The sequence below is a fragment of the Acipenser ruthenus genome, chromosome 4, assembly GCF_902713425.1.
Source record: "Acipenser ruthenus chromosome 4, fAciRut3.2 maternal haplotype, whole genome shotgun sequence".
NCBI classification, from domain to species: domain Eukaryota; kingdom Metazoa; phylum Chordata; class Actinopteri; order Acipenseriformes; family Acipenseridae; genus Acipenser; species Acipenser ruthenus.
Genome location: NC_081192.1, coordinates 3,473,489 through 4,050,204, shown reverse-complemented (window position 1 = coordinate 4,050,204; position 576,716 = coordinate 3,473,489). Strand labels below are relative to the sequence as shown.

The 576,716-nt window shown below is 40.8% G+C and overlaps 12 protein-coding genes and 1 long non-coding RNA gene across 55 annotated transcripts in view; 6 read left to right on the top strand and 7 right to left on the bottom strand.

Annotated features, from left to right (window-relative positions):
- Positions 1–3,621, bottom strand: part of LOC117400664 (alanine aminotransferase 2-like) — a 21,922-nt gene extending 18,301 nt beyond the window's left edge. The window contains exons 1-2 of the mRNA XM_034000924.3: positions 3,560–3,621; positions 3,294–3,425 (exon numbers count right to left, since the gene is read on the bottom strand). Coding sequence (XP_033856815.1) covers positions 3,294–3,416 — 123 coding nt within the window. The 5' untranslated portion in view covers positions 3,417–3,425; positions 3,560–3,621. The remainder of the gene's footprint in view (positions 1–3,293; positions 3,426–3,559) is intronic.
- A 10,244-nt stretch (positions 3,622–13,865) lies between these two features.
- slc30a8 (solute carrier family 30 member 8) lies at positions 13,866–61,930 on the top strand. Of its 3 annotated transcripts, none has more exons than XM_034000640.3 (7): positions 13,866–14,148; positions 41,005–41,134; positions 41,702–41,808; positions 42,043–42,134; positions 46,249–46,375; positions 46,946–47,121; positions 60,891–61,930. In XM_034000640.3, the coding sequence occupies exons 1-7, from the start codon at positions 13,998–14,000 to the stop codon at positions 61,038–61,040; spliced, it is 933 nt and encodes a 310-aa protein (XP_033856531.1). In that variant the 5' UTR covers positions 13,866–13,997; the 3' UTR covers positions 61,041–61,930. The 3 variants fall into 3 exon arrangements, with proteins under 3 accessions (XP_033856531.1, XP_033856532.1, XP_033856530.1); XM_034000641.3 differs by lacking the exon at positions 60,891–61,930 and adding an exon at positions 50,821–50,906 and having other exon boundaries at positions 42,040–42,134; XM_034000639.3 differs by having other exon boundaries at positions 13,867–14,148; positions 42,040–42,134; positions 60,891–61,919.
- Positions 61,931–69,354: 7,424 nt separating this feature from the next.
- Positions 69,355–103,547, top strand: si:ch211-13c6.2 (uncharacterized protein LOC100000125 homolog). 5 transcript variants are annotated; one of them, XM_059021463.1, is made up of 16 exons: positions 69,355–69,536; positions 72,914–72,986; positions 73,170–73,238; positions 76,562–76,586; positions 82,101–82,187; positions 82,993–83,114; positions 84,092–84,208; positions 84,474–84,536; positions 88,974–89,031; positions 89,819–89,965; positions 93,535–94,714; positions 95,884–95,944; positions 98,457–98,531; positions 99,093–99,191; positions 102,047–102,140; positions 102,323–103,547. In XM_059021463.1, exons 2-16 carry the CDS (start codon positions 72,933–72,935, stop codon positions 102,718–102,720), a joined length of 2,649 nt encoding a protein of 882 aa, XP_058877446.1. In that variant the 5' UTR covers positions 69,355–69,536; positions 72,914–72,932; the 3' UTR covers positions 102,721–103,547. The 5 variants fall into 5 exon arrangements, with proteins under 5 accessions (XP_058877446.1, XP_058877448.1, XP_058877445.1 ...); XM_059021462.1 differs by having other exon boundaries at positions 69,356–69,536; positions 72,926–72,986; XM_059021465.1 differs by lacking the exon at positions 99,093–99,191 and having other exon boundaries at positions 72,926–72,986.
- A 9,840-nt stretch (positions 103,548–113,387) lies between these two features.
- Positions 113,388–127,749, bottom strand: smpd5 (sphingomyelin phosphodiesterase 5). Of its 4 annotated transcripts, none has more exons than XM_059021460.1 (8): positions 127,685–127,749; positions 122,268–123,508; positions 121,698–121,770; positions 121,477–121,617; positions 119,370–119,459; positions 116,635–116,698; positions 115,567–115,726; positions 113,388–115,225 (listed from the first exon to the last, which is right to left on the bottom strand). In XM_059021460.1, the coding sequence occupies exons 2-8, from the start codon at positions 123,381–123,383 to the stop codon at positions 115,124–115,126; spliced, it is 1,746 nt and encodes a 581-aa protein (XP_058877443.1). In that variant the 5' UTR covers positions 123,384–123,508; positions 127,685–127,749; the 3' UTR covers positions 113,388–115,123. The 4 variants fall into 4 exon arrangements, with proteins under 4 accessions (XP_058877443.1, XP_033856920.2, XP_058877442.1 ...); XM_034001029.3 differs by lacking the exon at positions 127,685–127,749 and adding an exon at positions 126,211–126,676; XM_059021459.1 differs by lacking the exon at positions 127,685–127,749 and adding an exon at positions 126,238–126,676.
- Positions 127,750–130,459: 2,710 nt separating this feature from the next.
- Positions 130,460–135,661, bottom strand: LOC117400154 (speriolin-like protein). The gene is made up of 4 exons (XM_033999613.2): positions 135,310–135,661; positions 132,983–133,189; positions 130,952–131,091; positions 130,460–130,836 (listed from the first exon to the last, which is right to left on the bottom strand). Exons 1-4 carry the CDS (start codon positions 135,506–135,508, stop codon positions 130,504–130,506), a joined length of 879 nt encoding a protein of 292 aa, XP_033855504.2. The 5' UTR covers positions 135,509–135,661; the 3' UTR covers positions 130,460–130,503.
- Positions 135,662–135,695: 34 nt separating this feature from the next.
- On the top strand, positions 135,696–141,796 carry LOC131734765 (uncharacterized). 2 transcript variants are annotated; one of them, XM_059021456.1, is made up of 4 exons: positions 135,696–135,756; positions 136,193–136,398; positions 138,486–140,101; positions 140,730–141,796. In XM_059021456.1, the coding sequence occupies exons 2-4, from the start codon at positions 136,218–136,220 to the stop codon at positions 141,333–141,335; spliced, it is 2,403 nt and encodes an 800-aa protein (XP_058877439.1). In that variant the 5' UTR covers positions 135,696–135,756; positions 136,193–136,217; the 3' UTR covers positions 141,336–141,796. The 2 variants fall into 2 exon arrangements, with proteins under 2 accessions (XP_058877439.1, XP_058877440.1); XM_059021457.1 differs by having other exon boundaries at positions 135,719–135,777.
- A 975-nt stretch (positions 141,797–142,771) lies between these two features.
- Positions 142,772–165,797, bottom strand: grinaa (glutamate receptor, ionotropic, N-methyl D-aspartate-associated protein 1a (glutamate binding)). 3 transcript variants are annotated; one of them, XM_034000615.3, is made up of 7 exons: positions 165,777–165,797; positions 157,144–157,543; positions 153,277–153,395; positions 151,664–151,864; positions 149,728–149,856; positions 149,172–149,315; positions 142,772–145,083 (listed from the first exon to the last, which is right to left on the bottom strand). In XM_034000615.3, the coding sequence occupies exons 2-7, from the start codon at positions 157,511–157,513 to the stop codon at positions 144,934–144,936; spliced, it is 1,113 nt and encodes a 370-aa protein (XP_033856506.1). In that variant the 5' UTR covers positions 157,514–157,543; positions 165,777–165,797; the 3' UTR covers positions 142,772–144,933. The 3 variants fall into 3 exon arrangements, with proteins under 3 accessions (XP_033856506.1, XP_033856503.1, XP_033856505.1); XM_034000612.3 differs by lacking the exon at positions 165,777–165,797 and adding an exon at positions 165,038–165,231; XM_034000614.3 differs by lacking the exon at positions 165,777–165,797 and adding an exon at positions 165,078–165,230.
- Positions 165,798–167,356: 1,559 nt separating this feature from the next.
- mapk15 (mitogen-activated protein kinase 15) lies at positions 167,357–186,361 on the bottom strand. 2 transcript variants are annotated; one of them, XM_059021439.1, is made up of 14 exons: positions 185,639–186,361; positions 180,351–180,449; positions 180,225–180,254; positions 179,051–179,141; positions 178,159–178,289; positions 177,346–177,509; positions 175,867–176,006; positions 175,303–175,360; positions 175,055–175,192; positions 174,415–174,520; positions 173,974–174,274; positions 173,500–173,636; positions 170,012–170,173; positions 167,357–169,101 (listed from the first exon to the last, which is right to left on the bottom strand). In XM_059021439.1, the coding sequence occupies exons 1-14, from the start codon at positions 185,705–185,707 to the stop codon at positions 168,910–168,912; spliced, it is 1,818 nt and encodes a 605-aa protein (XP_058877422.1). In that variant the 5' UTR covers positions 185,708–186,361; the 3' UTR covers positions 167,357–168,909. The 2 variants fall into 2 exon arrangements, with proteins under 2 accessions (XP_058877422.1, XP_058877429.1); XM_059021446.1 differs by having other exon boundaries at positions 167,357–169,095.
- A 596-nt stretch (positions 186,362–186,957) lies between these two features.
- Positions 186,958–192,737, bottom strand: vps28 (VPS28 subunit of ESCRT-I). 2 transcript variants are annotated; one of them, XM_033999108.3, is made up of 10 exons: positions 192,640–192,737; positions 191,957–192,032; positions 191,741–191,769; positions 191,412–191,449; positions 190,898–190,987; positions 189,931–190,036; positions 189,529–189,630; positions 189,012–189,065; positions 188,837–188,928; positions 186,958–188,134 (listed from the first exon to the last, which is right to left on the bottom strand). In XM_033999108.3, the coding sequence occupies exons 2-10, from the start codon at positions 191,994–191,996 to the stop codon at positions 188,014–188,016; spliced, it is 672 nt and encodes a 223-aa protein (XP_033854999.1). In that variant the 5' UTR covers positions 191,997–192,032; positions 192,640–192,737; the 3' UTR covers positions 186,958–188,013. The 2 variants fall into 2 exon arrangements, with proteins under 2 accessions (XP_033854999.1, XP_058877421.1); XM_059021438.1 differs by lacking the exon at positions 192,640–192,737 and adding an exon at positions 192,480–192,566.
- Positions 192,738–192,829: 92 nt separating this feature from the next.
- Positions 192,830–196,879, top strand: LOC117399359 (aurora kinase A and ninein-interacting protein). Its single transcript, XM_059021437.1, has 4 exons — positions 192,830–193,159; positions 194,426–194,564; positions 195,157–195,310; positions 195,530–196,879. The coding sequence occupies exons 2-4, from the start codon at positions 194,475–194,477 to the stop codon at positions 196,693–196,695; spliced, it is 1,410 nt and encodes a 469-aa protein (XP_058877420.1). The 5' UTR covers positions 192,830–193,159; positions 194,426–194,474; the 3' UTR covers positions 196,696–196,879.
- A 42,240-nt stretch (positions 196,880–239,119) lies between these two features.
- Positions 239,120–481,194, top strand: plecb (plectin b). Of its 21 annotated transcripts, none has more exons than XM_059021363.1 (37): positions 239,120–239,268; positions 268,612–268,807; positions 422,672–422,733; positions 433,000–433,089; positions 434,923–434,958; positions 436,544–436,621; positions 436,809–436,901; positions 439,927–440,093; positions 446,155–446,270; positions 446,915–447,021; positions 449,365–449,484; positions 452,064–452,159; positions 452,502–452,629; positions 454,517–454,610; positions 454,799–454,953; positions 455,091–455,436; positions 455,772–455,849; positions 455,962–456,123; positions 456,306–456,410; positions 456,737–456,832; positions 456,959–457,084; positions 457,438–457,590; positions 457,765–457,919; positions 458,190–458,316; positions 458,932–459,115; positions 459,474–459,494; positions 460,399–460,556; positions 461,493–461,671; positions 461,769–461,907; positions 462,247–462,603; positions 462,940–463,023; positions 463,209–463,313; positions 464,226–464,324; positions 466,862–470,242; positions 470,628–478,171; positions 478,784–478,927; positions 479,239–481,194. In XM_059021363.1, exons 2-35 carry the CDS (start codon positions 268,618–268,620, stop codon positions 476,964–476,966), a joined length of 13,926 nt encoding a protein of 4,641 aa, XP_058877346.1. In that variant the 5' UTR covers positions 239,120–239,268; positions 268,612–268,617; the 3' UTR covers positions 476,967–478,171; positions 478,784–478,927; positions 479,239–481,194. The 21 variants fall into 21 exon arrangements, with proteins under 21 accessions (XP_058877346.1, XP_058877347.1, XP_058877377.1 ...); XM_059021360.1 differs by lacking the exons at positions 239,120–239,268; positions 268,612–268,807 and adding exons at positions 384,082–386,348; positions 478,308–478,353; XM_059021364.1 differs by lacking the exon at positions 434,923–434,958.
- LOC117400653 (uncharacterized) lies at positions 396,910–398,501 on the bottom strand. Its single transcript, XR_004544235.3, has 3 exons — positions 398,377–398,501; positions 397,962–398,047; positions 396,910–397,794 (listed from the first exon to the last, which is right to left on the bottom strand). It is a non-coding gene; the product is annotated as an uncharacterized LOC117400653 (long non-coding RNA).
- A 4,870-nt stretch (positions 481,195–486,064) lies between the features above and the next one.
- On the top strand, positions 486,065–569,604 carry macf1b (microtubule actin crosslinking factor 1b). Of its 9 annotated transcripts, none has more exons than XM_059021432.1 (41): positions 486,065–486,392; positions 487,292–487,350; positions 489,910–490,021; positions 520,309–520,380; positions 522,225–522,395; positions 524,074–524,237; positions 526,891–527,050; positions 527,406–527,490; positions 529,314–529,555; positions 529,908–530,027; positions 530,495–530,602; positions 531,370–531,588; positions 532,016–532,219; positions 533,327–533,558; positions 534,098–534,345; positions 535,641–535,763; positions 535,853–535,954; positions 536,547–536,648; positions 536,859–537,023; positions 537,343–537,498; positions 541,350–541,547; positions 541,743–541,871; positions 542,291–542,461; positions 542,958–543,113; positions 543,330–543,536; positions 543,727–543,846; positions 544,019–544,188; positions 544,669–544,828; positions 545,532–545,726; positions 545,871–545,996; positions 546,093–546,236; positions 546,482–546,670; positions 548,343–548,457; positions 548,981–549,156; positions 550,346–550,508; positions 550,982–551,136; positions 552,236–552,310; positions 553,508–553,625; positions 557,074–557,240; positions 562,771–562,891; positions 567,712–569,604. In XM_059021432.1, the coding sequence occupies exons 1-41, from the start codon at positions 486,255–486,257 to the stop codon at positions 567,735–567,737; spliced, it is 6,063 nt and encodes a 2,020-aa protein (XP_058877415.1). In that variant the 5' UTR covers positions 486,065–486,254; the 3' UTR covers positions 567,738–569,604. The 9 variants fall into 9 exon arrangements, with proteins under 9 accessions (XP_058877415.1, XP_058877401.1, XP_058877404.1 ...); XM_059021418.1 differs by lacking the exons at positions 486,065–486,392; positions 487,292–487,350 and adding exons at positions 490,171–490,328; positions 519,087–519,685 and having other exon boundaries at positions 489,908–490,021; XM_059021421.1 differs by lacking the exons at positions 486,065–486,392; positions 487,292–487,350 and adding an exon at positions 519,087–519,685 and having other exon boundaries at positions 489,915–490,021.
- Positions 569,605–576,716: the final 7,112 nt, after the last annotated feature.

Sequence of the window (576,716 nt, the reverse complement as noted above, 5' to 3'; positions counted from 1 at the left end):
TAGCGAATAAATCAAATCTGTTTGTAGGCCCTACCAGAGAAATGAGAAATTATGATGCAGGGCTCCAGACTGCGATTATAATGGTTACAAATGCAAAAAAAAAACAAAAAAAAACAAAACATTTTGACAGCTGTTTTTTAGGGGTTAGACACAAGAATGCTTCATTATCCCTTTAAAAGCAAGTGTCAATATTTACGAATGCGACATGACGTCGGCCTGTATAAAACCAAGAAACGCATATCACATGTTTTAATAACTGAAACGAGAGAAGGGCGGGAACAATTCGATCGAATAAAAATGCTTGTAGAGAGGTATATTAACACCAGCAGAATACGGAAACCCCAGTTTCTTGCAACAGTTGTGATGGTGACCAAACATGTGTGAGTACTGTTATGTAAAAAAGTAGCTTAAATGAACAGTTGCATTTAAGAAACGTAGCACGAACACGAACAACAACAAACACAATTACACTTAAGGTTTGTGTGTTGCACACGTGCCATTAACAAAATGCCCTGGAAACTTAAAATAAAGAAAATAATTAAAGAATGGCTGTGGGTAATGCAGCAAAAAGTGCAAGAATTAAACAAAAAAGGTAGTGAAAAGGTTACCGTACCAAGCTGGAAAAAAGTTATCTTTGTGAACTCCAATAAACCAATGTTAGCCTTTGCCAGTGAAATCATAGAGTGGCTAAATAAAGTTTTGAGTCAACACGAATGGATTTTTTTTCGTCTGTTGCGTCTTGCATCCCAGATATAATAGATTTAGTTACATTCTTTACTGTCAGGAGTTAAGTATGATTTAATTGCACAAGATTCCATAGTTAGATGATAATGAGCTGATAATATCTCTTCAGTCAAAGAAGCAGGCACAGTAATTTAAGAGCACCGTTACCAGTCTGTAGCATGAGTTTTGTACTAAAGCAGGGTCAGCAGTTGCAGGGAAAACAAAGTTTATTTCTCAAACTGACCATTTAAAAAATGTGACAGGAGAACACACAGAAATACTTGGGACTGTAATTAGGAAGCGTACTATGTACTGCAGGTTACTTGATTGCAGTAAACAAAACAAAAAACGCCATTTACTAAATTTAGCTCTCAGATTGTGCAAATGAAAACGTATGACAATGTGCTCGCTATGGTGTATTTAATATGTAAATATAGCAGAACAAATTTAAACTTGTTTTTACTGAAGAATAAATGGTATTAAATCATGTGTTACATGCTGTCAGAGCAGGACTTACACCAACACTGAGAATGGGAGCTGCAGCATGCTATTCCCAACTGTACACAGTTAAAGGTGCAGTTAAATATAAACATGCTGCATCAGCTGCATGAGGCAACAAACACATGAGGACACACACAACCTGGTTATAATGGGGTAGGTCTCAGTTTTACAACAGCAGTTTAAGATTAGCACCTAGTGCTGGTCGCTGTTGGAAATATTGGTACTTGAGATGAAAAGCACTGCCCTTGACTACACTGCCTCCCTCCCAGCCCCTACTCAGCTGTAACCCCTAGACCACACTGCCTCCCTCCCTCCCAATCCCTTCTCATCTGTAACCCCTAGACTACACTGCCTCCCTCCCTCCCAGCCCCTACTCAGCTGTAACCCCTAGACTACACTGCCTCCCTCCCAGCCCCTACTCAGCTGTAACCCCTAGACTACACTGCCTCCCTCCCAGCCCCTACTCAGCTGTAACCCCTAGACACTACACTGCCTCCCTCCCAGCCCCTACTCAGCTGTAACCCCTAGACTACACTGCCTCCCTCCCTCCCAGCCCCTACTCAGCTGTAACCCCTAGAGTACACTGCCTCCCTCCCAGCCCCTACTCAGCTGTAACCCCTAGACTACACTGCCTCCCTCCCAGCCCCTACTCAGCTGTAACCCCTAGACACTACACTCCCTCCCTCCCAGCCCCTACTCAGCTGTAACCCCTAGACTACACTGCCTCCCTCCCAGTCCCTACTCAGCTGTAACCCCTAGACTACACTGCCTCCCTCCCAGCCCCTACTCAGCTGTAACCCCTAGACTACACTGCCTCCCTCCCAGCCCCAACTCAGCTGTAACCCCTAGACTACACTGCCTCCCTCCCTCCCAGCCCCTACTCAGCTGTAACCCCTAGACTACACTGCCTCCCTCCCAGCCCCTACTCAGCTGTAACCCCTAGACTACACTGCCTCCCTCCCAGCCCCTACTCAGCTGTAACCCCTAGACACTACACTGCCTCCCTCCCAGCCCCTACTCAGCTGTAACCCCTAGACTACACTGCCTCCCTCCCAGCCCCTACTCAGCTGTAACCCCTAGACTACACTGCCTCCCTCCCTCCCAGCCCCTTCTCAGCTGTAACCACTAGACCACACTGCCTCCCTCCCTCCCAGTCCCTACTCATCTCTAACCCCTTGACTACACTGCCTCCCTCCCTCCGAGCCCCTCCTCGGCTCTAACCACCAGACCACACTGCCTCCCTCCCAGCCCCTACTCAGCTGTAACCCCTAGACTACACTGCCTCCCTCCCTCCCAGTCCCTCTGCAGCTCTAACCCCTAGACTACACTGCCTCCCTCCCTCCCAATTGCTCCTCAGCTCTAACCCTTAGACTACACTGCCTCCCTCCCAGTCCCTTCTCATCTCTAACCCCTTGACTACACTGCCTCCCTCCCTCCCAGTCCCTCCGCAGCTCTAACCCCTAGACTACACTGCCTCCCTCCCTCCCAATTGCTCCTCAGCTCTAACCCTTAGACTACACTGCCTCCCTCCCAGTCCCTTCTCATCTCTAACCCCTAGACTACACTGCCTCCCTCCCTCCCAGTCCCTCCGCAGCTCTAACCCCTAGACTACACTGCCTCCCTCCCTCCCAGTCCCTTCTCACCTCTAACCCCTAGACTACACTGCCTCCCTCCCTCCCAGTCCCCTCTCACCTCTAACCCCTAGACTACACTGCCTCCCTCCCTCCCAGTCCCCTCTCACCTCTAACCCCTAGACTACACTGCCTCCCTCCCTCCCAGTCCCTTCTCACCTCTAACCCCTAGACTACACTGCCACCCTCCCTCCCAGTCCCCTCTCACCTCTAACCCCTAGACTACACTGCCTCCCTCCCTCCCAGTCCCCTCTCGCCTCTAACCCCTAGACTACCCCTCAGCTCAAGCTGAATAATGAACTGAATACATAAGTGTAACATTGTAACTGAAGAAGAATAAAAAGTCTAACTCTTATTTTTTCAGTTGTTGTGCAAGAATGATTAAAATACACACACACACAGAGGCAATCGCTTTCCCCTCTCTTCGCTCTCTCCTACCTGTTTAATCTCTTTCCTCAGTTCTTCAGCTCTTGCAATCAGGAGGTCAGTTTTTAGACCAGTCAGTCTGTGGGCCATTGGACTGACTTCTTTAAGGGTCAAAACTTTCTTCAGACTGGTCATCACTGGACACTGACAGAAAAGGAATAAATCTGTTTCAATCACCTTAGTTTTCTATATTATACAACAGCACCACCAACAATGATTCAGACAGACCCTGTGAGCCTCAATCTCTTTAATTTTCTATATTATATTGTCTCTCTCACCTTGTTCTTCACTAAACTCTTTTGTCTTTTCTTGTGAGCTCCTGTACTTCAGTAAATACAAGCCTTCAGTGACACGACACCTAACTCAATTCTTTTAATTTGTACTGTAATATTTCACACTCTGTTAAAATGTTACGCATTGACTTAATCCACACAAGCTCGTCGTCACACTTTGAATTCCTGTTGCAAACATGAAGAAACATAAAAAATGTGAAGTTAATTATAGAGGAGAGACTGGAACCAGTACACTGTAGAAAATCTACCAGCAGCAGCCTTTCCAGGTTTTTTATTAAATTATTACCAGAACAAATACTAGTGCCTGTAAGAAACCCTCCAGAACATAAGAACATAAGAAAGTTTACAAACGAGAGGAGGTCATTCAGCCCATCTTGCTCGATTGGTTGTTAGTAGCTTATTGATCCCAGAATCTCATCAAGCAGCTTCTTGAAGGATCCCAGGGTGTCAGCTTCAACAAGACTGCTGCCGGTAGTTTAACACCATCAGGGCTGAAGAAAGAAAACTGTTTCTGTTTGATTGTGAGTTAGAGAAAGGAAAACGGGGAGTTTGATTATATTTTCTGTGCAGCTACTAGCAAAGGACAAATCAGCTGCATTTTTCAACTCATAGTCAAAGCCCCTTAATACAGGCATTTTAAAATGTCAGTAAATGCAATATCAACCTTTATAAAAGTTCCCCACAGTAAAGGCACAGCAAAGTGTAATAAAGCACAGTGAAAACATGGTAAAGCATAGGGAAGCATTGTAAAGCACAGATAGGTAAGGTAAAGCATAGGGAAGCATTGTAAAGCACAGAGAGGTAAAGTAAACTATAGTGAAGCATTATAAAGCACAGAGAGGTAAGGTAAAGCACAGGGAAGCATTGTAAAGCACAGAGAGGTAAGGTAAAGCATAGGGAAGCATTGTAAAGCACAGAGAGGTAAAGTAAAGCATAGGGAAGCATTGTAAAGCACAGAGAGGTAAGGTAAGGCATAGGGAAGCATTGTAAAACAGAGGTAAGGTAAAGCATAGGGAAGCATTGTAAAGCACAGAGAGGTAAAGTAAACCACAGTGAAGCATTGTAAAGCGCAGAGAGGTAAGGTAAAGCATAGTGAAGCATTGTAAAGCACAGAGAGGTGTGGTAAAGCATAGTGAAGCATTGTAAAGCACAGAGAGGTAAGGTAAAGCATAGGGAAGCATTGTAAAGCACAGAGAGGTAAGGTAAAGCATAGGGAAGCATTTTAATGCTCAGAGAGGTAAAGTAAACCATAGTGAAGCATTGTAAAGCACAGAGAGGTAAGGTAAAGCATAGGGAAACATTGCAAAGCACAGAGAGGTATGGTAAAGCATATTAAAAAAAAAAAAAAAACACATGACAAACTAATGCATAATATAACCATGGGAGGGGCGGGATTATTCTCAGTGACTGACACGAGATGGACTGTGAGTGCTGTTCATGAAACTGCATCAAAGATATTCTATTGCCCCAAGACACTCAACCAAAGATATTCTATACCCCAAGACACTCAACCAAAGATATGCAATTACCCCAATACACAACCAAATGCAATTACCCCAATTCTCCCTCCCCCTCGGTCTTTTCCCCTGCTGCTCTCTCGCACCTCCCCTCTATAGATTTCTTCTCCCAACTCCTTATAGACTGGGCCACCTCCACCCTCTTCTCCTCCCTCACCTCCTGTGTCGACTTCCGTTGCCCTCTCACCCCTCGACCTACCCGCCCTCCCCGCCCCAGCCCTGGCTGTCCTCCGAGCTCTGCTCGGCCTGTACCGAACTGCGCACTGCTGAAAAGAAATGGAAGAAAACCAATCTCCCTGCTGCCTTGGATCTCTGTCACTCGCTCCTCTCTTCCTTCTCCTCTACACTAACCTCTGCCAAATGCTCCTACTTACACTCTATAATTCAGTCTTCTACTAACAATCCCCGTAAACTTTTCTCTACCTTCTCCTCCCGCCTTAGCCCCCCCTCCCCCTTCCACGTTCCTCTATCTCGGCTGATGACTTTGCCTCCTTCTTCTCCTCCAAAATCACAGACATCCACAAGCTCTTCAATACCTCGCCTCCTTCCCCACCCACCCCCTGTCCTCTGTTCACTCACTCCGCATCACCCTCTGCAACCCCTACTATTCTACCCTCCTTCTCCTCCTTCTCGCCCCTCTCGGACTCCGATCTTTGCTCCCTGCTTCAGAGCCATAAACCCACCACAAGTGCTCTGGACCCCCTTCCCACTCACATCTTCCAGGCTGCTGCCCCTGCTTTACTCCCTTTAATTTCCTCTCTGCTCAACACCTCTGCTGTCTGGCTGTTTCCCCTCTGCCTTCAAACAGACCTGCATCACCCCTATCTTAAAAAAACCCTCCTTGGATCCCTCATCCGCCCAGAACTACCGTCCTGTCTCCCTTCTCCCATTCTTCTCTAAAACCCTTGAGCGAGCGGTAGATCGCCAGCTCTCTGCTTTCTTGTCAACACATTCTCTGCTCGACCCCCTCCAATCTGGTTTTTCTCCTGGCACACTCCACTAAAACTGCTCTTCTCTTCATCACTAACTCTACACTACCTGTGCCGCCTCCCTCTGTCCTAATTCTCCTCGACCTCTCTGCAGCCTTTAACACGGTTGACCACTCTATTCTCCTGTCCTCCCCCGCTGACCTGGGACTCTCCTGCACTACTCTTGCCTGGTTCTCCTCCTACGTTGCTGATTGCATGTATCTGATGTCCTGGTGTGGCTTACTCAGCTGCTCGTCTTGCCTTTTCTCTTCCTCCTTTCTCCCATGCTACTCCGCTGCTCTGCTTCCTCCACTGGCTCCCTATCGTTGCTCGCATCCAATTCAAAACTCTTGTACTTGCCTATCGCTGTCTTGATCTTTCTGCCCCCTCCTATCTCCAAACTATCATTTCTCCCTACACCCCCTCCGCTCCTCCACCACTGGCAGATTAGCTGTACCGATCTATCGCCTCCAGAGCCCACTTCTTCTCCTCCCTTGCCCCTCAGTGGTGGAATGACCTACCCACGGATATCAGAACTGCTCAGTCCTTGACCTCCTTCCGGCAGCTCCTCAAGACACACCTGTTCAGACAGCATCTGTAAACATCACAACTCTCGAATATACTGGACTATATCGGATCCAATTGTACCAGTACTTGCATCAGCTTGTAGTTGTACTGAGCTGCTACATACCTTACCGTGCCGTATTCTACTACTGCTCTTAATTCTAACTATTCACTGTATCTTGTACTTGATTTTACTCTAAAGGCCTGCTCACACGGGCGACTTTTGTCGACGGCAACAAGGAGACGACAGATGTTGCCAGCTTGTCGTCTCATGCAGTGGCGGAGGAACAGAAAGATGGGCCCAGGTGCAGGTTTTTTGTGGGCCCCCTTCAATATACATTTTTGTACTCCACTTTTGTGTTTTGGAGGCATGTATTTACAATTTAAAATACACTATTGGAAATAACAAAATAAATCAGATTGTATGTGGCGTAAAATCGCAAATGGGATTCAAGCTGTCTTCAGTCACTCTCTCCTGTGGTGTACAGTTGACTGTGTTGCACCTGTGTGATGTATTTTAATTTCGCATCAAGTCCTGAGACGCTGTCAGAACTGCAGAAAGGAGAACATGCCAGGCCCCGTAGAATAAATGAATGAATGAATAAACAGATTATTAAATGAATAATCACCCAGGTGGATGGCCCTGAAAATGAATACATTTTCCTTGCTGGGGCCTCCTAAGTGCGCGGGCCCCTGTGCAACTGCACTGGCTGCACCGGCTATTCCTCCACCACTGGTCTCGTGTGACCACCCCGGCAACACCCCGGCAACACACCAGCCACATACCAGTGACATGTCTCCCACTTAGGATGATATTTTTACAGGCAACATTTTCAATACCAGTCAATCAAATTTGATAGTAGTGTCACATGATGATAAGGATAGACCATAAAGTCAGACAGGCAGCGTATATTATACTGTAACAACCTAGGCGATGGCATCCTGCTGGACTCTGTGTTTGTCTTGTTGTTCATTTTGTCATGTCTTGTTTTGTGTTGCATGTATTGTATGGGAATGGGGCACACCATTAGTATTAGGGTAGTTAGTGTGTGTGCGTGTGTGTGTGTGTGTGTGTGCGTATGGTGGGCGGAACCCTCCCCCGAGAGTAGGAGGGGGCGAGCCGCGAGCGGGAGGAGGCACAAAGAGAGCGTTACAATACATTCTGATTCCTGCATTTCATCCAATTAATTATATGTAGTCTATAGATCTGCAAGACTGTGTATGTTGATAAGCAAATATTAATGTCCACCATTACAATAGCATATTTAAGCTATGAATACATTTATCTTACAGTAATAAAATACACGTGTAGCAAATTTCTAAAAATATGTTTTATTTTAAATTAATTTGCCGTGTATGCAGTATGCCTGTCATGCCTACATTAACCTGTAGAAATGACAGAGTTACCTCACTTATTTGATGGCACAAGGGGGCACTGTTTGCACTGTGGAAGAACAATACCAGCAATGGTAACGTTCGTCTCCACGGCAGATTGACTGAAATACCAACGGTAAGTGTCTCTGGTCAGTCCAGTTATGATGTCACTTTTATTGGTCGAGCGACGCCCCCAAGACCCGCCTCCTGACCACTCAGAGAGAAAGAGAGGCAACACACCCTCACCCAACCTCTCTCTGTGTCATTGCCATGATTGGCAGGCAGATCCCATGGGGCTCCCGACCACCCCCTGCAGGATTGCATGTGCCTGATAGCCAGCACAGGTCTCCCCTACAACAACCCCCCAATAATATCTTTCATTTTAACAGTAAATGAAGTGGAATTTGTTTTAAAAAATCTGAGGTCTGCCTTCTTGGTCTCGAAAGCATATCATTTAAAGTATTGAAAACATTGTTTAGGATAATGAATACCAATATATTTATTATGTTTGGTATATTAAATATGTATACATACTAACTAAATAATTGTGCTGATGAACACCTTTTTATTTAATTAAGAAGGAACTACAGGTTTGTTAATATAATTTTTTGTATCATAGTCTTCCTTCACAACATGTTTACGTCTCGTGTCAGAAACATGTGTTCCTCTTGTTGCCCGTGTGACCAGGCCTTTATAGATATCCATATTCACGTTTTTGGTAACTGCTCTTATTTGGGCAGACACATGGCAAATTACATTTAATAGAGAAAAGTGTAAGGTACTGCACGCAGGCAATAAAAATGTACATTATAAATATCATATGGGAGATACTGAAATTTGAAGAAGGAATCTATGAAAAAAACCTAGGAATTTATGTTGACTCGGAAATGTCTTCATCTAGACAATGTGGGGAAGCTATAAAAAAAAGGCCAACAAGGTGCTCGGATATATTGTGAAAAGTGTTGAATTTAAATCAAGGGAAGTAATGTTAAAACTTTACAATGCATTAGTAAGACCTCTGGTCACCTGTGGTCTCTTCTGGTCACCTCGCTACAAAAAGGATATTGCTGCTCTAGAAAGAGTGCAAAGAAGAGCAACCAGAATTATCCTGTGTTTAAAAGGCATGTCGTATGCAGACAGGCTAAAAGAATTGAATCTATTCAGTCTTGAACAAAGACTACGCGGCAATCTGATTGAAGCATTCAAAATCCTAAAAGGTATAGACAATGTCGACCCAGGGGAATTTTTTAACCTGAAAAAAGAAACAAGGACCAGGGGTCACAAATGGAGATTAGATAAAGGGGCATTCAGAACAGAAAATAGGAGGCACTTTTTTACACAGAGAATTGTGAGGGTATGGAACCAACTCCTCAGTAATGTTGTTGAAGCTGACACCCTGGGATCCTTCAAGAAGCTGCTTGATGAGATTCTGGGATCAATAAGCTACTAACAACCAAACGAGCAAGATGGGCTGAATGGCCTCCTCTTGTTTGTAAACTTTCTTATGTTCTTATGTTCTTATTTGAAATTGATCTTGTTCACTTATCATACTTACTATGTGCTCTTAGTGGACTTTACTCATGTAAGCAAATATTTTTACTATAAGTTTATTTACTGTATTCTTTATTTTGCTCTTATTTGAATTTGATCTTATTTTCTACTGATTTTATTGTACTTTATAACTACTCTTAACTGCAATGTGATATTCTGTAATGTTCTCTATTGTGATATTTTGTAATAACTGTAAGTCGCCATGGATAAGGGTGTCTGCTAATAGATAGATAGATAGATAGATAGATAGATAGATAGATAGATAGATAGATAAATAAATAAATAAATAAATAAATAAATAATATATTCTATTAACCCCTAGACACCCAACCAAAGATGTTCTATTACACGAGGGGTTCTCAGCCTTTTTTGAATCATTGCTAATATTACTGTATTATTAGAATGCTCGCTGCACCCCCCAGAAAGTTTGACTCGCCCCTCCAGGGGGCGCCCCGCCCTGTTGAGAACTACTGTAATATTATTACCCCGAGACACTCAACCAAAGATACTCTGTATTACCAACACACTCCATAGTTGCATGTATTATACAGCAGCAGCACCAGCAATGATTCAGACAGACCCTGTGAGCCTCAATCTCCTTAGTTTTCTATATTATACTGCATCTGTCTCACCTTGTTCTTTAGTAAACTTTGAGCTGACTTGTTTTGTCTTTGTGGACTCCTGTACTTCATTAAATACAAACCTTCAGTGACACGACACCTAACTCAATTCTTTTAATTTGTACTGTAATATTTCACACTCTGTTAAAATGTTACGCATTGACTTAATCCTCACAAGCTCGTCGTCACACTTTGAATTCCTTTTGCAAACATGAAGAAACATAAAGAATGTGAAGTTAATTATAGAGGAGAGACTGGAACCAGTATACTGTAGCAAATCTACCAGCAGCAGCCTTTCCGGGTTTCTTAATAAATTATTATTATTTATTTCTTAGCAGACACCCTTATTCAGGGCAACTTACAACCGTTACAATATATCACATTATTTTTACATACAATTACATTATTTTTTTACACATTATATTTACATACAATTACCCATTTATACAGTTGGGTTTTTACTGGAGCAATCTAGGTAAAGTACCTTGCTCAAGGGTACAGCAGCAGTGTCCCCCACCTGGGATTGAACCCACGACCCTCCAGTCAAGAGTCCAGAGCCCTAACCACTACTCCACACTGCTGCAGTACAATTCCAAGTGCCGGTTAGAAACCCCGAGAAAGACTGCTGCCGGTAGTTTAACAGTGTGACACACTACTATAAAATGGTATATAGAGGATTAATGGAAAATATCCATGAAAGGCTTGCTCTAATGACTAGGGCTCAGAACCTTCACTTTGAATAAATAAGAAATTATGATGATTTCTCTGTGAAATGTTATTCGATAGGAATTCTGTTTCTCGCATATTTTACCATTATTAGCATTTTAACATATTGTGTAAAAAGATGTCGTTCTCATCAAAAGGTATGTAGGCCTACATAACACTGGTGGTGCTACACCCGCTTTCCAAAATATTGGTGGAGCATGGGCTCCACTGGACCATATTGTAGCGTTTTGGGTTCTTTAGGGACAGAAATGAGACTGCAACTGTGAGTAGATGAAGGCTCAAGCCGTTTATTTTTGTACAACATTCAATAAAATAAAATCATAAAGTGAGGGAAGGGAACTGGGAGTCAAAAATGAAATCAAATAATTATAGGCTGTTATTTGTTCTCTTTTATTATTTCCCCCTCTATCTATCTATCTATCCACGCACAGTCTTCTCTCACTCTTATTCTCCCCCAATCCTCCCGGTCTTTTCCCTGCACCCCCTTATATGCCCTCGCTTCCCCCGCCCCTTACACAGACCCCACCCCCCACCCCCCACACATCTTTTGTGCCAAACCTGCACCCCAGTTCCCCTACACACACATTCACACACACACACACACAGGCAACCCCTGCACGCATACACAGACATTGTAACCCCTGCATGCACACACACACACACACACATTTTGTTAGTTAGTTAGTTGTGTCTTTTAAATGTTTATAATTCTTCATTTGCTTTTGTATGTCTGCTGTGTCTTTTCATCTGCCATTTCTCTGACTCTGTTCCTTAGTTTTCTTTTTCTACTTTTTTCTTTTTCTGTTCTGTAAATGTTACTTTATTTGTATTATTTTCTGGTTTTGTGTTTGCCCAGGGACTGCCAATGAAAATGAGCTCATAGCTAAATCTGGGTGCAATGCATCTTTATGACATGTCAGAAATGTCAAAAATTGTACGTTGTCTCTGTCAAAGAAATATATAAATAAATAAATAAAATATAACCTGGCGCCTATGCTTGTAGTTCCAAAGCTGGAGGATATGCTAATTGTAAAGATCAATGTTTAGATCTGTCTGCTTTGCATTTAAAGGTTATTTTATTAATTATAACAAAAACTGAAAACCTAAGTTTTGGAATTGATGTCACAATGAATGTGTTTGTGTGTGTTTTCCTTTGTGTGAAACTTGTCTGAAAGAATGCCAGGCTGCAAAACCTGCATGTGATCTTAATGACTTGATCAGAAGACAAAATTGATGCCATTTGTGCAGTCACACTGCCCTCTTTAGGAAGACTGTAGGAGCTGGAGTTCACTTTATCATACAGTACTTTGTATGTTTAATTACTATTTACAACTAGTATAGCCTTATCATAATGAAATGGATCACTTACAGAACTGACCCACCATGCTTTAATTTGAGGTCATCTGTTTTTGTTAGAATTGTAGTATTTACATTTTACCCACTGTAATATCTTAATGCTACTGAAGTCTAATGCCAGGAAACGCTTACAGAAAAACAGACACAGGGCAGTATTTCCCTTTTTAAGCTTCACAGAAACTGAACGACATAAAAAAGCCATAATAATAATAATCTATAGGCTTTCCTGAAAAGTAGCTTTAGTTACAGATAACGTAACTACTTATAATATGAAAAGATACTGTATTTATTGTAACTATACAGTACAATTACTATAGTGTTTTTCTGAAGAAGAATACAATACCCATTACTTGCTGAAAGGCAGTGAATGTACTGTATGAGTATAACATTGACTGCTGGAGTCAAACCCAAATCCTTCCTTCAAAGCTTCATATTTAATGAAATGGAACACACACCCATGAATGAAAATGATATTTGAACACTCTCCAATCACAGAACATTCCTTTACTATGGAAGTTCCGGGCTGCTCAGGTGTAACTTCCCCTATCAGCAATCTTGTATAGTGAGCCCTGCAGTCTCTGTCCCATTTTGAAATACCCAGTGGAGCAGGCGGAATGAGTCTGAATTCAGGATGCACAGACCACCTGTCTGTATCCAGTGCTAGAACTTCACTTGCAGGATTATTAGCTTTACATGGATATTTTCCATTGTCAGACTGCAGGACTGGGTTGAAGGATATCTCATGTATTCTACGCAAGCAACTTTTAAAGCACTAAAGAACAATGAGAGTTTACACTGGTTGTCCAATGTCTCCAGTTCAAATATACATAACTGAATAAATGAACACCTGCATTTGTGACCTTAACAGCAATAACATGCTGTATGCGGGGCAGCAGTGTGGCGTAGTGGTTAGGGCTCTGGACTCTTGACCGGAGGGTTGTGGGTTCAATCCCCAGTGGGGGACACTGCTGTTGTACCCTTGAGCAAGGTACTTTACCTAGATTGCTCCAGTAAAAACCCAACTGTAAAAATGGGTAATTGTATGTAAAATAATGTGATATCTGTATAATGTGAAATAATGTATAATGCGATATCTTGTAACAATTGTAAGTCGCCCTGGATAAGGGCGTCTGCCAAGAAATAAATAATAATTCTAATACTGCTCTCATAATTATACTTTCTGTATCTTGTGCTTGATTTTACTCCTAAAGGTAACCGTATTCACGTTTTTTGTAATTGCTCTTATTTCAAATCGCTCTCATCCATTTATTGTATAAACTACTTGCTCTTAATGGAATTTACTCATAGAACCACATATTTTTAAGTTTAACTGCTCTTAGTCGTAATCGCTCTAAAAGGTAATTATTTACTGTATTTCTTATTTTCTCTTATTTGAATTTGATCGTACTACTCTAACTGCATTATCTGTAACGTGATACCTTTCAATGTGATACAGTGCTTTGTAGTAACTGTAAGTCGCACTGGATAAGGGCGTCTGCTAAGAAATAAATAAATGTATAAATAAATAATATTACATTAATAATAACGTATACAGTGACGTAACACTGTTCGTCACGCTGATGTCACTTTAGAACGACCCGAAGTCCCTCCTCTTTTTATTGCCGTGTTGCTGCAGCAGACTATATTTTGTGCTGGGTTGTGCGGGCGAAGGAGCTGAGGCGAGTGAACTGTGTGGCTGTATAGGCAAGCAAGCAAACAAGCAGTGTTTACCTGGCAGTAAATTAAAATGTCGGCATTTTCAGAGGTTGCTTTAGAGAAAAAACTGTCAGAGCTCAGTAATTCACAGCAAAGCGTTCAGACTTTGTCTTTATGGTTAATTCATCACCGAAAACACTCAAAAACCATCGTAACTGTGTGGATCCAGGAACTCAAGAAAGGTAAGGATATATTTGGTATACAGAGATAAGTCTGTTGTGCAATTCGGTAAGCACGGCTTTTTTACCAAGTGGGACTATTTTAGTGCCGTAAACAAGGCGCTTCATTCAATTACAATGGTTTCGTGTATTTTCCTTGTCCGCTCTAGTACAGTATTGAGAAACCTCGATTTTGTATACGGTATCGTGCTATGGTAAAAAAATAAAAAATAAAAAATACACAAACTCTGTCGTGTAGATAGTTTTTATATTGAGGGAAATATCGGTTGTGGTTGCGTAATGTGCGTAACTGTGTTGTGAGTGAGGAATTTCTGCGCTTCTGTGTACTTGAGCAAGGATGATAAAAAGAAGGCTCGGACACACTCCCATAATTCCGAGCGAGTTTACTCATAATTCAGTGGATGCGTTCACGACACGCAGGCTTTCGTCATTCTGCGCAGAATCGGAGCAACTAGCCAATGAATTTTCAGAATCTGCGCAGACTTAGCAAAGTCTGCCTCTCGTGAACGCACCCAGTGTGTTTTAAATCACAGGCGCCATTATTGGAGCCCAGAAGTGTAGCAGTAAATCGGTAATCGCTAAAGCTCCATTTCGTTTTGCAGTATGATAGGAGAAATGGCTTATTGTTTTAATGGTGTTCAGTGTTGTGTGTCTGAATATGTTTGTCATGTATAGATTGTTGTCTACCGACCCGGTAGACTTTACAGCCTGTGAAACGCCCATTCAAAGTGTTTCTTTCCGCAGCAGACTACACTGGGCTCCCACCTAAGCCCCGCCCACTCTGTCCGATCCTTCTTTTTATCTGTAGTTGACGCGGAAACGCATGCGTGTTGAATGACCCCTTCTGGCGTCATCTCAAGCGCAAATGACCCCGTTGTCAGGGGAGCAGTGTCCAATGGTTTGTTGGTTTATATTTAATCTGGAATATTGTAGATGATGTAATTATATAGAAAGTGGGGTATGGTACACTTAATTTACACACTCAAAAACAATACAAATTCTACCAAATTTCTCATCCTTGACCTTTTATTATAGTAATATAAACAAAAAAAATTAGGTCTTAGTGGACTATTAAACATAAAAAAACAACAACTCAGAACGGATGTAAATAACAGATTTTTTAAATATGATGCTTATTATTGCAGTGAGTACAGTATGAAGATGAACAAACAGTATTGCTGCCGGGACAGATGGAGAAACAAGCGAAGCAACAGATTATTTATTTAAAATCTGGTTTTAAATCCCTGTTAAGAATTTAAGAGGTTCATATATTTTAAAAACGTGCTTATTGATTGCTGTATCAAATTGCAGTATCGTAAACAACAAAGATAACTATGTAAAGCTGTAGGCCTCCTGCTACAGAGTCATGACTAAAGGAAATATTTACAATGTTAATGTATCATATTGATTCATAACCGACACACTGGGCTTCACAACAACGTATCCTTATTGCCTATACCTTGTATATAACTTCTAGTATAAGACGTAATAATACAGAAGTATGTATGCGGTTCATAAGCATCCAGATATATTATCGATATGTCTTATTCATAATAAATACATCGCTAATATTAGTAATTCCTTAATATGTAATTTGTTGGAAAGTAATAGTAATCCAAAGTCGATTCCATTTCCTTTCTGAAGGTCAACCATAGTTGGCATGTCTGTAAGCAGGTGTTGAGTCTTCCCAATCATACAGGCTGTTTGAAATATCTTATCAGTTTTTTCTTCCTGTTCAGCCTGCTGTTTCTGCACATGGAACTCCAAAAGACCGTCCTTGGCTTGCTTCATGATGTCTTCTGCATCCTGATGCCCTTGACTCTGTGTTCCCATATTTTCTTTCCAAGTGCTGTTTGTTCGGCTTTCTTTGTTTCTGCATTGCTACAAATCTTAACTTCAGTCCATTCCTTAGGTAGCCTTGAGCCCAGTACATGAAAACCTAGCCTCCCAACACTCCTGCAGATGTCACATCCTAGTTTTCCATATTGAATTCTGAGCCACTGTTTAAAATATTTTCCCTGATCTTCTGTCAACAACTTGGTAATCCCTTGCTTCCCTATGAAACTAATGTGATATCTTGTAACAATTGTAAGTCGCCCTGGATAAGGGTGTCTGCTAAGAAATAAATAATAATAATAATAATAATAATAATAATAATAATAATAATGAAACTGTGAGTCAGACTGCATGTTACTGTCCTGTAACTGTACCTGCCTGCATCCTTGTATTTAAAGGTTCTTCTGCTGCTGATTCATTGAGTCTCGCATGCAGATAGCTCTTCTGCACCTACTGACAACATGTTTAACAACAGATTTCTGCATTTCTATGACTACTTCCTTGTCCTCTGGCTTCCTCTCAATATCTCCTACACCTGTCAGTCTCTCACTCTCTCGCTGTCTCTCTCGCTCTCTTACTCTGTAAGAAAGAACAAAGTAAAATCTTCCTTCTAATAATAATCCAATATTGATTAATTTACTTCACTCTTCAACATCTGTGAAATGCAATTTCTGCTTTTATACTGTGTTTTAATCTGCTTTGGGTCTTTATATCCCTACTTAACACAGTGCTGCATCATAATTTTGCCCAGAGGAAACTGCACATACTATAGCCTACTCAAAACATCAAGTAATACAGGGCCAACATGCATTCTTGTGTGTGTCATATTTCAGCAGCGTGTTAAGCTGCAGGTTTAATGAGTGCTGTAACAGCTGCAAACCACTTGGACAAGAAAATAATATGCAAGGACAGGGAATTGACTAGTTGCTTACTTTAGTATCTGCATATAATTTAAAGAACAGATTCTATGGTGTTTAAAATTATTATTATTATTATTACTACCATCATAGCTCTCAATGAATGGGTCATATTTTGCTCTCTAAATTCCAATTTTCAAACTCCTTATTTTTTTTACCTTTTAAACTCACAAAATTTATTTAGTTTTTAAAATTAATCAGGAGGCTCTGCCCCCTTCGCTACGTATAAACTGCTTAATAATATGATTACCGCTATAAAGATTTTAGTTACAGGATTCAAGTCGCCCAATACAAGTGTGAACACTCAAGCTACCCCCAAGTTAAAATCTTGCATGCTGTAAAAGAACTTCCTGCAGCTGAATATAAAAATTGTACTAGCTCCTCCAATAACAAACACAGTCTTACTTCTAACCAGGAAGCACAGCTCCCTTTTCCAGGAGATCGCTTTCCTAGCTGATATAATGTCACCCTTGTCATCATTTTAAAAGCACTAAGCAGAACCCACACAGACTCACTAAATAATTAGCCTAATTGCAGCAGAGCGACACAACCCTGGCTGTGCAACTGCGGTAGAAAACAAATGAGCGGAGACGCGGTTCTTTTAACAATACTGTACTGGGAGCTAATTCAAAGAAATAGACGGTTATTGTAGCCCAGGAATACATACACAGACTTCAATAGGAATTAAATAGTTGAAATACAAAAAATCCTCCTTGGTGGTAAATGTAGCTTGTACACTGTGCAGCAGCTACCAGCTGATATCAATATTGAGTTCTGGTAGACTTTTGGCCGTTGTCACAGCTATCTCGTTATCATGTTACCTAAATAGTATGAGATACAGACAGCACTCTGATCCTGTTTCCTGTTTTATTTTTGTAAATGCATGTATCGCCTTTAAAAATGTGTATTTTGTTTCTGTGGTAAAGCAAAGGCACTGTGAATTGCATACTTGTGAGATCCTCACTGCCTAAGTTCCTTGGATAGGAAATAATACGGGCTTAGAATGGAACAGCATAAATAAGGAAGTTATCTAGACTGTTGTGACTTGGCTGTTGGAGTATACTGAACATGGACATAACAGCAGTAGTCTCTGGTGTTTCGTTCTATATTAGGCTCAGAATCTTTCAAACCACCCTCATGTGTGTAATTATATATATATATATATATATATATATATATAAAATATATATATATATATATATATATATATATATATATATATATATATATATATATATATATATATATATATATATATATATATATATATATATATATAAAATATATATATATATATATATATATATTAAATATATATATTTTTAAAGTGATGGGCACCAATATCGATAATTTCCATATCGTGAGATTTTAAAAAAACATGTATGCTTGCAGAGACATACTTTTTATTGCTAATACTGCTAAAAATACAAACGCAGTATAATCAAGTTTTTATTTTATATTCATGTACAACAAACCCTGTCAGGGCTTGAATTTTATTTTTGTGTGCTGGGGGGATTTCCTAATGGGGAGGGGGATTCCAAAATTTTAGGGGGGAATGGCAAAAGAAAAGGCACTTTTGCATATAAAAATTTATATATATATATTTTACTGCATCATCATTCACACTGGTGTTGCTTTAAAATAAGCTGCTTTCAGGAGACCTAACAGCTGTTCATCACTGTGAGACAGAGCACTCTCCATTGCTGTTGCCATTGCCTGAGTTTTTGCATGCAGCAGAAGAAAAAGGTGCTTTTCTTTTTAACCAGTGCTCCAGTTCTTTTCTTTTTTTTAGCTCTTTACAGTCAGCCCTATTTCCTTCTGTTTTTCACTGTTTTCATTTATGTATGTTTAACTACTGGATAGTTTGTACTGCATGCATGTAACATATCAAATGAAAGGCCACAATTTCCTTTCATATTATGTAAGTTGCATCAGGCATACTATATGGTAGAGATGAGAATATAGGTTAAAAAAAAAAATGCTTTTCCAAAAAAATCATGTTTGGTCACTGCTATAATATATATTTGTGTTCATTTTAATCGTAGAAAAAAAACCCCAACAACAATGCACCTTTGAACCTCATTATGAAGTGAACATGGGGAGGGGGTGGGAAGCTGAGTTTCTAAGCTTTCCAACGATACCGGCCCTTTCATTCTAGCTGCTACAATGACGGAGCAATAGACTCAAAACCTAGCACTACATAAAGAAGGCTAGGACCGTCAATCCCGTGATGCAGTTCAGTACTCAATTACAGACGCCATTTGTGGAACCCACTCAGTACTGAATACATTGCGGAGATGCTATGTTGCAGCGCCAGGATATACCGGTATTTTTTTTATAACAATACAAAATATCATTAATATAAAGTGACTGACTTATTTATGCGAAATAATGCTTGATTATGTCAAACATTTTGCCAGGGAAAGCGCGAATAAGTTAAAAGCATTGCGAGTGCACTGTTAAAGTGCTCTACGGGCTGCAGAAATGCTCCACTGTTTACTAACTAAAATGATGTTGCCCACTTGTGACATCATTTTCCTATCCTTCTTTATATAGTCCTAGCTCAAAATGAAACCGAAGCTGTGAACTCTGTCACATGATGAGAGGCTTAACTTCAGGCAGTCATAGTTCTGGTTAGAAGTACCGCATACACACACTGAATATGTCTTTGGAAAGCCCAGAGTCTGTAATTTTAAACCAGGTAGTTGGCTTTTACGGTGCGTAACCTTAGGTGCACTGGCACCCCCCAAATTGAATGGGGCTGAGTTTTAAGAGTTAAAACGAAAGCCACCGCTTGCAAAACAACACCTATATAGACTTTATCGTCTTTTTTTTTCTTTCCAAAAACTGTTTATTTATACTGCAGCGTACTGAGTTTCTATACTGCTTAAAGCCGAGAATCACGTACGAGCGAATAAAGTCTTGCACCCTTAATATTCAGTACTACTTTTTTTATTTATTTATTTTAACCAGAACTACTCAGAATGCGGCTCATAGTGCTTTTGTCTCTGACGCCCATTTCCTTAGAGATTGTTGTAGCGTTTCAGGCATTCTAAATTAGCTGAAAAATACAGTAGCTTGGTGTCTTACAATATCTCTGCGGGGCTTTCCCACACTGAAAGTTACAGATATGCGGGAGCAACTTGGAAAATGCGCGATTCCCGTAATCCCGCGCTAAAATTCAAGCCCTGCCTATAAATAACAGTCATGGTCAGTCTCATAGGCAAACACAACTCACTAAAGTATTATTATTTAACTGTTGTATAAGCTACTTGCACCAAGTGACATCACAGTTTTTTACGCCGAATGAGCGGTTTATTTGAAATGCTGTTTACATCTTTCCCTTTGCTGTATTGAATGGTTTTAAAAATAAAACTACAAAAGCATTTAAATACCAATGCCGAGAAGGAAACTGCATTGATCATTGCTGTGCTCTGCTTCAGTGCGGGACTAGAGGGGAGGCATGCCTTAATTTAGTCTTTTCAAATAACGAAGACAGAATAACTAAAACAGAGGTCAGAGAGCCATTGGCAAACTCAGACCACAACATGGTCTCATTTAAGTGATTTTTAAAACCCAAAAAGTAATGACTAAATCTAAGGTTTATAATTTTAGAAAACTATGAAGGTATGAAACAGAGACTAACAGAAGTAGATTGGAGTAAAATAGAGAAAACATCCACAGAAAAAGGATGGCTGTTTTTTTTTTAAAATCTAGAGGCGCAAAACAATTACATCCCAAAAGTAGACAAATCTAAATCTAAAAAAAATATTCAGCAAAAAAAAAAAGGCACTTTACAGAGCGTTTAAAAGGGACCAAAAACAAAGTACACAGAAAGAGTACTTGGAACTGCAAACACAAGTCAAAAAGGAAGTTAGAAAGGCCAAGAGAGAGATAGAAATCAATATTTTTAAGGGTGCTAAAACCAATTCCAAAATGTTTTTCCAATATTATAACAGCAAGAGAACATTCAAAGAGGAGGTTAAATGTCTAAGAGACACAAATGGCAAAATCATATGAAAAAGACCTAGGAGTTTATGTTGACTCAGAAATGTCTTCATCTAGACAATGTGGGGAAGCTATAAAAAAGGCCAACAGATGCTCGGATATATTGTGAGAAGTGTTGAATTTAAATCAAGGGAAGTTAAAACTTTACAATGCATGAGTCAGACCTCACCTAGAATATTGTGTTCAGTTCTGGTCACCTTGTTACAAAAAGGATATTGCTGCTCTAGAAAGAGTGCAAAGAAGAGCAACCAGAGTTATCCCGGGTTAAAAAGGCATGTCATATGCAGACAGGCTAAAAGAACTGAATCTATTCAGTCTTGAACAAAGAAGACTACGCGGTGATCTGAGTCAAACATTCAAAATCCTAAAAGGTATAGACAATTTCGACCCAGGGGACTTCTTTGACCTGAAAAAAGAAACAAGGACCAGGGGTCACAAATGGAGATTAGATAAAGGGGCATTCAGAACAGAAAATAGGAGGCACTTTTTTACACAGAGAATTGTGAGGGTCTGGAACCAACTCCCCGGTAATGTTGTTGAAGCTGACACCCTGGGATCCTTCAAGAAGCTGCTTGATGAGATTCTGGGATCAATAAGCTACTAACAACCAAGCGAGCAAGATGGGCTGAATGGCCTCCTCTCGTTTGTAAACTTTCTTATGTTCTTGTGTGCTTATGTTCTTATGTTCTTATGTTCTTATGTTCTTATCTGTTATTAGCTGTTGTGTTGTTGCTACTTTTTTTTTCTCTGGCATCCACAACATTTTAGAATTCTTTTCACATCCTAGCCTTGTATTTAATGTGTTATGCATTGTTTTTCACTGTATTTCTTGTATTATGCTTTTTTTACTGTATCTTGTAAAGTGCTTTGTTATGCTGTTCCACTATGAAGGGTGATATGTAAAATAATGATTGATTTATTGATAAGCAAAAATAGTGATAATGAATGTGGAAATTGCCAAACTGAAATGGATGATGAAAAAGAAAGAAAATGAAAGAGCAGCCTGATTGTAGTCAACGAAGAGCAACTTGTAGAAAGCGAATTGGAAGAACCGCAAGTGGGGTCCGTGTGTAAAAAATAAATAACACAAACATTGTGATAGTGGGTATGATGTGATGTGGGGAAAAAATTGAAATGTTTTTTTTTTTTTTTTACAGCAAGGAATTGGGTGGTATGATGTGCAAGCTCTGCCAGAAACACAAAAAAGATTGCAAAGGATCAGGGGTTAAATGGAGCAGTGTAGCCTGGGTATGAACTGGGGTAGATTATTATTATTATTATTATTATTATTATTATTATTATTATTATTATTATTATTATTATTATATTATTATTATAATATATTTAAGGTATGGCAGTTTTATTTTTGCATTAAGTGCTCCTGGCTATAATGCTCTGCCACCCAGCTGTACAGAATTCCTGGGGAGAACCCTGTGCTCTGAGGCCACTCTTAAACTCAGGGGAGATGTTTCAGGAGGACACAGAGATGTTTTGGACTCCTGTAAGTGGATTGTTCATGCACTGGCTTACAATATATCCAGACGACTTTTAAGTAATCAAGAAAATCACACAGACTCATTCAGGTTTTAAGTTTTAACGAATCTGAGCAGTATTAGTAGTCAGTTTATTAAATGCTTAAAAATGGATCAAGACCACGTCTACTCCAAGCTAAATAGGCAATCTGGGCGATGCAGTGCCTTACAGATTCAACAGCGTTAACACTTCAATACAGTTATGGTTATCACATGTTTCACCCTTAGGCCAGCCATGCCCACCGCTAAATCCTAAAGCATCCAATATATCACTCTCTAAAGCTAAAATATAATTCCTATACCTTATATCAATGCTTCAATGCTTCAATGTAAGTGAGATATAAATTAAAGGTTATGCTTACCTTCCAATATATGGAAGTGTAGTGTAGGATATATGCAAAGACAAGAGCTGTCTTCAAAGGCAGAGGTTTCTGAATACGACCAAACAGCAACCAGCTTTTCAGAGCTCTTCAGAGAATGGTCCAAACAGCTTGAGCTAGCAAGCTGAATGATACTCGACCGGGGTCTTGCCTCGACCTTTTATAGAACTTTACCTATGCTTCATGCGTCAGAAGACATTTTACTTTTTTGACAGCTCTTATCTTTAAGTGAACAATATATTTAAAAATTATTGGTAACTCCTTTTTAAAATTAACCCAGTGTCACAGAGTTCTTATTACTGAATAAAATATAAGTATATGTAGAGAGATATTTAATATACAACACCAGCTCTGTTTGATTACTCCAGCCTGGGTCTAAAATAGGCTATATTTCCCTCTTAACAGCCAAGACATTCTTTTCAGTGTGTTCAACAGGCTGGCTCTGTTTCATGTATAAATGTGTTTCAACAAAGTAACACTGAACAAAGACTGTCAGAAGTCTGCCATGAGCCATTGTCTAAAACATGGTTAAATGTAACAATCTCCCTAGAAAAAGATGTTAGCTCTTCATTGTTCAGTTTTACAGTTTTTAAACTTGGCCTCTTTCCCTCTTCACAAAATCCCCTTTTCAGACAACCTGTTGATAACACTTCGAAGGAATCTAGCCAGAGATACTCTTCATTAATATGAAACACCACTGTAAGCACTTTTCCAAATTTATTACATTTAGATCCAAGATCTAGCCTAATCCTGGATCCAAGAAACTGCCCTACACTATAATGCACACTGATAAGAGAAATACATGCTCATTTTATAACTAAGCTGTCATTAATTTTATCATAGTGAGGTAATGGAGATCAGATTGTTAACTCCTTTCTTCTTCTACAAAAAGGTACTTTTTGTTAGTTAATATAAAAGATTACCCATTGTAGATAAACCTTGGATTCGAGACCGTAGCGGACCAATAACTTCAGTTTGGATATCATGGCATGATATCCAGTTCTACCTTGCTAATGCGGGCGAAAGCGAGGGGGCCTTTCCAGCTCTTGAATCAGATCAGTACAAGCTGTGACCAAAGGTTATTAACTTTGGTCACAACTTGTACTGATTCTTTCACTTTTAACCCTTTGCGGTCCTATGTGGGACCTGGTCCGACAGCATCAAAAAGACGTAAAAAATAGGTCTCTAGTCGTTTTTTTCTCCGGAAAAAGCCGAGAAAACCATTCAATGGCCGAGTGAGACCGATAGGAGCCGAGAGAAGCCGAAAAAAAAGGGCATATCTCATGAATACAGATGGCCCCGGCACCACATAGATAACATGGACATAAACAAACAAGATAGCTGCTTCTGCATCCAGCACTCAAAGAATATCACAGACATTTGTAGAGCTTTTTTTTAAATGTTATAGTAATAAAATAATGACTTGGGTCGCATTATTGAGGAGTTTGGTGATAAAACGAGTGATCAGGAGATGATTTATCGGTATGTACTATTATTAAGAGGTATGTGAAAAATATAGCGAACAAGGGGTGGGGCGGGGCTGGAGATGCAGTACTGAGTGTCCTGTTGCTATGCAGTGCCTTTTAAACCTGTTTTACTGTGGGGGGAAAAAAAATACTTTTAAACCGCGCGTCTAAAAAACTGCGCGTGTGAAAATAAATTGGACCTGACGTGCCTGAGACACGCTGAATAAATGGACCGCTAAGGGTTAAAGGTTAACAGTTTCCCTGAAATAAGTACTTTTTATTACAGTAAAAACCTTTACACTTCTATTTTAATTAGATTAGAAGTGTTTAGCTTAAAGGCTGCCTCTAAATCAAGCTTACCTCTTTTTTTAATAATAAACAACTGTCAATACACTCTCAAACAAATTAGATACTAGTTTTCTTCCTTTACAGTTTTTCTGTTGCAGTAAAACTCAAATAGGTGTAACACTGTTGCTTTTTTAGTTTCAAATATAGTCCTGTCAAAAGGTTGCTTTTTTTTCCTTTGGATTACCTAAGAGGCTTTGTGTTTTTGGCTTACAAACTTCTTTCTAATTTAAGGTTTTTCTGATGAGAGCTTTTACTGTGAACACTCTTCTAATTTAATTAAATGAAATGTTCACTTCTGCTGCCAAGACTCCTTTTCCTTGTCTTCGCACGCCCGGTACCTCTTTGCTGCAAGCAGGCAAAGGTGAGGTTACCAAATGAATTAGATTCTCTCAGCAAGTCTACAGTTTACTTGACACAGACTGGTACCTTCGTGCACTTACGTAAGTTATTAAATTAGACCTTATGTTGCATTATATTGTCTTATTTTCAGACTTGCAGTTTCTCTGCAGTTATACTTCTGTTTTTCTTATTACTGTGAAACCACAAACCTGTTTTAATTTTAAAAAAGATGCTTTTGCCTGATAAGGAAGGCTTGGAACTTTCCACAGGTCAGCCCGACCTCGACCCAATGAATTTTTTACACAGATCTACTAATATTATTTTTCTACTCGTTGCACTAGAATAATCAATAAAGGGATAGAAAATCCTACAGTATTACCTAGGGGTGCAACAATTAATCGATGCGTCGATTTATTGGTCATCTGTCCTTAAAATTTACGGAACTTCGATTGCATTTTGGTGAATCGATGCATCGAATTAATACCCAGTTTTAAGTATCCTGTTGCTGGTTTGCATTAAAACTCTGAGTCTGAGTGCGATGCTTCTAGTGCTAGTAAGGTAGATTAGCGCGTTGCTAGGATACACGCTTCCAGCTTACATTACGTGTTGGATAAGACAAATCAGAAGTAGGCCAAGTATTCACTTTTTTTTTTTTTTTATTTAAAAATTAAGGCAACACGGTTTTGTTTTTATCTATAAAATCTACCAATTACCTTTTGTTTCAAAGCATTATAGAAAAAGAACCTGAATTTATTATGATAGTTAAATTAGTCAGGATTTGTGAGATTAATTCAAATGCTTTGCTTTTGGACATAATGTAAACAATATTGAACAACCGTCGTTCAGAAATTACTTCTGTTAAAAAAACTATAGTATTTATTATTATTATTATTACAATGTTAATCTGATGTGGACTCACGCATATTCTTTTCAGTTGTCAAACGTAAGTCCTTTGTATTTCTGTTCTAATTTGAATGCAAGTCGTGCCTTTTTGTTTAACTATTATGCATAAGGCCCTGAGAAGGTTTTTTTTTTTTTTGTACAAAATTCACAGCAGTTTTGAGGGTAAAGTATCATTTTTCACGGAATATGCACGGAACTATTTGATAAATTATATGTACAAAGTATATTTTATTGAACTGCAAAAATGAATGACATCTAATGAGGGTATCCAAGTTTAAAATGTGCACTTGTACAGGATCAAACACCCTTACTGGCTTAAGGAACTGGTGTGCTGGCTGGGTGAAACAGGGTGTTCTTTCACTACGGCGGGGTTGAAGTAGCTGTTCAGTTTATCTGAAACTTCAATGAATGTTTGAATGCATTGGCTTTAAGTGCTTGGTAACTATTAATTACATCAATAACTTTGTTGTACGCTTGATGAACACGAGTTTAACGACTTTCAAACCATTTGATTAAATTCACAAGCTCTTTTCAGTACCAGGCGATTTAGGTCGAGTTATATCTGTGTGTTTTCAGAAGTCAATTAGACGTTTCAGCTCATTTTTAAAGCTGCTGTGTTTTGGGGTAATTTTGGTTTGCCTCTGTCACAAAAGTCAGGTAAAACTTAAGGTACTGTGCATGGTATTCAGCGGCGGCATACCTGCTCCCCCATCTCATTTTAACTGGTTCAGGTGGCAATTTAGCAGGAAGGTCTGAACCCAGAGCTTGGACAGCACTTTGCAGGTGCTGTTTAAAATGCAACTTTCTGCTCGGACAATGTTTGAAAACTTTTTTGATGCTCTCGACGAGTTTGTCAAACTCTGGGAAATTGCTCCTCCAAATATCACTGGCAAGGGCTACAATGTGCGCATTACAGGTAAGATGAACAGAGTTAGGCAGTAATCCCTGAAGCTCGTGATTGTATGCCTTGGACATGTAGGACGCATTGTCAGAAGTAAATGCACTGACATCATCAAAGTCCACCTCAAACTTATTCAGACACTTCACAACAGCCTGTGCAACTGTATTGTAATTAACAGCCTGTAGGTAAACTGTATCATCGGGGACAGCTTTCAATTCCGAGTCAGATTCACTATTTAGTCCTTGCAAAACAAACAACACATGTAACACTTATTGATCTTGGGCAATATTTGATTCGTCAGTGACTACAGACAAACAGCCAGACTGCTTTAACAGTTTTTAATTTCCTGCTTGTGACACTCGGCACCTTTAGGTAAATATTCACGTCTCAGCTGGGTTGATGACGGACTCACACCACCATTTGTTACCTTCTGTCTGAAAAAATCACGTAACTTTTGGTTGTCTAGCTTTAAGGGGGGGATATTTGCGCAAACAAACGCCTCTGTTAGATCAAAATTTATGGAGTTTTGTGCTTCTCGGTTTTCAGTGGACTTTTGAAACAAAGAAGTTACTGTAGTTTGTTTCTTAGCCAGAACTGCAGTTGCTGTACTGGTTTCGATTTCTGTTTCGATGGATACTGGAATCCAGATGCCGATCAGATGATTTTCTGTAGTGATCTACAGTAATATTACAGGAGGTACAGAAGAGCTTACCTCCGTCGCTGTGTAACACTCCTGGATACTGCTTTGCTTGATCAGCTGCAGATACGTTTCTTGCTTTCTTTGAGACATCCATTTTGTTATTAGTGTACAGTGCTTCCCGCCTAGAATTCAGTCATGTGACAAGAATGACTGTTCTAAGCAGCACTATAGCTACAGAATAGCGCAATATGCATGTACTGTAACTGCAGAGCTTATAGCTAAGGCGTGTTTTTATGAAATAACTTATATATATTTAATATAAATAGAAAAAAAATCTCTGTACATTTTTCAAAATAAAAACAGAAAAAATCACGTTGAGTTAATTTCACAATTTCCGCGCAGTCCGTGAAATCGCCCAAATTATGCACAACGGTGTTTTTAGTTATTAGATCTTTTGTTTAAAAAAAAATATATATATATATATATATATATAAAATAAGTAATGTTTTTTTTTTTAAAATGCAATAATTGAATATGAAATTAGGGTGCTGATTGCACCTCTAGTATTAACATAAACTAATAGAGTTTAACATAATGTTTTCTTGAACAGTGTATTTCAACAATCTGTTTACAGCATCCAGTTCATATCAAGCAAATCAGCCCGGCTCCAACAAAATTCAAATTCTCTTTCTGGTCCAGCTCTGAGTGGTTCTGTAAAAACCACAACCAGCTGAGCCAGCCATCTTTTTACATTACAGGTGTGGGTCACAATAGCCTTCACTTGGTACCTGCAAGACACCTGGACACCAGGGACACCTTCCTTAAACTCCAGTTTACCCAAATGAGCCCATTTAACTGAGTGACCAGTTTCACAACCAACACATTCGATTCTTCTCACATTGTCAGGATCAACATTTAAATGTGAGAATGATAACCCTTCAGGGCCATTACATTCAAATAGAATTCGGCAGTGCTTGACCATATGGGAACAGGCTGGGCAAGGTTTTGGCCTTGTCATTGACAACCCACTCAGTTGTCACATCCACAGTTTACCAGAGACTTGCACTTCACCCCTCTGTTCAGAATCAGTTTTCACCACCAGAAGCAATGGTTCTGGATTGATAACTGTTTCTTTCACGCATTTCAATTTGATCACAATGGGCAATTAAGAGGTGTGCCCTCCATCCAGAACACAGGAGTGGGCCAATATCATTTCATCTACATCATCAGTAGACAAACCCATTGTAGCTAAATCTGGTCTTATCGAAGAGCCATGCACCAATGCAACTGATGCCTTCCACTCAAAGGGAACCAGTATCTTGCAGCACAAGAAGAACAGATCAGAATCGTCTGTGACAACACACACAGTTTCAGACAATCATGACCATGATTTATTCTGAAACGATCATCGAACATAAATAAATTCAATTGCGTATAACACATTGGTGCTTAAACAGTTTTGTGATAAGTAAAACAAAATTGTGTGTTATTAGATGTACTAGTAGAAGCGTTAGACATAATACTTACGGTAATGCAGCGAACAGTAAGAAAAACAGAACTGGAACTCTGAACTTTACACTCTACTCTTAAATTATGCGGCTTCTCATTCTTCAGGGATCTAAACAGCAGCCCTTATGCTGATTTCTGCTGTCACCTTTTATTTGACACTGCAAACAAGTAGCAGAAAAAATAATTGGATTAGTTTGTGTAGTTACGTAAACAATCAGCAATCATATATGGTTCCAGAATATTTCATATAGATTACTATACTAAATTAAAACTATGCAAAATAATAGAAATTAGCAAGTTCGTTTAAATTTGGTCATGAATTGGAAGGTGCAGTGGTGGCTCTTTATTTATTTATTTTTTTGGTAACACGCTAACTGTGAAAACCATACCAGTGATAAAAGCACTGCATTCAAATAAAAGGCATTCTTAAACTTGTATAAATAAATAAAACATTGTATTAAAACATTTTTTTAACCTTACAGTGCGTGTTCCAGTTCTGATCTTAATCTGGTCACCTTAATTGTGCAGGTTCGTATACAAGTATTTAAAACCAAACTGAAATGGAACCGACGTGCACAATTACTGTTTTGATTTTATTCAGGGACAGCAATGTGCCAGTGTGACTGTCAGTAGCATGTCTGTCCATCTGACTGAGACAGTGTTTGCAAAGATTGCTGCCAATAGGATGGTAATACTGCGGAAATGAACTGTGACCAACATAACTTGAAACTCACCCCCCTGCCTTTGTACATTGGCATCAACATAACTTGAAACTCACCCCCCTGCCTTTGTACATTGGCATCAACATAACTTGAAACTCACCCCCCTGCCTTTGTACATTGGCATTTTGGCATGGCACAGATGATTGTGGTTGATGTTGATTTAAAAGTGAGTTCTGTTGTTTAAGAAAATGCACAAAGTCCTTTTCTTAAATTTAGTAATAGTTTTATTATAATACATGCAGGGAACCATGTCCCAAGCACAGAACAGACAGATTCCACGTTATTATGACTTTACAAGATGTGAAATACCCCTTTAACACAGGGCGGTTCCCCTCCACTGTTTCTGGCACTTGGCCAATGGTAAAATGACCTGTTAATGGGTGTTCGTATTTTTACATGCCCCCCACCCAGCCAAAGCCTGAATTTCAAAGGGTCCTTTTTGAAATTCAAAGTAACCAGGTCTTATCCTGTTTCCCCAGACAGACAGGGCATTGGAAGTGTGTGAGATTACAGGGGGAGAGATAGTTAAGGATCTATTCCTTCTTACTATAACAAGAGAATTGTAAAATGGTTAAGAATGTCTGCCCATGTTGCATGATCTGAGTGAGATACTTAAACATGAAGGAACAGGAAAGTGTGTGTGTGTGTGTGTGTGTGTGTGTGTGTGTGTGTACACCAATTGAGATGTGTTCAAAAGATGCAACTGTCATGCTGAGGTAGCCTGGAAAGAAATGACCGTTTCTGTTAAACAGCTAGTGATGTGTTTATTATCTTGGGTGTGTCAGTTTTTTTCCCCCGTCAGCTGCCAGCAGTTGTTCATTGGAGATGGTGCTGTTGGCTAATTTAACCATCTTCTCAAGAATATGCAACTTCAGATGACCTTACCACTCGCTCCAACTTCCTCTGCTAATCCTTATGAGCTAACAGCGTGTAGGAGATTTGTGAATTTAGTCACTCGGGTGCATGGAATGTGTGCTGTAAACAGACAGATCACTTAAACCAAGCACAATAATATCTGCTGTTATTTCTCTTTTCCATGTTACAACAGTGGTGGACAAATAAAAAAAAAAAAGTGTGCCCCAAGTGGTTTTAACACTTTAAGGACACACGTATGCCACAAAAAAAATGATGCTAACTTTCTTATTTTTGGAATGAGGTGCACAAAATGGGGTTGGATTTGGTCATCCAAATGAGTCACTACTCTCCAATGTATTTAAGAAGAAACCGGTTTTGACCAATTCCTTGTGTCCCTTAAGGGGTTGGAAGTCTTTGACACATTTAAGCATGTTATATAGTCCGTAAACAGGAGGATGGCAGTTCAGAGTGTAAGGAAGCTTCGACGACGGAGAAGCGTTTGTGCCTGCAGTAAAGCTTCTGTAAATAGAGCTAAAATATGGGAAAAATATAGCATATGGACATCCAGGGGTCATATTTTGGTGTAAAACTGATTGTGGGACACTAAGAGGGGTCTTTGGCTGAATTCTTATGTCAGTGGGTAAGAGGGAAGGAAGACTTGTTGCATTGCAGTTTGATCCATTCCTGTTTGTTTTGTTTAATAAGACGCACCTGAGCTTGTACACTGGCTAATCAGACTCATTTTAAAAGTGGAATGGGTGGGGTGGACTGCTGTGCGGTAGGAGTCCTATATCCATCCATGTGCATTGTATTTCGGGCCAGCCTTGCCTTGCATGATGTGTATCTCAATACAGACTCACAGTATTGTATCCCTCCAGTTGCTAATATCTCATAAACCATTTTGGTTTGAAACTTCATATTTTTCATAGTGCTATCAAATCTAACAGCACCCTTCGTTTTGTTCTGTGACCCAAGATGACCGCTGTAATGTGACATTTTATTTAATAGTCCTTATTTTTTGTAGATACTGGCTTCAGACTTGTTGCAGCTGTATTCTGTGAGTCTCTGTATTTCAGGTACCATGTGGGAAGTAGTGACATCTAAGTGTATATAAACCCTGCCAGTGTAATGTGTTGCTGACCATGATGTTGACCTCTGACCTAATATGGTTGCCATTTTGAGGTCATGTGACTGTAAGTGTCTACTGTACAGAGACAGTACACAGGAATTACACCAGGGGGGGCACCATGTTTTCTGTGAGGGGGCTTGTTTACATGTACTACGTATAGGAAGATACAAACCTGTGTATGTGTGTAACACTAACATTGTACAGGTATTTAAATATAAGAACAAGTGGCATTAATAATAATAATGATCCCAAAGTGCTTTTACAGATAGAAAGGAGACTTACTTCATCCACCTCATTTAGCAAATGACAGCTAAATAAGCCAATAGCTATCAACAAAATATAACAGCAAAGCACATCGATTAAATGCAAAACATAACTTGCCAATGTTGTGAAGAAAACGTCCTCAGTGAAGCTGCAAACTTCACTTCCCTTTTGCATTACATGTTTTCTCTACTACTACTTTCCACTCGTCGTAGAGCTTGCGGATCGAATCCTTCTCAAAGGCCAGTTGTATGAGGTGTGCTTCTTCTGTGTGTTGCCAGCACCTTGGTAAGGGTAGAACAGGAGTTTTCACACATAGCAGTAGATGCCCCAAAAGTCAAAGCAAGTCGTAACACTCTCACAACACTTGGCATTGCATCAAGGGTGCTGTAAAACTTTTTCAGTACTGACTGGGTGGTCCACTTTTCATTTGCATTTGATTTTTATCTGCTTCTGAAGAAAATGATGTGCAACTAGCAATTCAGATTCAAGAATGTCCATCTTAGTTGAATGAACTAAGGGTTGCAAATGGGCAACTTGGAGAGACTATTGGGTTCGGCAGCCTCTAGCACTGCGATGTTTAGTATTGCGTTCATTAAAATGAGCTGAGAGTTCAACAAGTACAGCATCCAGCACATCATAGTACATCCTCTTAAGCTCACTTTCGTTATTAGTTTCACCCCCTGGCTGACCAACAGATCCCTCAATCACAAAGTCTTCTAGGTATTTGCTTAAAATTCTTAGGTTCTTGCATTGCACAGCTGTTTCGCCACACTACAGGAGATCGTTAAAAACAACGTCAAAACGCAGTACCACAGTACACTCTGAAGCACTGCGAGTGACTTCTACAGCAGAAAGAAGATCGACTTTTCTCCCTGAAGCATTTTGTTTGGAATGTCCAGTATACTAAAAATGTCAGCACCATGTGTGCAATGAATTTAAAGTCCATAGCTGACACCTGCTTTAATAATCCAGAAGGTTCAATCTTAACTTCGGTTCCATGTACTCGAGTATTTTGGATTTCCGATAGTAATTCTACAATGCTGTTTAACGACTTGACGACAACAACCCCAGCTGTCCAGTAATGCCCAGTCCAGCACTGCTCTAGTAATCGTTTTAAGTTTAAGTAGCTCCCTTCCCAGGTTTTCCTGCAGAAGCTTCTGTACCCCTCCAAGGCTGCCAGACATAACATTTGCTGTGTCGTAGCACTGGCTTAATGTTTTAGAAGTCAGTAGGAGTCCTGCTTCTGTTATTTCACTTACAATGGTGTTTGCAAATGCTTCTGCACCAAAACTGTCAGTTGTGGCTATAGTTAAAAGCCTTTCCCTGATTTCATCATTCGCAGTTACAAAATGAACTAAAATCAAAATGTTTTCATGTCCAGTTGGGTTTTGTGTTCCATCAGCTTTTACAGTATACCATGAATCCCCAATTTCCTTCTGTTTCACACATTATTTCGATTATTTCATTCTGTATATCATGAGAGCATTGCCTGGTATTGTTTTATAAACTTTTGCCAGCTCTGGATATTTTCTTAACGGATATTCAAATAAACCCAGGAAAACTGCACTAGATCTATCTGCAACGTCGACCGATTCATCAGTGCCCCTGAACGGCAGTGCGAGTGCTGCAAGGAATTCAGTCATGTCAATAACTGAAGCCATATAGTACCGATTTCCTCTCAAGCTGACCGGAATTCACAAGGGAGGATACATCCTTAACCAGAGCACTTCATACTTTTCTTTCATTCCAAGCAGCCATACAGTGCAGACATCCCTTACTTGATGCATGTTTATTTAAACCTTTATTGGATTCAAACGCATGCTTCCAATCACAATATCCAGTAACAGTAAAGGCAAGGTCGGCATTTCCTGGTAAAGATCCACATTTTCGGCATGGGAAACAAAACACTGATTCTGACTTAATGGAGTACTCTATCCATTCCCTATTGTTATACCAAGATCGATGAAACAATATTTTTTTTGTCTCCAAAAACTGGGAGAAACTTCTTAAGGCATGGCTGAGCTGGCTTTTCCATACCTAAATCACCCGGGTGGTTGGTGCTGCAGACGCCTGAAAGCTGTTTGCTCTGATTGAGAGCTTTCAGGAATCCCACTGTTAACGTCCGCTGCTTGTCTCAGATATGAATTTACGACTAGCATCAGACTTGCTTTTGTTCATCCACTTGCTAATATCCATCATTTGTTGGTTGTACGAGATATATTTACATACATAAAACATGCATGTCTTTTAATTGCTCGGTTTGTGCTACCCAAGCCCCGCTCCTGCCACTTTTTCCAGAATGTATGTTGCACTGCGTCTGCGATTATTTATGTGAATAGGGTGGGGACCCAAGGGGGTTACTCAGGGGCGGACATCCTGGGCATTGCAAATAAATACATGGATAAATATTGAAGCAGATATGCTCCTCATAACAGAAATACAAACGACTAAAATACACTAAAAAGCTCTACAATTGATATAGCATAGTAATGGTTTATCAAGGCTGAGAGAAGAATAAAACTGGGGGGGCACCAGGTTGGCATTGGACGGGCATTGCCCCCCAGTGCAGTTGATCGTTACACATGACAAATGTAGCGCCTAGTTATAAACAGAAATCAGAGAATGATCCGTTACCTTATTTTCTGTGAGAGCTCAGGTACGGAGATGGTCTGTCCTCGGGAGATTATTCAGGTAGATTTCTCACTTGCATTCAAGTGCATGTCTTGTATATCCTACCTAATTGTGTGTGTGTGTGTGTGTGAAGCTGAACTTTGTGAACTCTGCTTGCACTCGGTTTTCCTAACAATATCTAAACAATATAAATTCCTTGGAGTGAGTTACTTGTTCCACAGTGCCACGTGTTTAATGTAATTTTGAAAAATGAGTCTGAGGTATTCAAGATTTATATTTAGTGTTTTGTAGAGATGAACAAAAGAGCAAAAGTGAATACTACAGGATGATAAACGGCTGGATGTGGGATAATTGCCCATTTTAATCCTACTCAAACCCAAGGTTTACTAAGTATCTTGGTATCCCTGATGAGATCTTCAAATCCTCTTCAGAGATGTGCAGTTAAACTAATGTAGAGTGACTGGACAGGATGTTTAATTTTCATATGTTTGAGGGGACAATGATCTATTATGGGAAACCAAAGATATTTAGTATTAGCCCTTTACTGCCCTGGGTATGTTCCCATACCAGTCTAATGCCTATTTTCTCAGTGTTAAAAAAATACATCGGATACTGGGCAGCAAAGGGTTCAATTCGGTGTCTGAGTTGAGTTAATTGGGAACAAATGTTCCCCCCCAGGTATTTCTTTCCTAGAAAATGGATAACATTTTAGGGTCCCCTGATCCTGTGAGATGGCTTCCACATTAAATGTATTTCCTGTGCTTCTGTTCAGTGAGGAAGGTTGTCTACTGTGTGCAGAGATACAGAAATATTTTGTAAGCGAGCAGTCTGTGTGCAGTGAAATAGGAAACCTAATGGTGTGTGTGTGTGTGTGTCCAAGCACCACAAAGCAGCAAATGGTGGTTCAACAGTTTTTTTTTTTTTTGTAGAATTTGGTTTGCATTTAAGTAATGAAAAAAAGGACCAAGCATGCGTTTTGATTTCTAAAATTTATTACACAACAAAAACCAAAAGAAAAACAAAGATAATCTAAACTGACAATTTTTGTAACCCTTTTTATTGAATGCTAATAAATAAATAAAAGGCATAAGCATTGGTTTGAATTCTAAAATGATGACCTTCCATTACAATTTCACCCCCCACAAGCTACAGTATGCTAGCAATTTTTCTAGTAAGATTCCCGATACTGTTTCAGAGCTGAGAGCAGAGATTCATGTTGCTGTGAGGAGGAGTGCATGGCAACAGGGTTTTTCTTGGTCACCATGGTAACCCTCTTTATTTCAGTCTCCCTGGCATTGCGCATTGACAGCTGTGACAGTTCAGTGCAGAAATCCTTTTTGTTCCTTATTTAATGAAATTATTAATACAGTAGATTGGCCCCTTTTTGAAATTTAGCATGTATTCCAGCTTGGGTTATTTTTTTAAAAAGAAATTCTTGAATTGTGCTTTTTTTTGTGTGTGTTTTGCTCCTGACATGCAGTACCTGAGTGAGAATGACCCATTTACTGTTAAAAAAAGTAACACTTACAGGATATTGGACCTAATTAAAAAAGAGCCTACTGCTCTACAATTGGAGTCAGAAGAGCACACTTTACGCACCATTTCATCGTGCATTGTCTGGGGAAGGGAGTCTTTCCCTTGAGCCGTACTTCCGTCAAAAATAGATCCCCCAGCATATATCTGGAGAACCGATTTCCAGTTGTCATTAAACTAAGTGTTTAACGTTATTGGGCTTACGGTAAGTTCTGGAGAATCGGATTTGGGGGATTTACAGGGAGTTCCGTGTCTGTCCGCACATCTGTCTGCAAGTCACACTCCCGTTTTTGTATTTGCTACTTCTTTGCTACTTGTTCTGTTGTCCTCACCCTTTCCATCATGCTAGCTCTTAGCTCCCGTTTTGCATTTCCAGCTGTGACAGGGGTTGTGTGTTACTGACGTGCTTGTTTTATTTAGAAAGTGGACTGGGAATACTCGCCAAGACAGAGGTCTTGTTTCCAGTTTGTAGTTTTATATTTATTTGCAGGAAATATTTTCAGAAATGTAACAACGTTATGTGAAATTGTACTGAATCTTTTTTTAAGATTATCAGTATAATTTCATTCAATTATTGTATGGGGATACTTCACGGATCATTTTATGGCTGGTTGAGTGTACAAGGGAATCTCGGGCTTCCACAATGTTGGTTTGGTTCCTGTGTTTAAGAACAGAGGAGTAAACAAGTGATCCAGTGGGTATGAAATAATATTACTCTAGCCCTTTTTTATGTAAAGTCTCTAATTTATCTACTCCAGCCCCATTTTAATAATATGCAAGCCTTGTAATAATGCACATGATGGTGTCATTCTTGAAATCAAATTGAACTGTACCAACCGTTTCTTGTGTATTCGAAGAAAAATGTCTTGGCAGCAGAGATGTATCATCTTTACAAATGCCTTTTTATATAGCTGAATTGGTTAATCTTTACTTGCATCTGAGCTTGCATACATACAGGGATCACTATTAAATGGCATAACTAGCTTGTATAAATTACTGGTTGAAAGCATTAGTAACATTTCCCAGACACTGAACTTGTTCAGTTCTGTTGGTAAACCATTTGAAAAGCAGGTACCACCAATATCCTGAACCACAGACTGGAATTATGAAGCTTTTTTTTTTTTTTTTTTTTTTGGTTTTCCTCTAGGGGATCATTAACATTTCACTTTTTAGTAACAGAGTACACTAGTTTCTAAGCTGTCTGCAGGGCACCCCATTCTTATGTTGACCACTAATCCGTGCCTTCGTCCAGGCTTGATCTCTAGACTCGTAGAGCAGTTCACTCCATGGTAATCCGTGCCTTCGTCCAGGCTTGATCTCGAGACTCGTAGAGCAGTTCACTCCATGGGAATCCGTGCCTTCGTCCAGTATTGATCTCGAGACTCGTAGAGCAGTTCACTCCATGGGAATCCGTGCCTTCGTCCAGGCTTGATCTCGAGACTCGTAGAGCAGTTCACTCCATGGGAATCCGTGCCTTCGTCCAGGCTTGATCTCGAGACTCGTAGAGCAGTTCACTCCATGGGAATCCGTGCCTTCGTCCAGGCTTGATCTCGAGACTCGTAGAGCAGTTCACTCCATGGGAATCGGTGCCTTCGTCCAGGCTTGATCTCGAGACTCGTAGAGCAGTTCACTCCATGGGAATCGGTGCCTTCGTCCAGGCTTGATCTCGAGACTCGTAGAGCAGTTCACTCCATGGGAATCGGTGCCTTCGTCCAGGCTTGATCTCGAGACTCGTAGAGCAGTTCACTCCATGGGAATCCGTGCCTTCGTCCAGGCTTGATCTCGAGACTCGTAGAGCAGTTCGTTCCATGGGAATCCGTGCCTTTGTCCAGGCTTGATCTCGAGACTCGTAGAGCAGTTCGTTCCATGGGAATCCGTGCCTTTGTCCAGGCTTGATCTCGAGACTCGTAGAGCAGTTCGTTCCATGGGAATCCGTGCCTTTGTCCAGGCTTGATCTCGAGACTCGTAGAGCAGTTCGTTCCATGGGAATCCGTGCCTTTGTCCAGGCTTGATCTCGAGACTCGTAGAGCAGTTCGTTCCATGGGAATCCGTGCCTTTGTCCAGGCTTGATCTCGAGACTCGTAGAGCAGTTCACTCCATGGGAATCCGTGCCTTTGTCCAGGCTTGATCTCGAGACTCGTAGAGCAGTTCACTCCATGGGAATCGGTGCCTTCGTCCAGGCTTGATCTCGAGACTCGTAGAGCAGTTCACTCCATGGTAATCCGTGCCTTCGTCCAGGCTTGATCTCGAGACTCGTAGAGCAGTTCACTCCATGGGAATCCGTGCCTTCGTCCAGACTTGATCTGTAGACTCGTAGAGCAGTTCACTCCATGGTAATCCATGGAGAGCACTGACCACGCACCTGATGTTTTTTAAATGGTGCATGCTTGTTGACAACCTCAGCAAGACTACTACAGAACAATCCCGATGTCTCCTCAACACAGGAAACAAGCTCAATTCTATTCCAGTCGAGCATATTCAAGTCTGGAGGAAAGCCAGCTTGTCTCCTCTCCAATCATCCTGGGTTTCAAGTTTGTGAATCTTAAACTTTCTGATGCAGAAAATGACTGCATGGTCACTCAGCTGGCCAGATACCAAGCCTGCACAGCAGACTTTTTTGTCTGTGTGTCTGTGTGTGTGTGTCTATGTCTGTGTGTGAAAATAAGGCCAATTGTTGCTTTTTCTGGGTCTTTAGAATTGCATCTACTGTAGTAGGTATGTTACTGTTAAGTTGACCAAAAATAATGTTCATCCATAGTGCTTTAAGCTGTTTACTTGTACGTTTTTTACAGAAAGGGTTGTTGATGTCTCATTGTTTTTCCACAGGGTCTTTAACCCCTCTGGACTGCAGTTCTCAAGTTAGCAGGGCAGCAGTTCAGTTTAGAATATCTGTTGGGATTCATTAAAGGGAAAGCCTTGATGGGTTTCTTTAGATCTGTTTTTCACTGAAGCATGACTCCAGGGAAGAATTGTTTCATCAATGCTGCTTAGTGTGCCAGCTTCTGATTCCATTTGTAGAGCAAGATGCTCTTTTTTTTTTTTTTAAATAGAACCCAAAGGGCTCCTGGCAGGAGAAAGCAGCAAGAAACAACATTATAAAATCAACGGCAAGAGCAGACGCATTCAAAAAAGGACAAACGCACTGTACAACAATCCTAAAAACAGTAATACAAGCATAAACAGTAGAACAATTCCAGTTTACATGATCCTGGCCATCGTCAGTATTTACAGGATTTGTAACCCTGGTCTGATTTTAAAATAAATAGTTGATTTGGTGTGTGTTTTTTTTTAAGATTTTTATGTTTTGAAGGCAATGAGTTCCAAAGATGAGATGCTGATACACAAAGGCATGTAGAACATTCTGCATTCTAAAGGCCTTGAAAACCCTGCAGTTTCAGTAATTGTACCCAAACACCTCTTTAGGCCTGAAATATGTGATTTTACCAGGCCCAGCCGAGTGATGCACAGTACCATGAAAACATATATTAAAACAATGTATACTTTCTGTATGATGATGGGAATTCCTCCGTGCACAGATTGAAAGCAGTGCTAACCTAGGCTTGAAAATCCATGTTCCTACTTCTCAGCACTGCAATATCAGTGGTTCCACTTTTCATCTGTTGAAGATATTGTTCTTTTGGCTGTGTTTTTATACCTTAATTTGGAATATGCAGATATTATTTAGATGTATGTCCTGCTTTTTTTTTTTTTTTTTTTTTTTTTTTGTAACGTCAGTAATCTCTTCATGTGTTGTTTTAAAGTTCACTCGTCTAGTTGTATTCCTACATTACCTAACAAGAAGTCGGCTTGGTGCCATTCTGATGTCAATGTTCAACTCAAAAGCGTTGGACATTTTACTGAAAAGAAATTGAAACTGAAAGCTCCATATACAATAACAGTCACTTCACATAAAAGAAACTGCCCAGTCTAACCATGTTCAATAAAGGAAAACAAAGCCAGGGATTAATAGCATTACCGTACTGTTAAGCTGAAACAAGATTTTTCACAAACCTCCAAAATGTGCATGCTTTTTATGTGTTTAACTCCATTTCTGTCTCGTGTAAACGCACACTTGCAGTGGAAAAAACAAAACAAAAACCCTATTGGATTACCTTGGCATTGACTGGGCGGTGTTTTGTCTTTTTAGTTGGTTATCAAACAAGGTTGTCTGCTGAATTTGTAAATGTTTGATTTTGACCAAATACTAGTCTCCCGTGAAAAGCATGGCAGTTTTTTCCAAATTCTGTGGCAAGGGTCCATGATTTCTGCAACAGAAATTCTTGAATTCTGCAGTAGCCTTTTAAAAGTTAAAACCAACCCGGTTCTTTGTTAATTTCTTTCTTCTTTTTATTATTATTTTTTTTTTATAGGGCTGTTTTGAACAGTTAACCCTCTTCCTCATACAAGAGTCTCGGATATTCCCCAGCATGACCAGCGGCTGTTTTATTTCCTAAGTGGCTTTTGCCTCCAGGCACATGTTTGCTCTTAACAAATGTATCCATGTTAGCTGAGGATTTTAATAGCCACAGCACGGCAGTGTCTAAAATGAGTGGTTTGCTTTTCCTAAGAGCGGGTTGAGCAAGAAAAACAAAGCAGAGGTATTAAAGAAATCTCACTGGGCCACCTTGTGGTATGTTTAAAAAACTTGAATTTGTTCTTATGAATGCTAGTTAGGCTTGTTGCCATGGAAAATCAATAATTCTGCAACCTAGCGTGCATTCCGCAAAGTCGCACCGCGATCCGTGATCGCGTTTTTCACGGGGGACTAAAATACAAGAAACATTTAATTTGTTTAAAATCCAATTCATCACCAACTCAAATACTACTTGTTGTAAAATGTTCTCTTGTAGAAATTCTTGGTTTAACTTGATTAATATACAGTTACCCTACAGAACCTGCCCACCTAAAACCCAGTATAATTGATACATTCTGTTCATTTCTTACAGCCAAGGTCTCGAGAAAGCTGACATTTCTCTACCTAGCCAATGATGTCATCCAGAACAGTAAACGAAAAGGCCCTGAATTTACAAAGGATTTTGCACCAGTTATAGTTGATGCCTTTAAGCATGTTGCAAGGTAATGTTTTTCACTTAAATAATTGACCAGTTAACAGAAAACATGTATATTAACTTGTTGCATCAGGAAAGTTAAAAATGTATTCAAAGGGAAATATCCATGTAATAAACAGAAATGATGTAATAAACGACAACCAGAACGGTAAGGCTTTTTTTCACCGATTTTATTTTATTTGAAGTGTTGATTCAAGTTTGTGGCAGGACAGTGTCCGGAATGAGACCGAGACAAGAAGCTGCAGTGAAGCCCTGTTGCTCACGTTTTATTAAAGAAACAAATGAATCTGGAACAAACAAACTGGGGTATACACTAGTTTAGTGGTGGGATGTTTTGAGCAGAGTCCTCTTTCCTGTACTACGCAGCTCTGCAGTGCATACTGAAACTAAGTTTGGTCCAAGGTTAATATAGATTAATTCAAGTGTAATATACTTTAAATTTCTGATGGCCAGTTCTGACAACTTTGCACAGCAGTAAAGTCATGTTTATAAAATGATAAACTAACAAACAATATCCATTGTTATGAAATATTTTGAAATGTTCTCTCTCTCTCTCTCTCTCTCGCACACAAAGTGCCAGTGATGAGGGATCCAAGAAGCACCTGGAAAGAGTATTCTCGATTTGGCAGGAAAGGGCGGTTTACGAGAATGATCTGCTTGACCAACTCAAAGAGGTTCTGCGTAAGTTTCTTTAGCCAGGTCGTTTAAACCTCATAGGAGACACATCTTTCTCACATACACATTTTACTTCATCTGCTTCAAACCATTCACTCTGATATTGTGTGTCCCCTGAGATGGTGATCCCAGGGATACAATGACTTATCCCTGCCATGTCCACTGTAAGCACACCTGTTTAGTTTCCTTGTTGGTTGACTGCTTAGCTGGTACCATGCCTTTGCCCCTTCCTTTTAGAAGGTGGTAAGAAGCCGAAGAAGCGTCCCTATGAAGAGATCAAGGTTAAGGAAGATGATTATCCCTGCCCGAGCTCTCCTGCCGACTCTCCCCAGGTACACTTTCAGCACAAGTTGTTATTTTATATTAAATAGTTGTGTATAAACCAAATTTCTCTTGTCTTGCAAACATTTCTCAAACTGCAGTACGTGCAGATCCTTCCTTCCTTCCTTCCTCGGCTAGTTCAGTGATTGGCTGGTTTTAATGGCTGCTTACTGAACATACCTTTATGCAAATGCTTTGTTTTTGAAGAGAATAACAATACTGTGGTGGAGTTCCCTTTTAAAAAAAAAAAAAAAAAAAAAAAAAAAAAAAAGAAATGCTGTTGCTTTTGGATCTTTGCTCCACAAAGAACATGGATTGCATGTTCTAGAACATCAGGTTAACTGAAAATGAAATGAAACCCTTGAGCGGCTGTTCAGCCGGTTTCTTGAAATACATTTGAGAGAGATTCGAGTATCACGAAGAGGTGTGCCACCAACCTTCTCTCTGAGTGTCATCAAACAAAGTAGACATGGTTTATGTGTCATTGCTGTGAACTGTTGTTTAACTCTGTAGAGACATTAATATATAAAGTGCCTTATGGTCAGCACCTCTTTGGAAAAAGCTTTGCTGTGCATGAATGCCTTTTAAGAATATACATAAAGAGAATGCATGCATACATACATACATACATACATACATACATACATACATACATACATACATACATACATACATACATCTTACGCACTGACGTGGCTGCTGAATTGTGGGGAGTTTGGTGGTGTCTTGGGACGAGGGGAAGAGATCGTTACCATCATCATGATGATGCATAAAAACCCTGTTTTCCTATTTCTGGATTCTCTTTATAGTTTTATATTTACAATCCAGCATTTGTTGTTAAATTGATTGAACCAACTGCTAAATCACAATGGAGTCAGTTTATTACTAACCTCACTGCCTTTGCAATGATCAGTTTCCTTTACTCATAAACTGATGTTTTTCACTGCTGTTTTAAATATCATTTAAAATTCTCTTATTAACTTGAAATTGCCTAAATAAAACAAAACATTCACTGAGTAACAGTTATATCCTCCACAATTGTAAATAATATTGTTTTAAAAATAAATGTGATTATTGAAATGAAAACAAAGCTACAATGATAACGGGTTTGCAGTCGGTACCTATCCAGCAGCACTGGGTATAGTATTGTGCTTGGTTTGATTTCATGGGTTTGCAGTGATCCTGAATTTCTAAAAGAGTACTCTGTTGAAACTGACGGGTATTCAATTTAACCACACTCACCTGGTAAGAACATAAGAAAGTTTACAAACGAGAGGAGGCCATTCAGCCCATCTTGCTCGTTTGGTTGTTGGTAGCTTATTGGTCCCAGAATCTCATCAAGCAGTTTCTTGAAGGATCCCAGGGTGTCAGCTTCAACAACATTACTGGGGGTGCTAATCACAAACAGTAGATCACCTAATTAAAACACCTTAATATTACTTAAATACAGCTAATGTTAAGAGTTGGAATGAGGACCCTAGCAGACAATGGGAGAGATTTGGAAAACTGCCACAGCTCAGACTGCCCTTGGTCGTGTGGCTCTTAGACAGCTGGCACTTAGAATGGCTGGCATTCTAAGACACTGATTGCCAATTTATACTGTCCTGTAGGCCAGGAGCCGTATACTTCACACTAAATTTGCATCAACCTCACATTAGATAGCTCAGTATTTCAATTTATTAAATGGTTACTTCATGGAATCTATTTTTTGTTTCTCAAAATATTACATTTCTTGCCATTTAATGACATTGTATTTGTTCTGTATATTTATTACAGTTCCCGCTTGGATCATTAGTGTGCCATGATTAATAGATACTAGGAATTATTTTCAGCCACTTTCTATTAATAAATGTACTGTTAAAGGTGATTAAATGTGTGCAGTAGTTAAGTTTGGTAAATAGTAATCCACGCAGGCAAACCCTTTTAAGTTTCTCTGAATAGTTGTATTTCCAAATTCACCCTTTAACATGCTGTAAGCTGACGGGCATCGCTTAAAACTGAAAGGAACCTGTTAAAAACGTGTTAATTGCATGATGACATTTCCTGCCCATTCCATTTTTCAGTACCAATCAATGATCCTGAGAAAGCGTTTTCTGACAATCTAAATTAAATTAACAGTGCATTTTTATGAAGGCTGATTTCTTTGCTGATCTTGGCTGGAGTTTATTTTTTTTGAGTCAACAGTATAGGCTGAGACATGGATCAAGGTGTAATAAGATGAAATCGTATTCCTTTTCTGATCAAATTAAATGTTGTCTCTTCTTTACTTACAAAAGGAATACTATTTAATCTAATAGAAGCATAAGCAATAGCCTGTGTAAAATGTGCAGAGACGCTTTCTCATTATCATGGATTGGTACTGAAAAACTGCAGAGACAAGGCAGGACATGTCATGATACAGTTAACACGTTTAACAGGTTCTTTTCCTTTTTAAGTGATATCTGTCGTCTTAAAACATGTTCAAGGAAATTTGGAAATAACTATTTGGAGAAAAGGGATTCCCAGTAATTTGAGCCCTGACATTTGCCTCTTTTTTACTGAAGAAAAAAACATGTTTTTATTTGTTGTTTTTCTTCTATTAAACTAATAGATGTGAAAGTAAAATACTTTATATAGCTATCACACGTATGCAACAGATAGCATTAATCTTAAATATGAGTACTCCATTGTCTATTTTTTTCTTAAACTTTGCAGGATAAAATACTTTCATACATTTAACACAGAAATAAAAATAAGGGGTCACCAAATTAAAAAGAGATGTACCCTGCCTCTAAGGCAGCTTATTTACTTATTTTCTAAAGAAAGGTAAAATGAAACGAGGATGTGATTATTTTTTTTTTAATTGTTTTAAAGTATTTGTATCATATACAGTACCCAACTAATCAATGTAAATATTTAACAAATTAAATGTGCACCTGAAGACCTGAAACTATTGTATTTCATTATTGCTAAAAACAATTATTGAAACTCATTATTGTTTAAACAATCATTTCACATTTCATGAAATGTTGTATTATTCACTAACATACGTTTCTTAGAGGGTACCTGTGGTGAACTAAAAGTAAATTTAGACTTATTTCATAGAAAATATGTTTGCAAAAACTTGTCATATTTTACAGCCCCTCCTGTTGTTGTGATGGGCTATTTTGATGCACAGTGTTCAAAACACGACAAGCTTCAGTGCCCTGTGTTGTAACGGTGGCACGGTGATGTGACATGACGGCGTTGATCTCCGCAATTGTCACCTATAGCTACACACAAAGCAAAGCCGTTTGCACACAGATATACAAATATCATGGATGAAGAGAATAATTCCAGCACAATACAATGGTACCTGTATGAGCCGTTCTTGTTTGACTACAGTAGTCTAACCTCTTCACGCAGCGAGAGTGATATCCAGACAAGGATAGCCACCAGTTCATTTTAGCAGCAGTCAGTGGATAAACCCGCCCGCAATTCTCTGTGATTGGTTGCAAATATGAACATTGACTGTTCAGTAATTCTGCAGATTTGCACATGCTGTACAGCCGCTTTTTAATGCTGGTCGTTCAAACTTCCCTTTAGTCATATCATGTGTCATTGTACTGTAATAAGTTAGAAATGGTAGTAACACAGCAGCCTGCATCCAAGTACAATACGACGATGCTCGGGGGGGCGGGGGGCGGGGGGCGGGGGGAGGGGGAGCGTCCCAAGGAAGGTTCAGGGACACTGGGACCAGTGTTCCAAAAGTGGTCACCTTAGCTCTAAAGCAGCACAACGCGTTTTTTTGACTCTGATGGCTTTCCATCGAGATCACTATGCATGCGCGCGGATAATCTGGTTTGCTTACTTTGCTGTCTAAGACTGCTGTATTGATCCTGGAATTATTATGTATATTCTTTTAAATATATTAATTCCACATATCGCACAAAGCTCCTTTTCATTTGCCATTTTTGAAACTATCGCGCAACTTCTGGTGAGGTGGTAAATTAAGTCCAAGGTATTTTTGTCATTTCTAGCAAATAGAGCATCTGATTTTTGTATTGCATGTCAAAATATATTCGTTTGGATATTTGTCCCAGAAATTTATATTTAAAAAAATAAATAAATAAAACAACAATAATGAGTGTTTTTCTGTTTTGTTAGACTGTTGAAATCATCAAAGCTTTGCAGGAGCTTGAGAATGCAGCCTCGGGGGATGCTGCTGTTCGCAAGAGGATCTCCTCCCTGCCCCTGGAGGTTCAGGATGCTTCCTTGCTGGATAGAATAACAGGTAGATGTACCAGACTAGGGGTTTGAATATTGCACCATACAAGGGATTTTGAGAGGACCAGATATTGCTCAAGGTCATGTCATAAGGAAAAGTCAGACATGCAGTTGATAAGCTTGGTAATATACGTGCACAGGATCTCAACACAGGCATAGGCTGCTGAGATAAATCAGTGGTTACTTGTTGCCCCTAACGCTGTCCTGATATGGCCCATTCCACCTTACGTGTGTTACAGCAACGTTAAGGACTGGAAATGTGAATCAAGAATTTTCCTTTAGGAAGCTTTTGACCTATAACTTTTAAAAAATACAGTAATCCATTGTGTATCTTAACCGTTTATCCGCCATGATCAATCTCTTCAGCAATGTTAGTTTATGATTTGGCTGTAAAACTTTAAAAATGTGTTGCACCCAGTCTTCAGCCTCCATTGCAATGCAGGACTGTGTGTGTGCTCCAAAGTGTAACAAACCCAGAATGTGGAGTGTGCCTCATATGAATTGTTTAAATGTAATTAATAATAATGTTGCTTGACAGACCTTTGTATTTTGTTTTTTGTTGCTGTTAATGATTTAGATAAAGAGTCCGGGGAGCGGCTCTCCAGAATGGTGGACGATGCCTGTCTGCTTCTGGCAGACTATAACGGGAGGCTGGCAGCGGAGATAGATGATCGGAAGCAGCTGACCCGAACACTCACCGATTTCCTACGCACTCAAAAAGAAATTCTAACAGAAAAAGAACAGAAACTGGAAGTGCGTAAACTTTTACCCTTTTTTAATTTTTATTGTTTTATATTTACAGTTTTTGTTTTACAAAATGCTCCCCAACCCTTGTCTTTAGTACCAGCAGTTTTTGTAGACTTTAAATGGTGAAATAAAGTTGAGGGTAAAATCAAAATAAGACTAAATCCCCATTTACACGTACATCTCCTAACTGCTTGTGTGTGTATGTGAGGCCCTAAGCAGTGTAACAATAGCTGAATTATGTGCGATATTGATTATTATAGAGTGTTGTTGAGAATCGAAATATTATTTTGACGTACTTTTGTACGAAAAAATAAATAAATAAATAAATAAATAATGATATCAGATGACGAGATATGTACCACTGACACAGGAAGGGAAGGGATATACTCGCCACTTCCAAAATTGAAGTTATTAAAAGGTATCCGTGGCTTACCGGTAGCTGTCAATTAAAAAAAAAAAATGGAATTTTGTTCAGTACAGAAAAGGCGATATGGAACAGCACTGGCTACAGCGCTGTCTATCGAAGTCAGCACAAAAACATGAGCGTTCCCAAAGTCACTTGAGAGCCACTGTAACACTCAAAACTTTTGGACAAACCCGGATTGATGTTAAAATGGATAAGCAGAAGCGTAGGGATACAATACATCACAATGAGCAGGTAAGAACTGGCTTTGAGGGCACGATGAAGCACCAATTCCTCAAATGGAGGTCATTCTGTGGAATTACTTTCTCTGATACTTTCTACGACAGCATGTTAAGCAATCACATGTCCGTAGTCACAGTATACTTGGGTACCTGTACAAGATTTAGAACAACAATCTCTTGTGTCTCGGGTTTTGTTAGATGCAATAAAAAGTACAGGAAGCCAAATGCGTAGCTGTAGTGGTAAACACAGCTTGGCTCAGCTGAAATGAATGGTTGTTCTGTGAATGTGGTACATTTACTAAAAAAAAAATAATTAAAATGCTTTTAAAAAAGACTAAATTCCCATTGGGCTTATTGATTTTTAGATTCTATTGATTTAGAAGTATTACTATGCAGGACAGCCACTATAAGATCGTTACCTTTGTTAAAAATGTTACTGATCTACCGATTTTAATCAACTAATGCCCATAGAATAACTGATCAAAAATTAATTGCAATAAATCAAAGGTTTTTATTGCCACAAAAACAAAGGTAACAACAAAACAAAAGCCTATCTTCCTTCGAAGATTCTAACTGAACATTTGAAGTTGTTCCCGAGCTACCAGACAGTCCAGCTGAGCTGTTTGACTGTCTCTTGTATTTCAGTGTTTATTGACACAAGATGTGTAGATCGTACTTCCAGTACACTTTTCCTAGACACAGTCTTTCTCTTTTCAAACACACCGAACTCCTATCCACCTATGTAGTACACCTTCCACTACCCCCACACTGGCTACAGGGATTCCCCTGCTTTTAAGCAGGGGCTAATTACCAACAGTTAACAATCAAGTTGTTATTACACCAATCATTCTAACACTCGGCACCGGTGTGTATCCTGGAGTTCAGTTTCTGTAACCCGATACTACCAGTGGTCAACCCATTGTCATTGCCGTTTGTATGGAAACCATAGCTCTCTTCATCCTTAAGCACATACGTCCCGTCTGTAACTCTGCCACAATATATAATATATACATACATACACTCGCAGACAAAAGTATTTGGGCAGTTAAAATGAGAAACCACAAAGTGATTTTTCTTTAATTTTGAATTATTTTATTGAAAGATATAAACCTAAAGTAGAGATTCAGCTTTATAATAAAACAACAAATGATTACATAACATGTATAAAATGAAAAATAACATGCAAAAACGAATTTCATACTTTGACAAGTATTTGGGCACCCTTACATTAGCATTTTGTGTGCCCACCCTTTGCTTCCTTTACACCTTGCAGTCTTTTTTTTGTATTTTGAAACCAGTTGCTGGCATCTTTTCGGAGATATTTTTCCCCATTCTTCAGCACATACTGCTTTGAGTTCTGCAATTGACTTTGGTTTCCTTTTTGCAACAGCAGCCTTCAAGTCAATCCACAACATCTCGATGGGATTCAATCTGGGGACTGAGATGGCCAATCCATAACTGTAATCTTCTTTCAGAAATTCCTTTGTAGACTTCGCAGAATGCTTCGGGTCATTATCCTGCTGGAATACAAACTTCCGTCCAATAAGCCTTCTAGCACTGGGTAACAAATGAGAGTGCAAAATGTCTTGATATTTTGCAGCATTCATTGATCCTACAATACAAAGTTCGCCAGTACCTGAGGAAGAAAAACAAGCCCATATCATCACACCCTCCACCATGTTTAACACTGGGCATGACTTTTCTTTAAATTCTTCTCCTCTTCCACCAAACATATTTTTCTTGGTGAAATATTTTGGATTCATCTGACCATAAAATTTGGTTGAAGAAATCATCTGGCTTCAAGTATTCAATGGAAAACTCCATCGCTTTCTTTTGTGTATTGTTTTTAACAGAGGTTTGCATCTTGGTTTTCGCCCAGGACATTAATCTCAAGGTATCATTGAATTGTTCGCTCGTGAATTTCCTGACCATCTTCTCTCAATTCTTGTGTCAAATCTTTTGCAGTAATCCAAGGATTTTGCTGGGCTGCTCGAATGATTCTTCCAGATTTTGCAGAAATCTTTCTTGGTCTTCCACACCTGGAGCTAGTTGCAGTAGTTCCTTGTTCTCCTGTGTTTGTCAGTAATAGCCCACACAGTGCTTTTCAGTCTTTCTGCTAGTTTCTCCTTTCTCATTTCATTGTATCACTGCCATTTTGAGATTGTTGCTGGACTTTTGGTTTTATTCTATAATTATCATCAGGTGTTGGTTTTCAATCATGGTAATTGTCAATAATCATGAAATGGGTTTCATACCCATTTCATTGCCCAGATACTTCTGTCAAAGTATAAACTTCATTTTTGCATTTTATATGTAATGATTTGTTGTTTTATCATGAAGGTGAAGCTCTACTTTAATTTATATCTTTCAATTGAACAATAGAAATTATAGAAATCACTTTTTTTTTTAACTGCCCAAATTCTTTTATTGCGACTGCACATACGTACGTGCGTGTGTACGTTCTTCCCTGAAAATTGCAAGCATGCCCCTTGTTATATTATCTAAATGGATATCAAAAGTGAAGATTTGCCGTACATATTTTAACTCAGAGCTTAGATGAATATGTATGAGTTTGTCTTGCTTATAAGTCATAACTAACTATTTATGCTCCTTTGTACCAAGTCAGTGAAAGGGATGTGGTAGACAAATAAGAAAGAAACAGAGTAAAATAACCCCCAAAAAATGTTTGTCATATTTCGTAATAGCTAAATAAAATATTACCAAGAGTCATTTTAACACTTGTAGGAGGAGGTTTAAATAAAGGAGTTTATATTTAGAGATTTCGTAATGTGTTTTGATAAATCTCTTGAAAGTTTGCAGCTATGGGTATTCTGCAGCTTGGGTTCTTAATTGGCACTCCTGTGCCCTGACAAGTCTAGGAGCCTTATACCCCCTGGTCGCTAATGTGAGATTGTGAGTGATGTACTAATTTAAGGTTAAGAAAGGCACTGGCCTTTGAGAAGGCACCTGGAGCTTTGTCTTTTACCTGGTAAGTAGCTCTGTGCACACAGCTTGTGGTTGAAGATTTATTAACTATTTACTGTCAAGCTTCTGTTGCAGGTATTGAATGAGGACGTATCGGCTGATGTCTTCATCGTCCTGTTTGAGTCATTCCTGTAAAAGAAAATAAAAACCAAACAACAATATCTGTGGTGTGTTATTCTTTAAGCTGCTGCTATGAGAGGGTGTTGGTGCTTCAGAGAAGCTGAAAGTGTGCTTAATTCAAAATCGTCAGGCCAGCCTTTTCCCAACCCTTATCCACAAGGACTGCAGTACCCCTACTTGTAATGTAATAATACTGCCTGTTTTGTGCACTAGATAACAATTCAGATTTCACATTTAGGAAAGAAAGAAAAAAAAAAAAAACCTGGACTAGAATAACCCCTTCAGGTGAGATTTGGGGGAGCTTTTATAGGCCTTTATCTTCAAACTCCATCCAGTATGTTTACTGCGAGTCAGAATGTTTGTTTGGTCGTGCCTGTTGTGTGATGCAGGTTTAAACATACTGTAGAGACTGGACTACATTGCATTTATACTAACTTTACCATATGATGATCAAATCCCTTTTTTCATTTTTTTTTTTTTTTTTGACTTGTACACAAAGTCAGTGTTCTGCTAACGGGTATAAACAACGTAAGTCCTTTCCCCAAGCACTAGCTTCCTTGCATTGATCTCTTTCAGGTACTCTGAGTTTATGGGTTGGATTAAGTAGTTCATCTCCCTGCACACAATGTAATCCATGCTTTCAGTAACTCTGTAAACAGCTGTTTCAAATCTAATCGGAATCTCACGTTTTTGCATTGTGTGAAATTGGAGGACGTGTTGCATTTCCTGGCCACTGTAAACTCTAGGTTTAGGATTTGTTGCAGTTGAATCCACCAAAGCTCTCGTTTCTAATGTGCTTGAGATATTGACTCCAGTTACTTAACGAAAGCCTGTAGGGAGCGGTGCTGGTACCATACTCAGCTTGTGATTGGTCTGTAATGCAGAGCATTCTCTTACATGCATCCAGAACGTACAGGTTTTGAAAGTATTTAGTTTGACCTATAAAGTATTTATATTTGCTGTATTTTTCCGTGCTGATATTTTACATAATGATTAAGATCAAGTTACCCTGCTGGGTATGCTTGAAAATGCAAAGAAATACTTCAGCGTAACTTGGTATGGGTGAGAAATATCAGAGTTATCTTAACTACAGGAGTCCCTCGCTAATACAGACACCATTATGCCATACGTTCGGATACGCCGAACACAACGTATGTCCCCCCAATTATAACCAGTTTAGGTCACTGTGAATACTAAATTGCTAAAATGAAGTATATCACTAAAAGAGGGCATATAAACTAATTGTGCTCGAGAAGCTTTTAGAAATACTGATGGACTCCAGCGGTTCAAAGCGCAAGATGGGGGACTACAATACTACAAATTCAGAATTTTAAAATGTCTTAATTGCTTTTGCAAATAGTCTGACTCATACCAACAGAAAACGAAAGTAGCAGGTAGGCTATGCGTTTTACTTGCAGCCACCCTTGCACTGTAAACGGACACCTTGTTGTTTTGGACAACCTGTCTGTCTCCCGACAAGTCCGGTTTAGCGAGGGCCTACTGTAATTAGATTGATGTATCATTGTATTTCCCCATCAAGTACAAAATGTAACCACTACCGTATGGGTGTTTACCTGCTAAAGACCCTGAACCTGAAAAATTCTAACAAAGCTGCATGCAGTGCCCTGTAACGCAGTCATGCCCGCCCCCAAGGGCATATAAGGACTGCCTGCCCAGATCACAGCATCATTTCCTGTCAGAGGACTGAAACCTGACAGGAGAGCCATAGACAGATGAGTACTTGTTACTTTTATCTGCGTATTGCTCACTAGTTGTGTATTACACCAATTAATGCGGTAATTACTGTAGAGTTTTGCACACAGCCTGTTTGTCCCGCAGCGACCTTGTGCTCCGTGTGAAGCCGGCGGCTCATGTCGCCCAATCCCAGGAACTAAGCAACTTGAGTCTGCTGACTTGTGCTCCCCTTACAGGCTGCTTGGCTCCAGCTGGAGTTAAAAATTAAAAGTTTTGTTTTTGTAAACAACATTATCATTTTGTTAACTGTAATTGTGTTCTTACAGAGATAAGTACTTCAGGTCAGACTGCTTGCAGTGTCTCGTTGCCGTTTTGGTGACTGCAGGGCTCTAACAAGCAGGCATCCCTCATTCCTCAGGGAGCCCACGTGGGAAGCTGTCTTCACGGTCTTCCTTATCCTCTGCCTCTCTTCCTTCTCCGAGGAAGAGAAAGTCATCGATCCATCAGATCGGCTAACTCTGAACAGCTGGAGAAACTCTGGGCAGCTACAAGCACAGACTGGCAGCAGGATGTACTGTCCATCGCCTCGTCTATAGGCCAGGGCACTTGCAACACTGCAGTGGCCCTTTTAATCCGTGGCAGAAGCTCTGCTGACAGAGTGCTTAATCGCAGGGGACGTGCTGTCTGACTCCACCTTCTCGGAGGGGAACGTCCGCTTTTGTTAGCCCACCTCCTCAGCCGCCTGTCAGCAGAGCTTCTACCACTGATAAAAGGGCCACTGCGGTGTTGCAAGTGCCCTGGCCTATAAATTGAGACGAGGCAGTCCGTCTTTCAGCCTGCTGCCTCTTCTGCATCCCCCCAGACCCCCCCCCCCCGCACCCAGATTTTCTCTTTTGAGATACAATCCTCCTGGGGTCACCTGGCTACAGCTCCAGTTGTTTCCCTGTTGATTGACATGCTGTACAGCCTGAATGACGCAGAGAAACTGGGTTTGGGCCAATTTCCACCAGTAGAATTTTATATTGCCACTGTTGTACAGGTGCCTGAACTAGCGCTCCTGACCAAGGATGCTAGCTGCCCAAGCAAGCAGTGTCAGGCCGGTGCGTTCACCGCAAGGCTGGGTAATTGCAACAGCATACTGGTCGCTACCAGGCCTGCTTGTTGAAATCGCTTTTGGAGAATCACAGCCCCTCACCACAGCAGCTAGAGGAGCTGTGTTTGGTGAATAAAAACCTGCTCTGTATCTCCTAACTGAATGGACAGGCTGTGAGCAGGAACCTGGCTGTTTTGATAGCCGTAAGAAGGCAGCTTTGGCTTTCCCAGGCACGAGTGTGTGTTATGGATAAAGCACCACTGTTAGATGCCCCCATTACACCGGGGTATACCTTTGCTCCTGCAGTGGATGAGATGCTGCAGCATTCTCACCGTGCACAGGAGTCCACAAAGGAGCTGGTGCATCTGCTTCCCAAGTGACCACCCCCAGTGTGCAAACCAGCGGCAAACTGGTGCCCAAGGCCCCAGCAGCTTAATAGACTGGCACAGCTGGTTGCAACGACGGCCAGAGGTGATTTTCATAAGCGACCCACGGCTTTAACAAGTTCCACAGCCAGGCACAGAGGCAGAAGCCCAGTAGCAGCCCTAGGAGCTTGTTGCCACAGGCCCAGGGCCCCTTTTCAGGGAGTCACCTGGAGTATTGGTGTCAGTGCACCACAGACATCTGGGTCCTTGCTGTGATTCAGACCGATTACTCACAGCAGTTCAAGCATAGGCCCCCTCCCTTTCGGGGCATGACTACAACACCAGTCACGGACCCGTGAGACACTGCGGTATTCTCAGGAGGTGAGAGCTCTGCACGGTACACCCTCTCCAGTTGATGGAAGGGTTCTATCTAGATACTTCCTGGTTCCCAAGCAGGATGGTGGCCTCAGACGAGTCCTCGACCTCAGACAGTTTAACCTGTATCCGAGTCGAAGAAGATTCAAAATGTTGACCATGCAACAGCTGTTGGGGTCAATCAGTCCAGGTGACTGGTTCACCACGGTGGACTTCAAGGACGCGGATTTCCACATCCCCATAAGACCAGGGCACAGGAGGTACCTGCGGTTCGCTTTCCAAGGAACAGCGTACGAGTTACGTGTACTGCCACTTGGCCTCTCTCTGGCTCCCAGTGTCTTTTCAAAGTGGATTGAAGCTATCCTGGCCTCCGTGTTCAGGAGTGTTCAATTACCTGGACGACTGGCTCAATTGTGCCCAGTCTCCAGCACGGAGAGGCCCACACGGAGCTCGTCACCGGCCACCTTCATTGGTTGGGCCTGTCATTGAATCGTGCAAAGAACCAGCTCACACCTTTGCAGACAGCCTCCTATCTGAGAGTGTGCTTGGACTCCAGGTCAATGCTATCCACTCTGTCGGACGACAGAGTGCAGAGAATAGCCACCTATGTGAAGCTTTTTCAGCTCAACAGAGCGCTTACAGTAGTGATGTTCCAGAGGCTTCTGGGCTTGATGGTAGCAGATTCTCAGACCCTTCCTTTTGGTCTCCTGCGCATTGCACCCTCTCCAAGCCTGTTACAATCCCGAGGTGGTGAGCCTCATTTGGGAGAGGTTTGGGAGAGTAGAGAGAGATCTTTTTGCCCCTTTTGGTTTTCCATAACAGGAGCTGCGGACCTGCTGACGATAGATGCTTTGGCTCACCAGTGGCTGAGGCAACTGTTTTTATATGCCTTCCCACCGCTCGCAATGCATCTGCTGTGTCTGGAGAAAATCAGACGGGACCGGGCCAGGGTGGTGGTATTAGTAGCCCCTTATTGACCCAGGAGACTGGTTGGTTTTCAGCCCTGATACGACCAAGTGTTGTGACCTGCTCAGTGAGGCGTGGGGAACCTTATGGCATCCGACTCATCAAGCCTACAGCTCTGGGTTTGGCCCCTGAATGGCTGCATACAAGTCTGGGTCTGTCTAATAGGGTAATTGGCATCCTGCAAAATGCCAAAACAGCGTCTACGTGTTCCCGGTACGGGTATAAGTGGGGCATCGTTCAGACATGGTGCTTGCTTCTGGGGCTTTGACCCCACGACCTGTCCCATGGCAGTTATACTGCAATTTTTGCAGGACCTTTTTGACGAGGGGAAATCCCCTCTGCGTAATGACTCGGTCTCCCCAGGAGCTCACTTCCTAGTGGGGCAGTTTTTTTTAAAAGGACCTTTGTGGCTTCTGAGGCTTAATGTGGTGATTGATTCCAAGCTGCATCTGTCACCAATGCAGTGGTGTGGGCTACTTCCCATACTTCTTGTGAGGTTCTACAGACTGTCGTGGATCCACAAAACCCTGGCTTCAGGGTTGACCTTTACAACCTAACATAGAGGTGTGTTTCTCCCTCAGTTTTTTAGCCCTAGCTACTGGTTCCTGAGGTTCTGTGTGGTAAGGCACAGGGCAGCCTCTCTGCTTAGCCCTGTAGCATTCTGGTCGTTCTGCAACATTTCCCTTGCGACCGCTCTGGCACACTCACTCATGCAGTAATGGTTACATTTCATACTTGATAGGGAACTCTAGATTATTACCATAACCCTGATTCCCTGAAATAGAAATGTAACCATAACCTTCAAGGTCTCTGCTTCCATGATTGTAGCAGGCTTGAAGGAAAAATGATGCTGTGATCTGTATGGGCAGTCCATATATGCCCTCGGGCGGGAATGATTGTGTCACAGGCACTGCATGCAGCTTTGATATAATTACTCAGGTTCAGGGTCTTTAGCAGGTAAACAACTGTATGGTAATGGGTAGTGTAGTGCATGTAAAAAATACATCTGTAAGAAATATCAATTAGAACCATTTTCTCACATCCACTAGAGGCAGTGTTGCAAGGGGATAAATTGCATTCTGTACTAATATATAAATCTGATTCTCAGTTTCCGGTGTGTACCAGTTTCCTTCTAGTGGTGGTCTACCAGCCCGATAACATCATTCAAACGCAGCTATGGTGGGATGGTCTGTGTCGCTGAAGTTTACAGTACTTGTACTATACAGAATGTCAGTAGCCTAGATTACCACATTAACTAGCATAGCTGACAATACAAACACTAAGATAAAAAGATAATAAAACAACTATAGTATCTGGAATAACTTACAAAAAATCCATGGGACATATTGATGCATTCAAGACGCAGCATACATAAAGCACTCTTTCAAAAGAGTTAAACCAAGGTTTAATATTTTGGAGAAGCCTGATTTTTATGCCACCTCACCACCTACCAAAGCTTTACACTCACTTTACTGCAAATGGCAATTTTGGCAAAGCTTCTTGTCAAATCTTTAGTTTCTATTTCGTTCTGTGTCTCTTGATCGAGTGTCTTACGAAGCAGGTCCCAATATCCAATTCGCAAGCAGTATCTATTGTGTGGAGGCAGGATACATTAGTCAGTCAAAGTGAAAGTAAAGCCTAGAAATTTAAACAAGCTACAGAAAAAATGAAACAAGACTTCTTGAGTTAGCGACAAGAGGACATCGTCCTTGTTGGAAAGGGACAATACCACTAGGATATTTTTTGTCAACTGCACATCTTTTAATGGCAATGTTTGGCATTTTCTGTTGGGTTTGTAGTGCAGGTTTTCTTAAATACTGCTATAAGCAGGGACAAAACACAGGCCATAAAGCAGCACTATTTTATGATTAAATCTACCGGAGTTATTATACTGAGATACAGCAACTGAGGACAGGTATAGGAGGTATACTGGTGATGCAGAAACCTGTTCACAGATTTGGGGGCGATTTAAGAGTCCACCAGAACTAATTTTCTATACATTTATAGAAAAGTTTTATATTTATAAATACCGTAGTCCTTTTATACAATTCTTCCCCTAGCCAGAATAAATACAGCTCTGTTTTAAAAGCTGACAAACCCAGTCCAAGACCAGAAAGCGCATGAACATTAATACCAACGTAGCCATCCCTCCCTGTGCCTGAAGATTCCTGGTCATAGACATGACGTCCTGTATCGTGTGGCAGTAGTCCAGGTTTGACAGATTTCCAGGGTATAGTTTCCTGTGAGGGTTATGACTGTCAGTACAATCATGTCCATGCTCAATGGAAGCCAGGACAAAAAATGTATTTTAGAACGGTGACAGAGGGCGAAACCACACAGCAGATTTAGTTTTTTTCTTCGTTCTAAGCCAGCAAAGTACAGAAAATATTAACTAGTTTGAGAGCCCAGTACAAAACCCATTTTCTTTGGCGAACGACTGACGTTATATTTGAACAAAATACAGCTGAGCGTAACTTTGTGCTTTTAAGAAAGCTCACATGATGGGGTGTGTTTTTTATTTATTTTTTTGGCAAAATATATTTTGACACAGCTCTCCTGTTGTAAATATGTCCTACAAATCTAAAAACAATTTCTTTACCTGCCCTGGTTTTAACATAAATACAGTACATACATTCTGTGCATTTCCCTTATCATCCAATTCACTATTTACAAGAAAAAATGAAATTTGACCAAAAAGGGTTCTTGGGTATCCAAAGCTAAAACAATCCTAGATTTAACCCTAAACCTACACCCTTACCTGTATAGAGAGCACCGCAGAGTAGCCAAATTCAGTCACCTTCTGTGAACAACCAGCCCCTAGAGCAGTGGTTCGGATAGCAAGTCAATCAGTGATATAAATTGATATAATACAATACCTAAGCTAAAGTGCATTACTAACATATTAAAGATAAATAAATACAAACACTACTTTCACTTTCCCGTTCCATGGTCATGGTATAAAAGTCCCAGCAAAATAGCAAAAGTATAACGATTTTCGAAAGCTTTTATCATAATGATATGTAAAACTGTATGAAATATCCCAGAATAGGTTGTGAAGGCCTTACTTTACCCCAAATGAATTAACTAAAAAGCCAAGGATGTCACACAGTAGTTAGTTACCAATTTTCTAGTGTTTATTTCAAGCGGAAACAGTGTAAAAAGCAGATGTCACATTTTTAAATGAATTCCTGCCATTGTCATTTCAATAAATGTTCATAAAGTAGCATTACTGAGGTTTACTGAAGCGAAAACAGTCACATTTAACTTAAATAGCGGGGTTCTGAGTGGCTCACATGGTCAAAGCACAGCTGTGTGGTGTGCAGGGTGTCATCCAGTCAGGGGAGTGCAGGTACGTGACCTGGCTGTGCAAAGTCGTCGGTCTTCTCTGGAGATTTGGGAGGGAGCATCGCATTGGCTCTGGTACTCCTGTGGGTTAGGGAGGCAAAACCGTCAGGGACTGTTTCTCCTCATCACGCTACAGCGGACCCGGCTGACCAGGCACCCAGTGAGCTCAGAGAGGACATCTGCAGGGCTGGCCTTTGTCCTCCAGAGGCCGATGGCTCGCTGACATCCACTCTCGACTTCTGGGTGCAAAGAGAAAGCTGGCTCGGTCGTGGGATCAGAAGACACCCACTGAACCTTCAGCTCTCCTGAGCTATGTGGGGAATTGCTGCGGTGAGGGGAAAAAAATAATCGGACATTCCATGGCGAGAAAATCGGTGGTAAAATAACTGGCCACACTAAGTAAAAAAATAAATCACCGTTTTTGGTTTTCGTTTATTACATTCCTTATAACAGAAAATAAGATCACACTGTAAAACAAAACATTGATCTCTATACGTAGCATTTACCTTGCAAGTTGGGCCAGTGTTTGGAAAGCATGAAGCGTTTTTCAGTCTTCCTCGCTTTGTTGATCCTGTTTTTTCTGTTAATCCCACACGTCACTTGCCATTTTAGAAACGAAATCACGCAGATTCTGGCAAGGTGGTAAATCGGTGCAAGGGAAAACATGTTTTGATACGTACCTCAACTATGTCATTAACAGCGGACACAGACATGGATTTTTGCCTTCGCATTCTTGTGCAGTAATGTCTGTTCGAATGTTAAGATATTTTCCCAGATCGCTGCTACAAAGCGAAATGGGCTGAGATTTATGACTCATGCCAAAATGAAATGTGATCAGAATGAAAGCTCGGTCAATCAACATGCAGCCATTATACTGACGTTAATGCTGTCCAATAGCAGCTTACAGGACCAGACTCGGTATAAGAAATCAGAACGCAAGCAGCATTTTCAAACTGTTTTATAATTTAAGATTTGGGAAACCCTACTTGACCAATTACTACAAAATAATAATACAATTCACCCATAACATCAAATGATTGGTCACAGATTCTGTGTTTGAAGCTTAAAAGTCAAGCTGTGTGAAAAGTACGCTACAGACTCTGTAATGTGACTTTCTGTCTGCTGTGGAGAGAATGTAAATTAAGAGCATAGGGATTGAGATGAACTATGGCCATTAAGGGATTATCAATCCATGTTTGGACATTTCAGAAGTCTACTGGCCAAGCCATATAGAGCACAGTATGTGTCGCTCCTGGAGGATGGGTTCAAGCCCTGGTTTATTTTTTTCTTTAGTTTTTTTTTCACAAAAATTTAAATGCCAACAAAGGGGGGGGGGGGGGGGAGTGATGTCTTATCAAAAACATTTCACAGGTACAAAAACAGTTTGAAAAAAATGGATCAGCCCTTAAAAGATGTCATATCTAGAAAAGGGGCCAAGTTATAAAAGAAAAGTGTGGCTTGTTTGGGTTTAATAAAAACATGGGAAGGTGGGGTGTTCTTTCACATATGTTGATGAATTTATTTTTCGCATATGACTGAAAGCAAATGACTTGTAGTTAGATTCACATATGTTAATATGGAAAAAGACTCCCATGATAGTGGCTCATTTCATTTAGTGTGAATTCTGGTGAGTATGTAACTAAAAAAAGAATCAAGCTTTACTTTAAAACCAAATATGATGAAGAGCCATAATGGGAAAGGGCCCTAAAATAGGCACTGGTAGCAATTCAGGGATGTGGGAGGGGCACGTGTCATACTTCATTTTTTCTGTTTGTATTTTTGGCTGGGCTGATGTATATTGGGAAAACATCACTCAGTGTGTGGACAGTTTGCATGGTCATTTCTTACAAAACGCTGTACCACACACAGTGCATAAGCAGGTCTCCTGGATTCACAATCCACTATTTAGACATTAAGATAACGTATCATTACAAAATGAATAAGACGATGTCAGGTCGGGTTGCATTTCTCATGTCTAACATTACACTGCACATAACAGTATTATTTTAGATCAAAACCTGATAATGTTGCTTTCCTTTTCAGTGTAATAATTGTCAACTCCAGCATCATACAAGGAACAGTGTATGTGAATAGGCAACACCGTATGTGAGGCTGTTATAACCAGATTTGCTCCCCTTTTGGAATTCATACATTCGTACATATAACCCTGTGCTGTTTTGTTACAGGAATATAAACAGAAACTGGCCAAGGTGTCTCAAGTACGAAAAGAGCTTCGATCCCAAATTGGCAACCTTCCAGACCTTTCTCTGCTTCCGAACGTGACGGGGGGGCCCCTGCGCTTGCCATCCTCAGGGGACTTCTACACTACAGACTGACATGCTGGGTCCTGGGTCTTCATCCTCTCAATACCCCACTCCTGTCCTCAGCTAGGATAGGTCAAACAGATATTGTGATATTATTTTTGTATCTTATGAGAGTGGAATTAATGATAAAAATAGAAAATGTATATGATGTGTTCCTACAAAAATACAATTAACTATATCATTTCGCACTCAACTGCAGTGTGTTTTTCGTTGTTATTTCTATCATCATGGCACGCCCCTGTGTTTTTGTTGAAGTTTAAGCCAATACATTCAATTTTTTTTTTTATGTATTGTCCAGGGTTATCGGTTCTGGAGTCAGGTTGTAGAAATGTATTGAATCTTTCTTTTAAAGGACTGGTGAAACAGATAAAGAAATTGTCTGGGAACCAATAATTCTTTAGTCGTCATTCTTTAGAAAGAAGTTTACACAATAATAGAGAGTTTCTGGACCACTTCAGCAATTCACAAACATCACTATGGTATGCCTTTCTGTGACTTCTGTGCAGGATGTCACAATGAGGCAGCGTTCTCGGTGGGATCGTCAGTTGCAGCATCCTTAGCTCGAGATGTAACAATGCGTAACCTGGAAAACAACACAGCAGCTTCACACTCAGTGAAATGCAACTTTAACCATTAGGTATCATAAATATATCTCAAATATATATTTGTGTTCATTTTTCAGATGTTGAAAAAAGATATTCCAAGTACTGTACAAATATACAGTGCCGTGAAAGTATTTTCCCCCTGTCTGATTTTCTGCATTTTTGCACATTCTTCACATTGTATTTGGTCAGATTTTATGGTGGGTTGTAGTAGTATATAGAGGGAGTCTGAGAAAAAAAATGACAAAGTTTGGTGCTTCTTTCATTTGTTTGGTGTGCAAGGTAATCAAACATGCAATCTTCAGGTGTGAAAAAGTTATTGCCCCTCCCCCCCCCCCCCAGTTAACTCAACCCAATTAAAGGGATAATTAGGGTCAGGTACTTTGGTTAACAACCAGGCCTGATTTGGAACAGCCCTGCCCAATATAAATCTGACTAACTTTGGCCCTTACCGTCAGAGTGAAGTTGTCAGCACACAAGTTCTAGAGGCATATCATGCCACGAACAAAACAAATTCCTGAAGACCTCCGGAAAAAAGTTGATGATGCCTATCAGTCTGGAAAGGTTTACAAAGCCATCTCTGGGGCTCCACAGAACCACAGTCAGAGCCATATTGACCAAATGGAGAAAGTTTGGGACAGTAGTGAATCTTCCCAGGAGTGGCTGTCCTGCCAAAATCTCTCCAAGAGCAAGGCGTAAAATTGTCCAGGAAGTCACAAAGAACCCTAGAACAACATCCAGGGATCTGCAGGCCTCTCTTGCCTCGGCTAAGGTCAGTGTTCATGACCACCATCAGAAAGACACTGGGCAAAAATGGGATTTATGGCAGAGTAGCAAGGTGGAAACCATTGCTCACTAAGAAGAACATGAATACTTGTCTCAAGTTTGCCAAAAAGCACCTGGATGATCCTCAAGAGTTCTGGAATAATGTTCTATGGACAGATGAGTCAAAAGTGGAACTTTTTGGCCAACATGGGCCCTGTTATGTCTGGCGAAAACCAAACACTGCATTCCACAGTAAGAACCTCATACCAACGGTCAAGCATGGTGGTGGTAGTGTCATGGTTTGGGGATGCTTTGCTGCATTAGGACCTGGACGCCTTGCCATCATTGAAGGAACCATGAATTCTGCTCTATATCGGAGAATTCTACAGGAGAATGTCAGGCCATCCGTCCGTGAGCTGAAGCTGAAGCGCTGCTGGGTCATGCAGCAAGACAATGATCCGAAACACACAAGCAAGTCTACATCAGAATGGTTGATGAAATTTAAAGTTTTGGAATGGCCTAGTCAAAGTCAAGACCTAAACCCCATTGAGATGTTGTGGCAGGACCTGAAACGAGCAGTTCATGCTCAAAAACCCACAAATGTCACTGAGTTGAAGCAGTTCTGCATGGAGGAGTGGACCAAAATTCCTCCATGACGCTGTGAGAGACTAATCAATAACTACAGGAAGCGTTTTGTTGCAGTTATTGCTGCTAAAGGTGGCGTAATCAGTTATTGAGTCTAAGGGGGCGATTACTTTTTCACACGGGGGCATTGGGTGTTGCATAACTTACTTTATTATTATTATTATTATTATTATTATTATTATTATTATTATTATTATTATTTATTTCTTAGCAGACGCCCTTATCCAGGGCGACTTACAATTGTTACAAGATATCACATTATACATTGTTTCACTGGAGCAATCTAGGTAAAGTACTTTGCTCAAGGGTACAACAGCAGTGTCCCCCACTGGGGATTGAACCCACAACCCTCCAGTCAAGAGTCCAGAGCCCTAACCACTACGCCACACTGCTGCCCTACTTTAATAAATAAATGAAATATGTATCAAATTTTTTGTGTTATTTGTTCACTCAGGGTCCCTTTTATCTAATATTAGGTTTTGGTTGAAGATCTGATAACATTCAGTATCAAAAATATGCAAAAATGCAGAAGATCAGACAGGGGGCGAATCCTTTTTCACGACACTGTATAATGGATATGTAACAGTATTTCAATAATATATTGAAGGTATAACAACCGGGTGCATTATCGAGTGGATAAAATCCAACAGAGAATTAGGGATTTTATATTGGCGAGTAGCGTCCATAATATGTATATTTCACTCATTATAAAGTAACCTGGGGACTGACCTGCTCTGGTGATGAAAAGGAATTCGTCACTAATAGTGTGGTAGGCACAGCTGTTACATGTGAGGTGCACCACATTCCACAACTGTTCACTGTTTTCCAACTGTAAAGCTTTTTGTTTATTTAATATTTATTAATTATTAATTTTACATTCACTGCAGTCTGAACCACTGACCCTCAGCACTACAGGCAGACACGCTACGGTTTCGCTAAAGGTTTTGTAGTCATGTCTTTTATGCACACATACAATGTGCCTATTCGGCCAGTAGGGGTCATTCATTACACAACATTCTTCATTGTAAATTAGGCATGCAAAGCGCCCCCTATATGCAATAGTGGAAGTGATTTGGGTTCCGTTTGCACCAGTGCAAAGTCTGCAAAGTAGAAAAACAAAGTACCTGTTATGAAACTAGCATGGAACAAATTCTACATTGTTTTTTTTTTTCTTTTTTTATAAGTGTTCAAACAGTTACATTGTTTTTCTCCATGTCAACAAAATGTAGGCAAACTGTGCACTGGTGTAAACAGAACAAGCCTTTACCTAACCCATTTCAGTACCCTGTGAGACAGTCATTGACAGGGTCTATGTAAGTTCATCTGCAAAGAGAAGTCTGCCCTTCACTTAGTTACATTTGCGAGGGAAAGACATCAGTTCTGGTTTCACTCAAGCATAGTTGGAGCTGGGAGTGGCTTGGGGTTAATCAGTATTTAATTGTCTATTCATTTGAGGGCTATGTAAAGCCAGAGGGTCAATTGCAACGAGCTTGCAGATAGTACGGAGCTGTGTACTAAGTTGCAGACTAGCTAATACAGTACTGTCTCGGGATCATCCACAGCTGCATACTAACTTAGTATCAATTGCAACAAAAAAGATGGGGAACAAAGTTGGAGACAAGCTGATCCTCAGCTTCGTATGGAGCTCAGGGTTCAGCTCTTTATTGTAGTGCGCTACCAAACAGGAACTGAAGGGGGGGCTCAAAATCTGAGTGATTAGTTCCAGCTAATTATATTTAAATGTTATTTTTTTTACAAGATCGAAATCTTTTTTTTTATTTTATTTTATTTTTTAAGAAAAATGAACTTAAGAAAATTATGTACGGAAATGTAATTACGCGCAAAAGCAAATAAAGCTGAATTGCATACAAATATTTTCCCATTTTCTTGAACCAAATTCACATCTAATTTTCCTAAAACACCACCACAATTAATGAAGCTGCGTTAGAGGATAAACAAAACTTGTATTAGTCCTCGTTATTTAATTCACACACAAAACAAATGCATTTGGTTATAAGACCAAAGGTGTATTGTAGACTATAAAAGGTCTAAATCAGAAATGCTAATCTTTCAGGTATAGCCCAGGGGCATAGCTATCATAAGTGCAGGTTCAAATCCAGTCTATGTCACTGCCAACCGTGACTGGGGGTTCCTAGGGGGCGGCGCTCAATTGGCCGAGCGCCGTCCAGGTAGGGAGGGCTTAAGTCGGCAGGGGAATCCACGGTTCACTGCGCACCAGTGACCCCTGTGGCCGATAGGGCGCCTGTGGTTCTATAGTTGAGCCATCAGATATGTGTTGTCCTCCGGCACTATAGGTCTGGTGGCCTCGCTGTGGATCCGCATTGGCAGTAACACGTTTCGGAGGACGCATGTTCCAGCCTCAGTTTCCCGAGTCGCCAGGGGGTTGCAGCGGTGAACCAGGATGCAAATAACAATTGGGCATTCCAAATTGGGGAGAAACCCTTGTCGTTTCTCAACCGTAAATCATAAATTAAAACCCAATATATCCACAATAAGGCATTAAGTAGCTGTTTCGAATTATCTAATGTTTTTTTGATGTGGTATGAATAAAAAATGTTTTATATGAGCCACGACCCCCCCCCCCCCCCCAAAAAAAAATACAAAAGATTATACAGTGCACTATAAGAATCATTTCAGGGCAAACTGACTGCATGTAGTAGGATACTGTATCAAGTGCAATGATGTGTACAGTCAATAAAGCTGTTTTTGACTTTGATCACATGTCGCATGATTAGGCATGTACGCAGTGTGGATCGTGCAGTGATGCAGGAAACACTGCATTGTTTGTAATTAAACGTGACTGCGCCACTGCATTGTGCAGGTATGGGTTTTTTTGTGTTCTCTGTTAGTGAAAGTGTGTTTCAATAAAGTGAATCCACATTCATTGAATACATGCAGAGTACAGCAGTGTTATTGTGTGATATGCATGTAGAGGGAGTGGGATTGCAGCGCAGTGAGGAGGAGGAGAAGGAGGGAGGATTGCAGAGCTTTGCATCTCCGCTTAGTGAAAAATTGTCAGATTTGCATCGTAACTGAAAAAAAGCAAGCCACAGATGCTTAAATGTAGTTGTTGTCCTGAGAGTAAATACTGTACTTTACATGTAACACCACACGGCAGTTAAACTAGGCACCCTCACAAGACAATTGCTTCTCAAGTATACTGTAGTAAAATAGGATTCTGCAGCATTGAGTAAACATAATCGTGATCATATAGCAAGTTGCTTACCCACGAGGACTGGTTTTGATGTATTGTCCTCAGTGATTGAGCACCATTGACATTTGTATACTGTATTTAAACTGCTGACCCGCGGAGGCGCTTTTGCTAATTGTAATGTGACGTGGCCGAGCACAGTGTAAATGATCAGACTGGAGTCTTGATTTACTGTTTAAAACCGGTGTTGGTTTTATTTTTCTTACAGTGCGGTGGGGAAACAACCGCTAATAAAACAAACAGACAAAATAAACCTTAGTTGGAGAACTAACTAAACAACACTTTGTGTGGTCCCTGGGCATACATGCAGGAACTCATGACATCTAGTGGTCAACCTATTACACTGCAGGAACAAAGTTTTCATTCTCAAACTTACACTGATTATGCAGCACTTCACCACAGTAATCATATCGGTCCGCTTTCAAGAATCAACCGCTTATAAGAATCAACTCCTCCGGGACGGATGTGATTCTTATAAACGGAGCGCACTGTAACAATAACTCTTCCTAAGTTAGCTATAAAAAATGCTGAATTTCATAAGGATTTCAAATCAAAAATCAGATTTCAAATATCTACTACTGACCGTTGCGGAGACACAAGACTTTGTCCAAACACAAAACTAACAGATTTTCAGCACTGAAGTGTCAGCAATTATGCAGAGGTCATCAAGACGAAGCAAAGTATCAAAAGTACATTGACAAATCGTATATGAAATGTTTTATGAATTAATAAATACAATTAAAAAATATAGTCAATCAATGTTTGTTTTTATTTAAAAAATATATATACAAATTTACAGACTAAACAGCGCTTTGAAAGTCTGAATCAAGTAGTGTCTACATTCAAAGCTCTTCAGCCATCAATACTGATATTGGCAACTGATGATGAGTTGTATGCAGCTGGAGAAATTCTAGTCAAGCAATACGACACAGGCTTGTCACCCTCTCTACCTGGCCAACTTCTTTCATTTTGATCAGGTATCAAACTCGAACTCGCCAAGAAATCAGCAATACTGGAAATAGCTTCACTTTTAATGGTTGAAAAGTATGTTATCGCTTCGATTTTTCCCAATATCTGCACTGCATGCATGCTGTTTCTTACCATACCGGTTACAGTGGCATCTTGTGAGTGCTCCTTCTCAAAAATAAAGCTCATTAAGAACTATCTGAGAAGCACTATGTCTCAAGAAAGACAGTGGTCTGGCCATGTTATCAATCAAGCATGAACTTGCAAGAAGCTGAATGTGTTGAAAATCATTGATGTTTTTTCCGAGCTAAAAGCGAGGAAGAAACCACTGAAATAATAGGTGAGTGCGTACATTTCTTTATGTACAGAGTAATTACAACTTGCTTTGGAATAAAAAAACAACTTTTAGGTGAATGTGGGAGGGGAGGGGAGGGGAGGGGAGGGGGTCCCATTTAAAAATTCTGCACCTGGGCCCATTCCAACCCAGCTATGCCCCTGGTATAGCCTATAAAAAGGTAATTTCTCAGTACATTCAGGCAATCATGGCCAGTAGTCATGTGCAAAAATGTACAATGGCGCCAAAACGTTATTTCATAGAGTATAAAAGATTTTATTGAAACTGTTGTTGATGTCCGAAAGGATTCCACAGTGCACAACTGCATGGAATACACTTGTAAGCAGATTTAATGCTGCCTTCTCTGTGGAAGAGGCTGCAAGTAGAAACACTGTAAAGTCGTACTGGAATTATATATACAGTATATGTATATACTGTAACGATCTCGGTTCCCGCAGGCAGGCGCATCACACTGGGCGACGCTATCCACACACAGGCCGAGGGCGGGCGCGAACCCGGGACCTCTCGCACTAAAGCATAGCGCCGATACTGCTGTACAAAAGAGCCTGCTCCTTTGCAAGGAGCGTATATCGGGCTTATGTCTTTGTGTGTGATTATGTCACCTACCAGCCCTGCTGCTTCCTTCCCCTGTGCACACTACACTCTCCCCTGCCAGCCTCAAGTCCGCCACCAGGCTACAGTCCGACAAGTGCGTGCCGGGGTACCTGCATCCCACTTCTCACACCAATGTAACGATCTCGGTTAACGCAGGCAGGCGCATCAGACAGGGCGAGGTAATCCACACGCAGTTGGAGGGCGAGAGCGAACCTGGGACCTCTTGCACTTTATTATTATTATAATTATTATTTATTTCTTAGCAGACGCCCTTATCCAGGGCGACTTACAATTGTTACAAGATATCACATTATTTTTACATACAATTACCCATTTATACAGTTGGGTTTTTACTGGAGCAATCTAGGTAAAGTACCTTGCTCAAAGGTACAGCAGCAGTGTCCCCTACCAGGGATTGAACCCACGACCCTCCGGTCAAGAGTCCAGAGCCCTAACCACTACTCCACACTGCTGCATACCGCTGTACAAAAGAGTCATCTCCTTTGCAAGGAGCATATATCGGGCTTATGTCTTTGTGTGTGATTACGTCACCTCCCAGTCCTGCTGCCTTCCCCTGTGCACGCTACAATATATATATATATATATATATAATATATATATATATATATATTGTAGCGTTCCTTAGTTTGTTGCAATTGGTATTAACTTGCGTACTAGTTTAGTACCCGTCCTCCGTACTAATCACGGGCTCATCCACAGTTAGTATGCTCCTTTTAATTAGTTGCAGTTGACCCAGAGAGAACTGCTTGTTTGTTTTGTTTGAACAGCTGAACTGGAACTTTGGGAAACTCAGGGATTGCATTACTGTAACAGCGAGTTAAAAAAAAGATAATTAATTAAAAGCTGTTGTTTTCTCTGTAGCCGACTGCTTTAAGTAGAAAGGAGTGAGGTTTCAGATTCTCTTAGTGTGCTCTTTTTTTTTGTTTACGTACTTCGAGTAAACGGCCACAGCACCGTTTAACAAACGGCCGCCGGGTGGCGTTGAAAAGTGAAAGTCTGTTTCCTGTCTGTTACTGTCACCATAACATAGTGCAGTCATTATTTATTGAGAGGGTACAATAGCTCTATGAAAACCAGAGGCGCTCTCGCACACCAAAAATGTTATACCATCTTACTTGCCATAAATCAGAACGTCACTGTCTAAATGGCCGGAACCATGCAGTAGCAGCACAACAGCAGTACATCGGACCGGATCTGACCGGACCGCCCCGCCTTGCCCAGACCGGAAGTGACAGAAGTCTTCGTTCCAATTTGGAAAGCAAGCGAGTGAGTTGCAGCGCGCTGAATGAGTAATTTGATTGTGCTGCAGATACACGTAAAGAATTAAGGTAAGCAACAACAACGACGATAATATTGCTAAGTGCTACACTTATCATTTCTGTGTAATGAAAATGGGTCAAGTCAAATTAGCACGTGAGAGTTTGTTGAAAAGCAGTGTTTATTGTGGTGTGTCTTGCCTTTGTTGTAGTGGTTCTTAATGGTTGTTTATCGTGTATTTTATTGTATATACTGTTTAACCGTGTGTGCAGATATATGCAGTATATACACGTGTAGATTAAAAAACAAAACAAAACCAAAACTCTTCGGTGTTCTGTTTTGTTTATTTTAACTGAACTAGGCCTCGGTGTGACACAGATTACTGTTGCTTTACACTTGTGAATTATGATTTGATTAATGGAGAAAAAAATAACTAACAGTTTTCACTTCAATAAAAAAATCATTGCAAGTTACTGTATTTTGGTGGTATGTCGTTTTTCGATTCGTTGTGGGTCTTGGCAGCATGTTTTGTTTTTGTTTTCTCCACCTTCAGAAATGGCTCGACGTGTAAAATAAAAATGAGTGGTCATGCTAGTTGGTTAGAAACTTCACATGTAGTCACGTAAGGAACAAATGGGACAATACAAAATCTAAACAGATGTAAGCCCAAGTAGTACCTAATACTGGGCTTCTACTGTTATGTGGCCCTGTCCACACTACGTTTTTAAATCGGCTTAAAAGTGCGAAATACGGTGAGCGTCTGCACTACGCAGCGTTTAATACCAGACTCGAGACCACCTCAGGGGGTAGTCATGAGTCCGGTTCTAAATTAGGCCCTGTCCACACTACATAATCCATCTCGTGAACCTTAATCAAAAATGGTTTAATTAATCCAGCTCAAAGCGTCCACACTATATACCGTTTCATGTTTAGTCGGGCTTAATGCGGCCACACACCATTAGAATAGTTCAGTTACAATTCCCAGCAGCGCAATGAACCGTGGAAATGAATACGATCGTATCCCACCATGCACTGTATTTTATTTCAAAATAATGTGTTATGCCCCATATTAATAGTGGTGCATATTGCTAAAAAAGTATTTTGCGGAAAAAATTAAATGCGAACACACACAAGTAGGGAAGTTTCGGGTTTTATGTTTTAATCAGGTGACATCTCACCTCAACATCATTGTGGAGTAGTGGTTAGGGCTCTGGACTCTTGACCCGAGGGTCGTGGGTTCAATCCCAGGTGGGGGACACAGCTGCTGTACCCTTGAGCAAGGTACTTTACTTAGATTACTCCAGTAAAAAAACAAACAAAAAACAACTGTATAAATGGGTAATTGTATGTAAAAATAATGTGTACAAATAATGTAGTTGTATGTAAAAATAATGTGATATCTTGTAACAATTGTAAGTCTCCCTGGATAAGGGCGTCTGCTAAGAAATAAATAATAGCCTAATCTCTTTAAACAAATTGAGCTGATTCTGTTTTTATAATTAAACAACAAAAAAACTGTCGATTACAAAACAAACTTTGTTTTTACCTTCATATCTTGCCTGAGCCTAATTCTGATCGCCTTAATTATGTGAATTGTTCATCCCGATCGTACTTCTAACTCTCATTTCATTTTTGCAGTCACCTAATTTAACATTGTGCTTCTGGTATTTTCCCCACTAGTTTAACAGGGACCAGACAGTTTTTTTTTTTTGTTTTTTTTTTTAAGCATAACAATTAATACCTAGTGCGGAGTGTACACTGATAGCAAGTCCTTCAGGCGCATGCTCCTGAGTATTTCTCCAAACATACCACAAAGAATTTGGGGATATTGGTGGATACACAAAAAATGTAGTTTGATATTAAAGCGTCCACATGCCTGACAAACCGCACTGTCTGATGCAATCTAATTTAGATTCCCTGAGGTGGTCTCGAGTCTGGTATTAAACGCTGCGTAGTGTAGACGCTCACCGTATTTAGCACTTTTAAGTCGGTTTAAAGGGATAGTGTGGACATGGCCTAAGGCACATTGATATTTGGAGTGATTAAATCGGTCAAGGAGAACTTCAGAGTTAAAAAGGAAACGCACACATTGATAAAATGTACCTTGTGTTTAAGAAACAAAGCCATAACTTTCATGCTAAGAAGCGCTATGTCTTCAGTGGGCATGGGCTCCATATTTGCGGGTCTGTAAACATAAAAAACAGTGCATGGTGGGATAATGTCATATTAAGTCTCAAAGTCCTTTGTGCTGCTAGGAACTGTAACCAAACTATTAATAGTGTTTGTATGTGTTAAGCCCGACTAAACATGAAACGGTCCTAGTCAAACCATCTTACCTATGTTTGATTACCATGTTAGTGTTTTTGGAGTTTAATTAATTTTGTTCGGTAATTCAAGCAGGCAATAGTTGGGGAGTAACGTGAGAGACTAGTAGGCATTATTGTTTGCATTCTCTGATGTACAGTAATAACAAAAACTCCAGTGAGTAGCAAATTGAGATGAGTCTTACCAGTAGTCTTATTCCAACTGGGGTATTTCAAGCCCAGTTAGGGCTGATTTTTGGTTTTAACTGATAAAACCTGATAAAACACCCCTGATTCAAAAATAAATAAATTGGTGGATAGCCAATAAACACTGGAAAACACAGGGGAAAAAAACTGTGGAAATGGTTAATCAATTCACATTGACTTTACCCTTTTCTCATTTAAAAAACCTACTACAAAAATAATAAATACATTTCCCAGTGCTGCTGGGCAATGTCTCTCCTTCCTGACTTGCACCTATCATTGTTTCGTTCTCAATACTTTAAACACGCCCCAACTACTGAGTGAGAAAACACATTCCTACATTTCTATTGGAGACTCCGCTGGCGAGATTTAAAATGAGATTAGTCAGGATGGAGGCGTATTAGCGGGATTTCAAGCTGTATTAGTTAAGATGCAGAGGATTTAAAACAGAATTATGGCGAAATGTACAAAAATGCCTCCACACAAAAACCCCAGAAGAATGTGCCCGTGACCATAGGGATTTCATTGTGGAAGACGGCAAAGGAAAGCAAGTACAACTTAAGTGTGCAAGTACTGTCCAGTTACTATACATATTTTGACAGAAAAAAAAATGCTCAAGCATTTTGGAAAGTAACTGAAAACACTAATTTCATACAGTATATCAAAAACACAAGCCCCGAAAAAAAACGATTTACATAAAACTCAAATAGCTAAAAATGAGCACCGAAAAACAATTAATAAAACCCGAAGAACAGAATCCCTATGCATAATGTAATGGGGTTATTTCAGCATGCTTCGTGTGTTGCAGTGGAACTGCATAAATTGATAAATCAAGATTCTGTGGTGCATGTTGGAAAAGATGCATGTGTCAGCCCTCAGCATACTGTACTGTTTACTGAATTAAGAAATTATTCTCGTTTGTTTAGTCATAATTATTTAAGATTTCTTTTCAGATTCAGAATGAACAATCTAAAAGCACCCAGTGACAGAATTTATGAACTTATTGACTGCAAGGTGAGTGGTGTTAAAATTGGTTTGTAGCAGATAGATTTGAGTGCAACAGTTTTGTGAACATTTTTTAGTGTTTGGAATATATATATATATATATATATATATATATATATATATATATATATATATATATATATAATTATTTTTTTTATGAATTAAAAAATAGGTGTCTTTTTGTTATTACAGGTTTGTAACATAAAGCTTCAAAATGAGACCACTTACAAAATACACTTGACAACACCTCAACACTTGAAGGTAAGAACAGGGTAAAACTCCTGTCACCTACTATGAAATTAGACCCAGTTGATTTTAAATGAATGGCTTTATCCTGTTACTGAGGACATTGAGCGGTACCATTGTCACATTCTGTTTCATTTCTAGAATTAGACGTCATACGTTAAACAGATTTGTTTCTATTATATTTAACTGTCTAGTGGGCTGTTCTAGTGGGGCAATCCAGGTTTTTAGTCTGTTTTTCTTCCCGGGATAAAGCACTTGAAGCAACACAATTGAAATTTGTATAAACAAACGTGACTATCAACAGGGTGCATGCTTTCTGATAAAGAATCATGTGTGTGTATGTATGTATGTATATATATATATATATATATATATATATATATGTATGTATATATATATATATAATGAGAGAGAGATAAACTGCACTGTTCATAAACTGGAAGGATGTAGTAAACCATCTCCAATGAATGATGTTTTAAGCAGGATTATGGAATGTTGCATATTGTTTCAGGCTTTTTCCACAGCCTTTCACTCACTTCTGTGGATGATTCTGAGCTGCACTGTCACGTGGAGGAGCACTTCATTTATTTATTATTCATTTATTATTTGTCCCTTCAACACTTGGGTCGTCTGATGTGTACTGTGCGTTCTGTTTTCCTTTTATCTGTTGGCCTGGACAGTGCCTTTTTGGTATTGTATTACCAATTTCCGTATGTTTCCACAGTACATAATTGAAGGAGAAGAATGAGTGACAAAGCTTGATGTCCTTTCAATACCCATTGTATCAGTAACCCTGTATCACAAGTTTGACTTCAATCTTGACATCGATTTTGGCATTCTTAATACCCTCAACATCAGCCTTGAGCGTTTTGAGTTGGAGTTGCCAAAGTTGATTGATTTTATTTGCAGGTGTGTTCCCTTCATAGAATCAGTACCTGGAAGAATATTAGGTTGTGTTTTCATGGAGGCCAATCCTATTGATGCACCGTATTTCTCAAAGCATTTATGAGATGTTTTCGCTGATGGGTTTCAGATCGTCCAGAATACTCTTCACCTGCCTAATTCATCATGCATTGATAGTGCCTGACAAGTCTGTCCTCCAATTTCAGTCTGCTTTGTGAACTTGACATCTGTGCTTTTGTATCATTGGTTCACATTGGTTTTCCTTTTGCCCAAGGAGGAATTCATTTTCTGTTCCCCATAAGATTTTTTTTTTTTTTTTTTTTTGAGAGGTAGAACATTGGACACTCTGGAAGGATTAGAAAAAGAGGGAATGGATACACAAAGAAATTACTACTAATTAAGTTTCTGGGACAGAAGCTGATTAGTCAACCTTTGATTAACATAGGGCAGCTAAAACCACTTATTTTAGTGAAATATCTTTGATTGCCTTTCTTTCCTGATGGGTAGTCATTAGCTATGTTTCCATCAAGACAAACAAATTTCTAGCAAACTTGCTAAATTACGTCCAAAACTAGCTTTCTGTTAAACTGGATTCAGGTGAACAAACAGCTGTACGTAATGATGTTGCAAGCTTAAAAAAATGGTTATCGCATACATTTTCTTTATCTGAACAAAAAAAAGAAGTTTGCATTTCCATCCATTTACCCCCCCCCCCCCCCCCCACACATTCGCTTGCTAGAGTAGCCTATAAACTCTAGCGAATAACCTACCTCGCTGAACATTGTGATTATATTCTGATTTGTATAACATCTGAAAATAGACCAAGAAGGAACGGTAAATGGTTCTGGACCAAATAATGCTAATTATCACTTTCCCAAGCTCGGTTTCTTGGTTCTGAAAGAACAGCTCCCTGTATGAATAAAATCTAAAATAGACGAGCCGACACATACAAAATAAGAAACCACTCGTGTAATGTGAGATAATGAAGATCTGCTGTCTCTGTGCCCCTCGTATAATAATAATAATAATAATAAAGCAGTCAATTAAACTTGAATAACATGCATCATATGATATGTATTTAAGTTTATTTAACTGCTCCGCCTGAGCTTGTCTGGCAAGTGTGTTTGTTTATTTATTTATTTTTACAGAAAAACCCTGATTCTGGAATAATTTATTTTCATAGAAGACAAGATGAATGCAGTGACATGCAAAGTTTTCATCAAAAGTGTTGCCTGTTTTCATCACAGTTGTCATGCTTTTTTTTTATACGGATGAAAGTTTGATGGAAACATAGCTATTGTTCAGATAAAGGGACAGTTTGATTATTATCCCCTGCTGTGGAGGTGCTGGCATCTTACAATGGGTCACAATTAGCACAAACACAACTTTTGTTTTCTGACAATAACATTAGTTGGTTAGAAACAATTTGCCTGTGTAAAGAAATGATGCTGCATATCTGCTAATGACACTGGAAACCTGTTGAGGTGTCAGACAAACAGTATCTTTTCTTATCTGACCTCTTGCAACTTTGACTTCTTTAAAAACGAGAAGTCTGCAGACAGTTGGTAGGCCTTTTTGCTCTGGGCAAAAGGTTTTTTTTTTTTTTTTTTTTGCCTTCGTGACTTTCGTTTGGTGTCACTTTAATTGTTAAAGTAAAGTCTCTCCCCTCAGACTCCCATCAGCAAGTTACACTCCCCCACCCCCCCTTCCTGTTCAAGTACAGGGCTTTTCTGTGCCACTCAGCAACATTCAGGGATTCAGTGGCAGGAGCTAACTGGGGTTGTTTTTAAGCTTTCCTAATAGCCGCTGTGTGCTGGTAGAGTGAGGGGGCTAGACCAAAGCCTGTCGTGATGGCAAGCTTAAGTAGGACACAGATGAGTGCATTTCTTCTGCATCTGTGCTGGCAGAACGTTGTCCATAATCCAGCCAAATATGCAAAGGGCTGAGACAGAAGTTACTTCAAAGATGTCTTTGAAAATGTGGTGGTCTCGCAGTTGCTTGTGCTTTTAATGCAACAATGATATGTCAGATAACAAGCGATCTGACACATCACTGAGACAGAAATACGCTACTATTGTTTTGCCTTGGAACAAACCATGTAGGTGAGTCGAGGTTTTTGTTTTTGTTTGTGTTTTTTTTTTTTTTTATTATCTTAATTATTTGGCATCCAGGTCTGGTTGTGCCTTGTTTTTAACTTTTTAGGTTGTAATCCTTGTACAGGCCTTTAAATGATTTAAATGCAAACGTCACTAAATCCGTTTGCAGTGAAATGCACTAGGTTTCCCTAGGCTTCGTGTGGCTGCAAGTCAGATGTGACTCGGACCGTGAGGATTAACACTGGCACGGAAGAGGAAAGATCATTTTTGTTTCATAACTAATTTAGTTTTTTTTACTTGCTTTCTCGGGTGCATCAATCAAACAACTTCCTATGAAAGAAAGAGGATTCTCTTGTTGCATGTGGTAAGTAAGCTTTTTCTTTTTAATCCAAAAAAAGACTGCCGGCTATACTGGTACAGGATAGTGTCTTCTGTCAATATCAATTGTCTTCCATTCCTTGGAAAAATTCCTTAGGTATATGTAACAGGGAGCATGATGGGGGGTGTGGGTTATCTGCTGACAGGGAGGGAGGCACACGGCAGTTGCTTTTGACAACGCTGCTCCGGTGTAACAGTAGTTGCCGTGAAGGCGGCTAGCGCTATGCTATATAGGAGGTCCAATTTACACACCTCACTCTACTTGCGGGATCTAAAATACCGAAACTAATCCCTGTTTGTACACATTAAACCAACCCCAACGCCTGTTATACACATGGTCGTCAGCGATTTGGGCTTTCTCTCCACAGATTAAATCAACCCTGACCCTGGTTACGCACACACACAGTCATCTGCGGTTTCGGCTTCATTCCTCTGGAGCTCCAATCCCGGTTAAAACACACGGTGATCGGAGGAGTTCGCTCTTAAACATTTCACTGGGTAGCGTGGAATGTCCGAGTCTTATGGGGTCAAGGTATATTAGCTTGTGCTTTTTACTGCAAGAAGCTCTGCCAGAATATGCCCACCAGCCGGTCAAGGAGACACAGCGGTCCAGTCCTGGCAGCAATTCCCTGTAAATGAACTGGGCTGGCAGCACATCTACGGGTGGGGCGTCTGGCTCTCTAAAACTATTTACACGGTACTATTTACAGAAAACAAACACAAAACCCTGAAATATGTAAACGGTGTCTACAAAACACTAGAAACACTGCATCCCAGAGTAAATGTGGGTTTTATTGACAGGCTAGCAAAAATAAGTTTTATTTTCTGATTTGTGGATTCTAGGCCTGTATACTTGGTGTACAGAGGGAACATAATGCAGAATTCCCTGACTTGGATTCCCAGACGCCACACACTTAAGATAGTAAACTCCACTGGATCTACATGTGACCACAAATAACATGAAGCAGGACAATTCTATCCTCCTTTTGTCTTCACCAATGGACCTTGTGACTGCCAATCACATGAGTGAATGGAAGAAATCCTGGTGGCTTTTGAAATCTGTTTGTTAATCGCAAATGGATTTCATTACATGAGGAGCTGTTATCTACTTCATCCTAATATTGTGCTTGGCTTTTGCCAAGGTAAAATTAGATAGTAGTTGTGGGGACCAACCAAGATGTAGCTTTGCTGCAATATGAGCCTTTAGTGCTCTTCCTCTGCCAGGTAACATGGATTTCCTGTTGGTGGCTGAAGTGTAATGCTGGCTCCAGGGATCAGCCTATTTGCAGCCTCCCTGGCACGTCGGCACACACAAAGGACCTGATTCTGGCTCCAGGGATCAAGCAAAGTGCGGCCTCCCTAGCGCCTCAGCATGGCAACTGTCTGGAATGGGCTGGGTGGGGCACTTTGCAGGGGTCATCAGGTGGGCACCTCCTGACCGGTGTTTCGTTGACTAACCCATGACACCTCGGGAAGGCTCGACAGTGATGCTCGCATCCCAGCACCACTCCCCTCTAGCCCAGTTTACTTACCAGAGCCATCAGTCCTTTTCATTGATTTTGATCGTTTTGAGGTCCCAATCTGCCTCTTTCCTCCTCAAGAGCCAGTTGCTACATCTCTCTGCTTACTTGGATAGAGCCTTCACTATGTGCTGCAACTCCTGTCCACTGAACCCAGTATCTCTGAGAAGCCGGGTCATGGAGTGCGTGACAAATCCCTGACAAACCCACCTCTACTGGATAAACCCAGACTCTTTCCTCCCCCCCAGCTGATCTACCTCTACTGGATAAACCCAGACTCTCCACCCCTGCTGATCCACCTGTACTGGATAAACCAGGACTCTCTAACCCTGCTCATCCACCTCTACTGGATAAACCCGGACTTTCTAACCCTACTGTTCCACCTTGGTGGCTAACTCGGCATATCAGTTTTTTTCCTCTCGTTTTCCTCATCCAGGGAATCCTCCTATGGCACTGTTAGCTCCACCAGGAGAAGACGTGCTGAAACTGACCACAGGACAATGTCAGGTCAGAGGGTAGTTGTAGCAATCTTGGTTGGGAAATAAGACGCTTGCCAACATCTGCCTGCATTCCCTAATCTCTAGAAGCCAGCTGTTGCTGATATTGGCGATGAGCTGTTCATCTTATTACACAGTTCTTCCAGTGCTAATGACAAGTATTGCAGCACCTGGTCATGATGCCAAGTGAAGCGACCCTGACTTGGAGCCACCTTACATCCTGTAAGAATGTGCTTCACGGTAGCCAGTGGTAAACACAAAGGACATGTAGGCTTCTCTCCTATCCATACGTTCAGGTTCTGCGGTGATGGAAGAACATCATATGTGATCCTGATTGGGAAGATGATCATCAGCTTACTTCATTTCCAGCTGAACCTCAGTGCACTTGCATTCCTCAGTTAGAGCTGAAATTGGCAGCTGCAGTTCCCCTATACTGTAGTGTGCTACCCTGCTAAGGCATTGTGGAACTCCCAGCCATTTCCTAAAATATGACTTAAGGCTTCTGGTGACATGCTGTAAGCATCCTGGAAAGCCTGGGATACCAGCTTTTCTGTATGGAGATGTCTCATGTGATTCTTCAGTAGACAAGTTGACAGCCTTTGTGCCACAATGCTGAAGAATATCTTAGTCTCCTCATTTTAACAGTGAAATTGGACGGAATTGTCCAATGCTGGTAGATTCTTTTTCTTTGGCGATTAAAGGTCCCTCCTGCTCTGTACCATGCCCTTGGGATTACCTGTTTTACCCACGTTGCCTTCATCAACCTCCACAAGAGTCTTACAACCCCAGGCGCAGTCTTGTAAACTCGGTATGGTACAGGCGATGATGAAGCCCTTGAATTCTTCACGGCTTGCTCCACCTTCACTTAGGAGCAGTCCTCTGTGGTATTCTGGTGGATTAACAGGTGGAATATTAGAGGAATTGACATATTTGACTTCTTGATATCTCGCCAACTCTGGCTTGGTTGCTGTAAGTATACAATTTTCTTCGCTGGTGAGTAAGTTCTTTTCGAATTTGAACAGATCTTTATTAAGCTGGTTCTGCCATATTCCTCCTTATACAGAGCTTTTAGGTATGATATTGCCCCCTGCAGTTGTGCTGTTACCAATGCCAGCTCTTGTACAGAAAAGGACAATGATTCTCTCCACAGGCATAGCATCACATTTCTTATTGGTTCAAGCAGTGTAATATTTGATAAAACAAGGAAAATGACCTAACTATATAAGTGTTTGGCAAAATAAAAAAAAACAGGACCGGGTTGAACAGCTTACAATTACTGATTTTATTATTTATTTGGTAAATGCTTTGTTTTAAGACGTTAGGGATGCCTTCATTTCATAGAAATGACTATAGGCCCTTACCAGGGTAGCAGAATGTCCAAAATTGCTATAAGAGATTCGATTAGCTGTGAACAGTATCTAAGAAGGGGGTTTTAGGCAGCAGCTGATGCTCACGTCAGTGTACCTATCGGCTCCCAAAGAATCTAGCGGCTGAAATAAATCAAATATGTAATGTCATGGAATTGATCAAATTTAAAGCTATATATACTTGAGCAGCATAACTGCTTCTACAAGTCACTGAGGTTTAGAAGAAATACAACTGGTCAGTTTTCAAAGACAAGCACTTTAATAAGTTATGAAACAATGGTACAAGAAAGCAAAAATAATACAATCACATTTGTCTGGTAGCTTTTCAAATTAAATATAGGCTACTCAAAGTGTTTCAAAAAATGCTTTCCAGTTTATTCAAATTCTAAATTATGATTAAAAAATATCAGCTGTTGAACACTGAGAAGTCGATTTGCGTTGTGGGGTCGTTATCGATCCACATCCACTGAACAGCCTTACGTTTTGGACGGAATGATACTTGGAAGCTAAGTGTTTCTATTTATGGTAATTATCTAATTGAGATACATGACTAGAAGATATAAACAAGTTTAGACTACGTTACAAAAACCAGTCCTGCTTTGCCAGCGCAAAATATAGGCTCAAAATTAAACCATGATGTAAAGTTAAAAGCAAGCATACTGTTTAAAATCAATAATTACATACAACTTACATGTATCAATTTATGGCTGCATATCTTTGCACATAACAAGTGCTAGCATTTGTAATTTCACTGTGTTTCAGGTGAGCCTTGCTATAAAGATTTATGTTCCAGAAACTCATTTAATGTTATGTTTGAACTTTTCTGCTCAGATTTAGATTTTACTCCGCCTCCGTCATATTTTGGTCTTGCAGAAACACGTGAATCTGGATGCTGGTCTTTAGATGGGTTAAGAGATTAGTGGTATTTTTTTTCTCTAAAATCTTTTCAGTTCAGGGTTTTCTGCAGCTGCCATTGGCTTCCCACTATGCAGTGCGCACAGATCACGGCTTACACCTCACGCAGACAGTGCAGTGCCACTTCAATGCAGAGTTACTGTTACACACAACCATATCATACTGGATAACGGACGATAATATGATCAATACTTTTTCAATGCAATAAAATGATCCATGCAAAAACATTATCAATAATATCACGATAATCGATTATTGTTCCAACCCTAGTACCTATACCTTTACCTTGATTTTAGCTTTGACATGAAGGGGGCATCAGTTCCACAAGGTGCTGGGAAATTTATACTGAGGAATATTAATCCATTCAGTCATTTAATATATTTGGTGCAGAGTGTGAACCTCACTGTTTCTGACTCTACTTTCAGTAAATACTTGATCCTTTCATCAGTTGTAAGACAACAAGGCACCAATGTGGTCAAAGCTGTTGTCTGCCAAAGGTTTTTCCTTCTGCAGGGATTTCTAGTCCACTTACTGTTTATGCACCTGTGCATATGTCGATTTTGAATTTCAACTGCAAAGTCTTAACGTAGTATTATTAACTTTTTACTAATCTTTTTTTTTTTTTAATTGAACTAAATGTCACACTCTGATTCAGCCAGAACGCCAATGCTTCTATCTTTTTGTATTTAAAAAAAAAAAAAAAAAAACACACATTATACATGAATAGGTATATTAGAATAGTTTATATGTACTTGAATGTTTATTGAACTGTATTCTCTGCAAAGTCCCCTGTCTTGAAATTTCGACATCTATCATTTATGAAATTAAGGCTGTGAATGAATTCCTTTGTAATGTTCTGTTGCCTGTATGGCGATGCTTTTGACCATTAGTTTCACTGCCTGAATTTCATAAAAGGCAAAATCTGATTTAACTAATTTTATTTTCCCCCTGTTTTGTTTAATATATAATTTGTCAACAGTTTGGGACTGACAAACTGTTGGTTTAGGACAAAATACCTTACAGTAATTTTTACAACTTAGATGCACAGAATCAAAAGATTAGTATTTGGGAATCTCTTCAGAAACACACACATTCAATTTCTATTTGGCAAAGTTTTTCAGTGTCATGATTCTATTTGTTCAGTTTTACTGTAGCATAACACATCTATTTGTCAGTTGAGTTATGTATTTATACTTAACAGGTAAGATCCCAAAGCTACCCAGAGTAACAAAATGGGAGAACCTGAATGAGTACCTTGATTATCTCCGACTTGATGAGCCTTTCATTGGTAAGTATCGCTTTTCACATAAAGGTTATGTACATTTAAGTGTGTGTTTTTAGGTAGTGCAGGGACAAATATCCGAATATTCAAACTAATGTTTTTTTTACATGTATTCTATTTGGATACAAAAATGAGATGTTTGTATTCAGTACAAATGACAAAAATACCTTGCACGTAGAAGCAACACAGAAGCTCTTGAGCCTCCATTTAAAATTTGTAGACAGCAAAAAGTAAACAAATCAGATTATGCTCACGCACCCTTAGTGATCTTTATGGAAAGCCATCTGGGACAAAAAAGCGTTGTCAACTTTATGTACTATTGTTATTTTGGGAATAAACAAAACAAAGTTTAACCTGAACTGCTATTTGGCATCCTTTTTGTTTTGTAGTTAATTCACTGGGGTAAAGTAAGGCCTTCACAACGTATTCTTTACTCCTGAGATATTTTTCTATTTTAACGTGTTACATATTGTAAGGTCTTGCTGTAAAATAAAAGCACACACAGGGGCCACGGCCACGCCCCCTGCCCCCTGCCCCTGCTGCTCTGCTGTCTCTGCCTGCGTTCAGAGCAATATAACGGCTTTTATTACTTTTTGAAAAACGAACGAATATCCGAACATGAAAATCCCGCGTTTGTCCCAGCACTAGTTTTAGGTATGTTTTTATTGGCAGTATAGGGAAACGCACCTCATTTATATATATATTAATCATGTAACTGAATTGTATTTATTTTCCAGACCCGACTGGCGCAGTGTTTTTGTTCTGGGTTTTGAATTGTAGCACCTTGCTGAGTGTGTTTTCTATATTCTAGGTTTGCAGCATGTAATTGAGGTTGACCCTCTGAAGTATCTGTGCAGACTGTGTTTCTATGAGGCCGATATGCCCAGCATTGCGTTGCACCTTGTTGGACGGAAACACAGACAAAAATACTTGGTAAGAAAAAACAAAAGAAACTGGGAAATGAACAATTATATGCAAATTGGATAAGGCTGCTGGTTTGACATCTTGCTGTCTAAGTATGAATTGCATACACACCAGTGAAGCAACTGATTTTACACTGGGTATATCTAACGCGAACGTAGAGGCCTAAAGTGTCCTAGCAAGGTTGTTTATCTACCCTACTAGCACTAAAAGAAGCGCATTCCCACACTCAAGGTTTTACTGCAAACCGGCAACAGGAGACTTCAAACTGGGTTCTAATTTGATGCATCGATTCACCAATATGTAATCGAAGCTCAGGAAATTTAAGGACAGATGATCAAAAATTGATACATCAATAAATGTTGCACCACTAGTATGTGTGTGTCTATATACACCGCTGTGCAAAAGTCTTAGACATGTTGCATTTTTCTACTCTGATGCATTGTAAGCATCAACAATTTACTCAAAGCCTCCACTAGTGTTTTCTACTACTATAACAACCTTGACTTGCATAAAGAAATAGCTTGCATCACTCGATTTTCAAGGTGTGGTATCCGAAGCATAATCAACAAGTACAGCTGTTGAAGTACAATGGGCAGCAGTGTGGATTAGTGGTTAGGGCTCTGGACTCCGGACCGGAGGGTCGTGAATTCAATCCCAGGTTGGGGACACTGCTGCTGTACCCTTGAGCAAGGTACTTTACCTAGATTGCTCCATTAAAAACCGAACTGTATAAATGGGTAATTTGTATATAAAAATAATGTAATTGTATGTAAAAATAATGTGATATCTTGTAACAATTGTAATCGCCCTGGATAAGGGCGTCTGCTAAGAAATAAATAATAATAATAATAAAGTACAGAGAAACATCATCTGTAATTGACAAACCCAGGACTGCAAGACGCAAAAAGCTGTCAAAGGTGACACTTTTGCACAGCACTGTGTCGTCTACAAAAAATAAAAATTCTGTGTACTATTGTTGTTTTCAGGAAACCAGTCGCCCTGATTTGGTAGTCTGGGACGTAAACACTCCTTCACAACTTGGGAAAACCATCAAAGCACAAGCAGAAGTTGTTGAACGTCAGGAAGGAAGGGGGGTAATTGAGGTATGTTTTGAATCATTCTTCTGCAGTTTAAATGCGCCGCACTGCGTGAGTATAGGTCACGATAATCTGCTTTTTCATAGGTTCCGACACTTTTGTCCAATCTATTTAAGGCTATATTGTGGTAAATATGAATTATCGGCTGGTTTTACAGGCCCTCATTAACTCTAATCTTGGACTTTGTTACTTTCATGCTTCTTGAAAGTTTTGTAATACTCTGAGTTTGTTTATTAAATGTGTTCTTAATCCTCATTTATTATTATTTCAGTGTCATGCTGAAGAGGCCTGTTTAAAAAGGACCCGTTTTGCATTGGTACTTCCCCTTGCAACAGTGAGTTTCTTTTAAAATGATCAAGGGGAAGTCCTCAGCAGACTTGCTGTTTTGAGAGGGAACACATAACTGGTTTCCACCCCAGACGTTCTGTTCATACTCTACTCATCATTGCATATTGCTTAGGTGTTCTCAGACTTCCCCAAAGACATGCCACATATGCAATAGTGCATGAACAGTAATAAATTATGAATAAAATCATGCATACTGGTATAATATAACAAAAATAATTGTGATATTGGGCAAATTCAGAGAGTGTTATTTCACTTGATAATGTTATTACTAACAACACACTCCAGCATTTAATTTTTATATACAGTAATTGAAGTTCCAAATGAGACTTGCAACTGAGCAAGTTTACGCGAGCAGTTCTTTTAGTTGAAGACTGATTTGTATGTATTAGACCGTCAAAGGTTTGTGTCATTCAAGCAGTGTTCACGCTGGCAGGAGAAGACCATGCTTTCCACAGTTGGGTGTCTGCATGCTTGCTGGAAACAGGAGGAATTGCTCTTAACCACCCAGCTGCCCATTTTTTTTTTTTTTTTTTTTTTTGGCAATTACATGTCAAATTGGCTTTTTATTTATTTATTTTTTTTGCATATTTTCTGCCCTCAAGTAACAATTTGGACGGTTTTCAAAACAATTTTTTGCTTTATTTTAAATACATTTTTTTTTATTATGAAAAACAAATATATTTCAATAGAACTTTACAAAACAACAGTCATTTGTTTACAATTGTAGCATTATAACAATATAAATAACATAACACACATTTGTGTTCGGCAAAAAGTCATTGTGCAGTCATTTCACTTTCCATCAAATGCAAAACCACTTTTGTAGACCTTGGCTGTTCACAGATGTACACAGATTTTGCCTCGCACAACACAGAGGGATATATATTGTTTCCATCCCAGATGTTTGTACATCATCAACACCATTTTCTTAATTTGCATGTAACGATAACTGGTGTTTCGGAGCTTCAGATACTCCAATTACAAGGAATCTCCTCTTATATATAACAAAATAACACAAGAACTTTTCTTGAAGCAGACTTTTTTTATAACTAGGCCAGATGTTTTACATGCTGGGGTATTTTAGAAGTGCTCTAAATGTGAGCAAGAAATGAAAAAATGAAGCACTGTGGAAGCTGATTCACACGGGTTCTTCAAGAAATGGCTTGATGAGGTTCTTGCTTGGATCAGTAAACAACCACATGAGCAAGATGGGCCAAATTGACCACCTCCTTGTTTGTAACATTTATGTTCTTAAAGTCACATACAACATAACGCCTCCATGAAACTATACTGTTCAAATCTTTTAGAAAGTAATCCGAGTCTAAATGCTAAACTAGATGAGCCTGATTGATTCATGTACACTGTAAAACATTTTTTTTTAAATGAACGCAGTACACTTGTGTTCAGTTTAGAATTTTATAGCATTAGACATTTTGAAAATCGCCACTTCCAAATTTAATAATCAGTTCAGCAGATTAAAAAAAAAACATTTCTGGCAAAGAACGGATTCTGATAGTACTAAAAAGCTGCTAGCATGCACAATTCAGTAGTGAAGAATTCAGAGTTAACCATTATATTTAATGCTACATTTCTAAAACAAACGGGCTTCCTCTTATGTGCTAATAGAACATAATTCTGTTTAAGCGTATTCAAGTCAAATGTCTCTGTCAAAACAACGGCCCAGTGCACCTTAAATAAGAACATAAGACATTTTACCATTCGGCCCATCATGCTCGTTTCAGTTGTTAAAAATCTTACAAAGAAAGTAAATTAGACACAAGACAACCACTCTGGCTACTGTAGTAAACTGTAAGTGCTTTCTATTGCTTTCACGCTGAACCTGCAGCCGTCTGTATTGGCAGACTTGTGCAGGTGACTAGGAAGCTTCTAGGTCCTGTGCTTTCCACTGCAGGTGAAGTGTCACATTGATCCTGTTATCTGGAGGGAAACTGATATGCTAGCAATGGAGTCTGTATTCATCCTGGTCTTTCATACAATTCAAACACAACAAGAGCTTCACAGCTGTCATTACGTACACATAAAATATTGATTACCACAAAATCCAAAGAATATAAAAATGTTGCTAACGTTTGACATGCAGTAGTTTTAATGACCCATGTCTGCAAAGTATATTTTTGCACCTTATAGCAAATGCACTGTAATGACGAAATAAACAAGCATCAATGAACTCTCTTTTGATCAGCTTCTAGGGCATTCTTGTTTTATGTTGTCTTTGCTGTGTTACTTAAAAAAAAAAAAAAACAATATGCACTGGGGATTCACTTAAACTAAAAGACTGAAGAAACTACAGTCAAAGAAAAAAGTAAACTTTGGCAAAGATCTGGGTGGTGATCTGAAAGTGTTTCCTCCCTTGTTCACTTCTTTAAAATAAGTTTGATATATTTTGACTGTCCGCCTTCAACCAGATTGCCGTTTTCTGGCTGAAATCCAAAATAGTGTCGCACCAAGCTTATTTCTCCTGCATTTCCATTATGGCTGCAGTCATTTAAATTTTCCCAGAACTCACAAAGTAGTTGGTCACTGAGTTCATATTGTTTTTAACACTAGAAGCCCCACGGCAGTCATTTTGGCGGTTTTTGGTTTTAAAATGTAATTTTCTCCAGTCGTGTAACACATATGGGGCTGTGTGTTCATATACCTTTTTGTCTGCATATTCTCACAAAGCATTATACCTAAAAAGCCCCGGAAGCAGTCACGTTGACGGCCACACATAAAACAATTGCATTTTCATTATACAGGACGGTATTCTACTTTATTATTTTTATTCACCAGTCCGCAATGTGTTTAGCTCTCTGCCTGAGTGAATGACTGACAGTATATTGTTTTCAATCAGCCTTTTGAAGGCTGGTGCCAGCTTGCCAGCTGCGCTGCTTTGGTCAGTCAGTTAGCATTGGGACTAGTGAAAATAAACACCAAAGACTGGAGATTTACAACGCAACAGAATATGGAGTTAATGTTTTGGATCGGATGGATGAAGTATTCTGTGAAAGCTTGCTCCCGACGGTGGTCTGTTCAGGTATTTTACAATGTATTGGACCCAGCAGCCATCAACTCCTGGGTACTTTTACAAAGAATGCACGGAGAAGAATTTACCAAGGAGAGAATATATTTTACAGTTAGCACAGCAACTTCGCAAGAAGCATTTGGAACAGAGGGAGACTGCCAAGCGTGTACCCACAGCTGAAGCTGGCAACCCCGCTGAGAGCCGCAAGAGACGCCAATGTCAGGTTGGCAAGTGCAATAAAAATAAAACTTCGGACAGCTATGCCCTGTGCAGAAAGGCGACGTGGAGAAGCGCGTTATACAGCCAGGGAGGCTGTGTGGTGCAGTGGTTAAAGAAAAGGGCTTGTAACCAGGAGGTCCCCGGTTCAAATCCCACCTCCGCCACTGACTCATTGTGTGACCCTGAGCAAGTCACTTAACCTCCTTGTGCTCCGTCTTTCGGGTGAGACGTAATTGTAAGCAACTCTGCAGCTTGCATAGTTCACACACCCTAGTCTCTGTAAGTCGCCTTGGATAAAGGCGTCTGCTAAATAAACAAATAAAAATTGTGTTGATTGTGAACAGCCTTAGACTCAAGGTAAAGGAATACCCTTTTGTCAAAAAAAAAAAAAAAAAAGAAATTAACTTTTTTTGTGCTGTGCGCTTCTGTAAAATGTTTTTTTCTAAGTTATTCTACGTTGTTCAGGTGCTTTTGCTCATCTGATAATAAACAGATTGCTGTTGAAAAGTAAAAAATGTATTGCTATCATTTCAGTTTTATAAATATGTATGTTATAAACCAATGTCTGTTCAGATGTTTATTTACATTTTCTTGTTTTGATTTGTAAAATGTTTATATATATATATAATATATGCGCTTCGGTTGTTCAGATGTTGTGATGTACTCAATTAAAAAAAAAAACGAATTACATCCGACTGTTTCTCCTTTCGTTATACTATTTACAGTGTTTTGAATATAGCTGCCAGAAAGATGGCTGCGGGGCTTCTAGGTATGAGTATATCTCTGGTCCTAGTTTAAAAAAAAAAAAACGGTATCTCAAACTCACGATACTTTGATATTTTTATTTATTATGTATAGGATTTTGGTGTCATGGTATACCGTATGTATCGATATACCAAGGAACACTAATTAGATTGTTTGTTTTTAATTGAATGGTTTCATTGGTTTTGTGTAAAGTGCTTTGGAATCCTTGTGATGAAAGTCGCTATAGAAATGTATATTGTATTCACTTCATCAATTCTTACCCAGATAAGCACCCTGCATTATACTGGAGCATTTTACAGCACTGGTGAATCCCTTGGATTGCATCAATCACCTATTTTTAGAGCAGGAATCAAAAAGACCCCCGTAGTTCCGTGCTTATTTGTTGCCAGCCTTAACCATTACTTCTGTTTGTAGCTAACAAAGAAGAAGAATATTGCTCCAGTGGACCAGAAAGGAAAGGGCTTCCTTAAAGGTATTAATTTTTTTCAAATAACACCAGGATGCTTTGCACCTAACATCAACACTCTTGAATTTTGTTTTGTATCTTGATGTTAGGAAAGATTTTGTTAATTGGAGTTACTTTTTATACTTAACATTTGATTTTGCTAATTTAATTTGCAAGTCTGTTTAACCTAGATTAATAGTAATTGTAGTAAGCGTTAGGCAGCCGTGGAGCCAGTACTCAAAGAAATACAGGACTACACACTGTTTAAATAGGGTTAACTTGCCCAGATGTTTATTAAATGGGGTAACATGCCCAGATGTTTCAAATGCCTGCTTTACCTACTGCAGATATAATTCATTTTTTTAGTTTTGGCTTTTTGTTATTGATGTCACACTTTTTTAAAGTTTTCATATATCTAGAGAACAACCCAGAACTTGCAGAATCTGGGGGCCTGTCTATCATTGCTGTAGAGAATCAATTGTTACCTGTGGTGAAGCCTGAAAAGGACACTCATTGTGTGTGTCAGAATCTAGGTGTATATGGGGCTGACTGCTACTTTCCACTGTCTGTTATGCTGTTCAAATACAGTCAAACCTGTATGATACCACTCTGGCTATTACTCCTGGTAATGCTACTCCACTTACTGTCAATTTATGCTCAGTCCCTTTGAAGTGATATCAAGCCGGTTTGACTGTAGTTCCTTACTCGACCACATGGTGTAGTGGCACACCACATCATTGTTTTTACCGAAAAAATGTTTGATTTAGTCTAATGTTAAACAAAGTTAACTGAAGTTCTCTGGGTCCTGTTGTAGCTTGGCAGGGGAAAATAAGAAAATCGCGATGGGATACACCAGAAGACCACTTGTCTGAACCAGTTGGGAATTTCCTTGATCAGCTGAAAGCCCTCACAGGAAATGTATCAAGTTCTAATCCAGCTTCCAGAACTGAATTTTCAAGAGGTAAGAATATATTTTGAAATGGATTTCAAGACATACCATATCGGGTGTGCATGAAATTTGCTTTCTGTGTGTGTGTGTGTGTGTCTGTCTGTCTGTCTGTCTGTCTATCATCATCTTCAGCCTTTTTCAATCCACTGCTGGATGAAGGCCTCTCCAAGATTCTTATTCAAAAGCCTGCCTGCTGCGTCCCTCATCCACGTTCTCCGGCATTTTTCCTAATTTCATCTTGCCGTCTTCCTGGAGGTCGTCTTCTTGGTCGCTTTATCTCTTAGGATCCAGTCTAGTATCTCCTTGGTCCAGCAATGGTCTGTTCTTCCTGCTATATGTATGGCCCACTGCCGTTTCATTTTTTTCACTCTTATAATAACATTGCACACTTTTGTTTGCGCTGTTATCCATTCCTTCCTTTTCGTGTCTCCTCTTGTTATTCCCAGCATGCATCTTTCCATACTCTGTTGAGCTGTTTGTAATTTTTGAGTCATTTTTGCATTGAGGGTCCAGGTCTCGCTTCCGTAAGTTAGCACTGGCAGCACGCATTGGTCGAAGACTTTCCTCTTGAGGCATAAGGGTAGTTTACCTTTCAGAATCGTGCTTAATCAGGCACTCCAGCCCATTTTTGCTCTTCTGTTGATTTCGCACATTTGGTTCTCCGTTGCTAAAACTAACTGTCCTAAGTATACGCAGTTCTTGACTTCAAGCTTGAGCCCATTGACCTCAATTCCCTGTGGAGTGGTATATTTATTGAACATGACTTGAGTCGTCTTCAGGTTCTTTTTCAAACCCGCTTTGATGCTAGCATTCTTGTATTCTTGTTTGTAATTCTTCTGGGCACGTTGTAAATATGAGGATGTTGTCAGCAAATCGTAGGTGATTCAAGTTGGCTCCATTGGTCTTCAGCCTCTTTTCCCAATCCAGTGTTTTGAAAATGTCTTCTAGGGTGGCCGTGAAGAGCTTTGGGGAAATTGTGCCAAGTCAAATTTATCTTGAAGTCTGTTGGTGTGTATCTTGGTAAAAATGTTGTAGATTATAGGAAGTAAGCTAATAGGTTTGTAGTTCTTGAGGTCTTTATCTCCTTTCTTATGTAAAAGTATCACAGTCGTTGGGCACTTTTTTCTTTTGCTTAATACAATCTGTAAAAATACGCAACAGTATTTTTGTCAGTTCTTCACCTTCATGATGTCAATCGTTATGCCGTCTTCTCCGGGTGTCTTTCCTGTCTTCATATGTTTGATAGCATGTTTCACTTCTTCCGGTAGAATATCTGGAACTTCTTCCTCAGATTGCATTTTTTCCGTCTCGTCTTCATCTGCTACGTTGCTCTTTTCATCTTGATATAATTTTCTGTACAAGCCTTCGACTCTCTTCAAAATCAATTTGCGGTTCTTGATGACAGTGCCGTCCTCTTGTTTGATTGCTAAAATCTGGGGCTGGAGATGCCTAGTGATTGCTTTGTTGTTATGCAGGGCCTTTTAAACCCGTTTGACTGAAAAAAAATACTTTTAAACCGCTCGTCTAAAATTAACTGCGTGTGTGAAAATAAATTAGACCTGGCGTGCCTGACGCGCATTTAATAAATGGACCGCAAAGGGTTAAAGCATGTATGTAGTTTGTGAAAAAGCATGTAGATGATACTGCAGACATGTGGTAAAAGGTTTTGTGGTCAGACGAGACAAAAATTGAACTTTTTATTCTAAATTCCAAGCATTACGTCTGGCGCAAGACCAACACTGCACATCACCCTGTCAGCACCATCCCAACTGTCAAGCATGGTGGTGGCAGCATCATGTTATGGGGATGCGTCTCTTCAGCAGGGACTGGGAAGCTTGTCAGTGTAGAGGGGAAAATGGATGGTGCAAAGTACAGGCAAATCCTTGAGGAAAACCTGTTTGAGTCAGTCAAGACTATGAAACTGGGGAGGAAATTAACATGACCAGGACAATGACCTGAAGCACAAAGCCAAAGCCACACTGGATTGATTGAACAAGAAGAGAATTAATGTTCTTGAGTGGCCCAGTCAAAGTCCAATCGAAAATCTGTATATACTGGTGCATAATGAAAATGCAACATTCTAAGTTTTACATACATAATGTTGTTTACGTTTTAAATAGTGAGCAGATAGGTTTGTTGATTTGTTTGAGTAGTATTATTCCTTCGGATAACAAAATACTGAGCTCGTCATGTGATTTCATTAAAAACGACAGGTGCTCAATGTTTGGTATTTTGAGTTGAGTTAAAATTGCCGAAATTAGAATCTGTATAAATAGCCATTCGAAACATGATTTTAATTAACACAAGAACAGCGAAAGGTATGACCATGCCCCGATTTGAGTAATGAAGATCGCCTGTTTATTGGCATGATTTTGAAGGCAGCCAGTCTGAGAAAAGTTGCCTGGAGAATGGGATGTTCTGCTCTAACAATCAGTAGACTAGTCCGGAGAAACCAGGAAACTGGCTCTGTGAGGGACAGGCCATGTCCTGGAAGGCAGATGGTCACCACACCGGCCCACCATGTCGTGGTGAGAGTTATGCTGATTGTTGCGTTGTTCAAGCCAACCGGTGGGGCGGTGGAAGTGTGATGATGTGGGGAGGAATCTCCTTTAACACAAGAACACCTCTGGTGCAGATTGAGGGTAACCTTACTGCTTAGTGATACATTGACGAAGTCCTTGAGGCAACCGTTTTGCCTTTCCTGCAAGCCAGTGCGGAAGTGTCGATTTTCCAGCAGGACAATGCAAGACCACATAGTGCTAGTATTACAATTGCAGGGCTTCACAAATACAATGTCGAGGTCTTGCCATGGCCAGCTTTTTCTCCTGACCTGATTCCAATAGGCCTGCACAGGAATATCCCACAGCAGTCTATCTAGAGGCTGATCAGGTCTATGCGTCAACACTGCCAGGATTGTGTTAATGCTCAGGGAGGTCGATACTAATTTTATAATGTTTTCGTTTTGAGTGTCACATTTCATACTGAAAACTTAGCATGATTCTTTGATCTGTATTTTTGTTCACATTTTCTGTGATTTTTGTTTGATATCTGTTTAAAATATTTGACTAAATCCATTAGACTTGAGTTGCATTTCTTTTGTCTAGATAGAGATAGATTGGTAGAGAGAGGTAGATCTTGATAAATGTGTATATAGATATATATAATTAGCTCAAAGAGCCAGCTGCCCAATGTTTCGATATGTTGTACATATCTTTCTCAAGGGAGCATGTGTTTGAATCAAAACATTGAACATTTTACAAACTAATTGCCATTCCCCTTACCTTATGTCCTCGGGTTTTGCTGTTTTTATGTGGTTCAGGTGTAGATTTATAATTTCTCCGTTTAAATAGTTCTATTTTAATATTTCAGGTGCTTTTGTTATATTTTAGATACCATCAATGTTCTGAACACACTTATATCTTCATGCATTGAACACTTTGTACCAATTAGTGTAATTAATCAAAGTTTTTAATGAAGATCTGAGTGGTTGTTTGGCATGATTTGTCTTAGCATGGAATTAACCCTTTTTGTTTTTAAATTACTGTAATAAATGAATGTGTTTTTTTTTTCTTCCTTTTAAGATGGAGGGTACCCAGAAGATGACTTGCGTGGAAGGTACCCAGACAATAACTTGCGTGGAAGGTACCCAGAAGATGACTTGCGTGGAAGGTACCCAGAAGATGACTTGCGTGGGAGGTACCCAGAAGATGACTTGCGTGGGAGGTACCCAGAAGATGACTTGCGTGGGAGGTACCCGAAAGATGACTTGCGTGGGAGGTACCCGGACGATAACTTGCGTGGGAGGTACCCGGACGATAACTTGCGTGGGAGGTACCCGGACGATAACTTGCGTGGGAGGTACCCGGAAGATGACTTGCGTGGAAGGTTCCCAGACGATGACTTGCGTGGAAGGTACCCAGACGATGACTTGCGTGGAAGGTACCCAGACGATGACTTGCGTGGAAGTTACGCGAAAGAGGACTTGCGTGGAAGTTACGGGAAAGAGGACTTGCGTGGAAGTTACGGGAAAGAGGACTTGCGTGGAAGTTACGCGAAAGAGGATTTGCGTGGAAGTTACGGGAAAGAGGATTTGCGTGGAAGTTACGGGAAAGAGGATTTGCGTGGAAGTTACGGGAAAGAGGACTTGCGTGGAAGTTACGGGAAAGAGGACTTGCGTGGAAGACTTCCTTCTGGAGATGACCTAGGTAGAAGATTTCTCAAAGACGGCTTCAGTGGAGACAGCCCTGGAAAAAGGCAGTTGGAAGATGACCAGGATAGGAGAAGAATTCCTGAAGGTGGACTAGGAAGAAATAAAATATTTGAAAATCTCCCAGGATTAAAAATCCGTGACTATGATTCAGGCAGGAAACTGTATGATGATGATAGTCAAGGAAGGATTCCTCATAATGTGCCAGAGAGACAGCTGGTTGAAGGCGATGGTGAAAGGAGACTCTCTGCCGGTGGTTGGGGCAGACCCTTGACTCAATCCGGTGCAGGAGAGAGACTTTTTGAAGGAGATGTAGGAGGCAGGAAGTTGCCCGCTGGTTATCATGCAGATAAAATGGCTTCAAGACTTCATGGGGACAGACCTCGTGGAGGCTATCCTGAAAACAGTCCAGCTGCAGGATTCCCTGAAGGGGGTGCTGGGGGAAGATTTCCTGAAGGTGGTCTGAGTCGAAGGCCCAACGCAGACAGCCTGGTTAGAAGCTATCCTGAAGATCCTTCAGCTGCAGCATTTCCTGCTGATGGTCGAAGTGAAAGGTACCCACATTATTTGTGTTTTGCTTTTATGTTAAACAGGCAAGATAAACTAAAAGTGCTGTAGATATTTGTAAGTAAGAACGGTGTCCTGGATAAAATATTCCAAAATTTGAAGTTAAAGGGATGTAGTGAAAAAAACATGGATGGATGGATGGATGTTGGCAGGGTGAGAAAATCTGGAACCGGGTACACGGTGAGAAGTACCTGGATCTTTTTCGGGTAATTTAAAAAATGTGTATAAATAAGTCACTTGTATTTATGTTTTAAGTGCATGATACATATTGAAGTACTATATAGTACACATACATTTAGTCTCTTTTAGGTGTGTAGACTTGTGTAACCTTTTTCTGTACTGGAAATGTCGAAATAATAATAATAATTAAAAAAAACATATGTGTTTTTAAATAGTTATTAAAGTTAAATATGAACCATCATGTGGGATTCCTTGTGACATATTGGACATATTCCACAGTTGTTAACATGGCTGTTATGTTCAGTTTTCTCAGTAGTACAGCATCGCTGTTACGTTATGGACTGCCGCTATAGCTACCGTAAATTGAGCCAGCTGGGTTTTGACGGCAGCCGCAAGACGTCAGTCTGTTTGGTTAACAATGAAGTGCCGCTCCTGATCATCATTAAATTCTGTCTTGTGAATACATAACAATGGCATCCATTGGGTGGAATTTCTTTACCAAGCAGGAGAAAACTCTGCCCAGGAAATATTTCATTCAAAGGAGGAAGCACGCTTACTTAATGTGCTCCACGTTGTTTTGTTTTTATTGTATTTGCTTATTTATTTTTAGATAAAGGTTACTTATTTTATCTTTTTGGTAAGAAACTATATCTGCACAATAACTGTAGATAAAGCATTCTGTATTGGAAGCCACACGGTTAATATTAATGGATCACAGAGTTATCATTGACATAAACCAACAGGATGCTATGTTTTGTTTCCAATTTAGTTCCTGAGAAAAATAGTCGCTGCAGTTCTTATTATTGAGGTGTACTTGCCTCTCGCTGTGTGTTATTGTTTTCTGTAAAACATTGAAAGTTAAGAACAGGCTTAATGCAAAAGCTTGTTTTAACATTTTATATATATATACACATACACAAATACACAAAATAACCATGAGTTAACACTGCTCCTTTTTATTTTTTTATTTTTTCAGAACAGACTTTGAGACATTCTCCAACAAGAGGTTAAGAATGGATCCCATGGTTCCAAAACAGGTAGAATGATTAAAGTGCTATATATAGAATATAGTTTAATGGACCAAATGTTCTGTGTGTGTACTACACATTATTTGCTTAGTACCAGTATGGTTTAGTGGTGAGGAGGTCAACCACTTTTTTGTGATGTACCCCCTAATGCTTTAACAAAATCTAAACCCATTGACATAGAGAATGTTTGTTTCCTATCACAATCAAAACTAAGTGTAAACGTATATGTAGTATTTAATTTCTTGAATATCCTAGCACTTCTTGGATGGTGTAGATTATATAGGTAATCAAAAGTTCAGGCCTTATTAGTTGGGCTGATCACAGCTATAGCTTTAAAACTGCAGGGATTGAAAGTGTGACCAATGTGGTCCATATGAGACAAAAAAAAAAGTTGTTTGGTGGGTTAAATTTTTTTTTTTTTTTTTTTTTTTTAAGTATATGTGCGACCAATGCTTCCATGACCTCAAACATAGATCACAAATTAAAATTGTCAACTATAGATATAGTCTGATCTGAAAAATCAGACAAGATAGATTAACACAAGTGTGTTTTATTACCTTAGGATTGTAGTCCATTGTTTTAATATTTCCTTTATCAAAGGGCTTGCTCAACTCAAAAGAAACACTTGGCTTCTCAGTTCACAACATTCCCTTCAAATGCTTTGGTCAAAGAGAAATATTCCATGAGGAAGGCATCTAGCCGCCTCTGTGCCTGCATGTCTGCTGTTTTTAAAAATTAAATAAATCAATTAATTAAATTGTCATCTTTTATTTTTAAAAGATGTGAAGTTAATATTTCCTTTGATAACAAGGCTCGAAGAACTTCACATGCCATCATCACTGCTGTTACCGGTACATGCATGCAACGCTGTGCAATTTGATCAGAGTACAGTACTGGTTTGCAGTACAGTTATAAGGGCGTTGGGAACCAAAATTGGGAAAAAAATAATAATGTAAGTTTAGTACTTAAACACACCAGAGATGAGCAAAGTGAAGTCAAAATGCAATAGCGATTTCTATTTAGTTTCTATGTCCCATATTCAGTCTGGATTGACAAGCGTTTTATTTTATGTACAGTATTGGAAGAAAATGGATTCCTAGGACATGTCTCCAAATAAATGCATATTAATACTAGGCTATGTTCTGTGAGATGTAATACTAACATATAAAATAGAAGAATAGATGTAATATTAATAAATATCTATCGGACTAATACAATGTTTAGAGGAGAAAGTAAATGGAGCGAGGTAACCAGTGGAGTACCACAGGGATCACTATTGGGTCCTCCTGCTTTTCCTAATCTACATTAATGACTTAGATTCTGGTATAGTAAGCAAACTTGTTAAATTTGCAGACGACACAAAAATAGGAGGAGTGGCAAACATTCAAAATGATCTGGACAGACACATGGCAAATTACATTTCATATAGAAAAGTGTAAGGTAATGCACACAATAAAAATGTCCACTATCAATACCATATGGGAGATACTGAAATTGAAGAAGGAATCTATGAAAAAGATCTAGGAGTTTATGTTGACTCAGAAATGTCTTCATCTAGGCTATAAAAAGCTATAAAAAAGGCTAACAAGATGCTTGGATACATAGTGAAAAGTGTTGAATTTAAATCAAGGGAAGTAATGTTAAAACTTTACAATGCATTAGTAAGACCTCATCTAGAAATATTGTGTTCAGTTCTGGTCACCTCGTTACAAAAAGGATATTGCTGCTCTAGAAAGAGTGCAAAGAAGAGCAACCAGAGTTATCCCGGGTTTAAAAGGCATGTCATATGCAGACATGCTAAAATAATTTAATCTATTCAGTCTTGAACAAAGGAGACTACGCAGCAATCTGATTCAAACATTCAAAATTCTAAAAGTTATTGATAATGTCGACCCAAGGGACCTTTTCGACCTGAAAAAAGAAACCAGGACCAGGGGTCACAAATGGAGATTAGATAAAGGGGCATTCAGAACAGAAAATAGGCACTTTTTTACACACAGAATTGAGTGTCTGGAACCAACTTCCCTGTAATGTTGTTGAAGCTGACACCCTGGGATCCTTCAAGAAGCTGCTTGATGAGATTCTGGGATCAATAAGCTACTAACAACCAAACGAGCAAGATGGGCCGTATGGCCTCCTCTCGCTTGTAAACTTTCTTATGTTCTTCATGTTAACAGCAGCATTTAAATCGTAATAGTTACTTTGTTGCAACATTGTGTTTTTTGCAGATTTTTTATATGTGCTTACATGTTTTATTTTAGGCACACCTGTAAAACCAAGTTGGCTTAGAGTCCTGAACTGCTTGCCCGATTTTGAAACTTAGCCATTTGTCAACAATTTATATACTGACATTGAGACTATTTTTGGGGGCAACTTAACAGAATTTGATTCAACTTTGCATGGGCATTTGTTGTAATACACGGTTTCACATGCTGTGGATGTAAGTCTCACAGTAACCTGTTTCTTCATGACAGACTCCTGTAATGTCATGTATAATCTACCTTGTGTTTTTTTTTTCCAGGATGAATATCTACAAGATGGCTACAGTAGAGCACAAACAGCAGTTGTAAATCCAGGTGACTTTTTGAACTCAATGGTATGTTTTTGTTTATCATGTTTTAATACCAATATATATATATATAATGTTAAGTTATATCATACAGTGAAAGAAATGGCTTTTTTAAAAATCCTATTATGAACCAACTTGGATAGAATTACATTTATCATTTGCCATTACTGTACTTCAAAATCCTTTACATACACATGCTCGCTCTCTCTCTCTCTCTCTCTCTCTCTCTCTCTCTCTCTCTCTCTCTCTCTCTCTCTCTCTCTCTCTCTCTCTCTCTCTCTCTCTCTCTCTCTCTCTCTCTCTCACACACACACACATGCACACAAAACCTCTAAAAAAAAAAATAATAATAATCTGCCTATTTCAGTTTAAAAGAAACTGATCATTTAAAACCTCCAATTGTTACAGTAAAGCCAATCTAAGTACAAAGCACATGCTTTAGTATAAACCACTACAGGTATTATTTCTGTATGTTCTGAGTTTTGCATGTCAGCTTAGTAATATTCAAATTTAGGACCACATTTCTAACCTGGCATTTTAAAAACTACCACATTTCTAACCTGCAATGTAAATCTCGTGGTTTTTCAGGGAAGCATTGAAATGCAAAGTCCAGAAGAAGCCACATTTCTAAGAGAGAAGCTTTGTGATATTTTGAAGGAATTTCAAGCGAAAAAAGCGCAAGGAGAGGTGAACGGAGCATTATTTCTTTTTTTTAAACATAACATCGATTCTATAGAGTAGTGCTAACCAGCATTTTACAATTAATGATCTCATTAGATTGCATAAGCAACTTCAGCGCTGTTGAATTTAGTAATGTCTTTATGTAATCGAAGCAATGTGGTAAATACGATTCCTGCTTTATGTACTATAGTTGTGTAATAACCTACAAACGATAAGGACTAGGTCACCAAAACAGTATATATTCCATTCTGCAGACATGCATGCTCCCGATTGGGCTAGTACTGTTGCTGTCATTAATTTTAAAAGGCAAAACTTTAGAAAGGTGGCGCGTATATTCATACCAGTGGTGGAATAAATATGTAGTATATAATTAGGTCTTTTTTAAATTTTCGGTTTTAACCAGTAACCGAAAAAACACCCCAGAAGACCTATTTAGAAAAAGTGTTTATTTTCTTAAACCTGGCAATATATTTAAAATAATGTCAATCATTCACTACGCTTTCTAATTAAAGAAAATGGCTTTCAGAAGGCGGGCAGTGTGCAAAAACATGCTACTGACCAGTCATCAGTGTTGTGGACATAACTAATACGCTAGGAAAGTCAGTGTGTCATTTGCTTGGCAACAGGCTTAACGACCACAAACCTGGTTTTAAACAAACCAGCAAGATGGTGTCGCGTTAAGGCTTTATTCAGTGAAGAACCGAAAAGTTATTATAAATATAAAAGTGGTGTACAGTTATGCTTCTAATGATGCGTATTCGTTTTTCTTGGGTACGACTGCCATTATTATTAACATTATTATTATAGCTAGATCAATATCAGACCTTAATCAGAGTACCATGATGAATGTTTAATCATAGGAAAAGCTGTAAAAACTTGTATGTTGGCTGAGATTAATTACTACAGTACCCTAGTCATACACACAGGTGGGTTGAAGAAAACCACCATGAACTAGTCTGTAGTGTGATAGATACGTGGGCGGTAATGGGGTGAGAAACAAAATCTGTTACTTCTCACAATTCTGTGATTCAAAATGCATCCAGAGTTTACATTGCCGGAATCTTAACACAGCAAGTTACCTTTTGTATGTGTGTTCGTGAACCGTACATGCAGTTTATTATAGAAACTGAAGATTGATGCGTTTTGAGTGGTTTATTTTGCCAAATAATAAAACATTTAAAAAAAAAAATTCAAGCCCTTGATATAAAATAATGCAAAGAAAGTACATGCAGATTGACACACCCCTTTAATAAAATGCTCAAGGTTGGTTCAGCCAATAAAAGTACAAATGTGAATTTATCAAGACACGTCTGTTCAGACAGCATCTGTAAACCTCACAACTCCGGCCTATACTGGACTACATGGCACCCAATCGTACCAGTACTTGCATCAGCTTGTACTTGCACTGAACTGCCCCATATTTTGACGTATTCATCTACTGCTCTTAATTCTAACTATTTTCTGTGTCTTGTACTTGGTTTTACTCTTGAAGGTATCCGTGATCACGTTTTTTGTAATTGCTCTTATTTGAAATCGTTCTTACCCATTTATCGTACTTACTATGTGCTCTTAATGGAATTTACTATTATAAGCAAATATCTTTACTAAAAGTTTTACCGCTCTTGGTTGAATTCGCTCTTAAATGTAATTATTTACTGTATTCTTTATTTTGCTCTTCCTTGAATTTGATCTTTTATTTTCTACTGTTTTTACTGTACTTTGTAACTGCTTTTATCTGCAAGGTGATAGTGTAATGTGATATTTTGCAGTGTTATACAGTTGTTACAAAGTAAACCCACTCCTTGTTATACTGCGGATTCGGATATATTGCGGTCCTGGAGTTGGCTCCCCATTTTTACTGTCCTAACTGCATATGTCTTGGCTGCAATATACATAGGCACTTAGAATTACTGTTCGTTTTATTTTGTACTGCACATCACAAACAACGATATACAAAACAATGAAAAACAAAGCATTAATATCGTACTGTTAGCACATACACACATATTGCACAATAACACAAAGCAAATTAAATATCTACTTGCTGAAGCGGCTTTTATTTTAGCCAACGAGGTGTTCACGTGTGGCAGCGATGCACTAGCAAAAGTCACAAGGCAGTGACGTCAGCTCCCTAGCAACAAGCCTATGTTGGGAATGGATTTGTGCATTTGAGAAAGGAGAGGAAGACTCATGAAATTTAATTGGAGACTGAAGTTGATGAGAAGCAATTGCCCTCCACTGTACGAATTAAAACAGGGTGCTGCTTTTGTATACGATAAATGAGAAAAAGCAGGTTGCATAGAGGATTTATACTGGACCCTGATGCACCCGATAAAACGAGGGAGTGGTTGTACAGTATTTGTTATTAGCCTATTTTGTTATTCTATGGGTCTCTCGCTATATCACGGCCCTGATTTTTATATAGCGGATTTATATTGGACCCTGACACCCGCGATATATCGAGTGGGCGTTGTACCACAATACAAAGTAAGCCATCCTGGATAAGGACGTCTGCTAAGAAATAAAATATAATAATAATATTATACTACAGCCCCAGGTAAAAACTTGCATCACAATTGAACTAGATGTGCCAGTGCCATGGTTCATAAATTTCTCAGGAATAATTGCACTTGGCCAGCAAACACCTGCCTTTGGTTTGTGTTTATGCTGGCTGTGTGTATTTACTCTGTCTGCACCCAGGCACCACTACTTGATTATTCCATATATAACAAACATGCACATTGTATATTTCTGTAGAATTTGAACATCATGTATGAAAATGAAGCCAATGACAACTTCATGTTACAATTCTCAGCTTTGTATTTGGGTTTCACTGATATTTATTTTTATTTTTTTTCCAGACTGTTAAGCCGGGTGTTCCACAGCCTACCATTTTTAAAGATTATAACCACATGAAAGTGGATCCTGGTATGCCTAGTAGAGATGGTTATCAAGGTAATGTAAATCCACATGAATTGAATATACAATTAGAACACGAAGGCATGGTTTCGGGGGGTCACTTGTTTTATATGGGATTGCATTGTGCAATCTCCACATTTTCTCGTAATTTGTTGTGGTATTGGGTTGGGGAAACCTTGACCCTTTTTTATATAAATGTTATGAATTATTTCTTTCAGTTGGTGGAGGTGATTTTGGGAGCGACTCGAAGTCCGCTGGAAGGCGTTCTTCTGATAGGTCATTGTATCCGCTTCCTGCAGAAAGGTGGCCTTCCGACCGATCCCAATACCCACTCTCTTCCTATGGGCAAGATCCTCCGAATGCAGGAAGATTCTCTGACGATGGGCCGGTTTACCAACCCCCTTCCTCTCGAGGGGCTTTTTCCTTTCCTGGAGCTTCCTCCGCATACCAGTCACCTTCTGGCGATAAAGCGGGATATGCAACACAGAGGGAAAGACTGAATGAAGCCCCCCCACTGTCCTTCAACAGGGGAGGGCCAGCGGACCGAGGAGCCTCAACCTCTTCAGATAAACTCACAGCCACTCTCCTGCAGGTCTTCTCACGTGGATTTAAATAAAAACGAAAGAATTGCATCTATTTCAAGTAATATGTTTTTTCACTTATTTTCTTTTTTTATGAAATTGATTTCTGCAATGTACTATTTTATCTTTAATCTTAAAAAAAATAAAATAATAATAATTGAATTCAATTTAAAGCCTTTTGTTGAGGCATAATGTTGATTTAAGGTATACATTAGATAATAGAAAATGTTATCTATAATTTAGTAAGCAGTTGTTTCTATGGAGCCTTTACTGAAGATAGTTTCTGGTTTATTGTGTGTGTTGCTTTAGTGTTGTCAATGTTGTTTTTATTGTTGCAGACTTGCTTTTTTTTTTTTTTTTTAACTCCACTGTGGTGTAATACATTCTTTAACAAGTTTTATTTAAAGTCTTTAAATAATTTAGTAAACCATCGTGCTGCTTGTCTTTGTCTTTTGTGAAGGAACACAATTCAGTTGTGAAGCAAAAATATATGTAGGTATTCTCGCTCCAAATTAAGCCAGTTTGTGGGGAATTTAGTTTCTTCCATTTGTTAATGATATATATATGTTTTTATTTCTAAAAAACAAAAAAAACAAAAAAAAACAAACACGCACACTGGATTGCAGTTTTTTCACTCAGTATTGATTTGAGTAGCTTTTACAGATGTGGTCTGTAATTGCATTATGTTACTGTGATAAAATACCTTTGATGTGACATTGTTACACCTAATTTACAGTCTGCTTGAATGCTAGCGCTGTGATGCATCCAGAGCAAATTTAAAACCATCTGCATGTAACTTTTGTTTCTCTGTAATGAGGATAGACAATAAAAAAAAGTTCTCCTTCGATTAGGAGCTGTGTTACCAGCTTGTGTTTTGTGGAATTGGCTTTGAAGTGACGCACCTGCATTTTCTCTGCATTGTCTTTTGTTGATGTGACGATACAGAAAGACCCTCCGTTCTGAGGTTGTCATGTCGACATTATTGAAACCTCACTGTGTGGGGAGGCACTTGAAACGTGTGGCATCATTTATTTATTTGTTTATTTTTTTCTCCAGTGATGTTTGAGGTCCAAAGGAACCATGTGTTTTTGTTTTTGCAACCTTGTATCTCAAGCTGCGTGGTCTGGTTGAGATGATGTTGGAGAGAAATGTGTTCAGCTAATTTTGATCCACTTACGTAAAATATAATTTACTTTTTTATATTTGATCTATACCATGCCATGGCATGGTATAAGAAGCTTGGCATGTACATGGTCCAGATCTCATTATACAACGCCTATGCGGTGCAGCCCGAGTACAGCACCAGATCTCACTGTACAATGCCTACGCGGTGCAGCCCGAGTACATCACCAGATCTCACTGTACAATGCCTACGCGGTGCAGCCCGAGTACAGCACCAGATCTCACTGTACAACGCCTACGCGGTGCACCCGAGTACAGTACCAGATCTCATTGTACAACGCCTACGCGGTGCCGCCCGAGTACAGTACCAGATCTCACTGTACAATGCCTACGCGGTGCCGCCCGAGTACAGTACCAGATCTCATTGTACAATGCCTACGCGGTGCCGCCCGAGTACAGTACCAGATCTCATTGTACAATGCCTATGCGGTGCAGCCCGAGTACAGTACCAGATCTCATTGTACAATGCCTACGCGGTGCAGCCCGAGTACAGTACCAGATCTCATTGTACAACGCCTACGCGGTGCACCCCGAGTACAGCACCAGATCTCACTGCACAACGCCTACGCGGTGCACCCCGAGTACAGCACCAGATCTCACTGTACAACGCCTACGCGGTGCACCCCGAGTACAGTACCAGATCTCACTGTACAACGCCTACGCGGTGCACCCCGAGTACAGCACCAGATCTCACTGTACAACGCCTACGCGGTGCACCCCGAGTACAGCACCAGATCTCACTGTACAACGCCTACGCGGTGCACCCCGAGTACAGCACCAGATCTCACTGTACAACGCCTACGCGGTGCACCCCGAGTACAGTACCAGATCTCACTGTACAACGCCTACGCGGTGCACCCCGAGTACAGCACCAGATCTCATTGTACAACGCCTACGCGGTGCACCCCGAGTACAGCACCAGATCTCATTGTACAACGCCTACGCGGTGCACCCCGAGTACAGCACCAGATCTCATTGTACAACGCCTACGCGGTGCACCCCGAGTACAGCACCAGATCTCATTGTACAACGCCTACGCGGTGCAGCCCGAGTACAGCACCAGAGCTTCAGCTCACATTTCTTGAATTTCAGACTGATCTCCAGCCTAAAAGATCAGAAACTGTGGCAAGGCTTAATGAACGGCATTTTATTCGGACGCTGCCACAGTCCGGGAGAAAAGCCTATCCTCAAAAAAGGTGCTGCGTATGTTCCCGCAAGGGCATACGGAGGGATACACGGTACTACTGTCCACGCTGTCCCTCTCAGCCAAGCCTCTGTTTTGAAAAGTACCACAGTACATGAGTATTGGAAGGACTAAATAAACCTTCAAAACAAACCAACATAACCATAGGTAGAAAAAAAACACTTGTTTTTATTTCATATGGCCACATTACCAGGCTCCAGGATTATGGGTAACAAACCATTGACTGGAGATGTTATGTTACCCATTTCTAAAATCCTTATTTTGTGCAGATTCAGAAAATATACAGACGTGCTCAAATTTGTTGGTACCCCTCCACAAAAAATGAAGAATGCACAATTTTCTCTGAAATAACTTGAAACTGACAAAAGTAATTGGCATCCACCATTGTTTATTCCATATTTAATAGAAATCAGACTTTGCTTTTGATTTTTTATTCAACATAATATTGTAAATAAGAAAACAAATGAAAATAGCATGGACAAAAATGATGGGACCGCTAACCTAATATTTTGTTGCACAACCTTTAGAGGCAATCACTGCAATCAAACATTTTCTGTAGCTCTCAATGAGACTTCTGCACCTGTTAACAGGTAGTTTGGCCCACTCTTCCTGAGCAAACTGCTTCAGCTGTCTCAGGTTTGATGGGTGCCTTCTCCAGACTGCAAGTTTCAGCTCTTTCCATAGATGTTCGATAGGATTCAGATCAGGACTCATAGAAGGCCACTTCACAATAGTCCAATGTTTTGTTCTTATCCATTCTTGGGTGCTTTTAGCTGTGTGTTTTGGGTCATTATCCTGTTGGAGGACCCATGACCTGCGACTGAGACAGAGCTTTCTGACACTGGGCAGTACGTTTCGCTCCAGAATGCCTTGATAGTCTTGAGATTTTATTGTGCCCTGCACAGATTCAAGGCACCCTGTGCCAGGTGCAGCAAAGCAGCCCCAAAACATAACCGAGCCTCCTCCATGTTTCACTGTAGGTATGGTGTTCTTTTCTTTGAAAGCTTCATTTTTTCGTCTGTGAACATAGAGCTGATGTGACTTGCCAAAAAGCTCCAGTTTTGACTCATCTGTCCAAAGGACATTCTCCCAGAAGGATTGTGGCTTGTCAATATGCATTTTAGCAAATTCCAGTCTGGCTTTTTTATGTTTTTCTGTCAAAAGTGGAGTCCTCCTGGATCTTCTTCCATGGAGCCCACTTTCGCTCAAAAAGCGACGGATGGTGCCATCAGAAACTGACTTACCTTCACCTTGGAGTTCAGCTTGTATCTCTTTGGCAGTTATCCTTGGTTCTTTTTCTACCATTCGCACTATCCTTCTGTTCAATCTGGGGTCGATTTTCCTCTTGCGGCCGCGCCCAGGGCGGTTGCCTACAGTTCCATGGACCTTAAACTTCTTAATAATATTTGCAACTTTGTCACAGGAACATCAAGCTGCTTGGAGATGGTCTTGTAGCCTTTACCTTTACCATGCTTGTCTATTATTTTCTTTCTGATCTCCTCAGACAACTCTCTCCTTTGCTTTCTCTGGTCCATGTTCAGTGTGGTGCACACAATGACACCAAACAGCACAGTGACTACTTTTCTCCATTTAAATAGGCTGAATGACTGATTTCAAGATTGGAGACATGTGTGATACTAATTAAAGAAACTAATTAGTTTGAAATATCACTACAATCCAATTATTTATTATCTTTTCTAAGGGGTACCAACAAATGTGTCCAGGCCATTTTAGAATATCTTTGGAGAATAAGCAATAATTCATCTCTTTTCACAGCTTCTTTGCTTTATTCTATGACATACCAAAGGCATGCAAGTATACATGATAAAATAGCTTTTAATTTCATCACTTTTCAGGAGGAATGAAGCATTATTTCAATGAGCTGTAAGGGTACCAACAAATTTGAGCACATCTGTATACTTTTGGGTATCGCATGCAGTGGTGGAGTACTGGGCACATGAAATTGGGCTGGGTAATATACACCATGGGCTGCATAATTCGAAATGGAAAAGTCAAAGTGGCCTGGTGTCAGCCTAGAGCACATAATTACCCCAAAAACAAATACAGAAATGTACACAAAGACATAGGCAAATCATGCAGCTTCAAAGTCTCTAACATCTTACATCAAACAAGGATTTTAGGGACCAAGAATGATGTAGGTATAATATAGTTAGGGCTTCTGTTTTTCAGGTTTTATTAATTGTATTTTTCCGTGCAAGTCTGAACTGATTCAATTCTTTTAGCCTGTCTGCATACGACATGCCTTTTAAACCCGGGATAATTCTGGTCGCTCTTTGCACTCTTTCTAGAGCCGTAATATCCTTTTTGTAACGAGGTGACCAGAACTGAACACAATATTCTAGGTGAGGTCTTACTAATGCATTGTAAAGTTTTAACATTACTTCCCTTGATTTAAATTCAACACTTTTCACAATATATCCGAGCATCTTGTTGGCCTTTTTTATAGCTTCCCCACATTGTCTAGATGAAGACATTTCTGAGTCAACATAAACTCCAAGGTCTTTTTCATAGATTCCTTCTTCAATTTCAGTATCTCCCATATGATATTTATAATGCACATTTTTATTGGCTGCGTGCAGTACCTTACACTTCTCTATTAAATGTTATTTGCCATGTGTCTGCCCAGTTCTGAATGCTGTCTAGATCATTTTGAATGACCTTTGCTGCTGCAACAGTGTTTGCCCCTCCTATTGTCGTCTGCTAATTTAACAAGTTTGCTTACTGTACCAGAATCTAAATCATTAAATGTAGATTAGAAACAGCCAAGGACCTGCTGATCCCTGTGGTACACCACTGGTTACCTCGCTCCATTTTGAAGTTTCTCCTCTGGCCACGGGCACATTCTTCTGGGGTTTTTGTGTATAGGAATTTTTGTACATTTTGTCACAATTCTGTTTTAAATCCTCCGTATTTTAACTGTAATACAGCTTTTAATCCTGCTAACAAGCCTCCATCCTGATTGTAATCTCGTTTATAAATCTTGCAAACTGAGTCTCCAATAGAAATGTAGAAATGCGCTGTCACTCAGTAGTTGGGGCGGTTTTAAAGTATTCAGAACGAATCAATGATAGGTGCAAGTCAGGAAGGCGGGACATTGCCCAGCAGCACTGGGAAATGTATTTATTATTATTTTTGTAGTAGGTTTTATTTTTTTTAATGGGAAAAGGGTAAAGTCAACATGAATTGATTAACCATTTCCACAGTTTTTCTGGTGTTTTCTGGTGTTTATTGGCTAGCTACCGATTTTTTTTTTGTATCGGGGGTGTTTTATCGGGTTTTATCAGTTAAAACCAAAAATCAGAAGCCCTAAATATAGTTTATGAAAAAGTTGCATTTTGCATACAAGAGCTGTATTTTTGTGGTCACATGACTAAAAGTCCACAACAATGTGTCACCAATGAAAAGTTTAGATTTTAACAAAAAAAAAAATTTGGTTGCATATGTGACTAAACGTTTGCTTGTGTGAACGTACATTTTAATTTAGGCGCATGTGTGCCACTAGAAATTTCCTAAAGGTTGACTATAAAAAATAAATGTTTTTTTTGGTGACAGTATAAAACAACACACACACACACACACACACACAAAAAACCCCACAGATCTAAACTCTCATAGCTCAATCAGAATGTACTCTGGGAATGTAGTTTATTTGTGTCCACTGCACACTGTTAATCACACATTAAAAACTACAAATCCCATACCCCGCCAATTTCAATGATTTATCAGTGCGATGGCTACTCGTTTCCAAACAGTGGAAAACTTGTCAAACCAATAATTAATTTAATTAATTAAAATAATTAATTTTCATGGGATTAGAGAAGTTTCAAAAGAAAACCACAATGAACAAAATTCAGATATGATGTTGTCTTTACAAGAAATGAGCAATGAAGGTATTTTTTTATTTTTTTTTATTATTGTGATGTTTCCAGTACTGAAAAAGGTTACACAAGTCTACAGATCTGAAGGGACTAAATGTATGTGTACTATATTGTATTTAAATATGGATCATGCGCTTAAAACATTAATGTGTTTTTTATTTATTTTTATTTGAAGTCATTAGCCGAAGAAGATCCGGGTACCCGCTTCTGGATTTTTACCTGTGCCGACCTTGCATTTTTTATATAATTAATTTGCCTGGGGTATCCAATTTTGGTGTAAAACAGCATAAAGGCAGAAATATCAGAAGAGTACAGACGGAATAACCCATTTCCTGCATGGGTTGGCAATGTCACTCCAGATTTAATAGGTAAAGTGAACTAGGAGCTGGATGTAGTGATAGATGGTAAAGCAAACCTTCAAAATGAGAAGGTTAGCTCCAGATTACTGTGCAGCGAGACAACTGCAGTGGACCAGTGGTTTAGTCCATTTCAACTGGACTAACTTCGCGACTAGAAAATCCCCCAAGAACTGGAGAAAACGAGCCTCAACTGCAGCGTACTGATCCGAAGATCCAGTTAATTAGTTTAGCTGATCTGACCAAGTTAGACTGGATATGGGAATCAACCCATAGGGTAGTATATAGAAAGTATAAACTGCAGCTTAAGACTATTTGAAAAATCACTTACTGAGCCGCGTAGTGCAAATATCATTAGATGACCTGGGCCTCCTCTTTAAATATGCATATAATTCTCATTGGTTTTATTTTCTCCATTGTATTGCTTTTTGTTAAAATCGTAAGAACGTAAGCTGTCATTAAATGTCAAATGGAATCCACCATTCCACACAATGCACCACCATTGTGCTCTGCATACACATGTTCATACTTCATAGCCTGATTGATAGTCTGTTTGGTATTAGTTTTATTTGTGTGGTTATTTTAATATGGGAAAAAAAACCCTCCAAACTACAATTAATTATCCCAGTTAAACATCATTTAAATAACAATTTGTTTTATTCCACCTTGCCATTTCCAAATCTTGTAACTGGTATACGTTTCCCCTCTCCCTAACCCGGAGTCTCACACAAAAAGCTTCATCTCGGCTGCTTTGGCCAGTAGGTGACAGGGTGTCTTGTTGATATGTCTGTATGGTCAAAGTAATTGATATTGAGTCTGGTTACCATCCGCTGTCCCAGAATGTCCAACACCTGAAAGGAAGAGAAGAACTCAAACAGCATCGACTTTGTTGCAGGGAAGTGTTTCTGGTGCAATCTAGTGTTTGCAATCAATGTAATATTATATATACAGCAAAGGTAAAGTCATGCATTGCTGCAATGTTCTGTAACCCCAACGTTCATAGTTCAACGAAAAGTAAGACGGGGGCAGCGTTTTTTCATATATTCCAATACCTATACATGTTAAGAAATATGATTTACCTCCTAGTTCTCTGAGAAGCTACAGACCTGCTGTTATTCAATCTTGTATCCATTAATGATTAGTCTGTAAAACAGATGGCCTTGTCCTGTTTTAGATATGAAAATGGCAATAACAATCATTTCACACCTAAAGAACAGATTTAGTTATACTTTTTACCTGAATAAATAAAGACTAAAATACATAAAATGAACCTTTAAATGCCCAATATTCAAAACACAAATGTCCCTATATTTATTTGAAAAACTGCTAGAGAAATAGTTATTCCTGTCTTGTAAAGCACTTTGTGATGGTGGTCCACGATGAAAGGCGCTATGTAAAATAAAGATTGATTGATTCCTTGACAATGTGGACCTGAATCCAGTGAGTTTCCCAGGCTGCTCTATGAAGCTGTTGAATCTAGATGGAATAAGGAGTGGACCACTTCTCGTGGCCTTCATGCGGATGCAGATCTGGTTCAGCGCCCCCTGCTGGCGTAGTTGTTAGTGGGTGTAGAAGCGGTAGACTCTGCCATGGTGGGCGATTGCCAGTCTCCGTTTGGAGGAGGCTAAGACTGTGATCCAGATGCCCAGACACAAGCCTAAAACAAAGACAGCTGCAAACTCATGGTAATCCTGAAACACAAAACTGGAGATTTAACCACCCAGCTTGGCATGGAAATTGAATGAACTGCAGTCACAGTTCATGCATAGATTGGGGTGTGAAGCAGTGATGCCATGCAACTAATTGTAAAATATATCTGCTTCCAAACTGCATATACTGTAGCCTTAGAAACCAGGAAGTAATAAAAAAATTACGGTACAAAACAACTTAATTACTGACCACGGTTGTATTATTGGTCCCTTCGTCTCCTGTTAAATATCTTTTTGTTCTTTGCTTGCATTCTATTTTTGGAATATTATTTCAAAAGGCAAGTCTACAGCTGTGTGAAGATGCTAGTACTTACTGATAGAAGATCCTCAGCACGGTAAAAGTGGGAGGAGTAAATGTAATATTAAAAAAAGCTAATTAAAATTTATATATATATATATATATATATATATATATATATATATATTTCTCTGTTGCTATGCACTTTATTACAATTTGACGATTTAGTCTTTAGTTATAATACTGAACTTAAAGCCATGTAAATATTTTGTATTTGCTACATATTCAGGTATTTATTTTTTCCCCTCTTTCTACAATACCCCCTGTACCTCATGTCCACTTAGGTAAACTCCACTGCCAATGACTAAGACAAGCAGCAGTAACAGGCCCTTCCACGGGTCTTCACAAGCACTGTAATAAAACAGCACAATAAAATACATAACCTTGAACTACCCTATCTGTAGGAAAAGCACTCCAATCCCTCATCAGTGCTAATCTCGCTCTGTGAACCCAGCCATAAATAACACACTTTCAGTCTGTAGATTTCTCATGTGCAAACCACATTACAACTTTCACTGGATCCTTGAATTTGAACTTGCAGTCACTTCGAACTGCCTTGATTTTGAGCAAATAATGTATTGGTAGATCACTGCCCGCAGTGATCTACCACAATACAACTGCACTGCACACAAACTGATCTACCACAATACAACTGCACTGCACACACACTGATCTACTACAATACAACTGCACTGCACACACACTGATCTACCACAATACAACTGCACTGCACACACACTGATCTACCACAATACAACTGCACTGCACACACAGTGATCTACCACAATACAACTGCACTGCACACAAACTGATCTACCACAATACAACTGCACTGCACACACACTGATCTACTACAATACAACTGCACTGCACACACAGATCTACCACAATACAACTGCACTGCACACACACTGATCTACTACAATACAACTGCACTGCACACAGCGATCTACCACAATACAACTGCACTGCCCACACACTGATCTACCACAATACAACTGCACTGCCCACACACTGATCTACCACAATACAACTGCACTGCCCACACAGTGATCTACCACAATACAACTGCACTGCACACACAGTGATCTACCACAATACAACTACACTGCACACACACTGATCTACCACAATACAACTACACTGCACACACACTGATCTACCACAATACAACTGCACTGCACACACAGTGATCTACCACAATACAACTACACTGCACACACACTGATCTACCACAATACAACTACACTGCACACACACTGATCTACCACAATACAACTGCACTGCACACACTGATCTACCACAATACAACTGCACTGCACACAGTGATCTACCACAATACAGCTGCACTGTCCAACAAACTACAATTCTAGGAATGCCATTATATTTACTTAAAAGAACAAAGGTGATTTTGTAATATTGTATAACTGCTCGCAATTCTTCTCACAAACAGCACCTAGGTATTGCTGTACTAGCTATCCTCTATGATCCCAGTACAGCTCAGTTTTAAGGAAATGCCACCCTTTACACTCACATTTCACCTACGTCATTATTTCAAACAGAACAACAACAACAATCTCTTAGTTACCTGCTGTTCTCTGCTTTTCCACACCCAAAACAAAGCCAGAATCGGAACACGTTACCATGGTGACCAAGTTCTCTGCAAATGGACAGCCAGAATATTCCAGCTCTGGCAGCCAAGAAAAAGTAAGTTATTTTAAGTGTAAAATAGACAATTAACTATAATTAGAATGGGGCTATTAGAAACGTATTTAGATAATAATGCCAGTAGGAATAATACAAACAAGAGGAATTTGTGAAGTTCAAAGATAAGGCTTAAAGCCAGTCAGCATACTGCAGATGTGTGGGCTAAGAGGGGCTTTGTTCTACCACATGTTCACACTAGTCTATATGTATTCAAATGAAAGCTATTTTGGGGGACATTTCTAACTTGCTGCCTAAGCCAGTCCTAAAACGATGGATTTTCATTCCATTGGTGTTTGAGGTATACATTGTAAAATTATTATTAAAAAACACCAGGCAAAAAACCAAAACAGGTTTGCATTGTTTTATTTTGTACCAAGATGCAAATACAAAATAGCTGTTTTGGTGAGTAAGACAGTATCCCACCTCATTGTTTCACACATATTTACCCTCGTGCAAACTAAAGAGTTTGGCAATTTAGTTTTGCAATCACCATCTCCATATCTTCATTAATAATGGGTGTCTCAACTCCCTTCTCTTTGGCACCCTGGGAAAATACAGACAGCTGAAGTGTATCCACTAAGCTCATAGTGCAATGATTTGCTCCGAGATCCATTATTATAACAGTGTAAGTCAGTAGGCCAGTGCTACTGTTGAATTATTATTATTATTATTATTACATCATCTACCATGCACACTCTGGAAATACTATGTGCTGCATGTTTAGCAAAACAAAACAAAAAAAAATAATAATAATAATAATTCTAGCAATTGTACAGCTTCCAGTGCAAACCAACATGTTTTTATTTTACATATGATGAGTCTCTTTTTTTCCAAACTAGATGTACAAGCTCAGTGACAGCCTTTCACAGGTAGCATGCACACACATGTGCTTTACAAATCAATGAAAGACTTGTGCCATTGAATTACCAATTCATATTAAAAAAAGACATCCATTATACAATCTTGCACAACCCATCAAGCAATCTGCCACCGGTAACTGGTTTTGTTTGGCCACAATAATTAGTAAGAGAAAAACAAGTGTTTTTGTTTATTGATTTTGCACATCTTTTTGTGAAGAGAAGCCTTTTCAAAAGTAAAGCTTTGTGAGAAAGATCCTCTTTATACAGCTGCCTATTATAAGGCTACAGTTTTTATCAGACCCACTGTTACTATAGTAATTTGAAGCCTCCTTATATATACACCTCAGTATGGCATGCAGCTCCCTTATGAGAACCATAGCTGTATCTTTCAGTCACATGTTCCCTATTTCCTTTTCTCCAGAATGAACAGCAGCATCATTTTCAAATGTGTCAAGATTCAAAGCTTTGCTTGGCATTAAACACCACGCTAGCCACAGATCAATCCTTCTAACAGATACTGCACTTTGATTGTATGAAATAGAAATTGACGCAGCACACAAACAACAAAACAGGTTACATTTATATTCTTCACACTGTATGAAATTGCTGTGTACCCCCTTCTAAACAAAATATAAATGAATTCAACCCACCATAAAAGTCTGTAAAACATTGTATGTTTCAACGATTAAAAAAATAAATAAAAAAAATAACACAAAAACAAAAATCAAAAAAGTACCAACACAAGTAACCCTTTGATGGGACACAGAGGCAAAAATGATATCCTAAACAGATTTGACATAGTTTAGTCTTGTATTGTATTTCAAAACACAATCAACCGTGTAGAATATTTAAAAACAAATTCTTAAAAACAAAACAAAAAATTATAAACTCACAATCCAGTGCAATTAAAATCTGCAAGTAGGTTTAGGAACAAATTTTGGTCTCAGTTCATTTTCACCTTCAAATCGCTGAAAAGTCTGTAAGAAATCCCAGCTTCACAAAAATCTATAGAAATATCCGTGGCAGAATGTGTGTCGGATTCAATTACCCACCAACTCCATCCACACTGCTCCTTCATAACGACCCTGCAATGCACCCTAATGATGGTTTTAGGGGTTTGTGTGTCATAAATACAGCTGGACCTCTCTGTTGACAATTGTTCTTTCTGTATCATGCTGAAAGGAATTCTGCAGTAACGCGTGTGCTCTGTTTTCATGTCGTCCTCACAGATCCTCTGTATTCACAGACACACAGAGTCTCATGCCTACAGGTATGTGATCCGTCAGTCCAGCAAGCCGAGTGATAAAAGTGAATTCCTCAATTTCCTGTCAAATAAATACATTCATTCATGAATTAGTAAGTATACAGTGTTTAACCCTTATAACATAAAAGTACTAACACTGTTTATAGGTATAACTACGTCTGGGTTATTGGGTTATCTTTTCTAGATCTGCTGTTTTGAAAGACTAGTTAAAGTAGAGTGGTGCAGTGTATCACGGTTCAAGCACAGGACTAACAGACTACGGATGTCACCTCTTAGTGTGAAGATACTTTACCTGGCCCACCTGTAACATGGGAAGATGCAGGAGCCACGCTGTGAACTGTGAGCAGCCAACACAAATTGTACATGTTCATGTATACAGTGCAAGCATGGAAGGTGACTCACGGTTTTGCAGAGCTGGGAGAGGGTTGCCTCTCTGTACAGCATGTAGTCAATGCGTCTCCCCACCCAGGGGGCTCCAGGCTCTGGGTAGTCACAGGAACCCCCGTCTAAGCCAACGGGAGGAGCGATGAACCTCCTCCGCACAGCTTCATTCTCTAAACTCCTAATTATAGCAACAAAGAAAAAACAGAATTAACAGCTGAGGAACATGGCAAAGGAGCAGAAGCACACACAGTCATGGGAATCACGCATTATTAATTATTATTATTATTATTTATTTCTTAGCAGACGCCCTTATCCAGGGCGACTTACAATTGTTACAAGATATTGCATTATTTTTACATACAATTTCCTATTTATACAGTTGGGTTTTTACTGGAACAATCTAGGTAAAGTACCTTGCTCAACAGCAGTGTCCCCCACCTGGCACTGAACCCATGACTCTCCGGTCAAGAGTCCAGAGCCCTAACCACTACTCCACACTGCTGCTAATACTCATCATAAAGCAGGGTTGGGTCAACTGCAATTCCTTTTTAAAGTCCATTCAAATTCCCATTCCAACTCAAAGGAATTCCTGTGAAGGTCTTGAAATGGGAATTGGAATTTGAGTTGGGAATTGATTTTAAAAAGGAATTGACCCCAACCTTTGCTGTAATTAGAGTTCTAACATTGTTATTTATTAATCCTCTCTAATACCTGTAGTAACAAGGAGATGGAACATTAATGGCAGTGGTTTCATTTTTTATGACAACCAACTTTCATAAAGTTTCAAACTGATAAAATGATACTCCAGGATGTTTACTGTGGGTAGCAGTCTGCCAGGATACAGTATGTGAACAACTAACAGAAGGGCAATCCCTCAGTAGCCACGCTAATGCTCTACCCCATGCACAATACAGCAGTGCCTTACAGTGCACATAGTTGAAACTCCCAATTCATTTGCAGATACAGCACTCAACTCCAGTGTAATAATAGTTTGGTGCATTGTAAACCTGGTGCATGAAAACAATGCACCGATTCTACGTTGCATTTTCTTCTACTGTGCGATACAGACTGCACTGCCTTCTTTACCTCTGCAGGCTTTCCGGGGTCAGAACTTCTTCATCATACATTGTAGGCTGTTCCAACAGAGTTCCTGTCAAAACAAGGTTCATAATATTATTCCTGCAGCAAAAGGAATCACTCTGAAGTGAAAATACCAGAATGAGGTGCCTCTCTTGGACCTTGCCCTAATGTTCTCCTATGTATTAGAAATAGTTTTGTGGCTAGCATTTTGTCTTTGTATATATATATATATATTTTAAATCATATACAAATTATTCAACAATCATTGTTTTAGCTCAACTCCCCATGAACTCAATAGATTTATTTTGCAATTGCATCGTATTTTGTAACAGCGGTCTGCTTTTTTTTCTTCTAGTATTTTAATATAATTAATATAATAGGAATTCCACAGCTTGTCAATGTCCTACTGGTAAGGAAAGAAACAAACATCAATACGATGAAGCATTGTCTGTTCGTTGGCTTTTGCCTCCCTGTTCAGAAAGAGTGATCCTGAAGAATCCTATAGCCTGCCTCTAACCAGACCAGGTCTCAGAACTGGTAACCGTGACACACAGGGACAGCCTGCTCTAACCAGACCAGGTCTCAGAACTGGTAACCGTGACACACAGGGACAGCCTGCCTCTAACCAGAGCAGGTCTCTGAACTGGTAACCATGACACACAGGGACAGCCTGCCTCTAACCAGAGCAGGTCTCTGAACTGGTAACCATGACACACAGGGACAGCCTGCCTCTAACCAGACCAGGTCTCAGAACTGGTAACCGTGACACACAGGGACAGCCTGCTCTAACCAGACCAGGTCTCAGAACTGGTAACCATGACACACAGGGACAGCCTGCCTCTAACCAGAGCAGGTCTCTGAACTGGTAACTGTGACACACAGGGACAGCCTGCTCTAACCAGACCAGGTCTCAGAACTGGTAACCGTGACACACAGGGACAGCCTGCCTCTAACCAGAGCAGGTCTCTGAACTGGTAACCATGACACACAGGGACAGCCTGCCTCTAACCAGAGCAGGTCTCTGAAGTGGTAACCGTGACACACAGGGACAGCCTGCTCTAACCATACCAGGTCTCAGAACTGGTAACCGTGACACACAGGGACAGCCTGCCTCTAACCAGAGCAGGTCTCTGAACTGGTAACCATGACACACAGGGACAGCCTGCCTCTAACCAGAGCAGGTCTCTGAAGTGGTAACCGTGACACACAGGGACAGCCTCACTTAGGGTATTTTGATTTTTAAACTGGTTGTTTTTTAAACTAATTGTTCCATAGCTGTTTTATAGAATGTGTTCATTCATATTATTCCTTGTATATATCCAGAACTACAAAGCATTCAATGGTGGTATCTGTAATACTTAAATGTTTCGGCTAGAGGGAAGCTTACACTATTAGTAAATGGGTGACTGAAAACAATAATTTCTGGACAGCCTTGCAGAGATTCAGAATTGGTCAGTGGTCGATTTAAAACTAAAATCCTAGTTTCGCCAGTTACTCCATCAGTGTTCTAATAAAGCAGGCTCTGTGTAAACAGCAGCATTTAAATGCCATGCTGTAGAGCAGTGGTTCTCGGGGCTCCGCTCCGCTGCTGTGTCTGCTGGTTTTCATTCCAACCCCGTTCTCTGTTACTTAACTAGACCCTTAACTGGGGCTCCCGAGTGGCGCATCCAGTAAAGGCGTTCCGTGTGGTGCAAGATACGCCCTATAGCCTGGAGATCACAGGTTCGAATCCAGGCTATGTCATTGCCAACTGTGACCGTGGGTTCCTAGGGGGCGGCGCAAAATTGGCAGAGCACCGCCTGGGTAGGGAGGGCTTAGGCCGGCAGGGGGATCCAGAGTTCACTGGGCACCAGCGACCCCTGTTGCTGATAGGGCGCCTCCGGTTCTGCAGTGGAGCCATCAGATCTGTGTTGTTCTCCAGCACTATAGGTCTGGGGGCCTTGCTGTGGATCCACAGTGCGAAAAATGACAGATTGGCAGAAGCACGTTTTGGAGGACATTGAACTGGGATACAAATAATAATTGGGCATTCCAAATTGGGGAGAAAACCGGGGTAACCCCCCCCCCCTTAATTGAACTGACAATTTGCTTAATTAGACCTTTTTAATTGTTGCTTTTTAACTGTTGCAGAGTTCAAGTTAGCTATAACAGTTTATAAGTAACTTGAACTCTCCAACAGTTTAAATGTTTTAAAAAGGTCTAATTGAACAAATCAGTTCAATTGTCTAGTTAAGCAATTGAGAGCTCAGTTGGCATGAAAACCAGACGACACGTTGGGTTCCCAGGACCGGGGTTGAGAACCACTGCTGTAGAGTATAGAGGGATTGGGACATTTCCTATTAAAATAATCCTTACAGTACTTACACCTGGCCACTAGATGTCACTGTTGCTTTGTGTAAATGAAACACATTGTACAGTATTTACCTTGCATTTACACAGGAATACTGAAATTGCAGGTGTTACATAGGGGGCAAATTTATCATTTGCTTCGCTGCAAGGGAGTGCGCTTTTGTGGGGGAAGTTTGCAAACTTCCCTCCAACTGGATTTCAAGCATCGAAATGACCCACACCCCCTTCCCTTCCCTTCATGTTGATCAACTACAGGGAAGTTAGTACTGGGAAGTTTGAGGGAAGTTTCAGCGCTACCCTGCAGGGAAGTTAGAGTGATTGATTTGCACCCTTGTCATCCAATACACAGCATGCCTTTGAGATCACTGGCAATAGGCAGACCAGCAGCTAACCTGTGACCCACGGCTCCTCCTGGCCTGGCCCAACCCGACACGGATCTCTATAGTCATCAAAGATCTTGTGCTTCTGCTCATGGGAGTCATCTGTTAGGAGGAAACAAACAACCCTCATCAAGTTACTGACAGGGTTCACATAGCCTCTTCATCAAGCAGGGCTCCCATTTACTTTGCATGTTTGTTGGATACATGATAGGTGGGTCGCACTTTTCTTGTATATTATTACACACGCAACCACCTCAATAATGGGAGCATAGACTATGCCTTGTTAAATTATAACAGAATCTGACTTACTCAGAATACAAACTGCAGATTATGCTTTTAAACAAACCGGACGCATCGCTGCGGTAACAGCCTTCAAAACAGCTTGACTACCCGGTCTTATTGAGAACAAACATTATTATACACAAGAACAAAGTCAGACTGATAGAAACCAGCAAAACCTCTCACAAGGTGATGAAGATCTTATAGCAAGCTGTTTGTGCAACCGTCATAAATATGCTTGTTCAAACCATTACAGACTGTCCTCCAAAAAACGGAGACGTTCTCCCACGCAAAACCAGGCATCGCTCATCTGTTGTTCCCTACATTCTCCTGTGCCCCTTTGTAATAAAACAGCTTGGCACTGTCAATAAAGAAGAAACAATCTGACACAGCCACTGCAGCGGCCCAGCCTTTGTGTTAACAGAATTATCCTTCCAAGGCTGTTGCCGCACAGACAGCTACACGGTCATACAGTTTTGCCACAATATTGCAGATTGATAACGTATTTTTACAAAATAGCTTACTTTTCCTATTTTACACTAAAAAATCCATTTTCTTTTTATACAATTTCTGTTTTATTACATTTTGTATTTTTGTTTTGAATGTAATTGAAGGGCTGCTATTGGATTAAAATTTAGAGCAAAACCAGAATATGCTTGCATGACGTAAACAATCTGTGTAGAACAGAGGATTCTGGAAATCCCCTCCTGCGATCTCAGTTTTGCATGCAGATTTGCAGTGGCTTGGAATCAAAAATCTTGGTTTTACTGTTTATTTTTAGTGCGTGTGCGTGCGTGCGTGCGTGCGTGCGTGAGAGAGAAGCGCTTTGGGATTTTTGTGATTTAGGCACTATAGAAAGGGGTTTTGTATTGTATCTCCATACAGTCAGTGGTGTAGTGCTATATTTAGAAGTGAGGGGTCGCTATTATCTACCCTCACCCCCACCCTCCACCACGCCGCTTGCTGTCCACATTTCCCATACACTCAACACAACCGCAGTTTATCACTACAGTAGTTACCGTATTTGAAAGGGTTAACAAGTGTACCAATTCTTTACAAATTCAGACAATCAGATATTGAGGTATTATTGTAAAGCAAAAGCGCAATGCATTCGACTTACAGCTAGTTATGATAAAGAAATAAATACATGCATAAATAAATACATATTTTCATAACCAGTTTCATACACTAATACACACATGATTAAAACACTCTATTATTATTATTATTATTATTATTATTATTAAGCCTATGCGTAACCCTCCCCCTCTCGTATATTGAATGGTTTGGTCCAGAATCAGCTCGTCTCATTGTCCTTTTGCAGCCGCTAAAGAGCGAATGAGACTAAGGTTTTGAAACAGAAGTGCATCCGTTTCAAAAACACAGTTGAGCAAGGCCACAGGTACCCTTTATTTGCATGTTGTGATGGAGTTTTACCTTTTAAATAAATGTTTAGCTTATTTTATCTACTTGATTTCTGATATATGGGTCTAAAAATAAGAACTGTTCCAATTATTACATCTAATTGTAAAACACTGACATCTCACCTCCTACATTATTCACACCTTTTGTTCCAGACCAGTCACGCTATATTCAAACTGTTTCATTATTGATCTCTCAAGGGTTTCTCATGGTTATTGTATTCTTTGCTTATTTGTATGGATTATACACATGTATATCTATCTCAATATATTAATAGGAGCAAAACAGTTCAATATTCTACACGTGAAGTACAGAAGCGGTGTTCTCCCTGCCCAGGAAGTGGGGGGGGTGGCGCTCCCTTCCGACCCCACAGCACTACACCCCTTCATACAGTATTTGCAAATCAAAAGGAACTCACAAGGGGAGCAGTTGTCGAAATTGAAGTCCCCACAGAGTATATCAAACACCACAATCTCATCGTCTCTCTTCGCGAGTGCCTGGAAATCACTGATCCACTTGCTCACCAGAGTCAGCTGTGCATTGCGGATTTCTCCATCGGCTAGGAGAGAAAGCACAACACTTAGCTAAAGTCAAGAATATGACAAAGAGGTGGGGGTGGAGATCAAAGACAGCGTTCACCTTCAGGAGCATGAAGATGCGTGCAGTTAAAATATCCCACAATATTCTTCTGGGAATTTCTACCAACTTGGACCTGAAACACATAGAAAAACAGTCACTTACAGGCCTGATTTGAGATAAAATGAGAAGTCACATCCCCATTGGGAATACACTTACAATTTAGCTGAAAGCATTCTAAACGTTCCAACCCCAACAGAATCCAAATAAACATATTATATGCATTAAGAATCTGTTTTGTATGTAGATTGAATGACTTCCTATATGTTTGGTGGCTGCCTCTAATCAAGTGGAGAGAGTGCTTTCTCTTGCACTCTTCACTTGCAGACCAGACACAGCAAAGAGTGCAAGAAAAATACTCTCCACTTGTTACCTGCGCTTAACAATCACATTCTTCCAATATACAGTTAAGGCCTATAGCCGTGAAATGTTTCCACGTTTCCGATAACCTATCCAAAGGTAGCATTAACAGATATGGGGACAGTGTAATCTGGAAACCATCCCAGTGTGCTGGGGCTTTGAAAAAGAAGGATCATTTGCCATAATGAAGAGGAGGACATTTGGAGTCCTTACCTTGACAGAAAGCAATCCTTTAGCAGCCAAAGCATCCTCCCCCCTCCCATTGGGGTAGCAGTGGAAGGAGGCGTCCAGGACAGGGTAGCGGCTGGCAAAGAAGAGGCCGCTGTTGAAGAACTTAAAGCTGGAGCAGCAGCCGTGGAAAGCATAGATACCCACGTCGTAGAGCACGTGGCTGAAGGTGGGGCTCAGGATGTCTTTCAACTTCTGGGCTGCCCTCTTATCAAAAACCTCCTGGAGGCAGACAAAGTCTATGTTGGCGGGGAACAATGGAGAGATCTCCCAGGGGACATCGCCCAATTTCTGAGATTTCCAGCCAGCCTTGCACCTGTCGGAATTCTGGTTGAAATTGTTGCCCTTCGTCACTTCTGCTGCATCAGGAGCAATGTCCGACTCGCCAGCATTCTGCTCTGTTCCAACAATGATGTTGGCAGCGTTGGTGTTAGAACCCACCCCCCCTCCCCCACTTTCGCAGACAACTTCCTCCAAGGGCAGGCTGGAATCAAATCCCAAGCAAGGCCTGCTGGGGGTCTGGGAGTCTATGGACCCATAATAAAGAGAGGATGCAAGGAGGTTGTCCCGGCTGCAATGGCTCATTGTGTCGCTGCTGGGCGAGACCACGCAATTTTGGGGCCTGTTGACACTCTGAACGATAGTCTTACCAATCAGGTTGGCCCTCGCCTGGCTGTGGCCCAGGTTGTTAAACCGGGCTAAGCTGTCTGGAAGCAGGCAGAGGTTGGCTGTCACAAAGCCGAAGCCTTCCCTCCCCTCTGCCAGATTCTTTACGGCCCCCTCCTCCGGATTGGTAGTTGTCCGCTGGGAGTAGATGAAGGGCCTGCGTGTCGCCTGCAGGGGCACCCACATGAGGAAGCCAATCAGGGCTACAGGAGCCGTAAGCACGAAGAGAGCCAGGAAGATAAGGAGACCAAAGAATACTCTGAGAGGGCCGAGATAGCACTCCTCCTCCCGTCGCTGCTTCTTCTCCAGCGTGGTGGTGAGGCAGACTGCGATCATCCGGTCCATAAACCAGAAGCAGGGGAAGATGAGCCACCAGGAGAGGCTGTGCAGGCCAGCGATGAACCCATTGGCAAAGGGAGACTCACGCAGAGCCATGGGCACTTCTGAGGAAACAATGGAGAGTAGAAAAAAAAATGCCTTGTGTTTTTATTGGGTTGTCAGGCTTCTCGTTTCAAGGTTGGCTCACGGTTATTTTGCTGTGTTCTACTGGTTTCTCATGCCTGAAAAAACAAAAGTAAGAGAGAAACTTATAAAAGTCCTGTAACCAAGTTATAAAATACAAATTGCATTATATATATATACAATACAAATTAATGTGTATATAGCACTCTTCACACCATGGCATCCCAGATTGCTGTACAAAGTTAAAAACAAAACAAGAGAGCTCATATGTACAAACTACAACCAATTATACCGGAGAATATGTTATTAATTTTAAGAAAAAAACTCATATATATGATATTTTGTCTCAGAAAAGATGGGGTTAGCATGGTACAAAAAAAGTACATTATTCATTTTAGAGATAAAGGCTGTCTAACGAACCAGATGTTTAAAAGACTGAAGTATAGTTTAGTCATCAGACCAGTGTGTTAACACAGACAGCCTGATCCATCTTTTGAGGACCTCTCTGCTGGGGTTGTACTCAGGGTCTCTGGTTTGGATGACTGTCCTTTCTTTGTTCTGGTTTATATTTTAAGACATGCTTCTCTGCAGAGGGTAAACATAATCTTGAATTTATATCTCACCTATATTGAAGCATGATGCTATATGATAGGATTATTATTAGCTTTAGATGTGTTGTCATTTTGATGCATTAGGCGCCTTAGACTGCCAGAGATACATGTTGTAACCACATTGTTTTATATAGTATTAATGCTGTTAGTTTGCAAAGACACCAGACTGCCTGGATTGTCTATGAGTTAGATTCAAAGTAGATCTGCGATCACCCGATATTTAAGTGTTAATAAACTGAAGGACGGATTTGTTAAACTTTGAATGTCCGAGTCTGTTTGATTAGTCTTGATTATCTGTTGTCTGGGTATGTGAAAACCTGTAAGCCAGTACACGAACAACGCATTAGAAGTGTCTATGCAATATGAGTTGTCCTGTTTGCCTCCCACTATTCTACTAAAGAATTAAATAAGCACACGAACGTGACAGCCTATATAAAACAAACGTACAGAGTTCACACTGTGTGTGTGTGTATGCGTGCGTGTGTGTGTTAAACGGCTATGTGAGCTCCACCAGTTGCTGTGTAGGCGATCAGTAATCATCATGAATAATCATGATGGGTGGCCTGAGCAGCAAAGGGCAATGAGGCAGCCACAGAAAGAAATTACCACTAATCCGTGGTCTGCCATCTGCAAGACTTTCCAAGGCTAACAAAGGAGGCTCCACTCCCAGCAGGTCAGCTATTAGTCTGGCCCAAGTACCATGCATTACCGCTCTTATCCAACAGGGTTTGCAACAGACTCTGAAGCGGCTGGGAGCAGTGCTAGCTATATACTGCTATAGTATAAAAATAAACTGCAGATCCATTTTGAGAATTCAGAGATACACGGATTGTACAATAAAGGGGACTGAAGTTAGGTTAATAAGGATTCCTGGGCATTCTGGTATACTGGGCAATGAAATGGCAGATCTAGCAGCAAAAATAAAACAGGTTAAAAAGTGAGAAGATTGATGTCAGTGATTCCTCTGGGATCTCATAACACGGGAGTGTTTGTAAAACATGCAATAGTAAAAGAATGGCAGGTGAGATGGGCTACTAGTGTACAAGGAAGCTTTTATTGTAATATTCAAAAAACGGTTAATAAGAGCTGGATAAATGAGGAATTGGGCAGGATAGGCTAAGGATTGGACATACTACTCTTTATGGTCATTTATTTAGATTAGATTAGATGTGTGGTCCAGTGGTTAAAGAAAAGGGCTTGTAACCAGGAGGTCCCAGGTTCAGATCCCGGCTCAACCACTGACTCACTGTGTGACTGTGTGACTCACTGAGCAAGTCACTTAAGCTCCTTGTGCTCCGTCTTTCAGGTGAGACATTGTTTTAAGTGACTCTGTAGCTGATGCATAGCTCACACACCCTAGTCTCCTTGGATAAAGGCGCCTACTAAATAAACACATAATAATCGATGGTTTATGTGAGACGTGTACAATTCCAGGTGGAGCATTATGTAATGAAGTGTGAGAAGTATGAAGAACAGAGAAGAGCTTGAAGAGGAAGTTGGTGAACACGGGGATATATGACCTGAACATTAGCAGCTTGTTGGGAAAAGGGAAAGAGGAAGAAAAGATAATAACTGAATATATTAGCGAAACAGGAAAAGCAGGATGTTATACATTATGAATTAAGACGATATGGAAAAAAAGAGACTAATGACTACAGACAGAGGGCGCTAATCATCTAAATGTATAGATGGAATGCGCTGTTAAAAATAAATAATGAATAAACTACAGTTATGATAGCAGCGGAGTAACGAGAGTACAAACCACGTTGCGTTCAATAAGTTAGTTAAAAAAAAGACATGTATACAAACACAACATACTAACGTGGTGGTATGGTGATCAGTCCAAGTAGGTCAGTTATACTTCTCACGGTTCACATGCTCATTTGTGTCCGACAACAGTACCTGTCGTTAATATATGTATTGAATTATATTACCAGAAGGCAGTATTTTTGGTTTTAACGTACCGGCTTAACGTTACGTCATTACAAAGCAAAGACCAAGCAGAAAAAGACCGCTGAGAATGTAGAGCTCGATATCTAGAATTAGACTTCCTTATAATTCGCGTTTCTTTTGTAAGGAGTTATGTATGTAATATGACTAAAAACACATTGTAACGTACCGGCAGTCAGTACACCACCTATTATACTCCCCCAGTACTACACAGTAAAATGAATAGAATCAAGGCTCACCTGAGACAAACAGTCGATTCTTCTTACCTGGGAGACAACGATGCCAGGTCAAAGTTCAAATTCTCGGTTTTGGCAAAACTTTTTTTTTTTTTTTTTTTAGTACTAGTATTTTTTTTAATCAATCAAAAATCCATTCATCTTCTATCGCATTTGTATTTTCCCACAAACCGCCGCATTTTACACGGCTCAATTCAATTCTTGGACACGGAGGGGGAGGGGGTGCAATTGCAACCTGGCCCAGCCTTTGGGGGGGTCGGCACCGACTCAATAATTGTTTTATTTTTCTGAGCCCACTTTAATAACTAGACGTAAAAAATATAGAGGTGCCGTCTAATCTACTGCGATTAGAAAAATAAACCGAAGGGATGTAGTATTGGTGGCCTGTCAATCAAACCTGACATTCGCAAATCACAGTTGACAGATTGCTTATCCGGAGGCGGGACGCAGCAAGCGCTGTGGCTATAGGTTAAAGTCATGTGACTGCTCTGTTCGGAGATATGATCCTAAAGGTGTAATTCCGTGAGACCGAACAGAACTGAAAAACCTGATTAGAAACACCTACCTGCCGTATTGTGTAATCAAACAGCCCGATCGGCACACGGTGAAGCATGGTGAAGCCCCGTATATCTATCTATCTATCTATCTATATCATATAGATGTTTTATTTATTAACAACAATCAAAGAAACTATGCGATATCACAAAAGTATACTGGATGGCATAGTACTACAGTAATATTTCATGTTGGATTTCGAAATATCACATTTTTTTTAATTGTCGTCCGTTTTTCGTTAAGTATGGAAAACTACAAAGCGGTATGATTGCAATTCAATATGTTAACGTAACATTATTCAGCAGGTTCGTTCGACTAAGCAAAATCGTTTAATTATATTTATATATCGAGATGCAAAACGTTTAGCTATACCGCTAATTCACTTTATGCTATAGGTAAATTACAACTGTACATGCAATACTGGGATAATGCAATAAACACAGCCTCGATTTATGATGGTCTGTATAGCGAGATTGTTTTTATACATTTAACCATAATATTCATGTTATAGTTTATTACATATGACATAACTACTGCTTGGAACTGTTTTAAAAAACAGTGTCGGAGTCTGTCCCTCTCACGAAATTCCGCCTTAATGAACGAACGGATGGTAATTCAGTTAAAAAAATACATGCTTTGGGATATTAATTAGTGTGTTCATAGAATAATGTTTTCGCTTATATGAGTTGTAACGAATGCTGTACTGTGGGCTAAGTTTGGAGATGCAGACGTGTTTTTTTTTTAATAGAAACGTTTTCATACTTTTGTACTTGATAACATGAATTTAAAAATCCAATTGATGCCTATGATTAATGCGTTTTGTGACTAATTTGAGGCTATTAATATGTTTAAATATTAATTAAATCGAGCAATTAATCTTGTTACATAATTGATTTATTAAAATGTTTGAATATACTGTTACCTGATTCAGAATTTGCTGCTGATGTATTTATTTTCAAAAGGATGTCTTTGGTCGTGCAGCTCGTTTTTTTTTTTTGTGGGGGTGGGGGGTCCACTTCAGTGTTTCACAAGATAGTGCCTCCCGGAGGCATTATATGATACAAATCCATCCGATACTGCCTCCCCGTATTATCGTGTGAAAAGATAGGGCAGAAAAGAATAGTTGTGAAAAGATAGGGCAGTATCATGTAGGATGATTTAAAAATGACAGCAGATCCACCACCCTGTCAGAATCGCACATACTCTTTATGTTTTGTTTAGTTGGAGACATAAAATGAACTAATTCTTAAAATGATTAAATTAAATGAACACCATCTCAAATGTGTTTTAGCAATATGTTTACAATATTGTCAGTGTCAGACATCTGTTATAATAAACTTTTACTGTGTTCTTTCAACAGTTTAACTTTAAATGGCATTATAAGATGTATTTTTAATTCAGTTACTTCAGTATAACAGTCGCTCCTAGAAATTGTAATATTAGTTTACTCCATTGATCTGTTATGAAGTCATTTAAGTTTTCAATGGAAGGTCCAGTTATTTTCATCTATTGTTAACATGTTAGAATGTAATAGTTTTATAGTGACTGAACTAAATCTGACCTATTTCTCTGTTCATACAAAATCCAGTTGAAGCAGGTTTTAAGACATACTGGCCTTTTTTTGGTGTTGATTAATATGAGACACTACCGTAAGCATTCCGAACACTTGAGACCACATTTTAACTTAACACAGTAAATCTGTCCTATGCTTTATGCTCTTGTCTCTTCTTGCCAGGTTCTAATTAATTTCTGTTAGATATAGAACATGTTTATTTTAATATAAATTACCTACCCTCTGTTGTTATTAACGGGATCGCTCATTATAGAGAGGATCTTGGCTTTTAAATCGCTGACCATACAACACTACTATTAGAACTGTATTTCATTCTATAGCATGCAATCCATATCTAATAAGTCCGCTTGTTCACAGCAAGATTTTAATTCTCCTCCTGGCTCAGCTCGAAGTGGCTCTGTGAACACCACACCAGGCCTGTGCATCCAGCGTTTTACATCAGAGGTGTGGGCAACCAGGGCCTTTACTTCAGTCTTGTTAGCCGGGCTCCCATCTCTACATTCTCATTCCCATCGTCAGTGGGCAAACACATTTTAACACCCTTGCAACCGAGGCCTTCCATGCAAAAGGATATAATGAATTATAGCACAAAAGGGACATGCCAGAACCATCTGTGAATTACGAATTACGAGGTTTGTCAAGAAACGGGAAGTTAGGAGATGTAGCCGGATGCAAGGAGAGATCTCCAGGAGAGTGCCAAGTTTCAGTGAAAGCAACAATCAAACCCATTTTCCAAGATACACTGGTTAAGAAAGCTAGCCTTGTTATTTAGGGAACGAGTATTTAAAAGAGCCGTTTTGAACCCACTAGATTGTGCAGTGGTGTTACTAGCAGCATGAGACTTTGACACAGGAATAAGAACTTGAGATGGACGGAATCCATTTCTCCCCCTTCCCTGAGGTGTTGAAATAGATCAATTAGAGCAAGAGATCCATACATTAGGTACAGAACTGGGGATCAACTTAGTGGAAAGGAATCTGGAAAAACACATAGCTAACTATTAGTCTGTAATAGCTGTGGAACACACAGAGGCGAAGTTAAAAGCAGTGTGGCTAGCACAAAGTAGTCAACAATAGTAGACAGCAGCAAAATAGTTGCTATTTGAGCAATATATAATAGCAATAAAATTACTTTAGGAACGATAAAAACTAACAATGTGATTAAAAGCAGTCTGTAATAACATTCAAAAAGTGAAAGAGACTGCACAGGCACCAAAAGCACCCAAACAAAACAACCAGTCCTCTTCTGTCTTGTCCTTGTCTCGTCTGCAGCTCACACCAGCAAGGAGGCTTTAAGCAGCAGAAAAAGGAGCATATTGTAACTTGCATGTTTGTTATCACACTACTGCTATTACCAGACCGTCATAGTTATCACTGACGGTATGGGTATGGGTCAGGGGTTTAGATTTATACATGCATCAATGTTAAAGTTATATATTTGAGAAGATGTTTGCATTATAAGATTGCATGTATGTTATTTAAAAAGGAAATTAAAATATTTATAAAAAAAGGAACATATGTTACTCCCCATTATATGGATCTTCATGAAATATTGTACAGACTACTGTACAGGCCCTTTTAAAGCTGTTTTGGTGATGATAATTAAAATTATGAGATAGAAATATGAAAATGAAAGCTAGCATGGCACTGCACTGCGGTTCAGAGCTATGTCCCACAATCAGACTAAGCTTTACACTACAATATAACTCCGTGGTGCCTGGTTATTACAGCAGCTGCTTCTGCCTGTAGTGTATCACCACATTCATTTAAAAAGCATTTGGGATTCAAGAAATTTTAAACTAATGGCAGGTCAGTACAACGTTGGAGTTTGTTCTCAATATTTATTACCATGGAAACCTTTCTGTATGTAATTTCCTTGTGATTAAAAAAAAAAATGAAGCATGTAAAAAATAAAAAAAAGGTTTGTTTAGGATATGACTGCATGCACTTTTGACCTCAAAGAAGGAAGTTTCATCGTAAGCATGGCTCCTCTCACAGCACTACAGCCCCATAACATTATGCTTGGGTGTGGCTTGATACTTGGGAGTACCTCTAGGTTATTCTGTAGGTTAAGTCTAGATGCAAGAAAAAAGCCCTCTATTTTGTTCAAGAGGCCACAAACAGCTCACAGTTTGTCACAGCTTTATTATCTGTTGTCAAGCAGCTGCACTACCAGGTGAACAGAGCCTTCTCATCCTGCCTTGCCAGGTAGCACAGACAGCTGAGGAGGAGCAGGGTATCTTTGAGCATCGCAACTGGGACTATTTCAATCACCATCTTCCTCAGGCTGTCGGGGTCATTGTAACCTTTGAGCTGCGCGGTGCAGGCCTCGGGCCGCTGCTTCAGGATGCCATAGGTGTTGACAACGTACTCGCTGAATTGGGGGTGCAGTTGTGGGTTGTAGCCGAGTCGCTTGAGCTTCTCCATCAGCTCAGCGTAGCGCCACGTCATCTGGGACCGGAGGGCTTCATCCACCTTCCCACTCAGCTGGTTTGTGGAAACCTGCAGACAAACCAGGACAGGAAACCCAGGTAACAGCAGACAGGGGAGAGAAGAGCTGCAGCTTAACAAAGTGCTCCCTCCCTTTCACACACGCACTGTGTTTGCAGACACTGACCTGGGCGATCTTATCGGGAATGTTGGACACAGTGAATCCATAGAGCCTGGCCCGCCCTAAAAATACATAGGACAGGATCCTGCGGTCTAACTGGAAGGCAATCTCCCCAACAGCACGCTCCATTTCCTGGTGGGAGAGATCTACAGGAAACAAGATTAAAGACCTGCACTCACTGGTGTACAGTGTGTCAGCACTGATTATAACCAGAGCAGAGCTAATTCAGGTGAGCAATTCTTCTGAACTTAGTTACTGCTGCACTGCTTAAAATACTGATCCACAAAAAGGGAGACAAAACCGAACCAGGTAACTACAGACCAATAAGCCTGACTTCTATTATATATAAACTTATGGAAACTATAATAAGATCCAAAATGGAAAATTAACTATATGGTAACAGTATCCTGGGAGACAGTCAGCATGGTTTTAGGAAAGGGAGATTGTGTCTAACTAACCTGCTTGATTTTTTTGAGGATGCAACATCGACAATGGATAATTGCAAAGCATACGACATGGTTTATTGAGATTTCCAGAAAGCTTTTGACAAAGTCCCGCATAAAAGATTAATTCTCAAACTGAACGCTGTAGGGATTCAAGGAAATGCATGCACATGGATTAGGGAGTGATTAACATGTAGAAAACAGAAAGTACTGATTAGAGGAGAAACCTCAAAATGGAGCGAGGTAACCAGTGGTGTACCACAGGGATCAGTATTAGGTCCTCTGCTATTCCTAATCTACATTAATGATTTCGATTCTGGTATAGTAAGCAAACTTGTTAAATTTGTAGATGACACAAAAATAGGAGGAGTTGCAAACACTGTTGCAGCAGCAAAGGTCATTCAAAATGATCTAGACAGCATTCAGAACTGGGCAGACACATGGCAAATGACTTTTAATAGAGAAAAGTGTACTGCACGCAGGCAGTACACTTTTCTCTATTACATTTATTAAATGACATTTAACAGAGAAAAGGTACTGCACACAGGCAATAAAAATGTGCATTATAAATATCATATGGGAGATACTGAAATTGAAGAAGGAATCTATGAAAAAGACCTAGGAGTTTATGTTGACTCAGAAATGTCTTCATCTAGACAATGTGGGGAAGCTATAAAAAAGGCCAACAAGATGCTCGGATATTCTGTGAAAAGTGTTGAATTTAAATCAAGGGAAGTAATGTTAAAACTTTACAATGCATTAGTAAGACCTCACCTAGAATATTGTGTTCAGTTCTGGTCTCCATGTTACAAAAAGGATATTGCTGCTCTAGAAAGAGTGCAAATAAGAGCGACCAGAATTATCCCGGGTTTAAAAGGCATGTCGTTTGCAGACAGGCTAAAATAATTGAATCTATTCAGTCCTGAACAAAGAAGACTACGCAGTGATCTGATTCAAGCATTCAAAATCCTAAAAGGTATAGACAATGTCAACTCAGGGGACTTTTTCGACCTGAAAAAAGAAAAAAGGACCAGGGGTCACAAATGGAGATTAGATAAAGCAGCATTCAGAACAGAAAATAGGAGGCACTTTTTTACACAGAGAATTGTGAGGGTCTGGAACCAACTCCCCAGTAATGTTGTTGAAGCTGACACCCTGGGATCCTTCAAGAAGCTGCTTGATGAGATTCTGAGATCAATAAGCTACTAACGACCAAACGAGCAAGATGGGCCGAATGGCCTCCTCTCGTTTATAAACTTTCTTATGTTCTTATGTTCTTAGTAATAAGGTTCTACTGCTGCAGCCCCTGCCTTTTTTCTGCCACCACTGAACCCAAGTATATAGCTTAGTGAAGTAGCTTAGTGTTTCTGTAGCAGGACTCCTTTAGTAGAAGATACCACTGATGGCACCCCAGCAACGGCTGTGCTGAAATCTGTAAATATTGTAAATAAACCCGGGCTGCCGCCCAATCTCCGTCTCAATAGCATTACAAGCGAATCACAGAACCATCCCTAAATAAAAACAGCTGAGTCTGAAACAAGCAGTCATTCCATCATAAGAAACACATAAAGGAGTCTGAGTGTTTACTATTTACCTGTAGTTCCATGCCTTGCAGAGCGGGTCCTTTCTTCTGTTACCCGGAAAGGTTGAAAGCTGCTTTTGTCAGGACTGTAATATGAGTATGCATCTTTAGACAGGGCACTGAGAACCAAGGGAGAAGATGTTCTGTGTGACTTTGTCAGAAGCTCTCTGGACAACTGACCCTCCTCCAAAGTGTCATCCCACAAAATGGATTGTTTTCCTAAAAAAAATATTATTATTATTATTATTTACATAATATAAGCAGTCTAACTCGGGCTATTTCAAATGACTAGGCAAAGTGCATTTTTATTACATACATTTTATCAGCGTTGGCAAGTTTACCTGCTTAGCTATCATCCTGCATGTTTTGCTTTTTGTTAATTCATGTTTTTTTTTTATTTCTTTCAGAAGGGTCAAATCTTTGTTGATCACTTATTGTCAGTGATACAGGAAAAAACAAGCAATGAATCAGTAACAACAAATATCTAGACAGGTCAAGTTTGTTGCTGTAAACAAGATTCAGTTTATTATAATGCTGATGATCACTATAAGATTTTAAATATTAAGGATTCACTATTGTTTCACTGCTTTTATTTCTTTTAAGTGTGCAAGTGTTGAATACATATATATATATATATAGCTCACCACAGCTGTATCGCTTGCTCTGCAATTCCCTTGAGAGCCGACAGCTGGTGGAGGAGCTCTAAACAAGACAGATTTATTTGGCCCACAAAAGAAAAAGTGTGGGACCAAAAAAATAAATACACTCCACCACCATCAGAAAACGACGCGAGGTACAAAAGCAGTACTATGATCCACAAGAGAAGGTACAAATAAAATATTAAAAACTGCGGCAGGGGTACCAGAGTACAGGAGTGGGACCCAGCCCTGCTCTCCACTGAGCATCCTGTCCCCCTGCGATGTGCGCGCTCTGCAGGGGCTTGGTGGGATAGGCGTTGGAGTGGAGGGTAGGTGAGAGTCAGAATAAGAACTACAATGAAGAAATTACAACACTAGTGAGTAGTGACCCTTCATATAAAGGTGTATTGTTTGGGACACATTTGAGTGCTTAAATGAACTGACAAAATAGAAACTTTGTTTTGTTTTTTCTTCTCATATAGAACCAACACTGACTGTGATGTAGTTGACTGCCCTTCTTACCAAAGATCCTGTCACTTGGTGAACCCCGGGGCTCTGGATCAACGTGTACTGGCACGGCATGGCTTCTAGCAGCCTGGCTTTCCAAACCCTCCCTTAACTCCTCGTACAGGTTAAAAATTGCAGCTGTATCAAGTCTAAATCTTCTTTTTACCTCCTCATCGGGCATGTTTAGGAAAGAAAATCTTTGCTTAAAAATCCTAGGACGGGGTCTCGCTAGTCTTTGTTAAGCCCGATTGTTGTCTGCTAACGCCACACCCCATCCACGCTTCCTTTGTGTTTAGAAGAGATGAGAAGTAGAGTTAACTCCGACTGTGAAAACAGTGCTTCATTACTCTTTACATTTCACAAATCACTCCCATCTTCCCACGTTTATAGTCAATGATATGCAAATAAGAAAAACAAATGGTCTAACCGATCTTTCAGATTGTGGAAAACAGTCGCTTTTTGATATGAAATTCAGTTGTCTGAAAAATGAAACACAGCTTTGACGAATCAGAAGCAGTTCTTAAACCACTCTAAATCCATTCATGATAACAAGTTTTGGAACGGACACTTTGATGAATAGGGACCAGCGCTACAAAAGCCCTCCTCGACGGTCGGAAAAGCTTTGCTATTCAAGGCGTGTGTCTCCTGCACTACAGTTGTATTTAATGTCTTTTGCTACTGAGTTTTGTTAGTTTAACTGGACTCTTTCTGCATGTGCAATCTCATTGTCATAACTTTTTTACAACTTCCCATAACATTTAAAATAAACGAATACAATATATTACAGTATACTGCAGTACATACTTTCATGTGTCCTCCAATTTGGTGCTATAGTATTTTAGACATGGATAATCAGAGACACTAAGGTGGACATTCCCCTTGAACATGTTGACTGTAAAGTATGGATATGTAGTAATATATTATACTTCAACAACCCCACTCTGAGAAGAGTTTAAATAAAACAACTACGGTATACAGGCCAGCAATGGAAGAGATATTTAACCCACTGATGTGCAAATGAGGTTAGGGTTTGTAAGAGTCACTCAACGCAAATGTGTCGTCTTCGCCAGTGCATCCCACCCTGGACAGGCCCATGCTCTTATTATTTATAAAGCAGTGGTTTAAATACGGCACAGTTCCTCTCTATGGCCAGGATGGTCATGCTGCAATCTTACAGACTCAAGATATAACTACCTGATCCTACTCCACTTGTTCTCAGAGAGCTACTTCCAGGGATAGAGCATCTCTGTGTGTTCCCTTCCAGTGCACTGCTTCTGGACCGCAGATCCATGTTCTCCTTCATCAAGGCCACCATGACTTTCAGCTCTTCGTTCTCACTGTGTAGCCTCTCGTTCTCTCTTTTCAGCACGCCATAGCTCCCTAAGACGTCCATAGATAGGCCATACAGCAGTGCACGTGTTCACTAGAACGCACTTGAATCACCTAAGCAAGAGTAGCCTCGTTATGCCGCTTCACCGTTAGACGGAATGACCCCAGTAAAAAACAGCTTGCTATTATCTTTTGGCGATAGGTGTCGCTGCTCAAATCACTAACGACAGGGCCAAATGCAGATTAATCCACCATTATGACGTCATGTCACCACCAAAAAAGTTGCAATCATTTTCCAAAACGGGTTTAGAGGTAAGGTCATTTTTGTTACGGGTATGTATTCCAACGTATTTACATATGTGTACTGTGAATATTATATTTAGTTTTAACATTGTAATATCACGAAATGTTTTAATATATGGGTATACAATAAAATGTATTTTCAATTGCCGTATAACGGTAGAAACAAAATAACTGAATCGAAATTGTAATCTCCGATGCATTAATACATGCCACAGTAACATGCATTTGATTAATGCCATGCACTTTTTGTTATCCTGTTAACCTGTATTTTATTTTATTTTTTTCGTTTAGCCTACCTATCATCTATTTATATTCTGGTTTAAACGTATTCTTTTTATTTCTACCTCCCTTGACAACAACGATGGCGCTCGATTGACGGGGTCGTCATGGCGACCTCCTGCTCCCAGTTTCACCTTAACTGATTGCCAAATCAATGTTTTTATAGGTGGATGGGGATATTATAAACGGCAATGTCTCATGGCTGTGACAGGTGGCCCTCCAACACATACAAGACTAAAACACTCAAGCTTGTTGCGGAAGAGCAGGACGAATCGGATACGGACCCAGATTTTATGAATCATGGGACCGAACCGGACCTTAGACGGTGGACTGACAGAAATGCTTTTTGCGATCAGTCAATTGAATCGTCAGGCAAGTGTGAATATAACAGCCTTTTGTAAAAAAAAGATAAAACGCGATTTAACTACAGATATGTGTACCTATCCCTAAACTATAATCTTAGTTACTACTGCCATTTAGTATTACTTCAAAAGCGACAGTGGGGCATAATTTATTCACTGCCTTACCAAAGACCTCCACGTGTGTGTTAGTGTGTTTGTGTGTGTGTGCATCTGTGTCTATCTATCTATCTATCTATCTATCTATCTATCTATCTATCTATATATATATATGTATATATATATATATATATATATATATATATATATATATATATATATATATAGGGGTGAAATTCTCAACAAAAAGTGTAGGTAGTCATATGCACAGCCGGGTGTAAACATTTTAAAAATGGAGACAATTTGAGTGACAATGAGTAAGTAATTTTAAAATGTATACATATCGGTACACAATACATTTATGAATACAAAATAAGCCTTAAAAAATAACTGAACAATTATAACCAATTCACCATAAACAAGGAAGCTGAGAATCCTGAAAGCTTTGTATTATTATTATTTATTTCTTAGCAGACGCCCTTATCCAGGGCGACTTACAATTGTTACAAGATATCACATTATTTTTACATACAATTACATTATTTTTTATATACAATTACCCATTTATACAGTTGGGTTTTTATTGGAGCAATCTAGGTAAAGTACCTTGCTCAAGGGTACAACAGCAGTGTCCCCCACTGGGGATTGAATCCACAACCCTCCGGTCAAGAGTCCAGAGCCCTAACCACTACTCCACACTGCTGCCCTCTGCATGTATCACTCAGTCATGTACTGTGATATAACACAAGTTAAACCTTAAATAAGTATTAAGAAGTGGTATTACTCTATATAGTAACTGCTGTAGAGAAGGAGTTTTGTTTTATTGTTTTTTCCTAAAAAAGGAGGTTATAAAAAAAAAAAACCAACTGTGCTATGAAAAACTAATACAAAAAGGTCTAAGTCAAACAATGCACAATAGGGGCTAAAATACCCCTCAAATGTTTTATGTAACAGGCACTACTACAAGTAATGATGTACTTGACTTGACCATTTTAATCTCCATAGTATTCTCTGAAATCATCCCCATACTTTCCAGACCCTGGGTATTCACCTACAACAGTACCTGGCCATGCTACAATAATAGCCTTGAATTAGAACATATATCCCTGTTTCTGTTTCTACAATAATATATTCTGTGTGTTTCTGCGTAGATTAATTACCATGATCTATTCCATAAAAAGATTTTACAGGCAGAAACAGTATAAAAGTAGACTTTTAAAAAAGAATGTATCCCTGGTATTGTGGTTTCTGCACAATAAACAAAGTGGCAAAAGTCACATTTTCATAAAGTAATATCATTACTGTGGTTTACTTCTGCCTTTTTTTTAGATGTACACACAAGTGCAAACTCATGTTTAACTTAAATAAACTCTTCAAAATGTTTTAGAAAAGGCATTGTACAAAGAAAACACCTCACCGTTCTGAATTTCGCTGTGTGAGTGGATGGAATGCGTCCGTGTTGGATGAAAAGCAGATTAAATAAATCCCTGTACCCAGTACCAGCATCAAAATAAGACCCGGTACAGAGTCAATACCGGCAGAATTTCATCCCTGTATGTAAGAGAGAGAGAGAGAGAGAGAGAGAGAGAGAGAGAGAGAGAGAGAGAGAGAGAGATTGGCACATGATCTGGGTGAGCCACTGCAAAGAGATCACAGGCTCTGGGATGCCCAGCACATGATCAGCTGAAACACTCCATCGTACAGTTCAGGTCATTCTTTAAAATAAACTTTTAAAATGAAATGGCGAAGAGTTTATCTTTTACAGCTGTCTCTGTATTTCCCCCAGATGTTTCCAACAGTTTTTTTTTTTTTTTTTTTAAATAATATTTAAATTGTGAGAGTATCAGAAAAAAAATCACAAAAATCTGAACAGGTCTGTTTCATACTGGTTTGGATTAGATACAGACCACTGTATGAAATATCAGTGTTTTCTCTCTGACGGTATTTGTTGTGTATTGACATCATTGGTAGATCACCTCTGTGTTTTGTTTTGTTTTCCAGATATGTCCATTCAGAGCTTTGAAGTATACAGCCGTGAGCCTCTGCCTGTCCCAGTCATTGTATGTAATGGAGGCACAGGAAGGGATGGGAGTGTGCAGAGATTGTCAGCCACATCCCAGCGGCAAACAACATACAAGGAAATGCATGAAGAGAATGATGCAGATGAGGAGGTGGAGGGGGAGGTTGTCTGCTACATACACTATGATGAGATGGAACAGGCGCCTGGCCCAGCAGCTCAATCAGCCTCTTTCCAGTCCCACTCCTCAGACAGCTGTAGCATCCACACTTGCAGGTCAAGAGCCCCCACATCCAGCAGTTACCAGTCTGTGGAAGACCTGAAGGCTATGCTGCAGGTCCCTCCCCAGGCTTTCGGAACAGAATATAATGATACAGCGTCGCAGACCACTGAGAACACGGCTCGCCCTGAAGTCCAGCACATTCTGGAGCGCTACAGGACAGAGCACAAAGAGAGCGGTCATAATATCGCTGGCCTCGATCGCTCATCCAACTTCAATTCTAACGCAACAATGAAGCTGGAAAAGTTTTTCAACGGAAAACTCAAGGCAGCAAGCCACTCCCCAGACCCAGCCAAGAGCTGCGACAATGAGACAGGTCTGTATGAGAATGTGGACGAGGCGTTTGAAGATGAGTCTGCACCTTGTCCTCCTGCTGCTCATTCCTCTCGTTCTCATAAACAGAAAACCAGTCATTGCTTTTCGGTATCCCCTAACAACCTGGCTCACTCCCCTTCTCTTGAAAGAATCCGGATGATGATGGACAAAACCCACCATGTGCAGCATCTGCAGGCGCAGTTCGAGAAGCAGATACAGACCAGCAAACGGCAGCAGGAAAGGGAGAAGCGGATTTGGTCCAGGGAGAAAGTGAAGCATATGACCCTAAGTTCTAGACCAAAGGGGACTAGAGTAAAGGACAAGAGCAAGGCAAAGGCAAAAGGTAAGAGGTCAGATGAGAGGATATCGTGTCAAGAGCAGGTCATCCCAAGGGCATGGACAACGGAGGTTCAAGGAAGGAGGAAGGTCCGAAAGAGTGAGTGGCTGGAGTTACCTGTCGATGACCAGCATGAAAGGAGGAACGCCAGGACTGGACCCCAAACCTCTCAAAAGACGGCCCTGCTGCATAGCCAGGGAATGAGGTCCCCAGGATTGGAGATGTCAGGCTTGATGCAGAAGCACATGGAGTTCTGCAAGGCCTGTAACTTGGCAGAGCATTTGGACAGCTGTTCTAGCAAGTGGTGTATCAGTGATCGACACCAGCAAAGGGCAGAGAAAGGCATGAGGAGCATGAAGAGGAGGTCTAAGGAGAAGGACCTGGAGGTGCAGAGGTGGATCGAGAAATGTGCCAGTGAGGATTCAAGAAGGAGCAGGTCCTCTAATAAGTACACAGATTGCCACAAGGGCCTGAAGCAGGCATGTGCATGTGACACCTGCCACACCCTAGACAAGAAGAGGGGGCGATCACGAGAGGCACCGAGGAAGAGTTATCAGAACCTAAGGGAAAGCCAGGAGTATGGACACCAACACTACGAACGCCCAAAGGCAAGCAGGAGTTGGATCAATGTGATTCCTCAGGCCGAGAGAGACTCCCAGTATCGAGAGGTAAGGCTTTACTTCAGTGCTAAATTCAGACAGAGCAAACAGCTGTATTTGAGATGTCCCCTGTATCCTTACCCATGCATTGTCTGTGATGGTTTTGATGCATAGCCGTGACCTCAGATTTTGCATTGAAATATTTCACTGATTTCAGTCAGAATTATTGCTGCTAATCCATTCTAGAGAAATATTTTAATTGGAAAAGCATTTGCATCAAATAATTACAAACACAGAAAGGTGTTAAAGGTTCTTATCATGTTGTAATTCGAAGGCTTCGTCTGGGTGTTAAAGGTTCTTATCATGTTGTAATTCGCAAGGCTTCGTCTGGGGGTTAAAGGTTCTTATGTTGTAATTCGCAAGGCATCTTATCTGAGTCAAAATATAGTTCAGTTTACTTACATCTTGAAATATTTGTTATTTTGTTAATATCATTTTTTTTAAATAATACACAGTGAGGCTGTGCAGATTCTCAGGTTCTTCATAATCCCCTTTTAACGGTACTGTTGCCAACAGATGTCTTACCCACAAGCACCACCAACTTAGCAAGGGTGGCTGAATACTTGTAGGGAAACTGTAGTCATACATAGACCTTACCTTCTTTTATTCTGTCCTTTTTTATTGTTGGGGAAAACAGAACATGCCCAAGGTTTCAAGCAGCAGTAGTCATGATCTACTGGATATTCCAGAAGGTCTGTACTTTTGCAGTAATTGCAAAAAAGGCCAGCAGGGATCGCATGTCCAACACCAGCTTCAGCCTCAGCCCCAGCCCCAGCCCAAGCCCAGGCCCAAGCATTACCAATACCACCCGAACACCACTACTCCAATGAGCAGGGGGCGATCCCGGGGCCAGCTGGGCGTCCCGGAGCCTGTGACGTCTTTGCAGTGGCTCACCCAGAAGATGAGAGAAACGGACCAGGTGAAGTCTATCACAGGTGTGTTTGAGAGGAGGGCGCGGAAGGATGCAGAGCTGTTAGAAAGAGAGCGGCTAACTGAGCTCTTCAAGATGTTAGAACTGAATAAGAGCCAAAAGGATAGACGGGGCGAGGACCATAGATGCAATCTGACCCAGCACAGGGTTAGAGAGGAGCAACAAAGGTATAAGGAGAAGCCCAAAGCCCATCAGCATGTGTGTTGCAGAGATAGAAGAAATGAAGACATAACCAGGCTTCAGGAACAAACTTGCTACAGCCATAGCCATAATCATAGCCAAAGGCACAGAGGAAACTACATTAGTAGTTGATCTTCCTTATCAAAACAAATCTCTATATATATTAGAACATTACATTTTTGTGGATTTTATACTTCAGAAATATGTAAATTTTGTGCCAGAAATAGAATTTTGGTAAAAACAGAATGTACGCCTTCTATATAGTCCTAGTGTATACTGGCACCAGTAGATTTCTTTCACATGATCTCTCTTCTTAAGCAAGTTAAACAACATGCAGTAATGAGTAAATGTATTTCCTTCTGTACCTGTTCATTATCACTGCAGGTCTGTTGTACAAAAATTTACTTTTTATTAAACTGCTCAAAACAAGTTTTCACTGGGAGAAAAAAGTAAGAATAGCAGTACTCACAGGTATTTTTTTTTTTTTTTTTTTTTTCTTTTTTAAGTCCTTCTGTGAGAAATACTTTACCACATAGTTTACCATGGTATCTTTGCACCGCAATTTTGCAGTTTACTGTGCTTTCTGCATGCTTTGAATTTCACTGTGCTTTACCATGTTTCAGTGTGATTTACCTTGCTTGTCTATGTGTTACCATTCTTTCTCAATGTTTTGTATGATTTGTATGAAAATAAAAGCAGATGTGTATAATTTCGTGTTTATATTGAATTACATTTTTGTACAATGTTTGTCACATTGTTAGTAAACAGGCTCATAAGAGTGAAACTGCCCAGTGGTAATGCAGGTTATTTATTTATTTGTTTTGTATACTGTTGGTGTGCATACATATTTAAACACATTTATTTTCACTATTAGCCAAAGTTTTTAGCTGAATAGATTCTTGCTGCACTTCATTTATATTAAAATACCCATGTAGTCCACTCCTATCAATATAATGTATCTACATTTAAACTGTAACAGATAGAATCTGTTCTTTAAAGTACAGTATGAATTTCAATTAACTATTTCACTGACCCACGTCTGTCTGTCACAATCCACATTGTGAACACAATAACTAACTCCTAGCCTCCTGTAGAAGTTTCAGAGTACTGTACATTTCACTCTAACTTTGCGCTTGTTATGGGATTATGAGAACCCTCTATGTGCTTGAGCTGGTTTGCATTGAGTGCATCATTGTGTTACCTTTGGTCTATTTACTTTGCATAAAAACATGCTTTGCAATGTATTCTCTTTGTTTTCTGGCATTGTTGAAATTGATTTGAGTTATACATGAGTGCCTGCCAGCAGTGTTGTAGTCCAGTACTCAGATAGGGTCTTGCTTTCTGCACCACTTTGACACTACTGCTATGCTCTCTGCTTATTCTCTAACAAAATGACAAACAAAACACAGATATAGTGGATGGGTGCATTAACCTTGTAAACATTTCTTAGTTGCCTTTACAGTATTAGTAATACCTGAAACAACCATGGAAGTCTTTTTCAGAGATTTTGCCAGGAGATGAATGAGCAGTGACACACAAAATCAAGAAATAATCCAACATCATTCCGGTCTCGGTTTAGTTTTCTGTTTTAATGAACAGCAGACAGCATTCCAGTGGAACATCCCATGTCAAAATTATATTATTTAAGTTTTACAGTGCAAACAGAACTACAAAAGGCAGGAACTATACACTTCTTCATCCATTATCAGAGTCTACTGTTTAGAGGAAACCCTATATTAACTATATATACAAACAACATTAACTTAAAGGTATACGGTCACATTGTGCATCTACTGTACAATAAATAATTTCAATTTAAACAAAATCGGTGTGAATCAGCTGCAAAAATGCAGAATGCACACATGCAGAAGGACATGCAATAAAACACAAATTTACAAACTCAAAATAACAAAACATGTTTTTAAATTTAAATTGTGAAGATCCTTCCATTTTGCTTTGGGCATAGCTAGTTTGTTTACTTTGAGGCTTTTGGTTCAAAACAAAATTCAGTTACCTAGCCCTGTGTCAGATGGACACTCCTCAAACATTCGAGGCCAAAAAAAATACACTGATCTTGAACCGCCTAGGGAAATGTTGTCTGAGATTAGTGCTGATTGGGATATTTTAGACTGCACACATCACAACTATGGTTTTGCAGTCTGCCACCAAAGGTTAGGGGAACATCACATACAGCCTTCAACAAAATGCATATATGAAAAGCAGTTAGGTAAAGCACATTTCTTTAAATAAAATATTTGTCTTTAGAACCTGCCCTTTGAATTCAGATGATAATAACTCATACATCCATTATGTCTTCTAGTTGGAGAAACTGAATTCACATTATTATGGTTATATTATTTTAAAAACAAACACACAAACAAACAAAAGTGAAAACTAAGACTGTCAATAGAACATGATATATTCCAATTACTTTTGTAGTTAACCTTATTTGTTTATATTTCACGGACAGTTTGGTATTAACACCAATTCTTAACTGTGTCCTTCCTTCTAAATAAAGAACGATAAATTCAGCACAACTTTATCAATTTAAACTGCCGGCTTTCAGTCATACACTGCAACGTCACATATTCCTGGCAATTATGATGAACAATGGCTCTTATGTATAGCAGGTTAATATTATGTTCTGTGAAGCACAACATATGCTTCTGTTGCAGTCTTCCACAGGTGAGCTTGTGCATGGAATGCACTTGAAAACTGGAATATCTTCATAGTAGAAAGGCAAGAACAGCATACAGGGCAGTCAGCCAAAGGGAAAATCCTCTCAATAACATCTAGCACCGGCAGGGGATAAAATGCTATTTTTATTATTGGTAGCATATCAATTATTTTTATTATTGGTAGCATATCAATTATTTTTATTATTGGTAGCATATCAATTATTTTCCAGTATTTTCCAGTATATTGATATAGCAATGCATTTAGTATATTTACAACTTTTTCTTACTGCTTTTAGTTTTCTTTTTTCAAACAATAACAAACTTTTCTCTTTTTTATTTTGTCATGCATTTTTAACATCGCAAAAATAAGTTAACAGGGAGGTTTCAGCTAGCAAAGGGATTTCATCCAGTCATTTGTGCAAAAAACAAAATTTCAGCATTGGTTACTAACACTTTACATAGTTTCAACCTGTGAATCTTTTTTTTTTTTTTTCTGCAACTTGACTTGATAAGCAATTGTGGCTTATCACAGGAAAACCGAGAAAGGTCTTGATATTTAATCAGCTGTTACTAAAAAAAAATGAGTGGTACAGTAATAAATACTGTGTTTAAAAAAGACACACAACAGTATAGTCGCCTAAATAATGTGTCAAACACTGGCAATCATGGATCGTAGTTGACATTTGAACACAGCTAAAACTAAGAGCAACGTTAGTATGGTACATGGAATTTTGCTGCTCATATACCTTTTCACTAAAAACTAAACAGAACACTACAACTGGTGGAAAGGAAACAGGCGTTTTGTAAAAAACATTAGTTTTGTTTGTTTTTTAATTAATTTTCACACATGGTTTCTATCAGGTATCACTATATATTTAATACACAGCACTAAGAAGTAAACTGCTGTAAAATAAATAACCAATGTGAAAAAACAGGATCACTCTGTGCATACAGAATAAAGATATTGAGTGTTCAGAGAAAAGTAGGTAGGGAATTGCATCTGCTTTTGTTACTTGTGACAAAGCATCTTATCTTTGCTCCATCTGTGTCTCTCACTCCCGGGACCTGCCAATGATGGCCAGAATGTAAAGGAAAATATTGACGATATCTGTGTAGAGATTGAGGGCAGCAAAGATGTATTCCTCAGGACTCAAAGATAGCTGTTTGTTTCCAAGGAGCATCTGGGTGTCCACGGCCAGGAACTGAAATAAGAACAAGTGAGTTTTTTGCACGGATTACAAGCACTGGATATTATCATGCACTTATTTATTTATTTATTTATTTTTATAAAAATTTAGTCAGTCATCGCCAATGATATTTACCCCAGTTTTCTCCCCAATTTGGAATGCCCAATTATAATTTTTATCCCGGCTCACCGCTGCAACTCCCGTGCCGACTCGGGAAACGGCGGCAGACACACGCGTCCTCCTCCGAAACGTATCCCGCCAAGCTGTCTTTTTTCACACTGCAAGTCTACAGCGAAGCCACCAGACCCATAGTGCTGGAGGACAACATAGATCTGATTGGCTTCAACAGCAGACCCGCAGGTGTGCCGACCTGAGCCCTCCCCACCTGGGCGGTGCTCAGCCAATTGTGCGCCCCTGGGAACTCCCGGCCACGATCGGCAATGGCATAGCCTGGACTCAAACCAGTGATTTTCAGGCTATAGGGCACGTGGAACGCCTTTACTGGATGCGCCACTTGGGAGCCCCATTATCATGCATTTTATAAAAAAAATTAGGGTGTGTTACGCAGTTGGACATATTTAACATAATTTAGTCACATTATCAAATGACATTGAATAAATAAAACCATTGAATATTGACAGAGCTAACCACAATGATGAATAGATTTAGTACAATCCCCCCTCCCCATCAGAAAAAAAAAATCAGTATTGTTAATTATACTGTACAATTCGGACTGAAAATAGGTTAGGTATTTCAAAGACAACTTTACTTGCATCCAACCACGTAATGTTAGAACTCTCAAAAGCATTGAAACGTTAGGTTATTATCATAACTCTGGTTCCCTATCAAATAAGAAATGTAACCATTAACTCATGGGTAGAAATACCAAAGCTGTCGCCAGGCAATATTGCAGAACAACTGGAATGCTACAAGGCTCGGCCAAGGCCACCTTGCGTGTTACCATAAGGAACCACAGTACAATAGATAGGGCTAAAAAATTGAGGGAGAACTCACCTCTATGTTTATACTGTAAGGGTCGAGCTCAAGGCTGCCATTAACACTCTTGTTCCAAACCCAGGGTTTTTTGGATCCACGACATTCAACCGATAGAACCGCATAAAAGTATGGGGAGTAGCCCACACTGCTGCATCGCAAATGTCCCTGACAGATATGCTGGAATAAAGCCCATGAAGTTGGAATGAGCAGCGAGCTTCTCTGAAGGGGGCAAGTTGGCTCGCTCATATGCAGTATTGACTGTGTCTGTAATCTATCTGGATAACCTCTGTTTAGACAGAGCTTTCTGATGGGACAGCCCCATAACAGACAAAAAACTGCTCAGACTGCCTTCAACTTTGAGTTCTGTCCACATAATACGCTAGTGCCCGCACCGGGCAAAGTGTATGGAGCTGCCGCTCTATCAGACTGGAAAGGACGCGGATGAAAAGCCTCAAGTTCCACCGTCTGGTTGATGTGGAATGCCGAGATGGTTTTCGGCAAAAAAGCAGGATTAGTGCAAAGTGTAACTTTCGCCCTGGCCTTTGCAAACATTAAGCAGGCTTTTGCAATCGAAAAAAGCTTGCATCTCACCTACCCGCTTAGCGGATGTAATCGCAAGCAAGAAAGTCACTTTCATAGATAAATATTTCAGCTCAGCTGAATGCAAGGGCTCAAAGGAGGGCTTCATAAGTGCTTCAAGCACCACATTAAGACTCCAGCGAGGGACAATCTCCTTAAAGGTGGCCAAAGCCGCCGAGCTCCTTTCAAAAATTGCCCCACCAGGAAATGCGCTCCTGGGGAGACTGCATCAATTTTAATATGACAAGCTGAAATGGCTGCCAAATAGACCTTCAATGTAGAGGAGGATTTCCCCTCATCAAATGGGTCCTGTAAAAATTGCAGTATAACTGCCATGGGACAGGTTGTGGGATCAAACCTTTAGACAGGCACCATGTTTGAAACACACCCCACTTGTACCCATACTGGGAACGCATGGACGTCGCTCTGGCATTCTGTAAGGTGTCAATGACCCTATTAGAGAGCCCCAGACAGCTCAAATGTAGCCGTTCAGGGGCCAGATCCAGAGCTGCAGGTTCGATGGGTCGGGATGCCACAACGTCCCCCGCGCCTGACTGAGCAGGTCGCGGCGTTTCAGCAGTTCCCATGGCTGGCCTTTCAGGAGTTGTATCAAGGTTGAAAACCACAGTCTCCTTGACCAAAAAGGGGCTACTAATAGCACCCTGACCCGGTCCTGCCTGATCTTTTCCAGGCACAGCGGGAGCATGGCGAGTGGCGGAAAAGGAACATGAAGCAGCAGGTGCTGCAACCGGCTAACCCCAAGAAGAATGGACCTCAAAAATTATGTCTGGGTGTACTGAAGGAGACACCTGAGAAGGAGCGGGATCATCCTCAAAAAGAGTGTTTCCGCTTGTCATCTACAGGCCATGGGACATGTAAGACATCAGTGGCCATCTTAAATCAGTGGCAAAAACTCTGCTGACAATAACATATGCGCTACTGGTGCTGCGCTATCCAAGTCACCCTCCTGAGGGGAACTCTTGATCGACCACCTCCTCAGAGGCAGCGATAGACAGCAGATCCTCTTACTGCCATTCTGCGTGTACTACTCCCTGTTGCTCTACCGTTACGGCAACCTTGTTCACTAAGAACGGTGGTAGATCAGTAACCTATAGTTACCAAAGAAGCAATATGCAGGGATGCCCACCTGTACAGCCTCTGGCTTAACCAAGTACAGTCCTAAGAGAGGACTGTACTTGGAGGAAGCCTGCTGTCAAAGCCCCGACAGCCTTCGCTGTGGCACTGCAAGCAGAAACCAGAGCAGCAACGAAACACTGCAGGAAGGACTGCGAGCAGTCAGACCCGAAGCACAGCTAGTGAAATCGGCAAGGTAACCTCGTTTGTTGTACAAAGTACAGACAGTAACGGGAGCAGGTCTGGAACCTACAGGTTACCACAGGACTGATATAGGGATGCCCACCTATAACGCTTTTTAGCTAACCAACAGCTCGAAAACAGAAGAAAGCCTAATGCTAGAGCCCTAACAGTCTTCACACTAATTCTGCAACGAGACACTGTGGGAAAAACTGCAAGCAGCTTGACCCAGAGCGTGCGTCTCGGTCTAAAAAACAGAAAATACAACACAGAAAACATTTACTTTCTCACACAATACAGTAACCAAACAATTACCGTTATTTTAATATTTTTTTATAACAAACAGTTTTTTTTATTTTACGTTTCAACTGAAGCTAGCAGCTTAAGAAAGAGCACCAGTAGTCGACTTAAGGTGTTCGATTCCAGGGAAGGGGCAGCGGAGCTGCTGGCTTCATGAGGGGTACAAAGCTGCTGAGGGACTAGACGAAAAACCCACGGCTGAGTGCACAATACGTGAAGTAATTTTACTAAAACATGTGAAAACAATCGCAATAAGTGTAAAACACAAGCGTTAAATCATATCTAACACTTTGTGTCGATTATCTGTTCATAGATCTCTCTCTCAGGCGGTGAAAGGAAAAATGATGACGATACTTGTGTCAGGGATTGGCTATGCCCTTGGGGCCGGGAACGACTACGTCACAAGCACTAGGTGAAGCTCTGATATATCTATTCAGGTTAGACGGTATTAAAGGATTAATACCCATTCGGTAATCGTTACATTTCATACTTGATAGGGAAAGACTATTTTCCAGGCCATTAATCTGTACAGTACATCAATGTACCCGACAACTTTACTTTAATTCATTCTTACACCCATTCACCAACTGGTGGCGAGAGAAATACCTTGTGATACTTTTAGGCAATATACTGTACATAAACTCTACTTGAATTGTTTTTTTTTCTTACAAAAACTGCCCTTTCAGACATTGTTATTCTTAAACGTTTACATTCATTACAGTACAGTATCTTTCTTGTTTGTGATTTGACTTTTCCCCAGTGTTCAGTTTGGGGTCCTTATTTAAAAAAAGGAGGGGTCACCAAACAACAAAAGGTTTTTGAACATCTGTCTTTAAAAAAAAAAAAAGAACGAAAAAACATCCACACTCATTATTTAAAAAAAAAAAAAAAAAAAACAGAGAAAAGGCACTTACACAAGTAAAGAGAAGGGCTCCCACAGAGGCATAGACAATGTCCAGGATACGGTTTCGGATGAAGATGCACAGAAAGGAGAAGAGGATCAGCACAATGAGGCACACAAACAGCACACCTCGACAGGAGGTGAAGTCGTATTTTGACTGCAAAAAAAAATAAATACAAATAAATAAAGATGACCTTTTCAGTGCACAAACAAGGGTTTTGAGGGTGGGGGTGGGTTGTGTGTGTTTAAGGCTATTTTAGAGTACTATTATAAACTTTGTTGTGCATCAGAACAAACTAGTTGTCAAGTCTTATCTTGGTAAAGGGTTCTTGAATAAGGACACTAACTCCTGCTGCAATTAGATGCATTGGAAAGTATAGATTCTAGGCTTGTACGAAAATCCAAAATGCCTTTTTGGTAATAGCAGAAAAAAATAAATGTCCATATTAAAAGGAAAAACAAACAATTAGCTATAAGCATGCAGATGGCTACAAGAGTGTCTTAATCTTAATGGTGTCTATTTGAGACAAGAAAATGGCCACTTTGTATCAAATTCAACAAATGCATACCTGCAGAGAGAACAGGACCACAGTAAAGCAGACCACTGCAGTGATCCCCACTGCCATTATAACAGAGTCCGTGTCATAGAAGCTTGCAATCATCCCCACCATGTAGGACAAGCTTAGGGTTAGAATAGACTAGAGGAGAAACAAAAAAGGGTTATGCAGTACGAACATGACTTTGAAATACTGAATGAACACAAGACATCTACCCACTAGTCATGGCATAAAAGAAGAACGATTAGTTAACCCTTTGCAGTCCATTTATTAAGTGCACGTCAGGTCCAATTTATTTTCACGCGCAGTTAATTTTAGACGCGCTGTTTAAAAGTATTTTTTTTCAGTCAAACGGGTTTAAAAGGCCCTGCATATCAACAAAGCACTCACTAGGCATCTCCAGCCCCGCCCCACCCTTTCGTTCGCTATCGCTTTCACATATGCTAAGAAATAAATAATAATAATAATAATAATAATAACAGTCGTACATACCGATCAATCATCTCCTGATCACTCGTTGTATCACCAAACTCCTCAATAATGCAATCCAAGTCATTATTTTATTACTATAACATCTCAAAAAACCTCTGCAAATGTCAGTGATAGTCTCTGTGCGCTGATACAGTAGCATCCAGCTTGTTTCCTTATGATCGCCTGTATGGGATGCCAATGGCAAGTATGACTAATCATGAGATACGCCTTTTTTTTTTTTTAATCGGCTTGTCTCGGCTCCTGTCGCTCCCACTCAGCTATTGATTGATGATGTCGGACAGGGTCCAACAATGGACCGGATAGGAATAATTGCAATGTCAGACCAGGTCCGACAATGGACCGCAAAGGGTTAAGGATGTAAAACAAGCCTAAACTTAAGCCAAGCAACTTCCCTTGGAATGTATCCCTGCTAAATTAAAAACTTCTATAAAATGTCAATAACCATGTTCTCCGTTTTTATTTTAGAAACAACATAAACACAACAGATGTCTTGTTGTGTGTTGGTTACCTTTGACATCTCATTTGTATTGCTGGTTTATAATTTGTTCCAAAACAACTATCCACAGTACAAGTTTTTTTCTTGGGTAGTTTTTCTGAAAAGTCACTTAAGGGCACATTTGATCAACCTATATTAAGCCACAGCTAGTTTATAGTGTCAGGGAGCAAGCTGTGCTAGCTGTGTTCTGCTGATACAAGAACAACTTGCCACACACATTGCTTTTAGTTATATTGGGAGTCACTGTAGTTACTCCAGCCAAGTCAGAATAAAGGATGGAGGAAAACTACAGTAACTATAGAGCAGAAGTACAGTGAATACCTATGTGGTACCAAACTTTATGGGAAACTGCCACAGCTACTGTATCACACTTGTTTCAGCGCCATTCCAATTATTTTTCTTTACAGCAAACTTGACCCCCACTTTTTTTTTATTCATATTGCTACTAGTTCATACTGCAGTACAAATGGGGGGCCCAAATTTGCACCGATTGACTTGATTAACTTAGCCACTTATATATGATATCTTTATAGGGCTGACCCTTTTCATATATAACCTAACTTGGCTGTTTTGGTACTGTATATATGAAAATGTAAGTGAAAATTTAAAAGTTTTCTAGCAAGTTTTTTTTATTCCAGATTAACACAGTGCAAAATGCATGTTAGAAGTTAAAATTGAAATATGGGATTGTAAGGTTTGATTTGCTTTGTTCCTGAATAAAACTCTTGATTGAAAATTACCTGAAGACTGACTTATTATCTAAGAAGGAATCAAACCTTACAGGATTGTCATATGGTTTCCTTTTTCCATTTAACTTTAATTTAACACTTAATAAATGATACCATATAAAAAGGGCTGTTTTACTGCTTTATTTACCTAGCTTCAAATCACTTTACCAGATTACCAGGAACCACCTTTACCAAACAGGAATAAATACAGAAAAATTAAGTAAAAGCATACCAGGGCAATAAAGTTCCATGGGTGCTTGCGCCTAAATTCCCCGCAGCAGCTCAGCGCGATGAGAGATACAAAGAAGACAACATAGGACACGTAGTAGGTCCAGGGATGATGGCGCACAAACACCTTCGCTTCATCCACAAACGTGAACATGGCCACAAATGCAAAGGTTACCATGAGCTGCAAAGTCAACACCATGAACACCTGGAACAGAAAAAAAAAAAGTCAATGTTAATAATACACAACTTTAAAAAACGGTCTAGAACACAGTATTGTGTCAACTTAACCTTGATGCTGAATCTAGACCACAATGCTCATCAATACCTACGTCAAAACCACCTGCAATCTTTTATTTCACAAGTGACAAAATATGATCTACCAAACAATGCACTCTTTTTCAGCACTGCTTTGTGTATTTGACAGAAATACAATAATGAATGAAAAAGATAAATACAGATAAATAATTATAAATTAATTTTACTTCACTGTCCCACCCATTGGAAAAAAAGTAAAAAACAGCTTCCTGTGAAAAAGGACTCTTGGTTACTGCTACAATCTGTCTAGAATCATTTTTTATAATTCTTCTTCTTCTTCTTCTTCTTCTTCTTCTTCTTCTTCTTAGTAGTCGTAGTAGTAGTAGTAAATATGGCCAGATGATTTAATTACATCGTTTATAATTATTGTTGGAAAACATGAAACAAGTATTGAATAGCAGTTTGCTATGCATGAGGAATGACGGCTGTATTCATGTTATTTTTCTGAAAAGTGATTTAACATTGGATAGAAAAAACTGTTAGTTCCAAAAATGCAAGCACTGCTGTGATAGATGAAGGCTGCAATATGGTAGAGAAGTTAAGATTATTTTGTGTCAAAGCAAATGGCTGGCCAGCAGCACACGGCTGTATAAACAAGTCCTTTGATCTCCAGCCCTGACATGAAAGAAGTTTGCTCTTCGGGAGTCCACTGGGGTATAAAACTAGTTAACAGGTTTTTGCTTAGAAAATACAGCTGGTTTATGACGGGGTCATAAAGCTAATTTTCAAGGGGACCAAAGAACCAGGCTCTAAGACTTCAGAGAGATCCAAAGAGATAGTGCCACTGAGATCAAAGGGTCTAGAGATAGGAACAAGGAAGATGACAAAAAACAGATGTATGGACCTTTGGGGCACTAGGGTCTGAAGACTGCACTGAGTTCAGAGATCTTCACACTAGATCACACACACACACACACACACACACACACACACACACACACATAATGATAATGAGTTGTACCTTTTCTATTGGTTAAGTGTCAGAGAAAGAGGAGGAGAGAGACACCTATGCAGAAGGGTATTTAATGTCATGCAACAATTGTAAGAACGAGTATTCTGTGTCCTGTACCTGGGACCAGACTCCCTGCATATTTCAATAAACCTAACAACTGACTGAAGAAAAGGACTCTGTGCAGTTTCTTGAATCTACTTACTCACCATCCTCTTTTTTTAAGTTACATCAATTATTGAATACTGACAGAAATAAACATAAGATAACCAGAATCATTCATCAGTTCAAATGTTATCTGTGAAACTGGAGTAATTAACAGAATTAAAACAATTCCTATCATGCTTACTCACCTTGCGGATAAAGGCCTGGCGAATGATCTTGTCTTCCCAGTTTGAGGGGGTGAAGTCTTCATTGTCGTAGTACGAGGGGGGAATGTCTCCATGGTGGTATCCTGGACTGTTTAGAGGAACTAAATGAAATAAAAAACAGGTTCACTTTTGGCATTATACCAGTTTTTGTCTGTTTGAGGATATTTGAAAGAAAATAAATATATCAACACACCTAAGCCCTGCACCCAGAATAATCAGAAAGTATTAAATAATTACAAATTTCTTCACCCATATCAATTGTTTAGTTTACAAATCTTAAGCCTAATTACTATGACTTCGCAAATTACTAAAAGCTAAACAAATGTCCAATTTTTCTTAATTCTTAATTTTTTATCTTCTTCAATATGTATGATGACACAAAATACTAGACTCCTAACAAAGTTTCATCAATTCTATTTGCTTAAATTATATGATACTTAACCCCTTCAGTGCTAGAGGATGTACGGCACACGTCCTTTATGCTCCTAAAGTGCTCGGGGACGTACAGTGTAAGTCCTCCCATATATCGCTCTGTCCCGCAGGCTGTGAGTAACTGATCGCTTCAAAATACATTACTGAGTGGGTGGGAAGGTTTAATCTCTCGAAATACGTGAATGGTGTATCGGTCACGTCATTTAAATCCAGGATGTCCAGTCAGTAAACTAAAGTCTGTATTATATTTAGTATCGTGCTTTGATGTGAACAAATCGTGATGGCTACAACATTGAGGGGATCCAAGGAGATATTTTGGCAAACACAATGTTATTTTCAACAGTTATTTTCCAAACTACTCGATCGCTATTGATTGCTGCAAGCTGCCCTATATTGTACCATTCATAATCTAGTACATGGAAGTGCACTGAAGGCTGTGAGTGACCAATTGTTTCCAGAATTGTAGGACATGTGTGGGAGGGTTTAGTCTCTCAAAACGTGTGAATAGTGCACCAGTCACGTCTATCAAATCATGCATCATGATTGATGCTTAAACTGGCCTATAGGATTTATCCTTGTTGTTCAGTCTGAAATCCAGGAAGTCAGGTCTGTATTTCTATAGGATTGTGCTTTGATCTGGGCAAATCCTGATGGCTACAACATTTAGCAGACCCGAAGAGCTATTTTTGGCAAACTTTCTTATTTTTCAACAGTTATTTTCAGAACTAAATCGATCGATATTGAATGCTGCAGGGTGCCCTATATTGTACCGAACACTGTTCAATGGCATTGCCCTGCAGATTGTGAGTGACTAATCGCTTCTAAAATTTTAGGATGTGTGTGAGAGAGTTTAGTGTCTTTCGAAATATGTCAATGGTGTACCAAACATTCCATCAATAAAAATTGGCCTATAAGATGTGTCCTTTTTGTTTTGTCTAGAATTCAATTACTGTCTGGTAACTGTAGCTAATCTTTCATCACTCTCTGTGTCGTGGTGTGAGTTGAGCGGATCGAGATTGCTATAACACTGAAGGAATCAGAGGTCAATGTTCTTTTCAGAATTCTAATACATTTCTCTTTTTTTTTTTTTTTTTGGTTTGAAATATTATTTCTTAAATAATTTGCCAACACTGTCACAGTTCATTTCAGAATTTTTGTAGCTGGTAGATAACTACATTTAATTCCCACTACTTGTTCTAACAAATCTATATCATATTTATTATTATTACAGTTTTATTTGCTATTGTGTGAAGTTTATTTAATTGATTGCTATATATTACAGTAAATACTGTAAATTAAATTTCAGCAAAATGGCACGCAAAAGGTTCCGCACACAGGGGGTGGCAAGGATGATGATGGAAACTGACAGTGACTCAGTCAGACCCTGGTCTGATTCCATCTGACTGGCAGTGACTTTTACCCCACTGACACCCCCAGTGATGTCACTGAAGAGGATTCCCCCTCTTCCACGGAACAGCCTGTGAGAGATCCAGAAATGTACAACTGGACATACCACGCTTTATTGGTACTCCAGGTCCAAAGGTGGATACTGCTGTTTTTTCCAGTTTTTCATCACTGATAACCTCTTGGAGCACATGGTCACCATGACCAACAGGTATGATACACAGTTCCTACAGCAACAAAGACAGTCTGGGACCACATGCCGACATTCTCTGTCGCTGTGGTGTGAAGACTTGCCCATACAATGAGACTGCACGTTCTGCATCCACTGAATATGTTGGAAGTGTAAGGCAATGCTTTGCCAAGTTATACAGATGTGGAAGTCGATTAGAAACAGTCCCAAAACTGGGTTACTCAAGGGCATCTAGCATTCTTTAATAAAGGCCATATACGTAGCACATTTGTGGTCATGTTGTTTGTCTTACTCAGGAATTAATTTTATTAGTACTGAGTCAAAAGAAAGAAAACATGCATATTTGGGTCTAAAATTCCAACTGTGTTTAAAAAGTAAGCAGCAGGTTGTTTGAACCGAGGTAGCTGTGCTAGATTGTACCTGTAGTGCTGATTTAACTTGGCTACAACCGACAGGAATAGTTATTGTCTGCTCGAGTTTGTTTTCTGAAAGCTGTTATTTGTTTTACGTTCTGTTTAGCAGCCTCCGTTGTAGCCTTTCATTTAATGTGTGATTGTGAAGCTAAATAGCGATCGATTGTATTTTCTCCAAAGTCACATTACAGGATGTGCTTAACAATTTACCTCCATCTGCATGTAAAGTTTCTTTGGGAAATTTCTTGACACACTCCTCAACCGAAATATATTTGGCTGTTTTTGCTTTGTCGTCCATTTTTGGTATTTTACCTCCAATGCTGAAAACTAAATTTTAGCAACCTAAATCAAAACAATGCAGCACTGACTTTGTCCCACCTCCTACTGTACAGTACAGATCACAAAAAAGCCAGTACAGATGCTCTGATAGGCTCATTAAAACATAATATAAAAAACTGAGCCTATCTACAGAATTAAGATACGTAGTTTGCGCCGCTTGCGGTGTGCAGTAGTTTAAATTAGGTCTCCGTACTAGTCCAGTATGCACTGGCCACTAAATAGGTGAATTTCGCGGCGACCCCTCAATTTCCAGATTTTTGCAAAAATGGCGAATTAGGTAGACACATAGTTATGATCGCTTTGTTTTTTTTTTGTTTTTTTTTAAATCAGCTGTTATCCTGCCATGCAGCTTGAAATGTAAAACCAATACTTTCATTTTCCAGCAGAGTGCACCAGAGAGCTTTCAGGAATTTAATGGGATGTACCGTTGTTCATTAACAAGATGACTTCTACTGTAGACTCTCTCTGAAGGGGTATCGTGCAAGTACTGTATTAAAAAACATATTACATTTTAAAAATGAATTTGTTGTATGACAATTAAACTACAAAAGGCAAAAACTTCCAGCGTCAGCTTTTCACTTAGGAAGCATTTTTTTAACAAAAGGTTTTGTTTAGGATGTACAGGGTGAGTGTTTGCATATGCCTGCTAATACTAACACCAGCACCTTTCAACAACAAACCTAAAAAGAAAAGAGCCCTAGACGAAGTATGAAGCCGCAGTTATCCCTAATGATTTAGGGATGTCAATACAAATCATCTACATGGATAAAAATCTGCGATGCGTTCACGATAATACCACGACAGTGAGGAGGATGCAGACGCTTTTTCATTGTACAAACAAAAACTGTTTCAGTTTGGTGTTACTGCTTGTCAGTATCATTCGGTTTATAATTTAATGCAAATGTAGTTTCAGTTCGGTTTTGGTTTGGGACAATCATAACCGGTGCATTCTTACGGCATGGTATTACCAAGTACCATGTTGGCCCACTTTTCAACACCCAAATTATTCTGATTACACTAAATTAAAACAGAGTAAAGAAAGAATCCAGTAAAATATGTTCTGCCACTCACCAGATGGATCATCAGTATGGGAAGGCCCCTTGGGTTGGAATCCCGGCTGATGTGGTCCTTGTTGGTAGGGAGAGGGTCCATGGGGAAAGGGCATCTGTGGAAAGGGCACCTGTGGAAATGGAGGCTGCTGGCCAGGGTAGGGGGGCTGTCCGAAGCCTGGTGCCCCCTGCGGGAAAGCTGGCTGGCCAAAGGCTTCGGGGGCAAAGCCGGGACCCCCATATGTGGGTGTTGGCCCCCCATAAGAGGGTGGGGGCGGACCATAGCTGGGTGGGGGTGCCCCAAAACCACCTGGTTGCTGGAAGCCAAAAACTGAGTTCTGGAGGGGGTTGTTCTCGCCTGGAACATTGTAGCCTTTTTCCTGAGATGACATTCTTCTGGATGTTGCAGACTTTCAGGGTTCCTTGTCAGAAAGAACACAAGGCATAAAAATATTTGTGGCGCATTAAGTGTGCTAATAATGTTTCTCATACTAATCATGTAGATTAACAAATTACAGTATAAGCTGAATTGATGTGAAAAAGAGAAATAATTTACAACCATTAACCATGCTTTAAATTAAACTTATAAATTAACGAATGAATAAATTACAAACATATGTACTTTAACGTAGCCTAAATTACGACAATAAACATTTGCTTGGATGCATGTTTTAAAACAACAACAACAACAGTGGAATATGGCTATGAGCAATCCTGCAGCATGAAGAGCATTTAACATTAATAACTGTATTCAAAACAGATGTTTATTATTATTACTATTATTATTATTATTATTCCAATGCTTAAAAAGGCTACACAAGTCTACAGATCTGAATGGACTAAATGTATGTGTACTATATAGTATTTAAATATGTATCATGCACTTAAATTATTTGTGATTTTTTTTTATTACCCAAAAGACCCAGGTACCTGGGTATTTTTCAGGGCGGGTACCTGGTTCTGGATTTTCTACCCGTGCCAACCTCTAATTTTTATATATACACACACACACACACACATTATATATACAGACGTGCTCAAATTTGTTGGTACCCCTCCACAAAAAACGAAGAATGCACAATTTTCTCTGAAATAACTTGAAACTGACAAAAGTAATTGGCATCCACCATTGTTTATTCCATATTTAATAGAAATCAGACTTTGCTTTTGATTTTTTATTCAACATAATATTGTAAATAATAAAACAAATGAAAATGGCATGGACAAAAATGATGGGACCGCTAACCTAATATTTTGTTGCACAACCTTTAGAGGCAATCACTGCAATCAAACGTTTTCTGTAGCTCTCAATGAGACTTCTGCACCTGTTAACAGGTAGTCTGGCCCACTCTTCCTGAGCAAACTGCTCCAGCTGTCTCAGGTTTGATGGGTGCCTTCTCCAGACTGCAAGTTTCAGCTCTTTCCATAGATGTTCGATAGGATTCAGATCAGGACTCATAGAAGGCCACTTCAGAATAGTCCAATGTTTTGTTCTTATCCATTCTTGGGTGCTTTTAGCTGTGTGTTTTGGGTCATTATCCTGTTGGAGGACCCATGACTTGTCACTGAGACAGAGCTTTCTGACACTGGGCAGTACGTTTTGCTCCAGAATGCCTTGATAGTCTTGAGATTTCATTGTGCCCTGCACAGATTCAAGGCACCCTGTGCCAGGTGCAGCAAAGCAGCCCCAAAACATAACCGAACCTCCTCCATGTTTCACTGTAGGTATGGTGTTCTTTTCTTTGAAAGCTTCATTTTTTCATCTGTGAACATAGAGCTGATGTGACTTGCCAAAAAGCTCCAGTTTTGACTCATCTGTCCAAAGGACATTCTCCCAGAAGGATTGTGGCTTGTCAATATGCATTTTAGCAAATTCCAGTCTGGCTTTTTTATGTTTTTCTGTCAAAAGTGGAGTCCTCCTGGGTCTTCTTCCATGGAGCCCACTTTCGCTCAAAAAGCGACGGATGGTGCGATCAGAAAGTGACGTACCTTCACCTTGGAGTTCAGCTTGTATCTCTTTGGCAGTTATCCTTGGTTCTTTTTCTACCATTCGCACTATCCTTCTCTTCAATCTGGGGTCGATTTTCCTCTTGCGGCCGCACCCAGGGAGGTTGGCTACAGTTCCATGGACCTTAAACTTCTTAATAACATTTGCAACTGTTGTCACAGGAACATCAAGCTGCTTGGAGATGGTCTTGTAGCCTTTACCTTTACCATGCTTGTCTATTATTTTCTTTCTGATCTCCTCAGACAACTCTCTCCTTTGCTTTCTCTGGTCCATGTTCAGTGTGGTGCACACAATGATACCAAACAGCACAGTGACTACTTTTCTCCATTTAAATAGGCTGAATGACTGATTACAAGATTGGAGACATGTGTGATACTTATTAAAGAAACTAATTAGTTTGAAATATCACTATAATCCAATTATTTATTATCTTTTCTAAGGGGTACCAACAAATGCGTCCAGGCCATTTTAGAATATCTTTGTAGAATAAGCAATAATTCATCTCTTTTCACAGCTTCTTTGCTTTATTCTATGACATACCAAAGGCATGCAAGTATACATGATAAAATAGCTTTTAATTTCATCACTTTTCAGGAGGAATGAAGCATTATTTCAATGAGCTGTAAGGGTACCAACAAATTTGAGCACGTCTGTATACACACACACACACACACACAGGGTGATTACAAATTAAGATATGGTGATTGATGTGATGTGAACTTACTTTCTGATCAACCTGTGTAGTTGACATCATAATAATAATAATAATAATAATAATAATAATAATAATAATAATAATAATAATATTTATTTCTTAGCAGACACCCTTATCCAGGGCGACTTACAATTGTTACAAGATATCACATTATTTGACATACAATTACCCATTTATACAGTTGGGTTTTTACTGGAGCAATCTAGGTAAAGTACCTTGCTCAAGGGTACAGCAGCAGTGTCCCCCACCTGGGATTGAACCCACAACCCTCTGGTCAAGAGTCCAGAGCCCTAACACTGACATAAACAAGCTTCTTCAACTCCTTCAATTACAATCTGTATTATAAAGTTTTAAACTTCACACGTATGTATGTATTTACGTACTTCTAATCAGTGCTGGAACGAACACAGGATTATAACGTTTGGATATTCGCTCATAATTTAAATATTTCTTTGGATAGTCGTTTGTTTTCAAAAAGTAATAAAAGCCATTATATTGCTCGGAACGCAGCAGAGACAGCATAGCAGCAGGGGCAGGGGGGTGTGGCCCCTGTGTGTGCGCCTTTATTTTACAGCAAGATGTTACAATATGCAAGACGTTAAGTAGAAAACTATCTCAGGAGTAAAGAATATGTTGTGTAGGCCTTACTTTACCCCAGTAAATTAACTACAAAATGGATGTCAAATAGCATTTCTAGTTAAAACGTTGTTTTGTTTATTCCGGAAATAAATAGTACATAAAGTTGACAATGCATTTTATTTATTTTTTCATTCCTTGCCATTGCTGTTTCTTCACAGTAAACAGTGGCCATCGGCACATTTTCATAAAGTAATAACATGAGGTTTACTTGTGCCTTTCTGTAGCTGAAAAATGGAACTTAACTTTAAAACACTTCAAATAAAACAAACGTGGAAATGGCATTGTAAAACGATGGGGGGAAAAAAACTCACTGTTTTGTTTCTTGTTTATTACATTCCAGTAACAGAAAGTCGCAACAAAACCTATATAATATAAATCTATATAAAAATCACTACACAACATTTCTAGCAAGTTTGGCACTGTTTAAGCGAGACATTTCAGAATGACGTGCTTGCCTTTTTTCTGTCCCTTGAGATTCTGATACGCTTTTTTGACCAACACTGCTTTCCATAGAGATCACTATGTGTGCGTGCGCATAATCTGGTTTGTTTACTTTTTGCTGTCTAAAACTTTTAAATAGAGGCTGGAGCTGCTGTGTTGATCCTGTTTTTTTGGGGTTTTTTTTATATTTTATAAATTATATCACATGGAGCTCTTTTTCATTTGCCATTTTGGAAACTGTTGCACAACTTCTGGTGAGGCGGTAAATAAGAGCAAGGTATTTTTGTAATTTCTAGCTCAAACATCTGATTTTTGTATCCGAATACATGTCCAAAAATATTTGTTCGAATATTCAGTTATTTGTCCCTGCACTACTTCTAATACATTCTTCCTGCCAGTGGTGACTGTTGACACACAAATACAGTGTGCCCCAGATGTACCATATTAGCACAGAGCCAGGTTAACAAATGCCAATGCTAAATACTACAGAGACGATCGGCTCACACATTCACAGGGACAGAGAAAACCAAGTATTTGGATTACAGGTTTTACATGAACTAATGTTCCACACAAGATAGCTTCATATTCCACATGTCTTATTCTGAATGCTCGTATTCTGAATACTGCTTCCTTATTCTGAATATGCCGTTTACATGACTGCAATAGTAGTTAATAATAATAGAATATTTGCTTGCATGTAAATGTATGAATTGATATGGCCAGAGGTTAAAGCAATGCATCAGAGTGAAAGAGTTCATTTTATTTTGATGCAAAGAAATGAAATATACTGTCTATTCAACATGTTACATCAGCCCCCTAGTGGTTAGCATGTAGTATAATCCTGTTTGGAAAAACCCCCACAGTCTATTTGTATGTTTTTGTTGTATAACATTAAAATAAGTCATTTACAAAAAAAGTTAAATAATAACATATTGCAGATGACATTTAAAAACAAAACATAATCCGTAGCTTGAATACACTTGTATGTCTCAGTTCAATTATATACACGTGTATGGCTGTGTTGTATTAAAAGTGGAATATTACAAGGCTGGGATACATTACTGCCTGAAACTCTATCCTGATAGACATCTGATAAACTCAAGTAAAAGCAAAACTGCAAAAAAGTCAAATAAATTAGACCTTTTCCTTGCTACAGCTACAAACAGCAAGCTTATCTGTCTATCAAAAAGTATCTTTAGTCACAGACTCATCCCACACTTTTTAATAATCCTCAGATCAGGACTATCTGCTGTGCTCTCTGTCTGATCACAATGAGACAGATGGAGCAGAGCTGCTACAGTAGGAGTGCAGCTGTGAACGTCACATGGTTTCCAGTAAATCTACCTCCTTACTGTGCAACTCTTATGACATTCATCAAAAGCAGGACATCAACTGTACTGTAGAACAGACTTATTGAGGAAGCAAATTCATATGTCACAGTCCACAGATTAAAATTACCTTATTAACCCTTCTGCCCTAAATAATCTACAAGTGGGTTACAAAGTTTAAAGATAAACATTGGTCACAACAAAACAAGGTTATAGTTAAGAATATCAAAGCAAGCTGTACTGTAGTGTGTGACCCGTTCATTGTCAGGACTGTTTCAGACATTTCTAATGATTCAATGAAAACATGTACAGTCATCTCCAGATACAGTACCAGTCTCCAGTTGAGAGATAATCTTATTAGTTTCACTGACACTTGGGGTCCTGCTTACGTTCGTTACCTTTTTTTAGGCTACTGGTATTGCAAGGGAAGGTCTTTGATTGCAATCATTATTTGATAGGTATGTAAAAAGATGATGTTTGCACTTTATTGGTTTATATTGTTGCTGCAATATTTTTAATGCCATTCTTTAATTCTGTGACAATGTAGAATGTAATAAAAACATTTCAACAATACCATAATCTAAACAAATTACAATATTCAGAGAGGGACAAACCTGGATAGATTTTGTGAATGTATTGTGAAAATAAAAGTTAAATTATATGGTAAATAGTTGTGCTCTGTGGATGAATGTTATTTTGTCTAGTTTTATACAATTATGATGAAAGAAAATCCTGTTGGTGTTGTTGAACAAAACCCAGAACTGACAACCCTTTTTTTCCCCCTTTAGTTTAGTTTTGCCTATGAATCTTACTGTATGAATCTTATAGGTTCAACCTTTTACCATAGTATCCAACAAATAGGTTCAACCTTTTACCATAGTATCCAACAAAAAATCTAAGAATCTAATAAAGTATCATATAAAAAGAAAAAAAATAATATGTTTTAAAAATCAGCCATTAATCTTGTGAAAGGTCCTTTGTTATTTCACTGATGAACAATTAATTTGTGTGTTTGACATAAGAAAGCATGTGCATCTCAGTCATGCAGTACTGTAACAAAAAGCCATCACTATATAAAAAAAAGTGCTTCACTTTTCTGCAATAGGATGGATTAAAAGATAGATCAACGCCTACTGCAATTGCCTGTTTCTGCACTCACTAAATCAGTTCAATGGGGATTAGCTTGAAGGTATTACCTGGTGATGAGAACAGAAAGCAAAGCAACATCTCAAGTACCTGCATACCGTAGTTAGATTTACAAATAGTCTCCTTCTGTAGAGTACCTTCAATCCCTGGATTTTCAATCCTCAATTGAGCAGAAGTTAAAGCTCATGGGTTAGTGTCCTGTCATTGCTTTTTAGCATGGAATGTGGTGACTTGGAGAAATCTACTGCAAGCAGCTACCAACTCAAACAAAAAGTAAAAGGAGAAACTAGAGTAATCACACCCCAGTTACAAGAAATATACTAACGCAGGAGTTTGGAGTAATACTGCAGACTAATGAAGATGTTTAGAAAAAATAACACCACTGCGCTCATAAGTCTAGGAAAAAAATAACTCCACTAACACAGCACACCACTTAACCTGTCCCGTTTTTCTGAATGCCTCTATACTGTATAATGAATTTCAATATAAGACTATTTAGTAAAAGGATTGACTTACTGCAGTGCTGAATGAGTAAAAACCAATAACGTACTGTATATCCCGTCATGTATGTACAAATTTACAGACATCTGTCTCCTGAAAATGTAAATCACACGCAACACCTTACAGTACAATGATGTAAGAAGCTCCAACACTTCACTTTTCGCCAAGTCATAGTTAAAGTAACAGAGGCGCATTTTTACCGTTTACAGCACATGCTGCTGGAGTGTTTAATAAGCAATGAATTACATAGTGACTCATAACGCAAGGTTAACTTTCAGTTTCTCTGTTAATTGTAAATCATTTTTTAAAAAAATCAATTAATGGATATATTCTCTAGGGTTGTTAACGTTTGAAATGTTAATACATAGAGTATACAGTTTCCACGAAGTACCAACTTACTGCATCATAGATAAATACACTACATTATTATTACTGTTTTGTGTAATAATCTCTTTGGTTTAGTAGCATTGAGGCTTACGACTACACAAACTGGCGTAACATCGTCATTACATTATTATCTAACGCATACTTATGCACCCAGTCTTCGCAGTACATAGTCTGTACATTAACAAAAACCTCAAATGGCAGCTCTGGTCTCTTTCATTAGATTGTTTTCCCATTTCACACTGTTTAAAATAAACATAATAACGAATCAGTCAGAATTAACGTACTATTTTTTTTTCTGATTCTTAAGACTAGATGGGCTAGTCTTTTTATAGTGCATATGTATATTGTCGTACTGTTGTATATCTCCACCACTGACATTATTTGTATTATTCAATCTTTTCATTCACATTACCAAAATTAATTTAATTTCAACCCTTCATGTTTTACACGATGTATAAGTATCTGCAATGTTTGTTTTCCAACCAACAACAATATATAATGTCTTTCAAAATAATATTTTTAAAACGTATTTTGTATTAAATGATGCTGTTCCCAAAACGGTTTCTTAACTAAGTGCGATCGTATATTATCGTATTCGTAACGACGTGTATATGAATTCCCCTGCGGCCACAAATTATATTGTTTATTTATTTATGTTAAGGTAATTTACTGTGTATATCGCCGCTATAATGTTGAAAAGTACGGCCAGACTATTCAGCGCTGTACATTACAAAAAATAAAATAATCATACCAATAATACAATGCCTTTCGTTATTATTGTCGTTGCTTGCCTGTAGTTCACGTTGTATCCCAGTTGTGAAGCTTCTCTTTATTTGAAATGATTATTTGTATTCTCTCGCTAATCCTTCTTGCTGTCCGCAGTCTTCCCTTCTCGAGCTCGCACACAGAAACGTCTAGTCTGTCGCGCTCACTCAGCCCTCGAGGTCACGTGATATGACCACACTGTCAGCGCTCTCTGGCGTTGTGGCTTTTTTGTGGCTTCTGTGTTATTAATTTAAACGCAACTAATCGTAATATTAAATGAATCCAATATCTACCGAGATACAAAAACAACAACAACAACAAAAAACGTAGCACTGATGATGATGTGACGTCACATTTAAAAAATTAAATTATTTTAAACCAATAACCACATCAAATGACGCCAAGGTTTTAATTCATAGCATGAACAATACGATTAATTTATGGCATTACCGGGGGGAGGTGTTTTAAAAAGTATACTATAGTTATTATTATTATTATTATTATTATTATTATTATTAAATATGTAACAAAATCAACGCTTTGATTGGCTAATATAATTGTAATTGTATAATTATAATTGTACAGATTCTGCAGTAACACAGTACAGTCCTGTCAAATTTAAACTCCACCACATAGTATTATTATTAGACTGTAGTACACCTACGCAGATCAAGCATTTCCATCTATTCATTAGCTAAACATAGGGTGTGCCACCCTGCACATACCAGGAGCGGCTGCAGGATTTAATTCCTGGCTGGGCCCCACATTTTCACCGACGGGACGTTTATGACTTAATGTCGTAAACGTAATGACAGAATTACTAATATGTGTACTGAGGACACTCTATGAATGATCTTTATAGTAACTAGAGGATCTTTGACTCTATACTGTCAGAAATAGCACCATATTCTCCAAGAACGCACACTCTACCAAAACATTTTGACCGAAGGAAATCTGATTTACCACCAACAGGCATAGCAGCACAAATTCCATGACGTTAGCGTCTGACAAAAGCTCTCACACGTGTTTCGACTTCCCAAAGTGAGCTTACATTTAAAAAACTCTCATACAGTGACTAAAAGTGAATGTTAATACTTCCCTTTGAGCTTTAAAAAAGTGACAGTTATATGGGAACAAAAACAAAACAGGAATAGAGGCATGAGTTGAGCATAACATACATCTCAGTTGCATCAGTCAACTGAATTCAAGTTGATAAAATTAAATGTAGGTACTTACATTACTGGCGCATTTGTTGATTCGTCGGTTCGTTTTCTTTTTACAAAAATTGTCGGGACATAACTGATGCGTAAGACACAAATATAGCTATGGTTTACTGCAAAGCTGGCTAAACATTCTGTATTATTTTATTTCTTAGTATACGCTCTTATCCAGGGCGACTGACAATTGTTACAAGATATAACTCTTTTTTTTTACATACAATTACCGATTTATACAGTTGGGTTTTTACTGGAGCAGTCTAGGTAAAGTACCTTGCTCAAGGGTACAATAGCAGTGCCCCCTCACCTGGGATTGAACCCAGGACCCTCCAGTAAGGAGTCCAGAGCCCTAACCCAGTAATTTGTACAAGTCTGAAGGCCTTAGCATTCCATCACCATTGAATAAGACTTTCTGGAACAGATAGTAAATGATGAATAATGATCTGAGAATAAGAACAGATAATGACAGAGACCAAACATAATGGGTTATGTCATTACCTCAATAAATGCCATTCACCTCATCTACCTGTTATTTTAATTTTCTCTAATTATATTGTTATATTCTAATTTTGTTAACTTCAAAAGTCTTCATGTAACTTTATTCTTCAAATACAGCCCTTCAGATGCTTTTATGACGCCTGGATTTAAAGTAAGAAACTGAAGCCTAAAATAAATGTCTTGGTGATTTCCTCCCCACAGTGATGATACAGCACCTTTTTTATGTGCTGACCTTCATAGCCGGTGTGAGATTTCACTGCTCTGATTACAGGTACGTCTAATTTGACTGTCCTCAAATAGGACGCAGCAGTTTGTAGCCAAAACAAAGGATTTCAATTTTTTTATGAAGAAAATATTGATTTAGAATGTAGCAAATTACATAAATACAGCTTGTGTTGTTTTATTTTTAAGAAACATGAATTTGTTACTTAACGGGTTAAACAGGTAAGAAATGATATACTGTACTCTGAAAATGTTGATGGTAGAAAGCATCACATTAACTGTTGATGTATGAAAGAACAAAAAGAAAATGCTGAGAATAAAAGTTAAATCTAAAGAACATGAAGAATTTTTCAAGACTTGGTTCCAAATTAAAATTAATTAAAACCCAACGAGAAGGCATTTATTGTGAGAGCAATAATTAACGTACATATTTACAAAAGGATTTTTTGAATTTGTGTGTTGTAAAAGAAAAATCATAAGAATACAATTACAAGAATTACAATGGTACAAAAGGAAATCAACACACCTTGCAAGGGAACTGCCGGATTTCACCCTGTAATGCTCAAGCATTTTTGCATGGAGAAAAGCTATATTTATTGAGCGGGTCCGGTTCCTTGTACCAAACACAAAATTAAAGATCTTGACTGCAACACATAATGTATGTCCTATGAAAATGTTGTTGTTCGAGTCAGGATTGCATGCATTACATTTCAGTCTAATACTTAAGGTACATGTTCTCTTATCTTAGGAAAAAAACTTAGGTGCGTTCATTTTATTTCTCAAGGAGCACTAAGTAGGGCATTTCATTAAGGTGTTAATTTAATTAACAATTGGCATCCTGGGATTATAAAATTATTTTATTTACAGATATTTTAGGACAATTTTATATTTTCTCAGTCTGTTACAGAATGAGTATACAGTGTCTGCTGCAACATGACACTGCAATAAACGAAAGCATGGCGGTTCTCCTGCCCAGACAGCTAGTGATTTGCAGTGACACGAGAACGAAAAGTAAAGGTTATACCCAATTTAGGTAATGTTGTTAAGACTACCTATGAAGAAGAAATAAACCTGGGCTCTGAAAGCTTACTTACTCCGTTGATCAGACTAGAGGTAAGAGAGACTGAAATATTTGTTGGAATAAACACTTTCAGGACATACAGAGCCACATTTTCAAATACCATTATATGCACCCCTGTCTGCAGATAGCACCACTGTTCCACAAAAGTGGAAAATTAAAATTACAATGGGAAAGCCCTGTCATTTAAGTATCTTGATGGTATCAATACAAACAAAAAGGCAGATAAAGGCCATATATAAACAATATAATCAATATTAACTCACATTTTACATTCCATAAGATATAGAAAAGGCACATTATGCTTTAACTTGTAATTTTGCTGACAGGTAAAATCGGTTAATGTAGATGTTACAAAAAGAGAGAGGGGGAACAATCCTTTTTTTGATTAATCCAAATGCATATTGTTCCACTATTTATTGCATAAATGTACATTTTGCCCACCAATGTATTTATTTGGTGGTAACCCCAGCTCCTGTCTGTATCAAATTATAACTGAATTAAACACAGGAATATGCAGGGCCTTTTTTACCCAAAATAAATAATTAAGAAACCTACTGCCACAGTACATCTTGGTGTTACACCTTTGTGCTGACTCTAGTGTACAGCGTTTCAGCAGTGTGCTCCTTAAGTTATGATCCCCATGAGTTTGTTCAGCAATGCCTGCAGTAAAACTAGATTTACTCCCCACTTCAAACCCCTGTTAAAGGCAATAGTGTTGCTGTTTACAGGGTAAATTCAGTTTTACTACTGGTAAAAGTATTGTTGACCTAGGATGATCTAGGATTCCACTGGTTGTCATTCCCTTAGCTGTTATGTCTCATCTCAGTCCCTTTACAGACACTACTGGTTGCTTGGGGCACGGAGCAGGTTTTGCAGTCCAGTTTTGCTAATGGTCCCGTAGGCCTGTGAGTAGCTGCCCAGCTTGGCTCTAGGATCTCCAGCGGCCCCTACGTTTGAGGTGGACTGGAACATCTTCTTACTGAACTTAGAGACAGGGCGGGCCTCTCTCGTTTGTGAATGGGACCTCTGGTTCTTCAACAAAAGATGAAGCAGAACAGTTAAAATAGATGACAATAAGCAAATGGTATAGTTTCTGTTTTTAAACTTCCTTTTTTTCAAATTGTGTATCTTTAATGACCTTACTGAAAAAAAAACAACAATAACAATTCACTTTTCTACAGCGCTTTTCATCACAAGGATCCCAAAGCATTTCACACACACGCACACACTCAGCAATTAAACCATTGCATTAAAAACAGTCTAATACAGAATTTGATAAAACAGAAATTTAAAAAAAGACATTAAAAAATGTGGATTTAATTGTAAAAATAAAAAATAAATTGTTTGTAGAAATAGAACAATTAAAGTCCAAAATAAAAATTGCATCAAATAAGAATTTTAAAAAGAAAATGCAGTTTTGATTGTAAAATTAAAAAAAAATAAGATAGAAAAGCTACTTTATAAAACATTTTCAATCTTGACTTAAAACCAGTAAGAGTCTCAACTTCCCTGACAGAAGAACGCACAGCATTCCTTTACAAGAAAAGGCCCTTTCTCCAATATAATTTTTATTCACCGAAGGAATAACCAGCAGCCCCACATCCTGTGATCTAAAAGTGCGGTTAGGAGTATACAGGATCAATTATTCCTGTAAGTAACTTGGTGCTAATCCATTCAGGGATTATAAATTAAAAGCAAAATCTTAAAACAACTCTAAACTGCACAGGGAGCCAGTATGTATAACAGAAACTGTCTATTATACAAGTACTGGCTGATGAAATGAATACTGTATATAACACTGACCTACACACCAGGTTTGCTACAATGTTCATTGCCTTGGAATGTGTGTCCTAAAAATACACTATACAAATTCAGACTATACTATTGTAAGTGAATGAGCTGCTATTATTATAGAGATACAAAACAACAAGTTTTCACTGACCAGGCGTGCAGTGGCCACTGTGATCCCTGCAGTGATATCCGGCTCGTCCTTCCTGATGAGGGGATTGTTCAAGCGATTCTGGGGGGTGTTAAAAGAGCGTGCTCGAGCAATGGGAGCACTCCGGCCTCGCTGCTGCTCTGCCCCTCTCCCAGCTGGATGATTCTGGGGAACAGAGGGAAGAAACAGTAAACAGAGGTTCCGTCTAATCTACTGCGATTAGAAAAAGAAACCATAGCAAAGTAGTACTGGCGGACTGTCAATCAAAACTCAAATTCGCAAATCACAGCTGACAGATTGTTTATCTGGAGGATAGACACAGAACGAGCAATAGGTCATGTGATTGCTCTGGTTGGAGATGTTATGCTACTAAAGGCGTCATTTCTTGAGACTGAACAGAACTGGACAACCTGATCTGGCAAAACCGCTCCAACTTCCTGCCGTGGAACGTGTTCTGCTTGTTCGGTCGAACAGCACAGTCTGCTCGAGGAGCAGTTCCACACTGTGAAACACAATGGAGCCCAGCAGGTACAGACATGGCCCAAAGTGGCATGATTTTTTAGGGATTGAGACAATTAAAAAAATAATTAATAATTAACATCATGTAATCAAAGAAACTACAGAACGATATCGCAAAAGTCTACCGGAAGCCAGCATAATAGTAGTACAGTATTTCATATTGGATTTCGAAATGCCACATTTTTAAATTGTTGTCAGTTTTTCATTAAGTATATGAAAAACCACAAAGTAGTATGTAATTCAATATGTTAAAGTAACATTATTCAGCAGGCTTTATTCGACTATGAAGCAAAAATATTTAATTTATATAGGGAAATGTAAAACTTTTGGCCATACTAGCTGTACTGCTAATTCACTGTATGCTATAGGTAAATTACAACTGGACATGCAATACTGGGAAAATGCAATAAACACAGCCTTGATTTACGATGGTCTGCACTGTCTGTATACGAGATTTTGTATATATTTGACCAATAATATTAATGTTATATTTTTTTACATATTCAGTGCTTGAAGTAAGCTTTTTATTTTAGGCACCAGCAGGCTCCTATTTTTTTATGGTCACCAGAAAGAGAAAATGGTTGCCCATAACTGCATTGAAATTTATTAAATATAAATAAAAAAAACTAATTGTTCAAAATAATATAATATTACTGTATACATTTTTAACTTAAACAATAATGTGCATCTCTAAGTATGTTTTGTATATGCAATACGTTTGCAGATTTGTTTTTCTGCACAGAAGTAATTTCGTTACTACACTTGCTTACAATACCTGCAGTACATTACCCAGATTCATTAACTAATCAGCTGAACTGTTGGCACCATGATGGCTGAAATCTCATGTGAACTTTTGGTTGAACACATTCAGAACTTAAACTCCAAAGTCGTGGGGTTAAAATTTGAACTGTGTTCTTCTGTAATTTCTGACTCATTTGCTTCATTTGTATTTCTGCTGCTTAGAGATATTGGTGTAACTTTCTTTGTCTGAAATAAAAGTATTTCAGTATTTTTTGTTGTCTGTCTGAAGACATTTTATAAATCTTCTAATTGGTTTGCATGGACCTCTGGGTAAGTTGGTGCGCATGCACATAGCCTCGGCGCCGCTGAAAACAGACAGCTGTCAGACAGTGTTTCCATTTGTAATTGACGTGCTTTTAATTGTAACTACCGTACACTGTATAAGTAATTTTCCCAAAATGACAAGGAGTTGTGTGGTTGTGGGGTGTCATGTGTATACCTTCTGTAGATACTATTTCTGTCAGCACAGCGATTGCCCAAACGTTCGCAAAGTACCAGCTAACTTGGGAAAATGTGGCCTCGACTTGCACAGATCATACATGCCAGGGACATTAAACTTAAACAGAAACCAGAACTGCTATGCATCGTATTCCACATGTAAAGTGTGTATACTGATATTGTTACCGATGTTTCAATTAAAAACTATTTATTACCGATGTAAAATAAACTCAGAAAAATTTAAAGATAAAAACAAGATAGTAAGCAATCAAATAACAGTATATATTTAAAAAATGAAAGATAAAAACCAAAAATGCGGAACACTGTATCATAAATAAAAAAAAAAGATGAATTGTTGTTAAACTTTATTTTCAACAAGTATTGTAGCAATCCGTGCAATTATGTTTTGTACTGTGTTTCTAGTGTTGCATAGTGTAATTCCTGCTGTATTGTGTCCGCCTCACGAAATTCCGCCTTAACTAACAGATGGTAAAAACGCAGTATTTAAAAAATAAAAAAAATGACATGCTTTTGGGATATTCATTTGTTAAGTGTGTTCATAGAATGATGTTTTCGCTTATGAGTTGTAACGAATGCATTTGTACTGTGGGCTAAAGTTTGGAGATGCACATCTCCAAATGTGATTTTTTTATAGAAACATTTTCATAGTAACTTTTGTACTTGATAACATTAATTTAAAAATCCATTTGATGCCTACGATTAATATTGTAGCGAAATAGGTTAACCCAGGCAGGCGCATCACACAGGGCGAGGCAATCCACACACAGACGGAGGGCGGCGCGAACCCGGGACCTCGTGCACTAAAGCACAGCGCCGATACCGCTGTACAAAAGAGCCGGCTCCCTTGCAAGGAGCGTATATCGGGCTTATGTCTTTGTGTGTGATTACGTCACCTACCAGCCCTGCTGCTGCCTTCCCCCGTGCACGCTACAATACGTTTTGTGACTAATTTAAACCTATTAATTACATAATTGATTTATTAAAATGTTTGGATATACTGTTATTTGATTACTTACTGTCTTGTTCACAGTCATCTTAAAATAATGTTAGAATATGTTTTGTTGGAAAATAAAAAAGAAATATATATATTTTTTTGACTGATTCAGATTTTTCCGCCGAGGTATGTATTATCAAAAGGTTCTTTTTAGGTTGTGCTGCAACAGTGCTGTGCATTTCTCTTTTTTTTGGGGGGGGGGGGTGTGTGTGTGTCTGCTTAACAGTCTTGCACCAGGGCCCAGTAAATCCTAGTGCCGGCACTGAGGGAATTGATAAACTGGGGTACATTTTTACCTTGAATATGTTCAGTGTCTGGAACAACATTATAACTCACGTCAAGAAATTGATATTGTTTAGATATTAATAGGAAAACAGAGTGTAAGCAGAGTTCACAAAGTTAAGCTTCACACACATGCAGTTTGGTAGGATAGAAGACAGGCACTCATTAGTGCGAGTGAGACAAGCTTACCTGAATCCTCTCCTGACAATAGACCATCTCTGTACCAGAGCTATCTCTCAATGTTTAAACTGCTGATGTGTAAGTCTTGAAAATTGGAATCAATAATATTGGAAACTTACTAACATTGCATTTGGTATGCAATGAGTTTCCTTACAAGTCCTTAACCTTTCCTAATCCACCGTTGACAGTCTCACTGTGAATCTGAACACTGCCTATGACCCTTATATTAGTGGTGTTAAAAGCTCCCTGTACTCACAAAGGCCCCCTTCGAGCTCTCTGCTGCGGGCGGTTGTACACCCATGTTCTCGTGGTTCGCTTGGACAGGCTTCCTGCTCACTGATGCACTGCGCTGGTGAGGGGGCCCTGGGGGATTCTGGGTAGGTCTGGTACCATCTGAACAAAGGGATACAAACAGGGTTTCTTTTTTTAAAAGCGTGAAACTGGATTAGAAAACATTTTCACTTTATTACTTTTCTTTATATTGCAGTCTACTATTTTAATTGTTTTTGTTCTATCCGGTTTGACCACTCAGTTCCCTAGTGCCCAGCTTTCATTTCTTTATATCTCACTGATACATGTCAGACCCTATTTTATTGATCTGACAGCCAGTGAATCTAAAGACTGCTGAAATGTAAATCATTCAAATTGGCCCTGCTCTGGAATGAGACATCTGAAATGAGAAGTACTGCAGCAGTGCATTTAATTCAAGCGCTATTCTAGTAAGACTCACTGTGTAGGGCACCGTAGGAGGTGGGGCTGTGTGGGACATGGTAGGAGGTTGGGCTGTGTGTGATAGGGTTGTATACAGTCTTGTTTTCTTGGGGACTGGTGGCAGGGCTGGTCCCAGGTTTCTCCCTCTGTGGCTGAACCCCAGGCGGGGGCAGTGCAGCTGCTGGTGCCGGGGCAGGTTTAGGAGCGGGAGGCTGGGGGGCATTGTTCTCTTGGGGTCCTTCTTCACGTTTGCCCTCTGCAGCTGCCTTTAGCTGAGCTCTAAGCTGGAGCCGCAGGCTTGACTTCCTGTCCAAGATCATCTGGGAAAACATGAGACATTTATTTTACCTGCTCTTGAACACAGATCTTAAACTTTCTTGATACCAAAGATTACGTCCATGTATGTATGTAGTTTATTGTGACATTCCTGTTGCTTTATGAAGAACAGGATTGTGCTCACCTCGTACAGCTTGTTGCGATACTCTGCCACGGAGAGCTGGGTGTCGTCGTCCACGGGGAGAACCACGTCATAGTCCAGGCTGGGTTCATTCACAGGGTTGTGGAACCTGCATTGAGAAACCATGGCACACTGAGGATTTAAAAAACTCTATACATACTGTTTGAGAGTGGCCTCATTCTAAAAATAAGAGCATATTTTACAATGGAACATGTTCCTTGGGAGAAAATATTTAAACATAATGTTCATGATAATCAGAAGGAACATTGGACAGCTCTTCTTTGCGTAATTCATGAGGGAAGGTCTGAGCGAGCGAGTTAAGTAACGCAGCAAGCTTGCTAGCAGTGGATGGGAGATAAAGTTTTGGGGGTGAGGTCTTATTACATCTGTGTTTTACAAATGTACTGCTGTCATGCAGAGTTACTGTATATACACAATACATTGTAATGCATGCAGCCTCTAGCTGGTGTTAGTTTTGTTACATGGATTTCCCTGCTAGGTTTGCGTGCAGTGTCTCTCGTACCCGCGCACGTAGGGGTGCTCCATGCAGTTACTGTATGTAATGTGCAGTGCCTCTCGTACCTGCGCACGTAGGGGTGCTCCATGCAGAGTTACTGTATGTAATGTGTAGTGTCTCTCGTACCTGCGCACATAGGGGTGCTCCAGAGCCTCGTCTGCAGTGAGACGCTTGTCTGGGTTAAACACCAGCAGCCTGCTGATCAGATCCAGGGCGTCTGGGGGTGTTGAGGGAGGAAGCAGCTCCTCCAGGGGAACTCGAGGCCTGAAATCAATAGAGGTTAGAAATGACCCACCTGTTTGAGTGGAGGGGATGAAAAGTCACCTCCACGCTGACCATTAGGAAGCACCAGTAAATGAGTCAGTATCACTTACCGAGACAGCATTCTCTGTATAACTGAGCCTCCATAGTCTGATTTTATTGACACCACGTCTGAAATGGAAAAAAAAAACAACAACAAAAAAACAGAATATTAAGGGTCGTTCATAATTATCAAGCACACAAATAAACTACAAACCTATTAATGGTATTAAGTAATAACTTCTATGCATTGCTAACATTTGGGAGGTTGCCTGGAGATTAACTGGCTTATTCCCATCTCCAAAATGTGAGTACAAATTCAGTTTTCCTTTTCACAGTTTGATTTGATGCCTGATAAAACCTGGAATGCAGAGGACCACATACCAAGAAGTCATGTCAAGTGCAATGGTGAGTTTTTAACTACAGTATGTCATCATATATTTATTTTCAAAAGCAGTACATAGCCCCAAACTACCCCCAAAAATTACTCAAATTCTGGACGGCCCTTTAGGAAAATAGATAATTGAGCCAATACACAAGAACTAAAAACTAGAGGCACTCTTTATAATCGAGATGCAACAACAAGAAATACTTTTTTTAGGAGTAGAATGTATCAGCCTAATCTGATTTGCCTTTACCTTCGTTGGAGGGTGGTGCAATGACACTCAAGATCTTCTCGATCTGGTTGATCGTGGACGTGCCGGGGAACAGAGGCTTTCCCAGCAGCATCTCTCCCAGGATACAGCCCACACTCCACATGTCAACTCCCTTTGTGTACCTGCAGCGCTCAACAACATGAACAAAATGAGCCGAGCACAAAATGTGACATTTCATAGATACTGGACCAAAACTGGATCAAAATTCTCAACAAAAAAGTGCAGGTACTCAAGCGCAGCCAGATGGAGCAGACCTGTGGTTCAGTTTTTTTTTCCTACACATAAACATTTAACAAATTGAGACAATTTGAGTGACAATGAATAAATAATTTTAAAATGTATACATATAGGTACACAATACATTTTTTAATACAAAATAAGCCTTACAAAATAACTGATCAATTATAACCGATTCACCATAAACAAGGAAGCTGAAAATCCTGAAAGCTTTGTACCCTCTGCTTGTATCACTCAGTCATGTACTGTAATATAACACAAGTTAAACCTTAAATAAGTATTAAGAAGTGTTATTACTCTATATAGTAACTGCTGTAGAGAAGGAATTTTGTTTCATGATATCCTAAAAAAGGAGGTTATAAAAAATGGTATAAAAAAAACCAACTGCTATGAAAAAATTATACAAAAAGGTCTAAGTCAAACAATCCACAATAGGGGCTGAAATACCCCGCTAATATTTAATGTCACAGGCACTACTCTTTAAAACATCATGAACTTGACTTGGCCATTTTAATCTGCATAGCATTCTCAGCAATCATCCCTGTACTTTCCAGACCCTGGATGCTCACCTACAATGGAACCTGGCCATGCTACAACAATAGCCTTGGATTAGAACATATATGCCTGTATTTTATTTATTTATGTTTTTGTTTATTACTTCTAATAATAAACTGGAGACAAAAAATAGGTGTTTTGCAAGATTTTTTAAAAATTATCATTGCTCTGACAAATTGATAGAAATAAATACAATACCTAAGCTAAAGTACATTACTAACGTATTGCAGTGAAATAAAACAAAAACTACTTCCACTTTCCTGTTTCAATCACTTTCTGCCCAATTTCCAGTAATTAAAACATATTTTATGTTTTTCTGTAAAAGTTATTTATTTAAGCACACGCAGACCAATGTAATGTAAAGCATCCAGAGATGATAAATAACAAAAGCTAGAAAAGGCACAGCCTTACAAACTTTTTTTGATGATTCTTGCACAATCATTGTTTTACCTTAATAATTCTACAGGTGTAATAACTTACAATGATGCATCTTATAAATCTTTACAGTACCTATGTGGGGAATCTTACTGCAGGCCCTCTACTGTGCATATAATATTGTGCAGTACAGTTCTACCAATACACCGATAAAGCGCACAATGCTACTGTCAATATGTGCAGCCAGTCTGATATCTTGATGAGCGCCAATGCAAAACTAAAACTGGGAGATACCTTGAGGAGGCGAGGAGAATCTCTGGCGCGCGGTACCACCGTGTGGCCACATACTCCGTCAGAGCAGGGTTCCCAGGATCCTCCTGGATCTGGTAGAGTGAGCGGGCCAAGCCAAAGTCACACAGCTTCACAAAGCAATCTGTGTCCAGTAGGATATTGGAGGGCTGAGGAGGGGGAGTCAGAAACAGAAGGGATTATTTAACGCAGATCATACTGCAGGTAAGGCTGGGCACCAAGACAATCCTATACAGACCAATAATCAGACCATTAATGAAACACATTCCTGAAAAGGGAACAGGCATAACATGTCTTTTGTTTGAATGTGAAAGAAGGCAATGTAGAGAATTCACTGTGAGGTTGGAAGGAGGTCAGCGTCTGTTGTGAGATCAGACTGCCTGGCTCCTAGATGCCTGCCTCACCCACCACTTTCCTGTTCTGCAAGTGTACTACCTGGGGCTCATGCCTGCTTACAGAAGCAAACATCTATATTTACACCTTTATTCCATTTTCCCTTATTAACAAAGTTGGCAATCTCCACCATATTATGGTAGAAAAAAGAAAAGAAAATGTGAAGTTTGGGATTCAAAATACCAGACATACCAATCCTTAATAACACCCACAAAAAATACAGTATTACACTGCATTTTTAAGCAATTTGTTGCATAACACTATAGATTTTGCTACAAAACAGTGCATTTGCTGTTTTTTTGGTTTTTTTTAACCAATAAGTTTCCAGATTTCATACTTGTGTCCTAGTGGTAGGTTAAAGAGATTGACCTGTTTTTTTCAGGCTGGCAGGGAGGGGTAAGGTACCTTTTGATCCCTGTGGATGACATTGCCCGAGTGCAGAAACTTGGTGGCTTTCAGCAGCTGGTACATGACATAGCGCTTGTGAATATCCTTCAGCAGATTGCCTTTCTTAATCACAGCATGCAGGTCTGTCTCTGCAGTTCAGAAAAATAATGAATGTAGAAAAAAAAAAGAAAATGAGTGACACAAATACAAATTTGCTCACAGGCTAGGAGGCTCCATGGATTTGCAATAGGAACCTGTGATAGAGTATTGAATTTTATATATGTAGATTGTGATTAACATTTAACTGGTTAACTGGCAATTGCACTAAACACAGAGGTAACCAAACCCATGTGTCTAAATCCAGCTGCACTGCAATACAGTAACACAGCAGCACAAGAGTAGTTGTGGATTTTTCTAAATTATAACATTCTACTGAATATGTAAAGGAGAGAATAACTGTGCACAGTAGATAGTCAATTGAATATACAGGCTTGTCTTGCAGTTACATAAAAGAATAAGTGAAATAGAGGCTATGCAGTGGTCTGAAATGCAACGTCATCAGATTATCAATCTGGTCATGTCTTCAATACAAATGTTTTAAGTAATAATAATAATAATAATAATAATAATAATAATAATAATAATAATAATAATAATAATAATAATAATACTACATTTCACTGCAGCCCTAGCCCTATGGCAATACTGATAAGTGCTTAGCTGGTAGTGTGCCTTGATAACACAGCACATTAACTGGGTTTCTGCAAGACTGGCACAGCCTTCAACATGCTGCAAGTCACAGTAAAATGAACAATGCACAGCCAGCACATCCATTCTGCTTCCATAGTAAAAAAAAGAATTTCTGACACTTCACTACACAAAAAGTGATTCAATATAATTTTTGAATTACCCATGTACTCAAAAACCAGGTAGATGTCCTTGTCATTCTGAGCTCTGATGACATTCTGCAGTTTGACAATGTTGGGGTGCTCTCTAAACTCCTGAAACACACCAAGCGTAAAACTGTCTCACATTACTATTGATGTATCCGTTTTGTGAGGAAAGATCACAGTACAAAGCTACACAGCTGGCAGGGTTGAACAACATCACAATAGGAATTTACATTCAATTGTAATGCGCATCATATGATATGAATAGTTTGTGCACAGTCATGTGCACAAACTAGGAAGCACAGACCAGAATAAAGTTAATTCCATGATAACCCACACAATCCAGTTAATCTGATAGGTAACCTTTCCTATAGCCCTGTAGCCAGCAAGGAATTTGTTTCCCCTCCAAACAATAGAACAATTGTAAGTGACAAACAGAAAAAAGCCACCACCTCAACACAGCTAGAATCCATAATGCTAATCCACATAAACAGTAAACAACTGGTATTATTCCAGAACTAGCTTTTATTCAACAGGAGTGATTCCAAAAAGAAATGGCTACTGCATTGTGTTGAGTAATGACATTAACTACTGTAGCTTTATTCAAACATTTATTTTATTGCATACTCGTGGGGTTGCTATCAATATTTTAGCAGCTTCGGCCTTTAGAGTAATTATAGGTTTTATAAACTATTATTTGTATTCATGTAAAGTAGAAGGGTCAAATGATTCAATACAGCTTAACACAATGTATTTACTAATAGACATTTTGTGTCCTGCAATGTAGCTTTAAGACAGCCTGTTAGCATACTGAGACACACAGCAGTGACAAGTTTGCCTGTTTTTTTTTTACTCATTCTTAGTATAGTATTATTTTGTGTTTCTATAAAAACAAGTATAAGTTGGTAACCAAATACTGTATAAAAATAAATAATTGCAAATGCTGCTGGTCTGCAAATCTTTTTCATGAGAGTTAAGATATAGGGTTATGGTTCTAAGTGTGTAATGCATACATTGTTTATTTTCACAGAATTCATTACCGTAGCTGAAAATCAATACCTGTACTTTGAAAACACTGCATTTTCTTCAATTTGCACATTGAAGCAAGTGAAACTCTGCTTATCTGACCTGATGACTTGACACACGCAGTACACTGGACCCATGCTGAAGGAGACCTTAAAATGTAATTCTTACCTGAAGGAACATTATTTCCCGGAACGTTCTCTGCAAAAAAAAAAAAAAAAAAATTACATCACATAAGATTTCCCATTAACAAGCACAATTCCACTGGAAACGACATTGTTTTGCTACCATATCTACCTGGGCATCTGTCCTGTTTCTGAAAGCATCAAATATTTTCTTCACTGCAACGATCTCCCCAGTCTTCCGATCTATGCCTTTCCACACTATTCCATATGCCTACAAAATCACAGGGTGCACGCAAGAGTGAAATTAGTCATTGTAAACCAAAAATGACATTTCATTTCTGATAGTTTTACAGAGTGCAGAGCTTGGGCCTACAATACTCCAACACATACAGTAATGGAAACATCTGTGCTTTTTGCGTTTATGCTGTTCACAAGTGAATGAGAGTATGAAAATTCAAAATATTTAAAAAGTAGTCTGATCCTTTCCCACAACAGCTCATTTGAATAAACATCTTGAGTCCTTCTCTTCAAAAAGACAATACCACAGTGGTACAATACTATTCACAAGACTACTCGATTTAAATACCTTATAAATAAACAAACATCATACAAAACTCCTGCCTGCTATTGAGCTATGTGGTTTCCGAGGCTGGATATACTGTTATTCCATGACAGATATGTTACAGTATCTTTGTTCTTGGTTGGCAGCTGCTAACCCTAGGTTCATAACAATGCAGTGGATGCCCATCTGCAGCAGGAACATAAACTTTGGATTCTTTCAATGTGCTCTGCGCGACAGCAGTGACCAGGCATGCAGCTTACTCCTGTTATAGACTTTTAATCCACGCCATCATCGTCCTACTTCATAATGGGTTCATAATGGCTGTGGCCACGTCTATTTTCGCTACAGCACTCACAAAGTGGACATTACATTTAACATTTAAAATTAAATTTATAATTTTAAAGTAACTGTAGCTAACAAAATAGATAATTCCATAACATTTCTCCACACCATGCACATCTATTCATTTTATAGGTCTTAAATGTGCAGTTTTGAAAGAAAACATGATATCTGGTCTGGTACTTCCTGGGTTATTTGGTCGATTGACGGACATGCTTTCCTAAGCAGTTTTTCATCCTTGCTAGGACAATGAAATATCAAGTAGCCTATATTACAGAATGTATCATATTACTATAACAAAACTAGATGTCAAGAAAGATAAAGTAGTACTGTAAACAGCACTGCACAGATACTGCCCAGGGATGGAAATCATTGCATAGCAGTTTCACCCATTTCAGGTTTTACTACGAGCTTGATTAGCCCAGAGGGTTTAGGTATCAAGTTCAGGTGTGTCTTCTTAATAACCTCATTGTGAATCCAGGAATGGATCAAAGTGCTATGCAATGGGAGTCTTATTTCATTTCCTGCTCCCATTTGGGATCTGTTTACTCCATTCACATTAGTCATCAGTAATGGAACACTAGTTTTTGAACAGACTCCACATAACCCCAGTGTTTATTTGAAGGTGTACCCTCAGCAAACATTTGTTTGGGACTGTGTAAAACCACCCCTGACTATCTGATCAACTATTCAGTCAATAAAATAACCCACTGCTAGAGCCTATTGAATGCTTCTACAATGTTTCTTTTCAAGCTTAAAATACTATTTAACTCTTTCAGGTACAAGGGTCATATGTGCTTGTGACAGAGACAGAATGATTCTTGGTGATAAACCTCCTTCCCGCCCTGTGAGGATGCTGTGTAAAGGGAACAGAGTGCCCTGGACTGGATGGCCAGACAATTCATTCCCAGGGTTAGACGGAAGTTGGTCATCTAGAAAGGGGGTGGGGCTACGATACACTAAATCATCGACCAGGAAGGGAAACGACGTGGCAGCCGTGGATTGGAGGAGCGGTTGCACTAGTTAACAAAGGGGGCATAGCGAAGTGATCTGTTCCTGGTTATGGTTAAACACTAAACCGGAAGGAGACCTGTATTGTAATCGTCAGTTTTTTGCTTGTTTGTCGTGTCTAAAAACTTTGTTTGTTGTTATTAGATGGCTAACACGATCCGGAGCTGTCGCTAAAGCCAGCACTAAACCCGGACAACACTTCACTATTGTTTCATGAATAACTGTATTTACACCACGAGCACTATCACACTCACTGTGGACTTGTGTTTGTGTTTTGTGTTATGCTGGGTGTTTAGGAACAGGACTGTTATTATTTCAGGACCAACCCGTAGATTAAAAGCAGAGCAATACACGCCACTGTATTGCCTGTTAGCATTGATATTGTTTGCTGTATTTGAGTCATCAGACCATTGGATTTACAAATAAAATATCATTGCACCTGGATTATCGTTGTCTGTCGGTTCATTGATCACTGCTGCATTCCTGCACCTGCACACTGTTAACCACTTTGCCACAGTGCCCCACAAATAAAAAGGATGCTAACTTTCTTATTGTTGCAGTGAGGTGCACAAAACAGGTTTTTAATGTACTGACAGGTTGGATCTGGTCATCCAGATGGTCAGTTTCCTCGTGCTACTTGAGTCACTCTCCAATGTATTTTAAGAGAAACTGTTTGAACAACCGCTTAGTTCCTTGTGTACCTGTGTCTTAAACATCGCGTACAGTATAGTGATGCGTGTATTAAAATTGGCAACAAAAAAACCTGAGTACACAAGAAGCAGCATGACTGACTGCTGAACAAAGACGTCACTGCCTGAATACACAAACAGTAATGTGACTGACTGCCGAGAAAAGACAAATCAAAACGTTACTGTCCGATCTCGAATCATCCATGACATACAGGCAGCCATTTTTAAAGAAGCGTCATTAGCTTCCTGAGGAATTCAAAGAGAAGTTTTTACAATCTCAGCATTTCTAACAAACAGTTCAGCTTGGACAGATTGGAAATTCTGATCAGACCACTGTATTTTTTGACATGCCAAGAAATACCATAATTCACAGAGTGGGAGAAAAACAGGTCTGGTAATCCCGACTGGAAATGAGAAGCAGCACATAACTGTAATGCTCTGTGTGACAGCAGACGGCCGCAAACTGCCTCCATTTGCGTAAATGAGGTTGTATCTTTGTAAATGCATCTTTATTTGATGTTTTATTTTTTCCTCAAATTGAGGGTGGGAAATTTGGGCTGCGTCTTAAATTCGAGGGAATACAGTACTTTACATTTTCGTGTTAATGCTCATGATAGCTCTAATTTTCTATTTACAACTTTGGTGAGAGGATACGATGTAACATTCATTTTAAACCAATCATGGAAAATAGGCATCGATTCAGAGGGGTTTTTTTATATATATAATTAAATATGTATTTTACAGCCTAAACCGGTTTAATGTTGATCTACCTGGTCAAGTTTGGTTTCTCATTTAAGCATGTGTATTACTTGGATTCTGTTGCACTTTGACCCTTTAAGTCTCACAATTCTTTCAGGTATGGAGAACTATGCTCTTAAAAGTAGATTTATTTTTTTCTAAGATCTTAGGAGATATTTGTTTGACCTGGCTTTTGGACATTCAGTTTTTCTCAGAAATCCTACACCTCCTTTGAAAAAACTCTATGATGCTTGCAGGAACAGCACCTTTTTAAAAAGTCTATTTTCCCCCCTGTATTATAAAGAAGGAACAAATAAAACCACACTAATTTGTACCACAGACATCAATGTTATTCCTAAACTGCCAATTTCATAAGAATCAAAACCCTTTGTGACACAAACTACATTTTTATAGAGCCAGTGATCTCAGGCTGCAAAAAAAATGTGATCTGTAATCATCGATGGTGTGTTTTAAATCACTAATACAGTTTAGGTCCACTCCACAATGTAGACAATTGTTAAACAATTGTTAAATATGTAACAAAAAAGTTAAACTACTTTTTTGTTACATATTTATGAACAATCCTATACCATATACTTTATTATTATTTGTTTATATAGCAGACGCCTTTATCCAAGGCGACTTACAGAGACTAGGGTGTGTGAACTATGCATCAGCTGCAGAGTCACTTACAATTACCTCTCACCCGAAAGACGGAGCACAAGGAGGTGAAGTGACTTGCTCAGGGTCACACAATGAGTCAGTGGCTGAGGTGGGATTTGAACCGGGGACCTCCTGGTTACAAGCCCTTTTCTTTAACCACTGGACCACACAGCCTTTATACCTTATACAGCATATTGTAAGGGGAGGAAAAAGCAATTAAAGTCAGCCCTAGTTTAATTAAAGGCAAACCAGGTTAGACTGTTTATAAATATAAATATAGGTTCATGAATACATTGGGAAGGAAAGTTGTGTTGCAAAATACTGGTATTGTTCAAATGTTGGAGGAATGAAAACAATTCTAAGAATAAAATTCTGATGGTTCGAGTTACTTTGAGCCTTCATTCTGACAAGGTAAGACACACAGACAAATATACACTACAATAATACTGCAGCGGTGGGTGCAGGCGGACCGGCTTTGTCTGTGGCTGTATTGCATTCCAGAACTCTTAACTTGTGGGGCTTGAATGCTTGCACCATGCAGCAGGGTGAGGAACATGACAGTCTCTTACTTTGTTGTTAGTTAAAGGTCAGTGTGGGCTGATTGGTCGAAGCCTCACATACTTGTAAGTTTGTGTGTTCTGTGTCTGGGTCTGAGGGAGTATAAAAGAGGATGCATCAGGTGTGTGTGTGTGTGGATTCAGAGTGGAGAATCGAGTGCTGTGTTACTTGCTGTGTAAATCTGCTGCTGCTGCAAATAAAGAGCCTGCCAGCTATTGAACCGTGCTCCGTCAAGACTGCCTTCTTTTTCCGATAGCAATTTCATCCAGTGCTACAATACTTTACTGCATGGTTTTACTTTTAGCTCAACATGCATGCATGAGTTACACATTCATGATGTCATAAACTTAAGCCCCTTTCACACTGGCATGCTCACACGGGACCCGGTGTCATGCGGGTCGGCTACACGATTTCACATTGCTCTTGATAAAGCAGGGTTGACCTGGGTGACAGACGCAAGTACACAATACGCGTATCAATGCACCGGAAGCAGCTTGTTACAGACGCTTCTATCCAAGCTTCTCTGGATTGAACTGTCAGCCCAAATGTTGATTAGAGCAAATGTTTCTTCATCTCTGCTGCAATCTGGCTCATAGTGTGTCTCAAGCAACAAAAATAAATTAGAATAAACAGAAATGTTCCTTGTGGAAGTGAAACCTTCACACAGGCGTGGCTGTCATGCATTTTGTCTCACTCTACCTGGGTCAATGTCGACCCACATCCTGAGATGGATCGCTGGGACCCATCTTAACCCGGGTATGACCCAGGTGCATGGTTTCACACTACCTGGGATTGTGACCCGGGTAGCCAGAACCCAGGTGGGAGTGCCAGTGTGAAAGGGGCTTTATTGTTGCTTTTTACTGAAAATTGCACAATATGTTTAATACACAAATTACTTACCCCTTTCCCAAGTCTCTTCTTTATTTCATACTTCTGAGAAATATGGTCCTCCACTTCAGACACATTCATCTTGTATTCAATAGTTACTTGTAGTAATACAATAATGTTTATACTATATATTCCTCTAAACCGACTTCAACTGTAGCATATACGTGCTCTACAATACTAAGGTTGAATGTATATAGGTCATAGTTGAAAAGCTATCATTTAACTATTAAAAAAAGGCAACGTTAAAAATATAAGCGTATGTTAAATAAAAGCGTTGCCGATGTCCCTTTAAAAACCTAAGCCGACCTTAGTACATTGCATCACACGTTGCAAAACAGAATAAAAACAGTCATCGATGTTTTCTTTGTTTCATTAAATTTGTACACAAAGCACATTCCGTGACACTTGACTTACAGTACGTTACTACATCTTTTTTATGCGCAGTGTCGTTTAGTTTAACAGCAACAGTGTTTTCCGGTCTTTTCCTTGTTCGGTTCTGTTGAGGATATCAAGAGTTTCCGAACTTTCTTTTCTAGTTACTCGTGAATTTTCAAGGCTCTTTCTAGACCGATCTGCTCGGCGATATTATATTAATGCATTCTGTTTTTTTTTTTGTTTTGGTCTATTTGCACGTTTGGTATGCCTTTGTCTTCTGGGATACAAACGGCAAGGTTTTCTTTCCTTGTTGTTTTTGTTGTCCTGGAGACGCGACGAAGCAGCCTGACCTGCTCGCGAGGACGCTCTTAAAGGGGCCGCACACTGCTTTCTCACCATCATCAACCTGCACACTATTTGCATTGGAGGGAATACGAACATTCGAAAATAAGTTTTTTTAAACTATTAAAGGCTATAAAGCAGAAGGTGGCTAAAATGCCAGTCAAGTTCAGTTAGGCAGGGAGCAAGTGCAAATATGTAATGGGCATTACTCTTAGCGAATCAATTGTCACATGTGTACTGTAAAATGTTACTCATAGCGATTCAATTGTCACATGTTTACTGTAAAGTTAAAAATGTAGGGTTCAATGTAAAAAAAACAAACAAACATTTTTTTCTAACAGGAAATAATAGTAAAGATTTAAGTTTGCTACATTATTATAGCAAACAATCATATGTAATGTTGTTGAAGCTGACAATGTTGTTGAAGCCGACACCCTGGTATCCTTCAAGAAGCTGCTTGATGAGATTCTGGGATCAATAAGCTACTAACAACCAAACGAGCAAGGTGGGCCGAATGGCCTCCTCTCGTTTGTAAACTTTCTTATGTTCGTATGTAGCATGGATGGGATAAATTGGAAAACATAGCAAATAAATGTACTTCTTAAAAAGGCAGGTCATTGATTACTAAAGCAAGGTTTTATTTACAATTTCTTCAGAGAAATGCAGCCTATAAATAAATACAGTTCCTAAAACCACAGAGTTTATTACACTATATTATATATTAACCAAGATACCAGAGACAACCTCAACTTCGTTTGCTGGAAGATGCAATATAGTACTGTAAGCATTCCAATATTTGATATACTGGGATAATACAGAAAGTGTCTCAGCTGAAAACCTAATTCAACAGAGGCAAATTTAGAATCTAATGTTTTTTATATCCTGGCACAGACTGCACACATTTTAAAATCACAAGCTTGAGACCTCTGACTAAACACAGAGCACAAGGGTGAAGAGATTGATTTACACAAGACTGTGTGTAGAGATATTTTTTTTTATATGACTTCAACTTTATTTTCAAATCAATATACATTTGTGAACTAATTGTAAATTGGTTCAGACAGGCCCTGCTCAGTTTATTCTATGTATTATTTCATTCACAATACTACCTGCACACCTTTTTAAGCCTCGTTTTCAGTATAACCTGAACCTAAATTTAAACTGCAAATTAAAACATAAAAAGAAGAAAATAAGAGATATGGAAATACATTTTCAGATAGACTTGAGATTTTTTTTTATAGTCTTTAACTGATACCAGGTACAAACTTGTTCAACCAGAGATGTGCAGAAAAATGTCAAAATATTAGAGCTAAAACAATGACAGCCTAAGGCTGTTTACTATTGACTTAAATATATATTTCTTAAATCATGTTTTAATTGCGCTATTTTTTTTTTTTTTTTTTAAAAGCAAGTTTCAATGGTGAACTTAACATTTTTAGCACATCTCTGTTTAACCCTTGCATGCCCCAGTACTTAGTGCTTCAGTCCTAAGGTTTACAAGAACTTTCTTTACACGTCACTTCAACCCAAAAACAATTATGAAACCGCAAGATTAAAAATCAGCCCAAGGACTTTCAAGGCAAAGAACAGGCATTGCAAGGGTAATGTCACCTCCTTCAGAACACAAGAAGGAAGTGTCCGTGTGAACCCCAGAGAATGCAGGTGGGAGTTTAGGAGGAATGCAGGAAACGGCTAAAGGCATTGTACGCAGACTCCAAGTCAAACAGCATCTGACGGACCTGGGAGTCGTCCAGTTCATCGGAGGCAGACATCCCGCTGAGAGTCGTCAGCCTGCAGTGGTATCAAAGGGGTTAGTCAATTATGTAACCCAGAGACGATGCTTTAAGTACCAATAAAACTGGCCAAGTTCTCCTGGCATTTTGTATATGTTGCATTCAAATAAAGTCCAGATGATTGGATAGTGAGAGTGGAGTTGCTTCTGGAATTAAAGTCCAGGCTGCCACACACCGGACTCGATGTGATGTTGTGTGGGGCGACACCACACTTGTGAAATTACCTTCCACACCAGAGGAGACACTGACTAAATCTACGATGTTTATTTTATATATAGCCATTGACATGTTTCCTTTGTATAAACTTGCCTTATAAAACTTGTGTAGATTATAACTATTCACTTTTGTAGAACACGATTATATTTTTAATAATCACACAAGACTTAAGAAAAAAAAGAAGCAAAAAAAGGTTCTTGTTAAAAGTATACGTTCTGTTAGACTTGTCACATCAGGTCTGGTGTGTGGTGGCCTTTTCTGTAAAACTTCAACAAATATTATACACTGTGTCTAATATAGAAGTGGTCTAACATTTTTACACAAGTGTCTATTGTTTCTATATCATGGATTACTGACCAAAAGCTGACGTTCTCACACCCAGAGGTTTTCATGCAGGTAGGTATAGAAAGGATATCAAATTGAAAATCTTGAGGTGTTCTAATACATTTGCACACTACTGTACGTTACCCATCAAGTAACATACCAGAGATTGACTTTATCCTTCGCCTCAGAATCTGGGGGCATGTTACTCATTCTGTTCATGGTTTCCACCAGCTCCCTTAGGTCTGGCTGGATCTGGAAATTGACATACAGACATATTACCTGAACAACTCTTGACTCAGAATGTTCTTATTAGCAGAACATTTAGTGTCTATTACCTCATCCATGGCTCGGATCTCCAGTCTCAGCTTATCCATCACTGTGATAAAAAGCTAGAATGAGATAAACAGGGTAAGAGAACATCATTTAAAAAGTATTTAAATTAAAACCTAGCGCAAGTGTTCAACTTTAATTATGGCATAGCTATCCTTATAGTGGATTTAAAACAAAAAACATGAAAGGTAACTGATGTATTTTTTTTACTGTTTTATGTAGTGTTGGCATTAAATAATTCAACACAGTAATCATAGTTTTGTTTTATTATTTAACGGTATTTAAAATCTAATTGTAGGGTTAAAGAATTCATTTGAAGAGAGGTAGCGTGATATGATGGTTACAGTTTCAAAAATGCAATGTAGCCTAGATATGAAAGCAGAGAGGTTTGGAATCAATTTGGTTAATTGGTTAGAGCTGGTGGCAGGGATAAATGTGGTCTGCTACTGTTTATAACCGAGGACAGGAAACAATGCTACCTGATCCAACTTTGTGTGTATCATGGGCACCAGGCTGACTTACCGAAACAATATCTGCAATGCAACGGTTCAGGTTGCCCTTGTCATCTTTAATGGTGATTGGCCTGTCCTCTTTAATCCTCTCCATAGCCAGTGGACAGTCCAGCTAGGAAAGACAATACCCAGTAAATAAACAGATCATACCTATCTGGCATGAGCATTTTCAAATAACAGATCTGAACGGTATCACTGGGTTGTTGCTTAGAGATCCCTTGAGGCAGATAGTGAGTTGGCTTGTTGAGCAATCAGAAAATGTCATTCATCTCCGTGTTGATGACTATAAATCTGCCTGGTTTCCTCAGAACTTAACTGCACAGACTGAAACAATGAATATGCTTGCACTATTATCATTACAGTATGCCTTGTATGAAGATGACAGTGCTGCAGTCTGTTTTTCTGTACTTACCCTGTACTTCCTGCAGAAATCGTCAATGGAGCCCACATCGGACCCCTGCACCTGCTTGAAAGCAGCCTTGTACTGAACCAGCAGTCTGGAGCAGGCAGCCGTGTACCTGGAGAAGCACATTCAGCAGCTTAGTCATCTCTATCATCTGCACTAATAGCGCAGACAAGGCTGGCATGACTTCACTTGGCTTGGAGTATATCTCCATATGCTGTAGCTCATCTAGCTCACCTAGAGGGCTCGATTCTGATACTGGCACAGAACAAGCCATGGAGAACTCAATGATGCAAAACAAAATTGCCCGCTGTTGAATACAATATGTGAATATAACTATGTGCAGCTATAAAAATGTGTATGATCTTTTTAAAGTCTTGGTTATCACTCCTAAATAAGCTAGGAGGCTTGGTGGTCCAGTGATTAAAGAAAAGGGCTTGATACCAGGAGGTTCCCAGTTGAAATCCCAGCTCACCACTGATTCACTGTGTGTGACCCTGAGCAAGTCACTTAACCTCCTTGTGCTCCGTCCTTCGGATGAGACGTAAAAGTGAGGTCCTATTGTAAGTGACTCTGCAGCAGTTGTTGATGCATAATTCACCTCCTAAGTCTCTGTAAGTCACTTTGGATAAATCATCTGCTAAATAACGAATTAATAATAATAATTAACAATAAATGCTCCTTGTGCCCACAGACGTAACTTAATTGAGAAGGCAGCTATATATTGTTCCACAATTCTTTAAGAAGACATATTTAATAGTCAGGGAGGTGTGCCCATAATTACTTGAATATACTTATTGAAAGTACTGTACATAAGTTTAATTTGGTGGCAGGAATTCACTGTTGCGTGTTTAAGTAAAAGAAAGAAAGATTCACTCATTTGGGGTCTCACACAGTCCTTGATGTAAGCTTTCTCTAAGACACTCATTCGGGGTCTCACACAGTCCTTGATGTAAGCTTTCTCTAAGACACTCACTCATTAGGGGTCACACAGTCCTTGATGTAAGCTTTCTCTAAAGCCTGAAGCGTCTTTACTACAGCAAACAGCTCAGCCATGTTGTCATACCTAGAAACAGAGAAAAGCAAATTAATTTACACAGATTTTTCTACAATGAACTTTACAATGAACTAGAGCCCAAAGATGCCCTGATGACCTTACACAAAACAAACATGGTAATTAATTGGAGGAAGAACCCAAAGGATAAGAGTACATACAGGTTCCAGAATGTGATTCACGTTCACTATTAATCAGATCAGTACGAGTGGTATAATTTAAACAGTTAATATGAATATGTGAAACAGCACCATACTGGTGAATACCACATACCACCTCTCTTCTTCCACAGGTATTTTTATTATGCACATTTAATGTTTCACCAAAGACACCAGGCTTACTGAGCAGCAAAACAACATACGATTTCATGCTGGGGCTGTTTTAGATGGATTAGTGTGTCAGGTAGGACTTTTGCTGACTGTATATGTATACTTACTTTTCACGTTCCCTGGCATTTTTATACAATTTGACCTCCTGAAAATCAAGAAAATCAGTGTCATATTTTTTGTGTCAATTATAATCACACAAATCAGCAAATTCTTACACTCAGGATACTGTCACAGAAAGCCTTCAATGTTGTAAAAATGAAGATTTAGAATGTTAACCTTCCAATTACTTTACTTGTCCTACTTGCTTCCTTTATTTTAAACAACACAAAACACAGTTTACCATCTAATTAGCTTAGAATACAGTAGGCCAAGGTTTCAAATGTGGTTTACGTTTTGCAGTGTCAGGTGCCCATTGGATGTTAAAGTAGAAGCTTACCTCATACAGTTCTGGTTTATTAGCTGGGGCTGAAAAATAAAAGTTCGATTTTGAGGCAGAGATAACATGTATTAGCTACATTCTGATAATATTATTCCACTCTACTTATTTAGGACGACTCTGCCTCACTTAGTGAACAGTGTAAGTAGTGCTGTAACTGTTCGAATGAGATGAAAATGTAAAGCAGCTGACTGTAGGACAGCACTGCAGTCTCACCTCCTCCTGTGCTTGCTGCAGCTGGGATTCCGTGAAACATGATGACAGGTAAGAAATCGGTATAGGTCGGAAAACTCTGGAACAGACAGAGGGATGCATTTCACAAACTGGGTCAATTGTCTTTAAAGCAAATGTCTTACCGACAATGTGGAAACAGTGAAACAATTAAAGTTGAGTGTGATTTTTCATGGCTGCCTACGGCCCTGTCAACTCAACTAGGAATTAAGAGTTCACTCACAGCCCGTAGACTTAACATGGACTATGTACTAAGAAAAGAAAAGAAAAAATAATAATATATATATATATATATATATATATATATATATACACACACACACACACACACAAAATACCGGTAGATACTTAAAACAATTTTCATTAACAGTACAGTAACAGTAGCAAACATTCACTATTTAGTAACTTCGCCACTTCGACAAGCATGTAACAGTGAAATAACTAACTTAAATGTCTTTTTCAGCGTTTACATTCATACAATCTAAACATTTCTATGTTTCTCTCGCACCCAGCTCTCACTCTCAGCTTTACACGCCAGTTCCGAGCTAATACGACAAGGCAGTATTTAACTTAATCGTCTCATATTATGATCACAATATTTCCAAATGAATTAAACGGATTTGAAAGGTTTTTTTAGTATAAAAAATATCAAATCACTTCCTACTTACCTTCTTGTCAACTGAGATAACGTAAACAACAAAGCTACGCTCGACGCACTGCTCTTACGTCACTCCGGCATCAACAAACATAGGTGTCTAAAAAATATATATATAGAATGTAAACAAAGTAAACAAAATTTGTTTGAATCTTCTTGTTGAATAAGGTTTGACCATAGAACAATAAATATACATATTTTACAAAAAAAGATACATCGCTAAGTTAATAATTTAGACGTGGTTGCAGGCAGTCGATCTGAACAGCAGCATTCTGTTTGGGGAAAGACGAAGGACCCGTTTAAAATCTCCGGCGGGATCAAGAGAAACTAAATAACCTACGGACTGAAAATATTTTTAAACGAGCTTTTTATTCCTTTAAACACGTTTTTTTTTGGTCTGTGCGTGTTATTAATATTCTTAATTGTTTATCTAAAAATTGATCTGGCAGGGATAGTTTTCTTTCTTTTTTTTAATTATAAAAATATTTTATATTGTTTTATATTGTTTAAATATTTTTTTTTTTAATATAGCGGTGAGTAACCATGTTGTTTCTTTTGGTAATTTGAGATTTTTCTTAACAACAAAACCTTAAGAGAACAAGAAACTATACACATGTAAAATAATAATAATAATAATAATAATAATAATAATGATGATGATGATGATGATGGGTACGGTTCCCTTAACGCACACACTAAAAAATAGAACATTCTGCCAAGTATTTGCTCGTTTAACTTTAATAGGTAATTTAAACAACAATAAAGTGCAGAAAATACAGAAATTGTGAATTTATGAAATACTAGGTGAAAACAATAATGCGTTTACCTTTAGTTCAGGGCGCTGAGAGTCGGATGTAGCCATTCGAGCGAGGGTGCAAAATAATCTAACACTTAACTCACACACTCAAAAACACAAAATTCTACCAAGTTTCTCATCCTTGACCTTTATTGTATTAATTTAAACAGAAAAAAATGCGGAAAATAAAAAAAATCTAAAGTTATCTACAAAAATATAGTAAAACAAAATACAGCTGCAACTTCAGTCCACGCCACATCATATGCGATTTACATCCCTAAACCTACCCATGTCACCATCAAACTAACTCCGTTACAGTACTATTATTTCAACACCTGCTTATTCTTATTTCAACACCGTTTCTTCATCCGACGCTTCGCCCTGAACTAAAAGGTAATCTGCAGTAACGTTTTAACCAATATTTTATAAATAAATTCATAATTTCTATATTTTCCTCACTTTGTCATAAAATGACCTAAAAGAACTTAACGAGCAAAAATTTGGCAGAATGTTCTTATTTTTGAGCATGAGAGTTAAGTGTAGCGTAACCATAATAATGAAGAAAGATACTATTTCTAAACAAGAGAATTGATATGAAAAAGACAGTGATAAAATGAACTGTGATTCGTAGTACGGCATTTTAATGTTAAACTTTTTTCTGACAGCTTACATTTTAAAACAATGTTTTGTGGGTTGTTTCAGGGTCTTGGTATATTATATTAATTTACTCTCATCATTTGTTTTACTGGTACCTGCTGTAATTAGTGGAACACAGATGGTCCTGGAACAGTGTTGCTAGTAATAATAATAATAACTATCAGTGGAATAAACAGGACTCTGATACCCACTGGGGACATTACTCCTGCTGTTTGAGCCTAGCTGTATTAAGTGAACACATCTTTACTTTTTTAATTGTTATGCACTTTGTACCTTGCTTTTCTACAGTGAATTGTAGCCAATACATTGCTATTTAGTTACAGAATATCTATATTTTTTGTTCCAGAGTGGCTTCTTTGTGCAGTGGTGGTTAGAGACAGCCTCTGCAGAGGAAGATGAAGACAGGAAAGGGATCTTCTGCAACTGAAGCAGAGGATTGTGGGGTCTGGTTAGACACCACTGAGCTGAAGGCAAAGAGGAAACAGGTACCAGTGAAAACAACCATATTCGAAGAGTTACTGAAAAACAAACAGTCTGGAACAGTGTCACTAATAGCAAACTGTATTAATACCATAATAACCAAGGTCGGGGTCAATTCCTGTCTTTCAATTCCAATTCATTTTTAAAATCAATTCTCTGTTCTATTCCCTTTTAATCAATTCCAACACATAATTGATCAACATTGCAATTGCCAGTATTCTGTTCAAATGAGCTGCTTATAGTGGCAGCAAATCACTTAAATGAAAGCAGTTGAACAATCACAACAATTATTCTGTCTCTAAAATATACATTTGAAGGAATTGGGAATTGATTTTAAAAATAAATTGGAAATGTAATTGGAATTGAAAAACAGGAATTGGCCTCAACCCTGATAATAACCCCCAAATATGAGTTTACTGCAATCTATTTGAAGATGGGGGGGGGGGGGGAAATAATCTGTTCAGTGCTAAAAAAAAATATATAGAATGTCAGTGCACAAGCGGTCCGAATGGAGTTTACATATCCCACCCCAGCCTTCTGCCATACAATAACATCCTGTGCGCACTGCATTCTGTAGCTCATTTTGTTCTCTTCCAGCTGCGGCCAATCCGCCCCATTTCCAAGTTGCTAAATCCATTGGCCAGGGGCAGTTATAATATACCAGTGGCGCTGAATTTCACTCAGACCAGAACACCGCTGCCCAGAGCGAAGCAAGCCAGCATCTATTCTTTCTTCACTCTGCAGTGTACCGGTGAGTTGTGCGATACCTTGGCTTCAATATGTCCCTATTTGCTTTTGTTTGTAGATATCCAATTCTAGTTGCTTTTGTGTTAATGTTTATTGTAATAGGTTGTTACTTTTTGTCAATATCGATTTAATATTAAGAAAAAAACTTTTTAAAAAAAAAAGTGCCACCGACAGTATGCCTTTTGTACTGTTCTACATATTAACCAGTGTTTTAACCCAACAGGTAATAAAAGTAGCAGTCCAGATTTTAACCTTGCAACACCTACTCCATCTTGCAAAACTGTACCAAAATGGAAGTCCAGCCCAGATCTGACAGAGGAGCTACACAGCTGCAGTGGTCCCGAGGACACAGTGGAATTGGAATGGGAGGCTGACAGCGCTGCTCTCCACTTGTGGGAGGATGAGTACTCCAATGGCCTGAGTCAGGAGGACACTGAACAAGGGATGAATAAATTCAGCTCAGAAGTGCATCACATTTATGAAGCCAGTGATGAAGGGAATGAGAAATGTCTTCATAAATGCAAGGAGCAAAGCCAATCTTACAACCTTTCAGAAAACTCTGGCAAAATTGATTTGAATACAACAGAAATAGAGAGGGCTGTTGGAGCTGATTTATACGCTGTAGAAACATCAGATAAGTGCTGGGAAAACGTATCCAAAACTGCTGGTTGTGCTATCCCCCATGGAAGGTATGTTTCAGATTGTGGAACTTCAGCAGACACTCAGGGAACTGGTTTGACTCGATGTGTTTTTACCCAGGATTCCCAGGGGAATCAAGTCATAGCACACCGAGTGATGGACATGTTGCCTGACAGGAAGAGCTCTCATGGGAAAGAAGAAAACAATAGCTGGCTGAGTGAAGAGCTGAACCTGGAGAGTTTTGGGAGAAGGTTACTGAACCTTGATAAGAGCACTTCCACCCTCCATACTCTGAAAAAATACAAGTTTTCTGACCGCCAACAAATGGAATCTCCCCGTAGCTTGGAGGGCAGTGTGGATGTGGGCAAGGAGAATATGTGCATGGCCACATTAACGCGGGCCATGTCTCCCTCGAAGAGCTCACCATTAACCCCTATCCAAATGAACTGGGAGCTGGACAAAAAACTGCAGAGGCCACCTAAAAGAGCAAGAACCGAGGAGAACACATGCAGCACCCTGGCAATGCTGTTCACTCAAGATTCCCAGGGAAACAAGGTAATTTCCCACCACAACATAGAGAGGAGAGCCGGGAATAGCCCTCTGAAAGACAGAAGAACCCAGGCACAGAGCAGATGGACGACCAGCAAAGCACCCTCAGGCAGAGCTACAATCCAGGTTGACAAGGACTTTCAACCACATCCACTGTTTACACAGGACTCTGAGGGAAACATGGTGATGAAACACTTCTAACTGTGATACTTTGTAGGAGACAGTCAATCTGCTGTTTTACACAAAGGAATGAAAGTGGATGCTGCTAATTTCTTGCAATGAGCTAACATTGACCTGTTTTAGGTTGGCCTATCATCTTGTTTATGTTGTTGTTTATGTTCTGCCAGTATATTCCTATATTAAACTTTGAAATGGTTACGTCCCATGTCATGGCATGTGTTGTCATCCTTCAGTGTTATTTATGTAGTCTTTTCTTTGTTTTGGTATAGTGATTTAGATGGTTAATCACTGTACAGTATTCTGACGAGTGCAGACCTGTAATCCAGGAGTAAATAGATATTGTCTCACAATAATGCATCACGTTGATTTCTTACATTGTGTTCTTTTCCTTGTCTCAATCATATAGTGCAAAATATGAGTGCTGAATTTTGTTATACAATATTTTGGTTTGATGTATGTCTTTATACTATGATTTTCAATAAACCCACCTAAAAGCAGCAGTAACTAATTCTATTTTTACAACAAATAGCCCTGGCCATCCCTGCTAGGTTTTTTGATTGTTGGCATCAAATGAAAGCAGTTAAACAATCACAACAATTATGCCTCTAAAATATCAATTCCATTTCCAACTCCTTCGAAGGAATTGGAATTGGGAATTCATTTTAAAAAGGAAAAAGGAATTAGAATTGGGAATTCATTTTGAAAAGGAATTGGAAATTGAATTAGAATTTACCCTGACCATGGTTCCAAAAGGAATGTAACCAAATGTTAGGTTGTTGGGTTCTATTTGTTTATTGCTATTAAATAAATGTTTTATGTTTAAAGGTATTTTTTTATGTAATATGTGATTATAATGCAGCTGTAAAATATCCATAATTATCTTTGTTACAAATAGCAGATCAGCCAAATGTTCACTTTCAATTACATTTTAGGGTCTCCTGTTGAGAGAACTCATCAAGCAATTTCTTGAAAGATCACAGGGTGTCGGCTTCAACAACATTATTGGGGAGTTGGTTCGAGACTCCCACAATTCTCCTGACTTCCACGATTCATTCTGTTATTTCGCGTCGCTCCAGTGTCACCTGTCGTGTCGCCTGTCGCATTGCTGCAGTTCTGCTTGTAGCAGCCTTTAGTCAGCCTGGCAAATAATGTGCTTAGCAGAAACAACAAAGAGAATCACATAGAGCACACATAATAGGAAATGAAACCGGCAAGAAATGTAACATTAGGAAGATTTATAGGTTATAACTTAACTGGTTGGCTTCACAGACCCTGAGTTTGCACTAATTATTAGTGCTAATGGGGATCTGTGAACTTCCTCACAACACTGGGTCCATGCTGAGGGAGGAGACAGTCCACACTGCACTGGGGTGCTTCTTCTGCCAGTCCTGACATGGGTTTGGTAATCAAGTTTTACTGTAATTCCAAGAATAGCCTGGTAGGTGCATCAGCCTCCTTCACGCAGCAGGAAGTAGACTGAGGATTGGGCTTTTCAAATCTGCTAGTTGGCAGCAAAGTGACCACAGCCAGAATAGAAATACACCAGTATATTTTATGATACCAAGGGATGCGTAGAAAGCCCTAATTTCTGTATTTGGACTCTCCTTTAAAATCTAGATAAAGTCATGACCATTTCTGTATCACATGATGCAATGTTTAACCACTATATTATTATTTTTTAAATCCAACCTCACAAGCCAGAATTTTTCATAGGAAGAGAATTATGATGTTTTGCCCAAAAAAAATGTGTTTTGTACAAGAAACGGAATCCAGATAACGTTGGCTTTTCTCATTAAAAACATGCTTGGGCATTACAGGGTTAAATTATTTCCCCCAGGTGGACACTAGATGTCCATGTTGGTCCATGATTCAGCTAAGAATAAGCTGAAACTAATTTGGTTCCTAACTGCTATACTGGCAGGGTATTTAGATGACATTGTGAAATATTGCCCACCCCCAAGGAAATGTAAAGAGCATGGCACAGAATATGTTTAGCAAAAAGAAGCAAAAGTACAAAGCATTTGCCCTTGCCCATGTTACACAGTGAGTCAACAACTGAATTGGGCTTTGAACCAACAATCTTGCTGTTACTGTAAATGTATTTCTCTAATGACAGTACAACACCGCCTCATCTGTGCTTATTACTTTAAATTTATATCAGGAAAGATGAAAAAAAATAAAATAAAAAAAAACACTTCAAGAAATACTGTTTGAAACTGAGCCGAGTCATGCTTCCTCTGTGCAGGCTGGCTGTGGTGTGTTATGTAAGTGTTCCTGTGCGAGGAATGTGTCGGAGTGGCTGGTGAGGATGGAGCGAGGCACACCCACTTCTCTCTGGATGCAGGGCAGCAGATGTAAGTCGTGTTTCTCTTCCATGTTTGATGTTTATTGCAGGCTTGGTTCACAGCAGTGGAGCTCGGAGAGGATTTTGATCCTACATTCCATAGCAGGTTCAGTAACAGCACTAATGACAGTGAAATAGATAATGGAGGGCTGACATATATTGTAATGTGTGTGTGTGATGTTGTAAGGCTTGTGGTCAGAGTAGTAGTACAGTTATCTAATTAGACAGTGAGTAGACACGCAACATAGTTAAATAGTACTGTGTGGAATATGGACTATATAATCCGTATAGTAAATGATAATCCCAGCAATGCGTTATGTAATTTGATTGTGGAATATTGCTTTATCTTTGTCAGTCTATTATAAGCACCTGTATTTCAATGGTTGATTTATATTCTTTGGGACTCAGAAGCTCTTAATATGTTTAGTTGTATGCTAATATTTGGGGGTACTCAAACACTTAGAGGAAAAAAACAAATCATACGATGAGGTAAGAACCAGGTCACCATCGAAAAATGACTCTTAATACTTACAGCAAACTGGTTCATTGCATGCAAGTTTCACTTGTTTCCCCCATTGTATTTCATTGTAAAAAGCAGGTTTGTTTAACAATGATATCTTACTGCACACCACTATCTCAATACTGCAGTCGCAGTTTGGCACATAAATATGCAAACAATCTGGATTCTGTCTCTGCTGAATTGGATATATGACAAAGCAAATACCTCTCTGACCTTGAGTTTGAAACTTTTCTTTCCCAAATCCAATACATGTGAACTACAGTGATCCTGAACCCTCTGATCAACATTCAGGAAGATATTGTGTAGGAATGTTGACTTGATCATACACACTAAGAACCACAGTGATAGAACTGATACAAGCTATGCACATACAGATGCGCTCAACGTAAAAGTAACCATTAAATAATAAATCATTCCAGTGTTGGCTAATGATATGAGATTAGAACTATACCCATGGTGATGATCTTTCATCAGTGTTGCTGGATAAAGGAGACACGTACAGTACAACCAAATACAAACAGATGTGAAAGCATATGCTTCACACAGGGGATAAAACTTTGCTGGTAAGAATAGTTTCATTTCAGCTTTGGGTTTCTATTTGACACGTACTGCAAATCGCTCACCAGTTGATTGAAATTGTTCATCAATTCCTTGAAATAGTTCTTGCTGATAAAAAACAAAATCTTTCAAAACGTTCTCTGTCATTGAAAGCATCCAAGGGATTCCTCCTGTCCCTCAACACCCATTCACGCCTCATTGTCCACTGGTGCTGGTTGTGGAGTCTATAGACAAGATGTGCCATTCCCTTCCTTTCAAATGATGGTGGATAAATTTAGCTCTATACTGACGTGTCCATGGAGATAAGCCTGTGACTAATTTCTTACGCCTACCCTTTATAAGGCATAGGATGTAGGCCCAGGTGGAACCGAAGGAATGGTTAGGCCCATACATTTTACACCTAGCTTATGCTCAGTTTTCAGTCAGACGTACCTGTAGCTAAATGCCAGACTTCGTCCAGTTGGTGCAACCCAGCACAGGTGATGCGTTACTGTATATCCTGCTTCTGTGTTCACCATGGCAAACACAGAGGTGGGGTCTGAATGTCTCACTCTGTTTTGCCAAAAATCTTTATTCCATCCCATTTACCCAGCTTTACTGGAAATGCTATGTGTGTAAACCATTGTTAGCACTGCTTGGAACACAACCAAACCCTGTTTGCTAGGGCTGGGGAGACAGGGGAGCTCTTTTGAAATACCTAGTCCCCAGGAGGCCCCTTTAACTACTGTACCTGAAACCTGTCTGAGCTGCTGTTAGATTGGTGACAGATAATTACAGGTGCAACTAGGGGGCAACTGCTCCTCTAAGATACTCTTTTAAATTCAATTCAACAGTGGGAAGTAGCCTACTGAAAGAAGTTGATGCGGTTACTAAAACCACTGTAACTCTTGATTGGTAGACGCCATTCTTGTTTTGATTTCATATTTGAATAGCTGAGAAGTAGAGGGAGATTTCGTTTGCTCTAAGTATTTGTCTAACTTGTTGGGAAAGTGGTCAAAATGGCAGTTATTTCTAAAAGTTCACAGAAAACGTAGTTGGTGCGGTTACTAAAACAGCTGTACCTCTTGATTGGTAGACGCCATTCCTGTTTTGATATTTCATATTTGAATAGCAGAGAAGTAGAGGAAGATGTCATACCCTGTAACTTTTTGTCTAGCTTGTTGGGAAAGTGGTCAAAATTTCAGTTGTTTATAAAAAGTTAGAGACTGTAGTTCTCAAAAGTTTTGGATTTGTGTCAAAAGTTACATCGTTTACAGTAAATAGAATGTTGGAAGTCTGGGAGTTTTTAAACAATGGGGAGCTTTAGAATGTTGATAAAAGTCCCATTAAAGTGAATGAAGATGGACAAAAAGCTTAATAGTTTAAAAAGTATAAAATATATCAAAAAGTTGTATACAAGCACACTATTCCAGACCGGTCTACACGTTTTAAAGTTTGAACGGCGTTTCTAGCTTAAACGGTGTAAGAGGAGTAGCGTGACAAAGAAGACGACGACTATGTCGAAAATTTAAAGTAGGGACTCTTGCTTCACAAGCCCCACTAATAATAGTGCTTTAAAAAAATACATCTTCAGCTGTACACATGAAAGTGAAAGTTTTGCAACAAAGCCCATCCCTGACACAGAAAGGAGATGCTAATGCTCTACTTGTTTCTGCCGCAGCTGAACCACAGCGAGTGAAATCAGCAAGCAGCGCAGACGAGTCCCCCTCCACTTACTAACAGGGACACGCTGCTGAATCACATGCATCTGCGCAACACTACCCAAGATCCTTCTGTTCCCATTCTTTTCTTAGCTTCTGCACGCTGTCCAAAACACACCCTCCCTCTTTCAGGGAGAGAAGGGAAAGGGAAAGCCAAGTGTGCCACAACCTTTATATACAAAAATAGGGCTACTGATGCAAATTCCGTTTCTCAGAAATGACCAGTTCTGTTTTTATTATTTTTATTATTTATTTCCTAGCAGACGCCCTTATCCAGGGCGACTTACAGTTGTTACAAGATATCACATTATACATTATTTCACATTATACAGATATCACATTATTTTTACATACAATTCCCCATTTATACAGTTGGGTTTTTCCTGGAGCAATCTAGGTAAAGTACCTTGCTCAAGGGTACAGCAGCAGTGTCCCTCACTGGGGATTGAACCCACAACCCACCAATTATATCAATTTATTGACAATTAAACACGCCACTTGAACATAAATATAATGTTGATAGTTAAATTATTACATTTATAAATATGACCACAATCTATTTTTTATTAAAACTTGAATTTTCAATCAGACTTGTTGCTGTAGTAGTAAATAAATCACCTGAAGACACTTACATGTCATAATGTTTATAAACATCACGGCTCATCGCTGGCATTAAAATAAGCAGGAACACTTAATTATATTACAACAGATCAGAAAACAAATATCATATCTAGTCTACAAATAAAGGTGTTTTGAAAACACATATTTAGCTTATTGCTGTCATTATAGTAACAATAAAAAATATGAAACAGTTTAGTAACAGTACTTCACAGTTGAAGTTTAGTGTCTTACTGACATTACAAAAACAGGATAAAATATGAAACAGTTTAATAACAGTACTTCACAGTTGAAGTTTAGTGTCTTACTGACATTACAAAAACAGGATAAAATATGAAACAGTTTGATAAAAAAAAAGCGTGTTGACTGACGCGTTGCACAGGTTCAGTGCTGTGTATCACCCGACTGTAATTTAAATATCGCACCTTAATGTCAGCACATAATTAATCCTCCCAATTGTTTCTTTGCTAATTCAGTTATTTGCTAAATTTAACAAGAGGTGTGTCTCCAGAAAGAATGTCGTTATGAAACAAACGGTGTGTCTACATCCTTTACACAGTAAAGCGATCACTTTCCTTTAAGGAATGCATAGCTAGAAAAAATACCTTTGAGCTGTTTCTTCATCGTCAGATAATATCATTTAATTAAGTTAAAACTGTCGTGGTTTAACATTGCAAATTATATCATTATTAAATGCAGGCAGAGTGGAAAGAAATACGCAATTCATTTGATTACTTATTCGGGAAAGCCCGCCTTGAGCGCAGTACCTTTTCACTATAGAACAATGCAGTGCTTTGCCGTTTCTTGTTCTCTACGCCGTGGTACTGCATTGACTCGTACATAACAAATCGAATCACAGGGAAATTAGCAGAATAGTATCCCACCATCCTCATATAGATAATCAGAAAATGTTTTAGCTCTGTCTTTAGTTGAAACATTGCTTTTTTTTTCTTCGTTGGTGCAGTCACCATGTTGAGTTTCAGCGGAGACATGTAGAGTGAAGTCATAGAAATAATTCCATAGAAGTAATTCCATTTCATTGATGCTCTTCCAGGAGTTGGACTGTTTTACTGTGATGTATGAAATATGAAAGTGGGGTTGTTCCATACCCTCATTTTTAACTAGCTGTTTGAAACAAACTGGCAGTGTCACAGGTTCATTTTACAGTTTGCTGCAGTTTTCTTTTTCCACATTCAGTGGCAGTGTATGAAGTAACCACTTGTAAACTATAAATGTACTAAATAACACTTATTCTTTCAAAAATGAACAGATACAATTATACAGTATAATGTATATTTTGTATAATTCTGTTTACTGGTATACCTCTAGATCATCATGCATATTGCCCAGAAAGAGGTTACTTGTAACTTCAGTGGAATCAAACTAACAAAAAACTACTCAACACAGTAACTGATCAGTCCTTTCCTGCAATTTGTACACTTTTCCACATGGAACATTGGTCTTTGCTTTTGCACAAAATACAGCCAGTGATGTTTGACATAATGGAACTGGATCACTGGGCATCCATTTTAACGTGTTTTCAACAACTGGCAGAGTCAAGTTAGTCTGTAGATATTTTCTAGTCACATGCGAGCTACCACATATGGCCCCTTTGTTTAATTCTGCAAACCTAAGCGCTCCAAGCGTTTCAATTTCAGGCTGCAATAGAGCTAGGACTTTTATAATTTTTTAAATACTGTGCTACATCCTCCCTGAAAATGATCTTGGGATACTGGTTGAAAACTGTTGGCCAAATGAAACGTATGTTTATCCCTTAACAATGGTAGAATTATTCTTATCAAACAAATCCCTGAACCAGCATGTTCTTTCTGGATGTGCTCTGGTGGAGTTGGATTCTGGCCCTGGAATGTGGAAAGCTCTGGAAAGGGGGTGGAGTGGAAGGTTTGGGCTGGGTTCAGAAAGGATGTGCGCTGGTCAGATGAGTGTTGTGGTAGGGAGTGAGTCACTGTGAACGCGTGGGAAAGGTTACAGAGCTTATTGCTGTGGAGCTGAGTGGTGCCAAAGGCTTCCACAGGCCCAGCAAAGGAGCAGAAGACTGTCCGAATGAAACATTCCAGAGTAATTCACTCAGTACTTCATTTTAATCACAGTATACAGTGATCGGAAAGCAAATTCAAACTCAATAGATTAACAAAAAGTGGACAATAGATAACTGTATCAGTGGTGCGCCTCGAAACGTACAGACTGTGTTGGAAGAGCTGAGTTGCGAAGCATGCAGAGAGGGTGGGCACCTCAGAGACGTGTGCCCATAGGAAAACCCGCAATTTATGAAGGTTCAACCCCAGCCGCCCGACTGACAGCACGAGACGGGCCCCTCTGCCTTCCACTGCCCGTGGGGTAATAATAATAATAATAATAATAATAATAATAATAATAATAATAATAATAATAATAATAATTTATTGAATTTATAAAGCGCCTTATAAAGCGTGGGATTAGAGCCTTGCTACCGGACCCGAGCCTGACGGGACCCGACAAAAATTCCGACATTGTTGTATTCAGCGATAATAAAAGTCCATGTGGCATTGTACAATGCAAATCTTGCAAAATGTTATTGAAATATGACAACAAAAAGATGGGAAAGCACACTGAAAAGTGATGTATTCATCCTGTAGCTGTTTTAAAAGCTATAGTTGTGGTGTAATATTTGTTGTTGAATGTTAATTTAGCGGTTTGATATGATACAGGCTTGTCCAAAATGAGAATGCAAATTTGCAAGAGCATCTTCTGTGTGACTATTTATAGTAAAACAGTTTTGAAGAAGCCTGTTGTTCTCTTCTTTTAAATCATGTTGTGTTGGATTATTAGGAAATATGATTAATTGAGAGTGATTTTTTCTTTATTTAGTTACATTTTAACTGGAAATTGGGAATACTCTACACTGAAGGCACTTAGTTTCAATAGCGTATGTTAGAAATATATTTGTGGAGATGGTCGGGTCTGCAAATATTTCAAAGGTCTCGGGCTGGGGTCGGGTTCGGATCGGGTTTTAAATTTAGGCCCGAGCAGACCTCGAGGACCAAGGTTGGTACTTAGCCTGCGGGGAATTCGGGCACTTGGTGCTATGCTGCCCCCTCCAGGAGGAGGAGCTAACCGCCTGAGTGCACAAGAAGGCGGAGCAACCTGTTAGAAAGAGGAACTGCCGGGCTGTCCCGTGCCACTGCCAGCGTTAGGGCCAACCTCTGTAGAAAAGCCCCAAGCGGGGAAATGTCACTAGGGCTTAAGGGACAGAAGCCCAGGGGTCTTAACAGGGGTTAAACGAGCACCCCTGATCAAAGACCCAGAACCAGGGGAGAAGGAGGAGACGAGGAGGTCAGATCAATAGCCTTATATTCTCACTCAGCGACGGAAGGGAAACTCCTTATGGCTGCAGGCTAACCCTAACCCTAACCCTCCTAGTGGCCTTTCAAACTATGCTTGCATAACAATCATACTTAGAAACAGGGCATGCAAAAGTCACACTTTAGCAAGAACATATCTCGCAACAGATTAAAAGAATTTTACTCATAGCATAAATGCAACCCCATAACTGCATGATGCCCAGAATATTGATAATATAATAGGACAGTATGGGACTTGTGGGAAAATAGCTGTGGTTTAAAGGGTGGGGTGGGGTGGGGGTTTCAAGGGGGGAGGTGGCCGGTGGCGGCCATGTGTGCTGTGCACAAGGGGAGAGGTGAGTGGCAGAGCAAAAGCCCTGCAGATGTAAATAGCGTGTGGGTGAATGCAAGGTTGGCAGGGACTGGGTTAAATCCATCTCTGCCAACAATCACATGTGTGTCCATTCCCCAATTAGGTAATTGAGTGCTAATTGTGGAATGGGCATATGTATAAAAAGGGCAGAAATCCTTTGTTTGTAGAGAGGAGTTTGGAGTGAGTTTGAGTTGGAGCTGGTATTGGTGTTAGAGTTGGTGTTGGAGTTGGAGATGGTGCTGGTGCTGGAGTTGGTGCTGGTGTTGGTGTTGGAGTTGGTATTGGTGTTGATGCTGGAGTTGGTGTTGGTATTGGTGTTGGTGCTGGAGTTGATGCTGGTTTTGCAGTTGGTATTGGTGTTGGTGCTGGAGTCGGTGTTGGTGCTGGATTTGGTGTTGGAGTTGGTGTTGGTGCTGGTGCTGGTGTTGGTGTCAGTGTTGGAGTTGGTGTCGGTGTCGGAGTGGGTGTTGGTGTCAGTTTTGGAGTTGGTGTCGGTGTTGGTGTTGGAGTTGGTGCTGGTGCTGGTGTTGGTGTCAGTGTTGGAGTTGGTGTCAGTTTCGGTGTTGGTGCTGGAGTTGGTGCTGGTGTTGGTGTCAGTTTTGGAGTTGGTGTTGGTGTCGGTGTCGGAGTCTGTGTTGGTGATGGTGTTGGTGCTGGTGTTGGTGTCAGTGTTCGTGTCAGTGTTGGAGTTGGTATTGGTGTCGGTGTCAGTGTTGGTATTGGTGTCGGTGTTGGTGCTGGAGTCGGCGTTGGTGCTGGAGTCGGTGTTGGTGCTGGAGTTGGTGTTGGTGTTGGTGCTGGTGTTGGTGCTGGAGTTGGTGTTGGGTGTTGGTGCTGGTATTGGTGTTGGAGTCGGTGCTGGTGCTGGAGTCGGTGTTGGTGCTGGAGTTGGTGCTGGAGTTGGTGCTGGTGTTGGTGTTGGTGCTGGTGTTGGTGCTGGAGTTGGTGTTGGTGCTGGTATTGGTGTTGGAGTCGGTGCTGGAGTCGGTGTTGGTGCTGGAGTCGGTGTTGATGCTGGTGTTGGTGTTGGTGTTGGTGCTGGTGTTGGTGCTGGAGTTGGTGTTGGTGCTGATGTTGGTGTTGGAGTCGGTGCTGGAGTCAGTGTTGGTGCTGGTGTTGGTGCTGGAGTCGGTGTTGGTGCTGGAGTCGGTGTTAGTGCTGGTGTTGGTGTTGGTGCTGGTGTTGGTGTTGGAGTCGGTGCTGGAGTCAGTGTTGGTGCTGGTGTTGGTGCTGGAGTCGGTGTTGGTGCTGGAGTCGGTGTTAGTGCTGGTGTTGGTGTTGGTGCTGGTGTTGGTGTTGGAGTCAGTGCTGGAGTCGGTGTTGGTGCTGGAGTTGGTGCTGGTGTTGGTGTCAGTGTTGGAGTTGGTGTCGGTGTCGGAGTGGGTGTTGGTGTCAGTTTTGGAGTTGGTGTCGGTGTTGGTGTTGGTGCTGGTGTTGGTGCTGGTGTTGGTGTCAGTGTTGGAGTTGGTGTCGGTTTCGGTGTTGGTGCTGGAGTTGGTGCTGGTGTTGGTGTCAGTTTTGGAGTTGGTGTTGGTGTCGGTGTCGGAGTCTGTGTTGGTGATGGTGTTGGTGCTGGTGTTGGTGCTGGTGCTGGTGTTGGTGTCAGTGTTGGAGTTGGTGTCGGTGTCGGAGTGGGTGTTGGTGTCAGTTTTGGAGTTGGTGTCGGTGTTGGTGTTGGTGCTGGTGTTGGTGTTGGTGTTGGTGCTGGTGTTGGTGCTGGAGTTGGTGTTGGTGCTGGTGTTGGTGTTGGAGTCGGTGCTGGAGTCAGTGTTGGTGCTGGTGTTGGTGCTGGAGTCGGTGTTGGTGCTGGAGTCGGTGTTAGTGCTGGTGTTGGTGTTGGTGCTGGTGTTGGTGTTGGAGTCGGTGCTGGAGTCAGTGTTGGTGCTGGTGTTGGTGCTGGAGTCGGTGTTGGTGCTGGAGTCGGTGTTAGTGCTGGTGTTGGTGTTGGTGCTGGTGTTGGTGTTGGAGTCAGTGCTGGAGTCGGTGTTGGTGCTGGAGTTGGTGCTGGTGTTGGTGTCAGTGTTGGAGTTGGTGTCGGTGTCGGAGTGGGTGTTGGTGTCAGTTTTGGAGTTGGTGTCGGTGTTGGTGTTGGTGCTGGTGTTGGTGCTGGTGTTGGTGTCAGTGTTGGAGTTGGTGTCGGTTTCGGTGTTGGTGCTGGAGTTGGTGCTGGTGTTGGTGTCAGTTTTGGAGTTGGTGTTGGTGTCGGTGTCGGAGTCTGTGTTGGTGATGGTGTTGGTGCTGGTGTTGGTGCTGGTGCTGGTGTTGGTGTCAGTGTTGGAGTTGGTGTCGGTGTCGGAGTGGGTGTTGGTGTCAGTTTTGGAGTTGGTGTCGGTGTTGGTGTTGGTGCTGGTGTTGGTGCTGGTGTTGGTGTCAGTGTTGGAGTTGGTGTCGGTTTCGGTGTTGGTGCTGGAGTTGGTGCTGGTGTTGGTGTCAGTTTTGGAGTTGGTGTTGGTGTCGGTGTCGGAGTCTGTGTTGGTGATGGTGTTGGTGCTGGTGTTGGTGCTGGTGCTGGTGTCGGTGTCAGTGTTGGAGTTGGTGTCGGTGTCGGAGTGGGTGTTGGTGTCAGTTTTGGAGTTGGTGTCAGTGTTGGTGTTGGAGTTGGTGCTGGTGTTGGTGCTGATGTTGGTGTCAGTGTTGGAGTTGGTGCTGGAGTTGGTGCTGGTGTTGGTGTCAGTTTTGGAGTTGGTGTTGGTGTCGGTGTCGGAGTCTGTGTTGGTGATGGTGTTGGTGCTGGTGTTGGTGTCAGTGTTGGTGTCATTGTTGGAGTTGGTATTGGTGTCGGTGTTGGTATTGGTGTCGGTGTCAGTGTTGGAGTTGGTGTCGGTGTCGGAGTGGGTGTTGGTGTCAGTTTTGGAGTTGGTGTCAGTGTTGGTGTTGGAGTTGGTGCTGGAGTCGGTGTTGGTGTTGGTGTTGGTGCTGGTGTTGGTGCTGGAGTTGGTGTTGGTGTTGGTGCTGGTATTGGTGTTGGAGTCGGTGTTGGTGCTGGAGTCTGTGTTGGTGCTGGAGTCGGTGTTGGTGCTGGTGTTGGTGTTGGTGGTGGTGTTGGTGATGGTGTTGGTGCTGGAGTTGGTGTTGGTGTTGGTGTTGGTGTTGGTGCTGGTGTTGGTGCTGGAGTTGGTGTTGGTGCTGGTATTGGTGTTGGAGTTGGTGCTGGAGTCGGTGTTGGTGCTGGAGTCGGTGTTGATGCTGGTGTTGGTGTTGGTGTTGGTGCTGGTGTTGGTACTGGAGTTGGTGTTGGTGCTGGAGTTGGTGTTGGTGCTGGTGTTGGTGTTGGAGTCGGTGCTGGAGTCAGTGTTGGTGCTGGTGTTGGTGCTGGTGTTGGTGCTGGAGTCGGTGTTGGTGCTGGAGTCGGTGTTAGTGCTGGTGTTGGTGTTGGTGTTGGTGCTGGTGTTGGTGTTGGTGTTGGAGTCGGTGCTGGAGTCGGTGTTGGTGCTGGAGTTGGTGCTGGAGTTGGTGCTGGTGTTGGTGCTGGTGTTGGTCAGTGTTGGAGTTGGTGTCGAAGTCGGTGTTGGTGCTGGTGCTGGTGTTGGAGTTGGTATTGGTGTTGGTGCTGGAGTTGGCGTTGGTGCTGGAGTCGGTGTTGGTGCTGGATTTGGTGTTGGAGTTGGTGCTGGTGTTGGTGTTGGTGCTGGTGTTGGTGTCAGTGTTGGAGTTGGTGTCGGAGTTGGTGCTGGTGTTGGTGTCAGTTTTGGAGTTGGTGTTGGTGTCGGTGTCGGAGTCTGTGTTGGTGCTGGTGTTGGTGCTGGTGTTGGTGTCAGTGTTGGTGTCGGTGTCGGTGTTGGTATTGGTGTCGGTGTTGGTGCTGGAGTCGGTGTTGGTGTTGGTGCTGGTGTTGGTGCTGGAGTTGGTGTTGGTGTTGGTGCTGGTGTTGGAGTTGGTGCTGGTGCTGGTGTTGGTGTCAGTGTTGGAGTTGGTGTCAGTTTCGGTGTTGGTGCTGGAGTTGGTGCTGGTGTTGGTGTCAGTTTTGGAGTTGGTGTTGGTGTCGGTGTCGGAGTCTGTGTTGGTGATGGTGTTGGTGCTGGTGTTGGTGTCAGTGTTCGTGTCAGTGTTGGAGTTGGTATTGGTGTCGGTGTCAGTGTTGGTATTGGTGTCGGTGTTGGTGCTGGAGTCGGCGTTGGTGCTGGAGTCGGTGTTGGTGCTGGAGTTGGTGTTGGTGTTGGTGCTGGTGTTGGTGCTGGAGTTGGTGTTGGGTGTTGGTGCTGGTATTGGTGTTGGAGTCGGTGCTGGTGCTGGAGTCGGTGTTGGTGCTGGAGTTGGTGCTGGAGTTGGTGCTGGTGTTGGTGTTGGTGCTGGTGTTGGTGCTGGAGTTGGTGTTGGTGCTGGTATTGGTGTTGGAGTCGGTGCTGGAGTCGGTGTTGGTGCTGGAGTCGGTGTTGATGCTGGTGTTGGTGTTGGTGTTGGTGCTGGTGTTGGTGCTGGAGTTGGTGTTGGTGCTGATGTTGGTGTTGGAGTCGGTGCTGGAGTCAGTGTTGGTGCTGGTGTTGGTGCTGGAGTCGGTGTTGGTGCTGGAGTCGGTGTTAGTGCTGGTGTTGGTGTTGGTGCTGGTGTTGGTGTTGGAGTCGGTGCTGGAGTCAGTGTTGGTGCTGGTGTTGGTGCTGGAGTCGGTGTTGGTGCTGGAGTCGGTGTTAGTGCTGGTGTTGGTGTTGGTGCTGGTGTTGGTGTTGGAGTCAGTGCTGGAGTCGGTGTTGGTGCTGGAGTTGGTGCTGGTGTTGGTGTCAGTGTTGGAGTTGGTGTCGGTGTCGGAGTGGGTGTTGGTGTCAGTTTTGGAGTTGGTGTCGGTGTTGGTGTTGGTGCTGGTGTTGGTGCTGGTGTTGGTGTCAGTGTTGGAGTTGGTGTCGGTTTCGGTGTTGGTGCTGGAGTTGGTGCTGGTGTTGGTGTCAGTTTTGGAGTTGGTGTTGGTGTCGGTGTCGGAGTCTGTGTTGGTGATGGTGTTGGTGCTGGTGTTGGTGCTGGTGCTGGTGTTGGTGTCAGTGTTGGAGTTGGTGTCGGTGTCGGAGTGGGTGTTGGTGTCAGTTTTGGAGTTGGTGTCGGTGTTGGTGTTGGTGCTGGTGTTGGTGTTGGTGTTGGTGCTGGTGTTGGTGCTGGAGTTGGTGTTGGTGCTGGTGTTGGTGTTGGAGTCGGTGCTGGAGTCAGTGTTGGTGCTGGTGTTGGTGCTGGAGTCGGTGTTGGTGCTGGAGTCGGTGTTAGTGCTGGTGTTGGTGTTGGTGCTGGTGTTGGTGTTGGAGTCGGTGCTGGAGTCAGTGTTGGTGCTGGTGTTGGTGCTGGAGTCGGTGTTGGTGCTGGAGTCGGTGTTAGTGCTGGTGTTGGTGTTGGTGCTGGTGTTGGTGTTGGAGTCAGTGCTGGAGTCGGTGTTGGTGCTGGAGTTGGTGCTGGTGTTGGTGTCAGTGTTGGAGTTGGTGTCGGTGTCGGAGTGGGTGTTGGTGTCAGTTTTGGAGTTGGTGTCGGTGTTGGTGTTGGTGCTGGTGTTGGTGCTGGTGTTGGTGTCAGTGTTGGAGTTGGTGTCGGTTTCGGTGTTGGTGCTGGAGTTGGTGCTGGTGTTGGTGTCAGTTTTGGAGTTGGTGTTGGTGTCGGTGTCGGAGTCTGTGTTGGTGATGGTGTTGGTGCTGGTGTTGGTGCTGGTGCTGGTGTTGGTGTCAGTGTTGGAGTTGGTGTCGGTGTCGGAGTGGGTGTTGGTGTCAGTTTTGGAGTTGGTGTCGGTGTTGGTGTTGGTGCTGGTGTTGGTGCTGGTGTTGGTGTCAGTGTTGGAGTTGGTGTCGGTTTCGGTGTTGGTGCTGGAGTTGGTGCTGGTGTTGGTGTCAGTTTTGGAGTTGGTGTTGGTGTCGGTGTCGGAGTCTGTGTTGGTGATGGTGTTGGTGCTGGTGTTGGTGCTGGTGCTGGTGTCGGTGTCAGTGTTGGAGTTGGTGTCGGTGTCGGAGTGGGTGTTGGTGTCAGTTTTGGAGTTGGTGTCAGTGTTGGTGTTGGAGTTGGTGCTGGTGTTGGTGCTGATGTTGGTGTCAGTGTTGGAGTTGGTGCTGGAGTTGGTGCTGGTGTTGGTGTCAGTTTTGGAGTTGGTGTTGGTGTCGGTGTCGGAGTCTGTGTTGGTGATGGTGTTGGTGCTGGTGTTGGTGTCAGTGTTGGTGTCATTGTTGGAGTTGGTATTGGTGTCGGTGTTGGTATTGGTGTCGGTGTCAGTGTTGGAGTTGGTGTCGGTGTCGGAGTGGGTGTTGGTGTCAGTTTTGGAGTTGGTGTCAGTGTTGGTGTTGGAGTTGGTGCTGGAGTCGGTGTTGGTGTTGGTGTTGGTGCTGGTGTTGGTGCTGGAGTTGGTGTTGGTGTTGGTGCTGGTATTGGTGTTGGAGTCGGTGTTGGTGCTGGAGTCTGTGTTGGTGCTGGAGTCGGTGTTGGTGCTGGTGTTGGTGTTGGTGGTGGTGTTGGTGATGGTGTTGGTGCTGGAGTTGGTGTTGGTGTTGGTGTTGGTGTTGGTGCTGGTGTTGGTGCTGGAGTTGGTGTTGGTGCTGGTATTGGTGTTGGAGTTGGTGCTGGAGTCGGTGTTGGTGCTGGAGTCGGTGTTGATGCTGGTGTTGGTGTTGGTGTTGGTGCTGGTGTTGGTACTGGAGTTGGTGTTGGTGCTGGAGTTGGTGTTGGTGCTGGTGTTGGTGTTGGAGTCGGTGCTGGAGTCAGTGTTGGTGCTGGTGTTGGTGCTGGTGTTGGTGCTGGAGTCGGTGTTGGTGCTGGAGTCGGTGTTAGTGCTGGTGTTGGTGTTGGTGTTGGTGCTGGTGTTGGTGTTGGTGTTGGAGTCGGTGCTGGAGTCGGTGTTGGTGCTGGAGTTGGTGCTGGAGTTGGTGCTGGTGTTGGTGCTGGTGTTGGTGTCAGTGTTGGAGTTGGTGTCGAAGTCGGTGTTGGTGCTGGTGCTGGTGTTGGAGTTGGTATTGGTGTTGGTGCTGGAGTTGGCGTTGGTGCTGGAGTCGGTGTTGGTGCTGGATTTGGTGTTGGAGTTGGTGCTGGTGTTGGTGTTGGTGCTGGTGTTGGTGTCAGTGTTGGAGTTGGTGTCGGAGTTGGTGCTGGTGTTGGTGTCAGTTTTGGAGTTGGTGTTGGTGTCGGTGTCGGAGTCTGTGTTGGTGCTGGTGTTGGTGCTGGTGTTGGTGTCAGTGTTGGTGTCGGTGTCGGTGTTGGTATTGGTGTCGGTGTTGGTGCTGGAGTCGGTGTTGGTGTTGGTGCTGGTGTTGGTGCTGGAGTTGGTGTTGGTGTTGGTGCTGGTGTTGGTGCTGATGTTGGTGTCAGTGTTGGAGTTGGTGCTGGAGTTGGTGCTGGAGTCGGTGTTGGTGCTGGTGTTGGTGTTGGTGCTGGTGTTGGTGTTGGTGTTGGTGCTGGAGTTGGTGTTGGTGCTGGTATTGGTGTTGGAGTCGGTGTTGGTGCTGGTGTTGGTGTTGGTGCTGGAGTTGGTGCTGGAGTTGGTGTTGGTGCTGGTGCTGGTGTTGGTGTTGGAGTTGGAGTTGGTGTCGGTGTCGGAGTCGGTGTTGGTGTTGGTGCTGGTGCTGGTGCTGGTGTTGGTGCTGGTGTTGGTGTTGGAGTCGGTGCTGGAGTCGTGTGTTGGTGTTTGTGTTGGTGTTGGTGTTGGTGCTGGAGTTGGTGCTGGTATTGGTGCTGGTGTTGGTGCTGGTGTTGGTGTTAGTGTTGGTGCTGGTGTTGGTGCTGGTGTTGGAGTTGGTGTCGGTGTTGGAGTCGGTGCTGGAGTTGGTGTTGGTGTTGGTGTTGGAGTCGGTGCTGGAGTCGGTGTTGGCGTTGGAGTCGGTGTTGGTGTTGGTGCTGGAGTTGGTGTTGGTGTTGGTGCTGGTGTTGGTGTCAGTGTTGGAGTTGGTGTTGGAGTTGGTATTGGTGTCGGTGCTGGTGTTGGTGCTGGTGTTGGTGATTGAGTCGGTGCTGGTGTTGGAGTTGGTGTTGGTGTCGGTGCTGGTGTTGGTGTCGGAGTCGGTGTTGGCGCTGGTGTTGGTGTCAGTGTTGGATTTGGTGTCGGTGCTGGAGTCGGTGTTGGTGTTGGAGTCGGTGTTGGTGTTGGAGTCGGTGTTGGTGCTGGTGTTGGTGTCGGTGCTGGTGTTGGTGTTGGAGTCGGTGCTGGTGTTGGAGTTGGTTTTGGTGTCGGTGCTGGTGTTGGTGCTGGTGTTGGTGTCGGTGCTGGTGTTGGTGCTGGTGCTGGTGTTGGTGCTGGTGCTGGTGTCGGTGTTGGTGCTGGTGTTGGTGCTGGAGTCGGTGTTAGTGCTGGTGTTGGTGCTGGAGTCGGTGTTGGTGCTGGTGTTGGAGTCAGTGTTGGTGTCAGTGTTGGTGTTGGAGTCGGTGTTGGTGTTGAGTCAGTGTTGGTGTTGGTGCTGGTGTTGGTGTTGGAGTCGGTGCTGGTGTTGGAGTCGGTGTTGGTGTCAGTGTTGGAGTCGGTGTTGGAGTCAGTGTTGGTGTTGGTGCTGGTGTTGGTGTTGGAGTCGGTGCTGGTGTTGGAGTCGGTGTTGGTGTCAGTGTTGGTGTTGGAGTCGGTGTTGGTGTTGGAGTCAGTGTTGGTGTTGGAATCGGTGCTGGTGTTGGTGTCAGTGTTGGTGTTGGAGTCGGTGTTGGTGTTGGAGTCAGTGTTGGTGTTGGTGCTGGTGTTGGTGTTGGAGTCAGTGCTGGTGTCAGTGTTGGTGCTGGAGTCGGTGTTGGTGTTAGAGTTGGTGTTGGTGTTGGAGTCGGTGTTGGTGATGGAGTCAGTGTTGGTGTTGGAGTCGGTGTTGGTGCTGGAGTCGGTGTTGGTGCTGGTGTTGGTGTTGGAGTCGGTGTTGGTGATGGAGTCGGTGTTGGTGTTGGTGTCGGTGCTGGTGTTGGTGCTGGTGTTGGTGCTGGAGTCGGTGTTGGTGTTGGTGCTGGTGTTGGAGTCGGTGTTGGTGTTGGAGTCGGTGCTGGTGTTGGTGTTGGTGTTGGTGTTGGAGTCGGTGTTGGTTTTGGACTCAGTGTTGGTGTTGGAGTCAGTGCTGGTGTTGGAGTTGGTGTTGGTGTCGGTGTTGGTGTTGGTGTCGGTGTTGGAGTTGGTGTTGGAGTCGTGTTGGTGTTGGAGTTGTGTTGGTGTCGGTGCTGGTGTTGGTGCTGGTGTTGGTGATTGAGTCGGTGCTGGTGTTGGAGTTGGTGTTGGTGTCAGTGCTGGTGTTGGTGTCGGAGTCGGTGTTGGTGTTGGTGTCGGTGTTGGTGTTGGAGTCAGTGCTGGTGTTGGTGTTGGAGTCGGTGTTGGTGTCGGTGCTGGTGTTGGTGTCGGAGTCGGTGTTGGTGCTGGTGTTGGTGTCAGTGTTGGAGTTGGTGTCAGTGTTGGAGTTGGTGTCGGTGCTGGAGTCTGTGTTGGTGTTGGAGTCGGTGTTGGTGCTGGTATTGGTGTTGGTGTCAGTGCTGGTGTTGGTGCTGGTGTTGGAGTCAGTGCTGGTGTTGGAGTTGGTGTTGGTGTCGGTGCTGGTGTTGGTGCTGGTGTTGGTGTTGGAGTCGGTGCTGGTGTCGGTGTTGGTGTTGGTGCTGGTGTTGATGTCAGTGTTGGTGTTGGAGTCGGTGTTGGTGTTGGTGTCGGTGTTGGTGTTGGAGTCGGTGCTGGTGTCGGTGCTGGTGTTGGTGCTGGAGTCGGTGTTAGTGCTGGTGTTGGTGTTGGAGTCGGTGTTGGTGTCAGTGTTGGTGCTGGAGTCAGTGTTGGTGCTGGTGTTGGAGTCGGTGTTGGTGTTGGAGTCGGTGTTGGTGTTGGAGTCGGTGTTGGTGTCGGTGTTGGTGCTGGTGTTGGTGTTGGAGTCGGTGCTGGTGTCGGTGTTGGTGCTGGAGTTGGTGTTGGTGTTAGAGTTGATGTTGGTGTTGGAGTCGGTGTTGGTGATGGAGTTGGTATTGGTGTTGGAGTCGGTGTTGGAGTCGGTGTCGGTGTTGGTGTTGGTGTCGGTGCTGGTGCTGGTGTTGGAGTCGGTGTTGGTGTTGGTGTTGGAGTTGGTGTTGGAGTCGGTGTTGGTGTTGGTGTCGGTGTTGGTGTTGGAGTTGGTGTTGGAGTTGGTGTTGGAGTCGGTGTTGGTGTTGGTGTCAGTGTTGGTGTTGGTGTTGGTGTTGGTGCTGGTGTTGATGTCAGTGTTGGTGTTGGAGTCGGTGTTGGTGTTGGAGTCGGTGTTGGTGTTGGTGTCGGTGCTGGTGTTGGAGTCGGTGCTGGTGTCGGTGTCGGTGCTGGTGTTGGTGCTGGAGTCGGTGTTAGTGCTGGTGTTGGTGTTGGAGTCGGTGTTGGTGTCGGTGTTGGTGCTGGAGTCAGTGTTGGTGCTGGTGTTGGAGTCGGTGTTGGTGTTGGAGTCGGTGTTGGTGTTGGAGTCGGTGTTGGTGTCGGTGCTGGTGTTGGTGTTGGAGTCGGTGCTGGTGTCGGTGTTGGTGCTGGAGTTGGTGTTGGTGTTAGAGTTGATGTTGGTGTTGGAGTCGGTGTTGGTGATGGAGTCGGTATTGGTGTTGGAGTCGGTGTTGGAGTCGGTGTCGGTGTTGGTGTTGGTGTCGGTGCTGGTGTTGGAGTCGGTGTTGGAGTTGGTGCTGGTGTTGGAGTCGGTGCTGGTGTTGGAGTTGGTGTTGGAGTCGGTGTTGGTGTTGGTGTCGGTGTTGGTGTTGGTGTTGGTGTTGGAGTCAGTGTTGGTGTTGGTGTTGGAGTCAGTGTTGGTGTTGGAGTCGGTGCTGGTGTTGGAGACGATGTTGGTGTTGGAGTTGGTGTTGGAGTCGGTGTTGGTGTCGGTGTTGGTGTTGGAGTTGGTGTTGGTGCTGGTGTTGGAGTCGGTGCTGGTGTTGGAGTTGGTGTTGGAGTCGGTGTTGGTGTTGGTGTCAGTGTTGGTGTTGGTGTTGGAGTCGGTGTTGGTGTTGGTGTCAGTGTTGGTGTTGGTGTTGGTGTCGGTGTTGGTGTTGGTGTTGGTGTTGGAGTCGGTGTTGGTGTTGGTGTTGGAGTCAGTGTTGGTGTTGGAGTCGGTGCTGGTGTTGGAGACGGTGTTGGTGTTGGAGTTGGTGTTGGAGTCGGTGTTGGTGTTGGTGTCGGTGTTGGTGTTGGAGTTGGTGTTGGAGTTGGTGCTGGTGTTGGAGTCGGAGTTGGTGTTGGAGTCGGTGTTGGTGTCAGTGTTGGTGTTGGTGTTGGAGTCGGTGTTGGTGTTGGTGTCGGTGTTGGTGATGGAGTTGGTGTTGGAGTCGGTGCTGGTGTTGGAGTTGGTGCTGGTGTTGGAGTCGGTGTTGGTGTTGGAGTCGGTGCTGGTGTTGGTGTTGGAGTCGGTGTTGGAGTCGGTGTCAGTGTTGGTGTTGGTTGCTCTTTTGCATTATGGTTAAGACACTCACTTGTGGTGCTGGGGGCACCGGTTCCCGCCCTGCCTCTGCCTTGTTACACTGACAAGAGACAACGTGCATCCTATTTTATTTGGATTTGAACAATACCAGGATTTGATCTAAATACGTATAATTAATAATAAAGGGATACATAAATCACCTGGAGGAACGCCCTAGCAGTATTCATAAACACCACCTTCCATCAAGTATTGGGACATAACGTTAAAGGGTAAGCTTTATATTTGCTAATATCTTGATAATACCAATTTACAGGGTTATAATGGCTCAAATGTCTCTTGTTTAGCAATAGTTAAACTCCCCAATCAATGAACTAGCAGTGGTTCTCCGTCCAGTCACATATCGGACAGCTATCCAGGTGAGGTGAAATACTCTGGCATTAGTAGACAGGTGGTATTTCAATGTGACCACTCTGCCTTTCTCCTTATTTACAGCTGGTGATGTGTTACAGATTACAGTGCTTTAAAGCAGGTAGTGAGGCAGGGTGCCAGTGTGATATTTGTGTGTTTATTGAGGTGCAGGGCAACAGTGGTCCAGATCTGAGAATGAATTGCATCAGTTCTAAATATTGTGAAACCTGACTGCGTTAAGTAGTTATCGATTGGCCTGAGCATTTGTGGCCTCTTAAGATAGGTGGCTGCTTTTTGTTTAGTTGGCCCTATAAAAACAGGCTGTATGTAGCAGAATAAGTCTGTAGAGCTGAGGGTCATAACTTTTATGTGTTTTAAGGCGCTCAATTGTATAATACATATGTTTATCATTAATTAGCTCTATATGCCGAATTTGAAAACGAGCAATTACCATTAAAGATGAACTATGCTGTAAAAAAAAAAAAAAAAAGACGAAAAGGAAATACTATAGGTAGAGTATGTATTCTTAGACGATTGTCTTTTTATCCCCTGGAATCTCATTGGCTAGTACCTTTGGCAGGGGGGTACATTAACTTTCAATAGACGACCAGCATAAGTGCCTTTTCTCATCAGGATTCTAAATAAATAAAACTTCTCTGCTCAAGTTCTAAACCACAAAACTTGTTTCTGCCTTTTTTTTTGTAACAGTTGCCCATTTTCTAAGCTCAATAAGACCCTCCAGGGTGGGCAGTATTGGGAAGTACTGGATCTTCCAGGGGCTATAAGGGACTCATTACGTCCTTGGGCGGTCCGGTATTGCCCAATGCTGCCCACCCTGTCCGGTCTTAGTGCTTAAAATTCACATGAAGTCATCATTTCGGGTGTTGGTTTTCAGCACCACCTCTGTTTGTCCTGTAAGAAAAACAAATCATATTAATATAGACACTATCACATGGGTTTGGACAGGGGAGTAAATGTGAGAGACTCATGGTGCATTCCATAATTGACAGTCCTGGGCTGATCCATCCAACTATTGGGTTTGTGGATTATACCATTTTTAGGGGGGGCACTTTTTCTCTTTAACAATTCTGGAGTGATTAATTGTGTCTCACACATGACATATCTTATTGTTATATAGAGGCGCATCATTTGTATCTTGGATACATTATAAAAAGCTCAACATAGCTACATAGCAAAGGACTTCCCAGAGCTATGGAAGACTATGGAGTCTTTTGCAGCTGCTGTGGTCTGTCACTTGTTGGGTAACAAGTGACCCTCCTGTAGAGGTTTAATGACCATGCTGCTGGCTGCTGATGCCTGGGCCAATTGTTTTCATTAAATGTAAAATGGTATGATTTATTTGAAAGGACAAGGTGCTCAGCAGGTTCTTGGAATGTCAAGTGAGTTTCCCGTCTTAATCGACATAAACGTCACAATCTGGTTAAAAGTCCATCGTTGGAGCTCCAAAGCCTCCTACAGCATCTACACTAGGATGTTTAAATAAAAAATCCAAAGAACAATATGCTTCCTTGGATTATTCAGACTTGTATTTCTGCGGTTTGTTTTTAATGCAGATTTGCATGTAGCTAGCTAGATTCGGCACTCTGTTTAAACACACCATGTGAGGAGCTTCCAACACAGTCTGCTTGATAACCGCACAGACTGTCAGAAAACAACATGTAACCCAAACAATCAAAATCACACAAAACAGTAGTTTAAAATACATTTTAAAAAATAATAGAATGCGGTTCAGGAGAAAAAAACCCAAACCTGCCTCTTCTTACACAATGCACCAATCTCAGCTGTGACCATTAGCCAGTCTAAAACAAAAAACCCAAACCTGCCTCTTCTTACACAATGCACCAATCTCAGCTGTGACCATTAGCCAGTCTAAAACAAAAAACCCAAACCTGCCTCTTCTTACACAATGCACCAATCTCAGCTGTGACCATTAGCCAGTCTAAAACAAAAAACCCAAACCTGCCTCTTCTTACACAATGCACCAATCTCAGCTGTGACCATTAGCCAGTCTAAAACAAAAAACCCAAACCTGCCTCTTCTTACACAATGCACCAATCTCAGCTGTGACCATTAGCCAGTCTAAAACAAAAACCCCAAACCTGCCTCTTCTTACACAATGCACCAATCTCAGCTGTGACCATTAGCCAGTCTAAAACAAAAACCCCAAACCTGCCTCTTCTTACACAATGCACCAATCTCAGCTGTGACCATTAGCCAGTCTAAAACAAAAACCCCAAACCTGCCTCTTCTTACACAATGCACCAATCTCAGCTGTGACCATTAGCCAGTCTAAAACAAAAAACCCAAACCTGCCTCTTCTTACACAATGCACCAATCTCAGCTGTGACCATTAGCCAGTCTAAAACAAAAACCCCAAACCTGCCTCTTCTTACACAATGCACCAATCTCAGCTGTGACCATTAGCCAGTCTAAAACAAAAACCCCAAACCTGCCTCTTCTTACACAATGCACCAATCTCAGCTGTGACCATTAGCCAGTCTAAAACAAAAACCCCAAACCTGCCTCTTCTTACACAATGCACCAATCTCAGCTGTGACCATTAGCCAGTCTAAAACAAAAACCCCAAACCTGCCTCTTCTTACACAATGCACCAATCTCAGCTGTGACCATTAGCCAGTCTAAAACAAAAAACCCAAACCTGCCTCTTCTTACACAATGCACCAATCTCAGCTGTGACCATTAGCCAGTCTAAAACAAAAACCCCAAACCTGCCTCTTCTTACACAATGCACCAATCTCAGCTGTGACCATTAGCCAGTCTAAAACAAAAACCCCAAACCTGCCTCTTCTTACACAATGCACCAATCTCAGCTGTGACCATTAGCCAGTCTAAAACAAAAAACCCAAACCTGCCTCTTCTTACACAATGCACCAATCTCAGCTGTGACCATTAGCCAGTCTAAAACAAAAACCCCAAACCTGCCTCTTCTTACACAATGCACCAATCTCAGCTGTGACCATTAGCCAGTCTAAAACAAAAAACCCAAACCTGCCTCTTCTTACACAATGCACCAATCTCAGCTGTGACCATTAGCCAGTCTAAAACAAAAACCCCAAACCTGCCTCTTCTTACACAATGCACCAATCTCAGCTGTGACCATTAGCCAGTCTAAAACCAAAAACCCAAACCTGCCTCTTCTTACACAATGCACCAATCTCAGCTGTGACCATTAGCCAGTCTAAAACAAAAAACCCAAACCTGCCTCTTCTTACACAATGCACCAATCTCAGCTGTGACCATTAGCCAGTCTAAAACAAAAAACCCAAACCTGCCTCTTCTTACACAATGCACCAATCTCAGCTGTGACCATTAGCCAGTCTAAAACAAAAACCCCAAACCTGCCTCTTCTTACACAATGCACCAATCTCAGCTGTGACCATTAGCCAGTCTAAAACCAAAAACCCAAACCTGCCTCTTCTTACACAATGCACCAATCTGTACAGTGCTAAATTGGTATTATTGAACACTAAGTGACTAATAACTTCCAACTGCTTTAACCACCAAAGTTTTGCCATTTTGACAATTACTCCTTTATCAGGATAGATGCTAAGTGTATGCAATAAACTCAGATAATGGGATCAATATGTTTATATAAACTGAAACACCATTTGTAGGTAAGGAAGGGGTCTGCCTGAGGGAAAATGGGCAATACAAGCCCCACCTCAGTCTTGCTGTAAATCATGTGTTGTTGTCATAATTTGTGCCGGTATTGTGTCCTATTAATTACTGATGCTGTGGAAAAGGACAGGGAATGTAGTTTTAGTTGTATGGATGCAAACTATCCCAGTCCGTGAGGCATAAGGACATCCTTCTGTATTATTAGCAGCAGAAAGGGGGCCATACATGACATGACCCAAGTTAACACATTTTACTCAGGAAGCAAAACAGAAGATAAACAATTGTTGTACTGTCCAAATTATGTTTTCAAAGCACTTTTACCAACAAATTTGCTTTTTGAGATGAATATTTTCAACTGAGCCATCCAAGTCTGACTCATTTAGAGAGACTCACTCATTTTGGTGTCCATTTGTTCACTTATTAAACACAGGAATGCACAGTGCAGTCCAGTGCATCCCTTATGTGAATAACGTGTACTGTAATTAACATTTGACAAGTGACTAGCAGATATTGTAACCTGCAGTTTCAGTATACTATGACAGGAACCACAATTACTGCAGGATGAGTAACAAATAACCTGCAGTTTCAGTATACTACAACAGGAACCACAATTACTACAGGATGAGTAACAAATAACCTGCAGTTTCAGTATACTACAACAGGAACCACAATTACTACAGGATGAGTAAAAAATAACCTGCAGTTTCAGTATACTACAACAGGAACCACGATTATTGCAGGATGAGTAAAAAATAACCTGCAGTTTCAGTATACTACAACAGGAACCACAATTACTGCAGGATGAGTAACAAATAACCTGCAGTTTCAGTATACTACAACAGGAACCACAATTACTGCAGGATGAGTAAAAAATAACCTGCAGTTTCAGTATACTACAACAGGAACCACAATTACTGCAGGATGAGTAAAAAATAACCTGCAGTTTCAGTATACTACAACAGGAACCACAATTACTGCAGGATGAGTAAAAAATAACCTGCAGTTTCAGTATACTACAACAGGAACCACAATTACTACAGGATGAGTAAAAAATAACCTGCAGTTTCAGTATACTACAACAGGAACCACAATTACTGCAGGATGAGTAACAAATAACCTGCAGTTTCAGTATACTACAACAGGAACCACAATTACTGCAGGATGAGTAAAAAATAACCTGCAGTTTCAGTATACTACAACAGGAACCACAATTACTGCAGGATGAGTAAAAAATAACCTGCAGTTTCAGTATACTACAACAGGAACCACAATTACTGCAGGATGAGTAAAAAATAACCTGCAGTTTCAGTATACTACAACAGGAACCACAATTACTGCAGGATGAGTAACAAATAACCTGCAGTTTCAGTATACTACAACAGGAACCACAATTACTGCAGGATGAGTAACAAATTCCAGTAGAGGGCAGTAGAAGCATTTACTGAATCACCAAGAGGTTTCAACATACCATGGATTTAATTCTTTAGATATACTGCATTACCTCATTTCTGTTTGCTATGTGAAGTGCTGTGCCTATATTAAATACATGCCAGTGTAAAATCCCAGTGTAGAACCGAATTGTGAAACATGACCAGGTCTCACACGCTTGAGTGATTTTGAGGTCTAACGGAAATAGGAAGATCTACTCACTCATTTTCATTTAGGGAAACTGGTCTTGCTAACAGTTTGCAATGCATTCCAAAGAATTACTTAAAACCCCAGTCCTATTATTTAAATGTTTTTTTTTTTTTTTTTGGTGCTCTGGCCTTTGCATCTATGCATAAGTCAAGCTGTTTCTATAAAAATAAAAGGAGATTTAAGCTTACATTTTAAGGTTGTAGTATGTCAAAGTAATGAACTACTGTTTTGTGTGATTTTGAGTGTTCGGGTTACATGATGTTTTCTGACAGTCTGTGCGGTTATCAAGCAGACTGTGTTGGAAGCTCCTCACATGGTGTGTTTAAACAGAGTGCCGAATCTAGCTAGCTACATGCAAATCTGCATTAAAAACAAACCGCAGAAATACAAGTCTGAATAATCCAAGGAAGCATATTGTTCTTTGGATTTTTTATTTAAACATCCTAGTGTAGATGCTGTAGGAGGCTTTGGAGCTCCAACGATGGACTTTTAACCAGATTGTGACGTTTATGTCGATTAAGACGGGAAACTCACTTGACATTCCAAGAACCTGCTGAGCACCTTGTCCTTTCAAATAAATCATACCATTTTACATTTAATGAAAACAATTGGCCCAGGCATCAGCAGCCAGCAGCATGGTCATTAAACCTCTACAGGAGGGTCACTTGTTACCCAACAAGTGACAGACCACAGCAGCTGCAAAAGACTGCACAGTATCCATAGCTCTGGGAAGTCCTTTGATATTGAGCACACAGTCTGCCTCCTAGTCTATTCTGGGCAGATCTGAAGGGCAGGGCCAGCAGGTTAAGAAAATGAGGGTCCAATATAGCCCTTATATTGGCACTGTGTCTGTGAGACAGGACCATGCTAACTGTGCAAGTTAAATACAATTATACACTGCCCTTAAATATAGGTACTGCAAGAAAGAACCATTTACTGTGACCTGTAACACTGTAAATGAGAGTAGCTGTTATTTACTTCATGCTGATATGGGGACCAACCAACACGTACTGTAGCGTTGCTGTAATATATGAGCCTTCAATGCTGTTGATAGCTGAAGTGTAATGCTGACTCCAGGGATCAGCCTATTTGTGGCCTCCCTGGCGAATCAGTACACACACACGAACGACTGGGCTATGCTTCCTATATGCTTCACAAATGTTTATTACGTGGTAGCTTTTAGAAACATGATAGTTTACTATTTGTAAGACCTGCCCGGTATAGGATCGTACAGAAACAGACAGCACACACGCCTTCAATTCCAAAACAGCAGAATGTAGAGCGACTGCTCCAGTTAAGTGCGATGAGGCATAGAACACATTACAGGTTCTTTAATTGAGAAAACACATTAAATAACAGGTACAAGGTCGCCCAGAAAATCACCCAAGTACACTTTAAAAGACGTTTGTTCATTGTTATTCAACACCTGCACACAATCAGCCCAATAGTCACGATTCTCCTTTTACTGGTCGGTTTCACTCTCTCTCACTCGTCATTCCACGCTCCAAACACTGCGTTCCCACTCCTGCACAGACAAACACAAACCCCAGACTGGACATCCCGTTTGTGAAAACATGGGCTATTTATATTCAGGTGCGTAAATTGATCAATACTTCAATTAGTCGGTGCTCAATAAGGCAGATAAAGGGAAACGAGTGGAGTAGCTAACATAATGTGGGCATTCTTGACCCTTGATATGAATATTACATATTTAAGCATAGTCTGTTTAACAATAGTCAGTTAAACTGTAAGTGTACAGCTAAACTGTAAATCTAAATTATTTATTTCTTAGCAGACGCCCTTATCCAGGGCAACTTATAATTATTACAAGATATCACATTATTTTTACATACAATTACTCATTTATACAGGTGGGTTTTTAGTGGAGCAATCTAGGTAAAGTACCTTGCTCAAGGGTACAGCAGCAGTGTCCCCCTCAACCTGGGATTGAACCCACAACTCTCCGGTCAAGAGTCCAGAGCCCTAACCACTACTCCACACTGCTGCCCATTAAGTAAATTTTACATTAAGTAAATTCTATGCTTGCAATATATAATTTATGTTCTTTGTTGATTTATTTGGTGACTAACCCCTTGCATACAGATCTCAATTTTTTTCCACTGCTCTTCTGATTGTGCTTCATGTTTATTTTTGCTTTGGTCTGCAGAAGTACACAAAGTTCAAGCTGTGGCTTCCTTTTTTAATGCAGTAACAGCACTGCTTTACAGACCTTAAAGCATTACAAGATGCTGCTATGAAAGCACTTGCCCTCCACATGAACAATTATCTCTGACAGACAGTCCATATTGGCAGATTGGCAATGGAGCCCATAAGTATTGATGCCCTCTATTACATTCAGCCTTATTCCCATGGATACAAGTGGATTTTAATTCAATTATTGAGGAAGAAACTGATCAGTTAAGAAGACTGGAAAAAGATTTGCCGTTCTGCAAAAAGATGGTACATGATTCGACCAGTCATCTTCTAGATGCTGGGATAAATACCACATTTTAATAAAGATCTGTGAGATTGAGTGGTTTCTTATGGTATGATTGTTCATTTTTATTTTGGAATATTTGCAAAAAATAAATATATATATATATATATATATATATATATATATATATATATATATATATATATATATATATATATATATATTGTAACATATTCGGAAATCACAGTGACTAGGAGGCTAAACAGAGTGGAACACCAGGTTTATTGGCACTGACAAAAACCTGAAAGGTAACAAACAGTTAAACCAAAAAAAAAAACAATATGCTGAAACAACAATTGCAGGGTTGCTGTTGGCCACAACCACGCCGACTAACTTTTCTTTTGCACTCGCTAATCTACCCGGGGCTCTCTCTCCGTCCGACTCTCCATACCGCCTCTGCCTCATCACTTCCCGTAGAGCCCTGTCGGACTTGTGATTTCCCCTCAGAGCAGGGCTAACAAGGGTGTACACATCTAGGATTTGGGCGAGGGTAACATGGACTCTCGTCTCGCATATTTGCTGTATAAGCCCCTGTGCACGTTACAATATATATATATATATATATATATATATATATATATATATATATATATATTGTCATTTAAAGTTGATTAAAAATGAATAAACTGTAAACAGTAGATTCAGACAGCTGAGTACACACACTGCTCCCTTGATATTTCATGATCTGCTATTTCATGAATTTGCAAAGGCTATTGGAGGAATATGTTATTTGGGGGTTTTGAACCCCATTGCAGGTGGGTTTCCCTTAAATTCTGCCCTGGAATTTGTATTATGTTGTTTAACGAGCCACGCCTCATTTCAGACCCTGATTCGCTGCGATGCTAACAATGTTAGATTCATCTACAGAGATGATGGAACTTGGTAAGGGTGTAAGCATTAGATGTATAGAGTATCAAAATGAAGTGCAGGAATGTGGCAGGGGTGGGGTTAAATCCTATCCCTGCCAGCAATCACAGGTATGGCCATTCCCCAATTAGGTAATTTGTGTGTAGATTCTAGTGAAGGTGAATGCCCAGCCTATATTGCAGTGGTACTCTGGCCCACGAGATCTATTCCAGTCCTGGTCTTTATTCCAACTAGGTCCTAAATTAGTTATTTGCCTCATAGCAGCTTCAATTAACTACATTAGAACCTGCTTGGAGTAAAAACCTGGACTGGTTTAGATCTCGAGGGCCAGAGTTGAGTACCACTGCTATATTGAATTGTTTGGTGTAAACCTTTTGTTTTGGCCATTGTGCCTTCTTCTTTGTGTCTTTTTGTTTAATAAATGTGCACTTTAAACTGCAGCTTCTGTGTCTGAGTCACATTATTGACGCAATCGTGCTACATTTGGTGTCGAAGTGGGATAGCGCCCCCTGGAGAGGAGCAGGACTGCAGTTAAAAAAAAAAAAAGGATTCGATCTGCTGGAACCTTGTCTCCGGGGAGTTCGGACACACAGTGGCCGACTGCCCTCTACAGGACTCAGAGGATGAAGAGCCGCTGTGGTCCGGAGAACCACTGCCATTCCTGTAGACAATAGAGGGAGAACCCCTGTTGTCAGTAGAGCCAAAGGGGGAGGAGCTGCTGTCGTCTGCAGAGTCAGCAAGGCAACCGCTACACCCCCTGCTGAGGGGAGCACTGTGAAAGCCAGTCGCTACACCTGCTGCTGAAGGGAGCACGGCGAAAGACAGCCGCTACACCTGCTGTTGAGGGGAGCACTGCGAAAGCCAGTCGCTACACCTGCTGCTGAAGGGAGCACGGCGAAAGACAGCCGCTACACCTGCTGTTGAGGGGAGCACGGCGAAAGCCAGTCACTACACCTGCTGCTGAAGGGAGCACGGCGAAAGCCAGCCGCACGTCCAGAGGGCCCAGTGTGTAGATGTTAGTGAACTCTATAGTGAAGGTGAATGCCCAGCCTGTATTATATTGTTTGGTGTAAACCTTTTGTTTTGGCCCTTGTGCTGTTTTCTTTGTGTCTTTTTGTTTAATAAATGTGTGCTTTAGATTGCAGCTTCTGTCTCTGAGTCTCTAATACCTGCCGGTAACATCTTGGGCCGTGACGCTATCCTGTCATAAGGAACAATCAAATACAGTGCTTAATATCACTCTGGTTAATATCACACCCTGCTTATTATCATCAGATTGAAATGTCCCGATTACAATATAAAGGGAGTCGATGGAGACAAGCTCCTGATAATATCACTGTGGTTAATGTCACACTCTGCTTAATATCAAGGAAATGTAACAGTTGTACAATTGATTCCACCCCACTTAATATCACTTCAGAAAGCCTGTATTGACACATTCAGCATACACTGTGATTGACAGCCTTGTGGTCACATGATCACCCCGGGACGTGTGAAGTGTGTTTTTTTTTATCATTGCATATTAAAATGAAAAAGTCTATCCGAGGAAGAGAGAAAAAAACTAATTTTCTTTGCACCCGTCATTGATCTTAAAAATAATAATAACTTTGAGAGCCTATCACAACTCTCAAGTGTCCAAAGTACAAGGACAGAAGAGAACTTGCGTTGGTTTACATGTGTACGCGGTGGTTTGGTTATCAATGAACTCCTGGTAATGTCACTCCACTTATTGTCACAGTTTATGCTCCCTTTTGAAGTGATATCAAGCCGGTTTGGCTGTGTGTGTATATATATTATTTATTTATTTATTTATTTATTTATTTAGCAGATGCTTTTATCCAAGGCAGCTTACAGAGACCAGGGTGTGTGAACTATGTATCAGGTGCAGAGTCACTTACAATTACGTCTCACCCAAAAGACAGAGCACAAGGAGGTTAAGTGACTTGCTCAGGGTCACACAATGAGTCAGTGGCTGAGGTGGGATTTGAACCAGGGACCTTCTGGTTACAAGCCCTTTTCTTTAACCACTGGACCACACAGGGTGTTTTCTGCAGCGAAGACATGAATTGTTGTAGGAATAAAAACAATATTGGCAGCTGGGAGCGGCAGCTCTGCTGAGCTATTGTTTGTGTAATGTATTCAATACAGTGGCAGATAGACCAGTGGGGTGGATGTGAACAAGCTGCTTTGTCTGCTCTTGTTAATGAGGAAGCCGGGAGTCATTTCCTTGCTGTAGAGGAGCAGAGAATAGTTATGAGCAAAGACAAAACAACAAAACACAACAATAGCCTGTGCTGTAATGCCTCTCACGGGAGATTCTAGGATCTCTAGCAAGCAGTTGGTTAAATATTTAAAAGGTAAGGCTAATTTTTTTTTAAAATTAGCCTTTCCTTAAGCATGCAAGGGGATGTCATCCCTGTGCAGAAATAGATTTTCAAACATTGGCCATTTACCCTGGATAAAAACAGAGGCCATCACCTCTCTCCCAATCGTGCAGATAACCGTAATGGTGGACTTGCAGTTTGTCTTAGTGCCAACGAAAAAGACAGGAATAAATGCAATGTCCATTAAAGGCAGATAGATTTTTAAAAAGCCATTCTCCTACATTTTAAGTACACTTGAAAAAAAAAAAACTCAAAACGTGTATAAAGTTATGTCAGACACATTTGCTCCTCAGCGGACACATGTTACCTTCTCAGCACTACATTACGCCTGTGTGTGTTAGAATGTACTACACAGGAAATGACATTCTGGTGACAACATTGATAAACCACTTGTTCCCAGAATCATGTACTGTGAGGTGGACACATTATTATTATTATTATTATTATTATTATTATTATTATTATTATTATTATTATTATTATTATTATAGATAAAGAAGAAGCAGCTTGAGAAAGCCAACAAATCGGAGGAGAAAGTAGAAAGCGAAAGTGTGACCGTCACAGTGCAACACCCTCCACTGACTACCAGGAAACGAGGGAAACAAACGAGAAAGACACCCCACAGCACCGCCCCAGCAGGAGAGAAGGTGAGAAACTACCACTGAATCACATGGATTGCCTGGAACACAAGAGGAAAAACAGGGGTCAACTTTGAAAAAGCAATTTGTTGAAAATGTTCAACAATGGTTAACATATACTGTACTGTATGTATGCCTCCCTTAATGACAGTGTGGACTGCTGTGCAGTATAACGTTTGTCTGATCCCAGTGTACATGGAGAGAGGAGAGGCCAGGGCCAGAGCAAACTAATCAGTGATATCACTGAACATGAAGGGCAACGGATAAGATAGTTACCAAGCTTACAGTATGTGTTTATGCAAATCATATGAAAAGAAGGAACAGGGTGCACCTGTCTGAGTCGTTGATGAATACATGCTCACTGCAGAAGGAACAGTCAAGTGGAAGGGAAAACAGACCAACTCAGTGTTGAAGAATCAGACTAGAAGAATAAATACTAGCTGTAACTAACCCCCTGGTTAGATAAGTTGTATATGTTGGAACAAGAAAGTATAGTGACTTCCTACACATTGTTGTTCAAATTCAGTATCCCCAGTCTCTTAGTTCACTCTAAACATTAAACAACACTACTGATCAGAGAATTGGGTCTATCAGTTTAATGAGAAGTTTACTAGTATGCAACTAAGTCCTGATGTTTACAGTCAGTTGATTTACTGGTGACTCACAAGTTTTCCAATATAAGTCTGTAGGAATATTAGCAGGCTTGAGTTCTGCACTTCTCTTGACAGAAGCTAGAGGACTGCATACTGTACTGGAATAAGCATTACATTTTATTACCCTTGAAATGTATTTTGGTAAAGAACCAAACCAGGTCAGGGGAAGATGGAAGAGCATGCAGAGAGGGAGAACAAATATCAAAAACAGAATTCCGCTTTGTGTCCTTTGTTCTCGTAACTGTGTTGACAAATGGTAACAGTTCGTCAGGTCAGCTTTTGTGGTGTGAATTGAATTGGAGTAGGAGAAACAGACTGAAAGAGATACAAAGAGAGAGAGAGAGAGAGAGAATGTGAGGGAGGAGGATAGTGACAGAGGGAGACAGATAGACAGCGTTCAGTTTTCATTCCTACTTCCTCTTTATTGAATTATTTTTTCACGTATTTACTTGCATTGTTATTCAGAATGTTTATAATATATAATGTACTTTGTAACTGCTTTGGCAATACTACTAATGTTGTCATGCCAATAAAGCACATTTGAATTTGAGAGAAACAGAATAATGTAACAAACAGCAATGGAGGTGACATCATATAAAAAACCTACTGTATGTTTTAACTACATTGACATAAAATAAAAGGTTATTTAGACAACAGCTCCAGGTTTGGGAAAGATGACACTGTGGTGAAAACACAGAGATGCTAATGAGCTGTGGAGGCAGGCGTTAATCAAGGCTGACATTCCACACAATAGCCTGCCATTGGGAATGTGCGGGGCAGTTTGGCATCACTGCTAGATGGCAGACAAGGTTCACTGGCATAGACTCGAGCTGAACTGCAACAGGGCACGACAAATATGAACACTCTTTACAACCTGTTCAGGAATCAGCATTGCTGTGCCTCTCAGAAACTAAATGCAGAAGAAGACAAGGAAGCATGTATTACTGTGTCGAGAGTAACGGGGCGAAGTGGCTCGTAAAGATGGCGACTTGAACAGTCACACTTATTAAAGTGAAAGCAAAGCATAAAATGACAACACTATTAAACAAGGGTCAATTAATGACAAAAAACAGGCTTTCAAAATGTCGCTGAGCTTCACACAGCATACAGCAAGAGCGTGTAGTTCAGCTACATTTGTAGAGCATGCCTTTGATCTTAAAAGAAGAAGGTGGCAGTAATCCAGGTTTGTGAAAAAGGCGTCCTTTCTCCACACCTTCAGCATGCCTCATTCCTCAGCTCCTGAACTGCTGCACAGTAAGCCCGATATTCTCTCTGTGCCGGAATGTTTTCAAACAGTGGGATATTTTCGAATACCGCGGTCTCACAGATATTAAGGTGTTTAGCTTGATTTGGCTCAAATACACAGCTTGGAATGAGCCAACGGTCAGCCATTATGAGCAGCACTGTAAAAGTCACAATCACTCCCTGTTTACACAAGATGTGCTTGCTGTTTTCACGGTCGAACTGTAACCTCATTTTCTGAGCTGTAGTGTTGACTGAACCTGCAGAATCTGTGGAAAATGTCAATGAAATGTGTGTCCTTGTGCAGAGGGTGTGGGCCCCAGTGTGATATTTACCACTGGAACGTGAATCATTCTCTCTAGCTTTCCCTCCCTGCCTTCTTGGAATGAATGAAGTCAGTGGCTGAGTCCTTGGTTATGGGGCGGTTGGGGACAATGAGTTGCTGCTTTTAATGGGACAGGTACACGACAGTACAGTGACTTCCATTTTGCAACAGAGGAGTGAGAAAAGCTTCCTGCTTCTGTGACCATTGAATGTCAGACATGCAAAAAATACAAAATAGTTACCCATAACAAACAACGCTAGCCCCCTTCCTCCCTAACTAGATTTGGGATGTATGGCATTGCCACATATCAAGAAGGATCCCCCCCCCCCCCACACCCCCACTCCCACCCCCACCCCCACCCCCCTCACGGGAATGAAAGTTCCAGAGTCTGCAGAGGCATGGCATTAGCACAGGTGCTGTGTGGGTTATTATAAGACTGATCTTACGATTTAAGAGCCAAACGTATCAGATATCGAGGGGTCATCGTGTTACTGATTGAGTCAGTGCACCGCTCCATCCAGCTGGGGCTTTTACTGTCTTGTGGTGACGCAAGGGTGGGGATCTTTCTGTTCCGTGCCAGTGCAAGCATTTTTTTTTTTAAATTTCAGAATGAACTGAGTGCTCCTGACAAGCCTGGCAAAGCCTTATAGCACTGGTAAAGTTAGGGCCTCTAGTGTGTATGCAGGATCGGTAAGGCACGCGTAAATTGAATGTTTGTAAAAGAGGAGGGAGTGACAGCAGTACAGTGCCAAGCCCCCCTCCCCCTAAACACACACGCATTCTGCTCAGACAGTGACGCAGCTCCACCCAGCCCGAGAAGGACCACCCTCCAATGTTTTCAATCATTGGCCAGCTACAGGTACAGAATGCCCGGTGATCCCCTCTCAAGGCATTTAATGTTGGTCTACTTTGATGATCAAGGCTGCTGTATTTTACTGGCTGAGTGTAACAATCTATAACATTTCCACGGCATTGAATATCCCTCGGAGCACAGTAAAGTCTATTATTAAGAAATGGAGAGAATATGGCAGAACTGTGAATCTGTCTAGAACAGGCCGTCCTCAAAAACTGAGTATCCGGGTGAGAAGGGCACTAGTCAGGCAGGCCACCAAGAGGCCTATCGCAACTCTAAAGGAGTTACAGTCTTCCACGGCTGAGCTGGGAGACACTGTGCATACAGCAACAATAGCTCGGGTGCTTCACAAAACTGGCCTTTATGAGAAAGTGGCAAAAAGAAAGCCATTGTTGAAAAAAACTCACATCAAATCTCGGCTAGAGTTTGCCAGAAGGGATGTGGGAGACTCTAAGACCAAGTGGAAGAGAATTCTATCGTCTGATGAGACCAAAATAGAGCTTTTTGGCCTCAACGCTAAGCGCTATGTTTGGCGCAAGCCTAACACCGCACATCATCCTGAGAACACCATCCCTACCGTGAAGCATGGTGGTGGCAGCATCATGCTATGGGGATGCTTCTCTGCGTCAGGGCCTGGAAAGCTCGTGAAGATAGACGGCAAAATGGATGCAGCAAAGTACAAAGAAATCCTGAAGGAAAACCTGCTGAAGTCTGCAAGAGACCTGGGACTTGGGAGAAGATTCATCTTCCAGCAGGACAATGACCCCAAACATACAGCCAAAGCCACACTGGAGTTGCTTAAAAACAAAAAAGGTCAATGTCCTGGAGTGGCCAGTCTAAGCCCGGACCTCAATCCAATTGAGAATATGTGGAAAGAGTTGAAAATTGCTGTTCACCAAAGGTCCCCATCCAACTTGACGGAGCTTGAGCAATTTTGCAAAGAAGAATGGGCAAAAATTGCAGTGTCCAGATGTGCAAAGCTGGTAGAGACTTATCCAAATAGACTCATGGCTGTAATTGCTGCCAAAGGTGCCTCTACCAAATATTGACTCAAGGGGGTGAATATTTATGCAATCAATTATTTTCTGTTTTGTATTTGTAATTAATTTAGAACAATTTGTAGATTTTATTTTTCACTTTGACATTATGGACTTTTTTTGTTGATCAGTGGCAAACTCCTAATTAAATCCATTTTGATTCCATGTTGTAACACAATAAAATGTGGAAAAGTCCAAGGGGGGTGAATACTTTTGAGAGCCACTGTATGGTACTGACACCAGCTAGTGCAGGCTATGTCTTGGGAACTGCATGTCTACACAGGAAGCGACCTCTGTCATGTGTTTAATTATATCATAAGACTTTTTCTTACTGCAGAAAGTGTTGCTCCCTTTTGGGGAGTTTATATTCTTATATTTAAAACATAATCTTAGAATTCTTGTTTTTTCTACAGACACATTTGTCTTAATTGTACTTGTATATATATATATATATATATATATATATATATATATATATATATATATTACACTTTTGAAAAATACAGATAGGAATTTGTTCTTGTACAGTTAAATCCATTTTTTTCTTTAAATCTAGAATGCCTTTGATCTAGAAGGGAGTGTTTTACTCCAGGCCTCCAGTAACTGTACCGGTTTGTTATGCAAAGCTGGCTCATCTTATCACCACCTTTTATAAAGAGCCATTTCATTGCTGCAGCGTTTCAGTGGCTGTGCTGTTTTACACTCCTGTGAAAGGACTGGCTGCATGAGTAGGCGTTGTGTAGGAGGAGCAGGTGAAAGTCAACAGTATGAGTGCCTGACTGATTCTGCACTGTTTTATTCACAGTGTTCAGTACATGGTGGTTTAAAAATCACTTGACCAATGGGCATACTGGGGAAAAATATGTGCAATAAAGCAATGAAACTACTGAGGTTCAAGGATTATAGAGAAGAGGTATGGTATGGTTTGGTTTGGTATGATTGATCCCTTGCATTGTAACGGGTGCTGTTGAGCACTGTTTTAGACAAATGGTGCTCACCCTATGATGGAAGATAGCAACCATAGAGTCAAAACATTCTATATATTTCTACAGTCATCTTATGCACAAAAAAATAAGGCAAAAGCAGAGTCCATAGCATGTCAAATATTGCCTGTAGCCTTCACATTGTTCAACAAATTACATTAGAAAAACTAACCAGTAGCATTTTATTTTAAGGATATACTGTACTCGAAATAATATGTCTGTTATAAAGTATGTTTAAAGGTGAAAGAAAGTTCTGTTTGCAGGTAGTATAATGATGACAGCTAGTGAAATAATTAATTAATTGTAAGAACATTGATTTTACATGAAAGTGAACAACAGGTAAGGGTTATGGAATAATTATTACAAAAATGTAAGATCCAAATAACAAATGGGTGGGATAGAACCAGAACAGGCACAGTAAGAGAAAGACCTTGGTGTGGTATTAGACTCATCACTGTCAGCAACCACACAGTGAGGGAAGCAATCACCAGAATGCTTGGATATATAGCCCAAATTGTACAAATCCAAGGAGGTTATGATGAGGCTGTATAATGCACTGGTGAGACCACACTTACTGTTCTGGTCACCTCCGCACCAAGGGACATTGTGGCTTTGGAGAGAGTCCAGAGAAGAGCAACCAGACTACCCAGAACTTAAAGGACTGAGCCGCGAAGATAGACTGAAAGAACCAAATCTATTTAGCCTAGAACAAACATAGTTAACCCAAACTATTACTTTAAGCACAGTACAGAAACCAGGACCAGAGGACAGAGTTGGAAATTGAGTAGAGATAGACTTAGGACAGAAGGAAGGGGAAACTTCTTCACACAGAGACCGAAGACGAGATGGAATGGGCTACCTGATCATGTTGTTGAGGCAGAATCACTTGGATCCATTGAGGCCCAACTTGACAAAGTTCTGAGATCAATCAGCTGCTAGGAACCGGACGAACTTAGATGGGCCAAACAGCCTCCTCCCATTCGTGAAATTTCTTATGTTCTTATGTTTTTATGTTAGCTACAACTGCTTTGATAATACCCACCCAGCAAGCCAGGCTCCCAACACACCCAGCAAGCCAGGCTCCCAACACACCCAGCAAGCCAGACTCCCAACACAACCAGCAAGCCAGGCTCCCAACACAACCAGCAAGCCAGACTCCCAACACACCCAGCAAGCCAGGCTCCCAACACACCCAGCACACCCAGCAAGCCAGGTTCCCAACACACCCAGCACACCCCGCAAGCCAGGCTCCCAACACAACCAGCAAACCAGGAACCCAACACAACCAGCAAGCCAGGCTCCCAACACACCCAGCACACCCAGCAAACCAGGCTCCCAACACAACCAGCAAGCCAGGCTCCCAACACAACCAGCAAGTCAGACTCCCAACACACCCAGTAAACCAGGAACCCAACACAACCAGCAAGCCAGGCTCCCAACACACCCAGCACACCCAGCAAACCAGGCTCCCAACACAACCAGCAAGTCAGACTCCCAACACAACCAGCAAGCCAGGCTCCCAACACAACCAGCAAACCAGGAACCCAACACACCCAGCACACCCAGCAAACCAGGCTCCCAACACAACCAGCAAGCCAGGCTCCCAACACACCCAGCACACCCAACAAACCAGGCTCCCAACACAACCAGCAAGCCAGGCTCCCAACACAACCAGCAAGCCAGGTTCCCAACACACCCAGCACACCCCGCAAGCCAGGCTCCCAACACAACCAGCAAACCAGGCTCCCAACACACCCAGCACACCCAGCAAACCAGGCTCCCAACACAACCAGCAAGCCAGGTTCCCAACACACCCAGCACACCCCGCAAGCCAGGCTCCCAACACACCCAGCAAGCCAGGCTCCCAACACACCCAGCACACCCAGCAAACCAGGCTCCCAACACAACCAGCAAGCCAGGCTCCAACACACCCAGCAAACCAGGCTCCCAACACAACCAGCAAACCAGGCTCCCAACACAACCAGCAAACCAGGCTCCCAACACAACCAGCAAACCAGGCTCCCAACACAACTAGCAAACCAGGCTCCCAACACAACCAGCAAGCCAGACTCCCAACACACCCAGCAAACCAGGCTCCCAACACACCCAGCACACCCAGCAAACCAGGCTCCCAACACAACCAGCAAGCCAGGTTCCCAACACACCCAGCACACCCCGCAAGCCAGGCTCCCAACACACCCAGCACACCCAGCACACCCCGCAAGCCAGGCTCCCAACACAACCAGCAAGCCAGGCTCCCAACACAACCAGCAAGTCAGACTCCCAACACACCCAGTAAACCAGGAACCCAACACAACCAGCAAGCCAGGCTCCCAACACACCCAGCACACCCAGCAAACCAGGCTCCCAACACAACCAGCAAGTCAGACTCCCAACACAACCAGCAAGCCAGGCTCCCAACACAACCAGCAAACCAGGAACCCAACACACCCAGCACACCCAGCAAACCAGGCTCCCAACACAACCAGCAAGCCAGGCTCCCAACACACCCAGCACACCCAACAAACCAGGCTCCCAACACAACCAGCAAGCCAGGCTCCCAACACAACCAGCAAGCCAGGCTCCAAACACACCCAGCACACCCAGCAAACCAGGCTCCCAACACAACCAGCAAGCCAGGTTCCCAACACACCCAGCACACCCCGCAAGCCAGGCTTCCAACACAACCAGCAAGCCAGGCTCCCAACACACCCAGCACACCCAGCAAACCAGGCTCCCAACACAACCAGCAAGCCAGGCTCCCAACACAACCAGCAAGTCAGACTCCCAACACACCCAGCAAACCAGGAACCCAACACAACCAGCAAGCCAGGCTCCCAACACACCCATCACACCCAGCAAACCAGGCTCCCAACACAACCAGCAAGTCAGACTCCCAACACAACCAGCAAGCCAGGCTCCCAACACAACTAGCAAACCAGGAACCCAACACACCCAGCACACCCAGCAAACCAGGCTCCCAACACAACCAGCAAGCCAGGCTCCCAACACACCCAGCACACCCAGCAAACCAGGCTCCCAACACAACCAGCAAGCCAGGCTCCCAACACAACCAGCAAGCCAGGTTCCCAACACACCCAGCACACCCCGCAAGCCAGGCTCCCAACACAACCAGCAAACCAGGCTCCCAACACACCCAGCACACCCAGCAAGCACAAACTGCTTTGATAATACCCACCCAGCAAGCCAGGCTCCCAACACAACCAGCAAACCAGGCTCCCAACACAACCAGCAAGCCAGACTCCCAACACACCCAGCAAGCCAGGTTCGCAACACACCCAGCACACCCCGCAAGCCAGGCTCCCAACACACCCAGCACACCCAGCAAACCAGGCTCCCAACACAACCAGCAAGCCAGGCTCCCAACACACCCAGCACACCCAGCAAACCAGGCTCCCAACACAACCAGCAAGCCAGGCTCCCAACACAACCAGCAAGCCAGGTTCCCAACACACCCAGCACACCCCGCAAGCCAGGCTCCCAACACACCCAGCACACCCCGCAAACCAGGCTCCCAACACAACCAGCAAGCCAGGCTCCAACACACCCAGCAAACCAGGCTCCCAACACACCCAGCAAACCAGGCTCCCAACACAACCAGCAAACCAGGCTCCCAACACAACTAGCAAACCAGGCTCCCAACACAACCAGCAAGCCAGACTCCCAACACACCCAGCAAACCAGGCTCCCAACACACCCAGCACACCCAGCAAACCAGGCTCCCAACACAACCAGCAAGCCAGGTTCCCAACACACCCAGCACACCCCGCAAGCCAGGCTCCCAACACACCCAGCACACCCCGCAAGCCAGGCTCCCAACACATCCAGCAAGCCAGGCTCCCAACACAACCAGCAAGTCAGACTCCCAACACACCCAGTAAACCAGGAACCCAACACAACCAGCAAGCCAGGCTCCCAACACACCCAGCACACCCAGCACACCCAGCAAACCAGTAGAACTCAGTAGCACAAATTAACAACACTGGTGCTCTAGTATTAAGATCCACTTTTACCATAGAAATCTGAACATAAGAACATAAGGAAGTTTACAAACGAGAGGAGGCCATTAGGCCCATCTTGCTGGTTTGGTTTTTAGTAGATTATTGATCCCAGAATCTCATCAAGCAGCTTAGTTCACTTCTCTAGCTTATGAAAGTTGCAATTCCTTCATTCGGCACTTATAGGGTTACTGTACATCCACTGCATGGCTAAAGGGACCCTGCCCTGACAACAAACAAGGGCTCTGATTACCGTTGGTGTTTGTCGTGTAGCTATGAATCATGCCTCCCGATAGGACAACCATGTAGTTGGTTTTAATATCTCACAATTCCCATTGTGCGAGTTTGATTGGATCAGTATTTTATATAGCACTGGTTAATAATTCATTGCTGGGGTTTGTTTCAAAGCCGGGTGGGAGGGATTGGAGAGAGAGAGAGAGAGAGAGAGAGAGAGAGAGAGAGAGAGAGAGAGAGAGAGAGAGAGAGAGAGAGATTCTGCAATTCAGGACATCTCCCAAACCCTGCCTCCTAGATAGGAGTGGCTATTTAAACATCTCAAACCCCGGACACATATGTAGGCGCTCTCTCTGAAATCAAACAGCACGCAATTTTCACAAGTGGATCAGATACAGACGTCCATGGGAATCTGAGTGGATCTCGAGGGGCTGAAGGCTGGATAGAGAGAAGGCATGGCTTTTATTTTATTAAATTGATGTGTCGGTCTTGTTAGCAGGTATTACTGTACTGCACGTTTAGCTAATAAAATGCGGCTTTTGCAAGATATTATTATTATTATTATTATTATTATTATTATTATTATTATTATTATTATTATTATTATTATTTAGCAGACACCTTTGTCCAAGGCAACTTACAGAGACTAGGGTGTATTGGCACTGCTTGCAAATGAACGTGTGTGGTGTATTTACTAAGAAGTGTTTTACATTAAAAATGCATTGTTCTGCTTTAGAATAATATTATTGATCGTTGCGATTGATCATCATTTGTTTCCAATGCAATGCAATATTTGTGCCTTGGAAATGTGTCATGCATTACCTGAGGTAAGGTGCATGCGACTCGCGCGATATTGCTGATCATATGCACGTCAGTTAAATTAATTCAGTATCATATCACTTCAGCGCTTATGTAATGCATTGGTTGCGTATTAAATTGTGTATGTGGCTGTTTCTTATCTGAGAAAGATTCTTAGAGGCTCAGTCTAGTAGAATAGAAGAAAGAACACGACCTGCGGGAATGGACAACATGCAAGAGCTGAGGAATAATTTACTTTGTAATTCCATTCTGTCATCATGGTCAAGTATTAGAACGCTGAGGTGCGAATTGTTAACGTTATTACAAAATAAACAGCCCGTTGTTTTATGTTTGTTTCAATTGAAATGGACGTTCGTGGGATGTTTTCAACCAGTCGTACTCTGTACGGCACATTGATTATAATTTGTCAGTCAACAGCCATTCCTGCTGCAATTAAAACATTGTTATTGCAAAGATTATTACTAATGATTATAAATTACACAGTGCGGACGTTGCATCTCTAAACTGCTCTACGTCTTTGCTAGAGCTTGAAAATCTGCCCGCTTAGGGACCATGTAAAGTAGAATGAGTTTGCTGACAGCTCTGTCTCCTTGGTAACGTACTTAGACTCGGTAATGTTGGAGCTTCGGGTTTGGCCTCAATACAAAGCAGTGTAACTGAATGAAACATTTCGTTGAAGTGATGGTTGTGTAGTTGGGTTGCTGTTAAAATGATAGTTTTGCCTAAAGCTGTCTGCTCCACAGTAATTTTAAAATGCAGAATCAAATGTGTGGGTAACCGCATTGAAAGACAGAGAGACATGGGAGTTGGAGTTGAAACTCCGGCACAGGCGCGCAGGATTTATTAAACACAAAACAGAAAGTAAACAAATTGGTCATGTGACGCCACCAACGATGGAAACGCACAGAGCACACATAGAGAAGACAGGCAGGCAGCAAGTCACAATCAAGCGCCCGTCTGTAAACAATCATTTGATCAAACATAACAACATCAAAAAGCACACAAAACAAACTTGTTTCCACATATAAATTACACCAACACTAATTTCCCCCTGTACAAGGCAATCACCCTGCTACAGGTATGTTTAAAAGAAAACAGTACAGAAATTTTAAAAGGAAAGAATGTACACTTACATGCTGAATACAGTAATTACATGTTCTTTCTCTTGAAAAAACTATCCAGCGTAGATTGCTTCTCACGCCCGTTGCCCTGTTGCAATTTGTGTGAAGATGACGGACAGGCAACGATTGCATTTGTCATGCATGTTTCGTACTACAATAGGTAATCTTTGAATTAGCGTTATCTTTGAATTAGTCAACCATGGCCTTTGTTTTCACTGAGAGAATAACACACTTGACACTGGAGAAAGTTCAGTGTCAGTCAGCACTGAGATCACTGTATCCGGGTCGATTCTGTACGTGATCGTTCTAACAGGGCTTGCTGTTGGGATCGTTAAAAACGGGTGTTCGTTATAAGAAGGGTTTGTTATAGTGAAGTTAGCCTTGTATATACAGTATATTGTAATGTGCTCGGAAATCACAGTGACAAGGAGGCTAAACAGGGTTGAACACCAAGTTTATTGGCACTGACAAAAGCACGAAATGTACTAAACATTAACAAACAGCTATGTGCTGTAACAACAATTGCAGGGTTGCTGTTGGCCACAACCACACCGTAAATAATCTTTATATCTCTAATACACATGGGGCTCCTTTACAGTCTGTCCCTACTCGCCACACCTAACATGGCCGCCCCCCAGTCCTACCACACCAGCTAAATCCTGCCCCCCCCCCCCCTCCCCGAGTCTTTCTGACCAATCACCAGCAGCAGTCATGTGTCTCTGCTAATCACTTCCCATAGAGCCCTATGGGAACCCATCAATCCGCATCCAGACTGGTGATTGCCCCTCAGAGCAGGGCTAACGAGGGTGTGCACTTCCATACTATGGACGAGGTTAAACAAGGACTCTCAGCTTGTATTTTGGTATATGAGCCCCCGTGCACGTTGCAATATATATATAATGTCAACACTTGGATATATGATACCCAGATACACAGTCACGTTTTACCGTCCTTGTATTTAGAATAAAATAAATACCAATTATATATATATGTAATAAATGAATGCACTTACCTGTCACACGAGATTTCCGACTCTGTCACCGGTTTTCTGATACAAAACCCATCTCTTCAATGTTAAAATTTATTTGATTATCGGCCACAGCCCAAGTTTTTTTTTTCATGCACATGGCTGTGTGTCAGGACAGTGTGTCCGCGCCATGCTCCAGGGCTGCGGGATACTCTGTTGGTTACACAGAGCTTCAGCAAGTTTAACCTGACGAAAATGCAGCAACAAATAAACAAACGAGAAGAGCGATTCCAGCTAAGAAAATGTGAAACAGTTCATCATTAAACAGTTTGAGCCTTATTGAGTAGCACATGCAATTCTGAATACTGTTTCAATAATGGATAATGCATTGTTTTTTTCTGAATCTTTTGATAAACTTTTGATAAACTGCATTGCCTTTTACGTTTTACACAATTATGTGCATGGGTAACATTTTGATTTAATTTTGCTATTGGGTTGTAATGTGAAATTTTACACACTGCTACAAATTAATACGTACCGGATTTAAAAGGATGTACTGTACAGTCCACGTGTCTACAGTCGTCTCTTTTCGTAAGTGATATTTTTAGAATCATATTGTTCTGAATTAAAATACTTCTGTTGAAAATATAGTACTGTTACCAGCTACAGTACATCTAAATGGATGCCTATTAATTTTGAAACACAGTCCTTTCAGCAATGTATTTCACATTGTATCTTTTTAGTGATTCCTGAGAAATGGACAAGGGTTGGAACGGGCCAACATGAAATAGTCAGATATGAGTCACATGCATTTAACCACCACTGAAGTCACAATTTTATAGGGTCGGATATGTGTAGAAAATCCGGAACCAGGGTCTTTATTGTCAGTTCACCGGTCTCTCTATGGCAAACACAATAGTCCAACTCCAAACCGATAAATAAATGTAAATATTTCAGTCTTTAACATGGCATCCAAGCAAAGCATTGTGTGGAATTTCTTTACCAAGTAGGAGAAAACTGAATTTGCAAACACTGCCAAGGAAATATTTCATTCAAAGGAAGAAGCACTAGTACACTTACTTGCGCTCCACAAATATTTTTGTTTAACCCAAAACAAAATAGGTCACTGTTCCATAAGTGTGTGAGTAATGTTTTTTTCATACTGATTTAAGTTTGTACTTTGCACCTTATGCATTTTGGAGTGTGTATGCTTTTTCTTAGTTAATCTACTTCATTAGATTAGATCAAATCATTAGATCAAATTAACAGTACGAAGGTCACTCTTGAAATCAGGACTTAAAGGATGTGTTGCAGTAAGAATACCTCTGTTAAGAAAAGGGGAACAAGACTAAAAGGCTAAAATATGCACAAGAACACAGAAATTGGACTTTGGAACAATGGTCAAAGGTGCCTTGGACTGTTGATGGATGGACAACAACATCTGTGCCTTCTGCCAGTTCTGTTGTCAACTCAACGCTTGTTTTCTTTCTATTCCTTAAGGATATTATCTTTAAGTATTGTTCATCCTTGTTAGACAGCTTTTTGGGTCTTCCAGTCCTGGGTTTGTCAATTACAGATGATGTTTCTCTGTGCTTGTTGATTATGCTTTGGATAGCACACCTTGAAAATCGAGTGATGTGAGCTATTTCACTCAATGTTTTTCCTTCTTTATGCAAGTCACGGTTGTTATAATAGTAGGAAACACTAGTGGATGCTTTGAGTAAATTGTTGATGGTCATAATCCATCAGAGTAGAAAAATGCAACATGTCTAAGACTTTTGCACAGCAGTGTATATGTATGCAATAAGGCCCAACAGGCCGTCTGTATACGTCGAATATATGGACGCCTTGGGTGTTGTGCTTCACGAGACAACCCTTGAGAAGTTTGTATATTCAGCGTGTACTGATGCCCTGAAGGGCCTTATTGCATTTATAATCCAGGTCAAACTTTTTTTATTAAATATACTTACGCCAATAAAGTAGTCCCCTTTGAACTACACACTAAGTTAAGCTGAGCAAAGTAATTTTATTGGAACATGCAAAAGAAAGTACATCTGTATTTTTGATATTGTGGACATTGCCACTGAAAAGATACAGAGTTGAGACGGCACTGAGGTATTTTTTTTCCCTGTCACTGATATACTGCAGACACACTGTTTGAGCAGAACAGACGGGAAGAATAAAAATAAATACAACGACGTGTCAGATTTCAGTCATTTTTCAAGGTCGGTGTCAGAGAGGGGTGGATAATATGCACAAGTGTCTTTTTGTGTTAAGTGACAAAGTCGGGGTGACTGAGTATAAAGACAGCAATTTTTTTTTTTTTTTGTTATTTTTTTTTTTTTTTGCTATCTTCCAGTTCATTTAATTGTTCTTCATCCAAATCGGCATGTCTACTTACTACTTTGGGATATTTTGCAGGTAATTGGTCACTCAGTTTCATAGTTACAGCTATATATCTGTAACTGTAAAAGCAAGATGGCTAACGTCCGATACTTTCAATTCTGTGAGGCAGCGCAGTGATTTACAATATGTGACAAAGCTCCAACTGTCCATATCCATCCAATATAAAAGAAAGCTGGAACCTTGCTCGACCAATCACATTGCTTGTTTCACGTTCCATTGCCAGCACTGGGCAAAATACTTAGGTAAATGTATTTTCAATACAAAATATAAAATACTCTGAAACATTTATCCAAATGCAAAATACAAATGACTTTGGAAACACTGTGTTTTCAATACAAAATACAGTTGTATTTGGAAGATACTGTAGTATTGCGTGGGAAATGAAGGCAGGTTCACAGGTATTTCAGGTTTTTCGAATGCAGCGGTTTATTAAGCCGGGACTCTACACTTGACAGGCAAAGCGTGCTGCTTTACCAGCTAGTGATACAACTAGAGCTGAGCAGCGTAATGTTAAAGAACTCTTCAATGAGCATGTTAAAGAGCTCTTCAATGAGCATGTTAAAGAGCTCTTCAATGAGCATGTTAAAGAGCTCTTCAATGCACATGTTAAAGAGCTCTTCAATGTGCATGTTAAAGAGCTCTTCAATGAGCATGTTAAAGAGCTCTTCAATGAGCATGTTAAAGAGCTCTTCAATGTGCATGTTAAAGAACTCTTCAATGAGCATGTTAAAGAGCTCTTCAATGAGCATGTTAAAGAGCTCTTCAATGTGCATGTTAAAGAGCTCTTCAATGAGCATGTTAAAGAGCTCTTCAATGAGCATGTTAAAGAGCTCTTCAATGCACATGTTAAAGAGCTCTTCAATGTGCATGTTAAAGAGCTCTTCAATGAGCATGTTAAAGAGCTCTTCAATGAGCATGTTAAAGAGCTCTTCAATGCACATGTTAAAGAGCTCTTCAATGTGCATGTTAAAGAGCTCTTCAATGTGCATGTTAAAGAGCTCTTCAATGCACATGTTAAAGAGCTCTTCAATGTGCATGTTAAAGAGCTCTTCGGTGCACATGTTAAAGAGCTCTTCAATGTGCATGTTAAAGAGCTCTTCAATGCACATGTTAAAGAGCTCTTCAATGCACATGTTAAAGAGCTCTTCAATGCGCATGTTAAAGAGCTCTTCAATGCACATGTTAAAGAGCTCTTCAATGAGCATGTTAAAGAGCTCTTCAATGTGCATGTTAAAGAGCTCTTCAATGAGCATGTTAAAGAGCTCTTCAATGAGCATGTTAAAGAGCTCTTCAATGCGCATGTTAAAGAGCTCTTCAATGCGCATGTTAAAGAGCTCTTCAATGCACATGTTAAAGAACTCTTCAATGAGCATGTTAAAGAGCTCTTCAATGCGCATGTTAAAGAGCTCTTCAATGCACATGTTAAAGAACTCTTCAATGAGCATGTTAAAGAGCTCTTCAATGTGCATGTTAAAGAGCTCTTCAATGCACATGTTAAAGAGCTCTTCAATGTGCATGTTAAAGAGCTCTTCAATGCGCATGTTAAAGAGCTCTTCAATGCACATGTTAAAGAGCTCTTCAATGAGCATGTTAAAGAGCTCTTCAATGTGCATGTTAAAGAGCTCTTCAATGAGCATGTTAAAGAGCTCTTCAATGCGCATGTTAAAGAGCTCTTCAATGCGCATGTTAAAGAGCTCTTCAATGCACATGTTAAAGAACTCTTCAATGAGCATGTTAAAGAGCTCTTCAATGCGCATGTTAAAGAGCTCTTCAATGCACATGTTAAAGAGCTCTTCAATGCGCATGTTAAAGAGCTCTTCAATGTGCATGTTAAAGAGCTCTTCAATGCACATGTTAAAGAGCTCTTCAATGAGCATGTTAAAGAGCTCTTCAATGTGCATGTTAAAGAGCTCTTCAATGAGCATGTTAAAGAGCTCTTCAATGAGCATGTTAAAGAGCTCTTCAATGCGCATGTTAAAGAGCTCTTCAATGCGCATGTTAAAGAGCTCTTCAATGCACATGTTAAAGAACTCTTCAATGAGCATGTTAAAGAGCTCTTCAATGCGCATGTTAAAGAGCTCTTCAATGCGCATGTTAAAGAGCTCTTCAATGCGCATGTTAAAGAGCTCTTCAATGCACATGTTAAAGAACTCTTCAATGAGCATGTTAAAGAGCTCTTCAATGTGCATGTTAAAGAGCTCTTCAATGAGCATGTTAAAGAGCTCTTCAATGTGCATGTTAAAGAGCTCTTCAATGCACATGTTAAAGAGCTCTTCAATGCACATGTTAAAGAACTCTTCAATGAGCATGTTAAAGAGCTCTTCAATGCGCATGTTAAAGAGCTCTTCAATGCACATGTTAAAGAGCTCTTCAATGCGCATGTTAAAGAGCTCTTCAATGCGCATGTTAAAGAGCTCTTCAATGCGCATGTTAAAGAGCTCTTCAATGAGCATGTTAAAGAGCTCTTCAATGTGCATGTTAAAGAGCTCTTCAATGCACATGTTAAAGAGCTCTTCAATGAGCATGTTAAAGAGCTCTTCAATGCACATGTTAAAGAGCTCTTCAATGTGCATGTTAAAGAGCTCTTCAATGTGCATGTTAAAGAGCTCTTCAATGCACATGTTAAAGAGCTCTTCAATGCACATGTTAAAGAGCTCTTCAATGCACATGTTAAAGAGCTCTTCAATGTGCATGTTAAAGAGCTCTTCAATGCACATGTTAAAGAGCTCTTCAATGCACATGTTAAAGAGCTCTTCAATGTGCATGTTAAAGAGCTCTTCGGTGCACATGTTAAAGAGCTCTTCAATGTGCATGTTAAAGAGCTCTTCAATGCACATGTTAAAGAGCTCTTCAATGCGCATGTTAAAGAGCTCTTCAATGCGCATGTTAAAGAGCTCTTCAATGCACATGTTAAAGAGCTCTTCAATGCGCATGTTAAAGAGCTCTTCAATGCGCATGTTAAAGAGCTCTTCAATGAGCATGTTAAAGAGCTCTTCAATGTGCATGTTAAAGAACTCTTCAATGCACATCTTTAAGAGGCAAGAGGGGTGCTTTGAACTTCTGAGTTTAAAAAAATAGGATATGATGACTGAAAAAAATACAAGAAGAAAAATACATTGGATAAGATAGCTGTTTGTTCATACCAAGTTTCTCTTAAAGCCAAAATTTGGGCACCACTTTGTCTGGCTCACCAGTCTGTCGTGAGATGTAAAATTGAGGTCCTATTGTAGTTACTCTGCAGCCGCAGTTGTGATAGTTCATCCCCTAGTCTCTGTAAGTCGCTTTGGATAAAAGCGTCTGCTAAATGACTAATTAATAATAATAATAATAATAATAATAATAATAATAATAATATTAATAATAATAATAATAATAATAATAATAATAATAATAATAATAATAATAATAATAATAATGCTGGGCTAGTGTTAAGTTATGAATCAAGGTAGAATCACAGGCTCTTTCATGGTATGGTTAACACCGTAATATCTATTTATAGTAGCAGTTAGTTTCAGTGTCTCAAGTCAGAGTATTACCTTTGTAGCCACACAATATTATCTTTGTAGCCACACTTAAACTATCACCAGCAGTAAGTTATTTTTTCTTTGTTTGAGGACCATGAGACATGAATGGGCAGCACAACCCCCAGATCCAATTGAGAACATATGGAATGAAACTGGGCATCTGAATGCATGGCTTCAAACTTCTGCCTGCCCCATTGACTCCTGCAGAGACAGGCTTGCTTACTCATTCAGTTGTGATAAACCTCAGCTTGGGCATGCAATGAAAACTGCAGTAATATACAGCACCATGGCACCCCCTGCAATATTGCAATGCCGTATGTGTGAAATCAATTAGCAGAACTGCTGATTTTTCATCAGGCATTAACCCTAATATCTAGATCTGATGAAGTAGAACAGTTAAATGTTGACCTTATTGATCCGGATAAACACAACGCTGTAGGCAGCAACAAAAAAAACAAGAACAAGCAGTCCCAACAAGTTGATGGGAGGAAATTGTATCCATTAGCAAAAAACTGGCAAGTTGACTTTATTCTGCTTGAAGAAACAAATTTATTCAAACAATCCCCCCCCCCCCTTTCTGATTTGATCTTTGAACAGTTTGCAGTACTGTTAGACTGCTGGCAAGGACAATTATCATTTGTTCATTCAAAACCACAGGGCAAGTCCTGCAGTAGAGGTTTGTCACATGACACATAGGTTTGCAGTGTCCAATGCCTTACATACCAACAAGGACAAATGGCCGAATGATTTGATATTACATTATATTGCAAATCATTGTAGGAAGGTGATTGTATAGTAAAAAATATGCATATTTTCTCAAAGAGGTGACAGCTGTCATGGTGACTGTAGCCATTACCCAATGTCATTCACATTTCATGAGCAAATAAGTGGTAAACTGCAATTATTTTTAGTGGGGTCATAATTTATCAGGAGTTAATTTGCACTTGGAAAAGGAGGGTTTTAATTAATGAAACAATATAAAACCTTCACTATATCAGACCGCGTCTGTGATGCCACGATAAAGAGAGAGAGTGTACAGGACTAGGGTTAATTTCTTACAGACTACCTCGATAGTTCAATATTTGTAGTCATGAAAATATTTTAGCCTCTTCTATATTTGCGGTTATGAATGGGATTTATTCACTTATTGTAACCATTTGTAACCTTACGGAATGTTTGTTGTATTGCTGAAATGATATACCGTTATTTGCACCCAGTGTAATGTTATAAGAAATTATCAATGCAACATAGATGGCTTACGGTATATATAGATGTATATAGTAAGATGTGGCAAAGTATCCCCCCAAGAAAGGATAAATGATTAACAGGGTTTAATTTATTATTACTATTTTTTTTTTTATCCGTTTGGTCCAATTTTTACCCACACGCCAGATAATCGTAAATCAGCATTTTAATGTGAAGTTATCTAAATAAACGTACATTCTGCATGACAAAATGCACAATTTTAAATGAAGTTTACAAATTATACACAACATTTTTATTTTCATTTGGCTGCTGCTCGCTGGTGGTAGTTTCCATGACAGTGAATTCTGCTTCCATTCATTTTTCTTGATCTCGTTAACATGCATTTTGATTAACGAGTGCTCCTTATCTAGTCGTTGAGACAGGAAGTGATGTAGGTGATCTGCGACAATTAAGCTTTTGAACGAGAAATGTGTTCATTAACAACCTCATCGACTCAGTTTCAAAGCATTAACGGATTGATTTAATTAACACATTTAGTTTGAAAATCACTTGCTACTGCTTTGATACAATAACAGTGGTTTTTGAAAATCCTGCCCTCAGTGTATTAGTGCTTGCACTACTGAGATTCAACTGTACTGGCCCTGTGGGCACAAAGTGAATAAACTAAAACTAGAATTGCACCAGTGTAGCAATGTGAATTATTGGGTCAGCTGACAATGCTACTTTCAGATGGCATCATTCATCAGTCCCATCGCAGGATAGGCTTGGTTTAAAAATACCTGCATTCTGACGCTGAGCTTCAGGCCCATTGCAGGACAGGCTTGAGCAGTGGAGCAAACAGAGCCACTACTCAGCCTTCAGTGGCATGTCAATGTAGCAAGCTGCTGTCTTATTGGGGTAGAGCCAAATGAGGCAAACAGATGGGCATTTCCAGTACTGTATATACTTTCAGTAACATATTTAAAGATGTAGAAGTAGAATAACACTACAAGTCAAATGAGTTATGAGTCAGTCTCATGTGAGTTATGAGTTGTGAGTCAGTCTCATGTGAGTTATGAGTTGTGCATCAGTCTCATGTGAGTTATGAGGTTGAGTCAGTCTCATGTGAGTTATGAGTTGTGAGTCAGTCTCATGTGAGTTATGAGGTGTGCATCAGTCTCATGTGAGTTATGAGTCGTGCATCAGTCTCATGTGAGTTATGAGTTGTGAGTCAGTCTCATGTGAGTTATGAGTTGTGCATCAGTCCCATGTGAGTTATGAGTTGTGAGTCAGTCTCATGTGAGTTATGAGTTGTGCATCAGTCTCATGTGAGTTATGATTAGTGAGTCAGTTTCATGTGAGTTATGAGTTGTGAGTCAGTCTCATGTGAGTTATGAGTTGTGCATCAGTCTCATGCGAGTTATGAGTTGTGCATCAGTCTCATGTGAGTTATGAGTTGTGCATCAGTCTCATGTGAGTTATGAGTTGTGCATCAGTCTCATGTGAGTTATGAGTTGTGAGTCAGTCTCATGTGAGTTATGAGTTGTGAGTCAGTCATTTGTGAGTTATGAGGTTGAGTCAGTTTCATGTGAGTTATGAGTTGTGAGTCAGTCTCATGTGAATTATGAGTTGTGCATCAGTCTCATGTGAGTTATGAGTTGTGCATCAGTCTCATGTGAGTTATGAGTTGTGAGTCAGTCTCATGTGAGTTATGAGTTGTGAGTCAGTCATTTGTGAGTTATGAGGTTGAGTCAGTTTCATGTGAGTTATGAGTTGTGAGTCAGTCTCATGTGAATTATGAGTTGTGCATCAGTCTCATGTGAGTTATGAGTTGTGCATCAGTCTCATATGAGTTATGAGTTGTGAGTCAGTCTCATGTGAGTTATGAGTTGTGCATCAGTCTCATGTGAGTTATGAGTTGTGCATCAGTCTCATGCGAATTATGAGTTGTGAGTCAGTCTCATGTGAATTATGAGTTGTGAGTCAGTCTCATGTGAGTTATGAGTTGTGCATCAGTCTCATGTGAGTTATGAGTTGTGAGTCAGTCTCATGTGAGTTATGAGTTGTGCATCAGTCTCATGTGAGTTATGAGTTGTGCATCAGTCTCATGTGAGTTATGAGTTGTGCATCAGTCCCATGTGAATTATGAGTTGTGCATCAGTCTCATGTGAGTTATGAGTTGTGCATCAGTCTCATGTGAGTTATGAGTTGTGAGTCAGTCTCATGTGAGTTATGAGTTGTGCATCAGTCTTATGTGAATTATGAGTTGTGCATCAGTCTCTTGTGAGTTATGAGTTGTGCATCAGTCTCATGTGAGTTATGAGTTGTGCATCAGTCTCATGTGAGTTATGAGTTGTGCATCAGTCTCATGTGAGTTATGAGTTGTGAGTCAGTCTCATGTGAGTTATGAGTTGTGAGTCAGTCATTTGTGAGTTATGAGGTTGAGTCAGTTTCATGTGAGTTATGAGTTGTGAGTCAGTCTCATGTGAATTATGAGTTGTGCATCAGTCTCATGTGAGTTATGAGTTGTGCATCAGTCTCATGTGAGTTATGAGTTGTGAGTCAGTCATTTGTGAGTTATGAGGTTGAGTCAGTTTCATGTGAGTTATGAGTTGTGAGTCAGTCTCATGTGAGTTATGAGTTGTGCATCAGTCTCATGTGAGTTATGAGTTGTGCATCAGTCTCATGTGAGTTATGAGTTGTGCATCAGTCTCATGTGAGTTATGAGTTGTGAGTCAGTCATTTGTGAGTTATGAGGTTGAGTCAGTTTCATGTGAGTTATGAGTTGTGAGTCAGTCTCATGTGAGTTATGAGTTGTGAGTCAGTCTCATGTGAGTTATGAGTTGTGCATCAGTCTCTTGTGAGTTATGAGTTGTGAGTCAGTCTCTTGTGAGTTATGAGTTGTGCATCAGTCTCATGCGAGTTATGAGTTGTGAGTCAGTCTCATGTGAGTTATGAGTTGTGAGTCAGTCTCATGTGAGTTATGAGTTGTGCATCAGTCTCATGTGAGTTATGAGTTGTGAGTCAGTCTCATGTGAGTTATGAGTTGTGAGTCAGTCTCATGTGAGTTATGAGTTGTGAGTCAGTCTCATGTGAGTTATGAGTTGTGCATCAGTCTCATGCGAATTATGAGTTGTGCATCAGTCTCATGTGAGTTATGAGTTGTGAGTCAGTCTCATGTGAGTTATGAGTTGTGCATCAGTCTCATGTGAGTTATGAGTTGTGCATCAGTCTCTTGTGAGTTATGAGTTGTGCATCAGTCTCATGTGAGTTATGAGTTGTGCATCAGTCTCTTGTGAGTTATGAGTTGTGCATCAGTCCCATGTGAGTTATGAGTTGTGAGTCAGTCTCATGTGAGTTATGAGTTGTGCATCAGTCTCATGTGAGTTATGAGTTGTGCATCAGTCTCATGTGAGTTATGAGTTGTGCATCAATCTCATGTGAGTTATGAGTTGTGCATCAGTCTCATGTGAGTTATGAGTTGTGCATCAGTCTCTTGTGAGTTATGAGTTGTGCATCAGTCTCATGTGAGTTATGAGTTGTGCATCAGTCTCTTGTGAGTTATGAGTTGTGCATCAGTCCCATGTGAGTTATGAGTTGTGCATCAGTCTCATGTGAGTTATGAGTTGTGCATCAGTCTCATGTGAGTTATGAGTTGTGAGTCAGTCTCATGTGAGTTATGAGTTGTGAGTCAGTCATTTGTGAGTTATGAGGTTGAGTCAGTTTCATGTGAGTTATGAGTTGTGAGTCAGTCTCATGTGAATTATGAGTTGTGCATCAGTCTCATGTGAGTTATGAGTTGTGCATCAGTCTCATGTGAGTTATGAGTTGTGAGTCAGTCATTTGTGAGTTATGAGGTTGAGTCAGTTTCATGTGAGTTATGAGTTGTGAGTCAGTCTCATGTGAGTTATGAGTTGTGCATCAGTCTCATGTGAGTTATGAGTTGTGCATCAGTCTCATGTGAGTTATGAGTTGTGAGTCAGTCATTTGTGAGTTATGAGGTTGAGTCAGTTTCATGTGAGTTATGAGTTGTGAGTCAGTCTCATGTGAGTTATGAGTTGTGAGTCAGTCTCATGTGAGTTATGAGTTGTGCATCAGTCTCTTGTGAGTTATGAGTTGTGAGTCAGTCTCTTGTGAGTTATGAGTTGTGCATCAGTCTCATGCGAGTTATGAGTTGTGAGTCAGTCTCATGTGAGTTATGAGTTGTGAGTCAGTCTCATGTGAGTTATGAGTTGTGCATCAGTCTCATGTGAGTTATGAGTTGTGAGTCAGTCTCATGTGAGTTATGAGTTGTGAGTCAGTCTCATGTGAGTTATGAGTTGTGAGTCAGTCTCATGTGAGTTATGAGTTGTGCATCAGTCTCATGCGAATTATGAGTTGTGCATCAGTCTCATGTGAGTTATGAGTTGTGAGTCAGTCTCATGTGAGTTATGAGTTGTGCATCAGTCTCATGTGAGTTATGAGTTGTGCATCAGTCTCTTGTGAGTTATGAGTTGTGCATCAGTCTCATGTGAGTTATGAGTTGTGCATCAGTCTCTTGTGAGTTATGAGTTGTGCATCAGTCCCATGTGAGTTATGAGTTGTGAGTCAGTCTCATGTGAGTTATGAGTTGTGCATCAGTCTCATGTGAGTTATGAGTTGTGCATCAGTCTCATGTGAGTTATGAGTTGTGCATCAATCTCATGTGAGTTATGAGTTGTGCATCAGTCTCATGTGAGTTATGAGTTGTGCATCAGTCTCTTGTGAGTTATGAGTTGTGCATCAGTCTCATGTGAGTTATGAGTTGTGCATCAGTCTCTTGTGAGTTATGAGTTGTGCATCAGTCCCATGTGAGTTATGAGTTGTGCATCAGTCTCATGTGAGTTATGAGTTGTGCATCAGTCTCATGTGAGTTATGAGTTGTGAGTCAGTCTCATGTGAGTTATGAGTTGTGAGTCAGTCATTTGTGAGTTATGAGGTTGAGTCAGTTTCATGTGAGTTATGAGTTGTGAGTCAGTCTCATGTGAATTATGAGTTGTGCATCAGTCTCATGTGAGTTATGAGTTGTGCATCAGTCTCATGTGAGTTATGAGTTGTGAGTCAGTCATTTGTGAGTTATGAGGTTGAGTCAGTTTCATGTGAGTTATGAGTTGTGAGTCAGTCTCATGTGAGTTATGAGTTGTGCATCAGTCTCATGTGAGTTATGAGTTGTGCATCAGTCTCATGTGAGTTATGAGTTGTGCATCAGTCTCATGTGAGTTATGAGTTGTGAGTCAGTCATTTGTGAGTTATGAGGTTGAGTCAGTTTCATGTGAGTTATGAGTTGTGAGTCAGTCTCATGTGAGTTATGAGTTGTGAGTCAGTCTCATGTGAGTTATGAGTTGTGCATCAGTCTCTTGTGAGTTATGAGTTGTGAGTCAGTCTCTTGTGAGTTATGAGTTGTGCATCAGTCTCATGCGAGTTATGAGTTGTGAGTCAGTCTCATGTGAGTTATGAGTTGTGAGTCAGTCTCATGTGAGTTATGAGTTGTGCATCAGTCTCATGTGAGTTATGAGTTGTGAGTCAGTCTCATGTGAGTTATGAGTTGTGCATCAGTCTCATGCGAATTATGAGTTGTGCATCAGTCTCATGTGAGTTATGAGTTGTGAGTCAGTCTCATGTGAGTTATGAGTTGTGCATCAGTCTCATGTGAGTTATGAGTTGTGCATCAGTCTCTTGTGAGTTATGAGTTGTGCATCAGTCTCATGTGAGTTATGAGTTGTGCATCAGTCTCTTGTGAGTTATGAGTTGTGCATCAGTCCCATGTGAGTTATGAGTTGTGAGTCAGTCTCATGTGAGTTATGAGTTGTGCATCAGTCTCATGTGAGTTATGAGTTGTGAGTCAGTCTCATGTGAGTTATGAGTTGTGCATCAGTCTCATGTGAGTTATGAGTTGTGCATCAGTCTCATGTGAGTTATGAGTTGTGCATCAGTCTCTTGTGAGTTATGAGTTGTGCATCAGTCTCATGTGAGTTATGAGTTGTGCATCAGTCTCTTGTGAGTTATGAGTTGTGCATCAGTCCCATGTGAGTTATGAGTTGTGCATCAGTCTCATGTGAGTTATGAGTTGTGCATCAGTCTCATGTGAGTTATGAGTTGTGAGTCAGTCTCATGTGAGTTATGAGTTGTGAGTCAGTCATTTGTGAGTTATGAGGTTGAGTCAGTTTCATGTGAGTTATGAGTTGTGAGTCAGTCTCATGTGAATTATGAGTTGTGCATCAGTCTCATGTGAGTTATGAGTTGTGCATCAGTCTCATGCGAATTATGAGTTGTGAGTCAGTCTCATGTGAATTATGAGTTGTGCATCAGTCTCATGTGAGTTATGAGTTGTGCATCAGTCTCATGCGAATTATGAGTTGTGAGTCAGTCTTATGTGAATTATGAGTTGTGCATCAGTCTCATGTGAGTTATGAGTTGTGCATCAGTCTCATGTGAGTTATGAGTTGTGAGTCAGTCTCATGTGAATTATGAGTTGTGCATCAGTCCCATGTGAGTTATGAGTTGTGCATCAGTCTCATGTGAGTTATGAGTTGTGAGTCAGTCTCATGTGAGTTATGAGTTGTGCATCAGTCTCATGTGAGTTATGAGTTGTGCATCAGTCTCATGTGAGTTATGAGTTGTGCATCAGTCTCATGTGAGTTATGAGTTGTGCATCAGTCTCATGTGAGTTATGAGTTGTGAGTCAGTCTCATGTGAGTTATGAGTTGTGCATCAGTCTCATGTGAGTTATGAGTTGTGCATCAGTCTCATGCGAATTATGAGTTGTGAGTCAGTCTCATGTGAATTATGAGTTGTGAGTCAGTCTCATGTGAGTTATGAGTTGTGCATCAGTCTCATGTGAGTTATGAGTTGTGCATCAGTCCCATGTGAATTATGAGTTGTGCATCAGTCTCATGTGAGTTATGAGTTGTGCATCAGTCTCATGTGAGTTATGAGTTGTGCATCAGTCTTATGTGAATTATGAGTTGTGCATCAGTCTCATGTGAGTTATGAGTTGTGCATCAGTCTCATGTGAGTTATGAGTTGTGCATCAGTCTCGTGAGTTATGAGTTGTGCATCAGTCTCATGTGAGTTATGAGTTGTGAGTCAGTCTCATGTGAGTTATGAGTTGTGAATCAGTCATTTGTGAGTTATGAGGTTGAGTCAGTTTCATGTGAGTTATGAGTTGTGAGTCAGTCTCATGTGAATTATGAGTTGTGCATCAGTCTCATGTGAGTTATGAGTTGTGCATCAGTCTCATGTGAGTTATGAGTTGTGAGTCAGTCATTTGTGAGTTATGAGGTTGAGTCAGTTTCATGTGAGTTATGAGTTGTGAGTCAGTCTCATGTGAGTTATGAGTTGTGAGTCAGTCTCATGTGAGTTATGAGTTGTGAGTCAGTCTCATGTGAGTTATGAGTTGTGAGTCATTCTCTTGTGAGTTATGAGTTGTGCATCAGTCTCATGCGAGTTATGAGTTGTGAGTCAGTCTCATGTGAGTTATGAGTTGTGAGTCAGTCTCATGTGAGTTATGAGTTGTGCATCAGTCTCATGTGAGTTATGAGTTGTGAGTCAGTCTCATGTGAGTTATGAGTTGTGCATCAGTCTCATGCGAATTATGAGTTGTGCATCAGTCTCATGTGAGTTATGAGTTGTGAGTCAGTCTCATGTGAGTTATGAGTTGTGCATCAGTCTCATGTGAGTTATGAGTTGTGCATCAGTCTCATGTGAGTTATGAGTTGTGCATCAGTCTCTTGTGAGTTATGAGTTGTGCATCAGTCCCATGTGAGTTATGAGTTGTGAGTCAGTCTCATGTGAGTTATGAGTTGTGCATCAGTCTCATGTGAGTTATGAGTTGTGAGTCAGTCTCATGTGAGTTATGAGTTGTGCATCAGTCTCATGTGAGTTATGAGTTGTGAGTCAGTCTCATGTGAGTTATGAGTTGTGCATCAGTCTCATGTGAGTTATGAGTTGTGAGTCAGTCTCATGTGAGTTATGAGTTGTGCATCAGTCTCATGCGAATTATGAGTTGTGCATCAGTCTCATGTGAGTTATGAGTTGTGAGTCAGTCTCATGTGAGTTATGAGTTGTGCATCAGTCTCATGTGAGTTATGAGTTGTGCATCAGTCTCATGTGAGTTATGAGTTGTGCATCAGTCTCTTGTGAGTTATGAGTTGTGCATCAGTCCCATGTGAGTTATGAGTTGTGAGTCAGTCTCATGTGAGTTATGAGTTGTGCATCAGTCTCATGTGAGTTATGAGTTGTGAGTCAGTCTCATGTGAGTTATGAGTTGTGCATCAGTCTCATGTGAGTTATGAGTTGTGCATCAGTCTCATGTGAGTTATGAGTTGTGCATCAGTCTCTTGTGAGTTATGAGTTGTGCATCAGTCTCATGTGAGTTATGAGTTGTGAGTCAGTCTCATGTGAGTTATGAGTTGTGCATCAGTCCCATGTGAGTTATGAGTTGTGCATCATTCCCATGTGAGTTATGAGTTGTGAGTCAGTCTCATGTGAGTTATGAGTTGTGAGTCAGTCTCATGTGAGTTATGAGTTGTGAGTCAGTCTCATGTGAGTTATGAGTTGTGCATCAGTCTCATGTGAGTTATGAGTTGTGAGTCAGTCTCATGTGAGTTATGAGTTGTGAGTCAGTCTCATGTGAGTTATGAGTTGTGCGTCAGTCTCATGTGAGTTATGAGTTGTGCATCAGTCTCATGTGAGTTATGAGTTGTGAGTCAGTCTCATGTGAGTTATGAGTTGTGCGTCAGTCTCATGTGAGTTATGAGTTGTGAGTCAGTCTCATGTGAGTTATGAGTTGTGCATCAGTCTCATGTGAGTTATGAGTTGTGCGTCAGTCTCATGTGAATTATGAGTTGTGCATCAGTCCCATGTGAGTTATGAGTTGTGCATCAGTCTCATGTGAGTTATGAGTTGTGCATCAGTCTCATGTGAGTTATGAGTTGTGCATCAGTCTCATGTGAGTTATGAGTTGTGAGTCAGTCTCATGTGAGTTATGAGTTGTGCATCAGTCTCATGTGAGTTATGAGTTGTGAGTCAGTCTCATGTGAGTTATGAGTTGTGCATCAGTCTCATGTGAGTTATGAGTTGTGCATCAGTCCCATGTGAGTTATGAGTTGTGCATCAGTCTCATGTGAGTTATGAGTTGTGAGTCAGTCTCATGCGAGTTATGAGTTGTGCATCAGTCTCATGTGAGTTATGAGTTGTGAGTCAGTCTCATGTGAGTTATGAGTTGTGCATCAGTCTCATGTGAATTATGAGTTGTGCATCAGTCCCATGTGAGTTATGAGTTGTGCATCAGTCTCATGTGAGTTATGAGTTGTGCATCAGTCTCATGTGAGTTATGAGTTGTGAGTCAGTCTCATGCGAGTTATGAGTTGTGCATCAGTCTCATGTGAGTTATGAGTTGTGAGTCAGTCTCATGTGAGTTATGAGTTGTGCATCAGTCTCATGTGAGTTATGAGTTGTGCATCAGTCTCATGTGAGTTATGAGTTGTGCATCAGTCTCATGTGAGTTATGAGTTGTGCATCAGTCTCATGCGAATTATGAGTTGTGCATCAGTCTCATGTGAGTTATGAGTTTGAGTCAGGCTCATGCAAATTATGAAGAGTTTCGCCCTCTAGCTTTTACTTCATTAGAAATATGATGAACATTGTTTTTTCTTTGTCAAACACACAAATTAACAAACTGAATATTTGCACAAAGTCACTGTACTGCTTTACAATTCTGCTATTGTGAAAACCCATTTGCAACTGATTTGAAAGATGCTATCCCTCAAGAGGTCCCTGCTGCAAGCCTTTGTTTCTAATGCTTTGTATCTCAATAACACAATTCTGGACAAATGGCGCCCATAGTAAGCAACTATTCCTAAATGCTGGGTATGGGCTGTAATTGGCCTCATCAATTCAACAGTTTTGGCAGAATTGATTTTAAATGAAAAACTTGCATTTTAAATTACAAACTTTAATTTTTCCTCAAAAGGCTTAATACAGTATGTTTAGATTTGGTGAATTGACAATACTGACTGTGGTTTAATTGTCTGTATAGAACTATCTCATGATTACTAATGGACATGAGAAACATTTACAACCATAGCAAAAAAAAGGCTAGGGTTCCCACAGGGAAATGCTAGCCACATCTCGAATGCCTTGCTGAATTATCGTATTTGTCAGTGAGGTAAGGGTAAGTGAGGGCTGTGCTGTGTTTTCAATAGCTCAGGCTTGTTTGTTTACTACCATTATCCTGGTATTGTGTGTGTTGTTACTGTGCTGTGTTTTCAGTAGCTCAGGCTTGTTGATTTACTACCATTATCTCGGTATTGTGTGGTTGATTACTGTGCTGTGTTTCATTGTAACACAGTTCCCCACAGCACCCTTCATGGTCACCTCACAGTGATACAGAGTCATTTTTGACTGCCAAGTAAAACATTTAAAATGTATTCTGTGGTTTTTGAACATTATTGATCACATGGCACGTGTTGAATAATTGAAGAGCTGAGGACCCAGATGCTTCCACCATACCCACTTTCATGCATGTATCCTCCTTTGGGGACGCAAAAACTTTATATGATGACATATGGAAGTACGCAAACGCATGATAGCCTCATATGAGGATACAACATCAAGCATGAAATGGTTAAGAAGTTTCACTATCTCAATATCAACATGGGACAGGACCTTTACAAACTCGAATCTCGAAGTAGCCTGATTACATTTTGCAGTGCAGCGATTTTTGTTTTAATTTCTGACAGGATATTAGAAATAGTATTTTCCAGTTTCTGTTTTTGTTAGGCCTTTAGTTGCAGAACCAGTGCTATGAAACCATTCTATACAGTAGTACCCTCCTGTATACAGCAGGGGTGGCCAGCTCTGGTCCAGGAGAGCCACAGTCCTGCAGGTTTTCTGGGTAGCTTAAATCACCCATGGCTACAGACCTGGAAAAAAGTTAGTATTGACTAATTAGAAAATAATTGGTTCAATTAAGTAACTGAGAACTCGGTGGAACCCTGGTTTCTCTCTATGGGCAATGGAAAGGTCAAGCTATGATTGTATCTGTGAATATGTAGTACATAGAGTACAGTTGGAAGGGTCTGCAGCTTAAATGCTTGAAAACTTGACCACAAACCAAATCCTTACAGACTTAAGGTATGCTTTGAGTTTCCATAGCTATTATAGGCCTGTCATCAATTTAGTTTAGACTGACACATAGTATTGATCTTATTGTGATTGCTAGCATCTGTCGCTGCTCATGATAACTTTGTAAAAGCAAGTACCATTGCATCAATTTGTCACGATCTTTGAAAGCACGTTTTAAAGAGTCTCAATTGTTGCTGGGATTTCCCAGACTGCTTTTTCTCGTGCATTGCCAGTTGTGCTCAATGCATTTTTGAGGCGAACAGCCAAATACCTATTTTTCCCTCAAAGCAGGGTGCACATACAAGCCTTAAAACAAACTTCTATTACATTTCTGGTTTCCCCAACATTGGGAGCAATAGACTGCACACATGTGCCGCTAACCCCTCCAGCTCATTCTGACCTTCTGTATAGGAATAGGAAACACACCTATTCTATTAGTGTGCACGTGGTGTGTCCTTCGCTTGGTTTCAGAGTGATACGGAACTGGAAGGACCGGTAGAGATCCCCATTGAATTGTATTGTGAAAAATAATTCGTGCGTGTTTTGTTTGTTTGCAGCACTGTTAGTAATTGTCTTTTGTTTTGTAAATTCACTAGACGGCTAACACGTCTCCGGAGCTGTCGCCTTGGGCCAGCACTACCCGAAACAACAACACCACAGTCACTGTTTATTGTTATCACCCACCTCAAGCACTACTGCACGCACCTGGACTGGTGATTGTGTTAGTATTACTGTGGGGCGGATATCATGTTATTATTTATTGGGTTTTTGTAAACCTTTATTATCGTTTCCTGCCGAGCTTTACACATTGGTGTGTATTGCCGGAGGATTATTGTTTGGTCACCAGACCGGGATTTATACAAAATAAAGACCCCTTTTCCAAACCGGATTACAGTTTTCCTTTGTGTGATTATTCCTGCACTGCATCACCTCTGCACCTGTTTCTACTCAGCAGCCACTTTGCCACAACACCATTGTCTGCAATGTAGCCGCATGATGTATTTTGTGTTACCAGTAGCCTACAGGCTAAAGTAAAAAGAAAGTGCGCTAGGTATTCATTTGATTTTACTACTGTACTATATACTGTATAGGACTACTGTACAGATTTATATTTTTACATAATGTAATGATTTATACAGCGCAATGATTTCTACATTTAAAATACACTGAGCACAATAATGTATGTGTGTGCGATTTTATTGTATTTTTTTAAACCCGACACCTCCTCATGTTGGACAAACATGTCCGGTTTAGTGAGGGGCTACTGTATGATTATGAAAAGCTTTTTGATAGAAACACATTTTTTATATGGGGGTGAAGGTGGGTGCCTCACTATAGAATCTGATCAGAATAAACTGCCTTTCATTACTTATTGGAAAAAATGTTGCACGACTCTCGCAATGCTAGAGATCTCGCTAAGATGATGCAACAGATATTTAAATTAGTATAGTGTGGCTCTCTTCATTAACATATTTTTTCTTAGTACATACGACAAAATGTATACTTTGCGAATTTTCGCAAGAAAAATGCAAATTGAGGTATGTTTGCACTGTGACTGGCCTATCTTAGTACAACTACCCCCCCCCCAGTCACAGCTTGGTGGATTTGAAATCAACAATTTAAATGTAACTGAAATAAATTCAAATAGATAATGGGGTCTCAGTGATATCGTATTTTCCAAACAGCCTGATATAAACTTGATGGCAGAGCCCCAAGTTAGTTACACAGGTCTTTATACTCAAGTGGAGGCTGTGTGGTCCAGTGGTTAAAGAAAAGGGCTTGTAACCAGGAGGTCCCCGGTTCAAATCCCTCCTCAGTCACTGACTCATTGTGTGACCCTGAGCAAGTCACTTAACCTCCTTGTGCTCCGTCTTTCGGGTGAGGCGTAATTGTAAGTGACTCTGCAGCTGATGCATAGTTCACACACCCTAGTCTCTGTAAGTCACCTTGGATAAAGGCATCTGCTAAATAAACAAATAATAATAAAAGTGGAGGATTAGTAATCACTGGGACCCGTTACTGAAAAGTGATTTGAAATTCTGAAGCTGTGTGGACCTGTAACAGCAGGTACAGTACTGACAGACACTACAGTAGATTGTGATGTCATGCCGTTGAGAAAACTTCAGAAGTGTGAGATTACAGTGGCCTGGAATCAGCAGATATCTCCACAGTAATACACTGTTGTTTAAATAATAATATCTTTATTTTATATAGGGCCTTTCATAGTGGACCACCATCACAAAGTGCTTTACAGAGGTAGGCTGTGAACTATGGATTATATGCAGAGTCACAATAAGACATTGATTTAACATCTCATCCGCAGGATGGAGCACAAGGAGGTTAAGTGACTTGCTCAGGGTCACACAGCGAGTCAGCAGAGGTGGGATTTGAACTGGTGACTTCCTGGTTACAAACCCTGGACTTTAACCACTGGACCACACTGCCTGCTTATATGGCTATAACGATATGTATAGCCTTATAGCAAAGTGGCTGCTGATTAAGACCAGATGCAGAGGTGATGCAGTGCAGAAATAATCACAAGTGAAAACTGTAATCCAATTTGGAAATGTTCTTTTTATTATTACACAAATCCTGGTCTGGCGACCAAACAATAATCCTCCGGCAATACACCCCTAGTGTAAAGCTCGGCAGGAAAATAATAATAATGATTTGTAAACAAAACAAATAATAACACGTTATCCGCTCCCACAATACTACTAACACAAATCACCAGTCCGGGTGCGTGCAGTAGTGCTTGAGGTGGGTGATAACAAATAACAGTGACTGTGGTGTTGTTGTTCCGGGTAGTGCTGGCCCAAGGCGACAGTTCCGGAGACGTGTTAGCCGTCTAGTGAATTTACAAACAAAAGACAATTACTAACAGTAACAAAAACAAACAAAACACGCACAAATACTTTTTGTTTCTTTTTGGGAACTCTCCAGGTCCTTCCAGTTCCGTTCTTCTCTGAACACAAGCAAAGGAAAAGATTTACGATTCTCCGGCCCCCTTTATGCAATCATGCATGACCCCTTGGTAAATGATTACAGCTGACTCTATTGCCTGTAGCTGCTACCTCGTTTACCTTCCGAGTCAATACGTTGCTGCAACGGAGCCTTGTCTTTTTCCAGGCTGACTGACTTTCCAACCCAAGAAATGAACTGTCAGGCCAACCCATCCAAAGCCTTTCCCTTTCGCTACTTAGCGCCCTCCCAGGTCGGGAGGGAGATTTACAACCAGAACTCATATTTCCGTCACAAGCCTATACTGTATAGCCTGTTGCTTTCTAATAATAAAGCTGTCTCAATGCATATTATATAACAATATGCACATGCATATTTTCAGTTGCATAAAGGTATTTCTGAAGAGTCTACACTTTGAATTTTTTTTGGCTTCTTGTTTTCAATGCATTGATTATTGCCTATTAGATTGCTTATTGCCGATTAGCTACGCGATATCTGATGTCTGATATCCAATCAGTAAAGTGGCTGATGATTGCACCACAGCTGTACAGAGAAGGTGTAGTAATGTAAGTCTTGGAGGGGTGACCCCCAGGGCTGCAGACGTGGAAAGCACTCAGTTCCTAACCTGAGCCACATTCCACAGTGAGACGGCAGGACTGAAAATGCAAGCTGTCAACCACAGTGTTATCAGCATTGAAAGATGTGTTTGAAATAATGTCTCAGTTGGACCGAAGTGCAGATACACAACAGATGCGAGGCAGGTAATAATCTGGAAACAACAAGGCTTGAGGGCCATGTGCAACTCAACAATAATCACTTCTGAATACATACTCTACAGAGCATTGCAATTGCACAACCCCTAAAGGAGGTGGCTCATTGAAATTGGGGCAATGCCAATGTTCTATAACAAAGTGTGGCAAAGTGGTTGCAGTGCGCAGGTGTAGTGGTGATGCAGTGCTCAGGAATAACAGACACAGGACAGTTCAAGGTGAAAACAGCTCTTTATTTGGCTGGGTTGGCGTGCTCGCAACTCTTAAATAATAATAACTGGCTCTACACACCAATGTGTATTGCTCAGTTAAACCACAAGGTTTAGTCCCGAAATAATAAGACACTAAACAAGACACACACAAACACAACACGGTCACAAGTCCAGAGTGAGTGCTCTCAGTGAAAGTGGTGATTTACAGGTTTATACGTGCACAGTGGTGAAGTGTAGTCTGGGTTTAATAGCTGGTTGTTTAGCTATAGCTCCTGGAGTTTAGCCTTCTATAATGACAAATATAACTGTTAAATAGACAGGCAATGCAACATTCAAAAACTCACAGTTTCTTTTTTGTTCATACGTCCTTTACAGGTCTTTCCATAACAAAGAAACAGATTGCTTGGCCACATTCCCTGATATACCTTCAGCCACGCCCCCTTCGGTAGCGAGTGCAATCACAAATGCTCCAATTCATGACTGACACATCACCTACCGCATTAGGCGATGGCTTCTGGTATTGTGACTCCACCCCCTTTCTGAATGGCTGACTTCCAACTGACCCTGGAATGAACTGCCGAACCATCCAGTTTGGGGGACCCCGTTTCTGTTATACCGCGCCCTCACAGGTCGGGAGGGAGATTGTTGACTAGGATTCATTCGTTCTCTGTCACACAAAGCCTGGTATATTGTTATCTTGGAACTAACCAAATTATTAATAAAATATGAACTGTAAAACAGCATGGTTCTTTTTCTTATATGGTTCAGTAGCAAATTACTTGTTTTAAATTGTATTCAGTGGATTAAGCAAGCTGAAGCCAAGTTCTTATTTACAGGAGGAACTTGGGGGCGGTTTTTAATACTTAGATCACGGAACACACATGTAGAGTTACCCTGAGGGTACATTTATGCACTTACAAGACAGTTTTGGAATGCACATTTAAGCAAACGAATTGACTTAATTAAAAAAAAGAAGTCCTGGGAATGCAAATATTTTCTAAAACACTTTTAAGATGTTCTTGTATGCCTATAATTTCTGCTGTGTTCCCACCCCTGTGTACACTATATTGGCTTATTTTGTGTCTTGCTGTCTCTGCAATAACTAATGTGCAAACACATGCACTGGGATGTGTAACAACTACTGGAAGACCTTTCAGTGTATTATTATTATTATTATTATTTATTTCTTAGCAGACGCCCTTATCCAGGGCGACTTACAATTGTTACAAGATATCACATTATTTTGTACATTCAATTACATTGTATGGTTTACTGTTTCATTTTGTTAAGGCATACGTACATTGTTGCTGTGTCAACATGAACATTGGTATCTGGACTGATTCGTTTGGATAGTCAGATTATTACTATGAAATTGTCATTATGACATAATCATCTCCAATCAAGAAACCTCCAAAACTAACTTTGTATGATAGCACCCCTTTAAATACAGTGCATTAGGTACAGTCATGTCCTGCAGTTACACACAATGGAGGGTTCATATAGTCAAGGCTTTAGTGATGCTGTAACAATGCAAGTTGTCTTTTCAATTGTCAGGGCCCAATTCATAGGGCAGCAGTGTGGAGTAGTGGTTAGGGCACTGGACTCTTGACCGGAGGGTTGTGGGTTCAATCCCCAGTGGGGGACACTGCTGTTGTACCCTTGAGCAAGGTACTTTACCTAGATTGCTCCAGTAAAAACCCAACTGTATAAATGGGCAATTGTATGTAAAAATAATGTGATAACTGTATAATGTGAAATAATGTATAATGTGATATCTTGTAACAATTGTAAGTCGCCCTGGATAAGGGCGTCTGCTAAGAAATGAATAATAATAATAATAATAATTCAATATTTGCATTGCAGAATTTTATTTAACACTAGAACCGCCAGATTTTCGAACTACCTAGAACTGCCACGTGGGTCATTTTGACCCATACATTTTTAAACTGCTTCGTTATGAAAATGAAAGACATACTATCAGGTATCAACTGGAAAGTTTTATTCATGAATATCATATCTAACATTTGCATCGCAGAAACACCGTATTTAAATGGAAAATTAAACATAAAGGCTTTATTTTCAAAATGAGTGCATATACAGCATGACTACAAATAGTGAAAAAATATAATAAAATACACATTTCAAAAGAAACGGGTATTTTCATATACCTGTGTACAGCTGTAAACGGGTATATGTACACACAAAACTGTAAAACCAAAATAATTGTTTCTAATACTACATAAAAAGAAAATATAACACTACTTCCGATATGACGGCTGCATTGTACTCTATGCTGCGTACACGTCTGCCTGCTGGCTCTGTGCCTGCATCCAGGAGTTGTGACGCAGTTCCATTGAACACAATTGTGTAAACTGGTACATACAAACCTTTAAAACTAAAAATTTTTTTTCTAAAAGTACTATATCAAAAATAATATATAACATACATTTCATATTAGGCACATAAGTTGTTATCCTACCTGTCATTTCAGTTTGCTGTATGCATCTGAGTGCAGCTTGCCATATTCCCATCAAAATAACTACTTTCAAGATTAAATATTTCCTTCTGATATATTCCCAGTTGTATTTCTGGAACAAAATGAAGGATTGATGTCTCCCAGGTACATTGAGAAATGAAGCAACTAGGCTTTCACTGAGTTGGCAATTGTACAAATCCACAATCATAGCAATCTCTTGTTTGCTGCAATGTCTTGTTTGCTGCATATACACAAAAATAGAAAATCTTACGTTATATTAAAAAAAACTTTTTGCGATTCTGGCTATCAAACACCATCATGATATTTAATTAATATCTTTAGGAAAAGTCAAAAACGGACATACACATACGATTTACAATGGAAGAGTAAGTAACATTTTAAATCCAAAATGGGTCAAATTGACCCGCATGGCGGTTCTAGTGCTAAAGCTACTGGTGTCTATTATTTAGGTCTAAACCAAAGACATCATTGGCATATCACATTTGGATCTGTAATTTTATTTACTTTTAAGGACAAACATAAATACCCTTAAGAGACTTGCACACACTGTTGGCCATGTTGCTTTTCTCAAAGTATCTTCTTTTAATAATTGAAACAGTGGTGGACGATATTTAGATTTACCACATCAGCTGTCTCTCTGCTGTTCATTGGCTGCAGTACCATTTTCCTCCAAATTGCCTGACTAAACTTATTGGCAAGCAATTTATCTTTTAATTAAACACATCACTTATTTTGAAAATGAAGCCTAAAAAGAATGCAATGTTGGCCTACAGACACATTACTTTAGGGGCCAACAGCTGGTATCAATTTCTAAGAGCTTTCAAAATGGTGATCAAAGTAATCGCTAATGTCAATAACTCAGCCATGAACACAGCCATTGCTGGCCATTTAGAACCTGCTACTGACAAAACCAATTTATAGGAAATATCCAATCTTGTAATCCCTTGTAGAGTTCCAGAGCAGACAGAGTCATTGGTGGTTAACTGTAGCGCAAGTAAAGATGAAGTATACCCCACAGGGATAACCTGTACACATTGTGTCACACTGTAGAGTTTTGCACTTAACTACAGAACCGCTTGTTGAAGTGTGATGCAGCTTCAGTCAGTAGTTCTCTTGATGCAATGAAAAGAGCAATAGAATGTTTTCTATTATGAACTGCTTCTTTAAGAAGGCTAAACATATTGATGAAAACGACAGCAACAGTGCATCAACTACAACTGTGTGCACAAACACAGACGAAGCATTGTGGAAATACTTGTAGAAATCAGATAAACGCATTACCTATTATATGTGTTACTAGAAGTTCAGTATTATACAAATAAAATGTGAATTCATATAATAATTCCTGTTTAAGAAAATCTATATTCCAGAGGTCTTTTAGGACTATGCTACTAGCTTTACTGTAGTTTTGTAAAGCCGTGACGGGGGATGGGTTTCAGTGACATGCTTGTTTTTTGTAGTGGGAAGCGATACTAACAACAAGAGAATGAAAGCACACTTTTATTATCTAGTATTTATTGAAGGATTCATGTTCTGGAACGTCATTTCTTGCCATACATTAAATCTATTAGAGCAAGAATAGAATGACCTTCTAGCTGGTCATTCCATGTGTACGTCTACACCCATAGTGACCTGCCTTAACAGAGGCAGCATTATTAACCAGTTTGAATTCCTGCGCTGTTCAGAGCTAGCAGTGTCTTGAAGTCGTTTGTTCTATTTATAATAGAGAAATACCAAACTGTCTGCACTGAACCTTTGGGACTGTAGACTGGAATGAAATCCGTTGGTCTGTCAAAGAGATGGCCTATAGGGTTGCCAATGCACAGCTTTACAAAAACCTGTTTAGGGTGCTGTGTCTCCTTCATATAAAAATCATTTGTTCTCAAAGTTACTTAACTACCAGTAATCCTATACTGTATACAGTAGAATTGACACCATGGCTTGCTTCGGCCTTGTACCAGTACTGTCCTTTATTTTAGCTCCTCAGAGGAAATAGCATTGATGTTTAAATGAAACTGAACCTCAAATGAACCTTTGTGGCCCACCTTAGCTTGTTGTTGTTGAACACGATTTACATTTTGCACAGAAAACACAACCCTTGTCTTGAGCACTCCATGAGCTGGTTATCTCAGCCTGGGTCTCAGGGCTTCCCTGCCCCTTCTTAATGCCCTCTCTGTGTGTCTGTTCAGAAGCCCATGTCTGGGAGGAAGGAGAAGACGAAGGTTCCTGCGGAGGAGAGCTCCAGCGGGGGGAGCAGCTCTCCCAGCCCGGGGGACACTCTGCCCTGGAACCTGTCCAAGCACCAGAGAACCAAGCGGTCCAAATCAGCGTCCGGGAATGGGACCGTGCTGGACCCAGCAGAGAGGGCCGTCCTCCGCATTGCAGGTAGGAGGAGCAGGCGCTGGTCTGAATACTGTATATACTAAAGCCTGTATTACAGAAACAAATACAAAAAGTGGGCTATATTTTAAGGATATGAAGATGATGCCATCTCCCCAACCTGCTCTACTATGGGCATTTTTTTTGGTGGCCAAAAAAGAAAGAAACTTTTACGCACACTACTTGAAAAATGAATTACTAACATCTGCCTAACAATACTACTCCATTCATTAAAATATTGTACATGTTTTTGCATTTTAAATTCTTCACATTCAAGAAACTAAATAAACTTCATTCCCGCCTCACAGTGTATTTGCCCAAGGTTTTTGTCAGGGGTGGGAATGTTGATGACCAGCCAAGTGACGGTAGCCAGGGGTTTTGTGATACCAATGCAGAACAGCAGGTTCCGCATCAAGGTTTTCCAGTAATGGTCCATTCATGCTGATCACAATTAGATTATCAATATCAGCAAGATCGGATCGTGCTTTTAATCCTGTTTTGGGCACTGAATCCTCGCTTACAAGCAGCAGTGTTTGTTGGTATTGTAAGGCTGTAAGAATTACTCTTAGTGCTGAGAAACGTTTGCTGTTGTAGAAACCCTTTGTAGCACCAGTCAGGGTGGCCAGATCTTTAGCAGCTGATTTGAAGTCTTTCCACTCTTGCAGAAGGAGAGATATTATTTCTGCTTCATCAGTGGAAAATCCAGTTGCCTTTTTAAGTAAAGGCGTGAACCTGAAACCCAGTTCAGTGATTTCTGTTACTACATAGTTTGTCAGCTCTTTGGTGGCCAAGAGGATGTCAAACACCTGGAACAGCTGCAATTGTGCATTGTTCCACATTGGCTCAAAATGATCTACTAAGTATTGTTTAAGTTCAGCACACATTTTACTTTTAATGTCCTGCTTATATGACTCAGTCAATGACCTTGCTCATGTCCGGAAGCTGCTTAACTCCTCCCTCTGTATCTTTTCTCTGTTTTTCTGGGGTTAGGTGACTGGCAGCTGGTGGTGGTAGAGGCATGTGGACCTGATTCAATGCTAGTGAGAAAATTACGTTCATAGCATCCAGGTCTGCACTAAAGCTTTTCTATTTCCAGTATAGTGCTTTCCACGTTTGGGTTTATTATGGTCACCAACAGGCTGTCAGACTGAAACACTTTTGACAACCTAGACAATTACATGAACCAGGTTTTCCTTCCATCTTTCAGAAACTTCAGCATGCCTTTTGCTTCATCAGATACTGAAGATGCTTCAATATTTTCCAAGTGGCATACAACTGGATCAAAATTTTTAAGCGAAGTACCAACTGCATCAAGTTGGCTACTTACCCATCTCATAGAGTAAACCTCTACAAATGTCCACAGTTCAGTGTGTAGCAATTTGCTTGTTAACTCCAGCTCTGTCATTCTTTTGGGTGAAGAATGATAGACGCCAAAGAGATCTTACAGTTCGTTCAGTCTCTCTTACAACAGGCATTTCTCTTTGGGAATCGAGAACTGCAAGCTGCAAAGGTGTGCCACACAATGTACACTGGTCAGCCATGACAAGGACTGTTTCAATTGAGTTGAAACTCCCACATGCTTTCCTCGCATAACTGCAGCACCAGCAGTGCCTTTGCATTTCTGTAATAGCTCCACTAGATAAGGGAAATTTCTCAAGGCTTTATCTCTTGAAGCAATATGATGTACATAATTCTTCATTCATACGCAAGAAACACATGTCCATAGTTGTTTTTATCTGGAACAGTTTAGGCTTTGTCTGCCTGAAAACACATTACATGAGCCTTACTTGTATCATGGATTGTGATATGTTCCAGTTTACAGTAGAATGGTCAGCCACATTTGGGTGTGTTTTGCATATGGTGCAGAACATCACCATGCTCTCTGAATCAAAGGAAAGCCATTCATACTGACATTGACACGTTTGGTCACGTGACTGTACAGGCCCGCACTATCTCATGGGGTGCAGTTTCTCATGCTACACTGCTGAAAGTTGCCATTCTGATCTAAATGTTCTCTTAGGTTTTCCTACACTGCTTTACGGGTGTGTTGCTGTGTCCCTCAAACTGCAGTTGAACTTGAATGTTGTTGGACCTCACTGTTGCTCACATTAGTTACACCAGAAATGTGGTCATTCTGAAATACTATTTGGTCAGTTGTCTGCAGTTGTAACATGTATCTGGAGTACGAGAAAATATAATGGCAAGATAAACCAACAGGACTCCTAGCACAACTGAGAATTGTGAGGGTCTGGAACCAACTCCCCAGTAATGTTGTTGAAGCTGAAACCCTGGGATCCTTCAAGAAGCTGCTTGATGAGATTCTGGGATCAATAAGCTACTAACAACCAAACGAGCAAGAACGGCTGAATGGCCTCTTCTCGTTTGTAAACTTTCTTATGTTCCTGAGGTGCTTAACCTGTCCACAGTGTAAATGCAGAGCAATCCTTGTAATCTTTTAATGTACATCTTGTAATACCAAACCCACAGCTGTGTTTAAATATAAACGTTAACAAAAAGGATATGGTAAAATTCTCAATTTACAACGAAATTTCAGTGTTCAGATTATTTATTTTTACAGCGGACACCAAGGTATACCTGTTGAAATTAAAAGGCAAGTATATTACTGTTACTGTTTTTGTTTTAAAAGGTAAAGTTAAAAACAAATCTATTTTTTCCTTTTGACTAGAAGCGTGTGTTAAAAACACATTAAATACATGTTAAATACATTAAATATATATTTACTTTGCACAAATACTAAAATATTGTATGTATGTTGCATGAATAAATATATCTGAAACAAAAGTTATCAAAAGTGCACAGCCATTTAAAGTGCAGACACCAAAAACACAAGCCAAGTTTCAAGAAACCATTGGGGCAACCTTGACCCCCACCGCTTTTACAGTTGTGCCTATTTGCTTTGTGTCACATCCATGCAACCTCCGAAAACAGCAGCACACATTCTCCCCACTCATTCACTCACTCCCTGTTCCCATGCTAAGTAACGGCTTGACCCGTTCCCTTTACAATACATAAAAGACAGACGAGACAAACTGAACAGTCAACAAGTTCTGCAACAAAGCAATTGTCTGGGTCGTTACAATATATTTTTTAATTTGAAAGTAAAAATATATGAAAGCATGACGACCTTTATGTACAAAAATTTTCACTAATACACAATTGAAAAATAACTTGAGTAATTATTTTTGTTTCATACAGTATTAAATGGCAGTTTTTATATCTGATAGTGCAAAATAAATAAACAAATATCTATATAAAGAAATAAATACATGTCTATGTATTGATTTATGTATTAATTTATTTCAATATTTATTAATGTATTTATTTATTTATTTATTTTTTGCTTTTACCAAATAAGCGCTGACAGTATATAACACAACACGTTTGCAAACTGAAGGTTATAGTTTCATCAAACCCCACACACGCCAGGCCTTTTTTATATTCATATTTTTTCCAGGAAAATGTTCCATTTTAAAACATATAAATGATACAGATGTCAAAATAAATGCATTCCCCATTATATTTCCATATTGACAAAACAAGTGAATTGTCATTAAACTCGGATGTCCTATAATATACATATATCCATATATTTATGGATAAAAGTGCCTAAAACGGGAGAAAAAGGAGAAGGACATTTTTACCTTACTTTGGCGGCTTATTTCTCTTACTGTATGACAGGTATTGACTTTTTTCTACATTTCACCTAAGAGTGTTGAGAACTACAAATTAAAAATGAAATGATACTTTTGGCTGATTTGCTTTTGCTGCGCCAATCACCTGAAAACACATAAACAATCCGTGCTCTATAGAGTCTCTGGCAGTTCTCGCTGATAACTTTGCACGAGGAACTACCGTTCCTCTCAATTTAAGTTCAAATCTTTGTAGCCGTGACCATTCCTTGAAATTGTCTATTTTTAACCTTGACTGTGCTTGACTTTTACATATTTTAACCGTGACAAAATCACATCCCTAATTATTATTACAATATTATTGTTACAGTTTAGTTTGCATGAATCCGTAAGTACCTGTAACAGTTACTTCTTGCTCAACGGTGGCTTTTCTGTAACTGTTGGTTTCTCACCTCAGTCATGTGATAGGGGCTCTTTGGCTATTGACTTAACTGTGCAATATTGGTCCAACAACAACATCATTAGTTTGGTAAAAATGTCGACAGGGAGCAAAACAAAGGGAAAGAGCAAGTCAGCTGGTTGGAGTTGCTTTTCATTCACTGATGACACCCAAAAAAAAGTAAAATGCATTATATGCAAAAAAAAAAAAAAAATCCTTGCATACAATCAGACAGCTTGTCCAATGTGAAAACACCTGGGGACTTTTCACCCTGAACAGAAAACATCCTGCTTAAAATCCAATCCCCAGGTAGGCTCTATGTCTTTTTTTATAATCCTTCATAACACAAAAAAACGCTGTAAAGTGTATATGCTACAGCCCACTAAGGTCTGTAAAACTGTAAGATATTTTAATTACTATTTCATAATTATTTGTGCTGTGAATGTTTCTCTAGTTATTTACTGTTACCATCATTACGTAATGCATCTTTTAAGCCAATGCAATTTCAGGTGGCCTGGTTTCAAAAGGGTATTATTTTATTAAGAACATATTTCCCAGACAAATAAAAGTGTCAACAAAATAACAATAATCATTACCACAGCATACCATGTAAACCAGAATTTTAAACCGAGAATTTTATATTTAATAGCTTATTGTAATGTTAAGCCACTGCTGTAGTACAATATCTTGGATAACAACAAAATAGACAAATCACACAGTTTATTAAGTAACAGTTGTTGAAAAATATACTCCTAGGCAGAATATACTAGTCAGGTAGTTTCAAGATAAGGGTTTACCTCATAACAGAGAGGGCCTCTTTCAGGCAAAACAGGAGATGTGGACATGGCTGTCAGATTCAAAGAACTTGTACACATTTCTTAGTTTATATATATATGTATTAATAATATAATATAGTTAATAATATATGTATATGCCTCAACATACAGTTTCATAACAGTATACTTTCTTATGTGGTTTCTGTTGTGTTCACACTTATCTTATTTAAGCAGTTTCTTATCAGAAACCACAGCTGCTCCTCTGCCATGTACCATCTCTTCCATGCTTGCATCATCTTACACAAACCTGTTTTCAAGCATGCTTCATTCAATTTGATCTCTTCATATTATTTCTAATATCAAACCCTCCTTTAGTTCATTTCTAACTCTATAACTGTAAGCTCATGATGGTTGTTTTTGTGCATTCCCATCAGATCCCAGAGATGGTATCACAGATTTATAATACAAGACAAGCAGAATATCCAAGACAAAGATTTAATAATAATAATAATAATAATAATAATAATAATAATAATAATAATAATAATAATAATAATAATAATTAAAAAAAAAAAAAAAAACTATCACCCTGTCACATGATTATTATTACCATAACATTTCTTTTAAACTGTTATTTTACGGTTGCACTTACTCATATCCATCCAGCGTGAAGCTTGCTTGGCTTAAAAAGAAAAACTTTTTTTTTTTTTGAGCAAATCTCATCAATATTACAAGCTATATTCAAATTAAGAGTGGTACTTTGATCTGTCTTTTGTATTTTAAATCACACCAGATTTTCTCCAGTTTAACATAAAAATACATCTTACTTTTGATACTGTACCAAACACGTCATCTGTTTAATGGGGTTTACTGGATATCTTATTAACCTGTGATGTAATACCAGCAAGGATATACTTCTGTGTCCTCTGGGGCTTGAGTTACATTTTCACTCATCACATCTGCAGTTGCATTTGGCTTTTTGCCAGTGTTGGTTGTACAGTTAAATGTTTTGCTCTAACAATAATGACTCTGCTTGTGTCGGTGTACGGTTGACAGACAGGCGATTTAGAATTAAGACAAGCTTGTGGTTGGCTCACTTTCGTGCAAGTCTGAATTCAGCTTTTTTGACACTATTTTAAGGAAGCGCTCTTTCTCCAAAGGCAGTGTGTTAATGCAATGTCATGTTTAAATATTTTTGGCACAGTTGCTTTTACTGTTGAATAAGGCAAGATGAGCTTTTGGGTATCATTACAAGCCAAGATACAGAGCTGATAAGATACAGAGCTGATAAGATACAGAGCTGATAAGATACAGAGCTGATAAGATACAGAGCTGATAAGATACAGAGATGCTATGGTTTTGGGTGGCTATGCTGTATTAATGCAGCTCGCTTCGTTATGATTTACAGCTGACAGTGTAAAGGTGACTTTATTTAATTAAATCTCTCAATCCTTTATCATTAACTAGCAGCAACATGGACTGATATAATTGCACAGATAACTCTATTAGAGTGACTTGGGACAACCGGTTTTCACCAGTACGCAATCCTAACTGGGAATGGGACCGTCCCTCTTCAAACCAATTTAATCTTGGTCTGAGGCTGACAGGAAAAATAAAGGGACTGGTTTCAAAAGGCTTTCAACCTGGGGCCAGTGTTACACGCCACTCTGCCTCCTTATGCAGTGTGGAGTAGTGGTTAGGGCTCTGGACTCTTGACCGGAGCGTCATGGGTTCAATCCCAGCTGGGGGACACTGCTGCTGTACCCTTGAGCAATGTACTTTACCTAGATTGCTCCAGTAAAAACCCAACTGTATAAATGGGTAATTGTATGTAATAATAATGTGTAAAAAAAAAAGAAAAAGAAAAAAAAAATGTAATTGTATGTAAAAATAATGTGATATCTTGTAACAATTGTAAGTCGCCCTGGATAAGGGCATCTGCTAAGAAATAAATAATAATATTCTATTCAATTTCAGTGTATTTTATTTACTGTATATAGCACCTTTCATACCCACAGCATCTCAAAGCACTTTACATGTCAGCTAAAACAGAAAGAAGCCTGCAGCATCAAGAAGTAGTAAAAATTACAAAATAATAATAATAATAATAATAATAATAATAAACAAAAATCCTAATAAAACAACTGAAGGGAAATGAATAAGAATGATAGATAAAACACACCGTTACAGAAGCAAGCAAATGAAATAGATGCAAACAATTTTATTTGTAAGTCAGGTTAAAAATGACCACCTCAATGGAAATAGGCTGTTTCTTGAAGCCCACTTGTCTACTTGGGAATCTGATTGGGACAATCCATGAAAGGTGGTCTGTGTCAGCATTAACTGGCTTGTACGTGTACATGCTTTCCAGCAGAGTAAGGGGTCCTCCTCGCAGCCAAGCGCATGGAGAAGAGTAATGAGCTTCGATCAGTGTGTTGATTTGAAGGGCTTAGCTGTAGGCTCCTGATGTACTGTTTGCATGAATAGCACATAATCATGTATTATGAATGGGAAGCGATGTTTGCTGTCCTATTCTCTGTCAGAGACAGGTAACCTTTGTGTCTCGTTTTGAGATATTATGTATGTGTTTAATACCACCTGGCTGTTGCTCATACGAATCCCAGCAGACCAGCCCGTGTTTTATGCTGGTCAAAATGGGATGTGCTTGATATATGATTGGAATGCTTGTAGTTAAAGTCAGTTGTGGACTCTAATTAGTCTGTTTATGTTTTTTGTCTCTATTTCCACAGTTACAGGTACAGTAAGATTAGAACTTGACGCCACATTAGTTTCCTGTTGGAAGCTGATGTGGTCCTTTTATCTGTAATACACGATTATCTGTAATACACGATTACAGCATAAAAAATCTACTTCACCTAAATCAAAGTGAAATGAAATCTGAAAAGCAAAATGATGAACAGTAAAACAGTGGTCTGGTGAGAATGGTGTCATGCTAAGGAGAGGATATATATATATATATTTTTTATTTCACCTTTAAAATATTTTATGAAAAAAAGTACAGTTTTGGGTTATGTGTTGTAAATAGATAAATTAAATAAATAATAATGGCTAAAGAAACGCATTCAGTAAATTCAGTAAATCGTGTAAACTCATAGGAGACACAGCGGTTGGCTTTCCCCTGGTCCTCCTGTGATTAATTCCTGTGTACCACTGTGCTGATTTCTCTGTTATATTTCTCCCATTACTGGTTGCCTGGCAACAGCTGTCACAGTCTCCTTCCCCTCTGCCCCCCTGTCACCTGATGAAGAGATCCATCGAGCTTGAGGAGAGCTGGGTCAGCCTGTTCAGTACTCCTCATACTCCTCTTCCAAACTGGAATTTGTATTTTCTTGTCACTTTAAAGAACACTCAGCTCACATTACAAGACCTTTGGCAGTTCCATTAAGTAGCTTCTTTAATAGTAACTGTGTTATGAAAAATGTGAATGATGGGTGAATGACAAAGCAAAAGTAATTTGTTCTCGTTGGCTTGATTGTTCGTTTTCCTCAAGGTGACATGGTAACATGAAAAAGGAGAAATGATGGATTGTTTAATTAGACAGTAATCAAAGGGAGAGTATATTGTAAACCTTTTACATAGCTACAGTACTGCTAATTGTACTTGCTGATGACAATTATACCAAAACATACATTTGTTTCCATATTTTCATTTCTAATTGTTTTTGGGCAAGTGTTCTGCTGTACTGAGGTGCATGGAGCTACCAGTGTGCTCTAGCTGTGAAGGGGGTTGAGTTGTTCTAACAGTAGGTACACATGAGGAACAGTTACAACATTTAGGCTGAGTCCCACCATACTGTATCTCGTTTACAATTGGTCCCCAACTGGCACCATGGCACCAACTTTCAGTCACTACTGAATTTGACTGGAATGAAAGTGGCAAAAGGCTTCGTACCCCAGATATTTATAGAACTAAGGTTTGTACAGAACACCACGAGCACCTACTGTACATATATCTTCACTGCTGTAAAACCCACACCTTCATGTCTGTATAATACTCAGTATCAAGGTGCCCTTTCCGCTGCACTATGATTCACGAGGGGCAGGTGTTGGAAGCTGAAGTTGCCTTGCCAGATGCAGAGTGAGGGGGCTTGGCAAGGCACTGCAAGCCTTCCTGCTGTGTATCTATGAAGGCAGAGATCAGTTTAATAGGATAGCCTCTTATTCAGGATTCAGTGGTAGGTGTACTCAGATGGGCCAGTCGCAGCGCAAAAACATACCGCAATTTGCATTTTCGTTGCGACCCTTAACAAAGTAAAAACTGTACTAAGAGAAAATATGTTAATGAAGACAGATGCAATATACTTTGCTCAAAAGAGCCAACTTCCCAATGTTTTGGTATGTTTACATACCTTTGTCAAGGGAAAGTGTGTTTGAAAACAAACAGTGCAGGTGCTTATAGGTTTTGGATGTCAAGGCAACTACACTCATTTATTTCTATTTAAATCTATTAATGTTATTGTGATGTCACTCACCACATGATGTAGTTGATAATGTAATGATCTACTATTCCTTTCTATTTCAACCTTCAGGCATCCTGGTACTGAGTTTATGTATCCATTTATTTTCTTTTAGTCTTCTATATTGTACATTGTCTAATTTATTCTAAAACTACGAATTTTAGGTAATTCCTGTTCTGCTTGTTTTTTTTGTAAAGTCCTGAACCACTGGTTCATTTACTTTTGTATTTCTTATGTTTGATAGGTGATTCTTTATGCGTTTATATAATGTTGTACCCGTCTCTCCTACATATTTAATTTTAGTACATTTTTGGCAAAATATCCCATAAACAAGGTTGCTAGTTTTGAGTCGATCTTTTTCCTCCGTGCTGATTAGCGACAGTCACACCCTAACGAGTCGATCTTGATCAGTATCTCGACTCTGTGATTGCCAAGTAGAGGCTGACCTACTTCTCTGCCTCCCTGCAGGGTCAGGTTTTCTCTGAGTTAATACAAATGAGTCATGATGTATGTAATGTGAAGTTGTGCCTTTTCCTCGGGTACCTTTCCTGAATCATTGATGGTTCTGTGGAGCCTAAAGACAGACAGCATTGCATCTCATGCTTCAGCAGTTTCAGACGTAAAACCCCTTTATACACAGCCAACCTAATTTCATTTATTTAAAGTCACCTTAAAAGAAAAAAGTGTGAGTTAAATTAAACACATGAGCATCATGTTTCTCAACAGGACTTAATGAAATCACTAGGCCCAGTCTTTGACAACCCTAAGTGCGTTGCCAGAAGTCTGATACTTGTCACTAATTTAAGCGATGTAAAGAAATCTCAGCACAAACAAGGTATTATAGACATACTGTACGCTGACATTTACAGCCTAAGCTACACTTTGCCCTAATAAAGACTTGGTCTAAAATGTTGACATGTTTTTAAATAATACTTCTTCTGTTCAGTGTGTTTCTCTTTTTCATTTTGTGCAGTGGGTTTCCCAATCAGTCATGCAGCGAGACTATATGAATGTAACATTAGATAGAAGTTGGCACTGGTACCCGAAAACAGGGTACCCATCGGGTTTTAAATGACCCGACACGACCTGGGTTTAATTTTACAACCTGATTATCGATTTATTAATTTGAGAAAATATGCCATTGAGTAATTTATTCGTGTACCACAAGCCAGTACTTTGGGTGGCACTAGGGCCCAGTGAAAAGACTAGCCTGCCTGCCTTGGTTGGTGCGCAATCCATTATGGGACGCTGTGATAGAGATTGAATGATTCTTGGTGTTAGATCTCCCTCTCGACCTGTGAGGGCACTGTGTAACAGGAACAGAGTACCCTTAACTGAATGGCACAACAATTTATTCCTTAGGGTAGGTGGAAGTCGGTCATTTAGGAAAGGGACGGAGCTACGTACCCAAACTCAATGACCCAGACGGTAAACGGCGTGGCATCTGAGGATAGGAGGAGCCGATGCGCTCGTTAACCTAGGGGTCATGAGCGAGGGTATAAATAGGGGACATAGTGTAAGTGATCTGTTCCTTGGTAAATGGTTAGTGCTTTAAACCTACAAGGAGTCTGTGTTGCAGTATCGTGAACCGTGAGTTTTGTCTTGTGTTTGTTAACTGTCGTCTGTTTTTTAATAGACTACCAGTAGCACAATCCGGTGCTGTAGCGAAAGCCAGCATAAACCCGGACATCACTTTCACCCCTGCATTTCATGGAGAACTGTAATACACCACTTGTACTTATTCACTATCACTAGGAACTGCGTTTGTGTTTTGTGTTTAGTGTTGGTGTGTAAATCTGGACTTTTGGTTGCGGGTCAAACCCGGGGAATTACAAATATTGAGTGATACACGCCGCTGTATCACTCCAACATTATTATTTACAGGTGTTTGCCGTAAGGCTCTGGACATTGTTAATTAAATCAATAAACACCCTTGCACCTGGAAATCATTGTCTGTCTGTTTTGTATCCAGTCTGCACTGCAAGCACCTGTATTCACTCACCACTTTGCCACAGGCATTCTAAAGGCACAAACAAAAAAAAAATAATCACAGAATCAAGGGAAGCGTGCTGCATTGTTCAAAATGGGCCTGCTAATGACAGTGCGCAGTCGCAGACTGTCATGCTGCTTGAATACAGCATGACTTGAGCTCCACTATAACATCTTTTGCATAGTCTTTTTTTTATGCAATGCAGTGCACCCCGTGGATCCCAAACGGGATTCGAAGCACAGCTTTTAAACTTTTCGTTAAACAGCATTGATACTCAAAAGCAGTGCTGCCTTATTAAAAATGTCTGTTTCAAGGAATGGTGAGTTCTGCTTTACTGCCCGTAGCAGCTGATTGCACAGGTTCTTAGCTGACTGTGCTGTTCAATAGATTGTATTGATGCCAGCAGAATCAGTCAAGTTGACAGTGAATCAATGTGTGTTTTTTATTTTTTTTAATGTACCAGCTGACATTTATTTATAATATTAAGGGTCCCCATCGATTTGTTTAACCATGTACTGTATATACTGCATTAACAGTCCACTCATTGTAAAATAGTTTTCCGGACAGCAACAGAAATGAAATTGCTGTCTATATCCAGTTTGGATTGACACAAACAGATTGTCTCATGTTAATCGTGTTTCTTTTCTTTTTTTTTTATTTATTTATTCAGCAGTTACAATTTGTGCCACCATCTAGTGATAATATTTATGAAGTTTTACTATAGCACTACAGTTACAGTATACTGGGTTGACAAATACATTCTAAATACTGTTCAAATGACATGCATATTAGTTGTTTTAATCCTAGACATGGATCACCACCGTGATCAGCAGACAGATCGCTGCATTCCTGGCTGTATCCCCCCGCTGGCTTGTTCTGTGACACGGGAGAGCCAGGTTCATATGCTGGGATTGATTGCCTTCGACTCTTTAGGACAGAGATCAGTAAACCCAAATTTAAACACTTCTGTCTCTTTCACACTGCAGAATAACAAAGACAGCTCTGTACCGCCGCTGCCAAATAGGACGTTAATCAAGTGATGGAAACTCACTGCAGTAAATCCCACTGTGAACCCAGCACTCTTCAAGGACCAATGAGGCAGGCATGGAAACAGCAGGGATCCACATGCACCCTGCTGCTTCTTCCTGTATTGTATACTGTCTTCTACAGGTGTCAGTGGCTAGAATACGTGTCAAGTGAAACCTGAGTGTACAAGACTGTACTAATGAGAACAGTGGATGCTCAACCCCTTTGATGAACAAAAACCCTGCTTTTACTTTCTGTATCCCCTCATAAGAAAAACATCTAAACACCTTATTAAACTAAGCCAAGGTGACCAAGCAGAAACATCCTTGAGATTTCCATTTCGCTTCCAAAAATACCTTGAAAAACTATTTCAGCTGCATATAAATGGGATACATACAGTACAGTATATACAGCAACTCATGCTTTTTTATTAAATAGATGATGAGATTAAAGGTAGGATTAAACAATTAAAAGTTAATTCTGTATTTAACAGTTACTTGATAAGACCAAGTGAGTTTCAAATGCATTCATACACTGTGGAATTAATGCAACTGCTGGCAGCTGTACTAAAGACACTAAAGTATGCTAACCCAGTAAAGCCCAAATTGTGCAATAATTTCCCTCGAGGATGAATGCATACTGTGCGCCTCTTTATATATCGTTGATCATCAAATCCCTTTCGCTCTTCACAAACACTGCTGCTCTTAGATCAAAACTGAAGTCAGACTGGGACAATCCACTTGCTGCCGACCCTGTGTGACCCTCCCTGTGAATTATTATTTCCCTTTGAATAAAAGTGCATTATTAATCAACCAGTTTACCAGGCCTCGTATGACTCGGCTGACTTTAAACAATTCCTGAATTGAACATGGTGGGATTTTCCTGCCTGTGTTGTTTCAGTGGCTTTGTGATTGTGCTTTAAAATGAGGAAATGATTCATTAAAGAATTCGGAAATAAACTGACCCCTGCTGTGTTGTTTTTCAAATGACCCAGATGATACGATGGGAGCCTAGTAAAATGATACTGTACATGCTGATGGAAGCCTAATAAGATGATACTGTACATGCTGATGGAAGCCTAATAAGATGATACTGTACATGCGTATTGTATGATGATTATTCTTAAATAATCAGTCGTGGTCTGTACTGCATGGGACCTTAGGCCAAGACGCTTGTTTTTTAATTCAATCCCATTTAGTCCATTCTAGTACCAGAACTAAACAGTATAAATAACTGAATGCTGTCGTTACTCATTTAAAAGGCATTTGGGGAATTTTTCTGCTGCCTTTATCAACTAGAACAAAAAAATAAATTAAGGGTGAGGCCCAGAAATAAAGCCAAATGAGTTACTGAAGCAGCCGGGCTGCAGGCATGCACACAGTAACTGAGCAGAGACGGCTTTTGTTTGAATCAGCAAGTGCATTGTGCAGCTTTTTAATGAATCTGTATGAAATCATACATTGTCTGAGTTCCAAGCGACATGGCTTGGAATAGTATTTCAAAGTAAAAAAAAAATAAAGCAAATAGTCAGGAATGTCAAGTTTGCCAATATTTGATGTACAAAAAAATGCAGGAAAGATAAAAAAAAAAAAAAAAATTCCAAAGTTCTTTGCTTTGGCGGAACATGTGCATTTTCTTCAATTACTTTAGAATGCTTCCTGTAAAACAATGGCTTAGGTGGATATTTTAAGAGCTTTTTTATTGATACATTTTAATCATGCTTTATACTGTAGATAATAAACTAAAGTATTATGCATTGTTTCCTTACTGATCTTAAACCCTTAGTACTAGAACTGTAGCAAGGACGAACCAAGCCAATGAAAACAAACTACAAGGTCTTCTGAGTGCTAGAGGAATGGGATAACAGACAGAGTAGTAACACTGTGCAAGCAGTGCACAATTGAGCAGGATTGTGGAACACTGCAGATTTAATTACTGATGTTGAATAGTTTGTGGTATGTTGAATCCTCTGTCAGGCAACCAGTGCTTTGCAGTGTTCACAATGAGTTCAAATGTGTGGTCAGTGTGTTAATTAGCCGCGTAAACATTTTATCTGGACACACACCTGTAAATACACGTGTACAACGTACTGGACTCTGACTCTGACTATTCAGGAGCCTGCCAACAGGTGGCAGCACTCCTGAATCAATGCACTGCTGTTTCTCCAAGGTAGGGCTTCCCATCCCTGCTCCTGGGGACCTACTGTGTCTTCTGGTTTTCATTCCAACTGAGCTCTCAATTACTTAACTGCACTCTTAATTGAACTAAGAATTTGCTTAATTAGACCTTTTTAATTGTTCTCAGCTCCTAAAAAGTTGCAGGGTTCAAGTTACTTACATTTTTTATAGCTAACTTGAAATATACAACTGTTTAAGAGCTGAAAACAAGTAAAATGGTCTAATTTAGCCAATTAATTGAGAGCTTGGTTGGAATGAAAACCAGAAGACACTGGGATCCCCAGGACCAGGGTTGAGAATCCCTGTCCTATGGGTTAGCCAATCCGGAGTGATGTTTGTAAAGCAGTGTGTGTAAATACCATAAGCTAATAGTTTTTGAATGTGCATTTTTGGGCCTGGGAGTGTAATAACTAGCTAGTGGGACTGCAGGTCACTTGAGTACTGTTATGTTAGAATAATGTGTTCCCTGTATCTAGCAGTCAGACTGTACTCTGTGTGTTCTCAGATCTGGTACAGACAATGGCACTGTTTGCAGCATGAGCTTTGTTTCCTATCCTTCCTTGTAGGTGTTACCCCCTCCCCTTTGGAATGCTGCAGTATTGTATGTGGACTAGAGAGAGAGACACACTCTCTTAAATACTAGCTGGATCTTCATTCTGACTAAGCAGCTCATTGATTTTGTATCTCATATGGGGTTTGCTCTTGTTGGCATATATTATTCCTCGTTGACACTCCACATGTGTCATGAATCAAAGGCATTTTATTTTCTGCTGAAGGGATGGATTCTCTGGGATTAGCACACAGATAATCATGCGGCTGTAAAAGATGCACGGTTACCATCAATACACACCAAGGCAGTCAGTGGCACTCTGCTAAGGTCTAGAGTGTGTGATCTGTCTTTGTGCCTCGGGGACCCTAATATAAAACAATATGCTTGTTAGTCAGTACTGGCAAGACCTAAGAACTTCAGTTCATTTTGCCTATAATGCAGCATGCGATAGCTAGTCTGGGAAACAGGTTTGATTAAAGGAGATACAATGTGAAGAGTGTGATAGGATCTCTTGAAAACAGAATAGATTGATAGGACATGACTGGCAGGCTGTTGATTATGCACATTGCTGACTACATCAGGTACTGCACTCCTTTCAAAACACAACAGCAGCTTCAGATGTGATTCTTTTCTTTGAGTCTGTTGTGTGTGCAAGCAAGTACTGCTGCATTGTACTACCTGTAATTATTATCATATTCAAAAGTGCTACAAAATGTGGTGATGTCTTGCAGATATAAAGTGTGAACATTGCACCCTGCTAAATCATAGAAGTATTTACATTTGCCAACAATCCCAATGGCGACATCAGTCCTCGAGATCCTGATCCCAGGAAGAAACTCCCAGTCTTTAGGCAGAGAGTGATTTCTTCAGTATCATTACACATGTAGTGAGTCCTTGTTTATGACGTAGTGTGGATATTTTATCATATTGGCTACTTCAGTACATAAATGTTCCTAACACAGTGATGGTTTATTGATTGTACATGAATAGAAAAGTATGTTCATGTAAATATTTGATACATTTTCAGAGTTGTTATGTATGTCATAAGAGAGACTGTAAATACTCTGTGCCTAGTCGCTGAGCAATTTTAATTTGGCATTGGAGTTTATTAAATATTTATTAAACTATGTTTTTAAAAAACAAAACAGTTTAACAAAACACTGAAGAGTTCATTCAGCTTTCACTGACTGGATCAGACTGGATCTTTTACAGAATTGATAAAGGCTTCACCTTTTAGTACACCTCTTACAACAGATCAATTAGAAACCAGATGGTTGTTATCAATAAATAAGTGTCCAGGTTCCTAGAAACTCCAGTAAACTAGAAAGGTATCACTAGCACTTTGAATAGCTGTGTGCTACATTTACTGCTGGCTCTGGGGCCATGGGAAATATCACAGTAATAATACCCTGCTGTCAAGAGATGTGAAACTGCTATTAGTCAACTAATTACAATTATAAAAGCAAGACAAGATTGTACAAGGAGATGATTTATCATCAGCATTAAACAAACTAGGAAACAGCATTCAAACAATTATCACACCATGTCACAAAGACGGCCGGAGTGGGTGGCGTCAGACCAGAAGCAGGAAATAAAACGACAGAGAGGTGTGGTTTGGTGGAGCTGAGCGAATGGTTTCGCTCAGCATTTAATAAACAGAACAGCAAAATAAAAAGGTTGTAACATACAAACACAAAACAGGACACGGCACTGGAGCCAAAATAAACAGGCAAACAAAACGGACTACACAGACAAAACACGGTGAGCAGATTTAACTACTATTACTATTACAAATATTACCTCCGTCTCCTATCCCGTTCTCCACTCACCGAACACCCAACCCCGACTGAATGAAAACATGCTGCTTTTATGCAGTTGTACTGAGACTCGACTGCTAATCAATCATTCAATTGGAGTCGCGGTACAACTGCACGTGAATCAATAAAGTGCAATTCCCCGTGCTCACATATTACATTTTACTTGCACGTGAAGTGCTGTGCCATCCTCGTGCCTAAATACAAATATACATTTTAAATACTCGTGCTGCACACACCCATTTATATCCCGTGCAGCCATCGCTATACACCAACATTTACACACAACACGTAACATATAACATATAACACAGAAAATACACACAGGGGCGGGCACTTCGTCACACACCACTAAACTAATTTGAAAATACTGGTAATATTAGAATTGTTTTCAATGCACCGTGTTCTGTTTTATTGATTATGTGTTGTATGTGTGCAAGATGTGTGCCCTGTAACCTGCCAGGAAAATAGAGTCCATAACTTCAGTGTATTTCAGTCGAAGGGTTTGTCATTGAATTTACTGAGTTTCCTATAGTATTTCTAATTCCACCTGTGGTTGAAGTTCATCGACAGAGCAGCTGCGTGTATGAGGGTTTAACACATTACATAATAGAAAGAGAAGGTGAATGCCAGACCCCTCCCAAGTACAGAAAACTCAAGTTTGTCTGCTATTTCTCACATCCAAATGTGTCTGCAAGACTCCTTTTCACCCATCACTTAATCATAAAGTGAAATCAACAAAAAAGACTTTATGTAAACATTCCATCGGCCAACTGCTATCCATTAGTGCCTACTGCAATAAGTCATTTTAAAAGAATAAACAAATAATAGTCAGGTAACTTATCAATGTGATTCTCTGTGCAGTTTGCAAAGTGTTTGGTTTTGTTTCTCAGTTGGTTAGCTGTGATTGTCTCGACATGTTCATGGAATTCTATCCAGAGGCTCTGCAGACAGCTAAGGACTGTATCATCTTCTTATTGCTTTCTTTATTAGCCTTCACAGTGGTCCAGGCAGATGAGAATGGGACTCGGGTTCAACTGAAGATAATAGATCACAGAATGCAGTGATCCAGGTAGATGAAAATGGGACTCGGGTTCAACTGGAGATGATAGATCACAGAATGCAGTGGTCCAGGTAGATGAGAATGGGACTCGGGTTCAACTGGAGATGATAGATCACAGAATGCAGTGGTCCAGGTAGATGAGAATGGGACTTGGGTTCAACTGAAGATGATAGATCACAGAATGCAGTGGTCAAGGCAGATGAGAATGGGACTCGGGTTCAACTGGAGATGATAGATCACAGAATGCAGTGGTCTGGGCAGATGAGAATGGGACTCGGGTTCAACTGAAGATGATAGATCACAGAATGCAGTGGTCCAGGTAGATGAGAATGGGACTTGGGTTCAACTGAAGATAATAGATCACAGAATGCAGTGGTCTGGGCAGATGAGAATGGGACTCAGGTTTAACTGAAGATGATAGATCACAGAATGCAGTGGTCAAGGCAGATGAGAATGGGACTCGAGTTCAACTGAAGATAATAGATCACAGAATGCAGTGGTCCAGGCAGATGAGAATGGGACTTGGGTTCAACTGAAGATGATAGATCACAGAATGCAATGGTCAAGGCAGATGAGACTGGGACTCGGGTTCAACTGAAGATGATAGATCACAGAATGCAGTGGTCCAGGTAGATGAGAATGGGACTTGGGTTCAACTGAAGATGATAGATCACAGAATGCAGTGGTCTGGGCAGATGAGAATGGGACTCGGGTTCAACTGGAGATGATAGATCACAGAATGCAGTGGTCTGGGCAGATGAGAATGGGACTCGGGTTCAACTGAAGATGATAGATCACAGAATGCAGTGGTCTGGGCAGATGAGAATGGGACTCGGGTTCAACTAGAGATGATAGATCACAGAATGCAGTGGTCTGGGCAGATGAGAATGGGACTCAGGTTCAACTGGAGATGATAGAGCACAGAATGCAGTGGTCTGGGCAGATGAGAATGGGACTCAGGTTCAACTGGAGATGATAGAGCACAGAATGACATCTCAAATGTTTGTTTTTTCTCTTCCTCTGCTCTTTAGCTGTGCATCCCAAGGGTTGAAATTCTTTCATTATCCCTTTAAGCCAACATACTTTTTTCTTTCCAGAGGGACCGTGTCACCATTGCTGGCAAATGGTTGATTCCAGAAATATCCCACTATGAACTATGGTAGGACTGGAAATCGATGGCTAGAAAGTAACAAAATAACAGCAAATGGTATACAGCCATTATATTGTATTTTAGCTTTTACTGTAGTGGTATTACTAAAATGCCATATAGGTTGATCTGAGCTTAATAGACAACTCTCTGTTTGACTTGGCTGAATCTTTGAGTTCTCCACATTGCTGTGCTGTTACACATTTCAAAAGCTAAGACATGGTTAACTAGAGACTAGGATCTTTTTTTGTCTTATTATTGCGCAGACTGTCTGTGTTCCACAGCCTGTTGGAGGCGATTAGTTTACTGAATAGAGTTTGCCTGTACTCTGGAAAGGAGGATCAAGTTGCAGACACATGTATTTATATAAACTGTTGTGTAGTACATAGCTGACAGAAATACACAAACAGCTCTGACAGCAGTTCGACAGGGTCCAGGACTCAAAATAGGAAAAGAACAGTGATACATCCTCTCACACATAATACAGTTATATCTATATCTATATCTATAGCCATATCCATGATTACATATTTTGGACACTGGAAGTGAATCATTGTCCAGATCTGGAAGTTGAGAAATTGCAAGTTTATAACTCAGAGCTCATGTCTAAGCCCTGTCAGTGTTTATTTCCTCTCACAGCACAACATACATACACACAAACCCTTGGTTGCGCCCTGCCCTTAAAACCCTACTGTTGTTTATTCTATAAATTAAGAATGGGGGGTGGGGAATGAGGAAACGGGAATGGGGGCTGGGGAATGGGGAAATGGGAATGGGGGTGGGGAATGGGGAAATGGGAATTGGGGTGGGGAATAGGGAAATGGGAATGGGGGCTGGGGAATAGGGAATGGGGAAATGGGAATGGGGCTGGGGAATAGGGAATGGGGAAATGGGAATGAGGGCTGGGGAATGGGGAAACGGGAATGGGGGTAGGGAATGGGGAAATGGGAATGGGGGTGGGGAATGGGGAAATGGGAATGGGGGTAGGGAATGGGGAAATGGGAATGGGGGCTGGGGAATAGGGAATGGGGAAATGGGAATGGGGCTGGGGAATGGGGAATGGGGAAATGGGAATGGGGGCTGGGGAATAGGGAATGGGGAAATGGGAATGGGGCTGGGGAATAGGGAATGGGGAAATGGGAATGAGGGCTGGGGAATGGGGAAACGGGAATGGGGGTAGGGAATGGGGAAATGGGAATGGGGGCTGGGGAATGGGGAAATGGGAATGGGGGTGGGGAATGGGGAAATGGGAATGGGGGTGGGGAATGGGGAAATGGGGGTGGGGAATGGGGAAATGGGAATGGGGGCTGGGGAATAGGGAATGGGGAAATGGGAATGGGGCTGGGGAATGGGGAAATGGGAATGGGGGTGGGGAATGGGGAATGGGGAAATGGGAATGAGGGCTGGGGAATGGGGAATGGGGAAACAGGAATGAGGGGTGGGGAATGGGGAATGGGGAAACAGGAATGGGGTTGTAGAAATGGGGACATGCGGCTGTTCTTGACTCTGCAATCAAGTCCCCATCACACAAATGAATACAAACAGTCATGGCAAACAGGGGATTTCTTTGTCATGCTTCAGGACCTTTTCCACTGTCTTCTCATGTAAAAAAGTGCTTGAAACAGCAGATGTGGTATAAACAGGATGGTGCTGGTATATTTATTCATTTACAAACAAAACAAACCCTAACTCCAACCAGGAGTACCGACTAAACATTTACCTATTTTTAACTACTGTATAAACCTGACGGCTATGTCGCTCACCCATGACCAAATACCATAAAAGTATTACAATACCTTGCCGGTCTGAAAACACAGGTCTCTCCCCAAGCCTTAACACTGGTGCCTCAAACATTTCAGACCTGCTATATATACACCTGGCTGCTTAAACACAGGCAGGAGTCCCTCATTGACTTTTAACTTTTAGGTGTTTCCCATCCTGGCTAATACCATGGCATTCTGGGGGATTGCAAGTTTATAACTCAGAGCTCATGTCTAAGCCCTGTCAGTGTTTATTTCCTCTCACAGCACAACATACATACACACAAACCCTTGGTTGCGCCTTGCCCTTAAAACCCTACTGTTGTTTATTCTATAAATTAAGAATGGGGGGTGGGGAATGAGGAAACGGGAATGGGGGCTGGGGAATGGGGAAATGGGAATGGGGGTGGGGAATGGGGAAATGGGAATTGGGGTGGGGAATAGGGAAATGGGAATGGGGGCTGGGGAATAGGGAATGGGGAAATGGGAATGGGGCTGGGGAATAGGGAATGGGGAAATGGGAATGAGGGCTGGGGAATGGGGAAACGGGAATGGGGGTAGGGAATGGGGAAATGGGAATGGGGGTGGGGAATGGGGAAATGGGAATGGGGGTAGGGAATGGGGAAATGGGAATGGGGGCTGGGGAATAGGGAATGGGGAAATGGGAATGGGGCTGGGGAATGGGGAATGGGGAAATGGGAATGGGGGCTGGGGAATAGGGAATGGGGAAATGGGAATGGGGCTGGGGAATAGGGAATGGGGAAATGGGAATGAGGGCTGGGGAATGGGGAAACGGGAATGGGGGTAGGGAATGGGGAAATGGGAATGGGGGCTGGGGAATGGGGAAATGGGAATGGGGGTGGGGAATGGGGAAATGGGAATGGGGGTGGGGAATGGGGAAATGGGGGTGGGGAATGGGGAAATGGGAATGGGGGCTGGGGAATAGGGAATGGGGAAATGGGAATGGGGCTGGGGAATGGGGAAATGGGAATGGGGGTGGGGAATGGGGAATGGGGAAATGGGAATGAGGGCTGGGGAATGGGGAATGGGGAAACAGGAATGAGGGGTGGGGAATGGGGAATGGGGAAACAGGAATGGGGTTGTAGAAATGGGGACATGCGGCTGTTCTTGACTCTGCAATCAAGTCCCCATCACACAAATGAATACAAACAGTCATGGCAAACAGGGGATTTCTTTGTCATGCTTCAGGACCTTTTCCACTGTCTTCTCATGTAAAAAAGTGCTTGAAACAGCAGATGTGGTATAAACAGGATGGTGCTGGTATATTTATTCATTTACAAACAAAACAAACCCTAACTCCAACCAGGAGTACCGACTAAACATTTACCTATTTTTAACTACTGTATAAACCTGACGGCTATGTCGCTCACCCATGACCAAATACCATAAAAGTATTACAATACCTTGCCGGTCTGAAAACACAGGTCTCTCCCCAAGCCTTAACACTGGTGCCTCAAACATTTCAGACCTGCTATATATACACCTGGCTGCTTAAACACAGGCAGGAGTCCCTCATTGACTTTTAACTTTTAGGTGTTTCCCATCCTGGCTAATACCATGGCATTCTGGGGGATGTAGTCCCATTATTCTCCAGGATTACACCTTTCCTCCCCCTACTCTGCCTCAAAGTATAGTGTAAGTGTACCTTTCTAAATCCTTGTGTAACAGAGCGGAGGCTGGGCACGAACCGGCGAGCCCACACACCACAAACAAGTGTCTTAACCACGTCTGCATTGGTAGTTTTACAGCTTTTAACCTCATCTCATCTCATCTCACCGACAGGGGACAGGACAGAATCCACAATGGCAGTGTATCACACAACACTGCCCGTTCCACTTCTGCGGATACAGATATTGTGATTACTGAGCAAATGAAACACGGTGCACATCATTGCAACCCGGACTGCCACTTCAGCGCTTCACTGATATACAGATCTTAAGAGAAAAAGTCACCCAGAATTCCCACCCGAAACTCAGGAGACAGGGAATTAATATGAACGTCAGCACCAAGATCTCTGACAGCTCCTCATGACATCCCTTCAAGCCTTCAGTAGCTATAATGCACCTTTTATACAAGGGCTGATCAGTAAATCCAGTCAGATCAATAGCAGATCCCCAGAGTACATGTGAAAAGCAGACCCTTGCTATAAATGTCATAGCTTACTTTAGCATTTCAATTCAAGACTAAGAGAAACTTTGATGCATTATTTCATTCTTGACTATATGGTCCCTTAAAGCTTAAATCTGTTTTGATAAACATGTTTTCAATCATTCAGCTGCCCGTTACTTCACTTTTTGCTGTTCGTTGTATTCAGAACCTGTTATTTTTGCAATGCATGTCATGCCCGAGGTGGTGAGCACTGCTATTGGAAATAATATCTGGGGGAGGAGTTCCCTGTAATAAAATCTGCACGCAAGCTTTACTCTTCACACTGCAGTCCATGCATCTCTGTATCAAATCTCTTCAAGCCACACTCGCGATTATCACATGTTCTGGGTATCTGCAAACCCATGTGCGTTGGGTGTAAACCATTCTGGAATGAGCCAGATTGTCAATTTGTGCAAACCGTACAGTTGCACTATCCCTTATAGAAGTTGACAGCGGAACTTTGTCATGCTTTCCCCATGGTTATACTATCCATTTAACATCGTTGATCCTGGTTTGACATGTTGATGAATGTGCTTTATTATACTTCACTGGTCCTTACCATGCTTTCCCATGCTTTCACTAGGCTTTGTTACACTTTGCTCTGCTTTTGCTCTGGTAAAGTCTTGTAAGGGATATTTTGCAAGGTTAGAAGTTTGCAGCTGTTCTCAGTTGGTTTCTGTTTCGTTTTGAATTCAATACAGTGCTCTACACTGTATATTGCCAATGCTTCTTGTGTTGAGGTCTTTTTTTTAAATCTGTGATCATTTTGAAATCTGAACAAGAGAACAGAACTACATTTAATGCACTCAGTATTATTATTATTATTATCAAGTAAAATCCTAAACGCCCAAACCCTAATGAGAAGCATCTTTATAACTCATTGCTGGTGATGTAAATAAATGTGGAAATGCAGTGAATTTAATAACTGCATTCCAATCTGATTTAGATTTGCTACCAGTTGTGTTTTGTATTAACTTCAAGCAGAATTTGCTCCAGATGGGAGCTCTGGCTGGTCAGGCAGCTTGAAGCTACGTGAAGCAGCATCTTGCGTATTTTACAGAGCAGCTTCTTATTTACATTGAGTCGGAGACGGACAGTAAAAGAGTGAGCCACCAGATTGGAAACAGGATTTCCAGATGCCACTAAGCCCTGTAACTACATTTTAATAGAATGCACCTGGCTGCCTGCTTCTAGTGAGAGTTCCCTTTTAAAGTAGCCTGTGTGCTGAGTAGCCCAGATGAACCGTTCAGCCAGCAGCAATCACAGAGAGGGGTGTTGCTGAGGGTTCATTAGATCATGCTGACAATAGACAGCAGGATTTCAAAAGGGAGCACGGTTAGATGCACCTACACTCCAACTGAAAGATTTATGCATAAAAAGCAATTCACAAAAATGATCTGAGGACCTGATTTTAAAGGGTTATGAAATATTGTAATATAAATTGCACAACTAGACGTGAACGACTCAAAGTTACCTCTGTACAGCTTCTGCAAGGTTTTGACCTAAAACCTAGTGTAACAAATAGTTTCAAGGAGAGACAAACCTGTTTGTGCTTTGCATTGTGACACAGTAAAAGGGTTAAACTAATGTTGTACCTGTTTGTACTTTGCATTGTGACACAGTAAAAGGGTTCAACTAATGTACTGCAGTGTGTTAACGCATTCATTTTACTACCCTGACACTATTACTGTCCTCATACAACTCTAGTTTCCCATGTGAACGCCATATTTCTGTGGGCTGTTTTCCTACGTAAAAGACTGAGTCAGCCATGTTGTTGTTTAATTTGTGTTTCAGGTTGAGGTGGATTTTTATTTAGATTATGTTTGATGTGTGAGATGAAGGGACCCTGTTTGAAGAAAGTGAAAGGTTTCCCATTTATAAGACTTAGATACGGTACTGTAGGCAGAGGAGGTTTTAGGGGCCAGTAACCAGGGTGATTGCCAGGGTCCCCACTAGGCTAAGTTAGGTCATAGCTACAGAGTACTGAAAAATATAAAGGTAACGCAAAAATGTATAACAGTACCGCATATGTCACCTTAAAGTGGCCAAGCCTAGTTCATGGCACTGTTTAATTTTGTGACAATTGTTAATATAAAATGGTATCATTACTGTTTAACAGGTATGTAACAATAATTAGGCCTGCTGATCTTTCAGGTGGCATTCTGAATATAAGTGATTTATTTACTTCTTATATAAAAGTCATTTTTCAAGAGAAGCAACAGTGGAAGTCATTTATTATTATTTATTTTATTATTAGTTTATTTAGCAGATGCCTTTATCCAAGGCGACTTACAGAGACTAGGGTGTGTGAACTCTGCATCAGCTGCAGAGTCACTTACAACTACGTCTCACCCGAAAGACGGAGCACAAGGAGGTTCAGTGACTTGCTCAGGGTCACACAATGAGTCAGTGACTGAGGTGGGATTTGAACCGGGGACCTCCAGGTTACAAGCCCTTTTCTTTAACCACTGGACCACACAGCCTGGACCACAGTAATGTGATTCAATCTAGTTGCCTGTAGAAACGATTAAAGGTAAATGGAAGCAATAGCTTTAGGGAGTTTTGGGCGAGTGCAGACTTTTCTATTCCATCAAAAGAGCAAAAAAATATATAAAAGTAAAAAATGAAACACTACGGAATTCAGACTAACAAAATGATTTTCAAAATAAATAAATACGTGAAATCAGTTGTTATAAATAAAAGAGTTTAAAAACTGGTAGAAAGAACATAAGGGAGTGTGTAATTATTTAAACGACTACATTCCAGTCAGGGCTCAAACACTTAAGACAAAGGAACTGTTCATAAAATAACTGTCATCTGTTTGTGTGCATGTATGAGTTAAGAATAGGAAACCTTTTTAAAGAAAAAAAAATCCTTGGACAGTTATCTCTGTCTTTTTATTAATCATTTACATACATTGGACTAGATTCTCTAAGCATGCTATGCAAAGGAAAAACAACATGAACAGAACGATGCCGTGGCAAGCAGGTTTCAAGCGGCGAGGAAGCTAACACTTCCTTTGGGAAACAAACTTAAGGTCAAAGCTATGGAAGAATGTGCAGCATGGAAGAGTATGGCCTACTATGGACACCAGTGACGTGTTATTTATACCCCAATCAGTAAAAGGATCAGCTGAAGGGAGGAAACCTTAAAAATATATATTGTGCGTATACTCGACTGTGTTTCCCTACTGTTCTGTTTCGGTTTATTTAATGAATTTATTTTTTAAATGGCTTTCCTTGAGTCAGGTACAGGAGAACCATTTTTTTGTTGCTTGTGGGCAGGTTACAATGTGACCCGTGGAATGTTAAAATCTGTCCGATAATTTGTATTTGATGGCATCGAACCTTTTATTTTGGAAACAGTTTGAGGCTCTCTGATAGAAGCGTGCCTCGGCCTGCCTTGCCTCTGCAATCATGTTGTGGTCATGTGACGTTCTGGTTCCTAGCTGATAAACACCTGACAGTCTACTCCCCTGTGTTCTGTTCATTTCTAGTTTATTTTCATTGTGGTTATAGTAGAAGAAATAATAACTCTTTTGTGGCAGTAAATTTAAATTATAGGGATGGAAATTGCACAGCAGTTTCACCCATGCCACAGCATCTAGGTAACAAGCTCAGGTGTGTCTTAATAAACTGCTAATAAAACCAGGAATGGATGAAACTGCAATGTAATGGGAGCATTATTTCCATCCTTGAATTATAGGTGTTTTAAAATAGTATTCATTTAAAATGTCATATATATACAGAGGGTTTTTTTTTTTATAGTTCTGTATGATTAGCTGTATGTTTTTCCTTTTACAAAACGAACTAGTGCAAACTTTGCACTGGAGTGACTCCTTAGTGACTCTGATAAATACTGTTATGGTAGTGCCTGAGGATATCCCCTTGCCTGTCTATTTAGTACATGCCTGCCTGCTGCCTGCCTGCCTGCCTGCCTCTGAGTGAGTGAGTGAGCCCTGTGTTTGTGTGTCTTTAAGAGGCGGGGTCGACATGTATTGGCATTTCTCAGTCGAGAAGCTGGAATGAAACCCAGTGCCTGAGTGTGATCGTTATGAGGAGCGAGAGAGAGAAGCAGACTACTTTTAAAACAGGACAGAGAGAGGTGCAGAATTAAACATTGACTTAAGAAAACAAGAAAGCCAGCGACAGACGCCCACATGGCTCTGTATGACCCGTCCAGCCTGCCACCCAACGCAGAGGAGAAGGACTTCATCCAGGCTTATGAAAATGTCAGGGAGAAATATAAAGGTAAACTTTACCAAGTACTTTAACTGCTGCTGCTTGAGAGGAAATGCGCTGATAATGTCAAGCAAACATGTGTGCGGAATATATGGTAACATGAGTTCAGTGAGTGTGCGAGATCTGCTTCAATTCAAAGCTGAGACACATGAAATATGGTCTTTTGGTCTTATAGTACAACACATGTTCAGTGTAAATACCAGACAGTGTAAATACCACACACTTATAAATCTATTGCAGAACTAATACAGCACAAATTGCCAACCATATTGGAAGTGCTAAGTTTTGATTTGACAACTAACTGCTATACAACAGTACAAGTTGTTGGACACAGTTCTAAACATTTAGGGTTAGGGTTATGGTTATAGGCAGGGTGTGGTTATACTAAGAAACTACAGTGGTGTAGACAATACAGAATGTATCTACTTTACATCTATATGTATATCAATATACAGTAGGGAACTAATGTTTACACATGATTGATACTGAATAAGCAGATGCAGGGACTAGGCAAACGTTTTAAAGAGAGCTAGTTAAATATCTGGTAGCCTAATACCCTAAAGCATGAACTACAGTAATGGCTGGGCTGCCTACACGGTAAAGCACCTGGACTATCTCCCTTGCTGTACCATGGCACTCAGTCAAACGGCAGGTGACACGGTATATATTTGAGTTATCTTAAACGATTATTGAATGTTAACACATATTTTTTTTATCCTTACTGTATGTTAATGCAGTGCTGGGTCTGGGAGTTTGTTCAATAGCTACATATTACAAGGACATAGCACAGGTCTTGTAGCCGTTTTCGATTGAGTTAATCCCTAGGCTGTCTCATAAATCTTTGTATGCAGTTTGAGCTGAGAAATAATTTGTATTTTAGATATTTCTATCCGAAAGGCTACCAGTTGGTAAAAATGAGTATCCGGCCTGGACATCTGGCACAGTAGCTGGCTACTGGAAATCAATACATTGGAGGGGAGCATGGAGCAACTCGTTCTAATAAAGTGACGTGACTTGTGGAACACTTTGTAACCTTTGCCAACTTTTTCCCATGGTGGTTGCCCCCTGAAGTTCAAGAACCAGGTTGTGTGGGGGGGGGGGGGGGGCTTCTAAAAATAACCCTTAAACAGCGGATTCTGTGTGTGCTGTGAGAAATCCAGTCCCTTTGTATGCACTGATTTCTCACCACTGCACCGTATTGGAGAGGTAGTGTAGAGTATTGGGAGCTGAAGTATACATGACACATTCATTGTCTCTGTTAGCCTGTGTATGTCGTGCCCTTAACCAGAGCTGTAGTCCTTATAAAGACATGCAGAGAGAGGCAGTCATGTTATGAGTAAGCTTTATTTTTTTATCCTTGTCTCTGCATTGTGTTTAACTATTCTATTTCAGGTGCTTGGCGCAGTGGCACGAATCACAAACACATTGCCTTTTCCTCATGCTGGCTAATAAAGCAACTCTCTGTCCTTCAGCTGACTTTAAATTTTAAAAACAAAAAAAACACTAATGAATGATAACTACTTTTTTAAAAGACAAACCAACACAATGAGAATTACAGTTTCACTTTTACACTAGCATTCAAAGAGACCTACTCTGTAATGCTGTAAAACCAGATATAAAAAGGGAGTACTGGGGGTGGAGCATACCTGTCCCTAATTGCTTAGAAGACTGTGACCCTAAAAAACAATTGGCCATTCCAAATTGAGAGAAAATAATAAAAAAATAATTGGCAATGACTAAATAAAAAATAAAATAAAAAAAATACTGTACTATGACTTTTGTGATAATCGATTTGTATTTTCCTTGATTACAAGATGTTAAATAAAAGATCTAAATTATGTTCATTCATTTTTTTTTTAAACCTTGTCTCAGTCCTGAAATTCTATGTGATACAGCACTTTTGGCCATAGCTGTAGACACTGTGAGCGCAGGCTGCTGGGTTCTGTGCTTGTGACAGTGATCCTCTTCATGGGAAGGAGAGCACCCAGCCCCAGGGCTGCTGTCTGTATTAAGACTGGACTGTATAGTCTGGATTAACAGGTGATGCTGACAGAAGAAGCTGAGCAGTTTAAGAGACTGTTACGTGCAGTGTTTGACAAGCTGTATAGAGACCTGTACCGTCTGAAGTATGAAGCCATAGGCGATTAAGCAATGAGAGGGGACTGACACAATGTAGAGGGCCTTATCTTGACTTGAAGCACAAGCACCATCCAAAAGGAATCCAGGCCTTTAATTTAATGCTCACTTTCTTTGTTAACTGTCAATAAAAAACCCAGTAACGTGTTAGCAAATGCCTTTTACTGTTTGCTAATGGTTAGTTAAAGGAATACTTTGTACTGTCTCCATTTTTTTTTTAAAGCATCACAAATAATGATATCAAATGGGTAATAAATTAAATATTATACAAATTTGATTTAAAATATACCTTTAAGAATGTGATTACTTCATCATTTCCAGTTGTGAGTTGATCATATCAGTAACATGGGCTACCCTTTGTTATAAGACATTTCAAAGGCAACAGTACTTTTCAGTTGTTATCTTGCAAGTGTTTGCATAACATTAAACACTCAATGGTAATATATCTAGAACAACTAAATACATGCAGACAAAAACACATGAATCAAGGCTTCTAAAAACATGTTTTGAGTTTTATTCAATAATTAGTAACTCTTCTTTGGTTTAATTTGTTAATAGTTTGAAATAGGGTATACAGGGTTCAAGGTTTGTTTTGACCAATACCTGATTATATTTATCACGTTGGGTTTTGCTTCAGTTCAAGGATTACACCTCATATCTTTTTAGTAAGAATGGTGTTGGTGCTTGTACAGTATGAGGCCCACAGGTTAACCTTATCCAGTCTGGAAACACTAACAGTTGGATTAAGTGGTGTAAACTTGGTAATGTTAAAAAGCTTAGTAGCTCTGACCGTTTATGCTCTTGCTGCAGTCACGTCACACACTTCCATCCTTCACTGGCATTTAATTCCATGCAACACAAATTGCCTTTCAACATAGTGACACTTAAAGGCATACAGCCTGGTGTCTGAGGACCTCACTGCAGCAGGGACCAGCCCAGCCCAGCTGTTCATCACCGGAAGTGACAGGACAGCAAAGCGGGGGCCGGTCGCAGTTAACTGAGCAGAACTGCAGTCCGATTTTAATGTTGCTCAAGTAGGGAGGAACTAGAAATGCTGAGCTACTGTAACAAGCAGTGTTGTGCCTTTACAGAATCTGTCCTGTCCCCTGTCGTGAGATGAGATGAGGCTATAAGCTCTGAAAACCATGAATGCAGACGAGCCCGGCTCTTTTGCATTGTAGTTAAGAGATGCTGGCTTGCGGTACGCGGGGTCGCCAGTTCACACCCAGCCTGCGCCCTGTTTATTATTGAAAATTAGCATTTGTCTATAAGGATGAATCCCAACCTACTGTACCTCTTCCGATGCAGCTCAACTGCTTTGTTAATTATGAATGCATTTTATAAATACCAAATTTTGTTCAATTCAACAAATGACCTTGTTTTCAGGGTTTCTAAAATGGTGTCCCCATAGAACATACAGTAATAATACTATAATAATATGGATAATTCAAGTGGACTAACCCAGAATCCCTCTATCCAGGCCTCCTTCAGCACTACTGATGGATTGGTCTTCTAAACCTTCTGTGGAATATAGGAACCTGGTGGCCTGCAGTGTACTGACTGGCTACACTAATAAAATGGGTAGTGTTCTGTATTTCGAGATGGACCAGTTGAGAACATCAGCATAGCTAAACTGTTTTACTGTATCTAGTGGGTATGAAATCCCCTCCTGAATCTTTCAAATCATTCTTCTTGGTTTGCTTACTGTATAGAAAGGGACGGGGGGTATTATGGAGGCAGATATTCTGAACAGATTTTATTTACTTGTATGTTGACTAATCTAGGTGGCTGTAAGAACTATGTATGATTCCCTAGCATCTCAGTGTAATAATGACAGTATTGTGGATTGCCTGCAAACCTGATCTTTTCGTTCTCCATAGCTGTGGATACTAGCACAGCCTAAAGTTCTTCACAAGTGGCACTCCAACGTGGCCCAGCTGTGACCTGACGTGAAGTCAGTTTTGAAAGATCCAGTTCCGATCATTGTAATGAGTCATCCAGTCCAACAAGCTCATTATTTATTTGTCTTAAATAAGCCTGCAGGATGACATTCTGACATGCAGTGTTGTGCAGTTTGGTGTGGTGATTACAGCAAAGCTGACTAAAGCTGATCCCTGATTCATTGTGTGACCATGGGAGAGCTGCTTAATCTCCTAGTTACTCATGGCAACACATGAGTAACTAGGAGATTAAGCAATGACGTTCATTCATAACTAAGTTATGAGGAACATAAAGACACATTGTCAGTCTACCCTAACTTAGTTTCTTTCAGTATTACTGAAAATATAACATTGCATATCATCTTATCTTGGTACTCTATGCAAGCCAGTTACAAAGTCATTAGACTACTTTTCAATGCTGCTTTAGGCACCAAAGGATGGGCAACAAGATTGTAAAATACAAAGTGGCTTACTGACTTTATAACCACTAAAAAGACTGGACTGTAAAACTGCCTGCTAACCCTGTGCATATTTTTCTCTCTTGTCTTTGCAGGTAAGTTCAAGTCCCTTGCATGCCCTGCTGCAATGTATGGCTGTAGATATCACAGGAACTTACCTGGTAGTGTGTGCGGATGAACAAGGAGTTTGGCGGCAAGGCAAGTAATCTTGAAACAGTTTCTGCTTGCTCCAGTGAGGGCAGCAGACAGGCAGTGTGTATTGAGATGTGCCAGGATAGCGTAGGTGAGTGATGAGTGACAGACGCTGTATGGAGAGGGCAGGGAGGCGGGACTCCTGGAAGATACTTGAGGAGTTTCTCAGATTTAAATATAGAATCACTGATGACAGGCCTTGGGAGATGCTTCAGCTTCGTTAGTTTCTTTTGCACCACATTGCAATGCCTTTTTTTCATGCTAGTCTATTTTAACAGTGATGCACTTTACAGTTGTAATTGAATCCAAGATGGCAGCTTGTTATCTGTCATAGCAGTATTATTTTGTCACTTCGATGAGACTTTTGTTTTGTGTTTCGTTCTTGTGCACGCTTGGATTGCCTGAGCAGAGGATTGCTTTAAATATACAGATAGTGTTTGGAGGCAGCAGACCTGGGGGGAAAACCAGACACACAGGCTTAGGGTGGGTGCAAACTCGGTACCCAGTGATTCAAACCCAGTGATTATATCAGTAAAAAATATCACATAGGTGCTTTAAACTTGTCACCAAGATGTGATATCCACAGCACATTGCTCTTTAGGTGTGTTTCCTTGTTTTCTCTGCAGGGTCTCTGAACCATATCTACAGGGTGCAGATACTGTACAGCAAATGGCAAAGGGACTGGTCTGATTAATTTATGAGAGGAACATTTTTCACTCTGGTGGCAAAAATGTAGAACAGGAGGATGGAAGACCTCAGTTAACCCCACAGGCTGCCGAAAGCAAGGGCGATGCTTGCATCTAATAATGTCAGAACACCAAAAAAATAACCAGAGAGTTAGAGCTTCTGTAAAGTCAATAGACTATTTTAAAATTTGACAGATAAACACCAGCCAGGGAGATGTGTCTGAAACATTGGAAGATTTACTTTGTGTGTGTCTTTTCCACTGGCATTTCACAAGGGCTGGCAACAAGCTCCCTTCCAACAAGTCTAAGCAGCCTTGGACGTCACAAATTGATAATTTATTTGCTAAGAAAATAAGCATCATTAACTGTGAGACGGTGTATTTATACTCATCAGCTGTTTCTGTAATGAAATTGTTTCTGGGGAGCTGTGACCCAGGTGGCTTGTGGGTGATGTCAGACCAGGAAATACACGGACACTGTACTATAGGGATGAAGCGCTGGTTTAATAATAAACAAAACAAAAGGTTTGAACAAAACAAAATACGATACATAAAACAAAACAATATGGTGGCCAGAATAAGCCAACAAGACAAAACCAAGCAAGTAATGTGCTGGTGTAAAACCAGCACGAGTAGCAATTGTTTTTTATATTATAATTTCAGTCATGACTCACGTCTCTCGTTCCACCTCTAACACACTAACCCCGTTCATCAAAAGCTGCAGGTTTTTATATTGATGTGGCTGTCCTCAAACTGGCAATCAATTAGCCAGTGTGAAGACAGCCACATTCTACACGAATATTTCTGGCAGGGAAGGTTTTTAACTCCTTCCCTGCCAAACAAACCATTAATAAATAATACCTAATTTTTAACACAAAATACATTTAAATAATAAGAATAATACTAAAATAACACAGAGTACACACAGGGGCAGGGGTACCCCGTCACAGGAGCTCTCCTGTTTTAATTGTGTAAAAACGGGTGGCTGTTTAAAGTAGGCTTAGAGAGATGTAGCACATTACTGTATGTGTTCATCCAACCGTATGGACAGTATTTTTTTTAGCCATCTTGAAAAAAAAAGAAAACTCGTGTTATCGTGTATATCTCGTCCAGGGAAGGTGATGCATGTAACTGTCTGGAGTGTGGCACTGTAAAATGCATGATATGTACTTGTCTGGTTAAAGATTGATATCAGAGCAGACTTAATCATGCAGTCATTAAGGATTTCCTGTGTATTACTTACTAAAGAATCTTATCATTTATATATGATGGGTGTTTTACAGTTTGAAAATGTCTAAAGCTTTTTTTTCTTCCCAAGGGTTTTTATTTGTTTATTTATTTTTGTAACATGCTTTGAATGCTCTGGCGTGTGAGGAATGGAGTGTCATAACTCTGTTTCTGTTGGTGTGATAGCTTCCTTGTTCCCTGAGGTCTAACTTAAAAAAAATTAAAATGTGTCTGATTCAGGAGAACTTGTTTTGAAGACTTGGGTAGGGCAGGGGAGGCTGAAGGAAGTTAAAAAACCTGAACAAGGTCAACGCAAGAGATTTTAACACAAGATTTTAACTCAAGGTCACTTTGTTCTGTTCTCTAACAATAAGGACTCTGCTGTTACCACTTTAAATTGCTGTTGGTCAATAACACATGCACTGATTCCACAACCCGGAATTAAAAGGATTCTGTACTATATCTTTAAGGCTGCCATCTCCTGTTAATAGTCCTGCAGCATGGCTGCCTGTTGACATTCTTACCCTAGCAGAGCACAGTATTTACAACAGTGGTGGCTGGGAGGCTACGGAGGCCTGTAATTTTGTAAAAGTCAAAGAAAGCTTACCTTACGTCATGCTTTCCAAGGACTACTGTATTGCTATTGGCTAATGTAGCCTCAAAATGGGTGGGATCCTGTGTGTATTCCACCTGCAATCACTCTCTGTCTGTCAGGTTTTACTGTATTTGTATTGGCTACACGATGCAAGTTTGCGGATAGCCTCCACCACTCATAATTAGACTTAATCTTGACGTGTCTGTTGACAGGCAGGTTTTGGGTCACGTGTGGCTGCTCCCTTAAGTTTCGATTTCAATACAGTACGTTGTAGATTTTTTAAGTTCATACGCCATTTTCCTCGCTTTCAATTGAGGAAAAAAGGACCAAAACAAAATTCCCTTTTTAATTGCTCATGGTACGAAAAAACGAAATGGTTGAGTACACTGTGTAACAATTTTTTTTTTTTTTGTTCCTGGGTAGTAAGTGTTATTTCCTAATTGCTTATGCCTCAAAAGTATAGAAAATGGCTATTATTCCCCACAAACTTTGCTTTTGTGACCAGGACATTGATATTTTGAAATTTACCTATTTTCCAGAACATTCCAGATAGATTCAGTGCTGAGTAAACTTGGAGTAACTTCTAGAACTTTCTAGAACTTTCCAGTAATATAAATAGTAGTATAAATACAGGGGCCTTAAGCCCACCAGTTCAGTTTAGTTCCAGCTGCCTAAGTGGATACATATCTGCATTTTTCTGAGATGGCATCAATGTGACCAGTCTGTTTGAGGCAATCAGAATCGCCTGTAACCAGAATGAGTGGCGCCTCTTCATTGACAGCTCATCCAGGAGCCTCAAACCCGTGCTGCTCCATAATGGTAACAAGTACCCGTCTCTTCCCCTGGCTCACTCGGTGCACCTCAAAGAGGATTACAACAGCATCAAGACCTTGCTGGACACCTTGAAGTATGATGAGTATGGCTGGGAGGTCATAGGAGACTTCAAAATGGTGGCATTCCTGATGGGTCTCCAAGGCGGTTTTACCAAGTTTCCCTGCTATCTTTGCCTTTGGGACAGCAGGGACACCAAGGCACACTACCACAGGCGGGACTGGCCACAGCGGACCGAGTTCTCTGTGGGGAGGAACAACGTCAAGTGGGAGCCACTGGTGGACCCCCGGAAGGTGCTGATGCCACCACTGCACATCAAATTGGGCCTTATGAAACAATTTGTCAGAGCTCTAGATAAGGAGTCGGCAGCCTTCAAGTACCTTCAAGACTTCTTCCCTAAGCTGTCTGAGGCAAAGGTCAAAGCCGGTGTCTTCGTCGGACCACAGATAAAGAAGATCCTGGAGTGCAATGAATTCCCCAAGAAGCTCACTAGTAAGGAGAAAGCGGCTTGGAACAGCTTTGTCGCAGTGGTTCGGGGCTTCCTGGGCAATCACAAGGCCGAAAACTATGTGGAGCTGGTTGAGACTCTGGTGAAGAACTACGGCACAATGGGCTGTAGGATGTCCCTCAAAGTCCATATCCTTGATGCTCATCTTGATAAATTCAAGGGGAACATGAGAGCGTACTCGGAGGAGCAAGGCGAGCGCTTCCACCAGGATATACTGGACTTTGAACGCCGCTACCAAGGACAGTATAACGAGAACATGATGGGAGACTACATTTGGGGGCTGATTCATGAAAGTGATTTACAGTATAATCGTAAATCTCGAAAAACTACTCACTTCTAAATCTTCTGTAGTCATTTTTGTATTACCTTAGTATAAATACATGTTAATTTGGATTCATATGTTGTTTTTTTCTGACTTTATGTGAACGAAAAGACACAAATAGGTAAATTTCAAAATATCACTGTCCTGGTCATAAAAGCAAAGTTTGTGGGGAATAATAGCCATTTTCTATACTTTTGAGGCATAAGCAATTAGGAAATAACACTTACTACCCAGGAACAAAAATTGTGTTACATAGTGTAATTAAAGGCACAGTTCCTTTCAATTTTAACGAATTTTAATGCAGCTAAGCTTTTAGCCACTGCTACAATAATTTAATTCTGTGTCTGCAGTTCATCATGAATGAATTATTTTAAAGTGTTACCATTTATTAAATATAGCATTGACAAGGCGGTTCACCCTTCTTTGCATAAAGAAAGTATTTCGTTCCCCTCCACTAACAAGGGGGCAGCAGTAGTTTTAGTAGCTTTTTGAATTACGATTGGCAGGCCACTCATGATCTCTGCATCGTCTCTTTGGTTCACAGCCGCAGCCAGCCTCCCGCTAATTTTCAGAGCTGCGCTGGGCTGTGCGGGATCTGCACAGATTTCAGCGGGTGGAACTTAGTGACGTCACGCAGCAGCCTTCGAAGAACGCGCATCTGTGCAGAACTGTGCAGATCTGTGGAAATCTGCGCTATAAGAACACAACCACTGTTTCTGATTTTTATTTTAGAAGTATAAATGCTCTGGTTATTCTGCCTTTCATTGCAACTGTGGTACCGTTCAGTGAGCGAAAATTGTAAAGGGTACTTTAGCTGAAACCCCCTGACACAAGGGGTACAGTTTCAAAAAAAGGTTGGAAACCTCTGATTTATAGAACTGTCAGCAATGTGGTAGGTAAACACTTATAAAAGTTTCCCACAGTAAAAGCACAGCAAATTGTAATAAAGCCCAATGAAAGCATGGCAAAGCATAGGTAAGCATTGCAAAGCACAGAGAGGTATGGTGAAGCATATTAAAAAGCATGGTAAATGCGTAGTATAACCATGGTAAAAGCATGGTAAAGGTGTGGAAATACCATGGTAAAGCTGGATTAGGGTAACTAGGCAGGCCATTACACCATACTTTGTACACGATGATCTGACTCCATTCTTAACTGTGCAAATGGTTCGAGTCAGTGGCCCCAGTGGAAAGGAGTTGCACCATCTCATTTTCTCTGTTGGGCTGTCCTGTGGAAGAGATTTCAAAACATATTCATTATGTACAGTAAAAGCTGCATGATGTCATAATGTAAATGTCCCCAATGGCTAGAGCATTGGCTTATAAATAACATGAACAGAATATTGTAATATAATGATCACAGGTTCCTGTATCCTCTCCAAAAATGTAATTTCCTCCTGTCTGCCTGAGAAAATGAATCTATTTTTTAAAGTTTTATAAAAGCCTTCTCAAATAAATACCCAAATGCCAGTGTTTTGAGCTGGGGCTATAAGGATAGAGCAGAGGAAGAAGAAACGATCTGCTAGTGGGACAGTAGCGAGCAGAGAGAGCCCAGACTTAGGATAGAGAAGCAGGCTGCTAGCCCGGACTTAAGGGGCAGGCTGGTGCGGCCCGGGCTTGGAAATTAAGATAGAAATAGATCCCCAACTGTGGAGCCGTCCTGCTCGGAGGAGAGGGCTCAGTCTTGAAGGCTGCCAGCTCCAAGGATCTGAAAACACATAAAAGAGCTCTGACTCGGCGGAGGCGCCTCTCAGGCGAGGAAATCGGTCCTGGTGCAGTTTAAAAAATATATATTATGCATAAATAAATATATAAATGTCAAAATAAATAAATAAATAGACAGTTTATTTATTTATTTATGTATTCATTAATGTATTTGTTTATTTGTTTATTCTTCATTTTGGCATAGCAGCTACATTATCCCTTTCATCCTCTAAAATCGCAGTAATCTCTAGCAGCACATTGGGCTCCATCGCCAAAGTAATCAGAGTCACCACATCAGAGCCTTTTTTAGACGGAGCCTGTTTGATAACTCCATTAGGACTCCATTGAAACAGCTGAACCACTATAGATGGAAAATACTCAATCCAACCACATCACAGGGGTATGTTAATTAGGTACCCACTTCATTTGCATAACATTCCTCACACTGTCGGAATTGGGGTTTTCCGACTGTTCACATCCTTCTTGGCCATTTTTGATTTTTGCTCGGAACACGAAAAACAGTTGGAAACAATCCCAACACAAAAGCCCTCCTCGACGGTTGGAAAAGCTTTGATATTCCGGGCCACTGTTTAGATACTACAGAGTTCATGTCAGAGAATTCATGTATATTACAAATGAATCGGTCCATTGGTCTATCAAAAGTGGATTTTCTTTCAACTCTTGTACCTTTCTATCTTAAGCACTTGCTGTTATAGTTCTGTACACAGGGCAGCTGTAGTGTCTGTTGTTTCTATTGCTTGTGGTTGTACAGTCCAGTAATGCAGTTCCACACATAACAGTTCAAAGGTGTGTCTTTTAACAAGGTAGCTGGTCCTGCCTAATTACTCTGACAGTGCAGTTCTAACACACATCACTGTTAATGTGGTTTCTTATATGCCCCCTGATTCTACATGGGGTGGTAGAGGCTAGCAAATCTACTAATGTGCTGTAACATAATCTAGCACATTTCTTCAGACTAGACTCACAGTCCTGTTAGCAAATAGGGTCCTCTCTACCCAGTCTTTCAAATAGCAAGCAGTCACAGTGAGGACATGTCTTAAAAGCAGCTGACGCACATTTCCTATGACATGAATATACTGGTTTTCATTGCAGGTTACATTCTGCTATTATTATCTCTCTCTCTCAATCTCTATCTATCTCTCTATCTGTCTGTGTGTCTCTCTCTCCCTCTCTCCCTCTCTCTCCCTCTCTCTACCTCCCTCTCTCTCCCTCTCTCTCTCTCTCTCCCTCTCTCCCTCTCTCTCTCTCAATCTCTACCTATATATCTCTCTCCCCCCTCTCTGTCTCTCTCTCTCTCTCTCTCTCTCTCTCTCTCTCTCTCTCTCTCTCTCTCTCTCTCTCCATATCCGTTGGTCAGGTATGTGCAAAATGCACTATTATTATGGCTGTATTTCTATAAAGACATTGATAAAGACAAATTGTTACTGTACATACCTGTAGAGATAAAGGTCTACACTGCACATAACTGCAGTTCAAGGACAAAGCCTTGGAGTCAGGTTCAGAGACATGCTGTGTGCTGAGCCAAAACCAGGCTTCATTTTAGAGCAGATAGAAAAAAACACAATATCAGCTACTGCAGAGTTCATTACAGCATGCAGGGCGAGGTGCTGGCAAACTGAGGCATGTTAAGACTTCAAAAAGCTGATTCATTTTATAAAGAAAACAATCTATTTCAAATGGTTTCCTTTTATATGGGGTATCAGAGAGTTTCATTTTAAGAGGACTGAGATTATTAGGTTGTAGTGATTACAAGCTTCACTATCTTTTATTTGTTTTAAATAGAAAGTTCCATTCTGTACTAAAATGAGTAATATCCTGGCACTGTCCAATACATAAATCGTGTTCATTGGTTTTGATGACTCTGGGACAATGGAAATTATTCCTGCCTGACTGTGACAGAGATCGAATGATTCTTGGTGTTAGATCTCCTTCCCGACCTGTGAGGGCGCTGTGTAAAAGGAACAGAGTACCCTGGACTAAGTGGCATGACAGTTTATTCCCAGGGTTAGGTGGAAGTCAGCCATCTATAGGAGGCTTTGTGGTCCAGTGGTTAAAGAAAAGGGCTTGTAACCAGGCAGTCCCCGGTTCAAATCCCACCTCAGCCACTGACTCATTGTGCGACCCTGAGCAAGTCACTTAACCTCCTTGTGTTCCGTCTTTCGGGTGAGACGTAATTGTAAGTGACTCTGCAGCTGATGCATAGTTCACACACCCGAGTCTCTGTAAGTCGCCTTGGATAAAGGCGTCTGCTAAATAAACAAATAATAGAAAGGGGGCGGAGCTACGGTGCACAAACTCAATGACCCGGACGGGAAACGGCATGGCATCCGCGGATTGGAGGAGCGGATGCGCTCGTTAACCAAGGGGTCATGAGTGAGGGTATAAAAAGAGGACGTAGTAAAGTGATCTGTTCTTTTGTAAATGGTTAGAGAAAACCTAAAAGGAGAAAGGTGAAAAACGTGAGTTTTGTGTTTGTTTCATACTGTCTTTCTAAAAACTGTTTGTCTGTTGTTTAGACTACTAACACGATCTGGAGCTGTAGCCAAAGGCCAGCACCAAACCGGACACCAGCACTTCCCTTGTTTCACGGAGAACAGTCTTTGCACCACGAGCACTAATTCACTCACTAAAGAACCTGTGTATGTGTTTTGTGTTACGTGTGGCTGTATAAAGAACGGGACTATTGGTTACGGGTCAAACACAGGGATTATAAATAAAGTGATACACATTATTGTTTACTGTTTGTTTTGCTGTCAGGCTTTGGAAAATACAATCAATAAACACCCTTGCACCTGGATATCGTTGTCTGTCTGTGTTTCTGCTGCACTGCTGTATTGCCTTCACCTGTACACACTTACCCACTATGCCACACTGAGACACAATTTATTTTTTATGGATCCCCAACCTGAATTTATGTACCACATTTAATATAAGTGGCTTACTTTATACGCTGGGATGATGGGAGAAGAAGGCTGAGTGAATGATTTCAGTGCAGAAATGCACAGCAAATCAGTTCTGGAAGTGCTCTATAGATGACAGCACTAAATAAATGATCACACTTAATGTTCATAGAAGTAGCACTTACTATGGGAGATGCAGTAACACAAAATTAAAGAAGCATTTTACTGATAAAAAAACCAAAAAAAAAACCAACTAATCTGCATGGAACAACTAGGGTTAGCCAGCATTAAAGCATTTACCAGTATGCTAATGGGAGAGATAAGGGTGGTTAATATTGTTTATGGCTTTGAATAAATAAAGATTGATAAAGAAATAAACCCTGAAGATATGTAATATGAATTTGCGGAGCTTGTGAATGTTTCAGGAGAAGAGTAGGAAGGATGTGTTTACAAGCTGCCTGTGAAGGTGATGTCATAGTGAAGGTGACGTCATAGTGAGAGTATGCAGGGCAGGGCAGTGTGAGATCTATCCCTGGTGTGTAACATTTCTTTCACTGGTACACCATCAGGTTACTGTGAAGCACAAGCTGCTTTTAATTTTGAACAGTCCTTCTGATCAAAGCTTGAAAAAAGGTTGTAGGTCTAAGTGGATCTCAAAGACTGAAGTATAAAAGCCTGACTGCAGAAAAAAAGTCTCACAGGGATAGCATAAAAATGTGAAACATTCCATCGTATACAGGAAGCAATTGTCATTCCTCAGGAACACCTCCATTCCCAAAACCTCCGCACATTCCAACGGGAAATATGCTTATCTGCAGGTTCTTGTTTCATGCCAGATGAGAAACAACTTTTACACACGTTTATTTTCATAACACGGAGCTTGTAGCAAAACAAAAACAACACTGAATTCGGTTATGAAATTAAATTATTTTCCACAGCCAGGATTTCAAATAACCCGTGCCAGCTTCATCCAGCCTTGAGCCTAAAAAGTCCCCCCCCCCCCCCCCATCATGAACTTACTGACAACAGCTGTGAAGCATGCAGAGCAATCTGTCGGAGTGTTAGCCGGTATGCCTGTATAAGTCAAAAGCTGGGAATGCCACAGCAGGTCGGGCCCAGCTGTTTCAGGTTTATTGAGAGCGTGACCACCCTCCTTACGCAAGGGCTGGCTCCCTGCCACCAACAGAGACTGCCCTGTGGGTCTCAAGGGGAAGTCAACCTGCTATCAGCTGTGGTCAGAAACACTTTGCATTCTGGAGCATTAATGGTGGATCTGAGCAGCTCACTGGCACACTGCTCAGCACAGGGGCCTCTGGTAAAGGAGATCATTGGTCCAGCACTGCTCAGCACAGGGGCCTCCGGTAAAGGAGATCATTGGTCCAGCACTGCTCAGCACAGGAGCCTCCGGTAAAGGAGGTCATTGGTCCAGCACTGCTCAGCACAGGAGCCTCTGGTAAAGGAGGTCATTGGTCTGGCACTGCTCAGCACAGGGGCCTCTGGTAAAGGAGGTCATTGGTTTGGCACTGCTCAGCACAGGGGCCTCTGGTAAAGGAGATCATTGGTCCAGCACTGCTCAGCACAGGAGCCTCCGATAAAGGATATCATTGGTCTGGCACTGCTCAGCACAGGGGCCTCTGGTAAAGGAGGTCATTGGTCTGGCACTGCTCAGCACAGGGGCCTCTGGTAAAGGAGGTCATTGGTCTGGCACTGCTCAGCACAGGGGCCTCTGGTAAAGGAGGTCATTGGTCTGGCACTGCTCAGCACAGGGGCCTCTGGTAAAGGAGGTCATTGGTCTGGCACTGCTCAGCACAGGGGCCTCTGGTAAAGGAGGTCATTGGTCTGGCACTGCTCAGCACAGGGGTCACCGGTAAAGGAGATCATTGGTCTGGCAGTGCTCAGCACAGGGGCCTCTGGTAAAGGAGATCATTGGTCTGGATCTCAACCAAATGATTTCTCTGCTTACAGGTCTGCAGTAAATATATATGTTCTGGTTTATTTCAAGATATATAAAGTAGTCTAGTTTGTGTGGTTGTTTTCAAGGTTAATTCACTGCAGCCAAGTGGGCATGTTCCCAAAACATAGTTCCACTAGTTCAGACTTGCACAGCATTTTAATCTGTATTTAAATCTGTCTGAGATTGGTGTAATGTACAAGAGCTCCCTCAGCATGTATTACAGGTTCAGCAGCGAACAGAGAGAAATGAAAAAGAGGCAAAGGCCTTGCAGAGCGATCTCCTGAACATGGCCCATTTGTTGCTAAGTTGCATGTTGTGTGGTATGTGCAACTCTTTCACTGGCCAATAGATTGTGTAACACTAAATTACAAAAGAGAAATGGCAGTGGCTGAATGTATTTCACTTTAATGCTGTGCCTCAGGCAGCAGAGTAATCCGTCACATAGCCACCCATCACATATCCACACTAACCGTTTATCTGTCATGATCAATCTCTTCAGCAACGTTAGTTTATTATTGAACAGAGAAGACTAGTTCAGAGATTGTAGATCCTACCAAAGTTTCCATGCACCGTGTTGTATGTGCTCCGTGTGTTGCCATTGCTGGTAGTGTCACGTGAGCTGTTCAATGTGTTGATATGTAAATAAATCCTGTTCGCCTGCGGGGTATATTAACTTCAACCTTCATCTCGATCTCCTGCCTGTCACTCAGCAGCAAATGCATGCACCCACACGGCTTCCCTGTCACAAGCATTAATACCCTGTATCTTTCTAAACAAGGGATTTAGGGGAGTGCCCTAATAAAAGCTGAATTTCAAAACAATAATTGTGTGAATATAGTAATTATTACAGCTGTGTATAATGGTATATAAAACAGGATTCATTTATCCACCTTTTTACTCTGGTCCCATCGCAGTCGGATACGTGACGGATTACTGTATTTGTAACATCTCTCGCTACACTGAAATGTGAGGTCATTCATCTTAATGATTTTCTCCTCATGTAATATATATAGAGAATAATGTAAAAGGGAAGTGTGTGAATGTAGTGCCCACCCGAGGGATGGGATGCTACATAAACCCCAGACACAACTAATAAAATAAAACAAATGTACATTCCATGTAAATAGTTAGAATAATCTTGTTTTAGGGTCTGCATGTTTTGGCTACTGTAGATGGTGTCACTGTGAACAGGTTTCATTAATAGGTCAATGACAGAGCCATCGGAAATTCTCACAGTTTCTTTGTGTTCTGCTGCTTCACTGCAATAATATCTGACAATGACCCAATTAATGGGATTGTCCAGTGTGCAGCATCCAAGAACGAGCAGGCAGGCAGAGACAAGGACAGCACCAGAGGGAGGGTACGAGCGGGCAGGCAGAGGCAAGGACAGCACCAGAGGGAGGGTACGAGCAGGCAGAGGCAAGGACAGCACCAGAGGGAGGGTACGAGCAGGCAGAGGCAAGGACAGCACCAGAGGGAGGGTACGAGCAGGCAGAGGCAAGGACAGCACCAGAGGGAGGGTACGAGCAGGCAGAGGCAAGGACAGCACCAGAGGGAGGGTACGAGCAGGCAGAGGCAAGGACAGCACCAGAGGGAGGGTACGAGCAGGCAGAGGCAAGGACAGCACCAGAGGGAGGGTATGAGCAGGCAGAGGCAAGGACAGCACCAGAGGGAGGGTACGAGCAGGCAGAGGCAAGGACAGCACCAGAGGGAGGGTACGAGCAGGCAGAGGCAAGGACAGCACCAGAGGGAGGGTATGAGCAGGCAGAGGCAAGGACAGCACCAGAGGGAGGGTACGAGCAGGCAGAGGCAAGGACAGCACCAGAGGGAGGGTACGAGCAGGCAGAGGCAAGGACAGGGTCTCACACTCACATGTGCAGAGTTTATCACTGGTCTATTCTGACTCCATATGAGAGATATGATAAGTTAAGTAAATACAGTTTCCAGATGATTTTGAAAGTTGCTGGGGAACAAAAAAAAAAAAAGTATAAGATTGTAGGGTCTCAGCACAGCCGCTAGTGGGCTATTGTCTGAATGAGCACAATATGCAGGAGGCCAAACAGACTGATGTCTGAAAACAACAAAACAAGACATGAAGTACATTTTGGGTACCAGTACCAGGCTTATAACATTAATTCTGTGTTTCTTTCTTATGTCCTATTTTCAGCATTTTATATATCATTCTATTTTTTTTTTATTTGCACAGTATTATGGTTAAGAGGGATACATCACTAAACCTCATCTTACAATTTGTGCCAGAATTTTAAAAACACCCTGATACTACATAAGGCAAATGTCAGTAAAACTATGCACTCTGCATAGTTTAGGAGGCAGTGTGGTCCAGTGGTTAAAGTTCAGGGCTTGTAACCAGAAAGTCACCGGCTTAAATCCCACCTCTGCCACTGACGGTGACCGGTTCAAATCCCACCTCTGCCACTGACTGACTCACTGTGTGACACTGAACAAGTCACTTAACCTCCTTGTGCTCCGTCCTGCGGATGAGATGTTAAATCAATGACCTATTGTTTATTTAGCAAACTTATTTGTTTATTTAGCAAACGCCTTTATCCAAGGCGACTTGCAGAGACTAGGGTGTGTGAACTATGCATCAGCTGCAGAGTCACTTACAACTACGTCTCATCCGAAAGACGGAGCACAAGGAGGTTGAGTGACTTGCTCAGGGTCACACAGTGAGTCAGTCGCTGAGGTAAGATTTGAACCGGGGACCTCCGGGTTACCAGCCCTTTTCGTTAACCACTGGACCACACAGCCTCCTATTGTAATTGACTCTGCATATAATGCCCAGTTCACAGCCTACCTCTGTAAAGCGCTTTTTTATGTCATGAAATCTTTGTCAATATAAACGGTCATCGTTCCTTAAGTGGTTGACAATCAATAGTTGACCAAAATCGAAAGCTTCTCTTCCTGTCCTTTGCTATCTGAAGCTGAAAAGCGGATGCATTTCACCCTAACCAAGCTGGTCTCTAGTGTTCGGGAGAGTAAATACTAATATATGGTTACCTTAATGTCACAAATTATTATCTCACTTTGCTTTTTATTATTTGTTTATTTAGCAGACGCCTTTATCCAAGGCGACTTACAGAGACTAGGGTGTGTGAGCTATGCATCAGCTGCAGAGTCACTTACAACTACGTCTCACCCGAAAGACGGAGCACAAGGAGGTTAAGTGACTTGCTCAGGGTCACACAATGAGTCAGTGGCTGAGGTGGGATTTGAACCGGGGACCTCCTGGTTACAAGCCCCTTTCTTTAACCACTGGACCACACAGCCTCCTTTACTAAAACTGGAATGGGTGAATTGAAATGGTCAGACTTGAAGGGTCGTCAGTGGTTGACAGGGCTGCACAGCACTTTATTAGTTCAGTTATTCAACGTACCTTCTTGAAATTACATTGTTTTTCTTCCTAGATTATCAGTAAAGGTGATGTATTAGTATTTAAGTGTTATAGATACTGTGAGTGAACTGCAGTAACCCTTACAAGGCCCTGAATGGATTAGCACCTAGTTATTTGCAGGAGTTACTGACCCCGTATCTTCCAAACCGCACTCTGAGATCACAGGATGTGGGGCTGCTGGTTATTCTTAGGGTAAACAAAAGCAACACAGGAGGTAGGGCTTTTTCTTGTAGAGCTCCTAAATTATGGAATGCTCTGCCTTCATTGGTCAGGGAAGCTGGGACCGTTACAGTTTTCAAGTCAAGACTAAAAATGCACTTTTATAAAATGGCTTTCTTACCTTAGTGGGTTTTAATGTAACTTTAGAATTGCTGCTTTTGTATTATGTGTATACTGTTATTTAAATGGTCTGACTGTGGCAGTTGTATGTGTGACATGCTACACAAATGTATTGTGGTTTGTTCTTTTTTTCTGCTATGTACTGTACAGTGCTTTGTGATACTTTTGTATAAAAAGCGCTATATAAATGCAATAAATAAATAAAAGAAAGAAAGAAAGAAATGAGTAGGGGCTGATGTGATTTGCTTTCAACTTTAGCAGCTTACTTCATGCACAGGCATGTGTGTGGGCAGAGTGGAGCAGGACTCCAGTGCTATCTCAAGCTGTACCTCCCCCATGCATACCCTAAAAGAGCAGAGTGCACTTCGAGTTACTCTGCGCCGGGCTGGCTCTGACCCCTGGATCAAAAAGCAGGAACAGCTGCAGTTCCTTCAGTATCATAGGATCCTATTCCTTTAGATTGTCATTAGCTTGCGCACTGTATCTAGCCAAACAGATGCTAAACGTGTGGTCTACAGCACGTTAAATCCCTTACTCCTTAACAGTTAAAGCTATGATTTTGTTTTTCATTGAGTATTCCCATTTGGAATCTCAGAGCCTGCAAATCAATGCAACTGTGACAAAGGGGGACATGCCTATTAAAACTTGCAAAGTGGTTGATTGCCCAGTTTAGACCCTGTGCCGTACATGCCACCCTTATTCAAAATAAGCCAGCCTTTTCAGTTTGTTACCCACAATATTCCACTTAATCTTCAGCTTCAGAAAAGGTGGGTTATAAAACGGTATGAAGATAAAAGAGCAGTTACTGATCCCAGGGCTAAAAGGTATATGTCAAGAAGGGCACCAAATCTATTTATCCTCGAATACAGAATGATTGAGGGAGACCTAATTGAGACTTTCTGTACACAGAATGGTGACTGTATGTAATTGGTTACCATCCAGTCTGCAGTGTTTCAGATGAGTTGGCATTGGAATAATGTATGGGGTCAGTCAGCTAGAAACTGGACAAGTGCTGATTGCCTCCTCTTGTTTGTAACTTGTTTTATATTTCTAAGTGTAGTGGAGCACCTCTTCCTTTATTCCTCTCCATTGACCTCCCCTTTAGCTGGTTCATTATGAAATCTAGCTGTATTGTTGAAGGTAGAGCTAGCTGAAAATGACAACACACTGTTAAGAAGACACTGCACATTTTGAATGGTCAGTAAAGTGAAAAATGCCACCGGCAGCTTTCCTGTAAGCTGGTATGTTTTATAGCAGCTCTATGGTGCACTGATCTAACGGGGATGGAATGTTTGTGCAAATCACAGGGTGCTGCTGGATCCTGCTGTCCTCTGAGCCAGGGCTGAAAACACACAGCAACTGGGCATGAAGAGCACAGCATGGCATGGCACGGCACTGTCTACCAAACCCAGGCTGAGCAATGAGGAGAGCACTGCACTGCATCTAACAACAGTGACAACCTGAACCCTGTAACTGCTTATGGAGAAGTGGGATACACACAATCCAAACTGTTTATGATTTGCTTTGGCAAGCTGTGAATATATCGTATGCACATTAAAGCAACTTGTGCACAGCTGCTGTTTCTGAGTACCATAGGACGTTACTGATTGCATCCGATGGTTAGAGTGATGGAGTGAAAACAATTATTACTTTTGTTCATTTGTTGCACAATCCATGCAATATCCATGTTCTGCTTTAATCGAGCGTGTTTGCACGGTTATTTCATTGAGACTCTTGTCCAATGCATGTATAGCATGGGTTTTATTAATATATCAGTGCTGGTTGGGTTACCATGGAAAAACATACAGTACTACAATGTAGCAAAGAATCGTGTGCAGCAAATACACACATACTGTAGCTTTAAAGCATTCTGGTTGGTCTGGGTAGTTCAGGTCTTCCATTCCTGGCACACATTTGTAATACAGTAGATATGGATAGGGAGTTTCTAGTACTACTTGCTTGCATGGTTCATGGATCCATCACATTCTGTTCTACTCTTCTATTAACCGATTATATGAGCTGTGTGCGATGCCCTAAAGACTCACTTTAGAAAGATCAATGGCAGCCCCTTTTTCTTCCTTACTGTTTCCTTTGACAAATCGTTTTTTTCTGTTACACATGCTGTCATATGTTGATACACTGCTGGAAAAGGAGCTCATTTTGGATCCCATTGGCTCTCAAGAACAACACAAATTATTATATTGACCCCTCAGTACTGTGTCACGCTTACTAATTGCATTTATGGGACTTAGTTTGTTTTTGGTCATTTGCTGGTTATGGCCCATGGGGAAAATCCCAAAACACCAAGGTGGTTGCAACCTTGAAAAAGGTTTGGAATCACTGTGTGTCAGTAATCAGTACCCCAGCTTTCAAATCCCAGGAGGTCCTTCCATGTGCTATCATTTTCTGACTAGCGTGGCAATATTCCTTTGCAATCTATATTATGACATCTTAGAACTGGAATCAAGTGACATAGGGTGTAACTGCAGTAGGACACGTGGGTTACACATATCCAGCGCAATTGCTTCCCTCTTTCTAATGAGCTCTGTTGTGTTTCTACTCTGAGAAATGAGTCACCGACCCGCTCTGGTCAGAGTGTCTGTGGGCTGACGAGGCACTTTCTCCCCTGAGCCTTCCTGGCACGCGGTCCTGGCTAGACAGGCTCACTAAGTGCATTACTACTATACCACTGTGGTTACAACGAGTGTGGTACCCTCAGTTTGTACTAAAGTCTTAAAATTGAATTAGAAGTTGCTTCAGTGTAACATGTTTGTTTTTTATTAAGATCCTTTTCTTGTTCTTGGTTCTACTTTGTATCTTGCTATGCTCTTATTATGAAAGTTGTACCTATATATATATATATAGATAGATATTTTTTTTATTTAGCCTTTGACATATAATTATTTTTATTTTTTAATTGTTAAGTTGCATGGGCAGCCTTGTGCTGCTGTGCGGTAGTATACCACCAGGCTCATCTTAATGAAAGGATTGGAGTGGTTTTCACTGGGAGTTTATTAAGAATGCAGATTAAATGGCAGGCATGGTTCCCACTTCGATCTGGAGCGCAGATGACAAGGGGCAGATGAATTATTCATTGGGGAAGCTCTTTGTTTTTGTTTCCCAGCTGATTTTGTCCCCTTCCTTTCAGTGTCCAGTCTTTTGAAAAGTATGTGACTAATTAGGGCTTCCTGCTGCTTCTTGACTTTGATCCTCCCCCTTTGAGCTCCTTGCCAGACCTGAAACAGAGGCTGAAGTGTTATAAAAAGAGGGGACCCTCAGTCCTCCTCTACCCAACCCCCAATCACCCCCACTCATCCCCATCCCTCCCTCATCCACTGGCCACCAAGTGAGATCAGTCAACAGGTTGACAAATCTGTACGAGATGACAAATATCCAGAGAGCTTGCTGAATTTAATAGGGTTTTGTTAGAGAACGTGAAGAATCTTGCTTGTTTTCATGTTTTCCACCCCGCTGCAGTTTAGCTGCTCGTCTTTTACTTGATGGAGGGTTCTGACGTTGTGAACACCGAAGAGTTTTAATTAGATTCAGAGATTGTAAACCCACATCATCAACTAATAAAAAAGAAATGTAGCTGATTTTATTTTACTTTTGGTGGTACACAACAACATATGCAAACATGATTGCTGATGGTGCCACGTCAGCCAATAAACTTATTGGTGTGTATAAATACTGCTGCATTTAAAACAGTGGCAGCATTTAGACACCCCTGACAGCATATTACGCCTTGGTTTAAGGTTGGTATGGTTGTCTCGTTATGGCCAACGTTCTGCCAACCAACCAGTCTTGTGTTGGCTACTGAGCAGTGACCCAACACTGGCCCAACCAAGGAAATATTCCAGTGTTTTAACCGTTACAATTTAATGCGTCTCTAAATGTTTATAAAAAAAACAATAACACACGTGGAATGCTATGAAAAATATTTAAAGTTAAGTAGCATGGGCAGTGATCAATATAGGGATGGATTAAAAAAAAAAATTTGACACAGAAAATAATAAGGTTTTTACCACTTTGGAAATCCATTTACAGATTATGATCCTCTTGCGAGCCACAGAGAGAGAAATAGTAATTATCTTAGGTCTAAGCTGCAATTATTTATGTATGAAAAAAATGCACCCTAAAATATACAGGATAATTAGCAACCATGTAGTTATATTACAGTTATTATTTTTCTAGTATTTGCTTCGTTTTGTGTACTTACAAAACAGTTGTGGAAGTTATGGAAGCAAATCCAAAAACCTGCATTTAGGCCAGGATGGTGATTAAGGGTGGTATTGCAAGATTGCATTAACAGAAGACAATCGCCAGTCCATGGTGCCAGGACAGTTATGCATTATTTAAGTGCTCTTCATTGAGAGGGCACTATTTTTATTAGAAAACAATTTGTCTCATTATTTTCTTTAAAAGAAGCAGTTTTTAAAACCTAGTTTTACCTTGAACTTGTCGAGTAGCCTCCGCTGAGAAAAGTTTTAGGAAAATAGTCCCGGAAATATTCATTTATAAATTACAGTTCATAGGTAATGTTGGTAATAATTTGAGAAGTCAATAAAGATAAGTGGTTTTGAAGTGGGATGCAGTAGTACAGCTTCTTAAATTGGAGCGTTATTTATTATTTTTTTTTGCTTAAGATGTTCATGTTTGCCAAAGCTCAAATTAGAAGAAGGGCTTGTAATTAATTTTGAGAGCAAAGGAGCTGTATTAATGTGATTGTCTTCTATAAGGAAGCCAAGTTGTATTATTGTGACTGACTTCTGGAATATGAATCATCTCTGCTGTAAAATAAATTCATACATAAAGTCTTCAGCGATGCTGAGTTAGGGCATTCGTCTAAGTTAACTAAATTTAAATCCTGGGAATTGGTTATGCTCAGCAAAGATCTTGTGGAAACAAACTGCTTAGAAGTTCTTGGAAGCAAACCTTAAAATCAGGGACAGCCCTCAGAGCCAGTTTGTTATCAGAGACTGAAAGGATACTTGAAACTGAGGCTGAAGGTCTTCAAAACTGGTGACAGCATGAGACGCAGAATCTGAAAACGAAGGACTTTGGGAATCACGGACAGCCAAGAGGAAATCATTACTAACTTCATCACCCCACTTTGCCCTGGTGGGATTTCCTCTGGTCCGGCTTCCTTCTGATATGCTTCTGATCTTTAGAAAACTACATTGAGTAGGAGTAGGATTACTGGGGGTGCTGGTTGGCTGTACAGTAGTACTATCATATCTATCTATCTATCTATCTATCCATCTATCTATCTATCTATCTATCTATCTATCTATCTGTCTGTCTGTCTGTCTGTCGATATTAGTTATAAAAGAATAAAGGATTGAAATTCAAAGCTGGAAAAAGGCAGGTTTTGCTTTTCAAGCAGGTTTCCGAGTTTGAATTTCCAGTGACTAACTGCTATTTGAAATGCTGATCACGTTTACCCCAACCTGTTAGGTACCTGAAGAACCCAATAAACAATATACTAGCGAGTGTGTTTTAATCTTTTACCTTCAAACGTGTCCATAACTGTTTTTTTAGTGATCTTAGCATTGTCTAATCTACAGTAAATACTGTCGCGCCACCCTTTACCTGAATATTAGTCCTGTCAGATCTCCCCCTGATGTTTTAATGACACATGTATTCATATCACTAAATGCAATAGAAATACAGTACACAGACCTAAGCAGGTTTCAGGGTTGTTGTTTATTTTGCATTGAGATGCTTTCATGTTAAAGTTCATTAATCTAGACCTTCTGAGGTAACATGTTGTTTCAACATGAACGCCTTGTTATACCTGACATTTAAATGGTTAATACAGTAATATAACTTACCATTGTAGAGTGTTCATGTACAAATGAACTTCAGCTGGTTTGATTTCATGGTTGATTTCATTACATTATTTGACAAGGAGAAGAATTAGATTAAATATATTTTGAGTCTAATACTGGGTATATCCACAAACATGACTGCAGGGATTTCTGGGAAGAATGTGGAAAATGCACTTGTTTTATGCATGACTTAGACCAGCCCATGAAAAACAGAAAGAATGCACTAATGGAAACTTTGCATGATCCAGTCGTACTTCTTTTTTATCTCAAGTGGGCTTGTTGTTGTTGTTGCTTTCAAACGAAAGGATCCATTTATTAAAAGATAAAGATGCTTATCTTTGGGAGTCAACCTCTTTTGCTAGTATTTTTCTGTATTAACCATTTAATGACTTATTTCTTATACATTGTCTTATCTTTATTATTAAGGGTGTTTTTTTTAAAGGCAGGTAAAAGTCCATCACAAAAGTGCTTAAAAAGACTTTTCAGTTGTTAAAAAATGCTAACGTTTTAGTGCTCATTGAGATTCAGTGACAGCACTGAGTGGCTGAGAATGTTCATTGAGGTGGCTCTTGAAAGTCGTGCCCAGTTTTTTCATACCTCATTTCCACATGAAAGGGAGTTTGTGTTGTTTCAGAGTAGCGCTCCAGCTTGCAGTTTCCACAGGCAAGCACGACATTCAACATCTTACAGGGTTAGCTGCAGAGATTCCTTCTGTAGAAGCTGTAGAACACTCCCCTAGTGTGTTAGTGTTCATTAGGGTTACAATGTAAGGAGCTGAAAATACTCTTTGAGGTACAGTATAATACAGGGGGTGTAGAAGCTGCCGGTCCAGTATGCAAACAATGCTTACCACCAGCCAATGAACATAGTGCTGGGGTGCCAAGAACCAAGCCCCTTACCCAGGTACAGGGAATCCAGTTACTGGAACCAGCTGCAAACCGAGAGCACTCATAACAAACGTGCAGATATCTAACAGGCAGTGTGCACTCGTTGAACGATGCCTGCATGTAGGACGCTGTCCTGTGTGAATGGAAACCTGCTACACGGAGGTGCCCAAGGCCAAACTAAATGTTGGTGCTCCCCTCCACCTCCGCTTTGAAACAAAACATCCACTCGCTTAAAGAAAGGGCTCCTTCTTTTAAACTGGAATAACAAAAGCCTGTTATTGTTCTGTAGTTGAAGCACATTTTCAGTCTGTATGTTTATAGCAGAAATGACGCTGAACGTATAGTTCATTTCTCAAGAGGATGGTTGACATTCAGGAAAGACTACAAATACTGATATGTAATATAGTTACTTGTATGTATGTATGTATGTATGTATTTATTTATTTATTTATGTATTTAATTTATCAAAATATGACCCTGTCTACCTAACAAACATGTGGTGTATAATTTTGAACGAATAAATAATAAATTAATTAAAATTAAAAAATAGTGATTGTTCTCCAGTCGGTGTGCCACTTCAGCAATTTAAAAGATCTGTATACATTTGCCATTAGATAATTGTAACTACTGTAATCTCTGCTAAGGCCGGACTTCTATCACAGTCCTCTTTCCTGATGTTGTTACAGAGGGTTTCAATGGGAAAGGGATAGTGGGATCGGGGTTACTGGAAACACCCTCTGTCTGTGTCTCGTTGCTGCCGCATTCTGTGCACTGAGCCAAGCTCTCTGATCAATGAAAGGGCTGGCACTCCTTCTGATTGGATGAAACAATAATCAGGGGAAAAGCCTGGGAAGGGTGGAGGAGGAGGGAGTTTTGTTCCAGCTGAATTCCTGTGCAGACTCACAGCGAGCGAGAGCGCGAGAGAGAGAGGGGCCAAAAGAGAACCATCAGCAAAAAACTATAGTGTGTGTGTGTGTTAACATTGCTGTGAAACAAGAGAGAGAGAACCAGCACCAAACCAGCAGAGAAAGAGACAAAGAGAGAGCGAGGGGATGGATTCCTCCAGGTCCATACAACATGAGATCACTTCTCTGAAAGGTACAGCCTTATTCATCTTTAAACTTTGTGCTAACGTTGGGGTACTCTGCGTGTTTAAAATCCTGTGCATCTCAATGCAAACCAGTAGGTATGTGGTTAAGAATGCTTCTGCAAGGGGTTGTAACATCACAGAGCGAGTATGCGTCTCTGAACCAGGCTGCAAGGACTTGCTTGTTTAATTTCAGTAGGGGAAGGAAAGCTTTTGTTTTTGCTGTAGTAGAGGGGATCAGGAGGTTTGTTCCGTGTTGTTAAGCTGTTGCGTGCTAGCTGGTGCTGTTGCTGAACTCTGCAGTATTATTCCTCTGCACTGAGCCTGTAATGCACTGCATCATAGCAGCATTCTCCAGCATGCCACCACTCCCATGAGCAACGCCAGGCCCGCACCCTGAGCACTGAAACCCCCTTGACAATGGACGTAGGTAGCAACGCTATTCAGGTAACATATTTGTGTTACCTGCTTCATAGTTTCAAGTACCTTGGAGTAACCTTTTTCCAATAACAGTATCGACACTACAGTAATTCAATAATTGGAACTCTTCTGCATCCTAAAACATGAAAAGAGGGTTCTGCTGGAAATGATCATATCAAAACTGATAGTTGGTCCCGTACCCAATACTGTAGGGCCCTATAGACTCGATATTGTCATAGACTCGATACAAAACTGAAAGACAGGACAGGAAGACTTGCATTGATGTGGAGATTGAAAGTCTTTTTTTCAATGTCTTCAGTTGAAGATATTAGTAAAAACCTCTCATTATTCTACCATTGAATGCTTTCTAGTTATGGATGAGAGTGCAGTACAGTCAGGTGAATTGACAGATAGATGTGTGTGTGTGTGTGTGTGTGTGTGTGTGTGTGTGTGTGTGTGTGTGTGTGTGTGTGTGTGTGTGTGTGTGCGTGTGTGTGATGTACCACATAGGAACACTATGTATTATAATGTGCACTTTAATTACTTATGAGCTGCATTTCCAGTTCAAAAGCACACAGTTTCAGTAATGGGATATCTACTATTTTCTTTATTTTATTATAATATAATTTTATAAAATTTTAGCAACACTGGTGAAATTCTGAAACTTGCGGCAGCCTGTGGTAGCTGCCGTATTGGCGTATGAAAAATATGCTTTATGAATATATAGTGGTGTTTGTTTTGGGTAGGTTGGGTAGACAAATTGGTATATATTTTTTTATTGAGTTCCAACTAGAGTCAATTAATGAAGAAGGTTAGTTGTTAAATTCAGGCCGCCTGCTTAGTCATGGGTTCCAGTAACTAAATATGTATGTAAATACTGTAGAGGGGAAGCCTACTTGCTGCTATGGAAGTAAAGGGGATGTTAATTTAGAGGTTAAATGAGTGCTGCACACTTTTATTAATGTATGAATGGGCAGGGCCTGCCTTGTCTTGTGCAGTATAATCAATGCTCATTTCCTTTTGAATGAGCTGCACGATTGGATTCCTCTCCAGTATTTCAGAGAGTGATCTCAGGGGTGTTTGACAATTCTGCACACCACTGGTTTTACTGCACAAATCAGACAAACATGATAGGGGGTTGTGTGTTACTCTCCATTTACACACTGTACTCCCTGGATACTGAATACAACACTAATCAATACAGATGGATGCCTGTAAATGGCACTTCCACGATGATCAACCAGCACATTGCCACCAATGTTACATTCGATTTGTGCTTCACCCAGATTACAGTACGATATGTGGAATCACCCATGTTCAAAGGTCACTGTAAAAGACAAAGATACTATATTTAGTTGTTGTGTTATTTTCAAAACACACAAATACCTGTGTAACAATGTTCAAAGCATTCTGTTTTTTTAACTACAAAAATAATATTACAAGCCTGCAAATGCATTCACATTCCTGCTTTTTTTACTTTACTATTTTCACGTTCGTTCGTTCGTCCGCCCCCCCCCCCCCCTCATTGGTTTTTGCTGTGTTTTGAAAGGTTTTAAAAATAATCAGATTTTTTAAAATCCGGATTTGTCATGCCTATTTATGGAAATATGTCACTGTGTGTGCAACTAAAAGCAAACAAAAAAAACGTTCTGGTTTCAAAGCTGGAGACACACAGATGAAAGGGAGACTCTTTCACTCATGATACTGAGCATTCACAATCCATATTCTTTGACTTGCATGCTGAAAACAGCACAGTGATTTCTATAACCCCCTAACATATGAACTAGTTCATACCAGAGAGTATAGGTTATAACAATTCCTACTATTTTTCAATATTGGTGTTCACATGTATGTCACACTAACATTTTTATGAGAACTGGTAATGAAATGATGATGAATGCGGTATTGCCATTCATTAGTATTAACCTTCAATCTTTGTTTTTAGGAGTTATGGCTTCTGATTACTTGGGTTGATGAAGGCTATGTCTTAGGAACTGGTCTTATGATTTTTTTATTTAAAAATATTTAAACAAACAGTAGCCCTTTATCAAACATGCTTCTTTACAAAAGATAGATAGATGGGACCCCAGTGATACAGAATGTTCCTGCTGAAGAACAGCAAAGTACCTCCACACAATGTAGACAAAATTAGGCCCAGTCCTCAGTTATCCCAGCGTTCTGTTGAGTTGGTTTACTCTGCTAGGCTTAGTTTACTCTGCTAGGCTCAGTTTACTCTGCTAGGCCCAGTCCTCATTTACCCCAGCATTCTGTTGAGTTGGTTTACTCTGCTAGGCCCAGTCCTCATTTACCCCAGCGTTCTGTTGAATTGGTTTACTCTGCTAGGCTTAGTTTACTCTGCTAGGCCCAGTCCTCATTTACCCCAGCGTTCTGTTGAGTTGGTTTACTCTGCTAGGCTCAGTTTACTCTGCTAGGCTCAGTTTACTCTGCTAGGCCCAGTCCTCATTTACCCCAGCGTTCTGTTGAGTGGGTTTACTCTGCTAGGCTTAGTTTACTCTGCTAGGCTCAGTTTACTCTGCTAGGCCCAGTCCTCAGTTATCCCAACATTCTGTTGAGTTGGTTTACTCTGCACTGCACTGCACTGCACTACTGAGTTTGGTTCTCCTCAGGTTTAATCCCTGAAGGGATTATTTTAATTATGTTGTTTTCATTAGGCCTGAATTTGTAGTTACAGTACACACTCCTTCTCTGGAAAATAAACTAATAGTCTGGTGGATGCATCCCTAAGATATCACATTCACATTTCTTTGCTGTGTGTGGCTGTGAGGTTTCTCCAAGTTGCCATGTTGCCATGGTTCTAATACACAGTTTGGTGAGAACTTTGTAGCCTTAGCATTTGTTTTGAGAATTCGAACTGTTATTTTGAGTGGTGGTGTGATTGTGATGGAGATGCACAGTTTAATGTGGGACTAGTCTGAGATTTGTATCGATATAAAAGGGATTACTGAATTTACTATCACTGTGTTCCAGTGAGGGTCACAATTAGGTTCACAGGCTTGCTCAATGCTCAACCATTAATCCTGTACCTCCTTTCTAGCCTTGCTGGAAATGCAGGGATATGATGCATTTATAGGCCTGAGTGATTAGTACTTTGCGGCTAGGCATTCACTTTTTACGGAAGAGTTGGTAACATTTCATTTAAATTCCATAAAGGAGTATTGTATTAGTATAGGGAATTGGTCAATTCTGCAGACTGTACACTTGTTTTAGCCAGTAGACTGCATGTTGAAATCCTGCACTTGTCAAAGGAAGGTGTGACCGCTTTGTACCACATGTCAATAAACAAAGAAGGCAGAATTAACACAACCAAGTTACTAAATTATTTAATGGACAGCTTTTCAGTACCCTAAGCTGTCACCATGGCTAACCATTAAAAATGACTTGAGCAGTTTAAATACTACATACCATTTTAGAAGTTCATCACACTAAGCCCAGAAAGGTATGGTAAAGTGTAATGGGCAGTGTTGTGTGCTGCAGTGAGTGCTGTTGCAGGTTTTGTACCCTGTCTGTGAGATGAGACGAGGTTAAGGGCTGTAGAACCATGAATGCAGATGAACCCGGCTCTTTTGCATAGTGGCTGAGACGCTCGCTTGTGGTGCGCGGGGTCGCTGGTTCACGCCAAGTATAACCATGGGAAAACTGCAAAGTTAACGTGCAAACGTACCATGGTAAACTTTCGTAAGGGTATGGCACCCGATAATTATCAAGGGGATTGATTAATCTGCAAGCTAAAATACAATACAAAGTTTGTAAATGTTCAAAGAATTTAAATTCATATTCATAAGTAACTGTAAAGCCTATAAAGCAAGGCCTCCCAACCCTGGTCCTGGGGACCTCAAGTGTCTTTTGGTTTTCATTCCAACTGAGCTCTCAATTACTTAACTAGACCCTTAATTCAACTAATACTTTGCTTAATTAGACCTTTTTAATTGTTTTCAGCTCCTACTTATAATATGTTACAGCAAACTTGAAATCTGCAACTGTTTAAGAGCTGAAAACAAGTAAAAAGGTCTAATTAAGCAAATTATGAGTTCAATGAAGGTTTTAGTTAAGTAATTGAGAGCGCAGTTGGAATGAAAACCAGAAGACAGGGTTGGGAAGCCCTGCTATAAAGGTTGCTGGTTCCTTTACATTGTGGATTACAATCCCTGCATATTGCTGGAACTTACTGCAATGCAGCAGCACAACAGGGAGGGGTTTCTGCTGGAGGAGAGTCTAAAGCATTGCTTAGTTATGGACCAGGTTAATATATTATGTTTTCCAATTGCTCTTGAGAGTTTAGAAGCTTACCACCATTCTCAATGCTGTTGAATTCGTTTTTTTAAATTTGTTTTTAAGAAACAGTTGTTTCAAGATGAATTATTGGTTGCAGTTTGTTTGAAAGATTAATCTTGAAGAGACTGCAGTGGTATTGAATTCATGATATGATTTAAGGTGATAAAGCTTACTCAGTTTAAGATGTCAGCTTGAAATGCCTTCTTAAATCACTGCTGTGGAAATGCAATTCAGTCTGGGCTGGATGGGGGATCAGTAAGCTTATTTATGGCTGTGACTTAAAAATATACAGGGTGATATTAGAAAGTAAGTTTACCACATCTGTGCATGGTGTGTTGATGTGGTAAGCTTACTTTCTAATCACCCTGTAGAGTCTAGACGGAGAGCAACTTCAAAACAGCTTGAAAATGCCCCCTTGTATTGAAGATCATTTTCAAGATAGCAAGCAGCATGATCTGGAGATTGGTGCTGCAGGAGCAGAGTGAATGTTTTATACAGACAGTGGGCGTGTGTGCAGTTCAGTGAGCGCAACTGGAAAAACCTTCCCACTGGCATCATCATATGTAGGAACGGGCACATTTCACTAAATGCAGTAATAAATTACTGACGATTAGCAGTTTTATTATCAGAGGGTGGGGTGTACAGTACATATAGTATATTCAGAGCAATGATCCTAAAGAGTGAACCTGTGGGCAATTGGTCTGTCTTAGTGATTGATAGTATGGGTGAAGTTGAAAATAAAAACAAGAATTGAGGTTATACCTGTGTATGAAATCCCATATTGTCAGTATGGAGGTATGTTAGTTTGTCAGCCACTTTGCATGCTTGTGCCTCAGCCTTACTGCACCTGTCTGCGGTGTTGAGTGTTGTTGTGAATGGGTTCATCTAGTTAAATACTTAACAGCGTTCATCATTACCAGACAGTCAGGTCTATTGAAAGTCAGTGTTTTAGACACACTGCTTTACCTGAGTTTGTTCATTTATAGTCCTGATGTTAATAAAGCAACTACAATGTAGTAGAATAACTCCCTCTGAGATATTTTTACATATCCGAAGATCCCCTGAACCAATGAAATGGGTTGTGACAGATTCTACTGTATACTCACAGCCTGATTAAAAGATTTCAAAACCATATGACTTCCTGTCTTGAACTCTCCCCTCAATTCTATGGAACCCTTAGGAAAGAAAGAAACGAGACTCTGCGGGATAAGAGGACCTTTTTCTCACTTCTCCTCTGCCTTCTGAGTGTGGAAATGACCTTTGATAAGCAGGATCAATCTTTTCCATACTGATTCTAGATTTCATGTCACTCAGGCAAGTCAGCCAAGCACTCCTGTCATTCAGTGGAATACATTTCTTTAATCAATTCTATCCATGTTTTTCGAATTGTGCTTTATTGTTGCAAGAATGAGGACTGATTAAGGGAGACATCCATGTTTACTAATATGCTTTACAATACCACACTATTGTTTACAATGCTTCCCTATGCTTTACCATGCTTTCACTGTGCTTTATTACACTCTGCTGTGCTTTTACTATGAGAAACTTTTATAAGAGGCATAGAGTACAGTAGCATAGCAACTTTTCATAAGTCCCTAATCTTCTTTCTGTAGATAAGAGGGGGAGTGGTTGTATTGCTTCAGTAAAATATGCACTGAATACCTCGTGTACAAGACAGTGTAAGAGAAGTGCTATGGTAGAATATGTTTGAAACATACAAAATACACGCTAACACTACAAATGTTAAATTTAAAAACTGAGCACCGTCCGCCCCTCCCCCCTCCAGCTCATGTTATCCAGAGGCAAACCTTTAAACCAATAGGATGGGTTGCAGCCCTAAATGATAGTTATCTAGATGTAGTGCTACCAGTGCAAATGGATACATTCCAACAGGCAGGATAGTGCAGGGGCTGCTGTAATGATAATGTATCCAGATCTACAGAGCTTTGAACAGGGTGTTTGAAACAGGGTTGGGAGAAAAACCAAACTGTATTCAAGGTAGCTGAAGCACTTTCAAGTTGTTTGATACCCTTAGTAACGCCAAATGTATTATACACTGGAATAATCACTTTGAATGTGTGCCCTATTGTTTTGCAATTAAAATTTAAATCGACAAATTCTAAAAAAAAAAAAAAAAAAAACTATTTTGAGTGCTTTCAGAGTATCAGTGAGCGGACAGGGGGAGAGAAGACAATATCAGGAAGGAAAGGCTCCAGTGGGAAAGCTGCAGTTCAGTTCTCCTGGATTTTACGAGTGGTTATCCCTTTGAAAGGGGAAGCTTCATGCACTCGCCCTTCATTTCGCGTCCTTGTTGGAAACAGTAAAATTCTTAAATTGTCCCGGTTTTGATATTGAATTCACTTTTTTTTTAAAGTTCAGAACTGTATCAGTGTGCTCAGCAAGTCAACAGTAAAGTAAGTGATTAGGCTATGTTAGCAACATTCAAAAATAAAATAAACATGTTTAAATGGTAATAGCTGATACATATTTTTTTCTAATCTGGCTTTTCGTACATTTAACATGTTTTGATAAGATGACAATAGAAAGAAAACAAGTTGTTGTCATGATCTGTAATAGATACACAGATGTTTCATTTTAAAATTGTGGTGTTTTATTTTGGGCAGCAGTGTGGAGTAGTGGTTAGGGCTCTGGACTCTTGACCGGAGGGTTGTGGGTTCAATCCCCAGTGGCGACACTGCTGCTATACCCTTGAGCAAGGTACTTTACCTCGATTGCTCCAGTAAAAACCCAACTGTAAAATGGGTAATTGTATCTAAAAATAATGTGATATCTTGTAACAATTGTAAGTCGCCCTGGATAAGGGCGTCTGCTAAGAAATAAATAATAATAATAATAATAATAATAATTTTACTGTTATTTTAATGGCTTCAGGGTTGCTGCGGCATTAGTGAATTGAAGAAAAAAAAAAGTCCCAGTTTGTCACTCTGGAAATCTGGTATGAACATCGGCATATTCAGTGTTCTGTCATGCAGTGTAATAATATTATCCTCCTCCTGGTATCTTCAGCCAAACATATATGAAAATCACCATAACCTAGTTTAGTTAGTCCCCACAATCTGAAGCTATGACGGTGAGTTATTGGAAATACTGGCGTTGTATTTTGCATTTGTGCCCTGTCTCTTGTCATGATATTCGGTGCTAATTTAGATTTGTTTCCGGAGCTCACTGATGGCCTTAGGAATCTGTCCTTGGCTGAACTAAAGCTCACACTGAAAACCCCACCACACTTCTCAAAATACAATTAGTGTGTATGCGCTCTAGTGACTTGCACAGTGACAAATGTTTGAGTTTTCAGGGTTTTTTTGCAAAAAAATTAAAAATTCTGCGAGAGAGCAAATCCTGGAGGGACTATTTAGTATATATTTATTTATTTATTTATTTATATATACCCTTAGCAATGATGGACCTGCACTTTTCATACCAGGCTACTTCGTCATTGTTTGCTACTGGTGTAGTGTTATTTTCAGGTACAGTACACAGTAAAAAGTGGTACACTGCGCTTACCTAAACAACTTCTAAAACTTCCGCCAAGAAAGCAGTTTGCTGTTTATGGTCTTTTACAATCTTTATTAATTTAATTTATCATATTTTCCAGTCTTTTACACAGTTTTAATGTAATTTATCATATTTTTACACCATTAACAAAATAGTATGCAAATATTTATCATGTGCAATACATTAGGTCTTGTAATTTTTTTTACTTTGCGGTGGACTTCTGATTTTGTCTTGTTTGTTGTGAATTGTTTTTTCTTTTTACAGAAATTAATTGTCTGTTTCCAGTTTAAGTTTACAAAAAAATAATGTATAATTAATGGTAATTGTACTTCTTTTTGACAATAGGAAAACACCCACCAGATCGCAATTGATTGCACATGTACCAAAATCTGACAGTGTACCACTTTCAATGTGGCAGCATACCACTTTCTGACATCACATGGGTCAGATTTTGGTACACATACCACTTTCTAACACTGCACTGGTAGCAAAATATGATTCCATCTGTAGCTATAAACGTTTTTTTTTTTGGTCAAGTTAAAACGATCCAACAATTCATCTTGATGGTTATATAGAGAGTAGTTTGAAAAGATTCAAAAAAAATATATAGCAGAACTAAAATAATGTAACATAATTAACATTACTTATTTTTAAACTAATATCAACAACATGATCGGAATTCACACCAGGAAATATCTCTAATAATAATAATAATATTAATACTAATAATACCTTTGCAAAACAATTTTACAAAGCTGTACTTAAGGGTTACTTATAGTGTCACGAAAACTCTGTGCTTCAACGCTTGCCTTTTGTCTTTTGCTTTTTTATTATAAAAAATGTACCTATCTCTATAGTACACTTTACCATTCATTAACACTGTATTTAATATAAAACTAATTATTACGTGGAGTAAAATGTAACTTTACAAAACACGCACTTTCTCATCCAAAAATATAGGCAGCAGTTTTTGATGAAAGAAAAACAAAAATCTGGGCATGTGCAGTGCAGGGTGGAAATAGTCTGGGCATGTGCAGTATGCAAAGTAGGAACATTTGATAGGCAGCATACGTTGACGTGACACCGTCATAGATATGAGAGAGAGCTTGTCAAGTAGTAAACAGAGTCCCTACAGTGCTTACAACACTCACAACCTTGTGACAGTCAATGAGTTTTTGACGCCTGTGGTATAGAATCCAGCCTTAATCATTTATTTGTTTAAGCTTCCCAATTAAGTGGCATGTCCTGCCCTTTCACTCTGCGATCTTAAAAGAAGACTAGTGAAGCTGATTTTGAAATCATTAAAATAATGTGTGTATCTGTGTATCATCCTCAATGTCATTCACAAATGATCTTGAAGCTGTTGTTGCACACTCAGTACTGTGCAGCATTACCATATCACTCGATATACCAGACCTGGGATAAATATAGTTATAAATATGGTTTGTGAAAAGTAACTGTTATTTGAAAATAATTAAACACATATAACAGAAAGTAACTACTATTTGAAAATATTTAACTGTGGTTTGTGGAAAGCAATTATTATTTGAAAATATTTAAATATGAGTAAAGAAGTTGAAATACATTGAAATATTTAAACTCTTCAAAGCAGGTTTAGTGTTAAACCTTGTTAACCACTCAATTATCTTTTCAATATCTTTAACCACCGGTTTAAAGGCCTGTTTTGAAGTCATTGAATTGAACATGTTTAGCATTTTCCTCGTTAGAAATCCTTGAATACAAGACTTGGTACATAATTATACATTTAGGGTAATAATTAGGTTTTAGTTTTTGATTATTCATTAACTATTTGGGAATAGTTGAAGATATTTTTCAAATAACATACATATATTTAAATATTTTCAAACAATATTTGACTTTCTGCAATTACTATTTGAATATTTAAAAACAAAATTGATTTATTCAAGCATATATATTTTAATATTTAAACTATTTGAAATAGTTGGTGTTTCCAAATAAAATATCAAATGCAACTATATTTGTCGTAGGTCTGCCCTGGGACAGTTTGGAACAGTGCAGGCTTTTCAGTTTGCATCGCAATGCATTCTGGTATGTTTTACCTGTCTCAGGTACCTTTCACAGCAGGACTACACTTACCAGAATGCATTGGGGTGAAAGTTGAAAAATCTGAACTGTCCTAAGCTGTCCAAGTGTACATGGAGTCATATAGTAACCTTGGTACTGTGTATAAGGCCAGGCAATGAATATGGACATTTCATTGTTCTTTATTTACCATCTCTATACATTAATAATAGGAAAATATAATTGAATATTTGTTGGAAAACACATATTGAAAAGAATAAATAATACCTGAAACACTCTTCAGAAATACATGCCAGCCAGATTCCAAGAGTTAAAAAATACCTCTTAACAGCAAGATAGAGAAATCCCTGTACAGTTATCTGTGACACAGTCTCCTACCAAGACACAACAAGATAAAGGACTCCCAAGGACAGCCCTGTCAGGCTGCATTTCCATACTTGCAGCCTAATATTATTATTATTATTTCTTTCTTAGCAGACACCCTTATCCAGGGCAACTTACAATTGTTACAAGATATCACATTATTTTTACTTACAATTAACCATTTATACAGTTGGGTTTTTACTAGAGCAATCTAGGTAAAGTACCTTGCTCAAGGGTACAGCAGCAGTGTCCACCCCAGGGATTGAACACACAACCCTCTGGTCAAGAGTCCAGAGCCCTAACCACTGCTCCACACTGCTGCCCATAGTTTAACTTCACATAGTTAAACAAGGTAATCATAGTTCAATGCCTGATATAACACTCCATGAACAGTTATTAAAACCAACAACACTGCAAACAGAATGACAGTACAGTGGCTCCTTGTGGTTAAACTTAAATTGTTACTAAAAAAAAAGTTTTCTGAATAGAAAGTATAAGAAACTAATTACAGTGGAGAAGTCCAGTAAGTGCAGTATTAAAAATGTGCACATTATTTTTAATGTTACCGAAAATCTTGCAAAAATTGTCAAAATAGGCAATTTAGTGCTTGTTTAATTTAATTGATGGCTTAATAGGCCACACATGCAATTAATTTAAAATATTCAGAGAAACGGAACACATAGCCACAAATGGTAAAATGCATGAGACTTGTTTGAAGTTGTTTAAGATGCCTAATTAAAGCACAAAGTGGTCTAACATTTTCACACACGAGTGCCCATTGTTTCGATATCACTGATTACTGAGCGGAAATGGAAATTCTCACACCCCGAGGTTTTCATGCAAATACTGTATATAAAATATATAAATGACAATAACAGAAAAACAGCTCTGGTGGGTTATTAATGGAGGAGGGTTTTAAGAGGCAGTGGGGTCATGCTTGGTCATTTGAACTCAGGGATGGGAAACTGAAGAAGCTGTTTTGAGTTTAGAGTGTGTGGCTGGAGTCCCAGCCAGGTGGACAAATGGAGCAGTTTTTCATGCTGAAGACCATGGAGTTGAGGTGAAACGTGACAGCACTTTGACTTGAGAGGTCAGAATGAAGTTTAGGGTAACACATTGCTGGAGAATTGAGACAGATGTGTTTTAGCCCTGGAGAGTTGAGAAAAAATAATTGAATGATTTAGTGCTGGAGAACTGGAGTAACTAGCATGAGTCAGATAAGTTGCTTGGGTTTTTCTAACAACCCTCTTGCTGTGCAAATATTTGATGCTAAAAAGGGGAGCCCCTTGGAAATCAAATAGGGTTCAGAGTTCTTTTGGTCCCTGTTGTGCACACTTATAAAACCACTGGTGTGGATAATCTGTGAGATGAACTGTTAGACATCAGTCTCTTCATCATCACCACTACCTTCAAACAAGTCTCACAGTAACATTACCCCTGCTCCTACTTTGCACTGTCATGTTTCTATAAATTAATAAAATATGGAAGGTGATAAAGGAACATTGTAATTTATCCCAAAGATTATTAAGCCAAACACAGGAGCTGAAACAGAGGGAATTCATCTTTTGTTAAATTCTTTGTTGACAGGGTAAAACAAAAAAGAACAATCATTACCATCTGTTGTTGATCGGCTTCCAGTTTTTTTTTTGTTTCAACACAGTGGAAAATAATCACCATACGCTTTGATAGCAGACGTTTTAAAACTCTTTTTTGTTTGTTCCCTTGGCTTCTCTTTCTGAGAATTGGTCAGATTCCAAAACTAAATATTTTTATTACCATTTACAAGACACTTCCGAATGAATTAGCAGCCTGTGGGGTGTAGTTCCAGGACCGTGCCCCAGTTGATTTGGGTTCATCTGACAGACATGCTGGTGGGTGGCTTAATCAGTAGCCCAGACTTGTCAAAAGATAACATTGAAAGTCTTGCAATGCAGCCAAGTGTAATTCTCTCTGTGTATTTGTAAAAGGAAAATGGGGGTTTGTCGCCAGCCCTGTTACTAATTAAAGAGCGGATATGAAAACCTCAAGATATTGTGAAAGGATCACACTCACCACCGTTCGTTGCCCCTTTAAAAACACTGACCCAATACACGGAAATGGATTTTTTAAAGCGCAGTTGCGCAATTTTTTAATGAAAACACAAAAACAAAATAAACAAAACAAACACCTAGCTCTCTTTGAGCAATAACTAAACAGAACAGGAACCTAAACTAAAACAGGACAGCTAAGCTGTTTACCTGTACAAAACAAACCAAAACACACAAAAAAGGCTTCACTCTACCTTTTACAAATTACAGCTGTACCCACACCAGCACAGTCGGGCCTCTGCCCTCTTCAGCAGCCACCTTGAGCAGACTGACTGCTTTCCTTTTAAACCCTGCACCTGGCTCCAATTTTCAATAGTAGCCAGGTGCAGGTAATGATCAATCAATAAATCAATTAAACAAAAACAATTAAACAATTAAACAAAACAAAAGTGTGCCTTCCGCACATGTTTTTCCAGCAGAGAGGTTTAACCCCCTCCCTGCCATCTCACACATCCCCCCCCCATGTCTTTTCAAGACACCGGCCATACAACGGCCACCTCCCTCCACCTTTAAAAGACCACCCACCCTCAAGTCCACAAATGTCAATTTTCGCCCTCTTCCACGGGCGGGCTTGAGGGTGGGTTGGTCCCTCCGGTGTTTCCAGGGAGGGACCCAGGACCGGCGAGGAGGGACCCAGACGGCTTGTCCAGGGCGACCATAGCGCAGACCGGTGACCGGGAGCCAGGACTGACAGGCAGAGGCGTGCGCCTGTGGACCTGCGCAGCGACCTCTGGAATTCCAGGCGGAGCGCAGCACGATGCAAGGGGAGCGGAGCAATCAGCAGGGGGAACGCTAGTGACCTCTGCCCCTTGCGTAGCGACGTCTGCCTCTTGCGCAGCGACGTCTGGGATTCCAGGGGGAGTGGAGTAAGGGACCAGGTAAGCGACTGTGCCTGGCAGTGCTGCGACCTGGGAGCAAGGTCCAGCGCAGGGAGGTCTGGGCATTCCGGCCAGGTGTCCACGATGACGGGACTGGGGACCTCCCTCGGCAACACCGGACTCAATTGCATGGATGATGGTTCTGGGAGAGGCGGCTCCTCCCCTCTGGGCTCTGGTAACGGCAGCTCCACCCCCTCTGGCTCTTGGGACGGCAGCTCCACCCCCTCTGGCTCTCGGGACGGCAGCTCCACCCCCTCTGGCTCTCGGGACGGCAGCTCCACCCCCTCTGGCTCTCGGGACGGCAGCTCCACCCCCTCTGGCTCTCGGGACGGCAGCTCCCACTTTTGTAGCAGCAGCTCCAGTTCCGTTGGCTCCCGCTCTTGTATTATCAACGGGGCCACGCCCAGCTCCTGTCTCTGCCTCTCCATCTTCCTTATCTGCTCCTCCTGAGCAGCAGTGTTCTTATTAAACATCTCAATTAAATCTCTAATATCCATTTTTGGGTCTCCAGGGGCGCCCACACTCGCTGCCACCATATGTGAAAGGATCACACTCACCACCGTTCGTTGCCCCTTTAAAAACACTGACCCAATACACGGAAATGGATTTTTTAAAGCGCAGTTGCGCAATTTTTTAATGAAAACACAAAAACAAAATAAACAAAACAAACACCTAGCTCTCTTTGAGCAATAACTAAACAGAACAGGAACCTAAACTAAAACAGGACAGCTAAGCTGTTTACCTGTACAAAACAAACCAAAACACACAAAAAAGGCTTCACTCTACCTTTTACAAATTACAGCTGTACCCACACCAGCACAGTCGGGCCTCTGCCCTCTTCAGCAGCCACCTTGAGCAGACTGACTGCTTTCCTTTTAAACCCTGCACCTGGCTCCAATTTTCAATAGTAGCCAGGTGCAGGTAATGATCAATCAATAAATCAATTAAACAAAAACAATTAAACAATTAAACAAAACAAAAGTGTGCCTTCCGCACATGTTTTTCCAGCAGAGAGGTTTAACCCCCTCCCTGCCATCTCACAATATATATATATAAATTATTTCTTAGCAGACGTCCTTATCCAGGGCGACTTACAATTGTTACAAGATATCACATTATTTTTACATACAATTACCCATTTATACAGTTGGGTTTTTACTGGAGCAATCTAGGTAAAGTACCTTGCTCAAGGGTACAGCAGCAGTGTCCCCCATCTGGGATTGCACCCACAACCCTCTGGTCAAGAGTCCAGAGCCCTAACCACTACTCCACACTCAATTGAAATACAAGCGAAAAGTGATAATATAATGAATAGATCTTTACTAAAACAAGTAGAAAAAACAAAAATACATGCTCATATCTCTTATTTACGTATTACTTCCCCGGACTGAACTGACAATGTTTCCCTTTAACTCGTCTAGCACCCCCTACTGTCAGAGAAAAGCTGCTTACTCTTGGTGTAGAGCTGAGAAGAAAAACTTGTAGAGGCATATTATTATTATTATTATTATTATTATTATTATTATTATTATTATTATTATTATTATTTATTTATTTATTTATTTATTTATTTATTTATTTATTTATTTATTAGCAGACGCCCTTATCCAGGGCGACTTACAGTCGTCAACAATTACATTTCAACAATCACAGTGCAAGTAATAATACAATTAAGAGCAAGATAAATACAATGATGAATACAATGACTTTGGTTCAAGCAAGTACAAGTGTGACAAAATACAATTCAATAATACAGCAGATAACAGTGTCAGTGATAGTTACATCAGGATATAATTAAATACAAAATACTACAGATTAAACACTTGACAGATTATAGTACTCTGAAGTACAGGATTAAATGCAGTAAGAGCATGTAAAGCGCATTTAAGGAAGGGTGATATGTGTCCCAGGGGAAAAACAGAGGCGTTCTATAAACTCTTTGTTTTTTTGTATCTGTGTCTTTTGATTTGAGATACTGTAATAGGCTTTGTAAATCTTTGCTGTGATTCTAGAAATTAGGTAAATCTGCTGAATACATTTAAAAAAGTTGTTAAGAGGCTTTCTGGCCCATAGCTGTCTGATCTGATTGGTTCTCAGCGATGGCAAGGATTAGCTTATTTATACCTGTATCAATAATAATAATCATCCCCTTGATTTTGACCAGTTTAAACAAGCACTTGCAAGTATCCTTTCTCGGTGTCTTCTAGATTTTTTTGCAGCTTTTACGACAAATAGTGCTGACTTCTTAAAGGAAACTAATATGTAACCTTCTGAACCAATGAAAACAAATAGAAATGAAGAAATATAAAATGAGAGATGATATACTGTGTTGATAAAAAAAAGCATTACTTGCAACAAGATTAAAGTGTAGCTGACAAAATAATTCCATAAAGTATCCCCGCCATGCACATCCATTTACTGTAATGTGTTTCATTTATAAAGTATCCCCACCATGCACATTCATTTACTGTAATGTGTTTCATTTATAAAGTATCCCCACCATGCACATTCATTTACTGTAATGTGTTTCATTTATAAAGTATCCCCACCATGCACACCCATGTACTGTAATGTGTTTCATTTATAAAGTATCCCCACCATGCACATCCATTTACTGTAATGTGTTTCATTTATAAAGTATCCCCACCATGCACATTCATTTACTGTAATGTGTTTCATTTATAAAGTATCCCCGCCATGCACATCCATTTACTGTAATGTGTTTCATTTATAAAGTATCCCCACCATGCACATCCATTTACTGTAATGTGTTTCATTTATAAAGTATCCCCGCCATGCACACCCATGTACTGTAATGTGTTTCATTTATAAAGTATCCCCGCCATGCACATCCATTTACTGTAATGTGTTTCATTTATAAAGTATCCCCGCCATGCACATCCATTTACTGTAATGTGTTTCATTTATAAAGTATCCCCACCATGCACATCCATTTACTGTAATGTGTTTCATTTTTAAAGTATCCCCGCCATGCACATTCATTTACTGTAATGTGTTTCATTTATAAAGTATCCCCACCATGCACACCCATGTACTGTAATGTGTTTCATTTATAAAGTATCCCCGCCATGCACACCCATGTACTGTAATGTGTTTCATTTATAAAGTATCCCCACCATGCACACCCATGTACTGTAATGTGTTTCATTTATAAAGTATCCCCACCATGCACACCCATTTACTGTAATGTGTTTCATTTATAAAGTATCCCCACCATGCACACCCATTTACTGTAATGTGTTTCATTTTTATATCTGGTACTACACTCGGTTACAGAAATCTCTGTTTGCGGGCCTTGCACTTTCATGGTCATTTCACCTGGAGGGTAAATTTGTCTCCACCCCTTCAGTGCTGACTTTCCTGTCAGTAACCAATCAGCTGCTTCTCCTAATGACTGACATGCTTTGCAGCCAGTAAGATGCTTGACCCTGAAGACACTGCTGAGGTGAAATGAGCTCGGAAGTGAAGCAGTAACATGCTTCCTGGAAGGAAAGGCATGGAAACAGAGAACTTTCCTTAACCCTAGTGTAGTACCAGCTTCCAAACTGCACATTTAAGAGCTATAGAGTGCATAACCCTAGTGTAGAGTGCACGACAGCTAAGCTTCATGAAATAGGTTTGTAAAATACAAACACTTTAACAGGCTATATTGATGACATCCCCTAAAGAAAGTTCCAAAACAAGTTGTTCTAAATCTGTGTCTCTTGTTTTGTATTATATAACCCTGCCTCTCTCTCCACACACACACACACACAAGCGCAGAGTTGCACAGATTGGGTATTGTCATTTGGTTTGACAAGGATGTAATTGCAGATGGATGGCATTGTCATTTGGTTTCACATGGTTGTAATGGTCTTTTCTTTTTTTATGTCTTTGCAGGTAAGAATGAGTCCTTTGTCGTGTGCTGAGGTATTGCTGTTCATTTCAATAGAACTGTCCCTGGTAGTCCTGTGTGGACAGAACAGACTGCTGCAGAAACAGCTTTTAACCCCTGTGAGTATTAGATATTCCATGATGGAGCTTGCTGGCCAGTGGGTTAAATATCTAAGCAGCCACATTCTGATGGGACTAGCCACGACAGTAAGTAACTGGGGTGAACCTACATTTACCACCTGGGTGCATCTCGCTTGGTTGTCAATACATTTCCTCTGGTTTACTGGGTCACCTGCTGGGCTAAATATTTCTGCCATGGTGCAGATGGGTGTTCCTTGCAACATGTTGAAAGAATGCGGAGTGTAGCCAACCATTTACATTATTAAATTAGATAAGCGTCTCAATACAGTATAATTGATTTGAAGCCAGTTCCTTGGGTTACATTGTAAGACATGGGTGTCTTTCTCCCACAATGAAAAAAAAATATATAGTAACTAGCCAACACAAGATGAAATGGGTTTGATTCAGAAAGTCACAACATGTAGCAGTGCAATACAATGGGCAGGATTAGTTGGGTGGTGATCCTGAGTTAACTCTGCGTTAATCTACTCTACTGTCAAACAGATGGTTATCTTCTGTAGGAATGTTGGCAGACCTCCACAGAACAGTGTTATTCTGCCAGTCAGCCAGAGTAGTTACAGTAACTCCGAGATACCCAGTCCTTTACCAGCAAATCATAGAATGGAGAAGGCTTTAAAAAAAAAAAAAGAGGGGAGTTGTTACGCATAAATAAATACACTCATTCACCTCTATCATCAGCAGCATGATGTATTCAATTATAGATTCTGGCCCAATACAATTGCATTTAAGCTGGGAATATTTATTCAGTAATTCTAAATTGATTTAATAAACAGTCCGAAACGTAGAAAGTCATCAAGATTACATTTTAAAATGCATGCTCTTATCAATGACAGGAATGTACATTTTCCTAAAATCCTTTTTTCTTGTAGCTAAAAGGCATAATGATTTTGAGTTATATAGTAGTAGTCCTAACCCTACATACCTGTATATACTCCACGCCATTTACAGGAGACCATCCTGCATATTACAGTGCTCTTGATAAGCAAAAATACTTTCTTTAACACCATCGTAAAGATAAACACAAGTGCACAATCAAATGATTTTTAACCGAATGTCACCTTACATGGTAGTTACAGTACATCGAACTCCTGGTATAGCAGCAACGTCCTAACCTGGCCGTTTTATATCTCAATCAGGAGATGTTTAAGAAACAGGTAAAGTGCCCGTTCTGGTGGTAGTTTCCTGACCTACACCATGGTAAATGCAAGCTTATTTATTTTGTTTATAAACTAAGCAGCTAATAAATTTTACTGAGGTCACCTTCTCATGTTCATTTCATAGCAAGCGACTGGGCAGCCAGGGCAGGTGTAGAAATCCCTACTTCCAGGCAGAACTGCATCTGCTTTAATAGCCAGACACTTTACTAAACCCATAACTTAAAACACTCTGACAAATATTTAAAAACTGAATTTGTAGAAGACTTGCCGTTGCAGTTTTTAGGGTTGGTGAAGGTTTCATGCTTTATGAAACATGTTTTCTTTTTTTTTCTTTTTTATATAGTCCATGCTATGGTGCTTAGGCCTGAGTCCATTGAAGAGTCAGGACCGTCTACTGTAGTTCACAGCTGTACATTGCCAGCCATACCTAAGGGTAACATCTATAGTGTATATGGCAGTGTGGCGTAGCGTGCCGATCAAGGCTGGCACGCGCCCTTGAAACAGTAGACCCACACACGGAAAACTGCAGTTTAGCGCTTCTTCACACACTTTTATTATTTCACAAAACAAACAGGAACAAAACAAAAGGTTTAAACAAATAACTCATTTAAGCAAAACACTACAAAACAGAAATGTTTCACGTCTTTGCCCTTGTCCCTGTCCTTGCTCTTGCCCTTGTCCATCCTTGTCCTTGTCCTTGTCCTTGTCCCTGTCCTTGCTCTTGCCCTTGTCCCTGTCCTTGCCCCTGTCCTTGTCATTGACCTTACCCATATCCCTGTCTTTGCTGTTGCCATTGTCCCTCTCCCTACCCCTTGTCCTTGTCCTGTACCTGTCCCTTCCCTTGTCCTTGTCCTTGTCCTTGCCTTGTCCTTGCACTGTCCCTGCCCTTGCCCTTGCCCTGGCTCTTGTCCCTATCCCTTGTCACTGCCCTGTCCCTGTCTTGTACCTGTCCCATACCTGTTCCTTCCCTTGTCCGTGTCCCTGCCCTGCCTTGTCCCTGTCCTTGCCTTGTCCTTGCCTTGTCCTTGCCCTTGTCTTTGTCCTTGCACTGTCCCTGCCCTTGCCCTTGCCCTGGCTCTTGTCCCTATCCCTTGTCCATGTCCCTTGTCACTTTTCCCTTTCCATGTCTTGTACCTGTCCCATACCTGTTCCTTCCCTTGTCCCTGCCCTGCCCTGTCCCTGTCCTTGCCTTGTCCTTGCCCTTGTCTTTGTCCTTGTCCTTGCTGCTTCACTCTGCACTCTCCAAACAAACATTAATTTGTCATTTTATAGCATGTGGCCAGGGGTTAATTGACAATCAATCACCATCTGGCCACATTCCACACTTCCAATTAAACAATTTAAACATTTCACACTTTTCTTATTAAGCAATTAAACAAAACACCAAAAAATTAAACGATTTGGCTGTGCAAAGGTGGCCATCTTGGCCCTAGGCTGTTCCTCCACACCTGAGCCAAGATGGATGCCAGCCACAAAAACTAAGTGTGCAGGGCCTCTGCTCTGCACAGACAGGCAACTAGAACTTGGATAAGAGCAATGGGAACCAACAATCAGATGTTTAAAGTCACATGCAAAGCTTGAAAATGCAAATGATGTGCAGCAGTGAAGGGCTGCAATTCTGTTTATCAGTTCATAATTAATACTTCCTTTTTTAAACATCAGTGAAATATATACACTGCTGTGCAAAAGTCTTAGACATGATTCATTTTTCTACTCTGATGCATTATGAGCATCAACAATTTACTCAAAGCCTCCACTAGTGTTGTCTACTATTATAACAACCTTGACTTGCATAAAGAAGGAAAAACATGAAATGAAATAGCTCGCATCACTTGATTTCCAAGGTGTGGTATCTGAAGCATAATCAACAAGTACAGAGAAACATCATCTGTAATTGACAAACCCAGGACTGGAAGACCCAAAAAGCTGTCTAACAAGGATGAGCAATACTTGAAGATAATATCCTTAAGGAATAGAAAGAAGACAAGTGTTGAATTGACAGCAGAACTGGCAGAAGGCACAGGTGTCGTTGTCCATCCATCAACAGTCCAAAGCATCTTTGACCATTGTTCCATAGTCCAATGTCTGTGTTCTTGTGCATATTTTTGCCTTTTAGTCTTGTTCCTCTTTCTTAACAGAGGTATTCTTACTGCAACACATGCTTTAGGTCCTGATTTCAAGAGTGACCTTCGTACTGTTGATTTGATGGACAACACCTGTGCCTACTGCCAGTTCTGTTGTCAATTCAACGGTTGTCTTCTTTCTATTCCTTAAGGATATTATCTTCAAGTGTTGCTCATCCTTGTTAGACAGTGTGACAGAAATACAATGATTCTTGGTTGTCTCCCTCCCAACCTGTGAGGGTGCTAAGCAGTGAGAAGAGAGTTCTTTGGACGGTCTGGTCTGACAGGTCTTTCCCAGGGTCGGGAAGTCGGCCAGTCTGGATGAAGGCGAGATTATGTTGCAAGAACGCATTGACCCAGAAGGTAAATGATGTGGCAGCCGCAGACTGGAGAGGCAGTTGCACTCGTTTACCAAGGGGTCATGTGTGACAGCATACAAGGGGATGGAGTAATCTGTTCCTTCGTTTTGGTTTTGTATTCTAAACTAGAAGGACTGTGAGAGACCCCAGAGAACATAACCGTTTTGTGAGTGTTTTGTTTGTTTTTGTGTCTGTTAGTAATTGTCTTGTTAGTGAATTACCAGACGGCTAACACGTTTCCGGAGCTGTCGCCTTGGGCCAGCACAAAGCTGGAACAACACTTCACCACTGTCATAAAATAAACTGTATCACCCACCACGAGCACTACTGCACGCACCCAGGACTGGTGACCGTGTTTGTATTATTGTGGGGCGGATATTATTGTTTATTATTTGGGACTGCAATCCCCTTGTTATTTACCCCGTGCAGTACACATTGGTGTGTATTGCCGGGGGATTACTGTTTGGTCGCCAGACCTGGAAACCATTAATAAAATCCTTTCCAAACCAGATTACAATCATCTTTGTCTGTTTCATTCACGCACTGCATCACTACTGCACCTGCATCCAACCAGTCACTTTGTCACAGACAGCTTTTTGGGTCTTCCAGTCCTGGGTTTGTCAATTACAGATGATGTTTCTCTGTACTTGTTGATTATGCTTCGGATACCACACCTTGAAAATCAAGTGATGCGAGCTATTTCACTCAATTTTTTTCCTTCTTTATGCAAGTCAAGGTTGTTATAATAGTAGAAACACTAGTGGAGGCTTTGAGTAAATTGTTGATGTTCATACTGCATCAGAGTAGAAAAATGACACATGTATAAGACTTTTGCACAACAGTGTATCTACGAAATAAAAGTTCTGGTTTGGAGTAATAAGACTTTTGCTATTGTTTTATTGTAATGGGAAACCGGTTTGCCCATACTCTGGCATAGCAGTGTGCCCTTCTCTCCAGTTCCCAGGTGTAAAGCATTGTATAAAGCTGTTTTATATTAAGTGCAGCCCTAGCTTGAGAGGGAGTGGAAAGTTCCTGAACAGTGGAGTTAGAAGCGTGACATGTTTGAGTTTACATGAGAGAGTGAGTTTGGGAGAAAGAGAAAGCAGGGAGAGCGTCCTGCAGTTGGAAACTTTGTTCCCAAGGTCTTTCGTGTGACCCCTCCTGGACATGTCGTCATATGCCAAGGATAAAGGTAAGAATCTGCTTGCAAACTCTTTTATGGCTTAGCAAAGCTGCAACTAGATCTTCCTTGAAAAAACGAGGAGCAGTGTGTTCACAAGCTCTCACTTCTTCCTTGATAACGTTTTCCCCTTTCCCTGAGTGTATGCGATTACGCTGTAGCCTGTAGCTAATTGCAAACAGGTGACTGCCTGCTGAAGTTACACTGGTCTGTGAAACTGTTCGAGGAAAGCAATGTGCAGAGACCGCAAGTGGTTGTTTTGTTTGTAGAGCAGGTGAGTTTGTTTAGCTTCCACATAATGGTTAACATGAGCAGTGAGTCGTAGGAGAGCTTTCAGTTTGTTCAGCTACTACAGTAAGCATCATGTGACCAGGGACACAGTGATTGGCAGGGTAGGGGGCACGGCACTATTTAAATGATATACTTTCTTATTTGCATTATTGCTTTCCTTCCTATACACTTTTATCTTCATTTATCAGTAATGGACCTACAAATGTTAATGGTTACACAACAGTAATTAGTGAATTCAGGAAACATATTCCTTTTTAATCAGTTTTAACCACCTAGCAATTTAACTGCTAATCAAACAGCACATTTGAATGAGCACTATAATACATTTCCTAAATCATTTTAGTAATCTAATCATAATATAATATCTAGGAGTTAAAGGAAAGAAAGGAAAGGAAATGGCAGGCTAGATTTAGAAAAATACATCCAGTTGAGTTGGCAGTGTTAATACAGGTTCAAAGCAAATCCTCCATTGCTCGTAGGCAGGTTTGCCAGTGTAGCACAGTGCTGAATTCTCTGAATATTGTGCAAACGAATGACGACATGTACTCCCTTGACAATAGCGCTGGATTGTATCTGAAATAGCATTGCCCGTAGGGATGAACCGGTGTCAGTGGATCTGTACATCCGTGCTGCCATTTATTTCAAAACTATTCACTGAAGTTAGTACAGTACTCTTTCGTGATTTTTAATGATTTAGCTGACTTTTTATCATGCTTTTAACAGATTTTATCATGAATTACCACTTTGCTTTGCCATGCTTTTACACTGTACTAGGAGTAATCATCCAGGTGCATTTGATAGGAGTTAAAGACCATTAACTGTCTTTGTTTATATATATTGTGATAAAGAAGTACCCGTCTGAGTAAAACTTGTACACAGATCGGCTGAGGAGACAAGACCCTTGTTTGGAGACAGTAATGGAGGTTAAACAAGACAATACCTGTATGTTTATTGTGTTCAATACACAGGGTTGTTGGGACAAAGCAAAAGTCCGGTACACAGTTCAGGTTCTCATACAAAGGTGGGTCAATACAGACAATAGTGTTCTCGAAACAGTCCAGGGTCATACACAGTAGATCAATAGTTTTCTCAATATCTTTACACGGCTCTCCTGAGCTGAGAGCCAGCCTCTTTTGAAATAGGTGAACCACACCTGAAGAGCTCCAAAATAAGTAGCACATTTGTGAGCCGTTAACAAATTGCCGTATTATGTGCATCAGACACAGAACAGTACTTAACAAGAAAAAAAAATTAAAAGAAAATGTAATTTCATCAATTGCAGACATACTCTGGGTCTTAAATTGTAGAAATGGTCTTTGGCATAATACTTCATTGGCTATTTAGTGCATCACTGCAGAAGTGGAACATACGTGTCCTTTAGACTAGAGAAAGACATTGAACTTGGTCTTTGTAAAGTATTTTGTTCACATTTTTTACTATATAACCCATAAATTAATGGATATTTTTGTACTTGTTTCCTAACATTTTATTTCTTTAAAAATTGTCCAACATTTGCTCTAGAGTTGTACTAAATTACCCCTACAGGTTCTGAAATACTAAATGTGAGATGTTGCATTACTGAGCCTTACATTGGAAAATATAAAGTATTTACTATGTATTTTAAGTCTCTGTTGCACACAGCAACAAGCTTTAAAAACATTATTGTGCACTTTACTTACAGCAGCAGAGACAACTCCTTTTCCCATTCTCCCTGATATTTTTGCATTAGTCTGCTTTTCTCTTTTTGCTGGAGCGGAAGATGCATCACAAATTTAAAAAGCTGTTTAACAAAAACTAGTCGTTGTTAAAAGGATCACTCCCCAGTGCAACAGCCATGAACAAACGTGCAACAACAGCCCAATCTCTTTTCATTGCTGTCTCAGTGGCACACAGTAAAACATGGAATGGAATTCAGTTTGGGTGTGCTGAGTCTGTCCAGCACTGGATGGGTTACTGATCCCAGGTAACCTCAGGCTGGAAAATTTGCATAGCAGGCAGCAGAGGCAAAGTAACAAACAAATTAACTTGAAACGGAACACTACATTTTACTGTTCAATACGGAACGGTTCCTTAAAATAAGTAACAGGTGGCATCCCTAACCACACCCTTGTGCTCCTAACAGGTGCGTCAACCACACCCTGCCCTCCCGCTAAGGCTTCTGAGTAGTGCAGTCCCTGCGAGCGGCCATTTTGTGGATTGTAGTCCATTTTGGGTAGGCCATTTTGTGGCCAGACACAATCTCCTTAAAATCTCTGCCCTCCTATACTTCCCATCAATCACCCTACCCTTGGGTCTGCCGCAATATATATATTGCAGGAGGCTGTGTGGTCCACTGGTTAAAGAAAAGGGCTTGTAACCAGGAGGTCACCGGTTCAAATCCCACTTCAGCCACTGACTCTTTGTGTGACCCTGAGCAAGTTACTTAACCTCCTTGTGCTCCGTCTTTCGGGTGAGACGTAATTGTAAGCTGAAGCAGCTGATGCATAGTTCACACACCCTAGTCTCTGTAAGTTGCCTTGGATAAAGGCGTCTGCTAAATAAACAATAAACAAATATATATTGTAATATAGCGGGTTGTGAGAGACGGCAGGGAGGGGGTTAAAACCTCCCTGCAAAGAAAAAAAAAAAACATGTGAAAATGCACCTTTTTGTTTGATTTGTGTTGCTTTATTGTTTCATTTAATTTGCTAATTGTTTTATTGTTTAGTTTAATTGTTTTATTATTAATTATCATCCGCACCTGGGCGTTATTGGAAATTAGGCCCAGGTGCGGGGTTTAAAAGGAGAGCAGGCAGTCTGCTCGGGGCTGCTAAGGAGAAGGAGGCAGAAAGGAGTGCTCTGCTTCCTGGCAGTCACGAGGTAAAAAGGTATAGTGCAAACCTGTGTGGTTAAGTTTTGGGACAGGGAAACGGCTTAGCCGTCCTGTGGTAGTTAGGTTCCTGCGTGTGTAGTTAGTGCTCAGAAAGAGCTAGGTGTTTATTTTGTATTTTGTTTTATTGTGTGTTATTAAAAAAATTGCGCGTCAGCGCTGAAAATCCAATTTCTGTGTGCTGGGTCAGATTCTTAAAGGGGCAACGAACCCGAGTGGGTGAGTTCCTTTTACAATATATATATACAGTGCCTTGCGAAAGTATTCGGCCCCCTTGAACTTTGCGACCTTTTGCCACATTTCAGGCTTCAAACAAAGATATGAAACTGTAATTTTTTGTGAAGAATCAACAAGTGGGGCACAATCATGAAGTGGAACGAAATTTATTGGATATTTCAAACTTTTTTAACAAATAAAAAACTGAAAAATTGGGCGTGCAAAATTATTCAGCCCCTTTACTTTCAGTGCAGCAAACTCTCTCCAGAAGTTCAGTGAGGATCTCTGAATGATCCAATGTTGACCTAAATGACTGATGATGATAAATAGAATCCACCTGTGTGTAATCAAGTCTCCGTATAAATGCACCTGCACTGTGATAGTCTCAGAGGTCCGTTTAAAGCGCAGAGAGCATCATGAAGAACAAGGAACACACCAGGCAGGTCCAAGATACTGTTGTGGAGAAGTTTAAAGCCGGATTTGGATACAAAAAGATTTCCCAAGCTTTAAACATCCCAAGGAGCACTGTGCAAGCGATAATATTGAAATGGAAGGAGTATCAGACCACTGCAAATCTACCAAGACCTGGCCGTCCCTCTAAACTTTCAGCTCATACAAGGAGAAGACTGATCAGAGATGCAGCCAAGAGGCCCATGATCACTCTGGATGAACTGCAGAGATCTACAGCTGAGGTGGGAGACTCTGTCCATAGGACAACAATCAGTCGTATACTGCACAAATCTGGCCTTTATGGAAGAGTGGCAAGAAGAAAGCCATTTCTTAAAGATATCCATAAAAAGTGTCATTTACAGTTTGCCACAAGCCACCTGGGTGACACACCAAACATGTGGAAGAAGGTGCTCTGGTCAGATGAAACCAAAATCGAACTTTTTGGCAACAATGCAAAACGTTATGTTTGGCGTAAAAGCAACACAGCTCATCACCCTGAACACACCATCCCCACTGTCAAACATGGTGGTGGCAGCATCATGGTTTGGGCCTGCTTTTCTTCAGCAGGGACAGGGAAGATGGTTAAAATTGATGGGAAGATGGATGGAGCCAAATACAGGACCATTCTGGAAGAAAACCTGATGGAGTCTGCAAAAGACCTGAGACTGGGACGGAGATTTGTCTTCCAACAAGACAATGATCCAAAACATAAAGCAAAATCTACAATGGAATGGTTCACAAATAAACATATCCAGGTGTTAGAATGGCCAAGTCAAAGTCCAGACCTGAATCCAATCGAGAATCTGTGGAAAGAACTGAAAACTGCTGTTCACAAATGCTCTCCATCCAACTTCACTGAGCTCGAGCTGTTTTGCAAGGAGGAATGGGCAAAAATGTCAGTCTCTCGATGTGCAAAACTGATAGAGACATACCCCAAGCGACTTACAGCTGTAATCGCAGCAAAAGGTGGCGCTACAAAGTATTAACTTAAGGGGGCTGAATAATTTTGCACGCCCAATTTTTCAGTTTTTTATTTGTTAAAAAAGTTTGAAATATCCAATAAATTTCGTTCCACTTCATGATTGTGCCCCACTTGTTGTTGATTCTTCACAAAAAATTACAGTTTCATATCTTTATGTTTGAAGCCTGAAATGTGGCAAAAGGTCGCAAAGTTCAAGGGGGCCGAATACTTTCGCAAGGCACTGTATATATATATATATATAATACCTCCAATGTTTTGATTCAAACACAGGCTCCCTTGAGAAAGATATGTACAACATATCGAAACGTTGGACAGCTGACTCTTTGATCTAATATATATATATATATATATATATATATATATATATATATATATATATATATATACACACATGCATGTGCAGCACTCCTCTCCTGCCTTACCTACATCAGTAACAACTTTCATTCTTCCTTGTGCTACCTTGCTTTCAATACACTTTACTGCAAATTTAAAAACTAATGGTGAGGGTACAGTTTGGTTCCCAGGGTATTGTGGACCAGTGGACATCCCAGAAGGCTGTGGCTGTGCCCTTTGACCTGAGCCCAGCAGGAATTCATTCAGCTTACAAGCATAAAGCTTGAGCTTTGAAGCACCCTATTATCTGAGCTCAGAGACTGCGAATGTTTGAAGACAAGTCGTGATGTCATAGACAGGGTACTTGGACAGTCGTTTCTTTGAGAGCTGACAGTATTCAGGCTTGCCCTGGGGGTAAAGCATTAGCAGAATTAAGAACATTAAAGTCACTCGAGTGACGCTCAGTGTAAAACTGAACCAGGCGTGTGAATCGTCTGTCTTTCTCCAGTGGAAGCATGCCTACTACTCAAATCATTTTGTTAAACTGAATACCATCTATAGACTGTAAATCATTTGCTAAAGTAACCGTCACATTGATACTGTTGACCCATGAATTTAAAAACATTGGCCAACAGTAAATTGTATCAGATGCATAGTATTTGCTAAATTAGTGCAAGTGCCCCAAGTAAAGGAAATCAATGAAATTACACCGTTCTGAAGTCTTGACTCAGTTAAAGGAAAGGTGCTATGTCTAAAGTTGAATCCTTTTTAGCACATTCTTCCAAAGTGTATCTTAAGCAGACAGTTAATTACAAATGTTTTGTATACTGTATACACATTTTACATTACAACATTTCACTTGTTTCGAACGATATCCTTACATTTTACATGCAAGCCAGCATTACATTGCACAGTTCAACATCAAACAACAGCACTGGCATTCAAAGTAGCTTTCATATAACACAAAAGCAATGTTTTAAGGACTTGAGGCTAGATGTTGTCATTATAAAGTAACATGCATTACATCATTTTCAAACAATTAGATTTCTTGGAGGAGAAAATATACCTGTACCCAATACTTTAATTTTCAATGGATATTGAAACATGCGCAAAGGCAGCGAGAGATCAGATAATGTCAGGGGTATAAAACTAGCTAGAACTAGTTAGTAGCAACTAAATAAACTAGAAAGAAACCATTTAAAAAGCACTTCTTCTGCAAAGTGTTTTCTTTCTAGGATTATGCAACTGTTGTATTCCTCTCAGAAGATGTGTCTGCCTTTTTACTTTCTTCAAAACTGAACCATTTCCAGCCGTAGCTAACAGCACACCTGACACTGCTATTTTTACACATGTGTTAAACATCTGCATGGAAGCATTTGGAATGGTTGCTTGCAAGTAAATCTTGATAAATCATCCGTAAAGCTTGGTTCATCTTCAAACGTATAGCTGAAACAGGCCGTGACCTGCCACTCTTCTGTCCTCTGACATGGTTCTCTCATACCAGGCTTTTAAAACCAGGCTGTCAGCTAGCTGTTGGAATTTCTTAATGTTTTGCAGCATACTCTTAACCCATTACAGGTTATCTGCTGCATGCAGTGGTACATTTGAATAATGGACATTCCAAAGCATTCTGATTGGCTGTCGACTTTTATTAAACAAGATGCCCATTCACATTCTTACTCCAACTGCTGTAACAAGCCTCCTTGAACTTTGTAATATAAGACTGCAGAACTTAAAATTGGAATAACAATAATAATCAAAGGTAGCAAACAAAGGCCTTGGCTCAATGGCTCAAATATTGCTCATGGTGGATTGACCTTCTAACCCTTTGTAACAGTCAGTCTCCTGAGAATTATTACTTCGGCATAGATGTAGAAAGACGGGCCAGCTGAGAGAATTTGAGTACTGAGCTAAAGATTTGAGCCAGTTGGGAATTCCAACACACACACATACACACACACACACACACACTGCACCTATGCCAATACCTCTATACGTTACAAACTGAAGGAGATCTCAGTGCAGAAATAATTTATTTACTTTATTTAAATGTAATTTATTTGTAACTTACTGGCTGCAGCCTTGTTAGTTCTTTGACGAGTGGAGCAAGATACTGACTCTGACCAGGATGAAAAGAGCTTGCTTGGACCTGTAGCTGCACTGACACCCACACATGACAATACCCTGACATACACTCACACACAAACAAATTACAGAATTAAACTCTATAGTTTTCTCAGTTAGCACATGACATATAGTCGTACCTTCTAAGCTTTTAAACAGGTTTGGAAATTCTCAGTTTGCTCACTAAGGAATATGCACTTTTTATCAGTGACTTTCACACTTTCATCGAGGTGTCTGTAATGAAACCACTCTGAAACCTGAAGTATTGTCTGTTAAACATTTTCCAGTGCCATGGTAAATAATAGAATACTATACCATCTGCTGTGCCTGGGTAATACTTACTGTCATTAGTGTTTTATGAAGACAAATCCATCACTGTAAAGCCATTTTTGAACCTGTATCCTACTGGATTCCGACATATCACAAGGTTTACCAACGATATCAAATCCCTTAGATCAAAACATCTCTAATCAGATTTTGTGCTGGGTTTTGGGTTTCCGAAACAGCAGGCATATTCCTATGCATATAACTAATAAAACAGCAGCCAGGAGCACAGAAAGAGAAGCAAAGCTATATCATTTCTCAGCACATTGTGGAGCAACAGTGCAACATCTCCCTTTTCTGTATACAGTACAATTTATGTAGGTGACAGACAACAAGCCTTTGTACTTGTTTTGTCTGCCCAAAATAGCTCATGTGTACAAGGGCAGCAGTGTGGTGTAGTGGTTAGGGCTCTGGACTCTTGACCGGAGGGTTGTGGGTTCAATCCCTGGTAGGGGACACTGCTGTTGTACCCTTGAGCAAGGTACTTTACCTAGATTGCTCCAGTAAAAACCCAACTGTATAAATGGGTAATTGTATGTAAAAATAATGTGATATCTTGTAACAATTGTAAGTCGCCCTGTATAAGGGCGTCTGCTAAGAAATAAATAATAATAATAAAAATGTGTGTATCATTACCTAGTTTTCTTTTAGCTTGAAGATTTATATGGCCCAATGCAGACTATGGGTAGTCAAATAAGGTGTGTCTATGTTGAAGATAGTTTCTTAGATTAATGGTAAAGCCAGGTCCTGCGTCATTGCTTGCTCAGTTACAGTACATAGTATATACTGCATTCAAACTTCTCCCTTCCAGTTACCCAGTTCTTCTTGTTCCTTAAAGTCCTTCATTAAAACGGTATGCAAGCCAGTCCTTACAGTATTTAAAAGAACCAAACTACCACACTCTTAGTGTGCAAGTTATACAGTATCTTGAGAGTCTTCTGCCCTATTCACTCTTTGGAAATTCAAAATGCAGTTTAAAAAAAGTATATTGCACTATCCTTTATTGCTTGAGTGCTACTTAATGCTTTACCCTCGTTATTCTTCTGAGTCAGTGCTGAATCTGCAATAGATTGAAAAGCACCTCAGTGTGAAGCTGGTGCTGTCAGTGCAGGTTAATACATCATTGCTCTCTGGACACAATGGAAGGTATTATCATTGGATGGTGACATAAGCTTGGAACTTGGACTGATCCACTCAATTATTTATAGGGTTTTCAAAGAAAAGTTTCAAATGTGTTTGAGTAAAACAACAAATTGAATCCATCAATATTGTAAATGTAACAAATAGGCAGATTACAGTCAATGAAATCTCAATATCTTATTTGACTCAGAAATGTCTTCATCTAGATGTGGGGAAGCTATAAAAAAGACTAACAAGATGCTCGGATATATTGTGAGAAGTGTTGACTTTAAATCAAGGGAAGTAATGTTAAAACTCTACAATGCATTAGTAAGACCTCACCTAGAATATTGTGTTCAGTTCTGGTCACCTCGTTACAAAAAGGATATTGCTGCTCTAGAAAGAGTGCAAAGAGCGACCAGAATTATCCCGGGTTTAAAAGGCATGTCGTATGCAGACAGGCTAAAAGAATTGAATCTATTTAGTCTTGAACAAAGAAGACTACGCGGCGATCTGATTCAAACATTCAAAATCCTAAAAGGTATAGACAGTGTCGACCCAGGGGACTTCTTTGACCTTAAAAAAGAAACAAGGACCAGGGGTCACAAATGGAGATTAGATAAAGAGGCATTCAGAACAGAAAATAGGAGGCACTTTTTTACACAGAGAATTGTGAGGGTCTGGAACCAACTCCCCAGTAATGTTGTTGAAGCTGACACCCTGGGATCCTTCAAGAAGCTGCTTGATGAGATTCTGGGATCAATAAGCTACTAACAACCAAACGAGCAAGATGGGCTGAATGGCCTCCTCTCATTTGTAAACTTTCTTATTTAATGTAAAGATGTGTATGTTCAACTGGCATGTTTTGTTTGTATGGTTTGTTTTTACAATGTTTTCTTTTAAATTTCCATTTTAAGTTCCCTCCTTCCTACTTTGGATACTACTGCACAAAAATATCCGTCAATCCCCTGACCCAGGAGATTCATGCAGCATTGTCTGGTGGATCCGCAGCAGTGTAAACTGCAGTGTGCCATTTACAGCCTTCCAGAGTCATTAAAGCACCCAATATATACCAGGGGAACATGTCCCATGCTTCTGTGGTAACGCGTCCCGGCCACGCTGGCTTGTGCCTTTAAACAGCTGAACCAGACACCAGACCTGCAAGTTTAAGCACTTTCTGCACACTTTTATTCATGCAGTTTAAACACTGGAACAAACAAAATACACAAAACCAGAGCCTAACTCCTCCAAGGAGTGCTATCTGAACTTTCACAATTCTAATGATAGAACCAGACGGCTAAGCGATTTACCGGTTAGAAAACACCCTTGTTCACAAAGATAATTTTTACACAGTACACACAGGTTTACACACATGTTTACACCCAGGTTTATTATTATTATTATTATTATTATTATTATTATTATTAATTTCTTAGCAGACGCCCTTATCCAGGGCGACTTACAATCGTAAGCAAATACATTTCAAGTGTTACAATACAAGTAATACAATAAGAGCAAGAAATACAATAACTTTTAACGTTTACACACAGGGTTACACACACTACACACAGGTTTACACACAGGGTTACACACAGTCTTCACCCAGGTTTACACACAGGGTTACACACACTACACACAGGTTTACACACAGGGTTACACACAGTCTTCACACAGACAGCACACAAACATATTGGCATATTCTTTGTTTTGTCCTGAACTTTGTGCCAATAACAGTTCTGCAAGGTTACTGTTCTCATCTTCATAATTATATTGTCAAGAGTATATTGCTTTTTATGTGCATCAGACTTCTTCTCCAGCTTAATGAATCTTGAAAAACTTCAAACAAGCGCTTCTGTTTGAGACCTGGCTAAACTTCTGTGTAAGTTCATTTCAAGTTCACTTATTGACTTGTTTTAATACTCCTAAGCAACATACTTTAATTTAGTTTCAATAGCCATTATAAAGGAAGGGGTTTGAAAAAGATTTAAAAAAGTAGGATCCTAAGACGGCAAAACTGACTTGGCATTACCAGTGTGTATTAGTTTATTACATTGTGTTGCCACTGTATTCAGAACGCCCCTATCTTTTAATAAGTCATCCAGTTCTTCATGTGTCTGTAAATTCTCAAGGGCCTGATTCTGATCCTAATTCTGATTAAAAACTCAGGGTAAATGAGAGCAATTTGCCTTTACCCTGTAATACGATTTTGGTGACATGGTTTACCCTGTAATGTGATTTTGGTGACATGGTTTACCCTGTAATGTGATTTTGGTGACATGGTTTACCCTGTAATGTGATTTTGGTGACATGGTTTACCCTGTAATGTGATTTTGGTGACATGGTTTACCCTGTAATGTGATTTTGGTGACATGGTTTACCCCGTCTTGTCTGTCTGCGTTAGTGCCAGTGATCGGAATAACTTTCTGGGTGTAGCCTTAAATAAAACAAAAAAAACTAGAATCATTTAATTTCAATTTACAATAATCTTTTATTTGCATTGTACACCAATGTGTACAATGCAGCAGCATGATTTATTGTGTGTTACCAGTAGGCTAAAGAATGCATTGTACAGACAACGTTTACATTTAAATAAAACAATGTTATTTTGATTCTTGCATGCATAGACGTTATCCTTCGGGCACCCTCTGCTGCAACAAACCACAACTCACAATATTTAAATTAGTATATTGCGGCTCTTTTCATTAACATATTTTTTCTTAGTACATACGATAAAATGTATACTTTGCGAATTGTCGTAATGAAAATGCAAATTGCGGTATGTTTGCACTGCGACTGGCCCATCTTAGTACAACTACCCCATTGTCTGTTGTTTTGAAGCTATTCTAGAAGATGTACCCCCACCCCTTCAAATCCCTTGGAGGTACTCCCAGTTCCTTCTAAACATGTTCTTACTTTACAGCTGGAACTCATTTCAAACACAGAACAGGTATGACTGGGCAAGGAGATGCTTTTTACATTTCACTTTGCTGTGATTGTTGTGTTTTATTCTGGCTCAGAGCTGCAGTGCAGGGAGGCCAGCCCATTAGAGGTGTTATTGCCTAAGCACTGAGTTTGAACAAAGAAAAGTATTCTAAGCCCTGACACTGCGCCTTTCATTTCAAAGTGAATAAAAGGTCTGACACAGTCCATCTGCCTGTCACACTAGATCACAGCACTCTACACTGACCTGCACACAGACACACTGCATCACAGCACTCTACACTGACCTGCACAAAACACACTGCATCACAGCACTCTAACCACTGACCTGCACACAAACACACTGCATCACAGCACTCTTCACTGACCTGCACACAGACACACTGCATCACAGCACTCTACACTGACCTGCACACAAACACACTGCATCACAGCACTCTACACTGACCTGCACACAAACACACTGCATCACAGCACTCTACACTGACCTGCACACAAACACACTGCATCACAGCACTCTAATCACTGACCTGCACAAAAACACACTGCATCACAGCACTCTACACTGACCTGCACACAAACACACTGCATCACAGCACTCTACACTGACCTGCACACAAACACACTGCATCACAGCACTCTACACTGACCTGCACACAAACACACTGCATCACAGCACTCTAAACTGACCTGCACACAAACACACTGCATCACAGCACTCTAAACTGACCTGCACACAAACACACTGCATCATAGCACTCTACACTGACCTGCACACAAACACATTGCATCACAGCACTCTAAGCACTGACCTGCACACAAACACACTGCATCACAGCACTCTAACCACTGACCTGCACACAAACACAATGCATCAGAGCACTCTACACTGACCTGCACACAAACACACTGCATCACAGCACTCTACATTGACCTGCACACAAACACACTGCATCACAGCACTCTACACTGACCTGCACACAAACACACTGCATCACAGCACTGTACACTGACCTGCACACAGACACACTGCATCACAGCACTCTACACTGACCTGCACACAAACACTCTGCATCACAGCACTCTACACTGACCTGCACAAAAACACACTGTATCACAGCACTCTACACTTACCTGCACACAAACACACTGCATCACAGCACTCTACACTGACCTGCACACAAGCACACTGCATCACAGCACTCTACACTGACCTGCACACAAACACACTGCATCACAGCACTCTACACTGACCTGCACACAAACACACTGCATCACAGCACTCTACACTGACCTGCACACAAACACACTGCATCACAGCACTCTACACTGACCTGCACACAAACACACTGCATCACAGCACTCTACACTGACCTGCACACAAACACACTGCATCACAGCACTCTACACTGACCTGCACACAAACACACTGCATCACAGCACTCTACACTGACCTGCACACAAACACACTGCATCACAGCACTCTACACTGACCTGCACACAAACACACTGCATCACAGCACTGTACACTGACCTGCACACAAACACACTGCATCACAGCACTCTACACTGACCTGCACACAAACACACTGCATCACAGCACTCTACACTGACCTGCACACAAACACACTGCATCACAGCACTCTAAGCACTGACCTGCACACAGACACACTGCATCACAGCACTCTAACCACTGACCTGCACACAAACACACTGCATCAGAGCACTCTACACTGACCTGCACACAAACACACTGCATCACAGCACTCTACACTGACCTACACACAAACACACTGCATCACGGTACTCTACACTGACCTACACACAAACACACTGCATCACGGTACTCTACACTGACCTGCACACAGACACACTGCATCACAGCACTCTACACTTACCTACACACAAACACACTGCATCACAGCACTCTACACTGACCTGCACACAAACACACTGCATCAGAGCACTCTACACTTACCTGCACACAAACACACTGCATCACAGCACTCTACACTGACCTGCACACAAACACACTGCATCACAGCACTCTACACTGACCTGCACACAAACACACTGCATCACAGCACTCTACACTGACCTGCACACAAACACACTGCATCACAGCACTCTAACCACTGACCTGCACACAAACACACTGCATCACAGCACTCTACACTGACCTGCACACAAACACACTGCATCAGAGCACTCTACACTTACCTGCACACAAACACACTGCATCACAGCACTCTACACTGACCTGCACACAAACACACTGCATCACAGCACTCTACACTGACCTGCACACAAACACACTGCATCACAGCACTCTAACCACTGACCTGCACACAAAGACAGTGCATCACAGCACTCTACACTGACCTGCACACAAACACACTGCATCACAGCACTCTACACTTACCTGCACACAGACACACTGCATCACAGCACTCTACACCGACCTGCACACAAACACACTGCATCACGGTACTCTACACTGACCTGCACACAGACACACTGCATCACAGCACTCTACACTGACCTGCACACAGACACACTGCATCACAGCACTCTACACTGACCTGCACACAAACACACTGCATCACAGCACTCTAACCACTGACCTGCACACAAAGACAGTGCATCACAGCACTCTACACTGACCTGCACACAAACACACTGCATCACAGCACTCTACACTTACCTGCACACAGACACACTGCATCACAGCACTCTACACTGACCTGCACACAAACACACTGCATCACAGCACTCTACACTGACCTGCACACAGACACACTGCATCACAGCACTCTACACTGACCTGCACACAGACACACTGCATCACAGCACTCTACACTGACCTGCACACAAACACACTGCATCACAGCACTCTACACTTACCTGCACACAGACACACTGCATCACAGCACTCTACACTGACCTGCACACAAACACACTGCATCACAGCACTCTACACTGACCTGCACACAAACACACTGCATCACAGCACTCTACACTGACCTGCACACAAACACACTGCATCACAGCACTCTACACTGACCTGCACACAAACACACTGCATCACAGCACTCTACACTGACCTGCACACAAACACACTGCATCACAGCACTCTACACTGACCTGCACACAAACACACTGCATCACAGCACTCTACACTGACCTGCACACAAACATACTGCATCACAGCACTCTAACCACTGACCTGCACACAAACACACTGCATCACAGCACTCTACACTTACCTACACACAAACACACTGCATCACAGCACTCTACATTGACCTGCACACAAACACACTGCATCACAGCACTCTACACTGACCTGCACACAAACACACTGCATCACAGCACTCTACACTGACCTGCACACAAACACACTGCATCACAGCACTCTACATTGACCTGCACACAAACACACTGCATCACAGCACTCTACACTGACCTGCTCACAAACACACTGCATCACAGCACTCTACACTGACCTGCACACAAACACACTGCATCACAGCACTCTACACTGACCTGCACACAGACACACTGCAATCTTTTTCTCCACAGTGCTGTAGCCACTGGTCTGAATTGTTCTCATAATAACTGGGTTATCAAAGCTGAAAATGTACTACTTTTCATTTTTCAACTAGAAGCGGCTTCCAGTGAATCCACTGAGATTTATATCGTGTTTGCAAAAAAATAAATCAACAAGGACATGTTGAGAGAGAGTGCATGTGTGTGTGTGTGTGTTTTTGGATGTATCCATTAATCAGTTGATTGTTGAAATTCTGAAAATCTATACACACAGAATACAATCAAGCCTAAAATATATTATGATATAGTCTAGTGGCTTCTGTCAATCACTGGATTCCCAAATCTCAGAAATGGTCCAGTAGGTGGTGCTATTGGGAAGGCATCTAATATCATTCCTCAATCATTACCTTTCCCCTTGTTCTACTTACTATATAAAACCCATGGGAAGTCCCACTGGAGACTCCATGTTTAATAAATAATAAGTTTACATGGACTCTATCGGATTGAAGTCCTCCCTTTTTACAAACAAAGCCCTCCTGAGTATTAGTTTTGTCCCAGGCTTTAAACTTTGAATGTTTGGGGGCTCCTTTTTTTTCTTAATGTGGTTATTGTCATACAATAGTAATGAATTCCATTTCATTGCATATATATATATATGATATGATTAATGACATTTCACTGGGATTATTTTTTTCGACAAGTTGGCTATGCAGGTATAAGGAATTGAGTGTACTTATTCACTTGACAGTTCCATATGCCAACCAAAGCAGTTATTATTATTTATTTCTTAGCAGATGCCCTTATCCAGGGTGACTTACAGTTGTTACAAAATATCACAGTACAAAGTGTCACATTACAGAATATCACAGTACAATAAAATCAGTAGTAAATAAGAGTAAATTCAAATAAGAGAATATAAATACAGTAAATAATTATATTTGAGCGTGATTGACTAAGAGCAGTCAAATTTATATTTGGTTGTAATAGTAAATTCCAATAAATAGATAAGAATGATTTGAATCAAGAGCAATTATGATTGAGAGCAGTAGTAGAATACAGCAAAGTGTGGAGCAGTTCAGTGCAAGTACAAGATGATGGAAGTACTGATACAGGTGGGTGCCATGTAGTCCAGTATAGTCGAGAGCTGTGAGGTTTACAGATGCTGGTTGAACAGGTGTGTCTTGAGGAGGCGCCTCATGTAGGAAACATTTTCCCTTGTGCTGGATTTTATAAATATAATGACCTACTTTCTAAAATACCACAGTAATAATGCACTGTTGATAATAAGCTATTTGACTGTCTGAAAATGAACCGGGATAGCCATGCAAAACATTGAATCGTATTTTGAATCGTATTTGGTTATACTTGTACTTGCTAGAACCAAGGTCATTGTATTTATCTTGCTCTGAATTGTATTATTACTTGAACTTAATAATAATAACAATTAGGTTATTAAAAATGTATTTCAAGTGTGACTATTTAGTCTTAGTTTCACAGTTTCAGAGTGGTGTGATGTTAAAGCATGAGAGTTAACTTGAACATCATTGCAATGACATGTTCTTTTTTTTGTCTTTGCAGGTAAGTGCGAGTCTCTGTCTTTCACCATGTCCTGGTGTATTGCTGTTCATTCCAATGGACTGTCAAAGGTAGTTTTTGTGGAGGGGCTATCCCTACTGTAGAAATAGATGCACTTAACACTTGGGAGCCCGTAAGTATCAGATCACCAATACTGTATCCTGTTTCTATCTATCTATCTATCTATCTATCTATCTATCTATCTATCTATCTATCTATCTATCTATCTTTCTCTCTCTCTCTCTCTCTCTCTCTCTCTCTATATATATATATATATGTGTGTGTATATATATATATATAAAAATACGTTTTTGTTCGAGAGCCAGCTTCCCAACGTTTTGGTATGTTTAACATGCCTTTGTCAAGGGAAAGTGTGTTTGAAAACAAACACTGGCGGTATTTATAGGCTTTTGATGAAATCGTAACCACACATTTATTTCTCTTTAAATCTAATGTCTTTGTGATGTCATTCACTATGTAGCTAATGATGTAACGATCTACTGTTCCTTTCTATTTAAATCTTCAGGCGTCACGGTATGTAGTCTCTTTACCTGTACTTTCTTTTATTCTTCTATACTGTACGTTATCTAATTTTATTTTTTTGGAAAACTACAAACTTTAGGCGATCCATGGTGTGTCTGCTACTTTTTTATTTCTTATATTTGATAAGTGGTTCTGTATTCTTTTATATAATACGTGTGTGTAAAACATATGTTGACACAATACTTGTGTTTTCTTAGGAACCAGTGAAAATGTTTGAATACATACTGGAATATTGATACCTGTCCAACTCAAACACACAGCCACCAGACCATAAAGGGTTAGATTTCGTTTTTTCTTCAGAACTGAAACATACTGTATTATAAGCTTTTACTCCAGTCCATTAACATTAGAGTGCAATGGAAGTCCTTCTACCAGCTGGAATATACTGTACAGGGTCAAACCAGTGTGGTTGTTTAGAGTATGATGGTCGGATTGATCTTGTGAGTTTGCGTGCAGATCAAACCTGATGAGGGACCTGCAGTTTTGTGTGGCCAATGTGAACGAATACCTTTACAACAATAACATGGACAATCACCATTGTTAGATCGGTAGGACGTGAACACAGCCAACACATCAGTGTAAGAACGTGCTTTTAGTCTTGCTTGGTTATATAAATGGACATGCAGTATATTTTGCCACCTACAACCATAATACTCAGCCTTGAGCTTAGAAAAGTCAGTGCCTCTTCTCCTGAATGGCATGAAAATAAAAGATCAAGTCCACTAAACTACGAGTGACGAAGGGAACTACATCTCTTTAGCCTTGAACGAAGAAGGGTCAGTGGAGACATAATTGAAATCCTAATGGAATTGACAAAGTTAAACTAAGTGTATATTTCAGCACAGAGCCCAGCACTACTGTAGGGTACACAGCTGGAAGCAGACTTGCTGTAGGACAGAGGGTATGGAGAGTGCCGATGTGTGGAGGAGGCTGTGTGGTCCTGTGGTTAAAGAAAAGGGCTTATAACCAGGAGGTCCCCGGTTCAAATCCCACCTCAGCCACTGACTCATTGTGTGACCCTGAGCAAGTCACTTAACCTCCTTGTGCTCCGTCTTTCGGGTGAGACGTATTTGTAAGTGACTCTGCAGCTGATGCATAGTTTACACACCCTAGTCTCTGTAAGTCGCCTTGGATAAAGGCATCTGCTAAATAAACAAATAATAATAATAATGTATGGAATGGGTTACCGAGCCACGTTTCTGCTGCTGAATTATTTTGTTCCTTTAAGATCCTTTTAGCCAACTAGAGTTCTGAGTTCAATTAGCTTATAGAAACTGGACAAGCATTGATGACTTGAATGGCCTCCTCCTCTTCAAAAGTTTTTTTTTTTTATGTTCTTTTCGACTCTCTTGAAGATAATGCTGGCAACAATGTCCTGTATGCTGGAAGCAGTTTACCAGTTTCTGCAGGCACATATTTCAATCTGAAACCTCTTGCACTTTGACACCTCTTTTGTAGGAAAGCTGCATATTTTTCTAGGTTTTAACTTGTTCTGCTGCCAGTCCATCAATCTGAAGTCTTGGGGAATGTGGCCTGTGGTCTTTCGCTGTTTAGCACCTGTGTGACAGAGATGATGTGCTTTGCTCGTGTAGATGGAATGCACTCTTTTGCAGGAGGAGATAGTGTAGGGCAGGTCATCTGCACTTAAAGTAAAATTTCTCACACTGCTGTTTAACAACCAAGACAACTTAGAACAGAAGAAAGAAAAAAATAAGCCTGTATTACTTAACCAGAAAACCACTGCCTTAATTGTGTGCAACTAAAACTTTCATGCCACATCACGAAACAGCTACTGTTTACTAGACTAATTCTTTCATCTTTTTATGGAGAACATATTAACATTTTTTAATTTTTATTGCAGTGTTGCCGTCAATGAAGATTTTGTTCCTAGTAGCGTTTATAATTGCAGTCCTCCAAAACTGATATGAGAAAAAAAGTGGCTGTCAATGTGAATTTCTCAAGGTCGGCACAGCTCTGTTCCTAAGTGGGCCCTGTGGAAATAGTTATTTGTTACTCTTTTGTACTAACAACATTCCAAGTAGTTTTATGTGGAACATCAGACTATATAAAAAACAAAGGGTTTGTTACTCATATTCTTAAGCTGGTCTCATGCCAGGCAAGTGAGAAAATTAACCTGGGAAGCAAAAGCTCTGTGTTTAGGTCATAAATTAACAGTCAGGGATCTGTTCATTTTCCTCTGCAGTGACATTGTTCTTTACAAGTGCCTTATTTTTCAGCTATGGCTTTGTGACGGAGCAATAATGTAATTTTGAGAACCACTGTTTAGCTTGGCACCCATTTGGAACTGCTAATATTTGTTTTAGGTGGTGTTTTACTGCAAAACAGGAAAGAAGAAATCCAGCCCTGTATTTAACAAAAGAAACATGAGACCTGCTGAAAATTAGTTCTCAATATAATTGACCGACAACAAACTAATAGAGAGAGTTTGTGATACTGTACCCCCCCCCCCCCCCCCCCCCGACCCCTCCTTACCCACCTCCCGCTTAGTCACTGCTCCATTGCTAATGACTGGGATCGCCCATGAAACCTGTGACTGACAAACATCCTTGGCTCTGAGTGAAAGTGTTCACTTACAGCAGGTGGTCTAGATGAATGTAATGTATATAATCTGTTTTGAAGGCAACTGGTCTTTAAAAACATATGTTATTGTACAACAGATGGCTTTGACACCATCTTAATATATCATGTTTGGTAAAGCCTGGTACAATGTGATTTTACAGGATTGGCTGATCGATTTCAGTTGGCTCGCAAAGTTTAAACATCAGCTAGTTTGTTATGCGACAATCGCATCGGGCAGTGTGTACCGGGCTTTATAGCGGGCAGCAGTGTGGAGTAGTGGTTAGGGCTCTGGACTCTTGACCGGAGGGTTGTGGGTTCAATCCCCAGTGGGGGACACTGCTGTTGTACCCTTGAGCAAGGTACTTTACCGAGATTGCTCCAGTAAAAACCCAACTGTATAAATGGGTAATTGTATGTAAAAATAATGTGATATCTGTATAATGTGAAATCTTGTAACAATTGTAAGTCGCCCTGGATAAGGGCGTCTGCTAAGAAATAAATAATAATAATAATAATATAGCCAGTGTGCCTCAGTGATAGCCTGGATTGGACAGTTACTAATTGTAGTTTGGGCCCCAATTAAGTCATAGTTTGGACTATACATAGGGTTGGTATTTTCCTGTTTTTCCTTTCTGAAAAGATACATTTGTCCAAATCCAGAATCTATTTGTATTATTGCTTGACTAGGGTGCTCCCATGGCAGATTGTGCTTAGGCTCAGTTAGGCTTGGGTTCATTGTTGATCTTTGATTTGCCAGTGAAGCTTTCAGACTGGGGATGAATTATCTTTAGCATTCATCCCAGAGTGGTTCCTAGCAGAGATAGAAACTCCAGGAGATAAAACAAGAACAAAAAACAGAAACAATTAAAAAAACAAGAAAGCTTGATTTAATGCATCTTAAAGGAGTTTGTGAGAAGCAGAAAGAAAAGGGTGGGAGAAAATAAATGAGGTGCATTTATAGTTGGACTGTCCACAGAGTTTGAGAACAACAACCGCAGGCCTTGTTTTCCAGCGCCTCTCGGCTCTCGTGAATTCTCAGAGCCGATTATAAATATTCTACTGACGAGGGAATGGGACCGGGGGGCGCTTGGGAGATGAAAGCAGTCTTTTCAGTGCTATGGCTTTCTCACAGGGTCACTTCTGGATTTAAAGGAATGGGGTGTTGTTATTTATTAGGTGGGTTTTAAAGGGCTGATTCTCCATCATCAAGGGAGAGGTGCCAAGTGCTCCAACGAGGGGGCATTCATCTCAGGGTCAGTTTATTGTTTTTCATTGTCAGCCTGCAGCAATGGCACTTTCTTTCAGCCCCTGTCTTCAGTGATAACTGGATAAGAACACACACACACACATATATACACACACACACACACACACACACACACACATACAATTGAACATACTTTATATTCAAGCCTGTTTATGGTATTTAGGGAGATGGAATTTGTGGCCGAATTCGATTTTCCCACTCACACTTTTTATTGAATGCAACATTAATCATAATACATCAAAATACAACATGTGCAGGAAACGTGTACAGTGTGAAAGATGTCTACTAGACAAAACGAAAGCAGGTACAGCTTCCTCCTCTCGCCAAGATAAGCACCAACTAAGACGTAGCTTTACAGTAAACTAATGAGATCCATATGTGTCTCCATCCATTTACGTTTCCTTCCATATGATGATGTAGATATCCTTCTGTCTGGTGTTAATGGCTGAAGTGTAATGCTGGCTCCAGGGATCAGCTTATTTTGCCTCCCTGGCGCATCTGCACATTTGAAGTGTCATTTGTGTTTGTAGTTAGTTATTTTTTTGGGTGACACAGTATAGGTTACCTTCATTGTAAAGTGGTTAAAGAAAAGGGCTTATAACCAGGAGGTCCCCAGTTCAAATCCCACCTCAGCAACCTCCTTGTGCTCCGTCTTTCGGGTGAGACGTATTTTTAAGTGACTCTGCAGCTGATGCATAGTCTGATATCAAGTCGTTGAGACAGGAAGTGATGTATGTGACCTGCGACAATTAAGCTTTTCAACGAGAAATGCGTTCATTAACGATCTCATCGACTCAAGCATTAACGGATTGATTTAATTAACACATTTTGTTTGAAAATCACTTGCTACTAAGGGCAGGATTTTCAAAAGTTTGTAAATGATAACTCCAGTGTTAGTCATGAAATCGGCATGTAGCATTTATTTTGACATTGCCAAGCGGTCGTTATGTCTGTTTCGTTATTAAATAATCGTCATAATGTGATTTCTGAAGTTATGTTGATTTGTGAAATAATGTTCATACCTTAACATTGGGCAGTGTGTTACCTATAGTCGCAAGAAGCCCTGCTTGTTACGATATTAACATCTTGACTGACAGCATCTTTGAAATTGGTATGAAATTTACTGTAAAGTGACCCACTAATCTATGAATGTTTTTACATTTTTTGACAATTGTTAACAACAATGTATTGCAGTTTATGAATATAAATTTATTACGATGACCTTTTAATGACATTAAAGTAAAGCTTTGTGTCGTTATAAAGTAATTATAAATACCTTTATTCCTCTGTGTTATTGTATTATAAACCCATTTAGAGAAGCATTGTTAATTGGTATTAACAGGTGTGTTGGCAAGAACCTTTCTTCTCAGCTAGACGTACTTGTGATCTCATATGTTAAAAGCTTTGCATGACAGCCAAGAATTAAACCGGCAGTAACAACAGCTAGTGCTTCAAATGGCGGCTCAAGCAGTCAATACTATTTAACATGTTGGAGATATATACTTACAGCTGGTATATGTCTTGGCAGGCAAATAAAGTTTACAAAAACCACATTGCACCACAGGGTTGTGTGCTTATGTATGTGCTAAATATTTTCCTAGGGAAACCACATTGGGAGACACCACCTCATTTACAAAGATACCCTGTGTTAACATTGCAGCATTTACATTGAGTTACATTATACTCCTTCTGCACTTAAATTAAGTGTTAAACAGGTCCTGTCAAACAGGTCCTTCCCAACCTGAGCAAAGACTGAAGCTCTGAGCCTTCCAGTCCAGTTCTTTATTCCTACTGTGTTCTTATTTGTTTAACTGGACAAAAAAAAAGAAATGCATGCAGGTCTTAAAGCAGATCAAACTCTCATTAAACCTGATGTGGAATGTCCTTCACAACTGAAATTGCCCAACCTTGAACTGCAGTTACAACCTAGCTGTTCAGGAGGCTTTTACCCCCAAACTAGCAGACCGTTTAAAACCAATTGGAGGCTAACTGGGTACAGAGAAGGTCACTAAAGGAGAATGTGCAACAGTCTTCACTGCAGAATGTCTTATAAATGTTAAAATAACATTTACTGTAAACACAAGTGGTTTTCACAGGATTGCAGTCCACTCTTCTCTAGGTAATTCAAACCAGTAACTTGTACAAAGTTATGTTCTTATGTGAGTTATAAGACCATAAGAACATAAGGAAGTTTATAGTCATGCTTATGATCCAGACAGTTAACAATAGTACACAGTCTTATAAAAGATGTATTCCTAACCTAATCTTTAACAGTAGTTAGTAACAGGCATAAAAGAGGAACAGAAACAATTTCAGGTATCCAGTCAAATTATCGTTACTGGGAAACCTGAATAACAGGTTGCCAAAGGGATGTGCTTATTCAAACTGCCTCTCATTTATTCAAAATAAAGGAATTACTGTATGCTCTGTGGTTTACTGGCTGTTTCACGGCTATAATTACCGGTTTCTCTGTATATTTATATTTCACTGCATATAGTACTAATAAAAAATAAAACATAAAACATATGTAGTAGGTTTTAAGTGCTTAATATTCATTATTCCTTTATTTTCACGTTTCTTAAAAGGGAGCTACCTTGGGACAAAGTCATTGAGGCTCTGAAGCGTTCACCATTTTAATAAGCCCAGTGCCATTAAACACTGGAAACTCATGGAATAAAATGGCTCCCAGCTTTTGTGAGCTGCATGGCAATAAAAGCAGCCCGTTGATTTAAAATGAATGAATAACTCTATCAGCCTGTGCCAGCCTGCAGAGCCGAAATCTGTTTCCCATGTTCTGTAAAGAGGAAGGAACATCTGATTCATTCTGTCCAGATGGAGGTTTTTTACGAGCGCTGTACCCCCCTAATGCCCCCCCCACCCTTCCACCCAGTCTAAAGACACACACACACACCAGAGCCGCCCGCAGTCGCTTGGCAGAATCACAAGATATCATGTGTCGTTTAGATTACTACTGGCTTCAATGCATTGTAGCATTTAACTTTATTTTTATGAGATCTGTTTGAACGTAAATCAAGCTGCCAGAAGTGCCACAAGGAAGTGGTCGCCCCCTGAATTACTGCACTCCACAGATAGTGTATGTTGTATTTAGGTGGAAAAATAAAATATATCCCTACCTACCAGTGTAATTCCTGCAGCATGCTGAAGAGTAAATAATAAACTGGTGCTGTTCAATGGCTTGGCCTGTAGGGGGCCTGCATTGTCTTCAAGAGGCTCAGGTTCTGGCACGCCCATATAATATGAAAACTTGATACTACTAAAACTAAAAGTACAGGTATATTGTTGGAAGTCAAACAAGTAAATGTCCTAAATGGCTGAGGCTTCAGGGCACATATTATGATTGTAACTGCTGAGTAAATACAGGGACCTAATGCTGTAATTTCAATGCTATTATTTTTAGAATGACTTTGATATTCTGCAGTATAAAGCTACAACCGTAGATAAAAAAAAAGTCAATAAAAGGCTGAGCTTCCTTTGGTTTCAGAAAGGGACGCTGCCTCTTTAAGTGCTGGTTTAGTGTTCCCCAGCCTGCAGTTTGTTTGGTTCAGTTGCTGGGGGCAACAGCAGTGTTTCTTACCACAGACCTTGATTTACTTACCCTGCTTCTGAAATGAGTCAGATTGCCCAGGAAACTGTGGACTGAAAAAAGAGTCCTCGTGAAAGGGAAGCCTCCCCGACCACACCCTGCTTGGGTTTAGCCTGCTGAGTCACTCAGCATCCATTTTGTAACTACACCGGACCGCCAGACACAGGACTTGGTCGGCTGCATGCTCTTCATTTCTTCTTTTTTTTTGTTCTCGTTTTAAGACATTTTATTACCTTTTCTCCTCTTGTGGAAGTAGTGCAAAGTGGGGCAAAGACAGATACTGTAACTGTGGTAAAAGCAGGGTACATTTGACCATAGAAAACCCACAGTCTCCTGCTCTTTCCTGTCATTAATAGCAATACTCACCCAATGAGAAAGAACTGTGCCTGCCATAGGCCTCTCCATAGTCTCTGCCTGTCAGTACCTGCTTCTGATTTGTCAATGTGCATTGACTTAACTGGTGCAGAATATCTCAACTCCCTGCTTTCCACACCCTTCCCATCCTGTTATCTTCCTAATCATCGTTCAAGAGGAAATCATAAAAAAAAAAACATTCAAAAAAACATTTAACCTTGAAAATACGAGTCTTGCAGCCTTTTCAAGAAAGCAGCAGTGCTTTTTTTTTTTTGACGTTGTGCACTCTGCACAAAACCTAATGGTGAAAGTCACTGCTGTGTACCGTGGTAAAACATAGCAAGCAGTGTTAAGCACTGTGTCAGCATAGTGACGCATGGAATTAAACAAAGCAAAGTGAATAAATTATAGTTCTTAATGTGCACATGCTTAATTTACCATGCTAATCTCGTATTAAGGTTGGATTTAGTTGGTACAATTTCCAATTGACAAGATTAACAGGGCATGCATATATATGATCTCGTAAGAAATAAACGTTTCTGTATTCCAGTTACACGCCTGCAATTCAGTATTCTGTACTGGTACAATTCAAGAACAGCATATACGAAGGTAAACATTGGCAAGCTGAAACCCTGTAACGATAAGGAAGTAATAACTAACTTTCCTTTTGTAACTGTCCCTGGCACAAACCCATTATAACTACATTGATTATGTCCTCCTGACACACTGCCGATGTCTACTCCATTTTATTCCTGCTTCGTAGTTTCAATCATATCGTTGTTTAAATAGTTTAATATGTGATCAGCATTTGTCATTGTAACACAATACCATGACAGGGTAAGGGAGAGGGCGAGCTGTAGTGAGTTGTCGTGAAGAGGATAGAAGCCTCTTAGGATTGCAGTGCAGGGAGCCCGAGAAGGCCCGTTTTCACATCCCCATTGACAGCTTTCTGCATTGCACCTCCTGGTCTCTCTGCTCTAACCATTTGTTAAACTGGGACTATAAACAGGACCTCCCTATAAATAGGACAGTTCTACTACAAGATGGGGGCAAGTCCTTGGGATAGCAAACATTATTGTTTAGAACATATGGTCTTTTGATTATCCCTCTGGCTTCCAAACTCGGTTTTCCAAAAACACATTTATTTGAAGTGGATTTTCAAGTCAAACTCATTCCAGCTAAACTACTTCTGAAAACCAGTTTAATGACTTGGAGAGCATCGAGGTGTAAATCAACCTCCGTAAACACATGACAAGAAGAATGTGAATAATGGGCCCTTTTCACAAACCTTGTGAGTTATTTCAAGAAAAATGCAGTTTGATATTTATTTTGTTTCTCTAACTATAGTTAGTTTCTCTAAGTATAGTTTCTTATGTTAGGAATAATAAAAAAAAAGAAAAAATCATTAATTAAAGCTAAATGGATAATAATTGCCTCAAAGACAAATATTCCATCATTATTAATTACCCTTAAATTCATGTAACCCAGTGATGTCCAAATCCTTTCTTTCTTTCTTTCTTTCTTTCTTTCTTTCTTTCTTTCTAATGACTGTAACCACATGTTAATGTAAGTGTATCTTGGACACAAGGCTTCCAGTGTGCCTGCCTGTGTAAGTGGTCCTGTAACAATGTGTGTAGTGGTGTGGTTGGGGGGGGGGGTCTCTGGCTTGGCTGCCTGAGATTTATGGTGCTGTTGCTGCAGTGTGCAGGCAGGAGATGAAAGAAGCCCTTGTTTCTACCCCCCCACCCGCCAGCCCAGGCTGGGAAATGGGATACAGATGGAGGTGGTGGTTTGGGCTTGAGTAAGCGGGGCGACTGATGTACCGTACTAGAGCTGCTCACTTTCCTTAATCAACCGCGCCCGGCGGGAGATCACTGCCAGTGACATCATCGTCTCCAGGTTAGAAACCTCATTTCAAATGGCTGACCCCCTGGGAGATCGCTTCTGGCACAGTGGCAAGAAAGGTCTGTGTTTTTACTTTTCTCATTCAATCCATTGTCAATGCCATCCCTAACATATACTCCAGTTCCCACCCTCCCTCTAACTGCCTAACTTAGACTGCCATTCTCACTCCACACTTACCATATTTCTACTCTGCTCTAAATCCATTTTTGATTGACATTAAATATTAGATTTATAGTTTCTGCTTAGATGCCCAATAGGCTGTCCTGTCTACATTAACATCTCTGTTATCATCAGTCCATCTCTAATACTGTACAAGGGATGCTGAACATGTTTATTCTAAGGCTTTGCCTGCTCAAACTCAGTGTTTGAAACGGCAGTGCTTTCTGAGAAAGTATACTTAACCTCTCTCTCTACAGTGTAGAATGCACTCATTACCTTACGTTGCATCTCGTTCTCATTATAGTTTACAGTGAGGGGCGCAGTGATCACAGCTTGTTTTGCAAGGGCTTTAGATGTGCAATCCAAAATGCTTAATGTTGGATTGGAAACAATTCTGTGCTGGCGTACAAGCAGTAATTAGGAATTAGGGGAATTCTTTCATGTTTTTGGTGGGATCTCACTGGCAGCAAGCAGTTATATATAAACCTCTACTTTGTTGCCAGTTACAGTAGTATTAAAAATTGCTGTTGTGCAATTGGGTTTTCAAAAATGATGGTGAAAGCCTCTTATGTTAGTAAACTTTGTAAGGGCAGAGATTAGCACTAATGGAAACCTGGAGAACTGTAATCAAAACCACTTCAGTCAAAACGATTTAGTCACATTCTTACTTTATTTATTTATTTATTTATTTTTTAAATACAACCCCCAAAACAAAGGGTTTCAGAGATATTTCAGAGATATCATAATGTCCTTTTCCACTGGGCCATTTGGGCTGGCCTGGTCGTATTCATTATTTCTAACATCTACCTGTAAACCACACTTCAATGAACTGAACAACGGCACCCTAAAACCTGTAAATCCACTACATAAAATGACCCTGTCCTAGTTATTATTTATAGTATTTTGGGATGTCAAAAGCAGGATTATTAAAGTTAAAGGTCAGCCTTATGAACTCTTTCAGCACTGGAAGGAAGTTATCTTTCCTAGAGCAGTACCGTTTAGATAATTATAATGGACTCCGGCACTCTTTTCCAATTAGCTTTTCTAAACATTTAATGTGCAGTTAATTGCTCTGCCAAAGGGGGCAGTTCTCATGCCAGTATGTGTTCATCTTGAACCAATTACAGCAAGAGTGACTAAAAAACAACCATTAAAAAGACCGTTAAAACCGAGTGATGAAAATCACATTGGATTTGACTACAACAGTACAGACTAGCTTTTTGTTTCTTTTTCCAACAAAAAAAGCTCCAGTCGTTTCATTTGCCGCCAGGTTATATTTATTTTTAGCCCTGTGTCGGGTGACCCGTGACTTCATGCATTTTCCACACTGGAACAGGAAAAGTTGATTCCATCTGTGACTCATATAGAATTAGAGTTTGGAACGCTCGCTCTCAGTTTATAGAACCGGAGTTTGGAACACTCGCTCTCAGTTTATAGAACCGGAGTTTGGAACACTCGCTCTCAGTTTATAGAATCAGAGTTTGGAACACTCGCTCTCAGTTTATAGAACCGGAGTTTGGAACACTCGCTCTCAGTTTATAGAATCAGAGTTTGGAACACTCGCTCTCAGTTCTCAGTTTTTCTTGGAAGAATTTAGTCCTCTGTAGATGCATATCCCCTTAAAGGAGCAGAGGAATAAGAAGAATAAGGTTGAACAGTTTTTTTATTATGGCTACTATATCTATTGGTACCATTTAAAAAATGAATTTGAAATAGTTGCCATCATTTTGATGTTACTAGCATACCTACATTATTATAGTGTTTAACTATTTCAATAGTTATAGGAGTTTTCAGCCTGAGTTTAAAGAGTTTTATTACTATTGATATAAGTCACCAGGTCGTGCTTTTCATGTTAATGTGCATTTTATTGCAGTAAACAAAGGTTTGCATAGGTGTAGTCAGCCAGGATCGAGGCTTGATAAATCACAGCATCCTTGATCAAACTTAAGCTGTAGATTTTATCATTGTATTTCTTAGAAGGATAGGGTGGATGTTGTAGTCCCAGAGCACACTGGTGATCTAAATGTATGTGTCACTCTTAAAGCTTTACCTCTTAGCCTGGATCCTCTTCCATTTCAAAGTGTGGGTCCTATTCATAGCACATGTCGAACTGGCAGGGCTGTGAGCAGCTAAAGGGGCCTCTTCAAGGACACATCCATGTCAATGTCATAGCTGTCTATAGGGGTGACCCACACTGGAACAAGCCACAAAAGACATTGACAAAGACTTCTTGTTGAAAGTTTGTCATATTGTATTGCAAATGTTTTTTTTGTTTTTTTGACCAAAAGTGTAACTTATGAATAAGAGTTTAAACATAAGGATTAAGTCCAAATATAAATCTGCTGTGCTTTTCACATTTAACCACCACTGAAGTACAATAAAAGTGGTTACTGCAGGAAGCAAGTGTATGCACAGATAACAGATTTCAAAGACGGCACTCGTGATGTGGTCTCATTATATGATTACATTATATGAAGTCAGTTGGTTTTTCCCTCTTTAAGGGCCTGTGTTTTTATATAAACATGTCTGTTTTGTGCTGCTTGTTCTCTGAGTCTGAGTTCAGCCACATTGGTGACAGGCTGCTTAGCTTGTATGTCAAAGGAGGACAATGTCAATGGCAGAGAGGTTCCACATGTCTTATAGTAAATATAATACAGTAGAACCTGTCATATAATAAATATAATACAGTAGAATCCATCATACAATAAATATAATACAATAGAACCTGGCATATAATAAATATAATACACTAGAATCCATCATATAATAAATATAATACAATAGAATCCGTCATATAATAAATATAATACACTAGAATCCATCATACAATAAATATAATACAATAGAACCTGTCATATAATAAATATAATACAATAGAACCTGTAATATAATAAATATAATACACTAGAATCCATCATATAATAAATATAATACACTAGAATCCGTCATATAATAAATATAATACAATAGAATCCGTCATATAATAAATATAATACACTAGAATCCATCATACAATAAATATAATACAATAGAACCTGTCATATAATAAATATAATACAATAGAACCTGTAATATAATAAATATAATACACTAGAATCCATCATATAATAAATATAATACAATAGAATCCGTCATATAATAAATATAATACAATAGAACCTGTCATATAATAAATGTAATACAATAGAATCCGTCATATAATAAATATAATACAATAGAACCTGTCATATAATAAATGTAACACAGTAGAATCCATCATATAGATGGTATCTTACAGGATCGGATGTGACAGGTTCTACTCTATCAGTTAATAGAGGGGATGGTATCTTACAGGATCGGATGTGACAGGTTCTACTGTAGTACTATTTGGATCCAGTTAATTCAAAACCTGAATATATATTTGAATACTGTGATCAATGTTATGCCCTTGCTTTATAGTGCTTTTCAATCAAATGTCCAGACAAAAAAAAGTTAGAAATATAATTCTGCAATTTCTTTTGGAATCCATTCCAATTCCGTTTGCACAAACCAGTCCTTGCATAATGAAAATGTGCCTGTTAATTAAACCCTATTATAAAGAGTTGCATGTACACAGGCCCTGTTTAATAAAGCCAATTTGAATGAGTCTTGTAGGCAGATGCTTCATGTCAGCTGTGGAAAGCAGTGTACGAGCAACTGTTTTAAACCAGGCTGCTCACTGCTGCTCGAAGTACACAGCATATGCATTAGAGGTAACCACAGCAGTTTTCTGAGAAGCCAACTGGTCACCTATTAAGCAGACAAGCAGAATACCTAGAGTTATGGCCAAATCACCACCCTAAGGAAATTAACACATTTTTCTTAATAAAGTCAAATGAAACCCGCTGAATAAAGTTACATTAACACATTGAATTACACATACCGCTTTTTAATCTGGATCAGTAAACGGGAAAATGCTAAGGGGGCTCTCTTGAGGTCCATTTACTACCTCCGGGTTTATCTCAGGATTTGCCAATTGCCTGTTAAATTGCACCAGGATCTTAAATCCCGGTATGTCTCTACCGAGAATTACTTGGTGGGGAAGACGGGGTACTATTCCGACTCGCATGTCCACCACTTGGGCCCCCAGTTCAATGGTCACCACTGCGGTCGGATAGTGTTTAATATCCCCATGTATACAAGTAATCCCCGTCTCGAGACTCAGATCTAATGGGCGATCCGCCAATAACTCCGGCGTGACTGCTGGCTCGGGTTCCCGGGTTTCAGGGTCCGGGGCTGTCGTGAGAGCTCTTCGGCGGTTAATTGCCGCTCAACAAGATCCACAAACTCATTAATGGTACCCGGATCCCCTTGACTGACCCACTCCCTTAGGGCGGCCAGTAGGGACCTTAGATACCGATCAATAACGAGGATCTCCACTACTTTTTCCGCACTTCTGGTTTGAGCCATCTGGTGGCCAGATGGATCAGATCAAACATTTGTGACCTGGGTGGTACTCCTGGAACGTACCCCCCTGCATGATATTTCTGGGCCCGGACGGCTGGGGTCACTCCAGTGCGGGCGAGGATCTCGGCCTTCAGATGTTGGTAGTCATCGGCAACACTCGGAGCGAGGTCGTGGTAAGCCTTCCGGGCCTCTCCTAGTAGAAACGGCGCTATGATTCCGGCCCATTTCTCGGATGGCCAACCCTCCCGGGTGGCAGTTCGCTCAAATGCGAGTAGAAAAGCCTCCACATCATCTTCCCGCATCATCTTCTGCAAGACGTGGGAGGGGCGTATCAAACTCACGTTGGGTTGATGGGGTGACGGACTGTCCAGGCGTACTTTCAAGACAGCCACCTCCTGCCGGGCTACCTCTAGTTGCTGTGCGTGTACCCGGTTAGTTTCTTGCTGCACCCTCGCCATTTCCTGCTGGACAGCCGTTGCCGACACCAGCGCTTTAACCAGCGCAGCTAGGTCCGCCATATTGTTGTACTACAGTGGGTCCGACTGTTTGGTCGTTGGATCCCACCGCTGCCCCCAAATGTGAAAGAGTGGTAGTGTGGTGCTACTGGACACTGGTGTTTTCTTCTGCACAGACTGGAGTAAACTCATTGCTTATTCAGGTGAGTACTTTTATTTACAATATTTACACTTCATCACACTTCAGGAATGACGTGACCCTTGTACTTCCACTGCAAAGACTGTTTTAAAAGAGCCGCGTTCAAACAGAAATAAACAATGCCGCAATACCACAGTCTTGTGTTGCAGTTTCTTGAACCATAAACACTTCTCACCGATATGCAAATCGCTGCTCCTGCAGCTGGTGATCAAACAGTGTTTTAACCAGTCCCAGTCATATAAATAACTCACTCTGCTTGTAGATCGCTGCTCCTGCAGCTGGCAACAAACAGTATTATACACCGTGACTGCGCCACACAGGTACCCAGGCTAACCCTGTGGGTCACCAGTTACAGCAGTAAACACAGTAATTCAAATAATTTGCCACTGCGAAACAAAAGCAAAACAAATCAAAACAAAAGTCTGCCTCACCAAGAGGTAAAACGCGTTATACTAAACTTTCACAAAATAGCCATGACTGGAAAAATCTCTAAGGTTTGCGCAGGCAAGACAATCAGGCGGTGTTCCCCAAAATTACACAAACCCCCCGATTGTTCTGCTCTGCTTAATTTTAAACTGCATAACCCCTCCTTTTAATTAACGCAGAGGTTTCTGGGGCGTGTAGTTTTTTCCCCAGTGACGCCATTCCTTAAAGGCACCACTGCTCTTTCTTCGAAACTAAATGAGAGCAGAGCTGTTATAATTGTTCTCCCTGCAGGCCAGGATTTCATTCCTGATCCAGTAGAGTGTGAAGTGCTTTGTTCTGCTCCTCCTCATTATGTAATTTTTACAGCAGTAAATTGTGTATTATACTGTAGTTTTGGTTGAACACAAGAAGAAAAAGCGGATGAACGCAAAACTTACACTGCATCACAATACAATACACACTGAAACGGGTGTGGAGAATGAAATATCTTCTTTGCTGTTGCAGAGCATTGTGCAGTAATGTGGTCTTCCAAACTGGATAACAACTTCCCTGCAGGACCAATAAAAGCATAGCTTTTCACTCTAATGCGGTTTATCAGCAGTTACAGCGCTTTGTATGGTACTGTTCTGCTAATGCACAGTACTTTCGGAAAAGACAGTAAATAATCGTAAAGCAATTTCCTCTGCCTGACAAGTTTTGTTTTCCATTCCCTGCAGCAATACAATATTCTTCCGCATGATGTTCTCTGAAGCCAGGTGATTCATTCCTTGCAGTGAATAGCATTACATGTTACTTGAATGCAATCGAAAGTGCAGCTGCCCCCCATTGCAGCTGGTGACAGCTCTATTTCAAGATGTGCTAGCGAGGCTCTCCAATGACAGAGGGGGGCATGTCAGTGAGTCTGGGGCTATCTTTAGCAGCCCTGAGAGTCTACCACTTCAGTGCAGGACACAGTTCTGATATTGTCTGTTTTGCACCCGAGCAGACTATTCTTCCTCTAAAGGTCTTTTAGGCTCTAGGAACATGCAAAGTATCAATGGAGCCTGAGTGATGCATATCCCTGGTGAGACAGGTACAGATGAGACCCGTGTATGTAAATGCATATTGTGACAAAGTCTTATCTTGGCGTGTAATTCTGAACACAATTCAGGATCTTTTTCACTGTCTTTGTAAACAACCAGCACTCAAACAACAGATAGGCTTTTTACAAACACCTAACTCCCCCTACTTTATCACAGTATGTATGGTAGCTATACCTTTAGAATATCTGTGGTCGTATACAACAGGAGACACTGCTGCAGATGAGCTTAATTAGGTGAAGCTATAAGCAGTTAACAAGCTCCCCTCTTTCATAGAAGGATCAGTGATTGGGAAATTTGGAAATGTTTGGAGATTACAGCGTTCTATTGTTCTATTCATTTTTGTAATTCCCAACTGCAAATACGTATATGTTATAGTCTCCATAAAAATCTGATTTAAGCAGATTCCATTGACAAAAACGTCACTAGTAGTTGTGGCAGACTAAGAGGAAAAGGAGAGAAATGTAGTCCATGAGGGGCAAAAAGACTACATCCCCCAGATTGCCACGGGAGAGAGCCAGGATGAAGTTCACCTGGCTCTAATTGGGAATGAATGCCACCTGCCTGCAATTATATATATATATATACATATATATATATATATATATATATATATATATATATATATATATATATAATTCAAGAAAATGTTTGTTCTGGGCAGTCGCCAGTGTGTGTGAAGCGAGGCTGTCATGGTGAAGAAACCTGTGTGGTTTAAAAAGGTACTGTGTGGACCTTTTTGTGTTTTATGTGTGTTTAAAAACTGTTTTGTTTTAATCGGTAAACGGCTTAGCCACCTGATTTTAGATAGAACTGGAACCAACAAGTTTAATTAGCACTCCAAAACAGAGTTAGGCTTTGTTTAGTTTTTTTTTCTTTTTGTTACTGTAAATAATAAAAAGTGCATGCCAGTGCTTAAACCTGCAATTCTGTGTCTGGGTCTGTATTTTAAAAGGGAAAAATGAATCTGAGCCGTAAGGCTCCGTTACATATGGTGGCAGTGGTACCGAGCCCTACGGATCCAGCACAATTTTTAATTTTTTTTTTTAATATGGAAATTGAAGACCTAATAAAGAAGTTGGAGCAGTCGACTGCTACACAGCAGGAAGCCAACTGCCTGCAGCGAGAGGCCAACCGAGTACAGAGACAAGAGTGGGGGCTGCCAGACCTGGAGGTCTCAGAACCAGAGGTGTCGGAGCAGCAGCGGGTGCTGGCAAGAGTGGTGTGGCCTGCACCACAAGGATCGCCTGCGGTGGACCAAGAGTCACTGGGGGAGGAGCAAGGATCGCTGGTGGCAGAACAGGACTCGCCTGTGGCAGAGCTAGAGGTGTTACCGTTGGCTACAGACAGGGGGGAGGAGGTGAAGAGCACACCTCCACCACAGCCCCGGTCCCTTGCCCCATACTCTGGGACACCCTGCCGGAATGCCTGGACCTCCCTGTGCTGGACCTAGTGGCCAGGTCGGTGCACCACCAGGCACGGTCGGTCGGCTGAAGCTCCAGACGTCACGGCGCAGTCGGCTGACTTCATTTATGTTCCCCCTGCCTCCTACTGTGTTCCACCTGGAGAATCAGATGTTGCCTCACCGGAGCCGAGACTCCCACCTCTGCCTGCTGCTGCACCCACCAGATTATCAGCCTGTGCGTCAGTCACCCTGGTCACCCCGTTTCGGTCCCCTGTCGCAGGTTCACGGTCCCTTCCCGAGGTCGCCGGAGAAAGGATCGACCCGCCCTCAAGTCCGCCCAGAAAGGATGAATGTGGGACTTGAGGGAGGGTGGTGGAGTTTTAAAGGAGGGGGAATTGGCCTTGGAATGGCCGGTGTGCTGCGCATAAGGGGGAGGAAATGTGGCAGACTAGGGGGAAAAGGAGACAAATGTAGTCCAGGAGGGGCCAAAGCACTACATCTCCCAGAATGCCACAGGAGAGAGCCAGGATGAGAATGAATACCACCTGCCTGCGATTAAAAGGGCAAAATGAACCTGAGCCGTAAGACTGCGCTGCATAGTTTACGTGTCTTCATTAGTGGATAAGGCGCTGTTCCGTGAACATATTTGTTTTTGGGAGACAGAAATGCCAGAACCCCACGTCCTGTCTTTAAATATTTAGTTGGTGTATCATGTTGGCTCTTGTCCCAGCTCTTAGAGCTGCCTATGTCAGAAATTATTACATTCCATTCTAAAGCAAAGCGCCTTAGTGTTGAGACAAGAATGACAGTACAAGCATGTTAAAAAGATATGTTCTGACAAATGATAATCGGACACTTTGTGTACAATCAGCTGTAAAATCTACTCTTTGAACGGCCTTAACTGCAGGCAAATTAATGCAAATTACTTCTGATGAACTCTGCCATGTTTAGCATTTTATTTCAATTGGCATTTTGAACATACTGTACAGTGACTTCCCTTCTCCTCTCAGAGGGGGATGTGCTTGCTTTGCGGTTGAGATCAAGGTTCAAACCTGACACCATTGCAGCACAGTTTGTTAGGCTTGTGATGAACAATAAAAACTTGTACGGACTAGGCGTGGGCTCTTTTTACTATTATTATTACATTTCTTAGCAGATGCCCTTATCCAGGGCGACTTACAATTATTACAAGATATCACACATTATTTTTTACATACAATTACCCATTTATACAGCTGGGTTTTTCCTGGAGCAATTTAGGTAAAGTACCTTGCTCTTGGGTACAACAGCAGTGTCCCCCCCTGGGATTGAACCCACGACGCGCCAGTCAAGAGTCCAGAGCCCTAACCACTACTCCACACTGCTGCCTACATTACTACATTATAGAGATACTACATTATAAAGATTCTCTTTAATGTCGTCATAATTTCAGGATATGGCTTGAAAGACATCACTAATATCCTGTTGGATGCAGGTTCTCAGCCCAGTTGCTTTTCAGAGCTTCAATGCCATCATACTGTATTGGGGCACTTATTGTAGGATACAGTACATGCAGACACATCCTGTTTACTTGTGTACAACACAGTTGAAATGGGATTGCAGCCACACATCATTGACAGAAATACTGTAGCATGTGTTGCTGCAGGAATTGTGCATGCGTATGCAGCATTAGGGTAGAAACGTGTCTAAAAGAGCATTTAGACAATAAATCACAGATCAGTATTCAGTAGTACTGGAAGCAATGTGGTGCTTGGAATAGACCAGAACTTAATTTAAATGCAATATATTTTGTGTGAAAAGATGGCCATTCGTGAGTCACTCTATATTAAGCAATATGACATTTAGATTATTGACAGAGCTATTGAATTTTATGATTGAACGATGAATGAAAGGTTATATAAGGTCTAGAATGCAGCACTTGTTGTTTTTGTACGTTATCTTACAATCTTTGTGCACATCCCACCTCTTTGTGCACATCAAACCTCTAGCTGGGCAGTGTAGGCACTGCAGCCAATCCGCAGACAGCTGTTGCAATGGTGGCTTTCAGATCATATCCATTTGCAGCTGCCTTCAAGCTGATTTATGGACTTTTCCTTGAAGAGGATCTTTGACTTTCTCTGTATACTTCCTTGGCAGTTGCTATGGAGGGCAAAGTAAGCCACAATGTTTTAGCAAGGGAGGATATGTGAGCTGTGTCCATTGACATTTGAGGTATATTTACAGACCTGTATGATACATTCATAAGTGTCAGTACAGAATAGAGAAAGGGGCTGGTAATCTAATAGCACCTAGTGCAGTCTTGGGTGCTGAGTAAGATCATTCTGAAAAGAGAAAATGATGTCCTCTTGTTCCACACCCTTGTGGTTTCACAAGTGATACTGATATAAGATATGTTTTCTGAAGGTTGTTTAACCCTCTTTTAGCTCAGCTCTCATTTTAAATCTCTGTTTCGCAGTGCTTGCCTCCTGTTGCATCAGTTCTCAAGTTCTCAATTAATAGTGAGGGCGGCTCCCCCCTCCATAATCCTCCAAGCTCATATATATCCCATCTGAGGCTTGCACTGCTTACAGTACTTCCATGCAAGCCCAGGCAGCTTCATGCATGGTCCAAGGTGTCAGATTTACCAGATTTACTAACCTCAAGTTTGGAAACACCAGATGAAATGTCACTTACAAATTTCAGGCTACACAGGTCATAGCAACTGATGCCAAACCTTCTTCTCTTCCCTGCTCACAAGCGATCGCAGCATGATTAGAAGTTTCAGATAGCAAATGTGAATCTTAGTTGTTCTGAAGAGTGAAATGAATGGTTGTACACTGCTGTGTATGTGTGCAGTGTGTGAAAATGGGTGACAAGCCCAAACTAAAAAACTTAAAAACAACTACCGGCAACTTGCTTTGATTGCTACCTCATATCGGTGTTCAGAAACTAAAACACCTGTTGCTGTCTGAAGTGCCAGAGGTAAGCCTGTAATCCAAAAATACATGACAAGTGACAGACAGGGCATGTTGTGCCTTTTGTTCCACCCTCTCTCCTGACATTACATTCCCTCCCCTTTTCCTTCCAACAGCCTAAATTTGTCCTCAGGAAGGGGAAGAAATACCTGATTGGTTTGGTGTTGCTAGGCATCTAAATGTCTGCTTGAGGCTGGATAGCATTTGAAGGGTGGCTCCAGTTTTTTCTTTTTTTACTGCAAGGCCAGCCTACTTTCTCCCACAGCGAGCACGTGTTAGTGTGCAGGGTGTGTGTGCGCTCTTTAGTCACAGAGTGGACTGATTCCATGTGTTCTTCTATTCTCTCTCTCTCTCTCTCTCTCTCTCTCTTGCACTCATTCCCCTGCATTTTATTTGCATGCTGTTGCTTCCTCGGCTGCAGTGAAGGTAGGAGGAGCTCAGGGAACACTGTGGAGTGCTCCCTGTCACAGAATCTTTGCTTAGCCATTACCTGCTTACTTCCAAGCAAGGCTGACAAGAAGTACTTTTTAGTTTTAAAAATATTTATATTACAAAGGCACCCAGTGGAAAAGGAGAGAGAAAAGCAAACAGGAGAAGGATTCTTGAACAGAAAGGAGCTGGCAGCAGACACTGCCACTGAAGTTTTTTGATGAGAAGTTAGTTTTTCTTATATTTTTACTTTGAAAAGCAAATTTTTAAAAATTGTATTTGTATTACATTTTTCTTTGTACATTTTTGGACACACATTAAAAGAAGATGGTGGCTGGAATGTTAATGCCATTGGAGAAGTTGCGGGCGATTTACGAGCTGCTGTTTCGGGATGGGGTGCTGGTGGCCAAGAAGGACAAGCGCCCACAGAGCCTGCACCCAGAGGTCCCGGAGCTCACCAATCTACAGGTGATCAGAGCGATGGGCTCCCTCAAATCCAGAGGCTACGTGCGCGAGACCTTCGCCTGGAGGCACTTCTACTGGTACCTCACCAATGAGGGCATCGTCTACCTGCGGGATTACCTGCGTCTCCCGCCCGAGATTGTCCCATCGTCTCTGCAGAGGGTGCGCCGGCCTGCCTCCACCCTGGACGTGGCCCGAAAGACAGCGGGGGTCCAGGTTGTGGAAGGCCCCACTTCTTATGCTCCAAAACCATCATCCAGAGCTGGAGCAGAGGGTCTGGATTCACTTATGGATCGACAGGGGTACCGATGGAAGAAGGTGGCTATGGAGGAAGAGGAGAGTAAGACCCAGGTGTCTGCAGTGAGAGCTTCTCAGCAACCCCGCAAGCCCCACACATCTAAACCAGCAGCTGCTGCTGAAGGATCATCCTCTTTCATGGATCGACAGAGTAGCCACAGGGAGAAGACAGTGGTAGTACAGGAAATGCTTCAAACCAAGAAGGTTTCTCCAGGGAGAGGATCACAGAAGGCCCCCGAGACCCACACTCCTAAATCAGCAGAATGGGGAACAGAGGACCGGGCTACCCTCATGGATCGTCAGGGAGGCCGTAAGGAGGTGACAGCGATACAGGAAAAGTTCACAGTTCACAGTTCTTCAGGAGCAATAACCAAGAAGGCCTCTGCAGTGAGTGTATCCCAGGAGGCCATCAAGCTGCATGCCAATAAACAATCTTCGAGAGCCAGTGCTGAGGCCCCGGCCCCTATCTTGGATCGCCAGGAGACACTCAAGAAAGAGGCAAAAGTGGCAGAAGAAGAGATTAAGGTTCTGAAGAGCTCAGTAAAATATTCGCAGTCACCCCCCAAGCTGGACACTGCTAAACCATCCTTGGGAGCCAGTGTTGAGGCCCCAGCCCCTATCTTGGATCACCAGGAGACACTCAAGAAAGAGGCGAAGGTTGAGGAGGAAAAGATTAAAATGCAGAACAGCTCTGTGAAAGCTTCTCAGCCACCCCCCAAGCTGGGCTCCTCTAAATCAGTAAGCACTGGGGCCCCAGCCCCTGCCTTGGACCAGGAGCCACTGGAGAAGGAGGTGAAGATAGCAGTGGAAAAGATTAAAATACAGAAGAGCTCTGTGAAAGCTCAGCCACCCCCCAAGCTGGGCTCCTCCAAATCAGTAAGCACTGAGGCCCCAGTCCCTGCCTTGGACCAGAAGCCACTGGAGAAGGAGGTGAAGATAGCAGTGGAAAAGATTAAAGTGGAGAAGAGCTCAGTGAAAGGTTCCCAGCCCAAGCCAGTCACCCCAAAACCATCTTCGGGAGCTGAGGGCCCGGACTCCATCTTGGTTCAGAATGACATGATGGTGGTGGAGGAGAACATTCGGATTCAGAATGTTACAATAGTGAAAAACAAAGAGGTCTTTAGAAAGACTGAAACCCAGGAGAACACCGAGCTGTACACTGCTAAACCCAACTCAGGATGTGGGACAGAGCCTCTGTCTGCCATTACGTCCAGTAAGAAAACAATAGTGGTGGAGGAAAAGATTCAGGTCCAAAAGATCTCAGCAGTGACTGAAACCCAACAGGCCCCTGAACAGTGTGCCTCTAAACCATCACTGGGAGCTGGTACTGAGGTCCCGGGCTCCAGCTCGCATCACCAGGAACAGGAAGTGACGGTGATGGAGGATGTACAGAAGATCACTGCATTGGAAGGATCGGAAACAAACCCAGAGCCTATCACTGTGGAAGGTTTGTAAAACTTTAAAGCATTTCTGTTTTTCTCCTTGCTGGCTGTGATATCCTTGCCGTTGCTAGGTGTGTGTGTGTATGTTTATGTGTGTGTTACTTCCTGGCCAAAAAAGGGCTTATTTAACAGATCTAAATGTTTACTTAAGTTTCTAGGCTGTTTTATTTGTGTTGTTTAAGGCTACACAGGCAGCATGTCCATTCCATTTTACAATACAGTAATACAGATTTACACTCAGTGCATCATCCCAGAGAATACTTATCCAGTCTGGGTTCCCAGAAGCAACAACTTGCTGCTGCTTTTTTGTCTGAGCTGGCAAATTAAAAGTTAGTGGAATCAGGGAGTCAGGGAACTTACTGTCAGTGGGATCCTTCGACTGGCAAATTCATTTATTACCAACTATCTACTGTGTCTAGAGCCAGAATATTAAAAACAGGGATGTCTGTACCCTGAACTAAGAGACAATACATTGCATTACAGATAAATCAGTACTGAATCCCAGTCTGAAGAAAATACAGCTATGGCCAAAAGTTTTGTATCACCCTATAGAATTAACACATTTTGAGTTGAACAAAAGTCGTATGAGACATGCTGAATAATGTTACATTAACATATTGAATTACATACTGCTTTGCAGTTTCCCAAAAATTGAAAAATGAGACATTTCAAAATCTAAAAATACTGTACTACTAGTATGGCTTCCGGTGGACTTTTGCGATATCATTTGGTAGTTTCTTTGATTTCATCATGTTAAATACAAGATCAAAATTATGTTCATGTAGATTTTGTTTTAAACAATGTCTTTATTGTAGGTGATGCAAAACTTTTGGCCATAGCTGTACTACCACACTGGGAACTATGAAATCCAGGGAACTGGTAACTTAGAGAAAGCAAATTCAGTGTACTGGGATCTCAGGTCTGGAAGTGACTGTTTTTCTTTGATGTCAAATATTGTATTTAAAAAAATACAATAAAAAACAGCTGTTTTTACTTGTATTGCCGTAGAAGCATGACAGAGAACTGTCAGTGTGTGATCCCTTCCTAACATGTGCAAAGACAGATGTGTTAAAGAAGTGTAAGACAATCCACAGCATAAGGTCAGAAATGTGTGGACAGAAATGTTGCAAGCCTCAAGAAATGTGCTGCTTCAGTAGAAAATATTTACAAAGGCGTTTACAGAGTGCTGTAAAGCATGAAAGGCAATTCGAATGAATGAATGAGCAACTTCAGGATTGATGTAACGTGTGCTGTGCAAACAGGAAGCCTTGTGTCGGGCACTGTGTTTCGTGGTTTCTAATTTCTTTTATTAAGGTCAGATAATAGGGTTTATGTAATGCCTCTTTGTCCTTGTAATTTGCTGTCACAGAGAAGAGACGGAAAACATAAATCTTCTGTGCCCCTGTGTTGATGTCCCAAGCCACCAGGATTTCAAGTATATAACTCTATATACATGACATGTACAATATATATATATATATATATATATATATATATATATATATATATATATATATATATATATATAAATGACAAAAGTGTACTGTAAGAATATGTTTGAGACGTCTGTAAGAAAATTACTAGGTGGTGACTCCTGTTCATTAGATTAGTCAGCTTGCCACTGCTTTTGTTCAGACCTGAAGATTATGTTAAACCACAGCTATCGACACCAGCAATAAACCCTGATCCACAAGCAGATGAGCAGCATATATGGAAGCTACTGTAAATCAAGGTCAGTACATTGTCTTGAAACAAAAGTGCTGTCCCTCTTCCTTAATTATAAGATCTGGTACCTTTTTATTTACAAATTAAATGTGTGAAACTAAATGGAAAATGTCACAAAAGCCACCCTTTATTTGAAAGCCTGTTGGATGTACTGAACACTTCAGCTGTCAGCTGTTACTACAGAAAAAGATTATCTTATTTGGAGTGTGGAGTGTTGGAGTTTATTCTCATCTTTCAAACACGCTTTAAAAATAAAGCATTGAGAATGTGGGGCCCTGTGTGAACAAAATTAGAATGGTATAACTCACCAAATCCTTAAATGAACTAATATTATTTTCCTTGCACAAACAGTGGGGCAAACTGATGTTTGTAGTAAAGATTGCATTTCTCTGGTGGTAACAGCATGTTATGGAATATCATACCAGCATGATGAATCCATCTGTTTTACATATTCATGTAGTGACCAGCAGTATTTAGTGTTCTCCACACAGTCAGTGATTTTGTGAACATATGCCTATGAGACCGACTGTAATCTACAGTGTCCTTTATTTTTGTGAACAGACTGAATGACATGGACTGTGCCTCTTTTGATTGATGAGGAAGTTATAAAGGAATTTATGTAAGAAGTACAACATATTGTTTCTGAATGTATAAACTAGCTCGAGATAGTGTTGAGTGAGGCCTGCTCGGTCAGGAAATTCGTTTTGTGGCTGATATAGGGCTGCAACCCTAGCTGCCCTGTCCTTAGCCAGTGTCATTAGGGCTATGTATATATGGTAGGGTTTAAATGAGGCCCCTCTAACTAGACCTGTGGCCTAAATGTGTTTTTGTGCAAGCTGTTTTTTATATGCCATTGTGTTTGTGTGCATTGATGCAGGTAATTTAACAGCAATGCAAATCACCTGTCCTGTGCTTATCAGTCAAACTGTAGTCAATGAATCCACACCACATTCTGACAAGAAAACATCTGATAAACGATCCGTTCTCTTATCTCAAACCAAATAATAACCCCATAGGGTGGACTGTTTATAACAATCCAAAGCAAACTTCCAATAATGGGAGGCATCCAAAGTTACCTTTGCATTACAACTGGCCTTTCCTTTTATGTATGACCACCGTCTGGTACCACTATGTTGCATCTCATGGAGATAACCTATATAAATAAATTACAAATATATATGTATTTTTTAATAAGGGCCGAGGACTGAAATAAAATAATGAACAGCTCCCTAAAAGAAGAACAGCTGCTTATTCATGGCAAGCTGCAGAGAAGCATGTGGGTCCACGTGGATCACTTTCCTTGTAATATTACACCCTAACTGGGTCTTGTAATTATTTCACTATCTAATGAGTTCACTCAGCAGCACTAGGACCCCAACCTCCATGTGCCTTGACATTGAATTCTTTGAGAGTGAGTCTCGCCCCCCAAACAAGTTCTTTTTTTATGTTGCACTAGTAGAAGGTCACATGCACAGATGTCTGGAGTATGCAGGATCTTGTTCATGTAACACACACCAAACCTTTCAATGTGAAGAACATTGGGTCAATCCATTCAGACGTACCATTATTAGTAATTTTAGTAGTAGAAGCAGTTACTGTCTTCTTCCTAACAAACGCATTTGAATTATTCATGTTACAGTACCAGTATGTGTAATGAATGCTGTTCAAGTATTGTCCTCTAGTAAGAGCAGTCTTCTTATCAGTAACAGTAAAGCTTGTTCATAACAGTAACATAGTACTGTATAATAACCAATAATAGTTTAGGATTTTAGTTGGCTAAAGTAAATCAAGTATGCCTAATGTAAAGTTGACCGCTCGATGCCCTGTGCTTTTTTTTATGGCGTGTGATTGGCACACTATACATGCCAAAGGCCAACCATGGAGTCGTCCTGCCTTCAGTAGAAATGTCAACAATGAAAGAGCAGACAGGCCCCATATGTTTTAGTACATGGATCTTAAGGGCTCATGAAAAGATAAATATTGTACATTCAGTGCTGCAATATAGTAAACCATTCCGTGCCGTTGTTTTCATTTGAGGACAGGCTACTTTGTAATTTTGTGAAACATTTTTACGTCTAGCTTGACTGTCCTCAAAATAGGACACAGTAGTTTGTAGCCAAAACAAAAGATTAAAAAAATAAAAAATAACTTCTGTGAAGAAATTGATTTAGAATGTATCAAACTACATAAATACAGCTTGTGTTCTGATTTTTTATTTGGTACATAATGGGTTAACTTGCACTACAATAAACTAATAATGTCCTAAATATCTTAATTGATATGACTTTCAAGGAGGAAATTTGTATCTTCATCAGGGAAAATACATGCGGGAACACAAAGCCACTTTGTGGCTTGGAACTTGGTTTCAGGAGACTAGGTCTTGGGGTTTGATACAGCAAGGTTGCCTCAAACTGGGTCTCCCGGTCTCCTGGAACCAGGTTTCAAGCCACTGCCTGAAAAAGGGGCTTTGTGTTCCCTCAGCTTTACCAAACTGTAAAAAGTGAGAAAGAACATTAGTTACGTTATTTGATTTGTATTCTGCTTGGAGCTGCGTTTTGAGGAGGTACAGGGAAGTATGCAGGGTCACACATCATGTGTCTTACCTAAGAGCAGGGCAGCTGTTATCAAATCAAATCTGTCAAATCTGCTGACGGAACTCAATGGTACAACCTACTGGGCGAGTAACCCATTCCTTTACCCAGCCAGCGCACTAATACATTTACAACATTGATCTTTTTATCAGGTCTTTAGATTTGTTATTATTATTTATTATTTGCCTTTACCCAAGGCAACTTACAGAGACTAGGGTGTGTGAACCATGCATCAGCTGCAGAGTCACTTACAATTACGTCTCACCCGAAAGACGGAGCACAAGGAGGTTAAGTGACTTGCTCAGGGTCACACAATGAGTCAGTGGCTGAGGTGGGATTTGAACTGGGGACCTCCTGGTTACAAGCCCTTTTCTTTAACCACTGGACCACATAGCCTGCTATGTTCCACTGCACATATCAAATTATTCGGGTTCACACAGAAAATTGCAGTTAATAATACTAGCCTCATGAAAACCTGTTCTCGTATTATAAGAGAAAAATACTGACAAACATAAAGCTGTATAGGCCTATCCATACGATTATTTGTATTTATTTATTTTTTTTTACCAGTGCTATCGTGCATTTTAAATAAACAACTGTGCAGTTTACAGTCAGACATCTGTCAAAGTCAGCGGTAGCTCTCGTGGATATTAAAACGTCGCTACTTGTATTTCAGTACAAGTCCTACCCCCATGGTCGCACGTAACGCTTTGTTCATCTGCAAGGTATGTAGCAAAAGGCCACTGCGTGGGAGGAAGCACATACTGAAACCAGAGTACACAGCATTTATGTTGCTTTATTAAAAAGTATATTTTAGCAAGTTTAAAAAATAAAATTGCTTTAGGTTATTACTGTTTAGTTCAAATGCTATTCCTTCGGCATAACGACTACATTTTTCAGAGTTTTTTGAAAATGAAAAAAACCACACACACACACAGAGAGAGAGAGAGAGAGAGAGAGAGAGAGAGAGAGAGAGAGAGATTTTTTTAATAGGGTTAGGGTTTGCAGTTTTGTAGCAGAATGTGCTCGTCTTATTTTCTGAAAAGCAGACTTGTTTCTCATTTTACGACATAGGAATGTTTTCAGGAAACCGTGTCTGATTGGCAACAGTTGTTTCTTTCCTCTAACTGTGAATTGTTCTTTTTAAAGGAAAAGCGTTTACTAAAAAACGAGCTGGCTGGGTGAAGGGCGGTTAACTGGATTTCTTAACCCCCACCGACCCCGCCCCGATGTCTAATCACACACTCACACGTTCATCATTATGCTGGGCAGTGACTGGGAGAGCTTGGCTCCAATCACTAACCCACTAAATACACTTTTTTAAGTTGCTCAAGCCTGCTGGGTAGGGTTTGTTTTGACGTGCCTGTGTAGGTGAGCAAGTTGTAACCTACCCCCACCACCCAGCCCCCCTGCGCGCACACAAACACATGTTTCGTACGTAAAAGAATATATATATATATATCTATATATATACGACTTGGTTTTAAGGAACAGGGAGAAGTATATTGCAGCGCGTGTTTTTTTTTTTTTCTTTGGCTCTGTTGCCGTTTTCTTTTTATATATATTTTTTTCTTATATCTGATATCAACAAGAGATGGATCGTGATGATGGTAGATCGTTTATGGAAGATTTGATTCAGCAGGGTCAAGGTAGGATTCTTACAGGCAGTCTGAGGCGAATGTTTTAACTATTTGTGGGAGGTCCTCCTGTGTAATCATTCATAGTTTCGTTTTTCAGAGAGAGGCGTATTTCATTACTGTCATAGAAACTGGTTTGAACACGAGTTAGGATCTCCCAGCATCAATAATAGTAAAAAAGGTAACCTGGGGCAAAGTGTCACGTGGACCCGTGTGTGTTTAATTGATTTAAACTTTATAATGTTGATCACAGTTTTGAATGTGATTCTGTTCAGACGGACGGATACTGCGGCGGGAAATGCTTTGGTGTGGTACTACATCATTACTTAGGCAGCTGTCTGTAGCATATATATATATATATATATATATATATATATATATATATATATATATATATGTATGTTTTTAAAATGTGATTTTATTTTTAATCTTACTAAATCGGCATGAAGGTGTTTTAATATTTTACATGACTTTGTTGTAACCACCATTGTAAAACAGCAAGGTACGATGTGAAATAGGCTTATCTGTCATGAATTATACAGCAACTTTTTATACAGCATAAAAAATACTACATATTTTAATGCATGTCATTTTTGAGAAGGTGCACTATTATAAAAGGTAGTTTGTTTTAAAAAACAAATTGTTATCAGTAAATGACAGTACTTTTTTATTGACCAGCTGGTTTAAACTCTGAACACAATGTTCAGTATATGCATGTTAATACCAACACTAAACTGGTACATGCTGTAGGACTATATAATTACGGTTAGAAAACGTCTTAGAAAATAAAGAAGCAACAGTAACAGTATCAAGGCAGATACTGAGAAAAAAGAAAAAAACCTGACCAAACCAAATGAAAAAGGTCTGTAGATTCATCAAAGATGTGTTATCAATGGAGGCTGCCAGGCAAATTGAAAGCAGAGCCCTGAACTGAGCCAGTGTTAAAGAAACTGATAAAAAAATAATTAAGTTGTTCATCCCTTTGAAAAAGAGTATGCTAAATAAGTCTTGAGTTCAAAAGAAAGTTAATTATTATCAAAATCAGGAGATAATTCTACCCACATACTCCACTGGTCAGAGGGCCTAGATGGGAAAGAAGACAATCTCACATACTCTCTTCTAGTTTGGAGTAATGAGAACTGAAGAGTCAATTTAGATTTTACTGTAATTATAAACCAAAGCACGCCTCTGTCATCGTTAAGCTGATTTGCACCACACGCAGGAAGCAATACTGCCCACTGAACAGCAGTGAAGGAGTCAGCCATGGTTAACCCTTCACAGCTCATTGTCGATAATCAGTATTAATTCAGCCATGGTTAACCCTTCACAGCGCATTCTTGATAATCAGTATTAATTCATCCATGGTTAACCCATCACAGCATATTCTTGATAATCAGTATTAATTCAGCCATGGTTAACCCATCACAGCATATTCTTGATAATCAGTATTAATTCAGCCATGGTTAACCCATCACAGCATATTCTTGATAATCAGAATTAATCTGGTGGAGTCCCAGCAGTGTCACCAAAGCCCTTGGCAAAGCTGGCAACCTACAAGTGCTCCTGGTCTCCGCTCTACTTTTTCATTCGCACTCAAACCCCTTGTTAATAAACAGTCTTTTTATAGCACGTCAATATTGAGCCAAGCTTTTCCTTCCCTTGGATGCAGCTTGTCTCATCAGTCCCAATTACATCTGCAGGTTGCATTCAGGAATGAAGGCTTTTAACACAACATTGGGCAGCCCTGATTAATTGAGGCGACTGACGTTTAGTTTGCTATCCTTGGCTGGCTTTTTAAAGATGACAAGGCTGTTTAAACTCCACAGGGAATACACACACATGAAAAATGATCTCCAAGCCTTGTAACCACTGCAGTAACTTTAAAATATAGATAAATAAATTTAAAAAAAAGCTAATTACATTTTAGCTAGGAGCCCAGAGATAAAAAGCAACAGGAAATGACTGATATAAATAAAAAAATATAACAAATATAAATTCATCTGATTATTAGAAATTATGTCTGTATTATTTCTGTATATACTGAGTTAGCTGCTCAGACTGATACATCTCTTGCTGAATAATCACAGGCAACCCCACCAGGGATTGGCTGTTAATTCAACACGTGATGACTGATAACCTGTTTTCACATTGGAAGTCTGTTGCAATTGTTCCATAGAATCCAACTAACGTTATTTAATGATAAATACACTTTATTAATAAATACATGTGCTATTCAAATTATTTTACTGCATGTCCCCAGAAAGAACTGTTGTGTCACCTGATTGTTTTGGGCCCGTCCCCATTTTGGGGATACCAGATCCTTGCCCATTTATTTATTGCAAGAGTAGGGCAAGTCTTTTGGTTTCAGGGCCTGTGTGAGAGTGACCAGCCCTCTCTGAGTTCAGCTGTTTATTCTTTGGGCGAGGCCATCTTCAAGGCCATGTTAGGTCAGCCTTAACCAACTCCTGTCCTGACAGTGGCACCTTATTTTATTTTGAGTTAAACTCGCAGTTCTGTAGCATACTGATTTGGGTACTTCTGAGTTCAGTAATAGTTATTACAGTACATGGGGTGATCATATGTGTTACCGGTGTACAAAAAATAATGTCAAAAGTGACACGTAAATGATGAAGCCAGAAGTAAAACAAGTTTAACTTGAGAGAGGCTGCAGTCGGAGTGGCAGGGTGTTCGGGTTAGGTTTGAGGTGTGCTTGCAAAACTCGGTGTGCTTGCCAGCACTGTGCCACTGACTGTAACCACTGCAATTGTCCCTTCACAAGAACTCAATTCACCAACCCTGAGATTTGAGAAACAAAAGACAAAAACTAAATGGTTCCTCTTAATAAAAATGTAAAAAATATAATAGATGAATTTGTTATTTCATTGAACAGGCACAGGGAGATGATACTAAAAGCAGTGGGCTTGTATTTCACAGCAGTCTCATCACAATCTTTGGGTTCATCTGTTCTTAAAACTCAAAAGGATTTAGTACTTGCTACTTTAAGGACTCCTGTGTTGCACTGGGCTCTGCAAAGGTAACAAGAGGGGCTTTGTAAGAGAGTTTGGCAGCTCAAACACTAGTTTCCACGCTATTTAAACTTTCATATTGAGATATTGGTGATGTTTGTATGTATATAAGTGGAATTTCTTAGGTCACCAGGAAAAAGAATACTGCACAACTTCCCTTTCATTCCACAGTGGAAACAAGTTAATTGAAAAATTGCCAACCCAATAAAATCCTCCCTTTTAATGTAGCGATGACATTCCAGTGTTCCCGCTGCTGTGTCAGTGTGGCTCATCACCACGGGGACCCTGTAAGGCAGAATGCAGCTGTGCTGTGCATGGGTTTGCATGTCGTACGGTAGGTGTGCATTCACTTGATAGAGACAGAGCTGGAGTTGTCTCGCCATTGAAAAGGCTGTGATTGCATTCTGATGTGATAGTGAGTCCAAAACCACGAGGCATCTCTATAGCGGAATGTAAGTCTCTGTGGTAGCAGTAAATTCACTGTCACTTCCAAATGTAATTACTTCAGTCCTGGAGGAAGATGCTACTGTACGGGAGAGCTTGATAATTGAAGTTTTTTAAAATCACCTTTAGATCATTGTTCATCATAGGCTGGGTTATTTTAGCCAGTCTTTTACTAATTTATTAGAATAAAAGGGAATGCAGGAGTTGGCAGCTGTAATATCATGATCTTTATTTTGTGTTTGATTTTTTTCCACTGCAGACTGGTGGTACGTAATAACAGGGAAGTGGTCTGTCGCAGAATGTTTATTATATATTAGGAAGATCTGCTGTGTTATATTGAATGAAGTGTAGTAGGATGAATGTGGAGTTAGATCATGATTTAACTGTGTGATTTTCCATCTGGCCATGTATGGCGGGTCTAATTAGGCAGGTTAGCGTGCAAGGACATAGTAAACTCTTTGCTGATTGGCTGTTGAATCTATGTATTATAATGTTAAGTTATATCTGGGAAGGTCCTATTACATTTCCAGGATTGTCGTTATTGCCCTGGTTTGGGTCTCAGTCAACCTTAAAATAAAAACCACCAACATAGAAGGACCATCTGTGTAAAGATGACCACTCCAGTTAATCTCAAATGTATATCCACATGTTAACTCATCTGTATATAGACCATCTGTCTATAAAGACTGCTTCTAGATGGTCCCTTGGGTAGTCATTATAAGCAACCTCTAGTGTACATTGCAAATTTTACTTGTATGAGATGATCTGTGCATACTGCTGTACGTATTAGCTGAACGACTGATGTAACCTCACTAAATAAACTCTGTTCTTTCAAATGAGAAGCTGTAATAAGCTTCAGTGCAGACGCCAGGTTTGTATCATCACCTTCTAACTCTGACAGCATGATCATTGGATATTTTTATCCACCTCAAACTTCCACCCCCCCTCATCGTATGTACAGACACAGAGGAATAAACTGACATATCCAAGCAGAAGGTACGGGCTGTCAAAACTTCAAAAAAGGAGAGATACCAGGCAGAGCAATTCAAACATCTTCTCTTCTCCTCCATTCCTCCTTCTTTCTATCTCCTCTCATCCTGCCGTCCTCCTCCGCCTCTTCTTCCTCTGCTCTCCATGAAGATCGTACCTGGTATGTTGAAATCTCAGGCAGGTTGTGTGTGTGTGTGTGTGAAACTTTTAGAGGGTGAACGGACACCATATCTGTGACGGCCATCTATTTCGAAGCCAAATGTTTTCCATTTTTAAACGTGTCTTCACTATGGCCGACTTGAATTATGTTGAATGTACTTTTTGTTTTATTTTTAAACCACACTGCCTGTGAATGTCACCCTTCCTGTTTCACGATGGCATTTAGGCAGAGGGTGGAGGAAGAACTTAGATTCCTAACCAGATATTTGCGCAGCTAGTATACTGTACACACCTGTTGCGCTAACATAGGTCAGGTTTGACAGGGTTCTTTCTGGTTTCCAAGCAACTTGTTTATGTCTGTTGGGCAGTGTTGGGTTATAAATATTATTTGTTTTTAGACAATATCGCTTTCTTTTACATTCTGAGGGATGCCATCTTTGATTTATTTAATAAACAACATAACTAACACTGACTGATCAGAGATAAAAATCTTCCCCCAAAAAAGTGTGTGGTTTATTTGGGAAAAAAACCCGTCATTCTTTAAATTAGCTTTGTTGTGTTATTGATGGGAAGTTTTTGTGTTGCCTGGGAACTGCGCTAAGATGTTAAAAGTACTGATCTGAGCCAATTTTATTCGTAAACAGAGCTTTTGGAGCAGTAAGACTGTAGTTTCAGATGGGTCAGTCTGACCGAGAGGGGATTCCCTGCGTTTGTTCTACTTTTAAAGGCTTTGCTTTAATGGCCGTCGTCACTGGAAGAACTGGTTGTCCTCTTTGAAACTGTGAGGCACCTTTGTTATTTTGAGGCAGGGGGGAAGACTGCATATGGTTTCATTTAGCCTAGGGCTTAATACACGCTAGAAAAGAAAGGTCACAGAGACTGGAGAGTTTCCAAAAAAAGTTTTTAGACCGAAGCCATTTGTTGAGAGAAAGGAAAGATAGAAAGAAGGAATAAAAAAAAACGTTAGAAAATAGTCTGAAATCTGTATACAAGAATAGTAGTGTAATAAAAAGGAACAAATGTAAAGTTGCTATGTATTTACTCACACTCCAGCTCCCAAAGCGAGGACACTCTCCATAGAACAGCCTCATATATTATTTACTGAGCCAGACGGCAGTGACTCCGCAGCCTGCTGTAATAAAAATAGATGAATGCGTAAACATACAAGCACAGGAGCGGTGCAGGGAGGAAGGATTTGTTGAGAAAGCAGAGCTGAAACACGAGCAGCACACTGTATCTGCACTGCAGACTCTGAGCTGCTAAAAGAAGAAAAGAAAAGGGAAGGGCTGGTAACTACTAACTAGTAGGAGGGAGGGAACAGCACTGCCATCAGTGAGTAAATTGCTGCGAGGAGGGGGGCTCTTTCTGTCTCGCTCTCACTCTCTTGCCTCTTTCTCCTGTCCGAGAGCAAGCAAATTCTGCTTTGCTTTTAAAAACAAAAAGACCCCCCCTTCATCCCACCTGTAGTCGGCCTGCACTCCCCCTCTTCCTCCGGGTCCTCATGCCGGTGAATCCCCCTGGAAACTCTTTCCCAGCACTGGTGGTGCTCGGCCACATTGTCACTTTGGTGGTTGTTTGGCACTGGAGAAAACGCAAGAAGAAGAATAGTGAAGGTAAGTTCTGGGTTTTAATGAAAACAAATAATGTAAGAGGCAAAAAAACAAAACAAAAAACAGTAGCCTTGATCAGAGTACAAAATGTACAATGTCATCCTGTCAGTGCCTCGCTCCCTCTCCCTCTCCCTCTCCCTCTCGGTCTCCTTTCCGCTCTCTCTCTGTTAACCCTGTAACTGCTGGTTGGAATATGTTGAGCTTAAGCGTCAGTGTTTCTTTGCAGACCTTATACATTAACCCATTAGTTGCCGTCTTAAAAAAAAAAAAAAAAAAAATTGTAGTGACTGAGTAGAGCTCAAAAGCAAGCTATTGTACAGTGTAAACTTTATTCTAACTTTTGGATTTTTTTTAAGAAGTGTTTTAAGAACTTTTATTTTGGGTTTGTTGCGAATAGATACTGTGTTATTATGCAAGGGGTGTTGGACACCACCCTTCCCAATTTGTAAATGAGGATTGTGTTTTGGAAGGATGTATTTGCATATATGGAAATTATGATTCATACTTTTTTTTATACACACAATTTCACATCTGTCCATTACAGGTGTTTTGAGAAAAAATACATGTTTTTTTATCTGTAAAATTCATGTTTATTATATTTGTATTATATTTTAACTGATAAAGTATATATTTTTATATCAATTTGTAATTTAACAGTGCAACAAAACAAAAGGGAAGTACAGTAGTGTAAATCTAATTGTAAAATATATATATTGTACTTTTTTATATATCTTTTCCCTGTATTTTAATATAAAGAGGTAAAGAGGAAGTTTGCTGAGAATTTTATGTTGGATGTATACTGGATATCCTACATATTTGATAACAATGTTTTTTGAAGCTGTTTAAAAGAAAGTACCCGTCTCCAGCACTACCTTTTAACCTTGAAGTACTGCACAGGAGTCGTCACTGTATCTGGCTGGCATTTACTTCTGAGCACTGTTGGGAAATGTACTGCCTATTGATTGAATTAGCCCGTTTTCCATCTGATGGCTGCAAAGCATTGGTTTCCTATTCTGTTTTGGCTGGATACTGCGATGCGGGTCCTGGTGTGGGTGGAGGCATTCTTTAATTATTAGACTCAGCGGCTGTGCCACAAGCTGGACTCCCTCCTGCTTCCTCCAGTGACTCACAATAGAGGCTGTTTGCCCTTCGTTGCTCCGTGCGGCATGTTGGATGGTCTTTTCAGACTAGGCTTAAGAGTCAATTCAGTCTGTTTTTCACTAGCTACCATATTGAATGTCCTGGCAGGAGACAGGCAGCATGTGTTGTGATGAACAGCAGGCTCTGCTTGCTCCCAGTTATCTGCTCTTACCTCTAGGCTACATTGCTTTATCCAAGCTAGGCTAAACAAACTTAGTAAGTGTTGATTAGTGGCCACTCACAGCGAATCAATGATTGAAAAGGAAATCCTATGAGCGAGTGACAGAGTGAAAACCCTCACATATCAACAGTGTTTATTCTTGTGATGTATTTGATGAAAATAGCTTATTTATTTGGTACCGGTACTTGTTCTCATTCATTTCCATATTCTACTGTTTGAAATGTGCAGAATTATTCCAGTAACTACAGTTTAAGTGTTTTGTTGCCACTGTGAGAAGCTCATTTCAACAGAATACTGCGAATTGCAATTTTAAGCAATGAAATGTTGGAATTGATTGAAAGGGAACGGGAATGGGGATTGGAATTGGGAATTGATGATGTAACTTAAAAAAGAGGATGATGAGTAAGTAGATTCAAGAAACTGCACAGAGTCCTTTTCTTCAGTCAGTTGTTAGGTTTATTGAAATATGCAGGGAGTCTGGTCCCAGGTACAGGACAAACAGAATACTCGTTCTTACAATTGTTGCATGACATTAAATACCCTTCTGCATAGGTGTCTCTCTCCTCCTCTTTCTCTGACACTTAACCAATAGAAAAGGTACAACTCATTATCATTATGTGTGTGTGTGTGTGTGTGTGTGATCTAGTGTGAAGATCTCTGAACTCAGTGCATTCTTCAGACCCTGGTGCCACAAAGGTCCATACATCTGGTTTTTGTCATCTTCCTTGTTCCTATCTCTCTGATTTGCCTAAGACCCTTTGATCCCAGTGGCACTATCTCTTTGGATCTCTCTGAAGTCTTAGAGCCTGGTCTCTTCTTTTGGTCCCCTTGAAAACTAGCTTTATGACCCCCTCATAAACCAGCTGTATTTCTAAGCAAAAACTTCTTTAACTATTTTTATACCCCAGTGGACTCCCCGAAGGGCAAACTTCTTTCATGTCAGGGCTGGAGATCAAAGGACTTGTTTGTACAGCCGTGTGCTGCTGGCCAGCCATTTGGGGTAACTTCTCTACCACATCTACTTCCAATGTGCAGTTGTTTAAGTATAGTTAAATATACGTTAACTTGGTGTTTTTCTCAGCTCTCTGCTACCATCCATTGCTCAATGAAGCTGCTTGCTTGCTCGGAGTCAATGCAGTGCAAGTATCTATATACCCAGAGTATATAGCCAGCTTTCATCTATCACAGCAGTGCTTGCATTTTTGGAACTAACAGTTTTTTCTATCCAATGTTAAATCACTTTTCAGAAAAATAACATGAATACAGCCGTCATTCCTCGTGCGTAGCAAACTGCTATTCAATACTTGTTCCATGTTTTCCAACAATTGATTTTACAAAGGAAATGGAATTTATAAAAAGGAATTGACCCCAGCCCTGCTTAGTAGCATTGCTTTTTCAACAAACGTCTAGTTTCCTGCCTGATCGCTTTCACCTAATGCTCACCGTGTGTATGTGTGTGAAAGGTGTTTACTTTTACGATGGCCTATGAAGCAATACATATTCAAACAACAAAGCACAGGTGTGTTTGTCTTTGTTTATATTGCTTGCATAGCACTTTACTCTTTACACAGGGTGTTTCCAGGGTGTTTCCAGGGTATTTCATTTGGTTCCATGGTAGTCGCTGTTTCAAGGTGTGTTTTATTTTCATCCTTGTGATAACTCCAAGTTAACCCAATGCTATTTTTCTTAGAACTTGCATGGGCTGGTCAAGATATAAAGTTCTGCATGAGGTCAGTGGAGAGAGTGTAAACTGACAAACAAAGCAAGGTTAATTAATAGTTACTGCGGTGTGGGGGCGGTTACACCAAACTCAGAATTTAAAACGCTTTAGTAAGGGTTAATGTTAGCTTCATTGTTAAAACACATTGCTGTCTTCCAGGGCTTTGGCAGAGTAAATCTGGTCAGCTGTTGCTTTCCAGACACTGATATAAGCTTGATGACCGTTGTAATATTAATTCCTGGACCTGCTATCATCTCTTTTGTGATTCACAGCCTAGATACTGTACATGAAGGGAACTGTGGCAAGAGTACTCCATTATTCCCATTGGCTCTGGAGACCTTTCATAGGCGATCGAGGGAGTTACTTACAGTAACTGGTGGTTATTCACATCTGTGAAAAACTTTTATAGATAGTAATCAGAGGTTATTATTATTATTATTATTATTATTATTATTATTATTATTATTATTAATAATAATAATAATAATAATAATAATAATAATAATAATAATAATAATAATAATAATAATATTGTTAAATTATTATTGTTAAATTATTTAATAGACGCTTTTATCCAAAGTGACTTACAGAAATTAAACAAAATATAAACAGTATATAAGTTGCAGGCAAAAAAATACAAACACATATACATAATATATAGAAAACAAATATAAATAAAGTAAAATACAGGGGCTCCTGAGTGGCGCATCCGGTAAAGGCACTCTGTGTGGAGTGCAGGATGTGCCCTATAGCCTGGAGGTTGCCGGTTCGAGTCCAGGCTATTCCATTGCCGACCGTGGATGGGAGTTCCCAGGGGGCAGCACACATTTGGTCGAGTGTTGCCTGGGGGGTGGTTTAGATTGGCCAGGGTGTCCTCGTCTCATCGCGCACCAGCGACCCCTGTAGTCTGGCCGGGCGCCTGCAGGCTTGCCTATAAGCTGCTCGGAGCTGCGTTGTCCTCCGATGCTGTAGCGCCGAGGTGGCTGCGTGGTGAGTCTGCAGTGTGATAAGAAGAGGTCTGCTGACGGCACACGCTTCAGAGGGCAGTGTGTGTTCGTCTTCGCTGCTCCCGAGTCAGCGCAGGAGTGGTAGCAGTGAGCCGAGCTTAAATAATAATTGGATATCCTAAATTGGGAGAAAATAATAAAAAATAATTGGCTACTAAATTTAAAAAAAGGGAAAATACAAAGATTGAATGCGTGGGTTTTGAGAAGACAGCGGAAAGCAGTAAAAGACTGAACAGTCCTGAGGATAACCAGTCAAGGGAAGAGGATGAGCGAGCACGGGAGGAAAGAGAGTGAAGAGGATGAGCGAGCACGGGAGGAAAGAGTGAAGAGGATAAGCGAGCACAGGATGAAAGAGTGAAGAGGATGAGCGAGCACAGGAGGAAATAGAGTGAAGAGGATGAGCAAGCACGGGAGGAAAGAGTGAAGAGGATAAGCGAGCACAGGATGAAAGAGTGAAGAGGATGAGCGAGCACAGGAGGAAAGAGAGTGAAGAGGATGAGCAAGCATGGGAGGAAAGAGTGAAGAGGAGGTGCAAGCACGGGAAGAAAGAGAGTGAAGAGGATGAGCAAGCACAGGAGGAAAGAGAGTGAAGAGGATGAGCGAGCACAGGAGGAAAGAGAGTGAAGAGGATGAGTGAGCACAAGAGGAAAGAGAGTGAAGAGGAGGTGCAAGCACGGGAGGAAAGAGTGAAGAGGATGAGCGAGCACGGGAGGAAAGAGAGTGAAGAGGATGAGCGAGCACAGGAGGAAAGAGAGTGAAGAGGATGAGCGAGCACGGGAGGAAAGAGAGTGAAGAGGATGAGCGAGCACAGGATGAAAGAGTGAAGAGGATGAGCGAGCACAGGAGGAAAGAGAGTGAAGAGGATGAGCAAGCATGGGAGGAAAGAGTGAAGAGGAGGTGCAAGCACGGGAAGAAAGAGAGTGAAGAGGATGAGCAAGCACAGGAGGAAAGAGAGTGAAGAGGATGAGCGAGCACAGGAGGAAAGAGAGTGAAGAGGATGAGTGAGCACAAGAGGAAAGAGAGTGAAGAGGAGGTGCAAGCACGGGAGGAAAGAGTGAAGAGGATGAGCGAGCATGGGAGGAAAGAGAGTGAAGAGGATGAGCGAGCACAGGAGGAAAGAGAGTGAAGAGGATGAGCGAGCACAGGAGGAAAGAGAGTGAAGAGGATGAGCGAGCACGGGAGGAAAGAGAGTGAAGAGGATGAGCGAGCACAGGAGGAAAGAGAGTGAAGAGGATGAGCGAGCACGGGAGGAAAGAGAGTGAAGAGGATGAGCGAGCACGGGATGAAAGAGTGAAGAGGATAAGCGAGCACAGGATGAAAGAGTGAAGAGGATGAGCGAGCACAGGAGGAAAGAGAGTGAAGAGGAGGTGCAAGCATGGGAGGAAAGAGAGTGGAGAGAAGAATTTTGTGGAGCAGAATTTTGAATAAGTTGAAGAGGGCGAATAGCCAAAGCAGGGAGACCAGCAGGAGAGAGTTACAATAATCCAATCTAGAAAGAACAAGAGCTTGGACCAGGAGTTGAGTGGAATAAGCAGATAGAAAAGAGCAGATTCTATAGCTGTTGATAAGAAAGAAACAACAAGTATGTGTTAGTGAAGAGATCACATCAGAACATTGTCTTTATTAAGTTTTTATGTGCATTTTTAATGAAGATATGGTGTTGATCTGGGAGGGTCAGGATGAGTTTAACCATACATATTCAATACTCTGTGTTGTGCAATGCTCCTGAAAACTTGCTCAAATTGTCTACAGGGAAATGTGTTATTCACATGGATTGCTGTGAACTTCAAAATGACTTGCCCTGCCCTGCCCTGGCTTGAAAGGGCTGTTTGGGCTTCAGGTTTCACTTGGCTTACAGGTCATTTCAGGAATGGCTTAAAATAAAAGTGGTTCAGGGATCTCTATACACCTTGTCTCCAAGAAGCATTCCGTCTCGACCTCCCAGTTGCTGAATGTTTGGTAGCTGTGCCACTTAGAAACTAGGGCCCCTGCATGTTCTTTGGTGGTCCCATGGCTTCAATGAGAACTCTGCTTGGGTTAGGACAAGGCTCCTCTGTGGAGCTGTCCTGGGTAACAAACACGTTGGCTGGATTTTCTGTAGAGAACTATGGGGTCTGTGAGGAGACGGTCTTTTTGTCATGTTTAACCATTGTGACCTTGTCCTGTAGCTAATTAAAGTCTGATTAAAGTTATTTGATCATTTATAAATCTGTGTGCCCCTAATTACTACTGATAAATGTTTACTGCTGTCTATAATGCAACAGGTGGCGTTTCTCATTCCTGAGGGAGTCTCCTAAGAGGTTAATGACTGAGAGCTTTCTTCTCTTCAGTGTGTGTTCGGTGTTATCAGTGAACCAATGTACTCGAAACAGTGCTGTGTTATTCTGAAGAGATGCATATCTGTGCCAGCGAGAGGGAACCTGTTTGGAAGATGCATGTTTCCTGGATACCATCCTAACAGCAATCTTTTTTTCCTTACCACGTTTCACACCATACCTGGTTTCCAGCTGAAAGAATGAGGACCTGCTGGATAGCATGTAGGGGCCAGCGGTAAAAATCAAACAAAGACAAGAATGTTTTTTTCATTTCATTATCAGTACTGCTCTGATTAGTGCTAGTTATGGAGTGGTATACACTGCTGTAGGTATGCAAGCTATGAACAAAAATGACTAGCTTCCAAAAATAATAGCGTGAGGTGCAGACTGCCTTTCAGCTATAGGTGTTCGCTGGTGCTTGCTCTTGCCTAGGGCCTCATGTAGTGGTTGACAAAACAGATGTAGACTGCAAGAGTTCATTGAATCAACTTCAACATTTCATTTAGGCTGTCAAACCACCTCCATACCATGTATGAATGATGGCTTATTTATTATCACCTACTACATCCTAAATCATCGTTCTGCTTTTCTATTTTTGTTAACTTTTCTTTAGAGATGTACTTTGTAAAGCAGTCCATAGCTGCTCAAGTTCTGTCACACTCACTGTCGTCCCCAGAGACCCCAACAGAACTGTCCATTGGATCTGGTTTCAAACCCGATTGAAACCCTGCCTGTTCTCAACAAGTAATTATGTTCCAGGCTTTAACCTTCTCACAATGAACTACAGAATGAACAGATATAAAATACACTCTTTTTGTTGGCTATGCAAACTTGGAACAGTCAAAAAGTTATGCAAAACTTGACACAGGCTTTTTGATTACAGTATCCCCCCGGTTCAAACAGGTTTGATTTAACATGGGAAATATGTAGATGGCCCTTCTCTCTAGTCTGCTGGGAGCTGTGGGGCAGCCTCTGCCTCTAAGCTCACCCTCAGACACGGCTACCCTTCTCTCTACTCTGCTGGGAGCTGTGGAGCAGCCTCTGTCTCTAACCTCACCCTTCGACACGGCTTCCCTTCTCTCTACTCTGCTGGGAGCTGTGGGGCAGCCTCTGCCTCTAACCTCACCCTCTGACACAGCTACCCTTGTCTCTACTCTGCTGGGAGCTGTGGGGCAGCCTCTGTCTCTAACCTCACTCTCTGACACGACTACCCTTCTCTCTACACTGCTGGGAGCTGTGGGGCAGCCTCTGTCTCTAACCTCACTCTCTGACACGACTACCCTTCTCTCTACACTGCTGGGAGCTGTGGGGCAGCCTCTGTCTCTAACCTCACTCTCTGACATGGCTACCCTTCTCTTTACTCTGCTGGGAGCTGTGGGGCAGCCTCTGCCTCTAACCTCACTCTCTGACACGGCTACCCTTCTCTCTACTCTGCTGGGAGCTGTGGGGCAGCCTCTGCCTCTAACCTCACCCTCTGACACGGCTACCCTTGTCTCTACTCTGCTGGGAGCTGTGGGGCAGCCTCTGCCTCTAACCTCACCCTCTGACACGGCTACCCTTCTCTTTACTCTGCTGGGAGCTGTGGGGCAGCCTCTGCCTCTAACCTCACCCTCTGACACGGCTACCCTTGTCTCTACTCTGCTGGGAGCTGTGGGGCAGCCTCTGCCTCTAACCTCACCCTCTGACACGGCTACCCTTGTCTCTACTCTGCTGGGAGCTGTGGGGCAGCCTCTGCCTCTAACCTCACCCTCTGACACGGCTACCCTTGTCTTGACCCAAATGCATATTAATTAGATGTTCTGCCTTTAGGAAGTTTTACTTGATTGCAGTCAATGAAAACATCAAAGGCTTACAAAAATGTATAAGGAGTAGAACGTGACAACAAGGACTGTTTGAAGAGAATAAGAAAACATTCAAACTCTGAAATATATTTATTTAATTATTTGACTTTCTTAAACACATGAATTCAGAAGCATTTTAAACCCTCCCCTGATATCGACTGCTAGTTCTCTGTTGAAGGTAGGGAAAGTAAAAGACGATTGTTCATGGAATAAATGACATCGTGTTTACTATTATGAAATGTTTATTTTAGTCTCCTGATTTAATATACATATGTAAACCTTCAAAACAATGAATATGATGGCATTTGTAAAATATAGCTGTTTTGGGGGTGTGTGAAAAATAATAATTTAAAACTAAAGTATTTGTATCGGTTCAGTCTGAACAGCTTAAAACATAACCCCTTTTTTATATCTTTAAACAAAACACCCTCTCTGCAGCCGTTATTGCATAGTGTAATATTTCGTATAATTCAGTATTTTCAGCTTCTTTGTTTATGGTGAATTGGTTATATTTTATATTTAAGTTCTTGTTTTGTTAAGGCTTATTTTGTTTTTAAAAATGTATTGTGTACCAAGATCTATGCATTTTATGTCTCAATTTTTAAATGTTTATGTGTAAGAAGGAAAAAACCACGGTGTAAGTATAGCGTAGCTTCAGTCATTACATTTACCAGCTATGAATAAAAACAAGTCAGGCGGAGGTGGGTATCAGCGCAACGCTCTGTTGTTGTTTGTTTTAGAGTCGGTTTATTCTTCAAGGAATGGGCAGGGCTTTGAAAGGAAAGAACTATTGTAATTGGATACAGCTGCATGCATGTGTTTTCTTCCCGTAATGCAAAACGAGAGAGAGAGAGAGAGAGAGAGAGAAAAAAAAAACTAGGCGGGTTATAGTATTCACTTCTGTACTATAAAGTTACGGTTGGCCAGTCAAGTTACAAAAGTCAGCGGCCACTTACAGAAATGGAGGGTGCCCAACATCTTACAGAAGCGACAACGCCGTGGCAGCGCACCGTAACACGTCAAATGATTTACGAGAGAGCAAACTACCTGCACGAGATGTCCGTACACGAGACGAGCTGCTACCTGTACAACAAGCTGTGCTGTGCAGGTAAGTACAGCTGCCGTCCTCTCCAAACGGGGCGTTTCCACCGAAAAGGAGGCGTGTTTGGATAATCTCTTAACTCTATGGGTGCGTCAAACGGAGATCATTCTGCTTGCTGACCGAAGTGGCATTCTTAATCGAAAGCGCTCGACAGAATCTTCTTCTTCTTCTTCTTCTTCTTCTTATTATTATTATTATTATTATTATTATTATTATTATTATTATTATTATTGTTGTTTTAAAGAACATAACATTAAAGTAAGAAACATGGTTATTGGTTTATATTTTAATATAGTTCTGGCATATGTTAGCAATTTTAATATACAGTAGACGCATTTGCAGTGATAAAGTGCATTATTTTTTAAAACATGCAATCTATAATGCAAACTGTACGGGCATACTACAGCCATGGCCAAATGTTTTACATCACCCTATAAAATGAACTAATTTGGGTTCATAAAGTCGAATGAAATTCTAAATGGAAACCCAGGACCACATTAGAGTTGCCAGCTTCTCTTCTTTCACCAGATATGTATAGACTTATACATTAAAAAACAAACAAACACACACATTTGACATTTCCAGGGTTTCAAACACACACTTTAATTACCACATATTTAAATTCCCCTCAGAACAGAGTAAGACAAGTCAAAATAAAAACTCATTGAGACAGATTCTTCAAGTAGAACTGTGGTCAAAACAAGCTATGTTCTCTTTCAGGTCCTGCACAGCTGCTCCAAAGAGCTTCTCAATTACAGGAGCACAGTCTCTGCTTGTGTGAGACTCGTGTGTTGGCTTTTAAATTGTATTTGAGATCTCAGGAATTACTTCTAAAAAGTAATAATACAAACACTATTTTCCACTGTGTGAAGGATCACTGTCTACCTAATAAGACACCTAAAAGAAGAATATGTCATATTTAAAAGTATTAATTTTCTACATTTGTTTCACTGTGAACACAATACAGTATTCACGTTCATATATATATATATATAGAGAGAGAGAGAGAGAGAGAGAGAGAGAGAGAGAGAGAGAGATATGCTGGAATAATTTACAGCTTCCACCCAGTTATTTAGTGGCAGTTCAGCACTAAGATGAAAGTTTTAGAGGTAAATGTTTTGATGATTGGAAGCCAGGAACCAGACGGCCAATGGAACTGAATGAGTTTCCTTCCAAGCAGGGCTTCTTGGCACCTTATCTACCAGAGGTTACTGTGGTATTAATCAGCACTAATTCAGACAGAATGATCTGGGGGCATATTCTGAAGTAGTGTGACCCAGAGGGAAAGTGATCCTACCTCCCCACCCAGTGGCAAGTCTGGATCCTAGCACATATGAGATATAGTAATTATTATTTTTTTTATTATTAATTCATAATCTTCTTAGTTTACTGTTCTTACGCCACTTTTTTTCACCTGGTTCCCCATTCAACTGCATCCTTTTAAGTGCAACATGCATTACCTTAAATGTTGCAATTAAAAATCTGGTGGAAAGGTGTGTGGGTGAGGTATATTATTATTATTTGTTTATTTAGCAGATGCCTTTATCCAAGGCGACTTACAGAGACTGGGTCTGTGAACTATGCATCAGCTGCAGAGTCACTTACAATTACGTCTCACCTGAAAGACAGAGCACAAGGAGGTTAAGTGACTTGCTCAGGGTCACACAATGAGTCAGTGGCTGAGGTGGGATTTGAACCGGGGACCTCCTGGTTACAAGCCCTTTTCTTTAACCACTGGACCACACAGCCTCCTATATTACACGTTATTATTTTTTTTACAAGATTATTTATCTGCTGTACTCTGTGTAAATCATACTGACATTCCAGTGTGTGTGTGTGTGTGTGTGAGAGAGAGAGTGCTAAAGCAAAGTGGTGAGGAATTGAGCTTGTAGACAATGATGGAGGCTTGGGTGTTCATTTTTTTATTTTTTATTTGATAAAGCAAGTGTTAAAAGGACTGTTGTTTATTCTTCCTGTTGAGTCAGTTTATTCTGTTTATGTTGCTTCTAATTCCAACCACAACTCTAAAGATAACGGCTCCTTTAATAGCTTTGATTTATTTAGGCGTTGCCATGGAAACCAAGTTACAGTATTTTACCATATGTTTGAGCAATGGAATATATATTCTTGGTTAAAGTTACATAAAAAGAACAACCAAGAAAGAATAGTAAGTATGGAAAGTAAAGAAAGTAGCCACAGTAGTATAAACCAGCATCTGTGATGTAATTTTAAATGCAGTGCATTCAAATTGCCAGCAGAGGGAGTGCTGAATTTGAAGTAACAAGATCTGTCAACAGCAGGGGATTGTCTGCGGTTTGTTTTAAGTACACAAGGCACAGGATCAGGGATTAGGAGCATGTCTGTGTCTCCCTGTTCTTGCAGGTGTTTTTGTAGCTACACCACTCTGCCTCCAAAGAGAAGTGTGAACTGCAGCAGCACGGGTGGGAGGCAGCACATCTCATTGCTGTCTTTAACAGCCTCTTGAGCTGTTTGCTCCCCTGTAAAGTATCATTTTATTGTAATCATTGATACAGAATTTGTAGCCTTTACATGCATGGAATACATGTGTGTCTAATGTAAATAAATATATATATATATATATATATATATATATATATATATATATATATATATATATATATATATATAATTAAACCTGGTTAGCGTCACTTAAGATCCTGTTTCCTGTTGCTGTTCAACACGTCGCATTTTGCAATATATAAATAAACCACAATATTAAAAGGTACATTTATTTATGTGTTCTTGACAAGATGTTAAACAACAAACCGGTAACTGTTTTTGAAAACTAGTTTGAAAAAAAAATTGGTAAAACAGTAAATGCAGACTTTTATGTGAACAAAACTAATGCAGTACTAGAACTGGTGGATCTCGGAGATCTATAAAGCGATCTATAAAGTGAATTCCTGCTTTGTGCCTGTGTGATTTTATCTAAACTCTGCATTCGGGGGCAGGGAGGGGGTGGCCTGAATGCTCAGTGTAAAGTCTTCTGTGTGTTATCAAGCCCTGCATTCTGGTTAAAATGATTCATATCTCTGTAATACATCACTGCTTGTGGGTGTGTGTGCTAAATCATTATTTTTTTGCAAGCATTCCTTTCCCCAGGGCTGGGCAGCCAGCACACGCTCTCGCTTACAGCTCTGATAAGTGACAGCAGGATAGAGCCAGGCACGGTAATGAGCGGTGCGGCTGGGGAATAGAACAGTGTCGACTCTGCCCCGCTGACTGCATCAGGTGGGCACACCCATGACAGGAATGTGAATAAGTAACAGCCGGGGCTATGAAAATATTATCATGGATTCACTTACATAGCGCCACAAGGGCAAATTCTGATCTAGGTCCGAATTGAGCATACCGGTCAAAGAAAAGTATTTTGGACTTATCTGAATATACAGTATGTAAACTCTGTCATCTCTATCACTCTGTCTTTGATAAGTCTTCTTACTTTTACTCTTGCCTTTACAATATAAAAGGCCCTCATAAAGCACTTGTTTCTGTGAATCTTTTTAAACTGCTTAATGATGGTTCTGTAATGTAACCTAGTTTAAAATGTGGGTCACTGGTTGAATAATGATGAAAGTCAAACTAGCTGTTTTTGTTGCCCAAAGCAATCCATTTGGTGTTGTAAATATTACAGGTAGGTCACCTGTGGTACACAATCATAGTTGGTGTGGATTAGGAATTATGTCAGCTACTGATTTCACTCATACTTGTCTGAAATAAGACAACTGGATATAGATATCCATTCACTAGACTGAAAGCTGGATTTAGTATGAGCAGTATTTGAATAGGCACCCTACGTTTGCATGTTAAACAAATCTGAGAGGAAATAGATGACAGCAGAATATATTGGTTTATGTTTCAAATAATGCTTTTATAACATCAGGTAACGCCTTGGATAAAAGGCCAAGTAAATAGATAATAACAATAGGAATAATAAGGTACACTGGTGTCTTTGAAATATATGTTTGATTTAGTGTAACGTTTCCCTGAATTTATTTTGTGAAAGTAGAAGCATGGCATGACCGTTCTAAAACAACCAATAAAACTTATCGCAATGCAGTCGTTTCTTGCTTTTATTGATAGTTTTAAAAATCTGAAAGTTAATTTATTTATTTTTTTTACTCCCACCCCTCAAAACTTTGCCCTTGCTGCCGTCTGTTGAACTCTGCTGTTGTTTTTTGAAAATAAATTCATTTCTACTCGTACTGTACTTGTACTGGCCACTCCATCAATTCCCCTGATATTGCTCAGTTCAAATGTCTTTTCAGCTTTAAAAAGTGCTACTGCACCAACATTATAATTAAGCTAAAAGGTTGCGGGCTACAGTTGTTATTGAAAAAGGGGAGGGAAGTAAAATACTTTATGTAAGGATTCTAGGTATGCGAGAAAGTTACAAAGTAAGGCATGTAGGTAACTCAGTCAGGTAGAGTAAGAATGGAGCTGGTCTCATTGAGTAGACTTTCACACCGTTAACTGTTCATTATTCCCTTTGTTACCACTGTGTGAGTAGGAGTGGTTTTGCACGTACCCCACCCCATAGGTTTCCCATTGTTCTGGTTATTATGGATTATCTGTTGCCCTTTTGATTTCAAGTGAGGTCCATTTACAAAAAGTAGTCACAGTTGATTGCCACAAAGATAACCACGTCACCTTGATTCGAGGCATTGTTGCCTAGAGGTGTTAATCCCCCCCACCCCCTGCATTCACAAAAGTAGTTACTGTCAGGTACTGTGTGCTTTAGGGTTAACTGAGGTAACCTGCTGTCAGTTCCCATGTTTAAGATTTTAACTTTATTGCGTAACCTTACAAGACTGGGATGAGTTTCAACTCGCTTCTGAATAATATAATTATCAGTTTTACGTGTGTGTGAATGTTCACAAACATACTGTTATGTACTAATGTGGCATTTCACACAATTATGGGAGATAATTTCCAGAACAGGCTTGTATAAAGTGTGTTTTCCTTTGTAATTAAACCATGTGTGTAGTTCTTGGAACAGTTATGTAAAGCACACAAATCCAACATGCATAGTCCTGCTTTGTAGTGCTTTAAGCAGTGGACTAGAATAACACCATACAGGTAATGCACTACAGTATGTAGAGACCATGAGACCTGCATACCTAATAGACCATAGAGCACTACAGTATGTAGAGACCATGAGACCTGCATGCCTAATAGACCATAGAGCACTACAGTATGTACAGACCATGAGACCTGCATACCTAATAGACCATAGAGCACTACAGTATGTAGAGACCATGAGACCTGCATGCCTAATAGACCATAGAGCACTACAGTATGTAGAGACCATGAGACCTGCATACCTAATAGACCATAGAGCACTACAGTATGTAGAGACCATGAGACCTGCATACCTAATAGACCATAGAGCACTACAGTATGTAGAGACCATGAGACCTGCATGCCTAATAGACCATAGAGCACCACAGTATGTAGAGACCATGAGACCTGCATACCTAATAGACCATAGAGCACTACAGTATGTAGAGACCATGAAACCTGCATACCTAATAGACCATAGAGCACTACAGTATGTAGAGACCATGAGACCTGCATACCTAATAGACCATAGAGCACTACAGTATGTAGAGACCATGAGACCTGCATACCTAATAGACCATAGAGCACTACAGTATGTAGAGACCATGAGACCTGCATGCCTAATAGACCATAGAGCACTACAGAATGTACAGATCTTCTGTCAGTGTATATTTCTTCATATAAACAGCAGAGAGAAGAAAAATTCCCTCAACAACAAACTATTACTTTATTATTATTTGTTTATTTAGCAGACGCCTTTATCCAAGGCGACTTATAGAGACTAGGGTGTGTGAACTATGCATCAGCTGTAGAGTCGCTTTCAATTACGTCTCACCCGAAAGACAAGGAGGTTAAGTGACTTGCTCAGAGTCACACAATGGGTCTGTGGCTGAGGTGGGATTTGAACCAGGGACCTCCTGGTTACAAGCCCTTTCCTTATGCACCTTGAATGTAAACTACAGTATCAGCCTTCATCACATAATAGGCAGATTCATTAAACTATATTAAAAGGGAGGGATATGACTATTTAAGCTGCCAATTTAAATTTGAATACAGTGGTTAAAGAAAGGGGCTTGTTACCAGGAGGTTCCAGGTTCAATCCCAGCTACTGATTCACTGTGTGTGACCCTGAGCAAGTCATTTAACCTCCTTGTGCTCCGTCCATCGGATGAGACGTAAAACAATCGAGGCCCTATTTTAAGAGACTCTGCAGCAGCAGTCACTTATGACAAAAGCTTCTCCTAAATGACGAAATGATAATTTTACTAATGCGTTGGCCGCCAGTATACTGTAAAAGGGATTAGGATTAGGGAACATGCAGGGTGTGTGAAATGGGCAGGCTTGGGGCTCCATAATAAAGTCCGATTTCCATCTCCAGTTGCTGTAGGGTGTTCAGAATCCCAGGTCTTCTGGTCAGAGTTGCAGTAGTTTAATCCCAGCATGGTTGAGTCTATCTGGTGTGCTCTATTCCCGTGATGGGGAGAATCTTGCAGAATCTTATCCTGATAAAGATCACATTTGAACTGAGTAAAATTGTATTGTTTCTGAAACTGCAATTATTTAGCAGAACACAGAGGTTTTACATCAAAAACATGTGTGTCATCACCTTGCGCTAACGTAACATTTTCGGTTGGAACACTGTAGTGCAAATTGGAATTGTTAAATTCAATACAGAAAACTGGCATAACAGGGTTAATTTCTTAGTAGCTGCCTTCTTTAACTAGAAGTCTGTGGTGAGCTATAAAAGGGAAGTTCCACTGGAAAATGAAATCCCACAATTGTACGAGGGGAAGAAAAAGCAACCTGGGAATTAAAAGCTATGCTAGTGGGAGTGGAAATGAAGAATTCTATGGGAAACACCAGCTTCCGGAATTCCTTCAGCAGATCTGAATGTACGGAAAGGGGACTTTACAGTTTGACATCCTCCTTCTGACTAATCCATTTGGTAGTGGGAGAATGTGCCTGCACAATCTACACAATCGCAGAGAACTAGGGGAAAAGAATACCACATCTGTTTCATATTTGTCTGGGTCTGTGACCTAAAGGCAGATTCATGTGAACCGATCAGAGATTTGTCTGGAGATCATTTTAAATGGTGTGATACTTACTTCATGTAGCTGTTCATTATGTAGTATTCTGTATACTACCTAGTAGTGTCCATCAATCAAAGCCATGGAAAGTACATTGTATTTTGTTTCAAAGAATCCTGAGTCTACCTGTGACCTTTCCAGACATTTTGGATGAGAACTATTGCATTTAAATATAGGACAGTGAATCGTCTTAATAAAGCAAAGAGGCTGCTTAGTTGACATGAAGTAGTTGTACTGTTAGATTAGTGTCTGCTGAGTACAGTAGTTATCAGGACTTTCAATGGCATACATCAACGAACCCAGTATTTGTTAGATTAGTGTGATTTGTAACCCAAATGAACCACAGTGATGTTTGTTCCACTGCTTTTTGCTGTCCTTTGTTGCTAGAGACTCGAGCAGTTTGCAGAGGGATCCTGAAACTGCATTGTATATCCTGTTGTGAGCCTCTTTGCAAACGACAGAATCTAAAAGACAAATCATGCAGTCAGATTATATGCTAATCCAAAGGTTTTCTGTGAGGGGGAGGAACTACCAGAAAGTGAAGTCACCTTGCAAATACATATTCCCAGTCTGAACTTTTATACCAAGGAAAATATATGAACGAAACCCTGCTGTAATGTGTTTAAAAAAAAAAACTGTGCTATCTGTTAGTTGTGAAAGCATGTGGCAAAATGGCCATTTTTAAATCTGTAGGTCTTTGTCTTAATGCTAGACAACACAATATGAAAAAGGTAGTGGAGGGGCGGAGCAGTGAGGGAGGGGGACGGTGGTGTTGATAGACATGGACAGAAAGGTATGTGCGTTGGTTGAGATATTCAACTCTTTCGTAAAAACGTTGCCCTTGGTGTGAAATTGAAAGGCAGTTGATGACAGACTGGGAGAGACCAGCAGCACAGCACACCTGCCTGCCAGTCTGCGGGTCTGACCTTGGCAGCATGTGAAATTCTGGAGCACTGGGTTTGATGTGTGTTAGCTGGAGTGGGGTTTGTTATTATCAGAAACACTTGGGGCTAGGGGTTTGAAAAGCCATGTCATTACTTAGCTACATTATCCAGTAGATTTTGTTCTACGGAAACAATCGTGCTACTCTGAAGCATGGCTGCAGGGGGAAATTAATGTTGCAATGTTTTTACACTGTTCACAGCAGAGCACACCTCAGGTAAAGATGGCCTCCAAGGACAGGGGTTAGAAATGTCTTGAGTCAGAGCAGTGATGTCTATAAAGGCACACACGTATTCAGCTGGTGACATTGAGAAGAAACGAAAAGATTTACAAAAGCTATAAAAGTATTTCCTTGTTCATTTTTTTTCTGTATCACTGGTTTAGAGTTCAATACAGTTTATGTTATTGGACCTAATATTAAAACCTATCTCCACTGCCCAGTGTAAACACACTTGTTAAAAAGTATGTTGTGTTTTTGGCGTTCTCTCTTTGTTCTTGTTGGTAGCTGTTCCTCTGCAGAGACTAAGGAGCCCGTTCCCATTCTTGAAGCAGCATCCTCCCTCTACCGCGGAGGTGCATCATGCCACTGTAATGCTCAATAAGGGCACTCTCAAATACCTTGGTCTTTAGCAGTGTGGTATAAAAGAGCCAAAAGATTTAAAATGTTTTGATAGACTGCAAAAGTCTTTTCATCCGCTGTTCTGTCATTCTCTCAGCTGGTTTCATAGACCCCAATTAGCACTAATCATTACCTAAAATAACATTAGTTAGTAACAGTTAAAGTCTGTAGAACCTGCCATCACGCCTACACATTGCCAGACTACTATGACTAGAAGGCCTCCAGGCTTAATCTTGATTTTTATTCTGTCCCTCCCTCTCATATATGTTCTCCAAATAATGATTACTTTGGACGTTGCTCAAAGGTGAAGTTACTGGGAAAAAAATATACAAGAATTCAAATGATGATAGAGCACTGGTTGACAGCTGTTCTGTATTGAGATGACTTCAGAATGTTCTTATTATGTCCAAGTAGCATGCACCATGGGTAATATAGTTTGTGTATCTTTTGCCGATGTGCTTGACATTGTCTGTAGGCTGTATTCCATCCCTGTCGGAGTCTCCGGTCTCTTGGCACATCTTCTATTTGAGTGTATTATTGTAACATCACTCTGATTTGTAGGTGTGTATTAGAAGACTACAGAGGCAGGTGGTATTGATCTGCGAGGGCGGAATACAAAATCATTAAAGCAGATAGTCCTGGTTTTGGTCAGGGTGTGGCCATGTGGTCAAACGCGTTTTTCAAATGTTATTGTCCTGAATAAAGCACATGGTTTGTTTTTTCTAGTGCCCTCCAGCACAAGTCTGACTGCCAAAATATTTCTACGGGTGGGGGATGACACAAAGTCTTGTTCGTTAGATGTTTTACTGTAAACAATGCATTAAGAGGGCCAGGCATCCATGCTTTACCTTTTACATTTGTAGGTTACTTGGGTGGGGGGCGTTAAACAAAGGAGTGGTGTTATTGAAGCTTGTTTTCGTCCCACACCATGAAGGCTGCAAGACGTAGCCTGTCGTAAATTTTTCTTGAAAAGCAGCTTGTGAAAATTCTGTAGTGTTGGTGTAACGGAACAGGGGAAGATCTTGCGGATAAACCGTTGGTTTAAAAAAAAAAAATTGTTGACATTAATCATTTGGGCTGCCGAGATCACACAGCAAGTCAGTGACTGGGCTGAGAAAACTGAGCCTGGCATTGCCTGTTTGATTCAGTCTGACTGAATCAGTTCCAGTGACCACAGTGAAGAATAAACCACAGGAATGAGCTTTTAGTAAAAGTTTTATGAAGTGTTAATGACTAGTAGTAAGAATTTAAATTAATCGGCAGTTTTTTTTCTTTTTTCAATCAGACTAAAAAAGCAGTCTAGTCAATCCCCTATGTGGACGCTGTACCTTTAGGTAATTTCTTTCGTAATATAACATTTAGAAATCCCTGTGGTCACTCAGTGAAATGTTTACTGCTACCACACCTTGCTCGCTCACTCACTCACTCACTCACTCAGACACTCAGCCTCCTCCCCTAAGTCCACACCTATGTGACAAATCGAGGGAGGAGCCATAGAGAACAAGGATGTGTTCCATTGCAGCAAAGAAGGCTGTTAAGGCAGGCCCACAGTGTTGCTTGCAGAACATTTAACAGAGAAGAAAAAAGGGCAGAGCTTAGAAGAAAGAGCGAGCGAGAGAGAGAGAGGGAGAAATTATAGGTTAAGAGTGAATTGAAGCCTAGAGAGCCATACACACCCACACAAGGGCATTCACTGTCCCATGTTTTCAGTAGCTGGAAGATATTAAGATTAACAAGAAGGAATAGCAGCAGCTCGCAGTTTCTGGTCTGCAAAGCTAACTAGTGTAGATACCAAAAAAAAAAAAAAGTTTTGGCTGCTGTATAAAAAAGAAAAACAATTAGCAGAAGAAAAAGAAATGTCTGGATATGATCGTTCTAAAAGTCGTTCCACGGATAGTCTGGGCGGAGAGAGAGTTGCCTCGGAAGAGGGGTATTACCAGGGGATGCTCAAAGCCACAGATGCGAGGAAAGGTATCAGTATTTTGTGGTTATTTGGTTCTGGAGGTGGAGCTACAGTTAGAGGGAGGTGCAGTTGCATTTAAAGCGAAGGCTGAGTATGCACTGGCAGTTTTGTATTCTGAGTGTGGTAAGGGGTATATTGCTTTTGGAATTGTAACAGTAACTGTTTTTTTTTCCAAGCTTAGAATTGCTTCTCACAAATTCAGCATGTTTTTTGCTTAAGTGTTTTTTCATCTCATCACACTTGCGTGACATCTCAGAGTGAATCATAAATTGAGTGCGAGGTTCCGTTCTGTTGACACATGGCAACTGGTTGTTGTGTTCTGGTGAACAAACAGTGCCGAGGACTAAAAGTGAGAATAACTAAGCGCAGCCACAGACATACTGTGTGGCACTTCATTGGTTAGTCACACATCCTTATTCGTCAATAGAGAAGTAGTTGAATAACCCTACTGCAGTACACTAATACTGTATAGAGCAAGTAAAGACTGGCTGATTTAAAAGCTTTTACTCATGATAATGTTAAGGTTTGGAGTTCTCTTATCCACTCTCTTGAAGAGAGGGGGTGTTTAAAGAAATGAGCTGACCATTTAACCCTTTCAGTGCCATTGCCCTCATTTGAGGACAGGCTACTTTGTAATTATTGAGCTTTTTTTTTAAGTGGCATCTACATGTTTTGATTTTCTCGTTAACTATAATTTTATGATAACTTTGTTAATTTTGTAAACGGTAAAGTTAAGTCAGTGTAATTTATCAAATTACACAAGAACAGTTTGTGTGCTGATTTGTTTCAAAGAAAAATTAACTTGGTACTTAATGGGTTAATGCGGAATGGGCCTTATATCTAGGCCTCTCCTCCCAAATGTATATGGACTAAACGTTTACCTTGGCCTATACTCCCAAGTTTAAGGGCTTTTACAAAGTGCCTTTATTTTGAAGTGATACTGTGTGAGACAGAGCCAGTAAAAACTGAAGTTACTGCTGGGGGAGTGGCCAATAACAGAGGCATTCAAGCAGTTTTGATGAAGCTCTGTGGGCTGACGAGTGGAAAGCATGCAGGCTCATTTACTTGTGCAGATTTTGGGGGCAAATCTTGCCATGTGAGCAGTTAAGCAGAAAACCATACGTATGTGTCAGCCTGGTGTGACTGAAATGTAGCAGTGCCCTCTTTCAGTAAAAGTGCAGTAAACTGTTTCTTAAAAAAAAAAAAAAAAAAAAACCCTGAAAAAACCTTCCCCCAAAAACTACTCCCACAGAATGCTGTAGATTATTCAACATTGTGCCTATTTCAAATTCCAGCCCGGGTCTCACAGACTGTCTAAACAAACCGATGATTAATGGCACATTCCAATCTGGGGATCTGTAGTTTTTGTTTCTTAAGTTACACCACACTTGTTTTGGACAGAGTTGAGGTAAGCGACTTTAGATTTGCCTTGATACAGTATAATGCCTTTTTAATGATGCATTGGGATTAAGTATTTCTGGAGTGGAAACAAAACTCCTATTCACAACAGGAATGCTGAACCCTTTTAAGAGCTTGGGAACCCTTTTAAGAGCTTCAGGAGAGGTCTTGGAAATTGTAAACCGTTCTGGTTCCTTTTACTCTGTGGTGGTTAAACCAGATCTCCATAATGACCTACGTTCCTAATCATTATTGCTTCTCACATATCTGACCACTGTGTTTTATATCGGGGGTGGGGATCTTCAGTTCTGGAGTGCTGTTCCATTACGACTCCCATTGCATAGCAGTTACACACATTCCAGGTTATACTACGAGCTTGATCAGCCACAGTGTATAGGTAACAAGCTCATGTGTGTCTTACTAAACTCAAAGTAAAACCAGGAATGGATCAAACTGCTGTGCAATGGGAGTCTTATTTCCATCCCCTTTTTTGAAACTGTTTAAAGACATAACTATGTTGTTGTACATTATGACCATTTCTGGTTATTCAGCATCAATATTAGTGTTTGCAGCAGAAAACCATGCCTTTGTCTGTAAAATACAGCACAGTGTTCCATTTGCCCTTTACAGTGGAATCAGTTATAAGGAGGCACACAAACACTGTAGCACAGTATCGTAATGAAAGCTCCCAATTACAGCATATAGGGGCAGCACATTACAGTGTCATTGAAAGAAGAGGGATGGAAATGCATTGCTGCTGTGGTTGTCTTCCCCACAGCTCGCTTACATTGTGTGTGTGTTTGTGTTTTCTAAGCATGCGTTTGTGCATGTCGGGTGCTTCCTCACTGACCCAGTAAAAGCCAGCAATCAGTGGGTGGAAATGCAGTAAGTTCACTTTCAGAGATGGGGCTGAGGTCAGTTCTTAGTGTGCCTGTGTGTCGGCATGAACTTCGTTCTGTGTGTCAAAATCCATTTATTTTCCTTGACTTGAGGGAGTGGTCCCCTCCCCACCCAGGCATTGGGAAACCGTTTATAACAGATCATTACCCAACAGTCGCCAGAGGACCTTTTATGTCCTAATGTCTCGACTACCTGCCTACAGCCTGGGTGTATCTGAGGCCATTTCGTTTTATAACATATTTATGCTACTGGGGTAACGAGTTCAGTTTACCTGCTCATTTTAAAAAAAGGCCCTGCTGTCTTGCTGCACAAACTGTGCGAGCAGCAGGTGAAGATACATTTCTCCATAGTGTAATGTATGCCTGTCCCGAGACGGACAGAGTATATCAAAGCAGTGTATATATTGTCCACATTAACCCCTTCATTGGAAACCTGGTTAAATCCCTTTTCTCTCGTTGGCTAATCTGGTCACGGATTTAGGAAATTAAGGTTCATTCGCATGGGAAGTGCAAATGCTCTCGTCACACTTTGTAGGCCATTGAAATTCTATATATGTTATTAAATGTGTATGTAATCGTAAGGTTTGCATTATGCATTCCCGAATATGTCTTGGCATAAAGACAGCAAATTCAGTAAAAGTATTACTGCTGATCCAAGGTTTTCACACCAAGCTCTGGATATGAACTGGGATTCTGCTCTCGGTCTGTCTGGAGCCTTTCCTCTTTAATCCACAGATTTCCCTGCTTGCAGGACAGGTGGCAGCTGGAGCCTTTGCAGGGTTTGGACCGCAAACCACTCTCAAACGCCTGCAATGTGTAGCAGCAACCTTTTGTTTAAAATGACTGTCCTTCAGTCGACTCATTTCGTTATTTATTCAAGTGGTGTCCCTGACATTCTGTAATTGTATAAAAGCTGCACCTCCCTGTTAAAACTTGGGTTCAGTCGCGATAGGCAAGACAGAACATCTGACAGACTTTGACAGAGGGGTGACAGTACTGTACAGTAGGTGCTTGGTTGAAAGGTGTGGGCTGGTCTGGAGAACTGACCTCCCTGTGAATCAGTACCCTCCTGGCTGCCCATAGTGGCTTCACGTAATGGCTCAACATCCCTTGGCAGGTGTTTGCAGTTTATTATACAATACAGTCCAGCAGGTCAGCAGGTGAAACAGGTGATATGCTGCAGTACTGCCAGCCAGATTAACAGATTCTCTTTCTAGCTGATTCAGCACATGTGTTCTGCAGTACTGCAGCAGCAGCATTGTGGTTTTGATCCCTGTCCTACCCCTAATCTCTGGTGCTCCGTGTTTGCAGCATGTCTGTCGTGGCCATGGACCCCCTCTCTGCACATGTCAGCAGGATTCCTGGGGGGAGCTCAGGTGTGGAAACCTGGCAGGGTGTGTGAACTGCACCCTTTTTCTAGTTCTTGCCAGTTTGATTTCACTGTCAAGACATGAGGTGTACAGTATGTTCTGTTATGAAAGATGTGTCGTGTGACTCAGCAGCTGTTCATGCCTTGTTTGGATGTCACCTGGACCCTAGTTGACTGCATCGCACCAGCACTTGATGAGGCATGATGATTTATTAATAGGGATAGGCCTGTTCCAAGGTACCACAATCTGGTCTATAGGGAGAGTGGGTTGGGCTTGGTGGTGCGTGAGGAGAGAGATATAACGCAGGATACAACTTGACAACTTTTTCTTTTTCTTTTCAACTATTCTGGATAACGAAAGGGCAACCATATGAAGGGTTTCTGAATGCGGCAGGGCTAATTATGTAGATCTTACAGCTCTAGCCTTGTCCTTTTAATAGGCTGCTTACTTTATCTTCTCCTTTTTTATCTCTTGCAGATGAACGAGACAGAGTGCAGAAGAAGACTTTCACGAAATGGGTGAACAAGCACCTGATGAAGGTAAGAGCTCTGTGCAGTGCAGCAGCCCATTCTGCCCACATCCACACAGTATGTGACTCTGTGCAGTGCAGCAGCCCATTCTGCCCACATAAAGACAGTATGTGACTCCTAGCACACATGGCATGCTGTGATGATTGCATATAGGGCTGTACCTCTTGAGGAAGGGTTCACTGTCACAACAGGGATGCTGAACCTTTTTAAGAGCTTGGGAACCCTTTTAAGAGCTTCAGGAGAGGTCTTGGAAATTGTAAACCGTTCTGGTTCCTTTTACTCTGTGGTGGTTAAACCAGATCTCCATAATGACCTACGTTCCTAATCATTATTGCTTCTCACATATCTGACCACTGTGTTTTATATCGGGGGTGGGGATCTTCAGTTCTGGAGTGCTGTTCCATTACGACTCCCATTGCATAGCAGTTACACACATTCCAGGTTTTACTATGAGCTTGATCAGCCACAGTGTATAGGTAACAAGCTAAGGTGAGTAATATTAAACCAGGAATGGACCAAACTGCACTGCAATGGGACTCTTATTTACATCCCTGGATTACAGGTTTAATGAAGGTATAAGTAAATAAATAAGCTGTATTTAAAATGATTAAGTTCTTTAGGAACTGGTCTGAGGTTTAATGTGCTTGAATTCTGGCATTGCCTTCCCCTGTTTTACTCTCTATACCTTACAGTTCTGTATAAAACAAGCATACGGTACACATAGTAAAGACGTTCGGGATTGCAACAGTAATATATATTTTTTTCCACTGTATCTATGGTAAAGGAAAGACCTACTCAACAGGCTATTATGACCTCCCTCACACTTCATTTCTGTTTTGGCAAACGTAAAGACAGGTGTTTATTATACCTGTTGTATGCCGGCACAGCACACTGGCTGATTACAGTAAATATAGTATTAGTTTACCTTATATTTAAGTATATTTTAATCTCGCTCCTTCCAAAAGCTGTATATACTGTAATTCATCAAACACCTTATCAAGAACTTTATAACCACAGACTAACGGCGTAAGTACAAGCTGCAGTAGTAATGGTCAAGTTTATAGCCAGGGCTTATTACAGCTCATCCTGCAGCCTTAGTAAAAAAAAATACATTGTTTTTAAATAAAACATCATAGTAAGTTAAAATAATGTTAACATTGTAATAAATGAGAAAGCAGTGAATGTGGAAATTGTTACCAATAAGAATAAAATGTTATATCAGTTTATTATTATTATTATTATTATTATTATTATTATTATTATTATTATTATTATTATTATTATACACTGTTCCCTTTACATGTCTCATTTTACACACATCCCAGTCAAGGGTCTTACGATTGTAAGTCGCCCTGGATAAGGGCGTCTGCTAAGAAATAAATAATAATAATAATAATAATAATTCACACACACACACACACACACACACACACACACACACACACACACACACACACATATACATATATATACTTAATTAATAAAAAAAAGGGACATAGCTCTGTTCCCCTGCTGACAGCTGTGTCACAGGTTGGTATTGTTCGATTGTTTCAGTGCTCTGGGCGTTGGTTTCCAGAATTTAAGTTGATAGCCAGGGAGTTCCTGTTGGCTGGTTGTGGGTGTGGCATGTTGCTGTGATCTGTTTGGCAAATGCAAAACGCTTTTCCATTGAAGTGGTTTGGTCAAATGGTAAGATCAAAGAAAACCAGATTCCCTTCATACCGCCTTGTTTCACTCAGCCTTATAACTGGAAAGAAGCAGAAATTAAAAGAATATACAGTATATATCCACTGACAGGGTGGCCTTTATTGAGAAACAGAGTTCAGCATCTTCTGATCCAACCAAATTAATGTCAGTGACAATCTGTTGGCATATGCAACCAGACAAACGTACAAACAGCACAGGAAATACAAAAATATAAAAAAATTGGACCTAAATACTAAAGTCTTCAAATAATCTTTACCGTTTACCTAAAATAGAGAATACCCCCATGATGGCAAACTCTGAATGTGCCCTCTAATAATAACTTGTGAACGACTCGCTGCAGATTTCTGTGTGATTTACTGTACTGATGAGGACATAACCCAATGTAAACACAGCTGCTCAAAGCAGGAGATCAAATCATTAACAACATGCAATGTCAGTGAAACCAAGGGCTTTAGAGAAATAAAACCAAAAAAACATGAGCTGGTTTGGTGATTAACTGAATGTGTTTCTTTAAAAAGATAAAACAGTGTAAATTATTGTATTATCTGTTCATTAGCAGTGAGCTTTAATGTCTTGTAATAAAAGCTTTGTGACAGGGATATATATATATTATATTGCTCATTGTTTTTTTAACAGAAAAGGAGTTTATCTCTGTACAATAAACCACAGGAAACAGTGTCCCTGACTGCAGAACACCTGAGAAAAGAGGAACTGTGAGACAGTCGCATCAAAGATAGCCGAGAGGTGATAAAGCAAAGCTGGCAAAAAACTGTATTTTCAAACGAAGCACCCAGAACAATATCATAATAGACAGACAAAGGCTGCTTGTAAAGTGTAGCCCCTGTCTGGATGGTGCCACCACCCACTTCGCTCACTTAACTTGATTGCCCTCTGGGCAGGGTGTTGACGGCAGCCCGACAATGAAAAAAATTAATGCAGCATTTTGATGATATGCCATTAAAAGTGTCTTCTTTCCAAACCAAAACAAGTGAAGTCTTGTCTACTTGTGGGCAAAGCCATTGTTAAATATGTGTCCGAAAGGACAACACCCACCACCAGTGTTAATAATAATAATAATAATAATATGTTTTAATTGGTTATGTTATTTAATGGTTAACATATCCTAACATATCTTGCTGATCCAAATCTCTTCAAAAATTGTAAGAAATCTCAACAGAAATATTTATGTTCTCCTGACACACGTATATGACAGTGAAGCGCTTTATTTTAACACCATAATACTTTTACAAATGTCCAAATTGCCCATCTTGTATCTGGTTTCCAATACATGATTAACTAATAAGCATATTTGATCCTGATCAGCAATAACATTTGACATATTCTACCGACATGAGTCTGTAAGAGCCCCTGGTGCAGCATAATGTACATGCTGAAAAAACAGGAAACGGTCATGCAGAGAGGTGGTGCCTCCTGCATTTATTAGTCTGTTCACCTCTACATTGCTATCCTTCTCTGCACAAGTGTTTGGGATGTAATTGCTTTCTGCTGCAGTGGTGGGCATTCTGTACTGCGTGTCATAATCCCAGTGAGCACACGCATCATCTGTACATTCTTTACTGCGTGTCATAATCCCAGTGAGCACACGCATCATCTGTACATTCTTTACTGCGTGTCATAATCCCAGTGAGCACACGCATCATCTGTACACTCTTTACTGCGTGTCATAATCCCAGTGAGCACACGCATCATCTGTACACTCTTTACTGTGTGTCATAATCCCAGTGAGCACACGCATCATCTGTACACTCTTTACTGCGTGTCATAATCCCAGTGAGCACACGCATCATCTGTACACTCTTTACTGTGTGTCCTACTGTTAAATGGCCTACAAGAATTTCAAAGAGAGGAATAGTTTGTTATCCTGAAAAAAAAAGAATACCACCAAATAAAAAGGATATTAGCAGCACAATAAACTGGTTGTTTACCACCAGCACCCCAGCTCTTTGCCATTTTCTTTTCTATTTGCATTTTTTTTGTGTAAGCATCTGGATTCCCTTTAGCTCCCTTAAGTGCCAGACTCCATTCCGGGCGCTCCTCCAGCAGCCAGCGGACAGTAGCACGTCTGTTCCAGACACCATCCTGCTGCACGGGGAGGTAAAGGGGGGCTCCCCTCCTCTCCCTACAGCTCAGCACAGACAGAGGGGCTCCCCTCCACTTCCCTCCCTACAGCTCAGCACAGACAGAGGGGCTCCTCTCGCCTCCCCTCCCCTCCCCCCATACAGCTCAGCACAGACAGAGGGACTCCCCTCCCCTCCCCTCCCCTCCCCTCCCCTCCCCTCCCTACAGCTCAGCACAGACAGAGGGGCTCCTCTCACCTCCCCTCCCCTCCCCCCCTACAGCTCAGCACAGACAGAGGGACTCCCCTCCTCTCCCCTCCCTACAGCTCAGCACAGAGGGCTCCCCTCCCCTCCCCTCCCTACAGCTCAGCACAGACAGAGGGGCTCCTCTCACCTCCCCTCCCCTCCCCCCTACAGCTCAGCACAGACAGAGGGACTCCCCTCCCCTCCCCTCCCCTCCCTACAGCTCAGCACAGACAGAGGGGCTCCTCTCACCTCCCCTCCCCTCCTTACAGCTCAGCACAGACAGAGGGACTCCCCTCCCCTCCCCTCCCTACAGCTCAGCACAGACAGAGGGGCTCCTCTCACCTTCCCTCCCCTCCTCCCTACAGCTCAGCACAGACAGAGGGCTCCCCTCCCCTCCCTACAGCTCAGCACAGACAGAGGGGCTCCTGTCACCTCCCTCCCCTCCCCTCCCTACAGCTCAGCACAGACAAAGGGGCTCCTCTCACCTCCCCTCCCCTCCTCCCTACAGCTCAGCACAGACAGAGGGCTCCCCTCCCCTCCCTACAGCTCAGCACAGACAAAGGGGCTCCTCTCACCTCCCCTCCCCTCCCCTCCCTACAGCTCAGCACAGACAGAGGGCTCCTTTCCCTTCCCTACAGCTCAGCACAGACAGAGGGCTCCTTTCCCCTCCCTACAGCTCAGCACAGACAGAGGGCTCCTTTCCCCTCCCCTCCCCTCCCCTCCCTACAGCTCAGCACAGACAGAGGGGCTCCCCTCCCCTCCCTACAGCTCAGCACAGACAAAGGGGCTCCTCTCACCTCCCCTCCCCTCCCCTCCCTACAGCTCAGCACAGACAGAGGGACTCCCCTCCCTCCCCTCCCTACAGCTCAGCACAGACAAAGGGGCTCCTCTCACCTCCCCTCCCCTCCCCTCCCTACAGCTCAGCACAGACAGAGGGCTCCTCTCCCCTCCCTACAGCTCAGCACAGAGAGAGGGCTCCTCTCCCCTCCCTACAGCTCAGCACAGAGAGAGGGCTCCTCTCCCCTCCCTACAGCTCAGCACAGACAGAGGGCTCCTCTCCCCTCCCTACAGCTCAGCACAGAGAGAGGGCTCCTCTCCCCTCCCTACAGCTCTGCACAGACAGAGGGGCCCCTCTCCCCTCCCCTCAGCTCAGCACAGACAGAGCGGCTCCCCTCTCCTCCCCTCCCTGCTGCTCAGCACAAGCAGCTGCAGCTCATTTTAGTACTATAGATTCAGTGTCTGGTTGTCAGTGCCTCTGTTGAGTCTGATAGAATTCATTTCATTACCACTTTAAAAAAATTAAAAAGCTGTCAGTGTATCTAATATCTGAGTTCTGCTTGTGTAGAATTGAAAGGCCATTTTCTAGTCGACTTCCCAGAGCGTAAACCAACAAAAAAAAACACAATGCCTTGCTCAAAGGCTTTCTGCAGGTTTTACCACCACTCAGTTGGGTGTTTACCCCAGTTTTATGCAGTCATTTTAGAAATCATTTTACCTCAGAATACAATGGGACAAGCAGGTTTTTTTTTTTTTTTTTTTTAAGAATTGATTAGTGCTATTTAGTGAGTCTACAGAAAGCACAATCTACACTTTTTTGAAAACTTGACTATGTCAGGAATAGATTAGTCACAGTCTAACTATTCTTAATATTTGCATTATTCATGCAGTGTGCAGGGTGTGGCCGTGTGCAGTTGTAAAGGAATATTGGGTAACTCCTGACCAAGCCACAGGAATTCAGGCCCTGTGCGTATACAGGGAAGTAAGCAGGGGGACTGTCTTCTACAAAAGCTCTGCAGCGTGATATGTTACTTATCTTGTAAATCACTACAGAGAAAGAGGCTCCCTGTTTAATTTTTTTATCTTGATCTTGTAATACAGTTATCACTTTGTGACGTTAATGATGTTCCCCAACTATCAATATGGCTAGCTGTTATTTCTGTTTAGATTTTCCTCTAGATAGGATGATATTGTATTAACCATCTCCAATTGAATGTCTACATGCCTGTAAAAGGAGTGTCAGTGTGTAGGAGATGGGCCTTTTATGCAGTCCTTGGAGTGCTGTCAGTTTATTAAACATGCAGAGAAGGGAATGACCAGATAAAGAGTACACGGTGAGATGAGACGACGGTACAAGCAGGTGAAACTAGGCTCTGAAAGGCTCTAAAACTATCAAGGGTTGTTCAGGGCTCGTTTGCACATAATGCTTGACAACACATACACATTCATAAACTGCACACTGAAGTACATCTACAGCTACGGCCAATAGTGTTGTATCATCTAGAATTGTAGGATTGTGACATTAATAGAAAAACAAAAAACAAAAAAAAAACTATATGAACATAATTTAGATATTTTATTTAACATCATGTAATCAAGTAAACAACAAAATTATATCGTAAGAGTCTACTGAAAGCTACAATAGAACAGTGCGCCCCCTTTATACTGCGGAACAGGTTATAAGGCAGTACGGTCGTGGCCCCCATTTGCCCCATAATGCCATTACACTAGCACTAGTATTCTCGTTATAAGGCGGAACACAAGTAGCACGGTCTCTTAACTATGGCTTCCGACTTCAGCGTTATAAAAGGAGAGTACTGTAGTACAGTATTTCATGTTAGATTTCAACATTGTCACATTTTAAAAAGTTAGTTTTTTGTTAAGTATATGGAAAACTACAAAGTGGTATGCAATTCAATATGTTTACGTAACATTATTCAGCAGGTTTCCTTCAATTATATGAAGCACGATGAGTTAATTCTGTAGAGGGTGATGCACAATGTTTGGCCATAGGTGTAGGAACTGTGCACACAAGCAGCTCATATTAGGGCTATTTAAGCGAGATCTTTCAGGGTCTGTCTTCTCTGTCTGTGGGAGCTGGAGTGTGTTAAATACGGCTTAGCGTCTTCCATTTAAACAGCTCTCATATAAACAGTGAACACTGCTGACATCTTGTTAAGGGTCTGTGGTTCAGAGGCTTGCAGTAAAGAAATCCCTCTCCTCTGGATCCACTCAACGGGTTCCGAGGCATCTGGCAGCCAAGCACTCTGATTTCTTTGGTACCTGGTCTGTGGATTAGCACAGAAACAACAGGGCCCCGATGGTGGGGCTGTGAGTCAGGCATCCTGTGCAAACCATTTCAGCAAACCACTGATTGCTAGATCATCACAAACGACCTTAGAAACGATTTGGAAACTTCCAAACAAAATTATAAAAATAGCCTTGCTTGGGTCTCTTAACTTCCTTTCTTTCTTTGTTTAAGCTTCCTTTTTTTAAATCTAGGGCGGCCCAAGGTTTCTTGTCTTTTTCCCCCTCGAGTAAGAGTTTGGGTGCAATTATGCATGCACAAACACACACGCACACTCGCCTCTTTCAACCCTTGAATTAATATAGGTAGGCAAACTAACACGTAGAGTACAATATAGAAAAATAAATAAATAATGTTCATATAGAACAGCAGTGACCCCTGCTGGCTAAAATTGATTTTATATGTGCACATATCTCTGTTGCTTCAGGTTCTCTAATATTCCTGTACATTCCTGAATGTGTGTTTATTAATGTGTGTTCATAACGTCATATCACCATTCACAGAGCTTCCATTGAATACAACTGAAAGAAAATGTGCACAGCTGCATTGTTGGCTGATTCATTTAGACTCAATAAAACCTTCTAAATGGGACAAGCCACTGCTTGTTTAAGCTGTAGATGCAACTGATTCCCTGCAGAGGTAGCTGCGGTGCAGTGAGAGGTACCCCGGGTGGCGTTCTGAAACACCTGAAACTTCACTTCCTCTAGTAACATTCCTGCAAAATTGTTACAATAAAAACCTGTGAACCCTCAGGCATCAACATCCAATCCAATAAAAGTACATGAAAGGTCCAGAGCAGCGGGTTTCTCAAGTTTAGACTGGACTGGAGTATAAAAGACACTTGCTTTCTGCTGATTTTAAAACTTTTTTTCTTTTCTCTCCTCTGTCTTAAACCCTTCATCCTTTCCCTCATTTTCTTTTTCTTGTTTCATTTTTCCATTCTTTTCTCCTTTTTCATTTACACTTTTGGCTTTATTTTTTCCCTCTTTTCCTCTCTCTCTCTCTCTCTCTCTCTCTCTCTCTCTCTCTCTCTCTCCTTCCTTTCCCTCCTCTGCACCCTCCAGCACTGGAGAGCTGAGGTATGTGCTGTCAATAAATATGCCTGGGATGAACAGTTGAAAAGAGTGCTGTATGCTCCACATTCTTCACTGCATGTAGACCAGTTGCCTTTCTACTCATTTAACTGTTAACAATGCTGAATGAAAGAGCTGTGCCGACCCCTGTCCCATCACAGAGCTGCTCAGAGCCCACTTCTTTTCTTGGGGCTGCAGATTCCCATCCAGCCCCTGACCTGTCTGCAACCAGACAGTCCTACGGGTGGTGGTTTGAACTGGAGCACATAGGAGCAGAGCCTAGGCATTAACTAATTAATCAGTTTCTGCTGTTTGGCATGTGTTGTGTTCTGCAAGACCCTCACCTTGCCTGCAGCACTCTATTAATATAGTTCAGGCTTAATGTAGGACTCCCACTGAATAGCAGTTTGATTAGGATGATTACACTTTTGTACACAAAAAATGCTGGAATGGCTCAAAAGGCCATGCTACAGGACTACAATTATTCCATTAAGCAGTTGTGGGTTACAATATTAGTATGTGAGACCCTACAGTATACAGCGAAAGAAAATGGATCAAAAGAAAAGTAACTTCTTTCATTCAGTATGTGCAAACAGACATGTATAGTTTGTAGTTATTATTTTGCAAGGTTTTTTTTTTTTTTGTAGCTAACTTAAGCCAGCTTTCAATATGTTATGGGTTTGCTTGTTTTTTTATTCACTAACCATTTTTAAGTCTGAGATTGTTAAGGTGACATTAAATTCAGAACTCAGACGCAATGGGATTCTTCATGCTCAGAGGCACAAGGGATAACAAGTTATGCAGAACTAGCCATGGTTTTGAGAAGCCAAATTGTGTTCTACACTTGTGCTACACATATATTTCTGTCAAGAAGTTTAATACTTAGATTTTATACAAACTTTGATTGTTTGATCATGTGTAGAATCTCACATTTCAGTTCACTTTGCACATGTGTTTGCGTTTTGGAACTGCGAATGTGCCATGCATGCTTTGGTAACAAAATAAATCTATTGTGCTAGAATGTGAACGTGGTATCTTTTATGGCGAGAGTTTGGTTCAGTACATAGATATTTGTAGCTCTGTAATCTTAAGGGCATATACTTAATGACAGAAAGTTTGTTAGTTTGTAAAGAATTTGCAATTTTCTGGGATTGATTCAAACTGGAATTGCACTTTGCTGAAATAAAAAAAAAAAAGGCTGCCCGTGTAAAAAAAAAAAAACACCTATGGAAGACAGCTTGAGAAACGTACACAGTCCATGAGCACAGCTGCCTGGCATTCCACGTGCAGGAAGAGTCATGCACTAGTTCACACTATTTGTATAATTTCTGTAACAGCAAAGGTAGTTTTCCTCCAGGGAGATTTGGGGAATTTGGTGGGCTTTTTTTCTGAAATTTTCATTTGAGGTTGCATGACCCCTTTCCATGAGATTGCAACAGCTGTCACTCGCAGAACATATTGACTGCCGGGAGCACCTAGTAATCCATTGCAATGCCTTCAGTAGTGCATTCTTTACTGAAGTGCTATCCTCTTCAGGTAAGTATCAATCTGTCTGCAGGATACAGAAAAACAAATCTGCTGCTTTCGGATTCAAGTCCTGGTTGTAGCATAAACTCAGAACCAGCCGATTAGAGAGTTTGAATTTACTTATGACATCTGTTTACCAGATTTCATGTGGATCCAAACTTGCTCGGTTATAATCGAAGTCTGTCAAAGTTACAGTCTATCGAAGTTACATCCCTGGTACCTCAGCCCTTACATTTCCTCTACCACAAAAGAAATGGATAGCACTCTATAAATATTGTTCACTTTTAAGAACTATTTATTCAGCCCAAACATTAATTATTAAAAGTTATATTTTTGCAAGATTTGCAAGATCTTAAAAAAACAAAAAACAAACATTGTACGTGATACTGCATTGTGGAAAAAGGTAGTAACAATTAAAGATTCCCGGTTATGGCTAATGATTTCTGTCTGTGCAATTTATTTGTCAAAGTTCACACAGTAAGTCTTTAGGTATGGTTCTAGGATTTCTCATTGCATTGTTCTGATGAGTTTCACTTCCCATGTCCTGTCCCTCTCCTAGGCCCAGCGCCACATCAGTGACCTGTATGAAGACCTCAGAGATGGACATAACCTGATCTCGCTGCTGGAGGTCCTCTCGGGGGAGACCCTGGTGAGTCCTGGTGGGGTTTTAAAAGCTTTCGGCTTCTGCACCTCTTCCTCCAGTCACCTCCAACCACCCCTACCCTGACTCCTATCCCACACTGTTCTAAATGGCTCCCAACTGTGTTCCAGACTGCTATTTCTCAACACTTAACTTCCAGTTTCCAGCAGAGATACAATTAGTGTGCAAGTTAGATTTTCGAGGCTGTACAGGAGGTATCAGCTACTTTTATTTAAGACTGCACCAGGTTCTATTTAGCAGTAATATTATCTCTGTAAAGCAGCTGCATACCTTAAGCACATTCAGTCTCTTCTGCTAGGCTCTTACTTATACAGGCTGTTGCACAGGGCATACTGTGCACAGTGCCTTGTGACATGAAAGGTGCTCTATTTATTGTACTGGATTTGGTTAAGCATTCTGCACATAGCCCAAGTTTCTTAATCTCAGCTGTGTAAATTAAATTTCACACTGCGGTCTCCAGACTTTCAGGGTATCTGTGCTGGTTCTTTCAGTTTGCAACCCACCCCTCCCCTCCTCACCCTTTCCCCCTCCTCCTCGGAAACAGATCCCACACTAAAGTTCTTCTGTATTTCCTTACGCGCTTCACAAACGTTTGGAATTTATTCAGCATTTCCAATGGTAGCAGATAGCCACCAAGGATGCGGTCTTCTTCCAGTAGAAACTATGACGTTCAGTAATTTGAGTCCCTGCTCATTAATTTGAGATAGAAATTGAGTTTAAAAAACCCCCAGTAAATAATGAATATAAATAGTTACCAAAGTACTACATGTTCTGCGTGAAATTATATATATATATATATATATAGAGAGAGAGAGAGAGAGAGAGAGAGGAGAGAGAGAGAGAGAGAGAGAGAGAGAGAGAGAGAGAGAGAGAGAGAGAGGAGAGAGAGAGAGAGAGAGAGAGAGAGAGAGAGAGAGAGAGAGAGAGAGAGAGAGAGAGAGAGAGAGAGAGATTTTTAAAGGGTTTATCAAAGCAGGGGAACAACACAGAGTGCTTCTTTGAGAGTCGGAGCACAGCCAGGTAGCCCTTGCACAGAGTGTGCTTCTTTGAGAGTCGGAGCACAGCCAGGTAGCCCTTGCACAGAGTGTGCTTCTTTGGGAGTCGGAGCACAGCCAGGTAGCCCTTGCACAGAGTGTGCTTCTTTGAGAGTCGGAGCACAGCCAGGTAGCCCTTGCACAGAGTGTGCTTCTTTGAGAGTCGGAGCACAGCCAGGTAGCCCTTGCACAGAGTGTGCTTCTTTGAGAGTCGGAGCACAGCCAGGTAGCCCTTGCACAGAGTGTGCTTCTTTGAGAGTCGGAGCACAGCCAGGTAGCCCTTGCACAGAGTGTGCTTCTTTGAGAGTCGGAGCACAGCCAGGTAGACCTTGCATAGTGCCTTCTCATTCATGCTGGGCTGGCCTGTGAGGGTGGCCCACTGATTGTGCGTTGTTAAGTCCCATTGCAGGCACAGTGACTGTGGGGGCTGTTAAGTCCCTCCTGCATCCTGGGTGGTGTTTCAGATAGACAGTGGAGTTCCATAATGAGGAAGGGGTTCAAATGGGGAAAATCTATTAAGTTTAGCTATACGGTTTAAAGACGCTTTAGGATTTTACTCTTCCGTATTATTTTCCCTTGTCTCTGCTCTGGTGTGGTTACTCGTAATTGTTTTCCAAAGACTGCTTTGATTCCTTAACCACATTAACCTTACTTTGCTTCTTTTTGTGAACTGTGTGCCCTGTTTGACTCCTGGTTTTCCTTTTATACCTCCTGTTTGCTGACCTCTGCCCTGACCTTTGCCCTATCGCCTTTGCCTCCTTTCTTGCACTGCTCTTGCTGGGGGTAGCCGAGGGAGCGAGACGTTATGAGGAACTTACGGTTGGTGAGTGGGTCTGCACTTAGGCACGTCCTTGCTATGGCATGGTTCACTCTCACTGGCTGGGCTGCATATGATGTCACCTCCTTATTATGATGTCACAATTAAGTGTTTACACAGGAGTCTTCACCTATTTATGTATAATATAACATTTTATACAATTTAAATATTTGAAACATTCCCAAATCAAATTAAATACATATTAAACAATTTAACTAAATATATGGAAATGCAATGATGTGACATGATCAAATGGACATTTAAGAGTATTAAGGTAACGCAGTACTTGCAAAAGCATGTACGTGTAACAGTAAATAATCTAATTTGGTAAATATTTCGGTTCAGAAACATTTGAAATTTGGTCCCATAAAAGAAGATATTTTCTCCCATAGAGAGCCTTGCTTGTGACACAATGCAAACCCAGCCAGTATGAGCTTCACTAATCCTTCAGCTGACACTTGATTGGCTGGGCCGTAGACTCGTTGCATGTTCATGTAGGTTGAGACCATGGGGGAGTGGGGGAGTGGGGGTGGGGGTGGGGGGGCAGTGTAAGGTGAGACTTTTGTCACTGTAGAATACGTAGAGATTTGAAGACCACCTGGACTTTGTATGTTTTGGATCTGATTGATGGTGCAGTGCCACCAGAGGGAGTTCCTAGCAACGCCAACCCCATGCTGGTCAGCCCGGCAGAACCATTAGACAGTGAAACTTAGATCTTCAAACGCTGTTAAAGGAGGTATACCCTTACCTTGCCACCAGGCTATGCTGTAGAATTCCAACTAGTAATTTCACCAAATGGTTGCCAGCAGTCCTCCAGAAATCCTAGCCATCATATACAGACCAGAATGGTTCTAAGTTCACTTGGCCTGATCTGCTGGTCATGTGTTTCCCCGTGAAAATGTTCTGCTTTAAAAAATAATTTACGAAACAGCAGCACAAATTTGCCAGCTGACTGTATTAAAACATTGTTGCTGTGGCTTGAGCAGTTTTTTTTTTGTTTTGTTTATGTGCTCATGGCTGATCCCAGCATGAACACTAAGAATTTCCCAGACGCTGGATTAATCTGTTGTAGATTAATTAAATAGGTTAGTTTAAGTTTGTGGCCATGTTTTTTTTTTTTTTTAAACCTAGTAATATTAGGACATACAATGCTGTAAGACATACAGTTCATTCCACTTACAAGAACTGTACAGAAAATTAGGATCTTTGAGACATGTTGAATCGAGAAGAGAGACCCTTCTGTGTTGGGTTCATCCCTACCAGTGTTCAGGCTAGATGTTTCTATCAGATAGCTCTGTGTTGGATATGTCAGCTGAGCGGCACATAAGATTCACCATGCCTTGGCAGTACCATTTAGCTGTTTATTGCAGGAACTGCACACTTGGAGAATATTTTATTTGCTATAAATACAACCAAATTTGAAGTCACCCTCATGGTTTATCTGAGAGAAGGTACGGATTCACCCCGGTTCATCTCTCCAACACCCCACCCTTTTCCTTGTGCCCAGTTGTGCCCACGGACAAGGGCTGCTGGTGAGGAGAGGGCAGCACCCCCACCCCTGTCTAACTCCCTGCTTTCTGTCTCTCCACAGCCCCGGGAGAAAGGGCGAATGCGTTTCCACAAGCTTCAGAATGTACAGATTGCACTGGACTTCCTCAAACACCGCCAGGTAAGACTGACATTGGAGATTTCAGGGACACCCGACTATCAGAACAGAATGAGTGTCAGTGGAGGAGCCTGGTTGATTAACTGCTCACTGTCACAGGACCCCAGGGAAAATGATTCTGCAGGCTTTTCTGCATAGTAACTTTGAATTCAAAGCATGAACAATCTCTGCTTGTTATTTTGTTTTTTAGGTTAAACTCGTGAATATCCGAAACGATGACATTGCAGACGGAAACCCCAAGCTGACCCTGGGGCTGATATGGACCATCATCCTCCACTTCCAGGTCAGCATGCTACCTGCTGGAAAAATAACTTCCTGTACAATTAATAGATCAGACACCGCCATGAAAACTGCTTCCTGTACAATGAATAGATCAGACACCGCCATGAAAACTACTTCCTGTACATTGAATAGATTTGACACCGCCATGCTTGACAGTCCAATAGCATAGAGAATGACATGTACTGCACAACTTCCCGCTCCCTATCACCCAACTGTTTGTACCCCATTATAAACGGGGGCTTCATACCTATCCTCTTACGTAGCCCTTCAAGAACCCTTCCAAAGCATTTTCAAATCAGAACCCACTAGTTAATACTAGTTATGACTTTGTGAATTGGACTTGTCCATTAGAACTTTGGTTAAGGCCATTAGAACTATACTAGGGATACGAGGTTCTGTTTACTGCTAGATAAAATCTGTAGTCCTATAGAGTCTAGAAAGGTCCAATGCAATAGAAAGGGTTATCATTTCACAGTTTATTTTAGATAAACCAATGTTGAGGTTCACAGTAAACCTTTCAGATGCTATGCAAAAGTCATTGGTAGCATCTCCTCTGGGTAAACGACAGCGCTTCACCACAGCTATCACACAAACTATAATGTAATGTAATGCAATGTATGTATTCAGATGAAGTTGGTTATGAGTTTAGGGTTGACTAACCAAAGTTTCCATATATACGGATGTGCAATTTGATAATTAGTCATTTTTCTATTCAAGAGGTCTGAATCACTTGCTATTATAGGCCCGTCTGGATATCTAATCTGTGATCAGACCATCTGATGCAGTGAGTCACACTTTCCTTAGATGAGGGTTTAATGAAATAGAGAGAAGGGTGGAGGCACCATGACTCACTGGCACAGCCAACGCCCAGTACTTTGGTACAAAGCTCTTCGCCATTCTTATTCCCTTATGGTATTATTATGTTATACAGCACTGGCACAAATTATTGCAACAACTAATGCTTTACAGCAAGACTAGGGATGTTGATTGTATTGCCCATTTTCCCTCACTCAGACCCCTTGATTACTAAGTACCCTGGTATCTCTGAATAGATAATCATCTCATATGTTAAATATTTTAATGAGAAAGGCATCTCACAAGTACCGAAATGTTCTCCTTTTTCTAGGAAAGCAGTACAACTAGGGATGGGGAGTTTGTTGCCGGATAACTTCACGTGACTACTTGCCCACTAAATATCTTGATATCCCTGAATAGGGGATTTTAATGAACAGTCTCTCTCACAAGTGCAGTGGTACCCCAAATATGATCCAGTTACTACCAATGCAGAATGACTGGGAGTGGCATTCTCTCTTCATTTTACCCTCAGAAATAGGTTTCTGACTAAGGTCTGCAAAGGACCGCTCAGGAAGATCATTTTTGGGGTAAAATAGAGAACAAATGCTCCACCGATCATTCAGCATTGCCGTAAATGAATCATGCCGTAATTGATGCTGGTACTGTATGTTATTATAATTATACATTTATATTGAGCCAAAACTCAGTCCACTGGTGACTCAAATCACAAGGATGACGCTTACGAACTGTAGAACCTGGTCAAGTCTTTAGTGCTGTTTGCAAATGTATACATAGTTACGCATTCTAGTTTCTCAACTGAACAGAAACATGTGTTCTTGTGTGTGTGTGTTGTTTTTTTTTTTTTAGTTCTCATTATAAAATCAGTTTATGGAGCTTGAAATGTATAGGTTTCGTCCAGTTCCTCAGGGGTTAAACTAACTCAGACCCATGTATTAAGTAAAATGTCTTTGGTTTTATGAAAGAAAAAGGAGGGTGGGGTGCTTTCATCCCGCAAATGAGTCACCCTATCCGCACCGAAGCAGATTTCTTTCTTTTCAAGAGGGGGAAATAACTGCAGCTTTGATTTCCATCCACCGTTCTGCAGTGCCAAGGGAGGCTAGAGAGAGCCGGTGCCATCCCAGAGCCCGTCAGATTCCTCCAGACTGCTGTACAGTCTGCAGAGCAGGGAGACTTCTAATGCCCTCGCATCACGGAAAGTTCCAGAAGTTGTAGAAATTGCTCTGGCTGCCGGTCACATTTTTACAAGAAACAGTGTACTCTTGTTTCAAATTAGGTTTGGTCTATTATGCAACCTGTACCCTATGGGTGATTGGCTAAGGTTCCTGCTTTTATTTTCCAGGCTGTCTCCTTCTCCTCTGTTTCTTTTTTCTTACTTGTCTTGTTACAGTTTAACACTGAAGAAAAACAGAATAGTTGATCACCATGTATAATGGTCATTTTATTGCTTGGGGTTCCCCCCGATAGAAACTGTGTCTGTTTCTTGTGGTCTCAAGAGTTCCTCTTTATGTCCCAACTAGTTCTCTCATTTAGTTATGCATTGCTGGTTCGCTGCAGTCCTGTGAGTATGGTTAGCGGGTTCTCTTCAGTCTATAGATTTCCCTCACTGAGTCCTCCCGTGGTTAATGAGCTAAACAATATCAGATTGCTTTTGGAAATGGGACCTGGAAATAGCATCATACTGTTATTTTCTGAAGTGCTACTTTAGCAAGCAGAAGTGCATTATTACAGAAAAAATAACATACACAGAAAACCAGATTGAAGCAGTTGTAATTCTAGTTGGTGTTTGTTGCGGGAATACATCTATAACAGACTTTTATTTACAAGAGTGCCACCTAATGCAGAGTTCAAAGAACCACAGGCTGTGACAACTGGAACATTAAAGCTTCAAGCTAATCAAGCACTGACTTTCTCCAAGTCTGCTGTGCCTTCCTATTGAAATTATACTTTACAGACTCTCTTTGTAAACTACCATTTTCCATACTTATGACCAAACGATGTTCACAGTAATGTATGTGCTACTAAGAAAAATGGATAATGAACCCTTTACTGCCCTGGATATGTTCCCATACCTGTTTAATGTCTATTTTCTCAATGTCAAATATATCGGACACTGGGCAGCAAAAAGTTGAACTACTTTGCACTAAATCTCTCTCTCTCTCTCTCTTTCTCTCTCTCTCTCTCTCTCTCTCTCTCTCTCTCTCTCTCTCCAGATCTCTGATATCCAGGTGTGCGGGCAGTCAGAGGACATGACAGCCAAAGAGAAGCTCCTGCTGTGGTCCCAGCGAATGGTGGAGGGCTACCAGGGTCTGCGCTGTGACAACTTCACCACCAGCTGGAGGGACGGCAAGCTGTTTAACGCAGTGATCCACAGGCACAGGTGAGGGATTGGCCAGAGTCACAGTGACAGGGTGTGCATTCAGTGTTGAAGCTTGAAGGGTGTATCCAAGTATAGAGGCAACTTGGGCAACCATACATGTGTAAATGATACACAACCAATATAAAGACAATGTACTGTATATACAAGTACGTAGGAACTCGTAAAAACCAGGACTAGTTAGATATACTAAATAATAATAAAAAAATGTATATACACATACACGCACACACGCGCACACGTGCACACACACACGTGCACACACATTATATATATATATATATACACAGCATTTAACTGGGAGGGGGGGGGGATAACTTGAGAGGCCCTGGGCACTTGGTTAATATTAGCCATCACTTTCAATTTATTACTCTGCAGATAAGAGCAGGAATGTGAAATCTCTAAGTGTTCAGTCTAAACCTAGTAAGACGAACCTGTCTTAGCCTGCATTTACTACAAGTCCAAAAGATATTAAAGTACATTTGTTTAAAACAGCCGTAAGTCACCAACTGAACATTGCTATACTCTTTGAATCAAATCTTTATATGTTTGCATTTTACAAAGCATATGTACACACTTAGGTATGTTGTGCACAGAACAGGGTCTTATTTGAGCAAAGCAGAGATTGATTAGCTGTATGGGGCTTTCCCCAAGCGCAGTGTTTATGTGAACCACTTAGCCTGCTTGCAAGTACAATGTGCATCAAAGTCCACGTTGTTTTGACCACTGTAAATATGAACAGGGTTGAAAGTTATTGACTGGTGGGTTGTTATGGTATGGAAGAATTTTAGTCTTGTTTCTCTTTAAACAAAAGCACAAAAGCCTTTATCCTGACTCTGCACTGCACTACTGTAAGATAAGTGATGTCAATGCAAGTATTGCCTGATAGCCTATAATTAGAGCCGTCAGTTCTTCACAGAATTCTTGTACAGAATTAAAAGAATCCCTTTTTCTAATCGAACAGCTAATATTGAACTATTTTTATATATGTACTGTATCTTATCAAAATGGAGAACACAAACAAAAAAACCTGTTTTATGAGGTAAAAGTGATGTAAATCTGGATATCTTAAACATTTTTTTATTTTTTTTTTAAAGTGCGTATGTGACCTGATTTTTAATAACGTGGGCATAACCTACCTTTGTTTTTTCACACTGGAGAATTGGCAGAAACCAGCCAAACCTCTTCATTTCGAACACAAGCTTGGTCTTTTTTTCTGTGATGCTCCAGACTCATAAAAATTGTTTTAACAGGTAGACGGGCAGGCAAGTAGGATTTTTAGTCACGGTGTTGCAGTTTTAGGGGGAAAGCGTGTTTGTTGGAGGAAGCGAATTCTGGTCCTGTCTGGGCTTGTCGTTGGGTTAGGGGTACAAATATCTTTCTCGAGGGCCATGGTTTTATAATATTGATGAACTTGTCAGAGCTTCAGGCTCCACATACTTGAGAGGGGTGTTATCCAGGTTGTAGTGGACGATAGCAAACTCCTGCATGAATAGAAGCAGTGGAGAACATAGAGGAGCATTATATTGTATGAGTATTGCTATTGTAATCTGAAGATACAGTCCATGTTATCATCAGACTCAGGGGGGTAGTCTGCTTTGAACCTGGTTTATAAGAGAGAGAAACACGCTTTTGTGTGCAGGGCTTAGTGGGGCCCAGACGACTAAAACCAAATGAATATCAGTCCGCTTCACATCAATGAGAGCAACTCAGAAAAAGATTTAGAACTCATCTCAATAAAAATAATATTTAATGTCATATTTCCTGTATATACAGTAATGCCCATAAATATATTATTATGTAGCATTCAATAGGTATTTCAACACTGGGGTGGAAATATATTGGTTCTTGGCTTATAAACATCTCCAGTTCCATTGAGTTTACCTTTGTAATTGAAACATTGCCTAATAAATGTGTGTCCAACGCAGGAGATGGCCAATCGCTTCATTCACAATCCCGCTTCAGAGCGTGATGATCTCGAGAGGGTTCGGGTATATTTCTTGCTCTTTTTTTTTTTTAAAAGTCTCTTTAAATTCATGTGCTGTTGTACTGAAACGTCGTCGTTTCTGAGTTCTGGTCATTGTTGAATGTCCATGTCTTTATTTTGAATTTATTATTACTTCTCCGTTGTGCTGTTCTTGTTGGGGAGAGAGTGATAATGGTGACCGCTTGTTTTTAAATGAATTTGCAGACCACGCATGTCTTCTGTGGTGTGGTCATTTGTGTTGAAATGTCTGGCAGCAGGAGATGCAGACGTGTGTATAATTCTTACACTTCGTAGATGTTCCACGAAGCGATCAGCTGAACGCTGTTTTGTTCCTCTGATGTACAGTTTGTTACACTTGAAACAACCAATGCAGTATACTGTTCCTTTACTGGTGCAAGTAAAAGCCTCATGAATAGTGAATGAAGATTTTGCCCCTTTTGATTATTGTGTTGTTTTGGACATAGCACAGCGCAACCTGTTGCATGGAAATGAGCCTTTAAATTGGTCACAGCTGGGTTGCATTATACTATGGACTAAATATTCTCTTTGATTTTTATCTCTTTGGTAAGACATCAATGGTGGATTATTAAAAATAGGAGCTATAGAGGGATCTTGTTGGACAATACTAAAATGTCTTTGTATGATTGTCACAAAGACGGCCGGAGTGGGTGGTGTCAGACCAGATGCAGGAAATACACAGACAGAGATTTGGGGTTTTGGTATAGCTGAGCGCGTGACCGCGCTCAGCATTTAATAACAGAACAGAAAATAAAAGGTTGGAACAGACAAAAACACAGGACACGGCACTTGCGCCAAAATAAAATAGACAAACAAAACGGACTATACAGTGCACGGACAGACACACAAACAAACACGGTGAGTTTTAAATAAACAAGTATTGTGCTGGTCCTACCAGCACGTAATAGCAATTGATATTTTAAAGTTATTTCTCCTCTCTCTCACCCGTTCTCCACTCTCGAACACCCAACCCTGAGTGCAAGAAATGTGCGTCTATATATACTGTTGTGCTGGGATTCAATTACTAATTAATTATTCACTTGAATCCCAGCACGTGAATTAATTCTGTGCAACCCCGTGCTCACATATTACATTTAACCAGCACGTGAAGTGATTTGTGCTCTCCTCGTGCCTAAATACAAATCTACACTTTTTAAATACACGTGAAACACAGACCCGTTTATATCCCCGTGTACCAATCTATACACCAACATTAACACACGCACGCAACATACAACATATAAATGCACACAGGGGCGGGGCGCATTGCTACATATACCCCCCCTTGTGCGCAGCACACATGGCCTCAACGGCCACCTCCCCCCTTAAAAATCCAGCAGTCCAGGCCAAAGTCTCGGGCTGGGAAGGGAGGCTTCAGTGGGCCCATGGCTGGCAATGCTGTCAGCACCCCTGCCGGTAGTGGCACGGCTGACAGCCTTCTGGTCCATGCTTGCAGCGAAATTGCTGTGGGGGATGCTGGTCTCCTGACCTCTCCCCCTGTCTTTGTAGCTGGTAGCTCCCTTTGGTGGGGCTCCGACCACAGTACTGCCGGCAGCGAAGAAGCTGCAGTGGGAGCAGGTCTCCGGACCTCCCCCACGATCTCCGGCAGCGAAACTGCTGCAGTGGGAGCAGGTCTCCGGACCTCCCCCACGATCTCTGGCAGCGAAACTGCTGCAGTGGGAGCAGGTCTCCTGACCTCCCCCACGATCTCCGGCAGCGAAACTGCTGCTGGGGTTGGTGGTCTCCAGACCTTCTCCCCCTTCTTCGTGGCCGACAGCTCCCCTTTCTGGGGCTCCGGCCACCGTACTCCCCGTGGTGGAGGTATGGGAAGCAGAGACAGCTCCTTCAGCACTGTAATTAAACACTATTTCTGAGGTGTGGCAAATCTGTCAGAGAAACATTACAAAAATAAAAAATATGTGCCTGGAAGGGGAACTTTTTTTGTGTGTTTTGAAATGTTAGCATGTACCTGCAAAGGACAGATACGCCCAGCTGCCAGAGCGAGAGGATTCAAAGGATCATCGGCGTGTTTGCCAGGAACACCCACAAAACACTGCTGTGGGAGTCTGAAGTGAGCTAATGTTTCAGAAGAGATGCAGCTAGAAGCTTTCTAGGGAGGGTCTACAGAGCTTCAAGCTCATTTAATGAACTGCTGACTGGCTGCTGTGCATGGAAGGACTACGTTTTGGAAACTTTTTAAAATGATTTTATTGTATTATATCCCTGACCTGTGTGGCCTTTGGCCCTGAGATGCAAAGGAGCTTTACTTGATGTGTGGATTGGAGTTCAGTGCAGTGTGGTAGTCTGGTGGAACTTCAATGGCAAGGTGTATATTGAGAATCAGATGCAAGTTTGAATGTTATATTGACTCTCCGGGTGAATTGGATTAGGTAAACCACTGAAGAAACTTTTTTTTTTGCTGTAAAGCTAAAGCTGTTGATTCTGCTTAAAAGAACCACCAGCTGATCTAATAAAGTCTTTCCTTATTTATAATTGCTCCTGTCAATTTGAAAGGGAAAGGTCATTTAAACCCTCCCAAAAAAAGTGATTTGCAAGTGGAGCTTCCAGATCAGATTAAGAATAGTTCAAGAATAGTTGAACAGACAAAATAAACTATTTCCAAGCAATGTCTTAGTTGAAGAGGAAGATGGCTGGCTAATCTAGTGCAAAAAAAACCAAGAACAAGCAAGAAAGGACAGTACTCCTGTTGGTCAGCCTTCGTATAGCCCCCCGCTGTTTGAAGAGAAGCCGTCTGTTTGTGAGCAGCCATGCTGAGCCTGAAGAGGAAGCCGAGGGTGAAGAAGAGGCGCACCGGCTCGACAGGGAGCCATTCGGGCACCGTCTCAGACCTGGAGGACCGGGTGGTGATGCTATGTGAGGACATCCCCTCGGAGTGCTCCCAGAGCTCCTACGACTCGGGACAGGGGACCCAGAGCTCGGACTCCTACGGCACGGAGCCGAGATGGGGTCGGGAGCACCAGCTAGCATTCCGAGGAGCACAGGGCACGGAGCAAGAGGCAGGAGGGTATTCAGTCTGCTCCACGGTTCGACTGCGAGAATTGTACGGAAAATAATGCATTCTCTAATTTACTGTAAAATAGGAAAAAACGAAATCTCAAATGCACAATAAGTACAAATCTTGCACTGGAGCAGTTGTGTTTATGAAATGTTTTCTTGCTAGTTCTGGGTTACAGCTCAGTTATTAAAGGGGATAGCGCTATGTATGTAACCATGTGGGAAGTGCTAGCAAGGAGGGTACAGTGTGACTAGTGGTGCATACAATGTCATTTATGTTTAAGCCATACAGCAACGCCATGGTTAGCGCTCTGACAGTTGTCTTTGTGTGTTCCTATAGGCATGTACAATATACAGTTGAAAGCTGCATCATATGTATTATGTATTGTGGTCAGACCTGAGTTTTCATTGCCATTATTTTGTGTAGTTGATGTTATTGACATTTCCTGGGCTTTCATGTAGCTGCATGCATGAATACTCTTCAGTGTTTCACTCTTTGCAGTTACATGTCCTGAAAACAAAAAAACAAAACAAAACAAAATTGCCTTTCATATAACAACCCTACAGAGTCTAGAGACATCAAGTAATTTGTGAAAATTAAAAATCTATTCATTTTAACAAATGTCGTGGAATCTATAGATTATTTTAAAAAAAATAACAAATGGATTTAAAGTGAATTGCTTTAGGTTATGATCTGGGGGTTCTGGTGAATTCATCATAAACTGCTCTTGTGGTTTATTATGTCACCAGAACCCCCTGATGCAGTTATAACCTTGTAATACTGCAGTCCATTTATTATTCTCTCTCTATGTACTAATAATACTATAATATATATATATATATATATATATATATATATATATATATATATATATATATATATATTATATCCCTTGAATCCCTTAATATCCCACATTTAACTGAGCCAGTTGTTAGACAGAGGGGTTGATGGTCACATGCACTGGGTAGTCGTTCTTTGTCTTGTTTCCATACTGGGTCCTGTCCCTTTCCCTCTCTCACCCTCTGATTCCCTCTTGAATTCAGGCCAATGCTGATTGACATGAACAGGGTGTACCGACAGACGAACCATGACAACCTGGAGCAGGCCTTCACCGTGGCAGACAGGGAGCTGGGGGTGACCCGACTGCTGGACCCAGAAGGTATCCTGCAGGGCTTGCCTTCAAATAAAATGACATATTACAGTAGCTTTGTTAAAGATTGTGTAGATCTATTTTACTATGATCTATAGTATGTGTTTCTAGTAGTACTTAAGTAACTTAGGTTGGTGTCCTCAGTAAATGGTGGATACTTTGTTAAGCAAATTGCAAAGCAACATAGTACATAAGAAGCAGTTAAGGTACAGTTCAAAGCGGTCTTGTGCTAGGTTTTTAACTTAAAATTATTAAATTATTCTCAGAAAGTTTGTCTAACATAAAATAGGGCCCAGTGTGTGTTAGCACGCAGTGTACTGTAAGGTACATTCTCCTATAAATAACAAATAACCACTGTTTGATGAAGCTATGGTCATGAAAGGAAAGTGTGTTTCATCTCTCAATGTGCAAATCCAGGACATGTGTCTTTATAATGTAGTAATAATCTTCTGGAGCTTTGAGACCTATGATTTCACAGTTTAAACCATATCATGATCAGTAAAAAAAAAAAACACACGAAGTTCTACTTCACTTGTGAAAAAACCTGTGGAAATATGTGTCCAGTTGTCAGGATTCCACAAGAGAACAGGTAAGGGATCTCAGTGGGGCTGTGCTGGTGACACTGATCGCGTGGATGTGTGTGTTTGTTTTAGATGTGGACGTCCCCCATCCCGATGAGAAGTCCATCATTACATATGTCTCCTCTCTCTATGATGCCATGCCACGCGTCCCTGACGTCCAGGATGGGGTCAAAGCCAACGTGAGTATTATTATTATTATTATTATTATTATTATTATTATTATTATTATTATTATTATTATTATTATTATTATTATTATAAAAAACATTTTTAGGCACAGAAAATGTCGGACAGTTTTGGAATTCCCACACAGAAGCTAGACAGTCATTCATCGGCGACCAAGAAAACAAAAACACTGCAAACAAAACTGCCTTTGTTACAAACCTTGTGAAAACATAATGTGATAAGTAGCCCTGGATAAGGGTGTCTGCTAAGAAATAAATAATAAGAAGAAAATAATAACAGGCTGGAGAGTCTGGAGACAGCGAGTCATTTGTAATGTTTTAAAATGAATAACCTATTCATTTGAACAAATGTCGTGGAATCCGTTTATTATAAAAAAAGAAGAATAACAAATGGCGCTGAAGTGAAATACTTTAGGTTATAACTAAGGAGGCTTTGTGGTCCAGTGGTTAAAGGGCTTGTAACCAGGAGGTCCCCGGTTCAAATCCCACCTCAGCCACTGACTCATTGTGTGACCCTGAGCAAGTCACTTAACCTCCTTGTGCTCAGTCTTTCAGGTGAGACGTAGTTGTAAGTGACTCTGCAGCTGATGCATGGTTCACACACCCTAGTCTCTGTAAGTCGCCTTGGATAAAGGCGTCTGCTAAATAAACAAATAATAATAATAATAATAATAATAATAATAATAATAACTGCATCTCTGGGTTCTGTGAATTCATCATAAATGATTCAGTCTCGTGGCCTACCTGCTGATTTTACCTGCTTCTAGGCACCAAAATATCTCACAAAAAGGGAAAAGTGAGCTGTTTTAAACCGGTAATCTCTAACATAGTTGCACCTGCAGCCCCGCATCCTGTGATCTCAGAGTGCGGTTTGGAAGATACAGGGTCAGTAACTCCTGCAAACAGCTAGGTGCTAATCCATTCAGGGCCTTGTAAGTTAACAGCAAAATCTTAAAATTAATTCTATACTGCACAGGGAGCCAGTGTAAAGATGCCAAAACAGGGTAATATGTTCACTTTTCCTGGTTTTAGTCAGAATTCTAGTGGCGGTATTCTGAACAAGCTGCAAGCGGGATACCACAGGTTTTGGGACACTAGAAATAAGTGCATTACAATAATCAATTCTAGATAAAACAAAGGCATGTATTAGTCTCTCGGCATCAGATACGGAAATAATTGGTCTAAGTTTGGCTATATTTCTCAAATGGTAAAAAGATACTTTAGTAACTTCCCTAATATGAGTCTCAAATGAGAGGATTGATGAGAGACTGCAAGGGTCAAGTTCATGTTATCCCACATTTCCTGTTAGTTGGTTCTGTGAGCCCACTAGCATAACCTCTGTTTTATCTGAATTCTATATTAGAACATTGTGAGACATCCAATGCTTGATGTCTGTAAGGCAAGTAGCTAATAACACCCATGCAGAAGAAATTCCTGGCTTTAGGGACAAATATAGCTGGGTATCATCAGCACAGCAATGGAAGTTCACTCCGTGTCTGCAGATAATGTCGCCTGACGGTAGCATATATAATGAAAACAACAAGGAACCTAGAATGGAGCCCTGTGGAACACCACAGACTACTTCTGATAATGCTGATTTTACATCCCCAATAGAGACGAACTGAAACCTATCAGAAAGATAAGATTTGAACCAGGATAGGACAAGGCCAGACAGTCCTCCTGTGCTTTCAAGATGATTCAGTCTAATGGAATGGTCTACAGTATCAAAGGCAGCACTTAGATCAAGAAGAATTAATACTGATGGAAAGCCAGAGTCAGAGCTTATCAGCAGATCATTCACAACTCTTACAAGGGCCGTTTCAGTGCTATGTGCAGCACGAAAACCAGACTGAAACTTCTCAAATATACCATTAAGAGTTAGAAATGTTTATAATTGAATTGCAACAACTCTCTCTAGAACCTTATCTAAGAATGGTAGATTGGAGATTGGCCTATGAGGTCCAAATTGTGTTTCTTAAGCATAGGCTTTACCACAGCTACCTTAAGTTGCATTAGCCATCATTTTAAATCAACGGTGCCAGAGTAGAAATTATTTTGATCAATAAATTGAATAAAAAAATAAAAAAAACACACTGTGATCCGTGTGTTTATGTGAATTAAGCTCATAAGCGACCAGCAAGTCCTGCGTGAAGGTTAATAACACAACACTCTGCATGCCTGTAAGCAACTGTTTTCTCTTTATCTGTCTGTCTCAGAAGCAGCGCCTGGGTTAATTAAATAAGTAAAACTGGTATGTAAGTAAGAAAGTAAGTTAGAAAGCAAGCAGACGAATCCATGCATGGTAGTGAAAGCCCCATTCTCTTTGTCCGGCTGCAGGAACTGGAGCTCAGATGGCAGGAGTACTACGAGCTGGTCACCTTGCTGCTGCAGTGGATTCGACACCAAGTCATCGTCCTGGAAGAGAAGAAGTTCCCCAGCAGCTACGAGGAGATCGAGGTCAGTTTCACTGCTTTGGGGTCCAGGGATGGGACTGTAATGCAAAGTGCTAATGTGGAACCATAGCTATGCTGGCTTGTTATTATCTCACACTTTATTCAACAAAGCTTTGGAATGACCTGCTTCGATAGTGTTACAAATATTCTAATTAACAGAGGGATATCTGTTTTATAACTAAATGCACTGTTCTGTTTTGAGTTTTGATCAAGCTGTAGTTTAGAATGTGTCATTAAAAGCTGCTCTGGACTGATATTGCATGTTAATTTTAATTCACATCTCACCCCTTAAAGTAAAGAAGGCTTTAGGTTAGGTTGAAGACAGCAGTGAATCAATGTGGGACTGAAACCATGCCCCTTGGCTTCAGTACTCAGCACTGTCTTATAGATGACCTGCACATACAGCTTCAAGTGCAGGAAGACCATTTATTACATAAAAAAGTAATTTAAGCCTAATTCAAGTTTTAAGGATTGCCATAGATCCCTGTATTTGCAGCACTTTGTTACTCCCAACAGAAACTGTAGTTTCAGACCAGATCAAACGGAGCTGGGGTCTTTTCTTTTCTTGGGGAAATGTAATGGTGTTTAATAGCAGGGCGTTGTTTGGGTTGAACTCAGCTGGGCGGAGCCAATGCTTTGTTCTGCGTGTCCCGACCCGAGAGACAGAAGCTCAGTAAGCTGACAGATAGCCCTTTCCTTACCATTCTCCGGGACGGATTCACTGCCAGGAGGGTAATGGTCAGCTAATCTGGCCGAAGGCAGAACATTCTTTAGAATCATGTTACAAGATGACTGGCCATAATTTTACATTTTTTAGAAAATCTGTCCTGAGATAATAATCACTCAAGGGAATTGTTTTTTTAACCCCATGAACTCTTGGCTCATGCTGTACATCTTCACTATAAATTTCATTAGCGTCAAGTTTTTAGACTTTCCTTGACAGGGCTGATCTCAGGCTGGTTTATACTTCTCTTTACAGCAAGGCCTGGGGATCAACCACAATCACCACCAGCAGTGCAGTGTGTGACTAGACACGGTTCTCCCTTTCATTGCCTTCTTTCTTGGAACTCGGTTTAATTCTTCCTAGTAGGCTCTTAAAACCAGCATTTTATAAGGCGTTACAGAACCAGCCATATTAGGTCATTGTAAGAAAAACAAAGTTGTGTTTTATTTTCTAAAACCCCCATAAATTCCTCTGGGACAAAACAGGTTTACTTCTACTCGCTAGTTTTTTTCTTTTTAGTGACTCTGTTGAACAAAAGATACCATACTGAATTCCCCCCCTGCCCCTCAGTGTCTGGCTGTAAGGGGTGGTGGTCGGGGGGGGGGGGGGCAATATGTATTGGCTATTTAATATTTATATTGTTGTATTTATACTTTTGTGTAACGATGCAGCGTTGATACTTAACTGTTAAACACTCGACAGTGCTGAATTTAGAAGTACAGTAGAACCTGCTTTATATGATGATTGCCGTGCAGGCGTAATTCGTGATATAAAGTGGGTCATGATATAAACTGGGTTTCACGTTTGCCTGTGACAGCACATTACGAGTGCGAAGGGAAAAAAAGAAAGAAAACTAACAGTGAATTAAAGAGCCGTGTTTTAATACTCTACATGTAGTCGTTCTTTACATTTAAACAAATGCATACAGTTTACTGTACAGGACAAATATGTTTTGTATCATTAACTGGAACGAAACAGCTTGTGTCATTATCTAAAAAAGGCATGAATTGTCGACTGATGAGAGCTATCAATTTGGTGTTGCACTTGGTGGTTTTTTGTGTGCATTTGTATAAGACTGACTATGTTAAAGAAGATAAATTTGGTAACGTTGGTCTTTTGTAACTGAACTGTATCCCGTTAAGACCCACGCAACATTTGACAGGCTGCACAAAATGTCAGTTTATCAGCCGAGATGATTATTGGTCGCTTTGGAAATTAATTATATCCTATGGTTACTTAGTAAAGCCCGGCCTGACAGGCTGCACAAAACGTGACAATAAGTGGGTTTGTGAGATGATACTAAGAGAGGTAATTTCTCAAAGAACCTATGGTGCAGGCGAGTGGTACAAAAAGTGATATAAAACGGATTCACCTATACTACTAAAAGAAACTGAAATGTAATGACAAACAACATTTTGACTAGAAGTCTTTTTCAATGTCTTCAAAAGCAATGCAGCATTGAAAAGGTGTTCAGTAAAGTGTCACCCCAGCAAGAGGTTGACAAGTTTACTGTGATCTGCTGCGTTAATTACACAGGCAATGCTTGGAAAACCACACACGGGTTTAATGTCCTGTTTGGTCATTGATGTTTGTCCTCTGCTCTTGTAACAGTGTATTTAAATAAGTACTCTCTTTGCTGGGTCTTCCCAGTGGCACAGACATAAAGGAAGAAGAGAAACCAAACTTCCTGCTGCTCTGTATTGGTCTCCTTCACACATCCTGGCAGTTAGAGAGATTGTTAAGCAAGTATGCGCACTGGGTGTGTCAGTGCATGGTTGAATGAAACTTTAGTGTGTCAAGTGAAGGATCCTGATAAAACTGCAGGAAGTAATCAAATCGGATACATTGTGTTTCTGCAGATCCTGTGGCGGCAGTTCCTGAGGTTTAAGGAAACTGAACTCCCGGCTAAAGAGGCTGACAAGAATCGCTCCAAGGGCCTCTACAAGTCCTTTGAGGTGAGCTGTACAAACATGACAAACGCGCTGTGTGTGATAGACATGCTTAAAATGTAGCTTACACCAACGGTAAAAACATGTTGTTAGTCTTCCCTGTTGTTAGTCTTCCCTGTTGTTAGTCTTCCCCTCCAAAAAACAAAAACAACACCACACACCAACGCATCTTAATTTCAGTTTTGCCTTCAGCTTCTTTTCAAACTGAGTTAAAGTGTTATAGCGGTATCGAGACACTGTGCATATTGTATTGTCACATGAATACATACACACATTCTTTGTTTTTGGAGCTCTTTCCTATGCAATGCCAGCTAGCCGCTGTATTTAAACACATGGAACACATTGCAGGATGCTGTGCAGGCCGGACAGGTCAAGGTCCCTCCCGGTTACCATCCCATCGACGTTGAGAAGGAATGGGGCCGCCTCCACGTGGCGATACTGGAGAGAGAGAGGCTGCTCAGGACAGAATTCGAGAGGTGAGCTCAGTGACGTGAAGAACAATCATCTCAGACAATAGCACAAACGGAGTCAGAGTTCTGCACATTATTATACTGGTTTATAGTTAAGTAGTGTAGTGCATTCTTTTTTCTGTGGCTGCGTCGAGGGCTGTCTGTTTGTGTGTATCAGTAGCTGCCGCAGGAACAACATAGCATTTATCTCACAAGCTAGGAGTCAGATGACATGGCGCTTGGTAGAGTTTACTCCATACCCTGAGGGGACTGAGGAGTACCATCACATGTTGTGCTGTTGCCAGTATAAATGGCATGTTTTTGCTTAGAGAGCTGACTACAGGAAGCCGGAGGAAATTAAATAAGCAAGAACATGCTGTACGGTACAAAGAACATTGAATTACAAAGGACTTCTCTGGCAATCCACATCCTGAACAAATACACAGTGTTTAAACATGCTCACTTACAAACACAGTGTTTAAACATGCTCACTTACAAACACAGTGTTTAAACATGCTCACTTACAAACACACAGTGTTTAAACATGCTCACTTACAAACACACAGTGTTTAAACATGCTCACTTACAAACACACAGTGTTTAAACATGCTCACTTACAAACACAGTGTTTAAACATGCTCACTTACAAACACAGTGTTTAAACACTGTCCACTTGTTTTTTGTTGGGTTGAAATAGATACGTTTTATACAATATATTTTATGATACGTTTAAGAATTTTAGGAGCAGGCAGGTTGCTGATGGACTGATCTATTAGTGATCAGATTGCTGCTGGTGAATGGGGACTGCATGGGTTAACAAACGAGAGAAAACAGAAGACTTTCACGGGATGCAGTAAAACAAGGCTGCATATCAATAACATCTAATGCGAATGAATTATTTCATGGGGCATTAAGATGATAAAAGTCATTTTCCATCTCAAGAGAAATGCAACTGCAAGTGCAGATTAACGAGAGCTATCACAAGACTGCTGGGGCTCGATCAGCCTGCAGTTTTGTGTTTAGGAAACTGGCAGTGTAAAGAAGACCCAGCAGAAAGAGCTTGTGCACTGTCATATGGTTTGTGCTGCTCCACGCCTCCACCCAGCCAAGATTTCATCCCTTTCTCAGTCATAATCACAGGGGGATTTATAGCCAAACATTTCTTAATATGCTGTGTAAAAAGAGAGAGTCTGGCATGGATTTTGTTACTTACAGTCTGAGTTTACAATACTTGGTTACTTCGCAGAGGCAGTAAGTTTTCACTTTCTTCACTAACCGACTAACTACATTTCTAAATTGCTATTTAGATATCATTTCTGCTGAACTATAATTTGACTGTAACATATACTGCATTGTATAAGAGTTAACGCTCATTATAGCTAAACTAGACCATCTATACTGTACATATATAACTTGCACCTAGATTATATAACCATAATCTACTTCTTCAAGGTGTAAACCATTTAGAATTTACGCTGCCAGTACATTATTTTTAAAAGTACGTTTTAAACATGTATTTCAGACTTCCATTTATGCTGATATTGCGCATTTATTTTGTGTCTGCAAACATGACTATATAGAATAAAGAGCTTTACTAAACAAATTATTGTAGAACTGTACACAAACACTACAGCCAACAGGTCTCGTTAGTGGGTCTTTACTTAAGATTCACTTATTTGTGCCTTTAGTGGACTATATATGTAGCAACAACTCTGTTTGTGTCAAGTCTGTCAAACAAAACTGATTAGAATCTGGAACAAAGTTGACACAGTCTGCACTGCAGAATAAATACAGTGTGCAGAGCCCAGTGTGTCAGCTTTTATTATTGTTTAGTAATGTTGCTGTGTTTTTTAACTATTACTGCTGCAGCTGGACTTCTCTTCTGACTTGACTTGTCTTTCCTCTCTGTGGCAGGCTGGAGAGGCTCCAAAGAATCGTCAGTAAGATCCAGATGGAGTCCGGGGTGTGTGAGGAGCAGCTGAACCAGGTGGACTCTCTCTTACAGATGGTAAGTTAAATACACAAGTCAGAGCTGTTTATTCCATTCGCAGTTGCCGTCATTGCGATCTCTTTAATAGCTTGTTAGCTTAGAAGTGCCAGTAAAGGACCTGCTGCAGTTACAGCACGCATTATTATAAAACGGTTTGTCTCAAGTACAGCATCACGGCAGGTCATTGACTGCATATCTCTTGTCAGGATATCCGTCTGATGAGTGCTGGGAAAGCGCCTCAGAACTCGGGGGAGATCGAGAAAGAGCTTGACAAAGCGGACGGGATGATCCGCCTCCTCTTCAACGACGTGCAGGCCCTGAAGGATGGGCGCCACCCCCAGGCTGAGCAGATGTACAGGAGGTAAGAATAAGGTGCAGGGCAGGGGGAAAGGGTGGCTGCTGCTCCCTAGCGTTCCTATCTAGTTTTCACTATTCTGCTTTTCCAACTGCAGTCCCTTAACGTACGCTGACGATACGCATTTTGTTTTTGCGATTCAGGGTTTACCGCCTCCATGAGCGCTTGGTGGCTCTACGCACCGACTACAACCTGCGTCTCAATGCTGGTGCTTCACAGTCTTCGATCACCATGACCCAGCAGAGCATGACCCAGCAGAGCATGACCCAGCAGAGCATGAGCTCACGGCAGAGACCGGAGCTGGATGATGTGACGCTGCGCTACGTTCAGGACCTGCAGGCCTGGGTGGAGGAGAACCAGAGGCGCATCGACGGGGCTGAGTGGGGGGTCGACCTGCCCTCTGTGGAGTCCCAGCTGGGCAGCCATCGTGGCCTGCACCAGTCCATCGAAGACTTCCGCTCCAAGATCGAGCGGGCACGCGCTGACGAGGTACAGTAACACGCAGCTGGACAACCACTGTCGCTGTCGAAGGGCGTGGGATATAAAACTGAGAGACCTGTGGGAATTTAAAATAATGGGGCAACTCACAGGGCTAGCTCCTGGTCTAAAATAGCAGAGACGTTGGCGAGGGCATTGGGCTATTCATTACTGTAACTTGCAGAACCATTGACTCGGTAACTTGCATTCTCTCACACAGATTCACTGACATATATACACATATTCTTACACACTGTTATTCACCCATACACTTTATTTTCTGACTTGCATATGGTTGGGCAATCGCTCTCACTCAATCACTCATCGGCTGTTTTGTTATTTTCTAGAATCAGCTGTCCCCTGTCAGCAAGGGATCCTACAGAGAATACCTTGGGAAGCTGGATCTGCACTATGCTAAGCTGCTGGTAAGAAACTATTTTACAAGCTGTACAAATGACCAAATTACAATCCTACTGTAGTAGGTATGCCAAGTGCCCCATTCCAACAGAAATACATGTTTTCTTTTGTTTCCTTTAGAATTCCTCCAAGTCACGCCTCCGTCACCTGGACAACCTCCATGGCTTCGTGTCTGCAGCCACCAAAGAGTTAATGTGGCTAAACGACAAGGAGGAGGAAGAGGTGAACTACGACTGGAGCGACCGCAACACCAACATGTCGGCCAAGAAAGACAACTACTCGGTACGGCACTGCCAGTCAGCCACGGCTACTCTGAGCAACTGCAGTTTATTATGAAAAAACAGACACATTTGAAAGGCGTTGCAGTACTGCATTATAGTGCCATTCTGCACTTATTATAATAAAATGTGACAGGAGTTCTGCAGAGTGCAGCGATGTTAAGGAGTCTGTTGTGTTTTCTGAAGGGTCTGATGCGGGAGCTGGAGCAGAAAGAGAGGAAGATCAACAGCACTCAGGCCACTGGAGAGCAGCTGCTGAAGGAGGGCAACCCCGGCAGGAAGACTGTCGAGGTGAGCTTCATGACCAAGAGGAACTGGAATAACCCTTGAGCTGGGGAGGGGGGAGGGGGGGTCAGCTTCAACCCCGGCAGGAAGACTGTCGAGGTGAGCTTCATGACCAAGAGGAACTGGAATAACCCTTGAGCTGGGGAGGGGGGAGGGGGGGTCAGCTTCAACCCCGGCAGGAAGACTGTCGAGGTGAGCTTCATGACCAAGAGGAACTGAATAGCCCTTGAGTTAGGGGGGGCAGCTTTAACAGCACGAGAACTTGATTAGAGCCAACAGCAGTATCTTCATGGGGCCCCCTTTAATACTCCTGCATGTCTCTCTTTCTCCAGGCATTCATGGCAGCCCTCCAGACCCAGTGGAGCTGGATACTGCAGCTGTGCTGCTGCATCGAGGCGCACCTCAAGGAGAACACGGCCTACTTCCAGGTACAGAGCTCCCGATTCTTCATTGGTTATCTTGTGAATGCGGGATACACCCTGCATTGAGCAGCACAGGCCCATTTTCTCCTGCAGTAGTTTAATGCCATCTGTCTTGCTCCCTCTTCCTTGCAGTTCTTCTCGGATGTGAAAGAGTCTGAGGAGTACCTGAAGAAGATGCAGGAGTCCATGAAGAAGAAGTACAGCTGCGACCGAACAGTCACTGTCACCCGTCTGGAGGACCTGCTGCAGGATGCCATGGTAAGCACTGCATGCCTTCCTCTGCTTTCTGAAGTAATCCTTGCAAAAGTTTAATTGGGATCATTACAAAAAAAAAAAAACTGTGTGCCTCACCCACAATTATTTTGCAAAACGCCGTACAAAAACGCATAAATAAAGTAAAACAAAAGTTCTACGATGGCTTCTAATATCCACTTGCTTTCACATTAATAAAGAAAAATCATTCTCAGATCATCATAAAAAAACAACGCTTTTGCAAACAATCATATTGTTTGATGGAAGGGATAGCAAAAAAACAAAACACATTCATTATTGTTAACAGGTCATTTAATAGCAGGGTTTTTTTTATCTTCTTCTGTCCGTCTCTGTTCCAGGATGAGAAGGAGCAACTCAACGAGTACAAAGGACAGCTGGCTGGTCTCAGTAAGCGTGCGAAGGCCATTGTTCAGCTCAAGCCTCGCAATGCTGCCAACCCTTTGAAGAGCAAGCTTCCTGTCCAGGCAGTGTGTGACTTCAAGCAGATGGAGGTGAGGCCCTTGGAGAACTCTCCTGCCAGAACTACGCCTGTGGAAACTTTAAAAAAAAGTTATATATTAATAGTATTAATAATAATAATAATAATAATAATAATAATAATAATAATAATAATAATAATAATAATAATAATAACAATAACTGTTCCTTTTCTTCCACCCTCTTAGATCACTGTTCACAAGGGGGACGAGTGTGTTCTCCTGAATAACTCCCAGCCCTACAAGTGGAAGGTGCTGAATGCTTCCGGTAACGAAGCTGTGGTGCCGTCTGTCTGCTTCCTTGTCCCACCTGCCAACAAAGAGGCCCTCGATGCAGTCAGCAGGTATGGAAATGGACCCAAGCAAGCATTGCACATGCGTGACATAACAAAAAGAAGCAACAGAGCAGAATTGAACTGTTTCTTTACCCTGCTACTGTTTTAATCTTGTTAAAAATAATGTAGTAAAAACTATTAAAGGACCTGATTCTTGTGTATATTTCAAAATGTGTTTTTGGTTAAGTGACATTTTTTAAGCGAACATCTAACCATCAGATCAGGGTTAAGTATTTTGAAGTCCCTGATTATTTGAACCCATTCTTTTGTATTTTGTAGCCTGGACTCCAGCCACCAGAAGCTGGTGACCATGTGGCATCGCCTGCACGTCGATATGAAGAGCATGCTGTCTTGGCAGTACCTGATCCGGGACATTCAGCAGATCAAGTCCTGGAACATCACCATGGTGAGGAGGCCTGCATTGTTTTTGTGGCAGTCAGGTCTGGCTACTGACATACGAACACAGTCAGCGGTGGTCCATACAGGTCCTCCCTGTACCTCAGCCAACCAAGGTCTGCTTAACCTGACCTTTTATACCTGGCTCTAGTTAACCGATTGTCAACAAAATCAGTCCCTCACTAATGGCTGAGGCATTCTGGGAAATGTAGTTCTTTAGCTCACTTTTAAATAGTAGAACTACGTTTATTTTCCCTGTTGTTTCAACCCATCTTAACCTACAGAATACAGACTCTGCATCATCCGAGGATATGTGTACCTTCCTTCTACCACTTTCCCCCCAGACTCTGCTACACAGCCTACAGTTAATTGGATTGGGCCCTGGATGTCAAGAAGTATACATAAACGTCATTCTTAGAAACCAAATACAATACAGTTGAAAGCATAAGCATATACCGCTACTAGTCTGAACTAAAGAAAAACATATACTTTGTCTGCTTTGAGTAAGAATAAAATGTGCCAAACTGCAAAAAATGTAGGTGACAAAAAAAGGGTACAACAGGGTGTAGTGAGGGATCCAGTAGCTGAGCATGTATAACAAGGCCCTTGCGCCTGTCACCCCCAGTTCAAGACCATGAAGCAAGAGGAGTACATGCTGATCCTGCGCCAGCTGGAGCTCCACTACCAGGACTTCATGCGGGACAGCCAGGACTCGCAGCTCTTCGGGGCCGATGACCGCATGCAGATAGAGAGCGAATACAGCAGGACGTCGCAGTACTACGAGAGGCTGCTCCGCACGCTCGAGAAAGGTGAGCGCCAGCCAACACGGCTCCACAATGAGCTTTCACCTGACTCCTCCAGTCTAAAACATGCACTGATGTGTTACAAAATGAATTAAACAAGTACTACATTGTTTTGTATACTGTTATTTTGCAAATGCCCAAAGGTGTCGGTAAAGTTCCTGCGGTAGACCTGATTGAGCTCAAGGACCATTTTGAAAAGCTTGTTGGGAAGTTACCGTTCCTAACCTGACTTGCTGAATGTACCTCAATCTATTCCTCAATCTTAAGTCCTATCGGACGGCCTGTAAAGATGTATCCAATGTGCCATTGCAGAAGCACAAGAAAGAGAATGAAACAATGGTTAACTGTTCATTTCACATTCCAGGGTATAAGCGCAGCTGTGAAGGTGAGTGCAGTGTGCCTGTTCATTTGTGGCTCACAAAACACCAGCACAGTTATTGACTTGATTGGGCAAAATGAATGCTTGGAACCATGTGAACTAGACCCCACATATCCACTTGCATGGTTTGGTAATTCACCATGTGTTGCACCTCCTGTTATTTTAATGCTCAATGTGTGTCTGGTGGATTTCTTAGCTTTTGGAAACACTGAGCACAGATGACCATGATTATTCATTCAGGATGTGTTTGGCAGTGTTTCCTTTGAACAGTTTTAGGGCAGCAAGTTTCGCAACAACTTTTTTGACTTTGACCTGTTTTTTCAGTACAAGCATGACAAGCTTTGACTGCATTTCACTTGCAGCAAAAAAAACAACTTACAGCTTTCTTCACTTGGCCACAGTGGTGTCTTGATGTATTAAATATACATGTTATTCCGGTACTATATACAGCACACTGTAAAATCCAGGTAGTTAAAGTCATATTGCAATATTAATTTAAACTGTTATGGACATTGGTGTCTTCTTAGAATTAATGTATTCTTATGCCCTAATGTTCTATACAAAAAATGCTTATATGAAGTTGATAACAGAATTTCATATGCCAAGCCCTACTTTTTTTTAAAATTATAACACAAAGCAAAATAATAAAAACACAAAACCATTAAACTGATTTACTAATGGATTTCAGTCAACCGTTACAATGCTGTGCCACACATGTGAGGTTTTGTGTCAAACTGTGTGATGAACAAGCTTACCGTTTTATTACATTCAGCCATGAATTATGCATACATAAGCAACGTTTCCAACGAGTCCATTCACAGAATTGCTGATATGCTGTTACAGCACTGTAAGGATGTTATTTCAATAAGTGTCTCTGCATTGTGTATATGACATCATTGTTGGTCCCCAGGGGAACATGATGAGTCCGTGTGTAAGAGCTTCGTCACCCAAATCAAAGACATCCATCTGCAGCTGGAGGGCTGTGAGTCACGCACCATCAACAAGATCCGCTCCCCCCTTGACAAGGACCCCCTGAAGGACTGCTCCCAGAGGATCACTGAGCAGAAGGTAAGCATGTGCGCTTGGAACAACCTCCCCAGGAAAACAAGGGTCATGGAATAACTGTCCCAGGAAAGCAATGGGTCAGGGTCTTGATCCTCTTGTGAAGTTAACATAAACTGATCTTCTTAACAGAGTAGGGGCAGGGAGAGAAAAAAAAAAGAATGCAAGGAAATTGGTTGAAACAATGGGAAGGAGGAAAATTGCGCAAAGAAACAAGACAAAAACATTCTCCACATTCCTTCCCTGCTGAGAGCTACCAATTGGCACCAGAAACAAAGTCCTATAGTGAGTAACTAAGAAAGAGCGAGGGCTGGTGCGTGAGGATGTGGAATTGCATTGCTGCCAGCTGCCCTCACAGATCCATGGTATGGTGTAGCACAGCCATCCGGCCGAGCAGCCGTACTCCTCTGTACTGGAATCCGCTGGGCTCCTCTCCCTCCTCCTGTCAGTGTTGGAAGTGCTGGAGCTGCAGGGGCTCCTCTCCCTCCTCCTGTCAGTGTTGGAAGTGCTGGAGCTACTCGTGTTATTGCTGCTCTTGAGCGTTGACCTTTTGGGGGGATTCTACCCCCCCGCTGAGGCTCAGCCGAGCAGGAGAGGCTGTGAAGGAGTGGCACACGTATCTTGCTTTTATTTGTTTATTTATTTATGCATCAACTAAGGTAACGTTTTACAGATAGTTGATGAACATTTGGATTATTATTAATAATAATAATAATAATAATAATATGATGATGATGATAATATAATTTGGAATGTGACAGATCAAGGATAATTTAGTATAAATTATCCTTGATTAGTATATGCATATTTGTTCTTGCCTGCTGCTTTATTATAAAATGTAACCCATATATAAACCCTTTGGATGCAAACTCCAGTTGTCTCCTCATGTCTGTAGAAGCAGCAGTGATGAGTATAAGCTCAGCCTTTGCCATTTTTCCACAGCAAATTCAAGTGGAGCTTGAGGGGATCAAGAAGAACCTTAACAAGGTGACTGAGAAGACAGAAGCCGTCCTGGCCTCTCCCGAGCTGTCGGGTTCTGTCCCGGTCCTGCGTTCTGAGCTGGACATCACCCTGAAAAAGATGGACCAGGTCTACAGCCTGTCCACCGTCTATCTGGACAAGTACGTCCTGCTGCCTTTACAAGCATTGCCTCATTGCCTGTCCCGTTCTGAAGGAGCGAGTCCTGTAACTCTTCTCTCTCTTTGCTCTCTTCCACAGGCTGAAGACCATTGACCTGGTGATCCGTAGCACACAAGGGGCAGAAGAACTGGTCAAGAAGTACGAGGACCGTTTGAGGGAGGTAAACAACGTTCCCGCTGACGCCAAGGAGTTGGAGACCTGCCGCACGCAGCTGAAGGTACTGACTAGCCACAAAATACATTTACAAACACGTATACACATGGCCTTGACGCACGCTCAATCGGACCAAAAACAGCATGCAAACTTGCATGTGCAATTTAATCTTTTCACACAGGCACACAATACCTGTTCACCGATGACATCCTTCAAATAGGCTAGGAATGTTCTTTTCCAGAGTAGCATTTCATAGTGGCATTTTGACTGTATTACCGGAGTAATTTCAAAATACTAAATCGGTAAACAACAACAAAAATAGATCTAATATTGCCTCACGCGTGTATTTTTGTGCTACAATCAAGCAGCTGTGTACTCACCCGCTGCTCTTTTATCCCTATAGAAAACCCGCAGCGAGGCTGAGGGACACCAGCCTGTGTTTGATGGTCTGGAGACTGAGCTGACCAGTGCTTCAGCAGTGAGCGAGCGCCTGTCCCGCGTGCACAGCGAGCGTGATGCTGACCTGGATCGATACCGCCTGTGTGTGAACGGTCTGCTGGAGCGCTGGCAGGGCATCTTTGCACAGATAGACCTGCGCCAGCGTGAGCTGGAGCAGCTGGGCCGCCAGCTCCGCTACTACCGTGAGAGCTACGACTGGCTCATAACCTGGATCGCAGACGCCAAGCAGCGACAAGAGAACATCCAGGCTGTGTCCATCAGCAACAGCAAGACGCTGAAGGAGCAGCTGACCCAGGAGAAGGTATGTCTGCACACTGACCTAAGGAGAGATCAAAGGATTGCTTCCTTGTAGTGCAGACTGATTTTCAGGTGTCATTTTATCTCTCAAGACTCTTGTGAAATGGATGTAAAAATACGGAGAACTATTCGGGGGCGGGGGGATAAGAAGTCCTGCAAAATATCTAAATGCTTTGACTTTGTATAGATTTGATAAGAATATGCATAAATGTACATAATCCATTCATTATTTAATTAACATATTCATTCACGGTGGTATATAAAGAAACCGATAAATGGAGAGAATAAGATTTTAAAATAGATTGAGATGCTGACCCAACACTCTGTCTCTCATGTACAGAGACTACTGGAAGAAATCGAGAAGAACAAAGACAAGGTGGATGAGTGCCAGAAATACGCCAAGGGGTACATCGATACAATCAAGGTAACAGATGCTGCTCTGTGCAGTCTAGCAATAGCATCATTACCTCGCACCTCTAATAATATAGCTAACACCTACAGTATATCCTTCCACACTTTTCTGTTCTGCATGCTAAGCTGTTGCAAACCTGTATCTTTCACACTACCCTGAGCCAGATAGATGTGAGCTCAACGTCTTTCTTTCCTCAGGACTACGAGCTTCAATTGGTGACATACAAAGCCATGGTGGAACCATTGGCCTCTCCTGTCAAGAAGGCCAAAGTGGAATCTGCAGCTGATAACATTATCCAGGAGGTGAGTTTCTTAAAACCATTTCTTACTCCAGTATTAGACTAATTAAATGATTGTTTCCCACCCTACTGTATATTAGAAAATGAGTCAGGACCATCATCAATCAGCTTCCAGCTCTAGCGGGCTTCTATCAGATGGTAGATGCCCGCTACTATGCCACAGGATCAACTGTGAATTAAATTTAAAATCAGCCCGTGCAAGTGTCAGTTTTTTCATTTTGATTTGCCGTAATGAAAGTTTAGTTTAGTTTCTTTTGGACAGCAAATACTAAACAAAGACACAATTGGTCCAAATATATTTTACATCCACCAAAACCAGCCCATTAATACTTGTATGAAAGCAACCAGTCCTGTATCCGTAACTGACGAGTCAGCCAATCCCAGCCTGTCAGCTCGACCGGAGCTCAGCATGTTTCAACAACAACAAACCGAGACAGGGACAGTTCAGTAATATTGCTCCATTTAGATATCTGGCACTGTCCAGATAAACTATAAGCAACTCTGACGAGCAAAAAAGCTAGGATTATTTTCCCACAACCTTTCTCAGCGGATGAGTATCTGACAAATCATTACAAGTTCAAAGTAAATCTAGTGTTTGTCTTCAACAAAATAATGAAAAAAGTGTTCTAATAATGATAGTGCTCTCTCGATGAAGACTCCACCGCGTGGTAGTTGACCTTGATTTTCATTGGCACCTGCGCCTTGAGCTTGGGACACATAACTCCTGTCTTTGTCAACTACCTCATGGTAAAGCCAACGGGCACTATCGCTTAATGATATCTCTTAATTAAAGTAACTGACGTAAGGGGTCAAATTTCGTGATAAGACATGTGGTCACTTTTAATAATCCAAACTAGTCTATTGTAATTCCCTATTGTGTTAATAATGAGATAACATTGTGTTTCTTTTTTGCCAGTATGTCACCCTGAGGACCCGCTACAGTGAACTGACTACCCTAACCAGCCAATACATCAAGTTCATCACAGAGACCCAGCGACGCCTGGAGCAGGACGAGGTACGTGACACTGCCCAGGAAGCACAGCTGAAAACACACCCTGGGAGAAGAGAACATTATCTTTTTACTATTAGTTCACAGCTTATAGTGAACTGATTATCTCACAGATGAATAGAACAGTCTGGCAAAAAGCAGTGATCTATTTGTAAGGGTAGAGGGTGCCAACCATTTTCTGTGAAACTTAGTTCAGCTTTGAGCGTAAATTGAACAGATCCTAAGCAGATCTCAGACCGCTTTTATTGGCATTTTCAGCATTTGGCATTGGTGTTGACCAAGAAACTTTAACTTCTGTTACTGATTATATCTTCTTTTGGGTTCTATGTGATAGTTTTGCACATTATCCCTTTGTTGGATTTTCTGGTTTGCGTACCGTATGAATCCTAAAGTACCTGAGCGTCGCCATTCAGGGTCTGTCTGTTCAAACCTTAATCTAATGAGGTGTCCACTAGGATGAAGAGAATACCAGTGCTGCAGTTCACCTCATTGCTCAGCAGTATCTGTCTTCCTGTCACCAAACCGTACCAGCGCATTCTTCAGCAGAATGAGACACTTCCCAGATTCACTTAGTACAGTATCTCTTCAGCCTGAAGCACACAGCATTCACTCTATTAAAAAAAATATTGTTATGCTTCAGAGGAACCAGTTGGCCATGAGGCAATGTTAAAAATCATTAAAAAGCTGCCCCCTGTGTTGAGAATATAAAACCCTTTACTTGCTAAGTTATTGCTGGGTTAAAGCCTATCATAAGTTTCAGCGGACAGGTCCTGCTTGTCTATGAAATATTCACAGGGGCTCTTGATAGGTTCCCATTTGGTTACTTGAAGTCCTGCTCTAATTGAAAATCTTGTCATTGCATTCCAGTTTGGTGTGCATGACCAAGATTGAAAAGACCGTGTGCTTCGGGCTGACCATTTCACTCTTTTGATTTTTCTTTTCAAGATTAACACTTTATTTATTTATTTATTTATTTATTTATTTATTTATTTATTTATTTTCCTTTCTGTTATAACTCTAACTTAATTCTTTTTTAAATTATTATTTTTTGCTTCTCTAAACTGCTTGCCAGTGCTTTGTCATGATGATTGTTTGTGCTGATTGGGCGCTAAAGAGGTAAATTACCCACTATGCACCAGTTTTTCAACTGACCACCTCTGCATGACCCTGCCCCCTCACATACCACCAGGCTTAGAATCCTGACAAATAGGGTGAAACGACTTCAGTCAGAACAGTATATATATATATATGTGTGTATTATTTTTTAAAATAAAATATGGGTTTCGATTTGTGTTTTATATGGTGTGGTCCTACAGCAATATTCAATACAGCAACATGATTTCTCATGCATGCTCTGGGATTGTACAGTTTTGTGATGTCAGCAAATTTAAATGACTACAGAGTTCTGGACTCAGTTACCTGTTAATCCAGTTGCTGTGTTGGATAGTGCTACAGAACCTCAACATGTAAATCCATTTGTTTTATTTAAAAATGAAACTTACATTTTAAAACATACTACACTAGGAGGTAACAGCATATAATAACCCTGTTACATTTTTAAAAAAACCACAATATTCTACTTTGGCATATTTTTGGTGCCAATTTCAGTGGAAGGAAAACAAAAGATGAGTCTACTTTGATTACTGTAGAGTTCTCACTAAAGACGTTTTACTGAATCGTATGTGTTGCAATACAGTTCATCAGCCATCTTTTCATAACTTGTGCTCCCTTGCATGAGTAGTTTCTAGTGCATTGAAAAAAAAAAAGATTGAGCATTGGGGAGGTGGCTGTGCCCTGCCTGGTGCCTAATCTCTGTTTGAAACAGACAGAGCTTTGTAACCTAAAGCACCCACTGTTTAAATATAAATATAATACAAAGGAAGACTGCTCTATTACAATCAAATTTGGTAAATGCTTAAAAGTATCCATGAATGCCATAGAAAGATATCTTAAACTAACTTCAATTAGCTGCCAGATTAACCAGCACTTGTATTTGTTCTGGGCCCATTTTACAGATATGTAATGTAATGACTAACAGATCAAATATAGGGGAATTTGTTTCGGCTGGAGTAATCTTTTCAGCACGCCACACCCATCTAATGGGGAGCTTTACTTGAATTTTGGTTGTTTTATTTGGGCTCCCTTTTGAGATACAATGTTTCAGTAGGCGTGTGAGAGCATTAAGCTTCATAGTGAAGATTCTTCTCTTTTAAAGCCACCCCAATGTCCTGTGCTGCATGCTTCATTTCAGTTCAGTTCAGAGCTGTACTAAGTGGTGTGAAGTAATGTCCCGTTCTGTCTTCCATACATGAAATTAAATGTCTCATGAAACATCCTCAGTTAAAAAACAGACAGTCTATGACTGTCCATGTTGGACATGTTAACATATTTATTTAACTGCTGGCTTAATGACATATTTGTGACATATATATTGTTTTTAAGTTGCTCATTAACTTAATAACTAAAATCTACCCCGTGCTTATTTTTAATTTGTGCTTTTTTTTCTTTTTTTATTGCAATTTTTTCCACCGTTACTAATGCAGAAGGCAGCCGAGAAACTTAAAGAGGAGGAGATGAGAAAGATGGCAGAAATGCAAGCTGAGTTAGACAAGCAGAAGCAACTGGCTGAGGCTCATGCCAAAGCTATTGCCAAGGCTGAGAAAGAGGCCCAGGAGCTGAAGCTCAAGATGCAGGAGGAGGTCACCAGGAGAGAGGCGGTGGCTGTTGATGCTGAGCAACAGAAGCAGAACATTCAGCAGGAGCTGCAACAGCTCAGGAACAACTCGGTCACGGAAATCAAGTCCAAGACCCAGCAAGTGGAGGAAGCCCTTTCGAGCCGCACCAGGATTGAGGAGGAAATCCGGCTGGTCAGGATTCAGTTGGAGACTACCGTCAAGCAGAAATCTAATGCTGAATCTGAGCTTCAGCAGCTGAGGCAAAGGGCCGAGGAGGCGGAGAGACAGAGAAAAGCCGCCCAGGAAGAGGCTGAAAAGCTCCTAAAACAGGTGAAAGAAGAGTCCCAGAAAAAGCGTCAGGCCGAGGAAGAGCTAAAGCAGAAAGTAGAGGCAGAAAAAGAAGCTGCCAGGCAAAAGCAAAAGGCCATGGACGACCTGGAGAAACTGAAAATGCAGGCGGAAGAGGCAGAAAGAAGGATGAAACAAGCAGAGATAGAAAAGGATAGGCAATTTAAGGTTGCCCAAGAGGTAGCACAAAAGAGTGCTGCGGCGGAGCTTCAGAGCAAACGCATGTCCTTCGCTGAAAAGACAGCACAGTTGGAACAGTCTCTTAAGCAGGAGCATGTCACCGTCACTTACCTTCAGGAGGAGGCGGAGCGTCTCAAGAGGCAGCAGGAGGAGGCAGATAATGCCAGAGAGGAAGCAGAGAAAGAACTAGAAAAATGGAGACAGAAAGCCAACGAGGCCCTCCGGTTGAGGCTCCAAGCAGAGGAAATAGCCCACAAGAAGAGCCTGGCACAAGAGGATGCTGAAAAGCAGAAAGAGGAGGCTGAGCGAGAAGCCAAGAAGAGAGCCAAGGCCGAGGAAGCTGCCTTGAGGCAAAAAGAGGTGGCAGAGCATGAGCTAGAGAAGCAGAGACAAATTGCAGAGGGCACCGCTCAGCAGAAACTATCAGCTGAACAGGAACTCATCCGACTGAGAGCTGAGTTTGAACATGGTGAACAACAGAGATCCCTGCTTGAGGAAGAGCTTTACCGCCTAAAAAAGGAGGTCAATGAGGCAGTGCAACAAAGAAAACTGCTGGAAGATGAACTAGCCAAAGTTAGGGCTGAAATGGAGATCCTTCTTCAGTCAAAGTCTAAGGCTGAAAAAGAAACGATGTCTAACTCTGAAAAGAGCAAGCAGCTGCTTGAGGCTGAAGCCGCTAAGATGAGGGAGCTTGCTGAAGAGGCCATGAAGCTTCGGTCTATCTCTGAAGAGTCCAAGAAACAGAGGCAACTAGCAGAGGAGGAAGCAGCTCGACAGAGAGCAGAGGCTGAAAGAATCCTAAAGGAAAAGCTGGCCGCAATCAATGAAGCCACACGCTTAAAAACAGAGGCAGAGATCGCCCTGAAAGAGAAAGAGGCTGAAAATGAGCGCCTGAGAAGGCAGGCAGAAGATGAGGCTTACCAAAGAAAGATCCTGGAGGAGCAAGCATCCCAACACAAGCAAGATATTGAGGAGAAGATTAATCTTCTGAAGAAGTCTTCTGAGTCTGAACTGGAGAGGCAGAAGGCTATTGTGGATGAGACTTTAAAACAGAGGCGGATTGTCGAGGAAGAGATACGGATACTAAAGATCAGCTTTGAGAAAGCCTCATCTGGCAAGCAGGACCTGGAGCTGGAGCTAAACAAACTGAAAAACATTGCAGATGAGACTCAGCGTAGTAAGGAGCAGGCTGAGAAAGAAGCTGAAAAGCAACGTCAACTAGCTCTTGAGGAAGAAAACAGACGCAAGGAGGCAGAGGAGAAGGTGAAGAAGATTGCGGCTGCTGAGGAAGAAGCTGCCCGTCAACACAAGGCAGCTCTGGGCGAAGTTGAACGCCTCAAGAAGAAAGCTGAGGAGGCTAGGAACCAGAAAGAACTTTCTGAGAAAGAGGCAGAGAAGCAGATTCAACTAGCACAACAGGCTGCCGAGAAACGCATTGCTGCTGAAGAGAAGGCCCATATTGTTGTCGTGCAGCAGAAAGAACAGGAGCTAATGCAGACCAGGATGCAGGAACAGTCAATCCTGGATAAGCTGAAGGAGGAGGCAGAAAAAGCCAAGAAGATGGCAGAAGAAGCAGAAAAAGCCAAACAGAAGGCACAGCAGGAAGTGGCTCGTTTCCGACAGCAAGCTGAAGAGGCTGAGCGTCAGAAGCAAGCAGCTGAAGTTGAAGCCACCAACCAAGCTAAGGCCCAAGAGGATGCCGAAAAACTGCGAAAAGAAGCAGAGCTTGAAGCAACTAAGCGTGCCCAGACTGAGGCCACAGCTTTGAAACAGAAGGAATTAGCAGATGCTGAGATGGAGAAGCACAAAAAGCTTGCAGAACAAACTGTGAAGCAAAAGGCTCAAGTTGAGAAAGAACTGACAAAGGTGAAGCTTCAGCTAGAAGAGACAGATACACAGAAGGGCCTTCTGGATGAGGAGCTGCATCGCCTCAAGGATGAAGTTACTGATGCTGCCAAGCAGAAAGCTCAAGTTGAAGAAGAGCTGTTCAAGGTCCGAATCCAAATGGAGGAGCTCATAAAACTGAAGATCAGAATTGAGAATGAAAACCAGATGCTGATGAAAAAAGATAAGGACAACACCCAACAGTTCCTGCAAGAGGAAGCAGAAAATATGAAAAAGCTGGCAGAGGAAGCTGCCCACCTCAGCGTGGCGGCCGAAGAGGCTGCTCGTTTGAGGCAGATAGCAGAATCTGACTTGGCTCAACAGCGGGCCCTTGCAGAGAAAATGTTGAAGGAGAAAATGCAGGCCATCCAAGAGGCATCCAGACTGAAAGCAGAGGCAGAGATGCTCCAGAGACAGAAAGACCTAGCCCAGGAGCAGGCCCAGAAACTCCTGGAGGACAAACAGCAGATGCAGCAACGACTGGAAGAGGAGACAGAAGGGTTCCAAAAAACCCTGGAGGCTGAGCGCAGGAGACAGCTGGAGATCACAGCTGAGGCAGAGAAGCTGAAGCTAAAGGTGTCTCAGCTGAGTGATGCTCAGTCCAGAGCTGAGGAGGAAGCCAAGAAGTTCAAGAAGCAGGCCGATGAGATCAGTTCTCGTCTCCATGAGACTGAGCTCTCCAACAAACAGAAGTTTACTGTGGTAGAGAAGTTGGAAGTCCAACGACTCCAGAGCAACAAAGAGTCTGATGACCTCCGCAGAGCTATCACTGAACTTGAGAAAGAGAAGGCAAAACTGAAAAAAGAAGCTGATGACTTACAGAAGAAAGCAGCAGAGGTATTTCAAATTGGCTTTGTTAATATAAGTATTTTAACAGCAGAATTTATTTTTAATGATTTCTGTTTAGATAATCACAACTAATTGTTTTTACTAGCAGCTCATCTCAAACTAACATTTAATACGTTTAAAACAATTTTCAGAATTTCTAGAGTTTTATTTAAAAAACAATATTGGCGTTGCAGCCACAATAAAACCATGGGCTCTATTTTGAAACAAGGTCATTGGCAAAGCCAAGTTTTCAGCGAAAGAAAATTGAAATGGTATGAGGGAGTATATTTTTGGTGCTTAATAGTTGTGACTTTTTATGGTTCAGTAACTGCATGCCTCTGTTTTCTAGAACCACACATTTTAAAACTAAAACTTTTTTTGTATTTTCCATTAGATGGTAGTTGCCCAGCAGGAACAGATCAAACAGGAGACCCATACTCTTCAAAAGACTTTCATAACAGAAAAGGAGATGCTCATAAAGAAGGAGAAATTTATTGAGGAAGAGAAATCAAAGCTGGAAAAACAGTTTGAGGAGGAGATGAAAAAGGCCAAGGCTCTTAAAGATGAGCAGGAGCGGCAGAGGAAGCAGATGGAAGAGGAGAAGAAGAAGCTTCAGTCCACCATGGACGCTGCTCTGAAGAAACAACAAGATGCCGAGGAGGAGGTCCGCAGCAAACAGAATGAGCTACAGGAGCTGGAAAAGAAAAGACTGGAGCAGGAGAAATTGCTGGCTGAGGAGAACCAGAAGCTACGTGAAAAATTGCAGCAGCTCCAAGTGGTGCAGAAACCAGCCCCAGCCCAAACCCACACAAGGGAGATCATGATCCAGACAGATGATGTTCCTGAAGAAGAACTGGTTGCCATGACCCAAGTGGGAGTCCAGAGTGTAAATGGCCGGGACACAGTCGATTCAGTGGGCAGTCCCAAGCAAAACGGAGAAGCAGGGCCAGCTTTTGATGGCATTCGTGAAAAAGTCCCTGCCAGCAGACTTCTTGCAGTTGGAATCTTGAGCAAAAAGCTTATGGATAAACTGAAGAAAGGTAAAACCACTGTGGAAGAACTCGCCAAGACTGAGAACCTGAAGAATTACCTGAAAGGGAAGAACAGCATTGGGGGAATCTTGCTAAAGCCTAACAAGAAAATGAGTCTTTATCAAGCTTTCAAGGATAGAATAATTACACCAGGGACTGCCATGATCCTGCTGGAAGCACAAGCTGCCTCTGGGTACATTATTGACCCAATAAAGAATGCAAAGCTTTCAGTCAATGAAGCTGTAAAAGAGGGCCTAATTGGACCAGAGCTGCACACCAGAATGCTCTCAGCTGAAAGAGCAGTCACAGGCTATAAAGATCCATACACAGGTAGCAAGATCTCCCTTTTTGAAGCCATGAAAAAGGACCTGATTATAAAGGAACATGGCATTCGCCTGTTAGAGGCACAGATAGCTACAGGTGGCATTATTGACCCAGTGAACAGCCACCGTGTACCAATTGAGACTGCATATAAGCTGGGCTTCTTTGACTCAGAAATGAACAAGATCTTGTTGGACCCTACTGATGACACCAAAGGATTTTTTGATCCAAACACTCAGGAAAACCTCACTTACCTGCAGCTGATGGAGAGATGTGTAACAGATCCCGAAACCGGTCTTTGCCTCCTTCCTATAACAGAGAAAGCAGCCAAAAGTGAGCAAACCTACACAGACGAAGAAACGAAAGATGTGTTTAGAAAAGCCACTGTCTCAGTTCCATTTGGCAGATTCAAGGGCAAGACTGTCACCATATGGGAAATCATCAACTCTGAGTATTTCACAGAGGAACAAAGAAGGGATCTCATTCGGCAGTACAAGACAGGGAAAATCACTGTGGAGAAAATAATCAAGATCGTCATCACAGTGGTGGAAGAGGGTGAGAAAAAGAAACAAGTTGCATTTGAGGGTCTTAGGGCTCCTGTCCCTGCTAATGAACTCTTGGAGTCCAAAATCATTGACAAAGACTTGTACAACCAGTTACACCAGGGCAAAACATCTATTAAGGATATCTCTGAGCTGGAGCCAGTTAAGAAGTGCCTGAAAGGTACAAACAGCATTGCTGGGGTTGTGATCGAGTCAACCAAGGAGAAATTACCCATTTATCAAGCCATGAAGAAAGACTTTCTGCGACAGGGGCCTGGACTTGCTCTCTTAGAGGCCCAAGCTGCCACTGGCTATATTATCAACCCAGTCACCAATGAGAAGCTTACTGTTGATGAGGCTGTCAAAGCAGGTCTTGTTGGCCCTGAACTGCATGATAAGCTGCTATCTGCAGAGAGAGCTGTAACTGGGTACAAGGATCCTTATACTGGAAGCACTGTCTCCTTGTTCCAGGCCATGCAAAAGGACCTGATTCACAAAGACCAGGGAATCCGTTTGCTAGATGCCCAGTTGGCAACCGGAGGTGTCATTGACCCGGTCAAAAGCCATCGTATTCCAGTGGATATCGCCTGCAAGCGTGGGTATCTTGATGATGAGATGAACAAGATCCTCTCAAATCCAACCGATGATACCAAAGGTTTCTTTGACCCTAACACACAGGAGAATGTCACGTATCGGCAGCTGCAAAAAAGATGTGTCACTGACAAAGATACTGGTCTGTGCTTACTGCCCCTCTCAGAGCAAGCTATTAAAGCCAAGGAAGAACAGACACACTCTGATATCCAGACTAAAGAGGCTCTGAACCAGGCTACGGTGGAGGTACAATCTGGACCCTTCAAAGGAAAAAGAGTGACTATCTGGGAAATCATCAACTCTGAATATTTGACAGAAGAACAAAGGATTGAGCTGATTAGACAGTACAGGACAGGGAAGGTGACTATGGAGAAGATCATTAAGATTGTGATTACTATCATTGATGAAACAGAGACCAAGAAACAACAGCAGGTTAGCTTTAATGGCCTGAGAGCACCAGTCCCAGCTAGCTCGTTATTTGACTCCAATATTATTGACAAAGCTACATACAGCCAGCTTCAGCAGGGAAAGAAGACACCAAAGGAAGTCTCAGAAATCGATTCAGTGAAGAAATACCTGCAAGGGACCGACAGCATTGCCGGCATCTATGTAGAGCCTACAAAAGAAAAAATGACAGTTTACCAAGCTATGAAGAAAAATTATATAAGACCAAGCACAGCTCTTGGTCTGCTGGAAGCACAAGCAGCTACTGGATTTGTAATTGATCCAATCAAAAACCAGAAGCTCACAGTGCATGATGCTGTCAAGGCAGGTGTTGTTGGCCCTGAAATGCATGAAAAACTTCTCTTGGCTGAAAAAGCAGTAACTGGTTACAAAGATCCTTATACTGGAAATACAATCTCTCTATTCCAAGCAATGCAGAAGGATCTAATCCTAAAAGAACAAGCAATTCCACTCCTGGAAGCTCAGATTGCCACTGGGGGCATCATTGATCCAGTAAACAGCCACCGTGTGCCTATTGAGGTGGCCTACAAGCGGGGGTATTTTGACCAAGAAATGAGCAAGATCTTCTCTCACCCTTCAAATGATACCAAAGGTTTTGTTGATCCAAACACTAATGACAAGCTCACCTACCAGCAGCTGAAAGAAGGGTGTATTAGAGACCCTGATACTGGACTATGCTTTATCCCACTTAAAAAGACAGAGGGACCATCAGTGGTGGAAAAGACTTTTATATACACTGAAGAAGAAACCAAGAACGAATTTGAGAAAACCCAAGTTGACATACCTCTTGAAAGCCAAGCTGGGAAGTCAATGTCCCTCTGGGATGTCATGAACTCTGACCTTCTTCCAGAGGAGGAAAGGATGAAACTTCTGCAACAGTATCAATCAGGCAGTATCACAAAGGAACGCATGATCATTATCATTATCGAAATTATTGAGCAGAGAGAGATCATTAGGCATGAACAGAGCATTACTTGCGATGTTATCCGACGCAGGGTTACTATTGAAGAATTATACAGTGCCAGGATCATTGACCTTGAAACCTATAACTTCCTTAAACAAGGAAAGAAGACCATAAGAGAAATCATGGAAACTGAGATTGTTAAACGTTACCTGTTTGGCACTGGCAGTGTTGCTGGTTTTCTGGCCTCCTCAAAGGAAAAGGTCAGCATCTATCAGGCAATGAAGAGAGGTCTGATTAAGCCTGAAGTAGCCTTTGGTCTTTTGGAAGCTCAAGCAGCAACTGGGTTCATGATTGACCCAGTAAAAGATGAAATGTTAACTGTTGACGAGGCTGTTAGAAAGAATGTCGTTGGGCCAGAGATCCATGATAAGCTCCTCTCAGCTGAGAGAGCAGTCACGGGTTACAGGGACCCTTACAGTGGGAAAACCATCTCCCTTTTCCAGGCCATGAAGAAAGACTTGATCTCTGAAGAGTATGCCCTCAAGTTACTTGAAGCTCAGTTTGCCACAGGTGGCATCATGGACCCAGAATACAATTTCCACTTGCCAACAGATGTTGCCTTGCAACGGGGGTACATGAATAAGGAAACAAATGAAAAGATTTCTGATCCAAATGGGGATGTCAAAGGCTACCTGGACCCCATCACCGAGGAAAAGCTTTCCTATGCTCAGCTGCTCAAGGGTTGCAAGATTGACATAGGCACCGGCCTCCGTCTACTATCTCTGTCAGATAGGAGGTTGATGTTTAAAGGCTTGAGAAAGCAGATTACCATGGAAGAGCTTGTGCGTTCTGAGATTATAGACCAGAAGACAGTTCAACAGCTTCAGGAAGGTTTGACTACCATTGAAGAAGTAAGCAGGCAACTTCAAAAATACCTGGAAGGCACCAGCTGTATTGCTGGAGTCTTTGTTGAATCCACTAAAGACCGCCTTTCAGTATACCAGGCAATGAAGAAGAACATGATTAGGCCAGGGACTGCTTTTGAACTTCTGGAAGCCCAAGCTGCTACTGGATATGTGATTGACCCAATAAAGAACCAGAAGTTGACAGTCAATGAGGCTGTCCTGTTGGGAATTGTAGGCCCTGAGTTCAAAGATAAACTGCTGTCTGCTGAGAGAGCTGTAACAGGTTACAAAGACCCATATTCTGGCAAAATTATTTCTCTGTTCCAGGCCATGAAAAAAGGACTGATCTTAAAGGACCATGGCATCCGTCTTATTGAAGCTCAGATTGCTACTGGAGGTATCATCGATCCAGAGGAAAGTCATCGCTTGCCAGTAGAGGTGGCGTACAAACGTGGCCTGTTTGATGAGGAGATGAACAAGATCCTCTTAGACCCCAGTGATGACACAAGAGGTTTCTTCGACCCGAACACAGAGGAGAACCTGACTTACCTACAGCTGATGGAGAGGTGCTTCACAGACCCTGAGACAGGCCTGGTCCTACTGCTTCTAAAAGATAAGAAACGGGAAAGGAAGACTTCCTCCAAGTCTTCTGTCCGCAAACGTAGAGTGGTTATTGTGGATCCTGAGACAGGCAAAGAGATGTCTGTGTACGAAGCTTATCGCAAGGGGCTTATTGACCACCAGACCTACCTTGAGCTTTCAGAGCAGGAGTGTGAGTGGGAAGAAATAACCATCTCTTCCTCTGATGGTGTGGTCAAATCCATGATAATCGACAGGAGATCTGGTCGGCAGTATGACATTGATGATGCTATTTCCAAAGGCCTCATCGATAAGTCTTCCTTGGATCAGTACCGCTCTGGTAGTCTCTCCATCACAGAGTTTGCTGACATGTTGTCAGGCAACATGGGTGGGTTCCGTTCCAGATCCTCCTCCATCGGATCATCCTCCTCCTATCCAATGAGTCCCCTCCCATCAATCAAGACCCCGGCAACTACATGGAATGACCCTACTGAGGAAACGGGTCCAGTTGCTGGAATCTTAGACACTGACACATTGGAAAAGGTATCCATTACCGAAGCCATGCACCGCAACCTAGTAGACAACATCACTGGTCAAAGACTCTTGGAGGCCCAGTCTTGTACAGGAGGCATAATCGATCCCAACACTGGGGAAAAGTTCCCTGTGGCTGATGCCATGAATAAGGGGTTGGTGGACAAAATCATGGTGGACCGCATCAACCTGGCCCAGAAGGCCTACCATGGATTTGAAGACCCAAGAACCAAGACAAAGATGTCTGCTGCCCAGGCATTAAAGAAAGGCTGGCTATACTATGAAGCTGGCCAACGCTTCCTGGAAGTCCAGTATCTGACTGGCGGGTTGATTGAACCTGATGTGGCTGGCAGAGTCCAGCTGGATGAGGCCATCAGGAAGGGAACCTTGGATGCCCGCACTGCACAGAAGCTCAGAGACGTCAGCGCTTACTCCAAATACCTGACCTGCCCCAAAACCAAACTGAAGATCTCCTACAAGGACGCCATGGACAGGAGCATGGTTGAAGAAGGCTCTGGGCTGCGTCTGCTAGAGGCCTCTTCACAGTCATCCAAAGGGCTGTACAGCCCCTACAACGCCAGTGCCTCTGGGTCAGCCTCCGGATCCCGGTCCGGGTCCAGAACTGGCTCAAGAACAGGATCAAGACGGGGCAGCTTCGATGCCACTGGAACTCCATTCTCCACGTCCTTCTCTTCATCCTCCTACAGCTCCACAAGCTATGGTCGTCGATACGACGCCGGGCCTCACAGTGGATTGAACTTGGATGAACTTGCACAAGCCCTATCCGCATTGAGTAGGAACTGCAGTCTTGAGGAAAGAGCGATCTTCACAGCAATACAACCACTGCACTCTGCAGTGGCATAGTTTGTAGGAAACATGTTAAAGAAACAAGAAAAACACATTATTTATTCTGCTCTACATGTAGTTGAGTTTATTCTTTACTAGTGCTATATAAATATTACTACCTTTCTGAATATTATTTCTATCTGTTCATCCTCTATTCTAAACCAAGCCACTGGCTCAAAGGAATCTGCATTCAGTTAATAATACCTGTTTTTATTGTTCTGTTTTGCTGGCCTAATTAGTGATAGTATTTTAATTAGTTTTAACTTTGAATGAATAATATAACAGATTTTTGTGACTGACTACAATTGTTTTAACACATGTCAGTATCAGATAATTTCCCAGCTGTCGATATACTACACTTCATCAACCAATAAAACATATTACAGCCTTCATTTATTCTTCTTCTTCAAAAAAAAAGAATATTTTCTCATAGCCTCTAAGTACTTCAAATTTATCCTTTAGATGACAAGACAAGAAATATATATATATATATATATATATATATATATATATATATATATATATATATATATATATATATATATATATATATTGGTTTGTATTGGGGGGGAAATGAATACAGATCAATTAAAGATATAAGATTGAATAAGAAAGATTTAATTTAGCCAAGCAAACAAAAATAAAAAAAATAAAACTCTTGACTATCTGCAGAGCAGAATAAACATACTAGCCACATTTGGGAAAAGGAAAACACTGAAAATAAATGCTTCAAGACACCAGGCTTTTAGATCTGTAATATAATGCAAACTCAACTACCCTTCCATGATTAACCCTCTGCCAACCCAAAGCACCGTTCACTGCCCTTTGTGCTATGATTATGTGATGTTTTGTCTTCTGCCTAAGCTGCCCACTTACTCTGCAAGACACAAGCAATTATGTGCCCTAAAAACTCATGGCCAGACTCTTCAAAACATCGTGGGGAAACACAAATTACCTAAATTCATGTACGGCAAGAAGTATTATCAACATATAACCCTCCCACACCCTTCTCAGGAATCCCTCCTGTTCTCTGTAGAAATAAATGGGGAATCTCTACCACTGAGGCCAAAGGACAAATCATGCCTGCTGTAGCTCAAGAAAGCAAATAAGACTTTGAAATGTTGGATTTCTGGCTTCAATGAATATGGATGCAGTAGAAGCAGGAGCTCAAAGGCTCTTCAGACCCTCCTTGGAGATACAGTATGATGATGATGATGGTGCTTGTAAGTAAAGTCAAGTAGAATTCCTGGATTGTTTCCTCTAGCTGCTTTCACTTTTATTCTTTACTCACTTTTATCTTCACAACTTTTCACTCGGCATGGCTCCTCTCTCTTCCACCACTTACCTGAGTGAGATTAGAAGCTGCCCAAATAAAGGTGCCCAGAACAGGGTGGCTGCTCTGCATGTGAGTCTGTCCTCTTTCTCTACTGTATTTCTCTATCTGGGGAGTGGCTCACATGTCCAAAATATTACTCTAATCAATTAAAAGGTGCACTGGATACCAGCTTACCTGCATGGTGATGGTGCTTTCTGTTGATCTTTGACATGATGGCCTTTTATTTTGGGATTGTTTTCTTAGCATGAGATTTTTATGCACAAGTACTTTAAAGAACACGTGGTGGGACTTCACAATATGTTGTGTTTTCTGTGCATAGCATTCAAATTTAGCATGTCAAGGAGGTAATCATGAAATGGGAGATTCACCCCTCTTTTATTAGCATGCAAACCAGAAAATCTTGAGTATTAGAAACATGCAAGGTGTTAGTTTAGTGGGGACCCCTTTCTTATTTCTTTTGATTTCTATAAGTTTTTTGTTTTTTTTATGTTGGTTCTAGGTGTCCCTCTTCACTGCTTTACTCCAAAGACAAGGAACAGAGGGTGAGACTCAAAGATGGATATCTGAGGTTCAGGGTCCTCGGACTGACCTAAACTGCAACATTACTATGAGGATTCAACTGCCTGCATGTCCAGAGATTCGGGTAAAAATGATCACCATGGTTCAACCCAAAATGACACCTACAGCGACTTCATTGTTGCTTTCTGACACCAGATTCATCTGATTTGAGATCTCAAACAGCTGCCCTGAGATGCTCTTATGTATTTTTCTTTTCGTTATTGCAATAATCTGAAGATTATAATTTCTTCGGAAATCCCATTGGCTGTTTTCACACCAATGCAGGATGTTGTAGTAAAGAAGGGGGCTGTTGGATATCTTGCTGTTTTTCCATCACAAAACTTTTTTTTTTGTATTCATTCCATTGATTTGAAATCATGTTTTGTTTTATTTTAGATCTTCATTCAAGTATTACCCTTCTTCTCCCACCTCATCTCCTGCCTGAAGAGAATTGAGACTTATCACACCTTTGAGATTTTGAGAAGCCTTGAGATTCCAGGAATAAGCTGCATGCCCCATGTCCTGACCTGACCTGACCTGAACCCAGAATCACTATAGAAACTTCAGCACACCAAATAGACTGATACCCAGTACATGCCTTACCTTAAGAAGCTGCTCAAACTGCACAGATATTCTCAATGCTTAGTCTTCTGAGGCTTTCAAAGCTATGCTATATTACATTGGCCAATAAAATGTGTTCTGACTAAGAATGTGTCACCGCATGCACTTTACAGGACCAGCTTAGGGTTAAATATTGACTGTTCAGTGTATGGTATATACCCAATATGTAAAATGACTTGTGGTACTGTACATAACAGTAAATGGTCATGATAGACATGGAGGCCACTTTACAAAATGGTAATTTACTTTGAAAATGTCCCCATGCGATGATCATTGTAAAGAGTCTCGCCATATCAAGTTACGCTGCTGTTATACTGTTGTGTGTCTTAGATTTGAAATATTTCAACATGAGTTTTGCATTTACAAGAACAAGAAAAATCAATTGCATAGTACTGTACATGTCATTAAAAAGCTGGAAAGATGAAATGTTACAATAACTGGACTTGTAGTTTACACTTTGAGGTAGATCAGAGAGGCAAATGTACTCCCTTTCATCCATAATTCAGTGTGGCAGACAATGAACCAATAGGGCTCCCTCATGTGTGCCTATGCATGTTGTGTTTGGTCTATCAACACGTTATAGATAAGGACGTTACTCCACAAAGAAACTATGCCTTCTATACAAAATACTGTCAAACTAGAGAAGGAATATTGCTATCAATTGCATGTTTTAATTTTTTTTTGACCTTTTAATCAATTATTTAACAGCTACTGTAGTAATGGATATCCAATAATATTATAATAGTTATAAGAAGAATTTTAAATGCAATAATACCCTGTTCACTAAAATTTGCCGTTGCAGCTAAACAGTATTGAGTGACTGTAATAATTGTCATTCATGACTTGCTAATTTAGTTTACACCCATTCAAAAACTTTTTTTTTTTTTATTTTGCTGACGGCTATGTGATAATATACAATATTATTATTTTGTTTTAATCTTTAAAATGTGGTATTACATTTTTTTTAAATTTAATGTTTTATAGTTAACCCTTATTTTAAAATATTGTAATCTTGCAATCAGTTTTATACAATGAGAAAAATCAATCATGGTTTAGTACTGGTTTGCACCATTGGGCCACTGGAGGTTTAAGAAAGTATATAGATCTACTACATACAGTATGCTTCAAAATAACTCGTATATTACATATTATGATTTTCTGTGCTACAAAATGTCAAATTGTGTGTGAATTGTAATTTATCACACAATTTGTGCCACACATTTTCTCCTTGATGCTAAATCTTAGTGAACTAGAGTAACTATGCCTGTCCCACATAATAGCCAACACTCCTTTCTCAAGCATCTGAAAGCTTTAAAATGTGTTTTTTTATAGTTTGCTGATCCCATGTGCTTTCCAAATAGCAATAAGGTTGTCATTTATGTACTGTTGCTCTCCTTAAAAGTACTTCTGTAAATCATGTCATATTTTTTCTTTGTTTTCGTCATATTTTTGATATTATATATAAGGATATTTTTGCTTTGCATGTTTTACTAACTAAAATATATATACAAAAGAGTAAGCTAATAAAGGCATTAAGTATATCCATATCCACTTTGTTGAAACTGATTTATATAATTAAAAATACATAATTATTCAGAACGAACTGGTTGGTTTTGCCCATAATAATGAGTTTGTGTTGTTATGGGGCATGATTATAAAGAAGAGACATCTGGTGTATTTTTGAGTATAACACTATAATCAAATGTAAATAAACCAATGTGCTGTAAACAAGACGTGTTGTCATTCATCTGTTGATCAGTACGAGTCTCCTCATGCCATTCATCTGTTGATCAGTACGAGTCTCCTCATGTCATTCATCTGTTGATCAGTACGAGTCTCCTCATGCCATTCATCTGTTGATCAGTACGAGTCTCCTCATGCCATTCATCTGTTGATCAGTACGAGTCTCCTCATGTCATTCATCTGTTGATCAGTACGAGTCTCCTCATGCCATTCATCTGTTGATCAGTACGAGTCTCCTCATGCCATTCATAAGAACATAAGAAAGTTTACAAACGAGAAGAGGCTATTCAGCTATTCTTGCTCGTTTGGTTGTTAGTACCTTATTGATCCCAGAATCTCATCAAGCAGCTTCTTGAAGGATCCCAGGGTATCAGCTTCAACAACATTACTGGGGAGTTGGTTCCAGACCCTCACAATTCTCTCTATAAAAATGTGCCTCCTATTTTCTGTTCTGAATGCCCCTTTATCTAATCTCCATTTGTGACCCCTGGTCCTTGTTTCTTTTTTCCGGCTGAAAATGTCCCCTGCGTCGACATTGTCTATACCTTTTAGGATTTTGAAAGCTTGAATCAGATCGCCGCGTAGTCTTCTTTGTTCAAGACTGAATAGATTCAATTCTTTAAGCCTGTCTGCATACGACATGCCTTTTAAACCCGGGATAATTCTGGTCGCTCTTTGCACTCTTTCTAGAGCAGCAATATCCTTTTTGTAACGAGGTGACCAGAACTGAACACAATATTCTAGGTGAGGTCTTACTAATGCATTATAAAGTTTTAACATTACTTCCCTTGATTTAAATTCAACACTTTTCACAATATATCCAAGCATCTTGTTGGCCTTTTTTTTTATAGTTTCCCCACATTGTCTAGATGAAGACATTTCTGAGTCAACATATTATTATTATTATTATTTATTTCTTAGCAGACGCCCTTATCCAGGGCGACTTACAATCGCAAGCAAATACATTTCAAGTGTTACAATACAAGTAATACAATAAGAGCAAGAAATACAATAATTTTTGTTCAAGTGTGACAAACCACAATTCAATAATACAGCAGATAATAGTGATAGTTACATCAGGATATGATTAAATAGTGATAGTTACATCAGGATATGATTAAGTACAAAATACTACAGGTTAAATACTTGGCAGATTACAATATTCTGAAGTACAGGATAAAATGCAGTAAAATAGGGGGCAGATAAGAGCAAAATAAAGCACATTTAAATGAAGGGTGATAGTGTCCCAGGATACAACAGAGGAGTTCTACAGGTGCTGTTTGAAGAGATGAGTCTTAAGGAGGCGCCGGAATGTGGTCAGGGACTGGGCAGTCCTGACATCTGTAGGAAGGTCGTTCCACCACTGCGGAGCAAGGGTGGAGAAGGAGCGGGCTCTGGAGGCAGGGGAGCGTAGCGGAGGTAGAGCCAGTCTTCTAGTGCAGGCGGAGCGGAGAGGTCGAGTGGGGGTGTAAGGAGAGATGAGGGTCTGGAGATAGCTGGTTTTTTTTTTTTATAGATTCCTTCTTCAATTTCAGTATCTCCCATATGATATTTATAATGCACATTTTTATTGCCTGCGTGCAGTACTTTACACTGTTCTCTATTAAATGTCATTTGCCATGTGTCTGCCCAGTTCTGAATGCTTTCTAGATCATTTTGAATGACTTTCTGGGGGAAATTAATGTGGCTTCTCCTTTGCTACACGCATTTCTATTGTCATTGTATAACAGATTATTTTGCTCTGTATATGAATTTGGCGGTCTATAGCATGCCCCTATTAGTATGCCCTTTAAATTTTTGTCCATTATTCTGACCTATATTGATTCTACGTTGTTTTTTCTTCCAGATTTAACACCTGGGCTTCAAGACTATTTTTGATGTATAGCGCTACCCCTCTGCCTCTTTTGTCCTGCCTGTCTTTCCTATACAGTGTATACCTACTAATATTGTATTCGTCTCCATCACTCTCGGATAACCAAGTTTCTGTAACACTTTTTAATTTCTGCCCCCTTCCTTTCTAGTTTAAATGCTTCTGAACCTCCTCGAGGATCCTTTCTCTGAGCAGATTGGTTCCCTTTTTATTTAAGTGAAGTCTGTCCCGTCTTTATAGATAGTCCTTATTGTAGAATGTGGACCAATGCTCAAGAAAGGTGAAGCCTTCCTATGTGCACCACATTTTCAGCCATGCATTTAGACTATTTATTTCCAGCTGTCCGTATGCTCCTTTGCAAGGTGCCAGCAGTATCCCAAAAAATACCACAGTTTTGGTCTTTTAATTTCCTTCCTAGATCTCTGAATTTGTTTTGCAGGAATTTTGGTCTGTCTCTTCCAATATTGTTTGTACTGATGTGGACGACTACTACCGGGTCGTCTCCTGTTCCTTCTAGGAGCCTGTCCACGTTCTCAGTGATGTGTGTGACAAAGGTTCCTGGAAGGCCGCACACTGTTGTAGTAATGGGGTCCAGACTGCTTACTGAACTTGCTGTGTTTCTCAATATGGAGTCCCCAACAATCATGACCTCCCTTCTTTTTGCTGCCTGGCCAGCACTGTTTATAGGGTCCTGGATGTTGTTCCTTTCGTTCTCTTGATGTTGGTTTTGGTCATCTAAATGTTGAAGTGGCTCAAATTTGTTGGATGTTTTGATTTCTGGTGCTTGTGTTTGATGAAGTTTCTTTATTTTCCCTGCTTCTGCATACCTGAACCCAGCTGTTTCGACCCTCTTTTATCTCCCTGATGGCTTTCTGTCTGTTAGGGGTGCTGACTTCCATGAATTGTGGGCGTGCCACACTGTCGCTGGAAGAACTGCCTCGCTTTGTTGTGTTCTTTTGTGCTGGTAGCTCTGCCCCGCCCCCGTGTCTCAGAACGGCGCTGAATTTGAATCAGCTGCTCTGAGTTTCAGTTTGTGATCAGAAAAAAACACGCAGCTGTTAGAATTTAAGCTGCATTAGTTTCCCAATTAATGTATTTTCTGTTGCTGTTCACCAAAGGTCCCCATCCAACTTGACGGAGCTTTAGCAATTTTGCAAAGAAGAATGGGCAAAATTGCAGTGTCCAGATGTGCAAAGCTGGTAGAGACTTATCCAAATAGACTCATGGCTGTAATTGCTGCCAAAGGTGCCTCTACCAAATATTGACTCAAGGGGGTGAATACTTATGCAATCAATTATTTTCTGTTTTGTATTTGTAATTAATTTAGAACAATTTGTAGATTTTGTTTTTCACTTTGACATTATGGAATTTTTTTGTGTTGATCACACTTATAAAGCACCTTTTACAAACAAGCTCAGTGTTGTAAAAGCCTGGTTGCTTGCAGGGTATATTCCAGCATTTTAAAATAATGTTATTATTTAATCTATCTTTTCATTAATGACAGAAATAATATTGTAGCAAGACGGTTGTGGCAGTGGCGAGTAAAGCTAGGTGCTAAACTCCAACTTGAGCTTTATTGAAGAAGCCAAATCATACAAGCACAAGAACAGGAGCAAGCATACAGCCGACAAGCAGCTCAAAGGATAGCTCTGGAGACCCCGATCAAAAAACCAATAGTAACATCCTAGTAACATACCCCCCCCCAACCTCAAAACACCTTGTTTTGCAGCAGTCCTTCAATCCATAGCGCCGCTCCCCTACAATATACAGAACACTAAAAGTCAGTTAAAAAAAGGGTGAAATTAAAACCAGACTGGTTGAAGAAGTGACCTGGCACAGCGGTTTAAAGCACCTAGATTTCAGGGTTCAAATGTTATAAATGGGTTAAATCATCTCTTTTTCACAGGGATGCTTATTTAATTCTATTATATGCTGTACAGTGTAGTTGTTGGTGCACCAGTACAGTCTTTAACGGGAACAGACGGCACAACCATTAAAAGAGGCTTGTTCTTTCAAGCGAGAGGGTAGATAAACGTTTTAGTATGGTCATTTACAACATGCTAACATACAAATGACACTGTCTTTTGCATTGGTTCATGTTTCTTTGTACACTACTGTAATGCATGGTTGGAGATTTGGGAGCTGAGAGTGAGCCTGTGATGAAGTGTTTTCAGCACTGCACAAAAGTGCAATATTTCCTTTAAAAAGCATGTTGCATCACCACATCTTAGCTGTAGGGGGCAGTCACATATCAACACTCACACACCTCTGCTGTTGCCATGTGCTTCATTTTATGCATTAATGTTTGACTGCAAGCTTAATACCTATACAGTCCTAAAGTATATAGACCTTAGATTCCAGTAAATCCTATCTAATATAAATTACCATTATTTTGCAGGCCTCACACTTTCCTATTTTTGTAATGTTATTTTGTTTTTAAATGTTTTTTTTTTTTTTTTTTTTTTAAGCAACTAATTAACCAAATTAACCAGATATGTCTATGCTGCAATTCTGCTGTGTGACTCGCTTCATTTTAGTACAATCACTCATATGAAGGAACCAGAGAGACTGAAAACAAGAAAATAGAAGAAAAAAAAACACCCTCATTTTTGTTAGAAGCAGAGACAAACAGGGAGGCTTCTAGAAGTTTGAGTTTTAAACCCAGAAGCTGACATGTGGTGATCGGGGGTAACATTGGAATAATACTTTGTATTTGTGTAATACATGTGTAGTGTTGAAAATGAATTCAAGGAGAACCTGACAGGACTAGCACCTAATGTACCATATGAATCTGTGGTCATTATTTTACAGTGGAACTGGCTTTGAGTCTCTATGTTCCTTCACAAGACATTTGTATATTTTGTTTATTAGCAGCTTCGAAAAGAAATACAGTCTAGTTGTAAGCGCTTCCACTACCATATCAAAACAATACCAAATAAACAGACTGAATTGATAAATGACCAGTGATTGTCTCCATTGACAGCATGGTGTGAATCCAGTGGCTGAGCTTCCACAATGTGATCATCACTGTCACTCTGACTCTGAAAATCTGAGCGAGCTAGCCCGACTGCAAGACACTTGTCGGGACAGCCCAGGCGAGGGAGCTTCTGAGGGGCTACTGCACAGGAGGGAAGTGCTTCCTGCAGAAACTAGAAGTGATGCTGCTCTGTCCCCAAATATGCAAGACAGTCCCAGTGAAGAGGAAGCAATGGAACAGGGAAATCCAAGGGAATGTGCAGACATTGACAGTGATCCTGTACCAGAAAGGACTAGTAAAGAGAAGTCAACTTCAGAGCTCGCCAACTTACCTTCACAGGTAAGAAGCTGTAGCGAGTATTTATATAAAAATGCAATAATGTAGCCTGCATGGTTGTGTGACACAAGACCGGGAGAAACAGGACAACCGGAATAGCTTAGTTTAAATGATTTATTTCCAGGCAGTTTACAATAAATACGCAAAGCAACTATCATAGCATTATGTAGTACAAAAACAGGAGCGCTGTATATTAAAAGAAAATACAATAAACCAATGTTAAAAACACAAAGAGAAAATATACAAAACACTATCATAACAACCACATAGTAAAAAGACTGGAGCTTTGTATATTAAAATAAAACACAAATAAAAACCACCACTAGAATACAGAAAGTAACACAAGAGTGCACAGATACAAGGGTGATTATAATCACTTTCCTCATATGGTTAAAACTGATGAGATATTTCTACTAATAGGGATTTAACAGCATGGCGAAGTTTACAAACAAAGTCCAATCTATAATACAAGCGGCTTCCACGAGACAGGAGATTTAAGCATGGACCGGAATGCCAGCGCAGCCTGGAAATCCTGGTAGTTTCGTTACCTTAAAATAAACAGAGCAGGAGGAGCAGGAGGAGCAGGAGGAGCAGCAGCAGCAGCTGCTGCTGTGCTGACGAGACTGATTTTTAAAGCCACCCCAGATTGATCAGCAGGTGAATTACTTAATTAGCAAGTAAGCTGGTTAAAGACGGGGGTGATTAGCAGTGACAAAAAGGTGCAACTACTCGAAATACTACACGTGAATATTACAAAATCAGATCAACAAACCAGTGCACAAAGCAAACGTGAATAAAATAATAAACATGTCCTTTATATAATAAAATCAAAGTGTGCTGTCATCGTTTCTTACACAAGGATTTAACCCTGTACCTTACTAAGCTGAATATATCTGTTTTAGGAGCAACAAGCTGAAGTTATACAAGAACTCCAAAGATCTGCCACAAAAGAAGATAACAGGTATGTGATATCCAGGATGTGGTGTTTCTGCTCCTGTATAACAGGTATGCGATATAAGATCCAGGATGTGGTGTTTCTGCTCCAGTATAACAGGTATGTGATATAAGATCCAGGATGTGGTGTTTCTGCTCCAGTATAACAGGTATGCGATATGAGATCCAGGATGTGGTGTTTCTGCTCCAGTATAACAGGTATGTGATATAAGATCCAGGATGTGGTGTTTCTGCTCCAGTATAACAGGTATGTGATATAAGATCCAGGATGTGGTGTTTCTGCTCCTGTATAACAGGTATGCGATATAAGATCCAGGATGTGGTGTTTCTGCTCCAGTATAACAGGTATGCGATATGAGATCCAGGATGTGGTGTTTTTGCTCCAGTATAACAGGTATGTGATATAAGATCCAGGATGTGGTGTTTCTGCTCCTGTATAACAGGTATGTGATATAAGATCCAGGATGTGGTGTTTCTGCTCCAGTATAACAGGTATGTGATATGAGATCCAGGATGTGGTGTTTCTGCTCCAGTATAACAGGTATGTGATATGAGATCCAGGATGTGGTGTTTCTGCTCCAGTATAACAGGTATGCAATATGAGATCCAGGATGTGGTGTTTCTGCTCCAGTATAACAGGTATGCGATATGAGATCCAGGATGTGGTGTTTCTGCTCCAGTATAACAGGTATGTGATATGAGATCCAGGATGTGGTGTTTCTGCTCCTGTATAACAGGTATGCGATATGAGATCCAGGATGTGGTGTTTCTGATCCAGTATAACAGGTATGCGATATGAGATCCAGGATGTGGTGTTTTTGCTCCAGTATAACAGGTATGTGATATAAGATCCAGGATGTGGTGTTTCTGCTCCAGTATAACAGGTATGTGATATAAGATCCAGGATGTGGTGTTTCTGCTCCAGTATAACAGGTATGTGATATGAGATCCAGGATGTGGTGTTTCTGCTCCAGTATAACAGGTATGCGATATAAGATCCAGGATGTGGTGTTTCTGCTCCAGTATAACAGGTATGCGATATGAGATCCAGGATGTGGTGTTTCTGCTCCTGTATAACAGGTATGTGATATAAGATCCAGGATGTGGTGTTTCTGCTCCAGTATAACAGGTATGTGATATAAGATCCAGGATGTGGTGTTTCTGCTCCAGTATAACAGGTATGTGATATAAGATCCAGGATGTGGTGTTTCTGCTCCAGTATAACAGGTATGTGATATGAGATCCAGGATGTGGTGTTTCTGCTCCAGTATAACAGGTATGTGATATGAGATCCAGGATGTGGTGTTTCTGCTCCAGTATAACAGGTATGTGATATAAGATCCAGGATGTGGTGTTTCTGCTCCAGTATAACAGGTATGTGATATAAGATCCAGGATGTGGTGTTTCTGCTCCAGTATAACAGGTATGTGATATAAGATCCAGGATGTGGTGTTTCTGCTCCAGTATAACAGGTATGTGATATAAGATCCAGGATGTGGTGTTTCTGCTCCAGTATAACAGGTATGTGATATGAGATCCAAGATGGATATACAGTATAAGCAATGATCATGTTAACAAGAATAGAGGTACAGCAGTTGGCCTTCAACCCAAACCAAAATTTTTAATTTAGGCCATGCCTCCTGCTCTAAAACCTTTGCCCATGTGCACATTTGTCATGGCCAAGTCTAAATGCAATCCATTAATTATATTTTCAACATTGGACACCATGCCTACTGGTTTTGGATGTGGGCCATGCATTCAGGTGCATGCCAAGTTATACACTATGTTAGGCATCATGCCCACCAGGTGTAGCCCGCATGTGACTGAATGGCCACATATTACAGTCACTCAATTGTTGTTGTTTTCTGCATCGCCAACAGCAGGATATGCTTAGTAATAAAAGAAATATTTTTTTGCAATAGATCAATTAGGCTTTGTAATTCTTGGCGTGTTGGCTTCCTGAAATCCAAACATACGGAGCAATAGACCAGATAAGGGGAAACTGGTGTGATGCCAGTTTATCAGTGTGAGGCTGTGTGTCCATGTGCAGTTTATCAGTGTGAGGCTGTGTGTCCATGTGCAGTTTATCAGTGTGAGGCAGTGTGTCCATGTGCAGTTTATCAGTGTGAGGCAGTGTGTCCATGTGCAGTTTATCAGTGTGAGGCTGTGTGTCCATGTGCAGTTTATCAGTGTGAGGCTGTGTGTCCATGTGCAGTTTATCAGTGTGAGGCAGTGTGGACCACAGGACACACTGTTTTAAGCAAGACATTTTCAGTTATTATAGGTCTTTAATCATCTGAGTAGCGGTATCACTTGAAGCAGCAATTCAAATATGTTATCTATTCCTTTATAAAAATTTACCACAGTATTTTTGCAAGACAAATTTGCAGTTTTTTTCTTGCTCTTTCCTGGTTATACTATCCATTTTTCATAGTTTACCATGATTTGCCATGTTTTTTTTATTTACAATTTATGATTGAAGTCAATGAAATAACGTTTACAAAGTTTGGGCAAACAGTTTTATAAATTCTGGATACACCGTCTCTAATACCAGTTTTTCCATTAGGAAAGAGAATGAAGATTGGCTGCAATGGCGAGCAGAGTTTAGAGATCAGATCAAAGCTCTTCGGCACTGGCTGGAGGGGATGGAGAAGAGGCTTCCTGCTGTGGATCCTGAGGTTAGTTCCCTGTCCCAGGCTTTTTATGGGTTAGGGAACCCCTTTTTAAAAAGCAATATTGAATAAGTACCCCCAACTAATCGCTAACAACAAACAGAAACTGTACTGTCGTGAAAGTTAATATTTAATGCACAGGGCATGTCTTTCAGCAGAAGACAGCATCTTGAACATGAAATGAAGTCTCAGAAACATTCTGGGGACCCTCTAGGCTACCTCTAGTAATGCAGGCTGCTGAATTAACAACACTGACAGCAGCATAAGACATGCACTTACCTCTCAAATCCAGAGCTTGCTGTTTAGTTGAATGGTAAGTCGGTCGTCTTTGAACCATATGGTTTGTGGGCCAGGTCCAGCCCTCGCCTTTCCATTCAATTCAATGGGCTGAGATGCCAATTCACTATACTCTGTATACCACAGTTTGAGAACAACTACTGATTTGAAAGCTCTTTTACTCTCAAACTAGGTAACTTAAACTGTTAACATGTAATGCCCCTTTTCTTTTAATACATTTTGGGGACATGGAACACTTTGTAAACATCGAAGAAAGCCTTCAGTGTGCAGGAATCCTCAATCAAACACACTCAGTACAGGACCCTTGGTGCCGACTGCAATTATTCTTCCATGATAGCATATTTATAACCAGGAAGCTTGGGTATTCACTAATATAGTAAGTAAGTAAGAGCTTACTTATTAAACCTGGTGCACTGCCTGTGGCTATCCACCTAGCCAGACAGCTTACAAAACAAGGACATGTGATCTAATTGTGGTGCCAAATAACCCGATGTGACTGCAGGTGAAGATACAGCGGGATGTAGCCCTGCAGTCAAGGAACTGTCCCACATGGTCATGGAAAGTCATGGGCCAAATCTGAGGCGCTACAAACCTGTCATAGTAACTTGTATATGTCATTTCCTGAAGCTAAAAAGTTTAGGTTGCAAGCAAGGATAACAACAGAGAAAAATATTCAACTAGACAATCTTTAATGCCACAAACACAGAAATGAAGCAGAAAATAGAAATCCATATTTCATATCTTAATAATTTCTATACAAGAGCAATATGTTTTATTTAACCTCTCATTGGGTATTGCTGCTTTATCAAATCTTTTGGAGTTCTTATTGGGACATTCCAGACCTCCTCATGGTAACAGACAAAAACCCAACAAATTCACCAGAAAAGAAGTGGAATTGAAGCTGGTGGGAGCAAACATTTAACCAGAACTTCATGAATAGAGGAAACACAATAGAGGGATTCCATTCTCAGCATCCTTTAAATTTCATCACTGTGTAACATGTGCTTGTTTTTATTCTCTCTCTACAGTACCTGTTCTTTCCCATCTTTGCACTTTATTTAGTGGCTGACAAGTCATTTACAAAGCATTGTGACACTTTGACAGAGTATAGTATTTGCAGTACTCCTGTGCAGTGTGGTATATGAAGTGTTTTATACAACCCAATACAGTGCGTCAATGTCCCAGTATTAGAAATTATATTTTAGAATTGCTGAATTACATTTTGGATCAGCACACACATTTATATGCTTTTAACACAAGAGGGTACTGTACTCAGCATGTAATCAGTGCAGTTTTTTCACTCGCTAACCAGAGTATGGGCAATTGCAGCAAGAGCACGAACATCACACTGTCGGGTTGCACTTTTCAAACTGTAATTTTTGTATATGTTAATGCTACAGTTCTGCGTTTAAACAGCTCTCATTAACATTTTATTGTCATTAATCTCCTTATAATTGCTTTACCTGCTTTACCTTTACACTTTTGAGTTTCTGGTGGTTTAGAAGTCAGCAGGCACTATGAGGGAGAGACAGGGACACAGAGAGGGTCAGGGTATCAGGAGGAGGAAGGAGGAGGGGGTGGGGGGTTCAGTGTCTCTGGCAGGTCTGTACGATGGAGAGACAGGGACACAGAGAGGGTCAGGGTATCAGGAGGAGGGGGTGGGGGGCTCAGTGTCTCTGGCAGGTCTGTACGATGGAGAGACAGGGACACAGAGAGGGTCAGGGTATCAGGAGGAGGGGGTGGGGGGCTCAGTGTCTCTGGCAGGTCTGTACGATGGAGAGACAGGGACACAGAGAGGGTCAGGGTATCAGGAGGAGGGGGTGGGGGGCTCAGTGTCTCTGGCAGGTCTGTACGATGGAGAGACAGGGACACAGAGAGGGTCAGGGTATCAGGAGGAGGGGGTGGGGGGCTCAGTGTCTCTGGCAGGTCTGTACGATGGAGAGACAGGGAGACAGAGAGGGTCAGGGTATCAGGAGGAGGGGGTGGGGGGCTCAGTGTCTCTGGCAGGTCTGTACGATGGAGAGACAGGGACACAGAGAGGGTCAGGGTATCAGGAGGAGGGGGTGGGGGGTTCAGTATCTCTGGCAGGTCTGTACGATGGAGAGACAGGGACACAGAGAGGGTCAGGGTATCAGGAGGAGGGGGTGGGGGGCTCAGTGTCTCTGGCAGGTCTGTACGATGGAGAGACAGGGACACAGAGAGGGTCAGGGTATCAGGAGGAGGGGGTGGGGGGCTCAGTGTCTCTGGCAGGTCTGTACGATGGAGAGACAGGGACACAGAGAAGGTCAGGGTATCAGGAGGAGGGGGTGGGGGGTTCAGTGTCTCTGGCAGGTCTGTACGATGGAGAGACAGGGACACAGAGAGGGTCAGGGTATCAGGAGGAGGGGGTGGGGGGCTCAGTGTCTCTGGCAGGTCTGTACGATGGAGAGACAGGGACACAGAGAGGGTCAGGGTATCAGGAGGAGGGGGTGGGGGGCTCAGTGTCTCTGGCAGGTCTGTACGATGGAGAGACAGGGACACAGAGAGGGTCAGGGTATCAGGAGGAGGGGGTGGGGGGTTCAGTGTCTCTGGCAGGTCTGTACGATGGAGAGACAGGGACACAGAGAGGGTCAGGGTAGGAGGAGGGGGTAGGGGGCTCAGTGTCTCTGGCAGGTCTGTACGATGGAGAGACAGGGACACAGAGAGGGTCAGGTTATCAGGAGGAGGGGGTGGGGGGCTCAGTGTCTCTGGCAGGTCTGTACGATGGAGAGACAGGGACACAGAGAGGGTCAGGTTATCAGGAGGAGGGGGTGGGGGGCTCAGTGTCTCTGGCAGGTCTGTACGATGGAGAGACAGGGACACAGAGAGGGTCAGGGTATCAGGAGGAGGGGGTGGGGGGCTCAGTGTCTCTGGCAGGTCTGTACGATGGAGAGACAGGGACACAGAGAGGGTCAGGGTATCAGGAGGAGGGGGTGGGGGGTTCAGTGTCTCTGGCAGGTCTGTACGATGGAGAGACAGGGACACAGAGAGGGTCAGGGTATCAGGAGGAGGGGGTGGGGGGCTCAGTGTCTCTGGCAGGTCTATACAATGGAGAGACAGGGACACAGAGAGGGTCAGGGTATCAGGAGGAGGGGGTGGGGGGCTCAGTGTCTCTGGCAGGTCTGTACGATGGAGAGACAGGGACACAGAGAGGGTCAGGGTATCAGGAGGAGGGGGTGGGGGGCTCAGTGTCTCTGGCAGGTCTGTACGATGGAGAGACAGGGAGACAGAGAGGGTCAGGGTATCAGGAGGAGGGGGTGGGGGGCTCAGTGTCTCTGGCAGGTCTGTACGATGGAGAGACGGACACAGAGAAGGTCAGGGTATCAGGAGGAGGGAGGAGGGATGAGGAGGGGGTGGGGGGGGGGGGCTCACTGTCTCTGGCAGGTCTGTACGATGAGCTGGAACAGCAGCCAGTTTCTTTTGTATGGTTCTAGGCAGGGAGGATTCAGAGCAGGCCTACAACAGAGGCCCCCTGCACACATGACAGCACACTCTGAAAAGGAATTAGGTTTGATTTGTGGATCAGAAGGAGAAATAAGCTGAATCTGACAGATGGAGCTCTGATGATCTGACTGAAAAGGTTTTTAAAAAAAAATTACAATTTGGCCTTAACGCCCTTCTACCATGCATGGGCACAATTATATTTATTGTTTCATTTTTACAAAGGCATGACTAATTGAAATTCTCCTCTCGAATATCTATCTATCTATCTGTCTATCTATCTATCTATCTGTCTATCTATCTATCTATCAGTCGGGCACATTACTAAAAAAAGGAACTTATTACTCTTTACTCGTTTCTTCAGAAACATATTATATAAGGTCCTTACTTATTACTATAAAAAAACGTAGCACGCTATATTACTCGTTACATGTTACTCGTTATATTTCTTTCCTTTGTCTTGTCCTGTGAAAAATAAATTATTGACTATTATTTACTATTGTACTGTATGTCTGGTAATTAATGTATTACATGTGTCAAACAGGTTTTTACCATTTTTGTAGTATAAATACATTTCATTTTTGGCATGTAAACAATGTACCCGACCTGACCAAACAAATCCGAACCCGACCCGAGCCCGAGGCCTTCCAGTCTCGTCCGTGCCCCGGGAGCAAGGTCCGGCACTTGGTTGACCCTGCTTCCGCCAGCTCCACCTCCTGCTCTTCCCTCCAGGTGCAATACTGGCAGTCATCCGCTATGCAGGGCCTCCTCCTGGACAGCCCATCGGCGTTTTGGTGGGCGCCCCAGCTCTGTGCTGGATTGTATACTGGTAAGGCTGGAGTTTCTCTATCCAGCGTGCCACCAGCCCTTCGGGCTCTCAAAAGGACATGAGCCACTGCAACGCCGCATGGTCAGTCCGGATCCTAAAGGGCAAGCCACACAGATAGTGCTTAACGTGTTTCATCGCCTCCACCACGGCTAGCAGCTCCCTGCGGGTGACACAATAGTTGCGCTCAGGTTTGCCGAGTGTTCGACTAACCCTCTGCAGTCCATTTATTAAGTGCGTGTCAGGCGCGTCAGGTCCAATTTATTTTCACACGCGCAGTTAATTCTAGACGCACTGTTTAAAAGTATTTTTTTTTCACAGTCAAACGGGTTTAAAAGGCTCTGCATATCAACAAAGCACTCACTAGGCATGTCCAGCCCCGCCCCACCCTTTCGTTCACTATAGCTTTCACATATGCTAAGAAATAAATAATAATAATAATAATAATAGTCGTACATACCGATCAGTCATCTCCTGATCACTTGTTTTATCACCAAACTCCTCAATAATGCAATCCAAGTCATTATTTTATTACTATAACATCTCAAAAAAGCTCTGCAAATGTCCATGATAGTCTCTGTGCGCTGATGCAGTATCAGCCAGCTTGTTTCTTTATGACTGCCCATATGGGATGCCAGGGGCAAGTATGACTATTTATGAGATCCGCCTTTTTTTTTTTTTATTGGCTTGTCTCGGCTCCTGTCGCTCCCACTCGGCCATTGAATGGTTTTCTCAGCTTTTTCCAGAGAAAAAACGACTAGAAACCCGTTTTTTGCGTTTTTTTGATGATGTCGGACAGGGTCCGACAATGGACCGGATAGGAATAATTGCAATGTCGGACCAGATCCGACAATGGATCGCAAAGGGTTAAAGTAAGTTACAACTCTCTCTCCTTCTGGAGTCTCCTGGGCCAACACGCCTCTGATCCCCCGTCACGGGCGTCTGTGTTGAGGATATAGTGTTGCTGAGGGCGGGGGCGGTTAGTACCGGAGCCTCACATGAGGCCCTTTTTAGCGTGTCGAAGGCCTCCTGTTGTTCCGTATTCCACTCAGGCTATGGAGGGGAGTAGCAGCTGTGGCAAACCTGGCGACAAAACGGTGATAGTATGAGGCAAGGCCCAGAAAGGCTCTCAACTGCCGCAGGTTAGCAGGGGGCGGCCAGTCCTTCACGGCCGCGACCTTATCCTCCTCAGTGGTAATGCCCGCTTTGCTCACCCGGTGCTCCAGGAATGACACCTCCTGCCTCAGCAGCTTGCACTTTTCGGGGTGGAGTTTGAGGCCCGCCGATCGGACCCTGGTCAGTACCTGCCTCAGTGTAGGCAGGGCCTCATCAAAGTCCTTCCCATGCACAAGGAGGTCATCCAGATAGACCAGACATCAGGCCGAAGGTACTCCCGCCAACACCCTCTCCATCAGCCGTTCAAAAGTCGCTGGAGCATTGCAGAGGCCGATCGGCATGGCACGGAACTGCCATAACCCTCGCCCCGTGGAGAACGCAGTTTTGGGCCTGGCTTAGGGGGTCAGGGCTGCCTGCCAATAGCCACTTTTCAAGTCCAGGGACGAAAACCACATTGACCATGCAACCAGGTCAAGTGATTCATCGATCCGTGGTAGGGGGTAAGAGTCCTTGAGTGTCACCTCATTCAGCTGGCAGCAGTCCACACAGAACCTCCACGTGACGTCCTTCTTAGGAACCAGGACCACGGGCGATGTCCAAGGCTCGATGATACCGACAGCCCTCATTTCCTCCAGGGCTTGGTCAGCAGCAGCCTGGTGAGCTTGCGGCATCCGGCGGGGGTGTTGTTTGATCAGGCAGGCATCCCCAGATGAGGGCATCCCCTCATGGCGGTTTCTTCACTGGTCACTGTGGTCAGCGGCGCTATTGCTTGTTCCAGCAGCGTGCCCTCCAGCAACAGGTCAAGGTGCAAGAGCGTTATGGTGGACCTGGTATCCAGCAGGGCATGACAGGAGACACTTTCGATCAGAATCACCACGTAGCAGTTGTCCCCCCCTGTGTGGCAGCGGTTGGACCAGGCAGGGTCGTGACTGGGTCAAAGGCTGTTCACTTGGGGTGTGATGAGGTCTGGTCTAGCGGGTGGGGAAGAAGAGGCGGAGCGTGGTAAGATCGTGACGTGCCTCAGGGCCGGTGGTGTCCCTCCTACACCGGTCCGGGCTCGTTTCCCTGTGGAGTGGGTGGCAGGGCGGCAAGCGAGGCCCGGCAGCGTCCTGTCCTGTGTGTCACTCGCTCCCGTACCAAACCATCCACGAGCGAACCAACAGACTCAACTGCACAGTTCCCTTATATCCCTTATATACTGTATATACCCCTAGCCCATTAAGTCGTTACTCGATCAGCTGTTGCTGAAACCTCGGTGTTAACTAGCAGGAACTTAGTACACCTGTGTAGCCGACCTCTCCAAGGTGGCCGCCTCAACCGGACTCTATACCTACTGTATGCTCCATCTTATTGAGGTCTTGTCAGTCGGTCAATCTAGCGCCTCGGTCTGTCAGGAGGCCAGTTTTTTCAACCCTCCATCTTCCTTCACCCTGGCACATAAGGATACACATTTTTTTTCCTAGTGCCTAGCCTTATTCAATGACATGGGTCAGAAAGACTGATTTGATTGCCCCACGGCTTATTATTGCCTGAGACATCCCGGAAGAGAGATCGCATCATCGGTGCTGAGACACCGACATTAAAGCAAAAGAAATAAAGAGATAAAGAAAAGACCACTAAAGTAAGTACAACAAAGAAAAGGTAACGGGACAAACCTTTTTTTTTTGTGGAAAGTAACTGTAATATTATTACTCAGATTAAAAATCCAATGCGTGATATTACCTCGTTATTGACAAAAAATAATATTATATATTGCGTTACTTAAGTAGAGCATTACCCCAGCTCTGACCATTTTTAATTGATCCAGCTCTTTAATGGCTACACTGCTAACTGTAGTCAAAGGAACTGCCAGACATCAGTTGTGCTGTTAAAAAGTGTAATAAGGCCGATGTAAAAAAAATAACTACGAACATTAAAAGGCTGCTCTGTTTAAATATCTTGACTTCACCATCCCAACAGCTGAGGTAAAGGTGCTTACTGTACCTCACAGGGCTGTTCCATAGAAACTATTTCACTTTCATAGCATGGGAACAGGGCCTGTTTAGGTACAGCAATTAATCCCCATAAAAAATATCCTCAGGGTCGGCCAACATAGGGTGAGAAGGAAAGAAACAGCAGCTTTTCTAATTGGCATATATTAGGCAACTGTATACAAATCTAGCAGGAACTCATGCTGAGCTGAAAAATGTTACCTCTGTTCTAAAAACAAAAGAATTAATTTGCATTTCAACATTTGTCCTCACATAAATCAAGTTACCCCACCACCCCTGCCCCCAGTTTCCAGGGCATTTATTACAGTGCTACAGGTGACCAATCCTGCAGGCTAACAGCTAGTTCTCTTCCATGGGAATTAACTTTCTGTACAATTATTGTTTTGCTCCATCTGTAGAAGCCATTTTAAAATTACCTCTCGATCGATTAAATGTGAGACGTTCTCAAAAGAAAAACCCCCAAACTCTCTCGTCTTCTAATAATTTTGTCGTGTTTGTTGTCAACCCAGTTTCCTTTTATGCAGCAAAAATAAATAAATTAACATTTGTGTATGGTCGGGTCATCTCAATAAATTTGGGGGTATTCTACTATATATAGAAGTATATTTTGCTTTAAAATACATTTCTGTACATTACTTTTACAGTGATCATTTGTTTTCTTTTAAAACCTTTGCACATTTGTGTTATTTTATTATGCTTCTGTATGTTAGAATATATTTACCACACTTTTACCATGCTTTGCCTATCCTCTTTCACCTGTATACCTCTACCTCTCCGATCCTCTTTCACCTGTATACCTCTACCTCTCCTATCCTCTTTCACCTGTATACCTCTACCTCTCCGATCCTCTTTCATCTGTATACCTCTACCTCTCCTATCTTTCACCTGTATACCTCTACCTCTCCTATCCTCTTTCACCTGTATACCTCTACCTCTCCTATCCTCTTTCACCTGTATACCTCTACCTCTCCTATCCTCTTTCACCTGTATACCTCTACCTCTCCTATCCTCTTTCACCTGTATACCTCTACCTCTCCGATCCTCTTTCACCTGTATACCTCTACCTCTCCGATCCTCTTTCACCTGTGTACCTCTACCTCTCCGATCCTCTTTCACCTGTATACCTCTACCTCTCCGATCCTCTTTCACCTGTATACCTCTACCTCTCCGATCCTCTTTCACCTGTATACCTCTACCTCTCCTATCCTCTTTCACCTGTATACCTCTACCTCTCCGATCCTCTTTCACCTGTATACCTCTACCTCTCCGATCCTCTTTCACCTGTATACCTCTACCTCTCCGATCCTCTTTCACCTGTATACCTCTACCTCTCCGATCCTCTTTCACCTGTATACCTCTACCTCTCCGATCCTCTTTCACCTGTATACCTCTACCTCTCCTATCCTCTTTTACCTGTATACCTCTACCTCTCCGATCCTCTTTCGCCTGTATACCTCTACCTCTCCTATCCTCTTTCACCTGTATACCTCTACCTCACCTATATGCTCAAACAGCGCTCCAGATAAGGTTTTGGGTCTGGGAGTAACTTACCCTCTAATTGAAAGAGTAAAATGCATTTTCACGGGGCAAAATGCAACATTACCTTGAAGTCATGAGTAATCTTGATAAGTACTGCACAATCTTTAATAGTAATGGGGTAGGCATTAAAAAAGAGCCTTCCATTTTAACTGCAATGCTACTTTGACCTACTGTACAACCACGCGTGTGTTCTACAAGGTTCTTTATTGGCTCAGCACATTTTTTTCGAGGTATTACACTGACTCTGCAAATTAATTATGTTACTTATATTTTAACATGAAATTCTTAAACTCAGTGAATATGTTAAAACTTCAATATAAACCCATACAGATAAATACAATAAGGAAATGCATTAACAAGTTATAAAACAGTTAGTTTAATATTACAGGCACCTTTTTTTAGTGGTTGTCTCTGACGATGGTTCCAGTTGGATTTGTAGCTGGACTGGGGTGTTTATGCTTCAACCTGTGTAGCTTAGAATTTTTCTTACTCTTACAGTGATTGGCTGCAAAGACAACAGGGCTAGCCAGAGATTGGATATGTCTGTTGGGTTGGTTTTTCTTGTGAACAGTTTGCTATTAACTGAAGCCATTGTATTCTGGGAGATGTAGTTGTTAGTGGAAGTTTTAGGGGAGGCAGGAAGGGAGGCAGACAAGCTGTGCAGCACAATTGCTCTGCGTGTTTTTTACACATTCCATTTAAATGGGGTGCGTATTTCAGATTTTTTTAATGAGTAAAACCGGCAGGTACGCAGCTTGTCTGGACCGCTGTGCTCAAACATGCATTTCTTTGCTGCTCTGTGCTTTGGAACCCTCTTAAACCCCACATTTCAATACACTTTACAACATTTTAACTGGGCCTTGCTATGCTTTTACAGTGGGTTGTTAAGGCAGTAATGATTAATGAAGGAACCAGAACAAATACTTTCTGAAGATTCTAGTTTATTGTGAGGAACTAAGCTGCTAATTTCCTGGTGCACCTGCCTCACCCAGGACTGGTAAGTGACTTGCTACTGCAGAGAGAAACATTTCACTCAGCCAGTGACAGACTTATCCTTACAACCATTCCTAAACTTCCACAATCCATGCAAAACCTCAGGGCAACAACTCAGGTAAGACAGCCATTAAATGTATCTGTCTAAATGGTAGAACTTGGAACTTGAAGCTACTGCACTAACAAGTAACTACGATGTGATAGGTGTTACAGAAACATGGTTATCTGAGAGTGATGGAGACGAATATAATATTAGTGGCTATACACTGTATAGGAAAGACAGGCAGGACAAGAGGCAGAGGGGTAGCGCTATACATCAAAATAGTCTTGAAGCCCAGGTGTTAAATCTGGAAGAAAAAAACAACGCAGAATCAATATGGGTCAGAATAATGGACACAAATTCAAAGGGCATAATAATAGGGGTATGCTGTAGACTGCCAAATTCAGACACAGAGCAAAATAATCTGTTATTCAATGACATTAGAAATGCGTGAAGCAAAGGAGAAGCCATATTAATGGGGGATTTCAACTTCCCCTATATAAAAAGGGAAAACCCGGTGGGGAGCATGACAGATGAAATTGAAATGGTAGAAATGACAAATGACTGCTTCCTAATGCAATTTGTCAAAGCACAGACTAGAGGGGAGGCATGCCTTGATTTAGTCTTTTCAAATAACGAAGACAGAATAACTAAAATAGAGGTCAGAGAACCATTGGCAAACTCAGACCACAAAACATTTGAAGTGCTTTTTAAAACCCCAAAAGTAATGACTAAAGCTAATGTTTACAATATTAGGAAGGCAAACTATGAAGGAATGAAACATAGACTAACAGAAGTAGATTGGAGTAAAATAGAGAAAACATCCATGTTTTTTAAAAATGTAGTACTAGAGGCGCGAAACAATTACATCCCAAAAGTAGACAAATCTAAATCTAAAACAAAATTGCCAAAATAGTTTAATAGATAAATTTAAAACATATTCAGAGAACGAATAACAGAGCATGTAAAAGGGACCAAGAACAAAGCACACAGAAAGAGTACTTGGAACTGCAAACTCAAATAAAAAAGGAAGTTAGAAAGGCCAAGACAGAGATAGAAATGAGCATTGCTAAGGGGCTAAAACCAATTCCAAAAAGTTTTTCCAATATTATAACAGCAAAAGAACATTCAAGGAGGAAGTAAAAAGTCTAAGAGATACAAATGGCAAAATCATAGATGAAGAGAAAAAAAATATCAATCTTTATTTTATATAGCATCTCATAGTGGACCACCATCACAAAGCACTTTACAAGATACAGTAAAAAACAATACATATTATTATTATTATTATTATTATTTATTTCTTAGCAGACGCCCTTATCCAGGGCGACTTACAATTGTAAGCAAATACATTTCAAATGTTACAATACAAGTAATACAATAAGAGCAAGAAATACAATGACTTTTGTTCAAGTCGTAACACATTAAGTATATATATATATATATATATATATATATATATATATATATATATATATATATATATATATATATATACACAGCAGACCTGGGGCAAATATATTTATAAATATCAAATACTTCAAGATTTTGTCCGCACTCAAATATGTATTTGAAAATATTTTTATATAAAACTAAATAGATGTTCTTATAAAACTTAATGTGTTATGTTTCACATCATTGCAACACATTTATAAACATATATGAAACATAAATCAACACATTTCAATAGTTATAAAAATTATTTGAAATATTTAAATAAAATCATTATTTATCCCAGGTCTGGAGTAGAACATAGCGCGTCTTCACCCGGTGTATCTATACAGCAATTGCTATCTAATTGGAAAACATTTTTGGAGTATATATATATATATATATATATATATATATATATATATATATATATATATATAGACAAGGGAAAAAACTGAGAACAAAGCCCTCCTCGACATGACCTTCCTCTATTGTTTTTTTTTAAATCCTTTAAAATCCCAGAGAGAGTTTTTCTGTGACTCAGGCAAAGAACAGCTACAGCTCCCTGCAGGAGGCCCCCTTCCATTCATAAAACTGAGCTGCTCTGGGAAATTATAGCCTTGTTGATAAATGACTGCTCAAAGAATTGCAGTATAGTTTTGACCTATAAAAAGGGTTTTGTGTGCCATTTTTACATGGTGAGTGAACTTGGTAATGAGCATACACACGGGAGTACCTATCCTAGCTTCAATTCAATTCTGAAGAAAGAAGGGGGGATGGAAGGATTAGCCTGCTTTCAATTCTTTCAATTACTCACACAGAGATGTTTTTATTAGATTTTTTGTTGCTGAATAGACATGTATATCCAATTCCCTTTCTCCTATGTCTATTATCCACAAAGAAATCTACTGCGCAGTGTTTCACTGGATTATTTTCATCACTCGGATTACATATTTCTATCTCTACAATGCAGTGGTCCTGTAGGGGCAATGGTAGCACAAGGACAGGTACATAGAGTAAGATATTGGTAAAATGATACCACAATAAACAAACATTGACTGGAGTTTAGGCTTATAGTGGAAAACAGTTGTCCCGAGGGTTGAAAAGGGCAATAACATGGGCTTTGTTGCTGCTATCATTATCTGTTTTATTAAACTGCTATTTATCCAGATAAATCCAGAGGAATCTGTGATGTTGTAGGCCATTTTGAAGAAGCATGGGTTACAAGTTTCATCAGCTGGAATGCTGGTCCTCCCATCTGCACGCCAGACTATTTGCAACTTGAATTAAGAACCCATCAATGAATGGAGTGTACTGTACATACAACCTCAACTCTACAAACAAGAATGTCTTGTGCTGATAACTGTGCAGACGTGGAGGACTCTAGTCTTGTGTCTGATAACTGTGCAGACCCGGAGGACTCTAGTCTTGTGTCTGATAACTGTGCAGACATGGAGGACTCTAGTCTTGTGATGATAACTGTGCAGACCCGGAGGACTCTAGTCTTGTGTCTGATAACTGTGCAGACGGGAGGACTCTAGTCTTGTGCCTATAACTGTGCAGATGGGAGGACTCTAGTCTTGTGTCTGATAACTGTGCAGACCCGGAGGACTCTAGTCTTGTGCTGATAACTGTGCAGATGGGAGGACTCTAGTCTTGTGCTGATAACTGTGCAGACCCGGAAGATTCTAGTCTTGTACTGATGACTGTGCAGACCCGGAGGACTCTAGTCTTGTGCCTATAACTGTGCAGATGGGAGGACTCTAGTCTTGTGCTGATAACTGTGCAGACCCGGAAGATTCTAGTCTTGTACTGATGACTCTGCAGATGGGAGGACTCTAGTCTTGTGCTGATAACTGCAGACCCAGAGGACTAGTCTTGTGCTGCACACTGAGGCTGGGAACCAGACAAGATTTACCTTAAATCCAATCTTACATGTACGTTTTATTTTGCAGGTTGTAAAATGCCTGTCGCGGGTTTACGGGTTTTAATGCGAAATGCGGGTCACATGGGTGGTCTTATGAGTCAGGGGGCACTACTGACCGCAGATAGACTGTTTTTTGGGCAACAGTACCAATTGTTAAACCCTAAGACTGAAAGTCAAAACCCTTTTGGTTAATACCGTGTCACATGACCATAACTAGCTTTTGCTTCTGTTCACAAAAAGAGGTCAAATAAAAAGGGAACCAATCTACTTGGAGAAAGGATCCTCAAGGAGGTTCAGAAGCATTTAAACTAGAAAGGAAGGGGGGAGAAATCAACAAAATAACTGAAGGGAGACTACATCAAAACAAGGGCAACAACTCAGGTAAGACAACTATTAAATGTATTTGTCTAAATGGTAAAAGTCTCAAAAACAAAATGTTAGAACTTGAAGCTACTGCACTAACAAGTAACTACAATGTGATAGGTGATACAGAAACATGGTTATCCGAAAGTGATGGAGACTAATATAATATTAGTGGCTATACACTGCATAGGAAACACAGGCAGGACAAGAGGCGGAGGGGTAGCGCCATACATCAAAAATAGTCTTGAAGCCCAGGTGTTAAATCTGGAAGAAAAAACCAATGCAGAATCAATATGGGTCATAATAATGGACAAAAATTCAAAGGGCATAATAATAGAGGCATGCTGTAGACCGCCAAATTCAGGCACCAAGCAAAATAATCTGTTATACAATGACATTAGAAATGCGTGCAGCAAAGGAGAAGCCATATTAATGGGGGATTTCAACTTCCCCCATATAAAAAGGGAAAACCCGGTGGGGAGCACGACAGACAAAATTGAAATGGTTGAAATGACAAATGACTGCTTCCTAACGCAATTTGTCAAGGCACTGACCAGAGGGGAGGCATGCCTTGATTTAGTCTTTTCAAATAACAAAGACAGAATAACTAAAACAGAGGTCAGAGAACCATTGGCAAACTCAGACCACAACATGATCTAATTTGAAATGCTTTTTAAAACCCCAAAAGTAATGACTAAAGCTAAGGTTTACAATTTTAGGAAGTCAAACTATGAAGGAATGAAACACAGACAAACAGAAGTAGCTTGGAGTAAAATAGAGAAAACATCCATGTTTTTTAAAAATTTAGTACAAGATGCACAAAACAATTACATCCCAAAAGTAGATAAATCTAAATCTAAAACAAAATTGCCAAAATAGTTTAATAGATCAATTCAAAACATTTTTAGAGAAAAAAGGCACTTTACAGAGCATTTAAAAAGGGACCAAGAACAAAGTACACAGAAAGAGTACTTGGAACTGCAAACGCAAGTCAAAATGAAAGTTAGAAAGGCCAAGAGAGAGATAGAAATGGGCATTGCTAAGGGGGCTAAAACCAATTCCAAAAAGTTTTTCCAATATTATAACAGCAAGAGAACATTGAAAGAGGAGGTAAAATGTCTAAGGACAAATGGCAAAATCATAGATGAAGAGAAAAAAATATCAAATATATTAAATGATTACTTTTCACAAGTTTTTACAAAGGAGGATACAGGCAACATGTCCCACATGTCGACCTGTTCCGATCCAGTTTTAAATAACTTTAGCATAACAGAGGCAGAAGTGTTAAAGGGACTAGGAGCTCTTAAAATAAACAAATCCCCTGGGCTGGATGAAATACTCCCAATAGTACTCAAAGAAATGAAAGAAGTTATTTACAAACCGCTAACCAAGATCATGCAGGGGTTGTACAGACTGGAGAATTGCAAATGTAATACCGATCCACAAAAAGGGAGACAAAATCAAACCAGGTAACTACAGACCAATAAGCCTGACTTCTATTATATGTAAACTTATGGAAACTACAATAAGATCCAAAATGGAGAATTACCTATATGGTAACAGTATCCTGGGAGACAGTCAGCATGGTTTTAGGAAAGGGACTAACCTGCTTGACTTTTTTGAGGATGCAACATCGACATGGTTTATTTAGATTTCCAGAAAGCTTTTGACAAAGTTCCGCATAAAAGATTAATTCTCAAACTGAATGCAGTAGGGATTCAAGGAAATGCATGCACATGGATTAGGGAGTGGTTAACATGTAGAAAACAGAAAGTACTGATTAGAGGAGAAACCTCAAAATGGAGCGAGGTAACCAGCGGTGTACCACAGGGATCAGTATTAGGTCCTCTGCTATTCCTAATCTACATTAATGACTTAGATTCTGGTATAGTAAGCAAACTTGCTAAATTTGCAGACGACACAAAAATAGAGGAGTGGCAAACACTGTTGCAGCAGCAAAGGTCATTCAAAATGATCTAGACAGCATTCAGAACTGGGCAGACACATGGCAAAAGACATTTAATAGAGAAAAGTGTAAGGTACTGCACGCAGACAATAAAAATGTGCATTATACATATCATATGGGAGATACTGAAATTGAAGAAGGAATCTATGAAAAAGACCTAGGAGTTTATGTTAACTCAGAAATGTCTTGACAATGTGAGGAAGCTATAAAAAAGGTCAACAAGATGATATATAGTGAAAAGTGTTGAATTTAAATCAAGGGAAGTAATGTTAAAACTTTACAATGCATTAGAAAGACCTCATCTGAATATTGTGTTCAGTTCGGTCACCTTGCTACAAAAGGATATTTATTGCTTTAAATTATTCCATGTTCAAAAGGCATGTCATATGTAGACAGGCTTAAAGAATTGAATCTAGTCAGTCTTGAACAAAGAAGACTACGCAGCGATCTGATTCAAGCATTGAAATTTCTAAAAGGTATAGACAATGTCGACCTAATGGACTTTTTCAACCTGAAAAAAGAAACAAGGACCAGGGGTCACAAATGGAGATTAGATAAAGGGGCATTCAGAACAGAAAATAGGAGGCAATTTTTTACACAGAGAATTGTGAGGGTCTGGAACCAACTCCCCAGTAATGTTGTTGAAGCTGATACCCTGGGATCCTTCAAGAAGCTGCTTGATGAGATTCTGGGATCAATAAGCTACTAACAACCAAACGAGCAAGATAGCCGAATAGCCTCCTCTCGTTTGTAAACTTTCTTTTGTTCTTATGTTCTTAAAACACAATTTTTCTCTGCCATCCAGTCTCAACTCCAGTCAATAATCGTATACTATTCTTGGTAATTTATCCCTTCATTAGCAAGTTGGGATGAGCTAGCATTGGTTTTGATCTAATAGTTTAATAATGGTAACTATTTCACACTTTTAAATATCAACTGTATTACAATGGGGCCAATACACACTTAGTCCATTGTAGTGTCATGGTACCATACCAGTAACAGGGTACTACCGCATTCAATTGCCATTGTTGGTAATGCTGTCATCTGCAGTTTGTGTTCTTTTTCAGGTCACCTGTATGATATTGTATTCCAGGTTATTTTTTCATTTTTATTCTGTAAAGGAAGTTTAATTGGGTGATAGAAACATTAATGCATTTTTTTAAGGTCACGCCTGCTGGGAGAGGTGCCACTGAAGCAGCCATGCAGCCACTGATACAAGACCTGTTCATTCAGCAGCTGAATCAGCATTGCCATGGATTAATCAATGAAGGATATTGTATTGCCAAAGGGGAGGGAGCTATATTATTTCAGTAGGACCGCAGTACTCTCACTATTGTATACTAAATTACTTTTTCATATAAGGGTCAAACTGGGATTGAAGTGGTGGGTTATTGATTGAAGGTTTAAAGCATGTTTGTAATCCCCCAATGACAAAAAGGAGATTATTTCCGCTGGACCGCCTGACAGAGGTGGCTCCTGCTGAATATGCAGTTGTATTGCTGGGAGGGACTGGGACATAAGAAGGTGAAATAACTTGACCGCAGGGTCACTCATTTTGAAATAACTTTCCCAGGATGGCTGCTGCACTGAAATGCCCTGTCACGTTTGCACCCACGGAGGTCATTTGACACGACTGCTCCCACAGGGTCAAGGGGCAGCTGAGTTTTCTTTCTTCTTTCCTCTTTTTTTTTAATGCCACCAGACGGTACTTTTAAACACATTGGCTTGACGTAAACAGAGTAACTGTTTCAGAGATCGGGCAGGAAGGTATAATAAGTCTGTTTGGCTTTAGTTTTTAGGATGCTGCAACACATCTCTAACTGATATGTAACATTTTAGTTTTCAGTGGGGTTCCTGTTTACATGTCATTTTACAAGCTGAGATTTTTTACAAGCTGAGATTTTTTACAAGATAAAAATGAAACAACTTGCTGTCTGCTCAGAAAATCAAGCACAGTGATCAGAGCCCAACCTGTTAGAACACCACAAGGCTGGGAGGTCAGTTTACATCTGACAAAGGCCTTCTGGGGACTAACATGTATTTATAGACTATGCTTAAATGTTGTTTTTACTTCACTTAAACAACTTTAACTAAATAAAATCACCCTTGCTGCTCAGGACATGACAAATTAATAGGAAATGTTCTCCATTGCTTACGTCTTAGTCTTTCAAACTGTGTGACACAACATAACACACTGCTGGAACAAAGTACACCCACAGTAATCCCTCACCAAAAAAAAAAAAAAAGTTTCAAGGTTATAACAAAACAGGACCTGAAAAGTTCTGGTAGAAGCTGGGCAAAGCATTTACAGCTCTCTAGCGTAATGTATTAGGAAAGAAACGGTTAACTGGGATTAGCAGCCTGTCGTTTGGCACAGCGGATGAAGATCTCTTGCTCTCCCTGTTGTGTGTCTCTCTTTCTGTCTCAGTGACCAGTGGCTGGATATTCATTAAGCTCTTCTCTCCCCTGACTAATCCCAGCAGACTTTTCCTCCAGTCTGAAGACAGCAGGTTGGATTCATTGACTCTTTGCACATTATTAGGAAAGGTAGGGGGTTGCGGAATGAAAGAGGAGTCTGGGAAAAGCATTGTCAACTTCAGCTTCTTAGTGGAATTGCTGGGCACCTGTCCACACAAGGCTAACAGACAAGAAGATTACAAGGATTCCTTTGCAGTGCCAACTTTTTTTTTCTTTTTTCTTCATTTTCTTTTTTTTTCTTCAGGCTGGGAGTCTGAACTGTTACAATGAAACTTCTACATTCATGTGAATTAAAAGAAAGCAATTTCCCTCTGAGGAAACATAACCCCCAGATTACACATGTTATGTGGGCCCCAAAATCTCTTGAGAAGATGGAGGCCAGAGGGTATTGTCTTGGGTGACATCAACTCAAGCAAAAATACAATCTTTTTTTAAGAAACATTTTAAATTTTTTAATTTTTTTTTTTTTTTTATTGCAGCTGCATTGTTCCACAATAACATTTTCACAAACTCAAATATAATTAATTGAGTAATGAATTTCTGTCTGACTCTATAGATGAATGACCCCCCCCCCCCCCCACACACATACACAATCAGGTAAAATTAGCAGGAGTAAAATTGAGAAATTGTACCCTAACTTGACCCCACCTTACAAAGGAGCAGTTTTTGCTCTGTCAGCATGACTAAAACCTGGCATGGGGAATGTGTTATTGCAGACCACCCAATTGAACCGCACATTGACATTAAAACCCACGGACCCGCGACAGTCATGTCCATATCTGTAAGATCAGTGTTTGGATGATGTAAAAAACAGAAGCTTGTCATTATCAACATACGATTGCATGTACACTCCATTCGTTGATGGGTTCCTAATTCAAGTTGCACATGTATGTCATTTAAATGAACCAATGGTGTTGTTTTCTTTTATTGATTCGAAATGCAATTTTTATCATTTAGGTCAGATTAATGTGTCCAAAATGTTTTCGAGGAAGGGAATACTCCAAACTTTGGTGGTTGAATATATACAGTAACTAAGCGTACAATATTTGAACTTAAAATAAAGGGAGAAAGTAAGTGACCTCATGAAAAGCCTTAGATAAAGTATTCCAACAGGGATGCCAATTGGAGTTTAGGAAGCCTGACCCGAGTTGAAAAACAATCAGGGTTTTTACAGTAATTCGTTTTCTTTGTCATTGTTGCCTCGGCTGGTGAACTGCTTTTCAAAAGAGAGGGGAGTTCCTTCTTTTGTGCCCCGAGCTGCCTGCTTCTGAGCTCACTGCAGGAGTACGAGGGGACTGGGCCTGTAGCGGCTATCACTTAACATCTGAATGTACCGGGAGTTCTGCCTCTATTTTGTCTTTCACTGAGAGCAGCATGGAGTTTTTAGGATAAAGAAACTTGGGGGAGGGGTTATCCAGAAGAGGTGGGTTTACTGCCTGGCATTCTGGCAGAGCTGACAAGGGGCATAGAGACCCTATCAGCAGGAAAGCACTGGATAGCAGAGAGGGCTTTGGAAAGAAACAAAAAGGATGGAGGGACCTTTTTGGTGTAATATTTCTGGTATTTCTGGTATGTATGCATCCGATCCTTTGAGCTGAAAATCTGATTTACAGGGAACTGAAGGAGACAGTCAGTTTCAGAAGAACAAAAAAAAAAAATAATAAAAAAAAGGGAAAAGTGTCCAAGAGCAAGTGGCTGGCGAAGGGGCTTGATTTGTGTGTGTGCGCGCCTTTGCGAACAGAGCATTTGATAAGTGGGTGTTTGTACAGCCAGGATTCTGCTCCAGTGAATGGGAAAGCATACTGACAACGGAAAGGGTGATACGGTGGATATACACAGCCTTTCCATCAGTGTAAGTAAATACATCTCTTTGTCATAATTAAAAGCGGTAAATCAAGGAACTTTCTTTAAGTTAATAAATAGGGAGTGCAGTACTGTATGTTTTAGAGGGCAGTTTTCAGAGGTGTCACCTCAGAACATTATGCACAGTTCTGAAATTTGAATGTTCCTCTACAAAAAAGTTTTGTAAGACATTCTAATGGGACTGAATTGTTCCTTCATATCGAGCAGGTATCACAAACTTAACTGATTGCATTTGTTTGTAATATCAGTGTTATATCTTTCAGTAGTAATTAGAACCCTGCTTGCTGGTGGTTTTCAATATTGTTGCATAAACTAAAATAAGTATTTTGGAAACACTAGCTGCTCAAGCAACGTAAATCACAACTGGGGTGGATGCTCTTTGCAATATTATACTGGAGTCAATGTGCAGGTGCTGCCAACTGACTTAACTGCAGTAAGTACATATTGTAGTAAATGGTGTTTATTTGCACATTGTAACTCCAGGTAAAGTGTGGAATAACCACCTTAGAAATGCACTCTACCCTCAATAAAACAAGTAAGACACTTTTTAAAGGGGGCAGTGTAATACACCATGAGCTTCAGTTTGAACCCATTAAGTGCCACTGTCCTCATTTGAGGACAGGGTACTTTGTAATTTTAGGAGCATTTTTAACTGGCACCTATCTACCTATTGTATAAACTTGCTCTTTAACTATATTGTTATGATAACTTACTCTAATTTTGTTAATCACAAAAGTTATGTCTAAATGTAATGCATGAAATTACATAAATATATATGTCTAAATATTTATATTAATTGGGCATTTAATTGTTGGTTTTCACTGGCTTGCTGACCTGGTAGTATTTTGTTTTAGTAGATGGCAGTGCTTGATAAAATAAGTATTCCTATTGCATTTCCTCTTAGTAATCAGTGGCTTTATGGCACACACACTTCTGAGTTGATAGGCTTTGGGCTGAATGAAACTGCCTGTTTTAAATGGGTTATACACAGTTGTTCTATTTATTTCAATAGATATATATTTCTTATGGCCAGGACAACAATTATCACATAGGGGACAGCTGGCGCAGTGGTCATGTTTTGTTGCATTAGTATAGGGTGCTTACTAGCTAGCCACAGCAGTGCACAGCAGATTGAGCTCCAGCAATAGGAACAATACTTCCCATCTCTATTAGACCTCTTTAATATCATGGTTTAAGACAGCACATGACACTGACCCCAAAACTGATACTGACAGGCAATGTCTTGAGTGGGTAGCTGGTTGATACACCATCCATGTTCCTGAAGCCTTCATTTCTGTTAGCTTTCTGTTGTACACATGTGGGGTAGTGGTCCGCGGTAAAAAAAATAATGAAATATAATATTTAAATTAAAGAACAATTTTGTATGACAGACACGCCTTATAAAAATATTGTACCATATTTAATTCACCCTTTATTTTCATAAAAATTAGGTTTGACATTTGTGAAACTTTCATAGAGAATGTATTTTTTTTTTCTTGAGTATCAAAATACTCATACCTTAGAAACAACCTTGTTTACATGAATGCCTGTTAATTCATTTTTGGCCTGTGTCAGAGGACAGCAGTTGTGTCAGACAATGATCTGCAGGAATGTGTGTGAGTCAGGGGTCCTGCTCATCCGTTGCTTCGGTTATTTAATGACTGCCCTTGCCGAGCTATTGCAGTTCTTTGGAGAATTTAGAAGTGTTTCATTTGCATTCTATAGAACAACTCAGACTCATTTATCAGCAGGAATAACGGAATCACATTTCCAGATGGTGCAAAAACTGTGCCCTGATGCTACTGGTGCTTCTATTAGCATCACAATGAAATCCGCCGACACAATTGAATGTTGATGCTAACCAAAGCCTCAGTGTATGCCATCCAATTGAGCCAGTGCCCCTCCTCCACCCCATTCATTAAAGGTTGTGTCAACATAAATGGTGTGCTCCACTGCATTAGCAGGAAGGCACTGCTTAGGGACAATTTCAACATGTTTTATATTCTCTACAAGACAGGACTCTTTAGACCTCCGGTACCACAGCACAGTGCACACAGTTACTTTCACAAAGTAGGGGGTGTACCATAGAGTATCTGGGCCAGCACTGCTATTTATTTCAAATGTAGCTAAACTAGAAACTAACATCCCAGAATACCAATTGTCCCACATGTTGCTTTTTTTTTTCCTAAGTACATTTTTTTCTTTCGCCATTTCAACAAATAATGTAAACCAAAACAACACTGCTGTATGTAAAAGGGTCCTTCCACTGGGGTTTCTGGTTGCATTAATAGACCATAGTGTACCCTGAATGGGATTACAGCCTTAGCATGTACAGCTGGTTGTACATTATTATTATTATTATTATTATTATTATTATTATTATGGTGGTCCCAACCCCAGGAAATCCCTGCACATTTCTGGATGATGTTGATCCTGGATTTGGTTTGTTGCTAGAATATACAAGATGCTGATGGTTGCTGAGGGTCCGATCGTGGGTGACTCTTAAGTACCTTGGTTTGTAGTTGTGCACAAGCGGAGTACCACAGAACATCATATTGAGTGATTTTGTGGCCTCAGAATTGTTCAGGTGGAAAGCGGAGACTACAGTTTCGTCCACATAGATGAATTTGTGAGATGTGGTGGGTGGAATGTCTGATGTAGAGATGGAAGAGGTCCGGTGAACGGATCCTTGTGGGATTCCGTTGTTCAAAGTCTGTCTGTGGCTGGTTCAGTCACCATGGTTAACATGGAACTAATGGTCGCTCAGTATTGCGTTTATTAACCAGATGGTAGGTCGGCACTTGAGGGCCATTGACAGCTTCAGCAACAGGCCCTTTACACCACACAGTGTCACAGGCAGACGAAAGGTCAATGAAAGCCATTGCTGTTTTCAGTTTGGATTGGATGCCATCTTCTATATGGCATGGCAAGGCCCGAACCTGATCACAAGCATTTAAAACACAACAAATGACTTCTAGTGATTATGAAGTATAAAGTGTTTTGGTTTCATCCGAATCTCTATTTTTCACAGCTACAATAAGGTTCATTATTTTGCAGATTATGCAGATACAGGTTATGCACTGTACCACACCCAATATAAGCTCCTGTGTGTGGTTTACTATAATGGAAGTGAAGAATGCTTATTTTATTATTATAGGAAAAATCACAGAAAGTGCATGCACAGTAAGAAGCATTCTGCATTAAAGAGGAAGTCGGTTTCTCTGGATTTGCTGACCCTTTCTTCCTTACAATCTTCATGGATTGGACAGGCAGCATCCTGCGTTTACTGTGTTCAAAATCACAGCGTGGGAAATATGGCAGGACAATGCAAGTGCTCTTGAGTTTGCACATTGTGTTCCATTTTTTTAACGTTCATCAAAATTGGGCTGAAGGATTTTTGTTTTCATTTTTTGCTTTGACAGACTTTAGAAGACCAAAAGAAATGTTCTGATTTGTATTTTTCTTTCATCTCTCTGGGGATTCTCTTGAACTCGTGAAATTGTCAGACTATATCATGTTAACATTACCAAAATTATACTAATGCCATTTGACCAATGTAGCATAATCTTCCTAATGCTATTTCAACCCATGTGACTTCTCAATTCTACAAGCCAGACTTTGAGCTTACTTTTTTTTGTTTGTAATAGCAGAGCATAAAGAATATCAGAAATATTTGTTTATGTTATTTTTAAAGGCACACTTCCACTAACGATTAATACAAATGCTATCAAACTCCCATTTCCTTTTTACAACAAAGTTCTTGATGATGGTGTCGGTATTACTGCAGACGATTCTCATTCAAATGCTCTGCTGAAAGCTAACCAGGACAAAGACTGAATTCTTCATCTTCTTCTTCTTCTTCTTCTTCTTCTTCTTCTTCTTCTTCTTCTTCTTCTTCTTCTTCTTCTTCTTCTTCTTCTTCGTATAATTATTATTATATGCATTGGTATAAAAAATGGAACATTTTGAAAGAAAACACTTTGTAAACAGTGAGGTTTTATTTTTATTTTGTCCCCAAATTAGATTGTATTTCTCAGACTCAAAACACCCTAACAATGCACAGTGTCTTCTGCTTCAGTGCACCAGTAAATCTCTTTCCACTTGCAAGCCCAGCTGTTTCAATCACCCTGCCGGTGATCCGCAATGACCTCCTCAGTGTGAGCACAGTTTAAAACCAGACATTGGTTTGAGATGTGGAGTCAGCGCGAGAGGCAGGCCCTTCTGTAGCTGTATAACCCATTCAAACCCTGAGTACCCTGAGTACTGTACTGGTTCTCCCATACGCTACAATGTGTGAGATTTGAACTAAACCTGGGGTCATGTGGTTATCATATACAGGACCTGGTTTTACTGCATTTACACAGTCAGCACTCTAGCATAATGTGTTGGCAGGAAGATACCGTAACGTGTGAAATAGAACATATACACAACATAAAACACGCGTGACTGTGCATCTCTTGTGTAACATGCACCTTAAGTATAACATGTTATACCTAAAAATGAATGTTTTTGGTGTTTCGGAGATATACATATAATCAATATATTTATTTATTTACATCTATAAAAATTGCATAGACAAGTATTTCTTTACTTTATTGGTTAAGTGTGTGTGGGGGGGGATCAATAAACCATTTTTTTTTTTTAGCAGTTTCAGACTTTTATTTGGAAGATTACCATCATGCCAGATAATAGAAGTAATAATCTATGGTAGTTCGAAATGAGTTAAAAGTAAAAACCAAATCAACTTGACACTCCACTCTGCATGCCAGAAACAGAAACCCTATTTCATATTGCTATTAGTGATAATTAGGACTGCATTTTTGTCACATTAAAAAATACCACATTTCTCAGTCTAAAAATAGGCTTTTCAAGTTAGTTCATGATTAAACATACTCTTTATTAAAGTAGAACAAAAATAGCGTTGTCACGTTCAAAATGGATAATGTTCTCTAGTTATTGTACAACAAATGTTCCTAAATATTTAAATGCTTACCTGAAAGAGTAAATACTAAATTGTAGAATATTTCGTTTTTTATGCCCATCTTTTAAAGACATTTTATTTTTTACCATCAGTGAATTATCAAACAAAATAAAAATGTAAACACATGTAAAAATAACAACAGACACGTGAAATGTCTTCTTCTTGTACTGCACAGAGCGATCTTTAGCAGAAATATTTCTGATCTGTGATGCAGCTAGTGTCTTTTTCGTTGAAGACATTTTAAAGAAATCCTGCAGCTCTATGCAGTGTGTGTTCAATCAAACTAAACTGGCTGCCAGGTTCCTAAATGCAGTGTACAGTAACAGGTAGTGCATCAATAAGACAAACGTTTGCTGTATTTATTTTTAAATAATAAAAAATGTACATTTACAGTATTCTTTCAGAAGTTTGAATTTTCACAGGGAACTACATATTACATGACAATGGGTAAATTTAATGGAAATCATGAAATCCATGATAACCGTGAACAAAATGCTTGCAATAATGCAGCCAATGCAATGCAATGCCAGGCGTGCTCCGATAAGCAGGGTTTTGCGATGGTAACCAAGACTCTTAAAAAAAAAATAAAACAAGATAAATGTCATACCAATCTCGACAGCATTGGGAAATAAAATAAAGCATTTTATGCTTGTCATATTTGATCATGGTATAAATAGTTGCCCATTGACAGTCTGGCCAAGAATTCCAAGCTTGCCTGCCAAGCAGAACACAGGGTAACCATTTTGAACACTGCCCGTCAAGCAGAGCTGTCTTCACATTTCTATACCGAGAAATTGTCCTCAGATGTTTCTTTTTTTGCTCAAAGAAACTGCCAGCCAAAGAGACATCCTTCAGTCTGTGCTATTAACCCTGTAATGCCCAAGCATTTTTTAAATGAGAAAAACTACTTTATTTATGTAACTACAACTATGGTCAAAGTTTTGCTTCACCTAGAGTTTTAGGATTGAGACATAATTTAAAAAAGAAAAAGAAACTATATGAACATAATTTCGATATCTTATTAGTAGTTAGATCTCATGTTAGATTTAAATGTTAAAATATGTGATTCAATATGTTAATGTAACATTATTCAGCAGGTTTAATTTCACTTTATGAAGCAAAATTTGTTAATTCTATAGGCTGATGCACAGTTTTTGTCCTGTCCGGCAACACATAATGGAACTGCTTCTAAAAAATTCTGACGTGAGACTAGATTTAAAAAAGAATAATACTGAGGGTGACTTATCATTGTATCACACTGTATGTGATACAGAGATGGGCATTACACTGTTACAGAACCATTAGAATCATCCACAAGTGTAGATACACTGCGAAACAGCATTAATTCATATTTGTACATCTTGAGCATACCTATGATCAAACAGATTACTGCAATTTTTTTCTGTATTGATAAATAGTTCATATTGGGTTACAGGTGGTCAGCTAAATGTGAACATTGGTAAAGCTCATAATTAAAGGGCCAACACAAATTTGAAAAGAAGGATTTTCAGGCTACAATCCTTTTTTTGAAGCTTGACATTTAGTGGATGACACATATTATTATTATTATTATTATTATTATTATTATTATTATTATTATTTATTTCTTAGCAGATGCCCTTATCCAGGGCGACTTACAATTGTTACAAAATATCACATTATTTTTACATACAATTCCATTATTTTTACATACAATTACCCATTTATACGGTTGGGTTTTTACTGGAGCAATCTAGGTAAAGTACCTTGCTCAAGGGTACAGCAACAGTGTCCCCCACCTGGGATTGAACCCACGACCCTCCGGTCAAGAGTCCAGAGCCCTAACCACTACTCCACACTGCTGTAAAAGTGTCTCCAAAAAAGTTCCACATAGTTAATTCAGTTCCCACTCTGTTGTGGGTAAGACCAGTGGCTGTATTTTAAAACTAGACTAGTGCACAAAAAATAGGCTGAGAAAAATCCAACAATAACTTATTAGGGAGAAAGTTGCAATCAATGGGAACTAAAATCTAATTCTAAGTCGATAATCAATCCCATATTTTAGGATGTATTTTTACAATAAAAACTATTTTCTCTTACCAATTCCAAATTGAATAATCTGGTGAATTATTTTTGGACCATTTATCTCTAAGCAGAAGACAACAAGAATTGTATCCTTGGCATTGCCAGTCAGCTACACTTCTGCACCTGCCAGTGCCCATCTGCTCTCCCAAACGCTCTATAGAATCAGGCTTTTACTGCTGGCAACGTCCATCTGCTATTCAGCTGGAGATCCATGGGACATAACAGTGCCCCTCCTGGACTGCCTCTCCAGATATTTTATTCTGGCCAAGAATGTTTACTGACTCTCAACAGCTAGCCTAGCCTGTATGGCTCAATTTAGACTCATATTCATACAACTCTTGAATCGTGTATTTTAGATTTTGCACAGCGGTCGATTAAAAGTGTACCATCAATAATCCATATAAAATGTGGCCATGTACTGCAGATGCAAGTGGCTTTGCAGAATGACACAGTTGTATTTCTGCTTATTGATTCTGGATAGACAATTCCAGAAATAGTACAGGTTAAGAGTTGATGTCCTTAAGGTTATGAAAACATTACCTAGAGATCTCCCATACTATTGAAACCACAAAGTTCTGTCGACCTAGGAACAGACAATTATACATGCAGGGACAGAGGGAGATCTCAGAGTTAAAGCAGCTCTTTAGAGACAGGGGCCACACCAGGGAAATATTGTTGATAAAAGCACCTATTTTATCAGCAGATGAACGTATTGCCTAAGCAATACACTTCTCCATGATTTCTCGGTCTAGAACTCAGATGTACTAATTTCAAGCACAAATTCGATAATATTTGCATTTTGAAATTCCTTTTTACAAGTGAAACATATTTTTGTTAAAAGTTGTAGAACAGTTTCAACTTATTAACATTTCTACTTATGAAAGAAAAATATTTAGGGGAAAAAAAAAACAAAACATTAATCCCATGTGTACCAACTGTTAATAATCACCAATTAACATAACAAATGTGCATCTTTACTTGTTAAATGCAGATTAAACAGAGTTGTCAGCCTTTGCCAATTGTAATTATGGATGTCCTAATCCGTTTTTAATGACTGGTAGACTATTCCTTATTGTTCGATATTGAACAGAATGGGGACTGAATTCCAACAGCAGATTAAACTGGACATTATTACCAGTGCAGATGCTTGTCATCAAAGTCCACACTTACATTGAAAATGTATTTTCTCTGTTCTATATCCAATTGACAATACCCTGCATTGAAATAATACCTTAAAGCCAGACTACCCCTGATCCTTACCCTAATTGTACTTGCTAGAACCAAAGTCATTGTATTTATCTTGCTCTTAATTGTATTATTACTTGTACTGTGATTCTTGAAATGTATTTTTGTTCATGACTGTAAGTCGCCATGGATAAGGGCGTCTGCTAAGAAATAAATAATAATAATAATAATAATAATAATAATAATAATAATAATAATAATAAAGCATATGCATTATAGTTCGTAAAAGCATAACCGAAATGTATTAGCTGTATATCTATTTAGTAGTTCCAAAATAAGCTCCTCTTCATGAGAATGTTCCTACAGACTACCCCTGATCCTAACCCTAATTATTTTTAAAGTGTCACCACCTGTTCCATTCAGGCATAGCCAGCCATGTTTTAAATAGATGTCTATTGTCATATGCTGTGGGTGGGGGAGGAGGAGGAGGAGGAGTTGTGGGAGCATGCTTTTTATTCATCTTTGTTTTACCATGGCCTTGTCTTGTTTTAGGCAGCTAAGCATCAGCCTGTATGCATGAATCGGGGTCTTTCATCCATGCACCTCAGTAACCTCTTGGCTTTAGAACCATGGGGAATTCCATCAGCAGACCCGGCTGCCTGGGCCAGAAGTCCAAGCAGGTGAAGTCGGAGGAGGACTTCTTGAAGGAGTGTTACCAGCGGAGAGGTCCTCCCCTCATTGAGAGCTGGGGAGGGGAGAACCTTAAAGACAAGAACAATGCGGAAACTCACAGCAATACAGAGGACAGGCTCATTGACAATGCCTGGAACCCAGTCCAGACTCCTCCTGTTAACATCCCCCAAAACGGAACTCTCGCTGAGGAAAACATCACAGATTCTTGCAACCAACCCAAAGACAAGACTGGGGGAATGGGGCAGCAGACAGCAGGAGTGCTGAGACGGAGCTCAGGGAGCCCTTGGTCCTGGAAGCCACTGGCTACCAGGGAAGTGACCGAGATCACTGAGGTCACTGAGACCACTGTCACGGAGATTGTGGAAGTGACGGAGTACCCATCAGGAGAGAAGGGGGGAGACCCCATTATCACCAGGACTGTGAGGGTCCTTACTGGGGTTGCTGAGGAGCTCTCTGAGGTCAATATATTACCTTCCCAGTGCTGTGCACAACAAAGAAGAAATACTGATGCCAGAAACACATGTTTAAGAGGCTAACCTCTTGATTGCCAGGATTTCATGGTTAGGAGAATTTGGATGAAATGTTGGCAATAAACACTTTTTTTAAACTGGAAGCATTAGCTCCTTAAACAATGTTGGAAGAAACAATGGCAGTTGTTTCATTATCCCTCACTGAAGTACAGGTTTCAATATGTTATGCTGTACAGTATGCCTTCTTTCATGTCCAAAAAAACAATGGCTTGTAAATATATAAACCGCATAGTCATACTCTCAGCTAGTGCAGATTAAGACCATTTGAAAACGCACTGGAATGGATTGATTCTGCCATTGTCTTTAAAGAACAAGGCTGACACACGTGGCTGCTTGAGTTTATTTGATACTGTCCTTTTAGGAAGATTCAATGATGACAGATTTAAATAATGTGCACATTAAAAATCAGCCATTTAAATTAAAACACAACAATGCTGTTGAGTCTGATGTATGATAGCTCTGATAATCAGACCCCCTCAATAACATCAGCCTCTGAATTCAGTTTGTAACAGGACTTTTCTTTTTCTTGTACTTTGCCTTCCTCACTACAGCTTCAGAATGATGAGCAGTCAATCTCAGATCAAGACAACAGTGTGGACAAGTGGAGCATGCTTAACAAAAAGGTACAATATTATCAATATTACTGCACTTATTAAAAATGTGTCTATGGTATTGTTTTTATTTGGTGTTGAAAATAATGGAGTGTGTTAGTTCTCGTTAGAGTCAGAGAGCAAATGATGTAAATCTCTCTTTGATTTCCTTTCCGCTCATCAAGGGACAATTGAACAGCGTTGGAGAGCTGAGAAAGGAGGTTCACAAAACACATCTGCTTTACTATTTTTGATCCACATAGTGTTTTAGGTTTTGTTTTTATGCAAGAAGGCTATGTTTAAAAAAAAAAAAAAAACGTTTCATATGTTCTTCAATGCTTTATAATGAAAGAAAAACTCACAATTAATGTTCCTAATAGGAAACAACAAAGTGGACTTCCACATCCTTAAACATCTTGAGTTGTTCTATTTTCCTTTCATAAAAAGGAACAAAAAACTTTTGGAAAAAGGGTCCATGGTGCTTGAGTGATCATTTAGGTACTCAATGGCAGTGCCAGAAAGTTGAAAACAGAAGGTTTTATTGTCTCTCTGGAGTGCAGTGCTGGAGAGCATAGACTGAAATGCTGTTGTGCTCCCAAGGTTCAAGAGAGCAGTGCTGAGGAGCTGAGACTGAAATCTGTTTTGCACTGAGAACACACGTCCACAAAGCTGTTAAGATTGTAGGAATGTTTTGCTAAGGACTGTTTTTTCTTGTAGCCCCGTTTTGATTATAAAGCAGTTTGCAGTTTGTTAAATCTTTTTTAAGTCTTGTAGAGGTTAGAGGATTATTCTCAGTTTTTAAAGACCTCTTCATTAATGCATTATTTCCCAATTTATATTTTTTCAGTTATTCAAAATACTGTAGTAATGGTAAATATAACAATAATTACTTTCAAATATATAGTTTTAGAACACAGTTTACAATAAACACAACAACACAATAAACAAGGTACCACATCTTAAAAAAGCAATATATTTATAGAGTGAAAACGCAGGGTTACCAAATGTGGAAAATCACCCCAGCACTAAATGCAAGTGGCAAACAACAAAGTTAAAGATGTGTTCATACATTAAAAGGTTAAAAATATGTTGCTGTGAGACCTCATACAACAGTTATCAAATGAAGGCGGGACATCCTGTGGAATATATTTTGTGAGGAATGAGTACAGTAGTAAAGGTACCAGTACAGTAAATATTGTAGTTAAGTGTTCATTAATACTACTTACAGTTTCCTAGTGAATGTGTATAAGGGACGTTTCAGTTGTATAGCACTCATAAGTGTAGTGCTGGAGAGCTGTCCCATGGAGCTCTCTGGTACAGTAAGGGCTCTCAGGCTTGACGCAAGTCAAAAGAAGGTTGTTTGAGAATGAATGGCTGTCTGCCAAAGATGTCAATAAATGTCTAAGATTGTAAGAATAAAAGCACAATGTTGGGTCCCAAAGCTAATTCTGAAAATGGGTGCCACCAGCAGTTTTGGATCTCCTTTGGTGTTAGGTGTCATGGAAACTCAAAGATAGAGGAATAAATTAGTTTTAGGTTTATTATTACACACATCTACAAATACAGTGCAATCCTTCTATTACGGAAAATGGTCTTGCAAGAAAGCTGTTCTTAATAAAGAGAGATCTTTAGATGTATTGTGTCTCCAATCTGAAAGGAATTGCTGTCTAAGTATGTATCTGGTAACTAGGTAACTAGGAGGGAGTTTCATTCATGCATAAGGAAATCAGCTAAACGTAACAATAGATTTGCCCTTTTTTATATAAAAGAAACAATTTTTCACAGTTTCCAAATGTGTCATGTTTTTGTCAATGCCAGTAAGTACATCTGCTTTTCTACATGATAAGTGCTGGAACATTTTCTGTGTCTCTGCTAAGGTTGCGCGATGTGCCTTAACTTTCCAAGAGGACTCAGGAAACTCAGAAGCCTTTCTACAAAACCTGGAGGCATTACTGGTTTGGGTTTGCGACATTGAAGAGCTGACAATCACTCAGAAACCCCCATCTTCCGAAGTGAAAGTGGTCACAGCCCAGCTTCAAGAGCAGAAGGTACTGTATTGTAGCGTTTATTCAGTTCGGTGCCCTGCAGGCCACCAGAGTCGATGCCTAAACTTCGGAGTAGTTCTTAGGTCCAAACTTTTCATGTGACCTTGCAAAGTGCTTTAAACAGTTTCCATTACGGTTGTTGAATTTACATGGCTACCATTACAAAAAAAAGTTATTTGAAGCTACTTGCTCTAAAACTAGTGTATGATTTAAATAACAGAGGCTGCAGATGGAGCTCAGTCCAGCCCTGAAGAGCTTTTACCCCTCCTCCACAGTCCAGCCAATTCACGACACCTTGCTCTGCTTTATACCTCTCCTAACCCCTCATCCTCTAGGCCAGTGTGTTTCCCAGTGACATAAACTGAAACAACCAAAATAACCGACTGGCCATAGGGTCCCACCTTGGCAGGACTCCCTCCCAAAGGAACACTGCTGCTGCACCAACCAGCTGGAAACGTTTTGTCTGCCATGAAAGCATTATAGAGATGCCCCTGACTTTCTATATTGTGATTAAGTCATAAAACAGTTTGCACCATTTGGAACTGATTAACATGTATGTACAGTATTTAGCATAATCCCCTCTGAGGTCTTATTTACAGTGATGACCTGAGCAGATCAGCTGAATCTCCCTCCTTGAAGTGACCTGGTTTTAGCTGTATTCAAAGCCGTGGTGGTAACTGGTAGTTTGTAATACAGGATATTTTAGAATACCTTTTCACTGATGTTTCGTGAGTTGGAACCTTCGATCGGACTTACTTATCAAAACTAAACTGAGTTGTGTGAATAAATTAGATGACAGCTTGTAGGCTGAATAATCATTCTCACTGTTTGTTCAGGAAAAGAAGACCCCATAATATTTATTACTGGAGGTTTATCTTTGTGGGTCAGGTCCAGTTTAGATTTTCACAGGGCATCCAGTTTTGTCTGGCCTTTTAAACTATAGTTTTAGTGTATAAACAGAAATTTAATTAGACATCCACAATGAAGCCTGGATATCTGAAACTAAGTACTTTACCTGCTACTGGACCTTTTCCAAAGGCCCAAACAGACAACCATTTTATACAGCAACATTGCTGGGAGAACCTCAGACACTTGTTTTTCTTTCTAGCTCTAATCAAAGTCTATTCATCAGGAAATAATTTGAGGTTGTTCTGTCAACATGTTCCTCTAGGTTATGTATTAGATCAGGTTGTTCAGGTTAGGATTTCATTTGAGCAAGCAAACATTTTTAACTGTGAAACTGAACTGTGTTTCAATCCCAGTCACTCTAACTCCTTCTTGAACTCCCTAAGTGTGCTGTGTCCTGACACTGATAAACAAAAATGCATTTCAAAGTTACAGCAGAGCAACAGGAAAATAATAGACAACACAGCAGCAGGAAATGTTGCTCTCTTGCAAAATATTTTGGGAGTTCAGGTAGAAGTAGGGTTACCATGACTCCATGTACACTAGGACAGTTTGAGACACTCCAGGCTTTTCAACTCACACCCCAGTGCATTGTGGTAAGTGTAGTCCTGCTGTGAAAGGTACCCATGGCAGGTAAAACATACTGTCCTAGTGTACATGGAGTCATCTGATAACCCTACTGTGGGTATAAGAATAAAGTGAAATACAGATGTTCAACCCATCCCTAATGGAAAATAAAGGACTACAACACTAATAAGATTTGGTTACATTTCAGCTTCTACAGCGCCTGTTGGAAGACAGAAGACCCAGTCTGGAGATAATGATACTTGACGGGCCGCAGCTCCTAAAGCAGAGCCAAGGGACAGAAAATGAGGTCTGCAGCAGCATATCCCAGCTGCAGCAGAGGTGGCAGACATTGCTTCAGAACGCAGACACCAGGTTTGTACAGCAGCATATCCCAGCTGCAGCAGAGGTGGCAGACATTGCATCAGAACGCAGACACCAGGTTTGTACAGCAGCATATCCCAGCTGCAGCAGAGGTGGCAGACATTGCATCAGAACGCAGATACCAGGTTTGTACAGCAGCATATCCCAGCTGCAGCAGAGGTGGCAGACATTGCATCAGAACGCAGACACCAGGTTTGTACAGCAGCATATCCCAGCTGTAGCAGAGGTGGCAGACATTGCATCAGAACACAGACACCAGGTTTGTACAGCAGAATATCCCAGCTGCAGCAGAGGTGGCAGACATTGCATCAGAACGCAGACACCAGGTTTGTACAGCAGCATATCCCAGCTGTAGCAGAGGTGGCAGACATTGCATCAGAACGCAGACACCAGGTTTGTACAGCAGCATATCCCAGCTGCAGCAGAGGTGGCAGACATTGCATCAGAATGCAGACACCAGGTTTGTACAGCAGCATATCCCAGCTGTAGCAGAGGTGGCAGACATTGCATCAGAACGCAGATACCAGGTTTGTACAGCAGCATATCCCAGCTGCAGCAGAGGTGGCAGACATTGCATCAGAACGCAGACACCAGGTTTGTACAGCAGCATATCCCAGCTGTAGCAGAGGTGGCAGACATTGCATCAGAACACAGACACCAGGTTTGTACAGCAGAATATCCCAGCTGCAGCAGAGGTGGCAGACATTGCATCAGAACGCAGACACCAGGTTTGTACAGCAGCATATCCCAGCTGTAGCAGAGGTGGCAGACATTGCATCAGAACGCAGACACCAGGTTTGTACAGCAGCATATCCCAGCTGCAGCAGAGGTGGCAGACATTGCATCAGAATGCAGACACCAGATTTGTACAGCAGCATATCCCAGCTGTAGCAGAGGTGGCAGACATTGCATCAGAACGCAGATACCAGGTTTGTACAGCAGCATATCCCAGCTGCAGCAGAGGTGGCAGACATTGCATCAGAATGCAGACACCAGATTTGTACAGCAGCATATCCCAGCTGCAGCAGAGGTGGCAGACATTGCATCAGAATGCAGACACCAGATTTGTACAGCAGCATATCCCAGCTGTAGCAGAGGTGGCAGACATTGCATCAGAACGCAGATACCAGGTTTGTACAGCAGCATATCCCAGCTGCAGCAGAGGTGGCAGACATTGCATCAGAATGCAGACACCAGATTTGTACAGCAGCATATCCCAGCTGCAGCAGAGGTGGCAGACATTACTTCAGAACGCAGACACCAGGTTTGTACAGCAGCATATCCCAGCTGCAGCAGAGGTGGCAGACATTTCTTCAGAAAGCAGACACCAGGTTTGTACAGCAAATATCTTCTGCACTGAATTTATGTTGTGACTAAAAAGGTATAATGGCAACAAAGAGAAAATGCACGATTTGAGCCTTTTGTGTGATTTGTATAGGTTTAGGACATTCTGACCCCCCCCCCCCCCCCCCCCCCAACTTCAAGAAAAGTGGTTCTTAACTCAGCCAATAACTGCAAAAGGAATGTTATTACTTTTGGAAGAGAATGTGCACTTCATTGATATCCTTCTTCTCTTTCTAAATGGGCTGCTCTGGGGAGATTAATATGGATTAAAATACATTTACCTTTATTGAAGTGAAGTTAGAAATGTAATTTAATAATCATGTATTTTAGTTTATGCTAGATGATAATAATAATAATAATAATAATAATAATAATAATAATAATAATAATAATAATAATAATAATAATAATAATTATAATGATAAGGAATCCAAGAAGCAGTGCAGACAGATTTGTGGATTGATCTATTCTGTTTAGAAAGAATCACAGTTTATGAAGTTTTATAAATGACCATGGTCACACAATAAGAACTCTGTCCGACACTACACCCATCTTTAAATTGCAGTGGGATCTCAGAGGTCCACAAAGACGGTTTTAGGACTCCCCTGGCAGCCAGTGTTTAATTGGTTAGTGACTGCTACTACTTTCCGTTTCAGATTATGGGGATTATAGTTATCAGTTTGCTTGTCAGCAGTCTCTACATAAATGAGATGTACTGTATAATCCATGTTGCAGATGTGTTCTAGTGCTCCCCTTTGACACATCATTGTCACATGTACATACAACTAGGCTGGCTCTCAGCTGTGAACCAGAGGATTTTGCACTGGTATTGTTTTGTGTTTAAGGTTTTTAAAGGACTAGTGTTGGCTATAGTTTACTTTACTTTTGATTCTGTTAATTTGGCTGTTCCAAGGGTTTGAACATGTACGGGAGAATTCTGTTTGGCACATCAACTCCTGAAGACATGGTTTCCATCATCGTATGAAGATGGAATTTGATCATCTTTCTTTCTCTGGTTTTAAAGATCGTGTTGGGGAATTAATCAGTACCTGTCGCCAATGCTTCTCCTTCAGTCCACATCAACAAATAGATGTGTCTTACTTATTCTATTCGTAGAGCTCTGTATGCTACTAATTAACTTTGGACCACACGTTGTGTTGTTTGTACATTGTAATTGTTTTTATACATTTTCTTTATATCATTTTCCAGGACCCCCTTGTAAACAAGGTATCGGTCTCAATGGGTAAATCTCCTGGTTAAAGAAATAAGTAATAAATGTATATCCCTTTCGCTGTGACAGGCACCGCAGTTTGGAGCTGATCCTCCCCAAAGCACAGGCCTTCCAGGAGACCACGGACAGTTTCCAGCAGTGGTTGTTTTCCATGGAGCAAAACCTGACTGAGCTTCGAACCGCAGAGAAGCATGTGAGCCACATCCAGGAGGCCGCTGAGCATGCCCAGGTAACTGACCTGCCTGGAAACAGGAAGCCATGTGACTTCAAGTACACAACTGTTTATTACATTGCTCAAGTTCTCAATGACCTCATAGTGTATATGCATCTCTCTCTCTCTCTCTCGCTGTCATATATATACACACACACACACACATATACAGTATATAGCACCCTATACTATAAATTCTTTATGATGTGTAGCAATTCTAATATCCATCTGATCTTAAACAAAGAAATGTCAGATTACTTCAATATCACAGTCTACTATATGTTCTACATGTATCTAGACCTGTGTGAGATATTGTATTTAAACAGCACACATGTAAAAGCTATGAACATGTCATTGTCTTTTTCCTATGCAGGCTGCTCTGGAAGAAATTAAATCCAAGGCTGTGAGTCTGGAGGAAGTCATGTTAAAGGGTCAGAGTCTAATGGAGTGTATATCAGGTCAGTATCAACTGTGCAAAACTGTGTCCACCCTGTACGTCTAAACCACAAATGAGAAATCAACCTTGCTTGACGGATTACCTTGTGTATATGTACATGGCTTCTCCATACACATGACAGATTACCTTGTGTATATGTACATGGCTTCTCCATACACATGACAGATTACCTTGTGTATATGTACATGGCTTCTCCATACACATGACAGATTACCTTGTGTATATGTACATGGCTTCTCCATACACATGACAGATTACCTTGTGTATATGTACATGGCTTCTCCATACACATGACAGATTACCTTGTGTATATGTACATGGCTTCACCATACACATGACAGATTACCTTGTGTATATGTACATGGCTTCACCATACACATGACAGATTACCTTGTGTATATGTACATGGCTTCTCCATACACATGACAGATTACCTTGTGTATATGTACATGGCTTCACCATACACATGACAGATTACCTTGTGTATATGTACATGGCTTCTCCATACACATGACAGATTACCTTGTGTATATGTACATGGCTTCTCCATACACATGACAGATTACCTTGTGTATATGTACATGGCTTCACCATACACATACAATTTTTTTTCCTTAAAAAAAATAAATACATAAAGTATATACACTATAGAGTAATTAGGATTAGAATAGTCACATAATATAACATTTTCATTTGCTGTTAGGTATAATTCTACCATGATTTGAATAATTCAAAAAGAGCACATCACAGAGGAAATGCAGTAGTGTTGTGAAACCAACTGACAAATAACATGAGTAACTTGTTAGGTCATATAACCTATATAATTAACAGTTCTGTTTGCTATAAAAAGTCGAGAGCAGGGGTGACCAACATTGTCCCGTCCACTCCTGGTCTTTGTTCCAACCTTGTTCTAAATGGTTAAATTGAACCAATTAAACCTCAATCCAGACCCTTTAGTAGTTTATGATATCATTTTACCTGTTAAACCTGGAGTGGAATGACCCTCTAAAAAAGTGATTGGACACACCTGGTCTAGAGAATGCCAATCAGACTGACCTCTGTGTTAGCAATGCTAGAAAGGTTCTCAGCCCAGCCTCTCTCTGTGTTAGCGATGCTAGAAAGGTTCTCAGCCCAGCCTCTCTCTGTGTTAGCGATGCTAGAAAGGTTCTCAGCCCAGCCTCTCTCTGTGTTAGCGATGCTAGAAAGGTTCTCAGCCCAGCCTCTCTCTGTGTTAGTGATGCTAGAAAGGTTCTCAGCCCAGCCTCTCTCTGTGTTAGCGATGCTAGAAAGGTTCTCAGCCCAGCCTCTCTCTGTGTTAGCGATGCTAGAAAGGTTCTCAGCCCAGCCTCTCTCGGTGTTAGCGATGCTAGAAAGGTTCTCAGCCCAGTCTCTCTCGGTGTTAGCGATGCTAGAAAGGTTCTCAGCCCAGCCTCTCTCTGTGTTAGCGATGCTAGAAAGGTTCTCAGCCCAGCCTCTCTCGGTGTTAGCGATGCTAGAAAGGTTCTCAGCCCAGCCTCTCTCTGTGTTAGTGATGCTAGAAAGGTTCTCAGCCCAGCCTCTCTCTGTGTTAGCGATGCTAGAAAGGTTCTCAGCCCAGCCTCTCTCTGTGTTAGCGATGCTAGAAAGGTTCTCAGCCCAGCCTCTCTCTGTGTTAGCGACGCTAGAAAGGTTCTCAGCCCAGCCTCTCTCTGTGTTAGCGATGCTAGAAAGGTTCTCAGCCCAGCCTCTCTCTGTGTTAGCGATGCTAGAAAGGTTCTCAGCCCAGCCTCTCTCTGTGTAAGCGATGCTAGAATGGTTCTCAGCCAGCTTCTCTCTGTGTACCAGATGAAGAGGCCCTGCTGGTTCAGGAGAAGACTAACAGCCTCAGGATCAGGTACTCGGTGGTCAGTCTGAACAGCTTCGACGTCCTGCAGAAACTCGAGCAAGCCCTGGAGGCCTCGTCCAGGTGCTCCTCCAGCCAGGAAGACCTCAACCTGTGGCTGGGCAGGGTGGAGAGGGAGCTGCTGAGCGGGGCCAGTCAGTCTGGCTCAGGGGAGAGCTTCTTTACTGCAACTGAGAGGCAGAAGGTACAGTAAAGGGGTATTTTAAATGAGGTCCTGCAGCAATATCCAGAGATAGTGGTTCCATTGGCTGCTTGAGGACTGGCCATTGCATATTACGGTTGTCTGCAGCTCTCCTTCAAGTCTTGTTATTAACAAACTGGAAATATTTTGAGTATAAAATCGATGTCTGTATAATTTTAAGGGGATGAATTCACCTGCAATTACCACACAGCTAGAACTACACCATGACTTTGCTTTAGAATTTGAATCTGCAGGTGTATGAAGTTGAGACCTGACATAATGTACCCTGTGCAACATGATTTTAAAAGCCATCAAAATGAGAAGTACAAACCCAGTTTGAATATCTTGCATTCAGCTGGAGCAGGCTGTGGAGAAGGAGCTGGGTTGGGTCGCAGGTACAGAAGAGAAAGTTGAGGAACTCTGCAACATCCATCTGGACCAAGAGGTCATTTCGTCTCAGCTGTATGAGCAGAAGGTAAGGAGACTCAGTGAGCCTCAGTGTACTGCAGCTCAGTGGTTAGACTGCCATGTTGGATTATTCAACATTGTCTATTGACTGATTTCAAACTCAAGAAATCGCCCAAATAAATGTTTGCCATGGTGAATTTCGCTAGTAGTGCTTTAGAGTCACGGGTTGCTTATGTTTTACAATGCTTCCTCTGTTCTTCACTATACTTTGCTATGATTTTACCAGTAAGTTGGTGCATAGTGTTCAGTTATGACACTTGACCACGTCTTCCCTTCTTGTTCCCTGATGAAGAAAATGAAACTTCTAAATGTGTACTACCTTACTAGCCTGAGAAGGCTCATGAAGGATTTTCACATTGAAAGTCTTTAGTTTGACTTTAACTGATTTTTTAACCTTAAAAAGTACCGATTCTTTTTTTTTTTTTAGAATCTATTGCATTACATTTTAATTTAATTTTTTGTGTGTGTGTGCAGATATTGGCAATTGAGATTCTGCAGCATAGGTATAATCTGGAGAAGATGCTGAAAATAGCTGAAATGCTGTTCAGTTACAGTGAAGAAATGGAAAAACATCCACTAGAGGTAAGATGATGATGATTATTATTATTATGTATCAACATTTGTTTTTTATTGACCTATGGCTTAAGGTTACTGTGTTGCAGAACTAAAGTATGTATTAAAAAAAGGCAAATTAAAATGTGTCAGTTGTGGCCTATCAATAAAATACATCGAAACCGTATATAAAATGTGCTCCCAATGCTTCTGTATAAAGCTGCCTCAGATGCATTTAAATAAAAAAAACTACGGTAAGAATTAGGAAGAGCGCTCCCAGATTATTATTTTTTTTTTCTTAGCAGACGCCCTTATCCAGGGCGACTTACAATTGGTACAAGATTTCACATTATACAGATATCACATTATTTTTACATACAATTACCCATTTATACAGTTGGGTTTTTACTGGAGCAATCTAGGTAAAGTACCTTGCTCAAGGGTACAACAGCAGTGTCCCCCACTGGGGATTGAACCCACAACCCTCCGGTCAAGAGTCCAGAGCCCTAACCACCACTCCACACTGCTGCCCAGTATGGGTGAGAAGTACTGTAGACTTATTTAATGAAGGAGAGGAAGCGGCTGACAGCTCTGTAATTACATCCTCCATGTCAGTTAAAGCAGTCAAGCCTGAATGAAGGATGCTGGTAGAGATTTTGAATATCAAAAGACACACTGTCAAGCAGTTAGCTGCCTTATGTTTGGTATATCAGGGATGCTGGTGCCATCAATGTGTCCACATTTCCATCACATTTCTATCAATGCCCCTCTCTATTTTCTCTTTTTCCCAACGCCAGTCCCACCTGGAGTCCTTGCAGGACCGCTGCCACAGCGTATCCCTGAAGAACTCCAATGCAGCCCTGCAGCTGGAGCATGCTAAGTCCCTGCTCTCACAGTTCTCAGAGGCTTACAGCGAGGTATCGCCATGGTTACAGGAAACCCAAGCCCTCATTAGCCAGCTCTCCTTGCATACAATTAGTTATGAGGATTTCAAACAACAGCAGGAGCTGTTACAGGTATATTTGATCTCTTCTATTGTGAGTTTAGTAAACTCCCATGTACAGTATACAGCTATGGTCAAAAGTTTTGCATTGCCTTGAATTTTAGGTTTAAGACATAAAAAAATGAAACCATATGAACATAATTTAGATATTTTATTTAACATTATGTAATGAAAGTAACTACAAAATTATATTGCAAAAGTCTACCGGAAGCCATAATAGTGGTACAGTATTTCATGTTAGATTTCAAAATGTCACAGTCAGTTTTTCGATAAGTATATGGAAAACTACAAAGCAGCATGCAATTCAATATGTTAACGTAACATTATTCAGCAGGTTTTATTCAACTTTATGTAACAACATAATGAGATTGGGCTTCAACCAGTGCAAACAGAAAATGAGGCCCAATATGAGGTTTAATCCTCTTCTTCCCTCCACACAGGGGCTGCGAGAGTTGATTGCAGAGCACAAGCCCCTGATAGCGAGGCTAAAGTCAGTGAGCGTCCGGCTGGTGGAGCTGAGCCATGCTCAGGGAGAGGCCTTTGCAGAGAAAAGCAAGGCCGCAGAAGAGCTTTATGGAACAATAAAGGAAAGGGTGCGGCAGGCCGCCTGTGTTCTAGAGGAGGCACTGCCACGCTATACTCAGGTAACAAAGGGAAGATTTAAACCAAATGAGATATCCACTGTACCCAGCACTGAAGAGCTGAATGCAGGATTACTGGGAATGTATGTCTAATGGCAGGTTTGGAAAGCTTCATTAACTGAAGGAAGAAAAATGACTTTTCTGTGTGATTCTTGAAAATGCTGATTCGTGTCACTGAGACTCAGAGATGAAAACATATTTGAAATAAAAAGGTTGACTAACTGCACTAGGATACAGTGAGCAGTGCAAATGATCCCAAAGGCAAATAGGTTGGGAAATAGATTTAAAACCTTTCCAAGAACACATTTAGGCCCTACTTTCCACATCATCCATTATTGCAGAAATGGGGTACCCACGCTTAAAGTAAAAGAGTTATGAGTCAAGACTTATGCTCTATTTACACTAGCTAAATATAATGCAACCAACACGCATTGAAAATGTGTTGTTAATGTTAAACTAGTTTGCCGGAGGTGACTGGCATAAGTCCAGCTGTTAAGGCTTAAAATGAATGAATAATGAGCCATGGGAAAGAAAGCATGGGGAAGGAAAAATATGGTAAAAGTGTGGTTGGCTGCATCTGAGTGGAGTAACAGCTGAATAACACATTTATATTATAATTAGTAAGATAACAGAAACAAAATGTTGTTATGTAGTCTCTGAGCCTACTAGAGTATAAATATCAGGCATAGAGGCGACACAGAGAAGCTCCCAATACCTGCAGATTTTCAGGACCATCAGTGTAGCGTAATGTACTGTGTGGGTATTTGGATCTAATAAATGGTAAACGTAGTTCAGATTTGAAACATGATCTGGTATCATCCTCATAGCGTAACAAAGTAGCTAATTCCATGTTTACCTTAATTCATAAACCTTAAAATGTGACTGGCTTTGCGACCTTCAAAACGTGATGACCGTGCATCACTTAGGTAATCTGAATAAAGGTATTAATGTCCCACACCAGAATATAAACAAGGGTTCTTATCCTGTAAGTCAAACAGAAGCAGTTGTAAACTCGTTCAGGTTTTGATGATCCAGGCTGGATCCCTCTCGCACTGTATACCCACAATTCATTTCCTCTTGTAAATCCTGAGGCCTCTCCTCTCCCTGCAGCTGACCGAGAGGATGTCCCTGATGTCAGAAAGTTTGGACAGGCTCCAGAGCCGACTGCAGGCCCCTGTGACCCTGCGAGGGGAGTCGTCCAGGATCCAGGAGCAGCTGGAGGACAACCGGCACACCCTGTCCGAGCTGGACAAGCTGGAGCTGGGGCTGAACACAGTCCGAACACAGGCTGCTGAGCTCATCGCCAATGCGCAGACAACTGGGGACAGCTCCATTGTCGCAGGTACAAAAGAAAGCAGCTTTATTGGGTAGGGTAGGGTATTTATAGCTTATACACGGTGGAGGTTACATACTTCACTTACATGAGCCAAGCGAGACATAGCCTTGACATGGTGCTTGGAAAACACAGCAAATTTAGTATTGGTCTTGTATCAGAGTCACTGGTTGCCTGTTTTACAGTGCTTCCTCTTAGCCCTAACTGATGGCTTTTGACATCTCTGTTTCAACTAGCAGGGCGCTCAGCACCTGCATCATTATACAGTACAGTATGTATATGTATATATATTTTGAAATGTATTTGCTTACGATTGTAAGTCGCCCTGGATAAGGGTGTCTGCTAAGAAATAAATAATAATAAATAATAATAATATATATATATATATATATATATTGATGCTGAAACAATCATTAACCATGGTATAACAGGGTTCAAGGAGATTTGTTCCTGTCACATGGCTGTTTGACCCAGTGAATAACCCTGAAGAGCGAGTGAATCAAGCAGATCATAAAGCAGCTCATTATTTATTACAAATCAACCCGCAGGGCTGTTTCCCTTTTCTTTAGCCATCCAGGAGAGAGTGTCTAATTTAGGTCAGCAGTGGGAGGAGACCCAGACCCAGGCCCGGGACAGGGAGAAGTGGCTACTGAACCTCCTCAATCTGGCCAGCAAGTTCTGGAGTGACCTCGCTGACATTACAGTCACCTTGAACGACACCCAGCAGGCGGTCCTGGAACTGAACGGAACCAGATCTAGCCCAGATTCTATCAGACAAAGCCTGGACACCATGCAGGTATGTGCCCTCCTCTCATTGGTCACTCATTACCTGAACTACCTTATTCATTCTGCCAGGGTGGTTTGAGAGAAAGAAAAAGCAGGTGACACAAATCTGCTTATATTTCCCATATATTCCATTAAAACTGCTTAGATGCTGATCCTGAAGCATTCTGATTCCTTTCTAGAAAACAGACCTCAAACTGGTCTCCATACCACTAGAGCTTCTTTAAGTGTGTTAGCTGTTAAACAAAGTAGACAGGCTTTAAAGTCGCCTAAGCACATTGAACCTAAGGGGGGGGGGGGGGGGGGGGTTACTGTGAAAGGGAATAAAAGCAATTCATTTTTCTACTCTGGGTATGGCTTAGAACTGTTTTTTCTTTACCCACTGTATCTCAGTACTACAGTGAATACTACAAAGAGCTTAATTTAAATCTAAAGAAGTGACATCCTGTGGTGGAGTGTCCCGCCCCTATTTATTATTATTTGTATTTTTGTTTGCGGCGCGGGTAAAAGCGCTGCGTCTTTTATTGTTATATTTAAAAACACCGTGAGGATGCATGGCTGATCAGCTACTGATTATTTAACTAGCTGACAGTCATGCATCCTTACCAAACGCGTGCAGACTCTGGCCGAGGGATAATAAGATAATTACCAACTAGTTAATCCCTCGGCCAGAGTATATAAACCTGCAGCTCTCTGCACTTGTGGTTGGGTGTACAGAGGAGAGTACGGGGAGCGGAGAGAGCGAGTCACATTTGAAAAAAACAATTGCTAAAACGTGCTGGATTCTCCAGCACGACACTTACTTGTTTGTTTGTTGATTCGTTTGGCCCTCGTGCCCTTTTGTTTTGTGTTTTGTGTTTTGTTTAAATATTTTGTTTGTTAATAAATACGCTGAGTGCTACTGCACTCAGCTTCACCCGCCCATCCACTGTTTTGGTGTCAGTTACTTCCTGGTCCGTGACGTCATCCACTTCACCACTGCGAGCCAGACTGCCACACATCCCCATGCCACAAGTGATACTGTAACATGATTTTGGTTGACAGTCAGTGGAATGGGGAAGAAGAAACCTTATTTTAACAGTCCTCTCTGTTTTTTTTTTTTTTTTTTTTTTTTTTTTAAACAGTTTTTGTTGTCTCTTTATCTGAGCTCAGCAAAATAAGATGTATTTACAAATGTACTGATGAACCACAACAACTTACAGCAGGTGTGGTTGTCAGGGCTCAGTTAGTTTGGCGAATTTGATCATTCCTGAGTTGTAGCAAAAATCAGCTATTTGTATTCAAGGAGAATGTGTCTTCTTACCACAGACTCTCAGGGGAGACATCGACAGCATACAGGGGGACCTGGACATGCTAGGAATTCTGGGAGTGGATCTGATGTCAGCTTGTGGCGACACTGACAAACCTGATGTAACCAAGAGCTTAGATGAGGTAAGCATGTGTTGAGACACTTTCAGCAATGCTGCCTTCATCATGTTTGTGATCAGCGCTTTAATATAGTATATTTCCTCCTCTTCCAGCTGTATTGCATGTGGAACAACCTGAGCACATTGTGGACAGAGCGATACAACAAATTGGAGGATTGTCTCCAGACAGCTGTGCAGTACCAGGAAGCAATAGAGGTGAGGCTGCCTCTTCTGCTGGGACTGAATACTCCAGCCATCTCACAAATAACCACAATGCGTTTCTTCACATGGTTCCTGAGCAACAAATCAAAAGCTAGGAGCAAACGCCAAGAGATGTCATTGTGTACTATTGAAAATGTCAATTCAAAACTGTCTCTTCTTCCACTAAAATAAATACACGTTTTACTTCTTGGGCAGTTTAGGATTTAAGTCATGCGCTAGTGGTCTATGACACAGTATGGTGTGTGCTCTTTACAGCAAATTAAAAACGTAAAATACAATTATTATGGAATACTGCAGAGTTCATGTAAAGCGCTTTGAGATACTGCGGTGTGAAAAGCACTATGTAAATAAAATAAATTGAAATAAATTGAAAGTGAAATGAAAGGAAATTGAACCAGTGCTGCTTAGAGAGTATTTAAGAGAAAACACAGCAACTTAGGTTGCGAGTAACCCCATCTGAATCGAAACAGTTGTTGTGGCTCTGTAGAGACATGTTTTTAATGGAACTACAGCACCGCTGACAATGTAGTTTGAATTGTGTTTTTGATTCGGTGACCAGCAGAATGACAGGCACTTTGTTCCCTAGCTGCTGTTTGAGTGGCTTGAATCGGCAGAGACAAGAGCTGCCCAAGAGTTCTTCATTGGAGTTGACTTGGAGACAGTTAAACAGCAGCTGTGCGATCTGAAGGTAAGAAACTGAACCGAGAAACAGAACCACAAGAGGCCTGTGACAGAATGCTTAATGCATATCATTTCAATTAAGAAACTGGACTGAGAAACGGAACCACGAGAGGCCTGTGACAGAGTGCTTAATGCATATCATTTTAATTACGCTTTTCTTTTTCTTTGTTCAACTACCATAATGTCTGCATGTAAAAACGGGACTTCCTCATTGCAGGAGTTTAAGCGCGAGCTGTACCAGCAGAAGATTGAGATGGAATGCTTAAACCACCGTCTGTCCTCCAGACTCCCCCAGGGCTCAGAGCAGCAGGCAGGGAGCACGGAACTCACTGACTTCAGACAGCGCTGGGACTGCCTGGAGAGGGAGACTGTGAGCAGACAGGTACACAAGTCATGCACAGTACAGTACTACTCATTTTATATTATGATTCAGATATTACGGCAGATCATACACGCTCCTGTAGAACATTTTATTGTTGCACTACTACTATTCTATTCTTGGTGGATTCGTTTAAAAAGAAAAAAATATATATATTTTTTTTTAGTTTGCTTTTGGCACAGGAAAGAATTGCATGTACAGTACAGACATACATTCATTATAAGTTCATTAACATCTACAAAACCTCTGTATTGAATCACTGAATTCTCTTGCTGCTCTGTTTGGTATTCACTAGACCGTTTATAACTTTCTCTCTTTACAGCACCAGCTGGAGTCTGCTCTGCTGGGGCTGGGGCAGTTTCAGCACACCCTGGACGAGTTACACACCTGGCTGTCACACACCACAGACCTGCTGCAGGGAAGCCGGTCAATCACCATCGACCTGCAGACCTGTGAGATTGAGCTGGCTAAACACAAGGTAGTTGAGGGAGACAGCTGGAAACAACAGACGCTTGATGATAACCACATTTTATTGTTATTTATTTATTTATGTATTTATTTATTTATTTATTTATTTATTTATTGATTGTTATTTATGTATTTAACCAGGGGATGTACCCATTGGTACCAAGGCCTTGTTTACAAGAGGGTCCTGGAAAACAATAAAAAAGACAATTACAATGTACAAACAATACAGTAAATAAGATATATCTATTGAAGGAAAAGCAATGTTTATATACTGTGAGGCTGAATTTGTTTCCAACTACCAACAAAATGCAAAGTGTTACATGCCGGTCACAAATAAATGTAGGATCAGAAATGTAGGGTCAGAATACTGAAATACTCACCATGTTGAAGACCTTGATGTTGTAACAGACATAGCTGTCAGCAAAAGAATATGTTCGTATGCAGTGCTTGAAATGGAAAAAAAGAGAAATGTGTGTGGGGGTATATGCATGACCTTGCAACATTTTAACTACAATATGTAATTCACAAGTTTTCTTTTTTTTTAAATTTAGTAGTCGCCAATTATTTCTATTATTTTCTCCCAATTTAGAATATCCAATTATTATTTAAGCTTGACTCACTGCTACCACCCATGCGCTGACTACGGAGAGGCGAAGACGAACACACGCTGTCCTCCAAAGCGTGTGCCGTCAGCCGACCGCTTCTTTTCACACTGCAGACTCACCATGCAGCCACCTCGGAGCTACAGCGTCGGAGGACATTGCAGCTCCGGGCAGCTTATAGTCAAGCCTGCAGGCGCCCAGCCAGACTACAGGGGTCGCTGGTGCGCGGTGAGCCAAGGACACCCTGGCCGACCTAAACCCTCCTCCCCCAGGTGGCGCTTGACCAATTGTGCGCCGCCCCTGGGAGCTCCCATCCAAGGTCGGCAATGGAATAGCCTGAACTCGAACCGGCGACGTCCAGGCTATAGGGTGCATCCTGCACTCCACACAGGTAACTCGCAAGTTTAAAACTGAAATGAGAGAGTACTCACCAAACAGAGCTCCAGTCAAAATAACTTCCACAGGGGCTCAGGTGGTAAATCTTCACAACTACAAGAACAGCACGCGGTCTCATGAGCAGATTAGAATCCACATGGGAGATACAATTCCCGAGAATCTCTACACTTCCAGGCAACGTAAACTTTCAAAAATCTCTACATGCACTTTAGATCATATTTCTGGCTATAAGAAGTGCCGGTATGTAAGGCTTTTAGAATATAGAAGTGATGGTACTGTGTACCAGCAAGTACTGAGCCCATCTCAAGTACTGTTCTTATAAATATTGCAGTTGCCACAAAAATAACTTTTTTTTTTTGTGAACAATTATTTGTACTGATTTTTCTTTTCTTTTCCCCACCTTTTGGGAATAGGGAAATGGGGGAGAGATTACAAAAAAATGTCACATTAATACATAAATACAAAGAAGAATAAGAAGAACAATAATATGCACTTAATTTTACTCAAACAACTGTGCCACTATAACAGGGATATTCCCCAATGAGGCCAATGTATGTTTCATCTGGTCGATAAACTGCATCTATGATATTTGGTGCATAGAGAACGGCAATACAGACCTCTATGTTATTCAACAGAGTATTCACATAGCAGAATCTTCCCTCCAAGTCATTACCCTGGAGACGAATTCTGAGGTACAACTGTCTCTCGGCAAGAATAAGGGCAGCCCTATGTTTATTCTGAGCAGAGGAATATGCAATTTCCTTGTAATATTTATTTTGAAAACGAGCAACATCACTTGAAACCAAATTAGTTTCCTGCAAACATATCTTTTTTCTTAAGAGATCATCTAAGCACTGTGCTCTCTTTATAGGATGATTGGCCCCTTGTAAATTCCAGGAATTAATGACAACACTAGCCATGGTCCAAGATATGAATAAAGATCAGGGAGAGTGAACGAGCAAAAGATGTAGCACTCGGCACTCATCATATAGCAATATCCTAAAGGACAGTAGCATAGTAATGACAAAAACAGAATCAAATAAACTGATAAAGGATGATAAAGAAGAGCGTTAGAGGGAGCACACTGCATATCAGAAATCTCAAGCCACAGTTAACATCTGTACTCCCTCTCACTTGCTGATTCCGCAGTCTATCTACCCCCAAATCTCAGCCTCCCCTTCCCTGCTTCCACCTCCCTAGCCTCCCTCCCACCCCCACAACCTATCGAACAATTGTCATCGTGAACCAGGCTACCCTGAGGGGGCTTGCTGTGAGCTAAACCACCTCGCAAATGGGGAAAAATGAACTGCAAATTGAACAACTGTAAACAACATACATGTAATCTAGTAGCCCATCTATTCAATGTTTATAACATTAATGCCACAGGTAGTAATACAGATCGTGGAAATTAACACAGCTACACATCCAAATTATTAATAATGAACCGCAGTAGTATTCTTAATAGGGTTATCATACCCTCTGCAGTGTAGCTATCCCTTTGAGGACCTTCCATAATGACTAGATCAATGTCAAGAAACAACAAGATTAAATGTGCAGACCTGAAGGGTCACTGCCAGTTATAGAAGAAGTAAAATGTTTCCACTTCCATACCGTAAAGGTACGAAAAGTAGTAATCCAGAGCAAAGTTAGTTCATCTATACCGACATTCCATCCGGACTAAGGAATGAGAAGCACAGGGTTTTGTGCGCAGAGGGATCAATAGACCCCATCTTATCCTGAAAACGTTAAGCAAAAAGGGAATCATCCTCTTCAGGTGTACTGAAGGACAGCTGCTCCCTTCCATGATTGACTTTCAAGATAGCTGGATACACCAAGAAATTGTCCACTCCCTGGGAGCGAAGCTTCGCTCTCACTTCACCAAAGGCTCTCCTCTTTGTCCCTGCACGATGATTGGAGCGGATTTTCGAGCAGCCTGGAGGAGTCGAAGGCATTGAAATATCATGGTGCGTGGTTTATTGGAATCCAGAGGACCACCCGATGTTACAGCAACGATTTCTGTCCTCGTATAGCATCAGTACGAGCGTTGCATTAATTAATTTCGTGTTTCTGCTGGTGAAGACCAGCTCTGGTGTTATCCTGCCTGGCAGTTAGCAGTCTCAAAGAGGAAGCAATATCTGCAACCTCCTGTTTAAGAGCGCTGAGGATAGTAGCTCTTTCGGTTATGTTTTGAATCACAGGCTGCAAAGCCGCATCAACTGCTTCCTGAACTGATCCACGGAAAGTGCGTGCAACCTCTGCCAGGCGGGTGTCCCAATCATCGGGGTCCAGTGACCTCTTCATACGCTTTCCCTCCAGTGTGGATTGAGGGGAAGCAACGGTTCCCTTGCATGAAGTAGCCATTTAAGAATGTTAAGTAGATAATTTTATATAGAAAATAATCAAAAAAATAATATGAGGATACATTTTTCGATTATAAATAGCAGGAGCTCTAACAGCAAGCAGCCATCCCAGTGATAGGGTTGTGCCCACAGAAACAACCTTGAGGACAAACAACAAAGAAAGTTGAAACTGGAAGTAGGCCTTGAGAAGATGCAATTAAAAAGAATATCTACCAAACCTGAATGCATAGTACTTGGATTTCAGAGACAAAGAGAGAGCTGTTTGCATTTCCTTAAAGTTTGATGTCGCTATTGGTAGGGTGTAGGCCACAGGTTTTAGTTGATTACCCAAAACTACTTCTGTATTGTAAACAGACCTTTATTTGAATGCTTAGATTTCAAAAGCACAGAAGAGCAAGAGCAATGCTTTCCAAAGCATGCTTGGCTTGATGTTTTACAGTGACTCTCTAGGCTGGTTTTAATTCTGTTGGCGCATGACACTCTCACCCCCATTGCCCTCTCAGGTGCTGCGGAATGACGTGATGTCACACGTGCGCACTATGGAGTCTCTGAACCAGGCTGGCCGAGAGCTGTTGGAGGCCGGGGCAGGGGACAGTCATCACGGGCTGCAGGCCAGACTGGAGGATCTCAATGAGCACTGGGAGTTTGTCCACTGTGAGACAGAGAGGAGGCAGCTTGAGCTGGAGAACAACCTCAGTCAGGTGGGTCTACTGGACCTATATCAGCATGAGAGAGCAACTGTATCTATCGGAGCATTTGGTTGGCTAAGAAGAGGCAATGTAAATGAAACTGGGAAAGTTTAGGAAAAAAAATAAATATATCAGGATTTTGAAATTGTAACTACAAGTTATTAAGGTGTATTGGTTTTTTGTTCTTTTCTAAACGATATAAAACAGGTACAGGATGTAACAATGGAGATCCAGGACCTGTTACAGTGGCTGGAACACACTGAACTGAGACTCTCATCCTCCAAGCCGGTCTGGGGACTGCCAGAGACTGCTAAAGAGAAGCTCACTGCACATCTGGTATGCAACAGCCTGTCAATTTACAAATGGCATTCAGTTTTCTGTTATGCTCTGTAAGGTATTCCTTTGGAATAACATGTGCCAGGGTATTGTGTAAATCACTATTTTGAGTGCAGCACAGAGACCAGGACCAGAGGACAATTATGTTGGGACTCGGATCAGAGACTAGAAGACACTTTTTTACATACTGTACAGAGTGGTGGACATATACATGATGGGCCGAATGGCCTCCTCTCATTTGTAAACGTGCTTATACAATGGGTTACCAAGCCGAGTGGTTCCAGCTGTGTCATTGGGATCCTTTAAGAGCTGACCAGATAAAGTTCTGGAATCAGTAAGCCCACTAGGAACCAGACAAACACTGATGGACTGAATGATCTTCGTAATGATTCACAACTTTTTCTTTTCCTCCTGCATAGGAGTTGTGCAAAGAAATGGAGTCCAAACTACATGCTTACAACAACGTGAGGGATGCCATCCACAGGTTGCTGGCCAGCAGCAATGTGGCCAGGGGTTCAAGCACTGAGCACAGCCTCTGTATCCTTGAGCAGAAGTGGGAAGCTGTGCATAGTAAGGTGATGGAAAGAAAGGTCAGTGACAACCAAGAACAGTTCACTTGTAAGGACTCAAGGTAACATGTCAAAGTCATTACTGCACTGGCACTGGTACAGGGCTCTGTGACATCTGAAGGTAGTCACTGTGCCCAACCTCATCATGCTGAGAAAGCAAGTTGATATGCTCATCATGAACAATACAAGTGTGTCTTACGGTACAATTTGTGTTTAATAATTTTCAGATATTTTTTCTCTCTGATCGGGTCCTATGAATGTTCCATCTTAACTGGTGTTTAGATTGCAGAAAAACAGTTTGAACTGCTGCAGCCATAATTTGTTCATCCATAGCTTTTATGCATCTGATCATACATTAGTCTCAGTAATGCATTTTTTTCTGAAATATTCTTCATGGTCCATCAGGGGCTAGGATAGAGGCCATGTTGACTTGGTATTTTCCTGGGAAAAAGTTTATCGGATAGTGTTCATGAATTGCTCATTGAAAAAAAAAAGAATATTGTGTGTCTTCTCCTAGGCGAAGCTGTCTGAAGGGCTGACGGTGGCAAAGGAGTTTCACAGCACCATCCAGGACCTGCTCAAGGGGATGTCTCAGACTGAAGAGGACCTCAGTGCCTTACCTCCACCAAGCCTCCTGCTGGAGACCGTCAACACACAGATACAGGAGCACAGGGTGGGTGCTGAGGAGCAAATTGACATTTTTTTTACTGTCATTTTATCTGAGCTACATCTCTGCCATCCTATGTTATCCTTGAAGTAAGGAGTTATTTAAGTTGGTGGGTGGGTGGTTGGAAGGCTGTTCACAATTGGAAGATGGTAGAATGTTCGATCATCCATTCCCTGTCTGAGACGTCTGTGGTATTTATCCGGTACTGTTCATTTCTTTTAGATCTTGGTAACTGAAGTGAACACCTACAGTGAGAAGATGTCAGCAGTGGAGGGAGTAGCGTCGCGGCTTAAAGAGTTCAGCAGGAAACAGGATTGCAATGTGGTGCAGAACCTTATTGTGACGGTGCAGGACCGCTGGGGAAAGGTTCTTCAACGCACTGCTGAGAGGGGGAAAGCACTGGAAGAAGCCAAGAAGCAAGCTAAACAGGTACATTGTCAGTGTGGTGAGACAGTGTCTGATAAATATGCCTTGGTACAGTAAACACATGCAGATTTAGATTGTTATCCAGCTGACCTATCTGATGATGAGATGACTATAGATCTCTATCCAAAGTTGAACACCCAGGACTTTGTTGATTACAGGTATACTCACTTGGTAAAGTTCTTGTTTGTTTTAGTTCAGCGAGTCATGGCATCTTCTTGTGGACTGGATGGTGGAGGTGGAGCAGACTTTGGACACACACAACGAGATTGCTGTGTCTCATGAAGAAATCAAGCAACAGCTGACAGAGCAGAAGGTAGGATCTGGGTGCTAAAAACCTCTACCATCTCTCCTCTACCACTTATCCTCTATCATCTCTCCTCTACCATCCCTCTTCTACCATCAGAATATACTGATTATTTTCCTGTGGATGAAAGTGCCATGGACTTCTAGTTTATTGATTGCTGTTCCTCTGCGTATGAGCCCAGGAGTTCCAGAAGCTGCTGAGATCCAAACGACCCGTTTATGAAGCCACCCTGAAGAGCGGGCGGTCTCTGCGTGAGAGATCCCAGAGTCCAGGAGACAGGCAGCAACTGGAGGACCTCGTGGCAGAGCTGAGAGACACATGGGACACCATCATTGCGAAATCCACAGAGAGGTGAGGAGAGCGGACATATATAAAAAGGAAGCAATGTGAGAATGCTGTCTTCACTACCTGGTGTATGAGCTTACCCTAATGAAGCAAACAAAAAATAAACTTGGGTCAGTGCCACTTACTGGATTTGCAGTAGTCCCGGTCCTGGGTACTCCAAGATGTTAGTTTTGTGTCATATTAAAGAATGAATCAACTGATTGCATGATGGTGTCATGTGGTTTCTGTGAGAGACTTGACCACTAACTGCAATTTAGAGATTGCAATCAATACATTCACAGATAGTCCCAAGCTAACATTTTGAAAAGACTGTCACTCTAGGTTTCCTACAGGAAAACTTCTGATTCAAATCTGTGCCACATACAATTAGGTTTATTTAATTCAAAATCTACCCAGTGACACACATGAAGTTCTGCTTTCGTATATCTTGGAAGTTGGATGTATAAAGAAAGTGGTGTCTGAGATGTAATTGCCAATTCTTTTTAGGCAGCATAAGCTGGAAGAAGCGCTGCTGTTTTCAGGCAGATTCACAGATGCCCTGCAGGCCCTGATGGACTGGCTTTATAGGGCCGAACCACAGCTGTCTGAAGAAATGCCCGTTGGAGGGGAAAAAGACCTTGTCAACAATCTTATTGATAAACACAAGGTAATCAAGAGTATGAAATATTATAAAGCACACCTGATATATATATATATATATATATATATATATATATATATATATACAGTGCCTTGCAAAAGTATTCAGACCCCTGACCAATTCTCTCATATTACTGAATTACAAATATTGAAATTACGTTATGTTTGATATTTTATTTTAAAACACTGAAACTCAAAATCAATTATTGTAAGGTGACATTGGTTTTATGTTGGGGAAAAAAAACCATAAACAAAATAATCCCAGGCCCATGCCCCCTGCTGCTGCAGCTGTGTCACTGTTTCACCCCGTTCCGCCACCACTCCATATATATATATTTTTCTATCTCTCTGTCTATATATATATATATATATATATAGACAGAGAGATAGAAAGTGATGTTGAGAATGGAAATTTAGGAATGTGGTCAGCAAATTATTATTATTATTTGTTTATTTAGCAGACGCCTTTATCCAAGGCGACTTATAGAGACTAGGGTGTGTGAACTATGCATCAGCTCCAGAGTCACATACAACTACGTCTCACCCGAAAGACAGAGCACAAGGGGGTTGTGACTTGCTCAGGGTCACACAATGAGTCAGGTGGGATTTGAACCTGGGGACGTTCTGGTTACAAGCCCTTTTCTTTAACCACTGGACCACACATTGCTGTATTGTATAATTTGATTAAAAGCTGTCCCTTGGTATATTAGGCTTTCCAGAAGGAGCTGGGAAAGCGAGCTGGCTGTATAAAGACCCTGAAGCGATCAGTGAGGGACCTGACCAAAAGCAGCAGCACAGACTCCCAGTGGCTGCAGGTGCAGATTGAAGAGCTGGAAAGTCGATGGGAGACGGTATGCAGGTTGTCTGTATGCAAGCAGGCAAGGCTGGAAGCAGCAGTGCGGCAGGTACGTAGGTCACAACTCTCTGACACCCTTTCCACCAAGTCAACGCACTTTCCCAGCGGTTAAATGCACACCCTAGGATCATACTGCAGACCTGCTCAATAAATAAGTACGGCTATTTATCTCACACTCTCTTTATCTTGGCAGGCAGAAGAGTTCCACTCTCTGGTCCATGTGTTTCTTGAGAAGCTGTCTGAAGTTGAGCGGGCACTTCAGTACAGGGGGTTTCCTGAGGAGGAGAAAGCTGTGTTGGAATTTCATAAGCAGCACCAGGTGAGCAAGGGTTCTAAAAAGTACTCTGAGCCGTGGCATGCGGGATCCGGGGACATGCAAGCCTGGTCTCACCTTATCCACGTCTCTCTGCTGCAGGAATCAATGAATTTACTGAAGTGCCAGCTGATGGAGCTGGACTGCATCAGATCCCTAGGAGAAGAAATCCTCTCTTCTTGCCACCCGGACTCTGTCATCACAATGAAGTCGTGGATCAGTGTCACCAAGACCCGCTTTGAGGAGGTGGGTTGGATGTCATTCCTTGTATTTTATTAGTCACAGTTGGCTGTAAATATTTTATCATTGAAGCCCCCCACCCCCCACCCCCCACCCATTTATACTGGGTTAATTACTTCCCAAGTGCTTTTGTTGTGTTTTTTTATTTTGTTAAATTTCAGCAACAGTAAAACTAAGCAAAAACAAAAGTGTGTGACATACAAACGGCATTGATACAGTGCAGCTTTCCCCTCTGTTCCTGTGTGCTGTAGGTCCAGGCCTGGGCGCGTCAGCAGGGAGAGCGGATCCAGGGCAGCCTGTCCAATCTGGAGGCAGAGAGGGAGGAGGTGCAGAGGCTGCTGGACTGGATCTCAGCAGCCGAGGAGTCTCTGACCCTGCGGGACCAGGAGCCAGCGCCTGAGGAAACGGCTCAGGCTCAGGAGCTCATCCAACAGCACACGGTACAGAATTAACCAGCCCTGACACTTCTCACACAGGGGAAAAGTACAGACCTCACACAAACCTCCACACACCACACACACAGCATGAGGTGCAGCACACAGATACTACAGGCAGCACTGGTGTCCCAGAAATAATAACATACTGTAAATAAAGTTCTTTAGTATAGACGTTACACTGAGCTGTTACTTATTTATTTTTTACAACACTTTCCTGAAGAGTCTTCAAAATTGGTAGCAGCAGTCCATATGAAGTTGCTGTATTTGATTAATTAAACTGCACTCTCATAGGCGGCGCGTATAAGAGGCTTGGGGGGGGGGGGGCTAAAATGCCCAAACCCTGACGAGAAATTGTTCTAACCAACACAAAAAAATATTTGTGAGAGATTATCGATTTTTTTCCCCCGCAAACGCGCAAAACAGGTCTAATGAACATATTTCTCGTTTTTCCTACTGCGCAACCACCAGACCGCTAGGACAGCTGGGATATCAAACTCAACACTGTAGTACAGATGCAGGATTTAGCTGCATTTCAATGTCATTGGAGAAGACAGTGCTTGGCTGGTTTAACGCCAATTCTTACCGCCGATCTGAGCCCCCCATACTGCTGCAGGAGGCAGCAGATGAAAACTCTGAATCCTTTTCGCTCTTTCCCTTGCCTGGAACATCCTCGTCACAAATTCTACATTTATTCGAATTGATGTTATCTATACAAACAGCTTGATCCGAATCTGATTTTACAGAACTTGTGGCAAAATAATTTTGTAGCATATTGTCTGTTTTCACGCACCACCGTTTTGTGAGAATTTGATAACTGTGACGCTGCAGTCAGAACATACTTCCGTCGACTGTTTGAACAAATGCCACCTTTCACAACACTGTTTGTGGTGCCAGATTATGAATGTTTCTGAAGTTTTTTCTTTAGAATTTTCCAGACCTTCACTCCATTTTCAGTGAAAGCGGGGTATTTTGAACTTCTGAAAAAGTGTCTGCAAGGAAAGCAGAAAACTGCATCTGCCTGCTTACTGTATTCTAAAATATGAAAACGTATTTTAATATTCTGATGAAAATGAATGGTTTTGCTTACCAAAGACAGTTTTCGGATGCACAGGTAAACACGACTGCGACAGTCCTGTTGCAGTATCACCAAGGTCCAAAATACAGGATTTAGTTGCATTTCAGTGTAATTCGAGGAGACAATGCTTGGTTTAACGTCCATTCTTCCCACCAATCTGAGCCCCATAGAGATATCCGAAAGTTTACGGTAAGAGTGCAGTTCTTTGTTTTGCAAATTACCTTATGTGTGTGTGTGTGTGTGTGTGTGTGCGTGTATCTTACTGTACATCATTGGGTCCAATAAATGCATGGGGACAAGTATGGAACAGCCTCCCCAAACGAAAGACTCACGCGCGCCTCTGTGCACTCTTCAATGATACAGTTCATGTGGTGCTAAACGACAGTCCTTTCTGTGTTTTCCAATGAATTGCAAACAAATCAATCCTATACAAAAAATACAAAAACCAACACAAACACAGAAACAAATCTCATCAAAACCAGGATCTGAGTTTCAAATCTGACTCTGACAGTCATCCTAGCCATGGATTATACAGCTTCAGGCCTTTCGAATAAGGAAATAGTGCCTCTAGTTCTCAGTTTTGTTTTATCTTCTCTGCAGGAGTTTATGGTGGAGCTAAACCGGAAGCTGCCAGAGGTGGAGAAGATCACCAAGTCCTGCAAACTGAAACTTGCACCAAAACCTCAGCTACCTCAGAGCCGGAAAACTCCATCCAGTAAGGGATGCGTTCTCTGTAACGATTAGTCAAAGCTAACGGCCTGCCCTGTCGGTAGACACTCTACATGGAATGAAGACCAGGGTTTTGAACGCACAGTCTTGTTTCCAAGCTGGAATTCACACTCCACGTACATTTTACATGCATTGTATCCAGAAGAACTTTCATCACAATTAAATAAGGTCTTCTCTAGATATATAACAAAAATGTAGGTGTGACATATAAGCAGGAAGACAGACTTGCAGCACCCTGAAACTATAACTAATATCCTTAGCAAGTTTCATCTCAGTTCGACAAGCGATTCTCTAGATATCCTTTATGTGAAACTCTTAAATGGGACTTACGTACATACACACTGCACACCTGTATCCACTGTATATCCAGGGTATGCCTGTAAATTACGTACATACACACTGTACTGCACACCAGGATCCAGGATCTGCATCCCCAGCAAGGGATACTGACGTCTATAGAACAGGGATCCCTGAAATGGCTGAGAGACCTGTCTGCGCTTCTCTTTCAGAGCGGAGGGGCACTGTGAAGTCCCAGCCAGTGACCCCAGTCACCCCAGTCCCCTTGGAGAACCTGGAGCCCCAGACCCCACAGCTTGGACAGCTGGTCAGCCGCTGGCAGCAGCTGTGGATCCTGGCCCTGGACAGGCAGTGTCGCTTGCAGGACCAGTTTCAGCGGATCAAAGAGGTGAGGGCTGCCTGTCTTGAAACATACAGTACATAGGGGTCAAGGGGCAAAGGACCAAACACCATCAGCTTTTATCTGGAAAAAAAACATGACAAGAAATAAACATGAATATTTCTGGTGCAGTATTTATTTAGGTCTTGGGGGACACAAAGCATTATAACCGAATAGCGTTATGAATGGGGGAAGGAGCGCTGCACAACACATAACAACACACATCTGACTAAAATACAAAATAAAATAAACTCCCTCTCTATAATGCACATATAGTGAAGCAAAAATGTAACTTTCTGTGAATTAACCATGCATAAAGCACCATGTAATCAACGCTGTATTTTTTACAAAAAAAAATAATAAGGTAACATTCCCACTCGTGGATCATTTTAATTTGCAGTTTTTAAAACTATAAATAGCCTGGCTAAACGGCGGTCGGGAGTTCATTTTGAAGCGACAGACAAGCAAACCAAGTACGGGTTGGGAGAGGGGAAGAGGGAATGGGCTCACCCCAGGTTCGGCTGCCGGAGCGGGGCTGAAGTGCCAGCGCAGCTTTTCTTCAGTTCAGATACTGTATCAAAAGGGAGAGACAGAAACGGAAGTTAGACTGAGAAGTTGTTTACAGTTTGAACACCGGTACTGTATTTACTGTAGAAATATTGCATGAATCACTAGTATAGGGAATTGGGGGACCTGCTGTAGGAGTGTTATAGCTGAGGCATGTTATAACCGACAGCCTAATAGCGAGGGAGCACTGTGTGTGTGTCTCTCTCTCTCTCTCTCTCTCTCTCTCTCTCTCTCTCTCTCTCTCTCTCTCTCTCTCTCTCTCTCTCTCTCTATCTATATATATATATCATTAAAATGAATTGTACCTGAGTTCCAACTACCAAATGTAAAGCTCTTGAGAAACGGTTCAGTGCTAGGGTTCCTACCTCTGATTTACAAAAAACTGAGACACCAGAGTCATTTCATACAAAAAATAAATAAATAAATAATAAATCATATACTTTGATGACATTTAATGTCCTGGGAAATCTGTAAGACTCAAAAAGAGAACAATCCAGGCAAAACCAGAATGAGTGATAACCCTATTCTGTGCAGATAGCCTTTGCAGCATGGAGCCCCTCACATGCTCACATGCTGTCTCCCTCATGCTGTGATACTGCTGGTCTTCTTATGATTGTGTCTTTATTCACAGCTGGAAGAGTTTGCAAACTTTGACTTCAGCGTGTGGCGCAAGAGGTACATGCAGTGGATCAGTCACCTCAAGTCCCGCATCCTGGACGTGTTCAGAGGCATCGACAGGGACCAGGATGGAAGAATCAGCCAGAAGGAGTTCATGGACAACGTCCTGTCATCCAGTGAGTTCAGACTCTGTTCAGCTGTCTCTGTGCAGTACATCTCCCACCCTTTAATAAAAGTGAACCCTAGAAAATGGTAAAGGTAGTTTCGCAGTTAACTAGGATTTCCCATGCTTGGTTAACCATGGTTTCTGAAATGCTTTCAAATGTTTTTACCACGCCTGCCATGTGGTTTACCGTGCTTTCACTATGCTTCACTACACACAGGAAATGTTTACAATGATACAGGTATGTATACATTAATCCATGGTTTCTACTTGCACTTACAGGTTTCTCTGTAGAAGGAAACACAACCTCAATATACTGGATGGACGTAACATTTGTGCCTGTTCAAAACCATTACACATTTTGTTTACCAGTTTTAGGTTATATTCTTTAAGAATTCACCCATCCCTTGAAACTTAAGATTTGATTTATATTGTAATACTACTACTAATAATATATATTTTTTTTCACCCATTCTTTTCCTACAGAATTCCCCACCAACTCCTTGGAGATGACTGCAGTGGCCAATATCTTTGATATGAATGGAGACGGCTTTATAGACTACTACGAGTTTGTGAGTGCACTGCACCCGAGCCGTGACCCATGCCGCCGGAGTGCAGATGCAGACCAGATCAACGAGGAGGTGAGAGGCCAACTAGGAAAAGCTGTAACCGGCGACCCTGCGCACCACAAACGAGCATTGCACTAACACAGTATTAGATACCTGGATACAGTAGTTGTACAGCTTTAGAATTGGGCAGTTAAATTAACGTTTCTCACCTGGCATGTTCAGGTTACTGAAATATTGTACTAATACTGCGTGCGTTTTTACTACACATGTAGAATACAATGCTATAAATCTATGTACTTACTGTTTCAGTCAAATTCCTGCTGTTATGATTGTGTTGTACACAAGGCGGCAGTGCAGTTACACACACGTTCTATTTTCTATTCTGTGTTATTTCATCCAGAATTCAGTTTCAAATGTTGCCTTAGAGCATCCCTACCAGTGTGAGGTACTTTTACTTCAGTACATTTGTTCTTTTTCGTTCAGTCTTGGTTGGCTTTTTCCTCTTTTTTTCACTTGGGGGTTCTCTATTTGAAATTGATTTTTTTTTTCAAACAGGAAGCCGCAAAGAAAAAAGATTTAAGAACCTCTGTCCTATTTTATTTTAATTAAAGAGAAAAATCAGTAAGCGTTTTTTTTTTTTTTTCTCTTCGGGCCTTTTGTGACTCCCAAAGGTGAAATGTAACAGGAGAGGAGAAAGTGTATTTAGTTATAATGCCCACTGATTGTGGAACTCGCTGCCCTTTCTAGTAGAGATGCTGTGTTGGTCAATACTAAAAAGATTAAAGATTAAAGACTTACTGTTATAGTATAGCCTTACAAACATAATTGTTTTTATCTATTTTATTTGCTTAATTTTGTAATTTAGTGTTTTATCATTCTTATTCATTTCCTATATTCTTCAATTATTATTATTATTATTATTATTATTATTATTATTATTATTATTATTATTTTGTAATTTTTACTACATCTTGATGCTGCAGGCTTCTTTCTGTTTTAGCTGACATGTAAAGTGCTTTGAGATGCTGTGGGTATGAAAGGTGCTATATAAATAAAAATGAATTGAAATTGAATCCCAATCCTCAGAAGTCACCAGCAAATGTCACACTGGCACGCAAAAAATATATAAAAAAATGTATAAAAAAATGTACTTTGCTCTTGCACTCCGCAGGTGAGCCGACATGTGTCTCAGTGTAGCTGTGTAAAGAGATTCCAGGTGGAGCAGATCAGTGCCAACAGGTACCGGGTGAGTAAGCTTCTCAGCACAATCTTCTCATCATCTAGCTCCACAGAAACACACCCCTCAAGTTTAGTTATGGTTCACTTCTAATCAGATAAAGGACTTGGTGTTTCAGGATGTTTAACAGCGTTCCATTCTGTGATTTGGATTCTGCGCGTGTACTTCTTTCATCCCACCACTGTGTTGTATGTGTTTTTTTTATAAAGTAAAGCTCACATTTGCTATAAAGATGGGTCATTATATAGCTTCAAAAAACAAGTAGCTGAAAAAATATGCCCTGCTTTAATTTTCTGACAGCACGGATATAGTTGATTTTACTATACATAATGAAAGAGGTAAAGTTTGGTTGCTCCCTGTATTGTATGTCTTGCTTAGCAAGAAGTCATAAAAGGAATCACTAGTTCTAAATCTAGTATCAGGCTGGGTTATTCAGATTGTTTTTCATAGTATGCATTTCTTGCTATGAAAGAGTGAGCAGCTTCAAATGGAATTTCATGTATTTTATTTTTTTAAATATAATTTTAATTTACTTTTTGTTCCTTTACTATTCCACGGTGTTGGCAATCACTCCGTGTGGTTCTAGGTTCTCTTATTAAGCCTGATCTTTTCCATGTGGTTGTGGGTTCTGTTGTTAAGCCTGATCTTTTCTGTGTGGCTCTAGGTTCTTTTATTAAGCCTGATCTTTTCTGTGTGGCTCTGGGTTCTCTTATTAAGCCTGATCTTTTCCGTATGGTTCTGGGTTCTCTTATTAAGCCTGATCTTTTCCATGGGGTTGTGGGTTCTGTTGTTAAGCCTGATCTTTTCCGTGTGGCTCTGGGTTCTCTTATTAAACCTGATCTTTTCCGTGTGGCTCTGGGTTCTCTTATTAAGCCTAATCTTTTCCGTCTGGCTCTGGGTTCTCTTATTAAGCCTGATCTTTTCTGTGTGGCTCTGCGTTCTCTTATTAAGCCTCATCTTTTCCGTGTGGCTCTGTGTTCTCTTTTTAAGCCTGATCTTTTCTGTGTGGCTCTGGGTTCTCTTATTAAGCCTGATCTTTTCTGTGTGGCTCTGGGTTCTCTTATTAAGCCTGATCTTTTCTGTGTGGCTCTGGGTTCTCTTATTAAGCCTGATCTTTTCTGTGTGGCTCTGGGTTCTCTTATTAAGCCTGATCTTTTCTGTGTGGCTCTGGGTTCTCTTACTAAGCTGATCATTTCTCTCTCACAGTTCGGCGACTCTCAGCAGCTGCGGATGGTGCGGATTTTGCGTAGCACCTTGATGGTGAGAGTAGGGGGGGGGTGGACAGCGCTGGACGAGTTCCTGGTAAAGAACGATCCCTGCCGAGGTGAGGAGTTGTGTACCAGACAATAAATCCAGGGCATGAATAGGTGAGGGTGGGTGGGTGTGGGTCCATAAAGGAGGCATGGAATTAAGAGATAGTGCCCATTGATGAAGGCTCTGCCGTGTGGTCATTTACAGCAACTGGAATTATGCGTCCCGAGGCAAAGACGAGGGTGCTAAAGAAAGCCAAGGTCAACTAACACACGGGACAGCCTTCATTGAGAGGGCATTTTCTTTATAAAAACACTTTAAAACCTGTCATTGGCTGCAATTGGCTGACTCATGTAGACTACTACATAGTTTTAATTACATTTCTTGAAATGTATTTTTGTATTCTTGAAATGTATTTTTGTTTACGACTAAGTCGCCCTGGATAAGGGCGTCTGCTAAGAAATAAATAATAATAATAATAATAATAATAATAATAATAATAATAATAATAATAATAATAATAATAATAATAATAATAATAATAAAACGTTTTTCTTTTTTACTTGCGTTAATACATTTTAGGACCTAATGGTAACAACTTTTTTTTAAATTTTTTTATTTAATCGCCGCCAATGGTTTTTACCCCAGTTTTCTCCCTAATTTGGAATGCCCAATTATTATTTTTATCCCGGTTCACCGCTGCAAACCCTCGGCAACTTGGGAAACGGAGGCTGAAACACGCGTCCTCCAAAACGTGTTCCTGCCAATCCGTCATTTTTCGCACTACGGATCCACAGCGAAGCCACCAGACCTATAGTGCCAGAGGACAACACAGATCTGATGGCTCCACTGCAGACCCGCAGGTGCCCTTTCAGCCACAGGGGTCACTGGTGCACAGTGAACCGTGGATTGCCCTGCCGACCTAATCCCTCCCTGCCCGGGCGGCTCTCGGACAATTGTGCGCTGCCCATTAGGAACCCACGGTCACGGTCGGTAATGACATAGCCTGGATTTGAACCTGCGATTTCCAGGCTATAGGGCGCATCCTGCACTCCACGCGGAGCGCCTTTACTGGATGCTCCACTCGGGAGCCCGCCTAATGGTAACTTAAATTCTGAAACTTACACAAACAAACAAACCTGCACTAATTCTAAATGAAATCCTAATTAATAAATACTTTTATTATCCATGCTTCACTGCGACATATCCAGCACCCTGCTAGATATGTATACCATTATTCCCTTATTGGGTGCATTTGTTTACATATATGATTGATTTGACAAAAAAATATATGATAAGAAATAAGATTGTAAACAACTGTGTTGATGCCTTATCAGTCTGTTCATCAAAACACAAGGGAATGTCATTTTCTTCAGATTATCAGTTGCACGAAATTAAAAGAGGAATGAAATACATTTAAGAGCTGCGCCACTCCCTAATGTGTGTGTGTCTATATATATATATATATATATATATATATATATATATATATATATACAGTGCCTTGCGAAAGTATTCGGCCCCCTTGAACTTTGCGACCTTTTGCCACATTTCAGGCTTCAAACATAAAGATATGAAACTGTAATTTTTTGTGAAGAATCAACAACAAGTGGGACACAATCATGAAGTGGAACGAAATTTATTGGATATTTCAAACCTTTTTAACAAATAAAAAACTGAAAAATTGGGCGTGCAAAATTATTCAGCCCCTTTACTTTCAGTGCAGCAAACTCTCTCCAGAAGTTCAGTGAGGATCTCTGAATGATCCAATGTTGACCTAAATGACTAATGATGATAAATAGAATCCACCTGTGTGTAATCAAGTCTCCGTATAAATGCACCTGCACTGTGATAGTCTCAGAGGTCCGTTTAAAGCGCAGAGAGCATCATGAAGAACAAGGAACACACCAGGCAGGTCCGAGATACTGTTGTGGAGAAGTTTAAAGCCGGATTTGGATACAAAAAGATTTCCCAAGCTTTAAACATCCCAAGGAGCACTGTGCAAGCGATAATATTGAAATGGAAGGAGTATCAGACCACTGCAAATCTACCAAGACCTGGCCGTCCCTCTAAACTTTCAGCTCATACAAGGAGAAGACTGATCAGAGATGCAGCCAAGAGGCCCATGATCACTCTGGATGAACTGCAGAGATCTACAGCTGAGGTGGGAGACTCTGTCCATAGGACAACAATCAGTCGTATACTGCACAAATCTGGCCTTTATGGAAGAGTGGCAAGAAGAAAGCCATTTCTTAAAGATATCCATAAAAAGTGTTGTTTACAGTTTGCCACAAGCCACCTGGGAGACACACCAAACATGTGGAAGAAGGTGCTCTGGTCAGATGAAACCAAAATCGAACTTTTTGGCAACAATGCAAAACGTTATGTTTGGCGTAAAAGCAACACAGCTCATCACCCTGAACACACCATCCCCACTGTCAAACATGGTGGTGGCAGCATCATGGTTTGGGCCTGCTTTTCTTCAGCAGGGACAGGGAAGATGGTTAAAATTGATGGGAAGATGGATGGAGCCAAATACAGGACCATTCTGGAAGAAAACCTGATGGAGTCTGCAAAAGACCTGAGACTGGGACGGAGATTTGTCTTCCAACAAGACAATGATCCAAAACATAAAGCAAAATCTACAATGGAATGGTTCACAAATAAACATATCCAGGTGTTAGAATGGCCAAGTCAAAGTCCAGACCTGAATCCAATCGAGAATCTGTGGAAAGAACTGAAAACTGCTGTTCACAAATGCTCTCCATCCAACCTCACTGAGCTCGAGCTGTTTTGCAAGGAGGAATTGGCAAAAATTTCAGTCTCTCGATGTGCAAAACTGATAGACATACCCCAAGCGACTTACAGCTGTAATCGCAGCAAAAGGTGGCGCTACAAAGTATTAACTTAAGGGGGCTGAATAATTTTGCACGCCCAATTTTTCAGTTTTTTATTTGTTAAAAAAGTTTGAAATATCCAATAAATTTCGTTCCACTTCATGATTGTGTCCCACTTGTTGTTGATTCTTCACAAAAAATTACAGTTTCATATCTTTATGTTTGAAGCCTGAAATGTGGCAAAAGGTCGCAAAGTTCAAGGGGGCCGAATACTTTCGCAAGGCACTGTATATATATATATATATATATGCATGATGTCTGAAGGTACATCATTAACTATGTAGTAAATGACACCACAGACACATTAATAGATTTAAATAGATATAAACAAGTGTAGTTTCCATGGCATCAAAAGCCTATAAATACCTCCACTGTTTGTTTTCAAACACACTTTGCCTTGTTAAATGTTAAACATACCGAAACGTTGGGAAGTTGACTATTTTGAGCAAATACTTTATATCTACCTATCTAGCTATTTAATAAAATATGACTGATTTAAGTAATATTTTAATATGTAGAGACTACTGACCGCTGAACACAAAACTGAGATCTACAGAACTTCGAAACACTGCCTCCCACTTAATAAAGTCCAATGCTGTGAACTCTTTTATTATTATTTCACAGTGAAGGGCAGAACAAACCTGAAGATTAAAGAGAAGTACTTGTCTCCGGACTCTTTTGGCACCTCCACGCTGAAATGTGATGGCAGAGTGATGTCACGGAGCAGATCCAATTCCAGTCTCAGCTTGTACAGCAGTGCTTCAGCTCCCAGCAGCCCCCTTGCCAGGAAGGTAAAAACAACAAACAGCTGGGATAGATTCAAATATGTTCATTGACCTGAAACAGCACAGCTTAAAAAACACTGGAAAAAATACTGGAAGAACTACTGAGCCATATTCACAACGTCCTATCTGATTTAGAAGTCTGTTTTGAGCTTTTAAATGTAATTTGTTATTTATTTTACACAACACGTGTAAAAAGCTCATGAGTTAAGTCTATGTGAATGGGGCCCAATGCATTATATTTATTAGGGCTGATCAGCAAGCTGTACAGCTATGACTCAAAGTTTTCTATCACCTAGAATTTTAGGATTGCGATGTAATTTAAAAAAAGCCTATATGAACATAATTTAGATATTTTATTTAACATCATGTAATCAAAGAAACTACAAAATAATATTGCAAAAGTCTACCGGAAGCCATAATAGTAGTACAGTATTAATATGTTAGATTTCAAAATGTCACATTTTTCCAATTTTTTCGTTAAGTGTATGGAAAACTACAAAGCAGTGTGTGATTCAATATGTTAAAGTAACATTAAATCAGCCGGTTTCATCAGACTTTATGAAGCTAAATGTGTTAATTCTATAGGGTGATGCAAAACATTTGGCCATAGCTGTAGATCAGACATATGGGAGGATGGAGACATGTGGTGCTACCATGGGAAGCAAAAAGCATTACATGTATGATCCTTGAAAATACATAAATGTGGCCATTCTATAAAAGGCAACAATATTACTTATGCATTTTGCAGATTACTTTATATTATATATATATATATATATGTGTGTGTGTGTGTGTGTGTGTGTGTGTGTGTGTCAAGTATTTCTGAGTATCAAGGAAGAGCATGGCTATGAATTTAGGATAGGTACCATCCCATCCCATCCCAATTTTATACAGCGTCCTTCATGACAAGCATCCCAGGGCGCTTTACAAAAAATAGATAAACAGCAAGCCAAAAGAGCTCCAAACTGCTCAAAGTGAAAGGACAAGTCAAAGAGATATGTTTTGAGCTTAGATTTAAAAATACTGACAGACTCAGCATTCCTGACACAAGTTGGAAGCGAGTTCCAAAGTGAAGGAACTCGAAAATTAATAAGTAAGTCTGGCCATTTAATTGCTTGTATCAGGAAGTGTCTTAGATTACATTTTCAGACTCAGCTGGGCCCTTTCTACGCCAGCTGCTAAAATGCATTGTTGCAAGACCCGAGTGAACATGCATTGTCACTGCTGGGCTACTTTGAGCTGCTCATTTCTATCAGACAGCCTTGCCCCTAGCTGGTTTCATGTTAAAAAATGGTCTGTCTCTGTATTCAAGGCAGTCTGATAGTCAACAATCTCTCAGCTGGAATGGCAGCGAGGAGTTTACTGTAAAATTCTGTTTGTGTTAAGAAGGCACAATTAAACATTTGGCAGTAGCCCGAAACTAGCCAGTCATTACTTGATTTGAAGTAATTATTTTGGCAAAGGGTGTACAATACATGCCAAGGCAAATTATATGCTCTTTAAAAAATGCATAAACAAGGACATGGCGAATTGCCATATTTTTAAATAGAGAGATAATAACAGTATAGCAATGTTATCTAATAACACTCACACAAGCTGCTGAGTCTTTCTCAGTTTGTAATAGAAACATGGAATGATTTAGAGAGACAGTGACAGCTGTTTGAAAACAGATATTATCCAGGCTGCAGAAAACATTTGGACAATTTAAATAAAATATTTATTGTGATCGTAGAGGGTGGTTTAACCTTATACTAGTTATGTGGTGTGTGAGGGAAAATCTGAAATAGATAAATACTTCACTGCCAATGCACCATTATCAACCACTATTAATTCACCAGCAGTCCAGGTTGTACTATCTCCAGGGTACTGTCACAATAAGACAATGTTATGATATGACTGTCAGACTGGGGAAATGTCGTACAGCCATCTCAATCCTAAACCAAAAAAAGGGTTTTAAATCAAACTCTTAAATGGAGCCTGATGGAATAATATTGTAGCGGCGGGGCAACCGCAACGAACAGTATACGTCCCATGAACTGTGTCATGGACTGGGGAAGGGGTTGGGACTGTCTACTGCACCCATAATGTCACCTGCGTTGTGTGCTGCTGTGTGTGAGTGAGTCTGTTTCTCCCCCTATCCTTCAGCAGCCAGCTTGTCTGTGTGTGTGGATACAGAAGGGCCAATGTGTGATGAGTGGGCTGAGCTGGGCCGGATTAACCCATACGCAAATTACGCTATAGTGCAGGGCCCCCAGCAGAATTGGGGCCCCCGTGAGGTCGCCAGTTTACAAAAACTGTACGCAGGTGGACGGGCCCACACACACAGAAAGAGAGGTGCACAGAAGCTTGCTTTCAGTTCATTTTTTTTTTCTTTTATGAGGGCTAGGCATTCCTTCTTAATTGCAGCATACCTCGTCTCTGAGTCTGTCATGCAAGCAGCTTCCTGCTAATGTACAATACCAAATGCTCCATGCCCTCTACCTCTTGGGAGAGATCCATCCCTAGTCCCATCAGAGGCGTCAGTCTGCAGGATAAAATGTATGATTTAAAAACCTGTCCTGTCTGAAATGTGCAAACTGTGGTTCTTTACATTTTATAATCTTTCCCCTTTTATTTGGAGGTTGGAATTTTAGGTAAAGGTAAAGGTGTACAATGTTGGAGGCCGAAGGAAATGTGGATAACAACATAAGAACATAAGAAAGTTTACAAACGAGAGGAGGCCATTCAGCCCATCTTGCTCGTTTGGTTGTTAGTAGCTTATTGGTCCCAGAATCTCATCAAGCAGCTTCTTGAAGGATCCCAGGGTGTCAGCTTCAACAACATTACTGGGGAGTTGGTTCCAGACCCTCACAATTCTCTGTGTAAAAAAGTGCCTCCTATTTTCTGTTCTGAATGCCCCTTTATCTAATCTCCATTTGTGACCCCTGGTCCTTGTTTCTTTTTTCAGGTCAAAGAAGTCCCCTGGGTTGACATTGTCAATACCTTTTATACCTTGCAGTCGGCAAGAAGAGTTTAAGTCCAAAGTGTTTGGTTATCTCCCTTTCACCCTTTTTTATAGCTAACCAAAAGATTAAAAAGAAGAAAGTAAAGGACAGCCAGAAAAGTTATTCCCTTTTTTTTGTTATGCTAGATTGTTTTGAATGCAATGCTACTACTGGTCCATAGAAGGGATCTACAAATAGGTTTGGAAAAAAAAAAACTTTTGTTTTTGTTTTACTATATATATAATTCTGCTGCTATTGTAATATATATATATATATATATATATATATATATATATATATATATATATATATATATATATATAATAGCTGCTGGACTTTCTGGTAAACTAACAGAACCACTGACCCATTAACCTCAGTGGATGCTAATGCTTTTGCATTTACTGCCTGAGACTGAAGTTTTTTGTTTTTATGTCTGTGATCCATATTGCCTCATTTTGTGTTCTATGGCCCACAGATGTTGCTAATGATAATTTTAATTTACATTCAAACAGTGAGATTTAATTATTATCACTGGCATGTGAGTTCTGTCGTATGGTACAAGGCAATAAAGGCATCAATAGTTTAAGAGGTCCCCAACACGGGCCGGATTAACCAATATGCTAATAACACCATTCGCCATAATATGTATGTGACCCCCAAAATATGGATTAGCGTAGGGCCCCACGTCCTTTAATACGGCCCTGGGGCTGAGTCAGCATCCATATTGCTGCGTGCCACTTGAGGAGAGTTGAGCTGGGAGTACTGTATGTGAGAGAGAGAGAGAGAGAGAGAGAGAGAGAGAGAGAGAGAGAGAGAGAGAGAGAGAGAGAGAGAGAGAGAGAGAGAGAGAGAGAGAGAGAGAGAGAGAGAGAGAGAGAGAGAGAGAGAGAGAGAGAGGTCATTGATAAAAGACGGCGAAAAAAATCCATTGAGACAGAGCCAAAATAAAACAGAAGTATGCGGGATACAGAACCCCAGCACACAGCCGGCCACTACACTGGTGTGAGAAGTAAGCGGGATACAGAACCCCCCCCACACAGCCGGCTGCTACAATATGTTAACGTGGAAAAAATGTGTCAATCTTTGATAAAATTGAATATTTTCAGTAAAATATAATCCTCCCTTGTATGAAGATGATTCGGAGGTTTGTGATAAAGAGACTTTCACAGTGTAACAACTGGAATAGCAACAGCAATTGTTATATACGTTCAGTAATGCCGTTCTAAATTTGAAGGTACCGGAACGGCACTAAAATGTTCTTAAATTGTTATACAAATTCACATTTTATTTGTATACTGAACTTCTATTAACACATATAACAAGGTATTGCATTTATCTAATTTCCACAAAGTGTCTCGTCAGAATGCTTTACATTACGTGTCAGTGGCAGAACGATGCTGTCTGAGCTGCCTGGAGAAACTGCGCTGTGGTGCGTTGCTGTGTTTAATAAAACCATACCTCCCCGTGTGAACTGCGTAGTTATAACATGTTGTAAAACTTGTAAATGAAAAATGAAAGCTTGGCAGAAAAAAAACCTGTAAATGAAATCAATTTTACTATTAACACGTTTCTCAGTTGTGATTGAGATACACGAATGACTTATCTGGTATCAAATGAATTCTTAAGGGAGAGTATAAAAGCCAGGGTAAAACACAGAAAATCAGAAGCCTAATTATATGCAGGGCTTCTGTTTTTCGGGTTTTATTAATTGTATTTTTCAGTGCTTATTTTTAGTTATTTTCGAGTTTTATGTAAATCATTTTTTTTCGGGGCTTTCGTTTTTGATATACTGTATGAAATTTGTGTTGTCGGTTACTTTCCAAAATGCTTGAGTGTTTTTTTGTGTGTGTGATAAAAATATGTATAGTAACTCAACAGTACTTGCACACTTAAGTTGTACCTTCTTTCCTTTGCTGTATTCCACAATGAAATCCCTATGGTCACGGGCACATTCTTCTGGGGTTTTTGTGTGTAGGCATTTATGTGCATTTCGCCACAATTCTGTTTTAAATCCTTCCTTCCTCCGTGTCTTTAAAGCCTCCATCCTGATTGTAATCTCGTTTTAAATCTCGAAAGCCGAGTCTCCAATAGAAAAGTAGGAATGTGCTGTCACTCAGTAGTTGGTGTGGGTTTAAAGTATTCAGAACGAATCAATGATAGATACAAGTCAGGAAGGCGGGACATTGCCCAGCAGCACAGGAAAATGTATTTATTATTATTTTTGTAGTAGGTTTTATTTTTTTAATGGGAAAAGCGTAAAGTCAGCGTGAATAGATTAACCATTTCCACAGTTTTTCCGGTGTTTTCCGGTGTTTATTGGCTATCCACCGATTTAATTTTTTGTGTATCGGGGGTGTTTTATCGGGTTTTATTGGTTAAAACCGAAAACCAGAGGCCCTAATTATAGGCTACATCGAGTGGCTTGACCTATCAGAACATGCCTGTGGGAGGCGTGGTTATGTGGAAAACCCGCTCAACTACACCACTGTATGTGTTTAATATGAAATGGAATGGGTTGTGGTGATCTGAATGGCTGTGTGGTTTCTCTGCAGTCTGTCCTCAGGAGGAGTTTCTCAGGGGATCGTTCCTGTCGTCCGAGGAGCTCCATTGCTGCGCTTGGGACGGACCTCCACTTTGCATCCACGCAGGACTCCGAGTCTCCAGCACCAACAGGTTCTTGTTCACTTATTTACAATTCCATTTATTTACCCCACTGATTTCAGAAACACACATTATAAATATGTCAGCTGATAAGAAACATGTCAAGGATAAGCATAGATAATAAAGTAATATTTTGCAGGTATTACAGAATAGGGCTTACAAAGATGTTGCAATGCTTGTAACTGTTACATAAACGAGGTAGTCTATAGCCAGACCATAATCATGTCAAGTCTCAAGGTTTACCCGTGAAACTCACAGTTTTTCACAATTTTGAGAGTCTCACGGCCGTGCAATGGATTCTCACGTTTGTTATTGTTTGCAAGGCTACGAAACCCTTTATACATGATACAGCAGTAAATCCAATACAACTGTCCAAGTGTATTATTTCATTTTGGGGGTGGGGGTGGGGGCTCATCATGAAGAGGTGTACATTACCATTCTATATTCCTGTAGCTGCTACGCAAACTCCCTCCCTTACTCCAATGATAGAATTGCCGTGTTGTCTCAAACTGACGGTTTGTCTTCGCGAGTCTTCTATGTTTCTGTACACAACACGTGATTACTCAGAGTCGAAGGAGAGGCTGTCAGACTGTCACTGTCTCGTTCATGCAGAAATTACCACAGAAATAAGAGAAATGGACATCAATGAGAATTTTAATTATTAAAGTAGAAAAATCTAATGTTATTTATGCAGTGTGGAGTAGTGGTTAGGGGTCTGGACTCTTGACTGGAGGGTTGTGGGTTCAATCCTAGGTGGGGGACACTGCTGCTGTACCCTTGAGCAAGGTACTTTACCTAGATTGCTCCTTTAAAAACCCAACTGTATAAATGGGTAATTGTATATAAAAAATAATGTGAAATAATGTGATATCTTGTAACAATTGTAAGTCGCCCTGGATAAAGGCGTCTGCTAAGAAATAAATAATAATAATAATAATGATGCCAGTGTCAGTGGTTATAAAGACAATAAAAAGAAAGACGCCATATGGTAAGAAATAACAGAACAATTGGAAATTGATGGTATGTCTCTCTCTCTTTATTTCACCTTAATTTTAGTCAGTGACAGGGAGCGCCACACACTGGTTTAGTATTTCTGTAAAATGACGCTTCTTTGTTTTCATAATAACCAATAATAATAATCACATTCACACACTAACAGAAGATTTTATTAAAACTGAAAATCAATAAAAAAAAAAGTATATTAAACTAATTTTCTCAGTATTTACAGAGAAATATGCAAGGGCAAATCCTGCTTGCCGGACTGGTTTCGACTGCACTGTGTATCATGAATAAGTATTTACTCTATGGATGCAGAAATGTACTATTTGATCAACATCGATGTGGCGGGGATGTGACATTAGTGGGCAACCAGGAATCGCACGTATATTCAAGGAGATACAGTTCAAGAGCTTGCACATTCTAGAAGAATGCAAACAAATGTTCTTCCTGATAGTGTGATAAGTAGTACAGTGTATGCAAATAAAGATAATAATACAACTAAAGTGAAAGTGAATACCGCCTACAACATTTTTTGTTGTATTATTATTTTTTGTTTACAGTAGTTTCTGAGTTGTAATTCGCTCTTCACAGGGTCCCCCCTTATGGAATGATTGTTACTGACTATGAAGGCAAATAAAGGGTGCTGAATAAACAAGCATCAATCACACTGTGCTCATCGGGTTGACTCTTTCGTCAGCACCCTCACTTGCTGGATAGGAATATGTAAAAGCCTTTAGTGTTCCCCCAATTGTTGCTTCTTGCTTGGGATGTTTGTCATGTAAAGGGGGAACCAAACCCTTTAATTTGTCTTTAGGGTCAGTATGAAAAAAATCCTCAGAAGAGTTAATTAGAGATCGGAAAAAAAACCCCTCAAAATTAAACGATGTTGTAGATTGTAGTCCCTTCAGGAACTTGTCTTCCTGTTGTTGAATTCTTATCTTTATTTTCATACACTGCAAGCACTTTGATGGGCTCTACTCCCAATTCCAGCCACTCTGGTGGAACATTTGAGTCTAGCAGGGGCTCAAAAAAATAAGGAGCTCCTCGTTGGTTGAAACCTTCTTGAAATGTTTTACCAAAAAATGACAGCATTGCTTTATTATTCCTAGCAGATGTAGACCGTTCACACGTGTCAGGTTGCATCAAAGTGTCACAGTCCAGCATGACATTGAGGATTTCACAACTGGCACATGGTGTAAAAAACAGACACCATCTAAAATATACTGTAGTCCTATTTATCTGTAAATGAGCTAATATTATTATTATTATTATTATTATTATTTATTTCTTAGCAGACGCCCTTATCCAGGGCGACTTACAATCGCAAGCAAATACAAATACATTCAAGTGTTACAATATAAGTCATACAATAAGAACAAGAAATACAATAATTCTCAAGTGTGACAAACCACAATTCAATAATACAGCAGATAATCGTGAAAGTTACATCAGGATATGATTAAGTAGTGATAGTTACATCAGGATATGATTAAGTACAAAATACTACAGATTAAACACTTGGGAGATTACAATATTCTGAGGTACAGGATTAAATGCAGTAAAATAGGGGGCAGATAAGAGCAAAATAAAGCATATTTAAATGAAGGGTGATAGTGTCCCAGGATACAACAGAGGAGTTCTACAGGTGCTGTTTGAAGAGGTGAGTCTTAAGGAGGCGCCGGAATGTGGTCAGGGACTGGGCAGTCCTGACATCTGTAGGAAGGTCGTTCCACCACTGCGGAGCAAGGGTGGAGAAGGAGCGGGCTCGGGAGGCAGGGGAGCGTAGCGGAGGTAGAGCCAGTCTTCTAGTGCAGGCGGAGCGGAGAGGTCGAGTGGGGGTGTAGGGAGAGATGAGGGTCTGGAGGTAGCTGGGTGCAGTCTGATCAAGGCATATATATATCTGTAATATATATATATATATATTAAATGGCAGAGTAGGGGGAGGAGAGGTAGCTGGGGAGACCTGTGTGGTCATACACGGAGGTACTGTGTGTTGTTTTTACAACAGCAGAAGCACTTAAACACCAAATGGAAACAGTGTTCCATAAAAAGTGCAGCATTCTGTAAGACTAATTACTGTAGATGGTATGACCTGACCTCAGGGAAAGTTCCATTTGCATGCAGCTTACAAGATCATTCGGGGAAAAAGGGGCTGTGTCTGTCAAGTTATTAACTTAATAGCTGCGGCTGCACTTGTCACTTCCAGCTGATTATCAGTAACACTATAATTTATTTTTCTCTGGGTGCAGTTCAATTTAAATCCTGCTTGCCAGACTGGTTTCGACTGCACTGTGTATCATGAATAAGTATTTACTCTATGGATGCAGAAATGTACTATTTGATCAACATTGGTGTGGCGGGGATGTAACATTAGTGGGTAACCAGGAATCACACGTACATTCAAGGAGATACAGTTCAAGAGCTTGCACATTCTTTTTTGAACTAGTTATTGCAGCAGAACTTTCACTAGCGACAAAGCCGCTGTGTTTACAGTATTAGAGAACTACTAAGAGAGAACCCTGCTTCACACACTTATATCCGTATGCTTAACATTGCCCGAGAAAATTAAATAAGAGAGTACTCAATATCTTTACACAGGACTGTTATCATCGTGTGAGCTATGGCATTCTCTTTCTACCTCACTCAGTTTCAACATTGACAAGTGGGATTCATTTACTAATAATCACCCCCAATTGATATGGGTGTGTTATGAAATGATTATTCACAAAGGACAGTCGACACATTTTCATTAAAGCATTTCTAACGGTTTACACAGTATCTCCAATCAGTTATCAGTTATCCTATTTACACCCCATTTTATACTTTAGGAGGGCAGGAGGCTCTCTGAACCTGGCTATGTGCAAGGAAGGCGATCACCCTGCCTCTTACAGTACAACTCGTTTCTGCTTACAGATTTTTATTTTTTTTTCTAAGTACCAGAGACAATGATAACACCTCGGACAAGAGTTAGACCCATTATTTGACTTGGTTAACCAAAGATGCATGTACTTGCACTGACAGCTTCAATGATGGTATACTGTACTGTACATGTCTTTAAATGGTGTGCCACTCTACTGTGTGCGGATTAGGTTGTTATGGAATATGAGTGGCTGGGAATAGAGTAGAAGAACAGGTAAAAGTATGTATTATGCAAACAAATGTTCTTCCTGATAGTGTGATAAGTAGTACAGTGTATGCAAATAAAGATAATAATACAACTACAAGACAGTTTCCAAACGATGTTGTAGATTGTAGTCCCTTCAGGAACCTGTCTTCCTGTTGTTGAATTCTTATCTTTATTTTCATACACTGCAAGCACTTTGATGGGCTCTACTCCCAATTCCAGCACTCTGGTGGAAAATTTGAGTCTAGCAGGGGCTAAAAAAATAAGGAGCTATATATATATATATATATATTATATATATATATATACATACTGTGGCAGAGTAGGGGGAGGAGAGGTAGTGAGAGGCACTACATTCCCCAGAATGCCACGGGAGGAGTCAGAGAGGAACACCTGGCTCCAATTAAATTAATGAGGTCCTGCATAAAAGGGTTGGAAACCCTGTGTGTTTTGGTAGCTGGTAAATTGCATAGCGTTCCAGCATGTTATACATAGAAAAATACATAGAAAAATGTCAAAATATGCCAGACGCTGACACTTTGACTTTAAACCCACCTTTCAGAAACTGATTAAACTTTGCTTGTACATTATTATTTTTTTGTATCTTACTGAGAATGTACTGGATGCACTGTATGGCATGCGTAATACTGACAGCGGTGATGCATGCTTTATGTATATATATATTGGAATGTTACATATTCTTTTCCAGAGGACACTGAGAGACCCCCTACTTGATCTGCAGCACCAGAATGACATTAACCAGTCTCCTGGACCTCAGAGAAAAAATACCCTCGCACTTGGGGATCTCCACACAACTCAACGCATAGAAAACAACAAAGAGGCTTCTGATAGACTGAACACCCAGAACTTCGTCTTCTGAAAAAGAAGAGCACATTGGACTGTGTGTTATCTTGCTGCCAGACTGTACAGAACGTCGTCCTCGTGTAACCTCATGAGACATTTTAATCTTGAGAACATGACACACATGAGAACTTTCTTCCCATTTTTTAAGCCATGCATCTCCTTGATGTGGGGACACTCAGAAATGTCTATGAGGCCTCTCATCTTCATGGATGGGTTGGGTAAAACATTTTTAGCATTGAAGGGACTAGGCATGGGTCCATGCTTTGAGCTCAAAAGCAGTTTTGAAACAGTGAAACAGTGGTCACTTCAGCAACATAATTTGTTCTAAAAGAATAATACAAATGTTATTGTTATAGGTTTCAATTCTCCTTGTGTTGAAACATGAGAACCAGCTTAGTTCCCCCTTTTACTATCTTTAAATATGGCCACCCATTTATCAAAATTACATTAATCACCAACTAACAAATATAGTATGTCTTCAGCTAGCTAAACAAAACAGCCCATAATTGCAGCAGGTTTTTTGCAAATGGAAACAGATGGACAGTCTTTTTGCAGCACTTTGTAAGAGAATATGCATGTGTTAGTTCACTATGATGCTTAGTGGATATCATTCAGCTTGCCTTGGCTGCTTATGGATGAAAAAAGCAACCTATCAGATGTAAAGACTTAGGATCAGGTTTCTAAAGCTCTTGTCAATTGTTTCAGGGAAACCATTGTGTAAATAAGTAAAAATTGTCAGTGCATTCCTTGTTTTTCCCCAAAAAACGACAAAATCAAATGTTTTAGAAGGACAAGCATTTAAAAAATAGAGTGCTGTATCTCTTTAATGCAGTTTTCATAGGAGTGTTTTGTTCTTTATATTGTTGTGTTTGTAGCATAGTGTGTCTCATTGCATTGGTTCTTCATAATCTTCTTCAAATGATCTGATACAGACCTGCCATAAATCCCTTGCAACACTCATCGGTCCCATCACAATCTTTCCAGTTAATATTTGAACTTTGCAGGTGGTGTTTTACTAGCTTTGGTTTATAACAATGTCTATGATTTAGGATACCCAAGCAAATAATACATTCTTCAGCCCTAGAGAAAACCACAGACGTCAGGCCTGAAAAGTATATTTCACACATTTCGAGGGACTAATGAAGATTTCCATTTACAAAATGGCATACACACACACACACACACACACATGCTATGCAACATTTTGCAAAACATCCTTAAAGGATTAAAAGAATAGAAACGTGTCTTTCCTTTCAATGTATTTTCTTCATATAACTAAACTGGATTTGGCAGACTGCTACCTAGAAGTGGTTACTGAAACTGTCCCAAGATCCCCAGACTTAAAACAATGAATAATGCAAAGCTGCCTCTGCTGTCCCCTGTGGCAGGTGCACAGGAGCCCTTCTGCAAGTACAGCAGAGTCCTATAGTACTTTAACACTCTGCTGATGGTACCATACATTGTGCTGGGCATCCAGACTGTAATGAAAACACTTCCCTACTATGCAGTGCCTAATCAGTCACGCCTTGTACAGACCCCGGATACCTTGTATTACTGATAATGCAATACTTAACAACAGTAGCCTAGTGTGTAACCAGTAAACATCCAATACTACTAGACGTATACAAGCTGCTGCTTCTTAATCTAGTCCTGTATCTAACCTGGTGTGAATACAGAACAATGCAACTAATCACTGTATACAAATGCAGTGAATAATAAAGCTTAGGTTTTATACAAAGCTGTCTGGACCTCATTTATATAAAAATGTAAGAATGGGATTTCAAACACTGCTTTGGTTTTTGTCAAAGCAGTTTGATATGTCATCCTCAGTTTAATATGTCAGTTGTTTGTCAGCCTGGGATTATCCAGGACATCTGGTAAATATTTTGAGGGATTTAATGACATTTCCAAAACAATGTGTTTAGACTTTGTGAACAGAGCCCTATGTGTGCTAAATGTCTTGAAATCAGGAGAAGAAATACATCTGTGTTGGCAACTGTTTCAGATTATGATAGCATAATCAGTTATCTAGATACAAGTGGTACGTGCCTTTTTATCAAGGAGTTACAGAGCAGTAAGATCGCTTTCAAGAGAGTGTGCTCTAAAGATTAAGATAAATGTAATTACAATATGGAGCATTACTTTTAGAAACATCTGTGTCGCCACTAGTAGCATGCTATGGGCACCATGATGTTTTGTTTTTTTTTCAAATGAAATCTTTTGTAATGAATAGATCTTTATAGAACGAGTTTATCTGGCACGCTGTTATCTTAATATGTTAATGACAGTGAGGTACATACTTAAATTAATTTCTCTCCTATTTCTTTTAATGGCCTATACTTAGATGCTGGAAGTGTCTGCCTGTTTGCAAATTCTCAAAGAATTAAAAAATACCATTGTTTAGCACGAAACCCGATTCTGCTTAATTCAGCATATCAAATATACAAATGGACACAAGCACTGAAATATTCCTGACTACAGCAGACAGTCTCATTTAACTCTAAAACCAAAACATTTCCTAGAAGAACCTACAAAAAAAAAAAAAGTTATGTCTAGATCCTGAGCTCACCAGCCTGAGGAGGAGTAAAGAGAAGCAGCTGAAACAGCAGGAGATGTCACCCTGACGGGAGGTGGGGCCGCACCCAGAGGAGTCTCTTGTTATGTCAGCATCATGAGAGGATCATTTCCTTATTCAATAACTCATCTGGGATTAGTGATGACAGCATGATCAATTATCTGCTTAATTCTCTCTTTTGCAAATTCTTGGGGTGTATGTCAGAGCACACACCCCTTGCTGCAGAAAGTTCTCCCTCATCTCAGCACAGCACAGCCACTGAGGCAGCACCACCTTCAGGGTTGCCAGAAATTAAAATACATTTGTAGCCCAAAGTCAACCAAATACCAGCCCAAAAAGTAGCCCAATATTATGTTGCCTAATAGCTAAAAAAAATGAAACATGATATTTTCCAGTTTACGCTGCCATGGCGGTCAAAACACCATACCTGTCAACTCTCCCTTATTTGCCGGGACTCTCCCGTTTTTTGGATACTTCTCCCAGACAACTCCCGGGATGACAATAAGTACCCATCTGCACCATTTCCTGGACAATTGCTGCAAAAGTAATGTACGGTCTGTGGTCACTCACATAAGTACATAAGAACATAAAAAAGGTTACAAACAAGAGGAGGCCATTCAGCCCAACTTGCTAATTTGGTTGTTAGTAGCTTATTGATCACAAAATCTCATCAAGCAGCTTCTTGAATGATCCCAGGGTGTAAGCTTCAACAATATTACTGGGAAGTTGGTTCCTATTTTCTGTTCTGAATGCTCCTTTACCTAATCTCCATTTGTGACCCCTGCTCAATGTTTATTTTTTCAGGTCGAAAAAGTCCCCTGGGTCAACATTGTCAATATCTTTTAGAATTTTGAACACTTGAATCAGATAGCTGTGTAGTCTTCTTTGTTCAAGACTGAATAGATTCAATTCTTTTAGCCTGTCTGCATACGACATGCCTTTTAAACCCGGGATAATTGTGGATGCTCTTCTTTGCACTCTTTCTAGAGCAGCAATATCCTTTTTGTAGCAAGGTGACCAGCACTGAACACAATATTCTAGGTGAGGTCTTACTAATGCATTGTAAAGTTTTAACATTACTTCCCTTGATTTAAATTCAACACTTTTCACTATATATATGAGTATTTTGTTGGCCTTCTTTATAGCTTCCCCACATTGTCTAGATGAAGACATTTCTGAGTCAACATAAACTCCTAGATTGTTTTCATAGATTCCTTCTTCAATTTCAGTATCTCCCATATGGTATTTATAATGGACATTTTTATTGCCTGCGTGCAGTAGCTTACACATTTCTATATTAAATATAATTTGCCATGTGTCTGCCCAGTTCTGAATGCTGTCTAGATCATTTTGAATGACAGTGTTTGTCACTCCTCCTATTTGTGTGTCGTATTCAAATTTAAAATCTAAATAAACCATGCATTGCAATTATCCATTGTCAATGTTGCATCCTCAAAAAAGTCAAGCAGGTTAGTTAGACACGATCTCCCTTTCCTAAAACCATGCTGACTGTCTCCCAGGATACTGTTACCATATCGGTAATTTTCCACCTTGGATCTTGTAGTTTCTATAAGTTTACATATGATAGAAGTCAGGCTTTTTGGTCTGTAGTTACCTATTTCGGTTTTGCCTCCCTTTTTGTGGATCGGTATTACATTTGCAATTCTCCAGTCTGTTGGTACAAGCCCTGTCTCAAGAGACTGTTGCATGATCTTGGTTAGTGGTTTTTGTAAATAACTTCTTTAATTTCTTTGAGTACTATTGGGAGTATTTCATCCGGCCCAGGGGATTTGTTTATTTTAAGAGCTCCTAGTCCCTTTAACATTTCTGCCTCTGTTATGCTAAAGTTATTTAAAACTGGATAGGAACAGTTGACATGTGGGGCATGTTGTCCGTATCCTCCTTTGTAAAAAACTCTGAAAAGTAATCATTTAATATATTTGTTATTTTTTTTCTCTTCATCTATGATTTTGCCATTTGTATCTCTTATTCATTTTACTTCCTCCTTGAATGTTCTTTTGCTAATATTGGAAAAACTTTTTGGAATTGGTTTTAGCCCCCTTGGCAATGTTAATTTCTATCTTTCTCTTGGCTTTTCTAACTTCCTTTTTGACTTGCATTTGCGGTTCCAAGTACTCTTTCTGTGTACTTTGTTTTTGGTCCCTTTGAAATGCTCTGTAAAGTGCTTTTTTTCTCTGAATATTTTTTAAATTGATCTATTAAACCATTTTGGCCATTTTGTTTTAGATTTTGATTTGTCTACTTTTGGGATGTATTTGTTTTGCGCCTCTAGTGCTACATTTTTTTAAAATAGCCTGCAATCCCCGTCTGTACCTAGCAGGGGAGCCCTGAGGCAGGCATGCATTCAGTGCACGAGGCAAGCTCACATACTTGACCACCTACGATGGCTTTGCGTGCAGTAAAAAGAAATAAAAAAATAAATGATTATATATATATATATATATATATATATATAGATGAAGGCAAATTTAAAGTTCTTGGACAACATATTCTCACACAATAATAATAATAATAATAATAATAATAATAATAATAATAATAATCTTTATTTTTATATAGCGCCTTTCATAGTGGACCACCATCACAAAGTGCTTTACAAGAAACCACACTAGGGTGTGTGAACTATGCATCAGCTGCAGAGTCACTTACAACAACGTCTCACCTGAAAGACGGAGCACAAGGAGGTTAAGCGACTTGCTCAGGGTCACATAACCACACAACCACTCAGCATCCTAATCCTAAACAACGTTGGAAAAATGCAGCGCTTCAGTAACACCACAAAGCCGTGACGGTCAATAACATTTTTCGCTGATAGAGGAAAAACACAGATCAAGAAAATTACATATGCAAAGACTACATGTTTTGACTAGTTCAGCAAATCTGTTTCCTGACTCATACACTGCAAAGTATTCTGCAGGAAAGTCTAAAAGTTCACACAAATAGTGAAAGGCATTTCTATTACAATTTCAGGATCAACTTTGCTTTAAAAATTAGGATTGATTGATAACATGTGTTTATATACAGCAATAGTGTGTTCATTTAAAATAGAGTTGACAATGAAATGTTACTGACAGTGGTATTATTGATCCGCCACGTACAGTATGTGCAGTGGAATGCATAATGTTGCAATACCACGTTGTTGTGTGGTTTTTTTTTTTAATAGTTTTTTATGATGCTGTGGCAAAGTAGCTTGTACTGTGGCAACCGCCACACAATGTGCTGCAAGAAGCGTAGCACCTGCGCATTCTTAAGTGAATGCCAGTAGGCCTGGCCAGGCAATCTAGTTATTTTATGACAGCGTTTTTTAATTAGCTCCTTAATATTTCGCCATACATATATGGGTATATATTATCTGTACTATCTTTTGTTCAAGTGTGACAAACCACAATTCAATAATACAGCAGATAATAGTGATAGTTACATCAGGATATGATTAAATAGTGATAGTTACATCAGGATATGATTAAATACAAAGTATTACAGGTTAAACACTTGGCAGATTACAGTATTCTGAAGTACAGGATTAAATGCAGTAAAATAGGGGGCAGATAAGAGCAAAATAAAGCACATTTACATGAAGGGTGATAGTGTCCCAGGATACAAACAGAGGAGTTCTACAGGTGCTCTTTGAAGAGGTGTCTTAAGGAGGCGCCGGAATGTGGTCAGGGACTGGCCAGTCCTGACATCTTTAGGAAGGTCATTCCACCACTGCGGAGCAAGGGTGGAGAAGGAGCGGGCTCTGGAGGCAGGGGAGCGTAGCGGAGGTAGAGCTAGTCTTCTAGTGCAGGCGGAGCGGAGAGGTCGAGTGGGCGTGTAGGGAGAGATGAGGGTCTGGAGGTAGCTGGGTGCAGTCTGGTCAAGGCATCTGTAGGCTAGTACAAGAGTCTTGAACTGGATGCGAGCGGTGATCGGGAGCCAGTGGAGCGAGCGGAGTAGTGGAGTAGCGTGGGCGAAGTGAGGCAGAGAGAACACCAGGCGGGCAGCAGAGTTCTGGATGAGCTGGAGCGGACGGGTGGCGGACGCAGGGAGGCCAGCCAGGAGGGAGTTGCAGTAGTCTAGGCGGGAGAGTACCAGGGCCTGGATCAGGAGCTGTGTAGCATAGTTGGTGAGGAAGGGTCGGATTCTTCGGATGTTGCTCAGGAAGAATCAGCAAGTGCGTGCCAGAGTGGAGATGTGCTGGGAATAAGAGAGGCAGGGGTCCAGGGTGACTCCAAGGTTCTTAGCTGAGGAAGAGGGAGAGAGTGTGGTAGATTCCAGAGGAACAGAGATAGAGAGATCAGAGGAGGGGGAGGAGGAGGGAAAGAAAAGGAGGTCAGATTTAGAGAGGTTGAGTTTGAGGTGATGTGAGTGCATCCAGGAGGAAATAGCAGACAGACAGGTAGAGATACGGGAGGAGATGGTGGAGTCAGAGGTGGGGAAGGAGAGGAAAATCTGAGCATCATCAGCATAGAAATGGTATGAGAAACCATAGGATGCGATGAGGGGGCCCAGGGAGAGGGTGTAGAGAGAGAACAGGAGAGGACCCAAGGCTGACCCTTGGGGGACTCCAGTTAAGAGAGGGTGAGGTGTGGAGGTTGCTCCACGCCAGGTTACCTGGTAAGTGCGGTTGGAGAGGTAGGAGGAGAACCAGGCCAGAGCAGTGCCAGAGATCCCCAGATCAGCAAGAGATGATAGTAGAATAGAGTGATCGACAGTGTCAAAGGCAGCAGAGAGGTCGAGGAGAATTAGGACAGAGGAGAGAGAGGCAGCTCGGGCACACTTAAGTGAGTTGGTGACAGACAGGAGGGCGGTTTCAGTGGAGTGGGCAGAGCGGAAGCCAGATTGGAGAGGGTCAAGCAGAGAGTGGTTGGACAGAAAAGCAGAGAGCTGGCGGTGTAGAGTCCGCTCGAGGGTTTGGAGAGGAAGGGTAGGAGGGAGACAGGATGGTAGCTCTGGAGGGAGGTGGGGTTGAGGGTAGGTTTTTTGAGGAGGGGAGTGATAGAGGCTTGTTTGAAGGCAGAGGGAAAGAGACCAGAAAGGAGAGAGGTGTTGAGGAGGGAGGAGATGAAGGGGAGTAGAGCAGGAGCAGCAGCTTGAAAGAGGTGAGTGGGGAGGGGGTCCAAGGCACACGTGGTGGGTTTGTGACCCTGGAGCAGGGAGGAGAGGTCAGAGTCTGAGAGGGGCAAGAAGGTAGAGAGGGAGGGCGAGTTAGTAGGGGATGTAGTGGGTGTAGGGGTTGGAGCAGGAGGGGGTGCGGGGGAGGGAGAGGTGTTAAAGAGTTTGCGGATATCTGAGATTTTAGAAGAGACGAAGGAGGCAAAGTCATCAGGGGAGATAGAGGAGGGAGGAAGAGGGGGGAGGGTTTAGGAGGGAGGAGAAGGTAGAGAATAGTTTACGTGGGTTGTTAGTGGAGGCTTGGATTACAGATTGGAAATAAGCACATTTAGCAGAGGAGAGAGTAGAGGAGAAGGAGGAGAGGAGAGTGCGGTAAAGGTCTAAGGCAGCAGGGAGTTTGGTTCTCTTCCATTTCTTTTCAGCAGATCGCAGTGTGATTCTTGCCGAGCGGAGAGCAGAGGAGAGCCAGGGATGGGGAGGGGAGGGGCGAGCAGGTCGGGAGGTGAGGGGACAGAGGGAGTTGAGGGAGGAGGTGAGTGAGGAGAAGAGGGTGGAGGTAGCAGAGTCTACGGAGAGTTGTGAGAAGGAGTCGATAGGAGGGAGGTGAGAGAGAGCAGTGGAGGCAAGGACAGAGGGGGAGAGAGAGCGGAGGTTACGGCGAGAGGTGATAGTGGGGGTAGGAGGAGCAGGGAGAGGGGGGAGAGACAGAGAAAAAGAGATGAAATAGTGATCAGAGAGGTCCAGGGGGGTGACAGAGAGGGTGGAGGGGCAGCAGGCCCTGGAGAAGGTGAGGTCCAGTTGACGGCCAGCTTTGTGGGTAGGAGGGGACAGAGAGAGACAGAAGTCGAAGGAGTGAAGGAGAGGGAGGAATCCAGCAGAGTGGCTAGGGTTGGATAGATGGATGTTGAAGTCACCCAACAGGACAGTCGGGGTAGACAGAGAGGGGAGGGAGGAGAGTAGATAGTCGAGTTCATCCAGAAAGTGAGTGAGAGGCCCAGGGGGGCGGTACAGAACAATGAGCAGGAGTTGACAGGGAGAGGTTAGTTGGACTGCATGAAATTCAAAGGTATTGACAGAGAGTGATGTGAGATCGGAGGGGACAGAAAAGAGTAAGGAGGGAGAGAGGAGAAGACCCATCCCACCTCCCCGTCCAGTGAGAC

Bases quoted from the DNA above. Each gene is read 5' to 3' on its own strand.
- slc30a8 (XM_034000639.3), top strand. From the start codon at position 13,998: ATGTCGGCATTTTCAGAGGTTGCTTTAGAGAAAAAACTGTCAGAGCTC. The intron at 41,135-41,701 runs GTAATGTTTTTC...TCGCACACAAAG, and splicing joins GCCTTTAAGCATGTTGCAAG to TGCCAGTGATGAGGGATCCA. The intron at 47,122-60,890 runs GTGCGTAAACTT...GTTTTGTTACAG, and splicing joins AAAAAGAACAGAAACTGGAA to GAATATAAACAGAAACTGGC.
- si:ch211-13c6.2 (XM_059021463.1), top strand. From the start codon at position 72,933: ATGAACAATCTAAAAGCACCCAGTGACAGAATTTATGAACTTATTGAC. The intron at 95,945-98,456 runs GTAGAATGATTA...TTTTTTTTCCAG, and splicing joins ATCCCATGGTTCCAAAACAG to GATGAATATCTACAAGATGG. The intron at 98,532-99,092 runs GTATGTTTTTGT...GTGGTTTTTCAG, and splicing joins GTGACTTTTTGAACTCAATG to GGAAGCATTGAAATGCAAAG.
- smpd5 (XM_059021460.1), bottom strand. From the start codon at position 123,383: ATGGCTCTGCGTGAGTCTCCCTTTGCCAATGGGTTCATCGCTGGCCTG. The intron at 119,460-121,476 runs GTGAGTTCCTTT...TCCTCCTAACAG, and splicing joins TTTCGACAACTGCTCCCCTT to ATGACTCCCATGAGCAGAAG. The intron at 115,727-116,634 runs GTAAAGAAGGCA...TGCTATAATTAG, and splicing joins ACCCCGGAAAGCCTGCAGAG to GAGTTTAGAGAATGAAGCTG.
- LOC117400154 (XM_033999613.2), bottom strand. From the start codon at position 135,508: ATGGACGTCTTAGGGAGCTATGGCGTGCTGAAAAGAGAGAACGAGAGG. The intron at 133,190-135,309 runs GTAGTTATATCT...TATTTTTTTTAG, and splicing joins AACAAGTGGAGTAGGATCAG to GAAAACAATCCATTTTGTGG. The intron at 131,092-132,982 runs GTAAATAGTAAA...TGTTTCCTGTAG, and splicing joins TGCAAGGCATGGAACTACAG to ATCTCTCCCACCAGGAAATG.
- LOC131734765 (XM_059021456.1), top strand. From the start codon at position 136,218: ATGTCTCATGGCTGTGACAGGTGGCCCTCCAACACATACAAGACTAAA. The intron at 136,399-138,485 runs GCAAGTGTGAAT...TTTGTTTTCCAG, and splicing joins TCAGTCAATTGAATCGTCAG to ATATGTCCATTCAGAGCTTT. The intron at 140,102-140,729 runs GTAAGGCTTTAC...TGGGGAAAACAG, and splicing joins GAGACTCCCAGTATCGAGAG to AACATGCCCAAGGTTTCAAG.
- grinaa (XM_034000615.3), bottom strand. From the start codon at position 157,513: ATGTCATCTCAGGAAAAAGGCTACAATGTTCCAGGCGAGAACAACCCC. The intron at 153,396-157,143 runs GTGAGTGGCAGA...TATTTCATTTAG, and splicing joins CCATACTGATGATCCATCTG to TTCCTCTAAACAGTCCAGGA. The intron at 145,084-149,171 runs GTAAGTGCCTTT...TTCTTATTTCAG, and splicing joins GAGCCCTTCTCTTTACTTGT to TTCCTGGCCGTGGACACCCA.
- mapk15 (XM_059021439.1), bottom strand. From the start codon at position 185,707: ATGAATGTGTCTGAAGTGGAGGACCATATTTCTCAGAAGTATGAAATA. The intron at 180,255-180,350 runs GTAGATATGGTA...TTTTTTTTGCAG, and splicing joins GAAACAGGACAGATGCCCAG to AGAACGTTCCGGGAAATAAT. The intron at 174,521-175,054 runs GTACGAGAGACA...TTCTCAATGCAG, and splicing joins GAGCACCCCTATGTGCGCAG to GTTCCACAACCCTGTGAATG.
- vps28 (XM_033999108.3), bottom strand. From the start codon at position 191,996: ATGTTTCACGGAATCCCAGCTGCAGCAAGCACAGGAGGAG. The intron at 191,450-191,740 runs GTAAGCTTCTAC...CTTGATTTTCAG, and splicing joins ATAAACCAGAACTGTATGAG to GAGGTCAAATTGTATAAAAA. The intron at 190,037-190,897 runs GTGAGTGTCTTA...GTGCTTCTCCAG, and splicing joins GACTGTGTGACCCCTAATGA to GTACACGGCTGCCTGCTCCA.
- LOC117399359 (XM_059021437.1), top strand. From the start codon at position 194,475: ATGAAGACAGGAAAGGGATCTTCTGCAACTGAAGCAGAGGATTGTGGG. The intron at 194,565-195,156 runs GTACCAGTGAAA...GTTCTCTTCCAG, and splicing joins TGAAGGCAAAGAGGAAACAG to CTGCGGCCAATCCGCCCCAT. The intron at 195,311-195,529 runs GTGAGTTGTGCG...TTAACCCAACAG, and splicing joins CTTCACTCTGCAGTGTACCG to GTAATAAAAGTAGCAGTCCA.
- plecb (XM_059021359.1), top strand. From the start codon at position 384,470: ATGGTGGCTGGAATGTTAATGCCATTGGAGAAGTTGCGGGCGATTTAC. The intron at 422,734-432,999 runs GTAAGAGCTCTG...TCCCTCTCCTAG, and splicing joins TGAACAAGCACCTGATGAAG to GCCCAGCGCCACATCAGTGA. The intron at 456,124-456,305 runs GTACGGCACTGC...TGTTTTCTGAAG, and splicing joins CCAAGAAAGACAACTACTCG to GGTCTGATGCGGGAGCTGGA.
- macf1b (XM_059021418.1), top strand. From the start codon at position 519,164: ATGGGGAATTCCATCAGCAGACCCGGCTGCCTGGGCCAGAAGTCCAAG. The intron at 519,686-520,308 runs GTCAATATATTA...TCCTCACTACAG, and splicing joins TTGCTGAGGAGCTCTCTGAG to CTTCAGAATGATGAGCAGTC. The intron at 531,589-532,015 runs GTATATTTGATC...CCCTCCACACAG, and splicing joins AACAGCAGGAGCTGTTACAG to GGGCTGCGAGAGTTGATTGC.